Below are 576716 nucleotides of genomic sequence, written 5' to 3'. Positions count from 1 at the left end.
TATTATATTATATTATATTATATTATATTATAAACATTATATAGTTATAGTAATTTATGAATTTTTCCCTCCAGAGAATTGACTGAAAAATGGAAACATGAAAACTATTCACGGAGCCTACAAATCACATGTGAACAAATGTATCTTACGTTAAAAAGGAGCTGGGTGGCCTGCCTGCCTTACCTGAGGGAACCAAATGTTTTATGGCTTTACCTAGTGCCTTAAAGCAACCAAAGGAAGTCCTTCATCATATGATACACTTGTGGGTTCATGGGTACTCCCTGTACCCCATCTTGCTCCAGTACTATACTTGGAAGGGGAGCTATTTATATTACATTAAAACTGGCTTAAAAGGAAATGTTTAGAGAAAGCAACTGTTTCAGGGAATTCTGAGTCAGGATGAGAGACTGTTTTCATTTTCTATCTGATGTCTAAGCAGATAAATGACTCCCCTCAACTGACAAGGAGAATTGGAAAGCTCTTAAAGAATTCTCTATATTCAAGGCCCAGAGAACCAAAATCTGGCAAGTCAGTGAATTCAAGACAAATGTTTCCCTTTCTTCTCCCTGTGTAAGCCAAGGGACAAGACAAGAAATTCACGGGAGCATGATATCTGGGATGATTTCAAGGTTGGTTATCATCACCAATCATCACTTATAAGCACCGTCATACTTAAAAAAAATAGTTATTTGGGTTCTTTCCTATACCTTAGGTTCCTATCCCAGAAGTCATTCTTAAAAGTATAATTGAATAAGAAACTTTGGAACTGTAAGAAATGATGAGTAGATTAATTTAAAAAAAAACAACTTTGAATTAATTAAATACAAATTTCCAAAACTTAAAAAAAACAACAACTTTGAAAGAATTACTTGAGTTAATGAAGAGTGGCTTGTAGGCTAGTCTATCTTAGTGTCATCTTTGGTCTTGGCCATTCTCTACTGTTTTGATCATATATTTTTCCTTTCATCCATTGCCCTTTGCCTTGGAGACGAGGATTCATATAGTACCCGTGAGTTTCCAGGTGCTTTACCCATATCTCTGTTCAGCCTTACTTTTATCCCCGTCCTAAATCAGGATTAGAGACCTAGTTTCATTGCAGACTATATTTCTGTTCCTTCCAGACTGTCTCTTTAATCTGATCATCCTAATTTTCCCCTAAGCCTTCTTTCAGAAAATATATTATGCCTGGAATGCATCAACCCTCCCAGTTGACCAAATTCTCATAGCATTCAGCCATCAGGGAGGCAGCTCTGTTTTAATGGGAAGGACCAGGGCATAAATCCTGGCTCTGTCCCTTACTTGGACAAATCATTTAATCTCTCTCATCCTCAGTTTCCTCATCTGCCAAATGGGGATAATACTTCCAAGACCCACTTCACAGGCTAGTTGTGAGAATCAAAGGGTAGAATGTATGTAAACTGCTTTGTAAACACTGCCTAAACTGGGCTTCTGCTCAGTCAGCTCTTGAACTCTCACTCTTCTAATGAGGTCTTTCCTAACTTGACTGGAAATGAAACAGGGGTTTCCTGCGAATCTCATCCTGTGTCTTAATAAATCACTCTCGTGATTCATTCTTTGTTTCCCACCACAAAAATACACTTGATCTATTGTATATAAATGCAAATACTGCCTCCTTCATACTCCATTCCCATATATGGAAATTTGTTCAATTACAGCAAGGACCCTGTCAAGTACAGGAACATATTTATAACCGTTCAAAACCTCTGGGGCCATTAACTCTTAGTTGAACTAAACAGAATAGAAAATAATCAAGCTAGTTCTCAGGTAGAGAAATTAAGAAACTTGTTCAAGCTTCCCACTAGCTAGTAATGGGTAGGCTTGATGAGCTCAAGTGAGAGGCAGCTCCATATTTTCATGTCTTTGTCTTTCTTTCAAAGTGTTGTTAATGCTTTGGTTAATTTTGAGTAGCCTGTGACCAAATGTTACATTAAGGTATTATAAATACCCTATAAAAGAAAAAAGGAAAAATTCAGATTCCTTCTCTAGTACTAGGGGAGGGTCAAAAAATGTTACCTGGATTTTCCAGCCTGGGGAGGCGGCCATGCCCCTAACTCCTGAGAAGTGTAAGGGATTCCTGTGCTTTCCAAAAATACCTGGGCTCTCTTCTGAAATTGGGCAGAGATAGAATAATATAAACCCACATGGATGAATGAATATAGTTAGTACTTATTGGGCAGCTAAATGGTACAGTGGATAGAATGCTGCGCCTATAGTTAGGAAGACTCATCTTTCCAAGTTTGAGTCTGGTCTCATAGTGTGACCCTGGGCAGATGACAGGTGAAGGCCAGCAGATGACAAAGAAAAAAGCTCAGAAATGCATAAATGCATAAAATGTATGTTATGTTTTAATACCATAAATATATTCAATTTCTTCTTTAAAGGTAAAATAAGTAAAAAGTTAAAGTTTATAAAAAGAATGCAAAAGCAGCAGATGACATACAAAGGCTAGAAATGTATTTTTACTTAATATCTACCCATGTTTCTAGCCTGTCATCTGCAGCTTCTGCAAAACTTGCCCCAAATTTCCATTTAATTTCTTATGCAGACCTGTGATATATGGAGGCAATGATGGAGAAAGTCACAACGAGGAAGGGATATTTCATATAATCTCTCTCCCTCCCTCTCTCTCTCTCCCTCTCTCTCTCTCTCTCTCTCTCTCTCTCTCTCTCTCTCTCTCTCTCTCTCAGTATTCTCTCTCTTTCCCTCCTTCCTTCCCTCTTTCTCCCTCTCTCCCTTCCATCTCTCTGCCTTTCCTCTCTTCTCTCCTCTCTCTCTCTCCTCTCTCTCTCCCTCCTTCCTCCCCTCTCTCTCCCTCTTCTTCTCCCTCTCTTCTTTGTCTCCTCTCTCTCCCTCTTTCCCTCTCTCTCCCTCTCTTCTTTCCTCTCTCTCCTCTCTCTCTCCCTCCTTCATTCCCTCTCTCTCACTCTCTTCTTCTCTCACCTCTCTCCCTCTTTCCCTCTCTCTCCCTCTCTTCTTTCCTCTCTCTCCTCTCTCTCCCTCCTTCCTTCCCTCTCTCTCACTCTCTTCTTCTCTCCTCTCTCCCCCTTTCCCTCTCTTCTTCTCTCTCTCATATACACACATATACATATTCACATATATTTTGTATATGTATACATAGAAGATATTTATAAGCATATACTATATTTATGTGTATACATACATGAATACATATACATATGTACACACACATCAAAGTATATAAATAAATAAACAAATAAAAAAATATATACACAGAGAGATGAGGGTGTGTGTGTATCCATCTAGTATATTTTAGATTGTTTAGGATTTCTGGGTAGTCCATGTCTTGTCCTAAAGCCAGTAAATGCCAGGCACAGGGGCATTTAGTGCCTATTTTTTGATTGTGATATCGATGATGACTATGAAACGACAGGTGCTCTTACGATGGTCTATTTAGATATGAGGGAGGTGGGCAGGAGTCTGACAGGTTTTCCAGTGTGGGGCCGGAGACCACAAACCCTTCCAGTTTTTCCTTTTTCTGGGTCTTTGCTGAAACCAGCAGCACAGCCAGTCCATCTGTGACTGATTGGGGCCCATTCTTCTCCTAAGGGGAAGCACATTTCTTGCTGATCCCCATGTGACATCTCTCATTCCAGAGAAGAATAAGCCTGAGTTAGGAAAAGAAAACTCTTACACCTCCTCAGGGCCTGAATTGCCCTTTGTATTTCAGCATCTCCATGGACTTGGATGGAGGTAGCTCACTTCTCTGGAAGGGCCCCGGCTCCCTCTGGTGGTTAAGGATTCTAGGCAGTGAGAACAATCCTGAATTGCCAAAAAAATTTCCCATGCAGTAGGCATCCTGAAGTGCCCTTGTGAAATACTTGAGGCTGTTTTTGAAGGAGGATCCTCCCACTCCCCAGACACGGGGAGTGCCTTTACATGCCATCTGCATAGCCGGCTGTCATCACCCAAGTCATCAGAAGAATCAGTTGGTTTTTCCCCTCCCTTTATTCTGAGAAACAACAGAGGAAAAAAAAATCTCTTCTTCCTTTTCCTTAGTTCCTAAAGCCTACTGGATTGCCATTATTTTCATTTGCACCAGCACCTGTATTCTTGGATCCTGGGTTCTCACCTCAACTTTTCTATTGACTCTCTGCCTGTCTCAGCCTCTTAGATTGTTTAAGTCTGCAAAACTATGTGTTTTTCCCCAAGTGAGGAATTTCCATTTTGGTGAGATAGGGATGGCCGAATTGAATGGCCAGAATATTTTAGTTTCTTTTTGTGTGACAACCATTGTTCTAGTTTTGATAAAATGCCCTTCTCTGTTTACGGAGAAATACCCTCTTTGTGCGACCTGTTGGCCACGTGAACCTTTCTCTTGAGGTTTAACAGGAAAATTATCAAATTGTAATGGAAATCTGAATTAAATACCTGTCTTTTACAATAATAAAATAAGAAGTAAATATAAATCTCCATTAAATAGAAATATAGCTTTTTGTCATTGTCCACTCATTTTCAGTCATGTCCAACTCTTCATGACTCAATGGCAAAGATACTGGAGAGGTTTTCATGCCCTTCTCCTGCTTATTTTACAGATAAGGAAACTGAGGCAATCAAGTTTAAGTGACTTGCCCAGGCTCACATGCTAGTAAGTATCTGAGGCTGGATTTGAATTCAAGTCTTCATGACTCCAGGTCCAGAGCTTTTTTTACAGTGCCACCTTGATGGCCACACATATATGTCTATTTACAGACACCCACACCCACATATACAAATTTTAGCACATTGATGATATTTATAGCTATATAAAATCCTATATCTAGAAGTATTTCAACCCTTTCATTTTGCTCAGTAGGAAACTGAGACCCACAAAGAGAATAATTTGCCCAAAGTCACAAAAGTAGTATGTGGCAAAGATGGGATTCAAACTCAGGTCCTTTGACTCAATGTCCAAGTCAACAAACATTTATTAAGTGGTTACTATGTGCCAGGCACTGCACTTGGGTCTGAGAATGCAATAAAGCAAATGACAGTCTCTGGGGAAGATAATATACAAACAACCAAATAAACAAGATGCAAAATGATGATTTTATATAATTTATAAAAATTATTTGTTTAGTTAAATTTAAAGAATTTATGTAAACCAGGATAAAATTAAGGGGAATTTCCCAGGGAAGACACTAGCATTAAGGAGGATTGGATAAAACTTCTTGTAGAAGGTAGGATTTTAGTTGGGACTTCAGGAAAACCAGGGACAGAGATAAAGGAGAAAATTCCTGGCATGGGCGATAGTCAGTGGAAATATTTGAAGTGGCATATCAAGGAATAACAATATCCACATCCTTTAAATGTGGAAGTAACCTTAGAGACAATGTCATTTAAATCCATCTTATGGGTGAGCAAAGTGAGGTCCAGGGAGAGAGTGACTTGTTTAAAATGATACTTTGAATTCATGGCCAAGTCGAATTGAGAACAGAAATTTCTTAATTCTTAGTGGCTCCTTTAGACTGAAAAGCTGAGGGAATAAAAAGACCATCTCTCCTTCTTAGTTCCCTTCTAGGACCTTCTGTGGGCCCTGGTGACTTCATTTATGGCATTACCAAGAGTAGAGTTCAGGGGTCCAGAGTTTTCTCTTCCTTTAACCAGTTGCCATTCTTCAGATTGTCATTTGAAGTTTGGAGAAAGTCATTGGACCCTCTCTCTGTGCACAGTCCTGTAAATTCCAGGAAGAATAAGTGGGAATTTCAAGTGTGGCCATGATCAGATGGCATCTGTGAGATGCCCATTCCTCCATGGTGCTCCGCCAAGAAGGTTGCAAAAGGAACAGAATTGTCACTATAGGCAGACCCATGTTTCTTCCTTCCAAGGGTCTAAAACTAAGAAAGCAATATCAAGAGACATTTGGGGGAATCCATAACTATCCACCATTGTCCTAAAGTTACTGGTATGTTTTTAACAATAGCAACCAACCAACATAACAACATCCTTTCCTAACAACTTCTTATAGATATAAGGGTTGGTCTAAGCTCTTCTTCATGGACCTCTTGTTCAATCAACCAATTTATGTATGCATTTATTTAGTCTATAAAGAAGTATGGTTACCCTGTGGCATTTAGAAAGAGGCACTAGACTAGGGGTCATAAAAGCTGCATTCTGATTCAGGAACTATCAGTAACATGGAATATGGTTTTAGGAAACCTCAGTTTTTTAATCTGTAAAATGAATTAAGGAGAAGGTTGGCACAAGGGAAAATGTTGGCTTTGGAATCTGAGGAACTGAATTCTCCTATGTTATTTTGAATATCTTATAACCTGCCTTGCCCTCTCTCTCTCTCTCTCTCTCTCTCTCTCTCTCTCTCTCTCTCTCTTCTCTCTCTCTCTCTCTCTCTCTCTCTCTCTCTCTCTCTCCTCTCTCTCTCTCTCTTTCTCTCTCTCTCTCTCTTTCCATTCATCCATCTATCTATGTATCTATCTATGTATCTATCTGTCTGTCTGTCTATCTATCTATCTATCTATCTATCTATCTATCTATCTATCTATCTATCTATCTATCTATCCATTCATCTATCTATCTATCTATCTATCTATCTATCTATCTATCTATCTATCTATCTATCTATCTATCTATCTATCTATATATCTATCTATCTATCTGTTAAATAAGAGGAAAAGAGGGAATCAGGTGTTGGTTAAGCCCCCACTATGTACTAGACACTGTGTTAAGCAAGTTACAAATATGTCATTGGATCCTCACAACCACCCTGGAAGGTATGTGCTATTATGACTGCCATTTTCTTCTTGAGGAAACTGAGGCAAATGAGTTAAGGGATTTACCCAAGGTCACACAGTTAGTGTCCCAGGCTGAATTTGATCTCTGACTTTTCTGATTCTAGACTCAATCTACTATGTCACTTTGTTCCAATCACTTAGGAGATTGGATGAGATCAGGGAATATTAACCCCAACGAGTCCATGAATAGACTTTAGGGGAATATGAACTTGAATGGAGAAAATTTTTTCTTCTTTATATTTCCTAATTTCTGTTTTTCTTTGTAATCCTAGGCATTTTATTTTATGTATTTACAAACAAAATTCTGAGAAGAGATCCACAGACCTCATCAGACTGTATGTGGTACAAAAATCTTAGACAAAATGATCATTTAGGCCCCTCCTGGCTCTAAATCCCATCAAATGATCTCTGACTTCCTTTAAAGCTTTAATGTCATTAATTTGTCATCAATAGATCACACCATTATACTATATAATATTCTAAAAATATATAACATATTATAGTCACATGATATATTTTATAATGTATTAATGTATCAGATCCATGATTTGAAATAGACACAATGTATTCCGTGCTGAAGCTTGCCCTATGAAATACATAAATTCACAGAATCATAGACTATTAGAGCTGGAGGGATCCTTTGGAATCCCCTTCCCCAGACCCCTCATTTTGCAGCTAGGGAAGGTGAGACCTAGAAAAGACAAATGACTCATCCAGACCTTTGAGAAAAATCTGAGTTCCAAGTGGAAGATCTCTCAGAGCTTTTCTCTATTATCATCTTACAAACTCCTAGTTAGGCATTTTCACTGCCATATGAGGCTTGTTCAAATAACAAGGCAGGACCAAAACTCCTTTCTGGCATCTAGACCAAGCCTTCCCTAAATATGCCTGATAAAATTGGGCCATTTTAGCATTACAATCTCTATTTATCAAGAACCTGGCTTACTAGTACTTAAAGTTCAATTGCAATATCTCCAGGAGAATGTTCCACTTCATTGGAATCTCAGGAATGAGATTGCTTTACTTGAACACTTTGGCCTCTTATTTAAGCTGAGAACAGACTGAACCCTAAAGCTTAGGCAAATACAATAAGCATTTTGGGCCTGAAACAGTTTTGTTTCTTTTTTATTACTTTGGGCTTTTCAGCATTGTGTTTGAAGAAGAGCTATTTATGGGCTCACAAACAATGTGCTGGAGGAAAGGAATTTAAAGGATGTCCTTGAGTGCATGCAGGGAGTTTTACAGTGTGTTAACCCTTCACCTTCTACCACCCATCCCATGTGGGCTGTTAAAGAAGAGGCCTGGGCCCGGACACCTGAGCCTTGTTGCTCTCTGGGAATGCCGATTTGTGTTTTAGCTTTATAAGAGCCTTTTCTAGGTCCCTCCAACCACCCTCCTCTTGCTTCTGGGGCCTTTCCTATGAGTTGGTTTTCCATTTACCTTGTCTTTATCTTGTAGGTACATAGTGACTGGCATGGTTTTTTTTTCCTACCATTAGAATGGGAGATTTTTGTCCTTATTTTGTATCAGGATCTGGCATCTAGTAGGTGCTTAATGAGTGTTTGTTGACTTATTGGCACTAAGTAAACATTTATTATAATAATAATATTATAATAATATATATTATTATATATAATAATATATATTATTATAATAATATAATATATTATTGTGTATAATAATATATATTATTACATATAATAAATATTATTATATATCATAATACATATTATTACATATAATAATATATATTTTATAATATAAAATAGATTATAAGAAATAAAATAATATAAAATAATAATAAATATAAATAAATGTTTATTGATTTGATGAGGGCATAGAAATGAGACATATGGAGTTTTAAGTGTGTTGAAAGGGCAAGAAGGCCAGTTTGGGTGATTCATACAGGGAGTGGAGAAGAATACCATCATAATAAGGTTGGAAAAGTAGGAGGGGGTCAGGTGGCAACAATCAGAAAAGTTTGTATTTGATCCAAAAGCTAATCGACTTTATTGAGGCATATTATTGAGATCATATTGGTATGATCAGAAATGTGCATTAGGAAAATAGCATTGTCAGCTGTGGGGAGGAGAGACTGGGGTCAGGAGAGACTGGAAGCTATGATATGAGTCAGGTGTGAGGGGATGAGTAGGATGGCAACTAGGGTGATGCTCATGGGAGGAAGAGATGGGGGGGAGGTAGAGATGTGGGGGAGGTAGAGATGTGGGGGAGGTAGAGATGTGGGGGAGGTAGAAGGGACTTGGTACAGCAAACACAGAGAAGAGGAAGCATTGTGGATGATGAGTCTCACATCACTTGCTCCTTTTTTTATAGCACACATTTAACTATGTGGCTTCTCTTTAGAGGTCTAGGCAGAGAGAAAAAAGAATAAAATCAACTCATTTGGTTACTTATAGAATTAGTGAAAGAGAAGCCTAACCTCCTCTAAAATGAATTTGTATCATCATTTGTACCATTTTATAGAATTTTAGGGCCAGAAGGAATTTAAGAGATCATTCAGCTTAGAAATGACTTATTTTGCATTTGGCAAAATTGAGCCCCAGAGAGGTTATGTGACTAGTTCCAAATTACCTAGCTCTAGCGGGTCCCAACTCCCTATCCAGTGTTCTCAAGTTCTACCTAATTTGTTAAGATTTGACAATATGTGGTTGAAACAAAACAAAGCAAACTTTAAAAGTCATGCCCAATCTATCTGTGATTACATTTAAGGACTACCCTGATGAGCTCTTGGCTCACATTGGCCCAGAGTTCCTGTCAGACAGTGATTAGTTTTGTTCTCTTCTAGTATGGCTTATGCAAAGTCATAGCTAGGTGTAATCTTAATAAATAATTAATTAATAAGTAATAAATAATTAAAGTAATCTGTGGTTGTTGTTGCTGCTTCTGAGTCATTTCAGACTCTGAATCCATTTGGAATTTTGTTGGCAAAGACATTGGAGTGATTTGCATTTTATTTTCCAGTTCATTTTACAGATGGGGAAATGGAGGCAAATAGGGCTAAGTGACTTGTCCAAGGTCATACAGCTATCGAATGTCTGAGGCTACATTTGAACTTAGCATGAGTCTTCCTGATTCTAAGCCCAGGACTCTTTGCACTATGCCACCTGGCAGTCTGTAACTTCTTAGTTATAATTTCCCTCATGATCATTCTTACAACTTCTTATGCCTTTGCCTGGCCACCTCATAGAATTTCTAGCTTCCTTCCAAGCTCATTTTGAGTGACAGAGCCCTTCTGTTACTAGAGCCCTCCTCCTTGGTACAAAAATGACTGTATTTTATTTTGCTTATATATTTCTTCTTGTTTGTGATCACAGTTACCAAGCCCTCCCCTTCTTCAAAGAGAATGTCAGATTTTTGATGATGGTTTGATGATAGGGATGGTTTTCATCTTTGTACTGCATGAATGATGCTGTTGGTGTGTAGGAGTTAGTTTAGCCATTGGGGGGGACCACGTGTATGGTGTATTTTATAGCCATCAGACTCTTTGATTCATTAAAACTTAGGAGTCACAAGTACAAAGAATGAAACAATTGCTCTTCATGAGGACTATATTCTAATAGGGAAGCAACAAGTACACATAAAACATAATTATGAATGTAATAATAAATAAATATAAAGTAGTTAGGTGCAACGGATTTTGGGAGGGAGGGCTCTGGCATCTGGGGATCTCAGAAAAAAAAAATTTATGCTAACGATGATGCCTGAACTGCCCTTTAAAGGAAGAGAGGAGACTCTGTGGGAGATGGACATAGAAGGATGGTTTATTGCAGGAAAACTTGCTCGGGTTTGCTGAATCATAAACAACAACAATAATGGTGGCCAAGGTTTGGCCTCTTCCCTGAGATTCTGTAATTTCTCCTTGTCTCCTGCTTTCTGATTCTTGGCTTGGCTGCTCAGGATGTAGGCTTTTCCCAAGTTTCCATGCCTTGGAGGGAAACACCTCATTAACACTGTGTGACTAAGCAGTGATAAGAGGAAACCAGAACTGTGAGATCCCAGTAGGGAGTGTTGCCCGGATCTGGCCCCCTGATTTGACCTGAGCTGCTGTGGCTGCTGCTGACTGTCCCTGTCAGCACCTTTCAAGGGTTCTGCAGTAATTTGATCAGTCATCCAGATCTGAATAGAGTACCAGTCACAAGCTTTCTCAGAAAAACTTTGATTAGCTTTCTGGGAATCAGCTGAATAGGCTTATTGGAGGTCCATAAGGACTTGCTTGTAGCAAGAATGAGATTTCCAGGAACTCTAAATTAAGCTTTTTCCTTCTCTAGACCCTTGCCTTGATATTATTCTTCTAATATTGGACTAGAGCAAGTTGAGATATTCAAAACAAGCAGCAGAGCTCTAAAGGATGAGATTCTCCTTACAGGAGAGAATGGAATGGAAAAACAACGCCTGAGCCATGTCAGTCTTCCCCAACCCAAGCAAAGGATGACTTGGCAGTTCTGATTGGTGATATTAATTGATGGGACAGGAACCTAGAAAAGGACCTCACAGGCCATCTGATCCCAACCTCTCATTTTATAGGTGGGGAAATTGGGCTCCAGAGAGGTCAGTTGCCTGAGGTTACACAAGCAGTAAGTGATAGATTCAGGATTTGAACCCCGGTCTTCTGACTCCAATCAGGTATTTTCTCCATTACCCACACTGAGTAGGTAAGTAAGCTTTCATGGCTCATACTCTGCCATTAAGGAGTCGGCATAGCCCAGAGCCCTTTAGCTAGTGTTCTTTACTGGGTTTTTACTATCACTTGATTTTGCACTTTTCCTGGGCTCCCCCCAACTCAAGGAGGCCCCTTCCTACTTCCTTCTTTGGTGTTATAAAAGGGAATTTACTTCAAAACCCTGAGGGGATAAGTGCAGGGTGGGGGAAGATTAGAATAATATCTAAAAAGGGTCAGTATTTTATGTCTTACAAAAATTTTTTTTTTTGTTTATTTCTGGTGCAAAGCACTAAAGAGAGAGGACTTGGTCTACTCTCCTTAGTTTCCTCTTCTTTTTCCTATTACTAAGTCTTTTCATCGAGGTTAATTCTGTGATAGGTCTGGCTTGGCAGGGTTTTGGTGTCTCAGTTCTTCTCTTCAGTTATGAGTTGTTAATCTTTGGTCTGGGGTCTACTTACCTCCTGGAGTTTTCTATCTTGGTGATTTCTTATGGTACTCTATCCCATGAACCATTGACCACATTCTTCTAGGGAAAGCACCTAGTGCTGACCCTAACCCTGTCATTTACCCTATCTCTCTTCTCACCCCCACCCCACCCCAAATGTTCTCTGGCTACCTTTTGGGTTTTTCTTTTCTTGAAAGTGTTTCACTGTCTCATTGTTCATTCTTTCATTCCTGTATTTGTTTTGTGGTGATATTTTAATCTTGGTCAGAGAGGATTTTCATGGTGTCACAGAGCTGTTCTGGTTCATTCTACCATGTTGGCTCCATCCTCAGAACTCCTTTGGTAAATAGGGTTAAATGACCAAGGCTCCCATAGCTAGGGTTTGAGGCTGAATTTGAACTCTGGGGATTGAGTCCAATTCCAAGTCTGCTGATTTATTCCCTGTACCATTTAGCTGCTTGAGTTAGGGGAACAAAAATGTCTTTGCTTTTGATGTAATAATTTCTGTTGGATGACAGAGGCTTGTGATCTCTATAAGATTAGGATTACAGATATAATGCTAGCCATTGGGGGGAAGAAGCAGCTTCAAAAAAGCATGGCCTCTGAAAGAATAGAAAAGAGCCATCTGCACAGATGCCAGAGATAAGAAATGAAGTCTTAGTAGTTGAGAGTTGATCTATGGAGGGGAACAGGTCTAGGTATCCTAACAGAATGACCCAACCAAAAGAGGCTCTGTAGCTGGAGAGGGCTAGCCTGAGGACATCAAAGCAAAGAAATGATAACCATGTACCTGCAATAATAAATAAATCAATAAACATTTATGGAGTATCCACTATGAGCCAGGTACCATGTGAAGCGCTATAGAAACAAAAAGAGGCAAAAGACCATCCCTTCTCTTAAGAAGCCCACAGTCTAAGGGGAGGGGGAGGAGATAACAAAAACAAATATAAAGCAAGCTAAATAAAGGATAAATAGGAAATAATTAACAGAAGGAAGATACTGAGATTAGGAGTTGGAGAAGGTTTTCTGTAGAAGGTGGGATTTTAATAGGAAAATTAAAAGAAACAAGGGAAATTAGCAGTAGAAGCAGAAGAGGGACAGTAGCAAGGGTGTGGCCAAATATATTCCCTACATGTATGACTATCACTGTGTGTACTCTGTATTTTCTTTCCATTGGCGCTGGTTGTAGAAAGTGTGTGGTCATGCCCAAAGGGTGCTAAAAGACTGTTTGCTCTTTGATCCAACCATAGCTCTGCTGGGTTTATACCCCAAAGAGATAATAAGGGGAAAAAAAAAAAACTTGTACAAGAATATTCATAGCTGCGCTCTTTGTGGTGGCAAAAAATTGGAAAATGAGGGGATACCCTTCAATTGGGGAATGGCTGAACAAATTGTGGTATCTGTTGGTGATGGAATACTATTGTGCTCAAAAGAATAATGAACTGGAGGAATTCCATGTGAAATGGAACAACCTCCAGGAATTGATGCAGAGTGAGAGGAGAAGATCCAGGAGAACATTATACACAAAGACTGATACACTGTGGTACAATCAAATGTAATAGACTTCTCTATTAGCAGCAATGCAATGATCCAGGACAATTCTGAGGGACTTATGAGAAAGAACACTATCCACATTCAGAGGAAGAACTGTGGGAGCAGAAACCCAGAAGAAAAATGTCTTGGTCACATGGGTCAATGGGGACATGATTGGGGATATAGACTCTGGTGCAAACATCAATAATATGGAAATAGGTTTTGATCAATAACACATGTAAAACCCAGTGGAATTACACCTTGGCTACTGGATGGGGTGGGGGGAGAGGGAGATAAAGAACTACAACAAAAAAAGAAAGGTGTGTGGTCCAGGTTTATGTAGGGGATGTTTTGTAGCTATTGTCATTACTATGTTATCTGAATCAATGCTTTCACTTTGAGCTAATTGTTTCTAATGGATGACTGTTCAATGTAAGTTCACTGATAGGGGTTTGTGACCTCTATGATGTCAGAAATAAAAACCTGAGGAATACCTTTTTGAACCTTCTCTGACTACCTAATCTTTTGAATGCAAGTTCATGCAGGGGAATCTACCACGTTCTTTGGGTCCTGGGTCCAGACACGTGACCTCTCTATTCTAAAACTTAAAAGAAAAATCATTCCATACATCCAATGCTTTGAAGCATTACCATTACTCTCAACTGGTTGGGTAAATTGAGTAGAACAGACAAACCCTAGAGCCAATCAATTCCCTAGAAGCCATAGATCCTACACTCCTTTCTTTGTTCTTTGCTATTGACTCCAATGAACAATAATGATAATAATAGCTAACTGCTTTTAGGCTCATTTGATCCTCCTCACAACACCATGAAATAGGTATTAATATTACTCTCATTTTACAAATGAGGGAACCAAACATGAGAGATTGTCATTTGTTTAGGATCATACGATTAGTAAGTACATGAGGGAGCATCCAAGCTTAGCTCTCCTTGACTCTAAAACCAGCAATCAGTCCCATCATACCAGCTATTTTCTTTCATTGTCTCATGTTGAGTCATGGTTCATACTCACTGAAACTTAAATTCAACTTATAGAGATTCATTCTTTTTGCTGAATTTTTACTTCCTTTAAAAATGCTAGCACCACTTCATTAGATAATATGTTAATCATTTTAGACATTGTCACAGTGAGGTCTAGTCCTTTTCTGAGAGAAGATTTTGATGAGTTGGAGATAGGGTGAAGAATGAGGCTACTGGGAGTTTCATGGATCTTAAAGAAAAGATAATAGTATGCTGTTGAGGAGAGAAAAGGAGCACCATAGACAAAGTGGCTTCACTTTCCAGTTTTGCCTGAGGGCAGGCTTCATTAGACCATGTGATTTATAACTGCGTTTGTAGGGGGAGAGAGAGAGAGAGAGAGAGAGAGAGAGAGAGAGAGAGAGAGAGAGAGAGAGAGAGAGAGAGAGAGAGAGAGAGAAGAGAGAGAGAGTGAAGAGAGAGAGAGAGAGAGAGAGAGAGAGAGAGAGAGAGAGAGAGAGAGAGAGAGAGAGAGAGAGAAGAGAGAGAGAGAGAGAGAGAGAGAGAGAGAGAGAAGAGAGAGAGAGAGAGATGAGAGAGAGGAGAGAGAGAGAGAGAGAGAGAGAGAGAGAGATTGAGAGTCTGGGGCATCCATGAATTTGGATGAAAAAAATTATATCTTTATTTTCACCCATCTTTAACTAAAATATAAATATCTTCCAATTACTTAAAAATTGGTATACTGGAGAAGGACTCTATAGGTTTTACCTGACTTTGTCAAAGGGGTTCATGACTAAAAACCCTAGTCTTAGGGGAAGAGCAGGGGTGTAGAATCCTTTCTTTTCCTTGGTTTTGTAACAGGCTACTCTGGACTGGTTTAATTTTTTTAAAGTTTTTTATTTTCCCAAGCAATATTTGTTGACTAACTATTCAGGAGTTCTATAGTTCTATTTCCTGGGAAGGATTTTTTATTAGGTATGTATTGGGTACCTCCTGCTCAGGAATTTCTCCTATTAATTAACACAATACCTTCTCTTCATAGAAGTTGGCAGGAGGTCTGCAGAATCAGAGGCATCTGAATTCCTGCCAACTTGTCCTTCTAGAACCTGCTTTGCATAATGAGTAGCCTCTGAGGGTGGACTCTGGCACAGACACTCATTCTCAAAGGACTACTTTTCAAGCACTTGTGTATGACATAGAGGATTGATGCTGGCTGGCATGAAGCTAAAAGACTTCATGTTTGCTAGAGAGAGAACCTAGGCTAATGTGGCTTGATTTTTAACAATCTGGTGGGTTTATTTATTCAAAAAAAATTTTTTTTTGTGTGTGTGGTGGTTTTGGAGGTGGGGTGAAGTGCAGAGGGAGGTTTAATGGGAAAAATTTTGAAGCCCTGAAGCCAGGCCATCTCAAGAGGATCCTGAACTGAACAAGTTCTACTAATTAGCAACTGAAGGCAACAATAGGGCGTTTGCTAGTCTTGTGCCTGACCCTTCAAAATAGCTTTAAAACCATGAAGAAAGGATAATTAAAAGAGGGAAAATATCACAGATTCTTTTTTTTTCATCCTCATAATGCCTCTCTGATTCTCTTTAAGTATTTAATTGAAAATTTCATAAAGAAGAACAAATAAAGTGATGCAACATCACTTTTTATGGCCATATATTTTAATCATCCAAATGGATTTTTCTTATTGTTCAATAATGTTCTTTTACAGTAGTATTATAAAATGTTTAGCACTGCTAATGGGAATCTAGTTAACTTATAGGTTTTCTCCTAATATAACTAGTGATGATAATACAAATATGAATAGGATTTTTTCTTGATATTGCCTCTTTTGGGTAAAATTCCTCTCATGGAACCATTAGGTCAAAGGATACACATATTTTGGTAAACTTTTATTGTGTAATTCTCTATTATTTTCTGAAAACATTTGACCAATTTCTATTGCTTCCAGAAGTATATAATAATGTGCTTATCATAGCCCTTCCATCACTGAATTTTGCCATTCATGCCAATTTGAGGGGCATTGCTGGTCAGTTTTTCAGAGTAGCTTTAATTTTTAATTCTCAAAATGAGAACTTAAAAAAACATTTTCAAGTGTTTTTAAAAACAACTTGTATTTTTTTTTCTGAGATCTTCATGTCCTTTGACCACTTTATATTTCAAGAATGACATTTTCTCTTATACTTTTGAGTTAATGTCTTATAAGTTTTGGAGGTCAGACTTTTACCAGAAATGTTTGCAAGAAACTGTCTTATTTCCCTTACATTTTTTTTATTGATGCATTCTTCAAAAGCTTTTCCTTTTCACATAAATAAAACTATCTTGTCTCACAAGTTTCTCTAAGTTATGGCTTAAGAATTTATCACCTTTTCATCATTGTGAAAGGATAATGATGTTTTTCATAATTATTTTTATAATCGATCCATTTGGAATTTATTGTGAAGTACAGTGAGATGCTGGTCTGTTTTCATTTTTAAATAATTTTCTATTTAATTTTAAAACTTGTTTATTTATTTTAAAAGTATTTTTCCATGGTTCCATGATTCATGTTCTCTCCCTTCCCTTTTCCCTTCCCTTTCCCAGAGCTGACAAGCAATTCAACTGGGTTATACATGTATTATCACTCAACAACTCTTTCCATATTATTCATTATAGAATAATCTTTTAAAACCAATACCCCAAATCATATACTCATATGAACAGGTGATAAATCCTATGTTTTTCTTTGGGTTTATACTCCCACAGTTCTTTCTCTTCATGTGGATAGCATTCTTTCTCATAAATTTCTTAGGATTGTCCTGGATCATTGCACTGTTATTAATAGCAAAGGCTATTACATTTGATCATCCCATAATATTTCAGTTACTATGTACAAGGTTTTCCTGGTTCTGCTCATTTTGCTCTGCATGAGTTCATAGAAGTTTTCACAGTTTTTATAGAAATCAAGTAGTTCATCATTCTTTATAGCACAATAGTATTCCATCAACATCATATACCACAATTTGTTCAACCATTCCCCAATCAAGGAACCATCCACTCATTTTCCAATTTTTTGTACAAGCTTTTTTTTTTTTATCTCTTTGGGATACACACCTAGTAATGGTATTACTGGATCAAAGGGCATACATTCTTTTAAAGCCCTTTGGGCATAATTACAAATTGCCTTCCAGAATGGTTGGATTAATTTGCAACTCCACCAGCAATGAATTATCACTCCAATTTTGCGATATCCCCTCTAACATTTATTTAATTCCTATTTTTTTTTTTTTGGTTAGTAATCCTAGGTGTAGTGAATGCCACACTATATACCTTATTTTGGCTTATCATTTTCTAAACCATTCTACAGATCTATTTTTTTGGTCAATACAGTAGTTTGAATGATTTTTTTTCTAAGTTGGATATTCCATAAGGGCTTCCCTACCATGAATCCTAGTGGAAGAAACCCAGATACATATTTTTTTCCCATATAGCCTTGGAAAGATATAAAGACTTATACTGTGTGATTGGAGTCTGAAGACTGGGTTGATTTCTAGAACTATGGTGCTTACTCTGAACCCTAGAATGAGGAAACATTGACTTGGATCAAACTAAATGCCTGATATCCTTGACCATATCAGAGGGGAAGATGATATCTACATAATCCTCGATATCCTTGAAATAAACCTTACCTCGCTTAATAATCCAAAATTTCCCTTAATCACAGGACAAATCATTTGCTATATACCCTGTAATTCAAACCAACGCACTGGCCAGCAGAAATAATGAACAAAACAAGGGTATAATTGGAAGTCTGGGAGTTAGTTCTCTTTCTTCTTTTTTCATTTTCATTATTTCCTGTGATATCTTGGCGTTTTCTCCTCATTTTGTTCTATTTTTTGTCTAATACTATAAAATATGCCATTGATGTTTTGATAGACATCTATAAGTGAATTTGAAAAGTTTTGTTATATTTTTTACATCAACTTGGATTTATAATGAATACTAACTGCCTCTGTAATTATTTGGTTTTTCCATGATTTCTGCCAAAAAAAGTTATATAATTGACTTAATATATGTTTTATGTATGTCTTGGTGGGTTAATTTCCTTATGGTCTAAATATTTCATCATTATTTTAAATTATATTTTATGTTCAATCATTTTTATTTTTTGTCATTAGTGATAAAAATAATTCTTAAGGTTTTTGTGGATTTTTCTTATAGTCCATTATATTGTTATACTTAATATTTTTCATTAAGGATTTTGTTGATTCTCAGAGGTTTTCTTATCAGTCTATAAATAGAAATAAATCTAACTTCCTCCCTAACAAAGTTTATTCCTTTATCTTATTTTTCTTGTCTTTTAGCTGTCATTTATGGAACTATTTTGAATAATAATGATGAGAATGAGCAGACTTGCTTAACTTCCTTCCCCTTCACCCTTTTTTAGTGGGAAGAATTCTAAGGTTTCCCCTTTATATACATATACATGTGTGGTGCTTACTCTTAGATTCAAATAATTTCCATTGTGTTAAGGAAAATTACTTCCATTCATATATTTTTCAGTGATTTAAGAAAGGCTATTAAAGTTTGGTTAATTTAACTAATGGTAAATCAATTTTGTTGGTCTTTAAAAACATGCAGACTTTGGTTTGGGTATTTATTTTTTTAAAGTTGCTTTCAATTCTATTAATTTCTGCTTTGATTCTAATGATTTCTTCTACTTATTTTAGATACATTAATTTGTTGTTTTTCTAATTTCTAAATTGCAAAATCAACTAATTCATCTTTCCTTTCCTTTTTTTTTAATTATTGTAAGCATTCGGGGAAATAAATTTACCTTTAACACCTGCTTTAATATTGTCACAATATAAATTTCTTTATGTTATGTTACTTGTATTATCACTTTCTGGTTTAGCAGTTGGGTATGTACGGGTACTATTATGCTGGTGAGGAGGATATTAGTTACTCCCTCTTTCTGGCTACCCTTGTATGGGCACTGGCACTCTTCCTCTTCCCTTTCCCTTTCCCTTTGATTTTTCTCCTTAACCAACACCTTTGGTTCTGCCTCTTAGGGAGAATAGATGTTTCTTTTTCTTTCTTTCTTTCTTTCTTTCTTTCTTTCTTTCTTTCTTTCTTTCTTTCTTTCTTTCTTTTCTTTCTTTCTTTCTTTCTTTCTTTCTTTCTTTCTTTCTTTCTTTCTTTCTTTCTTTCTTTCTTTCTTTTCTTTCTTTCTTTCTTTCTTTCTTTCTTTCTTTCTTTCTTTCTTTCTTTCTTTCTTTCTTTCTTTCTTTCTTTCTTTCTTTCTCTCTCTCTCTCTCTCTTCTCTCTCTCTCTCTCTTTCTTTCTTTCTTTCTTTCTCTCTTTCTTTCTCTCTTTCTCTCTTTCTCTCTTTCTCTCTTTTTCTTTCTCTCTTTCTCTCTTTCTTTCTCTCTTTCTTTCTCTCTCTCTCTCTCTCTTTCTCTCTCTTTCTTTCTCTCTCTCTTTCTCTCTCTCTTTTTTCTCTCTCTTTCTCTCTCTCTTTTTTCTCTCTCTTTCTCTCTCTCTTTTTTCTCTCTCTTTCTCTCTCTCTTTCTGTCTCTGCCTCTCTTTCTGTCTCTCTCTTTCTTTCTCTATCTATCTATCTATCTATCTATCTATCTATCTATCTATCTATCTATCTTCCCAAGCATTTCTCTACCTCAGACTGAGAAAAAGGATGTGCCTGAGGTGGCCAATTTAGCAAACTGTCTCCCTGCTATCACACAAAATTCCAGCCCCACTTTCTCCCCCCAACATCTAAGGATGCAATTTTTATTTGCTTAGGAATTGGTCTAGATTTGTTTTCTTCTTTTTCTGCTTTAGAACATTATAAAGTATGAATCAGAAATTCTCTCTTTTGTTCAGCTCAAAGTCCCAATGCTGGGAAGGTCAAAAGAATTAGAAAAATTTCTACTTCTGTCAGTCTTACTCTCTCAATCTTGTTCTCAGCCTGTGTCTCTGTCTATTATAGTTGTTGTCTTTGTCTTGTCTCCCTTTTGTCTCTTCCCCCTTCTTCTCCTTTGGCATTTTACCACTGATTGCCTCTTCCTCTGATATGGTTAGATTAAGGATTATATATATTGGTTAATTGCTTTTACTTATAAAAATAGGTTTCTTTTAACACATTAATGAATGGAAGGCAAACAAACTTAACAAATCATAGACTGGGAATTTAGGTTTATCTCTTTCTTGAGGGAATGGCAGAAAAAGAAGGAGGTAAAGGAGGGGGAGGAGAAGAACCATTAGTTCTGCTCTCAGCAGCAGCAATAGCTCCAGTCACTCTTCGTCCTTTGCATTTGAATACTGTATTATCTCATCATTGTCCAGATCTTATTGCCACAGCTTTTAATCTTCTGCCAGTGTGCTGTTGTAGTGATGTCAGCTGCTGCCTTGGCATCTTTACTTTTAACCATGCCAATGGTAATGGCTACTCAGGCTTCTCCTGGGCCCTGAGAGAGCTGATTCCTCTCTCCCATGCCCCCAGCTATACCCTTTCAGTTCTTTCCCCTCTCTCTCAGGAATAGGAGTGGTGAAGTCCTAAAAGATCCAGCCATTATCTTTAACTGTGGGTAGAGCTCATTTAGAGCAGAAGGCTCCAGGGACTAAAAAATCTCCCTAGCTTGCTTGCTTTGTTTTTTTTTTTGGTTACTATTTATTTATTTGTTAGATATAGCACATATAACAATGATATAATACATATGATTTGTTATAAGCCTAATAAATTATAATGAATATGCTTAACTAGGAGGAAGAAAATTTCAGAGCAGTGATGTCCAGAAATCTGTCTCCCCCCCCAATTCTTTCCCCCTCCCCCAAAAGGTAGTATGATATAGGTTGTACATATATTATCATGTAATACATATTTCCCTGCTCATCATGTTATTAAATAAGACACAGATTACTTACACTAATAAAAATTCATGATGGAAATAAAGTAGTGAATGGTAGGTTTTAATCTGCATTCAGGACTCCATCTATTCCTTCTATGGTAGTGGATATTCTTTTTTTTGTCATGAGTCCCTTGGAGTTGTCCTGAATCCATGTCTTGTTGATAATAGTTAAGTCATTCACTGTTGAACATCATATATTATTGTTTTTGTGTACAATGTTCTCCTGGTTCTGCTTACTTCACTTTGCATCACTTCCTAGAAGTTTTTCCAGATTTTTTGGTGATCATCTTGTTTATCATTTTTTTAAACCCTTACCTTCCATCTTGGAATCAATACTGTGTATTGGTTCCAAGGCAGAAGAGTGGTAAGGGCTAGGCAATAGAGGTTAAGTGACTTGCCCAGGGTCACACAGCTGGGAAGTGTCTGAGGCCACATTTGAACCTAGGACCTCCTGTATCTAGGCCTGGCTCTCAATCCACTGAACTACCTAGCTACCCCTTGTTTGTCATTTCTTAGAGCAAAATAATATTTCATTACAACCATATACCACAACTTGTTCAGCCATTCATTCCCTAGTTGAAGGATATCCCTTCAGTTTCCAGTTCTTTTCCCCCACAAAAGAGCTGCTGTTTAGTTGCTCTATTTGTATAGTTTATATATATTCTCTCATCATATGTATAAGATCTCTCCCTCATCCATATCTATCTATCTATCTATCTATCTATCTATCTATCTATCTATCTATCTGTCTGTCTGTCTGTCTGTCTGTCTGTCTGTCTGTCTGTCTATCTATCTATCTATCTTGTTTCTTTTCCTTTTTCTATGCTCATTTTAGGAAATGAACCTAATAGTGGCATCAGTGGGTCAAAAGGTATATACAGTTTTAGAACGATTTGTGTATAAATCCAGATTGTTCTCTACAATGGTTGGATCAGTTCAGCTTTCCTGAAGGTAGAGGAGGGGGGAGGAAGAGGCACTGGAAACAAAAGTCCTGCCTTTGTCTATGGTCTATGAGGATTTTACTTTGCCCCTTTCTGGAGGAGAGAGGGAACTGAAGAGAGGAAAGACCTCCCTTGGGTTCCACAGTGACAATTGGCATTAGGTAAGTACTTAGAGTGACCACTAGGGGATGCAGTGCAAAGAGTGCTGGTGTCAGGAACACCAGAGCTCATACTGAGCCTCAGACACTTAGGCACAAGTCCCTAAATCCCTCTTAATCTCATTTTGCCCATTGATAAAATGGGAAAAATAATAGTGCCTACCCAACAGAGTTGATGGGAGGATTACACATGTAACAACATTTTGTAAACCTTAAAGCCCTACATAAATACTAGCTTTTATTGTTGTTCTTGTTATTATTGTAGATAGAACATATAAATTCATTTCTTGTGGAGGGAGGCATTAAAAGGTTGTGTTGAAGGTGGTATTGAAATTTGCAAAGGCTCTTTCCCTCCTCTCACCTTGGCTTTAAAGGAAAAGGAGGATAGACTTCATAGAATTGATAGCTGGAACAGACTTTAAAGATTATCTAAAGATAATCTAAAGATCATCATTTTACAGATGAGGAACCTACTCAGGCTCAGAGAAGTTAAGTGATTAATTAGCCAATTAAGGTAATGCCAGAGTGGTGTGTAGCAGAGCATGTATTCAAATCCAGAATCTTGAACTCTAGATATTCCAATTTAATGTAATATGGAAATAGTGACATTTTTGGCTCCTAGGATAACTTTATCTACTGTGGGACTTAAAAAAAATTATCCCAGAGGGTCAGTCTCAAAGTCTGGAAGATTTTGTTTCAAATTTTGCCTCTGATACATATTCACTGTGATTCTAGGAAAATCACTTAAATTTTGGATACTCCAGGCAACTCGGTTGCCTAGGAGGAGCTCACTCCATTGGCTGAAGGAATTTCTTTACCAGGAAAATCTTGATGCTAATGAAATCAGAGGTTTAAATCCTATTCATCTCTATCTCAAATCAATGAATATTTATCAAGCAAGTGATTATGTTGCTGTTATTCATCATGCCCTATTCTTTGTGACCCCATTTGGGATTTTCTGGGCAAAGATACCAGATCACAGTTTGCCATTTCCTTCTTAGAGATGAGGAAACTGAGGCAAACAGGGTTAAATGAGTTGCTCAAGATTATGTAGCTAGGGTCAGAGGTCAGATTTGATTTAGGGGGCTGGGTCTTTCTGACTGCAGGCCAAGTGTTTTATCTACTATACCACCACCTAGCTGCCCAAAGGATTATGCTGAAACCTTATTATTGTCTGGGTGAGAATATAGTGATATAGAAAGTAAGCCATGATTTTCCATTTACAATTATGGAGAACAAATACCTCACAATTATTTTACAGCTGTGAGGGGTCCATGAAGATCCAGTGACTCAGCATTGTGAATTAGGAAGACAGAAAAGGGGCTAGGTTTCTATTTTGCTTTAGGCATATCTGTCAGTTTAAAGTGGCCAACAATAGGGAGTTAAAAACAGATCCACTTGGGAGCAGGAATTGAGAACCAGTGAGCAAGCTAGTTAAGATGCATCACATTTTGAGAAGTGTGAATACCTGGGTCATGAAGCAAAGGTTTAGATTTTTAAAAAATGACATTCTCTTTTCATTTTTTATCACTTATTTCCTAGTCTCTCCTCCTCTACTTTGTAACAAATACTTTTGCAAAACAAATTGATATATTTTTTATGTCTCATAATGCCCAACATACTCTATTTATTGTACACAGTTGCCAATTGATAATTTATTAAGCACCCTTTGTGTGCCAAACACTGAGGATACAAATTAAAAAAAATGAAAAAAGGAATTTTTTGGAAACAGTTGGTGGTATAATGGATAAAGCACTTGACCGCTAGTCAGGAAGAACTGAGTTCAAATCCAGTGCCAGATACTTACTAAGTCTGTGATCATAGGCAAGTCACTTAACTGCTATCTGCCTTAGTTTCCTTAACTATAAAATGGGGATAATAATAGCACCTAATTCACAGAGTTATTACAAACACCAAAATAATATTCGTAGGACAAATGATTACTACATTGCCTAGAACAAAGTAGGTATTATATAAATATTGATTTCTTTCCCTTTTGTTTTCTCAGAAAGCTTTCATTCTAATTCAGGAGTGTGTGTGTGTGTGTGTGTGTGTGTGTGTGTGTGTGTGTGTGTGTGTGTGTGTGAAAGATTAACAAGAATTTGTTGGTGGTGGTCAGTCCTTTCAGTTGTATCTGACTCTTTGTGACACCATTTGGGATTTTCTTAACAAAGACACTGGAATAGTTTGCCATTTCCTTCTCCAGCTCATTTCAGAGATGAGGAAACTGAGGCAAATGGGGTTAAATGATTTATCCAGGGTCACACAGTTAGGAAGTGTCTGAGATTGGATTTGAACTTTCTGACTCCAGATCCAGTACTCTAGGTCTCAGGGAATGAACATGGAGGAGAATCAGGGATGATTGTTCTAGACTCTTCCTTAAAATAGACATTTTTGGAAGAAATTCCTCCACTTTTTAGTGCCTTTCCCTCTGAGTTTAGCTTTCATTGATGTGGTATCCATCTATATATCTATATCTGTCTGTCTGTCTATCTATCTATCTATCTATCTATCTATCTATCTATCTATCTATCTATCTACCCATGTTTCCTTCCTTCCTTCCTTCCATCTATCTATTTATCTATCTATCCATCCATCCATCCATCCATCCATCCATCCATCCATCTATCCATCTAGTTATTTACTGGTTGTCTCCTTCATTAGAATGTCAATTCCCTGTGGACAAAGACTATTTTTCTATCCTTTTTCACATAGCCCCTGTACCTAGCACTCAGCAAGTATTTCATCCAGAACTGATTGAGCAAAGCTAATGAGGCAGTACTTGTCAAAGCTATGATTTAAACCTACTTCTTCTGACATCACGCTTGAGATCATGGATTTGGAGTTTAGAGGTCATCTAGTCCAACCTTCTCATTTTACAGGTGAGCAAATTGAGACCCAGAAAAGTGAAATCATTTGCCAGAGGCCATTTAGGTACAAAATAAGGGGCTGAGATCTGAATTTCATCCCACTTCATTCACCCTTACCTAATGCCACCCTAGGTCAGGGGAGAAATAGATTACCACATCCATTCATTTCAATTGGAGGGGACAGTGAGTTTAATGCTCTGTCAGAGCATGGTGCTGGTAATGCTGAGGTCACAGCTTCCATTTCCGTAGGGTTCATTTACAAAGAAGAAGAAATCATTTGACAGCTGCAGACTGCCCTCGTAACCCCAGCCAGCTGCCCTTGCAGAGCAGAGTGTGTCCTTGGTCCCAAAGCAGACAGGGCCAGTGAATGCTATGCAGAGCACTTAGCAAGAGCTCAATTAAATACCTGTTGAGCTGAATGGAATTAAATTGAGAGTGTGCATAGATTAGTCCAAAGCCATCACTATTTTTATGGGCAAAAGCAGTCCTGTACAGTCCTACGGAGGGAGAACTAGCTAGAGAAAGGGCAATGGAATAATGCTTTTGCTGCTCCTCATCAAGCAAGATAAAAATCTGTCTGTTGGGAGAGGGGGTAGGGAGATGTTGCATTTGGTATATGGCTTTTACCTTATTCACACACATTTCCCATTAATTAACACAATTCTTCTTCGGCAGAGAAGTTGGCAGGAATCTGTAGGATCTGAGCAGCTTGAGTGGCTGCCAAACTGTCCATCTCCTGCCCACTTTGCATAATGTACCGTATGTGAATGCTGGCTGGGTGCAGGAAGGCTGCCTCAGAAATGACACTCGGCTTTTGCTTTGACAGAAACATCACTACCTTGCCCGTTCTTTTCCACATCACCGGTTTCATCGGCAATGATAACCCCAGCATTGCACTGCCTTGCCTTTATCTTTCAAAGAGCTTGTCACATGCAGGAAGAGCTTTAGTCATCTTTCCATGGTGGAAAAGGGGATCTGGACCCATTCAGAAGCCTTCTTCTCCCCCAGGTAGCTGTCAATCATTAACCTCTTCACCCTTGTCCATTCTAATATTCGACAATTTCAATTAACTGAAAAGTATGGCCTTTTTCCAAGCTTCCCCATCAGTGTGGCATCTGGGTTTGTCACTGGCCATAGTCTGGACTCCATCCTCAGCCTTGTCAGGTTATCTTTGGCATTTCACGTCCTCTAAGCCAACCTCTTCTTTTTCAGGTAGGGAACCATGTGATGAGAGGAAAAACGACTCACCTAAGGTCATATAGATAGCACTTGGTGAATATTAGATTTGAATCTAGGTCCTTTGATTTAAAATCTTTCCATTACTCTATGAATGCTGTTAAAGGTTAGATAACACTTATTTGGGGTAGGGGGAAAGAGTATAAAAAAAGGTAATCTGTTCCAAGAATAAATTTTCTGTTCACTTTTTTAGCACCTCCCTCCTTAAAATAATTTTTTAAAACTTCAAATATTATTTTGAAAAAGATCTGGGGTAGAAGGTAGGATTAGGTTAGTACACTACCATTTTAATATGAGTAAGCATTGTGATAATGAGATGCATTGAGATGTATACTGTTCAGGAAAAAGGGAGTGATCATCTCTGTGAATTTTCTGCCCTCATCAGGCTCTATATGGAAGATAGACCTGTGGGTCCTATGGTGTAGGAAGTCAGTCAACAGGCATCTATGTGGTGCTTACACATGCCAAGTACTAGGCTAAGAAAGGACAGTGATAAGCTAGAGAGCCTCCAAAGGAGAGTGATGGCACATGCTAAAAGGCCTTCAGATCATGCCAAATGAAAATTGGTAGAAAGGAAATGTGGGTGTGTAGCCTGGAGAAGAGAAAGATCAAGGGAAATGTGATAACTAGCTTCAAATATTTCAAGGATTGTCATTGCTTTATTTGGTCCACTTGTCAGACCTAAGAGCACTAGGTGGCTCTGGGTAAATTACCCAATATCATCAATCCCTGAGGCAACTCTCCTGGTTATAAATGGCAGAACAGTTGATCAGTATAAACAGTGAGACAAAAAGAAGTTGGACCAGATGGACCTTAGGGTTCTTCCCAACTTCAAAATTCTGTCCTGTGTTTTTTTCCCCTTGAGAATCTATTATATTTACCCAGTACAATGATGCTCCAGGCACTGTGCTAAGCTCTATGCAATTATTATCTCATTTTATATTCACAATAACCATGAGAGGTAGGTGCTATTATTATTCCCATTTTTCAGATGAGGAAACTGAGGCAAACAGAAATTAATGACTTGTCTAGGGTCACAGCCAGTAAGTGTCATTTTGAAATTATGACTTCTTTCTCCAGGACTGGCATTCTATCTGAAGTACCATTTAACTGCCCTGATGACATCTTGTGGGGTGCATAAGAAGAATGAAATCACTCTTAGGAATTGAAATTTATACTGGATTGCTAAGAGAATCATAATTTCTCCCTTAGTATGGCTACCATTTCTGGAATTCATTTTACAAATATTTAAAAGATTTAGCTTTCAATATCCAGGAGAGATTTCTCAACTGCAGAATGTGGAACAAATTCTATATTTTGAGTTACAGAATTAAGAAAAAGTCAATATTCTCATAATTGGTTTTTCTAAAAATCTGCCTGAATGTACAAATTTTCTGAAGCTGTATACATCATCTATTCCTGACATTTTACTGACTTGGTTCCTTCTATGAGTGTCTGGAAAATTGAATGGAAAGTTGAGTTGAAATATATACATATATATGCATACATATATGAACAGATAATAATACAAACTCAGTTTAATTAGCTGCTAAATTAATCTGCCCATTTTCTTAATGGCTGCCTTGCTTAATTGATACAGCAGATGCCAGGGACATGGTGACAACTCAAAAAAGGCACCTGGCTATATGATAGTGTTTGTCAAATATATGACAGTAGAAAGCAGGTTGGAATATTTCCTCTGCCAACAAACTTCACTTTGCCAAACCTGGAGGCAGTTGACTGACAGCCCATTCCAAGTGAGGCCCCTTCCACAAATAAGGTTCCACTTTGTAGGACTGATAATGCTAATATATGCAAATGAACATGATGATGAATCCCATTAGACTCCTCTGTATGAGGGAAATATACTGGACTCCTGAATATAATATAGGTAGCTGGTGAACGTTGGTTCTATAGCTTTCTGAGAAAGTTGGCAAATGATGCTCGATTTAAATTCTTTGTCATATCTGGCTTTCTAGTTGTAGCATCTATTCACTCTGTAGTCCTTTATGTATATATGCATGTTCAGATCTATGATCTCCTTGGAAAAAAAGAACTCCTGGTGAGGAAACTTAATTTATCCATACAGATCAGCAATTGTTCTGTAATTTATAACCATGGGAATTGCCTCAGGGACTTGAGAGGACTTGACTTGTCCAATGTCACACAGAAAGTCAGTAATGGAAGTTGAACCTAGCTCTTCTTGACTGAGATCATCTCTTTATTAGGTCCCAATGACTCTGCTCACATCTATATCTTTTCTAGCCTATTTTCTCTACAGTTATCCCCCTTCTCTCTGTAGTTTTCAATTTTCTCCTTTCTTTTGGTTCCCTGATCTCTGCTCTTACCTTTAAAAAACTTCACTAGAGACCCCATCGTCCCCTCTGTCCTATGCCTCTTTCTCAAATTCCTAGAAAAAGTAGTCTGTAATCATTGTCTCCACTTCCTCTCCTTTTAACCATTTGTAATCTGACATTTGATCTCATTATTTATTTGCAGCTTCTCTCTTCAGAGTTACACATTACTTCTAAATGGACAAATCCAGTGACTTTTCCTTAGTCTTTCCCCTTTTTTGAGCCCTGTGAAACATCTGACACTGTTGACCACCTGGATTCTATCTGTCTGTTTGTCTTTCTGGGTCATCATATGTATTCTGTTCCCTAACTGTGGTCATGCCCCAGCACTCTGTCCTAGTATCCTTTCTTTTTATGTTTTTTCATTATTGACCTCATCACTTACCATGTTCATCTCTGTGCAGAAGATTATCTGTCTGTCTGTCTGTCTATCCATCAATCAAGTATGTAGTATTAATATATAATTAAATAAATTATATAAAATGCCTTAATTTCTCTCCTGAGATTCAGTTCTGAAACTCTATCTGCCTACTAGCCATTTCAGACTGGGCAACCCCATTGCCCACATTCTTTAAAAACCCCACTAGAGTTATATTTTCCATCTGGCATGAGGAGCTCTTGGAAAGGCTGTCAGGCCTTTATTCTCCTTTATTCTCCCTGGAGAGTTACCCCTTGAGACCCATGAGAGAACCCTTACCAAAACCCATAGCCATCTTTGGAGGAGGAAGAAAGCTCCTCCCTGACTTGGGCAGACCGTCTGATGCTGCTGTGGCTCTGGGTAAATCATTTCATCTTTCTGAGTCTCATTTGCTTATTGGTAAAATGAAGGTGTACTAGAAGGCTTTTGTGGTTCCTTCCAACTCTAAATCTATGATCCTGAGCAGCTGTGCCTCATTATTGGCTTCTCTGCTTCAAGTTATCCCTCTTTTCTAAATTGTCTTCCACAGAGCTGGCAGAGAGATTTTCCTCAAATGTAGGTTCTGCTCCCTACACCTTCTCGTAAGCTTCAGTATTTCTGTATTACTTCTGTGCTTACATTCCTCTTTGGCAGTTAAAGCTCTTTTGTTGTTGTTCTTTGGTCATTTTTCAGTTGAGTGTGACTCTTTGTGACCCCATTTGGAGTTGTCCTGGCATAGATATTGGAATGGTTGGCTTTTCATTCTCTAGATCATTTTTACAGACGAGCAACTATGGCAAACAGTTAAGTGACTTACCCAGGGCTACCCAGTGTCTGAGCCTAGATTCGAACTCAGGAAGATGAGTCTTCCTGATTGCAGAGCTTGCATGTTATTCACTAGGCTATCTAGCTGCCCATTATAACCTAGTATAACTTCAGTTCAGTCCTTAACAATAACAACAGCAACAACACTTTGCATTTCTATAGTGTTTTAAGATTTGCAGAGCACCATAAAAATATCTCATTTTATCCTCACAATTCTAGTAGGCAAATTCTACAGCATTTTATAGATAAGGAAAACTGATTCTGTAAGAGAATAAATGACTCGACCAGGGTCACTCAGCAAGTTAGTTTCTGATGCTGGAAATGGGTTCAGGTCTTCTTGATTTGAGATCCTTCACTCTGTCCACTGAGCAGCCTAGTGGCCTTATTGAACATTGGTCCAGTCCAGCTGATTTCCTTACCATTCCTCAAACATGGCTCTCTGTTTCCTATATTTATGCTTTTGCATTTACTGTCCTAGATGCTTAGAATAAACTTCACCCTCGCTTAGAATCCCTAGTTTCCCTGAAGACTGAGTTCAATCCCTCATTTAGAATCCCTAGTTTCCCTGAAGACTGAGTTCAATCACAGTCTTCTTCTTACTCAAGTTCCTTCTTGATCCCTTCCAATTGCCTCTGGAATTTGTTGTCTTCCCAGTTAATATTACCTTATATCAATTTTGCAAATAGCTGTAACATTGATAGTTCTAGATGTTGCTGTGTTGGGCAGCTAGTACTCTCTGCCTTCTCTTCTCTAACCTTATTTATCCCTGGAGATTTAATCATCAATATGCTGTTATAATAACCTCTTTTTTAAACCTAGGGGTGATATAATCACCTTTAGGTCCAAGTAGTCCCTTCTTAGCCATTTTATAATGTTTTTATTAGAAAAGAAGTTTAGAATACAATTGAAATTTGTTATTACATGTAATTAGTAAAATTAAATATCTTTATCATAAGAAAAACAAAGAACTTTAGAATACAAACACTAAAGCACAGAGCCCCCAGTTAGGAATATCCTTTCCATTCAGGAAAGATGTTTGGTTCTTTGCTGTAACTTTGACTTATGCTTATCTCTAGCTAGCCTCTGGCCTCTTTATGTTTGAAGCAAAATTCAGGATACAGGAAAGATTTTAGCAAAATAAGTGAAAAGGGAGTCTGGTTTTGGACAAGCATAGGGAAGGGAAGCTGAGGAAAGAACAGACATGTAAACATTTTTGTTTTGAAAATTATTAAACTTCCCTCAGTTCTTGAAGAATGGGTACAAGATATAGCTGCAACTTGAGTCTTTTGCTCTAAGATGCTGGTTAGGAGGCTGATGGTCCTTCTTAGTCTCTCTCTATTCTGCTACATATCCACTTTTCCTTTCTCCTTTCAGTCTCTCCTTTCAGATTCTCTTTTCTTCTGTTGTCACAATGCCTGGCATATAGATTAATTAATGCTGTTGATTAGCTGACAGAAGTCAATAAAATCAACACCCATTTATTAAGCACTCATTAAGTGGAGGCATGTTCTAAAGTCTGGGGATACACATTTAACCAAAAGAGTAATGGTCCCTGCCCTCAAAGAGCTTATATACGAATGCAGCAAGGCAACACATAAAATATAGCTGAAAACCAATGAGGAGAGAAGCTATCCACTCTGGCATGGGGCTATGTCTAGAGAACAAGGTATGGCTGGTCTAGACCTTTCTCTAAAATGGAGATTCCCAGAAGAACTATTCAGGAATAGACTAATATCCCTTTCAAATAGACTTTATAGACACTGGTCTATTCCATCTCCTTTTACAGCTCTTTGATGCTGAGATCTAATATCAGTGGAACATACTTAGAGCAATCACTTGTTATCAAATAAGAGAATTTGAATTTGTTTTGCTGAAATCGTCAGGACCCATGTTTCATTAAGACCAACAGGCACAAAGTATTTATATTCTCTGAGAGTTTAACTAAATGATGTAGAGCAGATGCATCAGACATGCAGACTGGGGACTTCCCAGTGGGGCCTGAACTAGATTAAAATGTAATTGGGGAAATATTTAGCAAAAATTAGTAAAAATATGAGAAAATATGGATAGCATTTCATTTAAAAACTAAATCAATATGAGAACTACAGAGATCCTTACATATGGATTAGAAGCCCTTGTATCTACTTGACTTTGAAATCACTGATGCAGAGGATAGAGAATTGGCCTCAAAAGCAGAGAGCATCACCTCTGACTCACATGAGTTTTGTGGCATGGGAAAAAAATGGACAAGCTCCATGCTCTAGAGTCTAGATAACTCTCTAAGACTAGATTGCAGAGCAGATATTCACATACATGAGTAGAGAAAAGAATTTCCTCACCTGAAAGTTTCTTATGTAGCCAGAAGCTCCAAATTTCATCTAAAAAAGACTCTTCTACAGTGAAGGTTGATTGCTCCATCCGGACCAAAGCTTAGGAGAAGAGACATCCTTGGTCTTCTGACTTCCTGCTTTAGGAATTCTCTTCCAAGTTCCCATCAACTCTGACCTCATGGACAAGGATGGAGGAATCAGTCTTTGCCAATAAGATAAGTCTTATGCAAATGACCCATTGAGCCCCTGTCTACATCTATACCATTGAAATCATAGGTCTAGTTCCTATCCTTATTCCTTTATATAATTATATATATATGTGAGTAAATATTATATACATATGTATGTACATATATGTATGTATTTCCTTTCCCACAAATGACTAAATATACTTTTATAAGGTGTCCCAAATATACATAAAGATAAATTCATTTCTCTTTCAGTATCCTTTGGTGTAGGTTGAGGCTAGCTATCAGCATTTTCATTTCATATGTAGGAAAGTTAGAGGACATAGGCTAAATGACTCAGCCAAAGTCACCAAGGTTATAGAGATTAGAATCTTAGCATTTGGCTCCCATTTAATTGTTCAGTATAACTGAAAGATAAAAACTGAAAACTGGAAACAAAAAAAATGATAAATTAGTTGGTCTCTTGTAGTTTCATTTGTTTTATTTTATGGATTTTAAACATTATTCTGAGAAGGGGTCCATAGACACAGCCAAAGGAACCCATGACACAAAAAAATATGCTTTTTGAGCTTCTTTGGTTCACAAAGGGAAGCATCCATAGGATGTAGTGATGGAGCAATGTGTATGGAAGAGAATGGGTGAACACATGGGCCACCCTTCTCAAACTGATAGGGGTTTTGGGATTGGCTCCTTCCTGTTTTGGTTAGTATTTAATTGAGAAACTATTGTTTCTGGTAGATAGTTAAATGCCAGTGTTATTGGGATGTGGTGGTGACAATCGCTGACAATTATTAACCCATTAAAGTTTGAAAAACATGTCTTATAAACATTATTTCATTGGATCAGGAGAGAGTCTAGATAAATTCTCAAGGATTTATCAGATAAAACAAAGTTTGACAACCACTGCTCCAGATCCAAACTTGACTATGCTAAAGTTAATTATCATCATGGACTCACCAACACTGGCAATGGAGATGATTAACTATAATGGAAAAAGTAGCAAATCTGAATTCTGAGGTTTTGGTTTTGAATCTTGATCCTGCCTCTTCTTACCTGTGTGGCCTCAAACAAGTCACTTGATCTTTGGGTTTTGTTTGCTCATCTAATGAAATGAGTCTCCAAGTTACTTGCTGTTGATTTTTGCCATAGTTAATTCCATTTTTTTGATACCTAGTTTGGGTCCCTGTAGTGACCATCTATATACATATACTCTATAATTTTTGATACTGTGAATAGATTTAGAGCTAAAAGGGACCTTAGAGAAAAGCAAGTCCAACCTCCTTATTTTATACACGGACTTGAGGTTAAGAGAGATGAAATTGCTTGTTTACTGTACCAAATGTTGAAGGCTACCTAAAACTTTTTACTGTTAGAGAATGCAGTGGTGTGTATAATGAACTAGCTAAGAAAATCTGTTTCTCCCTTGTCTTCACTGAAATGCCTGGAATGACTTGGATTGCAATTCAATATGCTGATCTCAAACAGAAAATCCCTAGGGGTTTATTCCCAGAGTGCCTCAGTAATTTCCTTGTCTGCTTTAATCTTCTGGTCTCATGTGTGATAATCTTGTAACCGCCTCTTAGTCTCATTTCAGAGTAACCAGGGAAGAGAAGATTTTCTCTTTTATATCATTGTGTATCCTGAATGGGGTTATTCCTGACCTATTCTTTTCTGAGTTAGGATTATGACAGAGGAATTAATGAATGAAATGACATTTGTTAAACACACACTCTCGGTAGGGCATCCAGAGATAGCTATCTTCCCTAAAGAAACTACATTCTAACAAGAGATACCATATATATTATATATATATATATATATAATATATATGGAAGTCATGGGTAGAGAATGGTATTTTAATACCATTCAATACCAGTAACAGAAATGGAGAGTAGAATAGTAGCATTTGACTGACACATTCTTTCCAGAAGCTAGAGTAGTATTGAATCATTTTTTTAGTTCACAATGTAAAGAATTGAAAGGGGATGGGGCATATTTTCCAGGCAGCAGGTCAGAAGAAGACCCAGATGAAGAAGCATGACTAAATCTTCAGCCAGATAGATAAAGGGGGCTCTCATCAATCAGTTGTACACAGGTCCAGAGTGGGAGTTCCATTTTGGAGCATTAGCAGCAGAAGTATCCCAGCAGATGGCTGGAGTGAAGAAACATGTTTTCCCAACTTCAAATCTATGATTTAAAGGCAAAGAACCATAGCCCCTATAATTATCTTCTCCCAATTATACTATCTTGCATACTTGGAATAACAAGATAAACATTTTCTTTGGAGTTAAAGACCTGGATTTGAATGTTGGTTATTTTATGTACTATCTATGTGATCTTGTTGCTAATTTACTTTGGGCCCTAGTTTTCTCATCTGTAAAATTAGGAAATTAGACTAAATGACCTCTAAAGTCCTTTCTAGTCAATGATCTTATGATATTCTGATTGAATAGTTCAATTTTTTTGCATATTGGTATATAGACAAGATAGAGATCATTCAACCATTCTTTCTTAACTCTTACCAGGAACCATCTATCTTATAACTTTGATCAAAAGCTTAGAAATAAAGTGCTATTCCTTCTGGTTAGAATTCTAATTTTCTCCCTTATCTTTGAGCAAAGAAACCCAAATATAAGAATTTATTCTTCTTGCCTCAAATTGGTCTTTCCTCTCTTAAATATGGAGGTAATAATGGATCAAAAGGAAATAAAAACTAAATTCCTCCTTTGAGACCCTTATAAATTATTACTGGAGAGATGTGGGGGTGAGGAAAAGGGAATATCATGTTTCTCAGCCAAGAAGAGGATAGGAGAGGATGTAAGCAATAGACTATTTTCCATGAGCAAATGCTGCCACTTGGTCTTTTGAGCCAGACCCTGGGATGAAAGCTTAAATTCCCAAGTGCCACTTACTAAAGGGCAGCTCTGAAAGGAGAGAAAAAAATTCTCCAATTTCCAATTTCATCTTGTCACCAGCTTATCACCAAAGGAACAGGCAAGAAAACAAATGGAAAGTACTGGTGGCAATGGTTCCTATGGCTCTGCTACAGAAGTCTCCAAAGAGTCAGAGCTGACTGATGATAAAAGTTTTACTTTCACCTTTTGAAATCTGTCAACCTCAGCTAATAAACTTTCTCTTCTTCTTCCTTCCTATCTGGATATGGGAGTAATGAATGTGATTCTGAGCACTGTATCAGTTTGCATCCCAACCAGAAGAAGGTAGAGTTACTCACATGAGAAGATTTTTTTAGGGAAAGTTCTTGGGATGGAAAGGACTCTCTACTTTATTTGCCCATTTAACAAGTATCTAAGTATACTCTAGACTCACTCTCCCTTTGGATCTGTCCCTCTGGATCCTTTGTGTCCCCTGAGTGGTTAAGGTCTTTTCTCCACTGTCACTCACTTGAAATCCCAACAGTTGGGCTGCCTTCACTGTCTGCCACCAGTGACTTAGGCCCTGTTTCTATTTAATAACTTCATATTGATTAAGGAGTCAAACCAAGAGAATGTAATTGAAGACAATGGTTGAAGCCAACTAAAGATTTTTGAAGGTACCCCCAACATTAGTCCTACAACTATGGGCAATCAAAAAAGGATTTTCCCAACCACATGTTTAGCATTCTGGAACTGGTTCTAGAATGTCTATATAGGCTCCAGAGGCTTCCTGAAGCATTCCTACTACACATCATCACTGCTCTGCTGGATAGAGATCCTGCAGCCTCTTTAACATGGGGAGATAAAATCAGAAGTGCTCTGTGCATGTGCCAGTCCTTTTATACTAGTCCTTTTTATACAGCATTTATTATATATTTTATTCTGGTTAGTTTGCTAGGTTTTGGACATATAAAAATAAGATTATCTTTGCCCTCAAGGAGCATGTATTGTTTTTCTTTGGAAGGGAGGTGAATCATAGATTCGTAGATTTAGATATAGGATCTATATCTCATAGGATCATAGATTTAGATATAGAAGGGATTTCAGTGAATAGCTATTCTAACCTCCTTATTTTAGACAGAGAAACTAAGACTGAAGGAGGTTGTTACAGATTGAAGTCATATATATTGAAATTAGATGAAGCAGAATTTGGATAGTCCAAGTCACTGACTCTAGAGTCAATGACCTGCCCCCCCCCCATTATACCATTTCCCATTATGCACATAAGTAAATGGAAAATATTTTAAAATAGTAAATATAAGCTAATTTCTTTGGTAACTATGGAAAGCTTAAAAGAGGCTTCTTGTGGGAAGTGGCACTGGAATTGAACTGTGAAGAAAGTTGGGGATTTTAACAGGTGTAGATGAGGAAGGACTTCGATCCAAGCATGGCAGCAGGAAAAGGAAATATTTCTGTAAAGGGGAGAGCAACTATGTCAATATGACTAGAACAAAGAGTGTGTGAGGGAGAGTAATATACAATAATTAGGTAGTCTGGGGAAGATACCCTGGGGCAAGATCATGAAGAGTTTTAAATGACCAAAAAAGGGAATTTATTTTCCCCTAAGTTGGAGTTTTTGGAGTAGGGGAGTGATATAGTAAGAACTATTCTTTGGGGGTATCACTTTGGCAGTTACATGAAGAATGAATTGGATATAGAGAGATATATTATGAACCTATTGCCATATTCCAGGGGGGAGTTAACCAAGGTATAAGTAAGGATCATAGCCATAAAAGTAGAGATAATGGAATAGATATGAGAACCATAGTGGAGGTAGAACTTAAAAGACTTGACAACTGATTGGATATAAAAGTTTATGAAGGGGGAAGAGCTGAGGTTCAAGAACCTGAGTCATTAGAAAGATGGCAGTGCTCTCAACAAAAATAGGAGAAGTGGATTTTTTTTCGGGGAGAGTCTAGAAAACATAATGAGTTCTCTTTTGGACTTACTGATGTTGACATGCTTATTAGTGTCAAGTTGGGAATGTGATATTGGAATTCAGAAGAGAACTGAGACTAGATATGTAGATCTGGAAGCTATCTGCAAAGACATGATAATTGAAACCATCGGAATTGATGAAATCACCAAGATAAAGGGTTTAAAGAGAGAAGAAGGTCAAGAACACAGTCCTAGAGTATACTCCAAATATTTGGTTGGATGTACATGATGATCTGGACTCAGAGAATCTCGGTACAAATTCCAGAAAATCTGTGAGACCTTTGACAAGTCACTTAACCTTCATAGGCTTGAATTTCCTCCTTTCTAAAATGAAGAAATTATACTATGAATGATGACTTTTAAGATCTGCAATCTGATACTTGCTCTCAGTTGAGGAGTTTGGGCAGCTCCTGATCCATAATGCAATGAATTTCTCTTTACCTTCATGAGAAGATGCGATGTTCTTGTTTCTCATTACAAAATGAATCTTAACCACTAGGGGGAGTGTAGAGATTTCACATCATTTCCAGGGCAAGGCATTTTTCTGCTTCAGTGAAGCTGTGCTTTTCTCCTTCCAGGGTCAGCGAAGGTAGAGGTGATGCCTGCTGTGTACCTCTCCCCTACTTTTGATCATCATCTTTCTTTTTTCTCATAAGACAAAAGTGAATACAGTGGTTCGACCAAGTAGAAAATAGATTCATAGATTAGGGCAGATCCCAAGCAAAAATATAAAAATAAGCTCTTTGTCTTTAACTTATTGAGCCAGTTGATTGGCAGCTGTTGTAGAGAAAGTGAGGACATGGAGTAAGGAAAACTTGTAGTCAAATCCTGCTTCAAACACCTTCCAGCTACGTGACACTGGATAAATCATGTACTTAATTTCTCCCAGCCTCAGTTTCTTCATAAAATGGGAATAATAATAGAAGTTACTTATCTCACATAGTTGTTTTGAACATCAACAAAGATAATTCAGATAATGTGTAGATCCCTAATGGGCTACCAAAATCTTTCTTCTTCTTCTATTATTTTCTCCTCCTCTGCCACCTTCCTCACCTCTCAGTTGTCTATCTTCACTTCCTTTCCTGCTAAGATGTGTGGAAGAGAGAAAATGGGAAAGCATGCAACAAGTTTGGAGTGGCTAAGACTGATGACCTGTCATTCAAATGAGAGTGTTCTATTTGGAATGTTGCCAGGAAAGGCAGTTGGAAGCCAGACCAATTTGTTGGCTGAACCTTGTTGCCTTGAAAGAGGGAAGAAGGTGTTTTTCCCCTCTTGATTTTGGAGACTGAAGAAAGGACAAAAGTCCAGATATCTCTCTCTGACTTGCTCTGTTGATGATAGTGACTTAACTTCCAGACCCATCAGCCATTTTTCTCAATTGAACTATATTCCATCATCTTCCAATCTAAGACTCATCCTAGTGATAGGGAAACCCCCAAATCCTCTTTCCTTTCATTTCCTTATCCTTCCTTGTATTCCCCAATAAACCCTTTATTTAAGATAGAGAAGATAAAAGGCATTTCATTTGAAACCTCATAAACTCACCCCCAAGTTGATTTAGAAGACAAGAGAAGAAGAAGAAAGGGAGAGGAGGAAAAGGGAGACTGAAGGGAAGGAGGAAAGGGAGGAAGGGAGGAAGAACGTAGATAACAGCCTGATCTGTTAGATATCAATAAGCAATAAAATATAGTTCCTTATTACTACTTATTACAGATGCTTACCCATATGAGTTGTCCTCTATTGAAAGCTTCCTAGAAGATCACTTTCTCCCAGGGTTATTTGCATTTTAAAGGGCTTTTTGAGAAACTCTAGTCTTGGGAAGGTAGGCAATCAGTAGAATTAATGGTTTGGTGGAATAAGTTTTAGTTTGTAATCAAGTCCAAGTAATAATTGGCCTCCTCCTCCTAGGGCTGATAGTTAATTTTAAAGAAACAGGATTGATTTAGACTTCTCTGAGGAAGAGAATGTGGATTGAGAGTCAGATCTAGAGATGGAAGGTCCTAGGTTCAAACATTTCCTAAATGTGTAGGCAAGTCACTTGACTCTCATTGTCTAGCCTTTACTTTACCCATTTCCCTTGGAACCAATACACAGTATTGATTTTAAGATGGAAGGTAAGGGTTTAAAAAAAGAAGGGAATGAAAGTTCTTAACTTTGTTTCAATCATCAGGACCTTTAAATATTTATTTATATTCCCCCATTTTCATTTTTAACAAATACTCTGTGGTTTGGGACATCCTCTATACAAAGAAAGCAAAGTGGCAACAAATTTATAGATAATCTAGTCCCTCATGGGATTGTTTTTTGAATAGAAATTCAGTTTTTCCTTCTGTGCTCAATTTCATTGGATCATACATTTAGAACTGAAAGGAATCTTTTAGAAGCCATTGAGTCCAATCCCTTCTTTATAAAGATGAGGAAATCAAGACTCAGAGAGTTTAAATGACTTGTCTAGGGTTCTATCAGTTATTAAGTATCTTCTTACTTCAAACTCCAGACCCAATTTTTAAAAAATAATTTGACTTATATTTTATTTTGACAGAACAATCTCTCTACAATATCTCCCTCTTATTGAAAACAACAATAAATACAACAGGTAAGCAAAACTGTCTGATATAGTGATGGTGGTTAAAAGATCTTGTTATTCCTCACAACTTATAATTTTTTTAGCAGAAAACAAGGAAATGTATTTTAGTATCAGTCATCTGGAATCAATATTGACCATTGTATTTGTTGTGAATTCCGCTGTTTTTTAGTGTTAGTTTCATTGCATGTACTATTCTTCTGATTCTGCTTTTTTTGTTCTTCATTACAATACAAGTCTTTTCATGTTTCACTGAATTTTCATACCTGACATTTTAAAAAGCACAATAACAGGCCAGTACCCTCATATGCTACAGCTTGTTTATCAACTTCCCAGTTGATGATCCCTCACACTGTATCCAGTTTTTAAAATACCACAAAAGTAATTATTTTGGCATAAGGAAAACTTCATCTTTTGGGTTCTGCCCTTAGCAATGTTGGTTCATTCTTTATGTTCAAAGAGAACCAATGACTTCATGAGAATAATGTCTTGACTTGTGCTTGAGTCGGTTTTGAGTGAGGCAAAGATCATAGGCTTCACTTTCTCTTCCAGAGCCATTAAAGTCCAGTAGCAAAACTAATCAAGATGACCGGTGATAGTCTAGGATGCAGTGGATGACCCTGCCATTTTTTATATCAGGTCAAGCCTGCTTCAGTTGCCTTCATGGCCATTGGAATGAGTTGTTTTCAGCCACCCTTTCCATTGGAGAAAGTCTTCATATGCTTGGGATAGACATCACCCCTCCTAACTCATAGACAGGTTTGAGGCTTATCTTTTACCTTCACCCTGGTTTAGCCCATCTGCTGAGACAATTTTACCAGGGAGTGATTGCTGCACATGCTACAGCTTCTTGGAGCAATGTTAATTTCCTAAGAAAAGAGTATGGTTTGATGACAGAAATGATGAACTTGTCAGAGGATCTGGGCAGCATTATAAAATACCTACAATATGGCAGTACAAAGTACTGGATAAGGATAAAAATGAATTTCCCCCTGCCCTCAAGGAGGTTATATGCCAATCTCAAAATATATACAAATTACATTGAGGTAAATTGAGTGTAGGTGGTGATGGTGGGAGAAGGAACTCAGAACTGTGGGGATAAAGAATAGCTTCATATGGAAAATATTGGAAGTTTTTCCAGAACTCTCAATTTTTTCTAGTTGCTTTGCTGCCCGATTCACTCAGTTTTAAGGGGGGGGGGGCAGGAATGGTAGTTAGAATTGAGATTTGGAAGGAACTTAAAAGGTCCATTTTACAGATGAAGATCAGATTTAATCAGAGATTAAATGACTTGCCCAAGCATATACTAGCTAGAGGCAGCAGGTTGGATGCTAAGAAGATTGTAGGAATGGATGGCTGGATTGAATGTGAAGCATGCCTTGGGTGAGGACCAGGTTGGTATAGTTGGGTGATGTGTTCTATCCTTGTCAAACAACTTGCATTTATTTTCCCTTCTACATACTGGTCTTAAAATATTTAAGGCTACTTTTCATGTCCTCTCAAGTCTTCTCTTTTGCAGCTAAGGTATTTTTAGGTCCTTCATTGGTACTTGCCTACTATTCCCTCCAGTCAATTCACCATCTTCTCTTTCTTTGAGAGTCATTGTAATTTGTTATTTTCCTTCCTAAAATCTGAGGCCCAGAACTGGGTCCAATGCTCTCCATGTGACTTGATCAGAACAGAACAGAGCAGAAACATCACCTCCCACGTCTGGATACTTTGTTTTTGCTAAGCATTCATAAATACTCTCTCTTTTGATAAGAGTTTTTCTGATCTTGCCATGACAATGATTAACCTCTTTGGAAGTTCTTTTGTGTCTGCAAAAAGATGATTGAAATGGCTCTAGCCTGTTTTTTTCCTAGTTGCTATTAATATTGCTAATGTAGTTATTTTTATTCTCTGATGGAAATCACCTCACCTGGGAAGAATCACTTAAAAAAGAGAAAATGAATAAATAAACAACAAGCAAACCGCAATCAATTGGAAAAAGCATTTTAATTCATTCCTTTACTTTGTTCCTGGGAGACCTCGAGGAAGAATAAATAGGAAAGGGGCAGAAAAGACAACACTTACAAAAAATGTCTTTGATGAATTTGTGGGTTTCTATTTCTGGAACATCTACATCAACACTGCTTAACAAAGACAAATGAAGGAAAAGGAACTTGACCACAGGGTATGAAATTTACCTCATTAGCTCATATATCCAATTGGCTGATTGATAGTATTTTCATGTCCATGGGGTAATAAATGACAGAAAGCTATATCACAGGATGTGAGTTATCCTTCTTGATTGTGCTGGGATGAAGTTTATGAATCAATCTAGGGTTTTAAAAATAGCTTAAAAAAATTCGCAATATACTATCCATTCTGCCTCCTATATACTCCTTTCTCTTCTCTCTGACCTATTAATGTGACTTCACTTCTCCTTTACTGTGTTGCTTCCTAATGTTCCCTTATATGGTTGTACTTCACTGGTATAAACAAGGACTGTTAGGAATGGTCATATAAATGAATGCTACGCTTTTCCTCTTCACTGAAAAAAAAAGTGGGTCTGCCTAAAATGTCTTCTGACATTAATGTTTTCATGTCAAAGGCAACTAGTGATAATTCCTTTTTGGGGACATTAAAGGTAAATCCACGAACCCAGAGATCCGTAAAGATGCTTCACATTTGTATGGTACTTGGTTGGCAGAGCATGATTTCATTTGAGCATCATGACAACCTTGTGAGGTAATTCATACTTTCATTCCTACGTGATGAGGAAACTGAGTCTGAGAGATTAGTATATTAGTCTGGTGTCACTCAGCTAGTAAATACCTTTGAAGTGAGACTTGAATCTAGATCTTTCTGACTCCCAAGTCCAATACTCTACCCATTACAATATGTTGCTTCTCATGTATATATAAATCAACAAGTGTTTATTAACACTTATTATATTATTATTACTTATATATATATATATATTATAACACTTATTATAGACCTTCTAGGGGTATATGAAATGTTCAAAGAGGAACTAGCACCTCTGAGTGCTGAGCCCTTTTCAGAGCTGCCCATCCACCTTTCACCTAACTTTCACCTCTGTCTCTAAGAAGCTGTAGCATGAGCAGCAGCCACATCTAGTTAAGACCATCTTGGCAGATGGGCGAAACTAGGTTGAAGATAGCTGACAGGTCTCAAACTTATCAGTGAGTCAGGGCGTGTCTACCTCAAGCTTGTGAAGACTCCTCCCAAAGGAATGGGCAGATGGGAAAGATTTGTTCCAATTTCCATGATAGCAGCTGCAGGAGGCACTGTGGTACTCTTAGAGCTTGGTCAGACATTGAAGATGCCAAGGTCATGCAGTGCATTTCAGGTCATTGACAGTTGTCCTGACTTTTATTCTGCTACTGGACTTCAACGACTCTTGAGGGGAGAATGAGACTGATGATTTTGTTCAATTCTGCCTCTCTTAGGGGTGTATGGGGTGCTCAGGGAGGGGTAGTATCTCTGGTATGGAGGGCTTGTCGTGCCCTCCTAGGGAAGCTCTCCAGCCTCTGACCCCCACCTGACACCCAGCTCTCACTTGTGGCTCCCAGTAGCTGCTAGCATGCAGCAGCGGCCACATCCCGGGCAACCGCTTCGACAGGCCGGCTAAACCTTGTGAGGGTGGCCATTGGGTCATTGACCCCTGGTGAACCAGGGCTTTGCTTACCCAGCATGTGAAGACTGCTTTGGAGGAACAGGCGGAAGAAACCAATAAGAAGGTTCAATGGCTGAGATGGCAACACAGCAAAGCACTGTGGAGTGCTTAGGGCATGTTGGAGCACAAAAGACAACACGGCCATCCAATGCAGCTGAGGAAGTCTCCAGACATAATCACTCAGAGAACCCACCACTGGATACACCTTCTTCTGGAAAGGTAGAGACTCAAATGAAGACAGAGTTCACGGTGTTGGCCTGGCCATCAAGACCAGTTTGCTCAAACAGCTGCCAGACTTGCCTGTGGACATCAGCGAGAGGCTCATGAAGATCCGTTTGCCTCTCAGCAAAGACCGGCATGCCACAATCATCAGCGCATATGCCCCAACACTGACCAGCACAGAGGAGACCATCGAGCAGTTCTACTCTGACCTGAGTGCCGTCCTGCACTCAGTGCCCACAAATGACAAGCTGATACTACTGGGAGACTTCAATGCCCGCGTTGGCCAGGACCATGAAAGATGGAAAGGAGTGCTCGGCAAACATGGAGTGGGCAAAATGAACAACAAAGGCCTACTGCTACTCAGCAAATGCTCAGAGTTCGAACTTACCATCACGAACACTGTGTTCAGAATGGCGAACAAATATAAAACAACGTGGATGCACCCAAGATCAAAACAGTGGCATCTCATTGACTACATCATTGTACGCCGGCGAGACATCCAGGATGTAAAGATCACCAGAGCCATGAGAGGAGCTGAATGCTGGACAGACCACCGATTGGTTAGAGCGACTCTACAAATGCACATTGCACCTCACCATCCAAAACACGCCCAGACAGTTTGCACATTTTACAATGTGAGTCATCTTAGAGATCCATCTTATTTGCAAACATTCCAGTCCTGCCTGGAGGACAAGCTGTCTGCCAAGGGACCACTCACTGGAAGCTCAACTGAGAAATGGAACCAGTTCAGAGACTCAGTGAAGGAAACATCAAAGGCAGTCCTAGGCCCCAAACAACGCAACCACCAGGACTGGTTTGATGAGAACAACACTGCTATTGAAGACCTATTGAACAAAAAGAACAAAGCCTTTATGGAGTGGCAAAATAACCCAAACTCTGCTCCTAAAAAGGACAGATTCAAGTCTCTCCAAGCCATGGCGCAATGTTAAATCAGGAAGATGCAAGACCAATGGTGGGAAAAAAAGGCAGAAGAAATCCAGCGTTTTGCTGATATGAAAAACTACAAACAATTTTTCAGTGCCCTCAAGACTGTCTATGGGCCATTAAAACCCACCACCACTCCCTTGCTGTCCTCTGACGGTGACACTCTCATAAAAGATAAAAAAGGCATCAGCAACAGGTGGAAATAACACTTCAGTCAGGTTCTCAACCGACCCTCTTCAGTCTACCAAAGCGCCCTTGACCAGATCCCCCAAAACCGCACCATTGAACAACTTGATGTCCCTCCTTCAATAGAGGAAGTTCAAAAAGCCATTAAACAAATGAGTGCAGGCAAGGCACCTGGTAAAGACGGGATCCCAACCGAGGTATTCAAGGCCTTAAATGGAAAGGCGCTCCAGGCATTCCACATAGTACTGACCAGCATATGGGAAGAGGAAGACATGCCCCCAGAACTGAGATGCCTCCATTGTAGCCCTATACAAGAACAAAGGCGCACAAGCAGCCTGTGACAACTACAAAGGCATCTCACTACTCTCCACTGCTGGAAAGATCCTCGCCCGTGTTATACTCAACAGACTCCTGTCATCTGTTTCAGAGCAGAACCTGCCTGAATCACAATGTGGCTTCTGACCAGATCGCAGCACCATCAACATGGTCTTCACAGTGAGGCAAATGCAGGAAAAATGCCTTGAGCAGAACCTGAGTCTCTACATTGTCTTCATAGACCTGACAAAGGCGTTCAACACAGTGAACAGGGACGCATTGTGGGTGATCCTCAGCAAGCTCTGCTGCCCAGCAAAATTCGTCAAACTGATCCAGCTCTTTCATGTCGACATGACAGTGGAAGTCCTATCTGGTGGAGAGACTTCCGATCGCTTCAACATCTCCAATGGTGTGAAACAAGGCTGTGTCCTCACTCTGGTACTATTTAACCTATTTTTCACCTAAATATTAAGACATGCTGTGATGGATCTAGACCTGGGCGTCTACATCAAATACCGACTGGATGGCTCACTATTCGACCTTCGCCGCCTGACTGAAAAAACAAAGACAACAGAGAGACTCATCCTGGAAGCTCTCTTTGCAGATGACTGTGCTCTCATGGCCCACCAAGAAAATCATCTCCAAACCATTGTGGACAGGTTCTCCATCGCAACAAAACTGTTTGGCCTGACTATCAGCCTCAGCAAAACAGAGGTGCTGTTCCAACCTGCACCAGGGAGGCCAACGAACCAGCCGCTCATTACAATCGACAGCACGCAGCTTTCTAACGTCAACACTTTCAAGTACCTGGGCAGCACCATCGCCAACGACGGGTCCCTAGACCACGAGATCAATGCCAGGATCCAAAAGGCCAGCCAGGCACTCGGGCGGCTGTGCTGCAAAGTCCTCCAACACAGCGGTGTAAGCACTGCGACGAAGCTCAAAGTATACAATGCAGTGGTCCTCAGCTCGCTCCTGTACGGTTGTGAGACATGGACACTGTGAGATACCGGAGGCACATGAAACAGCTGGAGCAATTCCACCAACGCTCCCTCCGGTCAATCATGAGGATCCGATGGCAGGACCGAATCACCAACCAGGAAGTCCTTGACAGAGCCAGCTCCACCAGCATCGAAGTCCTGGTCCTCCAAACCCAGCTACGATGGTCTGGACACGTCATCCGCATGGACCCACAGCAAATACCAAGACAGGTATTCTACGGTGAACTGTTAGCTGGACTCAGGAAACAAGGCCGACCAAAGAAAAGATTCAAGGATCAGCTAAAGTCCAACTTGAAGTGGGCTGGCATGACACCAAAGCAACTAGCACTCGCTGCCTCTGACAGAAGCAGCTGGCGAACCTACATTCACCAGGCCGCCGCCACCTTTGAAGATGAGCGACGTCGACATCTTGTGAATGCCGACACCAGGCCACACCTGCACCTCCCATAACAACTGGCGTCCCAGGCCCCATGTGCCACAAACTGTGCGCCTCAGCCTTTGGACTCCAAAGCCACATAAGGGTACATCAATAGATGATAATGCACAAAGACAATCGTCATTCTTGGTCACCGAGAGACTACCATGGCCTCTCTTAACCCAATTCATGAGAAAGTCAACATATATCCCCATGATGTCATTGGTCCTTGAATATGAAGGATGAACAACAAAGACAAAAATGAAACTGTACCTGCTCTGAAGGTGCATATATTTGAATGGGGGAGACATATGAATGTATACAGATAAATACAAAGCAAATAGCAACTCTTTTGTGGTGAGAAAGATCTGGAATCTGAAGAGATGCCCATCAGTTTGGGAACAACTGAACAAGTTATGGTGTATGATTGCAATGGTACACTAGCGTGTCATTAGAAATGACACACAAGAGGATCATAAAAAACCTGGAAAGACATAAAAATAATACAAAATGAAGTGAGCAGAACCAGGAGAACACTGTACACAGTAACAACAATGTATGATGATCAACTGTGAATGACAACTATTATCAATAAGGCATGGATCCAGGATAGCTCAAAGGAACTCATGATGAAAAAGGTTATTCAGTGCCATAGAAGGAACAGAAGGAATCTGAATGCAGATTGAAACACACCATTCTTCATGTTATTTCCTCCATGAATTTTTCTCTAGTGTAAGCAACATGTGTTATGAATCCTGTTTCATAACAATGAAAAACAAGGAAATATGTACTATATGATTATATATGTACAAGCTATGTCTTATTACATACATTCTTGGGGAAAGGTGAAGGGTGAAATGGAGGAGAAAAAAGAATGAGACATTTGGGGGCATAGGTAATGTGAGAATTGTTTTTCTTGGATAAACATATTTATCATAATTTTATATATTTGTAACAAATCATTTGTATTATATCATTGCTGTGTTATATATTATATTATGTTACATATACACAAATATTTTTAAAATAAAAAAATTCAGAATGATCCTGGAGGGAAGCCATCGTTGTTTGGGGAGTGGTGGTTTGGTGGTGAGAAAAGAGCATTTTGAAAAAAAGCTTATCTTATGTAGAAGGTGTTATGGGAGCTGAATCTTAAAAGAAACCAGGGATTTAAATGGAGAATGATGAAGGCAAAGTGCATTTCAGGTCTGGGGGAGCAGTTGGTGCAAGGCCCAGAGACAGTGATGGAATATCTTGGGTCAGGAAAAGCAAGAAGGTCAGTTTGATTTTATTGTAGAGTGCAAGGAGGGGAATAATTTGCAATAAACCTGGAAAGGTGGAATGAAGGGCTGTGGTAAAAAGCTTTTAGTGTCAAACAATGAAGTTCACATTTGACCCTAGCTATGTAGTAGGGGCACATTAGAGTATTGAATCGGGGTGCATGCGACATTGTTATGCTTTAAGAAAATTGTATACAGTAATAATAATAATGTATGATGATCAGCTGTACATGTCAGTGGATTATAGATTGGAGTAGAGAGAGACTAGAAGTAGGAAGGCTGATTAGGAAACCACTTCTATAGTCCAGGTGAGAAGGGATAAAGGCCTGAACTAGAGGGGTATTTCTATGAGTAGAGAGAAGGGAGAAAGAGTGATATCACAGGAATTAGTATTTTTGAGGGTAGTTTTTTTCAAACACACAATATCAGTGGTAGTCAAGACTTTGGAGAAGATGTTTCATTAAATCGTCTTAAAATTCAGGCCCAAAGATGGGTCCTAGAGGTCATCTCAGGTAAGGATTGGTTGAAGGAATTAAAATGTTTACCCTAAAGAAGAGAGGACTGAATAATGCATGACAGTTGTCTTAAAGTGTTTGATGGCTCCTAAAAGACTTACTCTTCTTGTTCTGCCCAGGACAGAATAGGAGCAATGGGTAGAAATTCTAAATAGGCAAATTTAAGCTCAATATTGGGAAAAGCTTGCCAACTGTTATAACTAACAAATAGTCTGATGCTGAAGGGTTTGGTTTTCCTCTCAGAGAACTTCATCAAATCTCCCAAGAATGGTTTTTGTGTCTTGATTGCATCTTTAAAGGACAGTGCTTCCTTATCTTGTCTAGGCTGAAAGTGTGGGGGCAACTCACAGCTTGGAATCCACTACTGATTGGCAGAGGAGCTTTCAACTATTCCATTCCAGCCTGGTCCAGTTTGCCCCTTCTCAGGCAACCTGGGGGATTTTTGCTTCCAGGGACTCATTATGTTGATACTGAACTCAGTGTGGCCACTTGGTCAGCATAGGCCATTGTGATTCAGAGCTGCAAGCTCAAGAGACCTGCCTGTTTCAATCTTTTGGGTAGTTGGGATTATAGGCGTGTGTCAATATACTTTGCTTTGGGGGATATTATAGAAGGAATAGATTTTTTTTTGTAAGGTATAGGTTAGGATAGATGGTTTCTAAGATCTCTTCCAAAACTGAGATTCTATGATTTGTTCAAGGTGTCAAAGGTCTTAAATAGTAGAGGCAGTACCAGAAACTTCCTCCGACTGAAACCAGGGTATTTTTTACCATTCTCTCCCTGCCCTTTTCCACACCAATCCCCTTTTCCCATCCAATTTGCAAAGCTGAAAGAAAGTAGAAAACTGGGCACAGATCTGGGAAAGTCTATTTTAAGGTTGTGATCAGTTCTCATAATAATTATCTGTATTTCCTAATAAAAAAGTTATGGTATTATAGCTAAATTATTGGAGCCTTGGACATTGTTTTCAGTAGTTTAAGTCCACCTCTTTGTGACTTTATTTAGTTATTTTTTTGTGTGTGGCAAAGATACTGGAGTGGTTGGCCATTTCCTTCTCGAGCTCATTTTACAGGTGAGGAAACTGAGGCAAACAGGATTAAATGACTTGCCCAAAGTTACAAAGCTAGTAAGTATCTGAGGTTAAATTTGAACTCATGTCTTCTTGACTTCAGGTCCAGTGCTCTACCCACTGCATTACCTAGTGACCCTTCATTAATCATTATTCCCCACTCTCTATTCTGTGATTCAGACAAATTGGCCTCTCTGTTCCTCATACGACATGTTTCATCTTCCATCTTCCATCTCTGCCTTTGCTTTCTGGCCAATTCTTCCATGCCTTCTTCATCTTTGCTCATAGCATTTTTCTTTTCCTCCAAGATACAACTCAAACATTACATTCTATATGAAGTCTTTTCTGATCCTCTCAGCTGCTAGACCCTTCCCTTCCAATCTACCTTGTATTTAGCTATTTTGTCTTTATTTGAATTTATTTTCTTTATATTTATATGATATAAACATGCATATCTACAATAAGTGCATGTGTATCTATACATATATGTATATGTGTGTATATATATATATATATAATATATATATATAGTGCTTAGATGCTAAGCTCCTTGAGAACAGGGGCTGCTTCATTTATTATATTTTAATTCACAGCACCTGGTCTGTGGAAGTATAGGAAGTAGGTAAGGGATAGAGTAGATTTTATGAATTAGCTTTAAGAGGAAAAGAGGAGAATTTGGATACAAGCCCTGGGAGAGGATTCTGAGAAGGAGAGAAGGATTGTGGGGGTTGTACTGGCATTAACCATCATTGCACTCTCTATCCTGCTTTTGATTGAGCTAGAAGGAGGTTTTGCTCTGGCAGATATTTCCCTTGGTAGCCATAATCTTGTGGAGAGATTAGTGACTCCTTGGTTGAGAATCTATTTTGGAGTGAATTGTTTTCCCTGAGGTGCAGAGACCATCCGCCAGTGATCTATCTACCAGAAATCCTCTTGGCCAAGGTAATCCAAAGATTATAACCTGGGGCTTTGGGTTACCTAGTGAAGCCAACCCCAGGCTTTTAGGTAAGGGCTCAAAGTCACCTGTGAGTTCTTTCCTTTTCCTTGTTTGTTAATCCCTAGTAGGTTGATTAGTTTAGAGTCAGAGAGCTTTTGGTTTTGCTTTTTGTTTTAGATAAAAACAGGAAGATATAAGAAGGGCTTGAGAAGACAAGAAGAACAAAACCCCATGAGGGGTGGCATAGATTGGTGGGAGGAGATATAGCTGGATAGATTTAGGACTGTATTTATCATTTCTCTACCCTCAATAAACTTGTTTTTAATAATTTTAAGGGTTGTGCTTTACTGGCCCTGGGGAGATTCCTAGGTGGGTTGTATCATCTCACATCCACCTAGGAAGGCTCTTTATTTCAGTAGGTATTTAATAAATACTGATTGATTATAAACATCATGAGAGTCAATACCATGTCTTAAGCTTCTTTTGTTAGCTATTCTATACCCAACACCCTCTGGGTACTCAACATATCACTGACATTTTGTATTTTGATATTTTGAAGAATCCATGGTGTCACTGAAATGAGTATTTTAACCCATCAAATCTTCATTTTGAATTAGTAGATTATATTCACCATTTGATGTGGACCAAAAATATCCCCATTATTTGGTGGCTAACTTTATAGTGTTGAGCCTCTTCTTGTGAGGCTAGGCTGGTCTTCTCATTACAGATCCTCTCTCTAGGCCAGTTTAATCTATGTATTTGATGATGCTGGTAGACTGGGGTTTGAATGGAGGATGATATGAAAAAAAGAATAATTTTGAAAACTCCCTTTAAGTCATAATTTCCCAACTAATTTGACAGTTGCAAGGAGTCCAAGAATAAATAGACCCACGTATTTCAAATAGTTCCTTTCATATATACGTACATACATATGTATGTATTCCCCAGATAATTGTCTTCTCCATTCCCTCTACCCTACTCTGGTCACCATTTTCCTTTGTAAAGTTTTGGCTTGTTTTAAAATTACTGCACCAGCCAATGAGGAATTCAGAGGCTGCCAAACTGCTCCAAGGGCTCATCTTTGTGATGATATTGTGGTCCATAACAGTATAATGCTATTTTGGCAAAATTTATCCCCTTTTTCCTTTCATGTAGTGAACATTTTTTATTTTACTATCACTAGTAATTAATTAAACTATGTGGCTAAATTATAACTGAACATGAAGGTAAATAGGCAAAAGGGAAGGGGCATGGGTACATAGTTGGAGAATAAGTCAGAGAATTAATGACACATATTTATACCATTAAAATAAGAAGTTCGAAAGTAGCCATGGGAGGTTGAAGCTGGGTGATGGACAGCTAAAATGCCCTCATTGTTACTGTTTATGTGAGCTAGTGGGGAATATAGCCATACTCCTTCTGGAAACACCAACTCAATGCAGTGGGGAAAAGTCTTATATTTGGAGTCAAAGGGCCTGGGTTTAAATTTAAATTTTGACCTTGAGACCTTGAAAAAAATGATTTATCCTTACTGGGATTCAGTTTCTTCATCTGTAAAATGGCAGGGTTGGAATAGATGACTCTGTTAGCTTTATGTTGATGATCCTATGACCTCCTAGCTGGTTTTCCTAAAATATTGTCATAGCTAGCGATGTTACTCTGACCTGACAAAAAGGAAATGAAATTACAGAACATTTTATACTGTCTAGCCTATGTTCAATGCCTCCCTCACAATAGCTCCCCTAAGAACAAGCTTTCCCTTGTAGTTTCTTCCATGGAGATAGCCTCAGTTTTGAAAACAACAGTGCTCTCAAAAAAAAAAAAGGTTTATAGTTTTGTTAGTGAAAAAGCTATTTTCTGCCCAGACTTACAGTATGCAGGAAGCCTCCCCACAGGAATGTCCGATAAGGGGCTTTCCAAGGGGAATATATAGTAGATGTGAACAGGGAGAAATACAGGATGTGGAATTCCAGTGACTTCCCTGGGAGACTGTCCAGGGCACAAAACTGACCTAGGAATGGATCAGAAGTGTGCTATACATCTTTCCCAGCTTTTCCTGTATCTCCTGCTCTTCATCAGCCCTGTCCAGTGACCGCACCAGCCCTTGAGGATGAGACAGGAAGGACAGGTCTGATCTCTTGATTGCCCCCACAGGTGCTTGTCATGCTAGTCTTTTCACAGCAGGGAAAGGCGATGTTTTTCTTCTCGTACCCCTACATGGTATGGTGGGCAGGGAATTAAGTTACTATGGCAACCTCCTTGCTGCCATCCCAGGCAAGAGGGAACGTTCCCCAAAGGCTCCTCTCCATCGACATGTCCTTGGCGACCTCCCTATGGTGGCAAAGTGTGTGTGTGTGTGTGTGTGTGTGTGTGTGTGTGTGTGTGTGTGTTTGTGTGTGTGTGTATGCTCCTCTTGGATGCTTGTCTCTGTCTGTGTAGTCCTGCTGAGGCAGGAGAAACCTGACTCTAGGGAGCTCCCCTGGCTTACTGATGGAATAAATGGGCAGGGGAACTGTGTAGTCATGGCAGCAGCTCCTCCAGTTCTTCCATGCAAGGAAAGGTCTGGCTCGGGGGATCTGCTTGGTGCTCCCCAAAGTCAATTAAGCAGGGAACCACATTGCCAGAGCACCTTCCAAGGTGTCTCTGAGAAGGTGTCTCTGGTGGCTGGGGGAGAAAGGGGGAAGGGGGTGAAGTCCTTGGCCAAAGGTACCTGGCCTAGAACTGGCTTAAATCAGGCAGTTTTCCAAAGCTAATTAGCTATGTGACCTTGAGCAAATCACTTTATAGAAAGAATAATGGATTTGGAATTTGAGGACTTGGGTTCCAATCCTTGCTTTTGCCATTCACAAGCTGCAGGATCTTGGCCAAGTCACCTCTTATCCTCACCTCTGCCTCTTACAATCCCTTATTTTCTTCAAGATTTAGCTCAAGCATGTACCTTCTACATGAGACCATTGCCTGTTCTCTCCATCCTCAGCTACAAGTGCCTTTTTCTGCCACAATTCCTGGTATTTATGTGTGTGTGTGTGAAGGGAAAAATGTGCTTGTGTATATATATATATATATATATATATATATATATATATATATATATATATATATATATGTCTAGTCTAGTAGTAGTCTCTCGGTAACTGAGGATGACGATTGTCTTTGTGCGCTTTCATCTGTGATGTAGATGAGTGTGCACAAAGACACTAGTGCTTGAAGGAGATTTAAGTGGAAAAGTCGATGCACAGAGACAGTCCCACTCTCTCGGTGTAGGAAGCCTGGGTCCAGTGGCACGAAAAGTCATTACACCTGGAGACTTCCTCAGCTTCATTGGATGGCCGTGTTGTCCTTTGTGCTCCAACATGCCCTGAGCACTCCACAGTGCTTTGCTGCGTCGCCCTCTCAGCCGTTGAACCCTCTTGTTGGTTTCTTCCACCTGTTCGGCCAAAGCAGGCTTCACATGCTGGGTGAGCAAAGCCCTGGTTCACCAGGGGTCGACAACCCGATGGCTACTCTCACAAGGTTTAGCCGGCCTGTTGAAGCTGTTGCCCGGGGTGTGGCCGCTGCTGCATGCTAGCAGCTACTAGGAGCCACAAGTGAGAGCTTTTCAAATGGGAAGTAGTCAAAGCCTGAAGGGATGACCAATGCATTGGATGACAAAGTTTTAAAAAAAGATTTCCACAGTTTAGAACAATAGGTTGAATCCAGTAAGGTGAACTCCAATAGGTAGGAATATAAAGTTATACTCTTAGATACACAAAATTATAACATTTGAGAGCAGCTAGCCCCTCTACAGGAAGTGACTCTTCAGAAGGATAAACCTATCATCTTAAGGAAGTCAAGAGTGGAATGAGGTATCTCAGGGTATAGTGAGTTTCCTATTCTTGGGAGATCTTCCAGCGGAGCTTTGACAATAACTTGCTAGTGCTATAGAAGGGCTCCTGCTCAGATATAGGTTAGACTTGATGAAGCCTCTTCTATGATGCTACGATTTACCCCTCCACTATTATGCTCATTTCTAGGATCCACATTTTAAAATGTATGGATCAGAAAGAATGTATCAAAAGGAGGGTAATCAGATGATGAGGGAACTGTAAATTGGAGGATAAAAACATTGTTTAAGGAAGTATGGATAATGAAATTGGAAAAGAGAAAACAGGGAAATGTGATATGTTGGGAGAATGATTAGGCTTGTTTTATCTGGTCTTAAAAGTCAAACCTAGTAACAATAATAGTCAGTGTTTATTTCTTAAAAACCTTACTTTCTCTCTTAGTATCAATTCTAAGCCAGAAGAACGGCATGGCGTTTGGGGTTAAGTGACTTGCCCAGGGTCATATAACTAGAACTCAGATCTTTTAGACTCCAAGTCCCCTGCTCTTTCCACTGTGCCACCGAGTTGTCTGGGATGCCAAAGGAAAGTTGCAAATGAAAATTTAGGTTAAACTACTCCTGGGGTAGATGGTCTGGGAGGACCTCTTCAGAGCTTCAAATGAAGGCTTATCACAGAAACTTTAGATTCTCATACTTCACATTCTGTCTTGGTTCTAAGAGTTTGTGATTTTATGAGAAAAGAAGGTCTTTTCAGACTGGTGAAGCAATAGTTGAGTCATGGCCAGGAGTAATGGAGACTAGAACCTATCTCTGGATGTGGTCTCCAAAGCTAGGGCCTCAAAGGACTATCATGCTCTGGCATCCAGTAGCACAAGGCTAACTGTAGACCAGGTAAAAAAACAAAACAAAACTCAGGAATACTTCCAAGTACCTCTAACCTGGTAACTGAAGTGAGTCTAGCTATCCTTCTATTAATGCAGACTAAAATATACATTACCTTTGTGTGTGTGTGTGTGTGTGGGGGGGGTTGTAGGTCAGTTCATATTGTTAGAATTATACTGATTCTTAAAGACATTATCTGAACGTGAAACTCACTCCTTTGTTGCCTGATACCTCAAAAAGTAAATACAACATCCTCCATTTGTCATTTCTGACCCTTTATATCCTGTTTCAAGCCGATTACACATTATTATTGCTTAAATTCTATACTCTTGCTAAATTGACCTAATATATGCATTTATGAATATCCACATGCATGTATATATAACATGTGCTTCTATAAAAACAAGACAAATATGCATGTACACAAATAGGTGTATCCACACACATATATTGTATTTATGCATGTACATGCTGCCATTTCCCATTAGGATGTAAGATCCCTTGCTCATTGGCTGCGGGAGGTGGGTGGCAGGAAGGAAGGAATATGGATCATGTAACCATGGAAAAATATTATAAATCAATTAATTAAATAAAAATTTAAAAAAGGATGTAAGATCTTTGAGGGTTTTTTTTTCTGCCTTCAGAGCCTGATCCATAATAGTCATTGAAGAAATACTTATTGATTGTTAAGTGGTTGTTGAATGAGCTAATAAACAAATTAATGAAAGGGTTGGACCAGATGATCTCTTACTTGAATTCTAAATCCCATTAGACTGTAATCTCCTTGAGGCAGAGACTTATCTTTTGATTCTTTATATATCTCCAGGACTTATTGCAGTGTCTGCTACATAGTATGTACTTAATATATGTATATTGATTGGTTGAAATCCCAACCAACTTTTCTTTCCCTCTTTCTTTGTGAAGCATTCATACATTTATCTGTTTATTCAACCAGTATTTATTGATAGATAGCTTACTCTATGCAGCCTCTTGCATTTAACTTTTTATTGCCTATCTCTGCTTCAAACGTTGTAAGGTGTGACTTTTTAAAAATTAAGCTTTAAGCAAATAGACATAGTTTTTTTTTAAATTTTGATTAGGAAATAAAATATAAGTCCATTGGATGTCATTTTTAAAAACTTCTTTCTTTCCTTTCCATGCCTGCAGAACTAGGAATGCTTAACTTTGGAGCTGAGCCAGGAGCTGAGCAAAAGAATTGAGCATTGCAAGCCAAAATATTTGAAGATTGGCTAATGTTACTGTGGAGGTAAGTTTTCAAACTTCTTGGAGGGTACTTTTATGAGCTCTTTCATCTGAATTTGGTTTATATATTTCAGTGAGACAATTAAGCATGAACATACTGTTATCTGGAATCCATATACATCAGTTATCCTTTCCCCACCTTCTCTTTTTTTTTTTATCCTCCCCCTCTTATTTTAAGCTTCCTTTAATGTCTTACATGTTGCCTTTACCCCATTAGAATGTAAGCCCCTTGAGGGCAGGGGGACTGGTTTTCTTTTGCTTTTGCTTGTATTTTTATTCTCAGTGCTTAACATAGTGCCTGGCATTTAATAAATCCTTACTTGACTTGACTTGGATTAGTGTGGACCAAAACTGTCAGGGAAGGCTTCCTGATGAAAAAATCTCAGTGGATTGAAAGCCAGGCCTAGAGATGGAAACTCCTAGGTTCAAATGTGGCCTCAGACACTTCCCAGCTGTGTGACCCTGAGCAAGTCACTCAAGCCCCATTGCCTAGCCCTTACCACTCTTCTGCCTTGGAACCAATACATAGTAGTGATTCTAAGGTGGAAGGTGAGGGTTTAAAAAAAAAAGAAAGAAAATTAACCTTTTGGGAAGTGTAATACAGTCATTGTTCATTTAATCAATTAACTGACATTAAACACCTATCATGTGCAATGTTCTATAATTAAGTCCTGTTCCAATGGCTTATCATGGCTTGAAGGTAACTTTGAGCTATTAAAGGTCATGCCAATGAAGTATAAGCTCTAATAAGTGCTACCAGGATAGAAAATCTTTCAGTATGGGCCAAAATAGCACATGGAACAATTATCAGTCTAGACCATTCTAGCTAATTTCATAGGTTATCATTGGCCTCAAGATTTTTTTCCCCCATAATGACTCAGGTACCCTGTAGTTTTGAAGTATATTTTAATATACTGGGTTAGATATGAGAGAGATAAAAAGAAAAAATAAGAATTTTTGCTTTAGAATTCAGTGATCACAACCTAGCATGGAGAGATAAGACATGTCCTCAATTAAAAACAGTATAAAGGATATGAAATACTTTGTAATAGCTAGAGAATGACAGCTTCTTTATGTACCCCATTGTCTCCCCTTTTATTGTCAAGCTGTTGTCCATTTCTCATTCAGCTGGTTCTAAAATCCTAACTCCTTTCTAAATAGATTATAAAAATGGTGGCAAACTGTGCTTAGTTTCCCCACTTCTAACCTGGGTCTAATTATATTTACCCAATAGGGTTGTTAGATTAAATGAGATAATTAATATAAAATGTTTTACAATCATAAATGTGAAATATTTATTGCTATTATTCCTCCCACCTTTGAAGAAGGAATAAGAATGAATGAAATATAAGCCTGTGTGGTTAGGAAGAGATGGAAGGTAGGGTTATGTCCCTGGCAGCTTAATTTTGTTTATCTTTGTACTTGGTTATTTGTTACCTAGGATAATACCTGGACTATAGCATTGAATAAAAACTTATTAATTGACTGAATGATCCTGTAGCTTAGGGTGGAAGATCTGAGGCCTTTGACTACTGAACCCACCTTTGGGAGATAAGATAGCTGTGTATTTTCTCTTGGCCTTGCCACTCCCAATAGGCATCTTGCATAAAATTGTTTCAGGAGACAGTGGCACATCATGAGGGTACTGCTAGTACTTTTCTATCCACCTGTTTTTTTGGGAGTTTAAAACTCCCTCACCTTGAAAGAGAAGCAGACTGGTTTAGTGTTGGAGTAATGTCTTGCCCTTGTTGCCATCTATCTTTGGCTAGTGAGATCACTGTAGGCAGCTGGGATTCAGTATAGTTTTCCCAAATGGTGCTGTCACTTGAGGGCAAAAGGAAACAGATCATAGCGTTGTTGATTTCCATTAATCAAGATATCTATCTACAGATATAGATACATCTAGATATATCTAGATAGAGATACTATTTCTGTAGAAATGTCTATATTGCAGAGGCATAAATTTAGATATGCTATAGAGATATTTATAGAGACATATTTATATCTATCTATAGAGATAATATCTCCACATAGATACTTGTATATATATGTACACTGTTTATCTATATCAAGAAACATCAATGAGTTAATCAACAAGCAGCTATTAAATGTCTTAGACTTGTGGCTACAAATAAAAAAGTAAGTTAGTTCCTGCCCTGAAAGAGTTTATGTTCTACTAGGTGGATACAGAATGTTCTCAAATAAATAAATTAATAGAAGACATAGATACAAAATATTTCCAAACCAAAAAATTCACACAACTCAATTTGATGTGATACACTTTTGGTAGTGGTCTGGAACTGAACCTGAAATATTGCCACAGTATGCCTGTAAATGCTGATTGATTGATCGAATCAGCAAAGACCTTGGAAAGGAGAATCATTTGAATCAGGCAGACAACAATGTTGTATTAGGGGTGAAATTAGTGGTCACTAATTATAATTAGTGGTCACAGAGATTTACATTCAATCCCAATAAAATACTCAAGTCAGTTTGGGATTTTTATGGTGGTTTAATTATAACAGAAGGAAGAAATTAAGAAGAAGGAGAAGAGGGTAAGGGTATAAGATTTTTCTCTGGCCTGGCCTAAGCCAAGGGGAGTTCAGAAGCCTCAGCCAATGGAACTTCCCAGAAGATTAAATCTAGCTAAGCTTCCAGCCACGAGGCCTCTTCCAAGATGAGGGGCCTCCTAGGAGGATAGCGTTTTAGGAGGTCAAGGAAAAGAGGAATCAGCCTTACCACTCACCAAGGCCACTCAGGGAAGACACCTCACTTAAACCATGCTACAGAGCCAAATGCTGCAAGCACACCAAAATGCCGCCCAGAGCTCCCAACACTGCCAAGGGCTCCCAACATTGCTGAGAGGTCCCAACAATGCCAAGAGGGCGATCACAGGAAATGATGCAAAATATATAGGCCGTTCTTTCCATTACTTCCTGCATCTCACATGTACCAATGATAGCTTAAGCTTGGCTTAGGACAGCCCAGGGGGTAAGTCAATTATTTCTGATTTGTCACTTGCTAGCACATGCCGGTCATAGTCCTTCTTCCCCAAGACTCAATCCTTAAGTGGGGGTGTATACATTCCTGGTTGCTAGAATTCTAAAGACTAAGCAGGGTGGAGTAAATCTAAAATTCACAATTGTCTACAAAGCAAAGTTCAAACCCCTTAACTTGGCAGTTGAAGGGCCATCTTGAATAGGTCATTTTGTCTTTCTAACTCTCTTTAATTACCTGTTTACAACTCTTGCTTTCCTTTCTCTGTGACTTTGATCATGCTATCCTTCCTGATTGGAATACTATCCTCCTGTAAAATTTCTATCCATCTTTTAAAGCTACTACAAAAGAATGTAAGTTTCATAGTAAAGCAGATATATACTGGTATTCAAAGCTATCCATCCATTAGTGGAATTAGATGTCCTCAGAAGATAATGGAGTCCCCTTTGCTGTAGGTATTCACATAGAAGCTGTGAAAGAGAATTTAAACTCTTGGTCTATTTTAAGTTACTCAATCAAGAACCTGGAGTCCCATGCCTTTCATACTTAGTCATTAACACTTAGTAAGAAGCTTTTATTAGAAAAGGAAGTTCATACCCTAAAAAACCACAAGCACTGGCATCATCCTGGGCAGTGCTAGGAAAATTGGGAGAATGGGATTGATTCCTGAGATGTGGTAAGGAGAACTGATGGGTTTTGGTAGAGGCATGGAGAGAGAGAGAGGACTTGTAAGCCAAGCATGCAAGAAACAAGCTGGGGACCTGATCTGCAAAAGCAAGGAGAAGGTTCCAAACGGAATGTTCCCAGGAGGAGGAGGCAGTTGAAGCTGACCACGGGAGAAACTGGGACTTCTGATGCTGTTTCTCTCTCAGGGGGTTGACTGACCAGGAGACTTTGGCTCTTTGGATTTTTCTGACTAAACCTGGCTGAAGGGAGAAGAAGCTGAGAACTAATATTATTAACTTCTGTCCCAAGCTGAAGGACCCTTGAGGGGGGCTTCTGAAATTTGGCTGAGAGACCTTGGTGGCTTTGTGGATAAGCAAAGTAGATTCTAAACAGTTGTCCTCTATCCATCTCTCTAACTGTCCCTCTGTCACAGTTGTGACTGGACTGAATTCCCAAACCCTCAAATTCTCATTATAGATTAGGGAAACCCTCATCCCTTTTTCCTCAATTTCCCATCCTGTTTTTTCCCAATAAACCCCTTACCTGAGAAAGAAAACAAGAGTATTTTGTAGTCCACTGGGGGGGGGGGGAGGGAGGAAGCCAAAAGGCTTCAAGAAGTGGGTGGTTAAGGGAGGGAGTAAGGGAGGAAGAGGGTAGGAAATTGATTGATCCACTAGACATCAGTAGGGATCAGTAGGCAGACCCCAGAGCATTCCCTTGCAACAGTATCTCTCTCTATCTCTGTAGTACCTCTATCTCCATTGTAATTAGGTACCCTCAGGTGTGTCCCCATACTAGTAACAGCCCTCTAGTAAGCTAGAGTATCAGTCACTGCAACAAGAAATAGTCACACAGATTTCCTTTCTATTACAGGGTGGAGAAAACTGCATATAAGCAGGAGCCTCTGGGACCCTGAGTATTCTTTTGTGGTCTTTTTGCCTCCTGGGCTTGAGGTCTGGTGAGATTCTTTGCAGTCTTTTGGCTCCTCAGCAGATCGAGCTCTTGGATGGCTCAGCATCTTTTGGGACTTCAAATTTCCACTTCTTGATTTGGACTTTGGATTCTGGTGAAGATTTGGCTTTCTGCTTTGGAGACTCCGGCGAAAGAGGGACACTTACTCGGGTGAGACTCTTGCCTCTTTGGCGTGAGAGACTGCCCTTTGGTGTCTGTCTTTGGTTGTTGAAACGCCTGGCTGGAGACACTCTTGTGAGCTGATGAGATTCTCATTTGGATTCGCATTCATGGTCTGGAGGCACTTGGACCTGGACTGAGGGTATTTTTAGCTGGGCAATATTTTCTACCTCCTTCCCACATTTCCCTCTCTTACTATCACTATTTTGCTGTAATAAAGCTACTAAAACTACTAACAGTTTTATTACTTGAGTTAATTTTTATAATATTTATGAATATTATGAAATATAAATAAAGATATAAAAAATTATAATTTTTCTAAATGGTGACCACAGCTTTTAAAAATTCTTATATCTGTCAAGCCCATTATCATAAGCTAAATGATCTCATGTCAGAGGTGATATGTAGGGAATTAATGTTTACATATAGGCTGGAGTACAGCTTCTGAGGCCCCTTCCAATCCATACATTCTATAAAAGGCTAGCATGGAAACTGTCTTTCCTACTACCCTAAAAAAGAATTGGATTCCATCTGCCTAAAAATCTGTCTGATCAGATTATGCCTCACTGGCTAGATTACCATCCATGCAAAGGGTCTCTAAGAGGCTGGATCTTGCCCTGAGTAAGTCACCATGGAGCAGTAGTACAAGTAATAGGTTTGAGGGTACCTGGGTTCGAGTTCCAACTCTGTGTGATACACACTGTGTGACTTTGAACAAGTTCTTTAAGCTCTATACTTCTCAGATTTCTCATCTTAAAATAAAGATAACAGTATGTTTGTTATATCTACTCACAAGGGATTATCAAGAGGCTCAAATGATATAATGTAGATAAGGGACTTTGTAAATGCTTAAGCACTATATAAATGCCAGTTACTATTATAATTGTTTCAATCTCTCTGAGGGTTGGCTATCCCCTTTGTAAAGTACTGGTAATGATACTTTTACTCTTACGTCACAGGGCTGTCAAGGATTGAATGACATAATATCTACAAATCAGTCAATCAAATAATTTAAAGTATCTTCTATGTGCCAGGTACTATGCTAAGTATTTACTGGGGCTACAGAGCCAAAATTTTGTTTTATTTTTTAAAAATTATTTTATTTTTCTTCAATTATATGTACAATAATTTAAAATATTCATTTAAAGTTTGTTGAGACAAAGATGGCGGAACAGAGGCATGGAAAACTCAAACTGTTCTAAGAAGCTTCTCCAACCAACGTTAAAATAATACTTCAAAAAGAATACTGGAGTGACATAACCAATAAAGGAATGGAGTAAAACAACTTTCTTGCATAAAACAACTTGAAAGATAGGCAGAGACAGTCTGGTTCACTGGGGTGACAGGGGAGTGCAGCCCACAACAAGACCACATAGTACCAAGGAATACTGGTCCAAGGCAACAGCAATCCCTCCACCCCATCCCTATAGCTCCATGTTCTAAATTTTGACCCAAGACAAATTTGAGACTCAAAGACCCTGACTAAGCTAAAAGCAGACCACACTATACCCACATCTTGAACTTGCAAGCCCCAGTGCAAGCCTACAGTGTGACCCCAAGACCTAGCACAAGGCCATCAGTGGTGTGCCTGGCTGGTTCAAGCCCAAGGAGAGGCCCAGAACCCCTTCCCAAGCCCCAGCATAGGGTAGTCCACCAAGCCCAAGTCCAGTCTTAGCCCAGATTGAAGCTCAGAGCCCCTGCCCAGGCTAGCAGTGAGGTCCTGAATCACAGCACAAGGTAGCTCACAGTGTCCTGAGCCCTGAAAGCCATTAGTAGTCACTAGAGGAGAATGAATCAACAGTAGGAGGTGGATTTCAGAGCTCCCAACCCAGAGGCCATCATATCACCTTGGAAGTACTAAAACTTACAGAAATCCAGAACTAGAGCTTGAGGGTAGCAGTAAGTAAAAATGGAAATTTAAGACAGTACAACCTCTACTCTGAGAATGGAGCCCATCTTTAAAGTAAAAATAAATGTCAAAAGCAAGACTAAGAAAATGAGCAAACATCAAAAAGTACAACAAAACACCTAATCATTGAAAATTATTACAGAGATAAGAGCAAGGCACAGACTCATAAGGGGACACTGAGATCAAAGTAGCAACATGCAAAACTTCAAAGAAAAGAAAAGAATTAATTTCAGGCTCTAAAAGATCTCACAAAGGATATAAAATCAAATAATGGAGGCATAGGAAAAATGGGGAAGAGAAACAAAAGTGATATAAAAAGAAAAGAGTTTCTTAAAAAGCAGAATTGGCCAAACTGAAAAAGAAATACAAAAATCCAATGAAGAAGAGAATTTCTTAAAAGCAGAATTAGCCAAAGGGAAAAGGAAGTTCAAAAACTGATGGAAGAAAATGAGTTTGTAAAAATTACAACTGGGCAAGTAGAAGCTAATGACCTCACAAGGCATTAAGAAACAATGAAACAAAATCAAAAGAATGAAAAAATAGAAGAAAATATGAAATATCTCATTGAAAAAAATAACTGAGCTGGAAAATATATCAAGGATAGATAATTTAAGAAATATTGAACTAGCTGAAATTTATAAAAAAGCCTAGACATCATATCATAAGAAATTATCAAAGAAAACAAACTTCTCTGATATTCTTGTGCAAGAAGGCAAAATAAAAATTGAAAGAATCCACCAATCACCTCCTGAAATAAACCCCCAAATTACAACTCCCAGGAATATTATAGCCAAATTTGAGCTCCCAGGTCAAGGAGAAAATCCCATGAGCAGCCAGAAAGAAACAATTCAAAGGACTTAGTAGCTTCTATATTAAAGGACTGAAAGTCTTGGAATATAATATTCTGAAAGGAAAAGGAACTAATTTTACAACCCAGAAAAACTGAGTATATTCTTTCAGGGGGGAATTGGTCATCTAATAACATAGAATATTTCACAGCACACCTGATGAAAAGACCAGGCCTAAACAGAAAATTTTATTCCTAAATACAAGATTCAAGAGAAACATAGAAAGGTAAACAAGAAAAATTAAAGTGATTCAAAAAGGTTAAATATGGAAAGATATTTGCAACTCTTGAAATTTTTATTATCAGAGTAATTAGAAGGAGTACATATAGGATGAAGGTGCAAGAGTAAGTTGATTAGGATGACATAATATGCAAAGAAAAAAATCAAAGAATGAAAAAGAGGACTGCATTGAGAAAAGGGAAGGGAGAGGTATAATGGGACAAATTATCTTACCTAAAGAAGCATGGAGGGAAAACACACTATTACAGTGAAGGGGAGAAGAGGGTAGGGACAGGCAATATTTTAATCTTACTGTCATCAGAATTGGCTCAGAGAGGGAATAACCACCATACTCACCTATTTTACTCTATGAAGAAGTAGGAAGGAAATAAGACAGAGGTGGGGTAATATAAGTGAAGAAGAGGTGGGGGAGAGAGAGAAAACAAAACACTGTGAGGAGAGACAGAGTCAAAGGAGAGAAAGAGAGACCAGGATCAAAAGGAATAAAATAAGATAGAGGGGGATATACAGTTGGTAACCATAAATGTAAATGTGAATGGGATGAACTCATTCATAAAATGGAAGTGGACAACAGAGTGGATTAAAAACCAGAATCCTACAACACATTGTTTATAAGAAACACATCTAAGGCATGGAGCCAAACACAGAGTAAAGGTAAGGAGCTGGTGTTAGGGGTAAAACTTATGGTTGGACTGAATATATTTTTAGTTGGGTGCCAGGGATTTAAATTCTAAATCCCAATGAAATACTCAAGTCAGAATGGAATTTTATGGTGGTTTATTTGTAATAGAGTGAAGATATTAAGGAAGAAAGAAAGAGAGGAAAAAGAGAGAGATACCAGGCAGGAGTTCAGAGGACCCAGCCAAGGGGGGGGGCAGAGGATTAAATACAGCATGACTTCTAGCCATGAGACCTCCTCCAAGATGAGGGACTTCCTCAGAGGATATTTCCTTCAGAAAGCCAAGGGAAAGGGAATCCTAAGAGATGGGCAGTCTGAGGTCTCACACTCAAGCTCCTCCACAGTCAAGTTCTACCATCAAGTCCCTCTCACAGGAAGTGATATGAAATATAAAGGCAGTTCTTTACATCACTTCCTGTGTCTTACATATACCAATGGTGGCTTGAACTTGGCTTTGGATGGCCCAGCGTGTCAGTCAGTTGTTTTGTCACTTGCTAGCACATGTATCTTTAAGTTGGGGTGTATACATTCCTGGTTGCTAGAATTCTAAAGACTAAGCAGGGTGGAGTAAATCAAAATTCACAATTGGAAACAAAATAATCCAATTCTTAAAAAGGGATAAGTCAAGAATAAATTACAGAAAAAATCAATAATTTCATTAAAGGGAGTAATAATGAGAAGGCAATATATCAAAATTCATGGGATACAGCCAAAGCCATACTTGGGGGAAATATATATATATATATATATATATATATATATATATATATATATATATATATATATATATATATAAATGCTCACATCAACAAAAGAGAAAAAGTGGATCAATGAATTTGGCATCCAAATTAAAAAAAATAGGAAAAGAACAAAGTACAAATCCTCAACTAAAGACTGAATTGGAAATCCTAAAACTCAACAGAGATATTAATAAAATTGAAAGTAAAAGAATCATTGGAATAATAAATAAGAGAACAGTTTGTTTTATGCAGAAAAACCCCAACCTCCAAATAAAATAGAGAGAACATTAGTTAATTTGATTTAAAAAAGGAAAGAAGCAAATAAAATTACCAGTGTCAAAAATGAAAAGATTGACCTCACTACCAAAGAAGAACAAATTAAAGTAATTATTAGTAGCTATTTTTCCCAATTATATGCCAATAAATCTGACAATCTAAAACAAGTAGGTGAATATTTATAAAAAGACAAATTGTGTAGATTAACAAAAGAGGAAATAGAATACTTAAATAATCTTATTTCAGAAAAAGAAATTGAACAAGCCACCAATGAACTTCCTAAGTAAAAATTATTGGGGCCAGATAAATTCACAAGTGAATTCTATCTAACATTTAAAGAATAATTAATCCCAATACTATATAAACCATTTAGGTAAATGGGCAAAGAAGGAATCCTACCAAATTCTTTTTAATGACATAAACATGCTATTGTTACCTAAGCCAAGAATGTAAAAAAAAACAGAGAAAGAAAATTATAGGACAATTTCTTTAATGAAAGTAGATGTAAAATTTTTAAATTAAATACTAGCAAAGAGGCTAGTATAATTACAAGCACCATTCACTATGACCAGGTGAGATTTATACCAGGAATGCAAGACTCGTATAATATTGGGAAAACTATCAGCATATTTGACAATATCAGTAACTAAATTAACAGAAATTAGGATTGTTTCAATAGATGCAGAAATGTCTTCAACAAAGTACAATACTTATTCCTATTAAAATGCTAAAACACATAGGAATAAATACACCTTTCTTTAAAATGATAAATAATATCTACCTAAATAAGATCAGGGATGAAGCAAAGATGCCCATTATCACCACTATTATTTAATGTACTAGAAATGCTAGCTTTAACAATAAGAAAAGAAAAAAAGAAATTGAAGGAATTAAACTAGGCAATGAGCAAACAACTATATAATTCTTTGCAGATGATATAATGGTACACTTGGAGAATCCTAGAGAATCATCTAAAAAACTAGTTGCAATAACTTTAGTATAGTTGCAGGATACAAAATAAACCTACATAAATTATCAGCATTTCTATATATTACCAACAAAGTCCAGAAGAACAATATAGAAAGTCATTCCATTTAAAATAACTCTAGACAATATAAAATACCTGGGAATCAACTTGCCAAGACAAATGCTGGAATTATAAGAACATAATTACAAAACACATCTCACATGAAGTCATATCTAAACAATTGGAAACATACTAATTGCTCATGAATAGGCTGAGCTAATATGATGAAAATGACAATTCTGCCTGAACTAATTTACTTATTCAATGACATATCAATCAAACTACCAAATAATTATTTTATGGAATTAAAAAATAACAAAATTCAACTGGAAGAACAGAAGCGTAAGACTATTAAGGGAATTAATGAAAAAAATGTGAAGGAAAGTAGCCTAGCAGTAATGATCAAAACAATTTGGTATTGGTAAATAAATTGAATGGTAGATCAATGGAATAGATTAGATATACAATGTACATTGATAAATGACTTTACTAATCTAATATTTGATAAACCCAAAGAATCAAGCTTTTTGAATAGGAACTCAGCATTTGACAAAAACTCTGGGAAAACTGGGAAACAGTATGGCAGAAACTAGGTAAGGAATCTCACACCCAATATCAAGATAAAATCAAAATGGCAGACCTATGAAGGGAAGAATTTATGACCAAACAAGAGGCAGAGAACATTACAAAATGTAAAATGTAGTTTTATTAAATCAAATTAGAAAGTTTTTGTACAAATAAACATGATATAATCAAGATTAGAAGGGAAACAAAAAACTGGGAAAAATTTTTGGACAAATTTCTCTGATAAAAGTCTCTTTTCTCAAATATAGAGAACTAAGTCAAGTTTATAAGAATATGCCATTCCCCAATTGACAAATGGTCAAAGGATATGAACAGTTTTCATATTAAGCAATGAAAGCTATCAATAATCATTTGAAAAAATATTCCAAATTACTCCTGATTAGAGAATGCAAATTAAACCAACTTTGAGGTACCACCTCACATTTATCAGAATGATCACTATGACAGTAAAGGAAAATGATAAATGTTGGAGGGGATGTATCAAAAGTAGAAATTAGGATGTGTTGATGGAATTGTGAACTGATCTAACCAATCTGCAGGGCAATTTGGAGCTACACTCAAAGGGTTCTAAAGCTGTGCTTCTTCCCCTTTGATCCTGTAATACCACTATTTGTATAAACATTTTTAGTGCAACTCCTTTTGTGGTGGCAAAAAGCTGGAAATTGAGGGGATGCCATCAAGTGGGGAATGGCTGAACAAATCGTGGTACAGTTGTTGATGGAATACTACTGTGCTATAAGAAATGATGATCAGGATGATTTCAGAAAGAACTGGAAAGACCTATGTGAACTGATGTCGTGTGAAATAACCAGAACCATTGTACACAGTAACAGCAATCTTGTACAATAATTAACTGTGAAAGACTTAGCTATTTTCAGCAAAGAAAGATTTGAAATTGAAATTTGAAATTTTGAAATTTTGAAAAAAAAATTGAAATTGAAAGATCCAGGATAATTCTGAAGAAGTTGCAGCAAAAAATGCTATTCATCTCCAGAGAAAAAATTGTTGGAGTCAGAATGTAGATCAAAGTATCCTGCTTTTCATTTTAGTTTACTTGTGTTTTTATTCTGGGGTTTTGGTTTTATATAAATATTCTTTAATAAAATGACCAGTATGGACATAATCTTTGAATGATAATACATGTATAATGCACATATTATTTACCCTCTCTGAGAGAGGGGAGGGAAGAGAGGGAAGGAAACAATTTGCATCTTATGATTTTAGAAAACTTATGTGAAAAATTATTACTTGTAATTGGGAAAATAAAATATCTTAAAATTTTTTTTGAATCCTAAATTCTTTTACTTTCTTCCTTTCTTCCTCATGGAGATAGTAAGCAATCTGATATAGATTTTACATGTATAATCATATAAAACATTTTTTCCATATTAGTCCTTTTGGGGAAGAAACTCAAACAAGAAAATTAAGAAAGAAAGCAAGATATAGTATACTTAGTTCTGGATTCAGATTTGATTAGTTCTTTCTCTAGTGGCAGATGTCATTTTTCATTATGATTCCATTGTGATTGTCTTGGATCATTGTATTTCTGAGAATACTTGTCATTTTCAGCTGTTTGCTGAACAATATTGCCATTACTGTATAAATATTCTGGTTCTACTCACTTCACTTTGCATCAGTTTTTGTGAGTCTCTCCAGGTTTTTCTGAAATAAACCTACTTGTTATTTCTTATAGCACATTACTATCATATATCACAACATACTTAGCAATCCCTAATTAATGAACATCCCCCCACTTTCTAATTTTCCCCACTTCAAAAAGAATTTTAATGAATATATCTGATATAAAGGTCTTTTTACTTATTGTTTTTATCCTCTGGGATAAAGTCCTACTAATGGTAAAAAAATAGGTCAAATAAATTGGATCAAAGGGTATCTATAGTTTTACAGGTATTTGGGCATAGACCCACATCCTTTTCCAGAATGGTTGAATCAGTTCACAACACCCCTAAGAGTGCATTAGTGCCTCAATTTTTCCATATTCTCTACAACTTTTACCATTTTTCTTTTAAGTCATAGTACACAATCTGATAGGTGTGAAGTGGTACATCACAATTGTTTTAGTGATCAATTCTCTGATTAATAGTGATTTAAGGTGACTCAGTGCATCAAGAGCAAGACCAAGAGATTTGAATCCAAGAGATCTTGGATTCAAATCTAGCTTCAGAAACTTTCTTGCTGTGTGAACTCAGACATTGCCTATCCCTTAACACTCTTCTGCCTTGGAACCAATACTTAGTATTGATTCTAATATGGAAGGTAACAGTTTTTTTTAAACAACAACAGCAAATTAGAGCATTTTTTCTATAGAACTATATATATAACTCTCTATATATATCTATATATCTATATATCTTTAATTATTTCATTTTAAAACTGCCTGTCACATTCTTTGAGCATTTATCTATTGGATAATGACTTATATTCTTATACATTTGACTCATTTCTCTATGCATTTGCCTTTATTAGAGAAATGTGATTTTTTCACTATGATCACTGTATATTACCCTTCATCTCCTCTGTTTTTTCAACTCTTTCTTTCATTCATGACATCCTCAAAAGTGTTTTTTTTCTTACCACCACCTCTCCCAATTTGACCTTCATTCTATTTCTTCTTTTACTATCTTTCCTTTTCACTTTCTTATAGAGTGAGCTAGATTCCTATACCCAACTGAGTGTGTGTGTTGACTCCACCTTTGAGTCAATTCCAATGAGAATAGGGTTCAATCACTCACCCCCTTCACTGTAAAAAAAAACTCTTTTGTGCTTCTTCTGTGAGATAATTTATCCTTTTCTATCTCTATTTCCCCCTTTCCCCAGTGCATTCCTCTTTCTCAGTCCTTTATTTTTTATATTATCCCATCATATTCAACTTATACCCTTGCCTTCTGTCTAATTGCCCTAAAATGGTAACATTTTTAGAAGTTTTAAGTTTAGGTTTTTCAAAGTTTAGGCGTTTCTTCCCATGTGGGAATGTTAATAATTTAGTCATATTGAATTTCTTAAGCTTTTCTTTGAATCTTAAATTTTAAGAGCCCGATTTTCTATTCAGCTCTGCTCTTTTTGTTACGAGTGATTAAAAGCCCTCTATTTCATTGAATGCCCATTCTACTCCCATGTAATACTAGCTCCTTTGCCATCTGGAATATCATATTCCAGAACCTCTTATCCTTTAATGGAGAAGCTGCCAAATCTCATGCTATCCTTACTGTGGCTCCATAATATTTGACTTGTTTCTCTTGGGTTGCTTATAATATTTTCTCCTGAGAATTGCAGAATTTTGCAATAATATTCCTGGGAGTTTTCATTTTTTAGATCTCTTTCAGGAGGGAAGTTGGTGGGTTCTTTCAATTTATATTTCCTTTATGTTCTAGAATATCAGGGCAGTTTTCCACGATAATTTCTTGAATGATGATGTCTACATTCTTTCTTTTTGATCATGGCTTTCAGGTAGTCCAAGGATTCTTAGGTTGTCTCTCCTAGATCTATTTTATAGGTCAGTTCTTTTTCCAATGAGATATTTCATGTTTTCTGGCACCTTTTCATTCATTTGAGTTTTATTGTTCCTTGGCATCTCACAGAATTATTAGCTCTAGTTGACCGATTGTAATTTTTAGGAAATCATTTCCTTTAATTAGTTCCACCTCCTTTCCCATTTAGAAAATTCTACTTTTTAATGAGTTCTTTTCTTCAGTGATTTTTTTTGTATATTCCACCCCCCCCCCACTCCCAATAGCTTTTCTGCTTTTTAAGGAATTCTTTGTGTCTCTTTTACCAAGTGGCCTATTCTGATTTTTAAGGTATTATTTTTCTTCAATATTTTTAATGTCTCCTTTATTCTTTTAGCATGATTTTCCTGCATCATTCTCATTTCTTTTCCCAATTTTTCTCCTACTCCTATTATTTCATTTTAAGGTTCTTTAAGGCACCTCCAGGAATTCTTTTTGGACTTGAGGTTCACATACTTTTCTTTGAGGCTTTGGACACAGCAGTAATGACTTTTTGTTGTCTTCTTTTGAGTTTGTTTTGATCTTCCCTGTGACCAAAATAATTTTCCTATGTATATGGATAATGTAATAGAGTCCTGAACCCTGAGTCAGCAATGGGGCTCCTGTAATCTCTTTCTGACCAGTTGTCTGACCCTTTTCTGTCTTTGGGCCAAGATCTCCAGAAGTCATTGCCATTGATTCAAGGTCTGTGCTGACTTGCTAAGGTAGAACCTGCTGTCACACACGTCAAGCTCCATTTCAACCTTGGTATGATAGAATTTTTATGTTGACCATCTAGATTGCATTAGGCTGAAAAATTGTTTCACCTAACCTTTTTCTAAGTTCTTCCAATCCAGAATCCATTTTGAACTGTTGTATCATAGTTGTTTGGAGTATAAGTAGGAGATATCAGGAGGAGTCTTGTTCCTTCGGGGAGGGGTTACCCTCCCCATTATTATTCTCAAGAGCTTACATGAAACAAATAAGATTATCTGCAAAATTTTTATTATACTTCCTGGCACATAGTAGTTGTTTATTGAATGCTTGTTTCCTTTTCTTGTTTCTCATCTATTTTGGAAATGGATAAGACATATACAGATAAACATATGCAGAATAAATATAATAGAAAATAATTAGCAAGCAAGCATAAAATAGAGAAGGAGAAGACTAATATTTGGAAAGATTAGGAAAGGCTTCATGCAGAAGGTGAGTGTCTTGAAGGAAGGGATGGATTCTATGAAGAAGAGGTAGGGATGCAGGACATTTTAGGAATGGGGGTGGGGAGCAACTTCAAAGGCATGATGAGGAAGATGAAGTGCTGTGTCTGAGAAATACAGTACTTTGAAACTGTAGTACCTTCTTTAGGACTATTTCCCTAACTTGCACACAAATAAGTGCATCAATGAATGGCTCACTACTACTCCATTGAGGGATTTAAGATAACTCTGAATGATTATTGCCTCTAACAATGTACCTCCTGAGCCCTCACCAGTGTGCACCTCATTAACAATCAACCAGTTGAACTCCATTCATTTTAGAAAAGGGATTTATTTTATAAAAAATAACAATATTATATATAAACATCTATATCTATAAAAATAGTTGATGTGAAACAATCTTCTCTAGCTGGGGCAAACCTGATCTTTGGCTTAAATTTAAAATACCAAGGTGATGAGATGAATATTTAGAGCACACATATGGCAAAGAACCTTCTAAATCTTGGCCCCAGAAACCCTTTTCTCTTTTTGTGGAATCTACATGAAGTTTCTTTTAGGTATCACTCTCCACAGGATTGAGTGTTCGTGATTTTCTGGAGCACATAGTTTCTCTTTTCAAGTATCATCTTCCCTGAAATCACCACAATCTTTGGGTAACTCTTTTTGTATGTTTATCCACATGTATTTCCTTGTCATTGATCCCAACCACTCTTATAGCCTACCTATCTCTCTCTCTCTCTTGTTTCTCTGCCTCTCTTTCTTTCTGCTATTCTCTCTCTCTCACTCTCTGTGTTTCTCTCTGTCTGTCTGTCTGTCTCTTGTCTGTCCTCCCTGTTGCTCTCTGCCCCCAGGAAGAGGAAAGATACCAGTTGTCACCTAGCTATGGTGATGAGCTAGGTTGTTAAGGTGACACTTTCCAATCTCTCTACATCTGACAGTTTCTACAAAGCTTCCACTATCTAGGTATGTCCATTGTCCATCTCAAGGTCACTTTACGGGTACTTCAGAACTCCTGTATCAACTTATACAATCTTTTGTGGGCTCCCAGGTGATGACCATTTGGATATTTCCATCACTGACTACTCAGTACCTAAATCAAGAAAGAATAAAACCAAGAGAAACAGAGGTGTCATGCAGTCATACACACATGGTAGTCAGGTATAGGAATGTGCCCAGCTGTCTGTCCACCAAAATGAAGGCTTATAGCCAATTAAGTGATTTTTTTTTTTGCTACCACTAAATATCAATCCTGAGTCCACCTAGCTAAATATTTACTTCCCAGTTTCACGTAGGTAGGCAGAATAGCTATGTGTGTGCTTTAATGACTGACCTGTCATTGGCCACTCATACTTTATTATATAACCATAAAATGTTGTTTAAATCAATTTATGATTATAATCTAGTAGGGAAGTAAAAAAAAACCCAATGAATATTAGATTTAGAGCAAGAAGAGACCACTTGGAGACCATCAAATTAAACCCCTTCATTTTGTTGATGAGAAAGCAGAGTCCCCCCCCCCCCCAACCAGTGTCACATAGGGAGTAAATAGTTGTTTAGGGATTTGAACCCCATTTCCTTTGACTCCTCCAGCATTATTTCCATCATACCACATCACCTCTTAAGAGGAATAGACAAAAAACAATTTAAGAGAGGCCCCCAGAATTATAATTGCATTGATATGGGGAGCTCCTGGGTGAAAACTTCGAACTGAAGCATATTGGTAATCTTCTGTAATTTATGATTTTAGAGAGTTCCCTGGGGGCACCAAGAAATTAAGTGGTTTATCCACTTATGCTAGTATATGTCAGAAGTAATATTTGAACCTAGGCCTTCCTGACTCCAAGGCTAGTTCTATGTCTGCTCCTCCCAGTCTGCCCTCTCTACTACAATAGGAGGTTGTTCAAACAAACACCATATGAGGGCACAAAGTAAGTGCTAAAGGGATCCAAGGGGACTGTGGGAGGGGGAAAAGATCATAGGGAATGGTGCAAAGTCCACCCTGACTTGTACATTAGGTCCAAGACAATCTCTGTTGTTGCTTACGGAGGAAGGCAAATTTTTAAAAAATGTAAATGATGACCAGTAAATGCTTTTACCCAAATAAGAAACAGTTCCCAGCAGCCTGGTTATTCCACTACACTCAATAGAGTTCTAATCACAGAGATTGCTCTTCATGTTCATAAACATTTCCAATGGGTTTGCACAAAGTGAAGAAATCCCCATGTGTTTTTTTCCTTCTGAACACCAGCTGGTCATGGGAACAAACATTAGACTTAGAATATCCTTCCAGCTGGCCCACCATTGTTCACTCTTTTAAGGAGAGAATTCTGCTAAATTTCCCAAAGAAGCTTGAATATTTGTCCTCTACTGCTCCCTTGTTATTCAGTTTTTCCCTAGAGACTTTAGAGCATAGAACCAGTGTTTTTTTCCTCCCTCGCTTCAGTTTTTACACTTCTCCACCAGGATAAACCTGAACCAGAGAAGATAATGATTTCATTATAGAACAATTTTCTCAACTTAATATTAATTACAACTGAGTTATTTTAATGAACTTTTTAGGGAACCATCATCTTCTGTATTAGTAGCACATTAGAAAAAGAATGTCTATTTGTGCCTTTTTTCCTTCAGCATCACTGAAGTCCATATATACTATTCCTACAGAGCTGGCCTCAGGCAGAAAGACCTGAGTTGAAGTTCTGCCTCTAACATGTATTGGCTGTTTGACTCTGGGCAAGTAATTTATCCTTTTAGAACTCCAGGTAACTTTCTGAGATTGAACTGCAAATTGTTAAATGTAGAAATAGCCCTTATGGCATTCCATGGTGCTGAAGGAGAAAGGGTGGAAGTAGATATCATTTCCCCACTTAAATTGCATTAATTTCTTCCCTGAGTATTTCTATATACAAATGGAAATCACATATTTTGGCAAAAAGATGAAGACAAAAGCAAAAGTAAAAATCCCAGCCCAAACTCCAAATCTATTTATCAGAAAAAACCTTGCCTAAATTTCTCATCTACCCCTTCTCATCTTCTTCTTCCATTCCATCTCACCTTCATTCCAGAGGTATCTCAAATACTTTATAAACTTCCAGTGAGGATCACCTCAACTTCATCTAATAGGGACCCACCTTTTCTGGCAACAATAGACATATACATTGTTTATCCAGGATAAAAACAGTTAACATTTTTATTATACTTTTAAATTTACAAATACTTTATATAGATTATCTTCTTTGAGGTTCACAAAAACCTTGTGAGGTAGGTATTATTCTCCCCATTTTATAGGAGAGAAAACTTAGGCTAAGAGAGTAAAATGACTGGCCTAGTAACACTTAATAGTAGGTGCCAGTGAGAATTCAAACTCAGACCTTTTTGATTTTAGACCTCTTTGTAACTATGCCATACTGCCTTTCAATATGGAAAGGAAAGGAAGCCAGATTTGCAGATACAGCCTAGAGTTGGCATGGTTGTGTCTTATCTCCAGTGGGCATGGAGATAGGGTCAGTTACAATGAGTGACTGGGGACTGAGCCCAGAGGCTCCCTATTACCTCTAGGGAGCCCTTAAAATACAATGATGTAACCTTTTGGCTTCCAGAAATCAGCTCCTGGGAAAGTGAGTCCCTTTTGTCAAATTATAAGACATATTGCAAATGGCCATCATAACAAGGATATCAATAGTTTAATTTTGGATGTACTACTTCACTAGCTAGTGTCAGGCAAGAGTTTGCATTTCACCAAATACCCATAGGCAAAAAAGTGTGCTAGATGTCCAGAACAAGTGAGGTGAAGGATCTACTTTGCTCTCTTCTAGTCAGATTACATCTTGAGCTTTGTATTCTGTTCTGTGCTCCACATTTTAGGAAGGGCCCCAGAAATCTGAAGTATAGGCAGAACATAAGCCCTGTATCCAAGAAAAGTGATATGACTTAAAATCATATCATGTAATCTTAAGGAAGTAGGGGTGTATTGAATTTAGAGAAAGAGGATTTACAGGCAACATATTGATAACTATTCTTTAGTATTTGAAGTCACTTGAAGAAGGATTTGGATTAGACCCATTTGGCTTTAAAGGGCAGAAGTAGGAACACTAAGTTAAAAATAGCTAAGAATCTAGCTTGATATGAGGAATTAATGAAAAAGGCAGTTGGCAATCAGGATAGTAGGACCCCTGGGTGGAAGTTCTTTCAGGTCAGAGTCTCTAGTATGAGTGACAAGGCAGTGGGTGAGATAATGGAGAAAATCATGAGCGAGTAGGAACTGAAACATATGAAAAAAACCTTCCTGATTATTAAAACTATTAAAAATGCCATTGGCTTCTTTGAGAAGTACTCAGTTTCTTCTTGATTCAGATTTAAGGCAGAGATTGGATATCTTTTTATCTCAGATAAATGACTATTTTTTCCAGCATTGGTTGGCTTAGGGAATTTTGAGGTCCCTTCCAATGATCAAGTTTCTTTCTTTTCTTTTTAAACCTTCAGCTACTGTTTTAGTATCAGTACGAAGATAGAAGAGTGGCAAGAGCTAGGCATTCATGGTTAAGTGACTCGCCTAGAGTCAAATAGCTAAGAAGTGTCTGAGTTCAGATTTGACTCATGACCCCAGACCTGGCATTCAATCTACTGTAACACCAAGCTGCCCCAATTATAACGTTTCAAGATTTTCTGGGTAAAAGGATGCAGAACAGAGACTATCCCTAGGATACACATTTATTCGGCATTCTTACAGAAAGTTAAGATTTTCTCAGTCAGATAGGGACAGTGGTCTAGTCATCTGAGATTACCTCTAAACCCTAGGATTTATCAAGAGACTGAAGACTGCCCTTTCTGCCCAGATCCCAGAACAAATGCTGATCCTTCCTATAGGAATGAAGGCTTTCATTTTACATTCCATTTGACAAGACAGATGGGTGATGGTGATGGATTTTGTTTTAGATTCATTCAGGAACAGACTGCCCTAGAGGGCACTTGGGTAGTTGATTGGTGGCCTGCAGGGAAACTGGTACATCCTGTCCTCTTATGGGGGAAGAGAAGAGGCAACAGTGGCCTAGAAACTCTACTTGGAGTCCTGGGAGTCTCATGGGATTTTGCCTGACCTGCTTTGTAGAGTCAGGGTAATTTTGCTCTGGGTTCATCTCTGTGACTTTGTGGTGTGTTTCTTATTTTGAATGGGAAGGTTTACCTCTACATTTTTCTTACATCCCCTTAAGATGAATCCCTGGATTTTTTTGGACATGAGCAAAAGTTAAGAACTATTTATTACTTTGACCTTTCCAAAGTGTTGCATTTATTTCTTGGGCTAAAATATTGACAGGCTAAGAAAAGCTGACTAACCTATGGAACAAGGCACAAATATGAGGAACTTTGTATGTGACATTATAAAGCCATAGTCAAAATTTGATAATTGACAAATGTATTGAACACCAGCTTCATGTAAGGCAGTGTCTTAGGCACATTGGGGGATACAAAATAGCAAAATATATAGTTTTCTCCCCTCAATGAGCTCATGCTATTGTTGGAGGAAAAAGGTGTGTAAATAATAATTCATTAATAATAACCTTGTTGTCATGCAAAGTTTGGACAAATCTCTTCTGAGCCTTTGTGTGGTTATTAAATTAACTTCTTCCTGCTGGGGTTGTCATTTTTCTTTGTCAGACTTCAAATTGTCCTTCTAAATTGAGAGGGGTAGAGTGGAGAGGTTGGGGAAAGCCAGAAGAAAAGAGAGGTAGATTTACAATCTCTAGAGAAAATTACCAGCAGTGAGGTGCAATGGAAAGACCAATTATTCTAGCCTGAATTCAAAGCACACCCTCTTTACACCTACTACTTATATGACCTTGGGTAAATCACAGCTTCCCTGAACCTCACTTTTCTCATTTGTAAAATAGACAAGAATTGGACTCTATGACCTTTGATATCCCTTCCAACTTTAGGTAGTCAGTCAACCATGCCAACTATATACCAGGAACTGTGATAAACTCTGGGGATATAAAAAAAAGCAAAAAGAATCCTTGCCTTCAAGAAACATGCATTAAAATTTGTTTAATATTTTAAGACATATAAAAAACCAAATCTATATGTACATATATTAAATATATGATTTCATATATGAAAATATATTATTTTCATAATACCAAAATGATGTTAAATTTTCCACTACTACTAATATGACAAATTATTTCAAGGAAAATGATTAGATATTCTTTGTAAATGCTGGAAGCCCAACTTGCTAAAAATTAAGAGTGTATCACTTAAAATGCTGCATAAACATATTGATGCCTCAAGATGCCTGAGCTCAGGATAATATTACTTTTGTTACCCTGGCTGCAAGCCTTCCTGCCAAGACAGTTATTATAGGACCAGCTGAGCTATGGAAGCCTGAGGGCTTTATCTGTCTCCTCATTCATCCGTCTGGCATTTATTACCTGTTTCATAACAGTTCTCCCAAAACATGATGGTCAGCAAGGATGAAATCACCCTGCCCACAACACCATGCCCTTTCCAGCAAGAGGCAGGGCACCAAGTATTGGCTGGGCTCTTATATTTTCCAAATAATTCAATCTCCACGTGCCAAGGAACTGGACCTAAAGCACCTTCCAGCCTGACCCTTTTATTCTCTGTGGCATTATATTCTGACAAATTTTTCTTTGGCAATACCCCAAGCTTCTGACCTTTCCCCTCTTCCTTTCCTTTATTTAAGCTTGCCTGGATTATTCTATTCTTTTATTTCATTTCAATTCAACTCCACAAATATGTAAGCATTTGCTTTGGGTAAGACATTAGACTTTGGTGATACTAAGGTAAAAACAGAATAATACTGTCCCTCAAGGAGTTAGCATTGAAATGAGGTAGTCAACATGCACATTCTTCTAGCTTGAAATCCAAGGTAGTGGAAGAATTACAAATATTGCTTGGGTTCTTTCTTTTTCTCTAATATCCTTCCAGTTGGTCACCAAGGTGCCCGATTAAGATTGGAGGATAAATGTTTTCTTGGTTTTCAAAAAAGAGAAGAGAAAAAGGTCTGCAAACTATAAGTCAATGATCTTGACTTTTTTTCCTTAGGAAAATTCTAGAATAGATCATTACAGAGATGGAACATCTAGGAAGGGAAACAGTGACTACAAAGAGACTACATTGCTTAAATTAAAACCAGGTTATGCCAGAATAATCCAATTTCCTTTTCTTTTTTTTGGCAGAGTTTGAGAACTAACTAAAGGAGTACTAGATGAAAGTAATAGAATAGACAAAACTTATCTAGATTTTAGTAAAATGATTGATCAAGTGTCTAATGAAAAAGATGGAGATGGAGATTAGATGAAAATACAAAGAGATTAAAAGTAGCTTAGTGACATCAGTTTAAATAGTTTGTTGTTAATGTGGTTTGTCTCTGGTGGAGTGATCCAGAGATCTATGCTTGGCTATAATGTTTATTTCATTTTTTGTCAATGGCTTGGATAAAAACCAAAAAAATATAAACATGTAAAGATATGTCATTTTGGTCACATTTGGAGATGACATAGATGGAAGAGAGCTAGCTAATTCAGTGGATGACAGTCAGGAAAAATATACTTTGAAAGGCTAGAAGATAGGACTGAATCAAATGAGGTAAAATTTGGAAGGGATGTACCTAAATTCTGATACTTGAATTAAAATTATTAGGTGTACAAGTATAGGATGAAGGAGGCAGACCTAGATACTAGTTTGTCTGAATAAGATCTGAAAAGAAAGTCCAGAGCTTGATTCAGTTTTCCTTTCAACAGGCTTTAGCTCACTGAGAATTCAATGCCTGTCAACAGTGTGATATGGCAATAAAAAAATCTAATATAATCTTGAACTTCATTAAGAGAGGCAAAGTTTCCAAGAATAAAGAAATGATAGTCGTTCTTCCCCCTTTTCTTTTCTTTTCCTCCTCATTCCCTAATCAAAACAAATCTGGAATATTGTGTTATTAAAGAAGGATTTTGGTAAACATCCAAAAGGCATGTAATCAATACAGTGAAGAATCTTGAGTTCATGCCATAACAGCTTTGGTTGAAACTAGATATGTTTTAGCTTGGAGAAAAGAAGAATCAGGGAGAACATGATAGCTTTCTTCAACTATATGAATATTTGCATCTATTAGATTGTAAGTTCCTTGAGGAAAGGACTATCTTTTTCTTCCATCTATTTCCAATGCCTGGCATATAGTAGGTCCCTAATAAATGGTTTTTGTATTATATTTCTTGAAAGAGAGACAGATATGTTCTATTTGGTCCCATAAAAGCAGAACCAGGAACAATAGATGGAAGTCACAAAGAGATGAGTCTTGCCATCAACACTCCCAGGAAATTCCTTTTCTTTTCTTTCTGCTTATTCAACTCCTACTTATCTTTTTTTTCAAAAAATATTATTGTCAATTTAGAACATTATTCCTTGGTTATAAGAATCATATTTCTTTCACTCCCTCTCCACCCCCCCCCCCCACTCTTCCCATAGCTGATGCTCAATTCCATTGGGTTTTACATGTGTCCTTGATCAGAACTCATTTCCATGTTGTTGATATTTGCACTAGGATGATCTTTGAGAGTCTACATCCCCAGTCATATCCCTATCGACCCATGTGATCAAGTAGTTATTTTCTTCTGTGTTTTTACTCCCACAGTTTTTCCTCTGAATTTGGATAGTGTTTTTTCTTGTAGATTCCTCCAGGTTGTTCAGGGTCATTGCATTGCCACTAATGGAGAAGTCTATTACATTCGATTGTACCACAGTGTATCAGTTTCTGTGCACAACGTTCTCCTGGTTCTGCTCCTTTCACTCTGCATCAATTTCTGGAGGCCCTACTTATCTTTTAAATCCTGTCTTCTTAAAGGAATATCTCCTGACACCCAGAAGGATGTACTCTTATAATCCCTAACTCCCTTCAAGCTTAGTTCAGGTGCCACCTTCTATAGGAAGCCTTTCTTGAGACCTTCATCTCCATTTCTCCCTTTCCAAACTAATTTGTATTTATTTTTGTCTATATTTTATATTTCCTCATCTTTTTTATCTCATCTCTCTCCAAAAGAATATGAATACCTTGAGAGTAGGGCTGGCATAAACTTATCTTTGTATTCCTTGTCCTAAAATAGAATCTTATACAGGTGTTTAGTAGCTATTATGGAATGAATGAATGAATCAATGTGTGAATGGATGGATAAATGAATGACAATAACTCTCACTATTTGAATTTCTATCATATAATATTGTCTTGTATTATTAATTATTTTTGTACGTACACATGGCCTGTCTCAAATTATATCTGTCCTAAGAGAAGGAGAATGTTTGAATAGCAATCTCTTCTAGCTTATATGAGCTAGGATTTTATTTATAAATGCTTGATTTATCCACTTTTCAAAGACATCTACTACATAAAGTGAGACATGGTCATATACACAAATCATCTCAGTCATGGCAGCTACTGATTTATTCTAACTGATGGATGCTAATGGCAATGTGCAGGAGTTGGGTGACAAAGACATTTAGCTCTCTACTACAAGAAGAGGAATAATGGAAGTGCAGTCATGTGTTTGTATGAAAACCCTTCCAAATTCTGAGAAGGAAAGGTAAAAGAACAAGAGTCAAGAAGTGATTTAAGAATGGAGGATCAAGGGGGCAGCTGGGTAGCTCAGTGGATTGAGAGCCAAGCCTAGAGATGGGAGGTCCTAGGTTCAAATCTGGCCTCAGACACTTCCCAGCTGTGTGACCCTGGGCAAGTCACTTAAACTCCATTGCCAAGCACTTAACACTCTTCTGCCTTGGAATCAATACACAGTACTGATTCCAAGATGGAAGTTCAGGGTTTAAAAAAAAGAATGGAGATCAAAGCAAAGGGAAGTGAGTCAATAAAAGGCAAGGAGTAGAGAAATAGTCAAAGAATTGTTTGTTTATTACTATCCTCATATATTTTCTTTTTTTTTTTTAAACCCTTACCTTCTGTCTTGGAGTCAATACTGTGTATTGGCTCCAAGGCAGAAGAGTGGTAAGGGCTAGGCAATGGGGGTCAAGTGACTTGCCCAGGGTCACACAGCTAGGAAGTGGCTGAGGCCAGATTTGAACCTAGGACCTCCCATCTCTAGGACTGGCTCTCAATCCACTGAGCTACCCAGCTGCCCCCCCTCATATATTTTCTTATCTGGTTTGGCACTTAAAATTTTTTTGCTTTTTGTCTCAGAATCACTTCTAAGTATTGGTTCCAAGGCAGTAGAGTGGTTAGACAAAAGGAGTTAAGTAACTTGCCCAGGGTCACATAGCTAAGAAGAGTCTGAGACCAGATTTGAAACCAGGACCTCCCCTCTCTAGGTCTGGCTCTCTATCCACTGAGGCACCTAGTTGCCCCAACTTGGGTGTCTTGATGGAGATATCTGGTGTCTTCTAGGTAGCTAGAAAATAATTTTGTTTTTTCTGCTTTGTGGCATCATCCTCCCCCCTCCTCTTTTGCTCCAATGTTTATTTCACTCTTATTCCCTTTATTAGGTAAAACAAACAAAATTTCTAGTAATTTTTTCCTTCTATGGTCCAACTTCCTAGCCAAGGACTTCTTTCATTTTTTTCTTCTCTTCTTTAGGGATTAATTCAACCTGAAACCTCAGGGAGTTTTGTCTTGAAAAGTGTTAGAGACAAAGAGATCCGACATAAGATTGATAGGGTCAGGAACTGGAGTGGAGAAATAATTTCAAAGGGTAAAGAAAGGCTAAAGATAAAGAATCAGGAGGCCACAGAAGGTGGATGTGGAGTTGGATGGCAGAAAGAATAAGAAACCTGGGGATATGAATCTTCTTATTATTAGTGAATCTTGTTCAGTAATAGGCTCCAGCAATGTTTTGCTCTTGGGAATTGTGGAGTCATTATTTTTTTAAAAGTTTGCAATCCAAGATGTTTGGTTGTTAAAAAAATAATTTGGTATAGTGTAACAAAATGACAGAGATTTCTGTGTTTGTTGAATAAAAATAAACAGAAAAGAAAGAGTAGAAAGGAGACAAGAGACTAAAAAAGTGCCAGGGGAAAATTGGTAATAGGCAGCCCTCTCCTGGGGAGAGCCGTATGAAAGATGAGGCACAGAATTGGGGCAGGTGACAGATGACAGCTGTTTTGCAAAGAATAGCTCTTGCAGAGGATGCTGGTGATGTCTAGGCATTGGAAAGACACAGAGGGAATGATGAAGCATGGACATATGGGAAGTAAATAACACATTTGAAATGAAGGATGTTCAGTAAATAAGATATTTGAGAGCCCAAGAGCAGGTAAAGGTAAAAATAATTTGGAATTGGGACTGTTATATCATAAAACCAAAAACAAAACAAAAAACAAACCTCCCTGAACCCTAGTCCTGTGATGATTTAAACCTTTGGTGAACCAGTGAAATGGATGATATTTATGTTCAGGAATTAGGCTGATATAAGACTTCTATCAGACAGATAAGGAAATTCATTCTAGGTACTACCCTTGTATTTAGGTTAGTCATCACGAGATGACTCTATAACACTATGTAAAAGCTTAGGTCCAGTAGCTATCGTTACTACAGATGTGGAAAATGGAGAGTACATAAGATGCATGATTAATTGCTTTATGTAGTTCAATTAAATGAATTTAACAAACAAGAAACTAATATGTCTAAGACACTCAGTGCTGGGGAAATGATGATTGCTATGACACATTGCAGTGCCCCCCAGAACCTTGCAGTTCACTGGAGGGGGTGGTGGTAGAACCCCCACACAAATTTTATTCATAGATGATAACTGGTAAATTAACAAGTATTTATTAAGTTTCAACTATATTGTAGTCAGTATGCTATATATTAGGAAAACAAATACAGAGATGTCCAGGCAAAAATGCCACAAGAAATTTGAGAAGAAAAAGATTACATTTCCTTTGGGTGTAGGTGGAAGGCAGTAGCAGAAAAGAAGTTATAGAAAATTCAGTCTATCAACAGCCACGTGGGAAAAAATGCTCTAAATAGCTAATAATTAGAGAAATGAAAATTAAGGCAACTTTGAGGTTCCAGTAACCTGGCAAAGATTGTACAAAAGAAGGAAGTGACAGCTATGGGAGAGGCTGTGAGGACTAGTCCACTGTTGGTGGAGCTGTGAATTAATTGATCTAGCCATTCAAGAAGCAATTTGGAACTATGCCTAGAAAGCCATCAAACTAAATACCCTTTGACCCAAATATATTACTGCAAGGTCTATACTTGATTCCTAATCAAATGAACTATTCTCTTCCTATTTCTTACTGAATTTCAACGCCATGATTTTATTCCCCTTTATATAAAGGGAAGTCTGGTGTTGGTCAGTCCTTGTTATGTGATTAATGCTGGTATTCAAAGAAGTTTTTTTTTTTTGGAGGAAGAAGACTGGATCTGGGAAGAAGGAATTAGGACATATTATAGTCTTTTCTATCATTTCCCCATTTGGAAGTTCCAAATTCAGTGGAGGTAACACTGAGATATCACAAGTTTCTAAAAACAGGAGAATGTATAATAATATAAATGGAAATTCACTCCTTAAATCTACTAAAACTATGCTCTTTTATTAGGTGTCCATTTAAATGCTTTACCCTAGGTTATCTTCATATTTAGCCTGTTTCTCAGCCACCTACTCTCTTGGTAATACTCTTTAAAATTTTTTTAAAATCAAAGATATTTTATTTTCCCATTTACATGGAATAATACTTTTCAATATACATTTTTGAAAATTATTAGGACAAATCATCTCCTTCCCTCTTTTCCTTACCCCAACTCAGAGATGGTAAACAATTTTATCTGTCATACATTTATTATCATCCATATTCGTCATAGTTGTAAGAGCACACTCATTATAAAACCCAAACCCTAAAATCAAATTGTAAATAAACTGATGTGAATGATGGTATGCTTTGATTTGAATCTTTCTCCAACTGTTCTTTCACTGGAGGTAGATAGCATTCTTTGTCATAAGTTTTTCAGAATTGTTCCAGATCATTGTCTTGCTGAGAGTTGCCAGATCTTTCACAGTTGATCATCATACAATATTGCTGTGCCTGTGTATAATGTTCTTCTGGTTCTGCTTATTTATCTCTGCATCAGTTCCTATAGATCTTCCCAGCTTTTTCTGAAATCATCCTGCCTATTATTTCTTATAGCACAATAGTATTCCTTCACCACCATATAGCACAATATGTTCAAACCTTTTACCAATTGATGGACATCTCAATTTCTAATTCTTTGCCACCACAAAAAGAGCGGCTATAAATATTTTTGTACATGTAGGTCTTTCCTTCTTTTCATGATCTCTTTGGGATGCAGATCCAGTGGTGGTAATAGGACCAAAGGGTATGCTGAATTTTATGGCCTTTGAGAATAGTTCTAAAATGCCTTCCAGAATGGCTGGTCCAGTTTAAAACTCTACCACTGGTGTTCTGGTTATCTCATATCTCCTCCAGCATTTACTGCTTTCCTTTACTATCATACTGGCCTATCTAATAGGTGTGAGATGGTACCTCAGTGTTGTTTTAATTTGCATTTCTCTAATAAAGAATGTGATTATTGATAGGTTTGCTTTCTTCATCTGAAAATTACTTGTTCATATCCTTTGACCATTTGTCAATTGGGGAATGACTGTATTCTTATAAATTTGATTTAGTTCTCTATAGATTTGAGAAATGAGACCTTTATTAGAGAAATGTCACAATTTCCACCCTCACCCAGTTTGTTGTTTCCCTTATAATCTTGGTTATATTGGTTTTGTTTGTACAAAGAGTTTAAATTAAACACAATCAAAACTTCATTTCTGTAATAGGAGATTTTAGAAAGGCAACTGGGTTACAAGGAGAGTATCATAGAATGCTGTAAAGCAAGACTAACAGGGGTTAACCTCCTTAGAATCTTGGAAGGAGAGGTGGTGCTGGGATTGTAATGATCAGCCTGGGGAGTTCTTCCTTGACTCTGAAAGGACAACCAGTTCCCACACCCCTGCTCCAATCCTTTGGAAAGTGAAAATCATTCCTGTATGAGAATTTAACAAGAGCCTGAAACCCATTGAGACATAGCTCTCTTGTGACTCTGTGAAGACCAAGACCTGAGAGAGAGCTGATTGGACTCCTCAGTTTGCCTTTGGGGGTCATCCCCAGAGGAAGACTGGATCACTCCTGAAGTCTCTCCATTTCCATTCAATCTACAATCTAGAGACTTCTTCCTAAGTGGGGTTAGCCTAGGTTTAGTTAAGAATAGAAGGAATTTATCAGGCAGAGAGAATAGTCAGCATAGCCTCTACTTTGGTTCAGGATTGAAGAGACTTGCCATCAAAGTCAGTTGGTGGGAAAATAAGTAAGGTTTTATTAGCTATAGGGAATAATCCTCAATCCACTTCTCTCTTCCCATACCCAGTTATCAACTTTATTAAACTGTGTTATCTCAGAGAAGCAGCCAGATTGATTACTCACTGGCCTGGGGCAGAGAGGGCAGTCATTTTTACTCTCTAGCCTCAAAGAGACTACCCTATCTGACCAGGTTTTGTAAAATGCTGGTCACGTGTTTATACCATCTTAACAGGGGCTCTCTTCACCCTAATGTTTTAGATCTTAAAATACTCTATGACTTATTTGATCATAAATTCTTCCTTTCTCCATAGATCTGCCAGGAAAACTATTCTATATTCCCCTAATTTACTTATACTATTACTCTATATCTACATCCTATACCCATTTTGACCTCATCTTGGTATAAGATGTGAGATACTAGTTTATATCTAATTTCTGCCATACTGTTTTCCAGTTTCCCCAGCAGTTTTTATTAAATAATGAGTTCAGATCCTAAAAGCTGGGCTTTTTGGGCTTATCAAACATTAAATTATTAAGGTTATTCACCCCTGTATATTGTATATCTAATCTATTCTACTGATACATCATTCTATTTATTAGCCAGTACCAGATTATTTTGATTATTGCTGATTTATAGTACAGTTTGAGATCTGGTACTGCTGGGCCATCTTCCTCCACATTTTTCCCCATTAATTCTTTTGATATTCTTGATCTTTTGTTTTTCCAGATGAATTTTTTATTATTTTTTTCTAGATCTATAAAATAATTATTTGGTAGTTTGATTGGTATGTCATTGAATAAGTAAACTATTTTAGGTAGAATGATCATTTTTATTATATTAGCTTGGCCTTGCATGTGTGATTAATATTTTTACAGTTGTTTAGATCCAACTTTATTTGTATGAAAAGAGTTTTGTAATTGTGTTCATATAATTCCTATGCTTATCTTGGCAAGTATATTCTCAGATATTTTATGTTGTCTAGAGTTCTTTTAAATGTAATTTCTCTTTCTTGCTACTGAAGTTTGTTGGTAATACATAGAAATGTTGATGATTAATGTGGATTTATTTTGTATTCTCTAACTTTACCAAAGTTATTAATTATTTTCACTATTTTTCTAGTTGATTCTCTAAGAATAACATGTCAGCTGCAAAGAGTGATAGTTTAGTTTCCTCACTGCCTTCTTTAATTTTTATCGTTTCTTTTTTATTTCTTAATCTAAATCTAGCATTTCTAGTACAATATTAAATAATAGTGATGATAATGGGCATCCCTACCTTACCCATTATCTTATTGGAAAGGATTCTAACATCCCCATTCCAGATAAATGACGGTTTTAGGTAGATATTACTTATCACTTTAAGGAAAGGCTGATTTATTCCTATGCTTCCTAATGTTTTTAATAGGAATGGATGTATTTCATTGAAGGCTTTTTTCTGAATCTATTGAAATACTCATGTGATTTTTATTAGTTTGGTTATTGAAATAGTCAATTATGCTGATAGCTTTCCTAATATTAGACCAGCCCTGCAATTCTTGTATAAATCCTACCTGGTCCTAGTGAATGATCCTTGTGATATATTACAGTAGTCTCCTTGCTAGTATTTTATTTAAAAATTTTGCATCCATGTAAGTTAATGAAATTGGCCTATAATTTTCTTTCTTTTTTTCTTCCTTTGCTCTTCCTGGATTAGGTAATTTTCCTCAGTTTCCTGGTTTCCTTCTAAATTTGGTTGCATTGGCTTTGTGTGTGTGTGTGTGTGTGTGTGTGTGTGTGTGTGTGTGTGTGTAAAAGCCTTTTAATCCCATGTAGCCAAAATTATCCATTTTACTTTTTGTGATCCTCCCTAGCTTTTGCTCTTCACAAAGTCTTCTCTTATCCATAGTTCTGACAAATACATTTCCCATGATCCTCTCATTTACTTACATCATCCTTTATATCTAACTCATTTTTTCTATTTTGACTTCATTTTGGAATATGATCTAATATGTTGGTCTATGCCAAGTTTCTTCTAAATAGATTTCCAGTTTTCCCAGTAATTTTTGCCAAATGGTGGATTTTTGCACCAAAACCTTAGTTCTTTAAATAAACCAAATACTGTCCTACCATGGTCATTTACTGCTGGGCATTGTGTACTGAATCTATTTCACTTATCCACTGCTCTAGCTTATGTATACTTTGAATGATTTTCTCACTCACTTGACTCAGAGCATTTAACTCCTATTTGATTTTGACACCACTACAGTACACCAATTTCTCAAACAAGGCCAAGAAGTCACTATTGAGTTTTGATTTTCAGTGCTATCCTCTCAGTTCACAAGGAGGTAAAAAACCCAACAACTTAGCTTTGTTTTTTCATTTCTTTGAATTTCCTAGCAGTCTTATACTCAGGCCATTTTTATTTGGAAGGCCAATCTCTTTCAAAGACAGTGTGGATTATTAATAAGTGGAATTTTCCTGTACTTGCAATCTGAATGAAATAGTATTGGGGGGGGGGAGGTAAAGAAAGGCCTATACTACAAATTAGAAACAATGCTTTTAATTTTAGAGCAAAAAAAAATTCTTTTTTTTTGTATCAGATCTGACCAAGCCACCAAAAAACAAACCAATCCTTACCTCCAATATTTTATTGTCTCTGTAGTAAAATACAGACTCCATTTTCACATTTAAAGTCCTTTACTAATGTATAGCTAACATATATAACTAAAATCTACATTCCTTATTCTTATTATACCTCTTTATTCATTCTATGCTCTAGCCCAATTGGGCACAATAGTTATTACTTGAAACTGATATAATATTCCTATATTCACATAAGCTCCTTCCCATAATTAGGATATATTACTTTATTTCTATCTTTTACAATTCTTATTTTCTTAAGGATTCAACAAAGATACTACCTCCTCTGGAAAACCTTCTCTGATCCCATCAGTGAAATATACTTTCTTTTAAAAAATTTTCCATTGAATCTAACCTATATGTCTACTTTGTCCCTATTATACCCTATATGGTATTATATATTTGCTTATGTATGTTGTATCTTCTTTGTAGGTTCTAAGCTTAATGAAGACAGAAGCTGTCATTTAAAAATTTTAAATGAGTATCAACTCAATCTTAACAGAAAAAGCATTTATCTCCCCTCATCCAGAATCAAATAGCTTAATGATTCTAATAAGCTTCCAGTGAAGTTATAGGACTGGGAATCATGAAAACATCACATTCTCAAAAGACTAAAAATCACCCAAAGATTAATTTAAAAAAAGACACCTGAGAGGCACAAATAGTCTAGACATGCTCTCAGTGGTAACTTCCCCATGAGAAATTACGTAAAGGACATGATCAGTGATATGTATGCCTGGAAATGGAAGTTGGCCAGTCATGTATAGAAATGAAGGGACAATATATAGACAGTCTGAATATTGCCCTTGTTACTAATACTAAAAGACCTAGATGAAGAGGTTCAGTATTTTTGTTGATATGCCATGGTTTGTTTATTTAGCTATTCCCTATACTGATGCAGATATAAAACTTTCTACAGCTTAGTAGATAATATTTGAGAATTCCTGTCTGAAAATAGCACTTTGTAGCCAGACTGGTAATGAACTTCACCAGACATAACTAGTCTGGTTCTTGGATGATAAACTTAGTAGATGCCTAATCAAAACCTTTCTGAATCTGCACTCCACTGAAATAGATTTTGGGTCATTTCTCCACCACCAAGAAGTATTGAAATAGGGCATTAGAGAAGAATTGTATTGGCTAAATATCTTATTAGGGTTATGGACAAAAATTGCATAGGACAAGGCATGGATGGATTGTGATTGGCTCTGGTGGAGAGAGTACTGATGGGGATGAGCTCATAGGCCTATTAAAGCATCAGAGTAATTGTCCTATGGGTGGAACTTGACAATACATTGCATTGTTTTAAATTTTAAAAATCAATAACAGCACAAATATAATATGGTAGCTTAGGGCACTTATCGTTGGTAAGTTTCCAGCTCCTCAATCCTCGATCACATTCCTGAGCAGACTCCATCCGTTAGAGCCTAAATTAAAATCCCAAGTTTGGAAAGGGCTTCTACTCACAGATATGCCTACACAAGAATCTCCTCTGAGCAGAAATTGAATTAGGTACAAAGTGAGAGATCATAAAGGAAGGATGAATCTTTGCTGTTGGCAGGGGTTCTTGAGTGTTTCTAGAACTGCTAGTGAGGCGCCTGATTGAGTAAGATAATAGCCAAATGGAAGTACAGGCAAAGAAATAGGGTTAGTTGGGGACAATGTAGCAGAGAGCAGAGTACACTTAATGGCCATGGGAATGAGATGAGAATACATAGCACATGTCAACAAAAGCAGCACCAAATAGAGACCAAAGAGAATGACTTTTATAAAATGAATAAACATCATCTTTTCACTTAAATTTTGGAATTTGATGTACATATTCCAAGTGCCCAAGTTATGTCTCACATGAAGGACATATGTCAAATACTGGAGAGTGTTTGATGAATAGATGCAAATATCTGGCAACTTCTGTACATAAAATGAACTGACCCATGCTCCAGGGGTGAAGTTCTTCTATAGTCTCTAAGAGACATCCATTCTCCTGGATCTCCATATCCTTGTCTTGTTTCTTATGTTGCCCCTGGATGCCCAGAGCTACAATTTAATGAAGTATTCCTTGGATCATCACATTCCCTTCTTACCATGTGCCAGGTATCCAGAAGTCATTGGTGAGTGGCTGCAGAGGACATGATCCTAGCACTGCTGTATTGCCTTTTCACCACATGTTTGGTGGCAGTGAGCTGGAGTGGCTGTAGCTGGAATTGAAGATAGTGATAAACATTGTCTAAGCTATCCTTTTTGTTGCACAAAGCAAAATTATAAGCTATAAATGGAGGGCAGGATCCCAAGACAACCTATTGAACCTATAGTGCTTATTTTTTATTTTATTAATTTTATTAATATTTTGTGAAGAAAAATTCCCCCTTTTTTAAATTGGGGGATTTTTCATCAAAAAGTGTTATTTATTTCATTTATAGAATCAAAAAGAATTCAATAAATGTTAACCTATAATGCTGAAGTTAATTACAGATTTTACAAAGCTCACCTTTTTGCATTGCTCTTATACAAAAATTCAGAATCTTACCATCTGATCATTATCAGAAGGATGCTATTTATTAAAACTTTTTATCCAACTTCATATAATACCTTCATGACCCTGGGTAAGTCAATCTTGATCTGCCTCAGTTTCTTCATCTATAAAATGGAGGTAGTAAAAGTATCTCCCTCCTAGGATAATTGTAAGGCTAAAATAAGATAATATTTGTAAAAGCATTCTGAAAATCTTAAAGCTCTATGTAAATGGTAGTTATTATAATTATTTCCTCATCTATAAAGATTGTCTGTTTTAGACTAAAAGATTTCTAGGTTCCCTTCTAGATCTAAAAGCATTTTTTTTTTGCAATTTCATATTACAACTGGAGATGTATGAAGTGAGCAAATATGTCTTGCATTTATAATATGTATGGTCTTATAGGAGTCACTTTAGAGGGCCATTAAAAATCTAAGGATATAGTACCTGATCTGAAAGTGATTATGGACTAGAGAAGAATGGAAAGCTCCATTTTTGGGAGCACAGAAAACAAAATCATCGAGGGCAAATCAGTAACTCAATTCAATGAATATTTCTTATGTATCTACAATATGCAAGATACTGTTATGTACTAGAGGTATAAAGACATTGTTCTTTTCTCAATCCAAATTCAAAGAAACCCTGAAATCTATTTTGACTTCTGGGGGGGGGTATAGGAAGATTCCTAGATCTCACATTAATAAGTTTGGATATAGAGGGTGAGAAGGAGAAGAATATGAAATGTTTCCATAAGGAAGTTGGAGCTAGCTTGTGAAGGCTTTTAAATGTCAGACTTGGGGGTGTGTATGTTGTCTTTTGAGAATTAGGGAACTGTGAACATTTCTGAGTAAGACAGTAATGTGGACAAATTTATGTCTCATGACATATCTATTTGAGCAACTTTGTGGAAGTCCAATGAGAGAATGGAGAGACTGGAAACAGAGAGTCCAATTAGGAGACTGTTGGTAATAGTTTGGGCAAAATATGATAAGGACTTGAACAAGGTCGCATATGTGGAGATCAAGGTGAGGGTGTTTTAGAATTAGAAATAGTTAGACATTGACCAGAGGTGGAGGGGGAACAATAGTAAAATGCCAACTACAATGTCTACAAATACAGAGAGTTCTGGATTGAATAGAAATTAGACTGGCCCCACCTAGAAAAAATCCCTGAAAGTGGTAAATTCTGACCCAGATTTTGAAGGGAGGAAAATAGATAGTTGTTAATTGATAGATGTTTCAGGCAGACCGAATGAATATGCAAAGGCTTTTGGCCAGGTTTGAGGGAATTATTTGTGAAGGCTGGCAAATAAAGCAGTTTGCTTAAAGTGGGAAGTATGGAGAAGGAAGTTGTGGAAAGGAGAGAAATTATAAGGCATACAGCAAGACAAGAAGCTGGAAATTGATCAGCTGTCAATCAAAGGAAGATTCCATTGGGAATGTTACTGGAAAATAATTTAAGGCAAGAGCCAACTGGTGACTGATTTTCTGGGCTTCTTGGCTGATGGTGGTGACTTTGAAGGAAGAAGCTGGGTTTATCTCTGGGACTTGGGATAATCAAGTTGGAGGTGGCCTGGCTGATTTGAAGGCAGAAGGAGAAGGACAATAGTCCATATATCTCTCTGACTTGCTCAGTTTCATGATAGTGATTGAATTGCCATTTCTCTCAATATCCTCCAACCTAAGACTCACTGTAGATAATAGGGAAACCTCCAACCCTCTTACCTCCTTCTTCCATCTTTCCTGTTTTCCCCAACAAACCCTTATTTGAGATAAAGAAGAGAATCCTCTGAAACATCATAGCTCACCCTGAGTGACTTAGAAGGAAGGTGAAGAAGGGGGAAGGGGAAGAAGAGAGAGGCTGAAGAAGAGGCTGGAAGAGGGAGGAAGAGAGATATAGATGGAGGAGGGTAGGCAAAGGAAGATAACTACCTGATCTATTAGATATCTAGTATCCATCAAATATATCCCCTCCAAGATTATATATTACAAAGTGATGATGAAAAACTAATGGTGTCAATGTATATCTTGGTGGAAGGCTAGGATGAATGATTTAGAAAGGTGTGTAACACGGGACCAAAATCAAGTTGGAGGAATGAGTCAACATTTTGCCTTGCTCTGTCAACATATCTCTTCATCTAGAAAATTTACCAGATCTACTTCTGATCAGAAAACCAAGAAATAGTCATTTTTCCAGCCATCCCTGGGCAACTGGGCAGAAAACAAAAGAGAAAATTATGGGCACAAGGGCTCAGGTTAGAAAGGAGAAAAGTGGGGTGGTGACAGCAGCAGTATTGGGATTAGAAGCTTTCTGTTACCCAGGGAAAGGAAATTGAGATAGATCACTGGAGTAGAAACAGATCCCAGGAGACACCAGAATCAGAAATAGGGGCCATCTGGTAGCTCTGTTACATACTTAATTCTGGGTCACAGATCCACAGTGGCAAGGAATAGCCACAACTAACCAAAACTCTGATTTAGTAATTTAGTCCAACACTCTACTGAAACTCAGCTAAACACAAGCCAATAGACATATACCTGGGTCAGGAAGTTGAAGAGCATCAAATACTAGCTATATGAACCTAGGTAAGTTAACCTTGGTCTATCTCAGTTTCTTTATCTATAAAATGGAGATAGTAATAGCATCTACCTTGTAGGATAAAAGGGCTGTGAACAGACCTTTCACCAGATCACACTATATTATGATTATGGAAAACTTGCAGGTCCCCAAATGAAACTTTGAAAGCAGAAGTTCAGGCAAGGTATTTTCCCAGAAGAAAGCAGAGCCGTATATTGATGTGATATCCAAAGTCAAGAAGTAGGCTGGAAGAAGACATAGAAAAAAACGATGCCTTGAAAGTACCCATAAGCAAAGCCTCAGAGGAAAAAAATGCAGATTGAACACAAATGCAACAAGAATTCCTAAAATAGTTAAAGCAAGAGCTAAACAAAGCAAAAAAAAAGTGATTATAAAAACAAATAAGACTAGTAGAGGAAAAAAATGAGAAAAGACATGAGATATATTCAATAAAGTCATTAAAAGAAAGCTAATAGGTTTGTAAAAGATATGTAAAATATTATTAAAGGAAAAATCCCTTAAAAATTAAAGCTGGCTAAAATTTAGAATGAACCACAAACTTTAAGAGACATCAAGAAATAATGAAAAGAATTTAAAGGATTGAAAAATAGAAAATATGAAATATATGATGGGAAAAAACAACTGATCTGGAAAATAGATTAAAAAGAAATAAATTAGGGAGCAGCTGGATATCTCAGTGGATTGAGAGCCATACCTTGAGATGGAAGGTCCTAGGTTCAAATCTGGCCTCAGACACTTCTTAGGTGTGTGACCCTGGGCAAGTCACTTAACCCCCATTGCCTAACCCTTACTGCTCTTCTGCTTTAGAACCAATACATAATATTGATTGTAAGGCAGATGGTAAGGGTTTAAAAAAAGAAATAAATTAAGAATCATATCTGCCTGAAATCTATGAACAAAAAAGTTCTTAGACATCACATTTCAAGAAATTATAAAGTAAAACTTTCCAGATATCTTAGAATTAAAGGACAAAGTAGAAATGGAAAGCATCCATAGTGCTCTCTTGAAAGCATCTCCAAAATGAAAGCTCCTGGAAATACTGTAACCCAAATATGTAACTCCCAACCAAGTGAAAAAATAATAGAAATAGTCATAATAGTCAAAGATAAATATTTCTGGTACCATGGAGCCACAGTCAAGATCATAAAATAGTTAACAGTCATTTCTTTAAAAGAAGAGAGGGCTTTAAATATGATATGTGGTAAGATGAAGGATCTAAGAGTACAACCTGTCAGAGCCTAAGTGGGGAGAAGAGCACCAAAGGCTCAGACCAGGGGCTGAGGGTCCCTTAGGTAGGAGCGAGAAATAAGATCAGAGAAAAAAGAACCTTTTGGGGTCAGAAGAGCTGCATAGCTGATAGCTAATGCAAATGAAGTTTATTGAATAGGGGCAGGGTTTATAAAGGAATGAAGGAGCAGGGGGAACATGAGTACATGTGGGGTTCAGCAAGTTCATGCTTAAATGGGTACAAAAACATTTTTCTCAAGACTGTTTTTCTAGCCATCTGTGCACACTTCCTAAGATATTCTGACCACTAAAGTAGAGGAGATGATTAGTTCCAACCTTTGTCCTTAGACCTGGAATGTTATTTACATAGCTTGGACCTTTGCCCAGTTTTCCCAAGCCCCAAGCTCAGTTTGTCTCTGTCAATAACCAAGAATAACCTGCCTAGAAAAAAATGGAACATAAATTCTGCAGGAGGAAATGGATATTTAATGAAATAGAGGACTTTCAAGCATTCCTGAAGAAAATACTAGAGCTAAATAGAAAATTTGACATTCAAACACAGGTTTCAAGAGTAGCATAAAAAGGTAAATATAAGTGAGAAGTCACAAGAGACTAAAAAAAGTTATACTATTTACATTATTTTAAGGGGAGATGATACATATAACTCCTCAGAACATTATCATCACCAGAGATCTTAGAGGGAGTCTAACTAAATTATGTTTCAGTAGTTTCAAAAAAGGAGGAATACACTGAGAGGGGATGGGGAAGATAGAGGAAGAGAGGGGGGTAGGAATTATCTTACACAAATGGGATACTCAATGAAGAATTTATATAGTGGAGGGGAGAGGACAACACTTGAACAAAACTCTTACTTGAACTGGTTCAAGGAGGGAAGGATACAAACAAATACACATACATACACAGTTGGGTACAGAAATTTATCTGATCCATCAGAGAAATAGGTAGGAAGAGAGTTAAGAGAGATCAGGATAAGACTGAGGGTAGATTAAGGGAAGCTGTGGTCAGAAGTAAAATAGCCTGTTAAAGATAGCAGAGAGTAAGAAAAAGATGAATATAATAGAAACAAGATGGAGGAAAATACCAGTTAGCATTCATAACTGTGAATGTGAGTAGAATGAATTCACCCATAAAATGGAAGAGATAGCAGAAGGGATTACACACCAGAACCCAACAATACGTTGTTTACAAGAAATATTCTTGAAATGAAAGATACATCTGTAATTAAAATGAGGGACTAGAGCAAAACCTCAAGTTTCAGTTGAAATTTTAAAAAAAGCAGACAAAGCAAAAGCAAAAGTATATCTAATTAAAAGATATAAATAGGGAAACTACATTTAAAATAATTCTCTTTTATTACTATGAATTTGATAAGCATGAACAAACATAAAGATTTCCATATTCAAAGAACAGAAAAAAAGAGAACCATATATGGATTTGTGGAGAAATGAATCTCTATTACATACAGTTTTTAAAACATACATATTGAAAATTTAACATGGTAGTTCCATTTTCCTAAAAACTACCAAAGAAAATGAATGAATGTCAGTACTGAACATAAATGCATCAAGTGGAGTGACTGGAGACAATAGAGTAAAACTATAATAGTGGGGAACTTCATTTTACCCATCTCAGACCTAGAAAATCTCAGACCTAGAAAAATCTAACAATAAAATAAACAACAAGTTAAAGCAATGGTTAAAATTCTAGAAAAAATTTGGATATGATAGACCTATGGAGAATATTTAATGGGAATAGAAAGGAGTAAGACAGTTCTCACTTTACATAAGATAACCATTCTCTAGATCTCTATGTAAGGTAATTTTTCTATACTAAAAATTTGCCTGAGGACATTGTAAAGGGTGAATATTATGGTTGAGACTGAAAAAAAATCTAAATTTAAATGGTGGCCAAGGGAAATCCCAAATAATAAAATACCCGTCAGCTGCCAAATTTTTATGGTATTTTAATTACAACTGAAGGAAGAAAATATTGGGGGGGGGGAGAGAGAGACAGAGACAGAGAGAGACAGAGACAGAGAGAGACAGAGAGACAGAGAAACAGACAGAGAGAGAGAGACAGAGAGAGAGACAGAGAGAGAGACAGAGACAGAGACAGAGAGACAGAGACAGAGAGAGAGAGAGAGAGAGAGAGAGAGAGAGAGAGAGAGAGAGAGAGAGAGAGAGAAGGAAAGAGGGAGAGAAGGAAAGAAGTTTAACTCAGAACCACTCTGGCTCAGGCTGAGCCAAAGCAGGCCTTAAGGCCTTGGAAAACCAAGGCAGAGAAAGGGGTTAGTCCTTATCACTCAAGTAGTGAGTAGGGTGGAGAATATGGGTTTCCAAGACCTGATTCTGTTATTCCAAGTATCTCTATTGTTATTGATCAGGAAATAGCTAAATCTGATCTTCTAAAGAATGGTCTGATTAGGTGGAATAGTTTTGAAATTCACAACATGGAGAAGGGAGGGAGGGATAGAAGGAGGTAGGAAGGGAGGCAACACATGGTTCAAGGATATATGGGGGTCAGGAAAAGAGAAGTAAACAAGAGAAGGATCACTTTGTGGGAAATGCAGGTAGGTGGCCAGAGAGAATAAAGTCTTCTCTCTCACTGGAGAAGTCTCAATTCAACGCCCACATCCCTTAGGATTTGTGGTGGTAGTCTTTCTGCTGTCACTTGGAGGATTTTTAAAAGATTTTTTGGGGGGTATGTATAGGATTAGGAGGCTTTAGAGAATTGAGTTGAGGGGCAGTACCAGAAAAAGAGAGATGAACACAATACTGTACAATAAAGTTTACAGATTTTTTAAAAAATGCAGGTTTATTTCAAAATTTGCTATACAAAGTCAAATTTGTTTAATGAGAATTAATGTAAAGCAAGGATTGTTTGTATACTGATTCTCAGGTGTGTATAGTACCTTCAGAGAAATTGACCATGGATTAGGGCATAAAGTCCTCACAAATAAATGCAGAAAGGGAGATATGTTAAGTACATTTTTTCTGATCACAATGTAAAAATTACATTAAATAAAGGGTATTTGAAACAGATTAAAAATTAATTGGAAAGAATGTTTGAGTTAAAGAACAAAACATAGAGCAACAATTCTATTAAAGATAATGCTAACAATGGCACAAAATACCAAAATTTCTGAAATACAGCTCAAGCAGTACTTATGAAAAAATTTATATCTCAAAATGCTTATGTCATATAAAAGAAAAAGCTGATCAAGAAAAATCCTTTCTCTCTCTTGGCTTTATTAATACAACAAATGTTTATTGATCATGCGATGTGAGCAGGAAACTGTACCTATAGTATACTGGAGATGTGGCAAATACACAGATAATAATAATAATAAAACATGTGATTAGTACATCAGGGATTTGCAAAACAAAATATTATGTAAGGTCTACTAGAGATTACTAAGTGAAGGGATTGGGGGATATTTTATGAAGTCAGTAGCACTAGATATAGTGAAAAATAGGTGCAACCAGGGAAAGCTTTTTACTTTGTTGGTTAAAACATGAACTAAGTAAGGTACCAAGTAGAAGAACATTGGGCAATGAGGTTAAGCAGAGAGTAGTCCAAATAAGTTCTGTATTGTGTATGTATAGTGCAATCATATTAAATAAGGTTGGAAAAGGAGTGTATGTGTGGCAGATTGAGGAGAAAAAGAATTGTCTGAACTTCACTCAGCAGGTCATCAGGAACCATGTGAGATTTTTTGAGCAGTGGAATAACACTTTAGCAGTTCCATGCTAAAGGAAGATGATTCTTATAATAGTGTGAAGAGAAGGGTCAGGATGACCTGTTAGTTGGTTATTTCAGTAATTCTAGTGGGAATGATCCATTTGGAGCCCTTTGGATTTCCATAATACTATGCTGCCTTCTTACCATTAGTTAGTCTGTCTCTTGCCACAAATGAATCGATTTCATTTCAGCTAGCCAAGTGTCATTTTTATTAAAGAGATTTCCCAAGTTCCTTTATTCCCTTGCTCTAGGTGCACATAGTAGGTCCTTAATAAATAGCTATTGAATTGATTTAGAGAAAATTCTTGCTTGTTACAATCTCCCTCTCTGAAATTTTCTTTTCTTTTATTCTTTTTGGAGACAGGGGACAATAATGCCATTCTCTGTAAAAAAAAGAATATAACACTTTAGATACTTTACTAGCTTTCTTCTCTCATGGGTTCCATTTTTTGGTCCATGTACAGTCAGTCTCTCTCATCCAGTGTGTGAATATAAAAAGTATACATATCACTGCTCCCCAGGAGTTTTGAGAGGCAGTTGATGGTCAGAGACATTTTGCCTTTGCTACATGATTCAAAAAAAAAGCTCCCTGACAGTGATGAGGGAGGTGCTCTGAATGCTTCATGTCCCTAAGTCTCTCAGAAGTCCTTTTCTGTCAGGAGCTGGGCCTCTTATACAAGCCTCAGGCAGAGCTTTCTGGGAAACTCTTTTCCCCCAAGGGCAAATCACAATGACAAGCTGAAATGTTTTCTACATCCTACAGGACTTAGGCTTCTACTTGAAATCCACTCTAGTGTTTAAAAACTAAGTTATCCAAACAGAAAGCAATTTTTAGTAAACTTGATTACAAACTCCAAGGGAGTGAAGATATTCCTCTACTCCCTGCCTATCTGGGATGGGGGAGCAGGGTGAGAAGTCATTCCACTCTGAAGCTAGGTTGATAGTCTGTGATTACCTGACTTCTTGAAGTCCTTCCAAATAATGTTACTAGAGAGGGAGAAACAGTCAGAGAGAGACAGACAGAAAGTTAAGATGTTAACAAAGCACTTTACACACATTTGATCTTGCAACTGTCTAGTAACAATAACAACTACCATTTATATAGTGACTTAAGGTTTTCAAAGTTCTTTACCCTCTTAATTATTTGATGACTGTCAAATTGTGAAGATTGGATTTAGCTATCTCCTGATTGTAACAATGAAGATACTTAGCTCTATCCTTATTGTGAAGATAAAATTGTAATCTCCTGATTGTAACAATGAAGGCACTTGGCTCTTCCTTCATAGTGAAGCTAGAATTGTAAGCTACAATCTATTTTTAGATTTTTAACTAGAAAAAGGTGTTAAGTAACTACAAAAGGTGAATTAACCACAAAAAGGTGTTAAGTAACTACAAAAGGTGAACTTACCAAAAGAGGTGTTAAGTAACCCAAAAAGATATAATCTAACCAGAGAAGGTGAGAACTAAAAGAGTGGGCAGTCCTGGAGAAAAGTGTCTGTTGCTATTGATAGATGTAAAAATTTAGGGGAGGTGACACAAGAGAAAAAGGTCTTTAAATAGAGGAAACAAAAAGACTGGGGAAAAAAAGTCAGTCACCTGGACTTGGAGTGAAGGATCAGTCACTCTGAGCTGAAGGGAAGACAGACATTCAGACATTCAGGCATGCGGAGATTCAGGCACTGACTTTGAGGAGCACCTGGAAGACCAACACCCAGACTTCTTTTAGACTGTTACCATTGGTGAGTGAAAAGCTGACTTAGTGACCCTGGTAAGGTCCATTTTCTTGATACTCTTTTCCCCTAGTTGGGGCTTAGAAATTCTAACTGGTATCAGAAGAAGACAGAGTTTTCTCTCTCTTTCTCTCTCATTCCTTAATATCTTCCTTCTATTGTAAATAAACTACCATAAATTCCATTTTACTTTAGTAATTTATTTTTGGATTTAGAAATTAAATCCCTGGTGATCACCTAATTAATATTATCAGCCCAACCACAATTTAAATTTAACAAAATCAACCCTGTGAAGTAAGTGCTATATTATCTCCATTTTATAGTTCAAATAATTGAGGCTAAGTGACTTTCCCAGGGTCTTCCAGGTAGTAAATATTTGGCGTAGTTTAATTAATTAATTTAGAATATTTTCCCATAGTTACATGAATCATATTCTTTCCCTCCCCTCATCCCATACCCCTTCTGTAGCCAACAAGCAATTCTATATGTGTCATTGATCAAGACCTATTTCCATATTATTAGTATTTGCACTAGAGTGATCCTTTAGAATCTACATCCCCAATCACATCCCCATCAAACCATGTGATCAAGCAGCTGCTTTTCTTCTGTATTTCTGCTCCCACAATTCTTTCTCTGGACTGTAAACCTCAAAATTTCTTAGACTTATAAATGTTGGAAATTTCACCATTGGGAAATTTCATACTTGAAAAATTCCCTATTGATAGTGGGTCTTGGCTATTGGAATGTGAACCCCATTGGCATGAGAGTTTCCTCCTCTTCCCTTCTTAAGATTACTTTAGGACAGAAACCTTTTGCTGAACAATGGAAAGGACTTTGACCCATGCTTAAGCATAGAACAGGAATTTCTTTGAGTCATGATTGATTTTAGAATTGATACAATGGAGATACTTGGAATCAATCTCCACCCTATTCAGTCCTAACAGGATTGAGTAAGGGCTGCAGCCTAGATCAAAATTTAATTATTCCAATCTCTACCCTACTCAGGTTAACAGGATTTAGAAAGGGCTGTAGCAAAGGATCAAAGATTTAATTATTTGAAAATATGACCTTCAACAGACATGTGCAAAGCCAGAGACCTCTGGGCGGTCCTGGGTTAAGCTAGAGCCTCCACTGGCACAGGGAAATTGATGGACAGGTGATTGGTAGATGTGAGGACTGAGGGGAGGGAACTTGGATGGTTTCCTTAAGGATAGGGGGGTCTGAAGACTCGAGGTGGTGGTGGAGGAGTTGGTCTGAGTGGTTGGTGTGTGCTCTGAGAAGCTTGCTCTGAAGGAAGCTGAAGGTGGGGGCCTCTGAGACTGTTTCTCCATTTTGGTCACGTGAGTAATAGGGACTGATCTCTTTTCTTTGCCCCAGCTATCTAAGGGCTTGGGCCTTTTGGCCCAGCCTAAACAGAAGGGGGTATTTAAGCCCTATTCCCTTCTCTCCCTTTTCTCTCTCTCTATCTCTAATTCCTTTCTTCCTCCTATTGTAATTAAACTCCATAAAAGATTGACTGCTGACTTAAGTTTTCATTTAGGAATTACATAGCTGAATTCCTTGGCGACCTTAAATTAATATATATCAGTCTTTTAAAGTGATTTCCTTGTCACAGGACATGGATAGTGCTCTTTTTCATAAGTCCCTCAGAATTGTCCTGGATCATTGCATTGCTGCTAGAAGAGAAGTCCATTAAATTTGATTGTGCCACAGTGTATCAGTCTCTGTGTACAATGTCCTCCTGGTTTTGCTCCTCTCATTCTGCATCAATTCCTGGAGGTTGTTCCAGTTCACATGGAATTCCTCCAGTTCATTATTCCTTTGGGCACAATAGTATTCTATCACCAACAGATACCACAATTTGTTCAGCCATTCTCCAATTGAAGGGCATCCCCTCATTTTTCTATTTTTTTTTGCCTCCACAACGAGTGCTGCTATAAATAATTTTGTACAGGTCTTTTTCCTTATTATCTCTTGGGGTATAAACCCAGCAGTGCTATGGCTGGATCAAAGGGCAGGCAGTCTTTTAACATCCTTTGGGTATAGTTGAACCGACTTTTATAAGAAAACTTGAAGGTTTTGTCTTGGTAAAGTACCATATTTGTTGTAATACATCTTTACATCTAAGGCTCAAGATCTAGAGTTTCCTTGCTCAGCTTGATCAAAGAGGCTACTATTTATTTGGTATTTATGCTATTTCTTAACCATTTAACATGTAAAACCATGCCAGCTTCCCCCCCCCCCCCCAATTAGGTTCCTGTGTGTGTGTGTGTGTGTGTGTGTGTGTGTGTGTGTGTGTGTGTGTGAGAGAGAGAGACTGAGACTGATAGAGTTCTTGAATTGTGTCCCTAATTCCATTTCCCTCTTAATACCTATGATTTTATTGCATGATTTTATATATTGTGGTGTTTTTTGGGGGAACATTATATGCTGAATTATAGCAGAACTGTCTGCCTCTATTATTATTCCAGTCTTAAAGATGAGGGCAGTGATTGAGAGCTTGATGGGTTGAATGATTAGCTCTTCATTACACAGTTCATAAATGGTAGACATAATATTCATAGTCAGATCTCTATTGATTCCAGTTCCAGCATCCTTCCTACTGTGAAGAGACAGATAATGGTTCAGAAAGAGAAAGATTTATGATTTTAGGCACTTTCACCTTTATCTCTGTGAATCTTAATATAAAATATAGTAGGACCTTAGACTATGCAACTTCTTAAGGACTTAGGAAAGCTATTCCAGTTTCCCCCTTTCATTTTGTCTTTAGAGACAAGCTCCACAAGACATCACAGCCAAGGGTTGTAAAAAAAACAACCCAAACATTTCATTAACACTGAGTGGAGCATCTGTAATTAAAAAAAAAAAAAAATATATATATATATATATATATATATATATATATATATTTTATTCTCCTGGCTCATCCTTACAATATTAGTAGTTAAATAAAATGTCAGAACTGTAAGATTTACTTTAAAAAGTAATATTTTTCCTTTGCCTGACTATTTTTAGACTCACTCTCATATTTTGCAGAATAACCCAAGACATTTCCCTTCTGGTTTTCTTTGCTATGAGAATTTGATGGATAGAAGCAAATTTTGTGAGGTGTCTTGTTTTCTCATATGTTTACCAAGATAAATGATTTCTGGAAATCTAGAGAAAGTAAACAGTTTATTTAAATCATATTATTTTTCTACTGAAGTTTTACTTTTAACATTAAAAAGAAAATTTTTCATTAGAAATAAAATATTACAGGCATTTGGGTCTTGATCTTACATGGGGAAGACCACTTGGATCACTTCACCCTGCTCCCCCAAATTATTTGCCTTTGTGAATCATTACTCTTCATCAATAAAAGACCAATCAGAAATTAATGTATGTCAAGTGCCCTTTGTGTGTTGGCACATATCTGAAGCTGAGAATAAATCTGGAGACAAATGCAAAACAAAAAAAGGACTCAACTTTCAAGGACTTAATATCCTATGTGAGGGACTGCACTGTTGTAGCTTGGTATTGATCAGTGTAATGTTGTGGAGAAGAGATGGAAAAAAAGTCTGCAGCAAATGCTGGAGAAGCAAGGACTATAGAACTGTCAATCAAGATGGACATTCTATTTGGAATGAAGACTGGGGAAGGACAGTTGAAGAAGAACCAAACTGAAAAAACTTGTTCTCTTGCCCTTGGGACAGAAAGGAGGAAGGACAGGAAAGTCCTTCTCTCTGGTTTCTCCCTACAATATTCCAGTGACTGAATCTTCAAACCTGTTGGCCATTTTCTCAAATCTGAACTCTATTCCACCATCCTCCAATGTAGGAATTATTTTAGTATTAGGGAAACTCCAAACCCTCTCTCCCTTCAACTTCTTTACCTTTCCCCTTCTTCTAAATAACCCCCCTTACTTAAACTTAGAAAAGAGAGAGTGATTTGTCTGATATACCAAGATACTCACTCTGAGCTGATTTCAGTGATACTAACAGAAGAATCAACTAAAGGGGGGAAGGGAGGAAGGAGGAAAGACAAGGAAGGGGGAAGAGGAGGAAAGAGGGAGGAGGGAGGAGATTGGCAGATCTGATCTTGAAAGTATCATCTTCCTCTTAAAATAATCTCCATATACATCAGAAAAGCTATAGATGGAAACAGGATCTAGAAATATATAATAATATAAGGTAGCAGGTTTATGTCCCTTAATGAAGAAAAGAGACCAAAGACAAAAGAATAATTCACTTTTCCTTTTTCTTCCACAAATGTTTTCCACTCCCTAGATTTTTCTTCATTTAAAAATAGCTGAGAGAAAAGTAGGTGTTGAGATTGAATAATGGTATATTAAGGGTTTTCCATAATATGGTGATAAGATTTTGGGCAAACTACCTTCTTTAGCTTTACTTTGTGTCTCCACTCTATTCTAGGTCTGTAATTATGGCAGAATAGAGACCTAGCAAAAACTTCAAGGTTCTTCTGAACAGATGTATTGCCTTGAGCACATGATGGACTTTTCCAGGCAGATGAATTCTCTGTTGAGTTTTTAATGCAGTTATGGAATTCACCAGGTGGTCTTCAGGTGACAAGACCACAGGGGAAAATACTGGTAATCCATGAGCTCTTCCCTGATACTCAGAGAATCCAATTCTCTGCCCTGATACTCAAATCTACACCTGAGCATTATTATCCTCTTAAGCACCACCTTTTCCCAGGTAAATCCATGGCATATTTAGAAAGAAAGAAAGAAAGAAAGAAAGAAAGAAAGAAAGAAAGAAAGAAAGAAAGAAAGAAAGAAAGAAAGAAGAAAGAAAGAAAGAAAGAAAGAAAGAAAGAAAGAAAGAAAGAAAGAAAGAAAGAAAGAAAGAAAGAAAGAAAGAAAGAAAGAACTTCACTGAGATTAAAGAAACAGTTTTAGTCCAGACTGAGAAGAGGAAATGACTTGAAAGAGATGGAGTGTTGTTAGAAGTGATGCTGACAAGGATTAAGAGTGTTAAGGCTAAACTGGAGGCAGCTGAGAATAAACTGCTAAGTAAATCATAGGCATCTTTGGAATGCTATCTAAGTTACAAATGACAAAGAGAGAGTTTTTCCTTAGAAGGTTTCAGCAGTAATCTCCTCTACTACCTCAAATGACATAGGCCTTCTCTCCCACCCCTTCTCCCCCCATTCTCTCTCTTTCCTCTCCCCCCTCTCTTCATCTCCCTTCCTCCTCCTCTCCTTCCCTCTTTTTAACTTCTTTGGCTCATAGAGAAAACTTAGTCCAATTCCCTAATTTTACATATGAAGAAACTAAAACTGAAGCCAAAGAGTTAGAAGTAGAGCATAGGATTTGAACCTAGGTCTTCTGACTAAAAAATTAGTGCTTTTTGGATGTGAAAGATCAGAACTTCTTTGCCAGTGTTTTAATTTCATTTAGTTTTATTTTTTTTTTCTAATCATAGTAAGGATTTGTGTTTCCCAGGTCTTTTCCTTCTAGCACTTTGGAGTACTTTTCCATCACTCTAGAGTGACAAGGGTTATGATCTCCATTTTGCAGATGGAAAAACTGAGACAGACATAAATAGGTTGTGTGAATTGCTCAAGGCAATTCAGAGTCAGCAGCAAGGATGGGAATAGAAACTGGCTCTTTTAATTCCTTTTCCTGTATTGTAATGACAGACTGTGCTGTCTCTCTTGTGAGTTATATTCCCTTACTCAGTGCTTTAAATGAGGGCTGTGCCAGCTGTCATTTTGTTTCCCCACATCTAGAATTGCTCAAACCAATGTTAACATTCATTATTTGATTACAGAAGCATTAGGGAAGTTCAAGGTTGATAACAAACACATATAGTCAAACTTGGGATATATCAGATATATCATTTATAGGTGATTATACCCTTAGCATCATGGAAAGTTAGAGCTGAAAGGAACCATAGAGTTTATGTAGGATGACTCTTTAATTTTACAGATGAGGAAATGGATGTTGAAAGACCTAGGAGATTTTCACATATCTGGTAAATAGAATAACTCCATATTGAACCCAGTTCTCCTCACCCTCAATTTAGCACCATTTTCATTACCTACATAATTTTCTTATTTGTATAAAATCTCCCTACTCTTTAGTAGAGTCAAAATGTTTTAAAAGAGGATATTTATTTCTAGAACTCAATTATATAAAACACAGAAAAATGTGATGTTGACAGCAGCCCTTATTGTTTTATCTGACCCTCATTCTTGCTGAAGATTTTGGCTTACTCTTAACTCTTCCCACTTAAAGATACACAAGAACAACCTCTTCCATTGTACAATAATCATTATATTAAAATTGTATTATCATAATTGTCTCCCCTCCCCCTTATATATTGCTTTTCTATCAACAGAAAAATGTGTATTTCTAGAAAATTTATACTAACTTTCTAGGCTATGTAATAGGATTAGACTTTAAAGTTGGTGAAGTACTTTGCAAATCTCTGGTACCCCATAATAGTCCTATGGGTAGGTACTATATGTGCCAAAATCCCCATTTCACAGATTAGGAACATGAGGTTAAGAAATAATATAATTTATATATTGTCCAAGAGCTAGTAAATACCAGGCACAAGATTTGAACTTAGCTTTTCCTTGCCTCTTAGGTATTTAACAAATGATTATTGATTGATTCATAACTCTAAGCCCAGCTCTCTATCTACTGTACCACATTGCTTTCCATGAAGAAAATCAGAGGGAAGCCTCCATGATACAAAACCAGGAGTAGTGGCAATGAGCATAAATAGGAAAGGGCAAATTCCTCCCAAAACCTTGGGCAAATTGATTCACTTCTGGTTCTGTTTTCTCATTTAAATAAAAAGAGGGAATTAAATAAAGTGATCTTGAAGCAGGCCTAGTACACTGTGAATCTATTCTATTATTCCAATCTAACCCAATAAGCATTTATTAACCTTTATTCAGAGCCTACTATGTGCTTTGTTAAGCATTAGCATTAAAAAGATAAAACAAAAAAATAATTTATACCCTCAAGGATTTCTTGGGCTATGGTGGAGAAATCAGACAGCAAAGTCCTAAAGTAGGGCAGTTAGTCATTTTACTCTTCAGATTACTGTCATATAGTTTGAGATCTAGTACTGCTAGGTCCCCTTCCTTTTCACCCTTCCCCCCATTATTTCCCCTGAGATTATTGACCTTGTTATCTTCTTGGTGAATTTTATTTTTTTTTCAAGATTTATATATATCCTTTAGTATATATATATATATATATATATGTACATATATATATATATATATATATCCTTTAGTAGTTTGGTTGGTATAACCATGAATAAATAAATTAATGTAGGCAGTAAGTACACATGCATGTATAATTATACTGTCATATATGTACATATAAATATGAATAAATATTTAAAAATACAGTAGGTGAGGCAATAGCTACTTGAAGTACCAGGAAAGGCTTTTTCTAGAAGATGGTGAATGAACTGAACCTTGAAGGAGCCTTGGAATTCTATTTTCTTTTCAAAGTTTTCTATTTGAGTTCATATGCAGCTTTGATTTGGAGAGTTTTATCTATATTGTGATCCCTGATAAGATTGTGGCAAATGCTTCCTCCCAATGAGATTGAAGCATATAGCCTCACCTTTCTTAAACCTAGTAGATTTTTTTTTGGTTGACCTGAGGCAGAGAGAATCATAGGATCTCAGAGTTATAAGGGACCCTAGAGATAATTTGTGCCAGGATTTCTCTTCCTAAAGTATTTATTCCAGTTTGAAACTTAAAAATGAGGACAGAATGGTGTGCTGCCTAAGAGAAAAGAGAGAAAGAGAAACTGAATTATCAAAAATAATATCAATGAAAACCATAAGATTTATAAAAAATAAAATTTGTATGAAGAAGTACCTATTGTTTATTTTGGTAGCTTCATTCTTTGTCTTATGTGTCTAAGACCTTGTGCTCATAATAGCTCATAATAAAGGATGAAATACAAGGTGACTAGTTTACCCTTGATGAAACCATATAATATTTTTGACTGTATTGTTTCATTACTGTTGTAAAGGGAATTGCGAAAGGGAATTGCCCCCAAATTATTGTAATGTCTTCAGATTTGATCTTGGTGCCACAGTAGTCTTCTGATCCATAATGGTCATAGAGTCTTTAGTGAAATAGGATGGCATAAAATAAGGTGAGCATTTTTTCAGCTCTCATTAGAAGCTGATTACTATCTTTGTGACCAATTACAACTGTCAGCAAAATATAGATATATTATATAATGTTACCAACACTGCAATTTCACAGCTGAGACTTTGTGCTTAGATAAGAACAAAAACGTAAAGAATGTGATCTAGAACATTATTAAATAATTGCCCAGAGCTCATCTTAATGTTGGCTTTTCTAGCCCACCATTGTTCTTATGATCTTAGGGAATTGGCACTGATTTCTAAGACATTTGAGTTTATTGAATTAAATGAACCTTATAAATGTCTTTTCTTATATCCTGTGTTGATAAAAATACTTTAGCTCACAATTTGTGGTTAAGGACAGTGAGGTACAGAATTATTGGGTATGACCCAATAGTTATCTCTTTTTGATGAGGAAGTGAGATATAGAAATATTAAGTGGTTTATTTAAAGTCATAAAGCTTATTTGGGATGCAATTGGAAAGAGAACTCAGAACTTCTGATTTATGTCGGGTCAGTTTGAAAGGCTGAGAGCAGAACATGCTAGTGGAATTATAGCTTGCTTTAAAATTTTTGTGCTTAGTGAATTTTCAAAGATGTTGACAAATCTCTTAGGTTTTTTAAAAAGTTAGCTATAGTGTACCAAGGAATTTATCAAACAAAATTTCCTCTTTAAATGGTCCAATAAATGGCACATTTTGTGTAACAACAAAGTGAAAAGATAAGTAAAGAGTGCCTTTATTCATAACATACCTAAATATGTAGACTACTAGAACAAGGTGATATATACACATATGTGCATGCATATCTGTATTAAACTTTATTTCAATGGAAAGTAGATTGGGCACATGGTCCTTATTTTGAGGATAAATACAAATTTAATAAGTAAACTTTTTATAGATATGCAGACATAATTATACAACAATTTAGAAAAGTAGATACTCTATCTTTGTCTGACACTCCTTTCAAAATACAAAGAAGATGTTTCTACTTGCTTGAGGAAATGTATTTTAACAAATGAGTCTCATATGTATCATCTTCAAGTTAAATCTTTTCTTTTTTGAAAGAACACTGTACAAAGAATCTAAACACCAGTTTTTGAATGTTATGTCCAACATTTCCTCTACCTGACAAGTGAGTTTAACAGTTCTATCTTTGGTTTTACTGGGAAATATGAAGATAGAGGAGTCTTCTAAAGAATATCATCTTTAAGACATCTATAAACCCAATTTCATCTCTGACCTCAGGCTTCCAAGAAGGCAAAACCCACAAATAAATAAAAAATAGTTAAGAACCCACAGTTTCTGAACAACTTTTCAAAGCTTGGCATATTTATTTATCTCCCCTCTCTTCTTTTAGAGTAGTCATCCCTGTTCCTAACCAGAGCTCCTAATTTCTTACCCATTATATTTCAGTAGAGGGGTCAATCTCATCACCTGCAAGCTGTATACTGTTACAGACAAAAGAGTGGTTGCCATAAACTGTGACCATGAAAATATGGTTTCAAGACTTTGAATTTCCAAAACTGTAAAGATAATTTTTAGTGTCTTGATTTTATATTAAAAATAAAGTGGTCGCCGTGGGGAAAATTCCCAAATATGAAAATACCCAAGTCAGTTGGGTTTTATGGAGATTTTAATTATCACAAATAAGGAACCAAAGAAAAAGGAGAGAGAATAAGAGAAATATAGTATGAAGGGCCTAGGCCTGAGCCTTAAGAGAGACTAAGTCAATCTTTAATCACTCACCACAAGATCCTTCCAAGCAAAACTCTAGTGTTCAGAGAGACCCTCCAGTTTAGCTCAGGAAGCTGAACTAAGTTCAGCCACTGAGAGAGATCAGCCTCCAATTCAGCTCCAAATCTGAATTCCCCTTTTCAGAGGCCTTTCTGACCTCCTTTTAAAGAGAATTTTATTCTATGTCACCTACCCTAAGTTTTCACATCTACCAATCACAGTAGAAGTTTTCCAAAGGACTGACCATTCTTAATTCACACCGGAGTAGGCTAAAACTTTTGAGTAATTCACACCTGAGTAGACTAATCTTGTCCTTTGCAAGTTGCCTGATTAATTTGATCTTCATAGGTACTTAGCACCCCTTTGTATTAGATCTAAAATAGACCTAGCTTAAGGGTTCTTGCTTCACTTTAAGTATGGGTTGAGGACTTTTCATTGTTCAGTAAGAAGTTTACAACTTTATCTTCCCCTAAAGTATGCCTAAGTATGGGTGGGGTAATGCTAGAGTTCCCACCTTCCTGACCAAAGTCCCTTCATTGTTTTAAAATGGGGAATGGTCCTAACCAAATGTTCTAAGGTAGAGTCTGAGAAATTTTAAGATTCACAATATCATCCTGTATGGCTCCTTAGTTTGGTAGGAACCAGATTAAAATGAAATTAGGAAATGTTTAACAAAATAAATAAAAATAAGTTATGATATAGATAATATGAATTTGTGGTTTTCTAAGTCACTATGCTGCTGACAGGGATCATTTCCATTTGAGTTTGACACCACTGATTTAAAGAAACTCCCTTATAGAAAATATAATTTAGAAACATTCTTATTAATAATAGCTCCTATTTATATATTTCTTTAAGGTTCACACAGCACGTTCCTCCCTCACAATAACCTTGTTGGGCTGTATATACCCCTTTTATGGACAAGAAAAACTGAGGATCAGAGAGGCCAAGTGATTATCTTATAATCACATAGGCAGAAAGAATTGGATCTAAGACTTAATAGAATTTGGCAGTTTTAAGGGAACTAAGCTGCCATCTAGACCAATGCAAATACCAAAACAACAACCCTTAATATAATGTACAAGTTGTTATCCACCTTCTGCTTGAGGACCCCCTTTGAGGTCATCTCTATGCTGATGATTCTCAGATATATTATACAGCCCTAATATCTCTTCTGACTTTCAGGCTTCTGTCTCCAGTTCCTTATTGGACATCTAAAACTGGATATCCCATAGATATCTTAAACTCAGCATGCTTAAAACAGAACTCATTATATTTTCCCCACAATACCCCTCTTCCCTTCCTAGCTTCTCCATCATTTTCAAGGATACCACCATCATCTCAATAATCCAGGCTCATTCTCTTCTCCCCTCCCAATGCCAAGTCCTGTCAATTCTGCCTTCTCAACTTCTCTACAAAATAGCTCCTGTTCTCTTCTGACCTTGCCATTCTTCTGGTACCCTCTGTTTCACTGATCAGCTTTTATATTTCTTAACCAGCACCAAATTATTTCAATGGTTACTGCTTTACAGAATAGTAGTAGATTATAGTATAATATAGAGATCTGGTACTGCAAGGTCACCTTCCTTTCAACTTTTTTCATTATTCCCTTGAGATCCTTGACCTTTTGTTTCTCCAGATGATTTCATGATTTTTTAATGATATAGGCCACAATCATCTTACACCTGGACTATTGCAATAATTTTCTCTTTCATCTTTCTACTTCAAGTCTTTTCCTACTTAAATACATCCTACACTCAGCTATCAAAGTGGTCTTTCTATCTGATTAGGCTGTCCTTCCCTCCTTTCAAAAAACTCCAATGACTACCCATTATCTACCAAATAAAATATAAAATCCCATTTGGCTTTTAAAGCTTTTTGTAATACGTCCTTTTCTGCATTTCCAGTTTCTTATACCCTACTTCCTTCCATATACTCTATGATGCAATGATGATAGCCTCTTTGCAGTTTCTTCCATATGACATTTTATCTCCCAAATATATGTATTTCCATTCATTCTCCTCCATGCTTAGAATTCTATGCTTTTCTTTAAGACTCATCCCAGGTCCTCCCTTCTGCAATAAACCTTTCTGGACCTACCTTAATGCTAATACTTTTCCAACATGATGTGCATTTATCTTGTATATATCTTATTTGTACATAGTTGTTTGCTTGTGGTCTTCCCCATGAGATGGTGAACTCCTTGAGATCAAGGACTGCTTTTTGTCTTTATTTATATCCCTAGTCCTTAGAACAGTGCTCAGAACATAGTAGGTACTTAATAAATGCTCATTTGACTTATAAATTGAAGGGAACTCATTCCACTTTTGTAAAGATGTAATTGGTTAGAAGCTTTCCCAGACATCAAGTATAAAACCATATTCTTTGTAACTTCTACCCATTTTCCTGTTTTTTTTTTTTTAATTTCTGGGGCCAACCCCCTCCCAATCTACTTCTTCCTTTATATGATAGTCTTTCAAATGCTTGAACACATTTATCATTTCCTCTTTTAGTCTTTTTCTCTAGACTTAATTCCTTCAATCAATTCTCATATGTCAGGGACTCAAAAGACCTTCACCATTCTGGCTGCTGTCCTCTGGACACTAACCTGACCCTATAGTGCTAATAACAGAACTTAATATTTTAGATGAAGTCCAATGAACTAATACCTCCCTATTCCTGAAGCTTTCCACCTTTTTACATATTCCAGGACTAAATTAGCTTTTTTGGTTGCTCCATTGCTTTGCTGAAACATATTTACTTAGTTTGCAGTCCACTGAAACTTCCATATCTTTTTCAAAACAATCATTATCTATCTATACCTCTAGCATATGCATCTGAAGTTATCCCTCTTGCCCTGGTGTCAGCTACAAATTCAATGCACATATTAACTATAACTTTATACAAGTCATTGATGAAACTGCTAAATAGCAGAGGGACAAGCACAGATACATGGATACTCCACTGGAGTACTTGGATATTCCACTGGAGACCTATTGCCATGCTCATATTTAAGTAACAACTACTCTTTCAGTCAAACTTAGGTCATTGACTCCAAGTCTGGTGCTTGACTTCATTTCACAAGACCATAGATTTAGAGCTTGGTAGTGATATTATAGATCACCTAGATTCATCATCTCATTTTATATATGAGGAAACTAAGATTCAGAGATATGTAGTGATTTGCCAAGGTTACACAGTTCATAAGAATTCAGTTTCTTTGATTCCAGAGCTTATTCCATCATATCACATCTCTCTTATGTAGCAGCAGCAACTGACACTGCTGCTTGTGAGTACAGATCCAAAAATCTGAAATAGTTTTAGAAATAAATTTATTAGGTCATTTTGTAGAGGGAATGAGCCAGAAAAGAGGGGTGGCTCTTTCCAGATCCTGGAAGATTTACATTATGGAGGAGGATTTTGACAAAGGTTTTCCAAACAGGAACCCCATGTATTCAGTTTAACAATTTTGCTAAGAGGGCAGCCTAAAATCAAGGTAGATGGAGGTAGAAATGAGTAATTGTAGCCCTAAATAGAAGCTTGGGGTAGACCCATCAGGAATTCCTAGGTGTGCTCACCTAAAACAAGTATGCTTTGGGTGTATCTATGGCCTGGGGGAATTGAAAATACCTTATAGCTATTTCTGGCATTTCTAGAGAGTTACTTGGTGTCAAAGGACATTCTGGGATGGACAACTTTAATTACGGAAGGTTGGGTTTAAGCATTATAATATTGTTTCCTGAACAGTATAAGAAATTATTTACCCACAACACATAGGCCCTTTTTATATTGCTTCTATAACTACCCGGCCCTACAACTTCTTTGCTGCCTGCCCTATCCCCTTGTCTAAGAATATTCTAAGTTTCAGTTTTTAGGGTTTGCCAGCAGATGTCTCCATTACTTGCTCATACTTAGGGCTAGCCCCAGAAAGTAGTTGTTTTTATTTTTTAATCAAAACCAAGGAAGATGTTTTAATAATTTGCTTAAAATGAGCAGATGCATGGGAAACTGTTTCCCTTATTTTTTTTTTTGAGGTAGAAACCAAGTCTACTTATTCTTCCCCTCCATGTCTTTATACAGGAATCCCAGAGCAAAAGTCTGCTTTAATTGAGAATGTGGAAATGTCAACATTGTTCTCAAACTAGGTTTGCTTGGTAAGATTCCAAATCTCTGATCTTTCCCTCAGGATTTCATATCTTTTGGAATTTCTCTTCATCCTCTTCCCCCCCACCCCCTTTTTCATCTTCTTCCGCCTTCTCCTCCCCCTCCCCTCTCCTCCTTTTTCCCTACTTCCTTCTCTTTCTCTGCTTCCTTATCTCCTCGCCTTCTTTCCTTTCCCTTAATACCCCACCTCCCTCACCCAGTTGACCCTTTGCAGTCGCCTTGTAGCCTCTCAGGTTCAGCACTGGACAGCTCCCTATGCCTGCCCGGTGAAAGGAAGCTTGATGATTGACAGATGAATCGACCATTCACGGAGCGAGGTGACTGGATACCGACCTACAAGGCCCCTCTGAGCGTTAATAAGGGGTTGGTTGTGGCTAAAGTGCCTAGTTAACAGACATCGCTAACCTCCTCCCCCCCCCCCCAAAAAAAAAAAAACCCAGCCAGTACTGGAAGGAGGGAAGTATATTTTCTTGGCCAAACCAATGTACTTCAATCAACCAGCCATTTATGCATCCTTTTTTTCACAGAGACATGCACACCGTTTCCCCTCTTTCTCGAAAATATCTTTGCTTCTTCAGATTTTCTTGCAGTGTGTGTGTGTGTGTGTGTGTGTGTGTGTGTGTGTGTGTGTGTGCGCGCGCGCGCAATCCGAGTCTCCGTGGGAAGTGAATGAGGAGGAGCTTGAGTTGGGGAGGGGGGGTGAAGAGGGGGAGAACCTGCCACTGGTTAGATGATGGAGCGGCGCTTGCAGGCGGCAGCAGCAGAAGCATCTCGTTAACACACCTCAATGAAAGCGGCAGTGGAAACGGATGGGGATAAAGACGTAAGCAGGCTAACTATAGCTGCCGTGTAGCGAGATGGGATGTAACCTGCTCAGATCAAGGCTGCGAGGTGCGTAATCCCCAGGGCTAGCCTATTGTGGAGAGGAGATCGCAGTCAGCATTGCCACAGGTGACTTGGTTCCCTGCTTACAGTTGCTTTGAGATCCAGGCTATTTTTAAAATTTCTTATTTTTAAAATCTCCATCTCCTCTCCTTGATATCATCTGTAGAAAGGAAGACCAACAATAGTAATACTATTGTGATTATTAATAAAAAAATATTGAAAAGTGACTTCCCATCACCTCTGCTCCCCTCACTCCGAGACAGCCAAGAGACATGGTTTACCCCTTACTCCTTTGCCTCCTGCTTGCTCAACTGGGACTGGGAGCTGCCGGATCCAGCCGTGACCCACCGGGGCGCCTGGAACCCCATAGAGAGAGGACCCTTAGAGGGAAGCAGCATGGCCATCAGCCCACCAGAGATTCAGATTCTTCGACTCTCTGGAGCCGGTCCATCGACGGCACCATCTTGGCGCAGAAACTCTCCGAGGAGGTACCCACGGAGGTGGCCTCTTACCTCTACACAGGGGACTCCCATGAACTGAAGCGAACCAATTGCTCCGGCCGCTTCGAGCTGGCAGCGGGCCTGCCGGGGAAATCCCCCGCCATGGTCAGCCTGCACCCCTCCTTGCACGGGGCGATGGACACGCTTATCTACGCCACCAACTTCCTCAACATGATCAATAAGTCACTAGAGCAGAACTTGCAGGACGACCTGGAGTGGTACCAGGCGCTGATCCGTAGCCTCTTTGAAGATGAGCCCAGTATCTCACGGGCAGCCATTACCTTCAGCACCGAGTCACTGTCCTCTCCAGCCCCCCAGGTCTTCCTTCAGGCCACTCGAGGGGAAAGCCGCATCCTCCTACAGAACCTGTCCTCTTCTGCTCACCACTTGGCCAACGCCACCCTGGAGACCGAATGGTTTCACGGCCTGAGGCGCAAATGGAGGCCCCATTTACACCGCCGGGGCTCCAACCAGGGAATCCGGGGTCTGGGCCACAGCTGGAGGCTCCGGGATATCTCTGGAGGGGAAAAGAACCAGGTCAGGTGGTCTTTACCGTACCTGGAATGTGAGAACGGGAGTTACAAACCTGGCTGGTTGGTCACTCTTTCCACTCCTTTCTACCGGTTCCAGCCTAATGTGGTCCCTGAATTCAGGTAGGAAGAGAAGGCTGAGGAAAAAAAAAATGTTTCATGTGTGTGAGAGGAAATGTGTGTGTATATATATGTGTGTTTGTGTGCGTGCGTGCGCGCGCCTGCGCGTGTAAGGGGTGCCTACTATGATTCTGCTACCCTGCCCCATTTTAGAGACAGGGTGGGGGACACTTCAGGCAAGCTTGTGGTAGGGTAGGGAGAGGAAGAAGATGCCCCCGCACACTTGTAAGCCCTTACTACTTAGGGGAAAAATCCCTCTCAGTTCACCCACCCAGCACAGGAAAAGAAGGAAATACTGGGGTGTACTTCATCTCTCCTCAATTGGGTTAGATTTTCGGGGTGGGATAGGGTAGTTCCTGTTGAATTTATGAGGTGTGATCAGACCCTGATTTCCTCCGACAAGTGAACATAGGGAGTATGCTTAAAACCCAGGGGAGAGAGCCTCTGGTATCCATCCCAGGGGATAAAGTGGCGGGGGCTGGGGAAGGAGGGGAGTTGGGCTAGAGAAGTGAGTTTCTGGTCTTCGTCATTCCTAAGTCTATAACCGTTGTCTCCTTACAGTGTTGACGGTTTGACTCTCGCTGACCTGTTATTACCAGAGCGTATAATTTCCAAAACACAATTCTCTCCAAGATTTTAAGGTCAGAAAGCAGAGAAAATAGATTCTAAGCTGGAGAACGTCGCGCTCTGATCGGTGGACTCCCTCGGTGCTTTTAGCTCAGATCCATAGTTAATTCCCTTCTGTTTCCAATCTTTGAAAGACGTACCATTTGCACCTGTTTTTAACAGCAACCTGAGTTAGCTCAGGGGATGGAAAAGTATCACGTTGGGTTTAGGACGTTGAAACGTGGTGGGAAGGAAATTGGACTATTTAAAACTAATGTGTTGGATAATATGTAATTAGCAAAATAGCTGATTTTGGCCTTCGGCGCCTGACCTCGGACGACCTGATCTCGGAAGACCTCCTCCTAAGGGTGGCAGTGAAGATTGTTGAGACAGTGTTGGGCTGAAGCAGGAAGTTCCAGGAGACGTCTGGGGTGTGACAAATTTCAATCTGATTCTCAATTCCTTGAGCTTTATATATGGAGAGAGATTTCTGATATACTTACTCTTTTTTTTTTTTTTTTTGGTAATAGAGTTAAAAGTCACAAAATGGATTATCATTATTTTAAACCCTTACCTTCTGGCTTAGAATCAATACTGTGTATTGGTTCCAAGGCAGAACAGTGGTAAGAGCTAGGCAATAGGTGTTCAATGACTTGCCCAGGATCACACAGTTAGGAAGTGTCTGAAGCCAGATTTGAATTTAGGACCTCCCATCTCCAGGCCTGGCTTTCAATCCACTGTACTACCCAGCTACTCTATTATTATTATTTACTACTCTCTGCCTGAAAACATAAATGACCTAAGAGCAAGCAGCTAAGTTTACAGAAAGGATGTAATGATGGAAGCCTTGGAAGAGAACAGATCTGGATTCTAGTTTGGGACTCAGTCATGTATTTGCTGTGTAACCTTATGTATGAAATCAAGGGCTTGGTCTCTATGAACCCTTCTTTTTCTTTAATAGATGATGGCACTAGAGAGGGGAAAACCCTTCTCAAAATCGACATTTCTGATTATTTTTCTATGACTTGTACTCTCTCTTCTCTCTCTCTCTCTCTCTCTCTCTCTCTCTCTCTCTCTCTCTCTCTCTCTCTCTCTCTCTCTCTCTCAGACACCTTCCTCCCAATCCTTTATTATTAGAGAGGATCATCTCATTGCCTCTTGATTACTAAAGTGATCCTATTAGGAAAAGCTAAGCCTAGGTGCAAGCTTCTTGCCATATAATTTGCTTGGAAGAGTGAAGAAAGATCAATCAGATACTCTTGAGTTCCTAGTATCTATAGCTTGAAGGAGAGCACTTTCCCAAGGCATCCAAGACAAAGGAATCCCAGAGGTTCCTGAGATGGAATGGAACTTTTGTATTCAAAACAATTTTAGCAAAGAATTTCTAAGAGACAAGCCTCTCCAACATTCTCAGTTACAAAGGATTGCAGTTTGTTCCAGGTTTTTATTTTAAAGCATTTGACTTGGGCCAACTATTTCTGGGATTTTCCACCAGCCAAGACTCAAAGCTAAGAAAACAGAAGGCCCCAAAGAAGATAACAGAATGCACACTTTTCAATCTTCTCTTGCTTGAGTCTAGAAAATAATTTTTGAGAGCAGGGCACCCATTGATAGTCATCCTTCAGTTTTTAAAGACATGAAACAGGTCAAGTTTAGAGTAAAAGTTAGCCAGCAGGGGTCATCCAAGTAACAGATCAGGAGTCTTCTTTTCCCATAGACCCTTTAGCAGCATACCCTATGATTCCCAAAGGTTGATGGGGGTAGAGTGTTGATATATATATATTCAAAGTACCTTTCTATGGATCCATGGAACCTGGAAAATTTAAATACTTTGTTCAATTTGTTCAATTCAAATGTTCCATTCTCAAGCATCATTTGGAGCAAAATAAGAGAGGGGAAATAGTTGATACAACTAAAAATAGATGCTTGTTTTACATATTTAGTATTTATTATATATACATATATATATATATAATATGGGACTCATTTTCTTTTTTGGTCTCTAAACTCATACAAGGAAGAATTGTTTCAAACTCAGTCATCTAATGTGGGTTTTTAAAAATCTATTTATTTATTTATTTGTTTGTTTGTTTTTTGGTACTCCTTTAAAATAGCAGAGAGATATGGACTCAAAAGATAATACAGTGAGGGCCAAATGAATCATTTCTTGGAAACTGGAAGGCCAGTCTAAGCATTATGTTAAAAAGATTGTTTTGTAGCTCAGTGATTTGAAAAAAAAATCTATAATGAAAAGTCTATGGATAAATAACATATAATATTTAATGAAGGAAAAGCCAACAAAATCTCTGAAACTTTGATTTGATAGTCCAAGATATTTTCTTCTAACTTAGAAGATTCATCCACTGAAACCACATAATTTGTAGAGGAAGTAAATGTAAAAGATTAAATCTTAAAATAAAGTAGAAAAACCTACTCAATTACTATTGTCATTCATATTTATCACTCCATGGACTGTCCCTGACTTATTTTTAGTCCCTTCTGGATATAAACGACAGAAAGGTATTAAGGTTCAAAATCCAGTTTAGGACATGATTGAATACTAGGGATTCATTGCCCATCTCCCTTTTATTCCAAAAATTTGCATGCAATGCCAATCAACTGAATGTCTCTTTATTAATTAATTATGGGCATATGATATGAACACATTTAAATTCAATTCAGCAAAAAAATTAATTGAGCATTTACTATATGCAAAGCCCTGCATTAGAAGCACTAGATATGGGAAAGGAGATATAAAATGAGTAACATATAGTTCTCTCAGCATAATCTTGTAGAGGATATGGCAATAATAATAATAATTATTATTATTATGGATAACATTTATATATAGCACTTTTAAGTTTGAAAGTTCTTTATAAATACCCAGTTTGATTCTCACAGCAACCCTGTATGGTAGTTAGCCATTTTTCAGATGAGGAAACTGAGGCAGACTTGCTCAAGGTTATATAACTAGTAAGTGTCTGAATCTGGATTTGAACCTGTTTTTTCTGACTCTAAGTTCAGTGCTCTATCCATTAGCCCCCCTGGCTGGTAAATAAGCATAATAGAGTGTCTTTTGACTTTGATCCTTTTCCAATGCCTTAGATAAGATCACAGACTTAGAACTTGAAATACATTTAGATACCATCTAGTCCCAGTCCCTTCACTTTACAGTTGAGGAAATCAGGGCCTAGGAAGGGTCAATGACTTGCCCATTTTGGGCACAAAAGAAAATTAGAAGCTACTATTCCATACCAAGAAGAATAGTAATACAAAATTAGCAAATGAATCTATTTTCTTCCTAGATTATAATAAATTGGTAACAAAAAGTATTCTTTTTAACCCTGAGAAACTTGAACATACCTAGTTGAGTAAATAATCAATTTCTTGGTAGATAGGCCTATGTAGGTTGGTTTCTCTCTCTCTCTCTCTCCTTACCTTCTAACTTAGAATCAATTCTGCATATTGGTTGCAAGGCAAAAGAATAGTATGGGCTAGGCAATGGGGGTTAAATGACTTGCTCAGGATCATACAGTGGGGAAGTGTCTGAGGCCATATTTGAACCCAGGACCTCATGGCTCTGGGTCTGACTCTTGATATGCTGAGCCACTACCTGTTCCCTAGATCACATTTCTTTCTGAATGTATCATTTAAAAATCCTATATGACACTAAATGTAATCCTACTGAAGAAAAGAGCCAAAAAAGGTATTGTTTGAAGTCAGTTGCCAAATTTTGGAAGACAATTTGAAACTCATGAATTACAGAAATCATAGAATTGTGTTTAATCATGTTTAGCCTAAATCCTTCCTAGGACAATTTGCATTCATGTTCTCTTTTTTCCCCTTCAATGGAGCTGAAGACAAATGGTCAGCATTGTCCTTGTCATTATATGTTCATAGATTTCCAGACAGTTATATTATCCTCAATAGTTATCATCAGGACTAGAATGGGAAATGTATTGTGTGTGTGTGTGTCATAATGGTGATAAGGTATACCCATCAGACCTAGGTAGAGGGTATGTGGCAATAGAGTGTCAGACTAGCATGAATTGACTGCTATTTGGGTGACTTATGGAAGAAGTATTACATTTATGGAAACAGTTTTGGCTTCTATTCTCATCATCATGTAATGTGAAGCCACCTTGCTTGGTGCATTTGCTATTTGATGAAAGGGAGTGATTCCCACTAAAGAAAGGGGTCTCTAAACAGAGCCTATCTTGGGAGGCCAATATTGGCTCTGACCTGAGACTCCTTCATTTCCTCTGGGTCAGGCATCTGGTGATTCCCTAAATACCTAGTCTATGAACAATCCCAGTGGAGAAAAAAGAAGGCCTGTCCATCCTGGTTCTTTCAGATTATAGATTCAGGGGTCGTTAGAGGGACAATCACATATTTTTAATTAAAAAATTTAATTAATTAATTTAGAATTTTTTCCCATGGTTATATGATTCATGTTCTTTCCCTACCCTCTTCCCCCTCCTCCCTGGAAGCTGACACACAATTCCACTGTGTTTAACATGTGTAATTGATCAAGACCCATTTCCATATTGTTAATATTTGCACTAAAGTGATCATTTAGCATCTACATCCCCAATCATATCCCCATTGATCTATCTGATCAAGCAGTTGTTTTTCTTCTGTGTTTCTAATCCCACAGCTCTTTCTCTGGATGTGGATAGCACCTTTCTCATAAGTCCTTCAGAATTGTCCTGGATCATTACATTGCCACTATTGGAGAAGTTCATTACATTCAATTGTACCACAGTGTATCAGTCTCTGTGTACAATGTTCTCCTGGTTCTGCTCCTTTCGCTCTGCATCAATTCCTGGAGGTTGTTCCAGTCTCCATGGAATTCCTCCACTTTATTATTCCTTTGAGCACAATAGTATTCCATCATCAACATATACCACAATTTGTTCAGCCATTCCCCAGTTGAAGGGCATCCCCTCATTTTCCACATTTTTTTTTGCCACCACAAAGAGCACAGCTATAAATATTTTTGTAAATTTATTTTTCCTTATTATCTCTTTGGGGTACAAACCCAGCAGTGGTATGACTAAATCAAAGGGCAGACAGTCTTTTAGTGCCCTTTGGGCATAGTTCCAAATTGCCATCCAGAATGGTTGGATCAGTTCCCAACTCCACCAGCAGTGCATTAAGGGACAACCACATCTTATACTTTCTATATTTCTTATGCATCTCTCCTACTTTGTTTTCAGTTGACCCTGAAAATGCTTAGTTTGTTGCATAAAAATAATACCAAATAATTAATTCATGTGAACTGCTATTTTTGCCAATTGTCATGGAGCTTATAATTCATAATAATAGTTAAATGCATATCACATTAATCCTGTTATAAGTTATCTGGCTACCACAATAAATTTTACTTATGATTATAATTTTAGTTTGTTGCTTGAATTACCTTGTCATCTACTCATAACTTAGATATTAGCCTACATATTGATTGAGATGCATCAATAAAGAAGTCACATCATTTTCTTTTTGGATCCTCTCTGAGTATGGTTGACTTGTGCTTATGGTGAGAAGAATGGATGAAAGACTGTTTAGGACTATCTCACAATGTGTTTACTCTTTCCTTGAGGTATTCTCAGAGGTTTCACAAAGACATTTTTGAGTTGCCTTAAATTTCTTATCTTAAAAAAAAACCTGTACATTTTCATCCAATTTGCTTCGTTTTCTGATTTCCAAAGACTAAGACTATTTTTTGCCCAGCAGCTGGGGCAATGCATTATTGTGCCATTTGCCAGAACAAGCATTTGAAAATAGAAATGGGGTTTCCAAAATAGTGGAATATATATATACATATATATACATATATATATATATATAGTTACTGAGGAGCTCTCAGGTATAAATGTTTCAGTTCACATTTAAAAAAATAATAGTCATGGATTTTAATTCAACAACTTTGAAGTGAGAAGAAATTTAGAAAGATGAATGTATCTTTGGCCTATTTTCTAAAGCTTCCTTTTTTCTTCATGAAAATACTGACCTTAGCCAAAATACTTCTTTAAAAACAAACCAAAAACATCATACTGGATCAGTTGGCTGCTAATCGAAGCAAGTATTCCACTTAAGAAGAGTATTCATTCAACTATAGCAGATAAAAACCTCAGTTTCTATATCTGGAAAAGTCAGCTGAAATTGACTTAAGCCAACATAAAGTTGCTGCCTCATAGGTTTTTAATCTAAGGATTACAGAAGACTTCTAAACTTTCTCCCAAGATAATTGTATAAACATTTTTGAAATGCCTTAACTTTCTTATCTTAAAAATAAAAAGGTTATTACATTTTCAGCCAATTTGGTTGGTTTTCTGATTTCCAAAGGCCATTTATTTTTCACCTAGCAGCTGGGGCAATGTATTATTTTGCCATTTGCTGGAACAAGCATTTGGAAGTAGAAATGGAATTTCTAAAATGGTGAAATATATTTGAGGAATATAGGCTTCTCCTCTGGAGAAAGAATTGGGCCATCCTGCTCATCATTTATAGTTTCAACTGCCAGATAAACCCAGTGTTACTTTTAGCAATGGAAAGCCAGCTGAGTTTATTATACACTTTTCAGGGTTTTAAAGATTTCTCATCTCAGGCTCAACAGCACTATTACATTCAACCTATTCTGTATTCTAATATGACATTGTAATACAGAGATGCCAAGAAGTGGCTTTTGCAAGTATATTTTAGGCCAATGTTTCTTCAGTATGAAGGTGCTGTTGGCTTTTTATCTCACTGTAGAAATGGGTGGATCCAATGTGCTGCCTCTTTTTAGTACCAGAATAGTGTTTATATGATTATTTAAGCAGACGAGCTTCACAGTGCATTGGAATCATGATAACCTTGACAGTGTAATTGCAATAATCTGAAAAGAGGCAACTTAGGGGTAATGAAAATAGGCTCTGGAGCCTCTGCTGTAGATAAAGGCACTGCCTGTATATAATCCTGGTATTGTATTTTTGAGCAATGATTCCTTTGTTTTTCCCTCCTCTTCCTGACCTTTTCTACATGTACTCTTATTTGGTTAAATACAAATTCAACATTTCTTTCCTTGAATAATGCATTCCTTAATAAAACCTTAGCTATGATTAGAGAAATGGATATTCAGGTAAAATTGAGTTTTCAGAATAATTGGAGTTTAACCATAAACCCTCATTGGTTTTACATAAAAAACTTTCTTGATTTTATTTACATTTCATTCATTCATTTTCTTGTTAATACATTTATTTGTGAATTCATTTCTTTTCCTTCCCCTTCTCCCTTCCCTTCTCTTTTTCCCTTTCTCCCTCTCTTACCCAGGCTGGAAATACAGTGTTTACTTACTGCCCAATTCTAATTGGCAAGGAAGATTTAACTTGTTTAATTTATGACCTGACTAGTTTAAACGTTCTGTAGGCACTCTGGTGGTCTCCAATTCCTATGAGAGTCACCATATTAATGCTTAACTTTGTGTGGACACCTGATGGGCTTAGTCTACTGAAGCTCAAAACTCCCATCTTAAGAGATCTACCAAGCTCAGCTTCCTTAGTGGCAAGGACTACAGTTTTTATACTGCCATGTCCAGGAGCATGCTTATTTTTACCAATTTAGTTCATTTTTAAAGTTAAAAAAGTCAACAACCACCAATACGTGGAACATTCCTACATGATTTGTACCATGTACAGGTTGCTTCTCCTTCCAAATATAAAACAAATTCATCATGTTTTTTTCAAAGCTGTCTTGTGTGGAGAGAGAGCTGGCCTCATAGTCAGAAACCTGGGTTCAAGTCCCACTTCTCACACAAACTGGACAAATCAGCTAAATTCTCAAGTGACCCAGGCATCTCTGAAATCTTTAAGTTGCAGAGAAAAATGTCAAACTGCATTGTAGATAAAATTCCTCCTTGCACTAATGAAATCACACAGGACTATTAAAAAAAGAAAAACTAGAGGAAGCATAGTATAGATTTTTAAAGATCAAATATCTCTAATAATGGTTTACTATATGAGATACATAAAAAACTAAAAGATATATGTAAGACCAAAGGTCATTCCCTAGTAAAGAAGTGGTCAAAGGATAATTTTCAGAACTGCAAGCCATTGACATCCACATGAAATGATGCTACAATTCACTAATGGTAGAAGAAATAGAAATGAAAACAACTCTGAAGACTCATTTCATACTTAACAAATTGGTAGTGGTGACTAGAGGAGAGACTCATTGTTGGGGGGTTTGTAGAAAGGCAGGCACTAACACAGTGTTTTTGAAACCTTTACTTTCTGTCTCACTAACAGCTTGAAGACAGAAGGGCAGGGGATAGACAAACAGGGTTAAAGGAATTGTCTGGAGTCACACAGCTAGGAAGTGTCTGATGCCAGATTTGAAAGGAGGACCTGACTCTAGGTCTGGTGGAATGCATTGTTCATGAAATTGTGAATTGATACAATCATTCCGGAAAACAATATGCAAAATTTTGGAAATATGGAAAATATTTTTAAAAATTAGAAAGCAAAAAAAATTAGAAAGCAAGTAAAGAGACTAAAATGTCTTTATCCCTTGTCCCAGAGATTTCACTGCCAGCCATAAATATCTCTAGGAGGCCAAGAGAAAGGGCTTATAAAGATCAAAATATTTCTAGTAGAACTTGTTGCAGTAGCAGAAAATTGGAAACAAAGTACATGCTCATACAGTGGTGACTGACTAGACAAATTGTGTTATTTTTGAGGGTAATAGACTATTAAAAATTTCAAACATGATGAATATAGAGAAGCATGGAAAAACTTTACTGGACTGATCTAAAATGAAACAGGTGGAGGCCAGGAAAACGACATAAAAAATAACTACCACATTTTATATAGAAAAGAACCACAAAATAATTAAAACTGAATGTTATGAAATTATAAACAAGCTTGGCCCCAAAGAGGCTTTGAAAAGACACATGCCCCCAAACTTCTTTGCAAAGGTCTGAGTCTCTCTGTGTGCATCATTGCATATATTAGACTTTTTCAACACATTAGTAAGTCTTGCTGAAATTTTCTCTTTTTAGAAAAAAAATCCTCTTCTGAGAAGGAGAAAGAAGACAGATACAGAGGAAAGTGAAAACAATGTAAAAAATACAAGATAGAGATTAAATAAAAAAAAAAAACCCAAACTGTTCTGTCTTGTCTAGGGTAAGCTTCAGAAATTTGATAAGGTCATTGTACTGCTTGTTAGAAATAATTTTTACTTTTCCAGAGATAGAAATATAGAAGGCATTTTGATCCTGAGATATACCATAGAAATAATTTCTCTCCTCCTCAAACTACCTAAATCCCACCCCCAACCAAGAGAGTGAAGAAGGAATTGCCCTTCTCAAGACAGAAATTAAGTTGTAAGTTCCTAAAGCTAAGAAAATCATCTTGAAGGGTATACATTGCCACAAATAGAAGAAAACCTAAATGGCTCCCACTTTCTGGTGACAGAACCCAATTTAGCTTCTCAGGTACTCTATGTACCTTTGGAAAAGTGACCCTATGAGGAACAAGTCTGGTCATTAAGGTATGATCAAGTTCTTCTGTGGAGAGTCAAGGAAGCACCAGTTGGGACTAGGAAATGAGAATATCAAACGAAATCCTCAGATGTTCCTTAGTATTTCTAGAGTCTAATTATTTGTGGGCCTCAGAATTTATAAAGTATTTTCAAAGGCATCCTTTCTCAATTGATAAGTGAACTGAGAGGTAGGTGAGATAGGCATCATCTCCATTTTACCAATAAGCCTTATGTGATGCTGTGATTCACATCATGACTCAGGGGGTCCGTGATGTATGAATTCCTAATAGCAAAGGGAAGGCTAAATTATGGGCCAAACCCCTGCATGAGATTGGATGAGTTTGTTGCTTATTATGTACTAAAACCACTAGTCCAATAGCCCTTCTTGGAAATCTCTTTTCTCAGTGTAAGTCATACTCATATTAAATAGATAGTGTATCATAACATTTTTGTTTAAATGTCGAGTTAACAGTTTCTGTTGAAGTACATCATAACCTCTTGTAAACTCTTAGTTTGACTGTTAAAAATTCAACAGATTTTTCCCTTTTGTGACTTTTGGAGTAAGCTTTACTGTGCAGGCTTTGCAAATCTCTCTTACCCTAAAGCAACATATTGTAGTTTCTTTGAGGTCAGCATTATATAATTGGGAGAAATTGACAAAGATAGACAGTCCAGCCATCTAGCAACCTTTGTGTCTAAGGCTTCTGAGGATATCGAATATGTGTGAAGGTCAAATTGTCCAAAAGACGAGTAATGAGTTCAGAAAGGCTTGGGATGAGCTCAGCTACCTGTATTCTGGACATCAGCTCTCACCAAAATCTTACTGATAGGTCAAGAACAATAATGATAAATACCAGAAACCAGAAATTCTCTCAATATGTTCTCTGATTTTTTAAAAAATAATTTTTGTTTTTTCCTCAATTGCATGTTAGCAAATATTTTAAACATTCATTTGAAAAAATTCTGAGTTTCAAATTCTCTCCCTCCTTTCATTCTCACTCTTGTGTAGAAAGCAAGAAGTTTGATATAGATTATACATGTGTAGTGATGCAAAACATTTTCATATTATTCATGTTGCAAAAGAAAATGCAGTCTTAAAAACAAGAATAATAATGTAAAAAAAGTATGCTTCAATTATGTATTTCGATTCCATCAATTCTTTTTCAGGATAGCATTTTTTTCATAATCCCTTTGGAATTATGTTGGATCATTATGTTGCTGAAAGTTGCTAAGTCATTTACAGTTGATCATTGCCCAAAATTACTTTTACTATATAGAATATTCTCCTGGTTCTGCTCAGTTCACTTTTGGATCACTTCATATAAGTCTTTCCATGGTTTTCTTAAAGCAATCAGTTTTTATAGCACAATAGTATCCCACCACCACCATTTTACCACAATTTGCTTAGACATTTCCCAATATGGATCTATTCAATTTTCAGTTCTTTGCTACCACAAAACTGCTATAAATAGTTTTGTATATATAGGTTCCTTTCCTTTTTTTTTAAAGAAAACACTTTTCTTTGGGATATAGAACTAGTAGTGGTATGATATGCACAGTTTTAAGGTCCTTTGAGCATGGTTCCAAATTGCTCTCCAGAATGGTTGGATCAGTTAACAATTCTCCCAATGGTGCATCAGTGTTCCTATTTTTCCACTTCTCTGCCAACATTTGCCATTTTCCTTTTTTTTTTGTCACTAGTCAATTTGATTAATCCATCCTTTTAAAGAAACCTGACTGTATTGTGTGTAAAGTGTGAATGAGAGTTTGCTTTCATCTTTTAGTGGTTCAGTAGTAAAGTTCCCCAGGCAGTTTTTCATTTAGATGCTAAATATTGGAGAATAGGCAGGAGAGATGGAACAGTTCTTCAAGTGCTACTCTCAAAATCAACACATTTTGTCAGATCATGTTTGGAAGACTATGTACAATTCTAGTCACCATATTTTTAAAAGAACTATGATAACTTCATTGAACATGAGGGTGGCCAGATGAAGGAAGATCATAAAATAATATTTTCATGAAGATACTTTAAGCTTGGAGATCACTCTCATCACCATTTATAGCTAGGGAAATAATAGCTGTCTTCAGATATTTGAAGGGCTCTCATGTGGAAGAGAGAATTAATTTTTTGCTCTGTGGTACCAGAGGGCAGAACTCAAAGAATACAAGATATACAGAAGCCAGTTTAGGCTTTAGCAAGGGAAAAATTCCCCAATAATTATATAAATGCAAACATGACTGAATTGGGAGACTGTCTCCCCAGAGGTTTTAAAGCAAAGGCTAGATAACTCCTGGTAGATGAAGTTATAGAAAGAACTGATATTTTTTACATTTATGGCTTGAACTAGATGGATTTTGGGGTCTTTTCCAACTCTGAGATTCTTTGAATTTGTGATTGGTCAGTTCACTGAACACTAGGAAAAAAGTATTTTCATTTGTGATTCATTTGCAACTAAATTCTACAAAAGCCAAAAATCCAAGGAGGAAGAAAAAAAGGAAAAATGAAGAGACAAGAAAGGCAGAAGGAGAAAAAATGGACAGAAAAAGGTAGATATCAGTGGTTAGGGGAGACACAAAATAGTGAGAAGGGTAGAGAGAAGCAGACCTACTGACAATGATGGAAAGTGACAGCAGAGAACTGAGATGGCCTTGAGGGAAGAGACTAAAGAAAACTAAAGAGAATATCTCAGCAGTGGTGGGCTGTTCAGTCAGAGGGCAAGCTTAACACACCTCAATAGTCCCAGCAGGTATCAATGAGAAGTGTGACAAAAGAAAAACCAACTGGAACAGGGCTGTAGTCTAGGGGCATGCAGTCAAAGGGAAAGTGCTACCCACCTCAGAATCCTCAAGGGCATCAGAATCTCTGTCCCACCCTGCTCTGGACAATAATCCTCTTAACGAACCCACCCCTCCCCCTGCCCCCTCAGCCTCAGAAAACCCACCCACTCCTCCCACTGCTCATGCTCCGGACCCAACACAATCAACTCTAAGTTCACACCCCACCCATACTTCTGATCTTAATCCCTCTACTTCACACCTTACTGATTCCTCCAATCCAAACACCTCTGTATCCTTTCACACTTCTTCCTTGGCTCCTCCTTCTCATCCTACACAATCCACTTTAAGTTCACATTCCAACCTAAATTCACACCCTACCTCTGAATTTTCTGGCACCATGGGACAACAACAAACCTTTCCTTTTAATGTGCCCAACTCTTCTATTTCTCAGACTTACCCAATTGAAAATGGAGCAAGAAGCCTAGAAACAGGAGTACCAAATAATTTAGATAGCTTATTTCCTTTAAGGGAAGTACCCACTTTTAATAAGAATGGAAACTTGGTATCTGTAAGACATCATACATCTTTTAGCCCTGAGGATTTAAAAAATTGAAGGAAGATATGCCATCATTTGAGGACGAACCAATATTAATTATAAAAAATTAGAGAACATATTCATAACTTTTGACCCCATTTGGTTGGATGTTGAGAATATATTAGAAGCATTATTAACAAAGAGAGAAAAATAATATCATCTCTCTGGCTAATGAAAAGCGAGGTAGAAGAGGACATTATTGGCCAACTGAAGATCCACATTGGAACCCCAATGTTGAACTAGATTACACAAAACTAAACCAGGCCAGAGAAGCATTATTGACAGCCATTAGAGCTTTCTTTGATAGACCTGAAAAATGGCCAAAATTTGAAAAAACCCGACAAAATATTGATAAAACACCCGCCCAGTTTATGGACAGACTTACTGATGTAGGGAATACATATATGGACCTTGTTTTATCCAGAGAAAGAGACATTAGACAAATATGTAGGCAATTTGTTAAGAATTGTTGTTCAGTAGTAAAAGACTACTTTAGAACTAGCTGTCCTAATTGGGACTCTATGGACCTTGAAGAATTGAGGAGAGTAGTGTAAAGGGGAAATTTAGGAATATATATTCCTAGCAGAGAGAAACTAATTTCTACCTGCCTCAGTCTCCCCCTATTCCATAAATTTTAATCTTTACAGTAGCAACCTATGTTTATAAAGGTCATGTAAAAAGACCTGAGGAAGACGATACATCAGTGGAAGATTTAAAGAAAGAAATTGAAATGTTAAAGAGATAATTGAAAAATAAGGGAGAGACTATAGCCCCTTTGCGGGAATTCACAAATAAATCAGTAACTTGCCACTTCTGTGAGAAGAAGGGCCACAAAATGATGGAATGTAGAACCTTTCTTAAGATGATTGGAAGGAATACGCAGTTTAATAATAGCTTTAGAAATAATAACTATAGAAATGATGATAATGGTCATAGAAACCAGAACAACCATAATGATAATAATGGTCATAGAAACCAGAATTCTAGAAATTTTAGAAATTATAATAATGATTATGGAAATAACTATAATGATTATAGAAATAAGAACTTTAGAAACCAGAATTATAGAAATAGGAATTGGGAAAATAACGACAATGCTCAAAATGAAGAAAATTATAATGATAATGACCAACAACAAAATATAAGAAATGGAGCTCGTCCAAAACATGCTCGAGGTGCTAATGAACCCCAGAGAGGTGCACTTCAGGAGGGTGCCCAAGGAACTTCCCAATATAATGAAGGTGATTATTCTTCTTAGATTGTATTGATTTTGTTGATATTAATTAACCTTTTTAAGTTTTGTCTCCACTCCAAATAGTAGAAGAGGATGAACAAAGAACTTAAAACTATGATTGGAAAATTATGCACTGAGACCCATTTAAAATGGCCTGAAATTCTCCCTCTGGCCCTATTTTATCTTAGAAGCAGGCCTAGAGGAGACTTACATATTTCACCATTTGAAATGCTTTTTGGACATCCGCCTATACAGGCTAAACCTTTTTCCCTTGCATATACCTCACTATTAGGGGGAGATATTACTATTGCTTCCTATATACAGGAGTTACAGCACAAACTACATGAACTTCATGAATCCGGAGCTGCAGGACAAGCCGGACCACTAGATTTTTCTCTGCATGACCTGAATCCAGGAGATAAAGTTTATATTAAGAATTTCAAGTGAACTGGAGCAACTCAGCCTTTGTGGGAAGGACCATTCCAAATATTGTTAACTACTCCAACATCTATAAAGATTGGAGAAAAAGACTCTTGGATTCACTGCTCACATGTGAAGAAAACATCTTCTGCTGAGACTGATTGACTGTATCCTATCATATGCATTGGAGATAATAATCCATAGACAAATGGATGCTGTTTTTTGAGAACACATTGAATTACTGATTTTTTATTATTGCTTTTATTTTATTTTGATTAGAATATTTGATTTTTTCTCATTTCTTGTACTAAAGGTACACACAGATAATATTTTTTCCTGCAGTAATAGAAGTTAATATATATATATGTATATATATATATATATATATTCTTGCTATAATATCAATATATACGCAAAAGCTTTAAACTATGGGAACCTGCCATTTATTGATAAAATATTATAGCACTGTGATAAATGTTTGAATCTGATTTCAGAAAAAGGGATAAAAAACAAGGAGCACAGACTTAACATGAATAGTGCCGAAAAGAGCACACATGAAATACTAATGTGAGACTCAAGGTTGCGACGCTTGACATATGTTAAGTCGTAGGACTTCCTTGTATCTACACTCTTTGTGAAGTACTCATACAAGTACAAAATTTGACTATCATGCTGGCTCCCTATATCCTTGAGAATGAAAAAAAAAAGGTCAGATGAGGGAATGACATTTCCCCATAAAAATAGAATTCTAATTCTTCTCTTCTTATATTATGGCAGCTTCCTGTAGTCTTGGCTACAAATGGCTAAGTGAAATATTACTGCATTCTGTCCTACATACTTGTGGGATAGAAATTACTTTAAATTGGACCTATACAAGGACCTATTTTGAATTTTTCCTTATGTTTTTGATTGTTTTTTCTTTTCTTTTGATAATTGACTCATACAGCCCCATAACTGAACATTGCATTCTAAGCTAAACTTGATATTTTTTAACACCTACTTTAGGGGGGATTATATTTTAATTTAAAATCTAAGAATTTTTGAATTTTTTTGTTTGAGATTGTATTTTTATAAAAATCCAAGAATTCTGATTATTTGTTTAAGATTGTACTTTTATAAAAATTCAAGATTTTGATTTTATTTGAGAAAAGATCTTCAAGAAAGAAGCTTGAAACTTTTATATCTAGAGAATGAACTGTTGCAGAAAGATGCCGGAAAATCTACACTTCATCAAGAAGATCAAGAATGAACTTTGGATATGATTGATTGAACTGAACTTTGATTGAATATTTATTGTAAATGTACACATTTATGCCAAAAGGGACTGCCCCTAATTTGGCTTTCTGTCAATGTGCCTAGCAAAACATTGGTTTTGCTTTCTTTTCTTTTCTATTTTCTTCCTCACTATTCTAATTTCTCTTAGAAAATTGAATATTGTGTATATCTATAGTTAGAAGTGCATTTAGGATTACAAATTGATTATGTTAAATGATCAAGGGGGAGACTAGTCTTCCAATGATCATCAGGGGTGATTGTAAATCTTGAAATCTCTCAGACTTGTGAATGTTAAAAAATTTCCACATTGAGGAATTCTCCATTGGAACAAATTCCCTACTGGAAACATTCCCCATTTTGATGTGAGAACTCGCCAGGATCAGAAATGGGAGGACCTCTACTCCACCCGTACTTAAGACTGCTTTAGGGGAGAAAACTCCTTGCTAAACAATGAAAGTACTTGGACCCATGCTTATAATAAGGCAAGGAGTTCTTTGAGCCAGGCCTGTTTTTAGAATTGATACAATGAGATGCTAGGTACCTAAAAGGGTCGGGCAAGTTTTCTCTTAATGAGATTAGTTGACTCAGCTGTGTTTTCTCTGGTTTAGACTTACTGAGGAGATTAGTTGACTTAGCAGGAATTCAGATGGGCTGTCCTTTAGGAAACATCTATGGTGATTGGTAGATGGAAGAACTTAGGGGAGGTGACATAGGAAAAAAAACCCCTATATAAGAAAAGGAATCTCTTGAGCAAGGGATCCTTAGATCCTTGGGTATAGATCCTTGGATCCTTGGAGAATCCTTTTGGAGAAATCTCTTATGAGGATCGCTTGGGAAGAATCTCTTGAGAGAGGCTCTGGAGAAGGGAAGTTCTTCGAGGACAATCTCTAAGGAGGTCTCGCTGGAGCTCTCTCTGGTGAAGTCAGCTGAGATGGAGCTGGCCTGGTGTCACTAGAATCCTTGCTTAGACAGACCTTGTGGTGAGTGATAAAAGACTGACTGACTGATTTCTCTCTCTTAAGACTCAGGTCTAGGCCATGTTGGCTTAAGGCCCATCATACTTATTTCCTTTTTCTCTCTTTCCTTTAATTACTCATTGTATTATTAATTAAAATCTCTATAAAACCCAGTTGACTTGGGTATATTGAATAATTGGGAATATTTCCCTGGTGACCACCTTATATATTTGATTTAGAAACCAAGACACTGTAGTGAAACATATTTTCTGCGGTCAAATTTACTCACCCTCTCTTATATCTATCATAATTTATATCTTCCACCATTTTAACTCACTACAGTTTATATCATCAACCATTTAAATTATAACAGTTTATGGCTCCCACTCTTTTAACTGCCACAGTTTATGGCAGACAACTATTTTAAATCTTACAACTATACTAACAGAACACCAACCACTGCAGTCTATATAGTAGAGTGAAAAAGTCAACTAAATCCTTCCTGCTTTAAGAACTTCATAGGACAGGACCATATTCTGGTAATAGGGACCTGGAGGCATACAATTGGTACATTGTTTTTTTTTTAATTTTCATTTTTGGTCTGGAAATGGTACAATGACAAGCTAAGGCCTAATACTATATTCTTTACTGGGTGTATTTAATTAAACAGATTTGGGTGTATTGCAAGAATCATGGTTCAATGTAGACTGTAGGTCTCTTTCAGGGAAAAGGAAAGGTTAAAAATATAAAAAAAGCCATCCTGACTTTGGAAAAATTGAGATCTGGATGCAACAGGAAAAGGGCAAGAACAGGACAATTTTGGTAGACTGATGCAATATTAGTTAATGTGTATTCTTTTATATTTAGACTCAGAAAAGAATATCTGCATATATTATTGTAGATTCTGATTAAAATAAAGCTTAAACTTTTATAGTTTAACAGTTAAACTACATGTGTGGCTAAGTTAGGACACCTAGACCTTATCTTATATGAAGGATTTATTAGTAAGAATTTAATTAGCATCTAAGCAGCAGGTTTGCAAATACCTCCTCTAATGGATCTTATATTCTTTTGGGTAAAACATGAATACATAAATTAACCATAAAATATACACAAAATATGTACAAGATTGCTTCTGTTGGGTAGGGGGAAAGATATGAAGTTGTCTTGAATTTTGGCTCAATGCTGATTAAAAATATAAATGATTCATTTTTGTAAAATATGTAGAATACAGAGAAGCATGAAAAGACTCTTGTGAACTGATCAAAAGTGATGTAAGAAGAACCAGGAGAATGATGTTCACAATGTAAATGGAAAAGGATAACAACCAAACTGAATACTCCTTATAACCAACAAGCCTGGTTTCAAAGAAGAGATGGATAATCTGTACATTTCCATAAATAATGAAATGACTTGCTGCCCTTCCCATCTGAACTCTTTGATGATTGGAAATCTGAGATATCCTGAAGCTTTCAATGGTTCCATACCAGAACCTTCCACTTTGAGGATGCAACCTTATATATGGATGGCAGGGAAAACCTCTGGATTGCCTCTGCAGCTTTTATATCTTTAACAAAGGAACATTTCAGGACCATAGACTTACCTGAGGACAAACAACAAATCTATCTTATTACTGGAAGACAACTCACCTGGAGGAAGCCCAGGGCACAGGATAAAGAGTAGTTGAGCTGTAGGCTTTTTCTTTCACTGAACTCTTCTTGGGTTCACCTCGATTTTCTTACCCCTAAAATATGGGTGATAACAGCTGTGACTGACTACCTGAAAAATAGCCCAAAGGGCATAAGGAGAGTATTTCTTGTATTTCTTAGCATTGTGAGTATCTCATTTAGTGGCCAGCCCATAATTATGAGCTCAGAGACTGTTTGTCACTGCTGCTGGTTTTGGAGACATAAACCCCCCCCCCCCCAACTTAATCAGTGTTAGCAACAGTATTAATATGTACCATTTAGGTTGATTTTAAAATATTTTTCTGCCTCAGAGTTTTTTTTAAATCATTCTATTTCAGTTGCCACTTTTCCCTCTCTCCTTCCAGTGTCTGTCATTCTGTTTGTTTCCTCTCTCTGCTCTGGTACATGAGGTTGCCAGCTTTCTGTCCTTGAGGAGGAGGCTTGAAATAATGATTCCTGCACTTAATGAAGTTTGGTGCATTCCTGGTATATAGGGGTTGAATCTATAAAGTGAAAATACTCCTAAGCCATGGAAAACAGGTGAAAAAAAGACTAAAAAAAGGGGGGGGCTCCCAGCCCTCAGATTTGTCACCAGCTCATCTGAGAGGAAACCCTGCATGGCTCTGATTTCTTGTAGGCTGACTGGTGGTTGTTCTTATCATCTGTAGTTTTATACCGCATGGTCCCTATTGTCTTTTGCTTTGAGTCCAGTGACCTCAAGGGTAGGGGCTGTGTGGATGAACAGTCAACTGGAGGCTCAAAAATCCACAGGCAAGCACAGATGAGAGTTGAAAAATGAACACCAGAGACATAACAGCAGAAGAGAATTTGTTCTAAGGTCTAAGAGGGGAAAAAAAGTAGATTGGTAGGAGTAGGCTAGGGTAGGGGGTATGTAACTCTAGGTCAGGGACATTAACAACTGAGAATTGGAATTTTGGATTTCAAGAAATAATATGACATTTCATCTCATTATAAAAGCAGAATTCAATTATTAACTATTGACCTTTATTTCTTAGAAAAGTGTCCTTGCTTCTTGTTACATGTGCCATGGGGTATAAAACCTCGGCTAAATCATAAGACAGAGGGTAATATATGCTTGTTAAGTTCTGCCTGTTCTCTCTGTCTGTCTGTCTGTCTGTCTGTCTGTCTGTCTCTTTGTCTGTCTCTCTCCCTCCTCTTCTCCTCCTCCTCCTCCTCCTCCTCCTCCTCCTCTCCCCTTTTTCTTTTGAGTGTGGCCCAATAAAGTAGTACTTAGTGTGCTAGGTAGAATATGAATATTAAGAAATCAGATTTTAATAGCTGAAGGGAAATTGGTAAGAAAGACTCCTTGGAAAGCAGGTCCAAGGGACAAGAAAGTCAAGGTTATTTGAAGGAATAGGATTGGCAGTACCAGCTAAGTAGACTAGGTGACTGTCTGTAATTGTGTGTGATTATAAGATACCACAAAACCTCCTTACTGCCCATTTCTTACCTGAAAATTTCCACCTTGAAAAATTCTCATATTGGAAATAAAGACATTTCTTAGACAATGATAAAAATTAAATTGTAAGTATTCTTGGGAAAGGCAGTATATTAATTGATAAACATAAATACCAAGGTACAGATACTGAAAAAAATATTAGCTCCTTTCAGGGGAAGCTGTTTTTAAATGAGGAATAAGTCATAGAGGACTGAGATAGTAATCAGTATAATACAGTGGAGATACCACTGCTTTTAGGGACAGAGAACAAGGATTCAAATCCCACCTTTGACTATAAGACATTGGAAAAGTTGCTTAACCTCTGTAGGGCTCTGTTTTTTTATTTGTAAAATAAATTAGAGGGACTAGATGGTCTCTGAGGTACTTTCTGGCTCTAGATTTATACCTGAGAACATTCGGGTATGTGACCAAGAGTCAAAAGGTACAAAGGAATGAGGAAAAGGAGACAAGGGAAGGGAGGTAAGGTCCCTGAAGTTAAGCTTTGATGAATTTACAATTTTCTTGCTAAGAATATAATAAAAATGTGAGTCTGATAAAAAAAGAGCATAAGGAAAAGATTAATTCTTACTGTCCAAATGGAGCTGAATAGGTGGGAAATTCACAAAAAGGTAGGAAATTATAAAATGCTAAAACATATTTCCATAATTCTTTTAGATTGATGAATATTAGGTCTAACAAGGACCAGATTTTCTGATGTAAGTGGTTTAAATATTACGTTTCTTTTACAGATGAGTTGCCTGAAATTCAGAGAAGGTAGCACAGATAGTCATTATTAGATCTAGGATTTGAACCCAGCTTTTCTTCTTCCTAATTCTGTGCTCACTTGTCCATAGGCTATAGGTTAAATTGCTATTCAAGAAACTTAAGCCTTGTAGAATTAAATCAGAAAATTTCATGAAAATGGAAGGTAGGGATGAACTTTGTCCAGTTTTGTTTTTCAACTCTGTATTATTGAGTATAAGGATAATAGAATGCAGAAACCAACCATGCCTCTGTAGGGGTCAGCAGATTCTTGTTCCTAGGTCAAATCTATCCCTCAGTTTTTGCACATTGTGGTTATTTTTTTTTGAAAGTCATTTATTGACTTTTGCCTAGAGATTTTCCATCTTAGGTACTCAATCAAGTTAATGTTTCTTATCTCTACTTTTAATCAGAAAACCATTAATAGGATCATAGCTTTAAGACATAGAAGGGATTTCAGAGGTTATCATAATTTACCCAATCATCTCCTTTTACAGGTGAGGAAACTGAGCTTCAGAGAACAGATATGACTTGCCCAAACTCATGTAAAGAGTGAATAGCTCCAAAGATTCAAATCCACTGCTCTTTTCACTGTATCACATTGCCTTTCATTTCATATTGCCATGTTTGGACCCCAAATTCAACCAATGGATAACCTTTCCCTGAAAAATTTCCTCCTAACTTTCCATTCCCCAAGCATTCCTGTTAATTGAGGATTTGCTGTGCTTTGACATGAGCATATTTGTATTAGCTTTTAAAAATTTCATAGATCTTGAAAGTCTGGTTCAATCCTTTACTATTTGCCATTTATTATACCAAGACCCAGACCCATGAAGCTACTTGCCCAAGGTCACACAGGTAATAAAGAGCTGCTCAAGGATTTGAGTACAAATCCTCTGACTCCAGTCCCCATTATTAGATTGCATCTGGCTTCTCTTTCACATTGTAGTTTTTTCCCCAAAGATTATATAGGTCTTCGTAAAGAAGGCTTGACCCGATTGCCAAAATGCCTTCCAAGAACATGGAGCCAGACTAAAGATATTTGTCACTGGGTGACATGTTGGCAAGTATCTCTGGACCAGGCTGTTGAAAGGTGGCATGGAGGAGAAGAGTTTCTCTGTGTTTGAGAATGTGACATAATTGTCAAATTCTTTAAGATCTTTTTGATTAGAAATGGTGAGAGTTTACAAGTCATTTTGCTATAGTGATGTGTTGCCATGTTTAAAACTATCAAGCTAGCCTCTAGGTTGGAAAACAAGCTTAAATCAATTCTTGGCAATGTCCCTTGAAGATGACTCAGTGCCAACAAAGAAGAGAAGATGACTTTCAAAAAGACCTTCCTCTTAAAATGGACTTCTTAGGATGCGAAAGTCTCATCATGATGACATCCTGTAATAGGGATCTAGCATACTAAATTCAAAAGAATTTCTTGTTTGTAGAAATGTAGAATAATTGAATGTGACCCTATCAACTTAAAAAAAGCATTGCATGTCATCATCATGAAACAAAGAGAGAAAACAGAATATTTCCAGTCTTAATAAGGACTAGTTTTCAATGAGGAAAACATACTTGGTTGCCAGATGGTCTGTAATTACCATTAATATTATTATTAACTCATCACTCAGACTATGGCTTGGGTTCAGCTAAGCTCTGCTGACAGGTTGGATGAATATCAACTTGACACCATGCTGACAAGACAACTTTTTCTATTATACTGTTGACATTTGAATTTTGTAGCTGGTTTCCAGGTGCCAGAGCTCAACCTATTTTTAAGCTGTCCATTGAGGTCTTCAGAGGATTATCTTTAAAAATGAAAACTAATCATTTACCCATCTACCCTAGATACTTACCAAATATAACTAATTGAGTGATACTTGAATGGACACAAGAGGAAGAATCTTTCAGGGTTATATAAGTATCTTTGACCTTTGTGAATTTGGTTGAATATAAGGCAAACTGTGGTCCAATGGGAAATATAATTAAACTCTGAAAGAAACAAGCCAAATGAACTGAGTTATCTCCAGTCACAGAAGACTTTAAAATTAGAGCACTTTGTTTTCATTCATTGAGTAACTTATCTAGAAGTATGGGGCAAGATAAGATGGCTTTTGGTGTTGCTTTTTAGCTCTGGGATTCTCTGAATCCATAGGTGGGTCTTGAGCCATGTACTTCTGTTTCCTGGACTTGTGGTCAGATTGGAGGAGAGTGGGGAAGCGACTTTGGCCAATTTTCATTTAAAATGAAATTTCATTTCATTAACCAATTCTCCTATGGCAGTTATAAAAGTTGGAGTCAGAGAGTGGTTAAATTTTGGAAGGGGAGGGGTAGCCTTCAAAATATTTATTTTATGAGAATATTTGAGGAGTGGACATTGCTTTTAATGTTACTATTAGCAATATTACTTCACTTCAAAGAATAAATCATTTATTCATTAAATACCCATTGCTTGCCAAGAACTGTTATTTATGCCATTTATCTTTGATTTTCTAGCACAACTTTGGCACATTTGTAACTTAGTAGATATGTCTTAGAGAGTTAGTTGCCTGAGGCTTAGTAAGGTTTATAATTTGCTGATGGTCTTATGCTGGTAAATGTCAGAGATAGTATTTGAAGTTAGGTTCTTCCTCTTTCAAAGTCTTGCATTTTATATGTCATCCTGCTCCTCTAATACTAAAACAGATCATAAAATAACAGATACTCTAACTTTATGAGGATATGTATATTATACAGTGATAAGATAATGTGGAACCAGGTGTGTGTGTATATACATATGCATTCTTTTTTGGAAAGTTGTATTTGTCATCATTGTTATTATCATTATTAATAATAATATTTATCTAAATGCTAAGGTAGTAGTGGGAAATTCTACTTTTAATTCATGGCAAAATTTCATACCCCATTCTATTACCTCATCAAATGTTGTATCTTAAATGCAAGTTGTTTTTTTAAAGAATGTAAAACAACTTTCACTTCAAATTTCATGATGTATTTCAGGACTGGGTGTGCTATCATTGATGAGAAGAGGAATGGTCTAATGACTTCACAAGAAGGTGGTAGTATATGTGTCTCAAAATGTTTTAGGAGTAGGGAGGGAAAAGAATGAGTATTTTGTATATTGTCCTATAACTTTATTACATTGCCAGAAGAACTGATCTATTTACTATACTTACTGGTTATTACTTCCCATTTTAGAGAATGTAAAGGAATATAAAATTGGAAAACTATACAATAGAAGAGACTGGGGAGTATGGGTCTGCTTAGGGGGAGGATTCACAGTGATTATTTAGGCACCAAGAAAATTCTCAAAATTCCCTATGCAAGTCAAGATTACAAAAACATCCACCCAATAACCATATCAAGTAGGAATGATTCTAGCTTTCACTTAAATATTCTAGTTCCACCAAAGGTGAATAGTCAGAGAAGATCTGTTGGGTAAGAAGGTGGGAATTGAACTATGATGGTGAACCCATGGCACAAGTGCCATAAAGGGCATACAGAGACCTCTCTGAGGGCACAGACCTGTTGCCCTCCAGGGTTTATTACTAGAAAGGCAGAGGGACTCCATTGAGCTGCTCCCTTTCCCATTTCCACTGGCCTGAGGACATTTTTTCACTTGACCTGCCCCTATGCCCAGCATCCCAATGGGATAAAATGGGGGGGGGGTTGGTGTGATGGTGGGGACACTCAGTCTCTGGAGGTAGGGCATGGCATGGCACATGGTTTCTAAAAGATTCATCATCACTGGAATAGAGTCTCTCTAGTTATCTTTTAGAAACTTAATTTTGCTCTATAAATTGGGGATACAAATCCCTTGGTAATATGACTCTTACTTCATCTTCCCCTCTCTGTTTGCACTTCTCTTCTTTCTTCCTCCTGTCTCTATTTCAAGTCAGGTAAATCCTTAATCAGCATACACTACATGGAGCTCTTAACTTCAAGTGGACTCTTCCTCCTGCTTGTCCCCTTCCCAAAAGAGTCTGTGGAATGATTTCAATGGAAAAACTAGCTTATGCCAACAGAACTGTTTTCTTTTGCAATCCTGTATATGTTGTTTTGTGGATTTAAAAGCATTATTTTGAGAAGGGATCTATGATAAGAAAGTTTAAGAACCTCCTGTCTATACCTTTTCTCTCTTAGTTTGAGCAGAATCAAGGGGCCCAGACTCTGTCTATTTCTATTCATAATGAATATTTTTGAATTGAATTAAATGCCCACTATATTTATAGCATGATTCTAGGTCCCTGAGAAAATAGATTAGAGGAGGTCTTTGATTTCATGGAGTTTATAGTCAGTGAAGGAGGTGGGGAATATTGGAGTACCCTTGTTTCAGCAATGGCCTTCTCTGGCTAGTAATGATTAAACTGCATGGCTTTCAGTCTTTATTGCCATTTACTCTATACTGCCTTATAAAACCTGTCTCATGGAGCATGGGGCCAGGAACATTTGGGATCCAGGCCTGCTTCTGGCATAGACTATCTGTGTGACTAGGCAAGCCACAACCCCTCAGTTCATGCAAACATAGTAAGTTATTGCTTCCTTATTTAGGCAGAGGGTACACACATAGAGTATTGCCTGTACTGGTTTAGACAATACTCTTCTCCCTCTCCTTTGTCCTTGTTACCTTAGGCAGGGGGTGGTACACAAAAGGAATTAAAAATGACAAAATACAATTTTATGGATTTCTCTGACCTGTTGTCTATGGACATGATAAAGAATAAAATTCCTTCCTCTCATGTCAGTCATATAAAACATAGAGCCCATAAAGACATGGCTTAGTGAATTGTTGCCTTCTTACAGTTGGAACAAAGGTTTGATTTTTTTCTTCCCAGGATCCTTGCATTATGTACCTTCATCAGGATTGGAAAGGTCAAAAGGAGTCTTCTTTTTTGAGTAGATCTCATTCGAAAACTCCGTTGAAGGCAAAGTAAGATTGAGAAGAATTGGGGAAGTGAATTATCAAAATGGCCCCAATAATCAGGGCATATGTTGGATTTGCTGGGTCATCAACTGAATGCTGTGGAAGAAATGTTGATGACTATCACATTTATTAATGGCCCATTGATTGATTTAAAATGTATCATTGCTTAAAATACAAATCATAGCCTTAGGTGAAGTCATAATTATTACCCCAAAGAACCACCAGCATACTGCGATATATACTGCCATGGTAGCTGCTATGAATGGAATCACTGGAGCTCAGCTTTGGAGAGCACCCAAGAGGCCATCTACTCTAACCTCTAATGGGACAGGAATCCCCATGGCAATATTCAACAAATTGCCATCTATCTTCCACTTGAATTCTACTGATGGGAAACTTTCTTTCTCTTAGAGGATTCAGAAGGGTAGGAAGAGAAGAAAATGTGAAAAGGGGAAAGAGAAAAAAAAAGGCTGATTAAAAACTCCAGAAGAAAAAAACATACCAAATGCATATTCTCTCGTGCTTCTTCAGGTTTTCATTTCACTTTGCTATGAAGACTCAAAACTCTTCTAATTCAACTCACTTTGCTATGAAGACTCAAAACTCTTCTAATTAAATAATCTAGGTGGCATAGTGGATAGAGTTCTGGACTTGGAATAAGGAAAATGAGTTTAATTCCCATCTCATCTCATACACTTCCTGGTAGTGAGGTTTGGGGAAATCACTTAATCTCTATTTGCTCAGTTGTCTCATTTGTAAAATGGGACTATAATAGTACCTACCCTTCAGAGTTGTTGTATATTTTACATATTTATGTATATGTGTGTATAATTATATGGATACAAATAAGTGTACACATACATGTATTTGGGTATAAATGTATGTCACTTTTAGATATGTTTAAATATACATATATCAGTCTGTAAACTTTAAAGTGCTAGTTAAATGTTAGCTATTATAATTTGGGGTCATGTAATTCCTTTGGTAGTTATGAAGCTTTTAGTAACTGACATTGTCAATGTTAATGGAAATTCCCTGTGTATCCTTAGGCAGCTAGGTGATATGATGGATAGATTCTGGATTTGGATTTAAGAAGCAATGTCTTCAAATTCCACTTCAGATGCTTATTAGCTGTAGGACCCTGGGAAAGTCACTTAACCTCTGCTTCTATCTGTGGAATGAAGATAATAGTACTTAACACCCTAGGGTGGTGTGAAGATAAAATGAAATAATATTTGGGAAAGCATTTTATGAGCCTTAAAGCACAAAAATAGAGGAAGAAGAGTATCAAAGACATATCTTGCCTTGTTCAGTTCTTTGCCTAGACTATGTTGTATCTTGAAAATATTCAATTAGACAGGAATACCTCTTTAATGTAGCACATGAGTTCCTTGCTCCCAGGATATAATTTAAGATATTATTTTAATATACTTTAGGTATATTATAGGTTAATCATACTTTTTAGGATTAGGCTGATAACTGAATCACCCATTGTAATTCATTATGCGGGGAAAATATATTTCAAATACCAGCCACCACCAACATTGGGAGGATTGTGATCTATCCCTGAACTGGGGACTCCTTGCTTGACTCTTCTTCCTCCCACTATAAAGAACAGTCACCTGGAAACGATAAGAAAAGCTCCTATTGGATCCACTCTATAGCCAAATGCTTCGGGCTTGACTTTAATTCTAGATCTCCTCAGGAATCATTTTCCCTGGGATCAGCTAGCTTTCTTTTATCTCATTTCAAAAGCCTTCTGCCATTCTCCCAAGGCACCTTTCCTTCCACCATTACTCCATCTTCATCAAAGCAGCGGATACAGAGCTGGTAATTCTTTCCCCAGAGGGGCAGCCTTCCTTGGGGGAGCTGATCTTTTTAGGGGGCAAAACAGAAACCTCAACCACACTCCATGACTCTGGAGAGGACTCAAAAAGGTTTCTTGTATTTTGGGCATGGTGATGTATTTGGCAGAGCATTTACCTTTCTCAGAGTAAAAAAAAAAGAAGAAAAGAAAAGAAAAAAAGGAAAGAGAGATGCCTTTTCTACCAATTAGTAGCCAAATCCCATACTTCCTCCAACAGGAAGTCAGCCCTGTTCTCCCAGAGGTTTTGTAAACCCTCCCAGGTGTGATGAGTGCCCTGCTAATGAAGATGAGTCAGCACTTAATTTCTCAGCTGGGAAGCCATAGTGCCTCACCTTGCTTCATTTTCTACAAAAACAAAATAAGATCAGAAAAAAACACATTCATGAACCAAGTTGAAAATCTGAGTCTTTTACTTTGGTTATGTCAGTCAGGCTGGGCACAACATCTACCCTGTTTGACTGCTAATTAATTTGCCATCCTCTGAAGAGACTTTCTCCATGGAAAAACTCTAGTAAGCACAATGTTTGCTTACCTCTTGTTTTCAAGGGGTCTCCTGGGTGAAACAATTGATCAACCAATAAACATTTATTAAGTGCCTCCTGAATGCCATCACCATGCCAAGCCTTCTATGCTTTTTGACACCTGTGACCTAGAAGATAAAAGGATGCTAAAATGAGGGGCCACCAAACACCCAAGTTTCAATGAAAGGCAATCTAAAGCATGGGGCATTTCTTAGGGGGAACAGACCTTGGTAGGAATGCCTGAATTTAGGGTTATAGAGAGACAGGGAGAGAGAGAGAGAGAGAGAGAGAGAGAGAGAGAGAGAGAGAGAGAGAGAGAGAGAGAGAGAGAGAGAGAGAGAGAGAGAGAGACAGAGAGAGAGAGACAGAGAGACAGAGAGACAGAGAGAGAGAGAGACAGAGAGAGAGACAGAGAGAGAGAGAGACAGAGAGAGACAGAGACAGAGAGAGACAGAGACAGAGAGAGACAGAGAGAGACAGAGAGAGACAGAGAGAGAAAGCTCTAGCTTTCTCTGAACCAGTTAGAATTTCTAAGCCTCAGTCAGGGGAAAGGGGTCTCAAGACAACAGGCCTTTCTTGGAGATATACACCTCCAGAAAGGCAAGGAAACTAAGTCAGACTTTACACTCACCACAGTGATAGTCTAAAAGGAAAGCAGTCTGAGGTATCCTGCACAAGCTCTTCCAGGGGTCCAGTTCCACATCCAAGTGTCTTCACTCCAAGTCTGAGTGTCTGTCTTCCAGTTTCTCCTTAACTATCTTTCTTCACTCCAACTCCAAGTGGCTCTTTTCACTCCAACACCAATTGATCTGTCTTCTAGTCCAACTCCAAGTGACTGAATTCTCTATATTCTCTCCGTGTACCTCTGTTTCCTCTATTTAAAGACCTTTTTCTCTTGTCACCTCCTCCTAAATTTTTACATCTACCAATCACAGCAGAAGCTCCTCTCCAGGACTGCCTGCTCTTTCACATGTGGGTCACAGACCTCCAACTCAATGCATAAAATGGGTGTTCATACCTTTTTGTGGTTAGTTTGCACCTTTTTGTAGTTAGTTCACAACCTTCTTGTGGTTAAGACAAGATCTTGTGGTAGATCTACTTTATTTTTTTTTTTTACCAAATATGAACAAAATAGACTTTATCATCATTTCAACAAGTTCAAATTAATAGAAAAACATGTTCATTGTCATTTCATTTATTTCTCATTCAGTTTCTAATAGTAAGTAGCATGTGCCTTCTGACTGTTGCTGGGGTAGGTAATGGGTGATTAAGAGGTACTTCCTTTATTAACAAGAGAAGCGGAGAAGAAAGGGCGAACGGGCCCTTGAAAAGTTGAATTTAGGAAACTAATGAGAACAATTTTTTCATTAACATCATAAAAAGTAATGCTGCCCTCATCATAGTTAAGGAAAATGCCCACTTTATATTGAAGTATCGAATAAAAGCAATCTTTTGAACTCCAGAAAAGTGTTTGATTTTTAACTTTTGAGCCTATTATGGCTCTTACATCTTCAGATAGCATGGAGAGATTCTCATTTTTGCTGACTGAATCCTCACAGATTCCAAGTACCCACTCTGTCTGACCTTCCACATCTACTTCCCAGTAATGTTTGCCACCGGTAAAGGTCTCAGTCCCCAACATAATAACAAAATAGTCAAGTCTTTCTTCTTTGTCAGGCTGGTTGGGTGGGTCAAGCTTGTACTTTAAACTCTTAAAATGTTCTGGCACGATAAGATGAAAACTGTCTGTTTCAGGATCCAGTGTGATACCTGTTTGATAGTTCCTGAGAATTTCTATTAAACCACTCATCTGGTAAGTTGTATAAGTGAGGTTAATAGTCTCTGTTTGTTGACGTAGCACCTCTTCATTCCTTTCTAAGTTGTCTTTCATATCCTGGAGCATTTTCAAAGGTGCCTCGTACAAACTCTCCTCTATTTGTAATATCTTTTGTTGCACGTAGTGAATTTGTTGGGACAGTTTGGCCCTATTTGTTTCAACTTTTGCCAGTTTGTATTCTATTTCCTGGTCCAGTTTTTGCAGGTGTCTATTTTCTTCATCCCATAAGAACTCATGCATTTTTTGGTATTCACATTTAATTAACTCTTTATAAAAGTCTGTATCCTTCTTAAGATATGTCTCTGTTTTTCCCATTTTGTTGATTTCCTCTTTCAATTCTTCCTCCTTTTCCTGTAACACATTCAGTGTCTCCTGAAGTTTCTTCTTGCACTTGTCAACAGCCATTTGCAAAGGAAGGTCTTGGTGATGCTTGTGCTCTTGGGCTAATAAACAGGAACCACAAATTAGTTTTTGGTCTTGTTCACAAAAGATCTTTTCTTTTTCTCCATGTTGATCACAGGTGGTCAGAAGTACCGTGCTCAGCAATAACTTCTGTCTCAGAGTTTTGCCAGTGATGGACAAATTCTGTAGGTTTTTGTCGTTGAGCAAAATATCACTGTATCTAATGACATCTCTGCACTCAGGACAAGTTAGTGTAGCATCAGCTTGCTCATTGCACTGGAAGAGACAGTCTTTGCAAAAATTATGCCCACATTTGGTAGTCACTGGGTCTGTGAAGTAGTCCAGACAGATGGGGCAAGTGAGTTCTGCCTTGAGGTTTTCAATCAATTCTTTGACCTCCATGTTCCCAAGCCTCTGATTCTGTTCTCTAGAATGCCTCTCAGGATAAATTATACTTGTTCTTTCCCTTGAGCTCCAACACCAAGAGATTTTAGAACTAAGCTGTTGTAAGAACTGAGTCTTTTTATAGGAGTTCTTTTGATGAGCCCCTCCCTGGACTCCACCCACAAAAGGTGACAACTCCTGTGTTTCTGTAAGTGCTTCACCTCTCTACCCTAGGGATGAGTTCTCACCTTTGTATTTGACATAAAACTGTGATGTTCACACCTAGACCCTAACAAACTCAAGTTCAAGCCTCTAAGTTCAAATGGAAACTTTTCTCTGATTCCTTCCTTCTCAGATATTCTTCTTGGGAGAGACAATCTTAGCTTTTCCACTGGAACTCTATCAGACAAACTTTTTTTGACTGAGTTGTTGGGAATCTTTGGGAAATCTGCCGGGAAATGGTTTGCCTTTACTCTTCTCAGAAAAGGTGAGAAGTACTCTGTGTTCACAGTGCTTCCAGGTTCTGCCATGGGCCTGAGTTCTCCCCTTTATCCTGTTTTTTAGAGTAATGAGCTATTATTCACAATAGTGTTCACACTTAGACACTGGAGGCCAAAGCTGTCTTGGCTCCAAGTTCACCAGGTCATTGGGAACTTGGTAGAAATGGTTCAATTTTGTTTTGAATATTTTGAGAAAATTAATCTTGTTTTTAGATGCCTTCTTTGTGTTCATGGCTCCCTAGAAGGGAGAGAAAAGATCTACACAAGGAGAACAGGAGGATAAAAACGGAAGTTGTCAATAAAATTCATCTTTGGAGCTGTCTTGCCTCAGTCTTCTACCTCTCCTTCCTCTGCATTTTCCTGGTTCCTTGCTTGCACATCCCATATTTAATATAGCCTATATATTAATACAGTGACTTTGGGTCAATGTTTTCTCTGGTTTAGTGGAACATCCTTGTGGCCAGTGTGGTCCTCTTATAGCTGAATATCTCACTTCAGGATCAGCAGCACTTTGATCTAAAAGGGAACTTAAGACATACTTTGGAGTGGAATCCATTACAGTGTTAATTGAATTCTGTGGTCTAAGTGCTTGATGATGTCAGATCAACTTTTCTAATGGTGATGTTTTCTAAACTGAAGGAACTAGTATAGTGATGGGCAGCTCCTGGCTCTTGGTCCTGGGATCAGTAAACTCTCCTTCAGCTCTGACTAGTGAGTTCCTTTGGGGAAAGGAGAGAGAAGTCTTGATGCAGGCTCAGAAAAATGAGGAGAGATGGGTGGCCTGCAATGGGTATCCATGGTGACAATAGTCAAGAGGAGCGAGACTGGGGTCTAAATGAACTCAAACATGGAAAAGCTCCTATCCTGATTGTCACAGATGTTGCCTCTAGAGGGCTAGATGTGGAAGATGTGAAATTTGTCATCATTTATGACTACCCTAACTCTTCAGAGGATTATATCCACCAAACTGGATGAACTGCCCGTAGTACCAAATCAGGCACAGCATATACATTCTTTACACCAAATAACATAAAAGAAGTAAGGGACCTCATCTCTGTGCTTCAGGAGGCTAATCAAGCAATCAATCCCAAATTGCTTCAGTTGATTGAAGACAGAGGTTCAGGTCTTTCCAGGGGTAGAGGGGGCATGAAGGATGATCAACGTGACAGATACTTATGTGTCAGTCCAGTCATCAGATCCTTCTGCCCCTCTTCACCAGCCTCAACTTGAAAGCATGAAGAATTCCTCTGTCTCCACTTCCAAAAATGAAGAACTGTCCTCTCACAGGAGGTTCCACTTCAAGTGTCTCCAAGTTGAACTCCCAGAAGAACTCCATTCAGTGTCCCTTTCTTTTAAAGATCTTTTTTCTTGCCTTACTTCTCCTAATTCCACATCTACCAATTGGGTAGATCTACTTTAAATACTGAGTTAACACCTTTGGGGATTAAAATCTAAAAATAGACTGGGGATTACAATTTTATCTTCAGTATCAAGGAAGAGCTAAGTACCTTCATTGTTACAATCAGGAGAGAGCCAAATCCAATCTTCATAATGGCCAAATCCTGGGAGATTCCAAGTTCTACCAAAAGATTCCAGGAGTAATCAAAAGATGCTTATTAGAATGAAGGAATCTAGAGTGTCTTATAAGTATCCACATCCAAGTACACTGCTTTGAGTTTTTTTGCCATTGCCATGTCAGGGCTATGGGTCAGAAAAATGCAGAGTGAACCATGGTTGAATAGTTAGAATTGAGTGAAATGGAGATATGCCAACACATTATATTGTAACTTATTATAAAGAGAAAAATTGGAAAAAATTGGCTGTTGATTTATTTCAACATTATAAGGCCAATATTAGAAATGAAAACTGCTAGAAATGAAATTAATGCATGAGTCTCCATCCTCACCTACTTCAATTTCCTACTTCTAAAATCTCTCATTTTATGATAATACATGTATAACCCAGGGGAATTGCTTATCAGCTCTGGGAGGGAAGGGGGAAGGGAGACAACATGAATCATGGAACTATAGAAAAATATAAAAAATTATATTAAGAAATAAACTTTCCCACTTTAAAGTCCCTCCTTAAAGGTTCTGTAGAGTTAGTTAGGGTCACTTGGTTAAGGCATTATTACTATTTAGGAGATTAGTTACCTAATAGTTACCTAGCAGGTATCTGTTTATTGGATTACTCCTCTTAAACCTAGAACACAAATGTCAAACTTATACAGAAACAGGGCCATAAAGCCCTAAAAAAAAGTATCCCTCCAGGACATGTTTACTTAGAAAACCACATATTAAATTACCTATCCTAATTCATTTATCTATTTCTATTTATCTTGTTAAATTATTCATTCATCTACTTATGTAGGCATCTACATATGTGTATTTATTTTGTTAAATGTTTTCCAATTAAATTTAAAACAATCCTTACCTTCTGTCTTAGAATCAATCCTAAATATTGGTTAAAAAGCAGAAGATAGTAAGAGCTAGGCAATTTGGGGCTAAGTAACTTGCCCTGGGTCCTGTAGATAGAAAATATATGAGGATGGATTTAAACCCAGGACCTCCTGTATGCAGGATTTGCTCTCTACCCACTGAACAACCTTGCCTCCCCTTCCCAATTAAAATTTTAATTTGATTTGAGGCACATGGCTGCTTTTGACCCCTGACCTAGAAGGTAGCAGGATACTAAAATGAGGAGTCACAAAATGTCTGAATTTTAATGAGAGGAGATTTATTAGGAAAGGCAGGCCCAGGTGGGAGTGCCCAAATTCAGGGCTGAGGGACAGTATGAATGTAAAAAGATTATAAAAAATGGTGGCTGAATGGAGACAAAATGGTTCCAGACAAAGAGATGTTGCTGAAATTAGTAGAGCTGAAGAAAAATGACACAAATTAACTATTCTGACCCTCTTCGTCCCCAAATTTCTTTTTCTAGCTACTTTTCTAACCCCATGGTGATTGTGTAGTTCTCTCTCTCTTTTCCAAATGAATAACAAAAAGGAGCTTAGTTATTTGTAGATTTAAAAAATACAAGCTGTGAATTTGGGGAATGACCACCTCTTACACTTGGATTTCTTGTGTACAGATGAGGAATTTAGATTACTGACCTACAGAATCATCTTTAGGACATTTGGATGGTAGTGTGAATAGAGCACTAGATCTAGAGTCAGAAGACCTGAATTAAAATCTCGCTTTAGATGTGTACTAGCTGTATGACTCTGGGCAAGTCACTTAACATCTCCTTGCCTCAGTTTCCTCAATTAGAGAATGGAGACAATAAACAGTACCTACCCTTCCTGGTTGTTATTATGGTACATAATAGGTGCAATATAAATACTATTATTATTGAATGAGGAAAGAAATACTTGTATAGAAGCTCTTATGTGTCAGACACTGTACTAAACACTTTACAAATATTAGCTCATTTTATCCTCATAACAACCATGTCTGAACTTGCCCTGAGTCACAGCTAGTAAGTCTGAGGCTTCATTTGAATGACAATCATCTAACTCCAGACCCAATCAATTCTTTATTCATGGTGCCATCTAACTGCCTCTAATTTATTATCATTATTCATTCATTTATCTGCATTATTTATTTATTTACATTATACATCTGTGTGTTCTTTCTAATTCTCCTCAAAAAAATTCTTTCTTATTAAATCAGGGAAACAAAGGTGAAAGGTGGAAACATTCAGATGACATGAAGGACTCTGTGCTTGAAGTCTTACACCCTGCTCTGGCTTTGCTACTTATCAGCTATATGGTCTTGGGAAAACCATATTATTTCTCTAAGCATATGTTTTTTAATTTGTAAAATTATTATGGTGGGAATAAGTGACCTCCAAAGTCCCTTCTAGGATTGGAATTCTATGGTTCTAAGTGATCTAGCATTGATCTTCTTATATTTTAGTAATTCTGAGTAGAGGTAAGGTAGGAAATGGTGTGACCAATGGTCTTTTTATCCTGTTGGTTCCCCTGGTTGCCACTGTGGCTTCACCATGTTCTAAACAACAGAAATATTACAACTGGGAATTTATTCCGTTAATAATAATAGTATCAATGATAATTATAAGTTAGCATTTATATAGTGGTTGAAAGTTTGCAAAGTCCTTGTGCTAACTCTAATTTAATTTAGCTTTCTCTGTGATCATCCTGTCTTCTTTTTGACCCACCATTGGGAAAATGGGATAATTTCTCCTTTGTTTATGTATTTCCTTATGTTACTCTCTCTGGTTCAAAGGGAAAAATGGAGAGTTTGAAGGCTTCAATGTCCATGCTAATTCTTGCATTCTTTCTGTCTTTCTCTCACTCTGTCTCTTTCTGTCTTTCAGGGGGATCTTGAAAGTTGATATAAATCTTCAGAAGGTGGATATTGACCAGTGTTCAAGTGATGGCTGGTTTTCAGGAACCCATAAATGCCATCTGAACAATTCAGAGGTAAGATCTTACATGAAAGAATGTTAAAGAAAAGAAATAACTTTAAACAACGAAATATTTTCATTTAAATGTACTGTTTTAGTTAAATACCTTACCCAAAAGATCTCTAGTTGCCATTTTCTATCTTGCACAGGACTGATTAAAATAACATTCAATGAAGCTGGTGCTAATTTAGGATGGGCGAAGGAGAATAGTCCCTCAAGGGACTAAGAGAAGACTGCAATGAAAATTGTTTATGAAGTTTAGGTTGAGTCAAAGGTTAGCTATATTCCTTAACAAAGCCTAGAGGTTTAAAATAAACCTGAAGTGAGAAACCAGCCCATAAGATGGGTCAGGGAAGATGTGTACAGCTTTGCATGACACTCTACTTGTTGAGACAGTACTGGTATTCGTTTCAACACATTGCCATCTGTCACAAAGCAGCAGAAAAAGCATGATGGGAAGTTTTGGTGAGCTAAGAGAAAAGATTTTATGGGAACCTGGAGAGGAGAATGGCTATCATTTTGTTGTTGTTGCTAATATTTAGGTTCCTGATGGTCTAGAAAAGGGTAAGACTTGGATTAACAGTCAAAGGGAAGCAAATGGTTATAATGTGCTCTAGAAGAAGAAAATGTTCTTTGAATTTTTTGCAGATTAAAAATGATAACATTGCAATGATTTCACTTTTGGTAATCAGACCTATCCTTAGAGACTGAGAGTGTCATAGGTAATATGCTAAATAATGATCTACCACGAAGGAAATGCTGGGGGTGAGGTGGAGGTGGAGGTGGGGGGTAGGGTAGCAGAGTTCAACCTGATTTCCAAAGTTTTAATAGAAACTAAATCTAATTCTTTACAGAATAAAAAAGGTAGTCCAAGTGTTTGAGAGCAGAACATATTTTTAACTGTGAAGGTGTTTGGTTTATTTCAGTCTTTTTGGGTAAGAGCACAATGTACTCTAATATGAAGAAATTTGTCTTCAGAGCTTTTTCAATATATTTTACCTTACATTATAAATATGCATAAGACTTATGGGAGTTTTCTGAGACCACATACTACTGAGAAGAGAAAGCTAGATTTGGACTCTGAAGACCTGGATTTAAATACTGATTCTCTCTATCTGTATCACCTTGGGCAAGTCACTTATCACAGATTCTGTTGCTACAAGATGAGTTGTGTTACACCTGATGATATCCAAGGTCTCTTCTGTCTCTAAGTTTAAGAAGTAGTAGGAAAGAACATTTGATTTAATAATAATAATTAATAATAATTTATATAGCTCTTACTATGTGCCAGGTACTATGCCAAACACTTTACAGTTATTATCTCATTTAATACAACCCTGGGAGGTAGATGTTATTTTTTTAACCCTTAACTTACATCTTAGAATCAATACTATGCATGGGTTCCAAGGCAGAATAATGGTAAGGTCTATGCAATGGGGTTTAAGTGACTTGCCCAGAGTTACACAGAGAGGAAATGTCTGAGTCTATATTTGAACCCAGAACCAAACATCTCTAGGCCTGGCTCTCAGTTCAATGAGCCAGGTGGCTTGTCTACCCTGGCAGGTGTTATCTTTCATGCCCATTTTACAGATGAAGATCAGGAGTCTCCAGTTTGAATCATGATTCTGCCACTTTCTGTTTCATCTTAGGCAAGCCATTTAACCTAGAGCCTGGGCTTTAAACAGTCCTCCTTCTCACCTACAAAATAGATAAAGGCTTTGGATTTAGTGGCTGATGAAGTCCTCTCAATTTGGGATTTATGATCCTTTGCTGAGGCGGTGGTAAAGTTGGAAGAGTGCTAGATTTGAAATCAGAACACATAGGATCAAAACCTTGGCTTTGATCCTTATGAGTGATGCCTGACGTTGGGCAAGTCTTGTAACCTCTTTGAACCTAATCTCCTCATCTGTAAAATGGGAATAATGATTCTTGTACTACCATCCACATCAGACTATGAAGAGGAACAAATGAGGCATGGGTGAAAAGTTTTGTAAGCCTTAATGCAGTATACAAGTTGCAGCTATTTTAATTTTGTCCCTTTGTTATATTTTATATACTGTTTCTTTTTAAGTATAGTACAAAAAATTCCATAAAATAACTTCATTAATGATCATATTCCTAGATAAGTGAAATCTGTATTTTTGACCCAACTCATTGACACAAGTTGTTAGTTTTGAGTGGGTAGGCATTGGTTGTGTGTGTGTGTGTGTGTGTGTGTGTGTGTGTGTGTGTGTGTGTGTGTGTTTTAAAGCACTGTCTTCTATTTATGTATCTCTTTTATTGAACTATTTGCTCTTAGGCTTTTAAATAATCACCCTTTTCTCTGAAGTAAAATAAGGCTCTGTTATTTCCAGTGGGCAATGTTGGCTCTTTTCCCTTGACTGGTAAACTTAGGGTGGGCTTAATTCTTGGATCAGTGTTTTGCATGGGAATACTTGGTGAAGGGGATGCTGTCAGTGAGGAAACACTCCCCAGGAGGGAGGAGCGATTTGTGCTGATGCAGCAGTACAGTAGAGGGAATGCAAAAGCGTTTAAGTGCTTACTCTGAATCCAACACTGCACAAAGTGCTGGGGATACAGAGTAGAGTGGAGACAGTGAAACTGAAGTCAGCAACATTTCTGTGCACATCCTGCCTTTGACCCTTAGGATAGGATTGGGACTGGACCTGTGATCTCAAAAGCATCCAAAAGTCCTGAGGAGCAAATGTCTTCTATTGCTCCCCAAGCAAAGAGCCCCACTTCCAGTCCAGGCTCCCTCAGCTAATAATGAGGGAAGCCGTCACTCTGGGGAATGGGTCTATCTTTCTCTGAACTACCAGCACTAAATAACTAATCGACAGCTACTCAAGAGCCTCAGCAATGGCTGTCCATTACAAATCAGCAGTCTTTTGCCAATCCAGCCCTGGGAGTCATTTTTTTCTGGGTAGCAACTTCTTTGGAGATGGGAATTAGCAATTGCTTCTATCCCTACAATCCTTGTTTCCTCTTAAACTATAGTTACTAAAAACCCAGAAAAGTAAGTTCTCACCTGAAAATCTTTGGCATCATCAACTGATTTGATATAAAAATGGGGGTGATTTTAATAATGAAAGAGATATTTAAAAAGATAAATGACCATGTCTTCAGAACCATGGAATCTTTCATATCTGACATAGTTAAAACCTCTGATAAGCTCCTATTAGAATGGGCTCTCTTTGAGATCAAGGGCTCTCTCCATTTTTCTACTTGTATTCCACAAGTTTCTATACTTAGTAACACAACAAATGCTGTTTTATGACTGTTCTCTGTAGCATATACTCTTAGAAAAATTGCTTGGGGCGTGGAGAAATTAAGTGACTTGTCCATTGTTATATTATGTTAGAAGTGAGACTAAAATGTGGGTCTTCCTGATCCCAAAGCCAGTTTTGTATCCATTATGTTATGGACTGTTGCTTTTCACTGACCCAGATCATTGTTAAAACTATGGCAATGCAACAATGAAAAAGTATCCCTCATAGAAAGACTACTGGATTTGGATTTGGAGAGTGTAAGTTTGATTCCCGGCTCTGCTACTTATTACCTGTGTAATTGAGGGTTTCTTTTTCTTCATCTTTAAAATGAGAAGACTGGGCCAGAAAACATTTGATATTCCTTCCAGCTCTAAATATATGATTCTGGGATCTGATGGCCAAGGCTTCATTAGTACCCATTCTGTCATCTTTTCAGCCAACTGGATACTACCTCAGTGGTAACCAGTTAAGAAAGTGACCCTCCCAAATCAAGCCTATTCTGAAGAGATGGAAATGGTCATTCAGGAACTCAAAAGATTTATATCAGTCCATGCCAACTTATGATGTAGTATTTGAAGATTTAAAATAGATAGATAGATATGAACTTAATCTTACCTCACATTTAGGTGTATACAAACATGACACATATATAGCATGTATACTGTGTATAAATATGTATGTAGTATATTACATGTATATACACATAAAATCTAAATGTGGGGAAAGATTAAATTCTGAACTGATGATATATAATTATGTATACTTGTATGTATTAAATATATACTTTATTGATAGTATAAGTATATACATATATGGATGGATATACACACATACACCTATATAGTTATGCAGAATTCTTCTGGTAACTCCTTGTTTAGAAGTATTCCAATCTCTAAACTTTACTCTTTTTCCAAGTGTGTTTTAAAAATATTTTATTTTTATTCTGAACCTCATAAATTTCAAATAGAATGATTGTTTGCTTATACATAATAGAACAGAAAAAGAGTATTATTCATAAAACTGTAGATCTCATATATAATTTGCTTTTCTTTTAAAGTGTATGATTAATTCCGTCTGTGGCATTCAGAAGTGTCTGAGTTTTCTGGTCTTCTTCCTAGCTCTGCCTTCCCAAGTAGTGTACAAGCAGACTTCCTCTTACTTCCTTTTTCCTCGTTCTATTTGGGAAAAATCTGAGGTTTTACTTTCCTTGTCATGACTGGCATTTTTTACTAGCCTTCACTTCCTGTTCTCATGAGTACCTTTGCTTTGTTAACTGTCCCATGGTAACTGAGCATTGTCCATGGGCCTGAGGAGAGTTTTCTGTATGGGTGTCATATTGTGGGTATTGATTGGTGAATGTTCTAGTTTTCTTTATAGCTTTGTTCCTAGGTTCTGTGGGATAGTGCTATAGGAGGCTGTCTAGAAACAAGGTGATATGATGTTTACTCTTCTGACTGCTAAGTCATCTTCTACCTGGCTCCAGGCAGCTTAGATGATCCTCTCTTCTCCCCTTTCTGCTTACTTAGCCAAGTGGTCATAGTCTGGAATATTTGAATTGGGCTTGAGGATCTATTTGATTGTACCTCTGTCTAAGGGATGCTAATTTTTAAGGCTTTGTGTCTAAGCTTTTCAATGAATCACATTATTTATGGGAAAAAGAATAAGACTCTCCACTTTGATTAACAGAGATTAGGTTGCTATGGCAATGTATGGTTTATTTTCCCAGTATTTAAGACTGTATGAGGTTAAAAGCTGCTCTATTTTAAATATTAGAAGAGGTTATGAATTTAAAAGTCACACAGAGGTAAACTGTCCCAGGTTTTTAGGGGGATTTATTCTTCTCCAGGGAGAGGGTGTGTTCAACTGGGACAGAAAAGGAGATCACAGAAATAGAAAAAAATGAGTATTAGGTGATTGTGGTAGGAGCCCTGGGAGTATTTAGAATTATAATGGTTCCTAGCACTTCACAATTTACAAAGTGCTTTCCTCATTGCAATTACTTGGTGGCTTTGCTAAGAGGCATCACCACAGGAACTGGGAGGTCACCTACTTTCAATCCATTTATCTACCTCTCTCTCATTCACTTGTTCTCTGAATCTCTCACTCTCTTGATTTGTCTCCTTTCTCTACCTCCATTGATATCTCTCATCCTTCTTTCCATGTACAATTATGTGCTACAACATTGAGAGAGGAAGGAACACTAAAGATCATATAGTCCAGGAATTCTTAATCTGTTTTTAGTCATGGACCCCATCTCAGAATAATGTTTTTAAATGCCTAAATAAAATATGACTATACAGGAAACAAATTATATCAATATGGTTAGTTATCATAATATTAAAAAAAGTTCATGAACCTCAGGTTAATAAGTTCTGATTTAGTTCAATGCCCTTATTTTATAAAAAGAAGAAATAGCTCAGACTATTAGCATACCTCTCCCTTTCCCTCCAATAGAGTTTCTAACCTTATACTTAGCTGAAATACAAAACACCAAAGCTTTCTGTTGAGAGATCCTTCTTCTGTCCAGTTTAATACTTTCAATCATCCCAGAATTATACCAAACATTCTACTCCTTGATTCTAGTCTTGGAGGAAGGTCTGTGTCTTCCTAGAAATGCAAATCCCTCAACTCTGTCTAGTAATCTCCTTGACTCCAAGAGATTTCCCCCCAATGATAAGAATCTCTTCTCTTTTTTCATCAAGTATTAATCTTTCTTTTATCTACTGGATTCTTTCTTACTGCTTACAAAAATTCCCAGCTCAGTTACTCTATTCTTAAAGTAATTTAGTAGACAGTCTCTAGGTTTCTGTCATCCCCTCAAGTTACCATTCAATCGTCTTTCTATCTTTTATAACCCAACAAATAAGATAAAAAACTCAAACCATTTTACTCATACTTTCTTACTTTCCATTCCACTACCATTGAAATTTCGCTTTTGATGTGGCCACTCAATGGAAACTTCTTTCTCTAAGTTCATAAATGATTTCTAGAATTTCAAATCCAATGGTCTTTTCTCAGCTTTCATCCTTGACCTTTCACCTTCCTCTGACATTGCTGAGCATCTTATCTTCCTAGAGTCTTTCTTTTCTCTGGATTTTTGAAGACAGTGCCCTCTCCTGGATTTCTTATTACCTCTCATCTCATTTTTTCCTTAGAGTAGGCTCTGATCAAACATCAGAGAAACTTGTAAACATGGGACTACCTAAGCTACCATAGGACTGAGAAAGTCTTGAGAAGTATAGGTCATATAAAGCTCATACATCTAGAACTATATAGCTCAAGGATCATCTTTTCTAGTTCTGCTTCTCATAAAGAAAATGAAGCCCAGAAGAATTAAGAAAATTGCCCACTGTCACTCAGGAGAAAAGCACTGTGAAAGAAAATTCTTTACTCTTTCATCTATCCTGAGTGAACACTAACTTAAAGTACTTCATTAGATTGTAAAGACAGGATTGACTCTCCTTTGTCTGCCTTTTGATTGAATCAACACAAGCTTGAACTAGGTGGAGGAGCTCATAAACCACTTAGTGAATTCACACCCTACTTAGTGCTAGGTGAGAAGCCAGCAAGATACTTGGAAGAGCTCCACCCTTTTTTCTAACTCAGTCAGGAACCTGTGAATTCTTTTAAGAGTTCACACCCTTAGAAACTCTGAACCCTTTTAATGAATATCCATCCCTCTAGAAGGTGTGAACTGGTTCCCACAAGCTGGCCCTGGGGCAGAGCTAGACAATTTGGAAGCTGTGATTGGCCCTTGTGAAAAAGGGGGGAGATAAGAAGCCACTATAAAAGGCCCTGAATTTCTCAGGTGAAAAGGTAGTCAGCTTTAAGAAGAGGTCAGCTTAAAGAAGAGTCGGCCTCAGAACTCACCTTCAGTTCAAGTCATCTCTTGGAGGAAACTTGGAGTTCTCAGTCTCCTGACTTCATGTGAAAGAGGGCCAATGCTGAAGTCATGTCCCTGTGGGGGATGTAGTTATGGTACCCACCAAAGGGAACCAGGGGGAGAACCCTGAAGACCCCCAAACCCAGGTGATCTTGCAGTTATAGCCTGTGAAGCAAGTGATTTATGAAGTGAGATCGGAGAACAATGCAGCTGTTGTAGCTGGAGAAACCCACACAATCCACGAAATTGAAGAAGGGATTGATGCTAGCGCCATAGGAGCAAACAAAGGAATGGAAATTGCTTGTCCTATCACGTGTGGGGAGAACAAAGCCATCCTGCTGTGGGAGAAGTTTGTATGTCCAGGAGTTCACGTGAAGTGTATCAAGTTCAATGATCAGTTGGTCAGTCCCAAGCATTTTGTTCATCTGGCTGGCAAGTCCACCCTGAAGGACTGGAAGAGAGCCATTCGCCTGGGTGGGATCCCGCTGAGGAAAATGATGGACTCTGGCCAGATAGACTTCTACCAGCATGACAAGGTTTGCTCCCGTAACTGCAGATCCCCCAAGTATGACCTCTTGATCAAAAGAGCCCTTGTGCCAGGGCAGCAGACAGGTGTGGTGCCAAAGCTTACTTTGGCTGATGGTGGGGGGATGTTCCCAGTGGCCGAGGAAGTGAGGGGGGGCCTCCCGACCCCTCCCTCTGATGGACATCTGGCAGGGGGAGTCACACAGATGGACACTTCAGAGGAGAATATGGAGGAGGCTGTCACCATGGCCACTGAGGAGATTTCAGAGGACACCCTGCTGTTCTGGAAGGGCATAGCCAATGTGGGGCTCATGAACAAGGTGATCTGCAGCATTCAGAATGAAATAATGGAGGTGCTCAGGGGTATTCAGCAACGGCTCCTTCAGGCCCCCTTTCAGGTGAGAGACGCTGCTGTCCTTAACAATGTAGCCCATACCTTTGGCCTGATGGACACGGTCAAGAGAGTTTTGGACAACAGGAGGAGTCAGACAAAGCAAGGAGAAGAGCATTTTCTCTACACTCTTACAGACCTACAACGCCAGCTGGAGGAGCAGAAGAAGCAGGGCCACAACCGTAGGCTGAAGTCTCAGACAGATCAGAATGTGGTTCTGATGCCTATGAACATCCCCAAGCCACCCAAGAGGCCTCGTCCCCAGAGCCCAGATTCCACCACCGTCCTGAGCTCCTTGCCCATTGCCATGGCCCCAGGGGGCCTCAGCCAGGGCTCCAGCCCTGTGACTGTCCACACCCTGCCTTCTGGCTCCCAGCTCTTCCGCTATGCCACCGTTGTCTCTTCCACCCAGACCAGCTCTCCTGCCTCAGTGACCATCCAGCCCTCCTCCAGCCTGATGCTGCTGAGCTCAGCTGCCACGGAGGATGGTGGGGCTTTGGGCAACATGGCCACAGGGCTGAGCCCTGTGGAGCTGGCAGCGATGGAGTGCGGCCTCATCCCGGCCCTGGAGAGCACTTCTGAGGCTGGACAGACCATCCATTGGGGTTCATCCTACCCAGACCCTGAGGCTGAGGAGCCGAGGGGAAAGCTCTCATCCTGAGGAGAAGCTTGTGGCAGAGACGGAGGAGCATCGGCTTCAAGTTCACAACGTGGAGATTGTGGTGCTCAAGGTTTAAGCGGGAGACTGGGCCCAGCAGTCTCATTCTTTGTTTGGATTTGTAATAGTTTGTTCCTTTTCACCACGGTCCTGCTCATTTCCACAGAGGATTCTGTTTTCTTTTTCCAATAAAAAACAAAAGAACAAAAATCTCAGTAAAATGACTGAACGTGCTGCTCCCCCCATCTTCCTCCTCGCCCCCACAGGTAAGTAGTGGACAAGATGAGTTGCTCTTAGAGAGGGGAGAAAGATGCTACTCTCTCCCCTAACCTAACCTTGCCACCTAGAAAGGCACCTCTTTTAGAGGAGGAGGCCAGATAACTAGGACTACTGTCCAAAGGGTTCTTCCCAGGCTGGGCTCTGTGTGAATGCTTTGTAAAGATGCAGTGATATGGATTGGGCCCCTGGGGAGCATGTACCTGGGATATTTGATTTTGCCTGTGCCCCTGGGAGGCCTGGGCCCTCAGGGCCAAGGGGAAGTCTGGCTGGCAGCCAGAGGAAGATGAGGGATGTGACATTGCTAATGGGAAAGAGGAGTGGACCAGCGTCCTCTTAAAGAAGGGAAGTGCTTTGACAGGGATCACAGCAGGGAGAAAGGCCAAGGTTTGGGGGATGAGCCAGGGCATTTTCCTTCTAGGAATAGCATCTCTGAGGCCTCACCACAAATAAGTGCCCTGAGAGAGGTGCCAGTGACCACCCAGCACAAGCCCCGAGTGTGAGCGAGGACTTGGAAGCCTTTGGGGGAGAATCCCCAAGGATGAACCCTGAAGGGTAGAAGTGATCCTCTGAGGAGCAAGTGGCCCCTCTCTCTGCCTCTCCCTTTAGTTTTTTTTTTTTAAGTATTTTTTTAGGTATTTTTAAAGTGGCATCTGTGAATTTTAGATTTACTCCACCCTGCTTAGTCTTTAGAATTCTAGCAACCAGGAATGTATACACCCCCACTTAAGGATTAACTGTGGGGGAGGATGGTCTATGACCCACAATGTGCTAGCGAGTGACAAATATCAGAAACAACTGACTGATCCTTTGGGCTGTCCTAAGTCAAGTTTAAGCCACCACTGGTACATGTGAGAAACAGGAAGTGAGGTAAAGAACTGCCTTTATATTTCATGTCACTTCCTGTGAGAGGGACTTTTGGTGGACTTTTGGTGGTCTTTGGCAGTGGAATGGGACTTGGAGCTCTAGTGTGGAACCTCAACCTGCTTCTTGTGACCAGACGGTGAATGATAAGGCTGACTCCTCTTTCCCTTAACCTTTCTGAAGGCACCAGCCTCCATGGAGACCCCTCATCTTGGAGGAAGCCTTGTGGCTGGAAGCTGAGCTAGATTTAATCTTCTGGGAAGACCCCTTGGTTGAGGCCTCTGAATTCCTCCTAGTTTAGGCAAGGCCAGAGCAGAATTTCCCCTTCCTCTCTCCTTCATTCTTAATTTCTTCCTTCTATTGTAAACAAATCGCCATAAAATCCCATTCTGACTTGAGTATTTCATTGGGATTTAGAATTTAAATCCCTGGCGACCATTAAATAATATATTCAGGCTCAACCCAAAAATTTACCCTTAACACATCAGCCCATTGTCCTGCCCAGTCTACGTGTTTGTTTTCTGTCTGGTGCTCATTCATTTTTTTCTTAATTTTTATCCTTTCCCTTGTGAGCCTGTGCTCTGAAGCCATCATTTTTCTCATTGGGTAACTCCTGAAGCAAGAGAACTCTCCAGATGGGCTGCTTTGACTTGGAACTGTTTTCTGGAAAGAGTTTGATTCTGGTTGAAGGTTAACAAGTCCTGGATGAGCCAAGCACTGGAACAGTATTTAGTTAGATAGGTTAATGTCTTCTCTACCCTTTTGTGTTCCTCTGCTTTCACTTTTGCCACCTCTTTTGTAAATAAGAGATTTATAATTTTCATATATTTAGTCAAATGATTAATTTTATCACTTAAAGAACCAGAGGTGAGATTTGAACTTATGTCTGACCTCAGAGCCAGTGCTCATTCTACTGTACCACTGTAATTCTTCTTACAAGCTACTGGACCATAAATAAATCATCTGACTTCTCTGAGACTCTCCTTATTCAATTGGAGTAGAAAAATGTCAAGCTCAAATAGAAATAGGGTCATTAAAATACATGTAAGGATCTTCAAGGGTACATATTGACTGAGAAAGCTACTTATTTATATTGTTTATATTTTGAGTATATTTTCATTTTGTTGAATATTTCCCATTTACATTTTAATCTGATTTGGGCTGCTCTTTACAATGTTGAGGGCTTCATATGGCCAGTGGGGCACATATTTGACACCTCTTCTGTACTAAAAGAAACCTCTTTAGGTAGATCATTAAATATATGGGTATATTCTGGGCCCTAAATTCTGATTTCTGGTGGGGAAAATATAGGATATGAAAATAAAATTGCTTTTTAGAAACCAAGAACTATCAAAATACAAAAATCTCCTTTGTAAGTTATTTGATTAAATAAATTTTTGTTGTCTAGTGGTTTCAGTTGTGTCTGATGCTTTGTGTGACCCCATTTAGGTTTTTCTTGGTAAAGATCCTGGAGTTAAGTAACTTGTCCAGGCTCCCAGTTAATAAATGTCTGAGGCTAGATTTGAAATCACATCTTTCTGACTCCAGGCCCAGCATTCTATCCACCTAGCTGACCCAATTAAATAAATACATAATAGTTTAAAATTACTAACAATGAATAAAATGAAATTAAATAAAAATTTAAAAACCAATGTGTGAATCTTATAAGTTCTCAGACCCTACTTCAGAACACTTGGTTTAGACCATTCCCCATTTTAAACAATGAAGGGACTTAGTCAGGAATGTGAGAACTCGACTCCACCCATACTTAAGCATACTTTAGGGGGAGATAAAGTTGTAAACTCTTTACTGAACAATGAAAAAGTACTTAACCCATACTTATAGTGAAGCAAAAGCCTTAAGCTAAGTCTATTTTTAGGAAGGTGCTAAGTACCTATGAAGGTCAGGCAACTTGCAAACTTGTAAGGGGCAAAGAGGTGTGAACTTACTCAAAAGTTTAGTCTACTCAGGTGTGAATTAAGAATGGTCAGTCTTTGAAAAACATCTACTGTGATTGGTAGATGTGAGAACTTAGGGGAGGTGACATAGGAGAAAATTCTCTTTAAAAGGAGGTCAGAAGGCCTCTGAAAAATTTCAGCTTGCCAAAGCTGAATGGGATCTCAGACTAGTTGGAGTAGCTGGGTCTCTCTGAACACTAGAATCTTGCTTGGGACAAATCTTGTGGTGAGTGGATTAAAGACTGACTGATCTCTCTCTTCAGGCTTAAAGCCTTGGCTGGCCTAGCCCCTTTCTCATTATTTCCTCTCTCTCTCTCTCTCTCTCTCTCTCTCTCTCTCTCTCTCTCTCTCTCTCTCTAATTCCTTAATTTGTATTAATTAAAATCTCCATAAAAACCCAGCTGACTTGGGTATTTTTCATATTTGGGAATTTTTCCCTGGCAACCACTTTATATTTGATTTAACTCAAGACAATGTCTTGAAACCATATTTCCGTGGTCACAATTTAAGGCAACGACTCCTTTAACTGTTACAAATGTGAAGTTATAATTAGAGTTAGCCAAACCTTGACACCAGGTCTCATTATACTTCAGTATAATGGATTAAAACTAGCCTGGAGTACTTTCCCTTCTTTGTCTCTGCTTCCTGTCTTTCTGGGTTTCTTTCAAGGCCTAGCTTAAACCTTACCTTCGACAAGAAGCCTTTTCCAATCTCTTTTAAAGCTAGTGCTCTCTCTCTTTCCAATGATGACCTCCAATTTGTCTTATCTATAGATTTTTTCTTTTTGTATATAATTGTTTACATATTGTCTCCTCCATTAGACTGTGAGCTCTTTGAGGGCAGGGACTGTCTTTTGCTTTTCTTTGTAATTTCAATCTTTAACTTGGTCCCTTGCAGGTAGTAGTAGGTGTTTAATAAATGTTTATTGATTACTCACTATCTAGAGTTATTAGGTGATCAATTATCCTAACTATAAAACCCCATTTCCCTTTGCCTTGGGAACTTAACACATTGTATTTGCCAAATACTACCTGTGGAGAAGGTGAAGTAGTGGACAGCATTCTAACTAAGCAATCAGAGGACCTGAATTCAGTTCCTGTCTCTACAATTCTTATCTCTGTTACCTTTGGTGAGTCACTTAAGTTCCCTTAGGCCTCAGTTTCCTAGTCTTTGAAACAAGGGGCTGTGTTGGAAGGCCTTTGAAGTTCCTTCCCATTCTATTCAATGGTCAATTATTTATACCTTTAGTATGATTCTATTAATCCCTCATATCTTTGAGGGGTATTCTCATGTCTATTTCCAGAATTTAAGAATTTATCCTTTACTCAGGAAATTCCAGCTTTTTGTAGAGGTGGGTGTGGGTGATAGGTTACTTAACTCACAGTGCATAGTTACAACCGTTACTTCATTAACCTGGCCTACCTGAGTCTCATTTGCTATCCTTCTTTTCTCTTAAAATAAAAAAATAACTAACCAAATAAGCTTTCTAAAATTACTGTGACTTACATCTAAAGGAGAGGAAAACAGACCTTCTGACCCAAATTCTATAAGCATTCACTCACTGAGGACTGATGGCTCATTTATCAGGTGGACAAAAGGGCTGTTGCTGATGAAAAGTACATGTATGGGCTCATTTTAATTGAGGCTTTTAATTTAATTAATTAATTAATAATTAATTTAATCTAGTGTCACTAGATCTACTAGGATATATTGGGGGAGTAAGGAAGAAGAGAGCTAGGTAATGAAGGGCTTTGAAAGCTAAATGGAGCATTTTGTATTTGCTCCTGGAAGAGATCAGAATCACTGGAGTTCTATTGTAGAGGTGAGGATGGCAGGCCTGGACCTCAACTTTGGGAAAATCATTTTATTGGTTGGACAGGGATGCATTAGAATGGGGAAAGACTTGAGGCAGGCAGATCTCCCAGTAGGTTGTTGAAGTAATCAAGCCACAAGGTGATGGAGGCAGTGTCAGAGGACAGAAGGGGGTGTATTCAAGAGATGTTACAGAGGTAAACTTGACAGTTTTTGGCAGCAGATTGGATGTGGGCAGTGAGAGAGAGTGATGGTTCCAGGATGACTCCTGGCTTGTGAGTCTGAGAGACGGGGAGGACTTGCTGCCTTCTACAGTAACAGGAAAAGTAGAAATGGGGAAGTGTTTAGGCAGAAAGACAACGAGATCCATTTTGGACACATGGACCTTGAAATGTCTATTGGACATTGAGTTTGATATGTCTGAAAGGCATTTGGAGACATGAGATTGGAGGTCAGCAGAGATTCTGGGGTAGGAAAGGTATATTTGAGAATCATCAGCATGGATATGATAATGAAATCCATGGGAGCTGGTGACATCAATAAATGAAATAGTATAGAAGGAGGCAGGACAGAACCCTGAGAGATACCTACAGTTAGAGAGCGTGATCTGGAAGAAGATCCAGAAAGGAGACAGAGAAGGAGCAATCATCCTCATCTAAGATCTCTTCTAGTTCTAGAAATATAAAATCCTTTGATCTGTGAACCTCAGTAGCAAATGCTTTTGGAAATCTAGAATTCTGTTAATTTTATACAAATAGAAGGGGCATTTGAGGTCTCTTACTACAACTATTGTATTTCTTAGAGGAGAAAAACAAGTTCCTGAGAATCCATCTTAGAGCCAAGGTTTGAAGTCCAGGCCTTCTGATATCAATGGTTTTTGTTGTTGTTGTTGTTGTTGTTGTTTGTTTTTTCCTGTTGTGGCAGATTGCTGACCCATTTTCTTGGATTTTGTGATTTTCCTACTCTTCCTACTCTGTCTCAACTGAATTGAACTGTTTCATTTTTTAGATGTTGAGAATTTTAAGACACTTCTGAGGAGTACCTAGGTACATAGTCATTTTGGGATTGTTAAATTTGGCTCAAAATTCTCTGTCTTGCTTTGAAAAGGAGTTGTACTTATCTAGTCTCTCAGAAGAATGGATACTTAACCCTTCAGCCACCCCACTAATTCATGCCTTTCCTTACCTCTCATTCAGAAATAGGTATGTGGAGCAAAGGCACATGGGAAATGTCACCAGAGGAGCATGTGATCTTGTGATTTGGGAGATAAGGATTGCCTCATGAGCCTTTTAACAGACCATAATCATCATTGACAGGAAGCTCACTTTTGACTGTGAGGGTACACAAGGAAGCAAAAAGTTCTTGAGAAGGGAATTTCTGATGGGCCAATATCCAAATGAAAAGAAGATGACATCTACAAGCATTTTGGCTTTTTTTATCTTTCACTTTGGGGAGCTCAAAACTATTTTTAAAAGTAGTAAACATTAAAACTGTATTCTCTGTACTTCCAAAAATAGGATTATTGATGCTTGGTGTTTTTGCATAATAGTCATTTCTGGAAATAGTCTACCGTCTCTCATCCTTTGACCTCCCTCCCTTCCTCTTCCATTTCTGCCCCAGAATTAAACTCCACTCTCTTGTTAACAATAACAAAAGAGTTAAACAAAGCAAAAAACAACTTATATCATGGGTCTGTCTGATAATGTATGCAACATTCCACCTGTCTTTGGAGAGGAGAGGAATGTGTGGTATAATCTGTTATTCTCTGGCGCCATTGCTTTGTTCTTTTTCTTTTTTACTTAGTCAGTCTGACTTGGTTTTTCTCTGACTTCCCCATATCTGCCATTTCCTACTGTATAAAAATATTCCATTATGTTCATGTACCACATTTTCAGCCATTCTTCAATTGATAGCCCCCCCCCCCATTTTTTGTGTCTTAAAGTGTTAATATAAACAGTTTGGTATATTTCCAACTGAACTCACTGGATTCAATGCACAGTAGTGGGATTGGGAGGTCCAAAGGTATGATCAGTTTAATCTCTCCATTATTCATTTTTGCTAGCTTTGTTGAGAAGATTTTTTATAGCTCTTTTCTGATCTAAGACCCCAGGTACCTAATAGATCAATACAAACATTTGGTGCTTGGAGAGAATGCCTTTCACCCACTTTCTATCTCCTTTATAGGCCTTGTGGAGTGAGCCACTTTACCATATTCCAGGCCAGTTTAATGGGATGGATGACTATCATTGAGCCTTTCAATTTATACAGAAATGCAGAGTTTCAATTTCCTTCTTCATTTCCACAAATGTAGCATTTACTTTTTATAAGATTCCATGCTACAGGGGGGGGGGAAGGGGGGGGGACACAAAGATAAAGAAGACAGAACTCTTGCTCTTCAGAAACCTTACCATCTATTTGTCATGTCCCATAGAGAGAAAGAGTTAAGTTTTCATTCTGTGTCCTCTTTCCAGAGTTGGGGTTCGAGGCTGGCTTGCACATCCAACTCTTCAAATTTGACCATCCTTTTGTTTGGGTGGGCATCAAAAGTATATTTCCATGACTATGAAAAGTTCAAGTTCCTCACATTGCTTGTCATTGTCTTGAGTAAGAAACCCAGAATTTTCAAATGTATCAATTGACTTTCTGTGACATGCTTAAATGTAATACAAGAATAAAATACTTCCCCTTACCCCCCAAGGCAGCTAGATGGTTCATTGGATTGAGATTTAGGCCAGAGACTGGAGGTCCTGGATTCAAATCTGATCTCAGACACTTCCTAGCTGCATGACTATGTGCAAGTCACTTAACTCCCATTGCCTAGCCCTTACCACTTTTCTGTCTTAGAACCAATACTTAGTATTGATTCCAAGACAGGAGGTAAGGATTAAAAAAAAAAAGAGTAAAATCACCACATTAATTTTATTTTAGAGATAAGGTACAAAGCAATTCTCATTCTTTTCAACCCATGTGGTATTAGGAAAAAGATTTGGGAGACAGGAGATTGAGGTTGGAATTCTGGTTCTGACATTAGATTAATGGGAAATGAATTTAGCTTTAATTTTATTCCTCCATAAAATCAGGATAATAATATTGTGCTGTATTGCCTATCTCAGGGAATGTTCCTTAGGAATACTTTTTCATCTTTAAAATACCATATAAATATGATTTAAACATCTAATCCTCCTTCCTGCTCTCTTTCTAAGAGAAATATGATAATAGATAAGAAACTATTTCTCTCCTCTAGCTTCTTATACCAGAAATGACAATAAGGAGCTCTGTCCAGATGTTTCCTTGGTTTGTTGTTTAAAGTGAATCTTAACTTGTACAAAAAAATTTATAGCTGTGCTCTTTGTGGTGGCAAAAAACTGGAAAATGAAGGAATGTCCTTCAACTGGGAAATGGCTGAACAAAATCTGTTGGTGATGGAACACTATTGTGCTCAAAGGAATGATGAACTGGAGGAACTCCATGTGAACTGGAATGACCTCCAGGAATTGATGTAGAGTGAAAGGAGCAGAACCAGGAGAACATTGTACACAGAGACCGATACACTGTGGTACAATCAAATGTAATAGACTTCTCTAATAGGAGCCATGCAGTGATCCAGGACATTTCTGAGGGACTTAAGAGAAAAATGCTATCCACATCCAGTGAAAGAACTGTGGGAGCAGAAATGCAAAAGAAAAACAACTGCTCGATCACATGAATCGATAGGGATATGATTTGGGGATGTAGACTCTAAACAGTCACCCTAGTGCAAATATCAATAATGTGGAAATAGGTATTGATCAATGACACATGTAAAACCCAGTGGAATTGTGTGTCAACTACAGAAGGGGGTAGGGGAAGGGGAGGAAAAGAACATGAATCTTGTAACCATGGAAAAATATTCTAAATTAATTAATTAAAAATTTCCAAATTAAAAAAAATAAGTGAGTCTTGGGATCCAGAAATGTTAGCTTACTCACAGGACATTTATGTGCTTGAGTTGAAGTCCTGGGGCATGGGGGGAGTGGGAGATTCATCACAAAAAAGCAATTACTGGGAAGTGGTGATAGCTTTTATCCTGTGAGGTGGCAAAATGATAGGTCTAGCAGGAACCCATCTCTAAGTTAAAGTCTTAGGAAAGTAAGTGACTTGCTTATGTTAACACAGTTAATAATTGTCAGAGGTGGGATTTGAACCTCATACTTCCTGACTCCAACTACAGCAGTCTGCCCATTATGCCATATTGTCTCTCCCCAAATGATAATGCAAGAAATATTTGAAACTGTTATGGGTGTTGGAGGAGAGGGAGGTAGATAAAGAGAAAGGAACAACTTGTTCCTCTCTTTTGGATTAAAAATAAATGGTGCTTTTACCTATAAGCTGGAGTTTTTAATCTTAAGGTATAGGTGGCTTATAGAGAGAAAGAAGGGGAGGAAATGTTGGAATAGACAGTCAAAAAGCAGGATGGAAGGAGGGTAGACTGGACTCTCTAGGAGCTCATGATGAGGGCAGGGCAAAAAATTAATGGAGAGGTTTAGTCTATATTCACTACCACCCACACTAACTGCTCAGTGAATCCTGCCAGTGATAACATATAGTAGGCATTTAGGAAATGTTTGCTAAATTAAACCACATTGATGTCAAGGAAGGAAACGAGCATTTAACCTAATACCTAATTACCTAAATAACCAAAATACCTAATGTGTACTGGGCACTATGTGAAGTGCTTTAATAAATATGATATCATGTGGCCCTTATTACATTCATTTTACAGAAAAGGAAACTGAGGAAAATAGCAATTACATGACTTGCCCCAGGCCACACAGCTAGTAAATGTCTGAGACTGGATTTGAACTCAGGTCTTCTTGGCTCCAGGTCCATTGCATTCTCTACTCTTCCTGCTAGCTGCATCTAGAAGCTGATAGGTAAAAGTTTAAATAGATGGCACTCCTTTTGCTTTCTTTTCAACACATTTTATTGATGTATATATATGTTGAAATGTAACCTTTGGATTGAACCTGAAAATGAGTTTTTCACTTTCATGCTTTTTGATGAAATACTATTAGTTGAAAAATAAAATGACAAAGAAAGATCACTAAGGGGAAAAAAAGGAAAGGAAATAAACGAAGTGGTTAATACAATTGGAGCTGTGGTCAAGAACCAAGCGTCCTTGGTTCTAGGTTCTGGTGATGGAGTGAATGGGGTAATTTGCAAAGGCAGTGTAGTGTCACAGAGAAAGGGCAGAACAGAGATTTGTTCAAATTCACAATTTCCTATGTATTGGCTTTATAACACTGTATGAGGCATTTAACGTTACCAAGTCTCGTTTATGCCAGGCACTATTGAAGAAGGTGCTATGACGCGAAGTGGCTCCATTTGAGTGATTGTTTTGACTGTCCAGAGCTTGTCCCAGGAAAGAGAAAAGTGCAGGACTTCCTGAAGGCTTGCACTTAGGTCTAAGATTTCAGTTTATGAAATTCTGCCCATCACTGGACCTTGCAGGCTGTCTGCACACAGTAGCTGCTGCTTATGCTTAGGGGAGGGCTTCCGTCAAGAGGAGCTTCCCTTCACTGAGCTGCTTCTCTTCTCTGGGCTTGGACCCCCTTGCAGGTCTAGAAAGTAGAGCTAATAACAGCCCATGGGATGTAATTTGAGAGGGCAGATGTAGACATCAGTTTGTGTGAAAAGCATCTGGAGGAGCCATGATATGAAAGTCTAATTCTGGCTCAGACTTAGTGGCTCTACTTGAATGAATATTTAGTGACTGCTCTGCTGGGTATCTCTTGGTTACTATCCTCTCCTACTATGGATTTGAGACTGTCAGAAAACCTTCTGAACATGGTGCTCTGAAACAGCATCTCTGCTAACTCAGATTTCTATAGTCTGAGCTCTATGAAGTGATTTATTTGACAATTCGTGTTGCATTAGAGCATCGATTGAGATTTTGGAAACAACCAAATCTGTTTCTCCTTGAAGATCATACACAGAATTTGAGAGTTTATTAAATCTTCTGAGTTTACCTATCTGAGTCATTTTGGGGGCCATGCCATGTACTCATCATCATCTGTAGGAAAGCTCTAGTTGCTTTTGACAGCAGAAGCATCTGGCAGCTGCTCTAGGAGTCCACCAACAGGTTCTGAACTAAAACCATTGGCTGCCCCCTTCTCACCTGAGACTTGGGTATTTCATCTGATTGGAGTCTTAAATTGGAAGAGATCTTTTATCCTTTAGCCTAATTCCCTCAATTTAGAGACTAGAAAACTGAGGACAAGAGCAGCAAAGTCAAGGCATGAACCTTGCCCAAGGTCATACTGATGGCAGTCAGCAGACTTGGGTTTTAAACTCCTAATTCAGTATTTTCCCCATATGCAATATTTCTTTATAGATATTTCCTTGGAATGTTCTCTCTGTTTCTGCTACTGTAACCATAGCTTTTGTGAGGAGGGAGAAAGAATACCTGCTTGGAATGCCCTATATCACTGATTCCTCCATGGTGTCTTGTAGACTAGATGTTCAACATTATATTATTGGAAGAATGAATGAAATAAAGATGATCAGTAGGCCATTTTTTTCCTAGAGAAAAGTTAAACCACAGATTTCAAATTAGGCCTGGGAGATTTTAAGCTCTACTATAGAAGGTGGATCTAATGTAACTTACACACAGTAGTGGCTTACATTAATTGATCCATAGCTGGAGGTAGACCCTTTAGACACTAGGACTTTGGCAGGGGCAGCTAGGGGGCACAGTGGATAGAGTGCCAGTCCTGAAATAAAGACTCATATTCTTGAGTTCAAATTTGGCCTCAGACACTAGCTGTGACCCTGGACAAGTTACTTAACTCTGTCTCAGTTCCTCTTCTGTAAAATGAGCCAGGGAAGGAAATGGCAAACCACTCTAGTATCTTTGCCAACAAAGCCCCGAATGAGGGCACAAGGAGTTGGATATGATTTAAATGCCTAAACAACAATAAAAGACTGACAAAAGCAAAGGAAAGCAATGTTTTACAGTAGAAAGAATGCTGGAGTTGCTTTCAAAGATCTGTTTTCAAATCTCCACTTACCATTGATCCTCTATGTGGCTTAACCTATCCAGAGCTTGGTTTCTTCATCTATAAAGAAGAGAATCCCAAAAATTGTCTTTGATTAGGGAAGTGACTCAATCAGACCTGCATAATGTTTCTTTAGCAGTAATATAAAGATTGTAGAGGGGAGAGAGGGAGGGGAACTAAAAGTAGGGAGGCTCAGGAGGACTGGACTTGATCTTCTTTAAGGATCTTTAAAGTTCCAAGTTCCTTAAAGAATGATATCTTCTCAAGAGGTTTCCTTGGAAAGAGGCACAAGAAGAAGTTCTGTGTGAGGTCTGAATAAATAAAAGACAATATTAACTTGGGGAAGTGGCAAAGGGAGGTTTCCTTGGAGGAAGTGCCTTTTGAATTGAATGAACATGTGGAGAGAGTTCCATTCCAGGCATGAGGAATTCAATAAATGAATAGAAATAGGAGAAAAAAACTGAGGCCTGGGGAATATTGTGAGCCAAGACATATGGTTTGGTAAGTGAAGAATGGGGGCAGCTATCATGGCTCTGTGGATTGAGAGCCAGGCCTAAAGAGTGGAGGTTTTGGGTTCAAATTTGACCTGAGACATTTCCTAGTTGTGTGACTCTGAGCAAGTCACTTAATCCCCATTGCTTAGCCCTTACCACTCTTCTGTCTTAGAACCAATATATAGCATTGATTCTATGATGGAAGATAAGGGTTAAAAAAAAAAGACATCAGGATGTGTTTAGGGAACAAAGAATTCCATTTCAGCCTGAGTAGAGTATATGATAGAGTGGTATATGGAATAAGGCTGAAAAGGCATGATAGTATCTGATTGTGGCATACATAGATTATTTTAAGGTGTTTATGTGTGCTTGGCAATTGAGAAATTTTTGAGTTGAGAAATGACATGACCAAATCTATCTATATAGTCTACATTAATCTATAGAGGGCATATTAAGTAGATTGGAGCAAGAAGAAAGCTTCTAGGAGTATGTCGCAACAGTCCAAATAGAAGTAACGATTTTGCTATTTTGGTGGTCCAAGAGCTCCCTAATTTATCACTTGGTTTTCTTTTGTTTTTTATTTTAAAAAATAGTCATCTCTGAAATGATTTCTATTCTATTTTTCTTTTCATATGTTTTTAAGGATTGAGTAGGGTGTGTGGCAATTTTGAGGACAAAAGGTATTGGTTGCCATGTAACTGGTACTTAGAAAAAGGTTATTTAGCAATAAACACAAGACTTTGAGATTCATGATGTCAGTGCTCACATTGGGATGAGTCATAAGAAAATGATGGCAAGAAAAATGGGGTCCTTTGAAATCCCGACAGTTTAAATGAGGTCTCAAGAACATTGCAGCCATCTTTAAATGTCAGCTCTACCTTTGGAACTGATTGTATTATAAACTTGTCATAAGTGAAGTTTGGGTGTTATCATCATTATCATAATCATTCCTCTTATTGTTGTCATGAAGATTCACTTAGAAGACTGGTGTCATAGGAAGATGCTTTTTGCCAAGATAATCAGTATGAATCAGTCTGTGAATTGCACAGAATTTTTATATTTTAGGGGCTTGCTTTTTGGTAATGGGGATGCAGAGTAAAAAAAAAGAGGAACAATGATATCTTAAATTTAGGCTGTAATTTTCTTGTTAAATTGGGATACCCATTACTAGATGAATGAGAAAAGCTAGTCTTGGCTCCTAGGATTCTACAGATGCTTTACAGATAGATTTCCTAATTAATTTCTTTGTTAGCTGGCATTGGTATGATTTGATTAATTGGAGGAGGTCAGGTGTTGGTGTCACAGGGGAGGATGTGAGGGTGCCAGGAAAATGCTCTAAAAACTGGAATGTATGGCTATTCTTTTATGAGGGAAAGGGTGTCATTCTCAATATGTAAACAATTCATTTTGTAGGAGAAATCTTGATACAATTCATAGAGGGCTGGCATTGAGCCAGGAAGACCTTGAGTTTAGATACTTCCTCCTGATATATCCTGGCTGTTGGACCCTTGGTATGTTCCTTAGTCTCTCAATTCCCAAGGCATGTCTCTTAGATTATAAATTGCAGAGGAGGTGTCACACTATATTGGTAAAGGGAGCTACCATTGCTTATGAATTCAAAGATTGGGTCCCTATTCCTTCCCCAGATGGGGCATTTTTTAAAGGACTCTATTACCTTTCCCCACTAACTTACATTGTTCCTTCTGGCAAGAGTTGTCCTTTGGAATCTTTCTGGATCATCCTAGTCAATAGTGATTTCATATTTTCCTGAATGCCCAGATTGTATCTCTATCTGGCTATTTTATAGGTATTTCAAACACACATTCAGCACTTAGCACAGTGCCTGGCAAAGAGTGGGTATTTCAATGTTTATAGATTATCTGGCAAATCAGAACTCATTATCTTTCCCATCATCATCTGTCATCTTGGTGATGTTGGGAGTAGAATTCAGAAGAAAGATTATTGTTGGAAATATAGATTTAGGAGTCACCTTCATAGATTTGGTAAGTAAATCTATGGGAACTTTTGAGATCACTAGATACAGGATGTTGAGGAAGATGAAGTCATGGTTCAGAGCTTTAGGGAACACTCACGCTTAGGGCATGGTTTATCCCCTGCCACTTGATTTCTTATTCTCATCCTCTTCAGCTCTCCTACCCCAAAGTCCCAACCAAATACTTCTCACCCTTTCCATTGTGTTCTTTGGAATACCTTTTTCATAGAGATAACACTTCTTTTCATCTTAAATCTTTTCCTCTCCTACTTTCTTATTTACTAGCTATTATTGAAATATGGTTCTTCCAGGATGACACAGTCTTCCTAGCTACCCTTTCCAGTTCTGGCTGCACATTTACTCATTAACTCTTGGTTCATTGTTCTAGACAGAGGAGTTAGAATAATCCTGTATCTCAGCCACTCAGTTTTCACTCCTAGTTCATGATCCTTGCATTCATCACTCTCCTCTTTTTCCATCTTGACTCCTTAGTGAGCCAGATCAGCCCTACACATTGTCACCTTCTAATGAATCCCTACCCCCCATATCCTATTGACCATTGTACTCTGCCAAGCCTTAGCTTTAGGTGAATCTGACTGTCTGCCACTATATGCTCCTACATATGTGCTGTTGAATTTTGACTGGTTTCACTACAAGTTAGACAACTTCAGTTGAGCTCCCAAGTGCTTCTAGGCAATCCTTCTCTTCCTTATTTATCAGCTCGCTATCCCATGTTCAGCAGTGGCTCTTTCAAACCTAGTTCTCCCTCCTAAAATCTCTTATAGCTACTGCTCCATTAAGGCCAATTCTCTCTTCTCTTATATTACTCAGATACCTTCTGTCACTATGTACTCCTTTACTTTTGTCTCATTTGAAAAGGTCTTATTCCTTACCACGATAAACTCTTTTACCAGTACAACTGAGCCCATTCCATCCTATCCAATTTTTACCCTTGAACAGACTGCCTCCTTTGTCATCATTGCTTTATCACTTAACTTCAGTCTCTCTGTGTGCTCCATCCTTCCTTACTGCCTCAAATATACCCATGTCTTCCTTTTCCCCCAAACCCTCATTTGATCCTACTGTCCTTAATAACTGTTGTTCTATATAGCTTTTGCCTTTTGTGCCTAAATTCCTTGAAAAGGCCATCTTAAATAGGTTGCCTTCATTTTCTTTCCACTCAGCTCTCTCCTTAACCCTCCAGAATTTGGCTTACAGTTTCATCATTCCACTAAAACTTCTCTCTTCGAAGTTACTAATGGTCTCTTTCCCAAATCTAATGACCTCTTCTAAGTCCTCATTTTTCTTTACTATCGTATACCTTACTGCCTATCATGTTCATTTTGAACTGGTGACTCTGGCCTCCATGTTGTTTCAGGAACAAGTTATTCCATCCTTTAGCTCCAGGTCTTTTCTCTGCCTGGATTTTTCTCTCTATCTCTCTCCTAGCTTTCTTCAAGTTTCAACTAAGACTATATCTTCTATAGATTGCCTATCCCTATTCTTCTTAATTCTAGTGGACATGGAAAATAATCAGATAGAGTGGAGGAAAAGTACATGGAAGTAGTATTATGAAAACATATCATAAACACATACATAATAGTTGAGTACTTTATATTAGCTTATATTGCTTCCTATTTTCTAACATTCTAGACCAGATTGTAAGCATCCTAAGGGCAAAACTCTAATTATTGGGTTTTTTAAAAATTTCTTCCCTCTTTATCTCCCAACAGGGTGCTAGAGGACTAACTGGTCTTCCATAGACACTTTCAGGAGTGAAAATAGGCAACCTGCCCCCAACCAGTTGGAGTCAGAGAATTCAAGAAGAAACTTAGAAAAAAATTGATTGTAAAAGGGAGTTTAAGGTATAAATAGAACTGGATGTAGTTAGTCTTCAGGGATTTTTTAAATACTGCTGACTTTATCTCCAAACTAGGTCCAGAGAGATATTTTCCTTTAAATATATTGGCAGAGATTGAATGTTTTTCTTTTTGTCAATCCTCGGAGCATGGATTAAATTTTTTTGGTTAGTGTATGGCACAAGATGCTTACATTTACTTTAGGGGATGCTGCCTTTTCATTCTTCTATTTGTGTGAAAGTTGGCATCAATAAGAAGTCTTAAAATGTAAGGCCTATAAATCTGAGGATTGAGATACTTCCAGAGACGTAGAATTGTCCCATAGACTGTCATGGATAGAAAGAATATAATTGTCTTGTGGCCCTTCCCTCCTGGACATGCTATGAAAATGTTGAGCTAAAAAGAGCAGGAGAGTTTTGGAGAAGAAATGCATCCAAAGAAATATGAAGTCTGTAAACAGATTTGGAAAATGGACCTAAATCCCTAATGCAACCAGTCAGGAAAAAAGCATCTAGCAAACCTTAGCTTTTGTTGTAGCCAGTTGCTGAAAAATAGCTACTTTTCCAATTCTGAGTATGAGAAGCAATCAAAAAATACTCTGAATGCTTGAGGGTAATTTTTTTTTTGTTGCTGCTGCTAAATATAACTTTGCATCATTAGTTTATGTGGGAAAAGTCCCATTATGACAGCGAATCAGATCTAATCTGGCACTCCCTCAACCACAATTATATCAAATATGGTGGAGGCTTGTCAAAGCTTTCTGTGGGAGGTAAGGCTTCTGAGGCTTTGCAGCCCACTTTGGAGGACAATAGTGAGCCATGTTGCTTAGCTACAACTTTTGGCTGGCTTCAGAGCTCTCTAAACTGACAGCATTATACAAAAATTAAACTCCATTCTTTGGTGCTTTTCCTTGAAGATTGAAAGCATTAGCTCTCCACTTCTTATTTCTTGGTAGTTTTACCAAGTCTCCTTTGCTCTCATTCATCCAGGGAAGGTTTTGATTCATGATTGTTTTCCCTTCTTGGGTTTGAGAGAGAAGGAGGGGGTAGTTTGTAATTTAAGTAGAACTGTAAGTGTTAGAACATTTTGAACATGGTTTTGCCTTTGAAGTAGTGGGCAAGTATTACATTTCATCAAATTATTTTCCATCTGAGGTCCTTGAATTCTTCCACCCTTTAGTTAACTCATAACTCTGTTTTACATATAATTATTCAATTCAACAAACACCTACTATGTGCCAGGCACTGTGTTAGGTACTGAAAATACAAACAAAATATAAAACAAGCGACCCAAAGCAAAACCAAAATCCAGTCACTGTCTTCAAAGAGCTTACTACTATCTACTGGGGGATGGCACAGCATGCCAATAGTATTTGCAGAGTAATGCCAAGGATTATTCTTTCTGTAGAGGGAGAGAGTATTAAGAATAGGATGAGGGTTCAAGAGGGACTTTAAGGAAGATCGTGAACTAAGCTAAGGATTCTAAAAACTGGAGATGAAAAGGGAGACTTTATCAGAGAGGGAGGGCAGGCAAAGGCATGAAGGCAAGAGATGGAATGTCAAATGGGGAAACAGCAAACAGGCAACTTTGGCTGGCAGTTAGACTTTGTGAAAAGATCTCAACAGATGCACTCAACTGGATTTTGAAGGCCCATAAAGGGAAAATAATGGCATAATATTCTTGTATAAAGGGTATTTGAAAGTTTGGAAGGTATTAGAACTTACAACTTCAAAGGGAATGCATATTAATAAGTTCATTTAGAGCAGGGTTTCTAGGATGCAACTTCAGGTTGTATATGAAATTATTGTATAGTTATTTTGATAGTAGTAGTAGTATAAAAAAAAAACCAAATCTTCTGTCTTAGAACTGATATCAGGTATTGGTTCCAAGACAAAAGGGAGGTTGTTAATCTTAAAATTGTTCAGACTATACCTTAGAAGATTTGATTAAGCTATTCCCCATTCTCTACAATGGAGGTACTTGGTCAGGAATGTATTGAGAACTTTAAAATTACTCCACCCTGCTCAGACAGAGCCTTAGGGTAAGATAAAGCTGTAAACTCCTGATGGAACAATGAATGTCCCTAACTCATACTTATAGTAAAGCTAGAATCTTAAGCTAGGTCTATTTTTAGATCGAATACAAAAGGGTGTTAAGTACCTATAAAGGTTAAATTAATCACCAAAGGGTCAAGCAAGTTACAAAAGGCAAGCTTAACAAAAGAGGTGTGAAGTTTTAGTCTACCCAGAGAAGGTGAGAACTAAAGAATGGTGTGAACTAAGAATGGGCAGTCCTAGGGAAAAGCGTCTACTGTAATTGGTAGACGTGAAAATTTAGGGGAGGTGACATAAGAGAAAAATCTCTTTAAAAGGAAGGGAAGGAACAAGTTCAGGGCAATTGAATTCAGTTACAATTGGAATTCAGTTTGGAGGCTAATTTCAGTTTGGAGTGGAAGAACCCAGCTTGGAGACAGTCTTGTGGTGAGTGATAAAGACTTACTTGCTCTTCCTTTCTCTCTCTCTTCCTCTCTCTTTCTCTCTCTCTCCTCTTCCCTTAATTCCTTCATTTGTATTAATTAAAATCTCCATAAAACACAGTTGACTTGAGTATTTTTCATATTTGGGAATTTTCCCATGGTGACCACTTATTTTTGATTTAAATCAAGACACTAAAAATTATCTTTACAGTTTGGCTGACCACAAAGATTGTGACTAAAACCCTCAAAATTTCTGTGAAATCTCTTTCCTTTCTCTCTTTATTACTTGCTTCTGTTAGTCAGTCCTTTTAAACATGCTAACTTGGCTTCAAAACACAGCTGCAAGAGTGGGTGAGTAAAAAACATTTGGATTCTCCTTAAATTAAATAGAATACAACTGTTTTAAATCTTAGCAACAGGGTCCTAAGGTCCTGGATAGGAGAGCTGTTTCTAAATATCTTTTCCTTTAGGGAACAACTGCCTAAATTAGGATTAAGGGACATCTGGAGAAAGCTTTGGCCTTGTCCTACTCCCAAAGTGGTTACTTTATAAATATGTGGCTACAGACAGTTCACAACATACTTAACAACTGGCTCATCAGCTCCATGACCAAACTTGCAAAATTCATATTTGTTGCCTCTCTGAATTTGCTCATGCCATGGAGCTTATGGCAAAGTATAATCGACATGCTACTCCCCCTTGGGATTTTGATTGTTATAGCTGTAATATTGTGTTTCCTTACAAAACCCACTTCTCAGTCAACCCAACCAATTGCTCCTTCTATTATTCAACAAAATGCAGAACTAAATACTCAGCTTGAGCTTATAGAGGAAAATCAGGGGGAGATTGTAGCTTTTATGAGAAGCATTAAAAGAGAGTTAAGAACATTATCAGAATCTCTGTCCCACCCTGCTCTGGACACTAACCCTCCTAACCAACCCACTGCTCCCCCTGCCAACTCAGCCTCCCCCAAACTACCAAATATCATGGAAGTCTCTGACTACGCAGAAGACATCTATCTTTACCTGAGGGAAATGGAGGTTAAATATAAACTGAATGTGGATTACATGAAGAATCAGCCAGGCATCATTGACAACTTTGACATTGACAACATTGACAACAACAAGAGGGTTCTCTTATTGAATTGGCTCGTGGTAGCAGGGCAATTTCTCAGGCTCTAAAATGAGACTCTGTACTTGGCTGTGAACTATTTAGATAGTACCTCTCTTTAGAGCCAGTGTCGCATGAGATGCTTCAGCTGCTTAGCATTGCTGCCTTGCACCTTGCCACAAAGTTTGAAGAAGCCTACCCACTCAGAATAGTAGAGCTTATTTACCTCATAGCTGGCCCATATACTAAAAATCAGATCTCAGAAATGAAGCGCAGGATGCTGCAAGTGCTGGCTTTTGACCAGTTGGTACCTTTTCGGTACCAACAATCAATCAGTTTCTCACTCAGTATTTACTTCATCAACAGCAGCCCAATTCTGAAGTGGAAAGTTTATCAATGTTTCTGGGAGAGTTGTGTTTAGTTGATACAGACCCCTATCTGAAATATCTCCCATCAGTTACGGCAGGAGCTGCATTTCATCTAGCATTCTACACAGTCACTGGGAAGAGCTGGCCCGAGTCATTGGTCCAGAAAACAGGATATACTTTGGAAAGTCTTAAGCCATGTGTCATGGACCTTCATCAGACCTACCTGAGAGCATCTCGGCATGCTCTACAGCCTATACCAGAAAAATACAGAAAGGCAATGTACCATGGTGTATCACTCATAAACCTCCAGAGACACTAAACTTAGAGTGATCAAGAGACTCAGAGCTGAAACTCCAATAGAAGTCTTGCTGTGCAATTTTTATTATGGTCCCCAGTTTCTTCACAAAGAATCACTTTAGCTGAAGCATAGTAGATTTTTTTTCAGCCCTTTACCTTTCTGTATATGTATCACCCTGTTTTAAATGTATTTTTTTTTTGTAGACAACATACAGTGGGATTCTGGTTTTTAGTCCATTCTGCTATTTTCTTCCATTTTATGGGGGTTTTATCCTGTTCACATTTACAGTTATGATAACTAATTATGTTGGGACCTCAGTTTCCTCATGTTAGGCTTCATAGAATTTCAGAATTAGGAAGGGATCTTAGAGAATTGGTACAGCACCATTACTTCCAGATGAAGAAACTAAAGACTAGAGAATTTCAAAGACTTATCCAGAGTCATAAGGCTAATTCAGAGATAATACTGCAACTCAGATGTCATGAATTCCCTGTCCAAGGTACCTATAAAATGAGGGTGGCAGCCAACATGACCTCCAAGGTCCTTTCCAGTTCTCTGATTCTATACTAAATTTTACCTTTTAACATTTTAAAGTATGCTAATGACAATTTTTTATTTGTGTTTATAATTACTTGCTCTTAATGATGCAGTTTGCTATTCTAATATTAATAGATCAATGCTAATCTAGCAGTAGCTGAGTAGGGTAGTAGATAGAGTGTTGGGCTTGGCCTGAAGTCAGGAAAACCTGAATTTAAATTTCATCTCAGATACTCTGTAGCTGTGTGACATTGGGCAAGGCATTTCACCCTGCTTGCCTCAGTTTCCTCATATGCCAAATGAGTTCGAAAAGAAAATGTCAAACCACTCCAGTATCTTTATCAAGAAGATCAGGAAGAGTTTGAAATGACTGAGTAATAACAATTTTGTTTTGGGGCTAGTTTTAAATAAAAGAACTTGGAATTGTTATTTTCATAAACTACAGAACCTCAGAATTGGAGAAGACTCAGAGACCAAATAGACCTACTTGGGTCTGAATAAGAATCCTGTCTACAACACACATGCCAACTGGTCATTTGGCCTTTGCTTGAAGACCTCTAATGAGGGGGACTACACTGTTTTCTAAAGAGGTTCCGTCCACTCTTGGAGAGCTTTATTTGTTAGCCAAGTTTCTCCTTATCTTGACCTTAATAATCCTGCTTTTCACAAGTGACACACATTGTTCCTAATTCTGCTTTCTTTGCAGCCCAAAAAACTGGTCTTATTCCTCTTCAACTTCATAATTGGAGACATTGCTTATGCCTCTCTTCAGTAATTTCTTCTCTGCACTAAACATTTCCAGGTTCTTTGTCTGAATCTTCTCGCATATAATCTTGATGCCTTCACCATTTTGATCTCTCTTCTCTAGGGGTTGAAGAGCTTATCAATATCTTTTAAAAATGTAGCAACCAGAACTAATATAAAAGGTGTTGCATCATACCCAAATAACCTAATATGGAGGCACCCTACTCCTGGGAGAGAACATCCTTGTTTTCCTCTACCATGAGGGTGGGAATAACCTCTTTCATTGGCTGCATTGTCAGAACAAGCTGCATCTTTGAGAATTGCCAGACTGGTCTCACTCTTTATCTTTTTCTGCATTCTCTTTCCTATGTGTCCATGGCAACCTGGAGGCAGAAGTCTAGGCTGGATGTTGCAGCAGTCAGCCCAGCAGAGAAGCCCCAAGAAGTTAGACTATTTGGGACTCAAGGCCACAGAGGTTTTGGGACATAGAATTTAGGACTTTGCCATACACACACACACACACACACACACACACACACACACACACACACATACACACACTGAGCTAAGCTGTGAACCCAATTCCCTCTCCTTCCCCAGATTATGAGGTCATGTAGGGAAAATAATATCTTATTTGTTGGAAAGCATATTGATATGTTTGTTATTATAACTTTGAAGTAAATATTCCTTTACAGGAGTGAATTTGATTATTATTAGTTTAATGGAACTTGGGGTATAGGGACCTTCTACTAAAATAAGGGAATATCATCAGTTGGGTTTGGAGACATTGGCTGAGAGTCTAGACAGCTCTAAATTCTTTTTTTTAAACCCTTACCTTCCATCTTAGAATCATTATTGGTATTAGTTCCCAGGCAGAAGAGCAGTAAGGACTAGGCAATGGGGGTTAAGTGACTTGCCCAGGGTCACACAGCTGGGAAGTGTCTCAGGCCAGATTTAAACCCAGGACCTCCCATCTCTAGACTTGGCTCTCAATCCACTATAAGCCATCTACCTTCTTCTCTAAATTCTTTAAGAATACTTGAGAACCCTGGGGAAGGGTTAAATGTAATACATCTGACTTTTAGAAAGTAGGGACCAGGGTAGCCATTGTTACATGAAACATAATACAAACGCCTTCTGACCATAAGACTCCGCATAAATACTGCTTTGTACATGGAACCTTTTTAAAAATTTTCCTTAGAGGTTTGTGCTCCCCATTTCCTTACAAATATTTTTAATATATTTCTATAAATATATATAACCTACACAGAGGAAAAAAACAGTAAGATTCTTGAGGGCAAGGAGTGTTTAAATTTAATTTTTTAATAGAGAGCCTATTGTGATGTCTGACATAACTGATGCTTAGTTGAATGATTAATTTATTGCAGCAGCATTCTCTCTGTATGTAATCCTGGATACTACATGAATCTCCTTACAACCTGAGATCCTTATTAGTTGTCTTGGTTTCCAGGTCATACTTTTGACTTATTTTAAGTTTGAATTCCATTAAAATGCCTGCATCATTTCAGATTAACTGCTATCCAGTTTTACTTGTGAAGCTGATTTTTTGAACCCAATTGTAAGAGTCCATATTTAGTCTTATTAAATAATGTCTTACTAGATTTAGTCCAGTGTTCCAGCCTGTTGAGATATTTTTTAGATCATATTTTAGATATTTTAGATCCTAATTCTCTCATCCAATATATGAACTACCCATCTAGCTTGGGGCATTTATAAATGTATTAAACAGCACTTATTTTTCTTTATTCAAGATATTATAAAAATATTTAACAATTTGAGGCTAAGAACAGGCCCATAAGCACTCATTCCAAATTGAAAATGAATTATTCTTTGGTCCTTCTTCCAGTTCTAAACCCATCTCATTTTAATATCATCTGGCCATTTTCCATCTCATCCGCAAAAGTCACTTAAGAGACAATGAAATGTTTTGTTCAAGTCTAGGTCAAATGTATACATAGTATTCCCCTATTTAGTCTAGTACCTTTATCAAAAAATAAAATTGAATTTTGACCTGTTTTTAATGGTGCTCTTTCTGGAGCTTTATTTTATTTGAGTTAAATCAAAACTCATTGGTCTATAATTTTCATCTCTTGTCTGTCTCTGTCTCTCTCTGTGTCACATGCACACACACTCTTCTCTCTTCTAACTCTTTCTTTCCTCCAATCTCTTTTTCTTTCATCTCTCTTCTATCTCTCTCTTCTACTCCCACCCCAAATCCTGTCTCTTTTTTTCTCTCTCAATAATGCAACACTTGACATTCTCTGATCCTATGACACTCCTTGCATTTACCATGATATTTCAAAAGTAACTGACAGTGGCTCATCAATCACCTTTCCTCCATTCATTTTGTCTTACCTTTCAGGAGACAGAATCAAAATAGCATCATTAGGCTAGAGATTTTCATTTTGAATTTGTATTGGGAATGGAGAAGAAGAACCATTTTCCCTTGTCCTGGAATTGAGAGACATCTAAATGCAATGGCTCTAGAAAACGTCCAAGAGAAGCGTGTCTGTTTTGACTGGGCTATATCTGCAGCAATTTGTGTGTTTAGTTTCCAACAACTAGGATTTATTCAAGCAATGTCTTCCAATTTTTTTTGTGCTAATTGGGCTGAAATTGTGCTCTGATCAGTTGCAAGGCTGGACAGCAAAGCCTTCTCTCTTTTTTAATTGGTAGAATGTGAACTCCCTAAGCTTTATTGTTTTCACTTGACATTTGGGGACCAAATTAGGCCCGTGTGAAAGAGGCAAAGACACATGGGATGTTTTTCTCTGCCTCTCTTATAGTAGTCTTGTGTATCTTTTATTTGCTTTTGAAAGAGAATGACTACACAGGAAATGTTTCACTAAGATTGGGAAAACAGGGAAGACAACTGGCTAGCAGCTAAGGAAGCCATACTTCCCCATGACCTTGTTTACCATTCTCTTTTCCCTCCTTCACAGATACCAGGTTTGTGCTGGTATTGCTGGTTTACAGGATCTTCCCTGCTGTCAAAACTTTCCTTTAGGAAAAGGTCAGATACCAATCATTTATATTTTAAACGAATTTCAGGCATCAACTAGTGTGTGACTGACATTTGGTAGGGAGTTTGGAACCTACTTGGTGCTCTCTAATCCTGTTACAATGTTGTGAAAACTGTCTGTGATATTTTACATTCATGTTTGAATCTTATTCATGCTTATTATTATCCTCATGTCTTAGAGTGCCTTTTATGATTGGTGATTTCATAGACATGCCAAAAACAATTAGAAAGGACAGGCTAAGTTGCTTCTGAAATCTGAATAGGTTTTCCATTAACCTGTCACTCCTTGTCCTTGGAGAAAATCATGTTGAGGAAGATGCAGTATGACCTAGGTACCTGAAGAATGTTGCCTTTTGTTTTATCTGCAAACGATCTCACACATTCAGATTTTCCACTCTAATTTAATGTGCCTTAGATTTTACTTCATATAACTGGGTGCAAGCAGCTCTAATTAAAAAATGAATAGCAAGCCAATTAAAAATAATCATCTTGATTCTTCCGAGGGAAAACGTATTATCATAAATACCATAGTCAGCGACCTTTATTTCCCAATCCAATGAGAAAAACTCCACATGAGCTGTAACAATTTAGCTCTGTGTTTGAGTTTCTATTGTTTTCCATTTGTGGTAGATGCATCAGGTACAAAAGGTGTAAAGAGTTTTGAGTGGGTGACTAGAGTCTGACTAGTGATTATTCCACTTTCCCCATTATTGAATACTTTGTCATTTTTTTGGTCTGAATGAATATGTGGTATATTCAAGAGCAGTTTTACTCTCCCCCACCCCCTAAATCTCCTTAAATAGAGAGCTTTATAAATCCTATTTGATGAAATTTATGTCTAATTTCTACCATCTTCAGACTAGAATAAGGTGAGGTTCATTCAATGCCTACAAGGTAAAGTGGACTTCATGTTCCTCTTCACATCAGGAATTCTCAGCTTTTTCTTGATGGGAAACTCTTTTTGGCTTCTCTGAAACCTTGTAATGGCCAACGACTTGGAGGATAGGAAGAGAGGCATCAATGAAGTACAGTGGGTAAGAGAACTGGACTTGGAGTCAGGAAGACCTGAATTCAAATACTGCTTTAGACCCTTAACAGAGACATGACCCAGGGCAAGCCCCTTGAACTTTCTTAGTTTTATTTTCCCAACTATGAAATGGGGGTAAAAATATCACTTACCTCATAGGGTTATTTTGGGGATCAGAGTAGATAACATATATATATATATATATATATAGTGTGCTTCACAAACATTAATGTGCTATGTAAATGCCAGCTATTATCATTATTGTTATTAATTATAAAAGAGAATATACAGGAAAATATCATGTAACCTCTGCTTGGGGGTCTCATGTGAAGGGGAGCCTGTTTCTTCTTAACAGTCCATTCTACTTTTGAATAGCTCTCATCATTAGGAAGTTGTTTTCCTCTGACACTAATTATTAATTTATGTCTTTGTGACTTCTACCCCCTGCTCCCAGTTCTGTACTCCAGGATGAAGCAGTTCATTTCTGATGTCTCTTGTGTGACAGGGTGGTACAGTGGACTTGGAGTCAGAAGGTCTAGGTTCCCAGCCCTGTTCTCCTACTTGCCATCTTTGAGAACCATAGCAAGTACAAACTTCCTGCTCCTTTAGTTTTCTTGTCTGGATTTGCCCAGTTTGACTAGGGATGATTTCAAAATTGGCTGGTACATTTCATTGTATCTCACTGGTGTCCACTGTCATAACTGAGCAAGAAGAGCAAGAGAGAAACTAGTAGACTGATGTCAGGGAAGATAGTGGAGAGGGGACTAAATCTGGTGAAGTATTTCAGCAAAGGAAAACATTTTCTATACATTGCTTTCCCAGTTGTAAAGGAACCATTAAGAACTTTGGGGTTTCTATTTAAATTTGTTTCTGGCTTCGAGATGATGCCTATATAATTTGTCTTCTTCTTCCAACTCTTTGTATGTCATGCCTACAGGAAGCATTTGGCTATCATTGTCATTTGTTAGTTAATCAAATGGGAAGGAAAGGGCTTTGCATAGTTTACTGCATAATCATGGAAGAAAAACAAACATAATATTTTTTCCTAAGACTGTTTTTTTTTTAATTGGAACTTTCTAAATTGGGGATCCAGGAAATTGACCTAGAGCTGGGAAGTAATTAATAAATGATCAATGTGAGTCATTAGGCACTTGAATTTATATTTTGCTATTGCCCATAATATTTGCATTTCCCATGATAGCATATTTGTGTAGTAGTTATGGAAAGCATTGGAAACACTAGGCATTTGGTAGGCTGAAAACTTTTTGGTGAAGTTCGACTTCAAGAATATTTGGGTCATGTATTCTAATAGTGGTTTCTTGGTAAAGAAATGGCTAGACTTTAAAACTTAGGTTTGGAAAAGTGCATTTTGGATTAGAAGTAGAGCATTTTGAAGACAAAAACAACCAGTTTGGGTTTCTATTCATTGCTCCAGATTTCCACTAACTTCTACAAGGCTACCAGATGCCTGTTTGCAAGCGAGAATTCTTGAGTTTGATGCTCTATTCCTTATGGTAGTTAGAAGCTCATTTCATTTTAGGGACTATGCTGTGTATTCAGACTTGTGTAACACTGCCCTTCTCCCATGCTGGCCTCATCTTCAGTGTTGAAGAAAAAATTAATGTGAAAATGATATTATGCATTTTAGGCTAAAGCTTGCCAGAAATAATTTAACTAATTGTTTCTGTAATTAACTAGTGATTTAACTAATCTTTAATCTAATATCTAAGCATTTCTAGCTTGGAGAGATAGAGATAGCTATCTAAATAGAGAGAGAAACAGAGAAAAAGAGAGAGAGAGAGACAGAGACAGTGAGACAGAGAGACAGAGACAGACAGAGAGAGACAGACAGACAGACAAAGACAGAGAGAGAGCTGGAATAGTTCCCTTTGTCCTCTGACATGATTCTTTGTTCCATGACAATCTTAGGTAACATTTGTAAGAATACTGAGGGAGAATATTACAATGTGTAACAACACAGTTCTACAATAACATTCAGAATTAATATAGTACCTGGAATTTTAACCAATAAACAATATGAGACCATTTCCCAAAGAATAACATTATTTATTAATAAGGGCATGTGATGTATGAATAAAAGTTGAGTCCATCATATCTGCTTCTTAATAGGAAAGACCAGGAACAGGAACTTGCAGAGCCTTTTAACAGAGTTGTATCTTCCTTCTGATTGGCTTGACAGTACAGACAGACAGGTCAGGACCTCCCCTGGTTGTCCTGATTGGTAGACAATTTTTAAATTTTTAAAAGGAGATGGGCACATCTCTTCTATTACTTCATCATAGAGGGGAAGGCAGGCTATTCAGTTGGGTGGATCCCCATAGCTTCACTAATTTGGAGAAAATAGCCAACAAGTCATGCTTTCAAATACCTTGGGGAGGGTGTTTTTTTAAGACCTTTATCTTTTCAAAGCCTTTTACCCCCCCCCCCCCCAAAAGGGCTCAGCCCAGTTAGATGCCTAGAGGCCTGGGAGTAAATTACCTTAACTTTAGTAACTGTGCTGCTACCACCTGACTTTCAAAACTCAGGGTTTAAGAAAATGAATGGGTTCACAGAGAAATATTTCTAATAAACATAATTCAACATTAATTTTTCTCAATAGTTGATCAACCACATCATTCTCTCAGTTCTCTGAGATCACTTCTCTTCCCCCCAACCGGGACTCTTTCTAGAGATCTATATTGAGAATCTGTGTGGAATAGGAGTTGGAGAGTGTCCCTCCCTTTCAGTGGAAATGGGCAGTTCCACTGGGTATGTCAGTCACTTTAGGTATAAGGAAGGCACTTTATCTAGAAGAGTTTAGTTGCTTTAAACCATTTCTCTAAGAGAGGACTTAGCTTTTATTCTAATTGCTTTCCAAAAGGGAAAAGGTGGTAAAGAGTTTTAGCATGGAGAACTATTTTTTTCTAAAGAAATCAAATAGGTTTTTAATATGGTTCCATAAAAATAAATGGCCCCATTTCTTTCCTTTGATACCCAGATTAGGTAAGCATCCCAGTCAAAAATTTCCTTCTTTTAAAATCATCAGATAGATCTCTGATGGAGAGGGTCTATCTTCCTTTCCTGTGATTCTTAACAAGTCAGGGGGACTATGGGGACATATTATCACTTCATCTTCCTCTAAACTTTGTGGGTTACTGGAATTTTGAACCTTGAATAGAAAGGAAACCTTAATTTGAAGAAGTCTTTTAAGTAACTACAATTACCAACTTAAAAATAATTTGCTGAGCACTGAATACTAAGTTTAAATATTGTTGCAATGACTACTTCATGACTTCAAGTTCAATAAATTATAGAAATCTATTTTATGTTTGGGGCAGCTAGGAGGCACAGTGGTTTGAGTGCTTGGTCTAGGGTAGGAAGACATGTTCCTGAGTTCAAATTTGGCCTCAGAAAGTTACTTGCTGTGTAACCCTGGGCAAGTCTGTTGGTTTCAGTTTCTTTATCTGTAAAAGGAGCTGGAGAAGGAAATGACACACCCTTCTAGTATTTTTGCCAAGAAAACTCCAAATGGGATCACAAAGAGTCAGACATGACTGAAAAATGTCTAAAGGGAATTGTGTGTTGATGATATTTTTTGTACTGGATCTGTAATTTTATTGGCATAGGAATCTCCTAGTGTAGCAATTCTATTTACTAACACAGAGCAGCACCAGATCTGATAGATAAGGCAATCTATTCTTAGAGAATTGCCTGGGGCACTAAAAGTTAAGACTTCCTGTAGTTATTTGGCCAGTATGTGTCAGTATGTAGGACTTGAACTTAGATCTCACCTCTGATCATTTACATTCTATATTACACTGATTCTTAATTATTTGTCATATCAATAGCATTAAATGTAAACAATTTTAAGATAAGAGGTCCTCCCAAAGTAGTGGAAAATTCTTCAACTTTCTCGTTATCTGTGATTTTTATGAGTGTCCTGATCCTTTGAAAAAAATCAAGTCAAAAAGTGTCAAAGAAAGTGCTTTCAAGGGCCCAATTTTCACTGACCTTATTAAAAAACAGTTATATTGTGGCCAAATCCCTTTTATTTTTTCATGCTCTAGAGATACCTCAGGCAGGTTGAATGTGGGGCTTGGCCCATAAAACATCTTCATTGCTCCCCCCACCCCTGCCCAAGGCAATATTCACAGCAGAGTAGAAATATATTTACAGATAGAAAAGGAAATCAAAAGAAAACAACCCAGAGGAGTACCTACCTTCTATTGCAAAGCTCCTACAATTCTCCATTTTCTTCACTCTCAGTCCTAGCACCGAATAGTTCTATGCAGGTAACATTATAAGAACTAGTTTCTAAACCCTAATGTGGCCTATGCTGGTCTAGCTTTCCTACTCCTTGGAGCTATTAATTATAGGTTCAAGCCGAGACAACTGTCTTCTCTGCTAATATTCTTTTATGTTAACTCTGTTTTCTTTTGTATATATTTATTATTTCTTTCCCTAAACATTCTTAGTGGAATACTGTATTTATGGTGCAGTGACAGCTATTAGTATTACGGATTTTACATGTTATTCAGTTAACCTCATATTTAATTTAGATACACAAGCCTTGAACACTGGGCTTTAGCTCTAAAGGAAATCAATCTGTAACAATGGCTAAAATTGGAAAATCTAGCCATGGTTATAGACTTAATTTCCCTGGTGTTAACTGTGTAAACCACACAATAAATCCACAATTCTGTTAAGTGGAGGAGAATAATGCTTCTTGAAAATTGGATGGTGAAACAATGAAAGTGGTAATGATCATGAGAATTTGATGGTTTTTTAGTGATTGGGATGCTCAAATGATTTTTTTTATGTATGACCTTTATGCTACTGTATTCTTTATATACACAATTTTTCATTTTTTGACTATAGGTGTATTTACTAGTTCTTAGGCTACCCCCCCCATTACTTTGTTTAATATTTAAAAATTTAGATTAATTTTAATTCCAACTACAATTAAATTTGAATAACATGTTTGCTCATTTGTATGCAACTTGTTTTATATAATACAATATTATCACAGAGATATGGATTATTTAAATTTCTGTCTTTGTATTCCCAGCACTTGCAGGGGTTCAAATGACCTGGACATACAATAATTAAGTGTGCTCCCCTCCTCCCACTTTTCCCTCCCTTGTATGGTTCAGTTGTCTATCAGATTCTTTAATCGGAAATATAATTTAACTAGTTACCTGAATGGTGGTGATTATCACTATTTGGGTCTAAAGAAGTCCCTTTTAACTCTGAAATTCTGTGGCTGTGTGAGTTTGTACTTGGTTTACAAGTAACGGTTGCCTTCTTTTTCTTTACCTTGACTTTTGAACATTCATTCTTGCAGAATGCCAGAAGCAACTAAATCTATAGCCAATTTAGAACGGACAACTGATCTTTGTCTTGGCTCTGATTGAATTCATGCAACCCTGGAATATTTGCTAGGAAATTCAGACACATATCCTTGAACCGAGCAGAAGCTCTAGAGTGTGACAAAGAATGAGGAATCACCAAGATAAATTTACTTTGATGGTCAGATTTCTCAGAAGAATGTCCATTTGTGATGCAGTGAATTTATGTCAGGATACCAAGTTCTAATTCTAATAGAATGACCAATTCTAGATTCAGACCTATTTTGCTACCATCAACTAATTCCAAAGAATTTTTCACCCCCATGCCTCTGAGGAAGATAGCATAAAAATGATTCTTTAATTTAATTCAATAAGAATTTACTAAATACTTAGGAGTCCAGATCCTGTGTTAGATGTTGTAGAGCAATAGTGCCAAACTGAAAAACAACTGGGGCACTAAGCCATACATGGTATATTGACTCAGGAAAGCACACATCAATATCTATATTGTATTTTTACTTTTAGATATTTTGTTAAATGTTTCCCACTTACATTTTAATATAGTTTGGGCTGCACAAAAGAGATGTAGGCTGCCTGTTTGGATTTCTGCTTATAAAAGATTTTGGAAAGACTTAATACTTGAGCTAACATTTCTATTCTGTGATTTGTGGTTTGATTTCATTTGATCTACCCTGTGAGGTCAGTGGTTCAAATAATATTATTCCCATTTTGTGGAAGAGGAAATTGAATCATTGAGAGGTTACGGTAGTGTCAATGACTTTGCCACCATAATCTTTTCTTTCTAAGAACTTACCATCCATTTGGGGAGACAACATAGAACACATATGGGCAAGATACTGTGGGGCTGACCAATAAAATATTGACTGAGATGAGGATTTTGGTTCATTGAAGGTTAAGATGAATTGTCCAAGCGATGGAACCTTTATTTCAGTTGCTGTTTACATGACTGATTTTTGCCATTGGGGGGAAAAAAACATATAGATCAAGATTTATGTTTTCATTCTAATATTTAAATGCATCAAGAAGTGAATGATGGATTTTATTGTGGATCTAAAATTATTACTTATCCCTTCCCACTGCCAAGAAGAAAAAATATTTAAAAATTGAAAATAATACAATAATATAATATGATCTGTAATGGGCTATTATTATATGCAATTTTGGATTTCTTCTTTTTTCATCTCTACACCTTTGCCGAAGTTGTCCCCTCTGACTGGAATTTATATCTTTCTATCCTCTAATGGCCAATCCTCTAATAACCTAGGATCTTTGCCAAGAAAACTCCAGTTGGGGTCACAAAGAGACAGATGGATATGGAAATGATTGTACAACAATATCCTCTGCCTGGACAGGATCCCTGGCTTCCTTCAAAACACAACTTAAGTGCCAGCACCTACAAGGAGACTTATCCACAATACCTCTCCATCCTTTGTTGGCATTTATTTACTTGTGCATATATTGTGTCTCTTCCTTTCCCCTATCATTTCCATAGAATATGTTTCTTGAGGGCAGGGATTATTTTGTTTCTATCTTGTATCCCCAGTCCCTAGCATAGGGCCTTGTACATAGTTGATGTGTAATAAATATTGGATGAATTATACCCATATATAATGGCTTTATAGGCTTTATAACTTGGTTACTCAACTGAGAGGGCACAGATTTGTCTAATTGTAAGAAAAATCAAGGTCAGGGGTGTTGGGCAAGGTAAATCCAACCAGATATAGAAAGAAAGTCTTTGTTATGAAATCTTTTAGGGTCCTCCAGCACTTTCATGTTAAAACCTTGCTTTAAGGCAGTTTTCTTACCATCTTAGGTGGGGGGAAGGAAATTCTAGACCCTATAGGCTATCTGTTGAAGCATATGGATCTTTTCTGAGAACAATGTTTCTATGCATAAAATAAAATATGTAGGATCACAAAGGAAACCAATTTTATTGAAATATTTGTCTGTCTACCTATCTATCATCTACTTAGCTACTTACTTAAACCAAAACCACAGACGTCAGTATTAAGAAAACTTGCTTTAAAGATGAACAAATATTTGTCAGCTCAAGAAAACTGGGAATTTGAAGAGAGAGAAAAATCAGTTTTCTGAGACTAGTGACTTTCTGAGATCTTTCCATCTCCAATGAGGCTCACTAGTTTGCACAACTGTCAGGAAACTTGTTGAAAGTCTGGTCCATTTGGCAGCAGCAGCTGTTGGTAGCAGATAACAACCTAGATCCCCTTAGTGGAATCAGTTCAATGATGCTGACAACAGAAAGAGACCTGATGAACACTCCATTTCATTAGCCAGTGTCAGGAGTTAAGTGGAAAGCACCAGATGCTGTATGAAATATACAGTTTTTTCTCCCTTTTGCAACCCCCACTCTGTCCCATCTATGTGCATAAGTAGCTATTGATTGCAGTAGGAAAAATAAGTTGTGGTGTGAATGAGAATCCTGGAATCCTGGAGATGGGTTATTATTTGACATATAGGGTAGAGTATTTAGGGAGAGGGGCAGCTTGGTGGTTCAGTGGATTGAACTCCAGTCTTGAAGATAGGAAGACTTGAGTTCAAATTTGACCTCAGACACTTTCTAGTTATGTGACCCTGGGCAAGTTTCTTAACACTTAACCTCAATTTTCTTATCTGTAAAATGAACTGGAAAAGGACATGGGAGACCCCTCAATCCTTACCAACAAAACCCCAAATGGGGTCATGAAGACACCACTGAAATGACTGAACAACGAAAATGCAAGAAAGGAGAGAAAATATTTTTCCCTCTTTTCCTTGAGAAATAGCAGATACCAACTTTCTCACCTTCAAATAAGAGGTACAACGGATCAATTTGCCTTTACACACATCCATCTCTGTTTATGGTGTCCCAGAGCATCTTAGGTTTCTCAAAGGCTATTGCAAAATTTTCTAAAATTTATGAAAAAAGAAACAAAGGACCCACTTCCCTCAAAAGGGTCATACCATTTTGAATTTGGAGCAGGAGAGGAGGAATTGGGATCAGACAGACAATCATTAAATCCCAGAATATCCAGAAGTCTGGGAACCATTTGTGAAAGAGACCAAGAAGCCATAAATTATTATAATGTCAGAAACTCTGGAGAGGGTTGTAAATGATACATGTTATAGAATTACAATGGAAGTATAAAAGTCTCCAAATCTGATGTTAGATATGGAAGAGAGGGATTAGTGTTATTTTTTTCTTCTTTTGAAATTGAATAGTACTCCTTCCCCCTCCCTCCCATCCCCTTTCATTCCTACCACCCCTAATCCTGCTCAGTTGCTTTCTTGAGGTGACAATTCTAAGGCACTATAGTTCAGTGGAAAGTTCTCTGCAGCTAGATTACATTTTTAGTGCATTTTGTTTGTAGAAATGATTTATGAACAAATTTCCATTTAATTCTGGTGAGGTGCAGGTGATGCTATTTCCTTATTAAACACAAGAAAATTGAGGCTCAGAAAGCTGAAATGACTTGCTGATGCTTTCATAGCAAGTAAGTGTTAGAAGTGATCTTTGAAGTCATGTCTTCCTAACTCCAAGTCCAACACATTCTCCATTATGCCATGATGCCTTTTTTATAAAGTTGTTGTGAGTAATACATTTTGTCAGCCTGAAAGCCCTGAAATGTGTTAGTTTAGTTGATTTGGTATCTAGATATTACTCAAATTCTATTTCATCTAGGCATCTTTTGATTTTGAATTGAACTCATAAAATTAAGAATATTCAGGACCAAAAGTTTTCAACTGGTCTGTAGGAGGCAATATTTTCTTCTATATCTTTCAAATAAACTATAAAGTGATAAAACATATTATTATTTTAATTTTGAAAAATATCTTAACTTTTCCCATGCAAGAGTTTGGATAAGCCAGTGTTCATCTAGTGACTTTTTTGGATAAAGTACCTATATTGAAATTGAAAAATAAACTGCTGCCCACTGGGTAGAGAAAATATGCAAACATTCTGTCATGTGAATGCCATGAAATGTTATTATATTATATAAAGTATATGGAATTCAGAGAAACATTCAAAAATTTGTATAGATTCAGACAAAGTAAAGATATAGAACCAAGAACCATCTTACTCCAATTATGCAAGTAAAATAATACTAAGATACTACTACACTCAGGTGATTTCAAAGGACAATATTGGCCTTTCAAAAAAGAGGAGGACAGATAGAAGACTATTGAGTAAGGAATGTTACTATATCACCATATTTTGGTATATTTTTTTGTCCTTTGGATCTTTGGGTCTTGTTCAAGTTTATATTCCTTTCAAGGAATGATATATTGGGGATATATGTTAGGAAATGATTTATAGATACTAAAAAGACATACATCAAAATCATTAATGGGGGAAAGTTAATAAGCCAACATCATGGTACCATACATAGCTCAGTTTTGTGAATAGATGAATTATCCTAAAGTTGATAGGAATCCCCTACCTAACTGACCTAAACCTGGAATTCCATCCATGTCTGTAGGAAATATGGAAGATCATTGTCTTGGGGAGTGATATTCAATATCTTCCCTGACAGGAAGAATATAATTATAGAAATTATGGCAATTTTCCAAAGCCTACTATGGAAAAGACATTGTTAGTCTACGATAAATTTGTCAAGTGAATGATACACTGTAAGCTTATGAGACATGATAAAGCTATTAAAAAAAACACAAAACCCTGGTCCTTCCATGACTTCTTTGCTTACTGAAACAATGTTAATGGGAGTATAAACAAATACTGATTGTTTAGTGGTTTAACTATCTAAAAGGGAAAAAGTCTCCTTTCAGAAGAAAAGTATCGATTTTAGTGGAGGAAAAAAGGCATAATAACACTTACTGGCTTCTGTTTCCTTGAAAGTTAGTAACAACAAAAATATTGTGGATGATGGGTATCATAATAGCTGCCATATACTTGGATCTACCATGGAGAAATTTCAGGTAATTGTCATCAGTAAAGCATCACTTAATTTTTGCATTTGAAGAGATGTAGTGTATGAATTGAAGAACTTTCCATCCTGTTTTGCCATACATTGTTTAACTTGTGATTTTTTTTAAAGTGGGGGAACTTCTGGAGTCCTTAGAATTCTGAAACATGACCTAAGAGTTAGATAAAAACTGGATTTTGACTAATAGTTTAAAAAATCCAAGTCTACTTTTAAAGATGATGATATATTTAAAAACCAAAATTTCTCCATTCAACTCTTTCCTACCCTTTTTTAATTGGATGGGGAGATTTCTAATTAAAAGGCTTTTCTTTCTTATTAAGGAGGACACAGAATTTATTAAAAAATATGTGCCAGTAACAACCCTAAAAGTTGGTAGAAGAAAGTATTTTCTTCAAATTCTTCCAAACAAACAAACAAGGGTTAAGAATAGATTATTTTAGCTTAAAATATTATATTTGAAAAATTTTAATTTTCATTTTAAAAACAAAAAAACAATAGTGATGGAGAAAAATGGTCTCATTTGGTCTCATTATGAAGTTCTAAAAATATGAAAAAATGAAGCCATTTTTATAATATTCCTTGAAAAGTTGTTATGATATTTGATCTTCACAAAGCTCCTCAACATAGATACTATTATATCCTTATTTTACAGATGAGGAAACTGAGGCTTAAAGTTAACTTGTTGAAAGAGGTTGTTTCCATAATTGGCAAGTGTCTGAGATAGAATTTGAACTTTCTGATTCCAGTTCTAGTCACCACTTCCCTGTGCTATCAATCTGTCTCACAATATCACCTAACTCTGGATCTTCATGGAACCTTTAAACCTTAGAGGTTTTAGCAAGAGTCTTGAGGAAATTCCTTGTCTAATTAAGGCAATACAATAAAATTAATTCATTTGAAATTTGAGGGCCTGGAAAAAAGTTGGTCTGGGTTTGTGTGATTTCCATATCTTTCACTAAAGAACATCTAGGCATCTGATTGTCTGGGGAATATCAATTGCTTATATTATACACTACTTTGAATAATCCAATATTACATCAATATTGAATTATTCCCAACATGTTTTTATATTAGGACTTCTTTCTCTTCACAAATATTTATCAACATTCAGTTTTTAGCTAATAGAGAAAATCTAAATCTCCTGTACAGGAAAAGGAAAGAAAGAAAAGTGAACTTGAGCTTCATTGTTGTCTGTGTTACAAGGAAACAGAATTCAGTTGCTCTTAATACTCAGAACTTGCAATTTATATAGAGAGTCCTAGTTTTAATCACGCTGGGTTAGACCACATAATTTCCTGGAAACTCTTGCTCCCGGTTTTGTAAAGTCATCAAGTGCTCTATGCAATTGGATTCCCTGCTATTCTTGGATGCTTTTTTTCATCAGTCTTTCTACTCATGTAAAATTATTCTGCCCCTCTGTGTGAGAACAACAGCGCCATACTGTTCCAAGGACAGACAACTAACAATGAAGCCTGATTTTTTGTTTTTTCTCAGGTCCCCTTAAGGCTTTTGTTGTTTCTCAGCTCATCACATGGCTTCCTTTTTGTGTGACAGCAGAGTGAGAGCGAAAGCAGATCCTTATCTGTTCTCATGTATCACATATTATTAGAATAAATTTTTATTTTGTGTGTGTGGTCAAGACCTGCTGTCATCTACCTTAGGTTGAGGTTACTGCCTCAAATCAAGACCTGAAAGGAAGGTGGATGGATGGATGATTCTTGTGGTGGCCACCTACTCTTCCTACTTGGTGCCAGTGCCAGCTCCTACTGCCTGCTTTATCAACCATGACTGAGGCTAGGAGGGTGTGGAAGGTTGGGAGACCATGTGGGTAGAGTTGTATGCAGTGAAACAAGTCCAGATAAGAAAAAAAAAGTGTTCATAGGATTGTTGAACCAGAGATTTAAAAGTGGAAGCAACTTAAATGTCAACCAGTGAAGCACAATTGAAGAATGTGAGAATAAGGAAGGACCACTGTGTGATCCCAAGAAATGAAACTATCAGTCTTCTGTTGATATCAGTGGAATCAACTGTAGTTTGTTGGTCCAAATGATATTAGGTTAAAATCAGAAAACCAGAGTCTTGGCTCTTTCTTATGGGTCTAATCATAAATAGAAAAATAAAAATAGGTGAATGACTGTTTGCACCCTTCTGATAAAGTGCCATTACTAATCCTTAAATTTCAGGATTCTCTGTTTTTGATATAGGCAAGGCAAAGAGGCCAAGGAGGTACTCAGAAAGTGTTCTCAAGAGTACATTTGTTGCTGAGCTTGTGGCATAGATTCATTGCCACAAATGCTTTGGTGATTTTTTTAAATACCCCAAATCTTAGGTAGCTCAAAGCATGACCCATTTTCCATGTTCTTCTCTAGGGGTGCACCCACTACATGAAAGAATAAAAAAATACACAGGAAAAGATACATAGGAACATTAAAAAAGACTACATTGATTGGATAGGAATAATTTTCGCCTATGCTCTCCCTTCATCATTAAGAATCAGTTATATAACCAAAGTATAATGGATCATGCTTTCAAACACTAACAAAGAAATTCTAACTTTTTTCTAGCTTCTAGTAGTCCCACAAAAGAAGAGAGGCTGATTTACTACTCAAGGCTATTCATAACAGCTGGTGTCTTCCTGCCATTAAAGTTCAATTGTTTTACTTCTCTTATTCTAGTCACTCTTTCCCCTGTGGTTAAAGTAATCAACCCATGACCTTTAAGCTTCACTTACCTGATGCTGTAAATACATAACCAATCTTCTATTGTTCCCTCTACTTTAATGCAGTTGATCATTATTTATGCCTGCAGCGTATGGCATTGTCTAATTCATATGTGTGAAAATGCTGAATATGATGTTCATTAAATCCTGGATTCTTATATCAACAGGTCACAACTATTTTATCTGATATGAGGATTACATTTTTGAGAAATATTCCCAGTACTGGTCTATAAAGTTCATTCTCTCTCCAATGTTGTCTTCTCTGAGCTTAGTAAAGGAGGCTCAGGCAGTAGAAATGGGGTTAGAGCCTCATCCTTGAGCTGATCAGGTCTCTGATGAAGACTAATGAGGATAATGATGTGATACAAGAAGGATGATGTCATGTTCCCCCCCCCCCATTTCCAAACAAATTAGATAATATTTGTAAAGTGTTTAGCTTGGTGCCTGGCACATAATTGGCACTTAATAAATTATCTTTCCTTTCCCTTTTCCCATTTCTCTTCTCCTTCTATTCTCCAGTCATCCCAATGGAATCTTTGGAAACATGGACACCTCTTAGGAGCTCCAATTCAATATTATGTGACATAGAAATTAAAATTCATATATTTAAAAATTGATTCTAGAGCAGAAGAGTGGTAAGGGCTAGGCAATAGGGGTCAATTGACTTGCCCAAGGTTACATAGCTAGGAAGTGACTGAGGCCACATTTGAATCCAGGACCTTCCCTCTCTGGGTATGGCTCTCAATCTATTGAACCACTCAGCTGCCCTCTAAAATTCATAATATTTTAAATGTGAAAGGATGCTGAGTTCATTTAGTTATATATTCTAATTTTATAGATGAGAAAACCAAGGCCTAAAGAGATAACATGAATTTTCTCAGATACTGAATAATTGGTTGTTGGTATTTAAATTTAGTTCCTATTTCTTGAAAATGAGGAGTCTTTCCATTATTTCATACTCCTCTTAGAAAAATGGAGATGATCTCCTGGGGGACTAAATCCTGCCTATATGAGTGAGGAACCTTTAACATCCAGACAATTCCACCGACAAGTTGTAGCCAGTCCAACATGTTAGGGCCAAGGCTATACATACAGGAATCTACATGTTCTTAGAAAATCACTCCTAGAGATTTTAACCTTTGATCAAGTGACACTAGCTTTCTTGTTGTTTTTTACTCAGGATCTCCTTGTCTCCATGTCTTTTCATGCCATCCCCCATGAGTGAAATGCTCTTCCTCTTAAACTCCATCTCCTCACTTTCCTCAAGCTCAAACCCAATTGTTTTTTTCAGGAGGGCTTTCTTGTCTCCCCCCCCTTGCTATTTCTTTCCTTCTGATTATCTTACATTTATTCTACTTCTACTTTGCATGTACGTAGCATACTGAAAACTGCTACCAGTTTAATTTTCCAATACGCAGTTCTGATCATGCCACTTTCTCTATAGAAGCCTTTGATGACTATCTATTGAACCAGAGTCACAGAATTATAGAATATTTGATTTGAAAGTGAGTTTGGAATTCATCAGTTCAAGCTTCTCTTTTTAAAGAAGGGACAGAGAATTAGGAAATATTGGAATTAGGACTTGGACCCAGGGCTTCTAATTTTCATCCTCAGGCTTATTTCTAAATCATGCCTACTGCATAAAGAACAAGTTCCTTAGACTGATTTAAAGTATTGCATTACCTGTATCTAAGTGATAATTTTGAAAGTTTAATTTTTCAGTAACCAAAAAGTCTGTTTTTTTCTCAAATCTCCACCATTGAAACAAAAAGAAAAACAAAACCCTTGGAACAAATGTATATAGTCAAGCAAAGTAAATTCCTGCATTAGTCATGTCTAAAAAACTCCTCTGTTGGGAAGAGGCTAGCATGCCCTGACATTGATCTCTGAATGGCCATTATGTTGATCATGATTTTTCAATTTCTCCAAGTTGTTTTTCTTTATGATGTTAATATTATTTTATAAATTATTCCCATGGTTCTGCTTACCTCACTCTTTATCAGTTCATATGAGTCTTCCCAGGATTGCAAGCTAACTTTTCAGTTTTCTCTCCCACCATTTTATTTGATGCACTGTGATATATAACTAATGATAATGACTTGCTATTCCTTTCTTTACCTCAATAAATGAAATCATAAAATAAATGTGCCCTTCAGTGACTCCTTCTATTCCTTTGTCTACATCCTTCTCTAGGCCCAGTATGACTTTTATTTCTTTTCACAATCCCATATCTTCTAAATGGAATTTATTGTAATTTTATTGGAATTCACACAGCTGTTGTAGATGCCCTGTTTAGGTGTCATGTCCTCCATGAAGTCTTTCATCCCCTTAGTTGGGATTGTCCTTTCCTTCTCTGAACTCTTGCAGCACTACAGCACTTATTACAATCAACATTGATTTTTAACAGCTATTTGTGTGTGTGAAGAGAGACAGAGAAAGAGGCAGAAACAGCTAGGTAGTCCAGTGGATAGAGTGCCAGACCGGGAGTTAGGAAGAATCATCTTTGCCAAGAAAATATTCAAAGGACTCACAAAGAGTTAGATACAACTTAAAAATGAATGAACAACAATAACCTCCCTCCCTCCCTCCATTTCTCTCTCTGTCTCTCTCTGTCTCTCTGTCTCTGTCTCTCTCTCTCTCTATCTCTCTCTTCTCTCTCTCTCTCTCTCTCACTCTCTCTCTCTCTCACTCTCACTCTCTCTCTCTGTCTCTCTGTCTCTCACTCTCTCTCTTCTCTCTCTCTCTCTCTCTCACTCTTTCTCTCTCTCTCTCTCTCTCTCTCTCTTCCTCCATCTGTCTGTATCTCTCTCTTTCTCCCTCCTTCCACCACTTTACTTTAAGTACTTTGAGGTCAAGCTCTAAAGAACTTCAGAAGTCATTCAGTCTTGTTGTCTCCTCCAGTAAATAGAAACTCAGGGGAATTGTGACTTGTCCAAGATCACATGTTATATACATGTGAGACCAGATTTTCCTAAATCTTATTCCTCTATATCTCTTCATATATGGTGTTGGAGTTTGAATCAGGAAGACCTGGGTTCAAATCTCATCTCTCTCTGATATTTATTAGCTATATGATCAGAGGCAAATTATTTGATCTTTCTGGAACTTGAGTAACTTTTCAAGACTGTGAGTTAGAAGGTGGGTTCTGATCAGGCTGGTCATACACCAACAAGGTACCTGATACAATGTCCTGGTTAGAGTAGATGCTTTATAAATATTTATTGAATTGTTTGGGTGCTATAGTATTCTCCTAACAACTATTAAGTTAACTCATTAATAGAGTATTCTATAAACATTGGGTCCTGATTTCAGTTTCTATTGGTTTTGGCAACTTGCTTTGGCTGTACTCTAGACTACAGTTCCCAAGTATAGAATAATATAGTTCTGTTGTTTAATCATTTCAATCATGTCCCACTCTTCATGACTCCATTTAGGGTTTCCTTGGCAAATATACTAGAGTGCTTTTGACATTTCCTTCTCCAACTCCTTTTATAGATAGGGACCCGAGGCAAACAGGCTTAAGTGACTTGTTCAAGGTCACACATCTAGTAAGTACCTCAGACAGTGTTTGAACTCAGGTCTTCCTGACTCCAGGCCTGGTACTCTATCTACTGTGCCACTTAGCTGCCTGTATATATTTTGAATGTCTCCTAACTGACGATGGTTTTTAGAAAGCCTATATTACCTCTAGTCAGTTGATGCCTTTAAAAAAAGCCAGTCCATGTTTTTGTTTTAGCTCTTTAATTTCTCTACTTTTCATGCAACACAAATGGTTTTGTTTGTCCTTCTGGGAAATAGTTTTTAGTATAAATGTCACCTCTGCTAATTAATTCTGATGGGTTATTCTCATGGTTTCAGTAAATGCATGGGTGAGATGTTTGGATCATGCATAACTGAGTAGAGGAAAAAATGATGTAATTTCTGCATAATAGATTCATCACAATTAATAGTCTATTTCATTTGAATGCATGCTTGTTTAGAGGGGAGCTTTATTTCACTTTTAAAATAATCTAAAGTTTAAGCATGATAGCTGCAATAACTGTTCCTATAAGGACAGGAATGCAGGAATGAGGTGGGCACAGAGCAGGGAGGGAATGAGAAAAGGAATGACAAGAACAGCTAGGCTAGATTTAATAGAAGGCAGAAGTAAATTCCTGTCGCCATATACTACAATAGGTCAAAGCAAGTTAGTTGACCATGGCATGTTGTTAAAATGGTCTGTGATATGGCCATCTTTAATAAAAGACTCAGAATATTTCCAAGGAAAGGTGACACAATGTAAAATTATAAGACTTTTGTCTTTGTAAGTAATCATGGATTATGTCTTTATAAGACAGACTGTTTCCTCACTTTCTAGTGCTTGCTGATTCCCAAGGGGCGGGGAAAAAACCCCCAACAGCAACATAGTTTTCCTGTTTGCATTTTTTATACCACATGCATTTCCAAATTCAGCAATTCAACTCAACAAGCATTTATTAAGTGCCTACTGTATAGCTCCAGTGCTATGCCATTGAGGATACAAAGACAAAAATAATAAAATTGAGATACTTTTCTCCTTTCATGAATCCTTCATCATAATAAAGAAAAGTAATTATACAAAACAAATTCATACAATGAACAATATCTGATAATGTGTATAGCATTTTTGGCTTCCTTCTTCTTCCCTTCACCTAAGAAAGTAGGTGAATTTTATCATCTATTCTCTGGAACTATGATTATTCCTTATAGTTTCTCAGTCCATCTCTTTCAAGTCCTAGATGTTTACATCATTATAATTATTGTATATATCGGTCTCCTGGTTCTGCTTATTTTGCTCTATATCAGTATTTCCAAATCTTGTGTATTCTTAAATTCTTCTTAGTCATTCTCACAGTGATGTGATGTTTAGTTATATTAATTTACCTCAGTTCGTTTGATCATTCCCTAATCTCTATGACAGTTTATTTTGACTACAAAGAGGATTGTCATGACTTTTTGGATGTCCTGGGAACCTTCTGTCTTTGATTTCCTTTGGGCATATGTCTTTAAGGAGGATTGCTGGGCTTAAGTATAAGAAATTTTGAGTAACTTTTCTCATATAATCATAAATTATTTTCCAGTAGGGTTAGAAAATACATAGCTCCACTGATGGATTCCTTGTCTCTTGTAGAATATAGGATAGACATCAAGGGAGCACTGGGCTTTATATACTGAATCAGGGAAGATAATTTTAGCAAACTTCAAGAATGAAGTACTCTCCCCATGTGAGCAGTTTCCTTTCTTGCCACTAGAGAAGTGAGACTTCATGTGATCTAATGATCAGCATTCAGATTTGACAATAAAGTGTTCTAAAGATTAATTTTATCTCTTTTGACATGGCCTGGGGGAGGTCAGCTTTTAGAAGGCTGCTTACTGTTCCCTAAAATGAAGATAATTATTCTAACTCCCCCTAGGAAAGCATTGTATGACATAGCTAATTAGTGACCACAAACCAAACCAAAGTCAAACTTGGAAAGAACTTTCAAGTAATGTTTTAGGATTTTATATTTGTGGATGGGTACAGAGTGAGGTGGATACAGAGTAAAAGCCTGGCAATATTATTATGTATTTTGCAGAATTTATTGGTTGTCATTTTATTTGCTCTAGGCTTATTTCCATTTAAAACATACACAGTGCTCCAATATTCAGATGATTTTGACAGACATCATCCCTTATTTCACATTACGAGGTGCTTCTGTGGATGGTGTTTACTATGAGTATCTGGGAACAATGAAAGGGACCAACATGTGGCCTTATGAGTTATGTGTGAAGTCTGCTTTTTAATTAATGCCTGTGGTTGTCTGCAACCTTGACTTTTTTGCTTCACTGACTTCATTCTGGCTATTTTCCAAGCTAGCTAATTGTATATCAGGTAGTTCTGTTAGTAGCTATGGCCTTGCTGCTATTGCTTGCTAAACCAGGGCTTATGGAGCATTGGGCTATTTGTAAAAGCATAGCCTTATGGCATAGCCAAATTTATCAAACTAACAATAACACATTGTATGCCTTTCATAGATAGAAATGGTACCATTGACTCATCAGAAGAAGAGTCTACTTTTTGATGTACTCCTTTCCAATGGTGGGGATGGATTGGGTCTGATTTATTCACATATTCTTTTTATGTTCATTATGGCCCTAAACAGGTATATATGTGACAGCTGGGCTGAGGTTAAGGGAATAGTTTATGACTGTGGAGTGGAATAAAATGAATGATTTATAAGAACATAGAAAATACATACTGGATGAGATCTAACCTTGAGGTCATTTCAACTTAATGTTTTCTCTAATAGCAACCCTAAAGAATGGTTTGTGAAAGGATATGAATGGACTCTGTGATATTAAACTCTAGAGACTGGGGCTATATGCTCACTAAATCCCACCTTTTCTTTTTCTGTGAATTCATCTAAGCCCTTCTTGAAGTTATTTATATCTTCAGGTGGTGTTACCCAGGCTAAGCCACCATGGAAAAGTTGAATTTTTTTAATGCTTTCAAACTTTAAGGGATTCCATCTAGTTTTAGTGTCTTGGAATTTGGTGAGTCAGTCTGTTTGCCCCTCTATACCCTTCAGGATTCTTTGGACTTTGATCGCTTTTGCTGGAAGCATTCATCATTCATTGCTATACTAACTTGTTTACTATATTCAATGACAGGTAAACAAAGAAATACGTGCTTGAAACTCATGGGGCTTACTTTTTATTGGTGAGAAAATGCAAGTTCATAGATAATTAGTATAATGGGAAAAAACAGTAGATCTGAGATGAGAGAACCTGGTTTCCAATCCCTGCTCTGTTATTTAGTACCTTGGGACATCTTGAATACTTCTCTGGGACTCAGTTTTCTCATCTATAAAATGAGTAGGACCAGATGACCACTGATATCTCTTCTGGCTTTATGCCTATGAACCTGTGATCTGAAGTGAATACAAAATATATATACAAAATAAATGCAAAATAATTTTAGTGGAAAGGTACCAGTAACTTGGACAGGTCAGAATGAATCTTATGTTCAATGGGCTTGTTGAGCTGAGCCTTGAATAATGCTATTTTATAAAAGTCAAGGAGTAAGGATTGCTTTTAAGGAATGAGGGGTTAACCTTTGAAAAGCAGAGGTAGGAGATGGGATGTTGTGAGTGTGAAGTGGCAAGAAGACCAATTTGGTTTTAACATAGAGTGGAAGTTCGAACTTCAATAAGCCCAGAAAAAATGGCTGGCTCCAGATTTTAAAGGACTTTAACTGCCAAATAGAAGAGGATTAAAAAAAATTGGAATGAATTAAATCTATTGGAGCTTCCTAAGCAAGAGAATGGTATATCTAGACCTCTGCTATATCAATATTAAAATGGAAAGCAAATGATGGTTGGACAGAAAAATTCATCTGTAAAAAAAGGAAGGATGTGCCTCTTCTTCTGGGATAGCCCAGAATGTAAACACAAAGTGTGAATGAGGTATTGAAATAGCTATAAAGATGCAACTGTGTCCCAATTCTTTTATGAAGTATGAATACCTCTCTGAATCAAGAAATGGAAAATCTCATTGGATAAGAAAAACCATTATCTATGTCAGAAAGGCCTTTATATAGCTACAAACTGAGGAGTTTAAGACAGTTAACTTGCAGAGCAGTTTGAGTCTGAACAGAGACCAAAAATCTGAATCTGCCTATGGAGGAGATCCACTGTTCTAGGGGTAAAGTGTATGTTGGCAGTGTGTAGAAAAGGATGAATTTTTTTTCTTCTCTTAGATTAGACTGATAGCTTTTAGGGGGGGAACTACTGGGCCAGGAGTAAACATTTCATCTAGTAGGGAACAGAGACATATATGCCATATTGATGGCAATACAGAGAGACATCCAAAGAAGAAGCAACTGTGGTGAGGAACAGATGCTGGCAACCCAGTGTATGGATTCTATGAAAATGATTTCCATGCCTTGAAGGACAAGGAGCTATAAAATGTTGTTGGCACATATATACCCTACACATACATCTTACTACCATTATATTCTATGTTTGAACCCTCATCCCACAGACATTTATTATATGTATCAGTGAGAAAGTATGCCTCAGATTTATGGGAGAAACCTTTTGCAACAATTGTTCTTGTTATGACATTTAAGTAAATGCTCTTTGATAAGAACTAATCAAGTCTACTGCCTGATTGTTAATGCGGAGCTCACAGATAGGAGCTTGTGGGAATGCAGACTGATGAAGTCATCCTTAGAACTCAAAGTAGCAGTAGTTCAATGGGGTCCCAATGAGCATTTGTGAGTAGAAGTTCAGAGAATAGCTTAGAGGGAATGCTTCACATTCTTCTAAGCATAAAACTAAATTCAATTCTTTTTGACCTCTTTCATAGACCCAAATTTGATAGTTACTGAGTCCTAGATGTAAGAGAACCCAAGTACTTGGAAGTCTGTGTGAGGGGGCTGGCCAGCAGCCCTCACAAGAAAGGAAAGATAGAAGGTTGACCTTGGGGGAAAGGGGCTGAAGTCAAGGGGATGGATAAAAAAGAGGCAGACACCAACACATTATTTGTAATAATCGAGCTACACAGATCAAGCTCCAGCTACTTAACTTTCACAAGGACATGAAACAGTTAAGTAACCTTAAAACAACAACAGGTGGGTTAGAATGAGGATTGAGATTATCTGAGAGGACTCTAAACAGGGACTACTCTGGCTTGAGGATAGGAGATTAAGAAGGAAAGGTCTTTCACAGAGAGAGAGAGGAAGCTCCATGAGAAAAGCTGATCTTGGCCAGAGGCCAAGCTTCAGGAAAGAGAGAGACAGGTGAAGGGTGATAAGGTAAGGGCTGGATTTCTGTGCACCACTCATATTTATTGACATTGAGATGCAAATGTATGTAATACATATTAATAAAGACACAGTGGATTGCCATTGGTTCAGTTGCAAATTACGACAAGGCAGAGGCATAGTTTCTCTCAGCCAGGTGAGCACAAAGAAACCTGAGTTCACCTAAACCTTAGGAATGCTGGGATCAAAGGTTAATGCCTTTCTTGCCATGTTCAGGACCGAGCATGGGCTTTCCTAAGACAATCCTAATAGATTAATTATTTCCCTTGTGCATATACAGGTGTGGACTGTTACAGTCTGAAAGAGTCTAATACAGCCCATATGTGTGATTATTCTTTGACTCTGTCTAGCAATAACCTCAATGATAGGCAGGGAGTTTCTAGTGATATTTGTGTATCTACTTTGAGGAAAAGAGTCAAACAGAGCAGTAAAGAACCAGCCACACACATTAGGAATCCTAGAGCTTCAAAGAGAGAAATGATAGGGGATTGGGGAGTAATTGGGTCTTCCTTGTGAGATTTTAAGCATAAGCATATAAAGAATAATGTGGTGAGGGTTCTAGTTTGGACATGAATTATACTAGATGGTGTCCGAAGTCCTTTCCACATCTGTGATTAATAGCTAATAGTAATAGCTGGCATTTGTATAGCACTTTAAGGTTTACAAAGCAATTTACATTGATTAATGCATTTAATTCTCACAACAACACTGAAAGGTAGGCGCTATTATTATCCTCATAATAACCCGAGGTACAGAAAGGTTGAGTGATGTCCAGAGTGACACAGCGAGACAGTTTCTGAGACAGGATTGGAACTGAGGTTTCTCTGACTCCAAATCTTGTGCTCTATCCACTGTGCAGAATTATTATCACTATTAATAACAGTAGTGATTATTATTTCAATTGTTTATGAGCATTCAAATCAATAAACATTTATTAAGTATCTATTATATGTACTAGGCATTGTTGCTAAGTGATAGAATATGAAAAAAGGCAAAAAACAGTCCCTTCCCTCAAGGAGCTTACTATTTAATAAATGATAATAAGATATCCCATTTAAATAGTACTCTATAGTTTGCAAAGTGCATTCCACACTGTGATCTGATAAGCTTTGAATATTTGCACGTTGACAACCCTCACCTTGATTGTTCTCCCTAGCTGTGATTTCTTGGGGCTCCCAGAGCTAGGTCTAAATATCCCTTTACAATCCCCATCTTCCCATTCCATCTAGACTCTTTCCCTCCCCCAACAGGACTCCTTCAGTAATTAATGATGAACAGTGTTTGTGGTTCCTAATAGTATATGAGATATGGAGGGTGCAGTGATAGCTGAAGGAGTCCTGGTGTGGGGGTCCCTCTCTAGTGGTGTTTCCTATGGTGGAGGGTGAGATTCTTGTTGAGAGACTCCTGTATTAGGAGTATTAGCTAATTCTGTCTGATCACACAGAGCTCTGATTCCAAGTCAGATGGGCCAATAGTAATGAGAAAGGGAAGGATGCCTCCTTTAAAGGAGAGCTTGAAGCATCTTTGTGGTAGTAGACAGTTTGGGTCTCTAGTAGTACGGAATTCCTTTGAACAAGGAGAAATTGAAAAATAATTTTCTGATATTTGAATGTGATCAAAATATTGTTTCTTGTGTATGTTTATGTTGTCTCCTTTAGATTGTAAGATTACATGAGGCAGGGTCCTCCCCATTATGTTTAAGTAGCTATTGTATAGAGGCATCATTGTGTGTGGAAAAAACACCTGACTTTGAGTCACCCCCATCATCATCATCACTAACATTTATATAGCACTTTCTATGTGCCAGCCACTCTGCTGAACACTTTATAGTTATTATCTGATTCAATCCTCATAACAGTATGGGAGGAAGATTTGTTACTATCTCCAATTTACGGATGAGGAAACTGAAGCAAATAGGGCATAAGCGACCTGCCTTGGGTTCTACAGCAAGTAAAGTTCTGAGGCCAAATTTGAACTCGAGTTTTTCTGACTTAATGCCTGGCACTCAATCCCCTGTACTACTGAGCACTAGCTGTGTGACCCTGAGCAAATAAACTACCTTCCTTAGGCTTCAGTTTCCTTATTTCTAAATTAAGGTATGTCTGCAAATAGTGTGAAGATCAAATGAGAAGATATCCATTTCTGGGCTCCTTAAGGGTAAAATGCTCTATCAACTTATTTGAATCCCGCAGGGATCCATGATTTAATATTCCTTCCACCAACACAGAGAATAACCTCCTCTACCTCAGGAGATATTCTTTGGAAGCTAAGTGGATGGAAAATAAATTCATCCCCTTTACATTAGAAATATCTAGAGGGCAAGAACTCCTCCCCTGTTTGACTTGCTGGAGCAGAGAGACATTACACAGCATGAAAAGAGCCTGGTCTTGGGGGCAGGCATTCCGGGGGAGTATCACCCCCAACTTAGCTCAAAGAATCATAAGAGGAAACACAAAGTAGCTGTACTAGAAGCCCTTGCAGGTCAGCTGGACCTGCCGTTGCTTTTCTGTGATAACCTTCCAGTATCCAGGTGTTCTGGCTTGTTAGGGATGGTTTATACATACTTGATCTGTCTTTATGATCACTAGAGTGGATGTGTAAGTGCTTATCTAGAATGTACAAGAGCCATTCTTATGATTGCTAGTGTGGGTGCTCAAATGCTTATTATGAAGAGCCAGGAGCAGTGTGGCATGATGGGAAAGGGAGAGTGATCTGGGGAAGAATAGAATCTTTTATTCCTGGTGCCTTTTGAGAACATTTGAACCCTGGCACCTGCTTTGAATTGTTTTATTTGATTTCAATTGATGGCCCTCTGCTATTTTTCCCCCACTGAACTCAATTCTGTCCTGGGATTCAGGTATAATTGGCTTTGCCTTTCAGTTCACTTTCCCCTTCTGCCACTGGCCTTCTTGCCCTTTTTGCCTCTTTGCATTTCAATGAATGGTGTCTGGAGGTCCATTCCTCTACTCTAAGGCTGAGTTATTCACATTCTACTGTGGAAGGAGATATGAAGAAGTCAAACAAGGGCACCTCACTGACAAGGGGCATGGACCATACTGAAAATGCCTAATATTTCATGCACCTCTTCCCCTTGTTATTGCAGCCGAAAATATTGAGTCAATTTTTTAGGACAGTGCTTGGTACAGGGAAATTCATAATTTCATTAACATGTCATCAGACACCAAGGTGCCTTTCCCTTTTACAAGCCTCTTCCTGGAGATATGACCTCTGTTCACTTTGTGTCTGTGGTTGGAGCCCAGAGTTCTCTTTTACATCTGGAAGCAAAGGGTTTCATTTTTCTCGTATTAACTGGTAGAGTCGAAAATTCTTGTGCTTGGCTGATTGAAAGGCTGTGAGTAAGGATGCTATAAAAGGACTAAAAAGAAACAGGAGGTTGTGGGTTTTTTTTAAAGGAATTGAGATATTTTTAACTTGTCACTCAGTTTTCCTGATACGATGTGCCTGTTCACTCTCCCTCCCGCTCCACTTACTGCAATTAGAAATGTGAAGTGGAGAAGGTTGAACTCAGTGTCAGCTATGGTATCAACAGATGTGCAACTGGGGTACAGCTGTCTGCCTTCTGGAAGTGTTCCCAAGAGGAGTACCTGGCCTCCCCAAAGGGTGGATCTTAGAAATGCATTCCAAGTGGGCATCTCACTAAGGTCAACCCCAATGGCTTCTTATTCATGTCTGAGCAAAAGTTCCAATAACAGGAATGGGATTGTGTTGTCAGACTTAAGGAGATAGACACTGCACTTCAGGGAGCATCAGGGACACTCCAAGGTCATCAGGTAAAAGGCACTCAAAGGCTGCAGCCATTCAGAGATGTTGGCAGACTCTAGGAACAGGAAGACGAAGTAATCTGTGGACCCTTTCATCCTCTGAGCTTCAAAGCTTAATTTAGCTGCATTTCAGAGGTAGAAAACCTAGATTCTAGTGCTAGCTTGACATTCACCTGCCATGTGACTTTGAGCATATCTCAGCTTCCTTATCTGAAAGATGAGGTTGGATCAGATAATTCAGAAGTGCCCTTTTAGCTCTAAAATGGTATGATTTTTATAACCATCCCACTCTGTCTTAACGTTTGCCATTTCTAAAATTGGGAATCTGATACTATATGCGGTATTATACAACTATAGTCTCCTAAACCCCTTCAAAGAAGAATGGGAGGAGCATTTTATCATCTCTCTGATGGAACCCAACTCCTTGAGCCTCCTTATTCCACAGTATTCAGTTTCATTTTTCTTTCATTTGTTGTAGTCATCACACAGGGTATCCCAGAAGTATAGCAAGATACAATAAGCATTGAAGCCTTAATAGTTTAAGACTGTACTTAGACTTCTGGAACACCCTATATCAATTGTTTTCCTAATTCAAATTACTTTAATCTTTAGCACTTTTGTGCCTTTGCAATTGTCTCTGAAATCCTCATTTTCATCATTTCTCATGGCATAAAAAGCTTCACTTTGTTCTTATACCATAATTTGTTTAGCCATTCCCCAGTTGGTGAGCATCTATTTGTTTCTAGTTTTTTTTTAACTCTAAAAATATTAGTTACAACTATTTTGGTTAATATTGTAGCTTTATATTTTTACTTTTCATATAGATGAGATTATAAGATCACTGATTTAGAGATATGAGACCTTTGAGATTATTTTGTTGAACTCCCATATAAAATTATAGATGAGAAAACTGAGCTTCCTACAGTTTCCCCAAAGTCACAAGTAGTAAATGGCAGATTTGGGAAAAGAACTCATGGACCCTAACGTACTTTCTATTGCACCATGCCATTCTCTCCTAGTAGCAAGATCTCTGGGACAAAATTGAAATTTTTGTAATTATCTTTGAATAGTTCCAAATTACCTTCCTAAATAGTTGGAACAATTCCCAAATCTACCCTCCTCTCCAATATTGACTATTTCCATCTTTTTTTCTTCTTTAACAATACACATTTGTTGGCTATAAAGTAAAATATCAGCATTGTTTTTATTTGTAATTCTTTCATTATTAACTGTTAGAAGCTTATGATTGCCAATATGTTATAATTCTCTTAAGAATTATTTATATGTTGTATAGCAAGAGTCTTATCAGAGATAACTGGTGAGATTTTTTTTCCTGACAGGTTCCCTTCTTATTTTAGCTATATTGATTGTTAGTGAAAAATCTTTTTAATTTTGTGCAACCAAAATGATCTATTTTCATCTTTTGTGACCATCTCAATCTCTTGTTTGTTTATTGAGAACTCTACTCCTAGTCATAGCTGTGAGTGGCACCCAACAGAATCCAATTTTTTAAAAGTGTGACCTTTATTATTTAGGTGAATTTCTACTTCATTATGGCATACAGTGTAAGAGGTTGGTCTGAACCTAGTTTCTGCCAAACTACTTTGTAGTTTTCCCTTTATTTCTTTCCAAATAATCAACTATTCTCCAAGTAACTTATATGCTCAAGTTTTTCAGAGACATACAATTTCATCTGATTGTTTCTTAGCTAGCATTTTCCATTGACCTACTTTTCTATTTTTAACCACTACCAAATAGTTTTGGTGATTACTGCTTTTATGGCAAAATATGAGGTCTGGAACTGTTATTGGCAGATAGGGATGTTAAAGTGCGTTGTGAAAATTTAAAGGTATTCATTGAAAGAAGAAAATGGCTTATTTAATAAAGAATGTAAGTGAATGTTATGCCCTCTAAAAATAAATTAACTGTGTAACATGGTGGAATGAAGCAACATTGGATTTAGAGTTAGGAAGAAGACAGAAATATTGGTTTTGGCACATACTGGCTTTGTAACTCTATTTGGACAAGTCACTTGACCTCTTTTTTTCCTCACCAGGAAATTAAGAGTAATAATATGAAAAATAATGATTTAATTATTACTGTGTTACAAATAACATGTTATGATGATTAATGAAAGGTATTATTTTGGTATTTATATAGTTTGTTTTAATTTTCTGAGCTCATATTATCTCATTTGAGTCCCATAATGTACTTATTATAGGTGTAAACATGAGTAAGTCACTTAATTTCTATAGGTCTAAAGTTTTTTATGTGTTAAAGGAGGTTTCAGTAGTTAGCCTGGAATATTCTATCCAGCTTTGGAAAGAATAATTAAAACTCACATTTACAAAGCCTATTTTCCCCCAAAGTGCTTTAATAATAATATTGTGCATCATCTTATTTGGTCTTCATATATCCTGTTAGGTGGGGCTAAAGGCATTTTTCATTCTCATTTTACAAATGAAGTAATGGAAATTTTGCTGGGAGAGTGAAATGATCATAAAGCTAAGTTGGAATCAGAGGAGGTGATCTGAACCCTGGTCTTTTTGACTCTAAGGGTATCATTTATCTATTGCTCCCTGTTACTACTCACAAAACTTGCCACCATTTGCCCCCCCAGAGGCATTAGGATAATAGCACTTTGCAAATCATAAATCATTATAAAGATTTTCATTATTTCATACATTTGAAATATACATGTGATTTCCCATGACCTTATTTTTTTTTAAACCCTTACCTTCTGTCTTAGAGTCAATATTGTGTATTGGCTCCAAGGCAGAAGAGTGGCAAGGGCTAGGCAATGGGGGTCAAGTGACTTGCCCAGGGTCACACAGCTGTGAAGTGTCTGAGGCCAGATTTGAACCTAGGACCTCCTGTCTCTAGGCCTGACTCTCAATCCACTGAGCCACCTAGCTGCCCCCTCCCATGACCTTATTTTTTTTTACCATCTGGCTTTTTGATAGAAGTTGTAAAACAGGTGAATGGCAAATGGCAAAAAAAAATGGTGGTCGATGGATGCTCTGTGTAGAAGTTGTTTCTCAGGGTCTTACTGATGTAACACATAAGATCCTGGGGCAGAAAAGCTTTTACCCACCTGAAAAGGGCTGTCTTGTATGTCATTAATTTCATTTATTATTTGTGCTGTGATGGAAACAGTCTTATTTCCAGTGTCCTGCTTAACCCCAACCTAAGGTCTAGTATTCAGATCTGGGCACCACATTTTATTAGTGATTCCAGCAAAGCAGAGCAAAGTAGATGTGACAAGAATGGTGAAAAAAGACTGGATCCCAAATGATGTAAGGGTTTATTGGAGTAAATTGTAATGTTTTTCTCTGTAGAAAAGAAACTTACTGAGATGTGATAGTTATCTTGTGTATGGAATTAAAATTAAGGGTTTGACTAAACTATATGAAAATTATAAAGGATATGGTGGTCATTGATTTAAAATATTATAGCTCAAGTCAAAATGACTTTCAATAGTTTTTATTTACAAAATAGGGGGATAGAGTGAAAGTTGAGAAATACAAAAAGAGGGTAGAAAAGATATTTAGCCTATCACACTAAATATTGCTTTGGTGCTTTACTTAGCCTGGCAGGACTTATTAACCCTTAACTGGAATTAATCTCTCTCTAGAAGTCAGTAAAGGAAAACCAGCTATTCACTCACCCAAGTTTCCCTCCAAGAGACAGTTTGAGCTAAAGATGAGGACGACTCCTGAAGCAGACCTCTAGCCCTAGAAATTCAGGACATTTATAGTGACTTCTTGTCCCTTCCTCATTTCACAGGGGCCAATCACAGCTTTCAAATTGTCTAGCACTGCCCAGGGAGGCAGTGTCTTGTGGGATCCACTTCTCATCTTCTAGAGGCGTAAACTCTTATCAAAAGGATTCATAATTTCCTGACTGATTGAGTTGTTACCCATTTAAGAAAATGACTTGTGAACACTCTTACTTAGTGTCTTGGGAAGTACTAAGTAGGGGTACTTAAGTTAATGTTAACCAAGTGTTAACTCAGAATAGACAAAGAGATCAAAGAATTCCCTTTCACACTTGTTATGGTATGGTAGAGTGGAATGACTTCTTTTGAAGACTAAAGAAATCTGGATTTTATGTCCCAATTCTATAACATAGAGTCTGTGTGACTTTGGGAAAAGTTCCTTAACTCTCAGTGCTCTAGGCAACTCTCTGAGATGATAAGGTGTTGATATAGTATAGATCTGCATAGCTAATGGGGAGTTGCCTTATTTGAGAACTCAACAGAGCAATGAAAGCATAGGTCCCATTCCTTTACCTGTTCTCTGGGCAAACCAATTTTCTGTTGCTCAGTTTCCTTTTCTTTAAAAGGAGGATGTTAATCTTTCCAATGCCTGCCTTATAATAGGGTTATTGTGAAGGTCATACGTGATAGCCGATAGTGGTAGTATCCTGTGTGTTAAACTCAAAACAGAAATAGAGACCACCCACTGTGGGCAGCTTACCCACTTAGTTGTAAGATTTATCTGTGTTTGATTCTATTTTTATTTATTTCATCAAATATTTCTCAATTACATTTAAATTTAATTGAGGCCATACTGGAGAGTGACGTGGGCCCCATGTTTGACACCTAAAGGGTATATACTAAGTTTTAATCACTGCTACTAGCAGCAGCTGAGCTTTGAGCTGAGAAATTCTGAACTGCCTCAGGGCTGATGCTGATAAGGTGATCATAGTTGGCCCAGCATCACAGTGGGTGAGCCCCAGGAACAGGCTGCCTAAGGAAGGGTCAATGAGTTGGGTAAGAAACAGCAGGTTAGAGCTTCCATGCTTTGCTCAACTGTGGGATCCGGTGGTAAATGGCTGCCATTGTCTGAAAGAAATGGGAAAACTCAGTGTCAAAAACAACAAAAAAAGATCAAATGAAATAGTGCATTTAAAACATTCTATAAATGTCATCCATGTTTATGAAAACATTTTGTAAACATGAAAATACTGTTTAAATTGGATATTCTAAGCTATCTAGATTAACATCCTCCATTTTATTGATAAAGGAGCTGAGATCTGAAGAAATTAAATGCTTTTACCAAGGGTTTGGATTTAAACCTAGGTTCTCTGACTCTAAACTAATTGTACTACAACACATAGATACGAATCTGTAATGTGGAAATGAGATTTCACTTCTTGTACCTGGGATCCAAGGTCAAAATCAGGAACCATAAACAGAAGTTAAAAGAGTAGCAAATTTTGTCTTGAAAATAGAAAGGAAAAAAAAAAACCATTTATTAAATACCTGCTATATGCCAGTCACTGTGCTAAGCTCTTCACAAATATTATCTCATTTGAACCTCATGATAATTCTAGGAGGTGGGAGTTATTATTATCCTCATTTCATAGTGGAGTAAATTTAGGCAGATAGTGGTTGACTTTCTTGTTTAGTATCACATAATTATTAAGTATCTGAGATAACATTTGACCTCTGGTCTTTTTGCCTTCAGACCCAGGGCTCTAGCCACTGTTCTACCTAGCTTCTTCAAAGAGAGGCTTTCTAGCTGCAAGATGCAATGGATTACCTGAGAAAATAGTGAATTCTTCATCACTGAATATTTTAAGAGGAGGTTATGCAAACTGTTTATCAAGGATGTTAAAGAAGGGATTCCTGCCCAAGCATGGATTCGATTAACTACCTTTGGAATTCAAGATTCTATGCTTTTATGAGAGCTGGAAGTGGAGTGTCAGGAAATCCAAATTTCCCAACTTGCCACTCCAACATGCTGAATCGGGTTTATTTACCCTTTGTCATACATACTGTAGAAAAAGGAAAGTTTTATGGTTTCAAGGACCTTTTGGAGAAACCCTGGAATAGTGTCTGGATTGACCTTTTAGGAAAGGTCCTTAAATCTTTTCTGAGGCAGAACACCAAGATAATTTAGAGTTTATTACACTGTGTTGAGTCTGTGTTATTACCTAGTGACTTTTTCTCTCTTTTCCTGTCTGAGATTATGCAAAACAATTCAATCTATTGGCCCAATGAATCAGAAATCAGTTTCTCTGAGGTGCTATTTTGACTGTACCAATTTTCTTTAGAAAATGTCCTTGATTTCTAGTCTTATTGAAGAAATTCAAATTAATTTCTTTGGAATCCTATAGAAATCTGCTTGAGGGCCCAAGTAGGCACATAATAGATTCTTAGAACTAGTCTAATGCCTTCATTTTCCTGATGGGGAAATTGAGTTTGAGAAAAGCGAAGTGACTTTCCCAAGGTCACACAGGTAATAATTTATAGATCTAGGGTTTGATTCCAGATGAGGTACTTTTTCTACAACATATCAGTGCTTTCACATATTAACTAGATGACACAAATGATCTCTTGTTGAATGTATACAAGGATGACAACACTAAATCATCATTAGTTAAGGCTTAGGCTTGGAACTGCTTCCCAAAAAGCAGTGAGCTTGCACTGATCCATTCTTACTCTGGCAACTAGTATCTTTTCTGTCAGTAGTGACATCCAGATATGAGTTGGTTAGGATGATCATAGTTAATACAGTTAATATATACAATGACCACAATTAGAGATGAATCAGAGAAACACAGTGACACATTAGCCTTTTATCACCTCTACTGACCCTGTGTTCAAGATTGCCTAATGACCTGGATCAGGCCTGGGGCCATGTTGAATGTGCCATAGATCATTTCATGACATGTAATGTATATCAGCCAACAGAATACTTTGGTGAGGAACTACCTGAAATCCTGGTTATCTGTGAAGGATCTATGCAAGTGATTCCCAGAGTAACACATTATAGATTTTGATCCCAAAGAAAAACTCAGGCAGTAAATTTGGTGGCATTTCTCTGACATAATCATACTGTCAACTAGGCATGATTTTCCTAACTCAGAATTAAATGTTTTAAGATGAAATTTAAGCATTTCAAAGAGGCATCCATCTTTGTTTGCCATCTTGGAAATCTTATAACATTTCATGAATGGTGAGGAATCTCTATTTGCTGTTTGTTGCTGAGATGGTATGGACAGTGTTGAATTACTCAATTTGATCTATGTTACAAGGAAGGCATAGGTATATGTATACATATATACTTTTCTTCTTCACATATTTTAGTACCAATGCTGATTTCATCTTCTTATTATTCTCTTTTCCCTCTTTCTTTCCCTCACTCTCTCTTCTTTTCCCCATCTTCATGCCATTTCTGTCTTGTCTTCTCTGTCTCCATCTCTCTCTTTCCTGAACAATATACTTTTTATTTAAAAAGAGTGGAAACCTCAACTAAATTCATAAATACTGCTGGAAAGATATAGAAATGGCAGTTTTCTATTTTGAGAAGGAAATTACCTCCCCAGAATGTTTATTTCTCTCAGGAGATTCATTCATCAAGACAGAAGCTGGTCCTCCCGTACAAAATTGAATAGAAATAGAAACAGTCAAAATATACTAGGATAAACACAGCAATCAGAGATTGAGAGAGGAGGATGAGAAGATGAGGGATAAGGGGGAGGAAAGATATTGAGCTTATTGGAAGTCAAAGAGCAGAAAATGACAATATTCCTTCAAATGGTGGAGGGGTTGGGGAAGTTGCTTCTAGAGGCAAATTTGTTTATTTTTTCTTTCATCCTCCCCCTGACCCCAACTAGGATGGTTTTTTTCTTTCAAAACTGATTTTTCTGAGTTACATGCTTAGTGTAAAAAATTATGGAATTTCATGCATATATATATCTCATTAACACATTGGGATTAAGTAAAATAATTTGTAAACAGTTATTTTTTGGCAAGTAAGCAAAGGCTCATAAAGGGAGGCATTTATGTGTAGTGCATCTGAGTGTCCTGGCTATCAACCCTTATCTCTTCTTTTTGGGTTATTCTCTCACCTCCACCTGTACTTACACTGTCAGGTCAGAGTTTTCTCCAAACAGGTATTCACAGTTTTACAATGAACTTTCATAGGGTCCCAGAGGTAACTCTGGTATTGAGAGGGCTGCTATATGTCTGCTACTTATAATTATAGTTCCTGACCTTCCATTAGTGTGCTCCATATTCTTATTTAATGATAATCCATTAATTCTTAATCATGAAATATTTTATTTTCTTTAAAAAATTTCTTTAATTAATTTAGAATATTTTTCTATGGTTACATGATTAATATTCTTTTCCTCCCCTCTTCCTCCCCCCCCCCACCCCCATCCCCCGGAGCTGATGAGCAATTCCACTGGGTATTACATGTATCATTGCTCAAAACCTATTTCCATGTTATTCATATTTGCAATAGAGTGATCATTTAAAGTCAACATCCCCAGTCATATCCCCATTGATTCATGTGATCAAGCAGTTGTTTATCTTCTGCGTTTCTGCTCCCACAGTTCTTCCTCTGAATGCGGATACTGTTCTTTCTCATAAGTCCCTCAGAATTGTCCTGGATTATTGCATTGCTGCTAGTAGAGAAGTTCATTACATTCGATTGTGCCACAGTGTATCTGTCTCTGTGTACAATGTTTTCCTGGTTCTGCTTCTGTCACTCTGCATCAATTCCTGGAGGTCTTTCTAGTTCACATGGAATTCCTCCAATTCATCATTCTTTTCAGAACAATAATGTCCATCACCATCAGATACTATAATTTGTTCAGCCATTCCCTAATCAATGGACACCAACTCATTTTCCTGTCTTTTGCCACTACAAAGAGTGAGGCTATGAATATTTCTGCATAAGTATTTTCCCCTATTATATATTTGGTACAGACCCAGAAGTGGCATGGCTGGATCAAAGAGCAGGCAGTCTTTTAACTTGAATCATATTCTTAACAAGAAGGCAAAAGCTAGAATATTCATAATAGAACAGTTCGTGTATAATCTGGATCACGTTCTATGAATCTTAAAAATTCTCAGATTCTACTTCAGAAGATTTGATTAAGCTAAACCCATTCTAAACAATGAAGGTACTTGATCAGGAATGTGGGGACTTCTAACATTACTCCACCCATACTTAAGCATACTTTAGGGGAAGATAAAGTTGTAAATCTCCTTACTGAACAATGGAAAGGTACCCAGCCCATACTTAAAGTAAAGCTAAAACCCTTAAGCTGGGTCTATTTTTAGATCTAATACAAAGGGGTGCTAAGTACCTCCTATGAAGATCAAATTAATCAGGCAACTTGCAAAGGACAAGATTAGTCTACTCAGGTGTGAATTACTCAAAAGTTTTAGTCTACTCAGGTGTGAATTAAGAATGGTCAGTCCTTTGGAAAACATCTACTGTGATTGGTAGATGTAGAAATTTAGGGGAGGTGACATAGGAGAAAATTTTCTTTAAAAGGAAGGAGCTGGAGGGCTCTGAAATTAATTCAGCTTTGGAGCTGAATTGAAGGTCAGGAGTCAGAGGAGGCTGCTGGGGGGCTCTGAACTGAGTGCAGCTTCCTGAGCTAAACTGGAGGGTTTCTCTGAACACTAGAGTTTTGCTTGGAAGGATCTTGTGGTGAGTTAATAAAAGACTGACTAGTCTCTCTCTTAAGGCTCAGGTATTCTCTCTCCTTTTTCTTAATTCCTTCATTTGTATTACTTAAAATCTCCATAAAACCCAGCTGACTTGAGTATTTCATATTTGTGAATTTTTCCCATGGCAACCACTTTATTTTTAATATAAAATCAAGACACAAAAAATTATTTTACAGTTTAGAAATTCAAAGTCTTGAAACCATATTTTCGTGGTCACAATTCTCTTGCCAATGCACACAGTATCTGTGGGGGAGAGTGGGCAAAAAACTTAAAGAAAATTTAACAAGGAAGCACAAATTAGGGAATCTTATGTACCTGGAACAACTCGCATTTCTGGACTTTTGGTCTTAATGTCTTTATTCTTAGAAGTCAATCTGGTGGGGGGCAGCTGGGTAGCTCAGTGGATTGAGAACCAGGCCTAGAGACGGGAGGTCCTAGGTTCAAGTCCGGCCTCAGCCACTTCCTAGCTATGTGACTCTGGGCAAGTCACTTGACCCCATTGCCTAGACCTTACCACTCTTCTGCCTTGGAGCTAATACACAGTATTGACTCTAAGACGGAAGGTAAGGGTTTAAAAAAAAAAAGAAATCAATCTGGTGAATAGGCTTGCTATTTTTCTGTACTTCTCTAGTCTTATATGCTCAGGTCACTGGTATGGGGTCAAGTTCTTTTAGTGACCCCTAAATCTGGAATCTGTAGAGCTATTCAGTTCAATTTCTTGGCTGGATTCAGAGGTATTGTTAGCCTTCTCAGCAAAATAGTTCATTATAAGTTTGGAATCATGTCTGTCTACTTGGCTAGGGCATTAGGGTTTACTCCTTTCTAGTCATAGATGTCAGTTAAAGGCAAAGCAGAGGCACATCTTTCTCCAAAACTGCTCTGTATGCAGCTGGTCTTATTTTTTTCTCCAGTCAGCTCCCAGCAGCAATGCTTTTCCTGCAGTCAATTCTAATCAAGAAACATTTCCTTCAATCAACACAGAATGGGTAGTATTGGCTCTTACCACTCTTCTCAGCTATCTACTTTTCTATGAACCATTGCTTAGCTGTGGTCATGTGAGCTTGGCTTTCTTCAAGTTTCTAGGGGAAAATCTCTACTTTACAGTTTTTGTTTTTTTTGATTCTTCTGTCTTCTCCCTCTGTTTCTATCTCCAATCTCCTGAAGTTTCTTTCAAATTTTGTCTTGGTCCTTATAGTAACGCAAATCAGATGATCCTTGTATTGTTAAATTTAAATTGTGGTTGGACTCTAAATATTTATATAGATGGTTGCCAGGGATTTAATTTCTAAACCCCAAAGTGAATGACTAAAGTTAATGGAATTTATGGTAGTTTATTTACAATAAAGGGAAAATATTAAGGAAGAGAGAAAAGGGGGAGAGAGAGAGAGAGAGAGAGAGAGAGAGAGAGAGAGAGAGAGAGAGAGAGAGAGAGAGAGAGGAGGAAGAGAGAGAGAGAGAGAGGAGGAAGAGAGAGAGAGAGAGAGGAGGAAGAGAGAGAGAGAGAGGAGGAAGAGAGAGAGAGAGAGAGAGAGAGAGAGAGAGAGAGAGAGGAGGAAGAGAGAGAGAGAGAGAGAGAGAGAGAGAGAGAGAGAGAGAGAGAGAGAGAGAGAGAGAGAGAGAGGAGGGAGAGAGAGAGAGAGAGAGAGAGAGAGAGAGAGAGGAGAGAGAGAGAGAGAGAGAGAGAGAGAGAGATGAGGAGAGAGAGAGAGAGAGAGAGAGAGAGAGAGAGAGAAGAGAGAGAGAGAGAGAGAGAGAGAGAGAGAGAGAGAGCTCTGCCTTTCACTGATACCAGTTAGAATTTCTAAGCCCCAACCCATGGAAAGAGAGTCTCAAGATGATGGGCCTTTCCTGGAGGCTTCACGCCTTCAGAAAGGCGGTGTTACTAAGTCAGCCTTTCACTCACAAAGGTGACTGTCTAAAAGGAAAAGCAGTCTGAGGTCTCCTGCATGAGTTCCTCCAAGGGTCCAGTTCCTCCAGTCCAACTCCAAATCAGAATTCTTCCATCTAACTTGAATCTCAAATTGAATATCTCCTTCTGGCCTTTTGTCCTCTTTTTAAGATCTTTTCCTCTTGTGTCATCTCCCCTAAATTTCACATCTACCAATCACAGCAGATGCTTTTCTCTAGGACTACCCATTCTTTAGTTCATACCTTCTTTGGTTAGATTATACCTATTGGGTTATTTAACACCTTTTTTGGTTAGTTCACCTTTTGTAGTTACTTAACACCTTTTTTGTAGTTAAAAATCTAAAAATAGATGGTAGCTTAAAATTCTAGCTTCATTATAAAGGAAGAGCTAAGTACCTTCATTGTTATAATCAGGAGATAGCTAAATCCAGTCTTCACAGTATGAAATAATATACCTCCACTTTAGATGGGGAAACCACAATTTTCACATTTCTGCCACATAAATATGCAACATATGGGTTTGATATATGATTGACCCATGTTGCCAAAAAGTTATAGTTATAGAATTTTCCCAGATAGCTACCTCATATAATTTAGCTTGGTTAACAAGAGCATTTGGGCTATCTTTGCCTTTACTATTGTTCAGTCCTGTCTAACTATTCATGACCCCATTTGGGGTCTTCTTGCCAAAGAAACTGGAATAGTTTGCCATTTCCCTTTCCCACTCATTTTATAGATGAGGAAATTGAGGCGAGTAGTGTTAAGTGATTCATGCAAGTTACATAGCCAATGAGTGTCTGAGGCCAGATTTGAAGCCCAGATGAATATGTATGAGACCTGAGACTCTATCCATTGTACCACCAAGCTGATCTTTGCCTTTACTAATTAGTTTTTTCTTTGAGACTTGTTTCCTCTCAGAACTGACTGCAATTTTCCATAAGAATTTTTTCTTTGAGAAGCCACTTTCTCAGAGGTTCACACAGAACTGTCCATCTTTCCACAAATAAAATGATTCAAATCCAAAAGGGGTAACACTTTATATTGGAAAAAGATGGAAAATAAAAATATCTTTATCATCACTGGTGAATAATCAGACTAATCTTTAACCACATTGCCTATAGGTGATTTCATTATATATTGAGCAAGTAAATTCAGGGAAGTCTCTAGGACAAAAGTCATTCCCCTCACCGTCAGGCAAGCAGGAAGACAGCTGCATTGTGACTGCATTTCTGTTAACTATCTTGTATGCCGTTATCATGCTAAGTAATTTCCCTAGTAAGTGGAAACTAGTAAGTTCCCTGAGTAAGCTTCCCTTTGGTAAATTCCCCACAGATACCACCTACATGCATTTCCTATTTCACTACCTCATCATCACCTTGAGAACTCCACATATTTACATTCCCATAGAACAGTGGAAATCCCTCATCTTCCAATTACTCTGGATGGCTAAGTACAGATGGCTCACAGCTTAAAGAAACAAGTACAGACTGTTGTCACTGCATTCCTGTCTTAGCATGGTATGGGATAATTCCACCAGCACTGCTCTGTCCCTTCCAGCTCCAAGACTATGAAAATAGAATAAGAAGATACTAGCCAGAACATCAGCCTTTCAAATACAGGTGGAGATCCCAATCAACTCCTAGGATAGCTTTGGCAGTTTTGTCAATCAATAAAGAATTATACAATAAAAGTTATGCAATTGTTCCAGCCTTGAATCAATCATTGCAGCAATAGTTTTATTTCATAAGGGTGTTCTTGAGAAGAATAAAGACTTCCCTGTATGAATTTTCATAATGACATGCTGCAAAAATTAGAAATATACCATTTTCCCAATGTTTGGGAAATGACTGAATGCATTGTTTTGTGAATGCAATGAGATGTTATCATGCCATAAAGATTATTTAAAGAGATATGGAAAAAGTTATAAGAAATAATACAGAATAAAGAAAACAAATAAAAAACCCAGTGTCCCTGGCTCTGTATTTGTACTTTGACATGATAAATTAGAGGAACATGAAAAGGCAAAGAAACAGGCAAAAGGTCATGGATGATGTTGTGACATCATTAACATAAAGGCACTGATTCCCAGAATCTTGTTATTAATAGTGACCAAAAAAGCCATTTTGTTTCTAGCACACAGCAGAAAGGCATCTGGTTTGGTGGATGAAATTGTATTAGAATGCTGGGAAACCTGTGCTCAGCAGTGGCTAAAGATGTAAGACCACAATATGAGATATGACATGGCCATCATATTTTTTATCTTATCTGCAGGCCAAATGTTCATTTGTCCATAATAATTTTGTTCATTCAAAAATAAGGACTTTTCAGTGGCTCAGGAGAAGCTCTTTAGAAAAAAGGAAAGGAGGATCCAGGGGATTTAATTATTCTTTTTCTTTTGGCCAAACTATGCGGATTTCACATTGAATATTCTAAAAGGACTTAAAAATGAACTTGGTATCTCTACTTCTTTTCAAATTCAACGTGAAGAGAAAATGTTGAAAAGGTGAGAAATTGATCTATCAGAACTGAAACTTAGTTGGGTTTACTGGGTTTTTGTAGCATGCTGGGGAAATGGAAGTGGCCCAAGCAATAAAGGACATCTCAGTACCATCACTTCCTCAGGGATTTATCACAGAGTAGTGACATTGGATGGAAATCTTACTTTTTTTAGTTACCCCTCTGGAGGGCAACTGAAAGAATAAGGGGCTCCCTTCACCATTTTCTCTGTTACCCTTTGGGTTTAATTGCAATCATATCTCTCTTCTGGAAGATTCCTATCAACTTTTTGGGTAAGGTTCTGGATGTTCTGAGAGACAGATTGTCTTCCCTTTGGCTAAACCTATAGAGGGACTATTCTATTTCCTATCCAGCCTCATTGAACGTGCTCCAGAAGTAGATTAGGCTACTTATGACAACACTCAGAAGAATGTTGACTCAGATGAACATTCAGACAGCTGGGAGGTTCATTGGTTTGAGCATTGGATCTAGAGTCAAGAAGACCTGAGTGTAAGTCCAGTCCTGAGTATTTACTAGCTATGTGACTCTGGGAAAGTCATCTTACCTTTGTTTACATCAATTTTTTCAACTGTATAATGAGGATAATAAGAATATATACCTATCAGGGTTGTTGTGAGGATCAAACATTTGTACAAATAATATTTGTAAAGTGTTTAGCATATCCTGACACATAGTAGGTACTATATAGATGCTTATTTCATTCCCTTCCCTTTACTCTATTTTGGGAAATTCATCTCACCTTCCTGGGGCTTGACTTCTTCAGCTGTGAAAGGAGAGTCAGACTAGATAAAGTGTAAAGCCCTTCAGGTTCTAAATCTCAAATCCTATGATCTCTCTGTCTCTCTGTCTCTCTGTCTCTGTCTCTCTCTGTCTCTCTGTCTCTCTGTCTCTCTGTCTCTCTGTCTCTCTGTCTCTCTCTCTCTCTGTCTCTCTCTCTCTCTCTCTCTGTCTCTCTCTTTCTCTCTCACTCTCTCTCTCTCTGTATGTTTCTCTGTCTGTCTGTCTCTCTCTGTGGGAGAGGAAAAAGTTTATAGTTTAGTTGATGAGGCAAATGTGAACTACTTTGAGAACAATGTTGAGAATGTTCAACTAATAATTGGAAGATGAATTCTTTTGTTAACTCTACTGCTAGCTAGCTCTATAACCTTTGGGAAGTCACTTAAACATTTGGTATCTCAGTTTCCTCATATGGAAAATGAGGATAATAATGTCTGAACTGCTCATAGAACTGTTCTCAGGATCACAGACTAGAAAGAGTCTTCATAGGTCACCATTTGTTGCTGGCATGTACTTGGGAAAATGATTTAAACTCTATGGGCCTCAGTCTTCTAATCTGTTAAATGGGGGTGAGACTTAGTATGATATAGCAGATGGAGGACTGGCATTGAAGCCAGGAAGACCTGGGTTCAAGATCCATAATATCAGCTTGACCCCTGGCAAGTTGCTCAATATCTCAGTGCTCTAAAGGCCTTAGTCTCAGAGAAAGTGATGGCCTTTATTGACAGAGGGAGCACCTGAAAGTTCCCTATACCAACAAAATCACAGGTCCAATCCCTATTCTATGCTTAAACTGGTGATAACAGCAGGACCTACCTTTTCCCATGTGGTTGTAAGGATCAAATGAGGTAATGCATGCAATTAACTTCACAAACTTTAAAACTCCATATTAATGAAAGATATAATAATACTTCATGACATTATTTCTAGGTATCAGGACCACCCTTGCTTGCACAAAGAAAAGGCATTATAGGCTCATATAGGAACCTTTGGGGAGATATGGTTCCATGTCCTCATTTGATTGGTTGTAAAATTGAGATGCAGAAGAGTATGTTACTCAGGGACATAGAGCTCAAGTTTAAACTGGAACTCCATTATCCTTATTCTCAGCCCAAGGCTTGTTTATAAGTTCGCCCCTTATTCCTGTGGCTAAGGAACAAATGGTTCCAAAGCTGACTCTTGCTTATGCCTCCCAGTAGTGTCGCCACTTGCCCAGGTCTGCTTCTTTTCATTGTTTGTTGTGGGAAAATGGCACAACAACAATTCCTTATTGAGGGAGCCTCTATGCAAATTGTAGCTTTCAGAAGAATTGGATCACAGCAGCTTGGAGCTGAATTTGGTAACACTTTATTTGAGGTGTCAAGGCACAATCCGTTTAATTAGCATTCACTGTAATAACACTGATCAGTGTGAATTCAGTTGATTAAAATGTGGATGCTAGCACAACTGTACCCTGAACGAAGTCCACCCACATGCTGTTAAGAGGCCCTGGACCATTTCCCTTTCTCCCTTTTGGCATTGAAAAATTCAATACTTATTCTCTTTTGTGTAGAATATCTAATTTCTGGTTGCTAACCTTTTCCAAGGTTCAGAGTAATGGATATTTGGAATGGGGCATTTATTTTTATTATTAGTATGCAATAACCTGATCAAATAAAATGAATGAATGGAAATGAGAGGAGCAAGTCATTTTTAGTTTAAGAACCAGGTTCTGGGCTATATTGCAGGCATGAAATAGACCAAATTGGCAGTATCCTGCAACTCGAAAATGGTTGTGAACTAACTGGACAGGACAAATAAGTGTGGGATATTTAATAATACAAACTAGTAATTCTGTTTGGATGCTGAACAGTGGAAATAGATATAGGGTGAGGATTGTGATGTCAATAAGAAATTTGATTCCTTCTCTGTTTTCTTTGTTGAATTTTCATTCTCCCTCTTACCTTTTTAATGCAGAATTCCTTTAAAATTCTGTTGTTTCCTCTTCTCTATAATGTCTCCTTTGGTAGTCTCACTCTCAAGGCTACTACATTGGTCATTTTCATGTAGTGATTCTCAAATCTCTTCCCTCCAGCCAACCTCTTCCCAGAATTCTCATCTTATATTTCTAACTATTTCCTTGTTACTTACAACTGAGAGTCATGTTGAGGTAAGCCAATAAGCATTGTGTATAATCCACGCCAGGCACTGGGAAGGGCCGGTGATTCAAATAGAAACAAACACACAAAAAAGACAGTTTCTGTCTCTCTTTCCAAAGTGAACAGGTCCAAATCTTTCCTGCCCCACCAAAACACAAACAGGCACACACAGATGCACCCCATCTGCCCTTTACCCTAGTTGCTCTAATTCTTTCAATGGTACTACCATCTCCCCAACCATCTGTTTTGAAATTCTGGTGCCATTTTTGACTCATCCTTTAGTAGATAAACAATTTCTGATCAAGTCTTGTTGATTCTGTTTCCATATCATCTCTTTTCTTTCAAATCTACTTGTAAAGTACTTTGCAAAGCTTAAATTACTATATATACATTAGTTTTAGTTGTTCTTATTACCAGTCTACCTTATGAGTCTCATAGTCAAGTCACTGGTCTTCTTGGTCTTCCTAAACTGGTCTTCCTGTCTCTTTTCACAATATTGCCTACATAGTGTTCCTAAGGCACTGCTTTGATCACATCATTCCTTCAGTTGTTCCTCATGCTTCCTGAATTATTTATAAATCCTTTATTCCCTTCTCCCTTGATGTTCCAGCAAAACAGACTATTTGTCATCCACTTTTCTCATACTGCTCCCTTATATCTGTGCTTTTTCATCCTCTACTTGGAATGGATTTCTCAGTCTCCCTTCTAGCATTTATCATTTGAAGACCTTCTCTTAATTCAAGGCCCAGCTCAGATGCTACATCTTTTATGAAATCTCAACTGACTCCTCCAGCTGAAAGTATTTTCTCTCTCCTCAAGTTTCTCATAACACATTTGTCGGGCACCGTCCTGTTGTACTTATCACATCCAGCACTGGATTGATCCACCTTAATTTCTCCCTTGAGTTTCAGTCCAATATTATCAAATGTTTGCTAAAACAGAGTCATAGATAATCAGTCCTAGAAGGTACCCTGGAGCTTGCTAAATCCATTTCAACTTGGATATCCTCCTGCAACCTAAAATTTACCATGGACAAAACTGAATTCATCATTATCTCCTCCCTTCCAATCTGCTCCTTTTCCAGCTTACATGTTCCTGTCAGCAGTGACATCATCTTTCCATATTCTCAGGTAAAAACTTAAAGCTATCTTTAACTCTTTCTTGTCTCTCACACGTCAATATATAGTCCAATCAGCTTCTGAATTCTATTAATTCCATATCCACAATATTTCGTATCTGTTCTTTTCTCTCTACTCTCATGTTTACCATTCTGTTTGAGGTGCTCATCATTTTTCTTTGGCATGACTATAAGTTACATAAGTCATGAATGCAGTAATGATTTTTCAAATTTTCATGTTTTATTTAGTAATAAAGAAGGCAAAGACATTAAAGCAATGGGATCCAGAGTAAAAGACCCTGGATTTTGATGCAGAGGTTATATTTCAGTCCTGGTTCTGTCTTTTACTGACTGTGTAGCATTAGACAATTTACTTAACTTCCATAAGTCTCAGTTTTTTCCTATGTGAAATCAGGAGTTGAATTACATGAGCTCATGGGTCCCTTCTAGCTCTAACTCTGTGACACTTCAATGTTTATTTGGTACAATGACAAAGTAGTGTACAATTCAAAGTTAAATTAAGGCTCTGTTTTGTTCACATTTTAATAATACAATTGAGAGGGGCAAGACATGGTGACACATCTGATAATCCTTCGTACCAGGGATTGCTTGAGTTCAGTTCTGAGGTATAGTAGGGAAAAATGTTGATTGAATGTCTGCAATAAGTTCAGCCCCAAAATGGTCAGCTCTTATAAACTGAGGAGAGGGGTTACCGGGCTACATAAAAAGTTTAGAATTGGCCCAGGTTGGAAAAAATGGAAGAGGTTGAAGCTTGTGTGTGAATCAGTATTGGGTTAGGACCTTTAAGTGACTGGTACACTTCTACTCTGAACCAAACATGAAGACCCATTTTCTCTCTCAAAAAATTAAATGGAAGCTTAATTTTCAGGAAAACTGTCTTTAAGCAGGAAGTTTTTCCTACCTTTCATTCCAAATCCCAGATCACTTATGGGAAGTTCCATCTTTGTTATGTCACTTGAAATGATGCTGATGTGCCATAATTTTCCAGCACCAGAATCAATTTACTCTTCATGGACCTAGGAGGGATTACATGAATTGTTGGCTCTCCTACAATAGGAGTAGAATTATCTTTATAATTAGCAAAACTGGTGAGCCATCAAAACATGGGAGTGCATAAACACATTAGATTGAATTGCTAAGGGTTATTATAGAAAGTCGAAGAGGGATAATAACTGATAAAGGTATTAAGAGGAAATGAGAAGTGGACCAAAATGCTGAGTGGTCACTAGAGTAATGCTTAAGCAAGGACCTCTAGCTGTAATAATTATGGTTTTTACATTCTAAGCACAAACTGGGAAAAGACTCAACCATGAGGTTAAACTATGTACAATGAGATCATCTCTTCAGTAGAACTAGATAGGGAGAGGATATTGGTACAAATGAAATGTTTTCCATCATTATTTTCACTGGGAAATATGAAACCAGAAAAGACCCCATAGGGCCTTGAGGAATGGGCATATTGCTCAAAATGTCTTTATCTTTTGGTTTGTACTGTTCTCTCTGATAATGTCTTGCCAATAGCTCCTTGCTTTTCTGTCCTTGTACTTTTCCAGTTAACCAAAAGAATTCTTGTCAGTGTTTTTTAAAAAGTGGTATAGTTGAATAATCCTGAAATCATAGTATTTGATACTGGAAAAGGGTGATAAAGACTAATCTGTCAAACCCCATTTTTTACAGATGTAGAAATTAAGACTAAGAGGGGCCAAGGGGATTGTAAAGCCTTATTTTATGAACTTTTTAATTCCTACATTAAAATCTAACAAGCCATTCTTGGAGGCACAGAGGTGGCAAATAGTGTACTCTATCTGGAAATAGGAAGACCTCAGTTAAAAATCTGCCTTGGACACATACTAACTGTGTAACTTAGAACAAGATAATTTACCTCCCACACTTTTTCTCCCATAAAATAGGAGGGTTGGAATCAGTGGCCCCCAATATCCCTTCCAGGTGTAAGGTGGCAGTATTCTAGAAGGATGTAAGATGTTTTAACCCACTTAGGAATTCCACAGGGCCAATTAAGCACCAAACCCTTTGGTTATGAGACAAAGTTTATTTTGACAAAAAGGGATAAGGGGAACTGGTAGGTATGACTCTAACACTCTTTAAGCTACCTCTACCCGAATCCTATGTCTCCTGCTTAAGAAGAGCCTTCTGTTCTTCTTTAGGCCTTATCTACACCTCCCTATGCTATCTGACTTAACCCTAATCTTCCCACTAGTAATTAATAAAGAAAGAAAGGGAAAAACCTCTGGGTTTGGCTGCTGTACTAAGTAACTCAAAGTTATAGGTGAAAAGCTTTGAATTACCTTAGCCAATAGGAATACTGGCAGATGGACCACTGCCAGATGATGGCTGGACTCAGAGAAATTAATTTTCTCCAAGTAAACCCTCTACCCCTCTACCTGGATGCCAAAGATTTTCTCCACAAAAATCCTGACTGTCCAGGGAGAATCTCTTAGAGCAAACCTCCTCCTTCTAGCTTGGAATTGTGTGCAGAGACAAAACCTACTCTTAGCTTAAATAAAATCCAAGAAAGTGAAGTTCAGTTATTTCAATTTTAGACTCCCACAATTCCTTGCTACCCAGAATCCTTTTCTGGGGCTTATCTTAAAATTCCCTTCTTTCCACTAACCCTAGAAAACCAGACCGTCCCTAACTATGTTCCTACACAGGTCTGAATCTATGATCCTCTTATATCATTTAGTGGTTTATATATCACATCATTGATGTTCTAAAGTCATTTCAAATGTTCTCCTTCTTAAGGGATTCAAGTATTTTCTCCATGGATAGAATATAACTTGAGTTGTTCCACACAAATTAAAGTGTCCCTTTGGTTACAGATAGGAGAGATGCCAATAATCCCAGAGGTGGCAGTTTGGAATTCAATAACTCAAGAAACCCATTTTCTTAAAGTTGTTAACTTATTTTTACTTAGGACTATGGAAGCTTTCTGTTCAACTAATATTTTTTCCAGTTTCTATGCATGCTCCAATGTTTGATATGGCACATAGTCTTTGAATAGCTGGATTTGAAAAGATTACTGTCTCTCTCAACTTTGCAAGAGTTGGACTTGTCTCTGATGTAGCTTTTCTTTTAACAGAAGCAAAAACTACAGTTCTCTTTTCCTTTCTTCTTCTACTTGTGTTTTTAAAATTTGAAATCATATATCAAGAGATATGAGAAAACTGTTCAATTTGGGCAAGACATATTTCATTGTTATAAATGATAAATGGAAAGAAAGTAGATTAAATGCCAACTAGATTAAAAAGCTCTCAATAAAGCATGAAGATAGACTTGGAAAAAAAAGAAAGGCAAATAGGAACAATTGATTTTACTATAAATGAGTTTTTATTAAATTGGTGGAAAGCCTTCATTATCATGTACCTTATTAATGATTATTTTAAGTAGCTACTAAATAGAAGAAAATCAATGCTTAGTTGTAGGATCTGGAGCTGGAAGGGGCCAAAATTAAAATGAACATTGTCCCATTTTAATAATGAGGAACCAAGATCCAGTGAAATAGCTTATCCAAGGACATATAGGTCGCAAAGAGCTGAGCCCAGATTTGAACTGAGACCTTCTTACTCCAAATCTGCTGGTCTTTGAATGTTTTTCCAACCTCATTCTACTGAAGAGCAAACAAAGACCCAGTGATGTGACTTACTCAAAAGCAAAAGCTAAATCTCAAACATGCATCTCCATATTCCTAGCAATTTTAGATGACTACTATTCTTGTAATATCATAATCCCTGAATGAAATGCAATCACTAAGTAGTTCAGGGAGCAATGGTGAGCTGCATGCTGGGTTACCAAGAAGTATTGCCAACAATGATTTTACATATAAGAAATAGCATAAAGTAGAGTAATGTAGTAGAATATATGGGAATACATAAAATGATGCTGTAGATAGAACACTGAGACTCATCTTCCTGAGTTCAAATCTGACCTCAGATACATGTAAACTCTGTTACTCTAAACAAGTCACTTAGTCTTTTTCTGCTTTGTTTTTCTTCACTGCAAAATGAGGGTAATATGAGCACCTACTTCCTAGGATCAAATGGATATCATCTGTAAAGAACTTTGCACACTACCTGCCACACACTAGGTGCTTAATATTACTTATAAAATCTTTGAGGATTAGGACTATTTAGCTTGGTTTCATTTCGTCTCTAGAGTTTAATATGATACCTTACTGGTAATGTTGTAAATGCTTGATGCATGCTCCTGAGTATAAGATAGAGATACTGACACTTTGAGAGATCCAAGTTCTATTCTTACCCCTGCTGATTATCTCCAATATATTCTGTATATAGCTTCAATGTACTGTAGGGGTTAAAATAATGGTTTGACTAAAATATAAGAGAATGTGGTTGCTGATATTATAACTCAAATCAAAATGACTTTTTATTTAGCAGCTCTATTTACAAAATAGAGGGAAAGAGTAAAGTAGAAAAATGTGAAAGAGGGTAGAGTAAGCAGTCTAGCTTATCATCCTAAATGTTTCTCCAGTGCCTGGTTCAACTCAGGCTGGGCTAATTAACCCTCCACCAGAGGACCTTCTGTTGGAGGGCCATTTTGCCAGAGGACCTGGTGGTGAATAACCATGTGGCCTCCCCCAAGATGGGGAGGCCTCTCCAGAAACTAATCTCTCCAGAAACCAGGAAAGGAGTCAGCCTTTTCACTCACCCACATTGTAATCGAAAAGGAAGATCCAGAAGCAGACCAAGGGCCTAAGCCAGAGCTCCTCCAAAGCCAAGTTCAAAAGAGAAGGTGTGTTTGGACAGGAAGTTCAGGGTTTTTATAGTGCCTTTTCCACATCACTTCCTGTCCCTTCTTACACTTTATGGCAGGGGTCCCCAAACTTTTTACACAGGAGGCTAGTTCACTGTCCCTCAGACCATTGGAGGACTGGACTATTAAAAAAAAAAGTATGAACAAATCTCTATACTGCTGACTGGGATAGTGGAGGCTGTAGCACTGGCTGTGATGGGCCTGTCACACCTTGCACAGGCTCATCACCGCCACCACTATACCAGGAAGCAGTATACATAGTGTGGAATCCCCTCCCCCAGATCGCCGCTCACCATGCTGAAGTCTTCCATTGTGCAGCCACATAATCCTTTGGGTGGCACCTCCTTCTCCTTCAGTTACTCTCAGAACAAGGCAAAGGATTATGTCACCAGAAGTAGTACTGTACATGAGGGTCGCCTTGATTTGCAGCGCTGCCACATATAGTACTCCTCTTGCTGACCACCAATGAAAGAGATGCCCCTTCTGGAAGTGTAGTGGGGGCCATTTGGGGACCCCTGCTTTACAGGAACCAATTTAAATTTACCCAGCACTGCCCAGAGGGCATTTAGTTGCTTCTAAGTTGTCACCCACTTTTGCAAGTGACTTGTAGACCTCCCCTACTTAGGTGTTAAGTAAGGGTGTCTTCAATTTTGGAGGTGTAAACTTCTGTAGTAAGTAGTTTGTGGACTTCTCTTACTTTAGGTTTAAGTATCATGTATTCGCTTTTGTTGATTAATTCAAAAGTAGACAAAGGGAAAGTTAATCCTAACTTCACAATGCAAAGTTGTTTTTATGTTCTCCTCCATGAAGCTGTGAGTTCCTTAAAAATAGGGCCTGGTCTGCACATTACCTAGCATGGAGTAAGCAGTTAATAAGTAAATGCCCATTAAATGTATGACATTGAAAATCATGGACAAATTTATGTATGCAGGGATATTAGAATCATCTAGGACAATCTATTCCTTCTGAATCCATTCCTTACACAGTTACTAAATGGAAATACCTTGAAATTGTTATGTGAAGGAGATTGTCATTAAAACAGATCCCATTTCATTGTAGAAACAATGTAGTAATTAGTTTTGTTTTGTTTTTTGACTAAAGATTTGGCATTAATTGAATCAGATATCTGAAAAATGGCATCACATAAAGGACAGATATAGCAACTCAAAACCATTATAATCACTTAACATACTAAACTTATTTAGTATGTCCTATGAAATGGAAATTCACTATACATATTGATTTTATTAGTGATCTCAGTGTATACTATAAAGTATAAACATTAAAAAATAAGACTCCAGTTTGTCATAAAAATTGGCTTAAAACCAATAACTAGCATTAAATAATTACTTAGCACACTAATTTTGTTTCCTTTAAGATATAGAAGGGCAATTTGGGTATTATTGGGATGAAGCATACTTCATACTCATATATCAAGTATGTTTAATTTTATTAGTGTGAACACTTCCTCCACTGATGGAGAGTTCAACTCCTGTGGTCTTCAAGAGTTGCTGGGGTTGAAAGATTTATTGGCAGGTCTTGTGTTCATTGGAATAAACAATGATTGCATCAGATAGCTCCTGAGGTTCCTTTCCATTCTAGATTTATGGTCCTATAACTGTAAACTTGTTGAGGTAAGGAACTGCTATTTTTCATCTTTATAATAACCTAGTAAATGTTCAATTTATAGAATTAAGTAGGGAGACTTCTTCCAGGGGAGAGGAAACTACTTTACTTAACTCTACTTAATTCCATAAATTATAAGCCTTTCTGCCAGTAAAAAAGGAAGAATCTGATCAATAAAAATGGTAAGAAATGTAAACTCTTGCTAGTGACAAAGAAATCTTTGCTGCCTTGTCATTACTATCTGAAGCACATCATATCATTGACTTCCAAAGGGCCCCTTTTAGATTTAGTCATAAGAAATGAAAGGAAAGAGTTCTTGTCTTTATCTGATGCTACAGACCCATCTACCACCAGCTGTTGATTCAAGTTCTATGAGGCCTTTTTCTATTATTTCTATTGAACCATCCATATGGTCTCTCTTAGTCTTCCTTGTCATTAATTCAATTTTTGAAATTAATAACTGGAATGAAGGGCAGAGGGATAGTACTATTCCTTTACATGGTGGTAATTGGTCTCCAGGGACATGAAAGTCATAAGTGTCATAAGAGATCTATAGACCTCTACTTTACCAGGTAAGTCTGTCCATAGTATAAAGTAAGCACAACTAAGGTCTAGAGAAGATAAGCTGCAAGGCAATGTGATTCATAGTACAATATGAGGGTAATATGGTCTGGAGAATATAGAGGCAATGGGACAGGAGGTCATGGTGGTCAAGGAGCATGTCCCTCTCCTCTCAAGTGGAAAACATCCATTTAACTCTGCCTTAGTTGCAATTCTAAGTGTGATATAAGAAAAGGAATACTAGACTGGCTATTAGTAGATTTGGCCTCTAGATTTATGGTATGACTTTGGACATTGATGTCTTAACCCATTTGGGTCTCCATTTCTTTATGTGCAAGATACTAGGGCATGTAAGTGTGAAGGTTTGTTGATTAACCAAAGAATCCCTCTGGCCTCAGTTTCCTCCCCTACATAATAAGAGGGTTGGAAAACATGGCTTTCTCAGGTCCCTTTCAACTCAAAATTCATGACCCTATTAATATCTCTCAAGTTTCCTCAACTTAGACATGCCACATGATACAAAATTGACTTATTTATATAAGTTCATGGACCATTTTGTTTTGATTATATTTTACTTAAGTTACTCTAGTTGCCTCTTTATCTGAATTGGTTTTTGAATCATTTTTATTTGTACTTTAATCTGTCTTGTTGCATCAATTACATTACATTACATATATACTGTAATTGTACATTTAATCAATCAACTCAGAAAAAGTTATCTGAGCCTGAAAAGGACAGTTTGTTTGGAGTAAACAAATAGATGTCTTTAAAGGAAGGTCAATGGAAGAAATTTAGTGAGTCACCATTTAACAGGACTTCTTTTGGTTTATTATAAAATTCATGGCTTACCTTAATATGCTGGAGAGAGAGAGAGAGAGAGAGAGAGAGAGAGAGAGAGAGAGAGAGAGAGAGAGAGAGAGAGTGAGTGAAAGAGAGAGAGAGAGAGAGAGAGAGAGAGAGAGAGAGAGAGAGAGAGAGAGAGAGAAGATAAAAAGATAAAGTGGAGGAAGGAGAGGGAGAGAGGGGAAACCCCTTTTTAAATAATCCTTCTTGACTTAACAAGATGAATTTAGTTTAAAAAAAAGTCACATTCTTTCTGAGTTTTCTGAGTCATTCCTGTGACTCACTAGACTGTCATTGCTAGATGAGTCATGCCACATTTTTTGAGAATAAGGCTGCCTACCCATCTATCACTACTTTATCTGCAGTGTGCAATGCCTTGAGAGAAGGTAAGTGCAAAGTTGCAGGTGATGACAGAGATAAACCAGAGGAATTGGGAAGAGTCTCAGGATGATAAGTGAGCTATATATATATAATCCCTTCCATCATGAAAAGAGTGAAGAATCTAGACACTACCAATATAGGGATAGTCATTTGACCCAAAGTATAGACTTTTCTCATTTTACACAATTCCTGACCAAGTTTAAAATTTCCTTGTTGAGGAACATGTTCCATGTTGAGATTTCTTTTTCTCTCTCTTAATGGAGCTATACAAACTATAAAATGCTTTTAAAAAAATTGAAATGGGACAAATCAAAACCTAATGTTTTTCTACTGAGTAATAACAATGGGAGCAAGAGTGGCTTCATTGAACATTGTCCTTATAGTCTCTGCAGATGGATCCCTGAGAACATTTTAAAGTACCCAAGGCAAAGGAATATGGCTACCTTGCAATATTTTTAAAAGTTTTATTAATCAGGAAATAAAGCACTTTTAAGTGCCCACCACATGTGAGGCCAGTGTTTGGAATACTACTGTCTGTGGTCTGGGCTTATAATTCTTTTTTTATATCCTTAAGCTAAAAATAGTTTTTACATTTTTAAACACAATAAAACTTTATTTGAAAACATAAAGATCATAAATACAATAGGATTTTATTTAAAAATGTAAAAGCCATCCTTAACTCAATGGCCTTACAAAAATGGTGATGGGGAGAGTGTTTTGTTAACTCCTATGCTAGTCCTTGGGGATCAAATAAAAAAATTAAACAATCCTTGTCTTTAAGGAGCTTCTCTGGGGGGAAAACAGCACACTAGTATAAGGATATATTAAATATGTACAAAGTAAATGTTAAGTAACTTTGGTGGTTGTTGGGGGATGTTCTAGGGCCTGGGGGAATCAAGAAAAGCCTCAAGCAATATTTGAGCAGATCATTGAAAGAAACTAGAGATTCTTAGAGGTAGAGGTGATGGTGGAGGAGTGCCTCCCTCTGCCTAACTTTGCCATTGCTTGGTTCCTTTACTCTAAGGAATTGGGACCTTGGTCTACATTTTTTGTCATGCCTTTGGGTCCTTGAGTAAGTCACTTTTTATTTATTTCTTACTTGCCATTTCTAAGAAATAGCTTATAATACTTGTTGATTGCCCATGGTAAGATTGTTAGAAATGCTTGAATTAAGTTTCTAAAGTATAGTGCTTTTAGATCACCAGTATTTGATTTCTACTTTTTGGACCAGGATACCAAAATCAAGTCTTCTCAGGGTCAGTGCCTGATATTGTGAAAAGGGGTTGGTTTTTTATTAAATACAAGACTATTTACAATTTTATTAAATATAAGACAGTAGAAAGGGCATAATATTTTGAGTTAGAAGGCTTGTATCCAAGTCTAACCCTGCGGAAGAGAAAAATGCATGCAAAGGACAGAAGCTGGAGATGGGTCATCTGTCAGTCAAATGAAGATTCCATTTGGAATGTGACTGGGAAATAGTTGGAAGCAAGAGCCAACTGTTTGAGTGGATTCAAGGCTTTTGACTTGCTGGCTGAGGTGAAGAAAAGCTAGTTTTATCTCTGGGGCTTGAGATAATCAAGTTGGAGGTGACCTGGCTGATTTGAAGGCAGAAGAAGAAGGACAATAGTCCATGGATTATTCTGACTGGCTTTGTTTCATACCAGTGACTGAATTGCCATTTCTCTCAATATCCTCCAATCCAACACTCACTATAGAGAATAGGGATATCCTATCCCTCTTACCTTATCCTCCCCCCTTGTCCTGTCTTCCTCAAATAAACCCCTTGTTTGACAAAGATGATCAAGAACTATTTCATTGAAACCTCACAGTTCACACTGAGTGATTTGAGGGATACTGAAGAAGGAGGGAGGGGAAGCTGAAAGGCTTCTAAAGAGGGATGACAACAGGAGGAGGTTAGGCAAAAAGAAGACAACAACCTGATCTCTTAGTTATTTAGTATCCATCAATATACACCCTCAAATATCATTTATTACAACCCCTAACTCTTGATTTATATTTGTCTCTATTAGTCATTTAAAAACTCTTTCCCTTCTTTTGCCCTTGGCATAGGCTGGACTCCATATATGGATGATTTACTTCTTGGTCTGTTAAATAGGGCACCAGGCTCAGAGTTAGGAAGTGCTATGTTAAAAATCTCACTTCCAACATTTATTAATGTGAACCTCAGCAATGGAAAAAAATCTAGGGATTTTAGGAGAGAGAAATGAGAAGAGAATGAAAGCAATCTTGGCATTGGGGATGACTTTCCAAATGTACAGCTGAAGAAGATGAGATATCATGTATGGGATATTGTGTATGCAAAAGAGACCAAAAAGTGCATGATGGAGAGAAAAGTATAATGAGTTTGGAAGGTAAGTTCAAACCAGACTCAGGAGGGTTCAAAAGGCCAAGCAGAACTCTTATTTTATCCTAGAGCTTGCAGGGATCTACTGTAATTTTTTGAGTGGAGGAGTGATATGGTCAATTCCATCCTTTAGGAGTATCATTTTGGCAGATGTTTAGAGTATAGATTGGATAAAGGAGGAAGAACAGATAGGAGGCTGTTGCATAAGTCATGTTGGGTGACTAATAATGGCTCTTCGGTAAAGAGGAGAGAGATGCAAAGAAATAGTTCTATGAAGGTACAATTGTTAAGGCTTGGAAACTGCCTGATTATAGTGAGAAGAGGAGAAGATTTTGAGTTTATGAACATGGGTGACTGGAAGAATGGCAGTGCCTTTGGTGGACAATGGGGGAATTCAAAAGAAGATGGGTTTGGGAGGAAAGATGATAAGCTCTGTTTTAGACAGGTGGTTTGGTGGCATAGTAGAGTATTGGAGTGTGTCAGGAAGATCTGAGTGTAAATCCTGCTTTAGCACTTATTAGCTACATAACTCTGAGTACTCACTCTCTTTTAGCTTCAGTTTCCTCATCTATAAAAAGTGGATAATAATAGCACCTGTCTAATAAGGTATCAAGTGAAATAATGTATGTAACACTTTGGAAACCTCAAAGTAATACATAAATAATTGTATTGTTGTTACTGTTATTATTTTGAGGTTACTATTACCATTTCAATAAAATAATAGAATAAATACTAAGTCATAATAAACAATAACATAATAACAAGTAAATAGAATAAGCATATAAAATACACATTACTTAGAGTTTTGAGAATAGGTTGTACATAGTTTTAGAAATAATGGTGGTTACAATCATTAGAGAGATAGGCAATGTTGTATAGAAATAGAGAGCTAAACCTTGTGAGGGTAGCCATTGGGTCGACGTCAACCCCTGGTGAACCAGGGCTCTGCTCACCCAGCATGTGAAGACTGCTTCGGCGGAACAGATGGAAGAAACCAATAAGAAGGTTCAATGGCTGAGATGGCGACGCAGCAAAGCACTGTGGAGTGCTCAGGGCGTGTTGGAGCACAAAAGACAACATGGCCATCCAATGCAGCTGAGGAAGTCTCCAGGTGTAACAACTTTTCATGCCACTGGACCCAGGCTTCCAATGCCGAGAGAGTGGGACTATCTCTGTGCATTGACTTTTCCACTTAAATCTTCATGCACAAGTGTCTTTGTGCACAAAAATGCACAAAGACAATTGTCATCCTCCATTACCGAGAGACTACTACTACTAGCCCCCAAATGAGGAAGACTTGAGTTTTAATCCTGCCTCTGGACATGTTAGTATTCAGACTAGACCTTGAATAAACACTTGGGCAAACACTTAATGTCTCTGTGCTTTAAGTAATTTTCTAAAACAATAAATGGTTGAGAAGGTGCTGTTAGGGTAGAAGGGTTTTCTTTATGAAGAAGTTCCCTAAACCAGTGAATTTAGAAGTCTAGTATTTATTTTTTAAATGATTTTGATCATTATTTAATAGTTGCAGAAACTGAGGCACAGAAAGATCAGAAAATTGGTAAGTATAACTTTAAGATACTATTAAAACAATTCCTTTCTCAGTTTTCTGATGAGAAATTATCTCCATGCAAAGGATTTCTACACCTATTTTTAGGCAGAGGAAGAAATCCTGGGCTATGCAGCTAGCAAATATTAATAGTGGGATTTTTTAGAATGCAATTTACATGTTTTTTTTTTTTAGGTAATAGCATGTGTACTTGTATTTTGAGGCTGATAATAGTGAGGGGTGTACTTGAAACCAAAGTCTAACATTGTCTTCTATGTCTAGCTTCCTTCCTTCCATTATATATTAAATAATTCATTTCAAATGACTATAGTTTCTTGTTAGTTTGGTCTGGCTTTCTGTTTCCCGCAACTCAGTTTTATTTGGCTGGTCCCTTAATGCTAGATCACTGTAATTGCTTCTGTCACAAGAAACTAGTCTGATTAAAGATGATTAATTTTAACCTTGAGATAACTGGGATTACAGTACTTATAAAGCATTTCTTATATGTCCAGAATGGTGGGGAATATAATGGACTTGGTTTAGGAGACATTCTCTGCTCAGTGAACAAACTGGGTCTGGGGTGTAAAGATGACACATTTTTATTCTTTTTCCTTCTTACTATGGTCTCCTTAATGAGAAGTGAAGAAAAATGGGGGTTGTGGAGCCAGGGACATTTGTACTCTTGTCTCAGTGAATACACAGAACCAAGAATACATTACATATTTTTCCAATTTTTCTGAAGTTTTTTTTTTTTAATGTGGATTTCTTCTTTGCCCTGAGCAGCTAGATGGCTGAGTGAATAGAGTGCCAGGTCTGGAGTCAGGCAGGCTTATCTTCCTGAGTTCTAATCTGGTCTCAGTCACTTACCCTCCTCAGTATGACCCTCTTCAAGTCACTTAATCCTGTTAGCCTCAGTTCATCTATAAAATGAGCTGGAGAAGGAAATGTCAAACTACTCCAGTATTTTTGCCAAGAAAACCTAAATGGGGTTGTGAAGAATCAGACACAACTGAAATGACTGAAGTATTTTCCTTTTCTTGTATTATACTTATCACCATGCAGGTGAATATATAGTCTGTAAGCTAATAGACTAAAATAGAGTGGTTCTCTGGAGTGAGAGAATCTGTGTTCAAATCCAATTTCGGATACTGTGACCTTGGACAAGTCTCTTTCATCTTAAAAATGAAGGGGTTGGGCTAGATGGTTGCTGAAATTCCTTCCAGTTCTAGAAGTCTATGACTGCAAGCTTGTTGAGGGCAAGAACTATTCTTTTTCATCTTTGTAATCAGTCAGTCAGTTAACATTTACTAAGTGCCTATTATGTGGTAGGCTGAGTTAGGCACTTGATGTCCTAGGTTAAGCACTTTTTAAAATATTAGTTATATTGAATGGAACAGAGAGAGAACTCTCTTAGGGGAGAGGAAGTTGCCTTCCTTAACCCTTACCATTTTCCTTAAGATGTTGAATGGAGATTGGGATGGAGTGGCTATTAGGTAAGGAGAGACTGGACAACCACATCTAAAGCCCATGTAGTGTTCATGGACCAATACCGCACCATAGGGCCCCAGAAAGCAAACCTAGGTTTAGGATACTTTGCTGAGCAGAATTGTTCGCTTGATTGGCTTTACTGCTCTTTCCTGGGCATTTCATCCCTATTCTCAGTTCAGACATTGCCTTTGAGTATCTCTGATGCTTTCTATTTATGTTGTTGGCTGAGCCATTGTGTTACTGGTAGCTGGTCTCTTGCTATTCAAGCTAGACTCTTCAGGTCATCTCCTCCCTGTATCTACTGGAGCTATAATTGCAGATAAGGAGGGTTAATCTTTTTTAGATCACATAGCATGGGGGGTGGGGGCATATGAGAGCTGCACTCATTCAGGCAGTTAGCTTCATAATCTTTTAGACTGGAATTAACTGTCCTTTTGAATAACCTTTTACTGCTTGCTACACCAAATCCTTGGCTCCAGCCAACCATATAACTTTGAGTTAGAAAATTTCTTTTAAGGGTCTTGAAAAATTCATGATTCTTAATCATCCATGTCCTTCAAGTCATTTAAAGGACATTCCACTCAACAAAAATGCAAAAAGAATCATGTATTGCCAAAGCAGTGTGGCTTTCCTCAGCCTCTTATGAGGTTCCTGTTGGCCTTAAATCTCAAAGCACAAAGTTAGTTGAAGCTATTGTGGTTATTGGCCTCCACCTTAGAGGCCATCTTCTATTTCAATGTACTTACAAAGTATTCCTGCCCTGTAACAAAATTTCTGGCCTTTATTTAGCATTCTTGCTGAAACAGACAAGACCTTCGTCTCCCAACATGTAATGGACAGAGGATAGGGAAGAGGGTCTCTGATGGAAATTATAATGATGATGATCATACAATAATTAAATTTGATGATACAATAATGTCATTAATTCATATATTTGATGTTTACAAAGCTCTGTGTACATTATCTCACTTAATCCTTATAACAGCTCTGTTAACCTCATTTTATTATTTTACTGTTTTCAGTGTGACTTGCTTAAGGTCACACTGCTAATAAATTTCTTAGGTGGGACTTGAATCTAGGCTTTTGTTGGCAACAAATTAAGCACTTGATTTTAGACTATTATTGGGGTGTGTGTGTGTGTGTGTGTGTGTGTGTGTGTTGTGGTGGGGAGGGTCGGGGCAGGAATGGTGGCAAACAAATTAGGACCAATGCCTGAGAAGTTGATAGAAAGAAATTGTGCACTCATCCTGCCAAATGTTGTATTATCATTGTGTTTATGTCAAAAGCTCCATTATGGTAGACATTTCTTAATTGTGTTTGCATCTCCTCCTAAAATTTGGCACACTTCTCTGTGCAAAGTGGGGGATTTAGAAATATTCATTTAAAGCCTTGGGGAGAGAGACAGAGAATATATGTGCCAGCATTCAAATAAATGTGGGGAACAGTTCTGACTAAATATTATCGAATTTCTGTTTCAGTTTCTAGTGTTGTCATAGTACCATTTTCTACCATATTTCATTATGGATTAAATAGGTTATTGTGGGCTAGTTTCAGAACTCAAAACACTGATTATGACATTGTTTTAGTGGGGAAATATATTCTAAATGGGACAGTGAGGTAGAGCAGTATGTGGAGTTCTGGCCCAGAGTCAGGGAGACTTGAGTTCAAATCCATCCCTAGGTACTTACTAGCTGTGTTACTCTGAGTAAGTCACTTAACCTCTTGCTGCCTCAGTTTCCTCATATTTAAATGAGGATAATAATATCACCCATCTCCAAGAGTTATGAGGATCAAATTGGATAGTATTTGTAAAGCATTTGGCATAGCATCTGGCACATCATAGGCACTTAATTGTTGTTATTGTCAAAAACTTATAAATGAATTATTAGAATGTAATTTGGTTGTAAAGTAGACACTGCCTGAATTCTCCAGTTTGCAACTTTTGCTCCGTGCTTTATATACATATTATCCTTATTTCAGCCTCTGCTTTTTTTCTGGTATTGTTCCTGTTTTCTGAAATTCCCTTTTTTTACCTATCCTTCAAAGGTCTAGCTGAAAATTTACCTTCTCAATGAAGTCTTCCAAGGACTCCAACTCAGTTTAAGCTCACTCTTCCAATTTCTTTTTGTTGTGCATATATATATGTATATATAAATATACATATATATATGATATAGATATAGACATAGTGATCTTGACCAAATAACACTTCTCTATTCTTCAGCTTTCTGATTTATTGATGAAGTCAAAGTAGAATATAAGCTTCTTAAGGGCAAGGCTTGCTTTTTAAAAAAAAAATATCTTTTTATCTCTAGGGCCTCAAACAGTGCCTTCACATATCATGTAATTAATATATGATTGTTTAATTAAAAATAGATTCTTTCCCATAAAACCTCGGAATACTTCTTGAGGTATCTAGAGTCATTCTAGGATACTTTAAAATCAGAGTTGGAAAATCTGTTTTAGAAAGGAATTAGATTTACTTTTTCAAAGGACAGATGTTTAAAAAAATTTTAGATGGAACTACACATAGCAGTTTCTAATCACAACTGATACTACTAGGCAAGTTAAAAATATTTTGTGTCATGCCTTATTCATGAAAGAGGCTTTCAAACACACAGTATCAATTTTTCATCACTTTCTACATGGGAGAGGGTTTGCATATGACTTTTGGAATGGTTGCTGGGGGAAGATGAATAAAGAATTTAAATTACCTTTGATAATATTGCTTTGAAACCACAAAAGAACTCTGCCATTCATCGGTAGCTCCTTAGAAATGCTTAAAAAGGCCTAATATCTCCAACAGGGAATGATAGCGTCCCCAGGTAGAAGGTCTTTCTGGAAATTTTGAAACCATGTTTTCTTTATGGTAGATGAGAGGCAGATCCACTTGTCATTCAAAATGTCAGTTATCAGAATTGTGGTGTGTTTGAAAGAGGACCTGATTTGGTGTTAGAAGATCTTAGTCTTAGCTCTACCATTTGCTATGAGAATCTGGGCAAATCATGACAGCCTTCATTTTCTTATTTGTTATATGATCATTTCTTATATGATCATTAGGCATGATCATACCAGCCTTGGTTACCTTCACAGGATTTTTATGAGGCTCACATGCAGTGATGAATGTGAATGTTCATTACAATTTACAAAATTATTTATAATGTGAGTTCTTTCAAAGAACACCATCACTAACCTTAATGGGAACTTTAATTTCCTCTCCTCTATTGACTCACATTCAATTGCCAAATCTTGTTTCTACCTCCACAACATCTCACTTAGGGAGAGATCTACTCTTTCTAGAGATAGACCTTTCACTTCTGCTCTTAATAGTTACTATCTCAGTTCAGATCCTCCTCATATCTTACCCAAGCTATTGTAATGGCTTGCTAATGAAACTCCCTGCCTCATTTCTTCCCATTCCATTTGATCTTCCATTGAATTGCCAAATTGTGTTTCCTTAAGTACAAAGCTGATCATGCCATCCCTCTATTCTAGGATAAAATATAAATTACCCTGTGGTTTTTAAATTCCTTTTTAACTTTTATCTAGCCTATTTTTTCCAGCCACATCATACAATATTTCATTTCCAGAACTCTATGATCCAACAAAAGTACTCTTCTTTCCCCTACATATAACATTCCATTTCCTATATCCATCTATTTGTGCTGACTGCTTGCCATAATGACCGCTCCATCTTCACCTTGTCTTATGGACTCTCTTACTTCTTTCAAGGTACAACTCAGGCACCACTTTCTCCACTTTCTAGATAAAGACTTCCCTGCTCTCCCAGTGGCTAGTGCTTTCCCTTCTAAACCATATTGTATTTATCCTATATATCATATCATCAGTAGGATGACAACTTCATGAATTTTTTTTTGTTTGGTCCTGGCAGCCCATGAAAGAACTTTCAGTTTCTTTTTGTTTCTGTAGTGACAATGGAAGAGAGATGGAAAAAGGGAGGGGAGAATCAGAGTATTTAGACTACTAACAACCTATATAATATCTCTTCCAATAGAATGTATACTCCCCGAGAACATGACTGTTTGACTTTTGTCTTGGTATCCCCCAAATCTACCACACTGTCTGTGATATCATATGTGTGCTTAATAAATGTTTGTTAGTCCTAGGTATGCAAAAATTGTATAGAGTATGAATTTTATCTGGATTTGGGGACTATATATATATATATATATATATATATATATATATATATATATATATCAGACATCTAGAGTCCTCAGTAGGGTTAGTGATTAGATGGCAAGGCCAATGTTGTACCTCAGTATAGTTTTTTTTTTTCAAAACTTATTTTCAACAATTTAAACTAAAAATATTGGTGCATTTTGCTTTGAATAACTGTCCTTTTCCCGAATAACCTTCCTTGCTTCCTTCCTTCTTAAAACAAAAGTAATTAATACAAATTATCACAGAGATTTCACCTGGTAGCATATGCAACAGACTCAGAAAGAGGGAAATATGTTTCATCACCTGATCTCTGGAACCAAGATTGGTCCTCCCATTTAGTCTAGATTCAGAGTCTTTTGAACACTATTTTTATTTATATTATTGTGGTTCTTCTGGTTTTGATTACTTCACTCTACTAGCTTATACCAAGCCTTTCCAAATGTTTATATATTTCCAATATTCATTGTTGTTAATATTATAATTTATTCTACTGTAGTGATCTTTCTCAATTTGCCTGCCCATTTTCAGTCAATAGTACAGTAAAATACTTTTTTCAAAGAAATTTTTCTTGATTCCTACTTGGTCAATTTTATTCATAAAGAAGTATGAAGATACTTTTTAGTGAGAATAAATCCTTAGTATGTTGATAGAATACTCTATTGTTTGTTATCCATAAAAATGTAATGCCATTTATGTACATTTATACAAATGTGTATTTATGAAAATGAAGCTTTTAACTGATCATCACTGTGTCTTAGAGTTGATTATTTTTCCACAACAGTGTTAGACTTTTTAAAAAGACCTTTACATACTCATCTGGTTCCTTTTGTTGTTAACTCTTGACTGACTAGCTTTCTGAGTTAGGGTTGGATACTTTCTATAACCATGAAAATAAAGGTAAGCCAAGGCAATATGGATTTATTATGTGCTTCCTATATGCCAGGCACTGTGCCAAGCCCTGGATATATACATATAAGCAAAAAACAATTCCTGCCCTTAAGGAGCTTACAACATAATGGAAGAAAAGAATAACATTAATTCTACCAATGGAGTGCAAATAATGAATTCTTTTCTTTCCAGATCTACATATGAATATTCTCTTTTCCCTTGACTTATCCAAAAGTTTTAAATGTCATTTGTGTGTCATGCCTAGGAACAGATCAGCATTTTTTCTGGATTAAAATATCATTTCTAAAAATAATATTGTCAAGCAGGCAGGATTTCTGATCTTGTCAAATTACCTGATATGAGAAATGAAACTAAAACATGTGTTCTGGAATAGACTGAAAAATATTATCTTTAGAGGACTTCGTCATTTCTAATTAGGGAGCAAATCATGAATTTTCATTAGTTTACACAATATGAGATATTACTTGACTTATAAAATGGAGACAATTTTGGAAAATTTGGAAAATTTTATTTCATATATAATTGGCATTGAATAATGGAAAGAATATTGTATAGGGAAAAAGGAAGCTTGGGTTCTAGTTCTGATTTTGAATCTAATCAGCTTTAAAATGAAGATGTAAAGTAATTTGATGACTTTTAAGGTTCCTTCAAGCTCAGTGATTCTATAACACCAACTAAAATGAGATAAATTTTGATGAGGATTTGGCTAAAGTAGAAAAATAGAAGGATCGAGTTGAAAATATTTAATAAGGAAGATAGGATTCAACTACATGGCATATTGTTTATTATATTAAAACAGAGTTATGTGTGATGCAAGTTGGTATGTTTAATAATCATTCACTTTGTCAGCTTTTGGGTGAGAACTTTTGCCCTACCTTTTTAAACAAGGGATAAGGATAAAAATTAAACATGTGATTTCAGTCTGCTAATTTGCATGTCAAGAATGTACTCATAGAGAATACCCCTGCCTTTTTTTTTTGTTGTCTAAACTGTATGGTGACCTGAAAAATGAGAATTTCATAGTAAGTAGGGGAGATGGGAAGTACCATAATACAGTGGAGAAGGGGAAGTTCAAGGGAAGTTAGTACACTGTGATGCTTCTCAGATTATACTTCTTGCCTACTTAGATTTATCCATGGCCCATTTATACATGAATGGAAAATTAAAGAGCTGCCATTCAGTTTTGGGTCTTTTAACTCCCAATTCACTTGTTTACACTTTAAAGATCATATCATCTAGGTGTCTCATCTGTATTGATATTGAATCTATATGTATTGAGTTTAAGGGTTAGAATTTTATATATATATATACACACACACACATATATATATTTCTACATACATACATACACACAATCATTATACACATAATATATCTGCTGAGAAGCTATTACACCCCTCAGAAAGTCTTGTAATTAACAAGTGAAAGAGGTGTTAGCATCTGGTATTTTGTATGAACTTAATGCATCTGAGACCTGGAATAGGGCATTTGGTGTGGATATTAGTGAGACAATAAATAGTATGGGAGAGTGGATAGAATACTAGTCTTGAAATAAGGAAGATGAGGGTTCAAATTCTGCTTTGGGAACTCATTGTATGACCTTTAACTAGTCATTTAAACTTCTTTATAACTCAAGATATTCCCTAGCTTTTATTTACTACATTTTGGATGAGTTGCAACATATATTGGAAAGAATTTCACCTTGGGAATTACCTATATTTATGAAATCACAGGCCTTCACACATTTGCTATTATTTGGGAACATTTTCAAATGTTAAATTAAACTAAATATCTAAGGTGTAATTAACTATAATGGGATAATAACACTAATTATAATACTTTGGACACTAAAGAATTTAATAAAGATAAAACTTTTAAAAGGAGCGAGATTTAAGTAGATGATATGGATTATTTTTGATGATGAGACCATTTTCAAGTAAAGGAAATTTCCTTTTCTGGAATGGAAGAAGTTAAAGTATAGAAATATTGAGTGATTTGGGTCAGGTTAAGTATTAATATAGAGAAAGAGCCAGGAATGGATTATAGACAACTAAAATTCTTATCTGTGGCTTTTATGTTATTCCAGCTCTCAAAGCATTTTACAAATGAGCACAGATGTGGAAAGCCTGAACAAGTGACTACATATGGGATATGGTATGATGGACACTGAATAGGTTTTAGCCCTCCCAACCTACATGAGAATTGGAGTTCCTAGATAGGCATCATTTTCTTGAGGGTAAGACTAAAAGTTCTTTTTAGAATGTTTCAAAGGAGATTATACATGAATCCTTTAACATGGTTTAGTTTGTTGAATTACTAGAGAGTATAAACCTTGACTGAATAGGACTCAGAATTGGTAAGTTTTGATGGGAGTTGGGTGGACTCATGAAAAAGTCATTGGGATATTGCTAGACAGAGTAAGCATGACTGGATCACTAGGGTCTAGAGGTAGAGTGAATAAGAAGAAGGTGCTGGGATTTGTCAGAAATACCTGTGTCTGTGGGCAGTTAGAGGTGGTGCTGTCAGGGAAGAAGGGAAAGTGGGATGAATGGGCATCAAGGACAAATTTTACCAATTTATAGTTGTGCCTAGGGTCAGCCATCTATACATTATGTTTGCCTCAGGACTTTTAGGTTTGCTGATCTTTCCATATTAAACAATCCAATTCAGCTAACAGTAAATCCCCTTTCTTCATCCTTTCCTTATAAGTGCCATTTCCTAGGTCTAATCTGGGAAAGAAAGAAAAGGGGGAAAAATCAAAAGGATAAGAGAAAGAGAAGAGGCAAGGAAATGGAGATAGTTAAATTTACAGTTATAAAGCATTTGGGTCTAAACCTCACTAATAAACATATAAAAAGAAACAACACAAAATCCTTCCTAAATAATCTGGAATACCATTTCCCCATAGTCCCCTCAACCTCTGCTTCTTATTGTAATACATTTCAGATGCAATCTTGTTTTTATTTTATAAATATGCTATAGCCTTGATTTAAAGTCATCCACATGACAGAATTCTGCCGACTCATTAAATTCGTCCATGGCCCTTAACTATTTGCTAATATAATGGCCCACAAATGGCTAACACAGTGCTGTGCTAGGCAGCATTTCAGTTCTCAGCTACACTAGAGCAAAGAAGCACTTCACAGGGGAACAGTTGAGTTAAATGGTTCACACAAGATTGACTCTGCTTGCTTCACCCCCTGTAGAATAACTTCACTGCCTTACCTCTCAGATGAAATAAAAACTTTCCATATGCAGCTAGCATTGAATTTTGAAGGGCAGGGGTAGGGGGCAGCTGGGATTTATGTGGGAAAGAAAACATAGTTGTGATTTGTACAAAGGAAATATTTCTGCCAATGGAGCTGACTTGTATCATGGCAGGCGCTGAACCCTAGGACATATACTTTTGCCATGATGTCAAGTGCTGAAATTAAACCAAGAAGTAAATAAATTCTTAGCATGGATCAGTTCAGGTAATTTGACAAAACTAAGAGTTGATTCTTTACTGCATCCCAATCTAAAGTTAGATACATGTGGAAAGCTTTAAAGTGTTAGAATTTTCACACATGATTCTCTCCAAGGAAAAGGAAGCTTGATTCTTTCAAGTGTTTAGAAAACGGCTAAACTGCTGTCCCATGTTATTGTGTGGAATGATGAAATAGTCTGCTTGTCAACATGTCCATGTAACCTTGGGCGCCTTCCTTTTGAATCTCAGTTTCTTCATAGATAAAATAGGGATTCAATACAACAGATATTTCTTATTTATTAAGGGGCATGGTTTCCATCTTCAAATAGCTGAAAGGCTGTAATATAGAAATGAGGATTTATTAGTCTGGCTCTGGAGGGCAGAACTAGGAGTGGGAGTAGAATTAGCTTGGATACACATTTCAGCTTGTAATCAGGACAACTCCTTAATAGTTAGAAGTATCTAAAAGTGGAATGAAGGGGTTTCCTCTGGAGAGAGTGGTTGAAGTCTTTCACTGAAGAATGAATGACCACTTATGGCTGATGTTGTTGCAGGGAGTTCTTATTCTAGGGACAAGGTAGAATATAAGGTCTTTGAGATCCCTTTCAACTCTGAGGTTCTGTGAGTATGGGAGAGTATGGGATTCATTAGGCTTTTGAACATATTTGCATAGATCTATACTGCTGGACCTTTTCTTTTAAGAAAATTCAAGGAGTGTCTTTCTGGTCTTCCTGCCTTGTTTCCATCATCTTCAGTCCAACCAGCATATCACTGTCAGATTGATTATGCTAAAATACCTCTAGTTCAGAATCCTTTAGGGATTCCCTCTGAACTACAGAAAAAAACCTCTAAATTATATATCTAGGGATATAAAAAAACCCTAGATAATATGATCCCCATCTATGACTCTAGTGTGACATGATCTGTTCCCTTATAAAAACCATCTATGCTGGTAGAACCAAACAGCTTTACTAGCCCAAAGCATCTCATGAACATTTCTATCTTTTATACATTTCTCATATACATTTATGCAGCTTTGAATTCTCTTCCCTAAATTCTACCCATCTAATTTCTACCCTTTTATTGATTGCACATCTTCTAGGAAGTCTTCTATGATCAATCCCAGTCCTTAATGATTTCCCCCTTTCTCTGAGCACCCATAGCATTTGTCTGAGTACCATTTGGCATGTAACATGCCTTCCTTTCTATTGTACTTTATCTAGTCTCTGCCATTTGACTTATCAGCCCTGGGAGGCCAGGGACCATATCTTCTACCTTTTGGTATCCTTAGTATTTTGCTTATGATAGGCACTCAGAAATTGTTGATCATGATTTTGTACAATATGGACAGTGAAGCATGAAAAACAGGTGAGAGAACATTACCTGTCATTTAGGCATTAGGGATGGAATAGGAACTGCCCCTGGGCTTTCATTGGTATAGGGAATTCCCATGTGAAGAAACTCCTACCAATGAAGGTCAGCAACTGCTCAGCAGCTTATTACCATACAGTCAGTATACATTAGAGTCAAGGCTTGGGCCTGGGTATTCCTGGCTTGGATCCCAGCTCTTTACCCACTACTACTCCATGTTGCCTCTCCACATTAAAAAGAAAAAAGGCAATTCTGAGAGATGGTTTTGATTAGGCAGTGAAACAAAATTAATATAGACCCCTTGGGAGAAGGCATGTTGGGATTATGGATTGTTTTTTTCTTTTTATTAAATATTGTCTTATTTTCAAATGTCTATAGTAAGTAGAATGAAGTCCCAACAAAGCATATTGAAGTAAGTATACTGCCATGGCCTACTTTAGTGAATATGCTTATTTGAAATTAGCAACATTAACTCATGAGCATTGTCTTCAAGTGCTTAGGTTAAATATATTCCCAGAAAGAATGCTTTCCATTCTTAATATGCTCAGAAAGAACCCCAAAACTTTTTTTGAATAATGCATAGGCATACTCTAGACCCAGAAGAAATATAATATTATAAATTAGTAGAACCTTTCTTATTTTCTATTATTGATGGCTTGGAAATTCTCATCCTTAAATTATATGTTGTTCAGAGCTCATATATCTGTTGGGTTGAGACTACTTCAACAATTTTAACATAAATTGTTTTATGTTAGAAATGCTAATTGCTTTAGTTAGAGACACTAATGTTTTTTGTTAAATGCAGATGGCATGATGTCAGTTAGTCAACTAATATCTATTAATCACCTACAATATGCCAGTTTTAAGCACTGCAGATATAAAGAAATGGAAACCATAGTCCTTACCCTAAAGGAGCACATAGTCTAATGGGGGAGACAGCATGCAAATAACTATTCAATCAAGATATATAAATATAAAAATGAATTGAAAAAAACAGAGAGAAGGCACGAAATAAGAGAGACTGGGAAAGGATTCTTTTAGAAGGTGAGAATTTTATTTTATTTTATTTTTTAATTTGGAAAATTATATTTAATTAACTAATTTGAAGTTGAGAATTTTAATTGGGACTTGAAAGAAGTGAAGAAATCCAGGAGGGAGAGATGAAGAGGGAGAGTATTCTAGGCATGGAATTAGGGACAGCCAATGAAAATATCCAGAGTTGTGTGATGATGTGTCTTGTTTGAGGAATAGCAAGGAGGCCAGTGTCACCGGGTATAGGGGTATAGAGAGTATAGGGGAAGGATATGTAGTTTAAGGTGTAAGAAGACTGGAAAATTGGTAGGGTCAGGCCATAAAGGGTTTCTAAGTATTTAATAGGTCCAGGCATGGTAAACTAAGTCCTGGGATATAAAAAAGCCAAATGAAAGCTAATTCTTGCTCTTAAAGAGCTTACTTTCTAATGGGAGAAAACATATAAAAAGGGAATGAAAAGTAGGGGTGGGTAGAGATAACTGTATTGGGGCATAATAGTTAAGTCAGAGTCAGAATAGAGTCAGAGAATGGAGAATAGATAGCCTTGTCTCCTCTCCAACACTGGGGCCTTAGGAGCAACTTACCAGTGGGAGAAAGGAGGCTGTATGGGCAGAATGAAGTTCTCAAGTGAGAAGCTGTTTGAGACATGGTAGTGAAGCCTGGAAATAGGGTGATTACTTAAAATGTAGTCATAAGTGAACTTAAGACCTGGAAAAATCAGGTACAAAGAAATAGCCTTTTTTAAGGACCAGGGGAAATATGTTGGTTTAGTTTAGTAAATGGTTTAGTAAGCTTTTGCCAAATGTGATGATTTATTCTTGTATTACACATATAATATAAAAGCAGGCTTGAATGAAGGTTCATAAGAAACTAAGAATTAAAACAGAAGGCAGTAGAGTCAGGGAAATGGAACCAAATTTGGCTGTGTGATCCTGGGCAAGTCTCTTAAGCTCTGTATCAATTTTCTAAGCTGTAAAATGAGGTTATTGGCCCCTCTCTCTTTGGGTTAAGGATCAAATGAGATAATATTTGTAAAATGCATTGTAAAACTCAAAGTGGTATATGCGTTAACTATTATTATTATGTCAGATTATTGCTCACATTGTTATCAATTTAGATTAAGAAATGAAACTATGCTTTAAATCTACCTACCTGCATTGTATTTTTTTTTTACTTAACTGACCTTTATGCTTAGATCTATGCATAGAGGAGATTGACAGAAAGAAAGGGACCCTTGAACTTTATGACCCAGGTAGATCACTACTCCATTTCTTTGGGTCTCAATTTCCTCACCTTTAGAATAGTCAATGATAATGAATCACTCCACAATGATTATTGTAAGTTCTGTACTTTGTAAAGCTTAAAGAATTGTATCAGAGTGCATTATTATGCTGAAGTAAGATTCCTATCCCTCCACCTCTTTTGACTGGAAAAAGTTACTGAGCATTTTTTAGTCATTCTCACTGACTTTGGAGATATTTTAATGAAAAATATTATATAATTATGGCAATTGATTTAATCTGACTTCTTATTCTTCCAGTCTTTATCTTTTTTTTTCCAGTCTTTAACTTGACTTTCTTATATCCCGTTTTATTTCATGAATAGATCCATCAGAGGATCACCTTCCCAAACTTACTGAGCTCTGACCCTCCAATGTCATTTGACATTTCAAAAGACAAGTCATTTCTGTTTATAGATTCTTTAAGAAGTCAGAAGTACAACAGGGCCAAGTTGAAGCTCCTAGTCTTTTTATTCGCCAGCGGTTGCATTATCTCATTACTTTTTGCCTGGATGATGATAATAGCCCCTCAATGGAGTCCCCCCCATTTTTTAAGTCACTTGCCCCTTCCATCTACATTCTATCTAGCTTCCAAAATTATATTCTTGAAGCAAAGCCTTGACCATATCTCTCCCCATCTGGAGAACCTTCCATATTTCCTATTTCTTTAGGTTAAAATGCATTCTCATCAGCCTTCCACAGTCTGACTACAACTCACCCCATTTTCCATTTTTAATTATTGCTCTATGTTTTAGCCACATTGTACTACCAGCAGCTTTCCTTGAACATGACATTTCTTCTCCCACTCATTTGAGTTATTTCTCATGTCTGGAACCCATTCATTCTTCACCTCTACCTCTCAGAATTCTTATATTTCATCAGACTCAGCTCATATGCTGCCTTTTCCTCCTTCCTTTTCAATTTTTCCTCTTCCTTAAATTTGTATAACTTTAGCTATACTATAGTTTAGTATACTTTAGTGTAGCCAATTCAAGTCAACAAGCATTGACTTAGCACTTACTATGTGCTAGGAATTGGTAAAAATACCATTAAAAAGAAAGATAGTTCCTGCTCTTATGGAGCTACTGAAGGAATTTATCATATACACAAGTAAACAATTACAAAAATAATTTCAAGAAGGTGAGAGCAATAATATCTGGAGGAGATGGTAGCTGACATGGACTTTGAAGAAAATACAAGATTTTGCAAGGGAGAGGAATTCTATGATCCTATGATGTTCTGATCCTAAGGCATTGAGATAGGAGATGAAATGCCATATTTGAGGAATGAGTAAGAAAATGAAGAGCTATACTATGATATATGACTAGAAGGGTGAATGGGAGGCATATTAAGAAGACTTTAAAGAACTTACTAAGGTTATATTTTATCATAGAAGCCATAAGGACCCATTTTTGTGGAGTGAGAGTATAATGGTAAGATCTATGTTTTAAGAATATGAGTCTGAAACTTGTGTTGAGGATGAGGTAGAGAAGGAAGAGAGTGGAGTCTAGGGGACCAATTAGAATGCTATTGTAATACTCTAGGCAAGAGAGAAGAGAGAAGATAGAGACCTGTGAGGGGAGAGGAAGTGATGGATGTGAATAACACCACGGGGGAAACAGAATCAATGAGACCTGGAGACTGGATATTGATGGTGAGGAAGAGGGAGGAGTTAAGAGTAAGTTCAAGGTTGAGAACTTAGATTGCAGGAAGGATGGCACTATCATCAATAGAAATGGAAACATTTGGAGAGGAGTGTTTTGAGGACTATAAAGTGAGTTTTATTTTGGACATGTGTTTGAGATAATGATGGGATATCCTAGATGGAGCTATTCTAAAGGCATCGAACAAAACGGGACTGGAATTTTGGAGAGGCTGAAACTAGACACAGACTTGGGAGTTACCCACCAGGAGATAATTGAATTTATCAGAGAAAATGATATAACTAAGGAAAGAAAAAAGAAGATAGCTTAGGACAAAATCTTCAGAGACACCCACATTTAATGGATGAAAAGAGGTTGATCAGGAAAAGGAGACTAAGCATTTTTCCTCTCTGAATCTAAACACACATCTTTATCTATATTGCACACCTTTCTCTACAGACTTGAGAAAGATATAGCTGATTCCTATTTATTTTTAACCCTCCTAAAAGCTTATGCACCACACTCAAATATGCATTTCTTATAGAGGGAAATTACTTTCACTTATAAGAAACCTTTTAAAAAAGTTTTTGTTTTTTCCCCTAGGGGAAAAAAAAGGAGAGTATGGAAGATATTCATTCTTATCTATCAAAACAAGATATTAGAGTATATTGAGAGGCAAATGATGTGAAATGACAACCAGTAATGGAAAGGAATCTTAATACAACTCTTGGCACAGGTCATACTGAAAATAAGATGCTTGGCCAGTAAGAAACCGTCCCCTTGTGGCAAGCGATATATTTTTGTGTGCTATAAAGGGACTATATTGAATAGAACTTGAGGGAACATTAGGAGAAGAAACTTAGATTGCAGTTATCATTTCCACAAACTCTTTTGTCAACAAATGTGTCCTACTCTGAAAAATGGACCCTAGATTTTTATATATTCCCTTATCAGTGTGATGCTGTAGAGTCCTTGACAATAGTTACCACCAGAAGCCCAAAGGAATCCCCATGGAATAATGGAAAGAAATGAGGTAAGAGTGAGAAGGCTCATTTTAGCTCTAGCACAACTTTAGACAAGTCTCCCGCTTCTTATTTTTTTCATCTATGAGGTGGAGATGATAATATAATTGCCCTATGGATATACAGAGATTTAAAAATTGTTTATATACAAACCCTTTAAGAGTAGGGCTTATTTATTTATTTATTTTTTGTATTTGTATACCAAGTGCCTAGCAGACTGTAGGTGTCAGTAGGTGCCACATAAATGTTTAATTGATTAATTTCATTTATTACCACTAAAGTAGGTCAGCAACTGAGGAATAATTTACAATCATAGAGTCACCTGGGGCAATTGTTATGCTAATAAGAAATGCTATTGTGAGCCTAAACCCTTGCCTTAGCCATTGGGCCTAAACCTTTTTTTTTTTAAATTATTGAAGTTAAAAAAAAATAGACCTTTTAGGTTTATACTTTTCCACCAAAGTACAAAGCCAAAATCAATGCAAAAGAAAGGTCAGGACACTAAGATGTGTTGATAAACAGCTGGCTCACTAGATAAGGTCAACCCAGATCTATATTTCTCTGTTTGACTTTCTCTCTGAAAATTTATTTTGGAGGGAAGATTGTCCAAACCTCTGGGGTGTTAAAAAAAGAATTTGCAGTACCAAATCATTGCAAATATTAAACTTTTTCAGAGTTTAAAGAGGTCATAGAATACACACTTCAGATCCCAGCATTGCTTGTACCTGTGCCTGCATAATGCTTTTAGGCCAACTTATTGCAGACTTGTGAATTTGTAGGAAATAGGGCAGAAAGCAAATATGTATTGTACTAGAAGTTTCTTTTGAGGGGGCATAAATACATGGTGTCCTAATGGCACTCACTTGATCAGATGCCAACAATATAACTATATTCTCATAATTAATATTTTATTATACATTAAATATTCTTTCTTGAGAGTTCAGAAAAGCTAGTACAGCACAATGCTAAAGTTCTTGTGTCCTATTTCCTTAACAAAAGATCCCCCCAAAAGATAGTCTGACCAATATATTTAGTTCATGCTTTGACTATATCTGTAAATACTACCATTATTACACTTCTATTATTTGGTAGAATTTGTATAGCACACTATTGTTTACAGCTCTTACTCACGATGCCAAGAAATTACAGGATGTACAGCCCTGGGAAAACTGTCTCCAGTCAGACAAAAACCAGGTTGAAGGTAACTGGCAGGACTCAGATGCACTGTTGACTTTGGGGGATGCTTACCCCAAGAATGTGAAGACTTTCCCCAGCAGAATGGGCAGATGAGAACAATTTGTTCCAATGGTCACGAAGGTGGCAGAAGCAAGCCCTAATTAAAGCTTTGTCAGGCATGGAAAACACCAAGATCATCCACCACATCCCAGACCATCACCAGTTGTCCTGACTTTTGTCTTGCAACTGAACTTCTATGATTTTGGAAGAGAGAGAGGCTGATGACTTTATGCATCTGTGCCTTATTTAAATCCAATTCATGAACAAGTCAAGACATCATGCCATGATGTCCTTGGCCATCTTTGAAAACAGAGGACAAACAATAACAATAGCAACAAAGTTTACAAAGTACCTAATATTATTCATTTTATCCTCTCATCAGCTCTGGGAGTTAGATACTATTATTAACTCAATTTTTCAGCAACCTGAGGCAGACAATAGTGGAATGACTTCCTAGAGCCAAATGCAACTTAGTATTTGGGACTGGATGTGAATTTAGGTCTTTCTAATTTGAAGTCTAGCATTTTAGCAACTGCACCACCTTGCAGCCTCTCCTCTTTCCCTCTGCTCTTTATCTAAGGAACTGTAAAGCCTAAAAGAATAGAATGTATATTTTGATAATGGCATCTAGAATATTTCAACTGAAATTGGGAAGACCTGAGTTCAAATTTGACTTCAAATACTTACTAGCTGTATGATCCCAAGCAAGTTACATAATTTCTATTTGTCTCAGTTTCCTCAACTATAAAATGAGGATAATAATAGCACTGAATTTGCAAGGTTGTGTGGATTAAATGAGATAACATTTATAAAGTGCTTAGTAAAGTGCCTGACTTGTAATAGGGGCTACATAAATATTTATTTCTCTCTCCCTTGTCCCATCTACCTTGAGCTCATAACATACATACATATATATATATATATATATATACACATAATTTTTCTTTCCTTGGATTTGCCAATTTTGTAATTTGTTCATAAATCAGATCTCTTGTGAGTATCATTCTTAGTTCTTATTACTGTAATAAATGTAATAAAATAAAATAATAAAATAAAAAACCCAACCTTTGAGATTGAGTTATTTATCTAAAACTTAATGCCTTGCATTGGACTGTTCTCTCATAGGTTTATTTTCATTTGTTTTTTTAAAGAACCAGCCACAGATGGGACAAGGATATTGGTGAGATTACAACAGATTTTGTAATGGATGGCAGATCTAATTAGGCCAAGAAAACTGCTGCTTGATCTTCCATTGCTTGAGAATTGTATAGAGACACTTTATATCCATTATTTCATTTCAACCTCTAAACTACCCTAAGAGTTAGGTACTGATATCCCAAGATGAGAAAACTAGAAAACTAGAGAGTTTAAATAACTTTCCCATAGGGGTGTTGTGAATCTAAGTCTTCTGACTTCAAGCCTAACTCTGTCCATGAATTTTGAAATGCTTAAATATTGTCATCATGAACATCAATGATCTCTATAGTGCACCTAATGAGAAAATATTGGAAGATAGGAAATAGGACTAAATTTGCCTTAACCTGCTTATTTGCTTTAAAAAAATCAGCATTGTTTTAAGTATTTAGTTCTCCCCCCCCCCCTGCAATTGGGAGAGGCAGGAGGGAGAGAAAATAAATTTTTGTTAATTGCACAAACATTAAACTAGTTAGTGCTTTTTTGTTCACTATGCCAAAACTCTTAAACAAAGGAAAAGTAGAGAGGCTATACCTCCCCTACTTCCCTCTCCCAATTACACTCTCCCCTTAAGAAATATGATTACTTTGATCTTGGATAACTAGGAATTACATGGAAGGAAATTCTTTTGCAAGGGAAACAAAATACAGTTTTTAGATTCATATGGATTAGTTCATGTTTTGTAAGAAAAGGAAATAGTGTTAAATTTTATGCATTGTTTTTTAGATCCAAAAGAAAATGTTTATACTATATTCTCTTTTTTATCATTCAATTGACTGCTAATTACATTGTTGGTTTTCTATAATGGCATGCTGTTGTAAAGTGTGCAAATGACAAAATAACAGAACTGCTTTATAAAAACACAGGCTTTAATGGACACTTAAATACTTGTATAAATGATGCTTCAGAACACAGGAACATTGACAACTCTTCTTCAAATAGCAATATGATGATTTTTTACTTCATTATCTTAATGATCCCATTTCAGTTTAATTCTCAGGAAATACCTTCTAAGCAGAAAATGCATACTTCATGGAAAGGCTCTGGGAAAAAAAAAAGAATTGATCTATGATGAATCTTAAATGTATATGCTAAATAAAGAAATTGTAGGCCTGCTGTCAGGTTATCAATTACCAGGAGATCAAGTGTAGTTTTAAGGAATTGGATTGGGGAGCATACCAAGGCATACATTTTAATTACAAAAGCCTACATGATCTTGGAAAAGTAAAAAGTTTTTTTTCTAACTTTTCTGTTCAGTACCATCTTTGCAAAGGAGTTGTTATGTTTTCAGTGGTATAAATGACATGAGATTCTTAAAAGTTTATCACCAGTGAAGTCCTTGCTTATAGTGGTACTGCTCAGAGTCACTATCCAGCCTGAGAATGTGGAGGGTGAGATTGGCAGTGGGAACTTGAGGAAAGAAGGGAAGGTATAGGAGAAGGAATAGAACAAAAAGTCAACCAGATAAGAGTAAAAAATTACTATGCAGTAGTGAGGGCCCAGTTGAAATCACCCAGTGTTAATTTCTATCTGGTATCTGGTCAGCATGATTATGTTACTTTCAACAGCAGCATGGGGGCAAGGGCTATCTTTAAATTCCTTCCTTCCTTCCTTCCTTCCTTCCTTCCTTCCTTCCTTCCTTCCTTCCTTCCTTCCTTCCTTCCTTCCTTCCTTCCTTCCTTCCTTCCTTCCTTCCTTCCTTCCTTCCTTCCTTCCTTCCTTCCTTCCTTCCTTCCTTCCTTCCCTCCTTCCTTCCCTCCTTCCTTCCTTCCTTCCTTCCTTCCTTCCTTCCTTCCTTCCTTCCCTCCTTCCTTCCTTCCTTCCTTCCTTCCCTCCTTCCCTCCCTCCTTCCTTCCTTCCTTCCTTCCTTCCTTCCTTCCTTCCTTCCTTCCTTCCTTCCTTCCTTCCTTCCTTCCTTCCTTCCTTCCTTCCTTCCTTCCTTCCTTCCTTCCTTCCTTCCCTCCCTCCTTCCTTCTTTCCTTCCTTCCTTCCTTCCTTCCTTCCTTCCTTCCTTCCTTCCTTCCTTCCTTCCTTCCTTCCTTCCTTCCTTCCTTCCTTCCTTCCTTCCTTCCTTCCTTCCTTCCTTCCTTCCTTCCTTCCTTCCTTCCTTCCTTCCTTCCTTCCTTCTTTCCAGTGTTTGGTGGAACACTATATTTTGCAAAGATTGGATAATTAATTTTTTTCCTCTTTAGTGACATAAGTGGATCCCAGTTACGCTGACTGCACTGCAGCACTGCATTTTACAGCTAAGGTTTCAAGATATGAATGGCTGTAAATGATGTGTTTAAAAGTTCTCCAAGAGGACATGAAGAAGTAGGATGACATCCCCAACATCCTGCTTTTTCATTTTTTTAGTTGGATTCATTCATTCACTCACAAATTTGGTGGCTCTTCTGGGTTAAGAACTTTAGGGGGATAAAAGGAAAACAGAAAATGATCTCTGTCCTAATCTACCATATGATTGGGAAAAATAACAATATGGTATAATGGAATTTGCACAAAATTTGGCATCAGAGGATTTGGGGTCAAATCCCCACATTATTATACTTACTACTTGTGTAACTTTGGACAAGTCATTCAGCAATCTGATATTCATTTTCTTGATCTATAAAATGAGGAGACTGGACTAGATAATCTAAGGTTCTAGATCCATGTTCTAGGTCTATAATCTTATGAAATAACTGCAGAACAGTGATGGATTTACATATAAGCAATTACAAAATAGTGTAAACATTCATGCTGAAGGCATGTAGAATTAAAAAATGATCAAGGTGGGACAGATCAGAAAAGGCTTTCTGGAGAAATCAAATCTTTAAAAAGGCCTTGATTGTAAGTGAAGGATTATTGAAGAAGGAAAGGGGAACTGGGAAAAATATTCCAGAATAAATAGAGGACTTTACTGTTCATAATGGTAAGATTACCTCAAAGTGACTAAGACTCTGTTGGTATGTGGTGTTTCCCTTGGTATGTATCCCTTCTCTTAGACTTCAAAAGTTCAGAAACTTTAGTTCAGTTTCAAAGAGTTTGTCAGAGCCTAGACATTTTACCTCAAGCCAAGACTCCTAAAGAGACTTTTTGTAAAGATTTTTATTTTATCAATTACATGTGATAACTAAATTTTCCAGATAAGTTTTCTGAAGCAGTATGATCCAAATTGTCTTCTTCCCCCCCTTTCTTCCCTCCCTCTTCCCAGAGAAGGTAAGCAATTTGATCTGGTTTATACATGTATTATCATGCAAAACATGTTTCCATATTCATTGTTGTGGGAGAATACTCATGTAAAATAAAAAAACCCAAATAAAAACCCAAATAAACTAAAGTGAAAAATAGTATTAGATAGCTTTGATCTAGATTCCCTTTACAAAAGTTCTTTCTCTGGAGGTGTATAGCATTCTTTGTTACAAGTCCTTCAGAATTGCCCCTAGATCATTGTATTGCTGAGAGTAGCTAAGGCTTTCACAATTGATCATTCCATAATATTTTTCCAGTGTTCTCCTGGTTCTGCTTATTTCACTCTGTATCAGTCCAAGAAGGTCTTTTTAGCTCTTTCTAAAATCATCTTGTTCATTTCTTACAGCATAATAGTATTCGGTCACCATCATATATATACCACAATTTGTTCAGCCATTCCCAATTGATGTACATCCCTCAATTTCCAATTCTTTGCCACCACAAAAAGAAACTATAAATATTTTTGTACAGATCTACCCTCCCCTTTTCTATCTCTTTAGGATACAGAATTATTAGTGGTTGCTAGATCAAAGTTATGCTCTGTTTTATCGCTCTCTAGGCACAGTTCAAAATTACTGAGCAGAATGGTTGGATCTGTTCACAAATCCACCAAAAAAAAAGCATTAGAGTATTTATTTTGCCATATCCCCTTCCACATTTATCACTTTCCTTTAATGTCATATTGGCCAATCTTATAGGCATGGGGTGGTACCTCAGAGTTGTTTTAATTTGCATTTCACCAAAAAGATTATTTTAAGCTCCACATCCCAGTAGATTTTTTAAAAATCGAATTTTATAGATTTAAGGAATTTTTTGGGGGGGGAATGGAAAGGAAAATCTCATGCTACTATTCTCAGTAGACTTTTAAATTTCAGAGTGTAGTCTAAAGGCAAAGAATTATGGCTGTAACCTGATTAAAAAGAAGACAAAGTGCTCCATTAAGTCATACAAATCTCTTCATTTCCCAGAATCCAGGTGACAGGACTTTACAGGAAAACCAGCACAGTAAGCATAAAGTCTATTCCTGAGAAAGTTTGCTGCATACATTCCCTTTGAAGAGCTATTTGCTTCAGTGTGTCAAATTTTTTTTTATCATGATAAGATGTGTGATATTATGGAAAGAACACTGAACTCCTGAGAATAAGGTTTCATTCCATTTTCTGTCATTCATAAGCTCTATGATTTTGGTTAAGTCATTTCCTCTTTGTGAGCCTCTGTTTTCTCCTATGTGAAAAGACAGTATTGGGCTAAAAAACCCACATGGTCCCTTATTAGTCTAGAATTCTGTAACTTTAGGATTCAATAATTAATCCTGATATACTTATATCTGCTAGAAGATAGACATTGTGACTTGGGGGATAGAGTGTGGGTGCAGCAGCAGACCCTGAGCAAATCACTTAACCTTTTTAGGTCTTCATTTTCTTGTCTATGATATAGAGGTCATATAACATCTGCTTGTTGGCAAGGTCAAATGACATGATGTATGTGAAGTTATTGCAAGCCATAACATTCTCCAATGCCAGGTCTTATTATATTTGACATGTATGTCATCTAAAGATTTCTGGAGAGCCCACAGTTTAGGTGATTCTGCATGACTTGAAATGGAAAGAATATATGGATTAGATCATGTAGGCCTTTAAGTAACTTGTTTTTAAGATCAAAGTATTAACCAGGTATTCAGGGAACTGAAACTTCTCCTGATGTATCTTGATTATAACTGAAGGAAAGCAAATCGACTTCCCTAAAAATTCCTAAGAACTATCCTGCTTAGATAAAGAATGTATCATTATAGTATACAAAGAGCTGGTTTAGTCTTGAGTATACATTGCTATCAAAGTTTAGATTTGTTTGGGATAGATTTCCATAAGTGATTCAATAACTCGGTTTTTCTGCTTCCAGGACCAAGTTTTCCATTACAAAGTCCATTTCCCATTTAATAATTATGCAATCAATTAACAAGGATTTACTAAGTGCTGAATCTATACCAGAGACTGAAGATATAAATATAAAACTGTCAGAGTCCTTATCCTCCTGGAGCTTAATTCTAAATTGAAAAAGTCTTGAGAATAATAATCATAAACTTAGAATTAGACAAGAACTCTTAGCTCAGCTCCTCTAACCTCCAACTCAGTGTTAGAATCCCTTTTTTGCAACAGTCATGGAAAATGATCCTCTGGACTTTGGACATATACAAAGTGACCAAGCACCCCAGATCCTCTGGACTTTGGCTAAGTACAAAGCACCCCAAATAGATACATTCCCATACCTACCACGTTAAACTATTTGGTCTGTAAAAGCAATCAGAATACATTACATTTACTCTTTCATTCTGACTAAATAGTGTAGAAGATCAAGAACTTTATCCAAATGTTAGTCCTGCCTCAGTTTACTTAATAGCTGTATGACTATGGAGGACTAATCTCAGCTCTCTCAGTATCGGTTTCATCAACTATAAAATGATGGAGCTGTTTTCAATAACCCTGAAGTTCCTCTTCAGCCCTAAATCTGTAATCCCATGACTATCATCCCAGGACCTGCGTGTATTGTATTGAGATGACCTCTTTTGTAGTTTTCACAGTGATTGTGGAGGAAAATCTTATAAGTGCACACAGTGAGAGAAGTTAAGTAAAGTCATCAAACATCACATCAGCAAGCAGAGCTAGGATTCAAACCTAGAGATTTTTATCCCTATCCAAGAAGAGTAGAAAATGGTAGCAGAAATGAACCACCAGAGTGTGAATTTTGCTGCCAAGTAATTGCTCTGAAGATTTTCTTAGCTGGAAACTCTTTTTGGATCTTTCCTTGGAAAGTTAATTGACTTTGTGACCCTGGTGGCAACTCACTTAACATCTTAGCCTCAGTTTCCTCATTTGTAATTCGAGAGTAATGATGACATCTACCTTATAGGATTGCCTTGAGGGCTAAATGAAATATATATATATATATATATATATATATATATACAAAGATACATACATATATACAGATAGACACACTGTTAGAATTAATTGTGGTTGGACTTTCAATATTTATATAGGTGGTTGCCAGGGATTTAATTTCTAAATCCCAAAATGAATTACTAAAGTAAATGGAATTTATGGTAGTTTATTTACAATATTTACAATAGAAGGAAGATATTAAGGAATGAGAGAGAGAGAGAAAACTTTGACTTCTTCTGATACCAGTTAGAATCTTTAAGCCTCAGCCGGGGGAGAGAATCTCAAGAACACAGGCCTTATCTGGAGGCTTCATGCCTCTAGAAATGTGGGGTCACTAAGTCAGCTTTTCACTCACCAACAGAGATAGTCTTAAAGAAGTCTGGGTGTCTGCCTTCTGGTCGCTCCTCCTAGCCAGTGCCTGGATCTCCAAATGAATGTCTGTCTTCCCTCTAGCTCCATGTGACTGATCCTTCACTTGAAGCCGGGATGACTGTCTTTCTTCAGTCTTTGTTTTCTCTATTTAAAGAACTTTTTCTCTTGTGTCACCTCCCCTAAATTTTCAGGTCTACTGAACCCAGCAGACACTTTTCTCCAGGTCTTCCCATTCTTTAGTTCTCACCTTCTCTGGTTAGATTATATCTTTTTGGGTTACTTAACACCTCTTTTGTTGAGTTCACCTTTTGTAGTTACTTAACACCTTTTTGTGGTTAAAATGGGCAGATCTACTTAAATACTAAGTTATCACCCTTTTGTAGATTACATTTCTAGCTTCACTATAAAGGAAGAGCTAAGTACCTTCATTGTTACAATCAGGAGATAGCTAAATCCAATCTTCACAATATATATATATATATATATATATATATATATATATATGACTTTGTAAATATTAAAGTACTATATAATTGCAAGCTATTATTATGATCATTATTACTAATACTTTGCATAATCAAATGCAAAATAGATCTGAAAACATATGCTAGCCAACAATGAAAGATTAGAAGAAGCCATAGACAGTAGACGTGAGGACCAACCCGAAACCAACTTTTTTGATGCCAAATGCATTAAAGATATTCTAGGAACCAGGTTCTATCCTGCTTTTATGACTTGATTTATTCACAGCAACAGAAACAGCAATTACAGTGTTGCATATTTTTAAAAAGCTGAATGGCACAACAGCAAATAATTTGTACCATCATTAAGTAAAGAAATGCCAATTTCACTTAAAGGAAATCAGCCCCAAACTGAACCTCATTCAGTCTGCTAACAAGTGGCCTTGCCTTGGGGGAGATATATCTCTGCTTGGTTTTACTGAAAGAGAAAATGAACCTGTGGGTCTGTCTTGCCTCTGCATCACCACAGTAAAAGATCAAACCCTACCTCCTTGGTAACCCTGATAGACAGCCACTTTCCAAAGGATACATGAAAGGGATTCTCCTGCTGGAAGGACCAGTGGGAGCTTTGCTAAGCTCACCTCTGATGGGAACCTCTTTCTTGTACATCTTACTGTGAAACAAGGTTCTTGATGAGGCTGCTGGCTTTTGCCACAGAACAGAAGACTTGAAGGCTTTGTAGCCCCTTGGGAACCTTTGGAATGTTTTGTGTGCAAAGAAATCATGCAAATCCTAAGAACAAAATCAAGATTTTTGAGTAAAGATGTCAGACTGCTAACAAGTACCTAGATCTTCCCCTTTTTCAAAGAAAATATCAATGCATTATGGATTAAGTGCATGCTTTGGGGGGGGCATTGCTAGTAAGAAACTGAGTTTTCTGGTAAAATGATTCACTTGTAGAGCTGTCATCCACTCCCTTGAAATATTGGTAACTGCTGACCCTTCCAAGCACTAATCTGGAAATGTTGTTCACTTCTGACTGTTCTTCACTTTTTTAGTAGCCCTTTTTCTCCAGCTAAAATGAGCTAGCTAATTCTTCTGAATATGGATAAGAAATGAATACATATAGTACAGTATACCCTTTTTCCTTTTGCTTTATAATTACCCCAGGAGTGTGGCCATTAAAACTGTCCTCATTTTATAGTTGAGGGAACTTAAGCAGGCAAAATTCCTGAATGCCTTTAGAATGAAAGGATCATGAAGTCAGGGGCAATATTTTTTTTTGTCTTTGAATCCCAGGTGCCTAGTAAATCACAGAGTAGAAGCTTAATGCATGCTTGTTGTTGATTGATTGAGGTAGAACTGCAACTACAGCTTATTTAATTTAATTCTCAGTTGAACATTCTTTTAATGACATCACATTGACTTCATCCTTTAGAGGTAGTGTGGTTTTGGAGTCTGAGGAACTTAGTTCAAATTCATTTCCCGTTACTACCTTTGCAACCTTGGGCAAAAATCTTCATCTTTTCCTCATCTATAAAATAAGGGTTTTAGGCTAGATGACCATGACCATCATCAAAACTTCATCACTGACTAAGATCTGACTTGGTTGTTGTTATTAGTACTGCTATTTTAAAATAACTTATTTGTCTAATTTAAAAAATCCAAACTTAAATATTAACTATTTGGACATGAAATTGTAAATTTCTTCCATGTAACTACTGTTTGGTTAACTCTTTTTGGTAAATTTTACATCTTCAGGAGCAAATGAATGTTTTGGAGGGAGCACATTATCTTTTACACCCGATGTTCATTCAGTGCCCTATGTGGTACTGCCCAAGAGTCTGAAAGACTGAAAACATTTCCCTAAAGTGGAGTTCTTCACTTGAGGTCCAGAGGTTTCTAAATAGATTTCAGGAGTGCCTGTGAACTTGGATGGGAATTAAAATATTTTTATTTTCATTCACCTTGATAATCATATGAATTTTATCTGATGTATGTAGCAAACATTCTTTGGGAGCAGATCAATAGGATTCATGCAAAAGGTCTCCATGAAATAAAAGACGTACATACTTGAGAACAGTCTGCTTCTCTGGATAGGAGTAACTCCTAGTTCAGATGGGCTCAGAGACCAGAAAGAGTAGGAATAATATGGTAAGACGCTCCCGTGGATTGGAAGCTGAGAATTCCGCAGATAGATGTTATCATTAGTCATGAACACCTAGAATCCTATTATTTTTTCAGACCAACTAGCAAGTACTTAAACCCTAACCTTCCATCTTATAGTCAATACTGTGTATTTGCTCCAAGGCAGAAGAGTGGTAAGGGCTAGGCAATGGGGGTCCAAGTGACTTGCCCAGGGTCACATAGTTGGGAAGTGTCTGAGGCCAGATTTGAACTTAGGACCTCCCATCTGTGGCCTGACTCTCAATCCACTGAGCTACCCAGCTGCCCCAGTGCTTTAACATTTGCAGAACATGATAGAGTGTTAGATTTGGAGTCAGGGTGAATTGAGTTCAAGTCTTGCCTCAGTTACTTACTAGTTGTGTGACCTTGAACAAGCCTTCACTAGTTCTGTGTGACCTTGGACAAGGCACAGTCATCCAAAGAATTTATCTCTGGGCCTCAGTTTCCTAATCTATAAAAGGAAAGTACTGGATTGAATGAGCTCTAAGGTCCTTTGCAGCCCTGAATCTCTGATTCTATGAAATAATTTAATCCTCACACTAATCTTGAGAGTTACTATTAGGTAGTATTATTTCTGCTTTACAGATGAGAGATTTGGAGTTAAGTGAACAGCTACAAGACTTATTCAAGGTCACACAATTAGTAAATATAGGAGATAGAATTTTAGTCTGGGTCTTTCTGAGTTTTAACCCATTATAGAGTCTCTCATCAGCCATGGGAACAATAGGAGGGCACGAGGGTGTTTGGCACACAGAAGCGTGTGATGTTTTCTCATAGAAAAGAAAAACTAGGAAAAAAACAAGAGAAACTTTACCTTAGTTGACTCTTCATGGACATTATGAAATTTATTATAAATATATGATATTATGATAAATATATGATATGATATAAATATATGTATGCAGCTGACTTATATGCATGCAATTTAAACCCTCTTACTCTTTCAGATATTTCTCACTCTTAAACATTGTAAAGCTGGATGTTCCTTTTTCCACTAACTCCTGAGTTCTAGGTGACTCTGAAAATCACTTAGCTTGGATGGGAGCCCTTTGTGGGGAGACTAATCTTTTCTCCTACCTATTTTTTGGTATGTCTCAGAACTGATGACATTTAGCAGAAATTAAAAAAAAAATTAAAGCCTATTTATATAAATACTGTGAAAAATTATCCAACAATTGTTACATAAAGTCAATCATTCATATTCTTCATAGAGACAAATGCAAATTTAGAACCCAGTAAATCAGGATTATAGTTTAGAATTAATTTAGGGTTTAATATGAATGGAAGGGCACCTAGGTGATGCAATGGATAGATAGAGTGCAGAGCATGGAGTCAGGGAGACTCATTATCCTGAGTTCAAATCTGACTACAGATACTTACTAGCTTTGTGACTCTGAGCAAGTCACTTAACCATGTTTAACTCAGTTTCCTCATCTGTTCAATGAGCTAGAGAAGGAAGTGGCAAGCCAATGCAGGGCTTTATTATTCACAAAAAATTAAACGTGATTAGAAAAAAAAAGAAAAACAACAAAAATATGAGTGATGCTGCTCCAAGGGGCTGCTTGTTGGCTATCTATATTTAAAACTAACTAAATGAGTACTATTGAATTGCCTTTTGAATTTGAAATTGTCAGCAAAATAGAAACCCAGAGCTTTTCTTGGTGAGCTTCAACACCGATTTTTTTCTGCTCTATCCGATAGTTATCTGCTTTCTCTGCAGCGAGCCCGACATATGCATTGCTGGTCCAGGTAGACATTTTAGAGTAATTTTGGAACTGATAAGAAGCAGTGTGACAGAGAATAGAGAGATGGCTTCGCAGTTTGGAAGATATGGGTTGAAGTCCCTTCTCTGGCTATGTGAATGTTGACAAGTGACTTATCTCTCCATGCTTCTAACCACTCTCTAAGACTGTAAATTTAAGAAGAGCTACCAATTCGTACTGATAGAGGGATTTTGTTCACCAGGAGTTCCTTTTCCTAATGAGATTTAGGTCTAGTGCTTTGCTTGAAACAGTAGGTTTCAACAATAAGTCCCACTGGGCATCTCAATTGGTGAAAACTCAATTGGTGAAAGGCTGACTTCAGGGCTCAATGATCTCAATAAGAATTTTATCATTTTCTGAGGCAAAACCGAGAGGGAAATAAGAGTAGTCCTTTGTGTCTGAAACTCCATCCAGGGGTTTGGCATGTAAATATACCTGGCCCACTTTGTGGACAAAGGATATACCAAGGAAGATTTTAGTGTGAGCAAAGTTTGAACTCTAGCTGATTAGATACTACATTCCTCCTTTGTTACCAAAAGCCCCAGTGTAATAGGATGTTTATGCCATTAGACTGACTTATTAAAATGTGCAGTTACTTGGACAAAATCTTATAAAGCACACAGTTCCTTAGTAGGGAGAAGCTGGCCAGCCTTTCCTATTAGGGAATATAAAAACTATGAATTCCACAAAGGAATTTCTTATGACTCAATAATTTCTCATATTGTATATTTATGTGCATTTTCTAAGGCTGTAGCCAGACTTTTAGACTACTGGATGCCTGGAAAGCAACTGGATATAACCATTCTCCTTAGTCAGATGTTAACCTGAGAAACTGAGGACAGGTCTTTTCTCCTTGCCTTTTGTTTTCATTTTTTCCCCATTATGTGGGAGATAGAATCAAGCACAATCCTCATTCCTGCTGAGTATAAATGTTATATATTCACAAAGAAAAACATTAAGTTTGAGGGTAGGAAATCAGACATCAGATCAAATTTTGACCAAAAGCATCTTTCTAGGCATTCCCCAGAAACAGAAGGTACAAAAGGAAGGGAAAATGGGAATCAATTATCCTAGATCAGGGCAGGGGTCCCCTAACTTTTTGTCATGGACCTCTTTGATCAGGCAGGTGAGGATTTTGGATTCCTCAGAATATTTTTTTATATGATTGAAGGAAACAGTAAATTTCACTTAGGGGTTAGTGAAAATAAAGATGTATTTTTTAACCCATCCAATTTCATGAACCCCTTGAGAATCTGTAGACTTTAGATTAAGAACTTTTGCCTTACATCAAAGTAAGTAACAAATGATAAGACATAGTGGAAGTGAAGAATCTAAAAATATCTAGGAAGTGCTTTTAAATTTCTTCTTATTTTAAGACGATCTCATTTTAATTGCTAAAAAGCTGATTTTGATAAAAAAAAGTTTAATTTGCTTTTAAAAGGCCAAATTTTATGCATTGAGTTGATTGTTTTTCTTCTCAGAGATTAGACCTTGGAATAATAAAACAACCAGTGAATCATTTTTGAAATCAGTCAAATATGTTCTTTCTGGGCAACTGTTCCAAATTTCAGTCACTATCCTTGGTTATAAACTCCATTCACAAAGAGGTAAGGCTAGTAATTTCAATCTACAGAGGGCCAACACAACATATAATCATGCTAATTGCTGAAATTTTCCATACATTTCAAATTATTGGACTTCTTCCTCCCTCTCTCAGCATATCATCTTTTGCTTTTCTCTAAAATTCCTCAGGCCTGGATTTCAAGTGAAAGAGATGTAGGAAAGCAGAGATTTCAGTATTTGGAATAAAAAGATATGATCTGGAGTTCATGTTTTACTAGATATTAATTGTTTAGTCATAAAGAAGAGAGGCATTGGATAGTGGACAGAAATATTGGATATAGAGCTAGAGGATTTGGCTTAGAATCCTGAATGACTTCCAACTAGCTAAGTAACAATGGGGAAGTCACTCATCCTTCTTGCCTCAGTTTCCCTCATCTATAAAATGAGAATAATATTTATACTACCTACCTTAGAGGATCATTTTGAGTATTACATAAAATATTACCTATAAAGTATTTTGTAAACCCCAAGGCAATAGTTCTCAGAACTCCTTTACACTATTAATATTATTGAATACTCAAAAGGGTTTCAGCTTATCTAAATTACCTATCAATATTTACCATATTAGAAATGAAAAACTTAGTATTTTTATGAGTGCATGTAGATCCCCTGAAAGGATCTGATGGACTTCCAGGGATCCTTGGATCTCACTTTGACAACTACTGCCCTAAAATGATGTTCATTTAAGCTGTTACTTATTATAAGACCATAAAGTAGATTAACTATGTTAAAATTAATATGGCACATATAGATAACCAGATGGGTATCTACATATATAAGTTGAATATGTTACCTTGCATACCAAATATATGTATACATATATGAAAGGTATTATAAAATTAAAAAAGGAAAAGATAATATCCAGTTAGATTGCTTTTAACTTCAATATTGGACCCCCTTTTTTGCTTTATAGTTTTTGAACTCCTTGGTATTATTGTTGTCCATGGTGTGATAGAACTTGTTATTACTTCAGTTAATTGGGGTTGTTAAAATTCTGCAGCAGCAATAATGACCGAAGCTATCTATAATATAGGAGAAATAGATTTGTGCTTTTGAGTTTTTTCCCTTCCAGGAAAATGCTATCCTTTATTTATTAGCTCATTTTTGTAGTGCCTATGCCTTATTATTTAACATTTATGTAGCACTTGGTATTTAAAAGCACTTTACAATGATTAATTAGTTACTTAGCATAGCATAGTTCTGTAAGGTGGATCTGCATAATTAGAAGCATAATGCTGTTGCCCATACCAGGAAACAGAGGCAGAGTTGTCTCTAGAAGAATACTGATTTCCCCTACCAATTGTCTTTACTAAGGGTTCCTCACAATATCCCAAAGAACTCTATAAAAGTCTCAATGCAAAGCAGTTTGTTTCCTTTACAAAGGAATCAGTTGTCATTATGCTGTATAACCTGTGGAATATTAATTGTATTTCTAATTAGCTCTATTCTTGTTTTATTTACATTAAATGTCAGCATATTTTTTTCTGGTACATTTACGCTTGCTGTGTCAGCATTTATTTTGGCTGTGCACTTTCTCATCAGTCCCTTATGTGCTGCCTTATGAAACTTAATGGGTCTCACTCATAGGTTCAAAGGAATTGGAGCTGAAAGGAACCCAGAGAGCAATTAGTTTAACCCCCTTGTTTTAATGGAGGAAGGAACTAAGATGCAGAGATGTTGAGTGATGTGGCCAAGGTCACAAAGGAGAGATTAAACTGAATGGCCATTGTTCAAACCCAAGGGTTCTGCCCTGTACACTACTCTTAAAAAGTTATTAGTTACTCTGAACTTAGAGTGTAATTCCTTGAGAACAAGAGAAGTTTCATTCATATATTTGTATCCTCAACACAAAGCACAGTACCTGGTATGGGGCAGGTGTATAATAAATGATGATCAGAAGAGCTAGGTAGTATAATGGGTAAAGAATGAGATCTGGAGTCAGAAGGACATAGGTTCAAATCTGGCCTCAGACACTTCCCAGCTATGTGGCCCTGGGCAAGTTACTTAACCCTGATTATCCAGCCTTTGCCATTCTTCTGTCATAGAATTGATACTAAGAAAGAAGGGAAGGTTTAACACCCCCCCCCCTATTTTTCTTCAGTCAGACACACAATCAACCTTTTTCAGTTCTATAGTTATAGAGGCATTCATCACTCATGTCTTGACTACTCAGAAGCATAGGAGTAACACCATTTCCCTTCCTAATTCTAGGTGTCTACCAATTCCATTTCTGCTCATTAATATCCAGGTATATAAATAATAAGAGCTTTCACATTGTCTTTTGGCTTTACCACTAACTAGATGACCTTAGGGAAATCATTTAACCTCTCTGGACCTCAGGTTCCTCATCTATAAATGAAGGGAATGGGATTAGATGGCTTCTGAGGTCCCTTTATTTGTATATCTCACATCCTACAATCTTGATGAAATTTTTTCTCTCACTGATTTGAGTATGTAAATATGTGACTTGAGTATCTTAAAAGCTGTTTCTAGCATTAATTGAAAAGATCGCCTTTGTCTTCTTCCTATCACATAAGATTACATTTATTTAATAGATTTTTATGTGAGAAGTCAATTAATTATTACAATTTATTTTCTAATGTTTGGTGATCAATGATGTATATCAAATAAGCATGGAGGATTTCCTCTTTCCAAAGAAATTGCTAAGCTGCTGATGACAGAATGGAAAACACACATTGTGTTAATGCAGAATTTCTTAGAATTAGATCATATAGCTTTTCTTGAAGAAGGTCAGCATCAACTATAGCCATTAGCTCTCCACTAACAGTTCAAGAGTGATAAAGGCTCCCATTTTATTCAGGCTGAATAGCAGAAGAAGAGATTTAAAATTTTGGATCCCTGAGGTAGAAAAAAAGGAATTAAAAAAGAATGGAAAAAATTTGGAGAAATACACTGTGGGAAGATGATAGAGTAGGGTGTATGTGAAACTTCCCTTCCTTCCTAATACCCACCACAAACAACCAAAAATAACTCCACAGAATCAATGCTAAAAGAGGCAAAAACAGATAGGAGTCAGGAGTGAAGCTGAAGAGCCAGAGATAACTAAGGAGGAAGGTTTCTCATTTCACTGGCCTCAGTTCCATCATATAGGTCTTGAGGGCAGGAAGAAAACAAATGTATTAATATCAACAAGGTATCTCCTAGTTCCTAAGGGTTCTTACCATTAGAATCCTCAGGGCCTGGGAGCAAGCGTGTCTACTGTGGCCTCTGTTTCAGAGACTCCCACTGGCCTGGGGATTGAAGGAATGGAGACCAGAGTCTATGAGTGCTGTCCTAAAGCCAGGAACTCAAACCTCACTGCTAACAAATGAGGGACTTTGGAGTTCTGAAGAACACAGACTAGATACCTGCTCTAGCCCAGGCTGTTGTACCAGGAGAAGAGGAATGAGGAAGGAAGGCACACTGGCGAGTGTGGTTGCTGAGGGACTGGTGCACATCAGCTATAGTTATTCCCGGGAAAATGGAGTCCCTAGCTGCTGCCAGAGGGAGAAGTAGACTGTCTGTTTACAGGAGCAGTAGCAGAACTGTCCATGGACTCTGGTTGGAGCACTCAAGGTCAATCACAGATTGGAATTTGGGCAGGGGACTAGGAGTATATCTGACTCTGGATTTTAAAAACTGGAATAATTTAGTAGGACCCAGGAAAAAAAAAACACATACAAAAAGTCCTGAAACCTAAGGTAACATCCCAACACACTTGGAACTCTGAGACTCCAGCAAAAAATCAATAATCAAGTCTGTTGGCCTGGTTATTAAAATAAAAAATAAATAAATAAAATGAATGAGCAAAATAGAAAGAACCCAACAATTGATAGCTATTACAGGGATGGAATACCTTGGCTCAAACTCAGAGGACACTGAAGTAAAAACACCTACTTCAGAAACAGCAAACATATAATGACCAAAAACTCAAAAAGAATTGTTGGAAGAGCTGAGAAAAGACCTTAAAAGTCAAATTTGATTTATAAGAAATATACAAAGGTAATGAAAGACTAATCATAAACTAAGTGAAAGGCCAAATTATTTGATTCCTATATGGGAAAATGTCATCTATGATCGGTAGGAATAGCATCATTTCTTTGGTATTTTGAAAGTATGTGTATAAATGGAAGAGTGAGGTTGAGGTGAATATAATATAATGAGCTGTAATGGTAGTAGAATAGATCAGAAGGAGGTAGGGTGAAATGGCTATCTCATATGGAGTTGGAATGAGTGGAGGAACTGCCCCAGAGAAGGGGAGGAAAAGGTGGATATCTGGTAGTACTATAGAATACTACTCTCATGGGATAAAGAGAGAACAATACATATTATTAGAAAAGAAAAAAATCTTCTTAACAGAGAAGCAGAGGGAAAGAGGGGACTGAGGAAATAAAAGAAGAAAGGATAGGCTTAAGAGAAAGGAGGGCAAGGAGACAAATAAAAGTATGTATGGAAACTTACAAAGGAGTACATATCAAGAAGTAGGATGGTAAGGTGAGGGGATAAGTAGGGACTCTTAGGACAAGATAGGGGAGGGATTTTTAGAATCAATCTCATATCAAGAAGTAGGAGGGCATAGCTGTGGAGATAATGAAGAAATAATTGGAAAGGCAGATAGAATAAGAATAAAAACTAAGGGGTAAGGGACAAGGGAGAGATCTTTGGAAAGGTGGGTCAATTTGGAACTAGGAGGGCAAGGAGCAAGGACAAGGGAGGATTTTGGGAAGGAGTGTCAGTTGAAGAGGTTTTGGTTAAAAGAAATTGAACATCTGAGGAGGGATATAGGAAGAAGGGGACAAACAGAGGAGGAATAGAGTAGATGGAAATGAAAAGCTAGTTCATTTGAGTTAGTGACATTGAGTATAAATGGGATGAATTTACACAAGGATAAAAATCCAGAACATGACAATGTATTGTTTAGAAGAAACAGACTAAAAATGGGAAACACACAAAGAGTGAAGGGGTGGGGCTGGAGCAGAATAAGCTACACTTTATCTAGAAAAAAAGAAGGGTAGGATCTGACAGGTAGTAGCTATGATCTCTGACAGAGTTGGAGCTAAAATAGATATAAATGGAAGGGCTGAACAGGGTAACTATATTACGTTCGGGGGTACTATGGATAATGAAGCATTAGATTCATTGGATATTGGAATATTGATCCTCCATGCACCAAGAGTTAGTTATAGCAGGCAGATTTTTAAAGGAAAAAATGAGCTACAGATGGAAATAGATAACAAAATAGTAATAGTGGGATATTTTAATTTTCCCCTCTCAGAACTGTGTGGAGTGATAAATTAGTAAGTTATTGTCATTATTAATGGTTATTAGCATTGCCAAAAGTTAGTAAAAGCTGATGTTACTTGAACCCCTTCCATTTCTAAGTGTTCTGGGTTGTGTCTTTTGGAGTGAGTTTACCTGGGAATTTGCCTGAAGCATGAGTCCCAGGCTGGACTATTGTTAGACCCTGAAGTACCAATGCTTTGTATTGTATTTTTGAAGCTTCTTTCAGGAAGTCAAGCCCAATGACTTGACTGATTCTCACATCCTACAGTTAATTTATTCTCCAATTTCTTGAAGATGTCAATTTATTTGAAAGTGTCCATTGGAAATCACTGTTTAGCTATTCAAAATACTGTTTCCAACCTCTTGGAATGTTAATTATATTGTATCTTCCTATAAGTTGGGAGTCTCTTTGTAAACTAGGAGAACATTTTGTATTGTGATAATTTTGTCTGTAATGTAAGTCAGTCAGTGAAGCTGTTTATGCAGAGTCCATGGCAGACATGGTAATTTTCTCTTGCTATTGCAATATAAGGAAGGGAGAGGGTGGGGGTTAGTTTAAAAAGACTGTAAAGAAAATAAGAGGCGAATAAGAAGGGAGGGGGGCTAGAAAAGGAGTTAAAATGAGTGTGGAAATTAGGGGGAATGAATAAAAACCAAACACTGGTGTAGAAGGAAATAGTGAAAGAACAAAGGGCAGGACTAGGAGTGAAAATCAAAATGTTGGGAAATACACAGCTGGTAATCATAACTCTGAATGTGAATGGAATGAACTCACCCATAAAATGCAAGCAAATAGCAGAGTGGATTAGAAACCAAAACCCAAACATATGCTGTCTACAAGAAACACACATGAGGAAGGTAGATACACATAGGGTAAAAGTAAGAGGATAGAGCCAAATCTATTGGACATCAACTGATAAAAAGAAGGCAGGAGTCTTAATCATGATATCTGACAAAGCCAAAGTAAAAATAGATCTAGTCAAAAGATATAGGGAAGGTAATTACATCCTGATAAAAGGCAGTATAGACAATGACATATCAATACCCAACATGTACGACCAAAAGGCATAGCATCCAAATTTCTAAAGAAGAAACTAGTGGAGCTCAAGGATGAAATAGATAGAAAAACTATACTAGTGGGAGACCTGAACGTTCTTCTCTTAGAACTAGATAAATCAAACCAAAAAATAAATAATAAAGAGCCAAGAGAAAGGAATGGACTCTTAGAAAAATTAGAGTTAGTAGATATGGGAAGAAAAATTAATAAGGACAAAAAGGAATACACCTCTTCAGCACCACATGGTACATTTACAAAGATGGACCATGTACTAGAGCATAAAAACATTGCAAACAAGTGCAAAAGAGGAGAAATAATAAATGCAAGCTTTTCAGATGCAATGAAAATAATAATTAGTAATGGCACATGGAGAGGCAAATAAAAATTAATTCGAAATTAAACGATATGAATCTCCAAAATTGGTTTGTTAAAGAACAAATCATAGAAACAATTAATAATTTCATTGAAGAAAATGACAATGATGAGACATCCTTTTAAAATCTATGGGATTCAGTCAAAGCAGTACTCAGGGGGAAATTTATATCCTTGAGTTCATATATTAACAAATTAGAGAGGGCAGAGGTCAATGAATTGGGCATGCAAATTAAAAAAAAAACTAGAAAGTGAACAAATTAAAAATCTCAGATGAAGATTAAATTAGAGATCCTAAAAATCAAAGGAGAAGTTAGTAAAATTGAAAGTCAAAGAACTATTGATTTAACAAATAAGACTAAAAGCTGGTACTTTGAAAAAACAAATAAAATAGACAAAGTACTGGTCAATCTAATTAAAAAAGGAGAGAAGAAAACCAAATTGACAGTATCCAATATGAAAAGGGAGACCTCACCTCTAATGAGGAGGAAATTAAGGCTATCATTAAAAATTATTATGCCTAATTATATGGCAATAAACATGGAAATCTAGGTGATATGGATGAATATTTACAAAATATAACTAACAGAGGAAGAAATTGAATACCCAAACAGCCCCATATCAGAAAAAGAAATTGAACAAGCCATCAAAGAACTCCCTAAGAAAAAATCCCCAGAACCAGATGGATTAACAAATGAATTCTATCAAACATTCAAAGAACAACTAATCCCAGTATTATACAAACTATTTGACAGAATAAGTAAATAAGGAGTTCTACCAAATTCCTTTTACGACACAAATATTGTACTGATTCCAAAGCCAGGCAGGTCAAAAGCAGAGAAAGAAAACTACATACCAATCTCCTTAATGAACATAGATGCAAAAATCTCAAGTAGGATACTAACAAAAAGACTCCAGCAAGTGATTATGAGGGTTATTCATTATGACCAGGTAGGATTTATACCAGGAATGCAAGGATGGTTCAATATTAGGAAAACCATCCACATAATTTGACATATTTACAAGAAAACTGACAAAAATCACATGATTATCTCAATAAATGCAGAAAAAAGCCTTTGACAAAATACAACACTCATTCCTATTGAAAACACTAGAAAATATAGGAATAGAAGGACCTTTCCTAAAAATAATATACAGTATATATATATATGATGTTTGCTGATGGTTTTATATATATATATATATATACATATATATATATATATATATATATATATATAAAACCATCAGCAAACATCATCTGCAATAGGGATAAACTAGAAGCCTTCCCAAAAAGATCAGGAGTGAAACAAGGATGCCCATTATCACCTCTATTATTTCTCTATTATTTAATATTGTACTAGAAACACTATCTGTAGCAATTAGGGAAGAAAAAAAATTGAAAATATTAAAATGGGCAATGAGGAGACTAAGCTATCACTCTTTGCAGATGATACTTAAAGAATCCTAGAGAATCAACTGAAAAGCTAGTGGAAATAATCAACAACTATAGCAAAGTTGCAAGATACAAGATAAACCCATATAAGTCATCAGCATTTCTATATATATCCAATACATCTCAACAGCAAGAATTGGAAAGAGAAATTCCATTTAAAATCACCCTAGACAATATAAAATATTTAGGAGTCTTTGTCCCAAGACAAACACAGGCACTACATGAACACAACTACAAAGCACTCTCCATGCAATTAAAACTAGATCTAAGCAATTGGAAAAAAACATCGATTGTTCATGGGTAGGATGAGCTAACATAATAAAAATGACAATCCTACCCAAATTAATTTGCTCATTTAGTGATATACCCATTGAACTACCAAAAAACTTTTTTAATGAGTTAGAAAAAACTATAACAAAGTTCATTTGGAAGAACAAAAGATCAAGGATATCCAGGGAAATCATGAAAAAAAATGTGAAGGAAGGTGACCATGCAGGCCCAGATCTCAAACTATACTATAAAGCAGTGGTCATCAAAACAATATGGTACTGGCTAAGAGATGGAAAGGAGGATCTGTGAAATAGACTTGGGGTAAGTGACCTCAGCAAATCAATGAATGATAAGCCCCCAAATCCCATCTTTTGGGACCAAAATCCAGTATTTGATAAAAACTCCTGGGAAAATTGGAAGACAGTATGAGAGAGATTAGGTTTGGATCAACAACTCACACCCTACACCAAGATAAACTCAGAATGTGTGAATGACTTGAATATAAAGAAGGAATCTATAAGTAAATTAGGTGGACTTTGGAAAAGGAAAGATTTCAAAACCAAGCAAGAATTAGAAAAATGTCACAAAATGTAAAATAAATAATTTTGATTACATCAAATTAAAAAGTTTTTGTATAAACAAAACCAGTGGAACCAAAACCTCTGACAAAGGTCTAATTACTCAAATTAATAAAGTGCTAAACCAGTTGTACAAAAAATCAAGCCATTCTCCAATTGAAAAATGGGCAAGGGATATGAATAGGCAATTTTCAGTCAATGAAATCAAAACTATTAATAAGCACATGAAAATGTGTTCTAAATTTCTCATAATCAGTGAGATGCAAATCAAAACAACTCTGAGGTATCATGTCACACCTAGCAGATTGGCTAACATGACAGCAAAGGAAAGGAATGAATGCTGGAGGGGATGTGGCAAAATTGGAATATTAATGCATTGCTGTTGGAGTTGTGAACTGATCCAACCTTTCTGGAGGGCAATTTGGAACTATGACCAAAGGGCACTAAAATACTGTCTGCCCTTTCATCCAGCCATAGCACTGCTGGGTTTGTACCCCAAAGAGATAATAAGGGGGGGAAAGCATGTACAAGAATAGTCATAGCTCTGCTCTTTGTGGTGGCAAAAAATTGGAAAATGAGGGGATGCCCTTCAATTGGGGAATGACTGAACAATTTGTGGTATATGTTGGTGATGGAATACTATAGTGCTCAAAGGACTAATTAACTGGAGGAATTCCAAGTGAACTGGAATGATGTCTCTAGGAATTGATGCAGAGTGAGAGGGGCAAAACCAGGAGAACATTATACACAGAGACTGATACACTGTGGTACAATTGAATGTAATGGACTTCTCCATTAGTGGCAATGCAGTGATCCTGAATAACCTGGAGGAATCTATAAGAAAGAACACTATCCACATTCAGAGAAAAAACTGTGGGAGTAGAAACACTGAAGAAAAAGAACTGCTTGATTACATGGGTTGAAGGGGATATGTTTGGGGATGTAGACTCTAAATGAGCATCCTAGTGCAAACATCAACAACATGGAAATAGCTTCTGATCAAGGACACATATAATACTCAGTGGAATTGTGTATTGGCTATGGGAAGGGTGTGAGGGAGGGGAGGGAGGGGAAAGAATATGATTCTTGTAACCAAGAAATAATGGTCTAAATTGACTAAATAAAATTAAAAATAAATAAATAAATTTTGGGGGCAGATGTCTTGGGTCAGTGACTTGAGACAGTGCCCCCACATCTCTCTCTCTCTCTCTCTCTCTCTCTCTCTCTCTCTCTCTCTCTCTCTCTCTCTCTCTCTCTCTCTCTCATAAAGCATTCTATTTTAAGTGTTAAATTTCCCCAGTCATATTGTTTAATGGTGGCTAAAGTGGGTAAACTTTGGAATTTTCAAGGTCCCCTCAATTTCCACTAGAAACAGAACTAAAATTCAATAAGGAAGAAGATAAGGCAAGGAGGTGAATAGAACCTTGGATAAAAGAGATAGGTCAGACATCTGGAGAGTCCTCACATGCCTGCATGAGGCTAGTAGTAGAACTAAATCTAAATGTACATATATCCCACATATGGTTTCTGGTGAGACAAAAATGGTTTAGAGAGCATAAATATTCTACAAAAGTCTTACTTTAACACACATCATACTATGTAGGTTATCTTCCATTCCTGAGGCTTTGTAGCAATGGAACAAAAGTTTCACTGGTTATGACCAAGCTGCAAAGAGTTTGTTTTAAAAAAGAATATAATTGTGCAACAGATTGTTTCTGCTGCCAAAGGATCAAACTAGTTAAATATGTTCCTAGCATTGTATGTTAACAGAGAACCAGATATGGGTCAAGTTGATAAAATTAAATGCTGATGCAAAATGGAAAAACAAGGCTAATATTACATTGGTAGAGCAGAGTTGAATTGTTTTCTTAGAAAACAAGATGGAAATATACATTTAGTACTGCAAAGCTGTCTATGTTTATTGACCTACGGATTCCATTACTAGGATTAGACTCTAAGGACATTATTGAGAGGGTAAAATTTTGTATAACTATAAAAATATTCATGGAAGCTTTGCAATGATGAAATAATTGGAAATAACACAAATGCAATGATGGGAGATATGGTTGAATAGACTGCGATATGTGAATGTAATGGATTGCATTATAAGAATAATAAAGATTATCGCTACATTAAAATCAACAGCCACAAAATCAAGAGAAAAAAGTATCAATGTAAAACAAATCCAAAGGCAACTTAAAAGCAGAGGATGTTTATATTAGCACACATATATAATTTACATATTTTTAAACAAATTGTAAGCAATGTGGAGTTTGTGCTGTTGTACATAAATTTTATGCAATTGTTTAATGAAAGTTTTTGGTGGTATTACTAAATATGTAAAAAAAATTGAAAAAAAAAGTTTGAGAGATGAATAGTTATAATTCAGTCCAGTTCAGCAAACTGGTGCTTGGGGTGGAACATAGCCCCATGCTAGGTTCTAGGAAGATGCAAAATTTAAATAAGATATGATCAGTATCTGCTCTAAGGGACTTTACAAAGAGAGTGGAAAAGACAAGAATATACTCATATGAGCACCTGTGTATACATATATGGGTATATGTATATATTTATGCTTGTCACCATACAACATTGTACATTATAATCACATTATAATGTACAATTATATAATATATATGATTATAATGTACAGTATTGCCTGATGAGTTTATTACAGAGATAAAAAATAATGTTATGTAAGATTTAAGAGGGAAGTCCATTCTTTGTAGGAGCGATCATGGAAAGTTTTATGGGACTAGTGGCATTTTTTTGGTCTTTATAAATGGGAATTCAGTAGGTGTACAAAGGGATAGAGGTTTTCACAGGCAGAGGGAGATGTATCAATAAAGGCACCAAAACAATAAACAATTGGGCAGACTTGGGGAAGAAAATGGTTTAGGTTGCTTGGAGTATAGAATGTATAGAAAGAAATAGAATGGAATGAAGATGAGAAGGTGTGGTGGTATGAAACAATGGAGGGTTTTGAATGACTGGCAGATGAGTTTTAACTCTTGGTAATCAGGAAGGAGTCACTGAAGATTTTTGAAAGTTCTTTTGGCTGTGGTATGAAGATTGGATTGGAGGTAGGAGAGCCTGGAGGCAAAAAGAACTATTAAAAGGCTTTTGAAATACTTGATTGGTGGCAATGAAAGCTTGTACTAGGATGATGCTAATGGAAATAGACAGGAGGAGATAGATGCCAGAAGTATTATGGAGGAAAAATTTACTGCATTTAGGAATTAAGTATAAGAAAGTGAACAAGAAGAAAACATCAGTGAAAATACCACTCAGTGAATGTGTCTGTGTATTTTAACATAATAGAGTGAAATGGGAAAAAAAGAGAGGAGGTTTTTTTTTTTGGGAAAAGGCATAAGGGATAAAATACTTTAAGTAATAACCACACCATGTCATATTGTGATGATTAAAATAGTGGGAGTTATAAACTGTGGCAGACAAAAGAGTGTTTGGCTTAAATTGTGACCACAGAAAATATGGTTTCAAGACAGTGTCTTGTTTTAAATCAAAATATAAGGTGGTCACCAGGGAAAAATTTCCAAATATGAAATATACCCAAGTCAACTGGGTTTTATAGAGATTTTAATTAATACAAATTAGGAATTAAAGAAAGGGAGAGAGAGATCAGTCAGTCTTCAATCCACTCACCACAAGATTTGTCCCAAGCTAGATTCTAGTGTTCAGAGAGACACCAGGCAGCTTTGGCCAGCTCCATTTCCAGAGAGAATTCTTCTGAGACCATCCCTGAGAGAGTCCCGAGAGAGAGTCCTCAGAGGGAGTTCCAGCAAGACCCTCTTGCTCTCAGCTTCTGATCTCCTTTTAAAGGAAGTTTTCTCCTATGTCAACTCCCCCAAGTTCTCACATCTACCAATCACAGTAGACGTTTTCCAAAGGACAGACCATCCTTAATTCGTACCTAAGTAGGCTTAAACTTTTGATTAAGTTCACACCTGAAAAAACCTCTGAGTAAGTTCTCACCTCTTTGTTCCTTGTAAATTCACAAGATGCGTGACCTTTATAGGTACTTAGCACCCTTTTGTATTAGATCTAAAAATAGGCACAGCTTAAGAACTTTTGCCTTACTATAAGTATGAGTTTAAGTATTTTTCATTGTTCAACAAGGAGTTTCTTCCCCTAAAGTATGCTTAAGTAGGGGTGGAGTAGAGGTCTAACATTCCTGATCTAAGTCCCTTCATTGTTTAAATGGGGAATGGTCTTAACCAAACCTTATGAAGTAGGGTCTGAGAATTTTTAAGGTTCACAATATACAATATGATATTATCAATTCATTAGATGGGTAATAAGAAAAGGGCAATGTGAGGTCCAAGAGAATCTACATGTAAGAAGTGGCATTTGAGATTAAACTTTAAAGCCATGATGGCAAACTTATGGTATGTGTGCCAAAGATGGCACATGGAGCAGAGACCTCTCTGTGGGTATGTGTGCCATCACTAACCAAAATTAGTTACTAGAAAGGCAGAGGGACTTGGGTAGAGCTGCTCCTCTACCCCCTCTCCATACATGCCTCTCCCTCCCCTGAGCAGAGTACATGAGATACTCTCCTCCCTTTCTCTCTCCCCTCTGGGGTAAGACAGGCAGGGGGGATGGGCAGAATGGAACTCAGCCTCTGGGCATGCAGTCTTGGTGGGGAGTACAGGGTATAGCATATAGTCTGAGGTGCAGGGCATGGTACACAGTCTCTAAAAGGTTTACCATCACTGCTCTAAAGGAAGAGAAGAATTTCATTTGGGAAACAAGAGGAAGACATAACCAATTTTGAACTACATGTTCAGAGGTACAGATTAGGAATGCTGAATATATTTATGTGATAGAGAATACTTTAGTTTGCCTGAACTGGGGAGAAGGGTCATTTTGAATAAAATTGGAAAATTACTATTTGAAACATGGGCACATTTTCATCTTTAAAGAAAATTGAATGTGAGATGATAAAGAGAATACTAGAATTTAACTAATAGAAGCTTCCTGGAAGATGCGCCAGTCTTAAATAGTAATAATTCTGAATTATGGAAGTTTGAAAGAATTGTAGTTTTATTTCTGGACTATGAGTTATATGAAAGTTGGGGAAATCCTTAGAGGTACCTGCATTAATGATTATAGATATAGGGACTAAATCTGTGATTTAATTTGTGTAGGGAACACCTGGATGAAAAAGAGAAAGATCCAAACTTCCACCTACCAATGCAGGCTGGCACATTTTCTGTTAATTATAGTCTTAAAGAGTTTCCTGTAGTACTGAGACGTTAGATGACATGCCTGGGCTCCCACAATTAGTATATGTCAAAATGAGATTTCATCCAAGGTTGTCTGTATTCTAAGAATGAATCTTCATCCACTGCTGCCAGCTCTTTCTTACTAAATAAAAAAGGAATTATTTGTAATATGCATTTCATTTGTTTACATGTATATACTTATTCAGTTATTTATATTTACTAAGTGCTTGAAAACAGAAGTAATATTCTGCATTTGATTAAAATTGAGCCTACATGGTGGTTAATGATCTCTTACCTGTTAAATCCAATGACTTTCACTTCATCTTCATTCCATTAGCTGCTTTTGACACTGTTGAGTGTATCCTCCTCTAAATTCCTCCTTTGACTTATATGATGCCATTCTCTCATTTCTCCTTTTTACCTGTCTGAAAGTTTCATTGCTTTTGCTGAGTCTTCTTCTTCCTCCTGCTTACTAGTTATGAATGTCCTCCAAGTGTGATCCTGGGTCCATCCAGAACCTTTTCTCTGTCTATTTTCTCCCTTGGTGATGATATCAGTCCTTTTGGGTTTGATTTCCACCTCTAAGTGAACAACTCCTAAAATGGATATGCCCAATCCTACTGTCTCTCCTGGATTCCTCTATCACATTATCAGCTGCTTGTTGAATTTTACTATCTAGATGGTCCTGTGTTGTATGTTTCATTTCCTCTTTGCTGTCCACACAACTTCTATTCCTTCAAGACTGTAAGAAACAAGAGGGTATGGGTGTTCTGTTATTGTCTTTTATCCCTAATGGCTACCACAGACACTGATCCATTAATACCTTCCTTGTCTACCTCAAGTAGAGGAAGAAGGCTCTTTGGAGGCTCATATGAAGTTTTTACTGTATTTAAAAACATTTTGTAAATAATAATTTGTTTTGAAATTATAAGGTAGTGTTAGAATTGTGATGATTAAGTAGGAGAAAAATATCCTCCTTAAGACATTCTGTGATGTATTCACATATAAAAACAAATAAATGTTTGTTGTATTTTACACATCTTATTATAGCAGTGTTATACCAACAAGAAAATGATTCATTATCACTAACAACTTAGAATATGGCACAAATTTTATTACCCCTATTTTAACAGATAAGGAGATTGATGTTCAAAAGGTAACATACCTGGTCAGTGTCACCCTGCAAATTGGGGAGCCAAGATTTTGACACATGTTTTCTGTTTCTAGAGCTAGTGTTCTTTTCACTGTACCAATATAGTGGAAATAATTTAAATGTCTTGGAAGAATTTTCTGGAAATAAGAGACAAACTTCATTTAAATATAAAGTAATCATATCTCCTGGATGACTGGTAGTGACACTGTTTCTTTTCTTTAGCTGCAAATGATGACTATCAATTTCATGCAAGGAAAGATGTTATTTTACTTCATATAATAACAACGCATGGACATCAATTGGATAGACTAAATGAATGTGTTATGTGTGAGTTCTTTGGATGGAGACATTTCATAGCCATCTCATCTTTTCTTGTTTGGGGGATTCTTTCAAAGAAATTTTTTACTTTTCAAATGAGCTGATTGTTATACCATCTTCCTATTAAATTTAACAGTGGAAATAGAATTGCATGTTTAAATGCTAAATGCTTGAACCAAATACTAAGTACATCTAAACATATCTCTGTTTTTCACTAATTTGATAGGACTGTCTTTATTGACCAGAGACTATTTCTGTGGATATTAATCCATAAGCAATAGCAAAATGGAATGAAAGAGTTTCTGATTATTCCAATCGAATCAGAGCAAAGTCTACTGAAGAGGATAGAGAGAGCAACAAGGATTTTCTTTCTAATTGCTAAATGTTAAAATTTTTAACTTTAGTACATTTGTTAGTATCATGTATACCTGGAATTATTTGGGTTGTCTGAACTCTTTTTTTCTAGGAATATATGTAGCATCTTAGAAACTTCTGAAAAAAAGGGGTCATTGTTACCCATTACCTAATCTATGGAATTTTGAGTTCCTCCCATATATTCCATGGATGTTAACCATCTTATTTCAAAATGAAAAATGAGTCTATTTTAGAGAGGTGAATGCTCATGATTTTAATTTCTGACTTCCTTTCATTTCTGATTTTTCCTTCTTTGATTCTCGGCTTAAAAGAGAAAAAAAATTCAGCCTAAAACATCACTGTATTCCCATTAAAAGTGGAGCAATAGATAGACATTGGACCTCATCAATATCAGGAATATGTTAGTTCAAATATGACCCCAGTCCTTTGATAACTGTGTGACCTTTGGCAACTCATTTAATCTCTTGTGGCCTCAATTTCCTCATCTATAAAAAGGGAATAATAATAGTGCCTACCTCATGTGTTTGTGTGGCAAGAATAAAATTTGATAATACTTGTAAAGCACTCAGTACAGCACCTTGTACATAGTAAATGATATATAAATGTTATAATTATTATAATCATTTATCCATTTTCTCCATTTGCCTTTTTTCCTTCACTACCTATCTCTTCATTCTTTCCTCTTAGACTAAGCTATAACTTCATTAGGTCATATATAATGATTTCTCTTTAGGGGGTGCCAAAGCCCTGTGAAATATTGCTCGCTCCTTACATGGTTATTTATATTTGCATGTTTTCATGACTATATCTAGGACTTCATTAAAACAAAATCAGGGAAAATTTTAAGTACTCTATCAGAAGAGACCACTTGCCCAAATGAATCATGGGATTTTTGCATTGGAAGGAGCCATAGTGATCATCCAATCTAATTTATGACCTGAAGCATGAATCATCTTGACACAAATCTACTAGTCTTTTCTTAAGTCTCTTAGTGATAAACATTATCATAAGAGTTAGCCTGTTGTCTTTTTGTACAACTTTCATTGTTTGTATGTCCTCCCTTGTTTTGAACTGAAATCTCTTTCCCTTACATCCATTGTGTTTTGTCATGCCCTTTGAAGTGTTAAATTAATCCCCCTTCCATGTGACAACTATCAAGTCTCTCCTAAATCTTCTTACCTCCAGTTTAAATATCCCCAAATCCTTTAACCATTGCTCCAATTACATGATTATAAGCCCTCCATCTTCATTTGCAGATATTGCATTTTATCAATGTACTTAATAAAATATGGTATACAAAACAATATATTTTACATGTGGTCTTGCAAAGGCAGCATACTATAGGATTATCATATCCCTTCTTTTGGACACTGAATCCTTTAATGAAGCTTAAGGAAGAGTTAGATTGGAGGGGGGGGGTTTATATCACATTGAGTCAATAATTAAAGTCTATGAGTCTTCTTCACATGCATTGCTATGTTGTAGTTAGGTCTTCTCCTCCACTGTTTAAATCAATGCCTTTTTGAATCCAAGGATAGGGCTTTCTTTTTATTTCTTTTTAAATATCATAAATCCCATTGTCCCAACCTGTTAAAATCTCATTGGAGTTTGGTTCATTCATCTAACTACTTATCTCTTGTCATAAAGACAAAATATAGAACAATATGGGACAAAACACAGATCTGGATTAGGCAATTAGAAACCACCTGCTTAAAACCTTGTCTAATTCTCCATGTTCTAAATGACTTCTGACTTTTGGTCTTGTTGTATAGCATATTCTGTATCTCTCATAAACTCATATTCTCTGAATTCATATTTTATTGGTGGATGGAGTGCTAGAATCGGAATCTGGAAGACTTGAGATCAAATTTTACCAAAGATTAGGTAGTTGATCTTAGGCAAATCATTTAACAGTCTCAGTTTCCTCACTGCAACATGGAGATGATAATGGCCTCTGCCTCTGAGGATGGTTGTGAAGATCCAATGAGATAATATATGCAAAGAAGTTTGTAAACGTTTAAATCATAACTATTATTTATTTTTATCATGATTATTACAACAGTTTATCCATCTGTCTATCTTTTTAAATCAACTTTTGAGTTTAAACTCCACAAAATTAAGAACATATCATTATATATTTTTATTATCTTTTATAGTGCTCTGGTCCCATGTAAGCTTTTAACAAGCATTTGCTCTATTAAGTGAAGATCTAATAGAGATCACCATTCAGGATGACATCAATTAATTAATGAATTTTACCAAACTATAATCTAAACAATGGTATGGTTATCCTGCCTACATTTCTCCATCTTGTTAACAAAGATAATAGGAGACTTTTTGTTAAAAGCTTTGCTTAAACCCAGGTATACACTGTTTATGGCATTTCCTTACTCTATCCCTTCAGCAGTTATATTTAAAGGGAAATGATGTTAGTTTGATATGACCTTTTCCTGTTTAATCCATGATAGACTCTTAGAAATCACCAACTAAATTAAACACTCAGTACTTTCTGTGTGCCAAGGGTATTCTCTCTCTCTCTCTCTCTCTCTCTCTCTCTCTCTCTCTCTCTCTCAACATAACATATGTATAGCTTATACATATATCTTTCTATATATTTAAACCTCTATCATCTATATATCTATTATCTCTATAATATGGAAATGGAAGAGGGAAATCATACAGAGACACTTCAGCTCTGAGACACCTCTTCTTATCTTCAGTAATCTTTAAAGATCATTCTGGAAACTATTTACAAGTTCCAAAAGGAATATCCTACATCTGGGCTAGGTCACTCGAGCTCTTTTACAAATAGGTCCTTACATGGACCAACAATTTAGGTTCACTCTCCTTACTTTTGCCTCACTTATTTGAGATTTCAATACCTGATTAACCATTTTTCTTTCATTTTGTGTGTTGTCATTCATTATCATTGGCAGGAAAAAACAAACAAACAAACAAACTCTAGAAGCAAAGAGCTGAACAGTTCTCTTTCTCCTTTTTGTACATTAATATCCCATTTCCCTCAAGCAGTTGACCTAATTAGGATCAAAGTCTCAAAGATCATAGATTTAGAGCTGGTGGGAATTTTAGAGATCATCAAGCCCAATTTCCTCATTTTAAAGATAAGGTAACTGAGGTTAAGAATATTTAAATTACTTTCTTGGGGTCATAAAACTATAAAACTAACAAAATACCTGAAATGATATCTGATTTCAAGTCTTCCTGCCTTTAGGTCCAATCCACTATCCATTTTCCTCAATATAGCTTTAATGAGACCATTCTATTATTCTTTACCTTTTTTGTTCTTATTGCTAGCCTTAGCTCAGCTCACTCTGAGGATTAGCTTTGGCGTTAGATTTGTACCCTGAGGAAGCTTCAAGGCATGATCTGCAGCCTTACGGAGAAGATGACAGGAGTTGTCACAAGAAGATACTATTCCACAGTAACCTAGATTCCAGAAATAAAGGAACTCAGGAATGAAGGAAGAGGTGATTGATTTTGGAAAAGATACCCATGGGAAAGAGATAGCAGTCTAAATCTGTTCCATACACCAAAAAGAGTGTCATTATTTTGCTATGTGGAAGAAACATCAAAAGACCACAAAGTTTATGCAGGAATGAAGATAAAGTATATAGAACAAAGAAAAGGAAGCAATTTAGAAAAAGATAAGATAATAAAAGAAAGAGCACTTTAATGTTTATGAAGCATTTTGCATAAAAAACATCTCATTTGATTCACAACAGCCTTGTGAAGTTGGTGGTACTGTTCCCATTTTGCAGATGATAAACTGAAGTTTAGAGTGACATGTATAGGATGATCAAGCCAGTGGATATCTGGCACAAGATTCCAATGCATGCATTCCTGAGTCCCAGTAATAATTTTTCCTTCTGCACCGGTTTGAAGCAAAACTTCTAATGGTCTACATGAGGGAAGGATGATGAGTTTGATATGAGGAACAAATTACTTCTCATTTGTTAACAGTCCATATGATAAGGAAGGTAATTCAAAGAAAAACAATTCTTATAGAAACAAGAAAGGAAATAGAACAGGTCCAAATAGAAAATAACTTTGCCCCTCTAGGGGATAGCAAGCAGAAAGGGCAAAGGAGGAGAGAGCCTTATAGCAGAAGGGAAGTAAGTACAATGTTAGCAACAGAGGACCAAGTAGGATGGAGATATGCGTTATGCTGATCTCACAGCTCAAAGAGGGTAATTTGTCTAGCAATCTGAGTGAAATAAATTATCCTCTGGCCACTTACATTGGAAATGTTTGTGTTTTATTTGAAACCAATATTAGCATATATCCCAGATCTGGCCTAAATATCCTTTTGATATACTCTTGCTAGAATTCTTTTTGCAAGACAGATTTGATCTAGGGGACCCTAAATTAAATTAAAGAGTTCCCTAACCACCCTAATGAGATTATAGCAAATAGATAGACCTTTGTCTGATGGGTACCACTCATGAATATTAAGTGTGCCCTAGTACCATCCTGAAAGAAAAGAAAAAAACAAATTATTCTGATTGACTCCTAGTGATGGGAGCTGCTTCCAAGATAACTGGCACCTGAGATTAATGGTGGGGAGAGGGTGTTCTCTGGTTAGAAAAGTCACCCCATCCCTAGGGTATATAAAAATCAACTGTGTCACCAGTTCTCACACTTTCTCTCTTCCTTGGAGTTCTAGATCCTCATTCTGGGTTGAAGAGAGGATTTCCCTCTCTTCCTTAGCCATTGGAGCAGAAATAGGAATTGAAATCAGAAGCACCTTACAGGAATTGTGATTGTGATCTTGGTAGTACATGTTTATAGAATACATTCAATTTTGCAAAGAATTTTATACCAATGAGTTTGCCCATAGTTCACTGTGTATGATGTACCAGGCACTGGTGATCAAAGACAATGAAAAAAAGAACCTTGTTCAGCTGTTTCAGTCCCATCCAGTCCCACTCTTAATGATCTCATTTGAAATTTTCTTGGCAAAGATCCTGGAGTGGTTTGCCATTTTCTTCTCTAGCTAATTTTACAGCTGTGGAAACTGAGACAAACATGGTTAAGTGAATTGCCAAGTAACTTCCATTCTATTAATGATCTTCAGTGTCTTTAATGGACTTTTACATGTCACAAATTTCTGTTTGACACACTGCTCATCTTCATCTGGATGAAACCCTACTTATCAATGTCCTTTCTAAATGTAATGTCCACAACTCATCGCAATCCTCTAGACATGATCTAACAAGCATAGAGAATGGAAAACCTACTACTTCCCTCCATCTAGATGCTATGGTTCTGTTAATGCAGTCTGTGATCTCTTGAGTTTTTTTTTTGTTTTTGTTTTTTACTACCATGTCAGACTGTTGACAGACACTGGATTTATAGTTCAGGGACTGATTTGAAGGGATTTCAAATTTGCAATGGTAGAGGTACTACTCACACTGATGAGTTCTTGATGGCCTTCCAGTAAGTGTGACATAGTAGAATAAGAGCCAGGAAGATATGGATTTGAATCCTGTCTCTGATATGTAGTAGCTGTAGTGTTCAGATTTTAACCAGTAAAGAATATGAGGCCATTTCTCCAGAAATAACATTGTTTATTAACAGATGTATGTGTCTACCAACAAAAAAATGGTCCTTTCACCAGTCTCCTAAGTGAAAAGAGCATGAGAGAGTCCTGCTCTTACTAAAAAGGAGTCACATTTCTTTTTTCTGACTTACCTGATAACTAGACTTTAGGGCATCTCTCTGCCAGTCCCTGTTGGTGGATATTTTGAGAGAAGAGGTGGACTTAAGAGACCTCACCTCTTCCCTCATTCATTCATCACAGGAGAGGCAGTTCTCACAAGGAAAATGCCCACACAAGCTTTCTCCAGCCACGTGGCCCCAAAGTTCAGTAGCTAGAGCTTGCTGACTTCCCTTACCTCTTGTTTACAAGAACAAGGAACAGGTCTCCATCTAATAAAAGCCAGTCCAGGGAGATACCTTGAGGCTTGGGAGTCAATTACTTTTGGTTGTTAAGTGGTTGGCCTTGGAAGTTCAAGGTTTAAGAAATATTTCATATAGAAATTCTTAAAAAATAACATTAAATTTCATCACAGCTAAATGACTATAGGCAAGACCAGAAGTAGTTCTATTGGGTATGTAACCATGTGGATTCCTTTTGGCTACTGGTTGTACTAGATGGCCACTGAAGTCCCTCCCAACTATCAGACTCTGTGAAGTCACTTACTTTTTGTGTGCTTCACTGACTTCCCCTTCAAACGTGGGCAATGCTAACTAGAGTATCAACTGCACAATGGATTATGAAACTAAAAGGAAATGTTCGTGAGCCAAATGGGTACAAATTGGTTTTCTGGAAGATGGTTTGATGGAATATGTGGGTGACAGGCACATACCTCATCTTTGCTTAGAGGCCATTTAAGGACCTTGTAAACTTAAGTGTTTTATGACTCTGTTATCGTTATTATTGTTTTTGAAGTACTGAGAGTTGGCCTGTAAGAGCTCCATACAAGATGGCACCTTCTCAGTCCTCAGTAATTTCACAGCAAAACCCTTTAGCTTTGATAATGATATTGATGATGACATATAGTCTTATATAGCACTATATATATATATATACACTTATATAGATTATATTGTCTTATATAGCACTTTAAGCTTTATAAAATGTTTTATAAATATTATCTCATTTGATCTTCACAATGAATGAGTAAGGTAGATATTATTATTATCCCCATTCTATAGATAAGGGAATTGAGACAGTCAAAGGTTAAATGATTTGACTAATGTCATATCTATAGTAAGTGTCTGAGGCTAGATTCAAACTCAGGTCTTCAGGAATCCAAGCCCAGCTCTGTAAATGCCCCCTATGAATGGAACAAGTCTCTTGTTTTGCTGCAAGTACCCTTTTGCTGATATGTGCATTTGTGTTTATATCAAGTGTTTCTTGAAGGCTGTTATTTTTATCTGTTGTTATTATTGTTATCTGTTATTTTCTGCTTTGCATCCTCTCACTGGGCCATGTTGAATTGAAATGAGTATGGGAGTAAATCCACAATGCTTTAAGGCTATTTCTAAGTATGAAAGATTAGAAGGGTTGTGCATTGATATGCTACATTAGGTTTGTGGATTGGTTAAGATAGTGGTTTTAAAAAAACACACATTAAGTATTTACTTTTGTCAAGCCCTTTGGGGCAATTTCCTCAGAAGGGTCTAGTAAAATGGGCTCAGTCAGATGGGAAGCCATGCTGATGTTTTTTCTTGAGTCACTTTCATTCCCCCACAAAGCATCTTGCAATGTGTTAGTTTGAAGTTTGCAGACTGGTAATATGTCTGGGCCAGATGCTGCTTTGTGAGAACTGACTGCTGTGAATATAACGAGAACATTAAAAAATTAATAATAGAAAACAGTTGCTTTAAAAATTTTTAACTGTGTCAGGATAAAAAAAAAAACCAACCCAACTCCTCCTCTAGTCCATCATTCTTTGGAAACCAGTTTTTGGCAGCTGTTGAATAATAGAGACAAAATGCTGGCTCTCTTTTCCTGGTGAAAATATGGCATCATTTGCTATTTGTGAGTCCTTGCTTTCCTGGAAGATTGTTTGATGGCATATGTGGGTGATATGCACGTAGCCCATTGTTGCTTGGAGTCCAGTCCAATTTCCTCTTTTTTTTTATTTAAAAATGTATTTAAAAATCTTCGTTTTGATAAACTTGCAAGTAGTGTCAGGGAAAAAAGTCACTACTCTGTATGCTGTCATTTATTAAGTACTTGTGTTCTGCCAGACATTGCGCTAAATGCTGGGATACAAAAAGAAGTAAAAGATAATTTCTGCACTCACAAAGCTCACAATCTAATGGTAGGAGCTGGCCAAGACTGCGGAAGAATCAGGATTCCCAAGAAACCATTTTTTTTCCACTGTGCAGTTATAAATTTTAAGGCTGCCTTCAGAAGGCATTTAGAAAAAAGGAAGGAAAAAAATCAGAAAACTAGTTTTCCAGTTTATCCACTGCTCTATCTTTTTGTTAACTCTCTACCTTTCTTCATGCTTCTATGGTGTTTCTACCTGTCCTTAGAACGTGTAAGTAAGGTTCAATGAATTTAACACAACAGGAATCTCTGGAATCAGATAAACCTTCTGTCAGAGAGAACAAGAGTCCTGACTTGAGCTGCCACTGAACAAAGAGGGTCCAAAGTGCTGAAATGGATGATGTCAGAGCCTCTGGGATTTCTGTGCACTGTGACCCTGAGTGCTAGGGCTTCCATACTTTCTTTAAAGTATGGATGTGTTCTATCTGCTGGAGAAAAGGGCTACCCTAGTTGAATGACAGATAATATGTTGTTTTCTAATATTTGAATTCAGAAGCACTGCATAGAGATGGAGGGAATTAATTATTAGCTTCAACTTGATGTGTGGCATGCTCATCCATTCTGGAGAGCCTTGTATCTCTCACATAATGTGTGTGTGTGTGTGTGTGTGTGTGTGTGTGTGTGCACCTATTCACTCTCAGGATGTTGTGGTCATGTTTACTCTTAGCTGCCATCTCATTGGCTGCTATAGGTTCTCAGAGAAGGACTTCTCTCATTCAACTCTGGCAGAGTCCAGAGAACAGCTGCATTGTAGGGAAATGGATTGCCCTTATTCACAGCCATAGCTTTTTAGCCTCCACTAGTGCGCTTCTACTGAGACAATCAGGCATAGTGACACTTTTAAATCTTAGATATGACTGTTGGCTTAGAAATAAGGCAAAAGAAATAACAGCATCCCAAATACTCACATTTTCATGGAAATCCGGAGATAATAGAGTATACCATAATCTACACATAAACCTAGGTCACCTAGTATATTCAATATCTGTGGGAGGAGTGGATACACTCTTTGAGAAGCCTGCTAAGAAAATAGATGAGGAAGCAAAGTTCATGTGTTCTGGGAAATTCTTAATGCAGTCATGCATATATTCAGGGACTACTACAGGTACCACATGAAACTTCTCTTTTGCTAATTGCTTTCTGTTAGTTCTCACTATTCCCCATCTGGGGCATATCCTTTTCCCTTTTATTCTTGAAGCAATAAAGCATTTATAGCATTTACATTTTATAAATTTATAAAATTTATAAATTTATAAATTTATTTAATTTTTTAATTTAATATTTTTATTTTTTCCAAATTACATGTTGAAATAATTTTTAACATTTATTTTCTGACATTTTTCAATTTTGCTTCCCAAGAAAATACGTAATATGATCTAGGTTATACATATGTTATTATATAATGCATATTTCCCTGCTTGTCATGTTGTGAAACAAGACATATATTGCTTACTCTAGAGAAAATTCACGGAGGAAATAAAGTGAAGAATGGTATGTTTCAATCTCTTATGTATTAGACACTTTCAAAAATGATGCTAGGAAGTATCATACTCTTAATGTGTCAGTTTCCTTTAAGCCCATAAAATTCATTAGGATGGCTTCTGGGCATTATAAGCCCACCTAACTTCTTTGCTCACTATGACATTGCATCATACAATCATATTGTAACAAATAAAATTTATAGTATAACAACTCATGTGGACTCTCTAGACAAGGCAAGCCAGCCTAGCCGGCTCTTCACCAATTAGATTTCAGCATCTCTTCCTACATAGGAAAGTAACAGTCTTTCCCCTTTCTGTTTCTCTCTCTCTCCAACCAGAGAGAAGCAACAAGTATTTCTGAGAGGCTTCACTTTTAAAACTTGAAAAGGAAATAAATGCCAATAGCTGCAACTGAAGTATTGTACCATCTTTTTTCAACCAATCAACAAGTAGAAACCCAAAATTTCTCATAAGTATTCTTCAACTAGCTCAGACAGAAATGCTTTTAGGACCCCTTGTAGAGTCCTTTTCTCTCCTGCCAGGTTCTTCCATCTCTTCTCCACATGTACAGTTTTCAGGGGCTTAAATCAGAATTTTCTTGTACACTGTGACTCACCTTTCACTTAGAATTTTAAAATCTACCAGCTCTATCTTACAAAACCAGCAGTCCTTTTTTAATCACCTTCAGTCACATATATTATATTTTGTGAGTTTTAACCTCTTCCATTAAAAGTTATATATTAGATCAAAAAATGATATAGAGGAATAAACTGAAAAAAACACAATGACCTCTAGGCATTAACCCATTCTGAAAATGACTCTCCATTTAGTTTGAATCCATCATAACCATGTTTTCCCATACACATATTTTATCACATTTTTGGTAAATAAAAGTTTTTTATTTGCTCCTGTAATAAGTAGTAATAAAGGACTATATTGATTGGTTATTGATAACTAACAGATCAGGCTGTTACCTACTTTCTTCCTCCCTTCCTACCTTTCCCTCTCTCCATTCAGCCTCCCTTTCCTCCCCTTCCCCCTTCCTTCTTCTTCTCTCTTCTTCTAAATCAACTCAGGATGAGATTATGATGTTTCAAATGAAATACTTTTTTCTCTTCTCTACCTTAAATAAAAGGTTTATTGGGAATGACAGGAAAGGATAAGGAAATGGAAGGAAAGAGGATTTTGGGGTTTCCCTATCACTAGGATGAGTCTTAGATTGGAGGATGGTGGAATATAGTTTAATTGGGAGAAATGGCTGATAGGTCTGGAAGTTCAGTCACTATCATCAACAGAGCAAGTCAAAGAGAGAGAGAGATATCTGGACTTTTGTCCTTCTTTCTTCTATTTTCAAAAATCAAGGACCACCTTCCTTTCTTCAGTCTCCAAAATCAAGAGAAAAACAGCCTACTTCCCTCTCTCAAGGCAAAAAGGTTCAGCTAACAGTTGGTCTGGCTTCCAACTGCCTTTCCCGGTAACATTCCAAATAGAACATTCTCGTTTGACTGACAGGTCATCACTCAGCTGCTCCAAACTCCTGCCACAAAATGATTCTCAATTTCTCACTTCCACACCCCCTTCAATCATCAAACATCATATACAACATTCATAGAGAAAAGAAAAATCTATAGGCTTTAATCTCATCTGACAGCTATATTTAATTACAAATATTATTCCCCACCTGCCAAATTTAAATAAACCAAAATTCCTTCCCTCTTCCTTTAAGTCATCAAACTGTTCATTTATGAAAGAGGTAGAGAATTACTACCCTCTTGCTATTGATCTGCTTGATTTTATTTAGTTTGAAGTACTTTTTCTGCTTTTTTCAGCCCTAATTTATACCTAAAAAAGAGGTGTTGCTTTAAAGGAACAGTACCTTACATCAAATCTTTAGTATGCTGTTGGAATGAATTTTCTTGATGTTTTCTGTTGTAACTTAAAATTAGGGCAAGCCTACCTATGTAGAATTCAGTTGAGAAGAATGCTAAGTCCAAACCACAGAATCTTGGAATCGGATATTTCAGAGGCAATCTACTGAAAACTATATGTGATTAAGAATTTCTTCTGCAGCATCCCCAATAATTGGTCATTCAGTTCTTCCTTGAAAATCTCCAGCAAAGAGGAACCCACTCCCTCTTGAAATAGTCCATTCCACTTTTGGAAAGCTCTAATTGTAAGGATGTTTTTCTTTACATAGAGATGAAATCTCTCAGCCAATGAATATTAGAGAAATCCATCTCTACAAATGCTACCCATCATTTCTGGTTCTTCCCTCTGGAACTAACTGAACCAAATCTTTTGTTCCTTCAAAATTTCTTCATATAAATACTTGGTGAAAATTCTAATCTCCCGTAAACTTCTTCCCACACTCTCCCCAAGCTAAGCTAAACACTGACAGTCCTTTCAATCAGTTCTCATGTGGCATATTTAAGCACCCTTCACCATTCTGTTTATCTTCCTTTGGACACTCTACAACTTGTCAGTGTAATTCCTATAATGCAGTGCCTACAACTGATTACTTTTCTTTTGTCTTAGCTATTAGAACTTCAGCTAGAGTTTCTATACTTTCTTCCATTGATATCATTCCAAAGCTTGTGTAGACCACTTATACTTCAGCATTTCAACTACATGCTTATTGAATAAAAAAATGAGGATTCAAAAACTATGACAGTAAAGCCATTTAGTATGGGGCACACAGTCCTATATAATTCAGAAAGTTGTTTTCAGCAATCATATTCATAATCGTGATCCTGAGACAGCAAGGAAAGATTATATCTTGTTTAATATGCTCTGCTTAAGAAGACAGGAATTCTCACAATACATTTAAGAATGATTTTCATTAAAATAGTTTAAGAACATATTACTTATGGGGCAGCTAGGTGACACAATGGATAGAGCACCATGCCTGGAGTCAGGAGGACCTAGATTCATATTGACATCAGATACTTCCTAGTTGTGTAATTTCAGGTAGTTCACTTAACCCTGACTGCTGTGAACTTTAGATTACTCCACCCTACTTAGTCTAACAAAATCAGGAATGTCTACACCCATACTTAAGGATTAAGTATCTAGGAGGATGGCCTATGATAGACATGTGCTAGCAAATGACAAATCAGAAACACCTGCAGACGCCTGGGTTTTCCTAAGTCAAGCTTAAGATACCATTGGTATAGGTGAGACACAGGAAAGTGATGCAAAACTGTTTATATATTTCGTGTCACTTCCTCTCTTGGGCCTCTTTTGTGGTGGACAGGTGTCTGGGGGCAGCTTGCTGAGTGCCTTTGCATCTTGGCATGGCGGCAGCTATTGTTTGGTTTAGAGGTGAGTTTCCCTTGATATCATACTGGAGGAAGCCTAGTAACCTAGTTCAGGTGAGGCTCTTCTCTGAGTTCTCTCAGAGTTTAGGCTGATTTTCCTCCTTTACCTTCCAAACACTATCCACTTAGGAGCCTCTAATCCTCTTCAGAAACCTCATGGTGGAGGACTTTGAGCTCCCCCTGGCACAGGCCAGGCGGGAGAAATCCTATGCTTTTTCCCTCTCTCTTCTCGAGTTCTTCCCTCTATATTGATTAAACCACCATAGATTTCCAAACTGACTTGGATATTTTATTTGGGATAATCCCTGGCAACCAAAAATTAAATTTAGATTAGGTCATGACCCTAAATTATCCTTATACTGCTTAGCCTTTGCTCTTAATTTTTAGAATTGTAACTAATAAAGAGAGTAAAGTTTAAGAGAAAAAAAACACATGTTACTTAAATAAATAAATCCTCTGCTGTCCCAAAATTCAGCAATCCAGAATGGCTAGTTTCCCTGAGGCTTCTGGAAAAAAAATGGCAAAGTCATCTCCCCCCCACCTCTTCTAAATCTGTTTTTTTTTTCTTGCTGGTGGAGATGAGTCTTTTGATTGGCAATATTCTTCATCTTTATTGTCTTTATTTTTGAAATTATTGCATTGTGCTTGAATATACATACAAATACATATAACAGTGGGAGTGCTTCTTCTGGGATCCTTCACAATCATAGTCCTAACATTCAAGATAACCCTAAAACTAGTGACAAATTTCTGAATTAATCTGATTTTGATCATACCAATTGGGAATACTTTAAGATTTTTGACCTCTTTTGATCATTTTCATTATCTGTATTATTTACATTAGATAAAGGCTTACTTGACATGGGCAAACCTGGGGCTTCAGTGACCTAAATGGAGTCTTAATGGCAGATCTCATTAGTAGCTAATATCACTATGGGATGACTTGGTTGGTAAACACATCTTGCTCATTATTTAATTTACCTTTTGATTTATAAAATTAGCATAAGTCCTATGTAGAATTGGAACCTACAGATCTTGTTGACTTTGATGCTGACTTTTTACCCTTTATGCCATTCTATTTTTTATTTTAGTGAAGATAAAACTACTAACCAATTCTTTGTTTAATAAACTCAAACTGTTGTAAACTCAACACATAAAGTTTATGGTAAGTTATTATACCCCAAAGGGTTTATCAAATAGAACTAAAATCTCCATGGCATACTTTTAATTTGCCTTTTTACTGGAATTTAGAGGTTAATACTATTATTTAAAACAGCATGATATTCCCCAGCAATATGACTCATTACTGCAACCATGACTCAGATAAGAAACTTAACTCTTCAGGATCACAAAATGAGCTAGGAAATTGGAAATTAAGGTTTTATTCTGTTGTGGAGTTAACTTTTACCTTGAAGGGAGAAATAAGAGTGCCTAATATTAGCCAAAGTTGGGATAATAATTTCTTTCAGCAATTTGAGGTCTGAGATTTTTTTCAATGCCCTTCATTTCCTTCTCTATGATCCTACTGCATGATCTTGAAAAAGTGACAAACTCAATCTCATTTTTCTTATCTATAAAATGGGAATAGTATTAGCACCTACCTCACAAGGTCATTATGAGAGTCAAGCAAGATAATATATGTAAGGCTCTTTGAACACCTTAAAACACTACAAAAATATTAAGACAGAATTGTAGTTATTCCTCTTGGACTCCTTATCCTTCTATGGTTACTCTCCAGCTTCATTTGACAAAGAGGTAACTAGGTTTTCTAAGGCTATGACAATGAAACACAAATTCTTGCCCCTGACAAACTAGAAAGACTAGAAATATGATCTGGTAGCAGACTCTAAGTCTTTTGAATAAATTCCAGAGATGCATCACCAAAAAGTTGACTATTAGATGATGAATGTACTTTGCCTCATAAAATTCATTAAAATTATTTACTAAGACAGGGAAGAGTAGGTTAGAGTGAGAGTATGCGTACCTCTTTTTTTACTATCTCTTCCTACCTGACTTCAATTTATTTCATGACCAAGAATGAAAGAGGCAAATATTTATTAAGCATGGACTGCATGCCAGGCTAAGCAGTATGGAATTATTTCATTTGCCTCTCACAACAACCCTGGGAGATAGGTGCTATTATCATCCCTGTTTTATAGTCAAGAAAATTGAGCCAAATGTTAAATGACTTGCTCAGGGTCACACAAATAGTGTCTGAGGTCAGATTTTAACCCAAGTCTTCCTGACTCCAGACCCAAAGCTTTAGCCCAGTGATGGCAAACCTATGGCACAGGTGCCAAAGATGGAACACAGAGTGTTCTCTATAAGCATGTGACCACTCCTCCCACCCCAAACTCCAGAATTCATTACTAGAAAGGCAGAGGGACTTGGACGGAGCTGTTCCCTTCCTTCTTTCCACCACACCTGAAAACATTTTTTTCATTTCATCTGTCCCTTTGCCTAGCAGCCCAATGGGAACACTTACTCCCCTTCCCTGTGTGGGATAATGGGGGGAGGGGCTCAGAGTATGCCTGGCACTTGGGGAGGAGGGGCAAGGCACCTAGGCACAAGGTCCCTGTGAGGTGGGACATGCTATCAGATCTTTCAAAGGTTGGCCATCACTACTCTAGCCTAAGGGTCATGCCTGTTTAATACATAGCTGGCTCTAGAAAACTAAGGTTTGGTAAAACCTTCCTTCCTTTGAGATATCCCAGATTCTGCTTCTTTAGCTGAGTTTGGCTAGACAAATCAGGTCTGAGATAATCCTAAAATAGCCCTTTGTTCAAATCTTGCTATACTTCTCATATTAAAGCTCTCGGGGAGTGATCTGGATGAATGAGAATCATTGCTGCTACTTCTTTTTTATGAGTATGAGTCAAGAGAATTCTTCTTTTACTCATAAAATTTGTTGTAGGCATAGGACTCTCAGAGCAAATGAATCAAGACTTCAATTAACCTTGAAAAAGGTGTTTACAAATTTCCTAGATTTAAATTCTGGACCCTGAAGCAAAACATTTCCCCAAGAACTTTGTCACTCCCTATCACTACTAGAACTAGTTGAAGAGTAGTTTTACAAATAGGTTTCAGCCTTTGGAATACTGGCTCTTTCTTTTTAGCTTTATAAATGTATCCTTTTTTTCAGAAGGGGAACTGAAAAAGATATTATAAATATATGGCTATACAGATCTGTTCACAATTAGAACTTTTACTTGACTTTGGAAACTATGGCATTTTTTCTCTAGGACAGAATGAAATGAATTCAAAAGTAGTTCCTTGACAAGTCTTTTGAGAATAACTAGCCTAGTAGCAAGGTTATCTAGAAATTTGTCAGGACTTGTCAATCACAGCACTAGCCTCTACTTGAAATGCAGAGGGGCAGACATAGCTTTGTGTTCATTTTTCTGTGTGAAAGCTAGTAATGTGTAAAAAAATGCAAAGAGCCCTGGATATTACTGATTTTCAAGACAAGAGATGTGGGGTTGAGTCCTGAATCTTCCACTTACTTGTTGGGTGGTTGCTAGTCTTCTTTTTGGGACTAGACTCTGAGACTCTTGTCCGTCCTTCCTTCCTTCCTTCCTTCCTTCCTTCCTTCCTTCCTTCCTTCCTTCCTTCCTTCCTTCCTTCCTTCCTTCCTTCCTTCCTTCCTTTCCTCCTCCCTAACTTCTATCCTGACTTTACCCAAATCCATTTTTTATTTCTCAATTGTATTTCCCTTTCTGACAGCAAAAGAGCCACATGAACTAGTATTAAGTCATATGCCATACAATTTTCCCTGGAGGTTAAATAGACTGCTCCGTTTCAGCAAAGTGGAAGCATCTAGAACTTCCCAATCAATGCAAGTCCACCTACTCCTTTCTGCCCTTGAACTTCAGCTCCCTGCTGCGTTAATAATGACCCAGCTGTTTACTACTTGTATTTTTTATGACATATCTCTATATTATCACTCTCCATATGTGAGAGTATTGAGGCATAGTTAATTAGCCTAGGGTAGCAGCAGGGACCATGGCTCATTCCAGTACAGCAGGGCTTCGAGAATAATTTTATCCCTTTGCTTATTATTGGAGTCAGTTTCTTTGGGGACAGTAAAAGTGAATTGGGAGTTCATTGATAGCTAAATATTGATCACTTAAAAAGCAGGGAAAAACAGGTGGATTTGTACTGGCAAGTTCTAGGTGCTTCTGATTTTCCTGGATTACTCAATAGAGGATCCAGACTTTATTTTTCTTCTCCTTCCATCAACTCACTCCTACTCATTTTATTGTTCATTAGCATCTCCACAGGAATCTAGATGATTGATAGTTCTAAGAATATGTTGTTGTCACTTATATATGCCAGGGGTTGGCAACCTATGGCACAGGAAATGAAATTGAAAGAAATGGTAGCCTGGGTCTTCATTAAATTGGGAAATTAATAAACAACAATATAATTTGATTTTTAAAATCCCTAACAAAAGAATTGATAGCCTCACTTTACTGTCCACTGGATTCTGTTAAATGGACTCTATTTGAAGGATTATGGAGGTAAGGCCAAGTGAGGAACATAGACTCATCATGTTGTTTTAGTAGTCTTTGCTCTTTTTCACTGTTGTATTTTGTAGACATGAATTGATGTTCCATCTATTGGAATCTGTATGGTAGATTCAGGATTTCTGCCATTTCTGCTACTATCTTGTTACAGATGTGGTCTTTCTCCTTATAGATTTTAGAGATGTAAGGAATCTTAGAAGTCATCTTGTCCAACCACCTCAATTGAATAAGGGAAGCTGAGATGGACAGTATCTTGCCCTGGGTTAAAGAGTAGCAACTGATCCAGGTCCCCTATTCCAAAGCCAATTTTCTGTATAGGATACCCCCTTTCTCAAGTTTTGTAAGCATGTGTGTTCTCCTTTTCCTGAAAAATTTGTGTTGTGGGGCATTAGTCTTAAATCAAATTACTTAAGCTTGGGTGGTCAAGCTATTCTTTTTGCTTTTGTGTACTAATTAAAATGGCTTCCCTAATAAGACAGTTGTGAGGAATGCTCTTTGTAAAGCTTAAAGCTGTTATTAAGTTCTTAGCACCTTTCATTTGTCAGTTTTTTTTATTCTCCCCTTTTAATCACAGTCAGAATCATAGGGCCTTAGATTTAGAGCTAGTAAGGAAATCATAGGCAAAATTAATATAATTCTCTTATCTTGCAGATGAGGAAACTGAATCTCAGAGAAATAAACCAACTTGCCCAAGGTCATACAACTGGAGACAGGATTCACATTAAAGTTATTTGAATCCAAATCTATTGCTCTTTCCTTTGTGCCTCTGAATTTCTAGCCCCTTCCTTTTGAATTGAGTTATATCAAAGGAAATAAACATTTATTGAATACACACTGGAGGTAAAATATAAGCAAAAAGAAACACAGTCTCTGCCCACAAGGAACTTATATTCTAAGAAGGGAAGACAATGCACAGATAATGGTTAAATGTGGGATTAGGGGGGAGAAGATACCAGTGCCCTGGAATGGCACTGAACTTTGGAAAGTCAGAAACAGAGCTGGGAGGGGAATGGAGGTTGGCTGACATAGCCTCTTCTTGACAATGGAAGCCCAGGAATAACTCATGAGGAAGAGGAGACTTGCAGGGCAGAAATATGTTCTAGGCTGAGATGGCCCAGGTGATGATTTCTAACTTTGATTTCTAAGTCTCTATATCAGGGGTCCCCAAATTTTTTCACAGGGGGCCAGTTTACTGTTCCTCAGACTCTTGGAGGGCTGGACCTAACCCTAACCCTAACCCTAAATTAGTGCAATATATACACAGTGTGGAATCCCCTCCCTCAAATCACCACTCACCATGCTGATATCTTCCATTGTGCAGCCACATAATCGTGGCGCCTCGTTCTCCTTCAGTTACTCTCAGAACAAGGTGCCATGCACAGGAAGTAGTACTGTATGTAAGCGACACCTCACTTTGCAGTGCTGCCACATACAGCACTCTTCTCACTGACCACCAATGAAAGAGGTGCCCCTTCCAAAAGGTGGTGAGGGCTGGATACATGGCCTCAGGGGGCCGCATGTGGTCCATGGGCTGTAGTTTGGGGACCCCTACTCTATATTACCAATACCTTTGTATTCCTCCCCATGAATAATTCTTAAAAATAAATGTATTAATTTGAAAATGTATCTTAATAAGAAGGATAATGCATCCTCTGGTCTATTGACCCAACTTCCATTTCTACTGGTGGACTCCATTTCCAGAGAACAGTTTGCCTACTTCTCCCCTAAGAGATTGGATAACTCTGAGGGTCCTGGATTTCTAATATTAATTTCCACAAGCCCCCATTCCAAATATGAATAATTAGTTACTATTAGTGAACTTTTACAAGAGCATTTTTGCTGAGAAGGTATGATGAAAATCAAAGTATCCAAAATATTTTTCAAATCAGATGCATATTCTTCCCTGTCCACAATTTGATTCTTGGGAATGATGGCTTATACTTATGGACCAAAGGTAGTCAGACACACCTGGGAAGGAAGAACTTGTGGGGTAGCTCATAAATCCTATTCCTAGGAATCCTTTTTTTTCTCTTCCTTGTATCCCCAGCAAGTGTGCTTTTAGCATGGTGTCAGCAATCAATCTAAAAGTTGTTCCTTTGCTCAGTGGGGTCTAGCTTTTTAGAGGTCAGAGTATCTCAACAAACTGGCTGATGCACTGTTGACATAGAGCAAGGTTTCAGTCCTCAAGGTTGCCTCCTTAAAGGACTCAGCTCCTGCTATGATTCTAATGATCTCTGCTTTAACTAAGGTTGCTTAGGGGACCACTAATCACTTTTTCAACCTTTTAAACTAACAGGTGTGTAATCCAGTTCATGCTGTCTCTGGATATAAATAGAAACAGAGGTGCCATGCACTTAGGGACTTTCAATAGCTAGGTTTGAGATAGAGTAAATCTCCTGATTACTGAAGGAGTTAGTAAAATCTCAAACTAATAAAGAGGTTATTTTCTCATGGAAAGTGTATGAGAACACATTTTCCAAAATGGAAATAAAATACAGTGATTCCAAGTAAAGATCATTGGATAAATGTCAAAACAAAATAAAAAAGAAAAAATAAAAATAAAAAAGCCAAAACTAAACAAGAAATAAATGTTCCATCTCCCAACAACTCAGCATTGCTTATGTTTACTGGAGTGGAAATTGATGTATTCTTATGCCATAAAAACACTATGATCATCTGCATTGCTTTCTTTCTCTTTCCCACAGTGCATACCAATTAAAGGCCTTGGATTTGTGCTTGGAGCCTATAAGTGCAATTGTAAAGCAGGATTCTATCATCCCCGAGTCTTTTCAGTGAACAGCTTTCAGAGTAAGTGCCTTTTACTTGGGTATATTTTTTTAAAAAGGAAAACATTAATAATTCAATCCTCCTTTTATCCTTGTCAGGGTTATAGAGTAAATTCCCAGTGGCCTGCAACTCTGGAATTATATAATCACTTAAAGAGTTTTAGCTTGGGGTTTGTCATCCAGGAGACTCTGGAGAACTCAATAAAACATACCTACTTTAAGCATATTTGATTTATAAATAAATTAAAATGACATGAAAGAAACTTAGCTACTAAAGAAGAAAACAATTTAGACATCATCATTTGATGGGGAGTAAGGGAGGAGATTTTGCTACAAAAATAAACATAAAATTCATTTTGCCATTTTTGCTAGGGCAAATGGAGTCCTTTATCTTTTTTTTTCCTGCTTGTGTTAAAAAACTTTTTGTTTATTTATTTATATTTTTATATAATATATATATATATATTAATTATAATTTATTTATAATTTAAAATATATATAGTAAAGGTAGGAAAGGCTTCATGGGTCTTTTTTACAATTTCAAATAGATATTAATAGAGTAACCACTAAGGAAACAATTGGCAATGGGACCCGGGGTACCTTAAGAATTAGTGTAGACTGGAGGCTTAGGGCCTTGGTTTATAAAAGACCATGGAGAGAAAGAAAGAGAATTTGTTCAGATTTTTGGATCTGATCTCCCTTTGTCTTACTGCTAAAATGCTCGTTGCTTTGAATCAAGGAGAAATGGAATTTTTGGTTATCCCAATCATATTGCTTGCTCATTTGAGTTTTTAATCATCTCTAAGAAGATTCTAACCCTTTATTATTGTCATTTAAATACATTTTCATTGTAACATATGAAAGCAACATCACTTATACTTAGATCTAAAAGTAAGATTGTAACATATGAAAGCAACATCACTTATACTTAGATCTAAAAGTAAGATGGTGGGCAATTCTCAATTTGATCCATGGTACTAAGGTGGTTCTGCATGTCCAGATAGACTCTTTCCTAGTCATTGAGTTGCCAGGACTTTTGTTCTTAAATTCTGAGGTGAGGCAATCTGAAAACAGGACGGACTATTCTTTGGGAGAAGACGACACTGTCTTCGAAAGTTACAGAGGGAACTTCCAAAGATCCAGGAGTATGTTCCTTCTGACCTAGGGAAGGTCCTGGGCCAAATGAGGTCTGAGGAACTCTCATCAAAGGTTAGTTCAGGAAGCTGAGAAGCCCGAAACCAGATTATTTTCTTCTATACTTATTTTAATGAACTTATTATTATTATTATTATTATTATTTCTGAATTCATGTGTTCATTTTTATCAATAATGCCTGGAAAAGCTACGGTACTCCTTTGTAGACTAGAGTGTGTCACAGACACGTGTATAAAGGCAGTAGATGATAGCTAGCTTGTCACTGCTTAGAGATGACCATTTCTATGGAGTGTAATGAAACTGATGGCAACAACAGGAGATGTTGGTTGCACTGAATTCTGAGGGGACTTAAGACCAGACTTGGAAAGCTACGTGGTGTTATGGCTAGAGCACCAGGACTGAAGTCTGGAAGACCTGAGTTCAAGTCTTGCCTCAGACACTTAACTGACTTAACTATATCATTAATTAACTAATAATATACATATAATTAATCTATATAATAATATGTTATCTAGAATATAATAATATATAATCAATATGATAAATAATATAAATTATTAATTAATCAACTATATCATCCTGGGCAAGTCACTTAACCCTATTTATCTCAGTTTTCTCATCTATAAAATAAGCTAGAAAAGGAAATGCCAAGCCACTTTATTATCTTTGCCAAGAAAACTCCAAATGGGCTCATAAAATGTCCAAGATTGAACAATAAGAACAAAGAATGGAGTCAACCTCAAACAACTGAGCATAAAAGTGTGTGTGTGTGTGTGTGTGTGTGCCTGAAGATAGCTGAATACAGAAAATTAAGGAAACTTCTTTCTAGGACTCAAACTTTGATTGAATTTTATTAGCAAACCCTGTAGCTTAATATTTGATAACATGTCTTTCCTCCCATCCTCAGATGAATTCTTTTAAAAGTTTCATGATAATGATTACAAAATTAACAATAACCATAATAATAATCATAATAATCATAATAATTTTATATAGGCATCTAGAATGGAAATAGAGACCTGAAACTGGATTCAGAAAGTCCTAAATTAAAATGTGACTTCATGCACTTACTAGCTTTATGACCATGGACAAGTTATTTAATCCCTCTATGCCTCAGTTTTCTCATTTGCAAACTGGGTATAACAGTACCTACTTACCTGGATTGTTTTGAATATCAAACACTATATAAGGGCTAGTTATTAGCTTTAGTGACTTAAGGCTTATGATGTACGTTACATTTATCAATCAATCAATTGAGTTATTTGTGAATTGCTTACTGCGTGCCAGGAATTGTATTAAATATTGAGAAAGTGTAAAAAGAACACTGCCTTTAAGGAGCTTCTGTTATAATGGGGGAGACAATATGCACATAGATATTGGTGGTATTTACACACATGCATATATTCATTTATATAAATATATGCACAAATATTTATCTATAGATGACATTCAGGAGGAAGCACTAAGGGCTCAGGAATGGCCCCCTTCAGAAGGTGGCACTTTAGGGGAATCTCGAGAGAAGTCAGGTGAATGAAAGATGAGATGTGGAAGACAAGTGCAGAGGCACAAAAATGGGATGATGGAATATCATGTATGAAGAATTAATATGAAAACCAGTATGGTTGGATCCTAGAGTGAGCAGAGGAGAGAAATGGATAAGAATATGGGAAGGAGAGGGACAACAGGTTGTGAGGAGCTTTTAAATGTCAGAAGAAATGTATAGCTAGTTGGTATAGTGGATTAAGAAATCACCTTGGAACCAGAAGTTCTCGAGTTCAAAACCTGTTTCAGATACTTACTAGCTGCATGATACTAATAAGCCACTTAACTTTTCTCAGGCTTGGTTTCCTCATCAATAAAATGGGGATGATAGTACCACTCAGCTCACAGGATTGTTGTGAAAATCAATTCGGATAATATATGTAATTCACTTTGCAAACTCTGAAGTACAATATAAATTCTAGCTATTACTATTATTACTATTTCTTATTATATTTGATCCTACAAGTCTTAGAGAGTTGCTGGATTTTGTTGAGTATAGCGGTGACATGATCAGACTTGCATTTTAAAGAAATTCTCTGGCCACAATATGGTGCATGCATTGGAAAAGAGAACAACTTGAAGAAGGGAGTCCAGTTAATTTAAAGGCAATTGCAGTAGTCCAGTGGAGAAGTGAAGAGGTTCTAGGGTGGAGGTTGTAAGAGTGAAGAGAAGAAGAAATATGCAAAAGATGTGGAAAAATAGAAACAAGAAGATTTGGCAGCTTAATAGTGAGTGTGAGGGAGGAGTCTGGGATGATATCTAGGTTCTAAACCTGGGAAACTAGAAGAATGATGACATTCTCGACATTAATAGGGAAATTGGGAAGAGGGTTAGGTTTTGGGGAAAAGATAATGAGCTCTGTCTTAGATGTGATGGCTTAACAACCCTTCAGAACTTCGCCCCTTCTACTTTCTAATTTCCTACACTGGACTTTCCTACCTTGTCCCTTTCCTATACCCTACTCCAGATTTCTTATTGTTTCTCTCCCAACATTGCATCTCTGGACTCCTCAATTTTACAATAGCTGCCCCCTGTGCCTAGAATGCTATTCTTCCTCACTTCTACCTTCCTAGCTTCCCTGTCTTCTTTCAAGACGTATAAAAATCCTCAGGTTAAAGACAGGATTTGAGACATTTTCCTACTCAAATACCTTCACTCTATCACCAGTACATCCTTCTGGGAGTAAATGTAATTTCCACTCCTCATCCATGTTCACAGAATCCCTAAATTCTTTCCATAGACTTCTTAGGGTCTATGGACATCAGACCAAGAATCCCTGTGTAAAGGAGAATTTTAGTGTTGTGACCTAAACTATATTAATTATTGGTCACCATGGATATCCCAAATAACAAAAAAAATTTACCCAAGTCAGTCTGGAAATTTATGGTGATTTAATTAATATAGTGGAAATAAATTTAAGAAGAAGGGAGAAGGAAAGGGTGTAGGATTTCTCCCACTTGGCTTGTGTCAGGCGGGAAGATTAGAGGCTCTAGAAGGTAAGGTTTGGAGAGTAAAAGAGGAAGGAATCAGCCTGAACTCCAAGAGGGCTCAGCCAAGATGATTGAACCTGAATTAGCTCAAGGAAAGACTCACCCAGACATAACCCAGACAAATAGCTGCCACCACACCAAGATGTCGGAATGCTTAGCATACTTCTAGCCAGAGAGGCCTCTCTGGGAAAAGAGGGCAAAGAGAGGAAGTCACGTGCCTTATATAGATGGTTTTACATCACTTTCCTACGTCTCTTCTGTACCAATGGCAGCTTAGCTTGACTTAGGACAGCCCAGGGGTCTGTCCACTGTTCCTGCACGTGTCTGTTGAAGGCCATTTTCTCAGATACTTAATCTTTGAGTATGATACAGGCATTTCTGATCTTCTTAAACTAAGTAGGGTGGAAAATGTAGAGTTCCCAAGACTTGATTCTGTTAGACTAAGTATCTCCATTGTTACTAATCAGTAAATAGCTAAATCAGATCTTCTAAAGTAGGGTCTGAGTATGGTGGAGTAGTTTTAAAATTCATACCTGCTTTGGTCTTGGGGCTCTCCCTAAACCTGTTTTTTTGAATAACTAGGATGAATTCTTTATCTCATTTTCCTCCTCCTTCTCCCTCCCCATCTCGCCCCCTCCATCCTGGTGTCCCCTGTCTCTCCTTTTATATTCACTCAAAAAACCTTCTAACTCTACACAGCTATGCCCCCTCTGAAATCATTATGTCACCTGGTTCAACCAAATGTTTCCCCTAACTTCCACAATGGCAAGGATCCAGCTCTCCTAATGCAGATTCCTCTGAGATTCATGAATTGTGTTGATATATGTTCAAAGCCTACTTCACCGTGGGAAGCCTCATTGATCTCTACAACTTTTCAAAGACTTAAGAACTTGCAACTCTACTTGAATGCATTTTAACTTTGTCCCTTGCCTTTGGATTTGAGGCAGCTCACCACTAATCAGTCCTCAGGCACTTTTTAAGTGTCTACATTGTTTCAGACATTCATGGTAGGTAAGTTTGATAAGAAGGAATAGATTTCCCTGTACAAGCCCGACTTCTGATATTCTTTGTAAGAAGAAGCACTCTGCCACGTTTGGGAGGGAGGGAGACAGACAGACAGACAGACAGACAGAGACAGATTTCTGACACTATTAGAATTAACTGGTTATTCTTTAATCAGCCATCTTTGTTTAATGGGCAGAGTTCTATTTTCTTCCTTTTTCTTCAGGTGAGAACTTAAGAAAGATTATTACAAAAAATCTTATCTTGAAGTCTATGAATTTCTTTAAAAATTGGTAACTATATTTCAATATAATTAGTATATTTTGTGATCCTACACATTTTATTTTATGCATTTAAAATAAAAACAAAATAATTCTTCTGAGAAGGACTAGATATTCTTTAGCAGGCTTCCATGACATGAAGAAGGTTCAGAATCTCAGGTTTAAAGTTTGAGAAAAGTCTGCTTCCCTGGACTTGAGTAAGTCTCCATTGAGTCAGGCTTCCAAACCAGGAAGAACAGTAGCAGTATGATTAAGTAGGTCTAATGCTAAATTGGAAGCTGAGAATTCTAATCCTAGATAAAATAATAATTAATAAAAGCACCTGACATTTATGGAACACTAACATTTGCAGAGTGTCACAAAGTTCCTGGAGTAAAGGAGACCTGAATTCAAGTTTTGCCTCAGCTACTTACTAGTTGTATGACCTTGGAGAAGTCACTTTATCTCTGGGCATCAGCTTTCTCATCTGTAAACTGAGGGGATTGGACTAACTGACCTCTAAGGTCTATTTGCAGCTCTGAGACTCTGATTCTATGAAATAATTTAATCTTCACATCAATATTGTGAGTTGTCAGAGTCTAGCTACAGTGAGTTATTACAGATATTATTCTTCTTCTCATTTTATAAAGAAGTGATCTGATGTTAAATGAGAGGTTATATGACTTATCCAGAGTCACACAATTAGTAAAATGTCTGAAGTAGGATTTGGATCTAAGTCTTTCTGACTCCAAACCTATCATATTCCCTTTCCTCATGGAGTCCTTTAGCAGCCAGAGAGACAACAGGTATATGTCCTATTGTATTTGGCATGAAGTACAAAAGGGAGGAGGAAGACCACAAAAAAATAAACAGAGGGGAAATTTATAGCTAGCACTTATATAGGTCTTTAAGCTTTATAAAGCACTTTCATAAATATCTCATTTGATTCTCACAACAGCTCTGGAAAGTAGGTACTATTGTTGTCCCCATTTTATAGACGGGCAAACTGAGGCAAAGAGAGTTTAATTATTACCCAAGGATTACACAGCCTGCCAGAATCAAAGACTGGAGAGAGTAACCTCACCTACTTTACTGTTTTGCATAGAATCAGCCTGCTACTTGGTCTTTCTGGGTCTTAGTAGAAGAAGATATGATAAGGCTCAAATTCCTTAGACATTGGGGAAATATTACTCTAATCTTTGCTAAAAATGTGAAGATGAGCAACTTAAAACTTTTATCCAGTTCGGAACCACTGTGATCTAAAGATTTTGTGCTAACTATTAAAGAAATGTTCAAATGACATGTTAAAACATTGTACTGGCAGCTTGGGGACCTTGTTTCTAGCAGCTTTCCTGGAACTGTGGGTCATGGTTAAGCTAATGGAATTTGACATGTATATAACACCAGGATTCCAGAATGACCAAGTACTGATATACAGCTGTCTCTTCCAATTGAGACTGTGAACTCCCAGGTTAATGAGGGACTGCCTTGTGACAACCCTACCTTCCTCATGCATCCCCATCCATCTCAGGATAAATTCAGTTTTCAATGAAAATGGCCTTACTTTTTTAGGGGAGATACTGCAATTCAGATTTATTTGCCTTCTAGCTTGGCTTTGGCTGATACATCTTTCAAGGTGGTCTGAGTCTCACAAAGGTACATGACTTGCAAATTACTCAAAAATATAAATAACTGCCCTTATCTGAAAAACTCTGGGGCTGGAGACCCAATTGTCACATTAATAGGAGCTACTGGAAAAGAATTTGGAACTTTTTAGAGCAGAGGTTCTTCCACTCACCATCCATTTCTAGGCGTCTGTGAAATGAATGGGAAATAAAGTTATATTTCTATTTTCATTAACCTCAAGCTAAAATTTAACTTTTTCCTTCATTATGATTTTCTTTCCAAAACATTTTTAGGAGTCATCCATAGTCTCCACTAGACCATGGAAGGGGACCACCACACAAAAAGATTAAGATCACCTGCTCTGGAGGATGTGTTTGTTTGTTTGTTTGCTTTTTCAGAATTGAGGAAGGAATGAAGGAAACTATGAAAATATGGGTAGAGCTTAGAGGATTCCTAGGGACCTATATTACTAATGATTCCTTGCTACCTCTCGCCCCCAATAAAATAATGTCATCCTTTTCATTGTAGGGATTTTGAATTGATATATTGCCTGAAATAATTTGGATTGAGGAAGTGAGACTTTGGACTGGGGGTGGTAAGATAAGGGAGGCTGCCAACTCTGGAGCATGGAACACTTTCAGAGGTAGGACTGGTCTGGGTCAGGTGCTGTAATCAAGGGCTTAAACCGGTATTCAGGTATCAGGGCCACCTGGAGTTGATCTAGTGAGAGGATCACAGAAAATAAGCTGGGAAGGGGAAAAGGACAAACTTTGCTCATTTCCAAATGTTGACTAGGACTGTCGGCCAGGAAAGGGGGCAAAGCCTCTGTTTTCCTTTTCTGCCTCTTATCTTATGTGGCACTATTTTCAGGATCTAGAACTCAACTGAGTACTAAAGTTTGACTTACAATATGGATTATATGAAAACCTTTTGTGTGCTCCTCTGGCAACCTAAGCATTTGGTCTTAATGTATATGAATACTCACTCAGTGGATAATCACAACACTTTTTAGATTTCTAAGGGACCTCAGTGACCATTACTGCAATCTGAATCAGAATGAAAATCTTCACAGCATCTCTAATTTATGACATCAGTAGTCATCTAGGTCTGGACTGAAAATATCTAGCCTTGGGGGATCCTAGTCCTCTTTCAGATTTCCAAGGAAGCCCATTCTCTTTTGGATAGCTCTAAATGTTAGGAAATTTCTCCTGTCATCCAGATGAAAACACTCTTCCTGAAACTTCTTCTCTTGGTTTCTATTTTTATCTTCCTGGGGACAAGACTAATAAATCTAATGCCTCTTGTTACAATCCTTCAAAAGTTTGAACACAGTGACCATGTTCCTTTCAATCGCCTCTTCTCCAGGATAATTATCCCCAATGCCTTCCTTTCATCCTACAATAGATTTCTACTTGACATTAAGTCTCTTGTCTCTCTAATCCTTCAACACCACTGACAAACTGAATATTCTCACACCACAGCCTTGGCCATATTATTTCTCTGCTTCTGTTACCCATGGGTTTGATAGTGAGATTTTTGTCTTATCTATTTGGGAACAAGCCCATATCACCTCGTTGCTGTAGCAGTTGCTATCATCTCACTCTCCCACCACCACTTCCCTCGTATAAAACAAACCAATACTCCACTCTTGTCTCCCCATATGTCTAATGACTTAGCCTTTCCCCTTGAGTGGCTAGGAGCCAGACCTAGACATCAGCTTCCATCAATCTCTTCATCAGGCCTTCATTGATTTGAATTTAAACTCCTTGAGGACTGGGGTCACACATGGATTGGGAGTTGAGAAAGTTGATTGGTGAATGGTACCAATTTCATTCGTTTTTAATACTTGAAACCAAATAAAAAAAAATATATATATATCCTAGCATTGTACCTCTCAATGAAGCCCAAGATGACATAAACTTTTCAATATAATTCATCATTCCACTTCTAGTTTGATTACTCTTTGGGCCCCATCATTTAACCAGCTCTGCATCCAAGAAATAGTGACTTCTCTCTGTATGAGTAACTGCCAGATCAATTAATTCTATAGACAAAGAAAAAGGGTGGTACCACAGTGAAAAGACCATGGATTGGGAGTTGAGAAAGATGATTGGTGAATGGTACCAATTTCATTCGTTTTTAATACTTGAAACCAAATAAAAAATATATATATATATCCTAGCATTGTACCTCTCAATGAAGCCCAAGATGACATAAACTTTTCAATATAATTCATCATTCCACTTCTAGTTTTTTTTTTAAATATATTTTATTTGATCATTTCCAAGCATTATTCGTTAAAGACATGGATCATTTTCTTTTCCTCCCCCCCCACCCCCCATAGCCGACGCGTAAGTCCACTGGGCATTAGATGTTTTCTTGATTTGAACCCATTGCTTTGTTGATAGTATTTGCATTAGAGTGTTCATTTAGAGTCTATCCTCTGTCATGTCCCCTCAACCTCTGTATTCAGGCAGTTGCTTTTTCTCGGTGTTTCCACTCCCATAGTTTATCCTTTGCTTATGAATGGTGTTTTTTTCTCCTGGATCCCTGTAAGTTGTTCAGGGACATTACACCGCCACTAATGGAGAAGTCCATTACGTTCGATTATACCACAGTGTATTAGTCTCTGTGTACAATGCTCTCCTGGTTCTGCTCCTCTCGCTCTGCATCACTTCCTGGAGGTTGTTCCAGTCTCCATGGAACTTCTCCACTTTATTATTCCTTTTAGCACAATAGTACTCCATCACCAACATATACCACAGTTTGTTCAGCCATTCCCCAATTGATGGGCATCCCCTCATTTTCCAGTTTTGGGCCACCACAAAGAGCGCAGCTATGAATATTTTTGTACAAGTCTTTGTGTCCATTATCTCTTTGGGGTACAGACCCAGCAGTGCTATGGCTGGGTCAAAGGGTAGATATTCTTTTAGCACCCTTTGGGCATAGTTCCAAATTGCCCTCCAGAATGGTTGGATCAGTTCACAGCTCCACCAGCAATGAATTAATGTCCCTATTTTGCCACACCCCCTCCAGCATTCATTACTTTCCTTTGTTGTTATGTTAGCCAATCTGCTAGGTGTGAGGTGATACCTCAGAGTTGTTTTGATTTGCATCTCTCTGATTATAAGAGATGTAGAACACTTCTTCATGTGCTTGTTAATAGTTTTGATTTCTTTATCTGAGAACTGCCTATCCATGTCCCTTGCCCATTTATCAATTGGAGAATGGCTTGATTTTTTGTACAATTGATTTAGCTCATTATAAATATGAGTAATTAAACCTTTGTCAGAGGTTTCTATGAAGATTTTTTCCCAATTTGTTGTTTCCCTTCTGATTTTAGTTATATTGGTTTTGTTTGTACAAAAGCTTTTTAGTTTGATGTAGTCAAAATTATTTATTTTACATTTTGTGATTCTTTCTATATCTTGCTTGGTTTTAAAGCCTTTCCCCTCCCAAAGGTCTGACATGTATACTATTCTGTGTTTACCCAATTTACTTATGGTTTCCTTCTTTATGTTTAAGTCACTCACCCATTTTGAATTTATCTTGGTGTAGGGTGTGAGGTGTTGATCTATTCCTAGTCTCTCCCACACTGTCTTCCAATTTTCCCAGCAGTTTTTATCGAATAGTGGATTTTTGTCCCAAAAGCTGGGATCTTTGGGTTTATCGTATACTGTCTTGCTGAGGTCGCTTTCCCCCAGTCTATTCCACTGATCTTCCTTTCTGTTTCTTAGCCAGTACCAAATTGTTTTGATGACTGCTGCTTTGTAATATAGTTTTAGGTCAGGGACTGCAAGGCCCCCATCATATGTGTTTTTTTTTTTCATTATTTCCCTGGATATCCTTGATCTTTTGTTCTTCCAAATGAACTTTGTTATGGTTTTTTCTAAATCAGTGAAGAAGTATTTTGGTAGTTCAATGGGTATGGCACTAAATAGATAAATAAGTTTGGGTAGGATGGTCATTTTTATTATATTGGCTCGTCCTATCCATGAGCAGTTAATGTTTTTCCATTTGTTCAAGTCTAGTTTTAGTTGTGTGGCAAGTGTTTTGTAGTTGTGTTCATATAGTTCCTGTGTTTGTCTTGGGAGGTAGATTCCTAGGTATTTTATTTTGTCTAAGGTGATTTTGAATGGGATTTCTCTTTCTAGTTCTTGCTGCTGAGCTGTGTTGGAGATATATAGAAAAGCTGATGATTTATGTGGGTTTATTTTGTATCCTGCAACTTTGCTAAAGTTGTTGATTATTTCAATTAGCTTTTTGGTTGAATCTCTAGGATTCTTTAAGTAGACCATCATGTCATCCGCAAAGAGTGATAACTTGGTCTCCTCCTTGCCTATTTTGATGCCTTCAATTCCTTTATCTTCTCTAATTGCTACTGCTAGTGTTTCTAGTACAATGTCAAATAGTAGAGGTGATAATGGGCATCCTTGTTTCACTCCTGATCTTATTGGGAATGCATCTAGTTTATCCCCATTGCAGATGATATTAGCTGTTGGTTTTAGATATATACTGTTTATCATTTTTAGGAATGACCCTTCTATTCCTATGCTTTCTAGTGTTTTTAATAGGAATGGGTGTTGTATTTTATCAAAGGCTTTTTCTGCATCTATTGAAATAATCATGTGATTCTTGCTAGTTTGCTTGTTGATGTGGTCAATTATGTGGATGGTTTTCCTAATGTTGAACCAGCCCTGCATCCCTGGTATGAATCCTACTTGATCATGGTGAATGATCCTTCTGATCACTGTAGCATCCCAAGCATATTCACATCTATGAAATAGAGATGACTGTATTATTACTGTGTCTCCAAGCATGAGGCTTTACCGATAAGCTTTGTGAAGGTAACCTTGACCTGATCACGAGACCTATTGCCCAACACAAGTCCATTAACATGTTCGGAGACTTGCCCGGGAAAGTGCGGTTGCGTCCTACACGCCCAAAAGGTGTTCCCTCTACCTTGCCACCCAATCTTAATTGTCTATACTTTGTGATGTGGTTACTACGTCCTTGGGAGTACCGCCCAAGCAGGACATGAATAAATTCAGAGGCAATCCCATGAACTTCCTCTTGGCCTTTCTCCCTTCCATGGAGCTCCACTGGGCTCATCAATGACTATGTCTCTCTCTTCTTGACCTTCTCCTTCCCCGAGGCTGTAACCATCTCGGCCTGCATTCTCTATCTTAATCTCCTCAACCACCTTGTATTCCATTATCCTCATTTTCCGCCTTAAGGAAAATCATAGGGGTTGCCTGCCCTATCCAATCACTGATTTGTCCCTGTCTTTCATTCTCCACCCTGGTTCTCGGTTCCTACCTCTCCTCGGGTCCCATCACAAAGGTGAGCCCCTTCCCTTGTGGGACCCTGCTGGTCAGGGAAGTCCATTAAGGAAAACCCCACACTTGGCACTCAATTAAATATAAGTTCATGGCAAGAAATTTCTTTACTTAAACATTGCTTATTGCAAAAGTGAGGCAAGAAAAAAGCCAAAAATCATAACTCTGTGCCATAACACTCATCTACCAGAAGTTACCTGGCACAGGTGAATGGTGAAAGCTTAATGAGCAACTCTTAAACTTAGAGCAAACCTTTCATCACTTTGGGCTACTAGCATAAGGTTAAAGTGCTGTGAGGAGACGATCCCTCACATAAGGACTATAAGATCATATCAAAGCATGAAAACTATTCCTTAAGCACCTAAAGGAAGACCAGTTTAAAAAAAGCAGAGCACGCGTTTGCCCTAACTAGGAAGCAGACAGACATTTTGCTCTCATGAGGACAAACAAGCAAAAAGACTTTCTTATCAGCAAACCTCTCCACCAGTTTAGCATTTCTAAAAGGAACAGGCCTTTTGAAGCAGCACCAGAGAATACAGGAAGAATATTATTTAAATGTAAAGGTATAAACCTGTTATGCAGATCTTTGCTAAAAGATGGTATTATTATGAAGCAAAATTTAAAAAATTAAATTGTCTTAATTTGGATTGGACATGGCAAAATTACATAAGAAGGTCCAATTGTATTTCTTATAAGGCAAAGTTTTAAAGTTAAAAAGTCAGAGAAAGACTTTTGTCATATGCTACAGGAGATATTTTATCTGTAATATTTTAAAAAGAATCATTATATAACTGTAGGCTAAAAAACAAGGTATAAACACAAATTTATCAAGGTTTTCAGAGGTAAAATCCTCATGGACTCTTGCAACCATGTGACTCACTACCAAAACTATTTGGATCTGGAAAGAAAACTTAATTCAGCAGTTTCATAAATTGATCCTGCCATATAGAAGGCAATGCATCTACACCTCAGGTTATAAGTTTTTATGGCAAGTATTGAATATTATCAAAAGCAAAATGAAAAATCAGTGCAAATTTTTAATTGACCAACATCAATTGGCATATGCTTTAGAAAACTTTCAAATATATTCCAATTTTAAATATGTAGAAATCATTAAAAATTTTTAAACAGGACATAAGGTCAACAAGGATAAAAATTAGCAGCCATTATTTAAAAACCTGTAAAAGTTAAAAAATTGTATGTAAAGCACATTACTGCTACTTTATCCAAAAAGCAAATTAATTAGAATTACTCAATATCAAAATAATATAGCATCAATTCTAAATATGAGACACATTCTCAGCATTGCAAGGCATCAGAGTAAAAACAGTGCTGATAGGATTCAAATTGTTAATCAGTAATAAATTATTAAGGTTATTAGTTAATTGGTTAACCAGTAACAGTGACCTATGTGTGGTTTAGAATGGGCAACACTACCACTCATTCAAATTGCATATATCAATCCTGATCATTATTGCAGTATAAAACCAATTACTAGTGTACAAGCTCAAATGTTACTTGCACTAGGTGGTCCATTTTGGCAACAGAATTTTGTAAAACTCATAGTTAAAATTGATAATTCCATTCATATTATCAAAATCTCAGTCATAAATTTAAATTTGACAGTTTAAAAATAAAAACATCACAGCAATTGCTATGCTTACACTTACTGCATCTATTTAGGGTACAGCAGATATTGTTAAATGCACAGCATAAGTTGATACAAAAGCAAAAGCTACATGCAGATAGGCTACTGCTCAAGATCACAGCACAAGCTGGTAAAATCAAATGTGATTTATGGTATAATGCTTTTATGAGTATTGGTTTAAAACGTGAATATTAAACATCTACATAGACCTTATTGCAAAGCCAAGGTGAAATCATTATCAAAGGCAAATGGCCTTGAGGACACTGCTTTTGGCAGACACAGATCACTTGCACTCTCTGACACATCAGAGTGCCAAGTCCAATATTCCTCAATATTTTATGCACACAAGTGAAATTAGCTACCAGTGCAAAATCCTGTGAATGTTATCATGTCACTCATGCACTTCAGACAGGTGTCCAAACTAAACATTGTGGACTAAGGGAAGCATTACTACATGCCCCTGTGGTATAAAAATCTAAAAGCTAATGTGATGGGAGATAATCACTCTCCCATGATGTATAGGATTAATCTCAAAATGATAAAGTATGCAAAGTTTTTACAGATCTTTTAAATAATTGGGCATATCTAACTATTCCAAAACAATTGTGGAGTAATAGTGCTTGTAACAGCAAAACATGGGCTGAATGGGATAATCCATGGCCTAAATGCAAGCAATTTCAAAAGGGCTCAAAGGAATTGATAAGTCCCAAACTCCAAACACAAGGAGATATTTTCAGCCACTTTCTAATTTAACAAGACCCAATAAGGCTTTCTTTTGGGGTCGAGATTTCTGTTTATTTTCTCAGATACCAGAAGTCCATGGAAGAAAACTGAAATGATCCAGCTGAAAGACAGTCTGCCCAGAAAGTCAATGCAGATGTGCCTGGCACCATCCACAACATGGCACCAATACCAGACAACAGGAAAAGCAGCCAATGAGCGGGAAAAACCATCACTGCTCTATAGGCAGGTCTAATGCAATATCCACACAAATGTACTTCTATGAAAGACAATACCTAGAGAAAAATAACATTGTTACTCACTAGCATTCTATTATGCCAGTATATGGGTATTTGTTGTAAGATCTAAGTTCATCATGTACCTGAAAACTTACCCTTTGAAGTATTTGTACAATATGTAACATGCAATTATTTTAGTGGAATTGTTCCATGTTACCCAAATTTGATCAAATGAAAATCATACTATTGAAATATTGAAACAGTACAGTGAATACTGTCCAATTGTAACAAATTGTTGCTATCATCCAAAATGTATGTATAATATTTATCTTATAGGGTTCATTTTAAATTTGTAAGAACGAATTAGGTCTTCATTAGAATAGAATCAATCTTATTCAAGATGTTATTGGAAAAGCATTAAAGCTTTTAAAAAGAAAAACGGGGTGGAAATGGTATTACTAACCATCTATCTCTCCTACACCCCAGAAGGAATATAAGCTAATATTATTAAATCACAATTCTCATGTAATGACAAACGTTGCATTGTATGTTGTACATGGATTGGGCTGAATATTGCCAGGAGATTAAGACTGTCAGGGACCCAACAGGATGATAATTTTGGGTCGAGGTTTTGTTTGTATGTTTACAGAGAATGAAAACACCTGGTCACCCACCAAGCACGTCATGCCATGAGGCACGGGACCAGGAAGAGAAGCAGACGAGTACCATCTATGATGCCAGCTGATTGCATACTAAGCAAGCGGCAAGAAACCATTATTGGTGACTATAAAAACCAAACACTGACATTACACTACGTTTAATGACATTTACTATTCTACTGAAGGACAATTGTCATGCTGACATCCATTGGTCTTTTATAACTAAACCAATATCAAGCATGTCAACTTGTATGGACTAAACCCCACTCATATATTTATGACGTCAGAGGGATCCCACACTCCAAAGACTTTATCATGGGATCAACATCGAAACAGCTATAATTGTTAAAACACTAATGTATATCTTTCATTTTGGATATTCGTTATATATGTCAAAAGGAAATCTATTTTGTACGCATTGTAAAACTCCTTGTATTGTAAAAAATTGGTCTATCAACAAGGGTATAGACATTGGTATGACTCTCCAAAGGACAGGAGATAGAAATTTTTCATTCATGAATACAAGAATTATGTTCAATGCAAGAGATGTTGAACAGGAATGTTTAATGCACAGATGGTCCTGATGTCACTCTTAAAAAAGGGATGAGATATCAGGCAAAATGCACTTTAGAAATTTTTAATTAGGAACCAAGGTTATTGAAAATTGATCATCTACATCTATTTGTAGATTATATTCCTGACAAAATCTATGTAGACATTATGTGCCAACTGCCATTGCTGTAGTTAAATGTTAACATCATTGTTGATCACTACTCCTAAAACTCCATCTTTTGGATTAATATCTTTATGGAAATTCTTTCTTGCTCTCTAACACCAGTCCCAGAATTCAGACGGCCGCTGGATTCGGGGTATATTAACTTCCACTTCAGGTACTGGAAGACGTTCTGGTACATGGAAGTAAAGCCTAGGTTGGACAATCTCTGTGGACGCGCAGTTGTTGAACCTCCTAGATGGAATAGGTTATTACATACATACATGGAGCAAAGGCAAAGTATACACTAAGTTTCTCTTTTTTGGAGTATGTATTGAAAATAAGAAAAATTTTGGCACTAATAAGCTTGTAGAAAAAGCACGTTGAATATTATTCATTTACAACTAGGAAAAGTAAGTTACATCAAACTCTGTATGATCAAGTAACTGTAGAAATTGCTTCTACAGAGAAAGCAACTCAAGCTTCTATCACTCCAAACATTGGTTTGGTGGAATGAATTTTGCAAACATTGGTTATGTTATATTCTTGGTTATTATATTGATTAATTCATTTATAGCAGAGATTTAAATAAGGCTCATATAAGAAATATGCAGCCAGAATGTACAAAGTCATTTCATTAGCTTCATTTTTGTTATGTCTTCAACAAATCAAAATGTTATGTTTATGGCAAAATTGATATTTGTATTAAGGTTTGCACTACTGTTTGAAAAATGTAAAAGATGCTAATATCTTTGGTATGCTATTTTAAAAAAAAAAGGGGGGGGGATAAGACAGAAAGTATTTTTAAGATCATTTTAATCCTTTTGAGCAATTTTGATTTGATGCTCTCACTTTATTTTCTCTGAATATTTTGATTATACTATGTTGTTTTCATTTTTCTCTTATATTTTGAAAAATATTTCAAGTACTTTTAACACTCTAATCCTGAGCAATGAAGGTGCCAATATTTCTCTTGAAATGTACCCAACAGCATCAGATTACAAGAATGTGACAGCAATTGTTAAAGTTGCAGGTGACTATCCTGGGAAACCATCACTGATTGCATAAAAAGGGAATGCAAAGGACACCTCAATGGGCCGGATAGCCAAAGCCACACACACAGGCATATATTCCATAAAAGATGGATATATGTGGGCTGCTGAGGTTGGAGGTCCTGGGGCACGGTGCTTGACAACCTCATTCACAGGTGGCTCGGGTATCAAAATCCAACCATATTGCCATGTGGCAGGCATCTAGGCGGGTGTATCCCTAAAATGCATAATCAGTACAAGGGAGAAAAAGGAAATTCCCCTTCATATCCAGATGCAGTCATCTTTTATCTTGCTACAAAAGCACTGGCAACTTCTTGTAATCCTAACTGTGTGTGGGCAATAATCTAATGCACCCGTCCTATGTTCTATGGGACTACTACCTCAATAATTCAGGACAATCAGAGTGAAAACTATTTTCTCATTACTTTTGTCATTATTTTTAATCGTTTATGAAAATTTTCATCTTTGATTTTGATTGTTTAGTATTAAGAACACATTTTATCTTTGCAATAATCTTTATGAGCAAAGAGGAAGATTTTATTATTGATAATCACAATTACCTTTTTCAGCCAAAGTTTTGGCAATATTTATTGAATATCTATTTTTAATCACTTGATGCATCAATTGGTGATGCTACATGATTTTTATATTTTTGATTTTGTTCACATTTCTATATCAACCACCTTTCATTTAAAAAAAAAAAAAGGGGGATATGTAGCATCCCAAGCATATTCACATCTATGAAATAGAGATGACTGTATTATTACTGTGTCTCCAAGCATGAGGCTTTACCGATAAGCTTTGTGAAGGTAACCTTGACCTGATCACGAGACCTATTGCCCAACACAAGTCCATTAACATGTTCGGAGACTTGCCCGGGAAAGTGCGGTTGCGTCCTACACGCCCAAAAGGTGTTCCCTCTACCTTGCCACCCAATCTTAATTGTCTATACTTTGTGATGTGGTTACTACGTCCTTGGGAGTACCGCCCAAGCAGGACATGAATAAATTCAGAGGCAATCCCATGAACTTCCTCTTGGCCTTTCTCCCTTCCATGGAGCTCCACTGGGCTCATCAATGACTATGTCTCTCTCTTCTTGACCTTCTCCTTCCCCGAGGCTGTAACCATCTCGGCCTGCATTCTCTATCTTAATCTCCTCAACCACCTTGTATTCCATTATCCTCATTTTCCGCCTTAAGGAAAATCATAGGGGTTGCCTGCCCTATCCAATCACTGATTTGTCCCTGTCTTTCATTCTCCACCCTGGTTCTCGGTTCCTACCTCTCCTCGGGTCCCATCACAAAGGTGAGCCCCTTCCCTTGTGGGACCCTGCTGGTCAGGGAAGTCCATTAAGGAAAACCCCACAATCACTTGCTGGAGTCTTTTTACTAGTATCCTATTTAAGATTTTTGCATCTATATTCATTAGGGAGATTGGCCTATAGTTTTCTTTCTCTGTTTTTGACCTGCCTGGTTTTGGAATCAGTACCATGTTTGTGTCGTAAAAGGAGTTTGGTAGAACTCCCTCTTTGCTTATTATGTCAAATAGTTTGTATAGTATTGGGATTAACTGTTCTCTGAATGTTTGATAGAATTCACAGGTGAATCCATCAGGCCCTGGGGACTTTTTCTTAGGAAGTTCTTTGATGGCTTGTTGGATTTCAATTTCTGATATGGGATTATTTAGGAATTCTATTTCCTCTTCTGTTAGTCTAGGCAGTTTGTATTTTTGTATATATTCATCCATTTCTCCTAAATTGGTGTATTTATTGCCATATAATTGGGCAAAGTAATTTCTAATGATTGCCTTAATTTCCTCCTCATTGGAGGTGCTGTCCCCCTTTTCATCTTTAATGCTGTGAATTTGCTTTTCTTCCTTCCTTTTTTTAACTAGATTGACCAGTACCTTGTCTATTTTGTTTGTTTTTTCAAAGTACCAGCTTCTTGTCTCATTTATTAAATCAATAGTTCTATCACTTTCGATTTTATTAATTTCTCCCTTAATTTTTAGGATTTCTAATTTGGTTTTCTGCTGGGGGTTTTTAATTTGATCGCTTTCCAGTTTTTTCATTTGCATTTCCAATTGATTGATCTCTGCTCTCCCTTGTTTGTTAATATAAGCATTCAGGGATATGAATTTACCTCTGATTACCGCTTTGGCTGCATCCCAAAAGGTTTGAAAGGATGTTTCGCCATTGTCATTTTCCTCGATGAAATTATTAATTGTTTCTATGATTTCTTCTTTAACTAAACGGTTTTGGAGTATCATATTGTTTAATTTCCAATTGGTTTTAGATTTGGTTTTCCATGTACCATTACTAATCATTATTTTTATTGCCTTGTGATCTGAGAAGGCTGCATTCATTATTTCTGCTTTTCTGCATTTGTGTGCTATGTTTCTGTGACCTAATGTATGGTCAATTTTTGTGAATGTGCCATGTGGTGCTGAGAAGAAGGTGTATTCCTTTTTATCCCTATTTATTTTTCTCCATATGTCTATTAATTCTAATTTTTCTAAGATTTCATTCACTTCTTTTACCTCTTTCTTATTTATTTTTTGATTTGATTTATCTAAATTTGATAATGGTTGGTTTAAGTCTCCCACTAGTATGGTTTTATTGTCTATTTCTTCCTTCAATTCTCCTAGTTTCTCCATTAGAAATTTGGGTGCTATATTATTTGGTGCATACATATTGATTAATGATATTTCCTCATTGTCTATAGTCCCTTTTAACAAAATATAATTACCTTCCCTATCCCTTTTGATCAGGTCTATTTTTGCATTGGCTTTATCAGATATCATGATTACCACTCCTGCCTTCTTTCTATCAGTTGAAGCCCAGAAGGTCTTACTCCATCCTTTAATTCTGACCTTGTGGGTGTCAACCCGCCTCATGTGTGTTTCTTGAAGACAACATATGGTAGGGTTTTGGATTCTAATCCATTCTGCTATTCGTCTACGTTTTATGGGTGAGTTCATCCCATTCACGTTCAAAGTTATGATTGTCATTTGTGGACTTCCTGGCATTTTGATTGCCTTCCCTAATTCTAACCTTTTCTTCTTCGGCTCTACCTTTTAGTCCAGTGATTTACTTTGAAACAGTCCCCCTTGTCCCCTCCCTTGATGTTTCCCTTTTTAGTCCCTCCCTTTTTGTTTCCTCCCCCTCCCCCCTCTCTTTCCCTCCCTCTTTGTTCTCCCTCTCCCCCTCCCCCCCTTGGTTTTCCCTTCTCCTTACCCTTGTTGGGTAAGATAGAATTCAAGATCCCAATGGATCTGGATGTTTTTCCCTCTCAGAGCTGATTTCCCTGAGATTGAGGTTTAAGTACCCCCCCCCCCCCCTCTCTTCCTCTCCTTCTTATAGGAGTTTTCTTCCCCTCCCCTTCCCCTGTGAATCTTTGTGTGAGAACCATTATTCTATTTGGTCTTTCTTTACCCCCTATTTATACATTACATTTTCCCCACATATTAGTATACATAGGTTGATATAAATGTAGTCCTTATAGAAGAGAGTTTGAGTAAAAGAAGAAGATAACATTTTCCCCTTTCCTTAATATTTACCTTTTCAGGTATTCCTTGCTCTTTGATTTTCGGTATCAAACTTTCCACAGAGCTCTGGTCTTTTCTTTGCAAAAAGTTGGAAGTCTTCTATTTTGTTGAATGCCCATACTTTCCCTTGGAAGTATATAGTGAGTTTTGCTGGGTAGCTGATTCTTGGTTGGAGACCCAGCTCTCTTGCCTTTCTGAAGATCATGTTCCATGCCTTACGATCATTCAGAGTAGAACTTGCAAGGTCTTGGGTGACCCTGATTGGCATTCCTTTATATCTAAATTGTCTTTTTCTGGCTTCCTGTAGGATTTTTTCTTTTGTTTGATAGCTTTGGAATTTGGCAATTACATTCCTGGGAGTTGTCTTTTGGGGGTTTAGTGTAGAAGGTGTTCTGTGAGCTCTGTCAGTGGCTGTATTGCCCCCTTGTTCTAGAATCTCTGGGCAATTTTCTTTGATGATATCTTGTATCACCATGTCCAGTTTGGTGTTTATTTCTGGCTTTTCTGGGAGTCCAATTATTCTTAAATTATCCCTTCTCCCCCTATTTTCCAGATCTATCACCTTGTCGGTGAGATATTTTATGTTCTCTTCTAATTTCTTGGTATTTTGGCTTTGCTTTATTGATTCTTGCTCTTTTACACGATCGTTGTCTTCCAGCTGCCTGATTCTGGCCTTTAAAGCCTGGTTTTCTTTTACAGTTTGGTCAAACTGGTTTTGTAGATGCGTGAATTTCTTTTGCATTATTTCCAACTTTTCCTCCCAGAAGGCTTCCATCTTTTTGGTCATTTCTGATTCAAATTCTTCATAGGTTTGTGGAGAGTTTCCATTTCCTTTGGAAGGTTTTGGAGCATTTTCTTTTATATTATCTTCTGTCTGCTCTGTATTTTGTATTTTGGCTCCATAGAATGTGTCCAAAGTCGCCCCTTTCTTCTTATTTTTCTTGGTATTTTGGGGCTTCTGTGGTTCTGTGGAGTTTGCCATTTCTGAATGTGGAGGATTAGTTTTTCTTGTCTCTGTCTGGTGATCAGAGGCTTTAGTCCTGGGCTGATTGTCTATGAGCTTTCCCTGGGTTAAACTGAATATGCCTCACTGGAACTGGAATGGAAGGGTCGGACCACGAGACCACACTCTCCCCCCAGCTCGCTTTCCGGAAGTTGCCTTCAGAATCGCTGGCCGTGAGGCTGTTTCGTCGGCCTGCGGGGGGATGGGCTGCAGCTAGCCCAAGCTCCGAGGGCGAGGACTTTCACTGAGACTTGGATAGCAGGATCCAGCCCGTGAGGCTGTCTTGCCCGCCCTGAGGGTTGCTGTTGTTTCGACCAGCTCTCTGCAGCGGAAGCCCCAGGCAGTAACTTTCACCGGGACTGTAGAAGTCCCTGAGTGTTCTGCTCTCTGAGCCCGGCTGGGCTGCGGCTTCCGGGAGCCTTGGACTCTGCGCTCCTACCCCTGAGGTCCGAGTGATCTCGGGTTCTGGCTTTTAAGGGGAGCCGTACCTTTTGAACCGGGTCCAGGTCCAGGAGGAGGGTTCCCAGGGTCTGTGCTGTTGATCGTTTTGAATTTTGGCGCCTTAGGAGCTTATCGTTTGAGATCAGTCGGGAAGGGTTTTCCGGAGATCTGAGCTTTAGCTTTCTCTAAGCCGCCATCTTAACCGGAAGTCCCTGGAGAGATCCACTTCTAGTTTGATTACTCTTTGGGCCCCATCATTTAACCAGCTCTGCATCCAAGAAATAGTGACTTCTCTCTGTATGAGTATGTGCCAGATCAATTAATTCTATAGACAAAGAAAAAGGGTGGTACCACAGTGAAAAGACCATGGATTGGGAGTTGAGAAAGATGATTGGTGAATGGTACCAATTTCATTCGTTTTTAATACTTGAAACCAAATAAAAAAAAAAAAATATATATATATATATATATATATATCCTAGCATTGTACCTCTCAATGAAGCCCAAGATGACATAAACTTTTCAATATAATTCATCATTCCACTTCTAGTTTGATTACTCTTTGGGCCCCATCATTTAACCAGCTCTGCATCCAAGAAATAGTGACTTCTCTCTGTATGAGTAACTGCCAGATCAATTAATTCTATAGACAAAGAAAAAGGGTGGTACCACAGTGAAAAGACCATGGATTGGGAGTTGAGAAAGATGATTGGTGAATGGTACCAATTTCATTAGTTTTTAATACTTGAAACCAAATAATCACATCAGATTAACTAGTGCCTAATGGGAACCTTAAAAATTCTCAGACCCTACTTCATAACGTTAGGATTGTAAACCTTAAAAAAAATTACCAGACCCTACTTCATAAGGTTGGGTTAAGACCATTCCCCATTTAGGCAGTGAAGTTACTTAGATCAGGAATGTGAGAACTCTACTTAGATCAGGAATGTGAGAACTCTACTTCACCATACTGAAGCATGCCTTAGGGGAAGATAAAGTTGTAAACTCCTTGCTGAACAATGAAAAGTACTTAAACCCATACTTTGAGGCAAAAAGTTCTTAAGCTGTGCCTATTTTTAGAACTAATACAAAGGGGTGCTAAGTACCTATAATGGTCAAGCAACTTGTGAACTTACAAGGAGCAAAGAGGTGAGAACTTACTCAGAGATTCTAGTCTACTCAGGTGTGAATTACTCAAAGGATTAGTTTATTCAGGTGTGAACTAAGAATGGCCTGTCCTTTGAAAAACGTCTACTGTGATTGGTAGACATAAGGACTTAGGGGACGTGACATAGGAGAAAATTCCCTTTAAATAGGAGCTCAGATTCATTCAGATACATTCAGATTCAGAATTGAGCTGGTGGAGTCAGCTGAGATGAAGCTGGCCTGGTGTCACTAGAATCCTTGCTTGAACAGATCTTGTGGTGAGTGATTAAGGACTGACTGATCTTTCTTTTAGGGCTTAGGCCTGGGTTGGCCAGGGCTGCCCTGGGCCAGCCTATCCTTTTCTCATTATTTCCTTTTTCTCTCTTTCTCTCTTTCTTTAATTCCTCATTGTATTATTAATTAAATTCTCTATAAAGCCCAGTTACCTTGGATATATTCATAATTGGGAATATTTCCCTGGTGACCACCTTATATTTGATTTGAAACAAGACACTTGTGAAAATATATTTTCTGCGGTCACAATTTACTCATCCACTCTTTTATCTACAACAATTTAAATCTTCAACTATTTTAATCACTACAGTTTATGACAACCAACTATTTTAATTATTACAGTTTATGGCTCCAACTATTTTACTTATAACACTAGTAGAGAGCTAATGGGGAAAAATACAGGATATTCTGAAAATATCTCATTACTTAACTATACTTTAATGAATCAATGTGATTAGTTCTTCCTGTAGTACTATCTATTCACATCTTGACATCCTGTCCTAGTCATCCTTTTTCTCTCATTAATTCTCTAATAAGTGGTTGACCTAATGTACTGCAGGTTTCCTCTAGGTCAATTGATACTACATGAATACTAGTGGAATAGTTTTCAAAGAATATATTCTAGAGTTTAGAAAGAATTAAAGTTCAATTTCAATTAGGAAATATTTCAGTCATCAAATAAAAAAAAAACTCAACTAGTTTAGGATTCAAAATTTTAATACCACCTCTTCTTCAATTGATGATTCTCTAGAGCTTTGAGTATATGCAATTATATTTCGATACCATAACTATAGTTGGGTTTTTCGGGCAGTGGTTAATCATTGACTAACGTGAAATAAAGAGAGAAGTCTTTTTTATTCATACTTCATTGATTTTTGGGAGGGAAAATCAAAAGTATATTTTAAAATTTTATTTCACTTAAATTTATTAATAATTTATTCTGATATAACACATACTTCCTGAAGAAAAAGAAATATATCCTTTAACTTTTCTGGTAGTATTGTGAAGATTATCTCCTGATTGTAACAATGAAAGTATTTAACTCTTCTTTTGTAGTGAAGCTAGAATTGTAAGCTGGTATCTATTTTTAGATTTTAACTACAAAAAGGTGTTAAGTGACTACAAAAGGTGAATTAACTACAAAAGGTAAACTTAACAAAAGAAGATTTAAGTAACCCCAAAAGATAAAATCTAACCAAAGAAGATGCCCAAAGAATGGGCAGTCCTGGAGAAAAACTTCTGCTGTGATTGGTAGATGTGAAAATTTAGAGGAAGTGACACACGAGAAAAAAGTCTTTAAATAGAATAGAGGAAAAAAAGACTGAAAACAGTGAGTCACTAAGGCTTGGAGTGAAGGACAGAGGAGCAACTGGAAGACCAATACCCAGACTTCTTTTAGACTGTTGCCATTGGTGAGTGAAAAGCTGATTTAGTTGACTCGCTTTTCTCCTCCCCTGACTGGGGCTTAGAGATTCTAACTGGTATCAGAAGAAGCCAGAATTCTCTCTCTCTCTCTCTCTCTTTCTCTCTCTCTCTCTCTCTCTCTCTCTCTCTCTCTCTCTCTCTCTCTCTCTCTCTCTCTCTCTCTCTGTCTCTGTCTCTCTCTCTCTCTCTGTCTCTCTTTCTGTCTCTCTCTGTCTCTGTCTCTCTCTCTTTCCTTAATATCTTCCTTCTATTGTAAATATTGTAAATAAACTATCATAAATTCCATTTACTTAAATAATTCATTTTGGGATTTAGAAATTAAATCCCTGGAGACCACCTAATATATATATATATATATATATATATATATATATATATATATATATATATATATATATATATATACACATTCAAAGTCCAACCCCAATTTAAATTTAACAGTATACTGACAACATCCATTGTAATTTCACTGAACTTCCTTGCTTTTGTGCTTTTTTTTGCATTATTGTTTTAATGTACATTACTTTAGTTAATTTTCATTTTATTCTTGTGGTTTTATTTTCTTTACTCTATCAATTTGTGTATGTTAAGGGTAAAATGGGGGTGTTGACTGAATACATTATTTTAGTGGTTGCCAGGGATTTAAATTCAATCCCAATGAAATACTCAAGTCAGTTTGGAATTTTTATGGTGGTTTAATTACAATAGTAGGAAGAAATTAAGAAGAAGGAGAGCGAGAAAAGGGCATAAGATCTCTATGGCCTAGCCTAAGCCATAGGAAGTTCAGAGGCCTCAGCCTTGAGGCCTCCTCAGAAGATTAATTCTAGCTTGGCTTCCAGTCATGAGGTCTCCTCCGAGATGAGGGGCTTCCTCAGAGGATAGTGCTTTAGGAGGTCAAGGAAAGGAGGAATCAGCCAAAACACTCACTCAGTTCCCTCAGGGAAGGTGCCTCACCTAACCATGCTACAAAGTGTCTCCCAGCAACCTCTCTGCCAAGCTGCAAACGCCAAACTGCCAGTAGGCAATGTTTCTGAGCAAGAGCTGTGATAGAGGAAGTGACGCAAAATATATAGACAGTTCTTTACCTCACTTCCTGCTTTTCACATGTACCAATGGTAGCTTAAGCTTGGCTTAGGACAGCCCAAGGGGTCTGTCAGTTGTTTCTGATTTGTCACTTGCTAGCACATGCTTGTCATAGACCATCCTCCTCACAGTTAATCCTTAAGTGGGGGTGTATACATTCTTGGTTGCTAGAATTCTGAAGTCTAAGCAGGGTGGAATAAATCTAAAATTCACATGTATGATTTCCTATTATTTCTCAAAATTCGTCAACTCTGTCATTGCTTTTGCAACAGTAATATTCTATTATATACTATGTTTTTTTCAGCTATTCTCCAATTCTGGAGATATTTTATTATCAGCATTTCCTTAAGACAACTGATGTTGCTGAAAATGCTTTGCTTGTACAGATTTTTTATATCATCACATTTCTTGGATTATAGTCTCAAGTGAAATCTCTTGGTCAAGGTATCTGAACAACTCAGTATCTTTTCTTGCAAAATTGTAAATTGCTTGCTGGCTTTTAAGGTTCTGCCACCAGTGAATAATGATGCCTTTCTTTCCATACGCCTCTGGCAATGGATTTTCCCATCCTTTAGCATCTTGTTTCCTTGTTGGGTAAAATTGAATGCCTCATGGTTTTTTTCAATTCTCATTTCTCTGATTAATTCTTTAGATTGTAATTGAGAGTTTATATTTCCTTATTTGAAAACCATTTATATCTTTTGACCATTTGCCTTTTGGACAATAGTTCTTTATCTTATGTATGTGTCCATTCCTCATAAATTTTGATTATTTAATTATTTAATGTAACACTTTCCCTTCCTCTAACTCATACCTTTTCTTCTGATTTTGACTGTGTTGAATTTATTTGTCAAAAGTTTCTAATTTTAAAAAAAGGTTCTAACTTTTGTATAAGATATATTATTTATTTTGTATTTTGTTATCTTTTCTGTCCTTTGTCATTATTTTTTTTCCTTATCTATAACTGTGAATGATATAACATGTTTTCTTATTGTACTAATTTTTACAATTTATTGGAGTAGAAATTTAACATGCTAATATAAATCCATCTTTAGACAAAATAGCCTTTCAGTTTTTCTTTTTTCTTGTCCAATAGAGTGTGTTCTCCAGTTTTTTGTGTTTTAAATGTTGTTGAAAACTAGGCAAATATGAAATCTTGCTTATCTAATCTGTTCTCTTCATTCACTTCTTTATTTTTTATCCAGTAACAGATAATGTTGATAATTATTGTCAATTAGTCAATAAGCACTTATTATCTACCAAATATTTGTTAGAAACTTTTAGAAACTAAGTGTAGGAAGATAAAGAAATACCAAAATACAATTTCTGCCCTTAAGTAGCTTACTTTTAATGGGGGAGACAATATGAAGATAACTTCTTCTTGTTTAGTGTTTCATTCATGTCCAATTCATTGTGATCCCATTTGGGTTTTTTTTTTTTGAGAGATACTATAGTTTGTCATTTCCTTCTCCAGCATCTACATTGAGGATGGATGAATTTTCAAATCTAGACTGTGAGCTTTGGAATTTAGTCCTTGTTTCTATACCTAGTTATTCCAGCAAGACTTTGATTTTTAAATTACTGTTATTACTACTGTTATTTTTGTTGTTCACTCATTTCAGTCATATCCAACTCTTCATGATCCCATTTGGTGTTATCTTGGAACAGATACTAGAATGGCTTGGCATTTCCTTCTCCAGGTAATCTTTATAGATGAAGAAATGGAGATTAACAGGTTAAATGACTTAACTAGTGTCACACAACCTGTAAATGCCTGAGATCAGACTTGAACTCTGGAAGATGAGTCTTCCTGACTCCAGTCCCAGAACTCTATCTGTACTGCTACCCAGCTGCCCCATTGTTAATTGTTATTATTACTAGCATTTACATAGTGCTTTGAGATTTTCTATGACCTTTAAAAATACTATCTTTCTTGATCTTCCCAACAATTTAATCAGATATTATGACATTTGGTCCTCCAAACAATACTGAAAATTAGATGCTGCTATTATCTTCATTTTGCAGATGAGAAAACTGAGCCTTAAATATTTTAAGTGACATCCAGGATTACAAAGAGTGTTTGCACTAAGATTGGAGATCAGTTCCTCCTGGCTTTAAGTCAAGGCATTTATCCACTCTACCATCTAGTTGTTACAGGCAGGGGAAAACCCTTTTTCAGGCCTAATGAAATACATATATAGGTTCAAATTAACTAATGTTACCCACTTAAACCAGAGGCTGGCCCAAGATAGAAATCTACCTAGAATCTCAGCTCTTGAATCTCCTAGCTCTTCTGTTATTCTGTCAATGACTAGAGTTTTATTTAGGCTACATATTACATTGATAAATAAAGCCTAAATGTATTATATAGCTTAATACATGTCTACCCCTTATTGATCTCTATCTTATTTTGGTCATTTGATCATACCAAAAAGTCTAGACAACTAATATAAGGCTCGTTTCCCAAATGCTGCCCCATGGTTACCCCAGGCAAGCTGTTAGTGCTATCTTGGGGTATTAAACATTTTTGAAAGAAAGATTGCAATACTGTATATGTGTGGGACACTTCAAGAAGATAGTAGCTTGAGAGAGTTTATGGTTTTAGTATTAGATAATACTAGCTTCCTTTCAATCTCATTTTTTAACGTTTTGGATGCATTTTTGTCTCCTTGTAATTTCAGCAATGCCAATAACTTCTTGAAATTTTTTCATTTGTGACATCACATCTTTTTGAAACTGTTTTCAGACCAGTTCCTATAATAAAAAGCAAGTACCTCATTAAAATCATTATGGAAATGCGAAATGAGGGTGGGATTGTTCAATCTGGTTCTAAGGTTTGAGAAACTGTACAGCCCTCAAAAAGTACTCTTATACCATTAGTAAGTAAGTCTGGTTATTTAAGAGTGAAATAAAAATGCTATTTCTCTTTCAATTTATTTATATTAGTTTTTCAAATGGCTTCTAAGTAGTTAGGACATAAATATGTGTAAAATTGTTTGTACCTAATAAATGGAACTCTTAGGTATTTATTTTGACTTGGGGCACTGAGTGGAAAAAATTACTAAAATGTTAAGGTAACTGGGAACCAAGAAAATTTAGGAACTTCTAATCTATAAACTTGGAGCGTGTGGTTTGAGATAGTAAAAAATAATATCTGTTATCTTTCCCTAAGGCTAGTTCATGAGGGTATTATCTCAAAACAGTAACTTATGATTATTATCCTTTCAGTTCAAATTCAACATATGGGGGAAGAAATGATTGGGGTATTTATATTAATAGTCAATTTGAATTTTCTTTTAAAATCTATAACTTGAGATAGCAAAGGCTGAGGTTGAAATTATAGGGGCTAATAAATACATGTAATTAGGGAGAGATTATTGGAATTTGGACCAATGATACTGACACCTAGGAGGATAGGTCCCAATTCCTCTTCTGGCTTAGGTTTATTACTCATGAGGTATAGTCACTATCACTTACCCATGTCCTAGGGTTACCTTCACTTATTTTAGTATCTCCTGAACCCATGCTACTTTTCTCTAGGGGATGTAAACAGAGCTTTTTGTATGAGGGGCAATCCTGTCTTTAAGATTGACTATTCTTTGTTGTGCTCCTGTCAGGTCTGGGTACCTATGGCATGTCTTTTAAGGTTGTTTCTTAGATCAATAAAGATGTTGGTGTTTATCAACAGGCACTAGAATCCAAAGCCTTCCTTACCACAAGTAATCACCTTCCCTTCTCCTCCTCCTCCACCTACTTTCCTCCCCAGAACAAATTTCCTCTAAGGCACCAACATTCTTAGTTAAGAGACTTATTGCTCCACTAAATTTCATTGTTTTGAATTCCAGTTGGAGTTACAGCTTTTGTTTGCCCCCAATTCTCTCTTCCTCTGCCTGGAATTTAGTAATATGTAGGAGGACTGGAAAAGAAAGAACATGTGGTATGGCAGCTGAAGAAAATGTAGGAATGCAATGAGGCTTTATCACTACTATGGTATGAAAATTCACGGAGAGGAATCATCTTTTCTATTTACCTATGGAATTCATAATTTATAAAATTATTTCTGACTCCATTCCATCAAATGACTAGTTTAGGTATTTCCCTGAAAGTATAGTTAGTATACTTTATATATATATTATTATATATATATATAATATATATATATATATATATAGTTAGTATATAGAAAGTATAGCTAAGGTGAAAATGACTTGATATAAGCCATGTGTAATTTTTTTTGAAATGTGTGGAAAGTGAGTAGTGTAAAATAGCTACAAAAAATCCAGTCAATTCTTATTTTGGTATGCCATGTTTGCAAGGAGATTTGGGATCCTTGAACTCTATGCTAGTAGATCACAAGCTCGCAAGTGAGAAAAGCCTTTAATGCAGTGGCAATAATGGTTTTCTCCAGAAGTCTATCATATTTAACTTTTCTATGAACTCTATTCATTTTCTTAATATCTTTCTTCTTTATTTTATGGTTAGACTTACCTAACACAGAGAAGGGAAAGTTGAAATCCCCCACTAGTAAAATTTTTCTATTTCTTCCAATATTTTTTAACTTTTCTTTTAAGAATTTCAATGCTATAATATTTAGGGACAGCTAGCTAGAGAATACAATGAATAGAATGCCAGATCTAGTGACTTTGGACAAATTATTTAACCCTACTTACCTCAGTTCCTCATCTGTTAAATGAGCTAGAGAAAGAAATAGCAAACCACTTGAGAATTTTTGCTAAGAAATCCCTAATTGAGATCATTAAGAGTCAGATGCAACTGAAATGGCTAAACAATAAAGCCATTTGGTGCATAAGTTTGGTGTTATATTACCTTGTCTATGGTGCCTTTTTGCAAGTGTAGTTTTCCTACTTATCTCTTTTAATTAGTTAATCAAATAATTAATTAATTAAGTTTTCTTTTGTTTTGTCAACCCCTGGCCTTTTTTATTTAGTTGAAGCATAATATATCATGTTCCAGATCCTTATTTTTACTTTTTTTGTTTTTTGTCTGTTTCCAGAATGTTTATTGTAAACAACATATAATTTAAGTTTCTAATCCATTCAACCATCTGTTTTCATTTTATGGGTGAATTCATCCCATTTACATCCACAATTATGATAATTAACTGTGCATTTTCTTCCATTCTATTTACTTCTGTTAATCCTCTCTTTTTATCACATCCCTCCTCTGAAGATTGTTTTGTCTCCCATCACTGGCTTATTTTATTTGCCCCCTCATTCATTTAGTCCTTTCCTCTTCTATTTCTCAGTTAAATAAGATAAATTATGAGTATACATTCATGTCTACTTATCTATCTATTTATCTATCTATCTATCTATCTATCTATCTATCTATCTATCTATCATTTTTGAAACAATTTAGATGTTATTGAGGTTTTTGTCACCCATTCTCCACTATTTCCCCTTCTACTGTAAAAGCTTTACCTTGTCTGCTTCTTTTATGTAAGATAATTTCCTCCATTTCCCCTCTCTTTCCCCTTCTCCCAGGACATCCCTCCTTCCTTGACTATCCCTTTTTCTTATATTATCTCAATATAATCAAATCACTCTCACACCGTCTTTCTATGAAGAATTCTTCTAACCTTCCTACTAATAATAAATTTCTAGAAGTTACATTTATCATCTTTTTATATAGAGAGGTAAACAGTTTAATCTTTTGAGACCCTTATGGTTTCTCTTTCATGTTTATCTTTCTGTCCTTTTGAGTCTTGTATTTGAAAGTTAAATTTTCAATTCAGCTCTCATGTTTTCATTGGGAATGTTTATAATTCCTCTATTTCATTGAATATCCATTTCTTTCTTGAAGGGGGTATACTCAGTTTTTCTGGGTAGATTTTTCTTAGTTTTAATCCCCATTCTTTTGCCTTCTGGAACATTCTATCTGAAACCCTTCACTCCTTTAAATTTGTTTGATCTCAACTATGGCTCAATGGCATTTAAATAGTTTCTTTCTGGCTGCTTGAACTTGGCTATAATATTCCTGGGAATTTTAATTTTGAGATTTCATATGGTGATCATGAATTTTTCCAATTATTATTTTTATCTTTTGGTTCTAGGATATCAAGGCAGTTTTTCTTCATAATTCTTTTTGAAAAAATGACTTCGAGACTTTATAAAAATGATGATTTTCAGTTAATCCAATAATTCTTAAATCACCTCTCCTCTATATATTTTCCAGGATAGTTGTATTTCTGATGACATATTTCATATTTTTTCTTTTAAAAATTTTCTTTTGACTTTGTTTCTTGATGTCTCATGGAGTAATTAATTACCTTCAATTTGCCCAATTTTAATTAAAAAAATTATTTTCTTCAGTGAGCTTTTGTGCCTCTTTTCCCATTTGGAAAATTCTGTTTTTGTAAAGTTTTTTTCTTCCTTGAGTAATGTTTGTGCTTCTTTTACCAAGCCACCACTTTTCTTTCTTAAAAAACAAAACAAAACAAAACAAAAAACCCTTATTTTCCTTTTTTTTTTTAGATTTTTGGAAATTTTTATTTAATTAATTAATTAAAATATTTTCCCATGGTTACAAGATTCATGTTCTTTCCCTTCCTCTATCACCCCCTCCCATAGCTGATATGCAGTTCCACTGTTTTCCTTACTTTCCATCTTAGAATCAATACTAAGTATTGGTTCCAAGGTAACAGGATGGAAAGGGCTAGCCAACTGAGGCAAAGTGACTTGCCTAGAAAGTGCCTGTGGTCAGATATGTACTCAGAATCTTCCACCTCTAGGCTTGGTGCTCTAACCACTGAAGAACCTAGCATCCCCTAATTGTCTTTTCATAATTGCTTCCTTTTTTCTCATTTCTTTCCTAATTTTCCCTCTACCACTCTTGTTTGATTTTTAAATAATTTTTTAGCTTTTCCAAGAATTTTTGTTGGGCTTATATCCAATTCATATTTTTTTTCCTTTGAAGATTTGCTTAGAGATGTTTTGACTTCATTGTCATCTTCTGAGCTTGAATCTTGATATTTCTTGTCACCAAATTAGTTTGGTCAGGTTCTTTTGTTGTTGTTTGCTCATTTTCCCACCCTGTTTATTGATTTTGAACTTTATGTTAAAGTTGGTCTCTATTCCCAGTATATATGGGGTGGGGAGGGGAAGAGGCACTGTCTCAATCTTTTGGCTTGTTCAAACCACTGTTTTCAGAGATAGTTCTGATGGTGTGGAAGGTTCTATTGTTTCCAATATGGTAATATCTGAGGAGTCATGGTTATTGCTCTTCTGGTCTTCATTCTGATTTTTATGAAGGGCCTCCAAACCTTGATACTGAAATTAATACCACTCATAATGACCCCTGCTCCCTTGGGACTAGAAGTGATACTATTCTTTCGGGTACCTCATCCCTTGTGACCAAAGGTGATACTATTCCTCAGGGCTCTTGTCCCCCCTTTGACCAATTTTGGCCCTCTCCATCCTTAAACCGTATGACCCAAATATGGGTATAGGCAATGGATTTGCTAAATAGCATCTAGTCCTATGTCCAGTGCTAGCACAGGGGTCTCCTATAATTTCTTTCTGACCAGTTGCCAGATTCTTGATGCTCCATAGAATGAATAATCACAAAATTTCAGAGTGGGAATAGACCTGAGAGTGCATACAAATTGATCTACATCTGAACAACAGTACTCTTCAGGTATATCTTACAAGAGGTCATCCAATATTTGCTCAGAGACAAGAAGTCATGGGAAGAATACCACATTATGAGATCTTAGCTCCATTTTTCCAAAATACATTTCAACCATGGAGTTTGAATTAATATTATCTAAATTAGGAAACAGAAGCAGCAGAATAATTTATAATTGCACTTGATTTTGTACAGCTAAGCCAGTGGAAGAAACATTTTCAAAATTTCCTTTCTATCTACTGCTTTTAGATTATAAATAGAAACATTTAATATGAATAGGCACATTGGATTCTATACTACCTGAGAAAGTCCTTGTAACAGTAATATTTAAATTTTGATCAAATCACTTTGGCGATTTATTATGTATTATGTATTATGTATCTCATGATTTAGTCTCTCTCTATATTTCTCCCTGTACTTAAAATTATACTCTTTGGATTGAAATATGGGGCACTAAATGGGCCTATCAAGGGGGAAAAGAGAGAAGACATTTAAAAGACTTAGACTTGTTTTGAGCCCTTCGGGTATTTATAGTTTGCTTGGGTAGCATAAACCACCACTGGACCCTGAAAAAGAAAACAAACAAACAAACAAACAAAAAATAAACAAAAATTTTGGCAGAGCAACCCAGCAGCATATAAAAATTAATAGAATCAGATATTCCTAGAGAAATTCCAAGGAGATGGGTAAACTAAATTAAGTCTAGTCAATGGCTTCTCAGTGTGATGGTGGGACTCGTAGCAAAAGGCAAATGGAGAAAATGATATCACTTTCTGGTTCTATCCAAGCCTTGCTAAAGATTAGACAGAAGTGGACTGAGTCATATGTCCTCTTGGTTTCATGAAGTGTCCCACATCATTAAAAAAAACAAACAAACCCAAATGTCTTACCTTCCATCTTAGAATCAATACTGTTTATTGGGTCCAAGGTAGAAGAATACTAAGAGCCAGGCAATAGGAGTTAAGTGACTTGCTGAGGATCACACAGCTAGGAATTATTTGAATCCAGATTTGAACCCCAAAACTCCCATTTCTAGGCTTGATTCTTAATCCACTGAGCCATATAGCTATCCCAAGCATCCTCCTTCATTGATGGGATCTGAGGGAGCTCTATAAATATCCATACTGAACCAAGGGCCTTGTGATTTAGAAATGATTACACAGGGGACCAGAATTAGGAAGATTAAAGGTAATCAAGTTAAGATAGCAAGAGAAATGTAGATCTAGATGTCACCATCTTGAAATGAAGCTTAGAACTGATTTTGGCAACAAGATTTCCTAGTAAGAGAAACTAAGGAACAAAGCAATTAGCCAAACTAGCATTAGAGGCAGAAATTTGGGAGTAAGTGTCCTTTTTCTAATTTGAAGGTAAGGAAGACCTGTTTTCCTAGGGTAACATTTAGTTTGGAGGGGAAACAAAGAAAAAAAAGATAATTTTCTTTGGTATGCTTTTATAGGTATCCCTTTCACATTGCAACTTTCCCTGTCATGGTTTTGATATATCACAGGTCAGCATAAGAAATTAAATGGGAATTTTGGGGGATTTTTGTGGAAGCCACAGGTGACACATGAGGGCCAGCAGATGACACAGAAAAAATTAAGAAATCCAGAAAAGCATAAACTACATGTGTAGCATTATATAATATCGACATTTTAACTCAATACCATAAATGTACATAATTTCTTTTACTGTAAACACAACCTAAAAGAAATATATATAACTCAGACTTCTTCACTGCTCCAAAGGGAGGGCCCAAAAATTTCATTTGGATTTTTTCTTACCCCCTGCAATCTGGAAGATCTGCATATTTATAGCTTGTTCTCCATCGTGTGTGTGTTTTTCTATCACAGTTATAGAAAATGAATGACTGATTTGAATCAAGTAGAAATTGTCTACAAGATTAAGAAGGTTTGCATAAAATTATGCTGTTTTTTTAAGATACCTAAAAGCTATCAACACTGTTAAAAAATCACTGTTAAAATGATAAGAACCTGAGCATAGAGAGAGATCATTCCCCTTTGTCTCGATATGAGAACTTTCAGGTTGTATGAGTCCCTTTTGTCTACTGAACTTTCTTAAATAACACAGAGGTTATCCTTGTGAGTCAATGGGCTTTCTGGAGTAGCCCCTACATCTGGAATCACTAGTGGGGTCATGGCAGTACCAAAAAGAAATAACATAGAAAGAGATAGTTTAAACTTAGTATTTACTACTTTTGGTCTAAAAAATGATAATTTATTGTTATCACAAGGGGAAAAGGACATAGAATTGATGTCCTTTCACAGAAAGTAGTTGTGCAGATATGTTTTAAGGTTGAAAAGTTGTATTATGGGGGATCTTTGTAGTAAGAGAACCATATTTATGTAGATCCTTTTATAAATCTATTTTTTTCTATCATCTATGAATTGTCATTTAACATCTACCTATCTAGCATATCTCTATTTACCAAATGTTTGCCTCTTAAGAGTAAGGAAAATTTGATTTTAACCTCAGTTTAAATATAGCCTCAACAACAAACACATTTCTGCTCTACACTCATGTTTGTTGATTGCTCATTGGAGAAAAGAGAAACAGAGGGAAGGATAAACCTGACCATATTTGCATAAATCTTCACTTAGAGTTTGGGGAGTAATGATTTTTCCCCTCTTGGTATGGAATAATATAAAAGAGTGTTTCAAAGAGTCTTTGAAATGATGTCCAAGTGGTGCTAGAATTGGGAAAGAGTCTATAGACCTTACAAAGTTCATAGGTTTGTGATGAATTTGGAGATAGAAATTGTATTATTGTGTGTGTTTTAAATATTATTATACTTACTGCATGGAAAAGGAGAAATAACTCCCTGGATCTACTCTGAATAAGCTAGTTTGTAGACATTCTTGGCTGGTGGGGAGATAATTGATGTCACGTTGATGAAATTGATGTCAAATTGGTCTCTCTGCCCTCTCCCCACACTCCATTAAGGTTGAGAAGTGGACATCTGTAGTTGATCTTCCACACGAACTCTCCTGAAACCTCAGCTATTGAGGATGGGTAATTTTATTCCATCAAAAACCAAAGGGAATGGAGTTTGGAAATAATAATGGGCAGCATTAGAGTACTTTATAACTAACAAAATATATCTCCTTTGATTCTTAAAACAACCTTTTGAAGTAGGTGCTATTATTATCTTGATTTAATAGATTAGAAACTGTCAAGTGACTTGTCTAGGGTCATGTGGTTAGTAAGTGACTGAGACAGTATTCAAACTTAGTTGTTTTCAAAGTCCAACATTCAACTCACTTTGTCACTTAGCTGTGTATCAACTGTTTTCTTTAAAGAAAATAGGTATATAGATATATAGTGGGGACTAAAAGTTATGTTGGAGAGAACTACCTTTATTTAGATCTTTTATGAGGAAAAGGGGAATAGGAAAGGGATAAAGTTTTTCAGGAATGCATTATCAATTTACATAGAAAGAAAAAAGAAAATTATATCAGTGGATTCTTTATTCAAAAGTCTGATATGATACTTTGAAAGTATGAAAAAATTCCAAGGGAAAAGTTTAGACTTTTGCTGAAAGTTGGTGAGTATTATTAAAATTTTTAAAAATTCCTTTGTTTGGGTCAAATGCTATAGACACACTGGAGACTGACTCCAAGTTCAGGACTTTGTGATGAAAATGGCAGAGAAGGTTCAGCACCGTGTGGAAAGATCTGCCAACTTTGCATCTCCAATGACAGAGATCAAGTTTCATAGGCTATACTTTACACATACAAATGAGCAAAACAATTTTTTTCCTCTCAGATATCTTTCCACCTCTTAATTCCTGGTAATTCCTAGCCAAGTTTGCTTCTTTATTATCCAAGGTAATGGGCCAAGGTTAACATATGTCAAAGTGAACAGTGAATCTCTGTTTTGCTTCCAGATGATTCAGGGACAACCTGGTTCCCACCAGGAGACCTATGTTGAAATGGAAGTCTAGGAAATCGAAGCAAATGCTGAATAAACCCACTGTGATACATAGTCTACAACTGTAATATAATTGGGAATGATAAATATGAAAAATATAAGGAAATGTGCAGAAATGTGAAATAACACAAAGTAAAGCAAAATGGTTTCTTTAAGAGCCTATTAAAATGGATACAACCTAAGGGAAAGGGAAAACATGGCGCCGTGTCCTTCTTGTCATTCCTTTTTCATCTTATAAAAGTATGTCCAGTGCCTAGCTCAGGGATTAGCACATGGTAGGCATAAAATGCTATTGGATCCAATTGGTTGTGCCCATTTTTTTTAAACCCTTACCTTGCATCTTGGAATCAATACTGTGTATTGGCTCCAAGGCAGAAGAGTGGTAAGGGCTAGGCAATGGGGGTTAAGTGACTTGTCCAGGGTCACACAGCTGGGAAGTGTCTGAGGTCAGATTTGAACCTATGACCTCCCATCTCTAGGCCTGACTCTCAATCCACTGAGCCACCCAGCTGCTCCCAATTGTTCCCATTTTAATGGCACTACTCTCTAATGAATAGCACCACATTGGAATCTGAGACTTTACTGTTGGCTCCCCTAGCTCTGATAGATAGACTTTTTGCCTCATCCTGCAGGGACTCAGGTCTCTATAACACTTCCTAAATTATCTTCTTGCTCATTTCATAGCTCCTCTTTATGTGTGATCCTCCCTCATTAGAATGTAAGTTCTTAAGGGCAAGATCTGTCTTGCTTGTGTTCATATCATTAGAATTTAGCAATTTAAAATGCTTATATCTCTCTGCTTGTCTATCCATCTCTATATAGATGTTTGCCTATCTATCCAGTTTTCTATTCTTTTTTAAATTTTATTTACATATTTATTTATCTGCTAAAGTGTGCCCATGCTTTTTAGAAAGTCAATTGTTGGACAGTTTAGTTCATGTCTGCAAAAATGCAAGAGAGATAAATTTGGCCTTATGTTAAAACCTCAGGAAACCAGGATATTTTCTGCTGCAGCAATCTCTTAGGAGGAAAGACAAACACAGAAATATATGTGAATTTCAGAGCATTATCTCTTAAAACAATTTCCAGAATATGGTCTTTACTCAGTGCATATTTGTCCCAACCTCTGGTATCTTCCCATTAACACTAGTCCCTTGCAGTTCCAGACATTCAGGTTCTATGTAGCTTTTATTACATGTGGTTGCAGGAAAAGAAAAAAGTAGAAGAGAAGATACTGAAGATGAGTAGTAGAGGGAATTACTATTGAAGAAATTATATTATGCTTTTCTATTTTTAGGGCAGCTATGTGACACTAAGGACAGAATGCTGGCCTAGAGTCAGGAAGGCTCACATTCATGAGTTCAAAACTGACTTCAGACATTTACTAGCTGTATAACCCTGGGCAAGTTGATTAACCCTGCTTGACTCAGTTTCCTTATTTGTGTAATGAGTTAGAGGAGGAAATGGCAAAATATTCCAGCATCTTTGCCAAGAAAACCATAAATAGGGTTATCAAGTCAGTCATAACTGAAAAAAATAACTCAACAAGACTCATAAATAAAATTCTACTTTAAAATAAAGATTAAAACATACTATACCTGATTCTCGGAACTATCAGATTCTTCAAGATTTTGTTGTTTATTGTGTTTGCAATAGACTCACTTCTTTTGTGTGTGTTTCATGCAGAATATAAAAGGTATTTTTGATTATTTCATAGTAAAGATCTCTTTATTATATTAGTTAAAAATGAACCAAACCAAAGAACAAACACTTCTCTACCTATTTGACACAGACTAGAAGTTTTTAGATAATGACACAGAGGAATCTGTACTCTGAGGAAGAATCAATAGCAGTCACTTATAGTAGGGAAGCTTTCTTTGGTAAAGCAAAAAGCAGAATTATATGAATCGTCCATGAGTATGGATTGTGCTCTCGGCAAGGGATACACCATCATCATGCAATTGCATAGTGAACAAGTGTTGATTAAGTACCATTTTATCCAATTTAAAACTAATGAACTTAGTTGATGGCATTTTTGCTGAATTAAAGAGCAATCAAAGCCTCCTTTCAGATTCTGTGCCATGTAGGTCAAGGAGCTCTGACAGTGTGAGGTATTCTTGGCTGCAATGTGGGCGAAATCGGCTCCCTTATGCACTGCTCTTGCTCAGTTGGCTAATAAGCATTCATTCACTGATAAACAATAAATGTTAGATGACTGAATGAATAAGCATATAAACCCTAAAGTTCTATTATTTCTCAGGTCTTGGGTGGGAGAGACTCTGGAATGAGAGAGTGTCTACAACATCCTTTCCTTAGAAGTTTTCTTTCCTTCAACACTTTGATGACATAATCTTCATTCACTTTGGAAACCCATTTGAATGTAATTGGGAAACAATGGAAAAATAGGATGTTGTCTGCTTAAAATAATTAAGAAAATGGGATTTTCTTAAGTTTTAAAAAAATCCTATAAAAAATAATCATCTGAAACCCAAACCCCCAAAATAAAAACCCAAATACACTGAAAAAAAAACCCTAGAGAGTTCTTGGGGAGTAGTATCTCTGCCTTTGATATAAATGGATGAGAAGGCAAAAAGGGCGAATGGGTTCTCACTTTGGACTCCCTTGCTAACTTGGTCTGCCATATGACTAACACTAGGGTATCATTTGGAACTTTCAGATCACCATTTTGCTGGGGATGAGAAGCTGGAGGAAGCCCATATCTGTTTGCCATGCAGGGAAGGCTGCTCCTTTTGTGCTGATGACAGACCTTGCTCTACCCAAGAAGACAAGTATTTACGGCTGGCCATTATCTCCTTCCAAGTCCTGTGTATGCTGCTTGATTTCATTAGCATGTTGGTTGTCTACCACTTTCGCAAAGCCAAGGTATTTGGAAATATGCTTGGACCCATCCGTATGTGGGGCCTGGGAGCTGGGGAGGCAGAGAAGTAAAGGGGCATGATCTTGGTACTTACATCTTTTGCATCCAAGGGTTTTGCAACAAAGCACATTTATACACATTTATATAATTTATACATTTGGAATTTTATTCTTATACATTTATACAATTGGTACCGATTTAGGCACCTTTCATTTTGCTCGCCAACAGGAATATGATTAATGCAAAAAAAAAAAAAACTTCCCTAAGTCCTTAAAATCTTATTCTCTTTAGCATTTACGCTGATTTGACCTAGATTTGGATTACTTCAGAGTCAAATAGACTTCCTTCTCTTTTGGATTTGAGTTCAAATTTGGCCTTAGTTACTCACTAACTGTGTGACTTTGGGCAAATCATTTAACCTCTGCTTGCCTCCTTTACTACAACTATAAAATGGGACTAATGTCACCTGCCTTGCAAGGTTGTTGTGAAAATCAAATTCACAGTATTTGTAGAATGCTTAGCACTATGCCTGGCACATAGTAGGTTCAATTTAAATGTTTATTATCCTCTTTTTTTAGCTTCATTTCTAGAGGAATATTCCTAAATATATATGTATGTATAGATATGTATATTATATTTAGAGTAATAAAGGAATAAGCATTTATTTATTTTTTTTAAACCCTTACCTTCTGTCTTGGAATCAATACTGTGTATTGGTTCCAAGGCAGAAAGAGTGGTAAGGGGTAGGCAATGGGGGTTAAGTGACTTGCCCAGGGTCACACAGCTAGGAAGTGTCTGAGCTCTGATTTGAACCTAGGACCTCCTGTCTCCTCAATCCACTGATCTACCCAGCTGCCCCCTAGGAATAAGCATTTATTATCAATATGATCATTAAGTGCCTCTAATGTGCCAGGCTCTAGGCTAAACATTATTACAAATATTTTCATATGATCTTTAAAACTCTGTGAGGTATATAGATCTAGATGTACCTGTACATACGTAGATATATATTAGTGTGTGTACATATATATATATGTATATATATATATGTATTCAATGCATATTCTTAGGCTAGCATATTCAGTGAAACAGTAACATCATGGAGTGTTCCAACTAAGTTGCTAACATTTGTAATTGTGAAAGCACTGGTTGAATTTCTCCTCCTTACTTTAGGAGCTTCCTAAGCCATCACTGAAGGTGGCACCTGGAGAATTAGATACTTGGAACATGAATTGTGTCAATTTGAGGAGATCTTGTTTTAGTGTCTCAGATAAAGGCAATTTGCCCAGCAGAATCTCTTTGGGGACATGTAGAAAAAGATGACAAAATCAGCCTGTGGTCTGGATCTCTTGGTATTTCTAGTTGCCACCATAGGTGTTTAGGAAAGAGTATAGGAAATGTGTAGGAAAGAGCAGATTTCTGAAGAAATCACCCACTTTGTAAACTTGACTGGCCTTTGTTGGGTAGAATAGTCGGCGTCTATTCTCAGAAGCAACAAAAATTCTAAATCTTAAAAGAATCCAAGATTCTGGGAGAAAATAGCAATCAAAAGTTTTCTTCTTCCCCTCTCCCTCTGCTTTGTCACTGAATTTGTTAAAGCCATTTGTTCATTGCTTTTGAAAATGGCGCAGATTGATTCAAATTATAAAGCTCTTTGGATTTAGAAGCAGTTTCTATTATGGAGAAAAACTCTGGGAATTGTCATCTATGAAGGGCCCTAGTGTTAGCATAAGAGAACTCCCCTGAGAGTCAATGAGGTTTTTCCCATTATGTAAATGATATAGACTTTTAATAGCTGTCTTAAATAGACAGTATCATTAGCAGATACATGCAGGAGTGAATTAAAATCAGGTTCTCAGTTGCTTAAGAAGTGCAAATTGTTGTTTATTTAATGAAGACTTACTCTTATATTTATTTAATTTTTTGTCATAAAATATGTTGTGAAGTGACTAAAAAATGACAGGTGGGGAAAAAAAAAAGATTCATCCACTACTACCAGAGTCAACATTGCATAATACAAAGTCTGCCTTTGGAGTTAAAAGACCTGAGTTCAAATCCTAGTCCTACTACTACTACTTTATGATTTTGGAGAAGTCACAACTTCTTGGATTTCCAATGATTTTGGAGAAGTCACAACTTCTTGGATTTCCAGTTTCTTCATCCACAAAATGAAATGAGACCCCTTCGAAGACTAAATACCACAATTAGATATTTTAAAAGCATCCACTAAAATCTTAATTCAATAGTTATGTGACTAAAATTATCTGTATTCTTAAAAGTAAACTCTGACAGGCTCCACCAGGCTGGCAAAGCTTCGAATGCTTTGCCCAGATGGGTTAGTTGCTGGGCATGAAGAGATCAGCCTATGGATGGGGGAAGGGGAATGGGGAATGAAAGTGATTAATTAAATTCAGAGAGTTTCATCACATCAACATGGAATGTACCTAGGTGATAAATTTTTTTGAGACAGCAGAGACTCCTAAAGACCTCCTTCCTAAGGCATAGCTAGAGTTGCATTCAGTTCAATTCAACCAATGTCTAAGTCCCCAGGGGAAAGTAAAAACATGAATGAAACTGCAGATCTTTGAGGAATTGAAGGGTTATTTGGGGAGAAGAGAAATGTGACATGATTAGCTGTGTGACTGAGTAAACCACCTCGCTGCTCTGGGTCTTAGATTTCTCATCTTTGAAGCAAGGAAGCTGGATGAACTGTTCTCGAAATTTCTTTCCAAGGCTAAAAGACATTTGACTACTTTGATAAATATTTCCTTCTGACTTCATTTAATGTCCTTCATTCCTGAAGTAACTCCTAATTATTTTAAAGTAGAAATTGATTCATCACGACCTGGAATTTCAGCTCTGGTTTGAGACAATAGTGTATAAAGGAATCTCATTTACCTCAGCTACAAAATGGAGATTATAGTTAGGGAAGTGAAGGGAAAGGAATAAGCACTGGTTGTTAATAAATGTTTGTTGATTTTTTTATTATTAAGCACCTATTATATGCCAAACATTGTGCTTTATAAATATTATCTCATTTGATCTTCACAATAATTCTGTAAAGTAGGTGCTGTTATTATCTCCATTTTACAGTTAAGCAAACTGGGCAAATAGAGGTTAAATGACTTGTCCAGGCTCCAACAACTAAGTCTGTAAGGCTGGATTTGAATTCAGGCTTTCCTGACTCTGCAGGAGTCTATGCAATGTTCATTTTGACTATCTATATTACCTAACTCATAATATTGTTTTGAATAAAATGCTTTGTAAAAGTTAAAGCACGATAAATCCTCTAATATTTTGGCTAGATAATAGAGAGATTTAATGACATACATTCATCATAGTATCCTTGGATGAAAGAAGTGACAGTAAACTGTAGATGATGGAGAAGTATGTGTTTTGAGGGAATGAGGTGATCTGGCAAAGTAATTATTTGGTCAAAAAGGATATTTTTATTTTTATTTATTAGATGTTGGCATTAAATATTATGAAATTACTTTTACAGGTTTTTGTACCACATGTTATGACACTCAACATATTTTCTATTAGTTATTCAGAAGGGAGTGCATGATTTCTAACAACTTAATAATGTTAAGTGTTAACATAATTTATTTCTGTACTAGATGTTGAATAAAAGGGAAATATACTGTGAGTAATAGCAATTTATTATTTTTCTGAAAATAATCTTTCCCTGACTTATTCTGAGTGAATTTAACACTTTCTGTTTGAATTTCAAATTTCAAAAATGATTTGATTGTAAAAAAAATGTGAATATACACTGTCTTCTTTGTTCTATTTTTCCATTTTTTTCCAAGTAACTCGTTTTGGTTTTTGTTTTTAAATTAGATCTTAATAGACAAGGAATCTGCCAACAGAACTCATTTATGGCTTGGAAAATGAGATTTTTAATACAGTGTGTGATTTAATTTCACTTATTAATTTCTATAAAAGTAAATTATGACATTTTAATATATCCACTCTAATGAAACAATGGAGATGTCAACACTTTCCCTTAATAGGTTTATAATTTGTTTTGTATTACAATGAAATGACTTTGCTAACCTGATATCTCTTTGAAGTTAAATGCACCATAATTTATGGCTAGTATTTCACTGCCAAGAATACTTTCTTTTGTTTACTTTTACTTTTACCTTTATCTTTTTTTTTTTAGTTCACAGCAAGGAAATGGGACAATAGATGCCAGAAGGGGAAGGAATACATGAATAGTAGGAATATTCCAGAAGTAGGATAGATACAATTGGTCAAACCAGTATCTTTCATTCTGTTTCATCCAGTTATGTGTGTGTTAGTGCTGACCTTGACTTGGAGCTGAAATCTACTTTCTGTTCTCTTTTAGGATGAAAAGAATAGAGAGTTCTGATTATCCTATTCAAGAGCTAGACACAAATTGCTATTCCTTGAGTCATTCCTGTGGCCACAGCTGTCAGGACATATATTAAGTAGAACTCCAGGTGAAGAAGGCTGATGCTTCCTTTGTGAGCCTAGTTCTTAAAATTGTTGTCAGGGAGATAAGTGAGTTTTGGAGAGGTGATTCCCAGCAAGGAATTCTGGGACAAAGTTGTTTCTGATTTTATCAAAAATTTATGAAAGTAGAATTCTAATGTAGAAATAGTAAAATTTTGAATTTTACTTTAATTAACCAAATTAAATTTATTATTTTATTTATTAGTATATTATTATTAAATTAATTAATTTGAATTTTTAAATGAGGAAATCCATAGCTTTTTGAGGAGATACCAAAATTTCAAAGGAGGTTTATAAAAGAGTTGTTGAATCTAACTTTGTGGTTTGGTTAAAGAGTTTTAATATTAGCATTCTAATTCATCACCTTCATTATCACTAATAGCATCAATATTTCATATGTATGTCATGCCATCTGCAGTTTTAGCCTCCACCTTCATCCAGAAATGAGGTCTTACTCTGGGCTTTGATTGATGAACATTTCAATTCATTTTATTCTGGGTCAGGCTTAAAAATATGCTATATAAATGCTAGTAATTAGCAAGCATATTTAAATATTAGATTTTCCTATCTGACCATCTCTGTGCCATACATAGCCTGCCATTCCTCCCTGCTCCCACAACACTTTCCAATTCTATCTCTGAAAGAAGTAATCAAATCAACACAGTGATCAAATCAAATTCCCAGGAAAGGCATCGCAGGCAATTGTACTATCATTCCAATAACTATATTCTCTGACTTCTCTTTCCAAAATATTGTTCCCTGTTCATCTCTCCCCTACATGTGCTGCTTCCTCTTAATAGAATATAAACTCTTTCACCCATCATTTTGGTGGTCACTTGAGCTATTGTCAAACTGAGACAACCTTTCTACCATAAAATAGGCCAAGAGTGTCCTGTCTGAAATATTATTTATGAAAGTCTTTGCAAACAATTCAGTAATTGATCAAATAGATAAAATGCTATATAAATGCTAGTAATTAGCAAGCCTATTTAAACATTAGGTTTTTATTTATATTACATTATATTATTTTATATTATATTACACTTAGTAATTTATATGCTTATTTTATTATGTTTTTATTCATTCATTCATTCCTTTACTCATTTAATTATTTATTTATGTACTTATTGATTCTCAAAGTTAGAACTGCCAAAGCTATAAAAAGACAATTATAAATTTAGAAGGCAAAAAGTTGTGTTATTTGCTATTTTTAATAAAAATTCTTGATTCTAATTTCACTTCCTCTTAATTTTTGAAAGGTTTTCTCTGGAATATATATATTTTTAAATTTATTTAATTAATTAATTTAGAATATTTTTCCATGGTTACGTGATTTATATTCTTTCCCTCCCCTCCTCCCACCCTTTCATGGAGCCAATAAGTAATTCCCCTGGGTTTTACATGTATCATTGTTCAAAAATCTATTTCTGTATTATTAAAATTTGTAATAGAGTGATCATTTAAAGTCAACACCGCCCATCATATCCCCATCGAACCATGTGATCAATCAGTTGTTTTCCTCCTGCGTTTCTACTCCCACAGTTCTTTCTCTGGATATGGATAATATTCTTTCTCATAAGTCCCTCAGAATTCTCCTGGATCATTGCATTGCTGCTAGTAGAGAAGTCCATTACAATCAATTGTACCAGTTCATTATTCCTTTCAACTCAATAATACTTCATCACCATCAGATACCACAATTTGTTCAGTCATTCCCCAATTGATGGACACCGCTCCACTTTCCAATTTTTTGCCACCACAACTATGAATATTCTCGTACAAGTCTTTTTTCCTTATTATCTCTTTGGGGTACAAACCCAGCAGTTGTATGGCTGGATCAAAGGGCAGACATTCCTTTCACATCCTTTGCATATAGTTCCAAATTGCCCTCCAGTATATTTGGACCAATTCACAACTCCACCAGAAGGGGATTATTTTCCCAATTTTGTCACATCCCCTCCAATATTTATTATTTTCCTTTGCTGCCATACTGGCCATTCTGATAGGTACCTCAGAGTTGTTTTGATTTGCATTTCTCTAATTATGAGAGACTTAGAATGTTTTTTTTTCATTTTCTTATTGATAGTTTTGATTTCTTTATCTGAAAACTGCCTATTCATGTCTGGACTATATTTTAATCAGGGAAGGGCTTCAAACCCTGAAAGTTTATGAATTTTCTTCTTGGGAGTTTTTGCTAAAACTAAATGTGAGATTCTACTTGCATTTTCTCTACATGCCTCTTAGAAAGGAAATTGATAAAGAGGGTGCAACTAAGATAGTTGGTGTTTCCCCCCAATAACTAGCTCTTTAGGACAGACACATCAGATTTTCTGCATCAATATGAGGAGGAAGCATGGTAAAGTACAAAGAATGATGTCTGAAATCAGGATACCAGGATACTAGAATCAGAATCTCAGTTCTTCTTTCTATCAATATGACATTGGATGAATAACTATGTCTCTGAGTCACAGTTGTTTTTTTTTCCATCTTCCATTGTTCAAAACATTTTTTTAATCTCCTCAGAGCAGTGGGTAACAAATTCTCATTGATTAATTGATTGCCTTGACTGGTTAGAGTAAATTTCAACCTTAGAGGGTAGTTTGGTTGTTTTGGGAAATGATCAAGTCTGACAACAAAGGTGAGGAGTCAAGTTGGGCAGTACTGTTTGTGGAGAAGAGCAAGGATAGAGGATCCATTGGTCACCAAGGCTTCTAGGATTAGAGGTCATTTAATTTAATCCTCTCATTTTATAGATAAAAGGGCAGTAAAGATAAGATGACCTCATCAGGGTTGCAGAAGGTAATAAATGACAGAGTTTGGAGATGAACCCAAGTCTTCTAACTCTAAATATTTGTTCTTCTCTATAATAGAGTACTCTCCTACTCTAAAATTCAGTGGTCCTATGAATTGTTTGATTTTTTTCTCTTTTCCTTAACAGTTTTTCACGTAGGCTATAACTTTGAATGATGAGTTTGAACTATACCTGAGCGAATTAGGGTGGCTATGTTTTTTTCATATCAGTGTCAAATAGACTTCTCTATGACTTAATATTTCAATATTTTAAAGAGTCATAAGTTCAGTAGTGTGAGAATTATCTTCATTAATGCAAATCACAGCTGCTTTGTGGTCTGATCGATATTTCTTGAGTTTTGACATGGCTGAGAAGTTCATTACCTTGTGACCAATATGGTTTTTGAATTCAACAAATAGGCTAATTCTTGGAAAAAAGGTATACAGTATGTCAGTGGGTCATGTTTGAGACTTTTCAGTTTACTGTAGGACCTACATAAGGCATTGAAAGCATAACCTTCAATAACTGAGACTAACCTCCATGTTTATGATGAGGCTTCAGAGAAATACTTTTGTGACCTTCATAATGGCAGCCTTAAAATTTAAGGGATTAGTGTGGCATGATTTAAAGGAATACTTATCCCAAAGCATGAGTCTAATTACTTATTGTTCAACTATTATAATTTTATCCCTTTGTCTTTTAAGAACAGTTAATACAATTCAAATACCCAGGAGATGATGAGACACATTTGGCCTGTTTCATAAATTTGCTCTCTGACCACTCTATTTGCTGAAACATGACATCAGTATCCAGTCATTCCTCAGATGAGCAGGTGACATTTCTATCATGGGTGTGATCCTGGGGGCTGTCATCCCCTTTCAAGATCTGCTACCTTGGCCTCAAATATTTTGAGCTTGACATGATCTAAAATATGTTGTGACAAGTGCTTTTCCCTTAATGCTTAAACCTAAGTGTATTTCAAATGAAATTTAGTACTTACAATCCGTATTCATTTTCCCTTCCTTTCTCCCAAAGGTATTCAGTGTAAGTTACTCTAAAAGTGCTAGAAGAAATTTCATTTTTTTTGAAAGGTTCCACCCCAACTCTTCTCTCCCTTCAGCAAATGCATGTGTGTGTGTGTTCACAGACATGTGCATGCACACACATTTATTTTTATCAATAAATTATCATTTTACCAGTGTTAAATGGACTAAAGCCCACAAGAGGCCTGAATTCTTTCTGGCAAGAGAAAGCTTTGAGTTTTACATGCTTTTTTTCTCCTTTTTCAGAGCTCACTTGCCTCATCTCTGTCACATAATTTACTCTCTTTTAGCTATTTTTATTATTAGATGTTAGACATTTTAAAACATTCTGATGACTAAGCATTCCATTGTCAGGGTGAGAGAGAATGCAGCTTTGTTCTCAAAGGTAAAGCAGATAATTGAGAGTTTAAAGGTCTTTCAAATAGAGACAAATTTGGTGACAGACGATGGAGAAGTCAGTTTCAGTCATTTTGCTGAGGTCATGTAGCATAATAGAAAGCATTTTGGCTTTGGAATTGGCAGATTATATTTGGATTCTAGTTCTAATAATTCCCTGAGACTTGAATTTCAGCATCTATAAAATGGTGATAATAATACTCATACTACCTGGTTTACAGAGTTGTGGGGAAAATGTTGAATAAATCTTAAAGTGCTACAGGAGAGGCATTTTATCATAGTAGATAGAGAATTGGACTTTCAATTCAGGAGAATCTGGATTCAAAGTCTACTTTGTGGTATAGATCTGGGTAAAAAAATGGTAAGACAATTCCTCCATTTACAGAGATCACACTCTAAAAACATGTAAAAGAAACTGAAAAATGGGAAAGGAGAGAGGGTAGTTGGTGGTGGGGAATAGTGAAATCCTGCTGCCCAGGAGGTATATTTTTCAGCTGTTCCTTAAGTGGAGAAACTGGGAGGAAGGCTGCTATGTCCACCCTTGACCAGCTCTAATCAGAGGAGAGGAGAGGCCCCAGGGGCTGGATATACCAAAGATGCGTGATTTTCAGAGTTCATTAGATCTTATAGGAAGATGAATTTATGGAGACAATGATGAAAGCAAGTTTCCACCGGAATCTGATTAGTTTCCTTACCGAGTTCTCTATTCCAGTGTTATCACAGGTCCTTCCTCTTTATCCCTATAACAACAGAAATATAAATTGTCACCATGAGCACTGACAGTAATTATGTTTCTATAAAAGATATCTCAGTGAAGTTAATGACGAATATGACCAATACGAAGATTGCTTGGTTCTAATAACCTGAATGAAATTGACCTCATTTTCACATTGGACTGACTGCCATGGCATAAATCTAATTTATTGTTATGTATGCCATTAAGGGGGATGTGGCATAGTTCAATCCTTTTGGTAGATTTCTAAGAATTTGAGTTGCTACTTGAAGAGGAGCCAGGTGCCTTTTTTATAATTTTTCTTCAAGCCATTCCTTCTTTAGATGTCTGTCTCCAATGATGGCAACAATTCAAATGATAAATTATGAGGAGCATTCAGCATTTATAGACCACATAAGACTTAGACATACTGAATGCTGAAGTTTTATCCTTGACTGACTGAAAATCCTACAGTTCAGAGGTGCTTATCTTCATTTATAGTAAAACATAAAACCTTATTATAGTCAGCCACTCAACAAGCCTTTATTAAACATGAAGAAATTCAAGAAAAAACCTCATTCTCTGATTTTGAAGAATTTATTCTAATTGGGAAAACAAGTGAAATTCTAGGTGCTTTCATGTGAGTTATTTTTTTGTCAGTGTATTAAAGCTATATTTCTGCATCTTTAAATTTTTTATTCTAAGTTTTTCATTTGCATTTTTGAGATGCTTTCAATAAGCCCTCATCTTCCTTTAAATTGTATATTCACAAATAATGTGCAAAATTTACATATTCCTAAAAGAGTCTTACATAGTCCAATTTTAGTAAACAAACACTAGCATATCCTGGTAAGTGATAAAGTATTGGTGTGGGCAATGAATGATGTTTGTGTTTATATAGGAATATATTTCTCCAGAGGAAGTGCAAAGTTTTACAAGTACCTTTTTATTATGTACTGATCTAAAAAAACGATGTGCAGAAAATTCTTCCTTAAAGTCTCTAAATATATTTGCAACATTAATATTTGTGAGGATTCCTTCATTCTCTGGAAGAAGGAAAACAGCAATTTTCAGCAACAAATAGAAAAATGGATGCCCTGAGATGTGCCCAAGAGAATATCATGAGCTACTGGAGACTCTTGTAATTAAAACAGAGTGATGTTCTCCAAACTAAGCAAATAAGGCATATTATATAATGTTGTAGTGGTGGTGTTTATGCTGGATAATTATGAGGTGTCACTATAAAGTAATGAAATTCTGCAAGGGCCCTTTTTAACAAGCACTCCAGAAATTCTACTTCCTAATAATCAGAGGTCCTTCAGAGTAGCTACTTTCAAAGATTCTATATTATTTCCAATGATGCTGGCATTACTCGAAACATCTTTGGAACTTCTCTATTGGAATCACCAATTGGTGTCAGGCTATGGATAATAAAGATAAGCAACCCATGACTTTATAGTAACACCTCACTTTTTATCCAAACAGAAACATTTCACTTGATCATATATATTATCTTTTCCTATCACTTACACCCTTGACTCTAATTGACTTCAAGTTAAATTCATCCTCAAAGGAAAGGACTACTTGTCATAAAGGACCATCATATTAATGCAATATGGACTCTGAAGGCAGATCACAATAAGTTACAAAAATATTTGCATACATAGCAATATTATTGGAATAAATAAATATCTACCCAAGCATTTTCCTGTAAAGACTGAACTGGGGAAAAGCTATGTATATAAGCTACTTCTATTTTCCTCATCTTGTTTTAGATTCCAAGACTCTCCTTCCCACAAAACCCTAGCCCTTGTTGTCACAGGGGATGCTATTTTCACTACTGGTCTTCTAGGAAACTCTGAACTACTAGAAACCATTTCTTATGGAAGCTCCCCTTATCTTCTCTGACTTAATATACACCCAAGTAACAACTCTTCAATATCTGCTTCTTTGTATAATTCTCTACTACAACCTGCAGTTTACAAATCAAACTTTTCCAACCACTTCTAAAAAATTATCTGCTTATCCTGTGTTTACTAGAATTCCTTACAGTCATCCATAACCTTAGTAGTGATGCTATTGATTATTTAAAGAGATAACTGCATGAATGCTTTGTGTCCTAACACAAGTGTGTAATAAAGGCTTTGCTTTATAATAACTTTTTTCTCTTGGCCTTTGGGCTTATGACTGATGACTAATTTATACTCCTTTTTAGCTGTTTCAGTGGTTTAAGGACGAGACCTTGCTCAGCAAAAGTGTATATTGCAAGAATGATGTATCATATGCACTTTGGAATCTCTTAATAATTTCCTATCTAGGTCATTGTTGATTTTTTTTTTGTATGGACTAATGATTTCATTATTTTAGGGAATCATGGTGAGGGAAACTCATCTATCAATGCAAGTTAGCAACTATTCTATAACTTATCCTCTTAAAAAGTATTGTATATTTAAATCTGGAAGGGAGTATAGAGGGGCCATTTAGTACTGAATCACCAAAGATAAAATACCTAAAATTAAGAAATGGTAATACATAAATACTGCTCTCTCTCTCTCTCTCTCTCTCTCTCTCTCTCTCTCTCCTCTCTCTCTCTCTCTCTCTCTCTCTCTCTCTCTCTCTCTCTGTCTCTCTCTCTCATACCCACACACATATGCATGTATACATATATATACCACTTTCTCTCTCCTTCTCCACAATACATACATACATAAATGTTTATATCACATCATTAGCCTTCTTATCTTTGGAGAGGAATTTTGTTCTCCTTCTGTAAATTCAGAATGCTCCAACTAGAAGGGACCTTGAGAGCATAAAAGAGAGAACTTGGACTTTAGGCAAATGAGTAGCTGAACCCTGATAGACATTCTTATCCTGAAGATTTTCAATGGTAAAATTTTTATTATTTGACAATTGAACCTTTTCTTTTCTTGTCTCACACATAGTTCTCTCCTAGTGGCTCAATGCAAATGTAAAGAATATCATGAAATATTATTTTTTATAATATTTTTGATGATCTCTTGTTCTTGATAATTTTTCTTGTTTCCATCATTTTAGAGCTGATTTGTTCTTCTTGAATCCTATTCTATTCTTTCCCTCTTCCTTCACTCTATCTAATTTGTATTTCTTTTCTCCCCGATCTGATAATTGATTGGAATGGAGAGAGATTATCTGGAAATTTGACCTTGGAATGAAAGATACACTGAGTTTTGAGTCAAAATTGGGGAATGAATATTGTCATAATTCTCCAGGACTAGCCTAGTGGAAATGTGCTTCTTAGGTTCAGAGAAGAGAGCAAAGGAGGATCACCAAACAGTTGAGTGCTCAGTTATTGTCCCCATCCCACCCCATCTGTCAGAATGAGAGTGAATAGTCACTCCCTTGATCATTTGTCATTCTTTATTACAATGTAATTAGAAAATGCGTTTGAAAAAGAAGAAAACAAAGTACCTGTCATCATCCTTCTCCCTTTCAACTTCTTATAACACCTGTATATTGCTCACAGGTGACTTCATTTCTTTGGAATTCTGCCCAGAGCTTCAAAGTCCCACTTGTTGGTGATGGGAAGGTTTAAGTGCCAAAGCTAACTAGCTCTCTCCCACCATTTTCTACTTTTTTATCTCTTGATAGTTTTTTAAACATAAAGAAAATCCTTATCTTTCTGTTTTTGAGAGTGTAAGCTGTTCAGAAAGTTAATGTTAATTAATGGAGAAATATCTTCTGAGCGACCAAAGATCCCAGAGAAATGAAATCTTTTTCATAACCTGAAATCTCTTTCATGCTTGGTTATGCATCACCCTTACCTTTATGGTGAATAGATGAAAAAAATTCCCTAAAAACATTTGATTTATACTACTAATGGCTTCCAATTCTTTTTGAAGTCTTTGGGAGATATGTCAATTTTTCTACTTTTAGAAGATGATATTCCAATGGGATCACTTTTGACATTTCAGTAATCAAGAATATTTTTAGTATCAGGATTTGAATTCTTAATAAATAGGACCTAGAATTCTAATTTTAAAATATATGACCTCTTTTTTACCACTGAAAATAGAATGGAAGTATATCTGAAGGCTTTTCTAAAAGACAGTGTGGTAGATTATGTAGAGCACTGGACTTAGAGTCAAGAAGGCCTGCATTCTGATACTTCTGGTATAGATTCTTCCATTGGAAAGGTGGCATGATGTACTAATTAGCATGTTGGACTTGGAGTTAGTAAGACCTTGGTTCAAACTTGCTTCTGTCACTTATTGTGTGTCCATAAATAAATCTCTTAGTCTACCTGAGACTCAGTTTTCCTGATGTATAAAATGGGGATGATTCAGATTTAAACAGAAATTTAAAGTTAAATGGTGCGGTGGATAAAGTTCTGGGCATAGAGTTGGGAAGACTACTTTTCCTGAGTTAAAATCTGGCCTAAGATATTTAATACCTCTCTGACTCTAAGCAAGTCACTTAACCTTATTTGTCTCAATTTCCTTATCTGTAAAATAAGGTGGAGAAAGAAATGGCAAACCACTCCAGTATTTTTGTCAAGAAAACCCAAAAAGAGGTCATAAAGAGTCAGACACTAATGAAAAATGACTAACAACAATAAAAGCTTTAAAATTATTTTCTTCCAACAGTTCTATGAATTGGGTAGCATGAACATTATTTTCCTATTGGGGGGCAGATAGGTAGCACAGTGAATAGAGTGCTGGGCCTGGAGTCAGTAAATCCTGAGTTCAAATCCAGTCCCAGACACTTATCAGACACTGAGCCTTGGCAAGCCTTTTATCTGTTTCAGTGTCCTTAACTGTATAGAATACACACACAATATCCTAAAAATAGGTAGGCTTACAACCAAGAATTATTTTCCTTATAAAACTGAGTAAAATCAGATGGGGGACAGGAATTATTCTTTAATGAAATATAGGACTTCCAAGCATTCCTGTGGAAAAAACTGAAGCTGAGTAGAAACTTGGGAATATAAATAAATGAGTAAAAAGCAATTAGAAAGGGAAAACACACGTGAACAACCAGAAAGGATTTTATAAAGATGGAAAGTTTGCATTTTGTTAGGGAGAAGTTAGGAAATTCTATATTGTCACCAAAGATCATAGAGAAGGGTCAAATAAGATAGAGGGCATGAGAGTGACTTTTGTTATGCCATGTTGATCTTGGAAGAAGTAAAGAATGGGAAGGGAGAAAATATACATTAGGGAAGAAATGGGGAGGACTTATAATTGGAGGGTTCAAATAGAAATGTATAAAAAAAGAGAGAGGAAGTCAGGATCACTGAATCTCACACTGCATTGTAAAAGTGAATACAAGTGAAACAATTTATACTATAATAGCAACAGTTTAAATGAATATATTTTTTTAAAACCTCAAGAACTCTGATTAGCACAGTGATCAACTACAATTACAGAGGAATAATGCTTTCTAATGCTACCTGTGGGGTGTATGGGGTGCTCAGGGAGGGGTAGTATCTCTGGTATGGAGGACTTGTCGTGCCCTCCTAGGGCAGCTCTCCAGCCTCTGACCCCCACCTGACACCCAGCTCTCACCTGTGGCTCCTAGAAGCTGCTAGCATGCGGCAGTGGCCACACCCCGGGGAACGGCTGCGACAGGCCGGCCAAACCTTGTGAGGGTAGCCATCAGGTCGTCATTGACCGCTGGTGAACCAGGGCTTTGCTCACCCAGCACATGAAGACTGTTTCGGCGGAACAGACGGAAGAAACCAACAAGAAGTTTCAACGGCTGAGAGGGCAACGCAGCAAAGCACTGTGGAGTGCTTAGGGCATGTTGGAGCACAAAAGACAACACATCCATCCAATGCAGCTGAGGAAGTCTCCAGGAGTAACGACTTTTCGTGCCACTGGACCCAGGCTTCCCATGCTGAGAGAGTGGGACTGTCTCTGTGCATCGACTTTTCCACTTAAATCTCCTTCATGTGCAAGTCTTTGTGCACACTCATCTATACACCATAGATGAAAACGCACAAAGACAATCGTCATCCTCGGTTACTGAGAGACCACTACTAATGCTACCTATCTCTGAGAGGTAATGGACTAGATATGTGGAGTAAAAGACATGCATTTTTGGACATGTGCTGATTTGTTTTACTCAACTAGTTTTATTTGTTGTAGTTTTTAAGAGGGAGGGAGGGAGGGAGAGAGAGAGAGAGAGAGAGAGAGAGAGAGAGAGAGACAGAGAGAGAGAGAGAGAGAGAGACAGAGAGAGAGAGAGAGAGAGACAGAGAGAGAGAGAGAGAGAGAGACAGAGAGACAGAGAGAGAGAGAGAGACAGAGAGAGAGAGAGAGAGAGACAGAGAGAGAGAGAGAGAGAGACAGAGAGACAGAGAGAGAGAGAGAGACAGAGAGAGAGAGACAGAGAGACAGAGACAGAGAGACAGAGACAGAGAGACAGAGAGACAGAGAGACAGAGACAGAGAGAGAGAGACAGAGAGAGAGAGAGAGAGAGAGAGAGAGAGAGAGAGAGAGAGAGAGAGAGAGAATGTGTTTGTTAATTGAAAAAATAATTTTAAAATCAGAGAAGCAGCATGAATAGGGAAAAGAAAGAAGAAAGCTAGGAGAGTTCTATGAATTGGAGAAAAGGAACCACAGAGGGAATATGAAGAAGCCAATGGGATCAATGTTAGGGCTGGCTGAGAAGCCCCCAAATAGAGGAAAACAGTTTATCCATGCACCCTCCTATGTTTTAGCCAGGGAGTTTCTGTCATGTTATACCTGATGAAGAAGTTCAAGAAATTGTACCCATTTCTGTGGAGTGAAAATGATGTTTTCCCTAAACAACAAATGTTGAGGATATTGTACATTGTTTTTGACTATCGGTGGAACTAAGAATTGGTTCAGTCATTTTGGAAAACCACTTGAAACTCTGACCAAAAAGTCATACCTATGCATACCTATTTGATAAAACGTCACTATTCAACATATACCACAAAGTGCTCAAATAAAAAGAGAATGTTTCAATCTGCACAAATTTGTAACAGCAAAAAATTGGGAAAGTCAAGGGGTACCCATCTACTGGGGAATGTTTAAACAAATTATGGTGTATGAATGTAATTGAATACAATTATGCTGTAAGACATGATGAGAGAGATGGCTTCAAAGAAGCCTAGAAAGATTTATAAGATCTAATGGCAGAGTTTAATGAGCAGAACAATTTATTCAATAACAGCAACATTTTAAAGACAAACAATTTTCAAAGATTTCAGAATTCTAATTAACTCAATGATGAGCAGTATTTCCAGATGCAGCTTGCCATCTGACAGAAATTCTATGGAGTCAACATGCACAATGAAAGACATTTTTGGACAGGGCCACTGGGGGAATTTTCTTCACTTAATAATTGTTATAAGGGTTTTATTTTACTTTTGGCGATGTTCAGTGTGGAGCGGGAATGAGAAAAAAATCCTCATCAGTTGAAAAAAATAAAAAATCTTCTCTGTACTTCACTTCTTATAACTCAAATACATTCTGTCACTTTTTCCTCCTTCACCTGTTTCACTTGATGAAATGGTCTTACTGTTTCAAATGATTTTTATGCCACTTTATTTTCTGTAATAGATTGCCTTTCTATCATCCTCACTCTTTCCTTTTTTTTTTTAAACCTTACCTTCCATCTTGGAATCAATATTGTGTATTGGTTCCAAGGCAGAAGAGTGCTAAGGGCCAGGCAATGAAGGTTAAATGACTTGGCCAGGGTCACACAACTGGGAATTGCCTGAGGACAGATTTGAAGTTAGGACTTCCCATCTCTATGCCTGGCTGTCAATCCACTGAACTATCCCACTACCCATCCTCAGTCTTTCATTTATTTTCAATATCCTTTTTTCTACTGGCTCATTCTCTACCGCCTGCAAATATGCCTGTCTCTCTCATATTGAAAAAACACTACACTTGATCCTTCCATTCTTGCTAGCTATCATCTATTTTTCTTCTGCCCTTTGTAGCTAAAATCCTTGAAAAGACCATCTGCAACAGCTGCTTCCATTTTCTCTCACTCTGTTATTAGTCCTTTATAGTCTAGTTTCTAGCCTTATCATTCCACTGAGACTATTCTCTCCAAAATTACTAATGCTCTCTGAGATGGCAAATTCAGTGGCTATTTCTCACCCCTCATTCCCCTTGACCTCTCTGTAGTTTTAGGTACTGTTGATCATCCTACCCCTCTTTCATACTCTCTTCTTTCTAGGTGTTTGGAAACACGACTGTCTCTTGGTTTTCTTCCTAACTATTTAACCACTCTCTCTATGTCTTGTTTTGCTGGATCCTCCTCCAGATATAACTGTACTGCCATTAGGTTCTCTTCTTTTCTCCATCTAGGTTCACTTGGTGATCTCTTCACTCCTATGGATTTAATTATCATTCTATGATGACAATCTTCAAGTCTACCCTATCCTGTTCCAATCTCTCAACTGACCTCCAGTCTCTTGTTTCCAATTAATTGCCTTACAGAAATCTCAAACTGGATTATTGGAGTCTTTCTACTCCCTTAGGATCACAACCTAAGAGTTGTCCTGGACTTCTCCATGTCCCCCTGTTACTAAGCCTTCCAGTTTCAACTTTGTGGCCTCTCTTGAATATGACTTTCTGTCCTATGACATTGCCACCACTTTGTTACAGGTCCTTATCATCCACACTTGCTTATTGCAATATCCTACTGTGGGTCTATCTGTTTCAAATCTCTCCCCACTCTAATCCATTCTTCATTTTGTCACCAAAATGATTTTCCTAAAATGCATAACTTTCTACTCAATAAACTATAGTGGCTTCCTATTGCCCCCAGGATAAAATGCTTGATTTGGCATTCAAAGCCCTTCCTAACCTAGCTTCCTTCTATTTTTTCAGTCTTTTTATTGCCTATAACATACTCTTCTATCCAGTGACACTGGCCTTTTGGTTGTTCCTTGAACAAGATTCTCCATATCTTATCGCTAGGCATTTTTCTGGCTATCTCCCATGCCAGGAATACTCTCCCTCCTCTACTCTGACTATTGACCTCCCTAGATTCCTTCAAGTTCCAACTAAAATCTCACCTATAGGAAGCCTTCTATAACCCCTCTAAAATTTAGTTCTTTCCCTCTTTTAGTCATTCCCCACTTATCTTATGCCTAGTTTGTGTTGTGTAAATTTGTTTGTATTTTGTCTCCCCCCTCAGATTGTGAGCTCTTAAGAGGTTAGGAGCTGTCTTTTGCTTCCTCTTGTATCTCAAGTTCTTAGCACAGTGCCTAGAATACAGCAGTTGCCCAATAAATGCTTGTTGAATGCATATAAAATGAAAAAGTTGGGATTAATAGCTACTGAGGTCCTTTCAAACTTTAAATATATCATCCTGTGAAATATTATTTATACTCTTTATTATGCTAAATTTTTAAAGTTTAAAACCTACCTGAGACTTGTGAGAATACTAAATAAATCCCTACCCATACACATGGGAAATATCCCTGGAAGAAATAAAATTTGGAGGAAAAACTATTAAATTATTCTTCAGGCGCTAAGACCATAATGTTATTGAAATAGAAGCTTTGAAAGGAAAGTGTGATTTGAATAGTTTTGTCTCTTTGATACACATAAATAGACAAAAGGTACCTGACAAACTAATGAGCATCTTGGTAAAATGGAAAATGGACCACGCAGGCAGGATGTAATGCCAGTAGCTCTGCAGAGATTAATAAAGGAAATAAAACCTGAGGAAATATCACCGGATTCATCAAAACAATTGATAAAATGCATAAATAAATCATTTTTAAAAGGACATACATATATTTTGAGTTGTACATCATGATAAAAAATAATCTTTAAACTAAGCCTACTCCCCAAATGCCTTTGATTTCTTTCCAGTAGCCAAAAATCTGGGCATTTTTGCTCAGTATATTGTTTATAATGACTTTTATGAATAGTAAATCCTTCCCTTCTTCTCTATAATTCTACCCTGAAGGTATTCATTTAATTGTAGAGCAGTCAAGAGTTTAGAACTCATTATGGTGTGTGTGCAAGCTCACATGGTCATGTGTTGTGAGTCCATCATTGCTCCTCTCTGACTGAGTAGCTCAGTCTCACCAAGATTCAGACTTAGTATAGTTAAATAGGTATCATAATATGTAAATAATTTTTCTTATGAGTATTGTGTAGATAGATAATGACAAAATGACTCACATGAATTGTTTTGTTTATATGTGTATATAAAATTATATTTACACTATAGTATAGTCTATTAAGTGTTCAATAGTATTATGTCTAAACAATGTATACCATAATTAAAAGTACTTTATTTGTAAAAAATGCTATAATACCAATTTAGTCTATAAATTCAACAATGAAGTTTAGCCCAACATAACGTAGAAAGATGCAATAGAGGTAAAAGCTGTTAGAAAGAATCTTAGCAGACCCATTTAAATAGTCATCCCAAGTTTCTTTAAGGGTAAAAATGGAAAGAAAATAAATAAATGGAAAAGAGCTACCAATATCTTTTTTAAAAACCCTTTATTTATCATCAAGGATAGTAGGAAGCAGTATATTTTCTTTTTTATAACACAATTCCAAATATACTCAGAAAGAAGACAGAAATTAGATTAAAGAGAATAAAGATGAGAAAAGCATCTGGATTGTATAAAGTATACCTATAGGACATCTATCATGGAAGTGGTATGATTGTGAGGGTATTAAAAGATTGATTCAAATGTAGAACATAAAAATGAGGAAAAAATCTTTACCTATTTACTCACCCAGATAAAAATTTTTATAAAAATTGTCTGCATAAGTGGTATCAAGCTCAAATAGAAATTTATCCCCATTAATAGTATATTGTCTTAGAAACAAATTAATATTATCCATGCCATATTATATTTTATTTATTTTGTTAAACATTTCTCTGTTACATTAAAAAATGCCCTTACCTTTTGTCTTAGAATTGATATTATTGGTTCCAAGGCAGAAGAATGGTAATGACAAGGCAACTCGTGTTAAGTAACTTCCTCTGGGTCACACAACTAGGAAATGTTCGAGTCTAAATTTGAACCCAGAACCTCCCATCTTTGGGTCTAGTTCTCTGTGCACTGAAACACCTAGTTGCCCCTTGCCCCAATTTCATTTTAACCTGGTTCTTCAGGCTACTTGCTGTTTGGCACTTCTGATATATGTATAAGCTGAGATAATCTTCAATGAAGATATTTGTCTACATGGAAAAGGTAGGCTTTCATAAATGAGAGTCCACAGGGGGCCACATTATTATTATGACACATTTGACTCAAATATATAGAGAATAAAGAGACTCACCAGTGCTTGGTGTATGTTGATTATAAAAAGGGAATTTGATTTAGTAGATCAGAATGTTGCTTTAAAGGCTCCCTTCCAACAATCTGTCTTCCACACATTCATCAATATTAACCAAGACTCCTTGAAAAATTTAATGGGAGATAATCATGTATGATTTTCTGATCATCAATAACAAGCAAGGCAAAAATCAGGATGACATGCTCACCCAATCTGTTTTCCCCTGTGATCGGGGAGATCTGGCGCAGAGTCTGGACTGAAGAAGAATTCCCCATAGAGTTTGAGGTTTTACTGATGCAACTTTGGGTAGATGACATCATTTTGACTCAATCAAGCCCTTGAACATAGCACTGCATTCTTGACTAGGACTGGGATCATCTGAAAGAGTTTGAATTATCCATGCCCACACACACAACAAGGTCATGAAGCATGTCATTGCTGACATGGGACACGCTTAGTTGAACAATCTATAGTTTGTCTATGTATAAAGTATATTGTCGTGTGTGTTTACACATATAAATAGGTGCGTATGTGTGTATATATTTACATATATGTATATATGCACACATACACAAGTAGATAGTTAATAAATATTAAGTAAGTTTGGAAAAATATTTTATCATACAGCATTTGTCTAAGAATGGGCACTATGGAAGTATAGGCATAAAGAATGTCATAAGGGAAATATATCAGTGAGAACGAAGATGGCTATGTGGCTAGTGCAAAGGAGAGCAGGTCCTTGGCCAAGTATAACATCCCCCCCCAGCTTACTAAGAAAAGTTTTTTTTTTGGTGAATTTAGGGTATAAACAAGATATATACAGGCTAAGCCAGCATGGATGGCTACAAATCTGCACTATAGGAAAGGACATCCAGATTGAATAACATCACAGAATCATTTGAGTAATTTAGTATTTGAGAAGAAAAGAGATTGATACAGCCTATGATGGGTTCTCTCTTTCAGTCCAATACACTGAAGTTTTTGAGCGGAGGAGAAAGGTCTGAGTCTTACCCATTATTTCCAATTCAATTCAGTTCCACAGGCATAGGCTTTATGTACTTACTCTATGAAAGGCTCTGGACTAGACACTCAGAAAACAAATATAAATTTCATTCTTCCTTAAATGAACTCATGACTATTAGACCAAAAACTCATGTATACATATAAGCACATAAAATATATAGAAAGTAAATACAGAGCATTTTTGAAGCCCCTCTAATTACTGGGGGGCAGATATCAGATTAGGACTCCTGAAGAGGTGGGACTTGATCTTAGATCTGAAGAGAGCTCGTGATTTCAGGAGGTAAAAGGCAGTAGGGAAGCATTCCCAAGGATGGAGAACAGCTAGAAAAAAAGGCAAAAAAACTAGAAGATGTCCTATAGTGGGGATAGCTGGTTTGAATGTGACTCATTTAGTGCCAAGAAGCTTCCAAGTGTTTGGAATTACACTGGTCTTAAGAACAAACAGTGTAGGAGGTCAAGCTCTAGTATCTCATAATTAATTATCTGCTAATGAGGATTTCTTCCCCAAGTACCGAATGATGGGAGAGATGTGGTAAGAGTTGAGCGATATCAGGGTAGTCAGGAGGAAAGTGATGTTGGGAGAATGGAGTTGCCCATTTAAATGGGTGTAATTGGTGTCATGGTAGGTAGGTGTCTCAGCCTTTTTTCCAGAGTCCTTTTCACTCCTTCCTCTATACATCTTCACTTAATGCTTTCATCAGCCCTCTCATGGATTTGATTAAAATCTCTATGCTGTTCCAATATCTCCCATGATCTTCAATCTTTCAACAGTTTTGAACCTATATTGGACAGTTTTTCTATCTATTTTGTGTAGCTTGCCATTTCATTTTTTATTTTTACAATCTCATATCTTCAACTGCCTCATAGAAATTTCAAACTGGATGTTCAGTTGACATTTTAAACTCAAAATGTTCAAAACAGAACTAATTATCTCATCCACCAAATCCTCTCTATTCCTACCATCCCTATTGTTGTAGAGGGCCACATCACTCTTCTAGTTCCTCAGGATTGCCACCTAGGAATTATCCTGGACTCCTTATTTCTCACCCCACCCCAAATCCCCATATCCAACCTCTTATTAAGGCATGCCAATTTTACCTTTGCAACACCTCTTGAATTTGTCTTCTCTTCTGACATTGCCACTATTTTAGAGTCAACTCTTATCACTTCATGCTTAGACTATAAAAGTAGCTGCTGTTGGGTTCTGCCTAACTCATCTTTCCCCAATCCAATCCATTTCTCCATTCAGTCACTAAAATGATTTTCTTAAAACACAGATCTGATCATGTTACTGTCCTATGCAGTGGAGTGGACTCTGATGACTTCCTATTGCCTCCAGGAACAAATACAAATTCTCTGTACGGCTTGTAAACCTTAAAATTCCTTAGACTTATAAATGTTGGAAATTTCACCATTGGGATATTTCATACTTGGAAAATTTCTTACTGATAGTCTATTGGAATGGGAACCCCATTGGCATGGGAGGTTCCTTCTCTTCCCTTCTTCAGATTACTTTAGGACAGAAACCTTTTGCTGAACAATGGAAAGGACTTTGACCTATGCTTAAGCATAGAACAGGAATTTCTTTGAGTCATGATTGATTTTAGAATTGATACAATGGAGATACTTGGAATCAATCTCCACCCTATTCAGTCCTAACAGGATTGAGTAAGGGCTGCAGCCTAGATCAAAATTTAATTATTCCAATCTCTACCCTTGTCACACTTACTAATGATCTCCTGTGTGCTCTACTGCAGTTGGTTTATTTTTCCTTTGAGAATACAGGAGAAAAGAAAATTCTCAAGTTCATATACCTCTGAGAGGAAAAAAAAATGAGTTGGTGTATGACATTTCCTTATCTTTTCATGACTAACACCTTTCTATATAGTCTTTGAATTTAATTTTAGCAATACTTATTTCCATTCATAGAGTGCCTGATTCTTTATGAATGATTTCCCAGCTATTACCTCCTTTGATCCTTGGCGACCTTAAATTAATATATATCAGTCTTTTAAAGTGATTCCCTTGTATCATTGTGGTGACCACGAAGGGATTTTAAGGTTTACAGGCTTCAAAGTACTTTATAACCTAGACCTTTCTAGTCTTTTACAACTTACTCCTTGACACATCTTCTTTATTCAGTGATATTAGCCTCACTGTCTTCCTTTAAGTCCCAACTAAAATCTCACGTTTTACAGGAAATTTCCCCAAATCCCCTTAATTCCTGTGACTTCTCTCTTTTTTATTTTTTCCTATTTATCCTATATATAGTTTGCTTTACATATATTTGTTTGTATGTTTTATCCTCTTTTAAACTGTAAGCTCCTAAATGGTCTTTCTACCTCTTTTGTGTCTCTGGCTTAGCATACTGCCTAGCACATAGTAGGAACTTAGTAAATGTTAATGAATTAATTGATTTCACTAACCCGTATTTCTAGGGAAACAGTTAAAGTTTGTTAAACTCAAACTTTTGCATATTATTAGTAATGGAACAATCTTTGTTCGTGTCCATTCAGATTTTTAACATATTCATAGCTGAGAAATTACCATTTTTAGAGGAAAAAATATAGCATGGAACCATTAAAATATATATTTCAAAATAGCACATGATTGTATGGATAAAGTCAACCTTATACTAAGTCTTTATCCAAACCTTGAATTCAAATCAAATTGCATTTTCTAAAACAATTCAACAAGAAGAATCAATCATATCAGTTTTCTGTCCCTTTTTCTGCTTGATTCTGGCTGGAATAGGAACACAAATGCTGAAATGTCTTAAAATAAATATTCAATTTTTTTTACAGCTCAACCTGAACTAGAGAGACAAAATAATTGTAAATTTTGTTCTAGACATTTAAGAACAGCCTTCTCTCTTCTAGCTTTCAGATCATGGATATATTGGAGTGGTGACAAAGATTCCTCCAGTTAGGCTAGAGTTTGAATTCCCTTAGAACAAGCTTTAATGGATGCTTCCTTCCCTCTCTTCCTTCCTTCCTTCCTTCCTTCCTTCCTTCCTTCCTTCCTTCCTTCCTTCCTTCCTTCCTTCCTTCCTTCCTTCCTTCCTTCCTTCCTTCCTTCCTTCCTTCCTTCCTTCCTTCCTTCCTTCCTTCCTTCTTTCCTTCCTTCCTTCTTTCCTTCCTTCCTTCCTTCTTTCCTTCCTTCCTTCTTTCCTTCCTTCCTTCCTTCCTTCTTTCCTTCTTTCCTTCTCCTTCAATCTCTTTCTCCTTCTCTTTTTTCTCTCTCCCCTTAATCTCTCCCTTCCTTCTTTCTGGACCCTTTCCCTTCCCTAAACTTCTTTCTTTCATGATTTTTGGAAAGCAAAAATATTTCAGCATTTTATGCTTAGTTTGGATTTCAGACCTTTTTAGATTTCATCAAGCTTGTGATCAGCTCACCTTATATTAAACATATTTAATGACTAGATGTGTGATTACAGTCATTTTAATTAAATAAGCTAGAAACATTCTATTTTAATGACTTCATAATTGGCATGTTCAAATTGAGTTCCAGCCTATTTGCTTGTTATATTAGGTTACAGTAAAAGATGTGTCTGCTGAAAGAATTCTTGAATAGGTTGGAAATATATATTGATTTTTATAGTGCATCATTGTACAGCAGCAAAAGGAAAGACAGTATTTTACTGCACTGACAATAAAGCAGACCATGAATTTGTGTCCACCTACATTAGAAAATATAACTAAGACAAATATACTATTCACAACTGACTCCTTAATTTGGGTAATTATTTTTAATAGAAAATGTTTAGATTTTTAGATTTAAGACCCAAGTTGAAGTTTCTTTCAAGGTGAAAGTTCACCAATACAAGTCATTTCAAATATAACTCAAACAATAAAATTCAATTAGAGAATAATTACCATCCTATATTAATTATATACATATATATCCTAAATTGTGGTTACTGTATTCTATATGCTTTGAAATATAGGAAAATATTCTAGTGTAGACACAGTTACGAGTATACCTTGCTAGAAGTATCAGATGTTTTCTTGGAATGGGTAGATATTGTTTCCGAGGAAAAGAATCTGTTTAGATAAGCATATGAAAACTAGCTTTAGGAATTCTTTTGTGAATCCTTCCTTTAACAGATTTTTGTGTAAAGTCATATTTTTAATATACTGGTTAAAATGAGGTACAACTGTGCCACTATGTTTATTGCATACATATATATGTATATATTCATGCCAATATATTCATTTTCTTTTGTCTGTCAGTATAGTTGACATTGAATAGCACTCTGAGGTTTTTGAGATGCAGTTTCTTACATACAGGGAGAATTGGAGACTAACTAGCTCCCTGGTGTTTTATGAATGACAGATAAGCCTTGCTGGTCTCCTGTATGATTTTTTAGCAAATGTCTGAAATTTCAGCTGGAACTTAACTTAAATTAACTTAAATTACTATTTCTGTTAAAATGAAAATGCCCCTGAGAGGGGTAACCCCTTGAATCATTTATGTCTAAATAGGAATGTGTTCATCAGGGCCTTCTCTGAGATCGGATTATTGACAGAGCAAAATGGGGGACATGAAGGCATTGGGCATGTGAAGAAAGAGCAAAAGCAGAGTTGCCAATGAAAAAAGAAAAGGGACCAAAATGGGAAAAGAGATACTAAAAAACATTTTCTTCTACTTCACAACTTAGCCTAGGGCTGCTCATATCCTCCTTCTTCTGTTAATTATTCCTAAAACCTGCTATTCTGATTTTCCAAACACTTTCAACTTTAAAAATATAGCCAAGAAACAAAGAAGGACTAACAATGGGGGGAAGGCAAACCAAGGGGAGGGTAGAACTGTTGTTCTCATACCCTGGATCCCAACGTTCCACCTACACTACATGCTGTGAAATCTGGCAGCTTCCTTACTGTTCAAACTGCTGCCCAAAAGAGAATTTTTAAAAAGTGAAAAAAGAGAAAATTTTACTTATTTAGACTCGTCCCAAAAGGTTCAAGGAGCCAGCTGAGACAGAAAGATGCTGTAGCTATGATTAGACAGTTATTCACATTTGATTAAAAGATTCTGTCTTGAAAAACACAGGTGAGAACTTGGTTTTTTTAGAGGAGTAGGGCATAGAGGGAGGCTGATTTTGAATCCTGTCGGTAGGTATATTTTTCCTGAAGGATGAAAGATTGACCTTAAAACCCATCATTATTTCTGTTGCAAAGTAGTCAAGTGAAAGGAAGATGGGAAATGTTTGTGTCCTGTATGTTGCTATCTCATTATGTAAATACTTGTGTCCAAATGGATATTTGATCTTATTGGTTTAGACATTTTCTATAGCAGTGCAGAATACAACCAATCCATGCCTATCTATCCTATAAGACTCTTGTCTATTGTTCCATTAATTTACCATAGTCTGGAAGCCTTTTTCACTTTAAATAGGCACTATTAATTATACTCACCACAGAAATTAAAGTAATTTTAAAAGGCATTCACATAATTTGATTTGGTTGCATAAGGAGTCCATCTCCTAATTGAATTACTCTTCTAATATTTACTAAACCATATGTGCTTGGGCAAGTCATATAACCTCAGATTCTGAATCTGTAAAAATTTAATAATAACAGTTTCATTATCATTCTTATAGGGTAGTAGAAAGGATTCAAGAAGTTAATGTATGTAAAATTCTTTGAAATTCTTAAGTATTTTATGTATTTCATTTATGATTATTATTATTGCTATTTTTGTTAATTCTAGTCTTTATATTTAATGGAGCTCCAATAGAAATAATCACCCAACAAACATTTATTAAGCATCTACTCTATCTCAGGCACTATGCTAGGTATTGGGGAGACAAATACAAAAATATAATAGTTTGTACCCTCATGGAACTATATTCTAGTATGGATAATAACATCTGCATATATAGAGATATAGTAAATACAAGGTTAGTTAGACTTGATCAAAGGCAGGAATTAATAATTAAAGTTATCACTATTATCCATTTCCCAGTCTATGATTAGCCAAACTGTTCTTCCCCATCACCCTCAAACATAATATTCTATTTCCTATCTTTATGCCTTTGTATTGGCCATACCTTATGCATGTTATAATTCCCTTCTTATCTCTTCTTCAGAGCCCTTTGCTGCCTTTAAAATATACCATCTTTTTTCATGAAGCTTTCCTTCATCCCTAAATTACTAGAGCCTATGTTTCCAAATAACCTCATTTTTGACTACTTTATATATATCCCTCATATTTTACTACTTTACATATATCTTATATTTAATTTTAATTTATATATTTATAAATAAGTGCTTGTGGTCTTCCATATTAGAATGTGAGCTTCATAAAATTAGGGATTTATCTGACACTTTGTATTGATATTCTCAGTCCCCTGTACTCATTCCATGTACATGGCACATAGTCAATACCAGTATTGCTTTATCAGGCAACTTGAACAATCGGGCAATTGGGCAATTTCTACTAATGCCTTCCAAAATCTTCATCACCTCATAAATTCAGACTCCTTAGATAAGAGCTTTCTATAATTTCTAATGACAATGATCTGGTTTTGAATTGTACATCTCCATTTCCAAATGTAAACATGTATATCTCAATCATTTTTTCAACGTTTCATGTCAACATGTAATTGGTTGAAATTATTTTGATGTTGCTCTTGACATCGTTTTAGATAGACTCTTAGATCTTAGCTCCTCCTAAGGGTTTCTCTGGAGGGAAAATAGTACTAGTTATATTGAATATGTCAAATGGTCTATGTAGCAACTATGCTGATTCCCACATTTGCTATTGATATATTAAGTGGTATCTTTTTTTCCAGAAATATTTATATGTTATCAAAATTATGTAATCAGAAGACTTCCATTTTTGACAGGAAAGAATTAATCTTTCTACAGATATGTTTGGGTAATGGGCCATTTTTTGTTAATATTGTGTGGGTTTTCATTTGGTTACTCTCTAAATAAGTTATCATCTTTACTATGCCAAAAGTGTGTGATAAGACTAATATTGTAATTGTGATGGCTACTCCAAACCTGCTATTCCCCTTGAGCTTTGACTTCAGGATGCCAATAAGTCTTTTGGCAAATCCTGTCAGGGCTTTTACCCTGATAACTTTATATTTTATAACTTTGTATTTTGTACAAAGAAGACCAAGAATTTAGTCAGTTTCAACTCCATCCATTGTTTCTGTTTGATCTCTGGATTTAAGCTCAAAGTCTTTATTCTGTTTTCCTTGGTTAAATTAAGATTCTTATTCTAATTGAGTTCAACTGACATTTTGATATCATTGAAGAAAGTTTTTGTAACATTATGACACTATTTGATATATTTTCAATGGATTTGCACAATGTCATCCATGTATATCAATGATAAATCCAAGTTTCTAGTACAATTCACTTAATTTGGAAACCATACATAATTTATTTCAGATATGATAAATTTTAGGTTAGTCAGAATAAAAATAAGCCAAGTCAATTGTTTTAAAATATATACTAGTTTCCTATGTAGTCATTAAATGATCTAAAATTCTAACTATAATTGCATTTATACTATATATTTTCAATAGATAATGATGTATCAGTTATAATAAAATTATGTTAATAAAGATGTCATTAATGTTATGGTACTTTGGGAAAGATTTTTCATAAATTAACAATTACCACATTGAATAACAATTTGCTTTTTATACCCCTGAGATTTTTTTTAGCCTACCATGGTTTTCTGATCAGTCAATATAGATCTATTTCTTGTAGCTATTATTTTTAAAAGTTATACAGTTGTAAGTGCTTTTGTAAAGAATAACTATTATGCAAAAAATTGTCCTATAAACATAAAGGATCATTAATACCTTAATTTTCTGGTAATATGAGAGAAATGACTTTTGCTAAGAAAGGTAGTATCAGGTTTGTGTTTGAGAGAAAATAGTAAAGTGCTTTGCTACTGTATCATCAAGCCCATAAATAAGCAAACAATAATAAAATAATAATTATGAGGATAGTTGACATTTACACAAACCTTTAAGCATTATGAAGCACTTCATATGGCAATCCTGAGAAATAGATTTTTCTTTTATTTTCCCCATTTTACAGATGAAGAAACTTAGGTAGATGGAGGTAAAGTGACTTGGTCAAGGTAACACTGCTACTAAGTGTCTAAAACTTATTTGAACTTGAGTCTTCTTGACTCCAGGTCTAGCACTAATTAATCACAGTTTCACTCCACTCCCTCAAGTGCTTATGATGTATCAAACTTTATTTTAAGAAATAGAGATGTAAAGAAAGGTTAAAAGTATGCTTCTATATTCTAGTAAGAGGCAACCTACAAATGAGTATGCAAATACAAGTTATAAAGCATGTAAATGAAAGGCAATGTTATGAGAGAAGAGTCTGTGTGGTAAAGAGTAGGAAGAACTCCTGAAAAATGTAGGATTTAAACTGTATTGAAAGAGGGCAGAGAAATTAGGAGTCTGAGGTGAGGAAAAAGACCATTTCAGAATGGTAGTTAGCCAGTGGAAAAACATACAGTTGGGAAATGGTGTGAGGAACAATAAGCAGAACAGTGCAGCTAGATTATACAGTACATGAAGTATGTGTGGGGGTATTATAAAGTGTAGAAAGAATTGGAATAGTTGGTAGGCACCATGTTGTGAATAGCTTTAAGTGACAAACAGGATTTGAGGTTTTATCTAGGAATAAAAGGGAGCCATCTGGGATTTTTGGGTAGGAGGTGGTGACATGGTCATACCTATGCTTTGGGATAGTAAGAAACCCTGGTTTTATATCAAATGGACTACATACTCTAAATGTGAGATCCTTGCTAAGTCCAGTAGAGTAATATTGACAGACATAAATCAATTCATATCAATTCTGATTTTTTTAACAAATGAAACCAGAATACCAATGGGCATTACAGCTAAGGGGAAGGAAAACTCACAGGATTTTAGCTATTTAAAAAAGATGGTCAAGTTCAATTTCATCACCAACCCAAAGGCAATAAGGAATGTTGCTTCATGGGCTGCTTGGCCACCTTGTACTACAGGACTCATAATGATCACTTGCAAAAAAATTTATAAAGATTACTTTTTCATTTTCTTTGCTATCCATTGCAGTAGACAAACAAGGACAAAGAATTTGATAAAACTGTTTAACTTAAATGAATATGATTGTAATATTCAGTAACTTCAACACAAAAGTAGATGTAGGAAAAAAACAACAATTTTTCTAAAAAAATGTTGCAAAATGTAGATTCAGATTAAGAAATAAATGAAAAACTTGTTGACTGCAGAAATCTCACACCTAAATATAAAAACTATTTTCTTCACTTAGGGAATCAGGAGGTTCTGAACATGATGATGCCTAAATAATGTCACACAATTGAATTGATTATATTTTAACAGGGAGGAAATGACTGTTATAAGAATAATTTCTGAATTATTTCTTTGTGAATAGTGCACCAACTTCTTAAAGATTAAAATCAACACACACTACAAACAAATAATAAAACAAGTAGATATAGTTAAATTTAAGCAATTCCAAAACAACCTATTTAAAGAAGCTATTGTTCAAAATGATCAATGAATAGATATGGACACAAATTTTCTATGCAACTTTTTAACACATGTAAATAGAATTCCCTAGAAAGAGCTTCATTTAGGAAACATTTAATCTCCTTTCCAGGAAAGGAGAAATGACAGTAAAGGAAAATAATAGTTCAAAGCATAAACTTGTTTGCAAGATTTTACAGAGGATGACAATAGAACATTATGAGTGGTATCATCTCATAAAATATTAAGGAGTGAAAGAATGAAAATTATAGTGAAAGAAAACTTCTTAAGATACTAAAGTAATCCAGATCCTTCTTGGGAAATTTAAGGAAAAAAACTAAAAGGAGGATAATAAATCCATGGAAAATGGAAAATATCTGTCAATATTTTTTATAACATTATTTTCTTCCTCGGTAATAATGGAGCTACCCAAATGGGTTCTAAGATTAAAGTCCATGGTGTGCTCTATGAAGAAATAAACATAATCCTAAAAAAACACAAAAAAAGAATAGATAGGTCACATTAAATATACAGAGAAGTAATGCTGACGGAGACATAATTTTTGAGATCACAATCAAGATACTTGAAAAAAGGCTGATACCAAATGTATTGAAAACAATTGCATGTTATTACTACAAAAAAGACAATTGAGAAAATCTCCAGTAGCAATTCTCGAACTTTCCCATATCTACAAATATTACATTTTTTTTTGTTCAATGGGTACATCTTTTGTAGAGGTATAAGAAAAAGCAAAGTAAGCTTTACCAAATTATATTCTCTAACAGCAACATATTTACAGTTACACAATAATTGTAGAGATGTAGGTCCTAAAAAATCTCACTGTCATTTGTTGACTAATAAAACACACATATGTATGATTTCAAAGAGAAAAATATTGTCTTAAAGGTACCATCAAGGTTCATCCCATTTCTATTCTAAAATCATATAAAATATCTTAAGATGTCAAACAGGGAAGACTTTATTCAGTAAGTTCTTGATTAATAGCATCAGAGAAAGCATAAAAAGGGGGGTAATACAATGTTGGCAAAGGTATTTATCACCATCATGGAGGATATTCACCACAGAGTCTTTATTGAAGAATAGTTCTCTACATAGATAGTGAGGTCTTCGAGGTGCTTCAAGGTGCTTCTTTCTATGAGTGTTGTTTTGCTACCTAAATAAAACTCCATATTATTATAGTGACTTTTAAACGAAGTTCGTAATTATTCAAGAATTTGGCCTATTTAGAGGTAGAAGGAGGAGGAATAAAAGGAGGAGGAAAAGAATAAAAGAAACAAGTGTTAAAAGAATGCCTTTTGTTCTGATTATGCTACATAGTTGGATAGATAGACCTTCAAGCTACTAAATCTCTCTCTCTCTCTGTGTATGTATATATATTTATATATGTATATTAGACAGATAATACTGATGGGCAATGACATTGGCCCAGATTTGAAAAGTAGGAAGAGAGTAGTTAAAATTGTCTTTGGAAAGTACAAAATTATAGTACTTTCAATGACTCTAAAAGTTTTTCTTTGAAACATAGGTTGACCTTTTTTTTAACATACATACTCTCAGTGATATAGAATTATTACAAAATATGTACTATTCGGTATCAAGAATAATGATTATGTGTAATCCAAATGGCATGAAAAGACTTATGGTAGAGTAAGAAGGCTTTAGCTTAGTATGAAAAACTGTCCACCAAGTATAGCTTAAAATATAATATCCAAGAATAACAGAATGGGAAGAAGAGATAGACCAGTCACAAGGAGAGAATAAGGGATCATGAATGGACATTCCATTTCCATGTATTTCATTGCTACTCTCACAATATTTCAAAACTAGAATATATGCAGTATGTTGGAGAAATAACATCCTTGTTATTTACCTCATTGACTACATCATTATACGCTGGCAAGAGCCATAAGAGGAGCTGAATGCTGGACAGACCACCGATTGGTTAGAGTGACTCTTCAAATGCACATTGCGCCTTGCCATCCAAAAAGCACCCAGACAATTTGCGCATTTTACAATGTGAGTCCTCTTAGAGATCCATCTTATTTGCAAACATTCCAGTCCTGCCTGGACAACAAGCTGTCTGCCAAGGGACCACTCACTGGAAGCTCAACTGAGAAATGAAACCAGTTCAGAGACGCAATGAAGGAAACATCAAAGGCAGTCCTAGGCCCCAAACAACACAACCACCAGGACTGGTTCGATGAGAACAAACAACACTGCTATTGAAGACCTATTGGGCAAAAAGAACAAACCCTTTATGGAGTGGCAAAATAACCCAAACTCTGCTCCTAAAAAGGACAGATTCAAGTCTCTCCAAGCCACGGCACAGTGCGAGATCAGGAAGATGCAAGACCAATGGTGGGAAAAAAAGGCAGAAGAAATCCAGCGCTTTGCTGATACAAAAAACTACAAACAATTTTTCAGTGCCCTCAAGACTGTGTATGTGCCATTAAAACCCACCACCACTCCCTTGCTATCCTCTGATGGTGACACTCTCATAAAAGATAAAAAAGGCATCAGCAACAGGTGGAAAGAACACTTCAGTCAGCTTCTCAACCAACCCTCTTCAGTCGACCAAAGCGCCCTTGACCAGATCCCCCAAAACCACACCATTGAACAACTTGATGTCCCTCCTTCAATAGAAGACGTCCAAAAAGCCATTAAACAAATGAGTGCAGGCAAGGCACCCAGTAAAGAAGGGATCCCAATCGAGGTGTACAAGGCCTTAAATGAAAAGGTGCTCCAGGCATTCCACATAGTGCTGACCAGCATATGGGAAGAGGAAGACATGCCCCCAGAACTCAGAGATGCCTCCATTGTAGCCCTATACAAGAACAAAGGTTCACGAGCAGCCTGTGACAACTACAGAGGCATCTCGCTACTCTCCACTGCTGGAAAGATCCTCACCCGTGTTATACTCAACAGACTCCTGTCATCTGTTTCAGAGCAGAACCTCCCTGAATCACAATGTGGCTTCCGACCAGATCATAGCACCATCGACATGGTCTTCACGGTAAGGCAAATGCAGGAAAAATGCCTTGAGCAGAACCTGAGTCTCTACATTGTCTGCATAGACCTAACGAAGGCGTTGGACACAGTGAACAGGGACGCATTGTGGGTGATCCTCAGCAAGCTCGGTTGCCCAGCAAAATTCGTCAAACTGATCCAGCTCTTTCATGTCGACATGACAGGGGAAGTCCTATCTGGTGGAGAGACTTCCGATCACTTCAACATCTCCAATGGCATGAAACAAGGCTGTGTCCTTGCTCCGGTGCTCTTCAACCTATACTTCACCCAAGTATTATGACATGCTGTGATGGATCTAGACCTGGGCATCTACATCAAATACCGACTGGATGGCTCACTATTCGACCTTCGCTGCCTGACTGCAAAAACAAAGACAACAGAGAGACTCATCCTGGAAGCTCTCTTCGCAGATGACTGTGCTCTCATGGCCCACCAAGAAAATCATCTCCAAACCATTGTGGACAGGTTCTCCACTTCAACAAAACTGTTTGGGCTGACCATCAGCCTCAGCAAAACAGAGGTGCTGTTCCAACCTGCACCAGGGAGGTCAACGAACCAGCCGTGCATTACAATCGACGGCAGGCAGCTTTCTAAAGTCAACACTTTCAAGTACCTGGGCAGCACCATCGCCAACGACGGGTCCCTAGACCACGAGATCAATGCCAGGATCCAAAAGGCCAGCCAGGCACTCGGGCGGCTGTGCTGCAAAGTCCTCCAACACAGCGGTGTAAGCACTGCGACGAAGCTCAAAGTGTACAACGCAGTGGTCCTCAGCTCGCTCCTGTACGGTGTGAGACATGGACACTGTACCGGAAGCACATGAAACAGCTGGAGCAATTCCACCAACACTCCCTCTGGTCAATCATGAGGATCCGATGGCAGGACCGAATCACCAACCAGGAAGTCCTCGACAGAGCCAACTCCACCAGCATCGAAGTCCTGGTCCTCCAAACCCAGCTACGATGGTCTGGACGCGTCATCCGCATGGACCCACAGCGAGTACCAAGACAGGTATTCTATGGTGAACTGTCAGCTGGACTCAGGAAACAAGGCCGACCAAAGAAAAGATTCAAGGATCAGCTAAAGTCCAACTTGAAATGGGCTGGCATGACACCAAAGCAACTAGAACTCGCTGCCTCTGACAGAAACAGCTGGCAAACCCACATTCACCAAGCCGCCACCACCTTTGAAGATGAGCGACGTCGACGTCTTGCCGCTGCACATGAACACGGACACCAGGCCACAGCCGCACCTCCCGTAACAACTGGCGTCCCAGGCCCATGTGCCACACACTCTGCGTCTCAGTCTTGGGACTCCAAAGCCACATGAGGGTACATCGTAGATGAAACTGCACAAAGACAATCGTCATTCTCGGTCACCGAGAGACTACCACTAACTAACATCTTTGTAGAAAATTTAAAGGACTGCATGGGCTGGACCATTGCTACCTCCTGACCTTTAAACATTACCTACTGTTTTAGAATCAATGCTGTGTATTGGTTCCAAGGCAGAAGATTGGTAAGGGCTAGGCAATGGGGGGAGGGGAGGACTTGCCCATGGTCACACAGCTAGGACATCTCTGAGGCTAGATCTTAACTGAGGACCTTTGCATCTCTAGACTTGGCTCTCAAACCACTGAGCGACCCAGCTGCCCTTTCACTTTTGCTTTTAAAAGATTACCTGGAACTTATTTTGTATGTATTTTATGCAGACTTATATTGGTACATGTTGTATTGACCCTGAGGGCAGGGTCATTTTTGCTTCATTTTTGTCTTTAAATCCTTAGCACCTTACCTAGTTACTTGGATGCAGTGTTTAATAAAAGCTTCTTAACTAACTGACTGATGAATGGCATAAAATGAGAAACTATAGTAAGCACCTATGCAACCTTAGGCAAGTCCTTTCTTTTCTCTTGGTCCCTAATTTAGTCCCCTTGGACCTTAGTTTTCTAATTTGAAAAATGTAGAAATTAAACAAAATGATTCCCAAGTTTTCTTAAAACCTTTATATTCCATAATTCCATGAACCTCAATTTGGAATGAAGACTAATTTTATTTTAGTTTTGATTCTGTGCCCTAACCATATACCACAATATGATGACCCTCTTCATGCTAAAATACCTTCTGGAAAAAATAGAAATGATTGCACATCAACCAGAATGTCTGGCCAGTTTTAATTGACCACATGCTGAATTTGGACAGTTATCCCATGACCTCCTTATCTACTTCTGATTGGTTCTTCAGCTTTTTCCCATAAAGCTTCTGAACACTAACTAGCTTAACAAAGTCTGCCAATTCTCTGTTCTCACCCATCTGTCAGATGGTTCATAAAAATGCTGAACAGCAGTCTCCAGAGACCACCCAACTCCTAACTTCTTTTCATGACAATTTTTTCTTCTTGTTGCATCCAGCTTTTTGATGTATTAGGTTTTTCATCATATGGGTAACAAGTTTCCTTTATGGTTTCTTTTTTTGTTATTTCACCCATCCAGTTAGGGGAAAAAACCCCAGCACATCTGCTTATTCACCTTCTAACAGTTGGTTCTTACCAAAACTGATACAGATTTAGAGAATGCTGCATGATCATGATAGGCTGCCCCTTTCTGGATATGATTTGAGTGCTTTCTCAGCCAAATGCATTCTAAAGTTATAGGATATAAAATAGCTAAAATATCACCGGGATTTTGCTTTTTAGACCCAAAGAATTTGTGGCATTTGCCAGGCAGTGTGAATCAAAAATGATCAGAAACAGCTCCATGATTTCACTAGAGATCTTTGATGATTTCCCAGAGACAAAATTAAGAAAGAAGTAAATGTCTTCCTTTCACCAAGAAATGTGAAATATTTCCAGTAGAAATCAAGGACATTTTAGAAGGTTGTTTTATTCTTTTATTCTTTGGGGAAACCCAGTCTCCATGCTACCTTCCTTCTAACCTCTTCCTCTCATGTGACTTACTCTGTTCATTCCTATTCCAGGTAAATATGATGAAGGCTTTTAACTATCTTTCATGTTATCAAGTGAGAATCAAAAAGTAATCCAGTGGGGAGCAGATGGTGGCTCAGTGCTTTGAGAGAAAGGCCTAGAGATGGGAAGTCTTGGGTTCAAATCTCACCTCAAATACTTCCTAATTGTATGATACTGAGCAAATCACTTAACTCTCTATTTCCTAGCCCCTACTGCTCTTCTGCTGTGGAATCAATACACAGTATTGATTGTAAGATAGAAGGTAAAGTTTAAAAAAACAAGTAATCTAGCTGGAAGGGGTCTTGGAGATAACTGGAGTCCAATCTCTCAATTTTTTACAGATAAGGGAACTGAGTCTTGAAAGGGAAAGTAGAGTTCCACAGCAGAGCTAGAACTCAAATTTGAATCTTTTGACACTTTTCTACTCAACATGGTCTATATAATCATCAGAAATCTTTCACTTTAGTTCTTGAATTCACACATTGAAATTAATTTCCACGAGGCCCTTTGCCTCTTATTGGATGGCTCATCCAGAATCTTCATTTAAATAGAGCTCTCAGGCAGGGCATAACAGTATTTTCCAGAATGCTCTGCGTTTATCTACTGTGTCCTACCAAGGTACTTTCACCTTCCTCTGCCTCTCTTTTTCATTTTCCTTTCATTTAACCTTGTTTACCTCAGTTTTTCTCAACTACAAAATAAGCTGGAGTAGGAAATGGAAAACCATGTTAGTATCCTTACCAAAAGTGATTGCAAAGAGTTGGACACAATTGAAACAACTGAACTATAACAAATAATTGTGTGAGCTGTTACTGTAGACACATGGTAGCTTAAAGTCCACTGGCTCTGCATGAGTCAGTAAAAATGGAAAAGTGGGGAGAGAGGTTACACTTGAGGTTATAGAGTCACAAATGAAAATTTTAGCCCACAGAGTAACTGAATTGAGTTCAAAGGTTTCTGAGGTGGGGGAGACAGAGAAAGCAGGGCTCAATTGGGGAGCTATCACCAAGAGATGCGGGGAGCAAGTGGCACTATGAGTAAGAAAGTAAAGGAGCTCACCTGAAATATGCACATGAAGGAGAGGAAGTTTTTCTTTTAGTAGCTTAAAAAATCCTAATCTCACTGATCTGGTGCTTAAGCAACTAAAGCAAAGTTCATGTGGTCCCAGCCTCGTATCACCAATGGATGCTTATTTCCTGTTGTCTTTGGTGACTTCTAGGTTGTTTTGACTCTCAAGCATTTCAGAGTCTACTCAGCTAATAGTTCGGAAAGGAAAGGTATAAACATTTATTGTGTCTACTCTATACCAGGTATTATACCCTTTAAACATATTACCTCATCTGATTTTCACAACTAAGTTAGTTACTTTTATAATCCTCATTTTATTGTTGAGGAAACTGAGGTAGATAGAAATTAAATGATTGAACCAGAGTCACACAGTTAGAAAGTATCTGAGGCTGGATTTGAACTTAAGTCTTCCTGATTCCAGTCCCAGCAATCCATCCATTGCCCCATCTAGCTACCTAAATGGAACCTTTGTAAGCAATGGGCCTATCGTCAACTAGTTTCCTACCAGATGCCAATGCTTTAGGGATTTCTCTATATTGGCTTTATTTACTGTAGTATTACTCTTATTTATAAATGGTACCTGGTAAATGCCTTCACTTTTTAACTTCTTTTTTTAGAAAGCATCACACTAAATTTAGAAGATAATACATTTAATTTCACATGAAATCCTTCTAATATTTTCCTGGATTTAGAAGGAAAAAAATCCTATAATATTTACATCCAGAACAACTCAAGCATTCTATTGTTTTCCTGATAACATGGTTGTGGATGACAGTCATATTCAATAAATATTGTTGAATACCACATCAAAATTTCCAAGGTGACTACCATGTTTAGTGGTTCTTTGGTCTGAAGAACAAATGTAAAGCAAATATAAATGTTCAAATAAAACAATAATCAAAAGTATGAAGCCTCTCATCTCTGGGGTCAAACATTGTTTAGGACTAACAAGTCAATATGAAAATCTGGAAATGTTCAAATTTGTGCTTCCAGAAGAAGAAATGAGATTCTGTTTTCCTTCTTACTCAATTATCTGAGTATTTTTTGAATGGATCTTCCTTCTTACAGACAATAGCTATATGTTTTATCATCTGCAGAATTGTGAAATTTCAGCTTCATTTGAATGGTTTTCTTTATAAATAAGATATTACATGAGTAGTTGATTGGCTTGCCACTATATGTGTACTCTAAGTTTAAGACACATATTCCCCAGGCTTCAGTTTTCTTAACTGTAAAAGAAGATGATCCTATTAGAAAACCTTTCAGGCCCCTTTCATCTATAAATCATATGATTTATCATCTTATGAGCAAAGACCTCTCACCTTTGATGAACCCCTTGGGAAAATACAGGGTAGATCAAATGTAGTGCTTATATTTTGTTTTTGTTCTTTGTTGACACATTTTAGCGGATGATGATGGCTCAACTTATTGGAACCATATTTATAGTAGGAACACGAAATCCATGTTTTTTTCATGCCTCACAACTTTAAGCACACTTCTTTGGGAATATTTTTCTGTTTGAATCTAGAAAAAAAGGTTAAAAGTATTAAGCCCTCTTATGCTTAGCCAGACTCCAAATATTTGGGACCTTTAATTTTTCGATCAGCTTATTCCTTTGGATTTTGTAGGGAGAGTAAAGTTTATGCATATTTGCAAGAGTAACTTTGCTATTTAATGAAACTTGAAATTCACATGTGGGAGCTCTGTTGGATGAAATTTTAAAATGCCATGAAATGGAAGCATTAAGATGGTACCATGTCATTCCCTCATGTTAATTCATCAGATATTTGAGAAATGATTTGGGGATAAAGTTCATTATTAGAGAGAAGTGCTTGTAGCTATCCCAGAAACCCAAGGTCAAATACCATATTTTCATAAAATTTCCATGTTTAAAGAGACTTACTGAGTTCTTCTTTCCCTTTCCTGCCCTATTGCCTGGCTTGTGTTTCAAGGTGAAATTGTGAAATTTCACAACTCTCTTTGGCATGGAATTCAAGTCCCTCTCCCCAAAAGTCTTCCTTGACCATTCATCTAGATATAAGGCATTTCAACAAGTTAAGCCAGTATAGTAGAAAGAGTATTGAACACAGAATCAGGAGACTAGGTTCATTTTCCTTTCTCTGACATTTTGTAGCTCAGTGACCCTGGGTGAATCACTTAACCATGCTGTACCTAATGCTTTAAAATAGGGATAATAATCTATCTTACTTGGCAGAACTCACAATATTCTTGTGAAGATGGGGCTTTTGAAGCCTTAAGGCTCTATAGAAAAGTGTGCTATTGGAGAGCAGATCTGTATCAGGTCTGATGGTGGAGCAGAACTTTTGAAGAATCCAAAGGAAAACAATGTCAAGATGCAGTAGCTGTTTGTAAGCTGAACAGCAGCCTCAGACTAATCAAACAGATTCTCCCCAGGAAACTCAATTTCTTCAAGCCAAAAAAAAAAAAAAAGGAAAATGACTCAGGATGTAAAGAAAAGAAAAGAGGAGACTAGAGCCAAGAGACAGCAATATGAAATTAGGAATTGTTGGCCACCTGTGTTATCTTTCCTTGCATTATTATTGAAACCCTATACAAAGAAACTGTCACCAGTGACTTCTCCAGGTTTACTAACTAAAGGTTTAAAAACCTTTTCATAAATCCTTCACCTCTGTCTGACCTAAGTTGGGGATGTTCTAAAGATGTCTGGTTTAATATGTTAAAAAAGAAGACCAAATATGTTCATAATAAACATTTTGAAATGCTACATTCTGGCTTAGAACCACAGATAAGATCAATACTTCTAGACTGGCTCTTGGAGGTATGTAAAGTAGATACACTTCCCAGGGAAGCATTTTATCTTGCTCATGAATTTTTGTGATAGATTTATGTTGACACAACAGGATATGAACAAAAATATGCTTCGGCTTATTGGTATTGCCTTATTATTCATTGCTGCAAAACTTGAGGAAATCTATGCTCCTAAAGTACAAGAATTTGCTTATGTTACTGATGGTGCTTTCAGTGAAGATGATATCCTAGGGGTGGAACTCATTATTTTAAAGGCTTTAGGTGGGATCTTTGTCCAGTAACAGTTGTTGCCTGGCTAAATATCTTTCTCCAAGTCCATGCTCTAAAAGATGTTCCTAAAGTACTCTTAATTCAGAATTCTCAGGAAAAAAGTTTGTTCAAAAAGCCCACCTCCTGGATCTGTGTATTCTCTCCATTGACTCATTAGAATTCCAGTATAGAATATTGGCAGTAGCTGCCTTATGCCATTTTACCTCCATTGAAGTTGACAAGAAAGCATTTCAGAATGTGTAGAATGGATGGTACCTTTTGCCAGAGTACTGATGGGTGGATCTCTAGTGAAACTGAAGATCTTAAAGATTTCTGTAGAAGACAGATGTAATATCCACACACACAAGTTATTTGACTATGCTGGAGGAAGTCAATTAGGTGTCAGCTTTCACAAAGGTGGGACAGTTGTCACCAGTGTGCAATGGAGGCATCATGACACTGCTGAAGAGCACAGAAAACCCCCCAGGAAAACACTCAAGGCAAAGTTGAACTGAGAGCTTGCTGAGTGGATTTGTTCTAACTCGGCAGTAGAATGTTATATTCCTTTTGGAGTACTAAAAAAGCTAAAACGACTTTAGTAATAGTCCTAGCCAATTCAGAAATTACACCACCATGAATGAGTTAAGAGCCTCTACCCATTCAGAATTGGATAACCGTAGTTCAGATCTTAGCTGTCAAAAAAAAATAAGAAAAGAAAAAAAAACAGCTGAACTAGTTTACAAACATTAGTATTTCATTCCTAGAGTGAGTACAGATCCAGGAACTATGTAGTCAGTCTGATTTTTACCTTAGCTACATTTTGGAGACTCATGCAACAAAGTTCATTTTGATAAATTGGGAACATTACTGTTTGAGATGTTTTGGACTAGATGAGAGCCACTTTAAATCGTACTCAGGAAGTTCAATAACTCATTTGATTGGTGCTATTCAGTTAATATTTGAAAAAATTTCCGACTGTTTACAGAGGTTTAAGTTATAAAATAAGATGATGAAATATTCATTACAGCTGCCATAGCATTCTGCTCCAAAATACAGGGACTTTTGTGAATTTCAGAAAGATCAATATAAGCTTTGGGTAAGAACAAAGAAAATAAAACAAGAAAAAGGTTGGCTTTTCTCAACTCCAGATTCAGTAAATAGCTGTTCACATCTTAATCAGAGTTTTGTTTAATATACAGGTTGTTTTGTATATTATCACAATGATTTTAGTAGGGAAAATTATTACATGAAAAATAGCTTTATGAAATATCAAAGAAAATATCCCCTTTAAGGTACTTTTCAAAAAACTATAGACTAAAGTAATTTTATGTTCAGAAAATTTAGGGTTCCCCTCAAAAAGTACATTATGAAAAAAGGACAGTATGAGATGATTTTTTTAAAATCTTACCTTCCATATTGAAATCAATACTGTGTATTGATTCCAAGGCAGAAGAGTGGTAAGGGCTAGGAAATGGGTATGAGATGATTTAAAGTAGAAAAGACTAAAGCAGAATAAAGATGTATATACAGTGGCTTCTAGAAAACTTACTGGAAAAATAATGTAAGAACTCAAAGCAGGAGCACTCAAGAACTTGGTGTAAAAAGAAAAGCTTCTATGTAAATATCTTAGCTCAGCAGCTAAGCAATTAGACTTCATCAGAAAAAAATACACTATATTATTTCTGCTACTTGACCTGTGAAATCTCTTCTTCTTTTGAAGAAACTACACTACATTAACTTTCCCTAAAATGTTTCAGTGCATTGCTTGCTGAAAACATCACCACTTATTTGTACATATATTGTATAAATGTAATATTTTAATGCTGTTTATTTAAAACTTTGTTTAAAAAATAAAGTTAATCATACTTTTTGAAAAATAAGTGAGCTATTATTACTTTGTGGAAAAGTGACATGGTAGAAATTAACTTTGAGTCCTACCCAAATATACTTCTGTATCTTAAATCACAATAAGTCCTTTCATTTCCTTTGTGTTTTTTAGAGCATCAGAGCATCGGGACTGATCCTGTTGGAAACAATTCTTTTTGGGTCTTTGCTGCTATATTTTCCGGTGAGTCGAATGATTCTTTTAAAGTAACCTTCGGTCATTTCACTTAGCATCAGGAACATGAAGTACTATACTGTTGATGATGAAAGATGGTAGTTTTTAATATGAAAATGGTTGCACACATGCATAGCATTTTGGGTGTTCTTCTCATATCATATGCCATAAGAAAATCTAACCCCAAATCAAAGAATCATTTGGGTCTACATATTCTCCAAACTGTTGCTCACAAGCTCTTACAGCAATGACTTAACTTTTTCTCTGATTATCCTGAGAATATAATTAATTAAAAGCAGAAATGGTATAGTAAGAAAAGTTTTAATAGAATGTTTCTCAAATGAATCTTGGGCATTCGGTTCCCCAAAAATAAACCCATCATCAAAAGATCATATGAGTCATATGTGGAACGTGCAGAGCGGCAGCACATATTTTGGATACTGTAGGACCAGTTGATGTCTTCCTGTGTGATCATTGTACTACTTCTCTCCATTGGTCTATTTCCTTCTCAGGATAACATTTCCACTAGGAACTTTGCTTCATGGTCCCAGATGGTCTTGTGGTAGCTGCTAGTCTTAAGTGATTTTTGCCCTAGTTATTTCATGGCATCTCCATTGGGCATGTTATTCTTAGGCCTTTCTTCATTGGTCTAATGATGATAGTTGGTGATATAATCCCAGTGGAGCATTGTTTACATATCTCATAGTGGATGGGGTCTTGTAGTCTTTGTTGTTTGTTGGGAACTACTTCCTGCTAGTAATTTTGAGCTCATCTCTCCAATACCTGTTATGATTACATTCACTCTTTTTGGACAGTAACTGGACCTTTATTTTGATAAGGGTAGGTTGGTGTCTTTAGTTGTAACCAATTGGACCCCTTTTCTAGGTGGAGATCAACTTCTTCTATTATAGATAGCCACCTATCAGTCAGGATTAGACATTCCGATACCCATTTAAATGAATTTGAGCCAGAAAAAAAGATAAATTAACAAATTCCATTGCTTCTACCTACCTAACCGGCATTCCTGCCCTGATTGTACATGTCTATAAAGCAGTAAAGTTCCCATGCTTTTGGTACTATATTTCGACCAGTCTCAAAGAGCATTATCTTTCTGTACATGGGAAAACAGATATCTAACTGCATATAGTCTAGATCAGAGGTTTCAAAACTATGACACATAGGCTGAATCCAGCTCACATCACTTTTAAGTGAAACCTGAACTGGGTTAATATATAGTTCATTTCTGGTTTTAATATGTTCTTTTAATTAAAAATATATATAAATGTGTATATTACAAAGTCAACTTATAGACCATGAGGATTATTTAGCTGCTTTAGTCATGTATCACTATGACTCCATGTGAGATTTTTTTGTGGTAAAGAAACTGAAGAGACTTTCCATTTCCTTCCCCAGTTCATTTTACAGATGAGAAAACTAAGGTATATGAACCCCCCCAAAAAGGGACTTGTCTAGGGTCATCTAGCTCATCTGTTGTGCCTTGCATCTGTTAAATAGTAAAGGATTCTGCTTTTATTTTACCTGATTTGTTTCCATTTAGAAAGTGATGCTTTAGTGAAATAGTGTGCTCCCACAAGACAGATTTAAAGAGAACTGTGATCTGATTTGCTGCAGAACAAAATCAATAATCAGTTATGCATCCTTTGGTCCTGGAAAATCAAATTGACTTAAGTTCCAAATTTCCCTGGGCAAAGTCTGGAGCCCGTGAAAACAGAAAAAAAAAAAAACTTCTTTTATAGGACAAAAATAAAGACACTTGAAAGAATTTGAAATTGCAGAATTATTGATATTTATATTAATGATCACAGATCCTTAAAAATGGGATTCATTTTCAGAATGTGGTAGGGATTGGGAACTTGGTGGCTAAATCAATGACTACAAAAGAGAAAGAACATCATAGTGAAGGAAGAAAAAGAAAGCTTGCAGAAATTATGAGACCAGCACTTTGACTTAGTAATTTTTAATGTGACCAAGAGAAATAAAAAATAAAGAGTAATTTAATATTTATCAAACAAATTTTGCCAACAAGAACATTAGGATATTTCAAAGTATTGATATTTTATTGAATCTCCTACCTACTGTCTCTTCTTGAATACATTAGATCATTTTCTCTGCTTCTTTAAGTTGCTACCAAGTGATATAGTCCAAACCTTTAGGTACCATATAAGAGTATAGCTTACATTTCTGCTTCTCTTTAAAAGTCCTTCCAAAGTACTACACCTAATAAGAACTTTCAGTGAATAGTTGAAAGAATAGTCTGAATCCAAACTATTTGCTTTAATATGATAAAATTTAAAGTTTACTATTTGGTGAAGTCCTAGATAAGACCTAGATCAAGGGTTGACAAACTAAATTCCACCTGTTTTAGTACAGTAGCTAAATATGGTATTTAATTTTTAAATGAAATTTTATTAGATTTTAAAATGTAAATTTTTATCTCTAGAGTTTGCTGACCTGTAATTTAGATTATTGCATTGTGCCACAAGACAGGATCAGCACAATAATCAATCACAAGGGGGTGGAGTAGCTGGGTGGTTCAGTTGATTGAGTGCCAGGCTTAGCAATGGGAAGTCCTGGTTCAAATCTGGCCTCAGACACTTCCCAGCTGTGTGGCCCTCAGCAAGTCATTCGATTCCCATTTCCTAGACCTTACCATTCCTCTGCCTTAGAACCAATACACAGTATTGATTCTATGATGGAAGAGAAGGGTTTGTTTGTTTTTTTAAAGAATCAATCAAAAGGTCAGACTTTGCCAGTGCCATTTCTTCTAAATACAAAATTCCACAGGGCTGAAATGGAAATGAGAAACTGGTTCTATGAATATAGATTTAGGATAGAAGCTCAACAGTGGAACAAAGAACAAGAAATAAGGCCCCAAGCGGGTGCTGGCCATTCTTATTGCAGTAGGCATTTTTAGTATTGCTGCAATTCTTTTAAGACCAGTGTTCACCCTGTAGGACAGAACTTGCAAAATTGAGTGGAGACATCAAACTTTAGTGGAAGTTAGTGATAGGAGAATTTTGCCTCTGCTTTATCACCCCTATTTAATTAAGTTGAGACATCAATTATAGCCTCAGCACTTTCTAGTCAGTTTCTGCTCTGTTTGCAAAATTTCAAGGTTGAGATATCAGCTTTAGTTTAATTATTTCCTGATCAGTTTATTAAGTTACCTGATATAGATCTTCCTTTCCAATATCAGTTATTTGATGTGTAAATCTGTACCTTCCTCTTTGCCTTCTGTAAAAATTCTAACTGAATCTATTTTGCCTCTTTCCCATATAAGATTTTTGAAAATGTTATTCATGGCCGTTTGGTTCTTTGTGCCACCAGACTGTCCTCTGAGCATATAATAAACCACTTATTAAATTGTTTCCGAATGTTGATAAGCATGATTGGCAGTAGTACCTATCAACCAATTCCTGAATATTTTTATATTATTATGAAACAACCTCAACCCAAATATATACTGTCTTTGTAATCTCAAGTGTAATGGAGGTCATCAGAGAAATGTAGGACAGGGATAGGTCCTGCATCTGGGATTTAATTGGTACAGGGAACTCCTGAATGAGAAAAGTTCAGTGTGCAAGTTGGAACCTTTCCTACAACATATAGTCTTAGAGGCTCACTTAGAGGAAAGAGAAGTTTAGTAAATTCCCCAAGGTAAAAATAGGCTATGTATCAGAGGTGAGACTTAAAATCTAAACACTATAAAAGATCATGTGCCAGTTAATTAGAAAAGTGAAAATTAATTTTTGGATTAGCCTATGTGATTTATTTGATTTGATATTACCATAAGATTACAAGAATAAGAGAAATGTCTCCAGCACATTGGAGAGCGCTCCTGTTACAGATTTAAGGCACTTTATGGCAGTGGTAAGGGATGGACAGATATAGATGTATTGTGTTTCATCAGAATTCAGGAGTCATCTTGTGTAATCATTTCATCTCTTGGATCCTCTGCTTATTTTATTTTTATTTTTAGTTTTAGTTTTAGAGATTGAGTCTGTGCCTCTCAGGCTGAAAGTACAGCAGCCATTCTCAGGTCAATCTTAACTGCTGATTAGCAGAGGAGCTGTGATGTGTTCCATCTTTTACCTGAGCCAGCTAGTCTGATCTAAAGCAATCTGGTGGGGCTTCTCTTTCAAGGACTCACTGTCCTGGTGTCACATTTAATGAGAAGGTCTGATCCGTTTTAGCCTTCCTGCAGCTCAGAATTCTTGAGTTCAAACTATCCAACAGCCTTGGTTACCCTGTTATCAGAGTAAACCTGCTTGTCTCTGCCCATCCAGATATTATGGAAGGGGAACAAACACATACTATGTGCCAGGTGCTGTGCTAAGTGCTTTACAAACATTCTCTGCTAGTCTTAATTTCATCATTTTAAAAGGAAAGAGCTGGGCTCACTAATCTAGATGCTATCATCCTCCTCATCCCTCAGGCTCACAATCTGGAATAATCCTGGATGCCTCGCTATTTTTCATTTCCCATATCCAAGCAGTTATAAGGACTATTGATGTCAACTTTGTAGCATTTCTTTAATATAGTCCCTTCTCTCCTCTGACACTGCCACTTCCCTGGCTTAGGCTCTCTTTATATTACATCTAGACTACTACTAGTTCATGGTTTCATCTGTCTACCTCATTTCTCCCCATTCCAATTTATTCTCCAGTTAGCCACTAAAGTGATTGTCCAACCAAGTCGCACCCCCTAGTCAATAAACTCTTCTGGCTTCCTCTTGCCTCCAGTACCAAATACAAATTGTTTTATTTGTCATTTAAAGCCCTTTATAACTAAGCCCTAACTACCTTTTCAGTCTTCTTACACCTTATTCCCTAATACATAACCTTTGTTCCAGTGACACTGGCATCATGGTTATTTCATGAACAATACTCTCCATTATTGATTCCAAATATTCTTTTTGGTTGTTCCTCATGTCTGGAATGGTTTTTCTCCCCTGTTCTGACTACAGACTTCCTTGGCTTCTATTAAGTTCCAAATAAAATCTCACCTTCTGCACGAAGCTCTCCGTAACCCCTCTTAATTCCAATGCCTTTATTACTTCATATTTATTTGCTATATAGCTTGCTGTGTGTATTTATTTGCATATTGCCCTTCACCATTAGACTTTAAGCTCCTTGAAGGTAGGCACTGTCTTTTGAGTCTTTATTTCTCCAGTGCATAGGGCCTGGCACATATTAGGTGCTAAATAAATGTTTAGTGAATTAAATGACAAATAATTAAATCATCTAAATGATCTTATGCCACTCAAATGATTTTTTTAGTAATGTCTGTTTACTTTCCCTATTCCAATTCTGCACTGATACCCTAGCTATAATATATTAGTAGTTCCATTAAGGTTATTAAATCAAGAATGGATATATAGCATCTGTTAAAATAGTACTATAATGTTTCTTCATGGCAAAAATGTGGGTGGACAGTACTAGTGCAACATAAACATTGTCAGATACTACCAAGCTAAAAAAGTATGGTAGCATTTTGACCTGTCTGTGGACAAGTCCTTGATAGATCCTTTGCAATAAGACATTGTAGCATATAAGAATAAGGTTGATGAACACTTTCAGGTGCCTGAAAGAGGTAGTTTCTATCATGCCACCAGCAAAATTGTATTAAATACCTACCACGTACAAGACACAATACTTGCTCCTTCTTCTGAAAAGATGCCTAAGTAAATACAGAATCATTACCAGATTATTGATCTTTCTCTTTTTGCCAAGCAATTTCAAATGTTTGCTAATGTGGAAAGGCTGGGACCTACCTCTGAAGAGGCAGCAACTTTACCAGGGATGAGATTTTATTTTTTTTTTATTTTGTGTGTGTCTGTATATCTATATCCATCCTTCCATACATACATCCATCAATCTGTTTGTCTACCTACCTACCTAACTATACATGCACAGAGGGTCTCTTTCAATAGAGTATAAATTCTTTGAGGACAGTGATTGTTTCATTTTTGTCTTTCTATCTCCAATTCCTAGCACAGTACCTTCTGTTCTGATCAAATGATTATTGACTTTGAATTAGAATAATAGTAATCTACATTTATATAGCACTTTAAGTATTAAAAAAGCACATTATATCTGTATTTCATTTGTTCCTTGCAACCACTCTATGAAGCATGTGCTATCATTAGCCTTATTTTACAGATAAGGAAACTGAGACTGAGAAACATTAATTGATTTGCCTAAGGTCACAAACCTTGTCTGATTTTAACTCAGACCCTCTATCATCAGAGCCAATGCTTTCCGCTGTATTATGCAGAAACAATTCTAAAATCTTTCTTAGACGCTTGGAAGGGGGATAATTCAAAATGTTTCATAAATTCTGGCACAAGAGTTAGGAAACTATGGTCTGAGGACAAATTTTGACCTGCTGCTGAAGGTGTTGGACCTGAGGGTGAGAATTGGCCAACATATAGTTTACTGATTCCGGTTCTAGAAAATCACAAAATTTCGGAGCAAGAAGGGATCTCAGAGATTATCAAGCCCACCCTCTATCCCTAGTTCAGTGATGACCAAACTGAGAATCAGTAACAAATGATTTGCCCAAAGTCTCACAGCTTTGGTTGCCGCAGAACCATTTCTAAGGCTCTAAACCTGTGTGCTCTTTTCATAACTACCTTTTTCTGAGCTGAGTGTGAGAGGCAAAAGAAAGTGGAAGTCAAAACATTGTTCTTCAGAGTTCACCTGAATGATTATCCCAGTGCCAAGTTCAAGTTTAATTTTGTGTGTTTAACACTTGCCAGGACACCTCTGTGTTGCTCTATACATATTGCTTGAACTTTTCATGAATGTTCTGAAAAAGAAGGAATGAAGTCATTATCAGAATGGAGATCTGCTACTTAGGGACTCATAACAACAACAACAATAATGGCTGTCATTTATATAGCACTTTAAGTCTTGTAAAGTACTTTGCATCCATTATCTCATTTTAGTCTCCATGAACTTTGGTGTAGGGAAGCATTGAGTGGAGAGGAGATTAAGAAAGACTTTATTTTGTTAAGTCTATTCTAGTATGACGTATACCAATGTTGTCTGGGCAAATTATATTGGGAATTACAATTTATATTTAAAAAATCACCAAGTAAATTGGAACTGTTCTCATGGCAAGTGTTTCCTAGTGATAGTGTTCTCTGGAAAGTTTAGAGGCTATATACTGTTCTGTGGTATTCAGTATTCAGTGAGCCATTCATTCTTTTATTTAGCACATTGTTACTTACTGATGCAAGAAGTTAGTTTTAAAAATAATTTAACACTGCTTATGATTTTATAACAATGCTTGCATTGGAAGGTCTGAATGAGAGATTATCACCATTTGTGCCGATGAGGACAAGTCTAGCTAAATTTAGCATTCTTATAATTATGTCTTATAGAGTCAAAGCACTTAACATATTTCCTTGGGAAGTTTCAAAGAAAGCCTGGTTTGAAGTTCATACGTAATTCTGAAAAAGTAATTAATATCTTTATCTCATGAGAATTTATTGCTATATCTTAAAAAGAAGAGAAAAGCACATTTTTCAACATTCTTTTTTAATGGTCTCTATGATAGTAAAGAAACATTTTGGGGGTGAAAATTGTACAATCAATGATTTTCTGGTTGTTGAGATGCCCAGAAACTAATTACCTCTATTGCTGTATTGATCAGATTCACCATTTTCCACCCAGATAATCAAATCAATCACAGTCCCTACCCTTCATTACTTAGTTGACTTTTGGCTAGAGAGTATTGGGTATGGCTGTATAAATGTTAACTAGATGCAGACTTCATCAGGGGGAGGGAGAGAAGGGGAGAGAGAGAGAGACAGAGAGAGAGAGAGAGAGAGAGAAATAAAAATAGCAGCTATACTCAAGGCTTAATGTTTGAGTTAAGTGCTTTGGTTTATTTGTGCTAAGTGCTTGAGTTTAAAAGTAACTCCCACCTCCTCCCCAATATGGCATGCTTTAAGTCTATGTCCTGTCAATATTCAAAGTGATTTTAGAAGTCTCCTAGCCCAATCATCCCATTTTACAAAAGATAAAGCTGAAATCCAGAAGACAATGTGAGTAAATGGGCAAAACACTTGACAAGGTTCATCACTGAGCTAATTTGCATTTTGGGACTAGACCCCAGATAGCATGAATTCCAGTCTAGTTTTCTTTCCACTCTCTAGTGGTTCTCAAACTTTTTGGGCCTCAAGACCCCTTTATGTTATTGAGGACTCAAAGAGATTTTGCTTATATTGGCTATATTCATCAATCTTTTTACTGTGTTAGAAATGAAAAAATCTAATATTATTATGAAAAATGGTTTCGACCTCATGAATGGATCTTGGGGACCTCCAAAGGCCCTTGGACATCACTTTGAGAACTATGATTATACCATGTTGTCTTCATGAATAAATGTGCTATGCAGAATTTTGAGCCAACCCAAGGCACCTGGTACTTCAGTTAGGAAGGGAGGACTGGAGAGTCCCAGCAGCCTGTGCTATCAGACAAAGGCTGGCTCAGAATTTCTTTCATTAGCTGTGTTAAAAAGTCAGGGCAGTGGATTTCAATATGCTTAACACATAGAAGGAGATTTCCTTGAAAAATAATTTCTTTCCTGAAAACATACTTGATTATTAGCACTTTAAGGCTTTGAACAAAACAAAACAAATAATGAAAAACAGTAAGAAGTCTTTGACTAAGAGGCTTGTGTCAATGACATATTTTAAATACAACCACAGCTTCTTAATGAACAGTGCAAAATCTCATGCCCCTATAGCCAATGATTCATATTTTAAAAGTATTGTTTGATGATCAAAAAGACTTTGTATTTAGGCAAATTATTATTTTCAATTGACACTAACAAATTAGTACCTAAAACTTTAAATAAGGACACATAAAATAAATTATGAATGTTACAGGGATGGATTGTGACTTCTTGATTATTTATTCATTTATCCACTACTTTTTGTCTATTTATTTAGTGATGGAAGATTTATGAACCACTAACTCCCTGAAAGATTTCAGATGGCTTAAAATTTTTAAAATAATGCAAACTAAGACTATTTTTAAAAATACAAAACAGAGAAACATTATTTAAATTGATAGCTCTTGTGCTGACCTATTTTATAAAGGCAAAAGATGTAACATAAAATTGCATGTTGACCATGTGGAGAGGCAGTATTTGAAGGGCAAAGTTTGCAGTCAGAGGGCTTAGATGCCTATTTGGGCTTTACTCTTATTAACTTTATTACTTTCCTCAACACCACAAGCAGCAACTACTGACCAGTCACCACTAGCAATCTGAAAAAAAGACAAGATTCTTGGGAGTGACGATAGCCTTATAGACCAAAGATCCTGCTTCTACTTGAGCTTTCACAATCATTATCCAGGAAGTCGATTCCTACAGAGATGGGGCCATCTATTTCCACCAGATGCTAAACAATTAGAAGGCAGGCAAGCCAGTCAAGCCCAAGCAACAAGGCATCCGAGGATGAGAGACAGGAGGCACCATATGCGGAACAAATCAAACCACTACTGCCCCCTTCACCAACATCTTCCCCAATACTCTTGACGGGGACAGATGAGGATCCAGACCCCAAGAGCTTGGGAATAGCAGTAACTTTATCTCTCACCATGGGGAACAATTCCTATGGACATACAGCCTGGCAACTGTTCCTGCAGGTGCTACAGACAGATATTTTGAATACCTAGAAAACAAAGTTCTTATTTTCAAAATCCTTGGCTCTGATCAAATGGTCCAGCTTCAAAGTCAAGTTTTACTTAGTTGAAATGACATTAAAGGAGAAGCATTAGCATCAACTTTGCCGCTGCATCCTCTGCATGGGACTTTTTCATCTGATCTACAGATAAAATCTTCCATAGATGTTCTCTCTCCTATCAGAATGGGGGATCTTTTTGAGCTTTGTACACACTTTTGAGCACAGTGCTTTGTACATAGTAAGAACTCAAGTAATACTTTATTGATTAAAATTATTTAATCTCAAGATTTTTTCCTTTTTCTTTATATGTGAAATGAGGACTTAAAAAAAACACTTAGTAATTTCTAAGACAGAAGAACAAGGAAGAACTAAGAAATGGATGTTAAGTGATTTGCCCAGAGTCATGTAGCTAGTGTCTGAGTTTAGATTTGAACCTAGGACCAGCTGTATCTAGACCTAGCTTTTTATCCCCTGAGCCACCTAGCTGACCCCCCAGATTTATAAAATTTAATTCCTTAATTCACTGTATTGATTTTGAAAAAGAATCAGAGATAACTGTTGCCCAAGTTTTCTACCCAAAATATATAATTATAATCAGAGGAAGACAAAAATACACTCCCAATATGCCCTGATACCACTTTTTCTTTCTTTTTCTTTTAAGACAGAGAAAAAAGAAATATTATATAAAGTCTACTAAAGTAGGCATGATGCTAAGTGGTTTTTTTTTTACATATAATATCTTATTTGATCCTCACAACAACCCTACAAGGTAGGTTACTATTATTATTTTCATTTTACATTTGAGGAAACTGAAGTGAACAGAGATTAAGTGCTTTGGCTAGGTCACACAGTAGTAAATGTCTGGGGTTGTATTTGAACTCAAGTATTACTGACTCCAGATGAAGAACTCTTCCTCCTGCTCACCAGCTGTCACATATTCAAAGGACAAATTTGGAAGGATAGAGTGATAATTGGGACACCACCTTGTGAGAGGAAAATCCAGGGAACCCATCATCCATCGCTAGAGATACCACAACACTAGGTGGCCATTGCTTCAGAAGCTGCTTGGTGAAGGGAACACAGGAAGAAGGGAAGGTGAGGTAGGGCAGGAGCCTCTCTAGAATGTCACTCAAGGAAGAGTTGGGAAGGGAGACATCTGGTAGCTTCTTATTTTAACTAATCATTCCCACTAACTAAATGCTAAACAGTTGTTCTAAACTCAATTGTGTTTCTAAGCAACTGATGAATACCAAATGCCTAGTTTAGGTCCAATGGGACAAAACTTAGGGCAACTTCTTAGCTACAAAGATAGCCCTAGTCTCTGCATGAGGATGAGACTGATCTGAAAAGAGAAAGTCATTGGGTCTCTCTCCATATTGAAAGGGGACATCAAGTTCTTGGCCCCAATGTACTTCAAGCACAGTTGACAAAAGCCCTGTTGTTGAGGTCAAGAGATCTGGGCTCACATCTTGCTCTTGGTCCTTTCTACATAAACCCAGAGCTAATCACTAATTTCTTTGAGCCTCTGTTTACTTTTTAGTAAAATGAAGGAGTTGGACTGTAGGACCTCTGAGCTTCCTTCTAATTTGTTTATGAACCTATTGTTATTTTCACACATCAGAAAGATCTATTATGTTATAGATTATATTATTATTAATTATAGATTGTGAGGCTAGTATCCTTTATTTTAAGCTTTGGAATTCAAGGTCACCTTTGTTGACCATTATGCTTTTATATCAAATCTAGGACATAAGTCTTTCTCTCATTGAAGAACATTGTTCTCAAAAGACTTCTTTTGAAATGAAGTGTTTTTCTTATGTAATGAGTAGTTACCCCTCTAAACAGGGAGAACTAGGTTGCAGAAATGTTCATAAAGATCTTGAATGGTGAGAACAGATAGGTAGCTCAGTGAATTAAGAGCCAGGGCAAGAGATGAGAGGTGCTGGGTTCAAATCTGACCTCTGACACTTCATAGCTATGTGACCCTTTACAAGTTACTTAACCCCCATTGCCTAGCCCTTATGACTCTTCTGCCTTAGAACTAATACCCAGTATTGATTCTAATATGGAAGGTAAGGGTTTAAGAAGAAAATCTTGAATGGCAATAGTGTAGTCCTGGGATAAAAACATGAGAAAAGTAGAAGAAAGTGAGGCAAAGAAGAAAAAATATGTTGAAAAGAAATTGTTCTACTTTTTATCAATCTTAGGTTCCCTAGCTAAAGAATACTAGCTTCAAAGAGTTGCTGTAAAGATCAAATTAGGTAATATATGCAAAGAACTTTCAATATGTTAAGGCTTTATGTAAATGATAATTGTCATTAATTTTAGCAAATTATTAGATTTTTTTAAGAGGAGGGGAGACAGCCCCATGCATATTGTCCTATTATTTGTTTAAGAATAACTAGGCAAGGGGAGCAGTTAGGTGGCTTAATGAATTGAGAACCAGGTCTAGAGATGGGAGGTCCTGGGTTCAAATCTGGCCTCAGACACTTCCTAGCTGTGACCCTGGGCAAGTTACTTAACCTCCACTGCCTAGCTCTTACCACTCTTCTGTCTTGGAACCAATACATAATATTGATTCTAAGATGGAAGGTGTAAGGGGGAAAAGAGATTAATTTTAAAAGGGTTGAACTGGATTATTTAAGTGTTGTCACCAGGAATTTAATTTATTCCAAAGAGATTTATTTACAATTTTTTTATGAAATGTAGAAAGAGTGAAGTGAGAAAATCAGAGAAAGGATAGGTTAAAATACCTAGCTTAAGCACTAAGTAATTTCCTCATGCCCCTGGCTCAATCTGGGCAGGGAGAGTTAATCATTAGCTGGAGAGGCCTCAGCAAAGCCAAGGACCTGAGGAAGTCTCTCTCAAGAGGTAAATCTCTTGTAAGGTTAGTTTTTTCAGAAAATCCCGCAGTTAAGAGTCAGCTATTCATTCACCATGTGTCAGTTCAAAGGAAGAGATTTTAGAAGAGTCTCATGAGGAACATAGTCTAAAGTCCAGCCTCCACTCCAAAGAATGAAGAATTGTCCCTCACAGGAAGTGACAGCTCCTTTGAAAGACGCTTCTTTTGCATAGCTTCCTGTGTCTTCCCCTAATATCTACCAATCACAGTTGAAGCTTTGCTTTAGGACTACCCAGAGGCAGTTAGTTTAATTCTTATTCATCACCCACTATAGCACAGGTGAGTCACAGACCTCCCACTTAATGATTAAGTGGGATATTAACACTTTTGGTGATTAGATCTAAAAATGGGCAGGGGTTACAGTTTTAATCTTCACAAAGGTAAGAGTTTTTAGGAAAACAAAAGGTATAACTAGACAAGGTTCTTTGTCTAATATCCTTCACTGTAACTAGAAATTTTGTATTTGGGGCAAGCTAAGTAGTATAAAATAGTCATGGGACAAACAATAGAAATGTCTGTGAATTTTTTTATTTTTATTTTTTACAAATTAGATTTAGTTTTGGAGAGAAACCAGAACAATGCCATATTATTCCCTTTGATTCTCACAACTTTATAAGTATCTGTGCTAATTATCAATACTCTTTAGTTTGTTTTTGAAGTCCCCTATCCTTTTAAAAGTTTTTTCTCCCAATTTATTCTACCTCTTGGTAATTGCACTAACATTTACAATTTCACTTTTGGATTAAATATGATTATTCAAATTCTCTAGTGGGTGGAAACATATCCAATACTGTAAATGCTGGAATAAAAGTGTGAGCCCCCTGAATTGACACAGGCTTTTCCTTCTTTTTCCTCTTCCCTCCAAGACCTCTAAAGAAGCCACTTCATTTCCCAAGAATAATAATAGATTTTAAGTGTCATATAGCTAAGGATCTCAGACCAAGTACAAACCCAAAGGAAATAGTAAAACTACTGATATTTTTAAAAATTAATTTCCAAGTAGAAATTCAGATTAAATGACCACAAGACCCAAAATGTTGTCACCTAATAATTTATTTGATTTTGTTATTAAGTTGAGAGATTTAGTATAATCTAAAGGAATAAATAATTGAAATCATGCTATATTACTTTTAAGTGCAATATAGAAAGATTTTTAACTTTATGGAGTTCCATTTTGAATCTGTCATGAAAAAATAAAGGGACTGACTAGAAAATTAGGGAAAATGAGGGGAAGATATGAGATGTTATATTGCAGCTATATCTCCCACTCTTCCTAGGAATTCCTTGGAAAAGCAAAACACAGATAAATGTTCTTTCAGAGTAAGATTCAGATATGGATTTCAAAGCTGGTAAGTACCTTTGAAAGACAAGATATCAAAACTATTTCCTTCCTCTTCTAAGTGAACTCATTTGATATTAGCAAGATTGTAATATTGGCCAACTTTCTGTTTTTCTGTCAATAGTGTCAAATACATAATAAACAAATGACTAAATTGACTATCTAAGGAGATGGGGAGGAATTTTACATTTGAGACTAAAATAAATAAGTTCTTAATTCATACCTATTTTTCCCAAAAGATAAAAAGTACCCCAAATACAAAATTAATATTTATATTTGTATATAGCTTAACTTTAAACAAAAGCTTCTTTATACTTTGTTCTTAATTTGATTCCCAGGACAGGCTTATGCAGCCAGCAATAAAGCCATTATTACTCACATTTTACAGATAAAGTTTGGGGAATTTAATGACTTCCTCACAGTTACATAGCAAGCAAGTCATTGCGTCAAACTATATGGAACTAGAAGGGAACTAAGAAATAATTTGGTCCAGGTATTCTTATCTGAGATCTCAAAATATTTTTTTTTAATTTGCCTATCTACAGTTCAGCATACTTGCTTTTCTTTTTAATCCTTTGCATTTTGTTTTGTCTTTAAATTTTTTTATTCAGAAAAAGAGGTACCTAAGAATGGAGGTAAATTTTCTACCAGTTTGGGAAAAAGGTCCACAATTTCTATTATATTCAGGGTACTAAGGATGATAACAAAGAAAGATAATTGTCATGAGAAAAATGAGGAAAAAACATTGTATAAGACTACTTGGTAACACTGATGAACCACTGTTATCTTTGCTTAATCATTCAGGGGTTCTTAAGCTTTATGATACCCTTTTCTAATTTTTAATTTGGGGTAAGCTTTATACTATATAGAATAACTAGCATGACACTACATGCATATGACATGACTAAATATATATATGTATCAGGGGTACATGTTCAAAAACCTTTTATTGATAAGGGTGCATCATGATAAAAATGTTAGACAACACTGCTTTGTACCAAATGCTGTCCTGGCATTGTAGTCCAGAAAAACAAAACAAAAGAGAACAGAACATGAGTGTTGGGTTGGGATTGATTGGTTTTTGGGTTAGGAACAGAACTGAGTGGACAGTCATCCTTAGGGGATGGAGAGGTATAACAACCCTACAAAAGGTAGCATTTAGGATAAGTCAGACAGATTATAAAATAAGCAGAAGGAAGGAGTGCCAAAGAAGCCACAGTAAGAGAGAGTAGTCTAGAGGAGACTTCCAAGACTTTGGGGAGTGAATATGTCCATACTTCTTAGGGCGGGAATTAAAATATCAAGGCAACCAGAAAGAAATGTTTGAGAGTCGTGTAAGAATATGCAAATAGTCATAAGTGTTAGTGTAAAAAGGCAAGTTCAGGGTCCTGTCACATTTCAGGGAAATAGTTCCCAGCACAAAGCTACTGTGAAGATCCCACTGAGGATTTGGAGTATATAGAAGTGATTGCAAGTATTCTGAAGGGGAAATAAGATGACACTGTTTTGACAAGACAAATCATATGTTAAGTCCTGAGGGCTACATAATGTACTGTCTCTAATGGACTACATTTTGAAAAAAATGGATACATTCTTTGTCAACAAAATGAGCAAAAAAGGAGAAAGATAAAGAAACAATATTTGTATAGAGCTAAAAACAGATCTAGAGCCAGCTGCAAAAATGATCAGAAGAAAAGCATTTGAACCCGAAGCCAAGATTAGAAGGGTCAAAATGAATTTTTGGGAAAAGGAACAAAGGCTTTCCCAGAATGCATCAAATAATCACATCAATGAAGAGTGTGCCAGCACAAAGCTATTCATTTTAGTTCACCTTCTACTGTGTATGAATTGTTGTTGGGAATGAACACCTTCCCACAATATGAATCATTGTGAAGAAAAGTGGCAATTATATATCCTGTGATTTGTCCAATGCTGAGGATATCAGGAATATTGTACCCACATTTTTACCCATTATTTGAATAGAGGTACATTCCTTATATAATTGCTTATTGTCAAGTCTCCTAAGCCAACAATAAATATGCAGACTCTTCTCCTGTTTGTGTGAAGTTATGTAAACCCAAGTTATTCCTATGCATCGTTTTCCCTCTCCCTCCCTCCTTATCTCCCTCTGTCTCTGTCTGTCCATCTGTTTCTCTCTCCCTCTCTGTTTTTCTTCCAGTCTCTCTCCTTTAGCCCTGTGTTAAAGTGCACCATTTCAAATGGGGGAAGACAGTTAACATTTTAACTCAGTCCCTAAAACTGATATTTGCAAAGTTTGTTCATTCTTTATATATGGTTGGAGTATAAAGCTCTGCTCATCAACTGTAGTGATCAAAATGTGGAAGAAAGAATGCATCATATTGCTTACTAGCACTGATGGTCCACTGCCATTTTTGCATATTCATCCAGGGGCTCTTAACCTGGGTTGTGAACTTTGTCTTGAATGTTTTGATTACTGCACTTCAATAGAATTGATTTCCTTTATAATCCTGTGTGTTTTATTTTGTGCTTTTGAGACTATTCTGAGAAGGGGTCTACAGCTTTCACCAGAAAGCCAAAGGGATCCATAACATACACAAAAAAGGTAAAACTATCCTAACAGCTAAAAAGGCCTAAATGCTAAAATATTATTAAGGAACCATTGTGGTAATATTTTTATTTTTCATATAGGAAGACACACTAATGGGAGTGATGCCCTTGTTTGGGAGCCTTGTACTAGATCAGTCAAGCAACAAATATTTATTAAGCTCCTCCTCTGTGCCACAAGAGACATTTTATCCTCATAAAAATCCTGGGAGGTAGGTGTTATTATTAAACTGAGCAGAGACATAGTGCCAAAATGAGGAAGTCTAGGGTTCAAGACCTGTTTATGATATATAATAATTGTGTGGGACTTCTGGGTAAGCATGGTGGCCAGCTAAATGTGGTTTACTCACTCTTCCCAACATACACCAACAAGGACTACCCCAAAAGACCTTAAGAATCATTTTCAGAGGAGCGGAGGAGCTGTAAAGTGGGGTGCAGCATTGAAGGTGCATGGGATCGGGGCTTTACCAGTCTATAAGAGGGTGAAAGGGCTTCCACCCAAACGTGAGACAACCCAGCTCCCCAACCCACACCTACAGGGACAGAGCCAGGGCCAGTGCATGCCAAGACAAAAGAGCAAGGGGTGCCTCTGAAATGAGGAGAGGACACATCTGTGCCCTTGGGAGCTGACTAGGACAGCAGGGCCCACTCCCCTTCCCCAAAGGCAGCTAGGCAGAAAATGCCAACACGTGAGAGTGCAGATCTCAGGTTCTCAGAGCCAGCGCACCTGCCGCAGCCAGGGAGTGAGCCAGGAGTGCCTCTGGAATGAACAGGGGGTGTTTAGGGGTCCTTGGGAACTGACTAGGACCACAGGGGACCCACCCCCAAAAGCAGCTAACCCGGAAAACCAGGAGGGCAAGAGAGCACAGACACTGCGCGACCCCTGGAGGGAGGCACCGAGAAAAGCTGCAAAGGACTGTGGAGAATAGAGAGCCTGCATCTGCTCCTTAATTCCATACACAAAGAATTTGCCCAGCTGACTCAGGTTTCTGACTAAAAAGGGAACTGAGAACATCCAGAAAAAATGGCTAACTGTGCACAGGAGCCTCAAAAGCCCTCTAAGAAATCAAAAAAGAAAGCTGTCACCCTCAAAAATTTTTACGGAGGAAAAACCCAGGCTTCAGAGGAAATACTGGACAAAACTCAAACAAAGGCATAACCCAAAAAATAACCCCCCCCCAAAACCGAAAATTGTCCACAAGTCCAGGAAGAGTCTCAAATGGAACTCATCATCAGAAAGATATAAGCCCTCTGGAAAGAGAAGTGGGAAATGGTTCAAAAAGAAAATCAACAAATTATTTTAGAGAACCAAAAAAGTACTGCTGAATGCCAAAAGATTAAAGCAGAAAACCAGGTCTTAAGGAACAGAATTGAGCAACTGGAAACCAATGATCTTTCAAAACAGCAAAAATTATTAAAGCAAAGTCAAAAGACTGATACAATAGAAGAAAGCATAAAATATCTCACTGACAAGGTGACAGAGCAGGAAAACAGAAGAAGGAGAGACAATTTGAGAATCATTGTCTATCTGAAAAGCCAGAAATAAACAGGAACCTTGACACCATACTACAAGGAATCATCCAAGAAAACTGCCCTGAAATTCTTGAACAAGGGGGCAAAATCAACATTGAAAAAGTTCATAGAACACCCTCTGCACTAAACCCCCAAAAAACAACTCCCAGAAATGTAATTGTCAAATTCCAGAGCTTTCAAGCTAATGAGAGAATCCTGCAAGAAGCCAAAAAGAAACAATTCAGATACATAGGTGCACCAATCAGGACCACACAAGGCCTGGCTGCTTCCATACTGAAGGACCTCAAGGCCTGGAACATGATATTCAGAAAGGCAAGAGAACTGGGTCTTCAACCAAGAATCACCTATCCATCAAAACTGACTATATACTTCCAGGGGAAAGTATGGGCATTCAACAAAATAGAAGATTTCCAAGTATTTTTAAGTAAAAGACCAGAACGAAGTGGAAAGTTTGACATCTAAACACAAAGATCAAGAGAAACATGAAAAGGTAATTATTAAAGAAAGGGAAAAGGAGAAAAATGCTTCTCTTTTTTTCTCTTTAAAAAAATTTTTTATTCAAACTCTCTTTCTTAAGGGCTACAATTAGACCAAATTATATATATTAATATATGGGGGAAATGTTATGTGTAACTCTCAAAAATGTTTTCATTATTATACTAAATAGAAGAATCATTCATAAGAAAAGATTGGGGCATTAAAGGCTATAAAATGATAAGGGGGGAAAGGGTGAGGGGGGATCGATGGTACTAAGAGATACTTTAAGAAATAAAATAAATAGAATAATTTTTATCACACAAAGACACATATGGGAAGGGGAGAGGAAGAATACTCTTATAAGAGGGAGAAGAAGAGAGTGCTAATAGGTGATACCTGAATATTACTCTCAGTGAAATCAATTCTGAGAGGGAAGAACATCTAGACCCATTGGGATCTTAAAGTCTATCTTATCCTACAGGGTTATACATGTATTATCACAAAAGGCATATTTCCAGATGATTTGTTTTTGTAAGTGAATAATCTTATAAAAGCAAAACTCCATAAAATATGCCCAAATAAACTAATATTTGCCTCTTTGAAAATTAGAGACCCTCATTTTTTTCCCTTCACTCATTCAATAAACATTTATTAAACTGAAAAAAAAATAGTTGTGTGCTCCTGGGTAAGTCACTTAACTTTTCAAAGCTCCATGCAAATCTCTAAGACTATTAAAGTGAAGAACAGATGTCTGTCTATACTGATAAGGGGCATTTCCATGAATGAATGAATGAGTGAGTGAATGGATGGATGAAAAGCAGCATTCATTAAGCTTTTATGGTATGAGAACTCTATGCTAAGCCCCAGGAGTCTGGCACTTCTTTGGATCTTTCAGGTATATCTGGCCTGCCAGTGCCTGATTGCTACTTCTACCAGTCTAGCCCCCTGTAGCTATGTTCATTGTGTACTTTGACATTCCTATTGATAAGCACCCCCTGGCTCTATTACCTGCCAGCTACATGCAGACAAGCTTCTAAAGAATGTAGAAATCTTCTGTGCTTTGAGTATTGAAGAGAGAAGACTTAATTACAAGGGATTTTGCCTTCATAAAATTATTTCCAAAGCCATGGGCCAGGCTAAAGACTTCATAGACCATAATAGACCTGGTGGCAATTCCAACTATGGGGAGAAATGTGTGCTTAATCCTGAAGCATACTGGTCCTGGCATCTTGTCCATGGCAAATGCTGCACCCAACACAAATGGCTCTGTTCTTTTTTCAAGCATACTGCTAAGACTGATTAGTTGGATTGCAAGTATGTGACTTTTGGCCAAGTGAAAGAAGGCATGAACATTGTGGAAATTGTAGAGTGCTCTGGCTCCAGCCATGACAAAGTGTCAAAAACAGGAAAAGATCCCCATTGCTGACTGTGGAACTACAAAGTATTCCTATGTATCTGGGGAGAGTCCCCCTCCTCACCTCTGCTTCCATCTGTTTTCATACCCTACAATCCTTCTTCTCTCAGTCTCTGCAATTCTCTTTATTTATTATTTCTCCTTTCTTTCCACAAGCCTGAATGCATTGCATTTAAAGTTATATTCATGAAATAAAAACTCAATTCCAAAAAACTCCACCAAATTAAAGAAAAACGAAACATGCCATGTTTTAAGGAGCTCTCACCCTAGGGAAGACAATGGTCATAAAAATAATTTAGCCACAGAAGGGATAAACAGTATCAAGGTAAAATGGTTTTTGGTTTTAATGTTAAAAAAAGAAAAGTACCAGATACTCTGCTTTGTATGGCTTACAAAATCTCTGCTCTCTCATTGAGCTTTAGCAGAAACCATATACGTGTGCAAAATCATCATAAAAATGACAAAAATGGCAATAACTAGGAATTCATATAGTGCTTTAAGGTTTGTTAAATACTTTGCAAACTGCTTTCTTATATATGATATGTGTATAGTCACATGTGGTATATGGGTGTAATGAAATACTATTGTGCCGTAAGATGTGTCAGGCAAGATGATGGGAGAAAACCTGGAAAGACTTATATGAAATGATGCAAAGTGAAGTGAGCAGAACCATGAGATTGTTGGATACAGTAAGAATCATTATGTATGATGACCAACAGAGGATGACTTTATTATTATCAACAAACAAGGATCTAGGATGACTCCAAGGGACTCAGTGAAGAAAGGCTCTCCACCACCTCAGAAGGAACAGATTGATTCCAAATGCAGGTTGAACCATACTGTTCTTTACTTTATTTTCTCCATGATCTTTTCTCTAGAATACACAATATATCTTCTTTCACAAAATGATGAACGGGGAAATGTATATTATCTGATAATATATGCACAAGTTATATTACCTGCCTTCTTGGGGAAAATGGAGAGATGGGAGGGAAGATGGGGGAAAGAATGAGACACACAATTTTGGACATAGTTAATATGATAATGTTTTCTCTTGGACAAGCTTATTTATTATATTACACTTTTGTAACAAATCATATATGTATTCTATTACTGTTATATATTATAGAATATATATGTTATATATATAACATGTAACATATGTTATATATACTGTTATATGTTATACTGTTATATGTTATATAATATATAATATTCTATTACTGTTATATACACATATGCATATGTGTATATAAAATAAAAATAAATGTTAACTCAAAAAATTCTTCATTATCTCATTTTAGCCTCATAACAATCCTGAAAGATAGGTGCTATTTCTATCTCCTTTTTACAGATGGGAAACTGAGACAGACAGCAATTAAGAGACTTTCCCAAGGTCACAGAGATAGCATGTGTTTTGAATTTAGGATTTCTTGAATCCACATTTGGCATTCTGTCTCCTGAATCACTTACCTGCCTGAAATACATGTAAACTATAAATAAAGCAAAATGTGAGGTTCAGGATCAATAAACCCCAACAGTTGTAAGATTAGATACTTTCTGGTTCTGTGAGTCTTACCAAATGACCAAAACTGTATCTGCCTCAGTTTCCTCATTGTTAGCATGATAACAATAGTACCCATCTTCCAGGGTCATATAAGGATCAAATGAGATAAGAGGTTCAATGCATTTTACAAATCTATGTCATATAAATGCTAAGTTATAATAATTATTATTAACATGCTCATTGTTTTTATTAATTGCTAGAAAACAAGTTTACTTAGTTTTATTGAATTTGCTATTATTTTGAAAAAACATTTAATTAAAAATAAATTTGCCTTCACATGTGGGAAGTCACACATATGTGTATGTGAAAGCAAATGCTATGCTAGTACATCACTCAGTTCTGACTCCACAGTGCTAGAGAAGATGCTTCAGTCTATTTTGATTTTCAATGGTCAAGGAGAGGTAAAAACATACAGACCACACCTACTCATGCTTAGATACCATTTTAAAGATTCGAGTTTAGTATTCTGAAAGTTTGAATATAAAATAAATTTTCATGATTTTGCTTTCAACTTTCCAAATTGTTCCTAGAGTCAGATTCCCTGATGCAAACTGAAATGCAGCTTCAATCACTCTTATGCTTAGTATCTATTAGTCTTTATCCCCAAGGGGAGTGTGCAAGGATCCAGGATTTTTTGCATGTATAAATGCAATTGCTGCTGCTGGGCCAATTTATTTCTTGGTGAAAGATAAAGTCATGAACTTGGATAAATATGAGAGAGGGGTTGAAGGGAGAGAGAGAGACAGACAGTCAGAGAGACAGAGAGAGAGAGAGAGAGACAGAGAGAGAGAGAGAGAGAGAGAGAGAGAGAGAGAGAAAGAGAGAGACAGAGACAGCTCAGAAACAGGGAAATCTGAATTCTAATACAGACTTATAAGAAATTATGTGACTTTTGACAAGTTATTTAAACCTTAAGTGTCCAAATTAACACACTCTCTTTTAACCCATACCTTCTATCTTAGAACCAATACTGCGTATTGGTTCCAAAGCAGAAGAGCATAAGGGCTAGGAGGATAAGTAATTAGGGTCACATAGGCAGGGAGTGTCCAAGTTCAGATTCGAATCTAGGACCTCCCATCTCTAGACTTGGCTCTCAATCCAATGAACCACCTAGTTGCTCCCCTTCCCCCATGGTTCCTCCCAGTGCCCAAGTTAACACCTAAAGGATACAATGTAGAAAATACAGATTTGTGGAGGACAGTTTCTCATTGATTCTCTACATTGATCAGACAGACATAATCATATGCTAGATATGATGCTAGTCAGTGGAAATATAAAGATAAAAAAGGAAATATCCTCCCCTATTCTTTCTCTTTCTGTCATATAAATTTTATATTTAGTACGTGTATCTGTACAATAGACTCTTCTTGAGTTCCTCTTAATATTGGGTATAGTATATTTCTTTCTCTAAACTCAGTGCACAACACAAATTCATGTGTTGCCAATGGATTATGCGGTTATTTGAGTATAAAAAAGGGATTTAGCAAATGGGCATTTTCACAAGTAAAGGGAAGATGCAATACAAACTTTTTATCTCTGATGGTAAACATTATTTCTGAATCCTGGTGTGATATAACTTTATCCAGCATACCAGGATCATAGAATTTAGAGTAGGAATTAATATTAAAGACTATCTAATCCCACCTTCTCATTTTGAAGATGAAGAAATCAAGTTACAGTGGAGTTATTACATTGCTTATCCAGTCTGATAGAATATAAGGTGATATAATTGACATTTGAACCAAGGTCTCAGATACTAAATGTAATATTCTTTCTAGTAATCTTTATAGATTACTCTCTGCTTATACATAGGTGACTATTTTTGATAGACATTTCTAGTAGTTTGATTTCAATGTCTGTTAATCTAGTTTTAAAAACTTTATTTATTAATTTAGAATATTTTTCCATGATTCATGATTTTTCCCACCCCTCTTGCTTCTTCCCTCCTGGAGCTGACAAGCAATTCCACTGGGTTATATATACGTATCATTGTTCAAAACCTATTTCCATATTATTCCAAAGATCAAAAGATCAATAGAATCATCTTTTAATGCCAAAACCCCAATCACATCCCCATTAAACCATGTGATCAAGCATTTGTTTTTCTTCTCTATTTCTACTCCCACAGCTCTTTCTCTGGATGTGGATAGTGGTTTTTCTCATAGGTCCCTTCAAATTGTTCTGGATCATGGCATTGCTGCTAGTAGAGAAGTCCATTACATTCAATTGTGCCACAGTATATCAGTCTCTGTGTACAATGTTCTCCTGGTTCTGCTCCTCTCATTCTGCATGAATTCCTGGAGGTTGTTCCAGTCGCCATGGAATTCCTCCACTTTATTATCCCTTTCAGCACAATAGTATTCCATCACCAACATATACCACAATTTGTTCAGTTATTTCCCAATTGATGGACACCCCCTCATTTTCCAATTTTTTGCTACTGCTAGTCCCTCTGACTCTTTCTGTCATTGCATATCACTCTGGCCAGAAATTTTGTACCTGTTTTAACTTTGTTGGGGAAACTTTCTTTTCCACTTCAGTCTTTCCAGGTATTATTATGGCTCAATAACATCTGGCCTTTATCCTTGATGTTGACCTCTGCATAAATGGTATTCATAGCATAGTCTTCCATTGCAACTTTACATTTCTCTGTTTCAAACTCTTTAACCTGATGGACCTACTCTTTGATCCCCCCTTTTGGGGTGACATCAGCTGAAAGACACACTCTTGATCTAATGAAAAATTAACATAAATTTTCTTATATTTGACTCATGCATTCTCATTGACTGCACAGTGGAATACTATTCTGATGTTAATAAATGTTTTATTTGACATATAGACAATTACTCTAACATATCCCCTTCCCCTAATAATTTGGTATAGTCAGTCTATTCCAAATAGGAGGTGAAAGATGACATTGAACTAAAGTCAATCAGTTAGACCTAACTAAACAGGGAGGAAATTAACAGATGGAAGACTGATGGCATTTGTTTGTCCTACATTTAATTTCACACATTTTTGGTAACCAGTTGAGTGTATGCATATAAATATACATAGATATGAAAAAATAGTAGAGAAAAGCTAAATTAGACAGTGAACATGGTTCAACAATGGGAAACTTTTTCTAGTATGATGCTTAAAATTTGGAGGGGAAGGGCTGAAAGGAAAGCTAAATCTTCTGAGGATCATATAACAAGAGCAGCAGCCACAATGCCAATCAACAACACCCTACCAGACTCAATTTATTTGAAGAATTCACATTTGAATCTCAACAAGAGAGATGTAGAGCTTTGTAAAAAGAAAAAAACAACAATCTTTGAAATTTATGATATCTTGTGGGCTTCACTTGAGGCAGAGAAGTACTTCGTCAATACAGCTTTTAATACAGTGGGCTATTTTATTTGCTGTACTGTTCCCTTGGTGCAGTAGGTTCATGGAAAAATGGGGACACTAATACACTGTTGGCAGAACTGTGAATTAATCCAATAATTCTGGAGAGCAATCTGGCAATATGCTCAAAGAATTATAAAACTGTCTACACTATTTGACCCAGCAACACTACTATTGGGTTTATTTCCTAAGGTGATGAGGGAAAAAAGAAAAGAACTTAGGTGTTCTAAAATATTTATAGCAGTTTACTTTATGGTGGCAAAGAACTGGAAATTGAAGGAATGCCCATCAATTGAGGAATGCCTGTGCTATAAGAAATGGTTAAAAGGTTAATTTTGGGAAAACATGAAAATACTTACATGAAATTATGAAGAGTGAAATGAGCAGAACCAAGAGAACATTAATATATAACAAGAGAAAGGGGCAGCTAGGTAGTTCAGTGGATTGAGAGTCAGTAATAGAGATGGGAGGTCCTAGGTTCAAATCTGGCCTCAGACACTTACTAGCTATGTGACCTTAGGCAAGTCATTTAACCCCCAATTCCTAGCCCTTACCAACCTTGGAGCCAATACATGGTATTGATTCTAAGACAGAAGGTAAGGATATCTATCTATCTATCTACATTATATATATATATATATATATATATATATATATATATATATATAAAGAATATTGTTTAAAGAATGACTTATATATATTTGCCTCCAAGGAAAGAACTGATAGGTAGAAATAAGTTAGACAGGATTTTATATATACATGTGTCTTTTTTTCTCAAATGATGCCTTCTCTAATGGGAGAGTGAAGGGAAGGAGTTAACTGGGTATTGTAATGTAGCAAACAAATAAACAAATCAATTTAAATAAAAATAGATACACTTGATCTAATGAAATATTAAAATAATGTTTTCTCATCTCTAGAATTTTAATTAGAATAATTTGACCCATAATTGGACTTTTTCTTTAAAAGATCTCAAAGAATATACAGTGAAATATTATCAGGTTCTCATATTTCTCCAATTATGATTTTTTAAAAATGTTTTATTTGATATAAATATATGCAAATTCATGGTTTGGGAGTTAGAGGACCCTGATTGAAATTCTGGCACATTCTCTTAGCTATTTAATGTCAGGCACGCATATGAATTAACCTCTGTAAGTCTCACTTTCCTCATTTGTGTAATGAGGGGATTGGATTAGGACACTAATTTTGCTGGCCCAGCTCTACATCTCTGATCCTATGGTCATTCATTGTCCAAAGATATTTACTACTGTAATATAATACTCCAATATTAACTTCACAGTTAGATATTATATAGATAACCACAGGCTGAGTATTATTTGAAGGATACTAGAAAAGCTCCCTAATCCCCAAGAATTTCCACGAGTACTGCCTGGATGATTCCTAAAGTTGGATTATGAACTCTTTAAGGGGAAGGACTATTTTTTTTTTTCTTTCCTATGTAGCCCCAGCCTTAGCAGATGCTTAATAAATGGTGGTTGACTTGAAATTACATCCTTAGATATTCTTTCTTTTGGATTGTGGTTTATGAATGTGGAAATCCTCCAAATGAAGTATAAATACTCTTAGAATATTAAAGCACTAAGTCAGCATTTTATAAAAGAAGAACACTGCCCTGGGAGAGAGAAGGCCTGAGTACTAATCCCAACTTCTTACTGTACTCAGGTTGGGTCTTGAATCAGAAAGACTCATCTTCTTGATTAGATCCAGATTCATTCACTATCTGTATGACCCTGGGCAAGTAATTTAATCCTATTTGCCTCAGTTTCCACATGTGCCAAATGGAGTGGAGAAGGAAGTGACAAACTACTCAGGTGTCTTTGCCAAGAAAACCCAAAAATGGGCTCCAAAAAATTGGACAGAACCGAAAACAACTGAATAACAATATTTGCTCGTTATCTTCTCTAGTGAGGCTGTAAGCTCCTCAGGAACAGGTTCTAGCTTTTCCCTTTATTTCTCTAGCACTTAGGCAGTACCTGAAACATAGCTGGCATTTAATAAATGTTTACTAATGGATTGATTTATTTTCCTAAGTTCAAGGCAATATGAGAGATGCAAAAAAAAATAAGATGCAGTTTTTGTCTTCAAGAAACATATTTAAATAGAGCATCTGTACAAATCATTGTAATTCAAAGCAGAATAAGATATGCTCATAAGAGGTTAAAAAACCCTGCTAAAGTTCATATAAGAGAGATGATAATTGTACTATCCTATTTGAGTTCTAATATTCATGTTTTCCCTGTTAGTAATTAATACATTTGGGCAGATTATTTAGTCAGACCATTTGCTAATTTAGAAGTTAGTTGAGAACATCATGGAAAGAGAATGAGATAGGCATTGGAAGGTACATTTTAATCAAAGTAATGGATAGACATAAGTCTAGAACTTGAATTTTGTTGATACCACTCATTTATTATTTAGGGAAGGAGCTAGGAATTCTGGAACCTGGGAAAAACTCTTCAGGAGTTTGGGAAACAGACCCTCTGATCACTATAGGGAAGGCCAATATTGCTCCCTGTCTCTAGGACTGGTGATCCTATGTGTCCTGAGCCCTCGGGGCTACTAACATGTGATGGGGGCATTGGGTCCTGGTTGGGTGCAATTGGGTAGGTTAATTCTTAAACTGGGAAATGGTTAGCCCCAGAAAAGAAGTTGTACTGCCCTGGCCTCCCCCCAGCCTCCAATCCCCATATGTCATTACCTTGGTACAAAGACCTAGTTACTCTGCTTTGGCTACAATTCAGCTTATGGAAGCCTTTTAAAGGCAGAGACTATACCATGATGCCTACTATACCTAAAGAGGGCAAGTCCTGCAGACAAGTGATGTGAAGGAAAAGCATCCTATAGGCCAAGCCCTATTGTTCACCCCAATTCTTATGTTAGGTTTTGGAGAAAATTTTACATCCTAGATAATTTGGTGGAAAAGGCACTCATTTGTCAGGTTAGCCATGGTGGAATTTCTTTTTATATATGGGTTGAACTAGAAAGTCACTAAGGTACTTTCCAACTTTTACTTTCTATGATTTTTTGTTTCTCATGCCTTTGTTTTTCTCTTCTTCGGTGACTTTCCAGAGATAGCCAGTATGTAAAAGAAAATTCCTGGGTCAACATTGTTGGGTGCTCTTGCAAAGAAAGTTTAATAATGGCTTGTAGCTCCTCAGCATCTACAATAATGATCTTATGGCATTTGTTCTGTCTGACTTTATGTTTCTACCCTTTATTTCTGCATTCTGTGCAGGGTTCCAGTTGTCCTCAGCTAATCAGCAACCATTGGTAATTGGTGCTGCCCATAAAATTCTACTGAATGAAATTCTAGAAGTGTTTCTGGCTTCAGGCTATGTATATTTAATTAGAAGTAATTGCTTAAATAGACACTTAGGACATTTCTGAGAAACACAGAATTAAGTGTCAGTCTATGGATTAATTTTATCATTTCAACATAGATTGTCAAAATAGTTTTTCAGATTTAGATTGAATTGATACTTATGAGTGAAGCTCATGATATTTTTGATCTGGAATTCAGAAGGTGCTAGAGGTTTTTGCCCATGTTCCTTTTTATGGAAACTTTCTTAGAGTATTGAGGTAGCTATTTAGGTGTTTTTTCCTTTGACTTTTATACTTCCTTTTCCCCTTCTTTTTGACTCACATTATTTAAATAAGACTCAGAAAGTAAATTTACTTATCTGAGTTGGCAAATTGTATTATTTGTTGGGAAATGTTTAAACAGAATAGTGTTTTATTTCTGGAAAACACAATGTCTGAGCTCCAGAAACTCTGGGCTTTCTTTGTAGTTTATACAGGCTACCTAAATTAGCAAAGGACTCCAAAGTCTTCTAACAGGAAGAATAAGTGTCATTCCAATGTAGTTTTGTTGTTCTTTTGTTGTTTTGATCATGCCAGCCTCTTCCGGACCCCATTTGGATTTTCTTGGCAAAGATACTAGAGTGGTTTGCCATTTCCTTCTCCAGTTTATTTTACAGATGAGAAAACTGAGGCAAGCAAAGTTGGGTGATTTGTCCAGGGTCCTGCTGATAGAAAGTGTCTGATATCAGATCTGAACTCATGAAGAGGAGTCTTCCTGACTTTTGCCCTGAATCTCTATCTATTTATACCACCTAGCTGCCCCAGTAGCTTTGTGACTATAGGTAAATCACACCCTCTCTGGGTCTCAGTTTCCTTGTCCATAAAATAAGGTGGGTAGCCCTGATGGCATTTGAGGTGTTCCTCCTTGAAGTGTTATGTCCTTCTGACCTAAATGGCTGGAGTTCATTGATTCTTTTTTAACCTGTGGATTGAATATTGGGTTAGTTGGTGTACCACCCAATATTACAGAATAATCACTGACATTTAGATCTAATTACAATCTATGGAGGAAGAAGGAAGTGCAGTTACTTAGGTCAGTTCCAATCTCTTTCAGTCCAACAGACATCCCATTCTTTAAAGTCCTACTCTATCCTGCATGTTTTTTAATCAAAGAAATTGCATATCAGAAGGAGGTTTGAACAGGTGAAGTTATGACAACAGAGAAGCCTGGGATGGTATAGAAGCAGGTCCACCTACTCTTCTTTGATAAAGGTAGAAAGGATACTTGTGCATTAATCACTACTCAGCCAATAAGCATTTATCAAGTATCTACTATGTGCCAAGTTCTTTATTTGAATGTTTCAATTACATGTAGAAGTAACTTTTGACAATTTTTTCCTGACATTTTGCAATTCAGGTTCTCTCCTACATTTCCTTCCTCCCCCTGCCCTGGAGGTAGCACATTGTCTAATGTGGGTTATAATGGTGCTTTCATTTCCATATTCCCCATGTAGGGACTGAGGACACAAATCACATATACAATTAAAAAAAATCTTGAAGGAAAGATGGCATGCTTTCATCTGCAATCAGATTCCAACAGCTCCTTCTTTGGCTGTGGATAGCAATTTTTAGAAAAATTATGAGTCCTTTGGAGTTATCTTGGAACCTTGTTTTGTTGTTAATAGTTTGGTCCTTCACAGTTGTTCATCATATAATATTTCTGTTACTGTATCCACTGTTCTCTTGCTTCTGCTTATTTCACTTTGCATCACTTAATTTGTCTTTCTAATTTTTCTAAACTCATCCTGTTCTTCATTTCTTATGACACAATTGTTTCTCATTACAATCATATAGCATAACTTGTTCAGCTATTTTCCAATTGATGGGCACCCCATCAGTTTCCAATTTTTTGCCACTACAAAAAGAGCTGCCAAAAATATCTTTGCATAAGTAGTTCCTTTTCCTTTGTGTCTAATTTCTGAGATATAGACCCAGGAGTAGTATTACTAGGTCAGAGTATTCATAGCTTTGTGGCCCTTTGGGCATGGTGCCATATTGCTCTTCATAATGGTTGTGCCCATTCTTTGTGCCAGTTTCTGTTCAAAGCCCTGTGCGTAGTCCCTGCTCTCTAGGACTTCAGAGACTAATGAGGGAGATGACACACAAATAATTAGATCCAAACAAGCTACATATAGGATACATTGGAAATAATCAATAATGAAGAGGGAAGATACTAGAATCAAGAGATACTGGGAAAAGCTTCCTGCACAAGGTAGTAATTTAACTGAAATGTGAAAGAAAGCCAGGGAGTAGAGATGAGGAATGAGAATATTCCAATAAGGGAGGACAGCCAGTGAAAAATGCCTAGAGTCAGAAGATTGAATGTCTTGTTAAACAGCAAGGAGGCCAGTGTTACAAAGAACTGGGAAGCTGTTTTCCCCCCTAGCACAAGCTGGGGAAGACACTGCTTTTCCCTTTACTGTTTGCTTCTGTGATTCACTGCTTAGCTTCCAACAAGCAGCACTGATCACCCTGATTCATTACCTCCCAGAGATAACTCTTTACTTGACCTCTTTCTTCCCGGTTTCCTCTTTAGCATTTAGCATTTAATTTAAAATAATCAGGAAGAATGTATATAGAAAAAAAGAAAGAGCTGAATAAAGAAGTTATGCTAATCTCTGCTATGCAGTTAAGTAGCTTTTACCAAGTAGTTCCATCCCTCTCTGGATCCCTTTCCTTATTTGCCTAATAAAGGTAATAAAAGCAGTATTATTTTAGAAATGGAAGCTGTAGTAAGGCTCATAAGAATACCCATTCTGCCTACTTCACTGGATTCTAGTATGGATCTAGTGAAATAATATGTAAAAGCATACCAAAAATCAGAAAGTGCTGGATAAAGGCAAAGCCTTATTATTTAATTTCATCCTCCAGGCTTACTTTCCACCCCCAAATAAAGGGAGGGGATGACAACTTCCCCACCTCCTCACCTTCTTAATAGCTGTAAAAATGAATTCCCCACTGTTTTTTTAAAGGCTTCAACCTCCTGGGAAGAGAGGCATTGGTTTAATTTCTAATATATTTTCCATCATATGTAGGAGTAGATATTTGGTAGGCCAGGTAGAGATTTCCCATAGCCTGGAAATTCTTGACAAAAACTGCAGTAGACAATTTTTTTCTTTCCTTCAAATAGCAGTAAGCAAGTGACTCTGAGGTATTTGTGACCAGTGTGTTATTTATCCTGCAGATTTACTTACTATTTCCCCTTTTCCATGGAGAAGCTCCAGCTTTCCAATCCAAGGCATCTTGCTCTTAGGATCTCAGTGATTCAGGTCCCAGAGGAAACTATGTTGGGGCTATGTGAAACAGAGAAAATACAATGAAGAGCAGAAAATTGTTCAGACTCAGTCAGTGCAGGGACTGTTTGCTTGACTTGCTGAATCATGAATTCTTGCACCAGTGGTCCATTTCACCTGGAATCCAATTGATAGGAAAAGAACCTGGATCTCCCTTTGGAGATCCCTTGGTTTCTTTCACAGAGCGCCTTGTTTCCTCTTGATTTCCTCTCTTCATTTGCAGAATTCCAAGAAACCAAAATAGTAGACATCATCATCGGCTGGTCAGTGTCGCATTTGGCATATGAGTCTTATTCACGTTCTGACAACTTACGCTATCCAGTTAGTTTGAAAATTCCCCTGTTTCTCCTCAATAGTGGAGGAAGCATTTATTTAATACCTACAGAGTGATGGGCACTGTCCTAGTTCCTGAGGACTAAAAACCACCCTCTCTCCTCCAGACCTTCAGGAAACATTCTATAAAGAGGTTGATTCCATGTAACCAAATGCAAAGCAGGCAAAGTCAAGTGGGATAAGGCTCCAACAACTTCAGAGAATCTGTCAAGGTTTTCTGTAGGAGGTGGCACCTGAGCTGAGATTTGAAGGAAATTAGACATCTTAAGAGGTAAAATGAGGAGGAAGTCAATAACAGGCATGGGGATGTTGGTATACAAAGTCAGGGAGATGGAAGATTGCATATGGTAACAGCTAGGAGGCCAGGTTGGCTAGAAATTTGGAATGTGAAAGGAGAATAATATAAAATAAATGTTAAAAGGAAGGCTGGCACTAAGTCCTTCAAATCTTTAAATGTCAAGCTTAGGATTTTGAATTCTATCCTGTTTTTAAAAAAGATGGGGAGCCATTGTACATGTTTTAGTTGGGGAATGATTTGGTCACTTGCCTATAGAAGATTATTTTGACAGTGTTGTTAAGTATGATGGATTACAGATGTGAAAGTCTAGAAGCAGGAAGACAAATTAGAAGGCTATTGCATAAAAGTAGATTAATGGAACAGACTAGATGAGGAAGAATCAGAAATATTTGAACTCAATAACACAGTATTTAATAAACCCCAAAACATAAATTACCAAGGAAAAAACTCTGCATTTTATACCATATTCCATAATAAATTCAAAATGGAAATGCGATGTGAATGTTAAAAATCATACCATAAAAAATAGAACATCAGATTATATAACTTTCGAAGCTATGGTTAAGGGATGAATTCTTTTTTTTTTAATTTAAATCCTTACCTTCTGGCTTAGAATCACTACCCTTTATTGGTTCCAAGGCAGAAGAATAGTAAGGGCTAGGCAAAGGGGGTTAAATGACTTGTCCAGGGTCACACAGCTAGGAAATATTTGAATCTAGATTTGAATCTAGGACCTCCCATCTCTAGTCCTGACTTTCAATTTCTGAGCTACCCAGCTGCCCCCTCAGAGATGAATTCTTAACCAAATCAGAGATATAAGCAATTTCAAAAGATAATATTTATAAGATAAAATTGATCATTTTGATTATGTGAAAATTGAAATACTTTTTGCTAAATCAGAAGGGCTATTCCTCAGGATTAGCTAGTCATTGTTACTATTAACTCTGGTACTCTCTACTACTAGCTTTGGTTGACAAAGGGATGGGCCTAATTGCTCTCCATAGCTTTCAAAGTGCAAAATTTCAACAATCTCTTCTACTGCAACCACAGATACTTATTCACTGAATGTCAGTAAAGAATCAACCAAATAGACAAAAGAAACATAGGTGCCATGCATTTATGAACATGGGGCGGCCACGTAGGGAGCTAAGGAAACTACTGCCCTTTCCCCCAATTGACAATTCACACCGGTCCAAAACTTATTGAATTATTAATCTTTTTGTTATGGCGTGCAGATGTGTACCCCTGGGGTTCAGGAAGGATACCTTTTGCAAGAATGCAAGACTCCAAAACTTAGCTTAAAAACCAAAAGAGAAATTTATTAATTTAGGAGGAAATGTTGAGAATGGCCAGGAGGATAGCAAGGTGGAACAGTAAGATGGGGAGCAGTTTCTTGGGAGGACAGCATGAATGGAAAGGCTGTTCCCCATGAGGACAGCATGGATGGAGAGGCTGTCCCCCAGACGACATCAGTTTTGGGGATTTTATACTCTTTACAACAGATGCTATGTCATGGTGTGGACATGACTCTAGAGTGGTAAACCCTCAGGCATTTGGTGGGGTGGGGTGGTACTGGGGTTTGCCTAGAGGCATAAAGATTCCTTAGTTTTAGGAAACAGATATCTGAGATGTAGCCTGATAGGATCGATCAAAGGAGGACAATCATCTCAGGACCCTAGAGGGGTTATTGGGTGTTTTAAGCTCAGAGTCCTGAGGATGTAAGGGAACAGAAGAATTTCCCTGATAATAGTTTGCCTGGGTTTCTAGGGGTACAGTGCCCATATCACTTTCAGTTCCTCAGCCAAACAGAAGATCATCATCATAGTCATTCATGGTTACCCATCATTAATTGCAGGTAATACACATATTCATATGGTGATATATGTAGATGTAGTGAATAGAAAAATTGCCTTGGTGTCAGGAAGGTCTGAATTCAAGTGTCAAATTATAAATATATCCTTTAGGTGGCCCTGGGCAAGTCACTTAATCTCTTATTGCTCTAGAAACATGTAAGACTATAAGTTATATTGAATTTGCACATCTGCACTGGTAGAGGAAGTTTATTTTTGGGAACTCCATATACTTGTGAAATTATAGATCCATTGTAGACACACACACACACACACACACACACACACACACACACACAAATATACTCAAGCAGAAAGAAATAAACATTAGTTCAAGTTCAATTGAGACAAAGTTTCATACCTTAAAACCAATTTCATCTTAAACAATTGAATAAATATATTGATATATAGATTTTATATGTCCTTGGATGATCAATTTTCAAGGATTTGTAATAGAATATACATAATACTAAAGCCACACATTTGCATCCGTATGTTGTAATGTAGATGATACTTGGGGATTTTATAGGTTCTCAAGGTCATTATCATGAGCAGTATGGGAAATCTGGTTCTGACTTTATCAGATCTTATGGCAGTACTGGATCACCAGAAGATCTGGGAACCTTGGCATTTCTATCCTTCTTTCTTGGGAAATGTTTATTCATTTCTTTTTCTTTTCTCTTTCCATATTATTAATGTTTATAAGTGAATAATCTTTTAAAACAAAAACCCCCAAAATAAACCCAATTAAACAGTTGAAAAATCATATTGGCATTTCTTTCCTAACCACTGTACACACAATTGTAGTGTCTATTAAATATTCTCTGCATGTAGACTGCCAATTGATGTCTTTTAAGTTCCATTCTTCCTGGGACAAATTTTGACTTATGTCAGGGTTATTATGACTCTGATGAATGTCTAGGATAATAATTACCAATGTGATGGTGCAATGTAGTGGTTGGAACCTGGTGGGTTTAAGAATATTTTTGTGTGGGGAAACTAGGGGGCTCAGTGGTTTGAGAGCAAGACCTAAAAAGGGAAGGTACTGGATTTATATCTGGTCTTGAATACTTTCTAGCTGTGTGACCCTGTGCAAGTCGCTTAAACCCCATTGCCTAGCCCTTACCACTTCTACTTTGGAACCAATACCCAGTATTGATTCTAAGATGGAAGGTCAAGGTTTTTAAAAATATTCATCTGATCAGAGGCACAGGGAATTGAGCCAAGTTAAAGTATCTTTGAAGTCCTAACTGGAGCCACATTCATCTACTAAAGCTGGGCAGAGAGCAGCATCTTTATTGTTCATCTCAAAATGCAGATGGTATTTGTGAAAAATGCCTGCTATTGTTATTTAATTGTAAGCTTTCTTTCAGCATTTCCTTTTAGTTATTGTCTTTCAGCCTGCTTGGTCTCATGGCAATTAGATAATCACAAGAATGGTCAGGACCTAGGATGATTTTTCCCATATGGGTTCTGAGAATGACAGTTCAAGTAGTTTGGGTTATTTCAGTTTTCTAGCAACATCAAAACTAGTTTTTATTAAGAGCTGTTGTGTAGGCTGAGACCCTGTGGTATAGCTGAAATGTGGGATATTTTTTTTTACTTCTCTCAGCTCCACTCATTTTCTCATGAATTCTATTTTTTAAAATTATACTAAAACTAAATTTTAGCAAATTGGTAAAGTGACAAGTTAAGGTTTTCTTCTTTTTTTAAAAATAAGGGTCTGACGGGAATGCCATATATTAGTATAAGAATTATACTAGCAGTTAAGAGACCTAGGATCACCAAATTTGCTCACTACCTGTGAAAGTTTGGGAAAATAATTTAATAATTCAATTCCTCAGTTTCCTCATTTGTAAAATTATTTTGAACCTGATGATGTTTAAGCTTTCCTTCTACCTTTATAATTTTTGGAGTTGCAAGATGGTATGGTTCAAGGGAAATAACATTGACTGGTCAAAGGACCTGTATTCAATGCTGCTTCTGAAGCTGAGTGAGTTTGAGTAAGTCATTGACCTTCTCTGTTTACTCATCTGTAAAATGAGAGGAATGTATTAGAACCATGTTGCAAACCTATGGCACATATGATGCAGTGGGATTGGTCCCTCCCCTCTCTTTGTGTGCACCTGAGGACATTTCTCCTATCACTCACCCCTTTGCCCAGCAGTCCAATGGGAGTGCTGCTTCTTTCCCCTGTCTGAGGGTTCACATGCGGCATGACAGTTACAGTTTGGGCAATTGGTCTTGAAAAGGTTTGCCATCACTGGAGATGAATTCTGAGGTTCCTTCTTATTTTGTGATTCTGAATCTATAGTGGAAAAAGGAGAGTTTGAAATATTAGAAATGAGTAAAGATGAATGAAATCACAGAATTCCAACAAATTATGGTGTTCTAAAAAAGATAATCCTGCTACTTAAATAATCTGAGTCCATTTAGAGGCAACAGTAAATTTACCTATGGGAGAAGGAGGTTTTTACAGTATTTCATCAGCTGTAGAGTTTAGCAACCAAGTGTAGCACTTACTTATTGTAGTTGGTCTAATTATAATGACCATGGAAGAGTTTGTTCTGTTGCTTTCCCCCCTATTTCTGAGCACTTCTGAAGAATCTCCAAATATTCCAAAATTTCTCCTCCTCAATAAAAAGGGCCACCTCTCTTTGTCATGGTTTGTTGAATGATGGAGATGAAAGAATTTCAGATGTTTCTAAAAAGCATATTGATATCAGGAACCATATGTTAAAAGCATTTCTGTTGACTATAATAGGAGAACTAATATGCTACTTTTGGAATAATAACGATCTCATTGAGGAGGCCCAGAAATTTTCTGGAACCTGACAAAATCTGTTTAGTAACATCTGCAAACAGGAACAGCTGGAGAACTTCTCTATAGGAAGTTTATGGGGTTCTGCTCACTGGGACTTTGTATTCATTCCCTTTACCTTTCAGTCAATTATTTGTAAAAATGTGGTCTTCTACAGTGAATCATTTGCAAAACTCTATATTTTCCCTTTTCATATTTTTACTGAGAATATCTTTGATATAAACATAGTTCATTTCTATAGAGATTTTCTAGGGATTAGAAAGTAGGCATGCAGGTCTCTTGTTCTCTTGTCTTTTCTGAATGTTAGTATCATTTGTTATTTTCTCTTTTATTTCAGTTTCTTCTCCTTCCTGAGATCAACTATCAATTAACTGAAATATTATATTATCTTCACAACATATTTATTCAGTTTTTCCTTGGTATGGTCAGCTTCCAGATTCTTTCCAATTTGATTTAAGAACCATTCTACTTTTTGTATAGCATATTGAGTGCTCAAGTGTAAGGATTCATATATGGTGTTCTACCTGGTGGTAATGAGGAAAATAGATCATCAAAGAAGCATCAACACATTTATTCCATTCCGTATCCATTTGTGGTTCTCCTTCCAGCTCTATCGATGAATGCTTTTGGAATGATACAGATTTTATGCCTAACTTCTTGAATACTTGTTTTTGCTTTTGTTGCAAATTATTGGCATTACTTTTATCTTCTACCATGATCATCTAAAGAGCTTCACGAATGAAATCATATTCTAAACCAGACTCAACTAAACTATCAATGACTGCCACATTTCTTTGTTAAAAAGGGTAATTGTTTACCGGGCAAGCATGTTTCTGGGTTATTTTGTTGTCTTTATTATAGTGGTTATCATAAACCACCAAAACATAGAGGAAAAGGTGATAATCAAGATTAACATCTTTACCTTTTTTTTTTTCTATTTCATAGCCTGGAGCTCTTTTGAATGTCATTTTGAAACTGATGCAATAGTTCATAGTTTAAGTTTCTCTTTTCTACTCTTATAACGTGGTATTGATTTGAATCTTTAACTCTAACTGGTCTGACTATATCCAGAGATGATTTTGATTTGACTTCTGCATCAATAACTTCTAATTCCCTGCCTGTTAAAATACAATTTAGTTTCTTTTATGATGTTCTTCAGAAAGTACCATGTCCAATACTGTGAGAAAGTATTCATGATGTGTGAGACTTCTGAGTAGTCTGCAAGCTTTTGACATTTTCCCAAACCTAGCTATATTTTCCAATGTTTTCCCCCATATTCCCCATTTATGTACAATTCTTCTCCACATAATCTATACTTCAGTCACACTGGCCTCCATGTTATTTCTTATGTCACTGCATCTCCTGAGTCTGGCCATTTTAACTGGTTATCCCCATGCTTAGAATTCTCTATTCTCATTTCTAGTACCTAAATTCCTTCACATCTCACCTTCTTCAAGAAGCCTTTCCCATTCCTTCTAAAGGCTTTCACTCTGGGATTATCTCTCTTTTATTCTATCTGTATCTTGTTTTTATATAGTCACATGTTGGCTCTCTGATTAGATTATAAAGTTCTAGAGGGTAATTTTTTATGTTTTTTTTCTCTAGTTCCTTTAAAATTTGTATTTTCAGTTTCAAATCTTCTCCCTGCTTCTACTTCCTCATCCATTTAGAAGACAAGAAATTCAATACTCATTACACAAAACAAAGTCATGCAAAACATACTTTCTTATTAGTCATTTTGTGAAAAAAGCAAGAAAAATAAACTAAGGGAAAAAGTACTAAGAAAAAAATATTTATTCAGAGTCCAACAATTTCTCTTTCTAGACATGGTTACCATTTTTCAATATGAGCCCTCTGTAATTGTCATGGGTCACTGTATTGATCAGAGTAACTGAATTTTTACTAGTTGACTGTCATTTCAAAATTGCTGTTTCTGTGTATAATGTTCATCTAGATCTTCGCACTTCATTTTGCATAACTTCATATAAGCCTTCCCTGTTTTTTCTTAAACAATAGCTTCACCATTTCTTACTGTATTCCATCACAATAATATTCTATAACTTGTTCATTGATTCCTCAATTGTCAGCCATTCCCCAACCTGTAAGTTTCCAATTTTTTTTTGCCTTCACAAAAAGAGTTGCTACAAAAATTTTTCTATATATAGTCTCTTTTTCTTTTCTTTTGATCTCTTTGGAGTATAGTCACAGTACTTAGCAAAATTCCTGGCCCATAGTGGGTGCTTAATAAATGCTTATTGACTTGATTTTGAATTTAAGTCACCTAATATTAAAATATACATTAACTTTGGAGAATGTTGTCAAGGGCTTCAGAGAATTCCACTTCATCTTCATCTTCTGTAGCACATATTGGCATAAAAGTTGAAGTTCCCTTCATGCTGAACATTTTACTTGTACTCCTCACTAATGGTATAAAATGAGATGATGAAATACGTCTTAAATAATTATTTTTCTTGCATTCTTTTTGTAGACAATGGATTAAATTCTTCACACTGTTTTACTTTGGTACTGTACTTTGTAGTCCTTTTCAATCAGGAACAATTGCTGTTGGCACATGTTATTCAAAGGTGGTGGTATAAGACAGCAATTATGCAGTTCTGGGCAATGTCCTATGCAATGCTTTAAATCTAAGTAATAAGTGACTGAGAGAGTGCCCATCCATTTTGCTCCTAGTAAGAGACCACCTATAGTGATATCATAGGTCTGCAAAAAAAAAGGCTAAATTAAAATGTGAATATGGAACAAAATGACATCTCAGGCTTGAATATCCATCTTTATCAAGCATAGAAGCTTTAGCACAATATGATTTAGTACAGTAGAAACTCTGGGCTCAGAGTCAGGAAATTTGAGTTTTAAGTCTCTAAGTATAGATAAAGTCACTAACTTCTTTGACTATCAAATTTCTCCTCTGAAAAATGGAGTTATATCTTAATAATTGATATTTTTTTAACCCTTACCTTCCATCTTGGAGTCAATACTGTGTATTGGCTCCAAGGCAGAAGAGTGGTAAGGGCTAGGCCATGGGGGTCAAGTGACTTGCCCAGGGTCACACAGCTGGGAAGTGTCTGAGGCCAGATTTGAACCTAGGACCTCCTGTCACTAGGCCTGACTCTCAATCCACTGAAACACCCAGCTGCTCCCTTAATAATCTATTTCACAGGATATTGATGACTAATTACAAGGAAAGAACTTTTTAGATTATAAAGTCTATGGTTTGTTTACTTGTTTTTAAAAGCAAACAAATGGAATTTAAAAGACAATATACAGCAACTTGATAACAATTTTATGCCTTTTTTTAGCTGGAGAGGGTGTCTTTTTTGGAGTTGATTTGTGACCTTGTTTTGGAGTTGTATCTGGGAACTACTCTGGGAATATAAAGTTTAAAACAAAACAGTTCCTGCCCTCAGGTAGTTTTCCTTTTCCTTGAAATTGAATTGAATTTCCAGTCACTTGCAAAAAGGCAAGTCATTTTAGCATGGGAAGTGGGGAAACATAACCTACCATTGCAATTTATAGCCTTGGACATATGCCTGGGACCCTAAGATGCTGAGTTTCTCCAAGATCATATAGCCAGTGTGTGTCAAACACAGAAGTCACCAATGGTTTTCTATTACACCTTGTTTTCTCTAAATGATGTTTATAGAAAATCAGAAGATTTGCTTATCACAGCTATGGGACTTTTTCTTTTGATATAAGGATGGAATGTTTAACAAACATGACACAATTATCCTGCTAAGGCTTGCTTCCCCCAACCCCCAACTTTTAAAATTCCTATCAGTAAAAGTTGTGATTAATATTTGTGTTAACCTGATTTTCTTGTAAACTTTTCCATGACTCAGATTCATACAACTGCTCAGTAGTTTTGGAAAACTATATCTCTGATGGATTGAAATTAATGATCACCCAAAAAGAATTGAAGAGTTTGCCTCGTAGGTGTGAGCTGGCTGCACAGCATTATAAATAACTTTGAAGTGACATGACTGATAGCAGAGGCATGTTTACATGAAAGATAGGAACTGATCATGTGGAAAGAGTGATGAATAGCCAAAGGCTTGCCTATGTGATCCATTTCAATACATAAGATATTAAGAGAATATGATTCTAGTAAGTTGGATGGACTCTTCATGGGAGGACATGTACAAATATCACGCAGGATGGACAAGTATGGATGAACTGCTGTCTACATACTGAAGAGATTATTCCTTTATTTGAGTACTGAATAAGCCGTTGCTTCTTATTAAGCCCATTTTCCAGAATAGTTATTCTGAAAGAGGGTATAACACCACATCCCAGCTGGTTTTCCCATTTCAGCTCTGATAGTTCTCAAATAGTTTTTCTAAAATTCACTCTTTTAATGCCACTCCCTTCTCATAGGAAAAAAAAGGGGGCAATTACTCTCATCAATAAACTCATATCTGGATTATAGTCAATCTTTCTTCTCTAGTAGGGTTTTCCCATGAATTCATTGGAGCTTATCACACATTTTAAGTGCATGATTAAAAATTTCCTCCAGGATGAAGAAAGTCCCGGGTACAAATTATCTAGTTATAATGAGTCACAGTCATGTAGTTTTCTTAGCTTTGCATAAAATCAGTGATTAGACCCATGTTGGTGAACCCATGGAATGTATGCTCCTGTGTGTCAGAGGAGGCTGCTCCCTTCCTCCTCTCCATAGCACTCAAGGACATTTTTCACATGCTCTACCCTTCCACCCAGCAGCCCAATGTGAGCACTTCCTCCCTCCCCTGTCTGGGGTAATGCAGAGGACTCAGGTGGCTCAAGGGAGCAGTTTGGGCATGGGATCTCTAAAAGGTTTGCCACCACTAGATTAAACTATCTCTTTCTGTGGTCTCTCCCTACATGAATAGTGTCTGAATTCTGTCTCAGTCCTGAATCTGTTGGCCACCTGTGTGAAGTTGAACTCCACTCCTGTCTTCTATTTGATATACTATAAAATGAGGAGGTCAGACTAGATCAGTGATGGTAAGCTTGTGGAATGTGTGCCAAAGATGCCACCCTGCTCTAAGTTTGTTACTAGAAAGGCAGAGGGATTTGGGCAGAGCTGCTTCCCTCCCCCTCTCCACCATGCCTGACAATGTTTTTTTTCACATCACCTGTCCCTCTGCCCAGAAGCCCACAGAGGGTAAGGTGAGCGGATGACTCACAGACAGCAGAGCTATAGGGGAGCAGAGTGTTCTGGCTACTCCCTTCCCTTCTATACCCTCGCTGAAGACATTCCTCACTTCACCTGCCCCTCTGCCAAGCAGCCCAATGGGAGTGCTTCCTCTCTCCTCTGTGTGGGATAAGGAGGGACAGGTCATGGCATATGGTTTTTAAAAGGTTTACCATCACTGGATTAGATGGACCTCTAAGCTCCCTTCTATTCTAAATCTATGATCCTATGATTTCTTGGGGGATGGATGTCTTTATAATTATCTTGCAATCAATTTATTGATTTTTATTAAGCAAGTCACTTGATTGCTCATTGCTGTCTAAGACTATAAATTGCAGAGAAAATGCCAACTGATACCAGTAGAAGGAATATCTTTACCCAAGTAATTCTTATACTAGTGAAATTACAAGTCTATTCCTATCCCTATCTCTATCCCTTTCCCTATTCTTAATCCTATCATTATCCTAGTGAATCTGGGACTATGCAAGGGTCCTGGGAATATAAAGTTAAGAACAAAACAGTTCTTGCCCTCAAGTAGTTTGTCATTTTTCTTGAAAATGAATTGAATTTTCTGCCACTTGTAAAAAGGCAGGTCATTTTATTATGACCCTAAAAACCCTGTGTCAGTAAGGCTCTCATTTCTAATGGGTTAGCTCTTTGCTACAGTCTATCTTCTTGCACATGTGCTGACTCCCTAGTGTATGTCTCAAAGTGACCAAAAAGTAACACTGGTTTGTGACATTAATAATGAGGGAGTAACTGAGGGAAACTAGTTTCATTCCATTGTAGGTCACCTACATTACTGGAACAAACAATACAACTATGAGATGAATCCTGAACCCTGAACATCTCTTTAAAAAATCCAGAGAGGGACAGTTGGGTAGCTCAGTGGATTGAGAGCCAGGTCTAGAGATAGGAAGTCCTAGGTTCAAATCTGCCCTCAGACACTTCCTAGCTCTGTGACTCTGGGCAAGTCACTTGACCCCCATTGCCTAGCCCTTACCACTCTTCTGCCTTAGAGCAATACAGTATTGATGCTAAGATGGAAGGTAGGTGTTTAATAAAAAAAATTCAGAGATTGGTCTAAAAGGGTCTTGTCTAAGATAGCACTTTAGTCAAAATTTGGAATGTAAGCAACAAAATTCTAATCATGACTTTATCACTGACTTGTTATGTGAATCTGGAAAAATTATTTTTGGATCTTAGTTATCTCATCTATAAAATAAAGGGCTTGTATTAAAAAATCTCTAAGGTCTTTCCCAAGGCAAACATTCTTTGATGCTATGTAACCTTTCAAAGTCCTTTCTATTTTTGTGAATCTATAAACTCATATTCATCTAGCATCCTTATGAATATGGAATGGTTATCCTCATTCCCCAATAAGCCTTTTTTGAATACAGAGAGCTAAAGATTACATAAAACCAGAAAGACCAATGCAAAAATTCAGTTCAACACAGTGACTGCCACTATATAGATATAGCCTTGGTTACACACCTAATTTCACAAAGTAAGCCAGTTACATAAATGGGATCAGAATTGTGAGCTCCTCATTATTAATAGACTATACTTGTACCATTTAGTCTGACACTTTAGAACTAAAACGTGTTTTGTCCATATAAGGGGGATAGCCATAGCATGGTTTGCTTTACAATGTTGTAGAGATTGTGTGCCTAGAGGCCAAACAAGTTAGGACCTCATTCTTCTAGAGAGGAATTGGCAAATACTTCTTATGTGCCTAAAATATACAAGGTATAAGGAGACACAAATAGAACTGACCAAGACAAAGCACAAACCCAAGGTTGAGAGTCTTGTGGACTCAGAGTTCAGAGTTCTAGAACTTAATAAATATTTATAGATTGATTGCAAGATAATTACAAAGACATCCATCTCTCCACCCCCAAGTAATAGAATCATTGATTTAGAGAAAAAGGGAGATTAGAGGTCATCCAGTCTAACCTTCTCATTTTATAGTTGAGCAAATGGAAGCCAAGAGAGGAGTCAAGTTTATGCAAGTGGCCAGCAGATTTGGGACCAAGAGAGAATTCAAACACAAGATGCATTTTTTCTCATTATGCCTCCTTTGCAGTCCTCAAGAAGGTTCCATTCTTCTAGAGGAATACCACATGTCCAAAAATAAATAAGTAAAAAGTATCTAAAAAGTAAAATGAAAGGATTTCAAGGAGAGAATTTTCATTCCTTGGGAAAATCAGGAAAAGCATCCTATAAGTGGGGGGTACCTGACCTGGAGATTCTGTTAGTGGAAGCTGAGGAGGGAGTGGGTTTCAGATCAGAGGGACCACTTATGCAAAAAGCACATGTTGGAGGAAAGGAGAACAATGTCTTAGCCTGGAAGGAAGAGCAAGCAGTTTTAAGTAGGACAATGCATGATGGAGATAGGGATGAAACTACCCGCAAGGTAGGTGTGAGCCCAGATTCTACTCTATTTGTGATTTCAGCAGTTTATGTGGGTAGGAAAGCTAAATCTGTAGATCAAAGGCACATTTTTTATTTCCTTTCTATTTTTCAATTGGGGGTTGATTAATTACTGAATTTTAGTATGTACTAACAGTAACAAATCATGTCAATGAATTTCCACTCACCCCCCAAAAAAGCCCCAACCAACCAACCATACCAAGTTTACTGTTTTGTGGAATTAAAACAGGAATGTGAACCGTGTGTGTGTGTGTGTGTGTGTGTGTGTGTGTGTGTGTGTGTGTGTGTGTGTGTGTGAGAGAGAGAGAGAGAGAGAGAGAGAGAGAGAGAGAGAGAGAGAGAGGGAGAGGGAGAGGGTGAGTTTGCCTACCTTTTCCCAAACACAAATAACCATTTAATGAAATGGAGATGGGAAAGCGAGTGTTTTCTATGGAACCACAGGTTTATTTATTCTAGCATTGCTGAAGAACTCAGCTTTGGGTTTCAGCTTGCCAGGGAACAGATTTCAAAGACAATGGTAATGAAGGCCCTGGGCTTCTTTCCCTTTGTCCTTTCCAGCCTGCATCCAGCATCCCTCACTCCATTTCCATCCTTTTATGCCTCCCGGCTTCATTCTTTGCTAGCCAAGTTTATCTCTGTGTTACTGAGATAGGCTCCATGCTGCTTTTTGTAAATGTCACTCATGGAGGGGTATAGACTGAGGGTGTCCACTGAAAGAGATATTTCCCAAAAGGATTCTCTGTCTAAATTCATATTGGAAGGACAGCTTGGGTAGGGGGGCTTTGTTCATTTTCTTTTCTTTTCTTTCTTCTTACCTTTCAGGAGAACCATCTGGAGACAGAGCAGATAGCCTGTTGTGGAAGATTAAACACAGTGTGATTGGATAGGTCAGAGAAAATGCCTCTTCGATACTAGCTGCATACAGCCTTGCTTTATTGTGGCTTCATTTAGATTGTCGGATTTTCGATATGTGGGTCAGGGGGTTATTTAGAAAGTGCTTACATGTTCAACGTCCCTTTCAGGCTAGGGAGCTGGACTTATGGATTAGTGCCTACCACATGAGTCTGGAGGCTCTGAAATTGTGGATAGGATGACAGCCAGAATAACCAGTAGTCAGGCAAATCATAAGAATCAAGAGACAGGAAGAAAAACCAGAAAAAGAACTTTTAAGATTAGTTTCACCATTATAGGATTTTTGCTCTTTAGCTGGCAAGGACTCAGCAATCATCACATCCATCCCTTTCATTTTACACAAGAAGAAACTGGGCTCCAAGGAGGTACAGTGATCTGTTATGGTTTTCCAGTTAGTAAGCATTAGAGAGAGGATTTGAACCCAAATCCTTTGACTCCAAAGAGAGCACCATTTCCACTGTTCTATCTCAGAATCCAAGAGAGAGAGCAATGTCAAACAATTTTTAAAGATGCACAGAATTAAGGATGATCAGGTCTCCTGGGAATACTGCAGTTCAAGCATTTAAAAGAATTTGTTTAGTTCAAGCATTATTATTAACACCTTTTGAAACAACAGTCAAAATTCTCATTGAAAAGAGAATTGGGGATGAGAAAGTAGAGATACTGAGAATAGAAAAAAGAATCAAGACTTTACTGGTAGAGAAGAGATGAGAAATGGGACAATAGCTGAATCATGAAGAAGGATCAGAGGAATGAAGACATTCATAATTCCCTTCATAAGGAAGGGATCGATGAGGAAGATTGTAAATGCACTAGAAAGAGGAGATAATTGCTGAAGGCGGGGGGTGGGGGGGTGATATAGCAGAAAGAACTCTAATTTGAAGCCAAAGAACCTGAGTTTGAATGCTGCCTCTGCTACTTACTACCTATGCATCCTTGGACAAGTTATCTAAACTTTTTGGCCCTCAGTCTCTCTATGTATAAAATGACAGAGACATACTAAATGATCTCAGCCACCCCCTTCAGCACTAGATACCATTATTTTAATTTTTCTTTTTTCAATTTCTTTTAAGTTATTTTTCCCCTAATTACACATAGATAAAATATTAATCATTGTTTTCAGACATTTTGCAGTCTATGTTCTCTCCTACCCTACCTCCCATCCCCACTCCTTGAGACAGTAGGTAATAAGATAGAGGTTAAATATAGGATTTAAATTAATATCCAACACTCTCAAAATTATATTTTATAGTTTATTAACAATCACTTGAAGTAGAAGGAATAAAAAGGAAATTATCTAATAAAATAAGACCATGTGAGCAATACTCTCATGGCTTTCACCTCACTCTACCTCCACCAAACTGATCAGACCAAGAGTGGAAGAGGTGGAACGACACAAAGTTTATAACCTCCCTAAGTCAGTAGTAAAGTGAGAAGGAGAGAGGGGTCCTGGGAATTGTAATTTTTAGGGTAACAGAATCTAATTCAAGTTCGAGATTCAGAAAGTGGTTCTGCTATTTCAGAGAGTGGTTACCTAGACTGTCGACTCACCCAGCCTCTTACTGGTGTTGCTCCTTTTGGACCTTTTTCTGTCATCAGTCATACCTGCCGAGAGTTGCAAAGAAAATAAGGAGAAATACCAATTAGTATTCTTTTCCCACCTTCTTAGTAAGACTTAGCAATGGCTGGGGTTTGATTGTGTGTTGTGAGAGCTGAAGAGGTGGGATAAAAATTGGAAGCTGAATGGAGAACTCTGAGCTATTAGTGGATTTAATGTTTTCATTTTCCCTCTGTGACCCGCCATCATGAATAAATTCATGGATGGTTATATGAAAAGATATATTGAATTTCACTGAGATGATAGCCCCTTCCTCAGTGAGGTGACTGTGATTAGTATATTGAGCAGAACAGATCCCTCATTCCAAGTCTAGGAATCCATGTGCTTACTTCTGCCGGGGGGTGGGGGGGGCAGTAATGAAGACAAACTGAGGGGTACCAGCATGAAATGAGACAGAAGGAGGGCTACGGGCTAAGCTGAGGAGGCAGAGAAAAATGAAGGGGAAGGGACTGAGTCCAATAGGAAGTTATTTGTTTATATGTATGTGTATGTATACATGTGTGTGCATGGTTTTAAGTCACTTGGAAAGTGATTGCTATAAGCCAATGTGGATTGATCAAATACAAATCATCCATCATTTATTCCTTTGAGAAAAAAATTTCTAGATTGGTGGTTTTCAAAGTGTAATCCAGGAACTCCTGGGGGGATCTATGAGACTCTTTAAGGGGGTTTGTGAGGTCAAAATATTTTAATATAAATGTTTGAATTTTTAACATAGTTAAGTATCACTAGGTATAATCAATATGAACAAAAACTCTTGTGGGGCATTCTTTAATTGTTTTAAAGAGTGTTAAAGGGATCCTAAGACCAAAACGATTTTGACTAATACATCCCAGGAATATTGACAACATTCTATGCCAAGATTTCAACAAAGTATTTGACAATATTTTTTTATGACTCATGATTTTTTTTGGATGAGAGAGAAGAGACATGGATTTTACAATAAGTGGATTCAAATCTGTGTCTGATCTTAAAGGATATTTTTAATGGTATGTGAGCCACAGTCTTCTCTTCTGTTCAGTATTCTTGTGAGTAATTTGGATGAGCCCCTATTTGGCTTACTTATCAAATCAGCTGTTCTTCAGAAAGTTGGGAGCAATAGTGATTAAATTTTCTGACATAATTGTTATGTAAAAAAATCATCACAATGGACTGAATCTAACATGATGACATTTAGAAGGGATAAATATAAAGTCTTGTGCTATGGTTAAGAAATAACTTCACTAACAAAGAATGAGAGGAGTTGACTAGAAATCTGGCCATGAGAAGATGTCAGTTTTAAAAGAGAAAATAATAATACTAATTCTAATATTAGCTAGCATTTATATGTAATATTAGCAAGGTTCTTTCTATATATTTCTTCATTTGATCCTCAAAACAAAACAGTTAAATGGATATTATTATTATTCTCATTTTACAAATGAGGAAACATGTTGAGAAGTTAAGTGACTTGTCTAGGGTCACAAAGTGAGTAAATGTCTAAGGCTGGATTTGACTTCAGGCTTTCCTGACTACAAGGTCAATACTCAAACCATTATGCCACCTAGCTGCCTCAAGGTAAATATGAGTCTATGGTGTAACATGACAATCCCAAAAGATAATGTGATATCAAATGGCATTATTAGAAATATGATATGTAGAATGAAAGAGAAAGCAGCTCTGCCAGCCTATAATCTACTTAGAATAAATCTGGTCTGTTGTATTCAGTTTTGGATACCAAATTTTAGGAGAAATATGTTCAAACTGGATTGCTTCACCCCACCAATATGTTGAAGGAAAAGAGAGAACTTGCAGCAGAGAATGGGGGAGACATAGTTACTGTCTTTGACATTTTAAAGATCTTTCACTTGCTTAGCTCTAGAGGACAGAACTGGAATCCATTAGAAGTTATAGGAATATAACTTTCATTTCAACATGAGGAACAACTTTCCAGTGATTGGAAAAATATAATAACAGGATAGACTGTTTTGTTAAGTAGTGACTCCCCCATAAACAGAGATGATCACTTAGGGTGCAGATGATCATTATGGTAGAGAGAATTCATACTTAAGGTATAGCTAGAATTAAATGACCTCTTAAGTTTCCTTCTTAATTTTAAGAACCTAGTCTGATTCATGTAAGCCATTTCTGTTCTGGTATATTACTGCCTTTGTGCTTTATAATTTCATAGTATTTATATTAGGAAGGGTCTCTAGAGATCATCTAACCCAATCTCCTTCTTTTACCTGTAACTCATGGCTCAGAACAAAATACCAGTCTTAGGGATTTCAGACATAAATCACTATTCGGTGCATATCTTCATGAAATGTTTTTTTCTGAGAAAATGGATACCAAGGGAAACTCCCTATGTACAGATGAGGAAACAGAGGTATAGAGAGATTAAGTGACTTATTGAAGGTAATCTAGCTAGGAAATAACAAAAATGATATAAACCAGCCCTTTGATGACAACTTATGACCTTTTTTGTTCTGATTAAGAGGGTGCCTCAGAACTTTGGAAACTAAAAAAATCACCTAGGAATCAGGTTGCTAGATAAGTTTTTCATTGTTTTGAATAAAGTTAAGAAAAAACAACTGCATATAGCTACAGATGTTTTGGTAACATAGTAAAGGTAAATCTACAGATGTTTGTACAACATTGGATTTGGTTCACATACTGCTATCTAATATTCATAATTCAGTGCTTTCTTCCTTTGAGATCTGAGTTATGGCATTCAATAGTGGGAGTAGGCAATAAATTTGACTAATAATCTTCCCACAGTATGTTATCTGGACATTTTTGAATCCTGAATTCCAAGTGGGTGGCAGGTAGAGTCACCATGTCTTAGAATTTTAAGTCGTCTTCACCCACAAATATAGGGATGCCACACTGTAAAGAGGTACAGAATAGCAATGCCATGTGTAGGCATTATATCCAAAGGCATCAGATTTCAATAAATTGAGACCATTTGCAGTGAGTCACTCATTTTAAGTCTTTAGGAATCCATTGGAAATGTGAGTGTGTGGGTACTGCATGTGCCCACATAGGGGAATGGGATGGTGCTGACTATTGCCTTGAGGACCAGAGATAGTTCTCACAATTGGAGAAAAAAACTGCTGGTTACTTTAGGGTCACTGGAGTATTTCAGACTTGTCTTACACAAAACAGTTAATAAGAAGACAGGGAAATGGGAAGTGTAGAACCATCTGAGTTAACTGAGACAATTTTCATTTCAGCATGAAGATTATTGACTCAGAAAAGAAGCTGGGGAAAGTGGATATGGTACATGTGGCTCATTTTCTGTTTCCATCTTTCCCTATAATCTCATGTCGGTAGAACTCAGCTGGAGCAATCTATTTCTACAAACAGATTGGCATTTCAGAGGTTGTAAAACATTCATCATGAGTTTGAGGAGGCAATTTACTTTCTCAAATGCAGTCCTAACACCCTCCACCCCTGGCAGGGCTATAGGGCAAAGCCAGATACTGTCAGGTTTCCTTGGATTCTGAGCATCAGGCACCCCCACTGATCAAACCATCTGATGAAATGATAGCCTACCCAAGGAGATTTTTTTGATCCACAAGTGAACTGATGTATAGGAAATGATGTATATCTCCAACCTTTCACTTTAGAGATGATTTTGTATTGTGTTTTTTCCTTTCCTTTATTGTTTCTTCCCAGTCTTTTAAATTTTTTTTGACACATTCATCCAGAACCCATTGTATTTTCCCTTAAACACATCTATACACACTTTCCGATTTCTGCTGCTGATACCTAGCTTCATTACCTTGTGTCATTCCTGACCCCACATATTACTCACACTTTATATCTAATCATCAGTCAATTCTTTTTTTTTCTTTTTTATTTGTTTAGAATATTTTTCCATGGTTACATGATTCATGATCTTTCCCACTCCTCTTCCCTTCCCCATCCTGGAGCTGACAAGCAATGCCACTGGGTTATACATGTATCATTTCTCAAAACCTATTTCCATGTTATTCATATTTGCAATAGAATGATCTGTTAAAGTCAAAACCCCAATTATATCCCCATCAAACCACATGATCAATAATATGTTTTTCTTTTGCATTTCTTTTCCTGCAGTTCTTTCTGTGGATGTGAATAGCATTCTTTCTCATAAGTCCTTTGGGAGTGTCCTGGATCAGTGCATTGTTGCTAGTAGAAAAGTCTGTTACATTTGATTGTACCACAGCGTTTCTGTTTCTGTGTACAATGTTCAATATACCTGGTTCTGCTCATTTTGCTCTACATCAATTCCTAGAGTTTCCAGTTCATATAGAAATCCTCCAGTTCATCATTCCTTTCAGCAAAATAGTATTCCATCATCATCAGCACAATTTGTTCAGTCTTTTCCCAATCAATGGACACCCCCTCACTTTCCAATTTCTTACCACTATAAAAAGTGTGGCTATAAATATTTTGTACAAACATTTTTCCTTATTATCTCTTTGCAGTATAAACTCAGCAGTGGCATGGCTGGATCAAAGGGCATGCAGTCTTTTAAACTCCTTTGGGCATAATTCCAAATTGCCTACCAGAATGGTTGGATCAATTGACAGCTCCACCAGCAATCACCAGTCAACCCTTGTCAATCCTATTTTTACAGTATCTTTCATACCCAAACATTAGCCTTTATTCACCCAGCACGTATTCCAGTTCAGGCCCTTAATACCTCTATCCTACCTTTATCTACCTACCTATATTCATAAGAATACATTGATTTTTCATCTTTCCCTCTGCCTTCCCTTTAACAACCCTATTCTTCATCCAATATCATGACCTCTGGTGCTTGGCTCCTCAATTATTTCCCAGGCCATTCCCTATTCACTAGCCACTCTCTTCTCTCTATCTTGAATCCTTGATAAACCACTTCAATTCTATGTTGTCCTCCTCTCTTGAATCCCTACTTCCTTTATCCCATTGGTAATTATGCCTAGTCAAGCCTCAGCCTTAGATCAATCCTACCAGTTGTTTGTTCCTTCACACATGCTACTGAATGAAGATGGAGAAAATCATGCAATTATTCTGACTTAGTCTACTAAAAGTTTATGTTATATAACCTCAACTGGGCCCTTACTGCTATTAGGTAATCCTCACTCTCCTTGACCTTTCTAAATCTTTGTTGATCACTCTTCTTTTCTCTAGATTTTTGGGTTACCACTCTATACTTGTTCTCCTCCTATCTATCTGACCCCTCCTTTGTCTTCTAACCTGCATCCTCCTATAGACCATGCACTCTAATTGTAGGTGTTACTCAAATTTCTATCCAGTCCTCTCTTCTCATCTCTCTCTATACTTTCTCATTTGATGATCTCATCAGCTTTCCATTGATCTCATTTCTATTTCATCTCTATACTAATAATTCTTAAAGCTATGATCCTGCCCTTAATTGCTCTGCTGACCTCCAAGCTAACATTTCTAACTACCTTTCAGATAACTTGAAATGCAATTCCAGTAGAAATCTTGAACTTAATGTCAAAAAATGAGCCCATTTTGTTCCCTATTTCACTAAAAACTCCCCCTTCCCTTCATTCCCTATTACTATAGGATAGTGTTGATGAAGTATTGGCATGCATGCCCAGCTGGCACTCAGGGAGCTGCTCTGTTCTCCCTCTTCCCAGCACCCAAGAACATTTTTGGATGCCTGCCCCTCTGTAGAACCATCCAAAAAGCATTTCCTCCCTCCACTCTCTGGGATAATGGGGGTGGGGGTGGTATGGAGGGCTCATAGGCAGTTTGAAGTTGCAGTTAGGACACCCAAACTTGAAAACTTTTGCCACTGCTGCTACATCCGCACAGTCCTTCAGACCTTCAACTTAGAAGTCATCTTCACTCTCTAATGCATGTAGTGAGAATGGACACTAGTAAAAACAAAACCATGGTCTGGCCAGAATCACTCATGTAGCACTCCTCACATGAGGCCCCCAATACCCCACCTTTCCAACCCCACCTTCTGCTGTACTTGGTAATAACTGGCTGTGATTTTTTTTCTTTTTAATTTTATTTAGTCAATTTAGAACATTATTCCTTGGTTACAAGAATCATATTCTTTCCCTCCCTCCCCTCCCATCCCCCTTCCCAAAGATGATGCACAATTTCACTGGGTATTACATGTGTACTTGATTAGAATCTATTTCCATGTTGTTGATATTTGCACTAGGATGTTCATTTAGAGTCTACATCCCCAATCATATCCCCCTTGACCCATGTAATCAAGCAGTTGCTTTTCTTTAGTGGTTTTTCTTGTAGATCCCTATGAGTTGTTCAGGATCACTGCATTGCCATTAATAGAGAAGTTCATTACATTCGATTGTACCACAGTGTATCAGTCTCTGTGTACAATGTTCTCCTGGTTCTGCCCCTCTCACTGCTTCACTTCCTGGAAGTTGTTCCAGTCCCCATGGAATTCCTCCAGTTCATTATTCCTTTGAGCACAATAGTATTCCATCCCAACATACACCACAATTTATTCAGCCATTCCCCAATTGAAGGGCATCCCCTCGTTTTCCAATTTTTTGCTACCACAAAGAATACAACTATGAATATTCTTGTACAAGTATTTTTCCTTATTATCTCTTTGGGGTACAAACCCAGCAGTGCTATGGCTGGACCAAAGGACAAACAGTCTTTTAGAGCCCTTTGGGCATAGTTGCAAATTGCCCTCCAGAATGGTTGGATCAATTCACAACTCCACCAGCAATGAATTAATGTCCTGATTTTGCCACATCCCCTCCAGCATTCATTACTTTCCTTTGCTGTCCTTAGTCAATCTGCTGTGAGGTGATATCTCAGAGTTGTTTTGATTTGCATCACTCTGATTATAAGAGATTTAGAACACTTTTTCATGTGCTTATTAATAGTTTTGATTTCTTTAACTGAGAACTGCCTATTTATGTCCCTTGCCCATTTATCAATTGAAGAATGGCTTGATTTTTTTGTACAATTGATTTATCTCCTTATAAATTTGAGTAATTAGACCTTTCTCAGAGGTTTTTGTTATGAAGATTATTTCCCAATTTGTTGCTTCCCTTCTAATTTTGGTTGCATTGGTTTTGAATAACTGGCTGTTCTTGACAAACTCACTGAAGCAAATATTTCCCTGAGAATCTGGACTGGATGGTTACATATTTACCTGTGATTCATTATCCTATAGAAAACTCTGTCTAAGCTTCAGTAAGATAAACTAAGTCTGTAAATCATTACTAACCATTGTCCATGTAAAAAGATTATCTAATCCTTTACCTTATGTAACCATCTCTAACACTATAACACTAGCTATGATCAATAAACTTGCCACTTGCTTTCCATCAGCCTTCCTGAGTCCATCTGCATTCTTATCCTTCAGGACCCCCAACTAGGTGGTCCCTCATGGTCTCTGACAAATGCAGGCCCTTATCAGCACATCCTTTGATCATTTCAAGTTTCTCCCCACTTCCATCCATTCCCTATTCAGACAGTAAAGTAATTTTCCTAGCGTCATACCAATCATATCACCCCCACCCCCACCAACTCAATAAACTTTAATGGCTCCCTATAGTCTCCAGGATCAAATACAAAATACTATATTTGGTATTCAAAGCCCTCCCCAAATTACCTACCTCCTACCCTTTCTCATACTTTACACTTTGATTTAGGGACACTAGCCTCCTGGCTATTCCACAAACAAGCCACTGCATCTCTTGGTTCTAGCATTTTCTTCTGTCTATTATCCATGCCTGAAATACTCTCTTCTTCTCTCCGATGACTGAAATTCCTGGGTTTCCTTTTTTCCCAACTAAAATCTCACCTCCTATAGAAAGTTTTCCTCAATTTCTCCTAATTCCAGTGCCTTCACTCTGTTAATTTCTTATTGCTCCTCTATATAGCTTGTTTTGTAGGTATTTGTTTGCAATTTCTCTTCCATGAGATTGCAAGCTCTTTGAGGGCAGAGACTGTCTTTGGCCTCTTTATATATCCTCACAGCTTAGCACAATGCCTGACACTTAGTAATCATTTAATAAATGATTGGTTGATTAATCCTGGACCATTATGATAGCCCCATATTTGGTTTCCCTAACTATTGTACATTTTTTCTCCAGTTCATTCTCTATACAGGTGCCCAACTACATTCCTAAAATACAGCTGTGACTACTTTGTGAACCAGATATACCAGGTTGAAATCTCAGCTCTAGCACTAACTAGTTTCAACAAGTTGTTGTTATTGTTTCTGTTAAGTCATTTCAGTCATATCCAACTTTGAGAACCCATTTGAGATTTTCTTGGCAAAGATATTGTAGTGGTTTGCCATTTCCTTCAGCTCATTTTACAGATTAGCAAAAAGGATTAAGTAACTTGCCCAGGGTCACACATGTAAGGACAAATTTAAATCCAGGAAGATGAGTCTTCCTGTCTCTAAGTCTGGCACTCTATTCATTGAGCCACATTCTCATGGTCCTGGACTCAACAACATATTTAACCCTTTTGATGTCACTGAACTAGATCTCTACTTTCATTGTCACCTTGAAAAATCTGCTTCTAAGGACAAAATACACCTTCAGGTGAGTACTTAAAGTCCTCCATTTTTATCTGGTTCCTATAGAGTACTTCAGTCTTTTTTCATATCATTTCCCTTCATACCCTTTCTATTTCAGGCTTAGTAGCTGCTGTTCTCATTATATGATATTCCATTTCTGAATATCAGACCTTTGGATCAGAAGTTCTTCATCTGTGCAATGCACAACATTCTGTCACACCCTCCTTAGAATCCTTAGTTTTCTCTAAAGCCCAGATCAGGTGTTGCCTCCTACAAGGGACCTTCTCTTCAGTTTCTCTGTTCTTCTCTGTCTTTCCCTCACTCTGATTCTCTCTTCCTCTTGAGATTGCTTTGCTTTACTTTAAGACATGGATTGTACCTACTCATTTGTGTACATTACACCCCCTTAACAGAATACAAACTTTGTGAAGGCAGGAATCATTTTGTTTTCCTTTTTGTTTTTCAAGTCTCTGTGACATAGTAGCATAGTTGTTTTGCAAATACTAAAAGCTGAATAAATCTGTTGAATTGAATTGAAAGGACAGATGGAGGCTAAAGAATATGTGTAAAAGTCTGAATTTGTAGTTATAAAATTCAAGTCCACATCAAATGTTCTTAAGTTTGACCACCAACAGGTCTATAGGTTGATTTAATGGTCTCCATGAGCTTAGATTAGAAAAATAATACTAAACTTCTTTTTCTCTAACCTCTAAGTAGAATTTAGCATTTTCTTCATAACCATTTCTAAAAAGTTATCCTGAGAAGGGGTCTTCTGTTAGCTTTAATAGGATGCCAAAGGAGACCATGACTGGGAAAAAAAAAAGCAAGGACTCCTGGTCCATATACTCTGCAAGTGATTGAAGAAGGAAATTCTGACATGGTTCTTTTATTCAGTCTTGTGTTAGAAATATCTTTTGATTCAGGATCTTTCTTTGACTTTTTCCAAATATCTGAGGATTGCTAGATGGGTGTGGGGATAGGAGGAAGGATTGGAATCTTGGATTGTTTTCCTGTTCCTTTGAAATCTTGAAGCTGTACCATTGTTAAACTGCTTCAGGAATCAACAACATAACCTCTTGGCAGTGGTCTCCATCCACGGGTCGATCTTAATGCAATGGGAGTTTTATTTTAAGCAACATAAAATTGGTTAAAACAATACATCAGCAGTGGACCATTCTCTGCTTATTGCTTCTGTCGACACGCAGCCTTGATTGGGTTTACACTGAGACAAATATATGCTTTTACATCTTGGAGAGGTACACACAGCATGAAGTGACTGATAAATGAGTGGGGTCTGCAGCTGCAGAGTTATCATATATGACAGCTTATTGGCATATAAATGAAACTGCTTCAAGGTAGAGAAAGTGGAAGAAAAAAATTAGGTTGTTGTGTGGGTTCAAATTAATTCAGGAATCATTTGGACATTTTATTTCCCTGAAAACAGTTTGCTTAGAGGTCCCCAGCTGTGTTTGGCATAGGGCTGTATTCATAGGCAGAATAAAAAATGATGAAAGGCTTTACAAACAACAGATGATATTCAGTCCATCATTCCAAGAAGCAGACTCAGACTTCTCAAACATCTTTTAGGAAGATATAGAAGTGGAAAGGATGAGATCCCAAGAAAGGTGGACAAAAGAATCCATGCAGTCCTATCTACTGCTCCCTTGCCATGTTGCAAGACAGTCCTAATGTAAGGAACTTCTGGTAAACTTCCCTCAAATATTAGATCACTAGAGTGTCCATGATGCCAAATCCTCTAAGTGAAGCTTCCAGGGAAGTGGCTTCTTGCTTATCCTTACCCTCTCAGAAAAAATGTACATATTGTTACATGTTACCAGGCAAGCTGATTAATTATCTCATTTTTACTACATTTGTTCAGATATCATTGGCCTTTCTGACTAAACCCTAAGTCAGTAATCATGGATGACTTTCTGAACACTTGTTAAACAATGAAGGGTTCTTTAGGAAGGACTATGAGGACTTTAGGGAAGAATATAGGATGAAATTATAGGATGGACAAACATGCCTCCTTGGAGGAATCATATTAATAATATCACAGCTCAAAGGAAGTGTTTGGTTATTAAAATACTTATTAGTGAAGAATATGATGAGAGAGTAAAGGAAAGAAAATTAAAAGATTTCAGGAAAAAATTAAATCAGAATATGTAAAAGATTCCACTGTCATAATATGCATATATTTGTATGTGTGTGTAGGTATAAATGTGTGTGTATTGCTCTAGATAGTTTTGACACTGATACTTGATATTTAAGAACCAAATGGAAGCTGTCTACAAAGTATAATGCATCCTTTTACAAAAACTATAATTTTCTTTTTAAATCTCCTTTCCCATGTGACATGGAAATCACTTTAAAAGACTGATATATTAATTTAAGGTCGCCAAGGAATTCAGCTATGTAATTCCTAAATGAAAACTCAAGTCAGCAGTCAACCTTTTATGGAGTTTAATTACAAACAGGAGGAAGAAAAGTATTAGAGAGAGAGAGAGAGAGAGACAGAGACAGAGACAGAGAGACAGAGAGACAGACAGAGAGACAGAGAGAGAGAGAGAGAGAGAGAGAGAGAGAGAGAGAGAGAGAGAGAGAGAGAGAGAGAGAGAGAGAGAGAGAGAGAAGGGAATAGGGCTTAAATACCCCCTCTGTTTAGGCTGGGCCAAAAGGCCCAAGCCTTAGATAGCTGAGGCAAAGAAAAGAGATCAGTCCCTATCACTCACGTGACCAAAATGGAGAAACAGTCTCAGAGGCCTCCACCTCCAGCTTCCTTCAGAGCAAGCTTCTCAGAGCACAACCTCTCAGAGCAAAACCTCTCCAACCACCCTCATCCTCAGACCCCACTATCTTTAAGGAAACCATCCAAGTTCCCTCCCCTCAGTTCTCACATCTACCAATCACTGTCCATGTCTTCCTTGTGCCAATGGTGGCTCTAGCTTAACCCAGGACCACCCAGATGTCTGTGGCTTTGCACATGTCTGTTGAAGGTCATATTCTCAAATAATTAAATCTTGATCCTTTGCTGCAGCCCTTCCTAAATCCTGTTACCCTGAGTAGGGTGGAGATTGGAAGTTCCAAGACCTGGTTCTGTCATTCCAAGTGTCTCTATTGTATCAATTCTAAAATCAATCATGATTCAAAGAGCTTCCTGTTCTATGCTTAAGCATAGGTCAAAGCCCTTTCCATTGTTCAGCAAAAGGTTTCTGTACTAAAGTAATCTTAAGTAGGGAGGAGAAAGACCCTCCCATGCCAAGGGGGTTAAGATTCCAATAGACTATCAGGAGGAAATTTTTCAAGTATGAAATTTCCCAATGGTGAAATTTCCAACATTTATAAGTCTAAGAAATTTTAAGGTTTACACCCAGTAATAGTTTGTTGTATTTTCCCTAATATTATGTAGAAATGATTTTTAACCTTTGTTTTATGACATTTGCAAATCAAATCATCTCCTTCTCTCCTTCCCAAGATGGCAAGTGTTCTGATATAGGTTATACATGTATTATGATGCAATTCATATTTCCATATTTGACATATTGTGAAAGGAGCCACTTATTGCATATAGAAGAAAAACTTCATGAATGAAATAAAGCAATAAATAGTATGCTTTCATCAGCCTTCAGACTCCAGCAGTTCCTTCTACAATGGTGGATAGCATTTTTCATCATGAGTCTCTTGGAATTGTCTTAGATCCTTGCATTATCGATAATAGTTGATCATTGTACTAAGATTGCTGTTACTGTGTTCAATATTCTCTTGGTTCTTCTCACTTCACTTTGCATCAGGTCATTTGGGGAATGGACCTTATTTTTATAAATTTGGCTCAGTTCCCTATTTGAAGTGAGGCCTTTAACAGGGAAACTTATTGTAAACTGCCTACCCTTCTGTTTTTGTTTTTTGTTTTTTTGTTTTTGTTTTTGTTTTCCTTCTCATTTTGGTTGCATTGTTTGTTTGTTTGTTTTTTTGGTGCAAAATCTTTTAACTTTCAGGTAATAAAAATTATCCATTTTATTTCCCATGATCCTCTCTATCTTTTGTCAAAATTATTCCCTTACTAATAGAACCAACAGGTAAATTTTTACATCCTCCACATATTTACTAATGATATCATTCTTTGTATCTAAATCATTTCTCTATTTTGACTTTATCTTGATATACAGGATGAGATTCTAGTCTATACCTAATTTCAACCCATCTGCTTTCCAGTTTTCCCAGCAATTTTTTTTAAAAATGGTGAGTTCTTGCCCCCAAAGATTGAATATTTGGTTTTGTCAAACACTAAATTACTATAACCATTTGCTACTATATGTTGTATATGCCTCAGGTCTTCCACCAATCTACCACCTTATTTCTTAATCACTGCCAGAATGTTTTGATGAATAACATTTTGTAATATTATTTAGAATCTAGTACTTGTAGGTCACCTTATTTAACATTTTCCCCCTTTGATTCCTTTTATATTCTTGAACTTTTGTTCTTCCAGAAGAATTTTGTTATGATTTTTTCTAGATCTATAAAAATAATTCTTTGGTAGTTAAAGTGTGTGATAAAAATAATAATAATAAAGAAAAAATATAGTAACATAAACTAATTTAGGAATTGTCTTTTTTATTATGATGACTCAGTAGAATATTTTCCCACTTTTTTAGAGTTGTATTTCTTTGAGTGAACTGTTTTATATTTGTATTTATATTTTTATATTTGTACTTATATAGTCCCTGTATTTGTCTTAGGAGGTAAACTTATAAGTGATTTTAACGAATATTTCTTTTTTATTTTTTATCTCTTCCTCCTGAGATTTGATGGCAGATGACAGAAATGCTCATGATTTATCTGAGCTTATTTGATATCCTGTAACTTTGCTAAAACTGATAATTGTTTCATTTAGTATTTTAATTGATTCTCTAGAGTTCTTTAAGTATACCATTAAGTCATCAGCAAAGAGTGACACTTTCATTTCCTCATTAATATGTTTATTCTTTCAATTGCTTTTCATTGCTATTGTTATAGCTAGTATTTATAATACAATATGGAATAATAGTGATTATTGATATCCTTACTTCACTACTGATCTTATTTGGGAAACCTTCAAGTTTATTCCCATTACAGACAATGCTTGTTCTTGGTTTTAGATAGATACTAATTATCATTTTAAGAAAGGCTCCATTGATTCCAATGCTTTCTAGTGTTTTTAATAAAAATGGGTATTGTATTTTGTCAAAATATTTTTCTACATCTTTTGATATAATCATATGATTTTTGTTGATTTTCTTATTGAAACAGTCAATTATGCTCAGTTTTCCTAATATTGAACCAGAATGCCATTCCTCACATAAATTCAACCTAGTCAATGTGTATGATATCTGTGATCCATAAATATAATCTCCTTGCTAGTATTATATTTGAAACTTTTGCATCAATATTAATTAAGAAAATTAGTCTATAGCTTTCTATTTCTATTTTGGCTCTCTCTAGTTTAAGTGTTATAACCATATTTGAGTCATAGGAGGAATTGGGTAGACCTTTGCCTACTTTTTCAAATAGTTTACACAATATTAGGATTAATTGTTCTGTAAATGTCTGGTAGAATTTACTTGTAAATCCATCTGATCCTGTCCTGGAGATTTTTTCATAGATTTCTTATTTATGGCATGCTCCTTTTCTTTTTTCTAAGATAAGTCTATTTCAGTATTCTATTTCCTCTACTTTTAGTCTTGGCAATTTATATTTTTATAAATAGTAATCCATTTCACATATTATGAGCTTTGTTAGCATATAATTGAGCAAAATAGCACCTATTATTTAAATTTCATTTTTATTGGTAGAACATTCACACTTTTCATTTTTGATACCTTAGTTCCATTTTCTCCTTTCTTGTTTTTTTTAATCAAATTAACCAATGATTTATCTATTGCATTTTTAAAAACAACTCCTAACTTTATTTACTAGTTTGATAGTTGTTTTTGCTATCAATTTTATTAGTCTCTTCTTTCATTTTCAATATTTCCAATAATTTGGTGTTAATTTTGGAGATTTTTAATTTATCTTTTTTTCTAGTTTGTTTTTAAGTTTTAAGTCCAATTTATTGAGTTATTCTTTCTCCATTTTATTGATGTATTGATTTCCCAATATAAATTATCTCCTAAATACTGCTTTAGCTTCATTTCACAAATTTTGTATGTGGTCTTATTATCACTCTCATGAATGAAATGATTGATTGTTTCTATAATTTGTTCTTTGAATTCTTTGGGCTATTCTTTAGTCTTTTTACATTCTTTTAAATCATATTTTCCTTTTACACAAAGATACAATTTTCTGACATTTTGTGATTCATGTTTCTTTACCTACCTCCTTCCTCTCTCCTCTCTCCAATACAGCAGGTAAAATTAATTCATTATACTCATATTCCCATGCAATACATATTTTCAAATTCATCATGTTGTGATAGAAGAAACCCTGTTTCCACAAGAAAAAGAAATAAAGTTAAAAATGGTATGCTTCAATTTGTATTCAAACTCCATCAGTTCCTTTGATAGTGATGGATAACCTTTTTGGGGGATTGTTTGTTATCAGTCCCTTGGAGTTATTTTGGATCCTGGTATTGGGGATAATAGCAAAGTCATTCATAGATGATCATCATACAATATTTATGTTATCACATACAACTCTCCCCTCCCGGTTCTGATCCCTTCACTTTATATCACTTCATGTAAGTCTTTCTAAGTTTTATTTTGTGACCATTCTGTTCATAATTTCTTCAGACACAGTAGTATTCCATCACAAACTAATATCATGACTTGTTCAGTCATTCTTCACTTGACAGATATCCCCTTAGTTTCCATTTCATTGCCAATGCAAAAAAGCTGGTATAAATATTTTTGTGCAAATCAGTTTTTCCCACCTTTCTTTGATCTCTTTTGGATATAGACATATTAACAGTATTGCTGAGTCAAATGGTATGCACAGCTTTATGGCCCTCTGGGCATAGTTACAAATTGCTTTCAAGATTTATTGTATAAGTTGACAGGTCCACTATGTGAATTTCAAAACTACTCCACCCTATTCAGACCATTCTTTGGAAGATCAGATTTAGCTATTTCCTGATCAATAACAATAGAGATACTTGGAATAACTGAATCAGGTCTTGGAAACTACATTCTCCACCCTACTCAGTGTAACAAGATTAGGAAGGGATGCATCAAACTCAAGATTTAATTATTTGAGAATATGGCCTTCAACAGACATGTGAAAAAAAAGAACAGACCTCTGGGTGGTCCTAGGTCAAGCTAGAGTCACCATTGGCACATGGGAGACACAGGAAGTGAGGTAGAGAACAGCCTCTGGAGTTCTCGGGACTTCCTGTGAGGAGGGTAGAGTTCAGTTCAAGGTTGGTGCTTGAGATTGGCGAAGCCCTGCAGACTGCTTTCCTTCAGATTGGTCACGTGAGTGATAAGGCCTGATCCCTTTCCCTGCCTTGGCTATCCAAGATCTTAACACCTGCTTTGGCTTGGCCTGAACCAGAGTGGTTCTGAGTTAAACTTCTTTCCTTCTCTCCCTTTTACCTTCTCTCTCTCTCTCTCTCTCTCTCTCTCTCTCTCTCTCTCTCTCTCTCTCTCTCTCTCTCTCTCTCTCTCTCTCTTCTCTCTCTCTCTCTCTCTCTCTCTCTCTATCTCTCTCTCTCTCTCTCTCTCTGTCTCTCTCTCTCTCTGTCTCTCTCTCTCTGTCTCTCTCTTTCTCTCTGTCTCTCTCTGTCTGTCTGTCTGTCTCTCTCCCTCTAATACTTTCTTCCTCCTGTTGTAATTAAAACACCATACAAATTTGGCAGCTGACTTGAGTGTTTCATTTAGGAATTTCATAAGTGAATTCCTTGGCGACCTTAAATTAATATATATCAGTCTTTTAAAGTGATTTCAATATCACAACTAACAATTTTTCTGTAATTCTGATTTTCTCACATCCTCTCTAACATTCATCATTTTTCTTATTAGTCATATTATCCAGTCCAAAAGGAGGGAGGCGGTGCCTCTCTGTTGTTTTGTGTTACTTTAATTAATGGTGATTTGGAGCATTTTTTAAATATGACTAAATATAGTTTTAATTTCTTCAACTGAGAACTTCCTGTTCATATCCTTTGACTGTTTATCAATTGGAGAGTGACTTGTCTTCATATAAATTTGACTCCATTTTTTAGATATTTGAAAAATGAGACCTTTGTCAGAGACAATGTTATAAATTTTTTCCCTAGTTTTTTTTTGTTTGTTTGTTTCCTTTCTACTCTTGGTTACATTGGTTTTGTTTGGGCAAACCCTTTTTAATTTAACAAAGGCAAAGTTATCTATTTTAAATATTTAATGCTCTCTATTTCTTTGATCAAAAATTCTTTCCTGATCCATAGATGTGACAGGTAAATTATTTTATCTTCCCATAATTTTTTTTATAGTATTACCATTTAATTCTAAATCATTTATCCATTTTGATTTTATCTTGGTATATGGAATGAAATGTGGGCCTATGTCTAGTAATTGCCATTCTGGTTTCTATTTTTTTAGCAGTTTTTGTCAAATAGTAAATTATTCTTATTTTTTAGTTTTTAATTAATTTTAATATGTTTTCACCATTCTTTACTGAATGTAATTTTTATTGGACTATGATCTAAAAAGAGTACATTTTGCATTTCCACTTTTCTGTGTTCATTTTTGAGTTTTATATTCCCTTAATACTCCTATTTTTTTTGTGTTAATATACCATGTATAGCTGAGAAAAGATATACTCCTTTTTAATACCCATTTGATTTTCTCCAGAGATCTGTCATAACTCCTTTTCTAAAATTCTGTTTATTTAAACTTTTTTTCCCTTATTTATTTTATAATTAGATTATTTAACTCTGAAAGGGGAAAGTTTAGGTCCCCTATTTAATATACTTATACTGTCTTTTCCTTTTATAACACATGTAACATTTTCTTTAAGAATTTAGATGCTCTGCCATTTGATAAATACATTTTTAATATTGATAATACTTCATTATCTATGCTTTCTTTTAGAAATATATACTTTCTCTGTTTATCTCTTAATTAGGTTTGTTTGCTCTTGATTCATCTGAGATCTTGATTGCTACTCCTGCCTTTCTATTGATCTCTGGTCCTTTACCTTCTAGAATATCATACTCTAAATCCTTTGCTCCTTTAATATTGAAGTGGCTATATCTTATGTGATCCTGACTATAGTTCAAAAATTATTTGAACAATTTCTTTCTGACTACCTTAAATATTTTATCTTTGATCTGAGAGCATTGGGATTTGGCTAAATATACCTGTGGAGTTTTAATCCTGGAATTTCTTTCAAGAGATGATCAGTGGATTCTTCTATTTCTATTTTACTTTTTGGTTCATATTATCACAGAAGTTTTTCTTTATAAGTTTTTTAATATACTCTTTTTCTTTGTCATGGCTTTTAGATAGTTCACAAATTCTTAAATGATCTCTCCTCAATATATTTTCATGGTCATTTGCTTTTCCAATGAGATATTTCACATTTTTTTATTCTTATGACATTATTTTCATTTATTTTTTATGTCTTATGAAGTCATCATCCATTTGCAATAATTCGAGTTTTTAAGGAATTATTTTCTACAATTATCTTTTTTGTCTCTTTTCCCATTTGACCAACTCTGCTTTGTAGGGAATTATTTTCATTAGTATTTTTTGTGCCTATTCTATCAAACTATTAATTGTCTTTTCATAATTTTCTTCTTTCACTTGCATTTCTTTCCCCATTTTCCCCTCTAGTATTCTTAATTGGTTTTTAGAATTGTTTTTAGAGTATTAGGAATTCTTATTTGGCTTGTGCTCTAGAGCATATATAGTGAAATTATATCTTAAACTTGGATTAAATCAGTCACAACAGGTTAAATTGGCCATCATTTCTTTTTAAACAAGTAAAAGAAAGCATATGTACTTTTTTATAACACGGATAGATGTAAGGACTGATAATATTATATCACATATTCAATCCATTATAGTTTCAAGCCTATATAAGAATGAGTTGAATTATACTAAGGTACTGCCAGATATGCTTTCTACTTTAATGTTACATCCCCCTCTCCATAACTAGAAAATATATTCTAATCTTTCTATACAACTTTACCTATAAATTTTCATACCACTTATTTTGGAATTTAAATGGAACATTACCTACCACCAAAGCATGGTAAAAGCTAGTCCCTTTAGCTTCAGAAATCTTGAGACAGGCACCATTGTTTGAAGAGTGAGCTCTACAGCCCCCTTACCTTGTAACTCTTATTTAAATATTAATTATAAGGTATCTGAAAGCTGTGAAAAATAAAATGCAAACAGATGTCTATTAACCAATATGCCACAGTCTATACTAAGTTATAGGAATACAAAGTATAACAAATAAAACAAAAACAAGAGGAAACCTATTTAGGCACCCTAACTGTCCTTTGTATTAAGGGAATAAATTTTTCCCAGTAATGTAAAAATAAGAAACTGGGAGCCCTTCTGGGTAAAGATCTGGCTTTATTATGACAGAGAAATCACATGGTCAGGGTTTGCAGGTTTCTTCTCAGTTCAAAACCTGAGACCTCAATTCGTAGAACACCCCTACTTTTGTAGTTTCCTGTTTATCCTCTTCTTCATCCTCCCCCTTTTTCATAAATTCCCCTATTTCTGTTAGCTCTGGATGGAGGGTTTCCTGAGTGACACCCAGAGCTAAAGTTTTTGTAATGGCTCTGGAAATTGGGGGGGGGGGTCCCAATACAAGATTTCTGGAATAATATCTAGAACTCTCTGGCATCTGGGTGAACCCCTGCTTCCTGTGTGAGCTTATCTTGTCCAGAATATATTTTGAAAGAAATTACACTTCATAATCAACATTGTAATTTACTTATGATCAACATAACACACATGATTAATATAACACACATGATTATTCTATCACGTTATAACTCAGGTATTTTCTTGGACCTACATTATTAACCTGTTTATATACAAAGACCTTTGGCTGGGACTAAATTCTTACTATGACATCACAGTGTTGTATTTCTAGAAATCACACTCTAAACATTGGTTTGGCTATTAATGATTGATTTTCTGGTTACAGTAGAGATAAATTCAAGAATGGAAATAACATAAAAAATCCAAAGGAGGGGTATATCAAGGAGAGTTTTATGGATGAGGTGATATTATGATACCTTAACTGAACCTTGAAGAAAAATGAGAATTCAGAGAAGCATAGATGTCTAGGAAGAACAGTTTCAGCATAGGTGAGAGTTTCTATAAATATACACAGTTATAATATGGAAAACATATTATTAGAAATTATTAGTAGTCTCATTTGACTGGAACATCCAACATATAAATGGTATTAATGTGAAATAATGCTTGAAAGATAGGTTAGAGGCAGATTATGGAGAGCATTACATAGCAGACTTAGAAGTTTGCATTTTATTCTAGAGGCAACAGACAGGCTTTGAATGTTTCTGAGAAACAGAATTCTAAGAACAAATATAAATCTATAGAAAGATACTTTTTTATGTAGGATTATAGGCTGGAGAAGGATGAGATTAATACAAGATGAGAAATCATCATTATCATGTAAATGGAAATAAGTGGATCAGATATGAGATACTTTAGAGATAGAACTTAATGAATATAAGTTATGAGGAAAAGGGAAAAATCAAATATAACTCCACAGTTGTAAATCTCGTTGACCAAGGGGATGATAGCACCTTCTCAAAAAAAGATATATTGTACAAGGGACAAGTTTAAGGAAGAAGGTGATAATTTTCATTTCAAACTTGTCAGGCTAGAGATGATAGATGGGAGAAGTACTTAGAGATATCCAAATGGGATTTGGAAATGTGGGATTATGGAGTAAAAGAAAAATTGTGATTGTCCCTCTGATTGATTAGTTATCTTGACACAATTTAGGAAATTCCTAGATTATCCATTCTCATTTCTATCTTGATTCTTCCTCATGACTTTCTAGAATTTGCCACTTTACCCCAGGGAGGTTATTTTCTCTGCACTCTCTTCAGCACCCTCTTATGTGTTATTTCCTCTATTAGAATGTAAAGATAGATACTGTCTTCTTAAAGGTAGGTACTCTCTCTTTTGTTTGTATTTGTATTCATAGTAGTTAAAACTTCTCTAACCATATTTCTCCCTCCCTGTGTGTATGTGTGTGTATGTGTGTGTGTGCATATATATATATATATATATATATATTACAAATAAATGAAACTTTCATGTATAAAGATGGTAATGAAATCATAAGATTTACCATTAGAGATGTGGACAGAATACCAGATCTAGCCTTGAGGGATGCTCACACTCAAGGGCATGTGATGGATAATGAACAAACAAAGAAGAGTAAAACAAATGAAGAGAGAGATAACCCAGAAAGAACAGTATCACAGAAGGAAGGAGAGTATTCAGGAATTACGATGATTAATGATGTTAAAAACAGCAGAGAAGTCAAGGAGAATGAAGATTGAGAAATGTCCAAGGGGATTAACATTAAAGATATCTCTGGCAAAACTAGAGAAAGCATTTTCCACTGTATCAGAGTCAAAAACTTGATTATAAGGTTTTGATAAATGAATGGGTGGTGAGAAGATAGAAACAAGAGAAGATGGCCCTTTCAAGAAATTATTTTAGATGCCCTACTACCTAAAACATATGCTTCAATGAGCACATGTACTTTTATACATGCATAGATAAATATATAAACACTTATATAAATCTGATCTATTATTCTTTATTCTTGTTCAATCATTTTCAGTCATTCCTCTCTGATTCCATTTGAGGTTTTCTTGGCAAAGGTACTGGAGTGGTTCGTTATTTTCTTCTCCAACTCATTTTAAAGATGAGGAACTGAGACAAATAGGGTTAAGTGATTTGCCCAGGATCTCACAATTAGTGTCTAACTCATTAAGATGTCTTCCTAATTCCAAACCCAGTGCTCTATCCACTGTACCACCTACATGCCATAATATTTCATTTTTAATGTCCATCAAGAATCTAGTTACCCTGTTGACAGATACCAGAAAGAGTAAAGTAAAAATGTAATTAGTTATACCAAATGCATTGATGTTAGAATGACTAAAGTATATTAAGTATATTAAAAAGTATATAAAGTATATAAAGTATATTAAAAGGTATATCTATAGTGTAATATGATTAAAAATCAACAAGAACAAAGATACAAATGCATGTTTGAATAACTTGGTCTTGCAATGAGTACCAGTGCTCAATGCATTTTAAACTGTTCTTTTGGATTCTCTCCAGTGAGTGCCAGGTATCACATGGTTTTACAGTGTTATCTTGTGAGAGAATATAGACCCTAGTGCACACTATCCATACCTGGATGGAGCTCAATTTTATTGTACCTAACTCATTTAATAGAAATATGTGTGGGAATGTTATATCCTTAAAGAGTGTATGTAATAAACATACAGAAATAACCATCTGCTACAGTGGCAAAATGCCTACTCACAAGTCAATTGAGCACTTTTTATATTATTCCAGATAATGATGAATCTATGTAGGGAGCCTACGTGAGAGTTCAAATATCATCACTTTGTTCTAATATGTCCTTGCAAATAAGGGGAACACTGATATCTACACTATATATATATTCTGCATCCATCATGTAAAGCACACTATGACACTGAGCTCATACTAGTTTTTACAAGATTTGCTGTCACTCTTGATATTGCGAGATTTTCCAATGCATTATTTTGGTCATTCTTCCCTACAATACCTGGATGTGGCCATCACCAGTTAGTAACGTATACACTGATTTAATTGGAGATATTATTAGTTTTTTGTAGAATTTCTTTACCTTCATCATACTCTGCACTAAAGATTGTCATGTAATCAACAGTTGAACTTCAGTGTTTTGCATGATTTCACCTACATAATCTACATCAAATTGCTTGCCTTTTCAAGGAGGAATGAGGTGAAGAAAATACAGAGCGAATTTGGAATTCAAAATTGAAAAAATAAACAATTGCATTCATAGTGGTCTAGTTTTACCCTCATAATGAATACATAATTGAGATGCCCAGGTATACCATAAAATAATGTTTCTCATTTTCTATGGACATACAATAAAACAATCTCACATCAAGTCATTCTGTTTGCCTCTCCAAGGAAAACCAGAAAACCAACCTTCCATTCATCTGAAATTCCCTTTTTCTCTGGTCTCATTTTTACTGAAAAAATCAAGACTGATGTGATTCATTTTCTCTGGCAGTATATCTCTTCACCGATCCCTGAATAAAGATCTTGGGAATGACAAATAAAAAGGCCAAATCTATATAGAATATATTCAAATCAGATACCTTTGTAGTATAAATATTTTCTTTAGGAGAAGAACCAGAAAAGATAATGAGGACCAAATGATTTTGTAGAAAATGAAATTAATTATGTTTGAACAGATAGGAAATCAATAATTACTTTTGAGGAATCATTTATTAGTTAATTGTCTATGTCTAGTCAAATCATCAGCCTCTTAGAACAAAGATCAAAATCAACACCAAAAAAGAGGGGAAAAAATGAGAAGATACAGCATGTAAATAAAAGCAATTCCAACTTGACATTTAAGAAATATGATGGCATCAACAACTGAGAAATGGTTAAAGAACAAATATAGACATAGACTTGAAGTATTTCCTAAGGAAGTTTAACTATGCAAATCAGTCACCACAGTAAATTGACAAAGCAAAAAAGCTTCAAAAGCTTCTAGTCAAGTTGAGAGATATAACAGCCAAGAAATGTATTGTTTAGAACATAAATTCATGTATAAAAACTGATGGAAGAAGATGGAGAAAAATAGGCAGTTTTGCTTCACAAGATAGTGAGATACCATTCAGTTACAAATAAATTTACAGAAAATTTAGCAAGAAATATAATTATCTCATCATCTAGAAAGTATCTATACCTATATGAATCTGGGATGAGGATAATACTTGAATATGAAATAGATATATTATTTTTAATGAACTCTTCTTAGTCAGAGATATTGGGACTATCACATTTTGTACTTGAACATTTCAGTTCTCCACATATTTCATGAGCAAATAAAAAAGATTGTAAATGAAACAGTGATGAAAAGAGCTAGTCTAGACCTAGCAAATACAGAGACTGCCCATGTTGGAAATCATTTATGAGTTTCTGGAATAATGAATTCTTAAGATATCAAAAGGGAGAATATGTAATAATTAGAAAAAAATCTTCCATTCTTACCCCATCGTGCATTAATTTGATAAATATGTTCTCTACACCTTTAATGAAGATATTGATTTAAAAAATCATCAAATAGAAGATGGCTAAGGACAAAGTCCTATAGTCTTTCACAATAGATATTCCCCTTAAGTTGATGTTAGTACATGCTTTGGGGAAGGAACGGAGTTCAGTTCTGAAAGTACTTGATTAGAATATTTATCATTTATTCCTTATCTCTATCTTTTCTATAAAAATATAAAATATTTTGACAAATGCTTAGCTGAATTGCATGTATTCTATTTCTACTCATCTAGTTTGTTTAAAAAGTCAATACGGGGAGCAGCTGGGTAGCTCAGTAGATTAAGAGTCAGACCTAGAGACAGGAGGTCCAAGGTTCAAACCTGGTCTCAGACACTTCCCAGTTATGTGACCCTGGGCAAGTCGCTTAATATCCATTGCCTAGCCCTTACCACTTTTCTGCCTTGAAACCAATATACACTATTGATTTCAAGATGGAAGGTAAGGGTTGTTTTTTTTTTTTTAAAGTCAATACATTAGTCTGGAATGACTTGATCTTATTGAAATTATGCTAGTTGGTAGTGATCATTACTTCTGTTCTAATTGTTCATAAGGTATATTAATTTTTTTATGTTTTTGAAAAAAAATCCCTTACATTCTGCCTTAGAATTGTTACAAGTATTGGTTCCAAGGCAGAAGAGCAGTAAGGGCTAGGGAATTGGGATTAAGTGATTTTCTCAGGATCACAGGGCTAGGAAATGTCTAAGGCCAGTTTTGAACCCAAGTTCTTCCTACTCTTGGCCTGGCATTTTTATTTCCTCAACCACAATTGAACCTCAAAAACTACATTTTGAGAAGACATTCTAGAAATCTCCATGGATTCAAGGCAAGCTTCCTGGCCAATTTATAGAATGTACCTTCTTGCTTTTGAAAATTATCATAGATTTTTGCCCAATTTCATTGCCATAAGCTTTTTCTTTCTCCATAATTTGCTGAACTAACAATATTTATAAAATCCTAATTTGTAAGGATAAATTAGGGGTCTGTGAATTTGTTTATCCATATATGTTTATATATATATATTTATAGCTTTATTTAAACTTAATTGGTTTCCTTTAAAATGTTATACATATATATATACATGTTATAATATATTTTATGCATTAAGAAATATTGTTTTGGAAAGGAGTTCATAAGCTTTACTAGATTTCCCAATGAATTCATGATACAAAAAAAGGTAGAAAACCCTTTCTTTAAACTATTAAATTTAATTGTAGTTGGATTGGATATATTAATTGGTGGTCACCAGGGATTCTAAATCCCAAATTGAATTATTAAAGCAAAATGAAAATTTATGCTAGTTTATTTACAATAGAGAGAAGATATTAAGGAGTGAGAGAGAGGAAAAAAAAAACTCCGACTTCCTCTTAGCCAGGTAGAAATTCTATGGCCCTAATCTGGGAAAAGAATCTCAAGATGATGGGCCTTTCTTGGAGGTTTAAACCTCTAGAAAGGCAGGGTCACTAAGTTAGCCTTTCACTCACCAAGGTGACTTGTCTAAAAAGAAAACAGTCTGAGGTCTCCTGCACAAGCTCCTCCAGGGGTCCAGTTGCATAGCCAAGTCTGAGTGTCCATCTTCCAGTCTCTCCTCAAGTGTCTGTCTTCCCCCCAGCTCAGAGTCCTTTACCCCAAGCCCAGGTGACTGACTGTCTTCAGTCTTTGTTTCCTCTATTTAAAGAACTTTTTCTCTTGTGTCATCTCCCTCTCCAGGACTGCCCACTCTTTCACACATGGGTCACAGACCTCCCACTCAATGCATGCAATGGGTGTTCACACCTTTTTGTGGTTAGTTAACACCTTTTTTGGTTAGTTCACCTTTTCTAGTTAATTAATTGATTTTTCCCCCTTTATCTAAATAAACCTATTATTTTATGTACTTTTAGTTAGTTAGATCCCTTCTTTGACCTCTCACATGCATGCTGAAGGCTGAATTTCAAGGTGATATTCCTCCCATAAAAGTGAGATTTTTAAGAGACTAGAATAAATTTACAATAAATTCCTTTATCTTGATCTTTTGTCCCTCACTTCTGCATATCACCAAAGCAGTTACATCAAATGTCTCATTGGTCCCTGAATGAGGATAACACTTCAAAATGCCAGGGTCAGGGATAGGAAAGGCAGAGACTAGAATGCTGTCTATTCACATAAAGTGAGATTGCTCTTCCTCCTCCTCAATACTTGTGCTTTGAAAAAGGGAATCTGGAGTAGAAGGGCAAATAGTGGGAGTGTGAGAAAATAGTATGCTGAGAAAAGCTACTTGCTATTGATCACCAACAAAGAAGTTCTGTAGAGCCTATATGGCAACCTACAGTTAAACTTAGATATTTATTTTCATATCCTTTATTTGAAGTTGAGTACAGAAATGTACCCTTTCAAAGTAGGATGACTCAGAATGAGTCAGGCTACCAAGGCAGCTTCCCTAATGATATGAATTCCATGTTGGTTACGGTAATTTGCACTAAGAGAGAATTTTTAAAACATCTGGGAGAATCGCCTAAAGCTTATTCTCAAACCAAATAATGAAAAGTAAAGTTGTGGCAAGGGAAATGGAGAAGGAGCAGTAAATCTTTATGGTCTTTCCATACATTTTGTTGTTCAGTCATTTTTCAGTTGTGTCTGACAATTCATGACCTAATTTGAGGTTTTCTTCACAAAGACACTGGATTGGTTCATCATTTCCTTTTCTAGCTCTTTTTACAGATGAGGAACTAGAGGCAAATAGAATTAAGTGACTTGCCCAGGGTCACACAACTAGCATCTGAGATCATATTTAAACTCAGGGTATCAATCTTACTGACTCCAATCTTGGCATCGGTATCTACTATGGCATCTAGTTGCCCACTTACTATAGATTGGAAAAAAAAATGCTCCTCTTTTTACTTCTTGCCCTGGTGGAGGGATGAATTAGAATGGATACATAAACTAGGTTTCATTAATGGACATTTTTGGGCTTCTGTGTAGAGGGAGATTCTTAACCTTTTTTTGTGTCTTGGTCTCCTTTGGTAGTCTAGTGAAGCCAACAAACTTCTCCTTAGGATAATATTTTAAATTCATAAAATAAAATACATAACATTACAAAAGAAACTAATTATATTGAAACATTTTTCTTAAAAATTTATAGATTCATATGACAAAATTGGGTCACATACACTATTGGTGGAGTTGTGAATTGGTCCAACCATTGAGGTCCAACCATTCAATTTGGAATTATTCCCAAAAGGCTTTAAAAGATTGCATTCCCTTTGATCCAACCATCGCACTACTGGATTTGTACCTCAAAGAGATAATAAGGAAAAAGGCTTGTACAGGAATATTTATAGCCATGCTCTTTGTGGTGGCAAAAAATGAATTGGAAAATGAGGGTGTTTCCATTGATTGGGGAATGGATGAACAAATTGTGGTATCTGATGGTGATGGAATACTATTGTGCTAAAAAGGAATGATGAACTGGAGGAATTCCATGGGGACTGGAACAATCTCCAGGAACTGATACAGAATGAAAGGAGCAGAACCAGGAGAACATTGTACAGAGATGGATACACTGTGGTACAATTGAATGTAATGAACTTCTCTACTAGAAGCAATGCAATGACTCGGGACAATCCAAAGGAACTTGAGAGAAAGAATGTTGTCCACATTCAGAGAAAGAGCTGTGGAAATAGAAATGCAGAACAAAAACACAGGATTCACCACATGGTTCTATGGGAATGTGATTAGAGTTTTGATGTTAAAAGATCACTCTATGCAAATATGAATAGCATGGAAGTAGGTTTTGAACAATGATACATGTATAACCCAGTGGAACTGCTTGTCAGCTCTTGGAGGAGGTAGGAAAGGGGGGGGGGATCATGAATAATGTAACCATGGAAATATATTCTAAATAAAAATTAATAAATAAGTAAATGGAATTTCTAGATCTCAAGGCAAGAACTCTGATATCGAAGGATGTTATTTTCCAAAGAAAACATGAGAATATGCTCTGAGAAAATAAGCTATTTAGTCATAGCTGTACAGAATTGACCCAACTTGAGTATGGATAGAATCATCTGGTGATATGGAGAGAAAGTTTAAATTTTATGAAATCTTTGTTTTGTAATACTTTATTCCTCCTTCATTGGTCATCTGTACCTTTCTCACTTTTTCTTCATATTTTTAAATGATACAGCTTTCCCCAATACTACAATAGTGACTGGCTGCTTTACTGGGTCTTCCTCTGGTTGGCTATGATGAACCTGTCACAGGTAGCTGTCACCAAGAAATGCTATTTCCAGGTCTGATTTTTTATTTCTAAATTGTGCAGGAACACAATTTTTGTTTCTTCCCTCTTATATTTGTTCCCCAAAATGAATATATAGTGTTACTTCTGTATTTTTCCTTAGAAGTTTTGAGCTATTACAATCTACTAGAACCTTTGCTAGTCCTTTTCCTATGTCCTGCAAATGCTTATGTATATGCATTATATTCCCCACCCCTCCCTTAGGATTTCTTTCAGAATTTTCCTTGGCTTGAGCATTCAAGCCTTCTTTCTTTGGAAATAATAATGCTAATAATAGCTAACATTTACATAGCCTCTTAAGATTTGTAAAGCAATTTACATGTATTATCTCATCTCATCCTCCCTTTGAGGTAGATGCTATTATTATCCCCATTTTACAGATGGGGAAATTGAGCCTAAAAGGATTAAGTGACTTCCCATGATTACAGCATCTGAGGTAGGATTCAAACTAAACTACTCTTAATCCCAAGTCTCTCAATCTACCCACACTATGTCACTGAATCACACCATTTTGCATTGATTACTTTCTTCATTAACCCTTTTACATCATAGCTTATTTTTTTTAGAGTTGGTGAAGGATCTTCCAACAGGCTGAATTGGACTACTGGTTCTGAGCAAGCTAGACATATTTTTAGGATGTAAGGCATTTTATAGTTTCTAGAAGGCTATTTATGTGCATTCATAGCCTTCAAAAAATTGGAGTAGCCCACAGGCCATTGAACACATAAGTCCAACTGGTATAGTCCAACTTTGCCCATTCTTTTGAAAAGAGATCAATTTACCTAAAAATCTTGCATTAGCTTTCTTCTTTCTGTTCTTTTTCAAAATTTAAACTTAACTATATTATCTTAAAAGAAAAAAAAAAGAATTCTTCATTAGTCATTTTTACCCCCTTCTTATATCATATTACACTTATTGCTTCATTTGAAGTAATTAAAAAATACAACTCATGAATCATTTATCTCTTTGGAAATAAATTATTCAACCATATAGACACCTTATATTTGAAAGTCTTAATTTATCAGCCATTTTGTAAGGCAAACTCTGTTAAAGGGGCAGAGCCTCTTTGGATTAATTTTCCTTTCACTTATTGTATTTCTTATTCTGTCTCACATTATCCTTCTCTTCAAATCATAACCCTAGAACTAAATGGATCCTAACATGGCAGATTAGAGGTACCCAGCTGAACTCTCTCAACATTCCCCTCCAACTAATTTAAATAATGCCTGAAATCAAATTCTAGAGCAGCATAGCCATTTCTGGCCAAAGAAAGCTTAGGTGGGCAGGAAAGAACTTGTGACATTGAGAGAGAAGCCTATCTAGAATTCACAAATGCAGCAGCAGTGAAGGCAACAACCACAGCAGCAGTCTTCAGAGCTTTTAGTCCAGAGAAATTAAGGAGCTCAGACAAATGGTTAGAAAAAAATTACAAGGGCCCTTTTCTGGTCCTGGGTATAGCTCACACTATTTAGCAACTCTATGAAACATTCAGAGTTTTGTCTTACACTTTCATGACAGAGAAGAATGCTGCATTTAGTGACAATGGAGCAAGGGCCCTGGCCATAGTTCCAAGGCAGAGAGCACAAATATTTGTTGCTGCAGGGGGTAAGGGACCCTTTCTGGATAAAAACAGAGGACTGACCAGGAGAGATCCTTTCCCAGGATCACATCTCCTTGAAGCACCAAAAAAGCAAACAAACAAACAAAAAAAATCAAATCCTTGCAGACCCCAAATTGGATCTGAAAACAGCAATATGAAAACATCTATATCTTCAGATGGTGTTTCCTTACCTATATATGAACAAAGCCCAGCTTCAATATAAAATTCAAAGTCAAGAAACTGGTTGGAAAAATGAGAAAACAGCCAAAATAGAATGCAGCCAAATTAAACTATTATGCCAGCACAGAAATTCAAGATGTAGACTCAGAAGAAGAGAGCAATGTGAAAACAATTACAAACAAAGCCTCAAAGAAAAAAAAGCTAATTGAACCCAAGCTTAAGAAGAATTCCTAGAAGAACTAAAGAAAGAGATAGGAATGGTAAAGGCAAAAAAAATAATAGCTTAAAACCTGAAGTAAATAACACCTTAAAAAATTCAACTGAGGATTCATGGGGTGGAGCCGAGATAGAGGAGTAACTAGAGCAGCAACTCCATTCCACCACAAAAATCTCTGACCAAGATTAAAATATCGCCCCAAAACAAATATGGGAGTGAAAAAACCAACTAGGAGACAGAGTGAAACAACTTTCAAAAAAGAAAAAACCCAAAGGTAGGCAGAGACCATTTGGGGAACTGGTAAGAGTAGAGAAGTGGTAGCAAGGAGTGAAGAGCAAGCCAAGAACAAACCATAACCCTACCCTCCACCCCACATCTGCTGTCATAGGTTATGAACTTAAATTCAAGATAACATTCAGACAGTGAGAGTCTGTCTGGGCAAATAGTGGTCCAAACCACCTCATACCCCTTGAAATTTCAAAGCTGTGGAGAAGTCTGGAGTCCCAGCCCAGGACAATCTGGGCTGAAAGTTGCTGATCCATGTGGGCCCAGAGTGAAGCCAGGAATCTCAGTTTTGGCTTGGGATGAGGACATAATCCACAATTTGGAGTGAGGACACAGTTCATAGGGGGAGTTGCCCACCCACCCATCTGTTTGCCCAAAACTAAGGGCAGAGCTTCCGGATAGGGCAATCAAGGGTGTGCCTGATTGAATCAAAAACAGTGAGACTAAATAAAAAACAAAACATGAGCCTAAGCCTAGGGCTAGAATTTGATCAGCACATGACCTATCAAGTACTATGTGAGATCAAAAGCTTACACCCAAGCCTGAGGAAAGTCTTTAAGCTATCAGGATCTCAAGAATCAATTGATTCAGCAGGGGGAAGGGGCTTGCAGAGCTCTCAGCTTTTAGACTATCTGCTAAACTACTAACAATCCAGAAAATAAGCTGAAAATAGCATCAAGGAAGACCTGAAGTTTAAGAGGGCATCCCAACTTCCCAGAAAACAGTCTATGATAGGAAAAATGAGTAAACAACAAAAAGAAACATCTAACTCTAAAGAATTGTTATGGAGACAAAGAGCAAGGTATAGACACAGAAGGGGACAATGAAAGAAAAGGAAACACCCAATGTCCAAAAGAAAAATATGGATTGGATACAGAGTCTGGGAGAGTTCAAAAAAGACTTCAAAAACCAATTAAGAGAGGCAGAAGAAAAGTGGGGAAGAGAAATGAAAGTGATGCTGAACTGGAAAGACCTCTAAGAATTGATGCAGAGCAAAAGGAGCAGAACCAGAACATTGTACACAGAGACTGACGCATTATGGTACAATTAAATGTAATGGACTTCTCTACTAGCAGCAAGGACAATCCAGAGGAACTTAAGAGAAAGAATGCTATCCATATCCAGAGAAAGAATTGTGGGAATAGAAACACAGAAGAAAAACATATGATTGATCACGTAGTTTGATAGGGATATGATTAGGGTTTTGATGTTGAAAGATCACTCTATTGCAAACATGAGTAATATATTAATAGGTTTTGAATAATGACACATGTATAACCCAGTGGAATTGCTTGTCAGTTCTGGTAGTGAGGATAGAAGGGTAAGAAAAATCCTGAATCATGTAACCATTGAAAAATATTCTAAATGAATTAAAAAAAAACACAACAGAATTGTTCCAATGGTAAAATGAGAACCAAAAACTAACTGAAGAAAAAACTTTTTAAACAGTAAACTCTGTTTTTAACTTTCTTTTACTTTTTTCAATTACATGTGGAAATAATTTTTGACTTTTGTGATTCGGACTCTTTCCCTCTATCCCCAAGGAACTTTAATTTATTAAACATAATGTATACAACATGCCTTGCTCCTGAGTAGTATGGGAAATTAAAAGTTTATATAAGATTGATTTCATCCATTTATAGAATAATTTATCAGGAAGGTTATGGCAATGCCATAAATGGGTCAAAATATGTAAAATTTCACTTGAGTATTATAGATCTGTAAGGCAACATGCTAGGTAAAACCCAAGAAAAAGTCATCATCATAAAAGAAGATGGGGGAATGTTTCAGTAATGGGGTGGCATTGGGGTTGGGCTTTAATGAGGAGTAGGAATCCATCCAACCAAGCCAGGGAGGGAAAGCAAAGATGATCAAAGACATGGAAGCCTGCAGGTGTAAGTACCACTTGAGAGAGCTGAGAATTTAGTTGGATCTACACTATAATCCACACTACTTGGAGCAACATAATATGGGATAATATTAGAAAATTTAAGATGGGACCAGATTATAAAATGTTGGGCAAGGGAATGAGAATTTTTTCCAAGGGCACTTTGGGGCTACAGAAGGTTTTTTAAGAGAATAATGACATAATCATATTTAATCAATAGTAACATAAAAGAGGACTTGATAAAGGCATAATAGTTAATATTTTAGTTTGAATGGTCATGAAAATACACATTTATATATCCCTGATGATAAGGAATAAGGAATGTGAGGTGGAGAATTTGGTTATGATGTAGGTTCAGAAATGTATTGAGAGAGTCTGGAGGATGACCTAAAATTATGCAGGTGATAGTAACAAGGCTATGGAAAGGATGGAATTCCTTCTATTACCTATTTCCACTATCTTTGGGGAGTGAGAGGTTATCGAGGATTTCTCATGGGTTTAAAAGGACTGTTCTTGCCTCCTTCTCTACCCCAAGCAGAATAGCTCTGTTTCTGTTACCAAGAGGCTAAATGTGCTCTTATGTTCTCCATATGTGCTTCTAAAGTTCTTTTATTTCAATGCATGCTATACTAGCCTCAGACATGGAAGAGATTCATAGAAGGTTAGAACTAGAAATAACCTTACAGATCAAATGTTACAACCTTTTCATTGTAGAAAATTGAGTCTCAGAGAGGTTAAATGACTTGTCTGAGGTTATATACTGGCCTTTTCTTTTAACCTGTTCTTTTAACTCCTGGGTTTACATTTTTCCCTCCATGCCACTGAAAATTCATACAACAAAGATCTGGAAGGATTCCTTCTATACTTCTCATCTTAATCTTAAAAGTACATTTGATCACATTTGAATATAACATCCCTGGGTAGTCCACAAATTGGGAATGAAGGTAACATATGTTGACATTTTTTTAATTGAAGTTAAAAGCTGGTCCTTTTGATTACTTTTAAATTTCTTATCATATTCTATGCCTTTTTTTAGACCCTTGAGAATCTTGTCCTCTAGCTTTTTTTAAAGAGAGGGGGCACAATGGATAAAGCACTAACTTGAGTTCATATTTGGCCTCAGACACTTACTTAGCCATATGACCCTGGGAAAGTCACTTAAGATCTATTTTCCTCAATTTCCTTTTTTTTTTGTAATATGGAGATAAAAATAGCACCTACTTCTCAGCTTCATTGTAAAGATCAAATGAAAAATAATTATAAAGCTTTTAGCATAGTGTCTCACACATAGTAAGTGCTATAGAAATGTTAGCTATTCTTGTTATTCCTCTGATACTCTAATGGTGGCATGGTAGAAAGAGTACTAGTGCTGGAGCTGAAGAACATCAGTACAACTCTTACCTCTGATGCTTCTATAGCAGGAGGGAACCATGGTTAAATCAACAGGAACTGGTTCATAGCATATTCTCCTCTGTAGATGTCCCATCTGCTCTGGACCCAAGTATGCAGTCCAGACTGAGTTCAGATCTTGGGCTCTACAGTGAGAGAAGGCTAGGCTCCCTTTTCTCACATACCTCAGTTCATTAAGTTCCCCACACTAGAGGCCCAGAGAAAAATTACTTAAGATTCAGGTTTTGGCTCACATTTATTGTTTCTCCAAAGTGTAGAGATAAAAGATATTCAGTGTAAAATATGAATCAGGTATTGTGTAGGCATATTATTCCTACACACAAAAATAATGTAAAACAGAAAAGATTTGACATAAATTTGGAAGAACAATTTAAAACAGGATTCAGAAATTTATCTTGTAAATATTATAAGTGCTTCTAACAATACATATCTAATTATATATAAGTATAACTTACAAGTGCACTTATAACTAATTATAAGTACTATAAATAACTAATTTTACTGTAAACTGAGAAGTCAATGCTTAAACCTTTTTAGAACATACACTATTTTGCAGGACTGCTAATTAAATGTTTTACATTTCCCCTTGACTCTACGTAATTCAAACATAATTGCTAGTAAAAAATGGTCATCACTGGGGCCAATTCTCTTATTGCTTGTCTTCTCTGATGAAGAAAGTCCCCTCAATGCCAGTCAGCTTTATTCAAAGGCCTTCACATCTCTAAACCTCTTGAACTAACAAGTTCAATGCAAAATCTCAAGACATCCACATTGATGTTAATTGCTGGGCCATTAACCCAATAAAAGAAATACAAGGTGAAGATTCAGTCATAGAGGAAAGTTTGTTTAATTGAATCCATGTTCCATCTAGGACCTACAGTGAAATAGGAAGAAAAAGAATAATCTGTCTTCATATCTAGACAATGAGGTGGAGGGGGGGGGGTCCAGAAACAGAACATACGACTTCCCACATGAGATAGTCAAAGCAAGGAAAGAGAACTAGAAGATATCTCTTCTTTGAAAAGTACTATAATTCAATAGTTCTATTGAATTCCTTATAACTGTGTCACTTCAGATCACTTTGTCCTTCAGCTCTAAGCAATACATGGATAGAGCATCTGGGGATCATCATTCCATTGGTTAAAAATATTTAGTAACTATGTCCCCCAAATCCTCAGAAATTTCTAGGAGAGACTAGGCACATCTCTCTGAGATGGCCCCAGTAAGCCAATGAAATCTCCAGTCAGTCAGTACACTAGTAACTATTTATTAAGTGCTTACTATATGCCAGTTATTGTTCATCCTTTGTTTTTGGAGAAGACCAATAACATCATGATGAGTGATATCTTGACTTGCATATTCATTTGATTTAAGTGAGGCAAAGTTATACAAAATCATCAGCCTCATTCTCTCTTCCAGAGTCATTGAAGTCCAGTGGCAAAGACAAATGTCATGATGATTGACTATGTCCTAGGATGCAGTGGATGACCTTGGCATCTTAGCCTATTGTCCCAAGGAGTAGAGATACAAAGAAAAGAAAAATACAATCTCTGCCCATGTGAAGTTTACAACCTACCTATGGGATCTTGGGCAAGTGACTTAAGCTCTCTGTTTCATGATTTGTAAATTGAAGAGTTTGGATTATGTGGTCTCTGAGATTGCTTCCATCTCTAGATCTATGACTCTAAAAACCAAAGATCCTACAAAACTAGGTGGCTTTCAAAGCCTTGTTTTGTAAGAATCCATCCAACAAATGCCATACCACAAGAGGAAGCTCTTAACTGCACCTTCTTTACTATAGACCTACTCTCTTTGCCTAGGATCCTTTAACATAAAGAGTTAAAGGTTATTTTCCTTGGACCTTTTGACAGAAAACCAGGGACATGTAACTCCTTAATTTCACTTCATATTGAAGTGGCTCATGTCACAACCAGTTTTATTAGACAGGGTCATATTTTTTCAAGAATTATTGGAAATTAGAGATATTTGACAGACTCCATTCCATAAACTCAATGGCCAGATCCTTAATATCAGAACTATGTGAAAAACTTCACAGTTGTCTGAGAAACAATGCAAACAAACAAAAAACTTAGCATGTGTTGAACTCCTGGACTCTTTTCTTGTTAGGCATGTTCCATCTAGGAGCACCTAAATAATTTTCTTTCCTTCTAATTAAAAGTGATAATACCCTTTAATTTCAAGTCTCTCAATCTTCTCTATACTGGAAAAAACATATTGCTCTATTTAGAAAGTTTCCTTATTTCACTGTTATTTAAAAAGCCTAATGGTCCTTTGCTTTGGGATTCTCTTTCTTCACCCCAGGGCTGCACTCAGTTTCAATGTTAGTTCAGATTTATCTTGGGAAGACATATAGAATTTAGAGCTAGGGCATGAGGGGGATACACCTAGCCACTGATTTCATTTTATTCATGTTAAAAAATTGCTGAAATTTAGTCTGCTAGCTCTACTTCTACTATTAAAGTTGAGATTGATTTGCACGTATTGATGTATATATATACACACACATATAGATAAGCACATATTGTGTGTGTGTGTGTGTGTGTGTGTGTGTGTATGTTTTAATCTACCCTTTAAATTCTATCCAAGTACTTAGGCACATTCGCCCTTAACTCTGAAATCTCACTCTCAGAGCTAGTGGCATAAAACTTACATATATTCCAAATTTCTAGTAGGTGATTCTTCAGCTCTTTTAAGGGAAAAAAAAAACATGGTTGTAATGTAATCAACACCTGGGAAAATCATTCCTTTTCTAGGCCATGAGCATCTCTGTCTCTCTGTCTCTATCTGTCTCTCTTTCCCTCTCTACTTTCCTCCCACCTTTCCTCCCTCACACACCTTCCAGTATTTTTATTTAACAACAGAAACCATTTATGTCTTTGTTTTTCTTCCATGTTTGGGAATCTTGAATAATATGGTATTAGATACAAATTCCCAAACTCCCAGATTGTAAAAATATCTCTGTGGTTGTCATTACCATTTAATGTTGAAAGCAAATGAAGGTATATCTCTTTTGAATCCCGTCCTCTATGAATATCCATATCCATATCAAGATGTGTGTACATACACAGGTATCTATATGAGACAGACTATAGCTCATAAAATCAATAAAATCCAAGACTTCTTTCTTCTTTCTAGGTATTTCTCTTCTGTCTCCTTGAAGTCACCTGTCTCACTCATTTCTACTCTTGTTCCTTCCTTTCTTTCTTGTACTTTTCTCCTCCATTCTTCCTTTATTCTCATTTAATTTTCTGCATAGCTTCACAAACTTATCACTACTCGGTCATCCAGAGCAATGGGTCTGAAAGACAATTCATCCCCCCCCCCCCCCCCGAAAGCTACCTCTGTGGTCTCAAAGTGGCACTACACAAGGTGATGTAAGATTTAAAATTTAGGAACTGAGGCAGGTAGAAATTAGAAATTAGTTTCTCTCTGCGAGGAGTATTATATTTTTAGAGGATGATTAAAGGTTGAGAATTTAAGAAAATACAAGTAAGAAAGGCACGTTCTAGGTGGGCCCAGAGGCCCAATTCAATTTCACTCACATCATGAGCAACCTGCTCCGAAGTGGAAGTAGGAAAGAGAGAACCAGAAGCCTTTGCAACCAGGTTAAATACCCCATCTTGCTCTTGACCCAGGTGAGGTTGCAAGGCATTTTGGGAAGTGAGCAAGGACTTCTGGGGAATGGAGTCCTGGATTCAAGTCTCCATTTTTACATTTCTTCGTGTGATCATTTGAAAAAAAATAATTTTTTTCCCAAAGGATCATGAAAACATAATCAACTTAAAGATTATAATAATTTGAGGATAAGCGAGAAAAAGAAAAAAAGCAATAATTGCTGCACATATTGACAGAAAGCCAATTAGGGGGCAGTCCCCTTTGGCATGAAAGTATACATACAAATAAATGTTCAATCAACCACACCCAAAGTTCACTTTTGTGCAGCTTGTGGTCTGGTGGCTTCTTCATGGTATCTTCTCTAACAGTTCAGTTTCTGGATTCAGAGAGGTAGCATCTTTCTTTACCTAAAATTCTTCTTTAAATGGAATTTAAACTTTGCAATTTAAATAATAATATTTTTTACATTTCCCCATGGTGTGGGTGATTGAAAAATACAGGATCACTTAGGGGTGCATGGCTGTGGTATAAGGTATATGAACCAATTGGTAAGAGAAATTAAAAAGACATCAGAAAAATCCAAATTAAAAAAAAATTCTGGATGAAAATATAGACAATCAAAGTCTTATGTGTAAAAACTCCAAGTAAAAGAAAAATAAATCTATAACAGGTCCTTGAATCATGGCCCAATTAAAATGATCTAAGCAATGATGCATTTATCTAGTCAATAGCCAGGATTACAGAAAGGTACCACACTATGAAAGACAGGAAAAAGGGACCAGATTATAGGAGCCAAGGTTTTGGAGATACTCACCTGTGAATATTTTCAGAGTCAGTGTGGACATAAGGAAAGCCTATGTCTAATAATGCTAAACCCTGTAACCTGGAGTCTTCACACTAGGTTCAAAACCTTTGCATTGGCCTAGAAGTGCATCAATCCATCCTGGATTGGGTTTTTTTCTGGCCCTGTGCAATGGCTCTTTTGTGTATATCTTGTCCTGGAATCAGACAGAATCATTAAGTAAAGTCTCATAATTTTTTAAATAATTAGTCGCATTATTTTTATAGTCACAAGCTTTTGGGGCATGCATTATTAGCAAATGTATTTTAAACTTAGATTACTGCAAAATCAAAAAGTTAAAGAAAATCTTAATGCTGGTGACATGTACTTCAAATAAAAAAGGAAAGAAAAAATAAAATAAAAAATAAAAACTGAAATAGTATATTGCACATGCAAGAAAATATAATAAAAGAGTTTTTAAAAATTCAAAAATATAGCTTATAATCATTGACACACTGTATCAGCTAAGAAAATATAGAATACAAGACTTTCTCACCAAAAATGAGATCCATGTCCTTTTCATATCTGACCATGATCCACTGTAAGTATGAGCAAATTAATTGAACAAGGTAACATTTTTCTTTTTTTAAAGAACAGTATTACAAATATGTAGATATCAATATCCCCCAAATCCTCAATAGCAAACAAACACACTATCATATTTCACATAAGTTGCTGTATGGCATTTTAAAAAGCCTATGAATTGATGGATATTTGTCACAAGTTTTTACAAATGTAGCAATCTTTCAACCTTGGTGAATAAACATTTTTAAACAAAGTAAAAGTCATTTTGGGTTTAGAACATCATCAAGAAATATCATTCTGGTGGAAGTAAAGTAGTGAGCTGAAGAGTATAAATGAGGGATGCTCCTTTTTTGGAGGCTTTTTAGGGATACAAATACCCTGAGATTAACTGCCCAACTTCCAAATATCACTTAAAGGGGGACATTCTCTAAAGACTATAGTGTAGCATTTTGGGGATAACAACATAATGATGATTTCCATCTCTTCTTACTTTGAAATTGTGCATCTTCTCTCTAAAAGCTGCAATCCAGGAGAACTTAAAGAGATCTCCTTTCCCTCTTGCTCCACCTCACCATTCCCATGACATGAGGCATCAATCTCCACCAATGTGGAGAGAATCTCATCCCAATGGACATTGCATCTTTGGTTACATATTATTGCAAGAGATCTCTATCAGAATAAGGGTAATCTGTAGATGTTTGTGAAGTAAATTTTTTAGGAAAGGACTTAGGTCACAGGAAGGGATGAGAGAGGCATGCCAAGAAGATGTAAATAAAGGAATTTCTCCATGTCATTTAACCCCCATTACCACTCTTCTGCCTTGGAACCAATACACAGTATTGATTCTAAGATGGAAGGTAAGGGTTTAAAATTTTTTTTAATTAAGTATTCCTTCTGATAATGAACTGGAGGAATTCCATGTGAACTGTAACTACCTCCAGGAATTGATGCAGAGTGAAGGGAGCAGAACCAGGAGAACATTATACACAGAGATGGATACACTGTGGTACAATCTAATGAAATGGACTTCTCTACTAGCAGCAATGCAATGAACCAGAACAATTCTGAGGAACTTATGAGAAAGAATGCTATTCACATCCAGAGGGAAAACTGTGAGAGTGGAAACACAGAAGAAAAACAATGGCTTGATCACGATAGGGATATAATTTGGGATGTATACTCTAAATGATCACCCTAGTGCAAATATGAATAATATAGAAATAAATTTTGATCAATGACACACATAAAACTCAGTAGAATTGCCATTTGGCTACAGGAAGGGGCTGGGGGAAGGGGAAGGAAAGAACATGATTCTTGTAATGAAGGAAAAATATTCTAAATTGACTAAATAAATTTTCAAAAAATAAAATAAAAATAAAAAAAATAAAATAAAATACTCCTATTAAAGCACTACCAAAATGATTTATTTTAACTAAACTTGCTTTTTGGGTATTAAAAACAGGGAAATAGTTGAGAAGTGTAGAATCTATATCCATTGTTGTAGATTGGAAACTCTTCTTCATAGGATTGCTTGAGACTCCAAAAGAACTAAAAGACTTTCCATGTTTACATAGTACATTTCAGAGGCAAGGTTAATTTCCTTTTGTCATTACAGTAAATGCTCTACCTTCTATCCCATCATTGGCACATAACATTTAGGTACTTATATAGGTAAACAGATAAATATGGACCTACATATACTTATATATATTTGTATATATATGTAAACTTTTCCTTGAGATAGTTCTTTTGATATGCCAAATGCTGTGATCATTCAACTATTATGGAGGCATTTTGTATGTATTGTATGTGGTATCTTCTAGTCAGTCAACACCTTTTATGTTGCTTGTAACTTTTTCTTAAATTATATATATATATATATATATATATATATATATATATATATATACTGTTCTTCCCTGTTAAGCTGAAAACACTTTGAACATAAGAGTTATACCTTAGATTTAATTTGTATCTATTACAGCACATAGGGTGGGTCTTTTAATAAACTTTTAAGTTTGTTGTCTAAGTAAGTCCTAGCTAACTGAAAAGGGGCTCATTTCCATGTAGTGATAAAAAAATCTCAAATATTCTTTACCAAATTATAGAGATATTATATTTTGTTGGTATGTACCCAAACTGGTAATATTATAAATTGAATTCAAATTTAGTACCTAGTGGAGTGGGAGGGACATAATGATTTCTCTTTCTCTGCCTCTCTCTCATACACACAACTGATAACAGCTGAAGTTAACATCTTATCATGTTTTGAGGTTGGAAAACACTTTATACTTTCCCTCATTCCTCATTATGACTAACCTGTGAACTAATCGAACAAGCAAGAAAAAAAAACACTTACTAAATAACAACTTCATTTTAGGCACTGTATAATTATTATTATTATTATTCCCATTTTTCAGATAAGAAAACTGAGACTTACAGAGGCTAAGTAAGTTGTCCATTGCCACCTAAATAGTAAAAATAGAAGATAGGATTGGAATATGAACCCCTTTTGACTCAAGGTCTAGTTTAGGTCCAATGTTCCATCTACTCTACTGATCCATTTTGTTGCTTTGCTAAACTTAGGAGCTTATCTGTCAGCTGATAGGCAATAAGGAGCCACCATGACTTCCTAAAGATGGGAGTGAATGATTAAAATAGTGTTTGTAAGATATTTTCTTGATAGCTGCATGTAAGATTTAAGCTCAAAGTAATATTGATTTCAGTTGCTGAATCTCATCTAAAACATTACATCGTGGCTAATTGATTACTGTGTCCTGACCATCAGCCTTTTTCTTCCATTACAAATTGATCTTGAAAGTTTGTTTATTTCTCTTTTTATCCCATAGGTTATCATTTTATATTTTGAGCCAAGCACATTTCGCTGCATCCTCCTAAGATGGGTTCGTCTTCTGGGCTTTGCTACTGTTTATGGAACTGTTACTCTCAAACTTCACAGGTATTTCAAATTTTATCAATTCCCAATACTGTGGGAGGATTCCAGAGCATTCTATATGAATAAGAAAGTTGATTTTATCTCCTAAATATTATAGTTTCATAAATTTAAACAATTAAACTTTATTTTTGCTTTTATTTCAGTCAACATCTTTAGGCTTTTCTGATGAAAATGATAACAGAATATAACAAAAATCATCTACCTAGATAAGATTTTGATGTGGGTAGTTTCTAAAATGATGTGTATATAGTTGTTATGAAATTCTAAAGTCATCGCATCCCATACATTTTCAGATGGGGGAGCTGTGGTACAGAAATATTAATTGACTTGGCCAAAGTTACATAGATCATAAATAGCAGAGGTAAAATGCAAACACAGGTCTTCTAATTTTGAACCCTGCATTTTTTCACTGGTACTATGCTATATTATGGAACCAGGGCAGGAAACAACTTAAGAACTCATATAAAAGCAGATCTATAAGTGGGAATTTTTTTGCTAAAGGTAAAAATCATTTCCAGAGGAGAGATAGTAGTAGTTCAAGGGGAAGTCCAATCATGTAAAGAAAGGAGTCAGTTTAGTCTTTGTCCTCCTGGGGGATTAGGGAAAAAGGTAGAGTAGTGATTTTTAACTAGTAGAAGACTGGGCAATGAGATTCAATGACTCTGGTTACTGCAGAAAGACTGTCACCTTAAGACAATATTCTACTGACTTTTTGCTTGTTTCATTTCTATACAAGCAAATTCATCTAAGAAGGAAATTCATTCTTCCAATTTGAAGAAGCATTTTTTTTACATTTGAAGTGTGTGTGTATGTGTGTGTGTGTGTGTGTGTGTGTGTGTGTGTGTGTGTGTGTGTGTGTGTACACAATATGATTCAGTGATTTGTGAGTTCCTTGAGGACTGAGTCTATCTTTTGGTCTCTTTTTGTATCACTAGCATTTAGCATAGTGCCTGGTATATAGTAAATGCTTTAAAAATGTTTATTGACTGATTTGTTCAAGATATAGCTATGTTAAAAGCATTGTTATTAAAAACATGAGTCATTAAAGACTCATGTGACACATCATTCTACTTTGGAACTTATTATTGTTAGAAGCATTTTTCTTTATATTGATCCAAAATCTGTCCTTTAAAAATTTCTCCTTGTTCTCACTTTGATGACTAAACAGTGAAGTTTAAGTTTAAACAGTTAAGTTTAAGTCCTCTTAAAAAAGGCATCTCTTCAAATACTGGAAGTTATTTTATCCTCCCATTTTTGTTTTTTATACTTTTGCTTCTTGGATAACATAACTAATTCCTTTGACCAATCATAATAGGTCATAATTTCTAGCCCTCTAATGGTCCTAGACACCTTCCTTCTCAGGTTATCAGTAATTCAGCAATCCAATGAATTTATACTCTTATCAGTGTCTTTTCATTCCAAACTATAGCAATCTAATCATTACCCATTCACCCATTCATGCCTGCCCATACCATGAGGTGGCTCTAGTTCATGTTCTCCCTCAAAATGGCCATGGAAGTTCTACTTATTGTGCTGGGAGGCCAACATAGCTATATATCTCTTTAGTGACTTTTAGCTTTCATCACCCGACTCCTTTTGTTTTTTATTTCAATCCTAATCTTAAAGAACTGCCTTAGCTTTTATATTTGCTTTTGGATATTAGTCTTATTTCCATCTTCTGTTATTGTCTTTACAATGAGCTGCTTGAATAATACTTTGTGTAATTTTTCCAGTGTAAATAATACCATATTACTATAGAGAAAGCATGAACCAGTCAATATTTAAAATTTTCAGTGATATTTTTTCCATTTTCCATCACATTTCTGTGATAACTCAAAAACATATTTGTATATGGTCCATGTAACAGTTAACCTTTACTCAAGAGTATATATGATGTTTAAATCTTTATTTCTCCTTGGGATTATAGTTTTCTTTAAGAATAACCAAAACATGTTTTTGGGAAGAGATAACAACACTGGTCAAATCAGTTAATCAATAAACATTTATCAAATTATAAGCACTCAGAATATTGAACTGCTTATCATTTTCATATGGGAATTTAGCTACTATGATTTGCCCTCCAATAATTATTCATAGTTTGCATTTTTCCCTGCTCTGGAAATTATTTATCCTGCCTACTCCAGATCACCTTGTGGCCTTGGATTCTATTTTGCCTCCCATTCTTCTTCATTCAGCTCTTATTCCTCTCCCCCAGTTTTTTAATTTTTTTTTTTAGCTCTTACCACAGTAAATTAAATGGAAATGATTCTGTATTATGGGTAGTGAGTACACTAAAAACATAAAATGGGCACTTTGGGCTTGGGAAAATGGTTTGACCAATAGGGAACTTATAATGAGCATTAAAAAGAAAATGCCATCGATAGATTTAGAAACTCCTTTCCAAAGGCAGCCTTCCGAGCACTTGAACAAGACCTTGTAGATAATCTAATAAAAAGTAATGCCATTTGCCTTTCCCTCTCTCCCTCTGAGCTACATGATTTTAGATTTTTACACTAAGGATTAGAATTCTAAGTCTTTTTCAAATAGAAAATCTGAATGAGCAAGTGAAGCCTGAAATGTTTCCCCTGCTACATAATGTCCTTCAGAAAACACCAGAGTAAAGAATTATCCTTCTGAAAACTTAAACAGAGCAGAAAGCTAGTTTGATTTAATGAACTGAATTATTCCCAGTATTTCTTCTGAACAATATGGCTAGGGTACAGTATATTGACTTCTCCAATGCTGCTTAAATTTGCTTAATTGAAAAATAATTCATTTGAGTTTGCAAATTTCACAATCAACAGGTGGCTCAGGTCAGACATGGCATCCAAAATATGTAGACTGAATAAAATAGACTTCAGTCCATGTGCCTGTTTTCATTTTCATTTTTTTCCAAAGACTACTAACCCAATACATGAATGAGTAAATAGAAGGCAAAGTTAATATTTCTATTATAAATCTTGACTCTTATTTATCTTTGAGAATAGTGTTCATTGAAATGCTCTGTGATAATCTTCACATTGAAACTTATATTCATCAGATCTTTGTTCAGGGCCCTCTAACATGAAAAAAAACTTGGAAGGACATAAAAAGAAGAAGGAAAATTATTCTTCTCTGGCAACATGACCATGGATAAGGCTTGAGAAATTGAGCTAAGATTTATAAAGCATTTTGTAAACAAAATTCAAGTCTAGGGAAAGCTTAGACTGAAAAAATTACAGAATTTCAGAATTGGAAGAGACCATATTTGTGGTTATCTGGTTCAACTCACAATAAAAGGAATCTACATTGTTTCATTTGAGTCTATGATACAAATATCTTCTTTGTGAGGTGAGTTATTGAGGCTCAGAAAGTTCAGATGAGTTGTCCAAGGCCAAAAAGGTAGTCAAGGAAGTCATTTGAATCAAGTCCTTTTTCATATATTTAGTGAGCCAGAATGTTATGGGTTTTTCTAGTGGGACACTAGCTATTTCTCCCTATTAATTCTTGAAGAATAGCAGATGATAACCTAAGAATAGGTTTGTTTGTTTTTTTTTGAAGCTCTGAAGTAATTTTCCAGGAAACTTGGTAAGGAAAATTCTTTCATTTCACCTTAAAGATTAAAAGGAAAATCAGACGTTGTCACTTAGGGAAGAAAAATCCAAGTCAAATACAAATATTGTTATTATATATAATAATAGCAACTTGCATTTCTTGCATAGCATTTTTGGGTTTATGAAACACTTTCTCTACAATATCCTGTAAGTTGGTTAGTGTGGTATTATTCCTAATTTATGGATGAGGAAATTGAGGTTGAGATGAACCAACTTGTCTTTAATCATGTAGCTAGTGTCAAAACTTAGGCCTCCTAAATATGCTTAACCATTGGGAACTCCATTTAATGTGGCACATTTAAAGCAACCCCAAGTTCTTAGGAATCAAGACCTTGGAAGTGTAACATGAGTAGTTTTATATTGGTGCTTCCAGGTAGAAAGGGAAAATTCCCTAAAAATGGATGGGGTTGAGATATCAGCTTTCCCCTAGGAAAGGTTACTTTTCCCCATATGGTTCCTGAAATTGTTGATTACCCTCATTTCATGAGCATAGGTTCATGGAAAAAAGCAAAGAGAGAGTCCACTATTTGTGTTTTATGAAAAATAAGGTTATATCAGTCAGATGCAACTTTAATAGAATAAAAGAACATGATTAGAAATGACTGTTATTGTACCCATCTGATATGATTTGGGGAGGAAGTTAAAGACCACTACGTTCTTAAATATGTTTTCTTTTGATTTAAAAACAAAAAATCCCCAGTCATATAAAAATTTCCCTTTGTTCTTTTAGAGTTCATTTTGCCTGGTTGCAATTGGAGGCTTTGATTTGAGGAAGCGAACTGTGAGTGTCACTGACAACAAACACTAGATTAGTGTTATTATTTCATGTGTCTGGAGAAGACCCCCACCACCTCCCTTCTCATATTCTCTCTCCTCTCCTCCTTAGAGAGATCTTCCAAAACTTCTCTGAAAGGAGAAAAACATCACCTCCATTCTTGGTCTCACCTTGTCCTCTCTTCCCACACTGGGCACAAGTTCAACTCTCAAGTCTCCAAAGACTTAGTCTTGTGTAGGGAGCAAACCAGAGCCTTATAGAGGTCTTGTAACTTGTCTAGATTAACATTTCCATTCTGCTGCAATGCTTTTCTATTCATAATCCAAGGTATAGAGTAAGTCTGGAAGCAAGTCCTCACATTGATTTCTTGCCTTGCCAAATGTCTTCATGGCTTTGTAAAATTTATTAAATAAACGTTTCTACCTCTGTTTCCTATTCTGTCAAGTAGACTAATTGAGGTACTGAAGAGATAAACCAAAGCAAGCAGAAAAAGAAGCAGAGTACCATCAGCATCACTGAAAATATCTTTCTTAATCAAGGATGTGACCTTATTGACTAAGTTCAGAAGCCGCATCTGTTTACACAAATTATTCTACACTGTTCACTTTGGTGATCTATATTTTTGTCGCATCTCCTCTTCTCCAAGCCAAGTTGCTTTTTAGATCGATAAATCCAAAGACTTCTATACAATACCAAATGGAAAAGTCACAAAAACAAGAAATGGCTGTGAGAGTCTCTAAGGCTGGCCCTATTCCCAAAGTAAACAGCAAGCACTATTAATAATTCAGTATGATTCTATTGAACCTGAAATTGTTGTTTTCTCCCTGGTAAAGGAAGAGTATAGTATACATGGGTCCAATCACTATACATTAGGGAAAGGCTGGAATTCAGGATTTGCATAAAATAATGAACTCTTTTATATAAATGTAGATATATTTAAATCAGAATCAATAAGACTGGAAGGATCTAAAACAATGATCAACAATGAGACAACTGATATTGAAGTGGAAAGAGATTTGAATCCGAAGTCAGGAAGAGCTGAGTTCAAATCTGATTTGGGGACTTACAGTTTATATGATCCTGGGAAATTAATTTAACCTATGCTCACCTCAGTTTTCTTAACAATATAATAAGAATTATGATAGTATCTACCTCATAAGGTTGTTTTGAAGATGAAATGATATAAAATTTCTAAAAATAGAAGAGAAATGATAAAACTTAGCATTGTGAATCACTGGCACAGAGTATATGCTATATAAATACTTATTCTCTCCCCTTCTTTCTTGTGCTTTTTCCTTGTAAAAATGAGTAAATGTGAGACTCTGTGAGCTGAGCATGATAAGGCAAAAGGTTACAGAATCAGAGGTACAAGGGATCTTAGTCAATGCCTTGTCTAATCCTCTTTATTTTGATGAGGAAACTGAGGTCAAGAAGCTTTCTTTAGGAGAATTTCAAGTATAGAAACTCTGAAGGATACTTTTTTTGAAGTTTGTAGTTTGAGAGAGTTGCCGTGCAAGTAGGATAAGTCATTTACCAATGTCACCAATATCAAAAAGTAATAGTAATGTTGTTGTAAAGATAATAGCTAACATTTACAAAACACAATTTGCCAGACACCATGCTAAGCCCTTTACAAATATTATTTCAAATGATCCTCACAATCCTAAGAGATAGGTGCTATTATTATCCCCATTTTGCTGATGAGAAAATTGAGGTTAAATGACTCACCTAAGGTTACAAAGATGGCAAGTACCTGAGACTTGATTTGAACTCAGATCTTTTTGACTCCAGGTCCAGCACTTTTGTCCACTGTACCACTGGAAGGGTTATTGTCAATTTGAAGAAGGACATAAGTTATCTTATTTTTCTAACTACGAGCCAGTCATCTTGAAGCCAATTCCTGGTCAAATTCTTGAGGGTATTGTTAAGAGCATGGTTCATAAGTATGAGAAAAGCAAAGCAGTAGTTGCAAAAAGCTAGGTTCCTTAAGAAAAGATCATATGGAACTAACATTAATTCTCTTTTTTCAAAGGGTAATTAGAAAGCTACTATGGCATAGTACTGAGTTAGTCTCACAGTCAGGAAGTCCTGAGTCTAATTCTGCTCTGGCATGTGCTGGTAATGATTCTGGGCAATTCTCTTTAGCTTAAAAATGCACAGGCAATATTCTAAGACTAGGTTGCAGAACAGTGCCGTTCTGGTACTATTAACAGTACTAGCATATGTTATGGAGATGAAATACTATTGTGCTATAAGGAATGATGAACTGCTTGATTTCTATAAGAACTGGAAAGACCTCCATGAACTGATGCAGAGTGAAATGAGCAGAACCAGAACATTATATACCATAACTGAAATATTATGGGACGATCAAATGTAATGGACTCTGTTACTAATAGCAAAGCAATGATCAAGAACAGTCCTGAGGGAGTTATGAGAAAGAATGTTCTCCACATCTAGAGAAAGAACTGTGGGAGTAGAAATGTAGAAGGAAAATGTATGATATATCACTTGGTAATATGGGTATATGGTTTGGAGTTGTGGTTTTTAAAGATTACTCTATTACAAATATGATTACTTCAGAAATGGGTTTTAAGTGATGACATGTATAAACCAGTGGAATTGCTTGTCATCTCCAGGTGTGGGGAGGGAAGAGAGGAGGGAAATAACATGAATCATGGAAGCATGGAAAAATATTCTAAAATAAATAAATAAAATAAAGTGTGTGTATATGTGTAGAACAATACTAGTAAGGCAATTGTTTTATCAGGATTTTTTTATACTAATGAAAACTTAGATCTGACCAATGTTATCTTTCTCCTCCCCCTGCCCAAATAAATCAAAGCAAAACAAAACTGTCAATAGGTATGCTATAGTCATATTATACTTCTATTCTGACAAAGCTTATGATAAAGTCCCTTATGCTATATTTGTAGATCACATGGGAATAGATTAAAGACTCAATGATAGTACAGCTAAGTGGATTTAAATCTGGACAAAAGACTAGCCTCAGAGTCATCATTCATCAGTTAGAACTGATTTGGAGAGTCTGTAGTGGAATGCACTAAAGATCTGTGCCTTTGTCTGTGCTTTTCAATATTTTGTAAATAAATAAGTATATATATATATTTTTCAATATTTTGTAAACAAATAAGTATATATTTAGAATGCTTGTTAGACAGGTACCTATAACAGGAAAAGAAGAAAAATAATTAACACATTGGAGAGCAATCTAGAAAAATATCAGCATACCAGAACAGAGGACTGAGTTTTTTAAATTAAATTTAATATGAATATACAATAATACAGTATTCTGTATTTTGGTTCCAAAAATTGCCTTTACTTATGGAGGTAGCACCACACCATGGAAATACAAGACCTAGATTGAGAGAAAGAAGATTTCATTTCAAATCTCAATACTTTTTCTTCACCTCTATATGACTTTGAGCAGATCAAAATCTTCTCTGTAACTTAGTTTCTTCTTGTATAAAATGAAGAGATTGAAACAGCCTCTAAATGGTCTTCTAAGTCCATTCTATGAAATACAAAATTGGAGAGACATGGAAAGACAACAATCTAGCTAAGAAGGAAATAGGGTCTTTAGTGGACCACAAATTTGATACTTTCACAGTGTAAGCTGGCAGGCAGAAAAAAATGATGCTCTTCTCATTTGCATTTGGAGAGGTATCAGAAATAAGGAGATTGTTATTTCTGTTATGCTTTGCTCTCGTCTGTCCCTTTTTATGTTATATTTATTTCTGGGCCCTACATTTTAGGAAAAAATATAGACATACATGTTGCAAGGAGGTGAACCAGAATGAAGAGAGGACCTGACATGTTGGTTTAAGGAACATGCAGTAGTTAGTCTAGAGAAGAGAAAATCTGAAATCTTCAATTACCATGTTCTGTTTCTGGTGTCTTGTTATGGAGAAGAATTGCCATACTTCTTCTGCTTGATCCTCAGGAGCAATGGATACATGTTACATAGAGGAAGTGGCTCAATCATATGGTGAAAGTTAGAGATAACATGATAGATAGGCATTGATTCTCCAATCCCATGTAATGTTAAAAGACCTAAAGGAAGAATTCCAGAATATGAGGTAACCCTTCTATAAAAGATTTAAGAAAGGGCAGGGGTAAGAATTACACATAAATTGTGGGGTAGGATCTATATCCCTAGAGTTAACACTCATAGTTTTTAGATCAAAGGTCCATTAAAACCTTAAATTTTATGAATATATACATATATCTATGATTAACATAATACCTAAACTTTTAATAATGTGTATTAAGCAGGGACATTCCAAGAAGTTAGGAGAATTGACTGACATTGGTGATATTTCTGCATTTTTTCGAAGTAAAAATCATAACAACCACCAAGTACATATATTTTGAAAATATGAATCTTCCTCTCTGGGAACTAATGAATGTAAATTAAATTATAGATTAATATATACCCAGATCATCAGTTCATGATAAATTCTCAAAGAAAACAAAATTCATTAATTGTATTTTTGTACTCATTACTTTTCTTGAGGCTAATTATTTGGTTTTTGAAAACTAGAGTTCTCTGACTTGATCAGTGGTATTACCTTATGAAAATATTTCTTTTGAGTCTAACTTGTGAAAAACAGAGTTGGAGAAATATAAGAAAATATATAAAATGCAACCAGCTTTTATTTAACATGAGCAAGGTCATAGAATCATAAGATTTAGAGCTGAAAGTAACATGACACCTCTCACTTAAACAATTTTCCTTGGAAAAAGTGTAAACAAAAATGATTAATTTCCTATTCCTGATTTACTGCTTTGTTTTATTATTATTTCCTCAGGTATGTCCCACATGTAATTTGCTTTTAATGACTTCCTTATACTTAAAAATTCATATTTTGTTACTGTTTATATTCTCATTTACCTTTCTCCCAAGATCTCTCATTGTTAAGTATGGAGTCCAGGAAATTTTGCCTAAGTAGAAGAAAATCAGGATAAAAATTGATAACCTTCTCCAAGGGGAGGTTATCATTTTCCCTGAGTCCCATAAGTAGTAAATAATAGAACTGGAATTTGAATCAAGTCAGGGACAGTTATATCCTTTGTACTGATTTTCTGATACTAAGGAAAAGCTTCTTGAACATTGGACATTTTCACCTTTAAAATGACCTGGAACCAAAATGAATCAAGCAATTTCTTGGAATGCATATTGGTGCCTTCTGGATTTATGGCTCAGGGGAGCAGAGCCAATCCATAAAAAGTATTAAGCACTTAGCATGAGACTTCACTAGACATGGAGATACAAATACAAAGACAAACAATTCCTTCCCTCAAAGAACTTACATCCTAAGTAACTAGGTCATATTGTTGAATGGTCTTTCTACTAATGAGTCATGAGATTACTTTTACCCTGTTTACTAGAATTTATTATAACACACTCAAGATTTCATAGACATTAAGTACATAGGATAGCACCATCAACTATTTTTCAAAATCTCTTTACTGCTATGAATAAATATAATTATTCTGAAGAGCGATTTGGAACAATGCTCAAGAAATACTACTATCAGGTCTGTATCCCAAGGAGATCAAAAATAGGATAAAAATGTTTATACAAATATATTTATACAAAAATATGTATAGCAACTTTTTGTGGTGGCAGAGTTAGAAACTGAGGCAATATCCATCAATTGGTGAATGAATGAACAAGTGTGCTACATGATTGTAATGGAAAACTATTGTGCCATAAAAAAGGGAAAAATAAGACAATCACAAAAAACCTGGGAAGACTTATATGAAGTGATGCTAAGTGAAGTGAACAGAACCAGGAGAATGTTGTACACAGTAACAGCAGTACAAGGTGATGATCAGAAGTGAATGACAACTATTAACAATGTGAGGATCCAGGAAACTCCAAGGGACTCATGATAAAAATCTACCTGCTGCCATAGAAGGAACTAATGGAATCTGAATACAGATTGAAGCATACCACTCTTCACTTTTATTTCCTCCATGATTTTTTCTCACTGTATGCAGTGTTTGTCTTCTTTTACTTCATGATGAACATGGAAATATGTATTATATACTAAAACATGTCCAGCCTTTATCATTTTACTTGATGTCTTGGGGAGAGGGGAAGACTAGGAAGAAGCAGAAGAACATGGATCTTAACATGGTGCGAAATGATTTCTAAAAATTGTATTTACATATAATCTGGAAAAGAATTTTTTAAAAATCTCTTTGCCTTACTTTTAACTCAGTTTATGCAGTATCCTAAGGGATATTCTCGATTATTTTATGTTGTGTTTTTTCTAGGTTTTGTTGTTGTTGAGGTTTTTAGATTACTTTCATATTTGGTAGGAATAGAAGCCAACATTTTAGATATCCAGAGACCTCATATGTAAATTCCAAAAACTCAGCAAAAAAAAAGCAAAATTGGAATTCTTAATAATAAAAAAATTATAGAATTATTCAACTTCAAGGGACATTAAAAACTATATAATCCATTTCCCTTATTTTTTATGTTATAAAACTGATAACTACAGAAATGACCATTTGTCTATAGTTATTCAGATCCTTAGTGATAGAACATATTAAAAAAAAAACCCTCTTTATTTTTTTTTAGATCCTAAGGCCTTAAACTGTAAAATTGTCTTGTGGGTCAAGTAGTGGCCAAGCACTGTAAACCATGAATCAATTTTCTAAGAGGACATTAAATGTACCAACCATATACTACTGCATTTGTGTATATCATGCTCCTCTACACAGCTAAGAGGTGCCTGCCACAGAAACAAGGCAATCTGGAGACTGAGTATGTGAACATTGTGATTAATTTCCCCCCTCAAAGTGGCTGATATTAGTGCCAATAGGTCATAAATGGTCTCGGAAATCTATTACCTAATAGAAAAGTGGAGGAATTGGAAACTTGCACAGATACAGGACACTAGGAGTTAGAAAGAGGTGAGGCAGAAAAGGAAATCTTGAGAGATATAATTTATGGAGTGAAAAAATTTCTTCCTGAAAGTGCCCAGCCATATAATTGGAGATCCAGTTTGGTTTGATCCTACCAGCTTTACTCTGTGCTGACACAGGTACTTATGCCATGGTAATAATTCATCAGGGTAAGACTGTAGTGGAAGTGGCAGTAGTATTTCTAGGGACTCTAATTATTGTGTTTCTCAAAAAGTATTCCTTGGAAGAAATGCTAGTTATTACTATTAAGATGGGTACAAACAAAATCAGAAAATTTTATTTTGAGATAGCTAGGTGGTGCAAAGGATAAGAGTGCTGAACTTGGAGTCAGGAAGATGGAAGAGGCATGAAGAAAGAGAGGATTTACAAGACAAGACAAGCATGCAGACCAAAGTGAAGGACCTGAATGGTTTTCAAAAAGATATTGCTTCATCTTTTCCAGGGATTCTAGTTGAATCTGTGCCTAAACTGTGTTTTTGCTGAGACATTGCTTTATTTTGGAGTGATTCTCTTCTGTATTTATGTTTTGAGCATCCCTGACACCATTGTAGCTCATTTTCATGTAGTTCCTTTTGGGCTTTTTCATTATTTGAACCTATATCCTGAGCCTATATATATATATATATATATATATATATACATATATATATGTATATATATATAGTAGTCTCTTGGTAACTGAGGATGATGATTGTCTTTGTGCGCTTTCATCTGTGATGTTGATGAGTGTGCACAAAGACACTTGTGCATGGAGATTTAAGTGGAAAAGCCAATGCACAGAGACAGTCCCACTCTCTCGGCTTTGGAAGCCTGGGTCCAGTGGCACGAAAAGTCGTTACACCTGGAGACTTCCTCAGCTGCATTGGATGGCTGTGTTGTCTTTTGTGCTCCATCATGCCCTAAGCACTCCACAGTGCTTTGCTGTGTAGCCCTCTCAGCCGTTGAACCTTCTTATTGGTTTCTTCCGCCTGTTCCGCCAAAGCAGTCTTCACATGCTGGGTGAGCAAAGCCCTGGTTCACCAGGGGTCGACGACCCAATGGCTACCCTCACAAGGTTTAGCCAGCCTGTCAAAGCCATTGTCTGGGGTGTGTCTGCTGCTGCATGCTAGCAGCTACTAGGAGCCACAAGTGAGAGCTGGGTGTCAGGTGAGGGTCAGAGGCTGGAGAGCTGCCCTAAGAGGGCACGACAAGCCCTCCATACCAGAGATGCTGCCCCTCCCTGAGCACCCCATACACCCCAGACACAATTGCTTGATATTAACACAGGACTTTGTAGCACTTCTGGAGGTAAGTTCTGAACTGGTCCCATTGATACCTTCGTGGGGTAGTGTCAGGTTGTTTGAGGATCTCAGGGACAGACTGTGGACTTGCAAAGACTTTCAGTCCTCTCCAAAGCATGTAATATAGGGGAAAAATTTGATTACTGCTCCTCTAGTTTGACCTCTGTGAGTTGTTGACCTAGGTTTGAGTCTTTCTGCTAGACTTTGTTCCTATCAGCCAGATGGAAAGCTCTGTTGATTCAAAGTGGCCAAACTGAAGGTTCCCATTTACCTTCAATTTGTGGCTTTCTACCATGGCTGTTCCTTTACAGGGGTAGATGCTGGAAATGGACCCTATTTTAAACTTGGAGGTCTGAGCCATAGAATTACTGCTGTTGACTTCTAAACTTCATTCACCCTCCATTCTCAATATGCAACACCAGCCTAGGCATTGAGCAATAAAGCTGTGAGTTAGCAAGTGTCCCAACTACAGTGCCCAGGAATGGTTCCAAGGATACCACTATGAGTCTAAGACCTCCATTTGAATTGATGTGAAGCCTCTTCTTGAGCAGTGGAATTGTCTGCTCATCATATGTTCCTGCCTTGAACCTGGCCCCAGTATCTGTAGATCTCTCTCTCTACCTCCTCATGCTGATCTGGCTTAGAAAAAAAAGGTCTTACTCTGACTTGTTTTTTGTGGTTGAATTTCTCTTGTGCATTTTATATATCTACTTTGAAAACATATAGATAGGAACTCAGCTGCACTGCTTCTTTCTATTCTGCCATCTTGCCTCTGCTGCAAATACCAGTTCTTAAAGAAAAGTTTGGTGCCTTCTTTGATTTTCATTAAGACTATTCAGAGGAACAATTGGGTAGCTCAATAGATTGAGAGACAGACGTAGAGATGGGAGATCCTGGGTTTAAATATGGTGTCAGACACTTTCTAGCTGTGTGACCCTGGATAAGTCACTTAACCCCCATTGCCTAGCTCTTACTGCTCTTCTGCCTTGGAACCAATACACAGTAGTGACTTTAAGACAGAAGGTTTTGAAAAAAGATTACTCAGGAAAATCACAAGCTTCCACAAATTAACCTTTAATATTCTTGGCAGTAACAGAATTTTGTCTCCATTGGTTTTACCCAATGTATCATTTATTTATATAGAGTGGAAATTGCACACGTACTTCTCTTAATACATATCATGAATAGCAGATATGCCATGCAAACACAGACATACCAGGATGAAAAATATTTAGATTGCCAACCACTGTAGCTTTACTTTCTTATCATTAGAATATTAATGACTTCCTCCCTTCTCATACTTACAGAATCAATGAAAAATGGAACATTAGAACCAAAAAGGAATTGAATTAGGAGTTAGACTAGAAGACTGCCGATTTCTATTTCATAAAGTATAACCATAGATAGCATATATGTCATTTTTCTTTCTTTATATATACATATGCTCTTTGCTATATGCACACAACCACAGATCCCCTCCATACATAAGATTTCTGAAAGAATTAGGAATAGAACCTGTTTGAAATGCCTCTGTTAAGGTAATGTTTGTCAGCTAGCTAATACATTAAAGAGTGGAGACTAGAACTTGACTTAAAATTTTCCACTTATGCTCTTTCCTAGAGACCATGTTGCTCCTCACATTTGTTTGATGTTTCCAATAAAATGAAGGCTAGTCTCAAATACAATAAAGTTTAATTGTCTTTTCCTACTTAAATACTCTCCCTGGCATATAATCAAAGGCTAGGGAACTATACAATAGAATGCTGGGACAGTACCTACTTAAGGATACTGATGTCATGACTTCTTTGAGCAGTCCAGATAAAACACATGGCTATTGAAAAGCAAAAGTATCATAGAAAAGATACTCCAGGAATCAGAGGAGTGAGATTCCAATTCTAATCTCATATTTGCTTCCAGCCTGGTGTTAGCTAACTCCCTTAACCAATATGGGATCCAACTTCCAACACATTAAAACAAAGGAGCTGACCTAGGTGTTCACTTTGGTCCCTTATAATTCTTGATTTTGATTACCTTTATGGACCCCAGTTTCTTTGTCTTCCCAACTCTCCTCTGCTATATTCTCACTATTTCCCTGCTCTCCAACCATCTCCCTGTCCACTCTCCCCCCACATATTTGGACTCTACCCCTGGGTTTACAGTTCCAGGAGAGGAACTTTTGTATTGCCTTGCCAGCTCTCAGGACTCCATGACCAAAAAAAAAAAAAAAGGTCTCATGCGGGGTATCCTTTACTACCTTTGGGCTCTCCTTTATTAACATGAAAGAGATAAGTAGTTTGGACTTTATCTTGAAAGTCTGGAAAAGGAAGACAGTCCCTCCTCCCAAGGGTAGGGAAAGGATAGTTTTAGATTCAGACAAAATGTGAGATGTGGGATGGAAGTTGAGGAAACTCCTACCTAATTCTAATCTCAGTAGAGTGGGTGGTGAATACATTTTTTGGAGTGAAAAGGGGAAGAGTAATAATGAGGTAAATGGAAAAGGACCAGACAATACATGTAAAGAATATAATAGAGAGTCAATAAGAGGACTGCTGAGTATCAGTGATAACCTTACCAAGTTTAAATCAATGTGAGATTTCTACAAAATGTTTAGCAGTTCAGGAGAAATATTAGAATGAAGGGAGTTATTAAGGTGAGGGATTAGCAGAATTGTGAGCTCAAGAGATGACTATCTACAGTATTACAAAGCAATCAGAGGTAAGTGAAACCTAGAAGTTGGGTAATTGATTGAATGAATTGAGCAGGATCAAGTGATAGAATACAATATTGAGGCTGAAGAGTATGTTCATTGGGAGAGATAGAAAGGTAATTGATGATGAACATAGAGCTAATTTAAGATTTCTATGAGGTAGAAGAGTTTTAAAACAGTGTGTAAAGTAAAAGTAAAAAGATTCTAATGATGATATATGAATCATGTAGAAAGAGGTAGAAAACATTAAAGGACATTAGAAGGTGTCTAGTATTTTTATTTTTTACAAATAAGAAATTAAGAAAAAGGCCACAAGGCTTTCACAAGCTCATAAAGGTTATAAATTGTGGAGCCAGTTCTTAAACCCTGGTTCCTTGGGGGCGGGGGGGGGGGAACGGAAACAAAAACAAAACTTCTCTGGTCCTCTGAATCAAAATATGGAATTTTTTCTTGTTTATTATATTATATGACAACTGCACAAACTTTATGGACTTTTGGAAACTTATTTTAGTAATCTAAGAGCAGATGTAAATACATAATTTAGCAAGGTCATCAGCATCCCTAATAATAGATCGTTTCATTCTTTGCTGGAATTATTTGTCTCATGTGGACAAAGCATCTTATCTCTAGAAATGGAAATGAATTTCATTTCATCTATAATATCAAGACTTATGTAAGGTTAGAAACAAGAAAATGGCATTAGAATAGAGGTCATGGATGACAGAATCCATTACCTGGTAAGAAATAGTTCACTTGACTATATGTATTTCCAATTTTATAGCCCCATATGAAATAAGTTTTGTTTTTGTTCTCAGAAATAACATATACAGTCCTTCCTTAGAAGTATGTAAAAAGCTGATCTAAAATATTGAGTATCCATATTTCTGAGAACTCCAACTGGGTTCTCTGGTTTACTTCTCATTGAGAGTATTTTATATGATCACTTCTTTCCTGTAAAACAGAGGTAACCAAAGAACTGCAAAATGAATGAAAAAAGGGAGCCCTCATGAACTGCTAGACTGGGTTACCTGCCATGGAGCTAGGAATATCCCTTCTGATTCCTTATATATATATATATATATATGTATATATATATATATATATATATACTGATTCAGTGGTGAAAAACATGCTTCAGGATGATGTAGAAATCATTTATTGTTCCCTGTGACCATGAGACTGTATCAAAGATAACTGATAACTAATTGATGATTATAAGAAAGAATGTCCCACTCAATAGACTATAATGGGAACTGAAGAGAAGCAACTTATTCTCTATCTCTTGTCAGAGTCTGGTTGCAGAATTCATCCCAAAGTGAGTAGTAAAATTTATCTAAGGCAGGGGTTCATAAATGGAAATCCTTATACTTAAAGATGGACTCAACATTTCAATATAATCAGTTTCCTTCTTAAACCTTTGTATTTTGATTTATGCACTTAAAAATATTATTCTGAGAAAGGGCCCTTTGACTTAACAAGACTGTCAAAGAGGTCCATTACTCAGAAGGTTAAGAATCTTTGATTAAAGGCTAAATTCCAGCACAGAACTAATGGAGTATTCAATTAAGTAGTATTTTAAGGCAAAGTTAAGAAGAACTTTGAAAGGGATGTTTTAGCCTCCTGTAAGAGAGAAAATCTTTGACAGGAACCAGCTGCCAAGAGAAAGCACAGGGGAGAAGGGCAAAGGAAAAAAAAAAACAAAAAACTCTAGATTCCAGGTAGAGAACTCAAAACTGCCAGCTCACCTCACTCTTCCAGCTGAGAACCTGAGAAGAGGAGCTCTGAGGCTGGGGGTCCCTGTGGATATCAACTAATTCCCAGTGAACCCCTGAAATCTCTTACTTGAGACATCGTAGACTGGGACTTTGAAGAAAACTGTCTACTGAAAGTTATTCCCTCCAAAGATTATTCTCCACCTCACTCTCCCCAACTTGTCTTGAACTCCATCAAGGCTGAAAGCCTGGACCCCTGAGATTTGGGGGGAGGGTCAGTCTGCCAGTCAATAGGGCTTCCTGCTACCCACTTTCCTCACCTAATACCTTCATCTCTCCTTTCCCTGAGTGATCCCAAATAAAGTGTTACTACTTAGATCAGGTCTGCCTAGTTCCTGACTCTAAGAAAGGGCACTAAAGATTAGGGGGCACTAAAGATACTTCTCCCCAAAAGGAAGGGTTAACTCAGGATCCTAGGGATCCAAATAACTAGATCTAAATGAGTAATCCTCTCCTCTGGGCAGAAGAGTAATTCCAGGTTTTAAGGGGAGGAGAAGTGGCAGTTGGGATATTTGAAGGACACAGAGACAGGAAGGTATAAGGATAATTTTAGTGTTTTGACTTAAAATCTAAATAAGTGGTTGCCATGGGAAATTCCCAAATATGAAATACCCAAGTCAGCTGGGGATTTATGGAGATTTTACTTAATAAAGAGAGAAGGAATTAAGGGAAGGAGAGAGAGAGAGAGAGAGAGAGAGAGAGAGAGAGAGAGAGAGAGAGAGAGAGAGAGAGAGAGAGAGAGAATTAATTAATCAGGAGTTTACAACTTTATCTTCCTCTAAGGTATGTCTAAGTATAGGTGGAGTAATTTTAAAAGTTCCCAATACATTCCTGATTCTTGTTAGACCAAGTATCTCCATTGTTATGATAAGGGAATAGCTAAACCAAATCTTCTAAGGTACAGTCTGAGTAGTTTTTAAGATTCACAAAGGTCCATTTGGTCTCCCAACCATAGCTGTGACCATGAAGGGAAGCTGTGTGTGATTTCATTAAAGCTCTTGCCTCTAATTTTAGTCTCTACCTCCCAAACCACTCTCTGAGGAGACATACTCTGTCATTCAAAGAGACAAAGCTGAGTTACCTTCCCCAAGGGGAAGAGAGGGGAATATCAATCTCTTCCCTCTCTCCATTTCTCTCAACTCTTTCTTTCCCTCTCTCCAGATCCCTAGTGTTTATGAATATGACCCTCTAATAGACCATATATTACACTCCTAATCAAACTATAGTTTGTGGATGATGTGCCATGCTGGCAAGATAGGATCTTCTTGAAGTCAAACACTGATTATGAATGAGAAGGTATATTCTCAGCAGCCTAGAAGGATACCTAATACAGTAGATCTGTTGGTTTTCCCTTATTCAATCCTGTTATATATAATGTGGTAAAGGTTCTGTCTGTATGTATATGTGTATACATATGTGTATATGAATTGGTTCTAATTTTAATTAGAAGACATCTAATGGATTTCAAACAAAAAAACTTATAGTTCAAAAAACCTAAGAACAACTGTATATTGTTTGAGTAGTCTTGGGGAATTAAATAAGTCTTTCTAATTTTCTTTTCCATGTACTCAAGCTGAATAGTGATTTCATTTTTCCAAAGAATAAGATTTGAGGTGAGATTCTGTGTGCTCTGGCCAGTGGCCAAGTAATTAAATGTACTGTTTTGATAGAGCCAGTATTAAGTCATGAGGAGTAGGTAACATTAAATCCTTCCTTAGATATAGGAATATCTTTTCCCTTAATCACACCAGAAACATTCTAATTCAGCCACACTAGTTAGGCAAAAAAAACTGGTTAAAGCTACTTTCTCCAATATTCTTCATGGGGAATGGATGATTAACAACATTATTAGGCCATCCATTTTATAAAAAGACAGATAAAGATATACCAGTATCTAATGTATCCATATTTATATTCTTATCTCTCCATCAATCCATCCATCCATCCATCCATCCATCCATCCATCCATCCATCTATCTATCTATCTATCTATCTATCTATCTATCTATCTATCTATGTATCTATCTCCCTACAACTATATTTTCAATCTCCTTCTCTTTCTCCCTCCTTTCTCTTTTCTTAAGCAAAAACTAAAACCTCCAATAATACTGAGAAGACCAATTTCATTTTAAGTTCAAAATTAAAAATTTGTTCCAAGCTATAGGAAAATGTGCAATTAATGAATTCTATAACCTTTGGGATTTATAATTTAGTTGCTTCATTTTAATGATGGTATATTATCCAATACTTTATGATTTATGTCAAATTTCATTCCTACTGTATTATTTGAATCATGTCCCAGAAAACTGAAATATTACATTTAAAAATAAGAAGCTATGCTTAATGAAGTTACTTCCATTATTGGAAAAGAAATTTATGCAAAGATAGAGTTTGCTCCTTGACCTGTGCTAGATAGATTAATTATTATTATTATTATTTAGTTTTTAAAACATTATTTTATTTGGTCATTTTCATACACTGTTCATTGGAAACAGATAATTTCCTTTTCTTCCTCCCCAACCCCCTGCGACCCCTTCCTACCCTTCGTCTGGGTATCACATGTGTCCTTGCTCTAAACCCATTTCCTTGTTGTTGGTATTTGCATTAGGGCGCTCATTTAGCATCTCTCCTCTATCATGTCCCCTCAACCTCTGCAGTCAAGCAGTTGCTTTTCCTTGGTGTTTTTACTCCCTCAGTTCGTCCTCTGCTTGAGAATAGTTTTTTTTTTCTTTCTCGTAGATTGCTGCAGGTTGTTCAGGGACATTGTAAAGTCATTACTGGAGAAGTCCATTGCGTTCTCTTGTACCACAATGTGTCAGTCTCTGTGTACAATGTTCTCCTGGTTCTGCTCCTCTCACTCTGCATCACTTCCTGAAGGTTGTTCCAGTCTCCATGGAATTCCTCCACTTTATTATTCCTTTGAGCATAATAGTATTCCATTACCAACATATACCACAATTTGTTCAGCCATTCTCCAATTGAAGGGCATCCCCTCATTTTACAATTTTTGGCCACTACAAAGAGTGCAGCTATGAATATTCTTATACAGGTCTTTTTCCTTATTATCTCTTTGGGGTACAAACCAGGCAGTGCTATGGCTGGATCAAAGGGCAGACAGTCTTTTATCACCCTTTGGGCATAGTTCAAAATTGCCCTCCAGAATGTTTGGATCAATTCACAACCCCACCAGCAATGAATTAATGTCCCTACTTTGCCACATCCCCTCCAGCATTCATTACTTTCCTTTGCTGTCATGTTGAACAATCTGCTAAGTGAGAGTTATTTTGATTTGCATCTCTCTGATTATAAGAGATCTAGAACACTTTTTCATGTGCTTATTAATAGTCTTGATTTCTTTGTCTGAGAACTGCCTGTTCATATCCCTTGCCCATTTTTCAATTGGAGAATGGCTTGATTTTTTGTACAACAGGTTTAGCTCTTTATAGATTTGAGTAATTAGACCCTTGTCAGAGGTTTTTGTTATGAAGATTGTTTCCCAATTTGTTGCTTTCCTTCTAATTTTAGTTACATTGGTTTTGTTTGTACAAAACCTTTTTAATTTGATGTAGTCAAAATTATTTATTTTGCATTTTGTGACTCTTTCTAAGTCTTGCTTGGTTTTAAAATCTTTCCCTTCCCAAATGTCTGACATGTATACTATTCTGTGTTCACCTAATTTACTTATAGTTTCCTTCCTTATATTCAAGTCATTCGCCCATTCTGAGTTTATCTTGGTGTAGGGTGTGAGGTGTTGATCCAAACCTAATCTCTCCCACACTGTCTTCCAATTTTCCCAGCAGTTTTTATCAAATACTGGGTTTTTGTCCCAAAAGCTGGGGTCTTTGGGTTTGTCAAAGACTGTCTTGCTGAGGTCATTTACCCCAAATCTATTCCACTGATCCTCCTTTCTGTCTCTTAGTCAGTACCAAATTGTTTTGATGACCTCTGCTTTGTAATATAGTTTGAGATCTGGGACTGCAAGGCCACCTTCCTTTGTATTTTTTTTTCATTATTTCCCTGCATATCCTTGATCCTTTATTCTTCCAAATGAACTTTGTTATCGTTTTCTCTAATTCAGTAAAATAGTTTTTTGGTAGTTCAATGGGTATGGCACTAAATAGATATATAAGTTTGGGTAGGATGGTCATTTTTATTATGTTAACTCATCCCGCCCATGAGCAATCAATGTTTTTCCAATTGTTTAGATCTAGTTTTAATTGTGTGGAGAGTGTTTTGTAGTTGTGTTCATAGAGTTCCTGTGTTTGTCTCAGCAGATAGATTCCTAAATATTTTATATTGTCTCTGGTGACTTTAAATGGAATTTCTCTTTCTAATTCTTGCTGCTGAACTTGGTTGGAGATATATAGAAATGCTGATGACTTATGTGGGTTTATTTTGTATCCTGCAACTTTGCTAAAGTTGTTGATTATTTCAATTAGCTTTTTGGTTGATTCTCTAGGATTCCTTAAGTAAACCATCATATCATCTGCAAAGAGTGACAGCTTGGTCTCCTCATTGCCAATTTTAATACCTTCAATTTCTTTTTCTTCTCTAATTGCAACTGCTAGTGTTTCTAGTACAATATTAAAAAATAAAGGTGATAATGGGCATCCTTGTTTGACCCCTGATCTTATTGGGAAGTCTTTGAGTTTTTCCCCATTGCAGGTGATGTTTGCTGATGGTTTTAGGTATATACTGTTTATTATTTAGGAAAGGCCCTTCTATTCCTATACTTTCTAGTGTTTTGAATAGGAATGGGTGTTGTATTTTATCAAAGGCTTTTTCTGTAACTATTGAAATAATCATGTGATTTTTGTTGGTTTGCTTGTTCATGTGGTCAATTATGTGGATGGTTTTCCTAATATTGAACCAGCCCTGCATCCCTGATATAAATCCTAATTGATCATGGTGAATGACTCTTCTGATCACTTGCTTGAGTCTTTTTGCTAGTATTCTATTTAAGATTTTTGCATCTATATTCATTAGGGAGATTGGCCTATAGTTTTGTTTCTCTGTTTTTAACCTGCCTGGCTTTGGGATCAGTACCATGTTTGTGTTGTAAAAAGAATTTGGAAAACTCCTTCTTGGCTTATTCTGTCAAATAGTTTGTATAGTATTGGGGTTAGCTGTTCTTTGAATATTTGATAGAATTCATTTGTGAATCTGTCTGCATCTGGGGATTTTTTCTTAGAGAGTTCTTTGATGGCTTGTTCAATTTCTTTTTCTGATATGGGGTTGTTTAGGTAATTTATTTCTTCTTCTTTTATTCGAGGCAATTTATATTTTTGTAAGTATTCATCCATATCAATTAGATTGCCATATTTTTTTGCCATATAATTGGGCATAGTAGTTTTTAATGATTGCCTTTATTTCCTCTTCATTAGAGGTGAGGCCTCCCTTTTCATCTTGGATACTGTCAATTTGGTTTTTTTCTTTCCTTTATTTAATTAGACTGACTAGTACTTTGTCAATTTTATCTGTTTTTTCAAAGTACCAGTTTCTAGTCTTATTCACTAAATCAATAGTTCTTTGACTTTCAATTTTATTAATTTCTCCTTTGATTTTTAGGATCTCTAATTTAGTCTTCATCTGAGGGTTTTTATTTGTTCACTTTCTAGTTTTTTAATTTCCATGCCCAATTCATTGACCTCTGCCCTTCTTAATTTGTTTATATATGAACTCAAGGATATAAATTTCCCCCTGAGTACCGCTTTGGCTGCATCCCATAGGTTTTGAAAGGATGTCTCACCATTGTAATTTTCTTCAATGAAGTTATTAATTGTTTCTACGATTCATTCTTTAACTAGCTAGTTTTGGAGAATCATAGTGTTTAATATCCAATTAATTTTTGATTCATCTATCCATGTACCCTTACTAATTATTATTTTTATTGCACTGTGGTCTGAGAAGGTTGCATTTATTATTTCTGCCCTTTTGCATTTGTTTGCAATGATTTTGTGCCCTAGTACATGGTCAATTTTTGAGAATGTACCATGTACTGCTGAAAAGAAGGTGTATTCCTTTTTGTCCCTATTTATTTTTCTCCATATGTCTACTAACTCTAATTTTCTAAGATTTCATTTGCTTCTCTCACCTCTTTCTTATTTATTTTTTGATTTGATTTATCTAGTTCGGATAGGGAAAGGTTTAGATCTCCCACTTGTATAGTTTTTCTATCTATTTCATCCTTGAGCTACTCTAGTTTCTCCTTTAAAAATTTAGATGCTCTGCCATTTGGTGCATTCATATTGAGTACTGATATTTCCTCGTTGTCTATACTGCCTTTTATCAGGATGTAATTATCTTCCCTATCTCTTTTAATTAGATTTATTTTTACTTTGACTTTATCCGATATCATGATTGCTACTCCTGCCTTCTTTTTATCATTTGATGCCCAATAGATTTGGCTCCATCCTCTTACTTTCACCCTATGCGTATCTAACTTCCTCATGTGTGTTTCTTGCAGACAGCATAAGGTAGGGTTTTGGATTCTGATCCACTCTGCTATTCGCTTGCATTTTATGGGTGAGTTCATTCCATTCACATTCAGAGTTATGATTACTAGCTGTGTATTTCCCAGCATTTTGATTTCTACTCCTGGTCCTGCCTTTTCTTCTTTCACTATTTCCTTCTACACCAATGTTTGTTTATAATCAGTCCCCCTAGTTCCCACCCTTATTTTACTTCCCTTTCTACCCCCCTCCCTTCTTATTCCCTCCCTTATTTTCCCCTGTAGTCTTTTTAAAATTCCCCCCTTCCCTCTCCCTCCCTTGTACTGCTTCCCTCCCCACCAGTCCATTTGTTACCCTTCTACTCCCCTATAGGGCACAAATCTATTCTCTTCCCCAATGGATTGGATTATTCTTCCCTCTTTGGGTCAGTTTCAAAGTACATAAGAGTTGAGTATTTCTTATCTCCAACCTCTTTACCCTTCCAGTGTATCGATGTTCTCCCCGCTCCCGCCATGAGCTACTTTGTGACATATAAATTTACCCCTATTTGTTTCTTTTCCCATTTCTTTTAGTCATAACCTCTTTTCTTTTTTAGCTCTAGTCATGTGTGTGTGTATGTATATATATATATATATATATATATATATATATATATATACATACACATACACATGTATAGGGGTGTATGGGGTACTCAGGGAGGAGTAGTATCTCTGGTATGGAGGGAGGGCTTTTCGTGCCCTTATAGGGCAGCTCTCCAGCCTCTGACCCTCACCTGACACCCAGCTCTCACTTGTGGCTCCAAGTAGCTGCTAGCATGCAGCAGCGGCCACACCCCGGGCAATGGCTTCAACAGGCCGGCTAAACCTCGTGAGGGTAGCCATCGGGTTGTAGACCCCTGTTGAACCAGGGCTTTGCTCACCCAGCATGTGAAGACTGCTTTGGCGGAACAGGCAGAAGAAACCAATAAGAAGGTTCAAAGGCTGAGAGGGCAACGCAGCAAAGCACTGTGGAGTGCTTAGGGCGTGTTGGAGCACAAAGGACAACACAGCCATCCACTGCAGCTGAGGAAGTCTCCAGGTGTAACAACTTTTCATGCCACTGGACCCAGGCTTCCAACGTGCATCGACTTTTCCACTTAAATCTCCTTCACGCACAAGTGTTTTTGTGCACACTCATCTACATCACAGATGAAAGCACACAAAGACAATCATCATCCTCCGTTACAGAGAGACTACTACTATACACATGTATATGTATTTATGCATACATATATCTATATACCTATTTATGTCTTGTCCTTTCATCCTATACAGTTTGTCCCTGTTCCCTCTGAGTGTAATTCTTCTAGCTGCTCAGGTGATAGCAACAGTTTTTAAGAGTTACCAATGACCTCTTTTCTTATAGGGATACATATCATTTTAACTTATTGAGTCTATTAAAAATTTTTGTTGTTGTTTTGTTTGTTTTTCCCCCCTCTTTTTTAATTACCTTTTGATGATTCTCTTGAGTTCTGTGGTTGGACATCAAATTTTCTGTTCAGGTCTGGTCTTTTATTTATGAATGCTTGGAACTCTTCTGTTGTGTTAAATGACAATACTTTCCACTGTAAGAATATGGTCATTTTTGATGGGTATTTTATTCTTGGTTGTAGACCTAGTTCCCTTGCTTTCCGGAATATCGTATTCTATGCCTTTTGGTCCCTCAGTGTGGATGCAGCCAGATCCTGTGTTAACCTCACTGTGTTTCCATGGTATCTGAATGGCTTCTTCTTAGAAGCTTGTAATATCTTTTCTTTCATCTGATTGTTTTTGAATTTGGCTATAACATTTCTTGGTGTTGTCAGTTAGGGATTAAATACAGGGGGTGATCTGTGGATTCTTTCAATCTCCACTTTCCCCTCTTGTTCTAGGATCTCGGGACAGTTTTCCTGGATAATTTCCTCTAGTATTATGTCCAGACTTTTTCTTTTGTCGTGGTCTTCTGGTAGTCCAATTATTCTTAAATTTTCTCTTCTTGAATGATTTTCTAAATCATCTGTTTTGTGAATGAGATGCTTCACATTTTCCTCAATTTTTTCATTCTTTTTGTTTTGTTTTATAGTGTCCTTCTGTCTTGTGAGGTCATTTGATTCTAGTTGTATTCTGGTTCTTAAAGATTGGATTTCATCTCTGGCTTTTTGGTCATCTTTTTCCTTCCTGTCTGATTTTCTTTGAAGATCGTCTTTCATCCTCTTTACCTCGTCTTTCATCTCCTTTGCCTCATCTTTCATCTCCTTTGCCTCATTTTCCAGCTGGTTGATTTTGGCTTTCAAGGCATTATTTTCTTGTTTTTAGTTCAAGTGCCTCTGTTTCCAGATGACTTATCTTAATTTTTAAGTTCTTTTCCCAATTGTCTTAAGCCTCTCTTAGTTGCGTTTTGAGTTCTTCCACAGCCTGTATCCAATTCGCTGGGATTTCTGGTTTATTGTTTTCTGATCTCTCCCCCTCTATTCCATTTGCTGAGTAGTGGCTGTCTATTGTAGTTCCTTTCTTCTTTTTCTGTTGTTTGCTCAAATTCGCCCCTTCTTTACTCCCCGTATTTGTCTGTGCTCTTGTTCCTCTCATTTTTTTTTGTTTTGGGGGGACTTCATTCAGTATCCCCTCTTGGAGCTTTAACAGAAGATCTCTTGGTGTAGTCTCTGCTAGATAGATTAATTATTGACAGAGGCCTATGAAGATATATGCATTTTGCTTCTGAAAGAGTAGATAATTTGAGAAGTTATATTTAACCTGGTTATAAAGAAAGAGGGTGAAATTTCCTTACAAATGGTAATGGTTTTCATCTAACACTAAGTGCCTACTATGTATAATCCATCTGGCTATACTAGAGAATGAAAAGTGACAGTTCCAGCTATCAACATCACACAGTTTATGGAGTGGAGGAGGGGGGAGGATGTGGAGGAATACAAAGTATAATATAATAAGTATAATGAAAGATATAATATATAATATGATATATAATATAATATAATAGGGGCAGGCAGAGATATCAGAACATTTTCTAGAAACACTTGAAGAGAGAAAGATCTCCTTTAGCTTCAGAAAAGCTTTTATGCACCTGACAGTGCTCAAAGGGAAATGTTTTGAACAGATGTAAAAGATGAGGAGAGAGTGCCTTCCCTGGGAAATGGTTAGAGTTTGGATTAGGGTAAGGGTCAGAGGCACACATTTAAGGGTAGGGTTAGAGTTGGAGGTATGAATTTAGGGTTAGGGTTAAGATTAGGGTTAGAGGCAGAGGCAGAGATAATTTGGAGGTGAATTTACAAATGCATGGAGTGAGGGAAAGGGCCAAACAAAATGGCATAGGAATCCAGACTAGATTGCCTTAGATATCATCCTAAAAATCTATCATATCTTCGAGTCAATGTAATACATAGTATAGATTTGATTTTATTTTAGAGTCAGTATTAGAGATTTTTTAGCAGGGAGGTTTTGGGCCACCTATCGATTTTTTTCTGTTGGACTTCTCTCAATCCATAGTATTTTTTCATTGCCTTCTACTGTTTCTTCTGTTGCTCTTATTTTTAGCCACAATCTCTGGTTTGACACTTTTTCCTTGTGTCAGATTCTGTCTCTGACTCTGTCTCTGTCTGTCTCTGTCTCTCCATCTCTGTCTCTCTCTCTGTCTTTCTGTCTCTGTGTCTCTGTCTCTGTCTCTGTGTCTCTGTTTCTGTCTGTCTGTCTGTCTGTCTGTCTGTCTCTCTCTCTCTCTCATGATCTGAGCAGATCCTGATTGATTCTGGATACTGTGGCCAAGACTAGGTACTGAACTCTGCAAAATTTCTGGGTTTTGGCTCAGACTTCTGGTGACTCAACTTAGGTTTGGGTCTTATCTTTTTCTCAGTTTTTATCTCCTTAGAAATTTCCAGACCCAGAGTTATCTCTAGTCATTGTTCTTAGCCAGGTGCCATCAATTTCTCTAATAACAGGTGTTTTTAAAGATGTAAGTCCTTGACTCTCAAGGGCTCCTTCATCCTTTTTCCTACTGTGGATCAGACATTGGCCAAATATTGCACTAACTAGCTTCTGCCATTGGCTATATCTTGACCCTGCACGTTACTGTGATTCTGGTGGGGTATCCCAAAAGACAGATAAGAATTAAATGCATAACTTCAGGTTTCGTCTGCATATGATAACTCAACTGATAGAAGCAGAGACTGATTGTTGAAGAAGAAAAGATTACTCAGGATAGAGACCTAGAGTATACCTAATCATTGGGAGCAAGAAAAGCAGACAATGCTCCAGAATGGAAGATTGAGAAAGAATGATCAGAGAAGTAGAAAAACCATAAGATTATAATAGTATGAAAATCTAGGGAATGGGTTAAGAAGTGATGAAGAACTCAGAGAAGTTGAGGAAGACATATGAACCAATAACAAATGAAGTGGGAAAAATACACATTACAATTGTATTATAAACTTACAGAAAAAAAACCTTAATTCTGTGTAATTATATTGAGTATTCATGGCCCTTTAGAAGATATGAGAAAATATACCTTCCTACTTTCTTTGCAGAACTGGGTAAAAATAAGTGAGGAACATTGTATATTCCTTCAGATAGAATTGAGGTATTGGTGAGTTTGATTTTTCCTTCTTTTTTTTTTGTTTTGTTAAAAGGGATTTTTCACTGGAAATGGGAAGAGTAAAGGACCCATTCTGAAATAAAAATAATAAAAAAGAGGCACCAATTTTTAATTTAAAAATAAAAAATACTTGGAAAATCCATGGAGACACAAACATCTAGGCGATGGTAAACAGTATCAAATATTGTAGGAAATCAGGAAGGATGAGAAATTTCAAAAGTTCATTGGATTTAGTAATTCAGAGTATATAGTTTTGAGTTTCATCTAAATAGATATGGTAAATGAATCTATGGAAGATTATTCATATTATCAAGACAGTGATTGTTAAGAGAAAAGAGAAGACAGATCAAAACATAGAACTATCTTCTTTCTTGAAAAGAAAATTTCAATTTAATGGTAAAGTCAAAAGTTAGATTATGAAGAATTAGGGAATGAATGGGAACTGAGGAAATGGAGGAAGCAAGTATAGATTTTTTTTTAGATTGGCTATGAAGGTAAAAAAGAGATAAAGCATGATAGTTCCAAAAGTGCTTTGAGATTTACAAAGAAAGAAGTATATAGTCAGTGATGTTAGCAAGCTTATTTTTAAATGTGGAAGTTATATTTACACATAAAAATAAAATGGATAATGTAAGGAAATGAAGGTTGAATAGCATTGATCTGGGTCTCAAAAGATGGGTAGAATCTTGATACATATATGTAGAGGAAAAGTATTGTAATTGGAATACATTTGTGGTGTAATGAATATTTAGGGGTTGAGGACAGGAAGGAAAGGAATATTAGGATATGAAAGCAGAAATTGTTAAAGCAAAAGAGTTAATCAATAGCTTTGGAATGAATTTCTCTGAAACAGATACTATCAAGTTGAATTTTGGTACAATGTAGACACTGAGAATTAGCATTTTCTACCAATCAATTCTATGGCCCTGGGCAAGTCAGTAACCACCCCATTCCCCCAATATTAATTGTTTAGCTTAAAAATATTAGAGAAGGAAATAAGCCAAAGTGATTTTTAAGGCCCCTTACCCCTTACGTATTCTAGAATTCTACTGTTCATTCCACTCTACATTTTAAAGTTTACAATCTTTTCTTCTTTTCCATCCTTTTTTGCTTCCTGGTTTCACCTTTTACCTTTAGTCAAGTAATGAAGGAGACCTTCTTTAGATTTGGATTTTCCCACTATTGCCCTAAAATAGCAAAAAAATATTTTTAGGGAAAGCCATCATTGCCTGATTCTTCTTCCTGCCCCCTTTGTCCATAGTAATAAAATCAATGTACACAAAAGACAAAATATGTAGCTTTCACATGGAACAAATAAAAATTACTTTTGTCCAAGGAATAAACAATTTTGTTTATGAACATAAATATGGCAAGATCTGTATAGTAACTCATCTAATCATCAAATTTTCTCTTTAATTTTTTTTCTGAGAGTAAAATTCCAAGGAAGTTATGATGAAAACATCAATGAATAAGGTAGATTGGCAGCCTATGTATCTTTGAGGTAGATAAACTCCCTGAGATAGGTAATGACCTTTATTCCCCTTTGTGTTGCTCTTTGGATATATGTGAGGAATTGAGTGGCTTAAATTTACAAAAAAATAATCATAACCTGATAACCTTTAACACATTTTATCTTCTTGAATGTTTTGGAAGTCTAAGAGATTAGCAGACATTAGATTAGATGAAAGGCCTGCTGGCTTTTGTATATCTTTGATTATTAATGTCCAAATGGACAGAAAGGAAGGAGATTGTAATAGATTATTCAATGGTGGATAGATATTCTTCTGCATCTTTTTAGCAAGCAAAAAATTAGAAAAGAGGAAAATTGCAAGCCCTTGACATGTTTATTTGTATGTGTATGCATGTGTGTATATGTGTTTGCTCTTGTCAGCAAATTGAGTTTTGCAAAAGTGTATGAGGGTTTCAGCCTCTGTCACGGTATTGCATCATAAATATATACCATAGCTTGTTCATCTGTTCCTCAATTAGTGGTTATCTATTCAATTTCCAATTCCTGGACTTCCCCAAAAGAGATGCTATGATTATTTTTGTACATAAAGGTTCTTTTCTTTTTTGTTTGATTTTGTTTTGGAGGTACACACCCAATAGTGGTGTTGCTGGGTTAAGAAGTATGCACAATTTTATAGCCCTTTAGAAATAGTTCCAAATTGATCTCCAGAATCCTTGGATCAGTTTACAACTCCTCTAAAAGGACATTATTGTCCCAATTTTTCCTCCAACCTGCATTATTTTCCTCTTCTGTCATATTAGCCAATCTGATAAGTATGAAGTGGTACTTCAGAATAATTTTAATTTGCATTTCTTTAATCAGTAGTGACTTAGAACATTTTATATGACTATACAATGTTTTTCTCATTCCCATTTTGCATGGTACATTTCCTTAATATCTCTAATTTTCTTGAGGAGATGTCATCTTTCTTATTCTATTGTTTTATTCTATTTCTCTATATTTCCCATTTAAGGAAATTTTATCTCTCCTCAATATTCTCTGGAATTCTGCATTCAGTTGAGTAGATCTTTCCCTTTCTCCTTTCCTTTACCATTTCCATCTTTCTTCAGCTATTTATAAAGCCCCATCAGATAACCATTGTGCTTTCATACAACTGAGCTACTTCATATTCTAAAAGGTGATGCTGTTAAAGTGATGCACTCAAAATGCCAGTTAATTTGGAAAACTTAACAGTAGCCACTGGATTGGAAAAGATCAGCTTATGTTCCAAATGATGTCTATTTAATGAATATTTATCTCACATTTCAGCAAATTTATGCTTAAGATTCTATAAATTAGATTTCAACAATATGTGAACTGAGAATTGCCAGAGGAGCAGGTTTGGTATTTGAAGAGGCAGAGGGACTGGAAATCAAATTGCCATCATTTGTTAAGTTAAGGAGAAAGCAAAGGAGTTCCAAGAAAAAAATACTATTTATTCATTGATTACACAAAATGTAATATAACTGTAATGTGAGGGCAGAGAGAATGGCGTCTTCTCTTCCTGCTGGGTCAGGATCAGAGTGAAGCAAAGATGGAGTTGAGTCAAGCAGGTGGGGGGGAGGGGCGTGGATTGTTTTCCCTCTCAGCTCTCCCTGAGAAACCTCACTCTAGTTGCCTTCAAAACCTCAACTTCTGTTCCCTCAGGGACTTTGACTAGCTTCTTTCTCCCTGGGGAGAAGAATGTCACTTCCCTTCTCCCAATCTCAAGTCTCTCTCTAGATGTGATGGAGTCAGTCACTTGTTCTTATTAAAACTGTTTATTCTAAGGAAAAAAGTCAAGGGAGAGGGCAGATGAGTTTAGGAATAAGGCCGAAGGGAAGAGGGGGCAGGGGGTCCCTAGAATAACTGAAACCCCTTCTCCCAAAAGTCTGAAAGATCAAGCTTTGTTGATATTACCCCCTGGGATCAGTTAATGAAGAAGTCCTTGCTCTCTAGCTGCCTTGACAACTGTAACCAGTACTGGACTTGAGGAGATCTGGAGGAAATCTTTCTTCTAGTGAAAAACTTCCAGTTGAAGTCCTTTTCATGTAATTGTCTTCTTGGGGTATTGGGTCAAGCTTTCACAGGAGGAGATGAGTGCTGGTTCATAGATCAGCCCAACCCACCTTCCTGGTAGCTTCTCAAAGAGGAGAAGAATCTTTCCAATTGGCCAGATCAATTCACTTCCTCTCCTTTCCTAAGAATTCTCTCTCCATCCTTCCCTTCCTCCATTTCTGCAGAATTCTTCAGCTTGCCAGATCTGCTTCTCTCTTCAATCTTATAAATCTTCTCTTACAAAAGTCTTTGACTATGTGTATCACAATAAAATGTGGCTAGTCCTCAAAGAGATGGAAGTACCAGATCATCCTATTTGTCTCTTGACATGTATGCAGGCTAGGAAGCAACATTTAGAACTAAACATGAAACTAAGATTGGAAAAGGGGTATAACCAGGCTGTATATTATCTATCTATTTGACTTAAATGTGGAGTACATCATATGAAATGCCAGGCTTGATGAATCAAAAACTGGAATTAAGGTTGTTTGGAGAAATATTAATAATCTTCAACATGCAGACAATATCACTCTGATGGCAGAAAGTGAAGATGAATTAAGACACCTTGTGATGAGTCTAAAAAGAAGAGAATGAAAAAGCTGGCTTGAAGCTTACTATTAAAAAAATGATCTTGACAACTGGTTCCATCACTTCCTGGCAAACAGAGGGACAATAAATGGAAGAAGTGTCTGATTTTACATACTTGAGTCCAAAGATCATTGCAGAAAGCGACCAAAGCCGTGAAATTAAAAAAAAAAAATACTTGCTTTTTTACAAGGAAAGTTATAACAAATCTGGACAGCAGACATCACTTTGTCAACAAAGCTCCCTATAATTAAAGCTTTAGTTTTTCCAGTAGCAATATATGGCTAGGCAAGTAAGGAAAACTGAGGACCAATGAATCTATACTTTCAAATTGTGATGCTAGAGAAAACTTCTGAGAATCTCTTGGGTAGACAGAAAGATCAAATTATTCAATATTTAAAGACATTATTTGGGACTTCCTGGAAGGTCAAATACAGAAGCTAAAATTTAAATACTTTGGCTACATAATACGAAGACAAGACTTATTGGAAAAGCCCTTGATGTTGGAAAAGATTTAATTCAATAGGAGAAGAGTGTAGCAGGGGATGATATGGAATGTTAGTGACATGAAAGACATGAGCATAATATTTGACAGACTTCAGAAGCTAGTGGAGGATAGAAGGGTTTGATGTGCTCTGGTCCATGGGATTATGAAGAATCAGATATGCCTGAACTACTGAACAACAATGACAAAATAGCTTTAATTTCTTCTGAGAACAGCTTGCTCATATCCTTTGAACATTTATTAATTGGAGAATGATTTGTATTCTTACAAATTTGACTCAATTTTCTATATATTTGAAAAATGAAGCCTTTATCATAGAAAGTTGTTATAAAAATTTCTGTTTTCTAATTTCCTTCTAATCAGTATGCATTGGTTTTGTTTCTGTAAAAACTTTAATTTGATGTAATAAAATTAGCCATTTTATATCCTTTAGTGATTTTTTATCTCTTGTTTATTCATAAGTCTAATTAGTAAAATATTCCATGCTCCCTTATTTGTTTTTATCACACTTTATGTCTAAATTATGTATCCATTTTTGCATTATCTCAATATATGTTATTTAACCCTTTCCTTTTATAGTTGAGCAAAATGGGATATAGCAAGTTTATGTGATTTGCCGAAAGTCACAGAGAGAAGAGCATCAGACACAAGTGTTATGATTCCAATGAGCAAGTTGGCATGGTTCAGCAAAAACAGATGAACATGGAACCACAGGACCTAAAGCTGGGTTATGCCATCAATCACCTCTGTGACCTTATACAAATCACTTTAAATTCTTTATGTCCTCCTTTTTTAATAGGGAGACTGGACTTCACTTAAAGACATTTCAAATCTCACCTTTGGTAGAAGGACTTTCTTGGTCCTCTCATCTGCTCTTTCCCCTTTGAGAATATTTATTCCTAATATATTGAATTATTTCTACCTCTGAGTTTTGAATTGAAGCTCATATTTATCCCTTGAACTCTCCTACTTGTTCCTTTATTCCTAGGAAATGTAAAAATTAAGTCTAAAAATCAATAATGAAAATATTATATCTTAAGAAATTTATTAATGATCATTTAACTTAAAGGAATATAGAGAATAAAATAAAGACCACATGCCCATGGCTGATCAGTCAGTTCAACCACCCACCTTACCACCAACAAGCTCTCTGTCTTCAAGCCAAAGTAGACAAGATCCTCCATGTCCCCACCTAATATCCCCTCTCTATTGGAAGAACATAACAGGAAGTCAGTGGACTCCCAGGAAATGTAGTTCTTTTTTAGTGTAATAGATTTTCAATTATGCATTCCCCTCTGAGATCCATGGAAGACTCGTCTCTCCAATGGATCTTGGAAACATAACCAACTTTGAAATTACAATAATTTGGGGATAAAAGAAAAAGAGAACAAAATCAATGATTGCTAGGCTCATTGACAAAAAGCCAGTTAGGGGGCAATCCCCTTCAGCATAAGAGTATACATAAAAAAAATGCATTCAACCCCACAAAGTTCAAATCACCACATCCCAAAGTTCACTCTTGATCTTCTGGTTCAGCGTGTTGTCTGTGCAAGCATCTTCATGGTGCCTTCTCCAAACAGTTCACTTTCTGGATTTGCATGTTTCTTATCTTAAAATTACTCTCATAAAGAATTTAAACTTTGCATTTTAGAATAATAATAATAATACATCCCACCCCCGACCCCCAAGAGGGTGTTGAAAAACACGGGAATCACTTAGGGATGCATAGCTAAGTTAAGAGGTATATGAATCCATTAGCAAGAGAAATCAAAAACATCAACAACAACAAAAAAAAAAAACAAATAAAAGGGAAAAGATAACTTCTGGATAAAATATAAACTATCAAAATCTTATGTGAAAAAATTCTAAGTAAAGGAAAATAAACTTATAACAGGTCCTTGAATCAGGGCCCAATTAAAGTGATTTATGTAATTATGCATTTACCCAATCAGTAGCAAGGACTACAGAAAGTTTGCCAGAATATGAAAGACAGAATAGGGACTAGATTATTGGAGCAAATGGGAGCCAGGATGGAGGCAGAATAATCAATGTTATATATTTGATATAGAGTGTGTGGTTCAATGAAGTCCTGCATTTAAATATTAAACAGCAACAACCTCAAGTCTCACACATGATCAAGTCCTTGCATTCTTTGCACAAAATGTTATCAATCCACATAGAATTGGTTTGGTCTCTTTGACCTTGTGCTTGATTGGCACTATTGTGGAAAAGAGAGAAATACTGAAGGAAATACAAGGACTGGATTTGCAGTGTTATCTCATGTGAGAAGGAGATAGAACTCTGACTGCCAATGGGTGATGGGAATGGAATCCTCAGCTAAGAAAAGGAGGTGAGAAGTTGGGGATTCAACCTTTTTTCCTTCTGAACTGAGGAGGAAAGGAGCAATTCTCATGAGCTTATCTGGCTACAAATCCCTTTTTGAACAGAAAAGATCCAGACTAACCATCTGTCTTTATAGTTGTTGGATAGAGACTTATTCCCTTTGGGGAAGACCATAGTCTATCCATCAGAAGATTTCCTTCAAAAGCTATATCTCTGCTCAAGAAAATACAACATCTTGAATATAACATGATCATATGGTCTAATGGGATTTAGTTCCTAGATCTGAGCTTCAAGCCCCTGAAGAAACACAAGGTGGAAGCTAGATCAGGGACTTCCTGTTCCCTCTTTCTAATGATCCTCTAATAAACCCCGTCCTCTAATAAGTAGATCTTTTAACTAACTGAGAAACCATATATCTTCTTCAATGTACTAAGGGGATCATAGATAAAATCAGCTAAAGAAGAAAATAATAACAGAGATTGAAGGGTATTTTATCTTACCCGTCAGCTCTGGTCAGAGATTCAACTCCATTTTTCTCTGGGACAGCTATGCTTGGGAGGGAGGTAGTGTTCCTCTTTATCTGTCTCCTCCCTCTCAGTTACCTGTCAAACATTAGTTCCCGATCCCCTTCTATACACTATGCAAGGAGCTTTGTGCTTCTTTGGCACTGTGCAATGGCTCTTTTTGTATTTCCTTCTCCTGGAATCAGACAGAATCATTAAGCAAAGTCCCATGATTTTTTTAAAGCAATGAATGACATCATTTTTAGTCTAAAGCTTTTTTGATATGCATTAACATTAGGGCAAATGTATTTTAAACTTATATTACTGCAAAATCAAAAAAAGTTTAAGAAAATCTTCTCAATTCTGGTGACATGTGCTTCATATACAAAAAGGAGAGAAAAAAGAAAACTCAAATACTATATTGCATAAGCAAGGAGAAAGAGTTTTAAAAAATCAAAAATATATAGCTTACAATCAGTGACACACTGTGTCAGCCAAGGAGAGGTAGAATACAAAGGTTTCTCACCAAAAAAAAATGAGATCCATTTTCTTTTTAACTTAACCTCTGTGTGAGTACAAATGATTTTCAGAATAAAGCAGTAATACAGTAAATAATGCACATTAAATGAAGTACCAAGATCCCAAAAATTCACCACAGCCAGTTAATTACAATAGCAAACAAGCCCACTATCATATTTTACATGAATCTGCTGTATGGCATTTTTTTTTAAAATATATTTTATTTGATCATTTCCAAGCATTATTCGTTAAACACATAGATCATTTTCTTTTCCTCCCCCCCCCACCCCCCATAGCCGACGCGTAAGTCCACTGGGCATTAGATGTTTTCTTGATTTGAACCCATTGCTTTGTTGATAGTATTTGCATTAGAGTGTTCATTTAGAGTCTCTCCTCTGTCATGTCCCCTTAACCTCTGTATTCAGGCAGTTGCTTTTTCTCGGTGTTTCCACTCCCATAGTTTATCCTTTGCTTATGAATGGTGTTTTTTTCTCCTGGGTCCCTGCAAGTTGTTCAGGGACATTACACCACCACCAATGGAGAAGTCCATTACATTCGATGATACCACAGTGTGTTTGTCTCTGTGTACAATGTTCTCCTGGTTCTGCTCCTCTCGCTCTGCATCACTTCCTGGAGGTTGTTCCAGTCTCCATGGAACTTCTCCACTTTATTATTCCTTTTAGCACAATAGTACTCCATCACCAACATATACCACAGTTTGTTCAGCCATTCCCCAATTGATGGGCATCCCCTCATTTTCCAGTTTTGGGCCACCACAAAGAGCGCAGCTATGAATATTTTTGTACAAGTCTTTGTGTCCATTATCTCTTTGGGGTACAGACCCAGCAGTGCTATGGCTGGGTCAAAGGGTAGATATTCTTTTAGCACCCTCTGGGCATAGTTCCAAATTGCCCTCCAGAATGGTTGGATCAGTTCACAGCTCCACCAGCAATGAATTAATGTCCCTATTTTGCCACATCCCCTCCAGCATTCATTACTTTCCTTTGCTGTTATGTTAGCCAATCTGCTAGGTGTGAGGTGATACCTCAGAGTTGTTTTGATTTGCATCTCTCTGATTATAAGAGATGTAGAACACTTCTTCATGTGCTTGTTAATAGTTTTGATTTCTTTATCTGAGAACTGCCTATCCATTTCCCTTGCCCATTTATCAATTGGAGAATGGCTTGATTTTTTGTACAATTGATTTAGTTCTTTATAAATATGAGTAATTAAACCTTTGTCAGAGGTTTCTATGAAGATTTTTTCCCAATTTGTTGTTTCCCTTCTGATTTTAGTTATATTGGTTTTGTTTGTACAAAAGCTTTTTAGTTTGATGTAGTCAAAATTATTTATTTTACATTTTGTGATTCTTTCTATATCTTGCTTGGTTTTAAAGCCTTTCCCCTCCCAAAGGTCTGACATGTATACTATTCTGTGTTTACCCAATTTACTTATGGTTTCCTTCTTTATGTTTAAGTCACTCACCCATTTTGAATTTATCTTGGTGTAGGGTGTGAGGTGTTGATCTATTCCTAGTCTCTCCCACACTGTCTTCCAATTTTCCCAGCAGTTTTTATCGAATAGTGGATTTTTGTCCCAAAAGCTGGGATCTTTGGGTTTATCGTATACTGTCTTGCTGAGGTCGCTTTCCCCCAGTCTATTCCACTGATCTTCCTTTCTGTTTCTTAGCCAGTACCAAATTGTTTTGATGACTGCTGCTTTGTAATATAGTTTTAGGTCAGGGACTGCAAGGCCCCCATCATATGTGTTTTTTTTCATTATTTCCCTGGATATCCTTGATCTTTTGTTCTTCCAAATGAACTTTGTTATGGTTTTTTCTAAATCAGTGAAGAAGTATTTTGGTAGTTCAATGGGTATGGCACTAAATAGATAAATAAGTTTGGGTAGGATGGTCATTTTTATTATATTGGCTCGTCCTATCCATGAGCAGTTAATGTTTTTCCATTTGTTCAAGTCTAGTTTTAGTTGTGTGGCGAGTGTTTTGTAGTTGTGTTCATATAGTTCCTGTGTTTGTCTTGGGAGGTAGATTCCTAGGTATTTTATTTTGTCTAAGGTGATTTTGAATGGGATTTCTCTTTCTAGTTCTTGCTGCTGAGCTGTGTTGGAGATATATAGAAAAGCTGATGATTTATGTGGGTTTATTTTGTATCCTGCAACTTTGCTAAAGTTGTTGATTATTTCAATTAGCTTTTTGGTTGAATCTCTAGGATTCTTTAAGTAGACCATCATGTCATCCGCAAAGAGTGATAACTTGGTCTCCTCCTTGCCTATTTTGATGCCTTCAATTCCTTTATCTTCTCTAATTGCTACTGCTAGTGTTTCTAGTACAATGTCAAATAGTAGAGGTGATAATGGGCATCCTTGTTTCACTCCTGATCTTATTGGGAATGCATCTAGTTTATCCCCATTGCAGATGATATTAGCTGTTGGTTTTAGATATATACTGTTTATTATTTTTAGGAATGACCCTTCTATTCCTATGCTTTCTAGTGTTTTTAATAGGAATGGGTGTTGTATTTTATCAAAGGCTTTTTCTGCATCTATTGAAATAATCATGTGATTCTTGCTAGTTTGCTTGTTGATGTGGTCAATTATGTGGATGGTTTTCCTAATGTTGAACCAGCCCTGCATCCCTGGTATGAATCCTACTTGACCATGGTGAATGATCCTTCTGATCACTTGCTGGAGTCTTTTTGCTAGTATCCTATTTAAGATTTTTGCATCTATATTCATTAGGGAGATTGGCCTATAGTTTTCTTTCTCTGTTTTTGACCTGCCTGGTTTTGGAATCAGTACCATGTTTGTGTCATAAAAGGAGTTTGGTAGAACTCCCTCTTTGCTTATTATGTCAAATAGTTTGTATAGTATTGGGATTAACTGTTCTCTGAATGTTTGATAGAATTCACAGGTGAATCCATCAGGCCCTGGGGACTTTTTCTTAGGAAGTTCTTTGATGGCTTGTTGGATTTCAATTTCTGATATGGGATTATTTAGGAATTCTATTTCCTCTTCTGTTAGTCTAGGCAGTTTGTATTTTTGTATATATTCATCCATTTCTCCTAAATTGGTGTATTTATTGCCATATAATTGGGCAAAGTAATTTCTAATGATTGCCTTAATTTCCTCCTCATTGGAGGTGCTGTCCCCCTTTTCATCTTTAATGCTGTGAATTTGCTTTTCTTCCTTCCTTTTTTTAACTAGATTGACCAGTACCTTGTCTATTTTGTTTGTTTTTTCAAAGTACCAGCTTCTTGTCTCATTTATTAAATCAATAGTTCTATCACTTTCGATTTTATTAATTTCTCCCTTAATTTTTAGGATTTCTAATTTGGTTTTCTGCTGGGGGTTTTTAATTTGATCGCTTTCCAGTTTTTTCATTTGCATTTCCAATTGATTGATCTCTGCCCTCCCTTGTTTGTTAATATAAGCATTCAGGGATATGAATTTACCTCTGATTACCGCTTTGGCTGCATCCCAAAACGTTTGAAAGGATGTTTCGCCATTGTCATTTTCCTCGATGAAATTATTAATTGTTTCTATGATTTCTTCTTTAACTAAACGGTTTTGGAGTATCATATTGTTTAATTTCCAATTGGTTTTAGATTTGGTTTTCCATGTACCATTACTAATCATTATTTTTATTGCCTTGTGAACTGAGAAGGCTGCATTCATTATTTCTGCTTTTCTGCATTTGTGTGCTATGTTTCTGTGACCTAATGTATGGTCAATTTTTGTGAATGTGCCATGTGGTGCTGAGAAGAAGGTGTATTCCTTTTTATCCCTATTTATTTTTCTCCATATGTCTATTAATTCTAATTTTTCTAAGATTTCATTCACTTCTTTTACCTCTTTCTTATTTATTTTTTGATTTGATTTATCTAAATTTGATAATGGTTGGTTTAAGTCTCCCACTAGTATGGTTTTATTGTCTATTTCTTCCTTCAATTCTCCTAGTTTCTCCATTAGAAATTTGGGTGCTATATTATTTGGTGCATACATATTGATTAATGATATTTCCTCATTGTCTATAGTCCCTTTTAACAAAATATAATTACCTTCCCTATCCCTTTTGATCAGGTCTATTTTTGCATTGGCTTTATCAGATATCATGATTACCACTCCTGCCTTCTTTCTATCAGTTGAAGCCCAGAAGGTCTTACTCCATCCTTTAATTCTGACCTTGTGGGTGTCAACCCGCCTCATGTGTGTTTCTTGAAGACAACATATGGTAGGGTTTTGGATTCTAATCCATTCAGCTATTCGTCTACGTTTTATGGGTGAGTTCATCCCATTCACGTTCAAAGTTATGATTGTCATTTGTGGACTCCCTGGCATTTTGATTGCCTTCCCTAATTCTAACCTTTTCTTCTTCGGCTCTACCTTTTAGTCCAGTGATTTACTTTGAAACAGTCCCCCTTGTCCCCTCCCTTGATGTTTGCCTTTTTAGTCCCTCCCTTTTTGTTCCCTCCCCCTCCCCCCTCTCTTTCCCTCCCTTTTTGTTCTCCCTCTCCCCCTCCCCCCCTTGGTTTTCCCTTCTCCTTACCCTTGTTGGGTAAGATAGAATTCAAGATCCCAATGGATCTGGATGTTTTTCCCTCTCAGAGCTGATTTCCCTGAGATTGAGGTTTAAGTAACCCCCCCCCTCTTCCTCTCCTTCTTATAGGAGTTTTCTTCCCCTCCCCTTCCCATGTGAATCTTTGTGTGAGAATGATTATTCTATTTGGTCTTTCTTTACCCCCTATTTATACATTACATTTTCCCCACATGTTAGTATACATAGGTTGATATAAATGTAGTCCTTATAGAAGAGAGTTTGAGTAAAAGAAGAAGATAACATTTTCCCCTTTCCTTAATATTTACCTTTTCAGGTATTCCTTGCTCTTTGATTTTCGGTATCAAACTTTCCACAGAGCTCTGGTCTTTTCTTTGCAAAAAGTTGGAAGTCTTCTATTTTGTTGAATGCCCATACTTTCCCTTGGAAGTATATAGTCAGTTTTGCTGGGTAGCTGATTCTTGGTTGGAGACCCAGCTCTCTTGCCTTTCTGAAGATCATGTTCCATGCCTTACGATCATTCAGAGTAGAACTTGCAAGGTCTTGGGTGACCCTGATTGGCATTCCTTTATATCTAAATTGTCTTTTTCTGGCTTCCTGTAGGATTTTTTCTTTTGTTTGATAGCTTTGGAATTTGGCAATTACATTCCTGGGAGTTGTCTTTTGGGGGTTTAGTGTAGAAGGTGTTCTGTGAGCTCTGTCAGTGGCTGTATTGCCCCCTTGTTCTAGAATCTCTGGGCAATTTTCTTTGATTATATCTTGTATCACCATGTCCAGTTTGGTGTTTATTTCTGGCTTTTCTGGGAGTCCAATTATTCTTAAATTATCCCTTCTCCCCCTATTTTCCAGATCTATCACCTTGTCGGTGAGATATTTTATGTTCTCTTCTAATTTCTTGGTATTTTGGCTTTGCTTTATTGATTCTTGCTCTTTTACACGATCGTTGTCTTCCAGCTGCCTGATTCTGGCCTTTAAAGCCTGGTTTTCTTTTACAGTTTGGTCAAACTGGTTTTGTAGATGCGTGAATTTCTTTTGCATTATTTCCAACTTTTCCTCCCAGAAGGCTTCCATCTTTTTGGTCATTTCTGATTCAAATTCTTCATAGGTTTGTGGAGAGTTTCCATTTCCTTTGGAAGGTTTTGGAGCATTTTCTTTTATATTATCTTCTGTCTGCTCTGTATTTTGTATTTTGGCTCCATAGAATGTGTCCAAAGTCGCCCCTTTCTTCTTATTTTTCTTGGTATTTTGGGGCTTCTGTGGTTCTGTGGAGTTTGCCATTTCTGAATGTGGAGGATTAGTTTTTCTTGTCTCTGTCTGATGTTCAGAGGCAGTGCTGGGCAGATGGTTCTCTGAGCTTTCCCTGGGTTAAACTGAATATGCCTCACTGGAACTGGAATGGAAGGGTCGGACCACGAGGCCACACTCTCCCCCCCGGCTCGCCGAAGTTGCCTTCAGAATCGCTGGCCGTGAGGCTGTTTCGTCAGCCTGCGGGGGGATGGGCTGCAGCTTTCCCAAGCTCTAGGGCAAGGACTTTCACTGAGACTTGGATAGCAGGATCCAGCCCGTGAGGCTGTCTTGCCCGCCCTGAGGGTTGCTGTTGTTTTGACCAGCTCTCTGCAGCGGAAGCCCCAGGCAGTAACTTTCACCGGGACTGTAGAAGGCCCTGAGGGTTCTGCTCTCTGAGCCCAGCCGGGCTGCGGCTTCCGGGAGCCTTGGACTCTGCGCTCCTACCCCTGAGGTCCGAGTGATCTCGGGTTCTGGCTTTTAAGGGGAGCCGTACCTTTTGAACCGGGTCCAGGTCCAGGAGGAGGGTTCCCAGGGTCTGTGCTGTTGATCGTTTTGAATTTTGGCGCCTTAGGAGCTTATCGTTTGAGATCGGTCGGGAAGGGTTTTCAGGAGATCTGAGCTTTAGCTTTCTCTAAGCCGCCATCTTAACCGGAAGTCGTTGCTGTATGGCATTTAAAAAGCCTATGAATTGATGGATATTTGTCACAATTTTTTACAGATGTAGCAAATCTTTCAACCTTGGCAAACATATTTTTTAAACAAAGTAAAACTTATTTGGGTCTAGAACTTCATTAAGAAATCTAGATTTTTAAAATTAAACTGAATTAAACTGAAGAGTTTTTGCAGGAGCTCATTTTCAGTTTCCTGATTCATAGAAACACCTTGGTAGGAACATCTCTTTGATTCTCTACCTTTAATACAACATTATTTATAATATAAATATAAATAGAAAATATCATCCATTCAGAAACCACTAGTTATCTAAAATTATTTTTGAAGACCCTTTAAAATTAATGTGAGATATTTAGCTCATTAAATTTTTCAAAGGTTGTTAGCCAGGTTGAGTCCATCCATCATCTTTGTGACAATTAATAAATACTTTTTAAAAAACTGATTATGAGATTTTACAATATTTTATATTTTGTTCAGTAGTCATAGGAGAAAGGTAACAGAATATATCTAATTGTTAAAACACAGTAGATTAAACTGATTAAGTGTAACAGAATAGTAGTAAAAACATTAATATATGAACTTAAAACAAAATTAAATCTTAAAGAAGACAATTAGCAAAATACAATAAAATGCAGACTTTCATAGTACATTGGAGTCTGAAAAGGCTTTAAATTTTCATCTCCAATCTCTTTAAAGTTACTTTCTCAAGCTGTTCAGATTCCTTTTGTCACATTTCTGGGATTTCCCATAGTGAGGGAGATCATGGTTTTGAGGAATCTCAAACTGGATGAACCTTAGAGAAGGGGCAGGCCCAACTGGCAAAGAGTTGTAGGGAGATGAATTTCTCCCCTAAATCTCAGGCAAGATAATTGAAAGGATTAGTGGACCCAAGAATGGTACAAAAAATCCTAAAACTAGAAGCTGTTTGAAATAGGCAAGGTACTGCTCTGTCATAGAGTGTTCCATGCTTGCAATTTTACTTCCTATTTGGAAGACTAATTTCCTCCCACTTCCTCCCTGAGGTAAAAATGCTAGGGAGTAGTTTGTTTCCCCTGCCACATGGAGAGGGAGTTAGGAGCCTAATTGCTGCCTAAGGAAAATACAACCCAGTTTTTACCAGTTGCTGTCAGGAGAGTAGCTCCATGTTTGTGAGTTCTGAAGATACAGCTACCAGAAGCCCAGCAGGACCAACATCAGTGGTCATGTTTGGGGGCCAGAGATCAGGAGGAGGATTCCAGAGTATGAGCAGGAGCAGGCAGTATCAGGAGAAGCAATAACAGAGGTAGCAGCAAGGAACTGAGGAGCATGGGCTCAAGCAGATGGGTGAGAAAAGCAGCTTATCTCTTTTTAGCCAAGAGTCCTCAGGCTAGAAATAGCCTGGCCAGTAGGGAAGGCAACCAGGCAAAAGGTGGGGATGACAGAAATAAAGTAGCAGCTCTGAAGAGAGTTTGGAGTTCTCTTGGAGTTTGGCAGGGTCTAGGGTGTGGGGGTATGAAAAGCCTTGGAAGGAGAAACATGGCTTAAAAAATTTATCTAGCCTATCTTAAAACATTGAGAGGTTCTTCCCCAACTAGTGGTTGACAGAAATGTAAGAATTAAATTTAAATCTCAATAATAGACATATTATATTTAAGAGATTTATTAATGATCATTTAACATAAAGAAATAAAGAGGATACAAAATAAAGACCACATGCCCATGGCTAATCAGCCAGTTCAGACACCCACCTTACCAGCACCAAACTCACTCTCATCAAGCCAAATTGGGTGAGATCCTCCATGTCCTCACCTAATATCCCCAGTCTATAGGAAGTACATAATGACAGGAAGTCAGTGGGTTCCTGGGAAATGTAGTTCTTTTTTTTAGGGTAACAGATTTTCAATTATACATTGAACATTGGTTTTGCTTTCTCTCTCTTTTATATTTCCCTCTTATTTCTAACTATTATAATTTTCCTCTTAGAAGATGAAATATTGTACACATCTATAGTTAAAAGTTTTTAGGGGTACAAGATGATTATGTTAAATGACCAGTGGGGAGACTAATCTCACAATGATCATCAGAGGGATTGTGAAGATTGAATTTAATTCTCCCCTGATTGTGAAAATGAAATTAATTATACAGAAATTAGAGGAACACCCTACCTTAAAGTTTTATAAATGTGTGATTATGGGTTCTATCCTGCCTGGTAAAAAAGGAACCAGTTTAGACCAGGAGCATCTGCAAGCAGGAATAGAATCTTTGAATCTCACATTGGAAAGCATTGAACAAAGTCATACTTAGCTGAGCAAAACATGATTTCTCCTTCTAGAAATAAGATCATTGCACCTTCCATATGATTGTCCACTATGCATTAAAAAATTAGGTAGGAATTGAGAGAATGATGGACCACATCCTAATTGTCTATTCACCAATTAGAGATATCTTTGTATGCCTAGGGGAAAGCTAAATATTGAGTTTCCAAAATTGTATTTAATGATCCACATGGCAGAACTTCTTTGTCTTTTCATCAAGAGAGACCAAACATCATCTAATTGATTGATTATTGCTAACCTAATCAATAAATTGATGTTCTCACTTGGAAGCCAGGTTTTCTGAATTTTTAATCATCACACCTTTAAAACTACTTTTGAATTCTATGTGCCTAGTTATTTACACAGTGTCCCCTTTTGGAATATATGTTCCTTGAGGGCAGGAACTATTTCACTTTTTTTGTATCCCTGGCACTTAACAGTATCTGGTACATAGTAAGCATTCACAGAATGCCTCTTGGCTCACTGCCTAACTAGATGACTCCTAAAATTTTTTTCTAGTCCTATGATCCATCATATGATCCAATTTTAGCATTATTTTTATACTATACAGTCCTCCAATTATTATATTATTATTTAATGACTTGAATAGACTTTTAGAAAAGTTAAATCTAATAGAGACAGCATGGTAGAGCAACAGGTAGAATGCTCAGCCTGGAGTCAGAAAGACCCGTGTTCAACTCCAGACTCATTTACTTATTTGTGTGATCCTGGGTATGTCAAATAACTTCTCTACCTCAATTTCCTCAACTATAAAATGGAGATAAGAATATCATATACCTTAGAGGGTTATAGTGCCTGGCACACAGTAGGCACTTAAATGCTTATTCCTTTCTTTTCCCCCTATTAGACCTAAGGAGAATATTACTTAATGCCAAGGATTTGTTTGATTTGTTGGGTGATAACAGTACTCCCAGACCGACTTCTTTTCAAGAACTAATCTGATACCTCTTATTCAGAGGGAATTGATTCAGTATTGCTCTGATGAGATTAAAGACTAAAAAGAGCAAATCCTTATTGTTTATCCTCTCCTTAATTTTTCTTTGAAAATAAATGAAAAAACCCATAATATTTTTTAATATGCTCCCCATCTGCTAAGGTGGCTTTTTTAGTATATGCTAATTTACCTAACTGTAGCTCAGCCCAACCAAGAAAGCAGCTAGGCACCTTAAACTGCTGGATGGCAGAAGGTATCTAATAATGGGGTTGGGGCCAGGAGCTCTTAATATCAAATACATCCAAATTGAATGTATCCAATGAGTATAAGTACTTCCTTATACTTCAAAAAGGACTTAAGAAAGTAAAATACTTTGGAACAACACAAAGTAAGGGACTTTGCTAATACAAGGCAATCCCAAGGAACTTAGGAGAAAGAATTCTGTCCACATCGAGAGAAAGAATTTTGGAAGTAGAAACACAGAAGAAAAACAGATGATTTATCGTTTGTTCATATAGATATATGATTTGGGGTTTTGGTTTTAAAAGATTGCTCTATTGCAAAAATGAAAAATATGGAAATATGTATAAGTGAAAACATTTGTATAACCCAGTTGAATTGCACGTTAGCTACTGGAGGTGGGAGGGGAGAGGGAAGGTAAAGAAAAGGAACATGTAAATACAGAAAAATATTTTTAAAATAAAATTAAAGTTACTAAAGGAACAAAATTCAAGCTAAAAAAAGTCTTACTAAATAAAAAAGGTAATGATAATTTTTTTTTGGTATTAGATGGTTAAAGACTATTAGAAAGAAGGGGAAACTTGGAATCCTTCAAACTGTAGGAATTTCCTAAACTGAGATGCCACTACTGAATGAATGAATAAATCATTTATTAACTATGTGTAAAACTCCATGTTGAGGACACAAAAATAAATGTAAGACAGCCAGAAGGGACCTTTTTCTCCTTTTTGTTTTGATAGCAGTGCCTATATTACTCAAGTCATCTATACTCCTTTGTCTTATAATTGCTCGAGCCTCTGTTATTACTCCAATTAGATTGTAAATTCTTGAAGAGCAGGAATTATGGTTTATGCTTCTTTGTATTATTTCTCTCTTCTCCACCTTCACCTTCTACACTCTATACTATGTGGGATAGTACCATATAATACATATTCAATAAGAGCTTTTGGTAATTATATTTTCACTGAATATATCAGGGATTCTTGGTCTTTTTGGTGTCATGGACCCCTTTGATCATCTGGTGAAGCCTATAGATCTCTTCTCAGAATATTTTTAAGTGCATAAAATATATTATTACAAAAGAAATCAATTATGTTGAAATTTAAAACATACAAAACCCAACAAAACAAAGTTAATGGACTTTGATTAAGAATCCCTGGTAAAATGTAAAGTTTCCCCCTCTTTTAACTAATTCAGTAAGATTATAAAGCCAAACACTTTCCCTATTGAAATGTTGGCTCAATTCAATTCAACTAATCATCCAAGACAATCTTAACCAGGTATGAAGAAAAATCTCAATGTATAAGCCAAACATGTTCAGGTAATGACTTAGAATTGCTGTTATAAAATATGTAATACAGTAACTTGATTATGCCATCTTTGGCTTTGTTGAATGGAGCCCAGTTGTATAAAAGATGTCAGATGCTGGGGATTTATTTTCTTTCTCTGAATTACTTTGATCAAGACTATTTGAATGGGTTGATCTTTGAGAATGGAACCATCAAGTACCCAATCAGTCCCACCTTCAGACCAAGAATTGTTTTGGCAAAAAAAAGTAGGTCATTTAGTAGGATTTCATTACTGGGGACTTTATTTTGTGAGCAGCATGGTGAGGATAGGATGAAGAATAACAGGGAGAGAAAGAAGTTGCTAGGCAGTTTCCTATCTGCAGGGTTCTATTAATTAAGTAAAATAGTGATACTAAAAGGAAGAATAAACAACAGGACACAGCAGGAAGTAGCTTTGAAGAAAGCATTGTGTATAGATTCAGAGAATGTGAACTCAAGTGTTGTTCAACCATGTGGCCTTAAGCAGATTAGTTAATCTTTGTGTCTTCAGGTTTCATGATTTGAAAATGTTGCTGTGTGGGTTAGATAACTTTAATGTCTCGTGTACTTTCAAATGATGAAATAAGGCATCTTAGGTATATATGGTACATCTCTTCTAATCATTTGGATATTATAATCCCAGCCCATTCGGACTCTGGCACTTTTGTCCCTGGTATATTATTTGAGAAAGCAGGAAGGGCTGCACTCTGTAAAGTGCAGTTGGTAAAGTGACTTGACCTAAAAAAGCACAAATGGTTATACTGGCAATGACACATTTTAAAGAATTATTACAAAATTGATTTTCCACATATGTGCTTCAGAAAGGAAGATTTCAAAAGCCAGTATATTTATTTGATTTTTTGAAATGATAAACTTTGCTTTGACACTAGAGACAAATCCAATCAACTTATAAATTACCTGTTTATAAAAAAGATAACATTGCCAGCAAAACCTCATCATTATAGGTCTTCCTTATCATTAATATATCTTTATCAATTGAATTCCCCACTTACTATCTGAGTTTCTATGACTTTGGGCAAGTCAGTTGATCATGCTAAGTTTCTGGTTCCTTAACTGTAAAATGATGGAATTTGAATGGCTGACTTCTAAGGTACCTTCTATACCTAATCCTAGCATACTAGGTAACATAATAGATGGAGTTCCAAGCCTGGAGTCAAGAAGTCCTGAGTTCAAATCTAGATGTACACACTTATTAACTGCGTAATCCTGGGAAAATCACTTAACTCTGACTCAGTTTCCTCACATTTAAAATGAACCAGAGAAGGAAATGATAAACCACTTCAATATCTTTGCTGAAAATGACAACAACAAAAAGAACTCAACCATCCAAATGGGGTCATGAAGAGTCAAACATGATTGAAAAATGATTTAACATCATCTCTGGTCTATGAACTCATTGATAGAATTGTCATTAATAAAAACATGAAATGGGCAATAGCCTATCATAATTTTCTACAATCTAAATATATAGCATTATATCCATTTGGATAACAGACTGGTGTGGAGGGTGCAAAAAGCAAAATCTATTGTATGTCTGTTTCAAAAAAAGTTCTTACTTGAGAGTGCAAAATTAAGAATTAGGATATTTTTCTAAAGTAATCTCTTTTGCATATGTTAAAATCATGAAAGAGTCTATGAACCATGAAATAATGTATTTGACAAATGTTAACATTCATTTAACATTTAACAAAAATTTTGCAAGGAAATTAAGGGGGCACAGTGAATAAATCATTAGACCTGAAATCTGGAAGGCATGAATTCAAATCCAGAATCAGATACTTATTAGTTGTGTGATCCTAGACAAGTCACTTAACTTCAGTTTCCCCTTTAGCAAGATGAGGATAATAATAGCCCCTGTTCTCCAAGACTGTTATGAAAATAAGATGAAACACCATTTTCAAGCCCTTTATAAACCTTAAAGCACTATAGAAATGTTATTTATTATTATTAAACACTTGCTTCTTGCCAAGCTCTGTCCTAGGGATTTTGGTACTTAATGGAAACATTGAAAAAAAGGAATCAGTTCCTGACTTTAAGGTTTTTACTTTCTATCAAGGTGAAAGTAGCATACATGTAAGCACCGAAAATTCAATGCAAAAATATATATGAAAATGATTTCTTGGGGAAGGGGGGGTAAATGACTGGTGCAATCATGATAGGTTTCCTGTTGGAGGTGGCACTTTAACTGAGTTGTGAAACATACTAGGGATTCTCGAAGGGCAGGTGACAGAGGAGTGCATTCTGGGTGTGAATCTGTGCAAAATTCAATGTATCCCTGGGCAAACCATATAATCCCAATTTTCTAGCTCTTGCTGCTCTTCTGTCTTAGAATTTCTATGAAGATAGAAGGTAAGAGTTTAAAAAAGAAAATCGACAGACAATTTTATAGAGGAAAGACCTTGGACCAATTAATTCACCCTTTTGTGGTTCCAGTTTCTTCATCTATAGAATGAAGACATGGGGCAAGGTGACATTTAGCACCCTTCAGGAATTATTTAATGATGCTAAGTGGAGTTCCAGCCTCCTAACATAGGGATGAGTCTGGAGAAACAACTGAGAAAGGAATGAAGAAAAGGAAGTTGAAAGGACATTATAAATGCCCACTACATAGGAGTGTGGAAGGGGGGGATGGGGAGAGGGGAGGAGTAGAATTGACTAGGAGGTTAAGAGAAGGAGGGAAGGTGCTGATGGCAATGGAGGACTCCAGCAGTGACTCAGAAAGGGCCAACAGTGCCCCCTGGGGATGAATCTGGAAAAGGAGAGGTTATTTTTTTTTCTTAAGAATTAAGCAAACAAAGATTTTCCAAACTTTCCAAAACTCTATAATTCAACAAATGCTCATTAATCATTGATTATGTTCAAAGCACTATAGTAGCTTCTAGGAATGCAAATGTGAAGTCAAATGTTAACCTCCCTCCCCAAAAAAAAATAGTCTGGGTAGAACAGTAAGAGAAAATATTTATTGAGATTTATGCATAACCATTCACTAAAAATGAATTATTGCTATAACCCCCAAAACCATTTTGGAGATAGCATCTTACAACTCCATATCCTGTATGTTTCAAATTAATTTCATGAAGAAGCATGTGATAAGAATATTTAAGATAGAGTTAAAAGAGTCAGAAGTCCTAGATTCAACACTCTGCCCCTTAAAAGTCATGTGCTTTTAAGCAAGTTTGCTTCCCCTCCCTAATTCTATTTCTTCAACTACAAAGTGAGAAAATTGGACTGTAATGTATCTAGAGTCATTTTATTGATATATTCTAACATTGTGATACTAGTTAATTTTAATTTTGATTAATATTAATTTTAATTTATAAGACGGTTTAAATAATTTTAATTAATATTAATTAATTTTATTCTCAGAATATTCCTATGGGGTAGGTGGGGAAGGTATTAGTGCCCTACTTTTACAAGCAAGGGAACTGAGTCTCTGAGCTCTTAAGTAGCATAAGTGAAGGAAATATCTCTGGCTGCAAATCCCCAAACCTCAATTCTTTTTGTACATTTGCTACTGACGCGCCCATCATTTGGGGGACAGCACAGTTTCACTGGACCTTTTTGTCTGTTTATTGAAGAGATCATACTAGACATTTTTCAAGTTTCCTTCTCTGATTCTCTGCCCTGCTGAAGTTCGCATACTAGTTAGCAACAATACCAGTGCTAGCTAGAAGCTAGCAGCTAGCTAGTCTTTTATGTGTTAATTCTTGGTAGGAAACACTTTTGTTTCAGCATAAGTGAAGATGGTAGGTGGTTCCAAAACACTGTCTTGCATCCCAGACACTTTTGCTTTGAACATGTGCTATATTTGGAATATGCAGAGAAGATGTGCATTACTCCTATCTCTATGCAATGTGAAAAACCAGGACTGGCAAGGTTTCTTTCAGCATGCATATCCCCTCCTTTACCTGCTAATTATTTCACATATATTATTCTTGGCACCCCCAGCTAGACTATATGTTCTTTGAGAACAAGGAACATGTCTAATATTTATTATTCTGCACATTCTCTACACTATTTAGAACAGTGCTAAGAACATAGAAGGTACTTAGCAAAGGCTTGAATTTAATATTCTGCCCTGGTCAGAGTATCTCTGGATGTCCGTGTTCAGTTTGGAAGACCACATTTTGGAAAGACATTGTTACACCTGAAAATGGCCAGTGGAGAGTAATTAGGGTGGTGGAGAGCCTGTAGTTCCTGTGAGATAAGAATCCATTAAAGGAATTGGAAAGAGTTAACTTGAAGAAGAGAAGACTTGGGGAATATGATAGCTCCCCAAGGATTTCTTCCATGAAATTCAGATTGCTGGGGCTTTCATGGTCTGGTAAGAGTAATATGAAAAACACACAAAGAAACCACTACAAAGTAGAGTGAGGGTAACTGAAGCAGAGGTACCAAATGTTAAGACAGTTTTGAGAAGGGTTAATACCTTTTTTAGTCATCCAGTTGCTTTTCACTTTGACATCTAAAGAATAAATAATATGATGTTGTCTATGAGCTGCTAGTCATGGGTATTTGTTATTTCATTATTCCACAAAATGAAAGCTCAGTAAAACTAAGGACACCGAAGTGATAAAATACTGTTTTCTTATACTTGATGAATAATACCATTTTGGTGAACTAATTTCAATCTCTTCTTGGCCCACAGCCATTATTTAAATAAGCCATTGAGTTGAGGACAGTAGAGTTAACATAGGCACAGTCTATTAATTTGCCAATAGTGTATAAATAATGTTGATAAGATACTTCAAGTGTTATAATTGCAAAGTGCCCCCCACTGATTCTCCTCCTCTCTTTTAACCTGATTTCTCTGTGGTTTCACTTCACAATCTGATCATTGCAAGATATCAGGCTGAATCTCCAGGGAATGAGATGCAGGTCAGCTTGTTTGACTCATAGCTCTGATGTGTTCAGAAGAGAGGACAACTAGACAGAAGAGTTATGTTCCTCTCCAGCACTCACTGGGGCCAGAAAAGCAATGGCATTTGGGAAATGAGACTTGATTCTTTTTGAATGAAGGATTTCAATAATTTTTGGCAACACAATGGAATCCTTCCTTAAACTGAGTAAAGCACTTTTCCCAGAAAAGAAAAGAGAAACAATTATCTATGTGCTGATTCAGTGTTGCTCCTTAATGCTGTGGTCTATTACATAAAGCTACTGTATAACTAGACCATTGACTATTTTCATAATTGTTGTTGGCAATAATATAAAATGCTCTTGAAGAAGCATCTTGGGAAGGAGTTTCAGAAATCAGTCTCAATATAATACCACTGCAGAAAAGTTGGGGCCAAAAAACTAAGGATAATATACAATTGTGTGCATGAGAAAAACCCAAGAAAGTGACATTCCTTTGTTTAAAAATCCCAATAAAAAGGCTAGACTTGTCTAAGCATCAATAATCACATACAGCTTTGTCTAAGTTCCTGATATTTTCCCCCGAAGGAACAAAATATACTAAAAACAGGTCTGTGACTTACCTGAAAATTTGCTCCATAAGACACCCTATTTCATTATTAAAAAAGAAATTAGGATGAAATGAAAGAAGAGATAACTAAGTCATTGCATTGTATCTTTCTTGCATTAAAAGAGGTGGTCCTTTGTTTCTGAAGTAGCCAAGCATGTAGTAGGAACAGTACTAGATTTGGAGATTGGAAACCCTAGATTGAATTCTGACTTTGCTATTTATTAGCTGTATGACACTGAACAAGTCAATTGGCCTCTCTTGGCCCCAGTTTTCTCCTCTGTAAGATAAGGGAGTTCTCTAAGGTGTCTCTAACCTTACATGCCATAGTCCTAATTTCCTCTAGAAAGACTGCGCCACTGAGTTTCTGCATTTTGTTTTGCACAGATTACCATGTAACATTTCTGTCATTTGTTTTTCCAGGGTTTTGAAGGTTTTCCTTTCACGAACAGCTCAACGTATCCCCTATATGACTGGTGGCCGGGTCATGAGGATGCTGGCAGTAATTCTCCTGATAGTATTTTGGTTTCTCATTGGTTGGACTTCAGCTGTCTCCCAAAATTTGGAGAGGCACATCTCACTCATTGGACAGGGGCGAACATCAGACCACCTCATCTTTAACATGTGCCTCATAGACCGCTGGGATTACATGACAGCAATTGGTATGTGATTGTTTTCTACAGTTATTTTTTCATTTTGCTATCCTTTTTTTTCCTTTTCAAAAGGTGAAAGATGACTTGTTTGAGAGTCTTAAGAAATGTGATCTTATAGCTAATGCTAACTATTCATGATGAGAATTTAAGGAGATGCTATTATGAAAAGAGTAGGGGTTTGAATAATGCACAAGAATAAAAACTTTCCATTTCAGTTATATGGAATGATATATGGAGAGTAGGCCTCAGAAACAGAAAGATTAGAGTTCAAGTCCTGCCATGTCCTCTCTAATATATTATTATGGTTATACTTTGCTGATAACATTGCTCCTCTGCATTGGTCAAATGGGAAGTAGATGTTCTAAATGTCATTGAAATCAATTCTTTGCACAAAAAATTCTAATTGCATTCATAAGGTAGAATCAAAACAGTTGGAAGGGAGGACTTTGAAGAATGAAAGCCCTTTTAAAATTCCAATTTATACCAATGGAGGATTTTCCTTTCTACACTGCTTACTAATTTTGAAGAGCTATCTTCAGTGTTACAGAGGAAAACCTACTTTCTTAAGCAAGTGCATAGCCTTCAGCCTGCAGCAGAGGAGGACCATACTAGCATTTTTGTAATCATCCAAATCAGCATGAAAGGGACTTCTTGCCAAATTTATGGTTGACCTATATATGGTTGAGTATTGAGACTCTTCATTAGTGATGCTCTGAGGATCTGATACCAAACAACAAGGTCATACTACTTCCCACAAGCAGCTGTGCGTGCCTGGGGAAAACTGAACTTGAAAAAAATGTATTCACATTTAATGTGTTGGCTTGAAGTGGAAAGGTGAATACATATTGTTGAGGCAGTGCAAGATTTATGAAGATACAAAAAAGAAAATTTTAGGGACCCAGAAAAACCAAAGATTACATATTACAGCCGTCAAATATTAGATTTATTTAATATCATGTGTCCAGAAACACCACAAGGAATAAAAGAAAATTATGAATTTTATTGTTTCTTTCCACGATAGAGGGGAGTAGAAAGAAAGCCTTCCTTTGGGAAGGTCATACTTGTATAAATCTTGAAACTCTGACTTTCTTTGCAGCTTTCCCTCCCACATTTGTTGGCATATGTATATTGAATGGAGAATACTTCCTTACATGTTAGGCAATATTTTAATCTGAAATTCCACTGAGAAGGAACTCTTTTAACTTTCTAGAAGCAATCTTGTGATCATGACAGGCAGGTGCCAGCCAGATTCTAAATCCTTTAAGGGGTCCCCAAATTATGGGCCACAGGCCACATTCAGCCCCCCCGAGGCCATGTATCTGGCCCCCATCGCCCTTCTGGAAAGGGCACCTCTTTCATTGGTGGTCAAGTGAGAGGAGCGCTGTATGTGGCAGCACTGCAAAGCAAGGCATCATTCACATACAGTACTACTTCCAGTGACATAATCCTTTGGGTGATGCCTTAGAACAAGGTACTGTGCAAAGGATTATGTGGCTGCACAATGGAGGACATCAGTATGGTGAGTGGTGATCTGGGGGAGGGGATTCTGCACTGTCTATCCTGATGCCCAGTTAGGGTTAGGATTAGGGTTAGGTTTTTATAGTCCAGCCCTCCAACGGTCTGGGGACCAGTGAACTGTCCCCCTGTGTAAAAAGTTTGGGGACCCCTGCCATATATTGTCCATAATTTACTTTCTATTTTCACAGAATTTGGAAAATCAGGAGAATTGGATACAAAATTAGAGAGGACATAGCCTGTCCATATTGTGCTTTTGAAATTCATTAGAGTTTTAAAGTGTCTTGAGGGGTATTTTTTTTAAAACCTTACCTTCCATCTTGGAGTCAGTACTGTGTATTGGTTCTAAGGCAGAAGAGTGGTAAGGGCTAGGCAATGGGAGTTAAGTGACTTGCCCAGGGTCACACAGCTGGAAAGTGTCTGAGGTCAGATTTGAACCTAGGACCTCCCATCTCTAGTTCTGGCTCTCAATCCACTGGGCTACCCAGATGCCCCCTTGAGGGATATTCTTGGATAATTTTGGGTAACTCTTCCTATGTTGGAACATGTTACTGAAATTTAAATTCCATTAAGTAGCTAATATGAAAAAGATAGGTTTTTGGGGAGAAGGATTCTAAGACAAAAATGAGAAAGGTAGTAATCCTTTATTTCTACCAGGAGGAAAGAATGTGTATATAGTCAGGGAAATATAAATTATGTAATGTAACTTGGGAAGGTCAGATTATTAACACTAGGAGAATCAGGAAAGAGCTCTAACTCAGAGTAGTCCCTGATCTAAAGCTTGAAGCAACTAAGTTAGGAATTTGATTGTTTCTTAAGAGATTCTAAACTCCCCTCCCCACCACAGGGAAGGGTGGAGCAGAACCAATATGAAATTAAATTCTGATTTACATAAATGCTGAAGAGCCAGTTTTTCAGAAGACATAAAGTGAGATACATTTATATTTGTATATTATTCAGCAGTGTGAAGGACAATAGATTTCTGACCCACTGGAAAGAATGCAGTTGAGGCAACAATTTTAAAAGGAACTTTTAGTATATTTTTAGAGGCAATAAATAGATAACATCCTACTCATCAATTAAATTAGGATTAAGAATGTAAATTTTTCAATCAACAATTACTGGTAAGCTAATCATCAGGATTTATTAAGAACTAACTAATCTAAAACTATGCTGAGTGCTATGAGGGATATGCACACATATGTGACATATATGTATTCACTTTCTACAGGGTACTTGTAATCTAATTGTGGACAAAAGAAAAATGTTTAAAACAAATAGAGCATAATTAAAAACTGGGGGCTTCTGGTTACGGGAAGTTAAAGTGAAATGATCTGGGGGATTCTAGTTCTACCTAAAAACATCATAGTGCATATTTAAAAGAGTACCAGATGAAGCAGTGATCAAGAAAACCCTAAAGAAATACCAAGATGCAGTTACATCCAGTCCAGGACTGAACAAAATGGCAGCTAGGTAACCCAAAGAAAAGAAAACTGCACTTGAAATCAGGAAGTTAACATTCTTCTTCAGACATTTAGTAGTTGTTTCATCTTAGACAAGGCACTTGACCTCTCTCAACTTCAGTTTAGTTTACTCATCTATAAACTGAGTAGAATTGTAGCACCTAATTCATAGTGTGGTTGTGAGGATCAAATGTGATAATGTGAGTAAAACATTTTGTAAAGCTTTAAGTGCCATGTAAAGGATGTTATTGTTAGTATCACTATAAGAAGGGGGCCAGAAGGCTGTAAGAGTTTAGGAGGAGATCCCCTTCAGAAGAGAATGAGAAGAAACCAATTTCATATAAACAAAGTATAAAGCCAGTGCAATCTTGACTTTGATCTTTGGGGGCCATAGTGAGGGATGGAACTACCACCTAGTCACTTGTTCATAAGATAGTTTGGGCATTGTACCTATCTGTAGGGGCCCTCCAAAATGCCTGAATGTAGTTCTACTCCTGGGATCTGTAAGGGTGAAAGGGGTTAATTTTTAAAGGGTTGGACTTGATTATTTAAGAGTTTGGTCACCAGGAATTTAATTAATTCCAAAGAGATTTTATTTATAATTTATTTACAAAATGTAGAAAGGGTTAAATAAGAAATCAAAGAGAGGATAAGGTAAGCCTAAGAACTAAGTAATTTACTCCCAACCCCTGGCTCAAAATTGGGACCAGGAGAGTTAGTCCTTAGCCAGCAAAGCCAAGGACCTGGTGAAATCTCTCCCAAGGCAAGTCTCTTCAGAAAATATCCAAGAAAGATCCAGCTTTTTTACTCACCACGTGTCAGTCCATACAACAGATTCTTCTGCCCCTCTTCACCAGCCTCAACTCGAAAGCATGAAGAATTGAATTCTCACAGGAAGTTCCACTCCAAAACTCCCATCTCCACTTCCAAAAATGAAGAGCTCCTCTCACAGGAAGTGACAGCCCCTTTTAAAGACATTTTCTATTAGGCCACTTCCTGTGCCTTCCCCAACTTCCATGTCTACAAAGTATAATTGAAGCTCTGTTCTAGGACTGCCCAGAAAGCAGTTAGTCAATTCTGATGTTACCTATTATCACACATGTGAGTCACAGACCTCACACTTCATGATTAAGTGGGATATTGGCACTATTGGTAATTAGATCTAAAAATGGGTGTTTATACACTAATGGGGATTAAAATCTAAAAATAGACATGATTTACAATTTAAATCTTTACAATCAGGGAAGAGGTAAAAACCTTCATTGTTACAATCATGGAAGAGTCAAATCCAATCTTCACAATCCCCCCATTATGATCTTTGGGAGACTAGTCTCCCCATTGATTTTTAATAATCTTGTACCCCTAAAAATTTCCAACTACAGGTATATACAATATTTCACCTTCTAAGAAGAAACTACAAAAGTTAAAGATAAGATGGAAATATAAAAGAGAGAAAACAAAACCAATGTTTTGCTAGGTGCATTGACAAAAAGCCAACTGGGGGAAATCTCCTTTGGCATAAAAGTATAAATATACAATAAATGTTCAACCCCCTTTAGTTCAATCAATTGCACCCAAAAGTTCATTCTGTATCTTCTTGATAGAGTGTAGGTTTCTGCAGGCATCTTTCTTCAAAGAGTTCATTCTCTGGATTCAAGGAATTAGAAAGTTTATTTTCTGAAATTTTTCTCGAACAAAATTTTAAATCTTGCATTTTTTGAAAATTCAATATAATCCTCCCTGAAAAGAGTTTTCACAAACACCTGGATCAACTCAATATATGGTTGAGTTATGGGTCAATTATCAAAAGAAAACTAAAAGCATAAAAAGAAAAAATAAATGGAAGAAAAAATTAAACTTTGAGAGAAATAAAAAATTCAAATTCAGAATCAAAATATCAAAAACTATGTATATAAAATTTCTGAATAAAATAATAAATTCATAACAGACCCTTGTATTAGGATCCAATTAACTGTCCTACAATTCTGTTGGGGAAAAATTCATTAATATTGCATTCACCAATTATAAATCAGAACTACAGGAAGTTACTATACTATAACAGAGAAAAAAGGTCCAGATTTTTGTGTAAAAAGGGAAGTGTTATTCCCTGGTCTGATCTTTTGTCATTTCTCAGGGATAGGGGAGCCAGAACAGCCAATTGTTAGGCACTTTCATAGAAATTATTTCACAAGGAGAGTGTTTCAAAGAATCCTGCATCTTAACATATGTGAAGTGCTACAACCTTTAGTCTCACACTAGGTTCAAGTCCTTTAATATTGGCATAGAAGTTCATCAGTACCACCTGGATTGGTTTCCTTTTTGACCTGTGTGCTCCTTTTTGCCTCTATTCAGGTTAAATCTGTGCTTCTATAGCACTAAGTAGATAAAGTCTGTGCTCCTTTTTTATCCCATTTTCTAGAATCAGACACAAACATTAATCACAGTCCCATAACATTTATTAATAAATGGCAGGTTTCCATAGTCTAAATCTTTTGGATATGCATTTTTTATGCTTGGCATTGAACATCTAGCTTATTGTATTGCAAAAATTAAAATAGTTAAAAGAAAATCTTCTCAATACTGCTTACATGTGCTTCAAATTAAAAAAAATGATAAAAAAATCAAATACTGTATGGCAAAAATAAAGTGCAACAAAATAGTACAGATCCATCAATAGAGAAGCCTTATTATAATCAATAGTTAAATACAATCAATATAGTTAATTATTCATTATCAACAGAGGATACTCATTTTACATGGCTACAATGAATGCATGAATCTCTCTCCCCAATTTTAATAGCTATTGATATAGTTTATAGGACTTTGAATAGTCTATCATAAGCATGTTCAGTTGATCCAGTACATTTGAAATTCTTTATATACATATCACTGGGGTTTAAATCATGAAGTGAGAAGTCTATGGGGCCTACTTGAAGAGCAGCTCCCAAGTTGTGAAGTTCTCACAATTTAGTTTGTAATTGTCTAATATATGTAACAATGGTTGTATTCCCTCCTAACAGTGAGGAATAGTCAGGGGTAAATGGTTTTGCCTGAATAGGTGGGTGTCCAAATAGTATCTCAAATGGTGAGATGTGTAAATCACTTCTGGGTCTGCTTCTAAGATAAATTAAGGCCAGAGGTAGAATTTCAGGACATTTCAAATGAGTGTCCATGCACAATTTGCCAATCATAGTTTTAAGTTCCTCATTCATTTGTTCAACTTAGCTGGAATTCTGGGGATGATATGGTATATGCAATTTAGGAGTTATCCCCAAACATGAATAAATTTGTGCTAAGATTGGATCAGTAAAATGAGTTCCTCTATCCAAGTCGATATGTGCTGGCAGTCCAAAAAAGGGAATAATTTCTTTTAAAAGGACTCTGGCAACAAAAGCAGATATGTCCTGAGCAGTAGGGAATGCATCAGTCCACCTGGTCAGTTGATCTACCATGACCAGATAATACTGTCCAAATCCAATCTTCACAGATTAAAAAAAAAAAAAAAAGGACTGGAGCATTTTCCAGGAAGCTCATGCTCTGGACAGTCTTCCAAGAAATCTAAGATCAACCTGACTTCCAACATACAATTGGGACCTTTCAAGACACACTCTCTAATGGAGATAACATATGGATAAGTAGATAGAAATTGTCCAAGGCCAGTATTCACACCAGGACACAAAAAGTCAAGGATTGAAAAATGGGCAAAGCCTGGTAGCAAACACCTCATCCAAAAAGGCAACATGGGCAACATCTGTATTACAGAGATGATAGGAGCCAAGTTTTGATCTAGAAATTAAACCTAGTGGTATAGATATAGAGAAGACAATTATAAATTCAACAAAAATTACTATGGGTTAAGAGCTCAAGAGATATTCTGCGAACATGACAATGACTACAACAAATATAGTAAAACTTTGGAGGAAATAGTGGCTGGGCCACAAGGACTCTAGAATTAACTAAAAGAAATGAAGGTAAACATTTAAAAAATTCAATTAGAGCTCTCAGGAGAAAAAAGGTAATGATTACATGTAGCTCAGATCCTAAGGTGGGGGGGGGGAGAGAATTTAACTGCATAGTAGGTTCCTGTACTCCATGAACTAAGATGAAACCACTTTAAGGAAGAGATATTTTGGAACATGATGTTCTGAAAGACAAAGGCTCCCAACTATCCAACTAAGAATAACTTATCCAAAAAAATAAAATATAAGCCTACAGAGGAAAAAGTGGATCTATGATAGAAGAGAGGTCTTTCAAGCATTCCGAGTTAAAAAAAATAGAGTTGTATAGAATCTTTGAAATATAACCACAAAAAAAGAAAAGTTATACTCAATCTGGGCCTTGATTGATGGGTAAGATTTAGATTGCTGGAAGAAAGGAAGCATTGTAAGTGATGTAAATAATATAAATAAAAGGCACAGAGATTGGAATAAGAATGGTTGTTCAGAGAGGAGAATGCTTGGCTCAGGGTATGGAAATAAATTAGTTAGTGGTATATCATGGAGGCCCATGGAAGCCAGACTGAGAATGAACTTGGCTTAGTAGACAAAAGGGAAATATTATTGGTTTGGGGGAACAGAAATGTTATATGCTAAAAGCAATGTTTTATGAATGTTAATTTAGCAGTATGAGTAAATTAAATAAAAGCAGAAAATAATAAAAATATACTTTTGAGTTTGTTCCATTATATTTTAGCATGACTGGTTAAAAGAGATGAAAGCAAAAGTTAGGGAACCAGAAAAAGAAGAGAATAGCAATTGGGAGATTAAAGAGGAAAGTAGGATGAAAAATACCCTTCACCTAGTTGATGAGACAGAAGGATGTACAGATAAATATCCATAGGTTCTGAGACAAACCCAGACCCACAGAAAAATAGAGAGAGATGTGATAACAACACACAGATATAGCAAGAATCACCAAAATAGGCTTTTATAGACCACTATTCCCATATTTAGGACTTTTAGGATGTTGCTGATAAATGTAAGTCTTTTGAACCAATCTTTGTCAATGAGTTTCATGATGAGAGTTTAGTGTATCTTAACATAGACATCTTGGAGAGTGGAAGGAACAATTGGTAGAGGACTATTTGGGGACTCAGTGTGCCTTAGCATCTCTTATATCACACCTAATAGGTGTCCTCCTACTCTAACTCTTCTGAAGACCGGTTCTGAGTACTAATAATATATTCTTGTACAAAGCAGTATGTGTTCCATTTTTTCCCACATTTAGCAAGATAGCATCCAAATTATGCTACATTTAATTTCCTGGAATTTAACATTTTCTAGTATGTAGCATATGCCCCCTTTCATTTCCCTGTATACATATTTTCCTAAGTAGCATGTTTACCACAACATTTTTCCTGTGCAGTCTGTGCTACAATAATACTGCCAAATGTCTTCAGTCAGGTAGTGAGCTAGGACTAATCACTTAGGAGGCTCACACTCTTCTTTGAGAGGGTTGGTTGCTCCTGATTTCTTCGAGAAAAAAAATCCCCTGTCTTCTTATACCCCACACCCATTCTGCTTCACCCTCCTTTGCTTTCCAGCTTTCAATACTTATCCCAAAATGTGATATTTTACATTACTCCAAATGTGACCAGAGTAAAGGAAACAGTAGAGATTCTGGACAAAGGACATCATATATTCATTTTCACTCCAAGACTAAGAGAACATTGAGGTTCAATTTGCTATTATAATTCCAAGTAGAAATAAATAAGTGACATGAAACTTTAAGTGCTCAACTTTAAAATAATACTATTTGTAAATTTTATTTTCTTGGTATACAGCAAATTGTACTAGCTGGGAAATACACTGACTAGAGGAGATGATTCTGGTTCTTCAAATACTCAGGAGACTCAATCAAAAAATTGTGTAGCAGCAAGCACATGACAATTAGCACAGCAAGATGTAACAATTAATATATAATGTACAACTCTGCCTCTTCTTTGATACCCTGAAACTATCTCCCATTTCTCTATCTACTCTTAATTTTTTTCAACTTCAATGAAATGATGGCTTTAGTGTTAGGATAATAGTTACTTAATGAGTAAGAGAATCTGGCTGATTCCCACAATAAAAAAAGCCTAGAAAGATTTATATGAAGTGATGCAAAGTGAAGTGTGCAGAACCAGGAGAATTTTGTGCACAAGTTATAGCAACAATGTACAATGATCAACTGTGAATGAGTTAATTATTAGCAATGCAAGGATCCTGGACAACACTGAAGGACTCATGATGAAAAAGACTATCTACCACCATATCCATAGCAGGAACTGATGGAGTCTGAATGCAGACTGAAGAATACCATTCTTCACTTTTTTCCCTCCATCTTTTCCTCCTCATCTTTTACATGATGAACATGGAAATATGTATTGTATGATAATATGTATACAACCTATATTATATTACCTCCATTTTGGGGAGTATTGAGGGATGCGTAGGAGAGGAAGGACATGGGTTGCAAAATGTAAGAAAATATTATATTGATATGTAAAAAAAGAGGACCTGGTCTTCAAATTTGCATCTGTTATGTATTACATATGTAACCCATAGCAAGTCATTTTACTTCCTTTGGCTTTCGTTTCTTCATCTGGCAAAGAAAAGGTTTGATCAAGGTGACCTCTAAGATCCCTTCCAACTCCCAAATATATGATCCTATAATAGCAAGAGCTATTATATGTCTATCAGTGTTTGGGCACTATCCTTCCATAAAATGCACCATTCTTGAGGAATCAGCAATTGCTATTTATGTTCTTTATAGTATTGGACTTCCACAATGCATTTCTACACCTGCAATTCCAAAAAAAAAAATAGTTCTTCCTATGAAGTACCAAAAAAAAATTAGGAACAGGAAAAATTCTGAAGGGAAGGAGACCTAAATTGGAATATACTTTGAAGAGTAAAAATCATTTTGCCATCTGCTAGCATCATAAATAATGAGCTGTTGTTAAGTTTATACTTATCATCATTTTGTAAAAAAAAATTCCTCCTGGCAACATCTAATAGATAAAGCTTAAGTACCTCATTAATGGTGCACTTTTAGTCTCTGTATAATTTGAAATTGCCATTAAGGTTTTTCCTTGTATAATTAGTGTAGCCCACCAACTGTAGGTATAATTGACTAGACAATACTGATTAGATACTCAAGGTTTTTTTTTTAATTTCCCGTAAGATAAAATGTACCTAATGATTTCAAATAAATAAATCAATAAATTTTTATTAATCACCTACTATGTGCCAGTACAGCATTACAATACTAGGTACTGGAGATACAAGTGAATATTTCAATGGCTATACCTATACTCCTCTTTTAAAATCTCAATTCTTTGGGAATCACTGGGAAAGTTTCTCCAAAGCATATTATATCCATGGTATTACTATTATATATGATATCATTTTATATTCTATATTATTAAACATATTTTATTGAACAGTATGAGTCCCTTAGACATTCCTAGTAGTTTCTTCCTGAGTTCTATTTTTTAAAATGTAGTAATTTTTACATTGATAATATTTTCAGGATTTTTTTTTTGGAATTTCATGATATACTTTCTCTTTAAGCCCTTGCCTTCCATCTTGGCATTAATTCTAAGACAGAAGAGTTGCAAAGTCTAGGCAATTAGGGTTAAGTGATTTTCCAGGGGTCACACATCTAGAAACATCTGAAATCTCATTTTAATCCAGGTCTCCCAACTCTAGCCCTCTTACTCTCTCCACTGTGCTACATGACTGTCCCCATGATATACTTTGTAATTATTAAAGACCACAACAGAAGTTGAAGTCACTCTTCGATTAGCATTAATAGTGTAGTTGCTAATTCCCATTTCTATAGCCTTCATATTTCACAAAGTACTTTCTTCACAACAACTCTGTCGAGTTAAGTAGTTCAAGCATTATTATACCAATTTTTATATATGAAACAGAAGCTCAGTAATGTTAAATTATTCATCTTACTAGACTATCTTGAAATCCATTTTAATGAATTGCAGTTGTAAAATAGTGAAGCCATTTCCATCCTATTCTGCTCCAAAAGAAGAAATCTTGACATATCTTTGTTGTATAATCAAAAGGGCACTGAATTTGAAGTCTGGGGACCAGGTCTGAAACAAGTCACAACTTCTTTGGACTTGCTTAGCATTATATACAAGTTACCCAATTCGATCTGTCCATGGTCTTGACTCTTTCTCCATCTACTAGCAACTCTTTGGGGTTTTAAATTAGGACCAGTTCTGACAGGTTCTCTCCATCATTATATTAGTGGTCACCACTCAGATGGCATCTCTCTCTGGAGTTTATCAGCTGTCCAACTCTGCCAAAAGGACACGGTCCTCAAATGGGTTCTAGACTTTGGTCCTCAGATTTTGCCGTACCTGCTTCAAATGATACTTCTCTCTGTGGCCCAATTAATTTTACCTTCTTGTTTAACCTAACAAGATAAGACCTTCTTGAAATTATTTTCCCTTCACAGGCTAGACATATACCTGTCTAAGCATACCTATTAGCCAAAGCCTACATATGTGTATAATATACTACTATGACTTATAAGCTACCTAACACTATCTTCTAGACAAATAAGCTCATTATCTCAATAAGCATTTATTAAGTGTCTACATGGTTCACTTTATCATGATAGTTACTGGGGTGAAAAAATGAAGGCATACTTCCAGCTTTCAAACAGCTTACAGCCTTATCAAGGAGATAAGACACTAACATAGATTTCATATAATCTGTCAGATATAAGAATATAAGAAGAGTGAAATCTGATAAAAAATCTGAGATTCTTTTGATATCTTGATATTATGTTTCCTGAGAAAAATTACTCAAATTTTCACTTTTAATTATTTCTCTTCAACTATGTGGATATTTATGGTTTGATACAAGTGTAAATCTAGAGCTGCCTCTATATCTTTCATTGTTTAAATGTATTTTTTTTAAAGAAATCAAACATTATGATCACTAATGTAGCTTAGCAGAAGGGCCCTAATCTCCAGGTTTGCCCTATTTGTGTAGCCAGTATTTTTGTAGTGTCTCTCTATTGCAGTGAGATCTCCACTCCCATGTGAAGATTTCTTATGATCTTAGGATGATAAATTACAATTTAGACTTAGGTCACCTTTGCCATTTACCTATATTTATTGAATTAGAAAGATATATAAGGAATAGAGATAAGACTAAGATAATTAAATGAAGCAAATATGAACATCTTGGTAGCCCTTCCATTTAATAATATCAGCACATTTTCATGTTTTAAGCAAATTCAAACAGAAATTACCGGCAGATTCAAGAGTGCTAATTAGCTTCTTTGGACAACTCCTTTTCATGCTGCAAAACCAAGAGAGAATACATAATCTTTGCTTTTTCTTCCCATATTGACACTCTCATCTCTCTTCCTCCACAAACAGCACATTTCTGAAATACAAAAAGCAGTTTGCTCAGTTATTTAATTAGGTAGTATGCCAATGTTTAAAAGTGGCTGAAAAATAAGGTAACAGACTTGGTTATGCAAGGAAAATCTAAAATAGCATCAGTTCCTGAAGATTAAAATATAATTACCTTAAAAGATCAGGCTGTGTTATGACAGGATGAAACTTAATGTAAGTAAGCACTATGCAATCAGCATTGGGAGGGAATAGATTTGTTTTGGACTACAAAGGACTTGGATTTTTCTTTATGAAATTTTATCTGCATTTACATCCACATAACTTCATTACAATTACCTGCTTTCTTTTTAATTTCATGCAACTTCATTCAATTAAAATATGAAATTGGTGTCTATAGTATAGGGGAGGGTATTGAACTAGGCATTAGGAATACAAAGATAAAAGCAAGTCATTGACTACAAGGAGTTTGTGATCTAATAAATGTTTCCAAGAATTGGAATCGGTTGTCTTAGTTGGTAGTTCACTCCTCATTACTTGAGATTTTCAAGCAAAGTATAAATGGATGCTTGTTAGGAAGATAATAGAGGAAATTTTTGTTCGGATAGACATCAAATTATTTAATTTTCACATTTCTTGCCAATTGTGACAATGTTTTTCAATATGTATGTGTACATATCTCAATGTATGTGAATGTATACCTGAGAGGGAAATGAGAGGGAAAAAGAGAGAACTCAAGAGATAAAACGTGAGAGTAAGAGACAGAGAGGGACAGAAGCAAGATAAACTAAAATGGGCCCCAGTTGAAAAAAAATGAACAGGGGATGTTAAAAATGTTTGAATAAAGTGCTAGATTTTGAAAATGTTTGTCAAATAAAGCCTTCACACTATAAAAGTAGTCAGAGTGGCTTCTTTATTTAAAAAATTGAAAGAATCAAACCAGATATTAATAAAGGCTGACATTTATATAGCACTTTAAAGCTCCCAAAGGCATTTTTATCTCCATTTACAACCAAAATAAATTGAAGACAAAGGAGGCTAGATGATGTGCCCAGTTCAAACAGCTAGTAAATATCCAGGGCTAGATCCAAACTATGTCTTCCTGACTCTGAATCTAGCTCTCTAACTATAATGTGATAGTGCTTCTGGTGTTCAATAGCAGGAAAGGTTAATAGCTTCTCATATGAAATATAAGATCTTTTAAAAAATAAATTCTCAGCTACCCAATTCATAGCCTCCAAGGGGAAAATGTATGGGGAGGAAAGAGGAAAAGAAAACTTTAAAATGCTCATGGAATAGAGCATAGATTTGTACATATAGAATTTGAAAGAACTTTAGCATCCATCTACATAAGTCCTCTCATTTTACAGTTGAGGAAATTAGGACTCAAAAAAGGTAAGTGACTTGCCTAAAGTCACATCTAGTGTCAGAGGTGGGATTTGAACTTATGTTTTCATCCTGCCACATGCCACATACTATCAGCTTCACCAAACCAAGGCTAAAGGTTCATGCCAAAAGCTCCTTTTGGTATTATCACCTGAAAATGATAGAATGGATGAAGGAATCAAGCATTTGTTAAGGGCTTACAATATACAAAACGCTATGCTGAGAAGTCAGCATACAAACAGAAATGAAAGGAGGACCCCTACTCTTAAGGATCTCATATTCTAATAGGAGGAAGTTACACAGGGAAGATTTCAGTTGCATTTGATTGGTCCTTATGTTGCAGTAGTGAATCAGGTGGTAATGTGTCTCGTTTAATGTTATTTCCACTGATGGAAATCATATCAGTTTCTGATATTGAGCCATTTGACAATAGAAAGAATCTTCAAGGCAAGAATTTTTTTTCCTATGTCCTCAAAGAATGTGACCATTGCACCTGAAGGAGCAGCTAGAAGGCTGCATTTTATAGGATGTATTTCCCAGGATGATTTCTAAAGGGAACAAGCTAGAAGCATTGCCATTCTGAAGACTCTTGGGTTCCAAGCCCTAGACTGTCTTCTTTAGGGTCAGAGGGGATGTGGCAGTCAAGGTGGGAGTGGTTTTCTGACTTCAGAGAAACAAAGGAAGGAGCTAAATGTCAAAGCTTCCATTTCTGAAGAATTACCATGCAACAATGCACCACAGTGTGCCATGCATAGAAAAACATGCAATAAAATAGGAAGATTCTGATGCTTTCCTTTTGATTCAGATCCATGGTGCTTTCTGTCCCTGTTAAGATTGCTGTAATCATGAACTTAAAGGAATATGGAGCAAGTTGAAGTTCAACATTAATTGGATGATCTTGTTTGTCTCATGATGACTTGAATTTTAGCTCATGATATTGAAAAACAAATTAAAACATGGTGGTGGTTAATATTTTTTAAATGGCATATAATTCCTTATAGTTTAAAAATACCCCCAGGGGTAACTGTGTAGCTCAGTGGATTGAGAGACAGGCCTGGAGACACGAGGTCCTAGGTTCAAATCTGGCTTCAGACCCTTCCCAGCTGTGTGACCCCGGGCAAGTCACTTAACCCCCATTGCCTAGCCCTTACCACTCTTCTGTCTTGGAACCAATAAACTATTGGTTCCACCAATAAACTATTGGTTCCAAGACAGAAAGTAAGGGTTTAAAAAAATTTTTTTAAAAACCCTCACAAAGATATTCCCATAATTGATTTGCATATTTAAAAATAAACTTATTTCTCTTTTCTTAATGTATCCAAACCACCCATCAGGATCATTTAACACCCAAAATGTTAAGATTATTTTTTTAAACAGAAGCACAACACATATTTCAACTCCCACATAATAATATAGCAAAATTCAGTAACATCTGCATATTTTCTTTACAAATTGCAGTGTTAGTCTGGAGTTAATTATATGAAACTGATTTTTTACTCAAGTACAACTTTCACATATTACATTTAGTTTATCTAATTGCTACCTTGAATAATAAAATGTTTCTCAGCTAGAATGCATTGTTTGCTATTACTAATGAAATGATTTTAATGTTGAGTTTAGCTATTATAAGAATTCTTTTTTTGATGTATATTTTAAAAGTAGTTCTCCATTGTCAAATAGAAAATAAACCACTGGTTGTTTTCCTTAGTGGATCTTCAGTTTAGGGAGTTTATAAAAAACACAGCAGTAATTGACCAAAAAAATTCTGCAAATGTAACTCTGCCACATATTATGCCATTTTCTACCTCAAAAGCAGAATTTCCAAGTTTACCAAGTTTTGGAGGATTTGGAAGAGTGCCTGGCACATTTTGGGGCCATGACCTGTGATTTTTCTTTGGCATGGGAAACTTTTTGATGGGCAAATTCATTCTACCAATGCAGATTGGCATTTGCTCTGAAAAGTCTTAGGGAGTTGTCTGGGTCACTCAGAGAATAAATGACTTGCTCAAGAGAGAACTTGAACATAGCTCTTCCTGACTCTGAGACCTATCAGTTTTCCACTGTAATAAGGACACCAAGTCTATGGTAAGTTTTAAATAAATATTTGAGGACAGTGGAGACATGATCTTTGGATTTGACATTAGTATTATAAGGAACTGTGGGAAAATGATTTTACTTACCAAATAATCAGAAATAAGAATTGCTGATATATAGAATCAATGGTTCAGAATCGATCTGATCATCATTGTTAAGGTAAGTAGTCAAGATCCAGGAAATATTTAGATTTTGCAAGTAAAGACGGGGATCTGCAAGTAGCCAAGTCATCCAGGTAATCAATATAAGACAATCAGAAACAGAGATCTTGAACCTAAGGAAACTCTACATCAGCCACATAGTCTCATGTATGCTTCTGGTTAGGATAGTCTCAAGGTAGGGTCAGCTAAATATTTGTAGGTGAGAGAATGTGAACCATCAGAAATTAACATATTTAAAATGAAAACTATAGGGAAATATATAAAGATAATCAATGAGATGTTTCAAGGCATATTAAACTTGTATAAAGGCTAGATTGTAGTGGATAGAGTAGGCAGAGCAACTAGGATACTATAGAGGATACTCTTTAGAGGATCAAATTCAGTATTTGATTAGGAACAGTAGCATTAGAGAAGAATAAATAAATATGTACACTCCAAAGGAAAATGATTTGATTTCAATATTAATAAAAGATATAACTGAGATTTCAGGCCTGGGTAACTGGAGAAATTGGGATAAAATTGAGAGAAATGGGAAAGTTGGGAGTGGTAGTATATATGCCATGATGAAAACCCTTTCTGATTTCTCCATCCCCCGTGGACTATAGTCTAGAGTGAAGGATAATCTTGATATAAACAAAATCTCACTGAATAATCTTAGGGAGGCTTTTTTTTCCTTCAATTTCTGGTCACAATTAATGCTCCAATTTATCACTCAGCCCCTTTGATTATTTAGTGAATTTTCAGAAAATAGAAGAACTTTCCCTGACTATCTCTCATGTGATAGCACTCTAGAGTCCTGGCAGGTGATATGCCTTGGTTCACAGATACGAGGATCAACATTTCAATTTCGAAGCCTTAAAAATTATGATGAAAAAAAATGTTCCCCATGCCAGAGTATTCTGTTGCATTGAGTGGGAGTTTCCTATGATGACATTTCTTTGTTGTCATATAGAAAGATTCAATGAGTTGTCATCAGTAAGCTAACAAAATATGGCACAGCAGAGTTAAGTGCTGGATTTGAAATCAGGAGAGGTCCAAGTTTCAATCTTAGCTTTAACACTAGCTATATGTCCATAGTTAAGTCACTTTACTGTTCTGTGACTCAGTTTCCTCATCTGTAAAATGAAAGAAGAGATGAGTTGTAATTCGTATTCTTTGGAGGAAGTACTCACATTGGTGAGACTATAGAGTCTCTGAAGTGTTTATAGTATATATAGTATGTATTTTTACATGCTTATGTGTATATCACATTCCCAGATTTATGCTCTATTTAAATAGAACCTTTATTATAACTAAAGTTATTTCTAAAAATAAAATGGGATGCCTTTGGAGAGACTGGGTTTTGATTCTCTGAGAAACTTCAAAGATTGAATCATCACCTGTTAGAAAAGTTGCAAAAGGAATTCTTATGCAGTCAATGAACTCTGCCCCTGTCCAACATTCAGATTGAGTGATCTTTTTCAAGTCTTAGCATTTTAATCTACACATTTATTACATTAAAGATGCTTTATAATCCTAAAGATGTGAGTTATTGCACATAAGTCATAAGCTTAAAAAATAAAATTTCAACCTTGCAAATTGACAGACTATTATTTTTTCATTTAACCTGACCAGTCAGAATCTTCAAAGCCATTTTGTGTATTGTAGACACCAACAGTCTTCAACAAGCATGCATAAGAAATTTGGTCCGACTTCCCAGAATATCCACAACCAATTCTCTAATTTCCATCATCTTTCTATGTGGTAAGAAGTGATGAGCTGTCTATGGAGTTTACTATCCTGTGCAAATTAGGAAGCCAAGAGTACCCCAATTGGAAAAACTTGGAGTATATTGATCAACCATAGCTTTGCAAATGGAGTAACATATGACTTTTTCTAATGAGGAGCATATATCTTATATCCATACTTTAAAATATATGCTAAGTAATTTTAACTCTACTTTCTGCTTCATCTAACAAAACTAATGACGAATTATTTCTTTCTGTTCTTCTCACAGCTGAATTTTTATTCCTCTTGTGGGGTGTTTATCTCTGCTATGCAGTGCGGACAGTCCCATCAGCATTTCATGAGCCACGTTATATGGCTGTTGCAGTTCACAATGAGCTCATTATCTCTGCTATATTCCATACAATTAGGCAAGTGATCTGTAGATTGAGTACTTAATTGTTTTATTTTTTTCTGGTTTACCTTGCTTTAATTTAAATGTCAAAAAATGGACAATGTTCCCAATGGAAAGATTTTAAAAAGATATGTGTTGTTTTTAAAGTTAAGAATTGGCTTTAATTTTTCTTTTTATAGAAATGGAAAATGTACATAAAGAGCTGCTCTTTTTTTCTAAATAATCTTTATTCTACATAATTGGCTTCTACAGTTTTTATTTTATCTTTACTTTTTGGAATTTGTCTTGATCCTCTAAAAATGTATGTGCCAATGATTTTATATATATGTATATATTCATATATATGAACATTGTCAGGTTAATGTAGAAGAACTATTGCCACCTATTTTATTGCACATTTGGGTTCCTGGTTTGTATCTTTAATAATTTGCCAACTATTTACATATATTCATATTGGTTATTGTGCATTTGATTGCTAAGGAAAAGAGCATTTAATTCAGTGTTTGAATGGACTAGTATTGCACAATTAGGGCTTATGAGCTGCACATAAGGTTCAGTTTTATTCAGGGAAACATGTATTTATTTTATAAGAAAATATAGCCTGATTCTTCTTCCCTTTGTAATGCTTGTCACTTCCACAATGGCAGAAATAAAATGGAGGGAGGTGGGAACTGTTTGTTGAAAAGTGAGCCAAGTGAGATATCTTTTTTCCTGATTTTTATTATATAATTAGTAACCACAACCACTGACAAAAAAAATTTTAATATAAAATTATGTGCTAAACCACAAACTTGGCTATTTACAGCTTGTTTAAAATGGGTAAAGTATATATGTGTGCTAATATAAATAGACTCTACTTTTGTGTTCCCTTTGGATTTGTTTTCTTTTGAGATCTTTTTTTTCTTGATTTTTGTGGCTGTTATTCTTTTTAATGAAATCACAGTATATATTATTCTTTCTCTCTTTTTATGTCTTCATATCTTTTCCTTATTTTCTTTATATTTCCAATATGTGTCTTTTCTAATAACATAATACAGTCCATTAGATTACAATATCACAATCTATTCAGTCATTTCTTGTAATCATTTCATTTGTGCTGTTTCTAATTATTTTGTCATTACAAAGTTTCCATGATATTTTATATATAATTGGTTTTTTAACCTCTTCAAGTGAGATTTAGTATCAGTTATTTCATCAGGATTTATCCCTTTTACAAAATTTTATAGTGGCATAGCTTTTGAAAAAAATGAGTGCAAGATTCAATGTGGGATTCAACATCAATCTGTAGCAAAGCTGCCCCAAAGTTCACAATCCTTTACTTTTGGGGGAAGAACCTGGTAAAGAAAAAAAGATTTTTTTTTCTCAATGAAATATCCTAAAAATAGAGAAATAGCTGGAAAGAAGCATACTTTAAAAAGGACTGTTCTTGGGCAGGGTGTCATATTCTTAGGTACTGAAGTGACTTTAAAGGCCATCTAGCCCAACTTTCTCATTTTACAAATAAGGAAACTGAGTCTTAGAGTTGTTAGATGACTTGCCATGATCTCACAGATGCTGTGTCAGATTTCAGACCTGAACCCAGATATGCAAATTAATGGATGCTAGTTTAAGAGTCACATGACCTAGATAATTTTAAAAAAGTTTTTTTAGCTCTTACCTTCCATCTTAGGATCAATGCTAAATATTGGTTCCAAGGCAGAAGAGTGGTAAAGGCTAGGCAATGGGGGTTAAGCAACTTATCAAGGGTCAAGTAGCTAGGAAGTGTCTGAGGTGAGATTCAAACCTACAACTTCCCATCTCTAGACCTGGCTCTCAATCCACTGAGCCACCTAGTTTCCTCCACCTAGATAATTTCTAAGGTTTTCTTTAGCTTTAAGATTCTGTGAATTATGCTTTATTCAATGCTAACTGAAGATTGTACTCTATTGACTTACTTCTGAGGATTTTACTGCATAACACCAAAAATTACCTATCAATTCAATTTAAAAATTAAATTAAATTTTTATTTTTAATTATTGTTAATTAATTTATTAAAATTTTTGATAAATATAATTGCAATTGCTTGAAATATATAAACAAAACTACTAGTTAATAGAATTTATCTTTTTCTAACTAGTTAATTTGCTATTCAGTGCGACATTTATCATATACCTACCATATGCAAAGCAACTAAATGGTCCAATGGATAGAATGCTGCATCAGAAACCAGAGAGATCTGAGTTGAAATTCAACTCAGTCACTTACTAAATTTCTGACTTTGGACTAGTCACTTAACCTCTGTTTGATTCATCTGTAAAACAGAATAATAATAGCACCTCTCTCGTATTGTTGTGAGGATCAAATGAGGTAATAATTGTAAAATGTTTAGTACAGTTATAATCACATCGTAAGCTAACATGTAAGTGTTAGTTATTATTATTATTATTATTAAGACACTATGCTAGGAATTCTGGAGGTTCAAGATTAAAAATTACTTAGTCCCTGTCTTTGCAGAGCTTCAGTAGATCTCTTATCTTCGCCAGTCTTTGCTCAGTTGCTCAGTCCTTTCCACAAATTCATCATTATTTTAAATGTGTTGTAGAGTCTCCTAGACCCCTCAAATGTACTTACTAAGTAGATTCCACATTCTCCCTGGCCCTGTCAGGGAGAGCTACATCAATGGGTGAATCATGTCCCCACAGTAGTGAGTAGAAGAGATGCTCAATAGTCCTAAGTCAGCTAGATATTGGCTTTGGCAAACCCACATCAAATGAAGGACATAATGCCTCAATTTAACTGAATTAATGTTAAGAACTTAACTTGGCTCAGATTTCAGACTAGGAGAATCAGAAATTCAAGAACTTGAATTAGTCATTGGAAGTATATGTATTCACATATAATATTCATTTTCTATATAGTGACTGCCATATAGGAGATCCTATGGAAATGCTCACTGATTTTTTTTTTATATAGTCATAGCTTTGTATTTAGAAGAAATCTTACAGATCATTGAGTCCACTCTGACCTCATTTTACACATAAGGAATACTATCAGAAAAGTTAAGTGACTTGCCTAATGTCATTAATGAGTAAGCAAGTCAATCTAAACAGGGAAAGGTATTTTACATAACAATAACAAATATATGTTGATTGCATGCATATTATGTGTCATAGGTGAAAGATAGTCATAATTTAGGGAAGGGAATGTACATATAGGTGAGTTTAAAAAGCCATTTTTATCTTCTGAATTGGTATACTACTCATACACCATGTCCATATTTTCTGAAAAGTCCTAGAATACTAAGCAGATTCAAAAAATCCCTTAAATTTGTTGTTTCATCTTTTCTAAGGATGAAGTGTGACCAAATAATATTTCCAATAAAACAGACTATAACAACATGTGTGTTCCTTTGTTATAAAAACTCATTACTGTGTAATTAGAATTTGCTCCCCAGGACTCTCTTTCCCAGAATCCCATTTTTCTTCTCATGTGGGGTACTAATGTAGGGAAGATATAAGTTTTATGTAACTCCTCCCTCTTTATTTTTTCATGGGAAAGTGGTTGTGGATATTGGGTGAGAGTCAGGCAGGAGAATTTTACCCACATGTTTTTTACTCAGGTTCTTATTTTTGTTCTTTTATTTCTTCTATTTCAAATGTTTATTAACAAATTTTATAATATATAATACTTGGAGTTATTAGATATTAATTTAAATTTTACAGTACCCAAACTAGCTATTTTGACCTCAAATTTTATATGAATTTTTCCTCTTCTAAATTTGTGGTACCTTAGAAAAAAGTCAATCCTGGATCACATTTCTTATTTCTGAAAGTCTAGGGAAGATCATAACACACCTTTTCCTCCTTTCTCTATTAAGTCTATTATCCTCTGAAGCATTGATCCTACTTAACTTTGGGAAGGCCAGGGAATCTATTTTTTCTTCCCTATCTCTTTGCTACCCTAGCTAAGCATTCTATAGTTTGGGCTCTCAGCCAAACCTGGAGTAGGATGAACTGATGGTCTTTAGAAAATATTTGTAGTTTAGTTGGGAAATGAAGCTCAGAAATTTATGGCAGGAGCCAAACTTGGCTTGAAAATTTTCTAGCTAGACTCCTATAGTCTTCCAAGTCTCATCATCATCAAAAGGAGACTTGTCTTATAATGCTATTTGTATACAATAAGGATGTGTATGAGATAGTCTCCTTATTAAAAAATCTCTGTAATAAAGAATTACATAAAGAGGGGCAGCTAGGTGGCTCAGTGGATTGAAAGCCAGGACAAGAATTGGGAGATCCCTGATTAAAATCTGGGCTCAGACACTCCATAGCTATGTGACTTTAGGCAAGTCACTTAATTTTCATTACCTAGCCGTTACTGCTCTTCTTCCTTGGAATCTTTTTCCTTTATTCTAAGATGGAAGATAAGGGTTTTATAAAAATGAATTATACATGACATATGCAAAACCCAGTGGAATTGCTCATTGGCTATTAGAGGGGAGGGAGAGGGGAGGGAAAGAACATGAATAATGGAACCATGGAAAAATATTCTAAATTAATTAATTAAATAAACTTAATTTTAAAAATTATACATATATAATGCATATTTATCTACCTACCTAACTATCTATCTTTTTATCTATCTGTGTTTCCATAAAGAAACTCATCACATTTTTTAAAATTTCTATTGGCTTGCAAAACTAGAAAATGTCTTGAACCATGATGGTCTAAGAATTTAACTGTAATTTCATTGTCAAATCATATCAGTTAGACCTCCAACATGAATATATAGACTAGGCTTTTAAGTGATGCAATGAATAGAATACTGGAACCAGAGTTAGGAAGATTCAGAGTTAAAATCCTGCCTCAGACACCTACTGTGTGACTCTGGACAAATCACTTCACTTTGATCTGCCTCAGTTTCCTCATCTGTACAAATGGAGTAAATAATAGTCATTAACTGCCCAAGTAGTTATAAGGATAACATGAGATAATATTTATAATGCAGCTGAAAATCTTAAGGAATAATATAGATGTCAGTTATTATTATGAATATGGAAATTAAATTTCAACAATTCTAGAACTATAAATTATTGAAAGTTTTTTTATTCCCTCAAATAAATTCCATATCATGGCAGCCTGGTATAGTAGATAGAACATTGGCTTTAATATTAGCTATGCAAATACCAGTAAGTCATGCAACTTCTCATTGGCACTGGCAATTCTCTAAGATGATAAATTATAAACCAATTGCAATTCTGTCTGCATTGGTGGACAGAATTTCCATGCAAGTTGTCCCCCATGCTAATGAAATCACAAATCCTCCCTTCTTCCCCAGTGATGTCAATAGAGGTTATGACTTTCCAAGAATGACTTGAGTTACATTTGTTTTTGTAAGGTTAACTTACTCAGTTGACTCACACAGTAATAGCACAAAGTAAAATGTAACACATCCGTACATAGAACAAAGTAAATATTTAGTCTGGATTGGCTCATATGCTCTGTTTCATGAAAGGATGGAGAAAAATGGCAATTCTGATGGCTTTTTAATTAACATGTTGCTGTGCTGTATATTCTGAGTCTACTTTAATGAAGACCCAATGTATTATCTAGAATTCAGCCAATATATAGGAAAGAATATTGTTTATTTCATCTATGGCATTACTTGCATTCCAAATATAGCACATGCTTATCTAGAATAAGGTATCATCTGATGATAACTTATTACTAATGGTTATGATTATAATGCATTTAAATTTTTCTTGCCATTATTCTTTTTTAGCAAAAATCTATGCTTTTCATCATTTAGGGACAAAGAAGTTAGTATGATAATTCTTCATTCCTTTTGATTCAGTGACACATTTGTTCTTAGATTTGGAAATTATCACTACTAACTGGATGAGTTGTATTTCCACAAATACTTAGCCTTAGTGGACTGGAGCAATGAAGCCTTTACCATTGACAAAATGTAAAGAATACAAAAATTTAGTATCTGTATTCGAGTATTATGGATGATGTTACAATAAGGAATGCCTCCTTTCACTTAGCTGAATTTCTTTGCATTACTATTGTGTTCATGAATTTCAGTCAGCTTGGCTTAATAGAAAGTGAGATAAACTAGCTTGGCTGAACTTGGAATCACTAGAGCTGAACTTGAATCCCAGATCTGCCACTGTGTCATATTGAGTATATTTCCCCCTCTTTTGACTTCAAGATCTTCATCTATAAAACATGCAAGTTGGATTAGAGGTCTTGTAGGGTTCCTTCCAGGTCTAGATCTAAGATCCTGTAATCCTGGGAGGGCAAGATAAGGCTACTTGCCCTATAAATATTTTTTGTCACTTTCCCCAAGTACTAAAATTGATAGTTAAGGCTCTGTGTTCCTGAAAAGAGTATTTAGGAGTCAAAAAGGTAGTCAGAATTTTATTAGATGCAGTCTTCTTGAATAAATTATGTTATATAAAGTAATATTAAAAATGGAGCTATAATGACAATATTAATACTATTAAAGACCTCCTGATTTTACTTAAGTATGGCAGCAACTCTTTAGTAATCAACTTTACTTTGTTCTTGGCAGCTGTTGATTTAACTTAAGAATTTTCCCAAATTGCTATAGCAAGTGCTACATACAAGCCAGTGTCTTCAGCAGGTCTTTCCTGGATCATAATTATATATGTTTCTGCAAAAATCTGTTTAAAATATTTAAATTGAAATTTAAAAACCTGGTTAACTGAAGTACTCAGAATCCCATTAAATTTGGACTTTTAAAGAAAACATGCAAATTGCAAACCATTACATTGGTTGCCATTTAAATCCTGTGAAATATGCAAATGCAGATAACCACTAGCTCTCTTCTTGTGTTATTCTGATAAGCATTTTTCAATGACTTTAATTTGGTGAGGAATATTTCAATCAAGGAGTTATTTGGATTTGCTTTATTCTAAAATTGACCATCCACAAAAGTCTCTCATTTCAGAGCTCCTGAAACCAACAGTTAATAATATGTAATTCATTTGGATTCTCTTTTGTTCCCCACCTTTACTTTGCAGATGCAACTGGAGCATAATATAACAACATTCTTTGGAAAGTTAATGAGAATTTATAATGTGAATTCATTATCTTTTATCTAAACTAAGAGATAATTAATGAGCAAAATATTCTGATTTCCTGTGTTTAAAAAACTCTGCAAATATGCTTGTTTAATGAACTGTGTCATTCTAAGATGAGAAATTTCATATCAGAATCTTTACTAAGTAGACTCTATCATGAATTTTATTTTACAGACCAGATAAGAGGGGAAATGTCATAAAGTCTGGTGTCACAGTATTGGGGTTTGCTGACTCTATGCATTCTCTTTTCAGATTTGTTCTTGCTTCAAAACTTCAGTCTGACTGGATGCTGATGCTATATTTTGCACATACCCATTTGACTGTGACAGTCACCATTGGGTTACTTTTGATTCCAAAGGTATTTTTCTGACTTCTTTTTCACTGGCAAAATAGGACACTTCTTTGAAGGAACATAAAATGGTGACTTTCAACTAAAATGTAGAACTAGAAAAGAAAGAGGGCTTATGACACTTTGTAGATCACTTTTAAAATCCTCTCCACTTTAAACAAGGGACCTGACCACATTTGGATTTACCAAACATCAACATGGTTTTTGAAAGATTTTTACCTTGGTAAAATCCACAATTATTTTACCAAGGACTTCTCCAGTTTTCTGATCCTTTATTATATTTAAATTTGAGTGGATTCCAGAGAATTCTCTTTGAAACATTTAGTCATTGAGATAATTTTAAGGGCTATTTCTAGGAATCCTATTGAGCTTCTGGGTATCTCTTGTGGTTTAGAATGATGCCATTTTTTCTATGAGTAGATGTAAAGAAATGTTTATAATAATATTTATGCAAGATTATTATTAGAAGAGACCACAATATGATTACAGGAGATCTGAAATACAGCATATTAATATCATATTAAATAGGGGAATGGAGGGAGAAGATTATCCAAGATCCCACAGTATAGTTCTAACACAGATGCTAACCACAACACTAGTTTCTTATCACTTATCACTACTGATACAATGATTTGAAACTCTCTTGAGACACTCCGTATCCAGGACTGGTTTTGAAAAGCCCCAAAGTATATTGTCATGTCTCTTACAAAATGCTTTACTGTTCTAGACTTGAGAAACTTCCAGTAGCAAAACTTTCTGTGTCTTGGTGTTTTTGCATAAAAATTATTTTTAATGTTTATATTTAAAAGTTTTTGAAACTAATGAAACAAAATTATATGGATTTGTGCGCACTATAATTGAAAATTAGATTGATTTTTGCTAATGATTTATAAAAACCAGTGTCATAACTTTTTGAACAAAGCTCACATATATTCCTAATCAAATTATGCTCCTCTGAGGATTATGAAAAGAGCCTAATATGACACTGATAACTCATTATTATAACTATTTGTGCATTTAACATTCTAAAATTTTAACATAATTTGCATAATTAAATGCTCATTTTAGGGAGGGAATTAATGATATTTAACAATTCTAGTATTACTAAAGGTTTTGCTCTCTTTAAAACCCTACTCTAACCTAGTTTCAGAGAATTGCTATGAATCAGAAGTAAGACAAGATTTTGCATGATGCTGTGGAACATGTTTGCTCAGCAGTAGATTAATGTGGCCATTCTTTTAGTTATTAGCTAAACAGAAATCTAACATTTTTAAAACAACCCAGGTGCCTGGGGAACAGAATGATTTATAGAGAAAAATGGAAGAGTACTTCTCATCCTTGACATTAGCAACTTCCCACTCTGTGTAAAACAGAATCCTTCTGTAACAATTTATGAAATTAGCCCTTTTAGAAAAAAAATAGGGATATGGTAGAAAGAGAGGGAATTAGAAAGGCTCAAACTTCAGTACTACTATTTACTATCTGTGTCAATTTGGAAAAGTCACATAAACTAAATGGACTCCAATTTTCTCTATAATATGAAGAAACTGGATGAGAAGATCTCAAAAAACCTTCCCAGCTCTAAATATATGGGCCTATGAAAATAACCTATTATATGACTATTCACAAAAGTATTTTTTTTTAATTTTTTCAATCAACAACCATTTTTTTGAGTGAAAATTGCAATGGCGTAGAGTGGAAAGAATGCTGTATTTGGAGTTTAAGAAACAACTGAGTTAAAATTCCAGCCTTTTATTTTGCTCATCTGTAAAATGAAAGGGTTGGGCTAGATGACTTCAACAATCTTTCCTAGCTCTAAATCTCTACATGAAGGCAGTACGCTAAAGTGAAAAGGGCATTGCCTCTGCAATCAGAGAACACGGGTTCACATTCTGCTTCTGGAATTTATTGTGTAACCTTGGATAGGCCATTTAACATCTCTGGGTCTCAATTACCCCATATGTAAAAAGAGGGTTTGGATTAAGTGGTCTCCAAACTCTGAATACCATCACTATCATGATCCAAAGATATTACAGTATTCAGTGCATTATAGTAGACATTGAGAGAAGCACAGTGCCATATAAAGCATAATCTTGTCCTTAGGGAGTTAGTTAGGAAGATAAATTATGGAAAAAATAAAAATAACAAATAATACATGACAGTATTGTGTACAGTTTGTGGGTCAGATGACTCATGTCTGAGTGATAGGTGATAAAGGAATTTAGAGGAAGGCTGGATTATTGCAGACTATTCAGAAAGTGTTTTTGTCGCCTTGGGGTCAAAAGGATGAGTGAGGTTGAGAAGTGCAGGGAAAGCATGGGACCAGCATGAAGAAAGATGCAGAGACACCTTAACTTATATTCCAGAGATTCCACTCCATCTGTACTTAAAGGGTCATATAGAACAGTCAAAGATGACATTGGGACAGTGTAGATTACTCAAATCCATTTCACACTAAGGGATTTGAGCTTTATTCTATGAGCAATGGGGAGCTGGTGATGATGGGTTTTGAGCAGCTGGGTGACTTGATGAAAGTGTTATTTCATGTTTCCTTTCAACAGTTGTTTCCCATATGTAATGTCAGGAATATTAATGGGAAAGAATAAAATGTATACCTAATATGAATTCTCTAAAAATGTCAAGAATATTTTTAAAGATAAAAAGGTAGTCTGTTCCTTAGCTCTCAGATCCTCTTCTTAATTGGCATTTTTTTCTTTTAAAATAATATGAATGTAATACTAGGTGGTAAGATACTTAGTCATGTTTTTCTTACCAACAAATATGATGGTATTTTGAAAATTTAGATTTGATCCTGACTTCAAGACTTGGAAAATACTATCAGTTTTGTAAATAATGCTTTATATACTAAGCCCAAGATGAGAAATGATTTATCTTGGGCAGATGCAACCCATTTTCTATCCTCTATATTTCCTTCCAGAATAGGCAAGAAGTAGAAAGCATATGTTTCTTATTTCTAAGATTTATTTCATGGTGAAGGGATTTTCATTTCTTTGAGGCCACTAAATTATTAACAAGACTTCATTTGGAGTTGTATGATATTACCATGGGTAAATATTGGACCCTGATTAACTCCCATTAACATCTGAGCAAATCACAAGTTTCACTCCCCTTCTGACAAAAAGCCATGGGGTAAATTAAGGGCACTGAGAACCAGGAAAAGAGAATGCACAGAAATCTTAGAGGAAGTTCTTTCATAATGATGATGAATTTCAAGGACCAAATTTTCATCATTGGGGGAATACCAAGGAGCTTGCCCAAGTTCACATCATTATAATTGATAGGGTTGGGAGTTGAATTCAGGTTCTGTGACTCCACATTGCTCTTTCCATCATAGGATATTTATAATCCTGAGGCACCTAATGCATGCATTTTAGAGGAATCACAGGAACATATAATTAGAACTGAAATGGTTGCTGAGGGTCATTTTCCAGGTGAAAACTGAAGCAACTTTTCCAGAGACACTTGATTCATTTCCAGGGTCTCTAACTCCATATCTGTTTCTTTCCCTTTAAACCCCACTGCAGCTTCTCAAATAACTTTTTGTATTGTTCTTTAGTTTGCCTTGACATCAATAGTTCGTGTTTATTCTTGTTGCAGTTTTCACATTCAAGCAATAACCCAAGAGATGATATAGCAACAGAAGCATATGAAGATGAGCTTGACATGGGCCGGTCAGGATCGTACCTGAACAGCAGTATTAATTCAGCTTGGAGTGAGCATAGCTTGGACCCTGAGGATATTCGGGTAACACTGACATTTTCCTTTTCCATATTTTATATCAAATGCATGTGGAAAACACCCATCTTTGTGGGAGAAGAAAAGGATGCATTAGAGATTTCCAAAGAAATGATTCTTTAGTATTACTATATCCCAAATGTGCCATATGCTAAAATCATCATAACAACCAAGTCAGTCTCTAAATAGACTAATTTTTTATTAACTTGACATCTTATCTGACAACCATCAGAATATATACATATACATGTTACCATTGTAAATTAAATTTTCATTCTGTTTAAATATTAACATTACTAAAATATAGATATGTTTTGTATATACTTTTTCTATTTTCAGAGGTAGAAATTAAAACTATCTAGTCACATGAAAAAATGCTCCAAATCACTATTGATTAGCAAATGCAAATTAAAAATAACTATGAGATGCCAACTCATAACTATCTGATTGGCAAACATGACCAAAAAGGAAAATGATAAATATACTTTTGGTGGAACTGTAAACTCATATAATTATTCTGGGGGGCAATGTGGAAATATATCCAAAGAACCATAAAACTATACATATCCTTTGACCCAGCAACATCACAACTGGATCTATACTCTAAAGAGATCAGAGATGGAGGAAAGAGACTACTGGTACAAAATATTTTAGTAGCTCTTTGTTGTGGTAAAGAATTGGAAACAGAGGAGATGTCTATCCATTGAGGAATGGTTGAACAAGTTGTGGTACATTGTTGTAATGGAATACTATTATGCCATAAGAAATGACAAAGAGGATAAGTTAAAAAAAAACTGGAAAGATTTAAATGAACTGATGCAAAGTGAAGCAAGCAGAACCAGAATAACACTATAGAATTACAAAATATTGTTTGATGATTAACTATGAAGGACTAAACCATTTTCAGCAAAGCAAAGTTCCAAGATAGCTCCAGGGTCTCATAATGAAAAATGCTTTCCACAACCAAAGAAGGAACTTTTGAAGACTGATTACAGAACAAAGCATGCCACTTTTCATTTTATTTCTTTCATGTATTTTGTTTTGTATTGTAATATGTGTCATCTTTCACAAAATAAGGAATTTGGAAATATGTATTGCATGACAACACTGGTATAGCTATATTTGTAATGGAACCACATAGAAGAAAAAAAGGAATAAGTTATGATCAGACACCTTTTTCTTACAACATTCAGATCTATGTTGACTCACATTAGACTATTACTCTTTTGCTTAGCTGACTGCCTGCATTTTATAACCTTGGCTTTTCTAACCTTTCTCTCTTTTCAGGATGAGCTAAAGAAACTCTATGCACAGCTAGAAATCTACAAAAGGAAGAAGATGATTACAAATAATCCACACCTCCAGAAAAAGCGGTGCTCAAAAAAGGGCCTCGGTCGTTCCATCATGAGACGCATCACTGAGATCCCTGAAACAGTCAGCAGACAGTGTTCTAAGGAGGACAAGGAGGTCATGGACCACAATGCAACCAAAAATGCTGTCATTATGAGGAAAAACCCACAAGAATCTTCCAGTATCGCTGGGAAAGCAAAGGAAGAATCTCTAAAAAACCGTGTCTTCTCCTTAAAGAAGTCCCACAGCACTTACGATCATGTTAGAGAGCAGTCAGAAGAGTCTAATAGTATCCCAACAGAGAATGAAGAAGCAGAGACTACAGAGAACTCTCTACTGGACTCCCTTCCAGGTAAAAAAGTCAACAAGCGTATTACAGAAAACATGGAGGCTGCATCCACTGAGTCAGTCCCTTTGGTGTGTAAGTCAGCAAGTGCTCACAACCTCAGTTCAGAGAAGAAGCCTGGGCACCCAAGAACATCTGTGTTACAAAAGTCTCTCAGTGTTATAGCAAGTGCCAAGGAGAAGACTCTTAGTTTGACTGGGAAAGCATCTATTCAAGGCCTGGAAGAAAGTGACAAATCCCCTAAACCACCATTCAAAGGTAGAGAGTTCAATCGAAAACATTCCAACCCTGAAAAAATAGAGACTAAAGATTCTGCCCGGAAAAATTCCACTCCTGAAGAACCAAGGAAACCCCCCAAATCTGGAATTATGAAACAGCAGCGGGTTAGTGTACCCACCACCAATTCTGAAATGGGCACAGGTTCATTAAAGGATAATTTTGACATTGGGGAAGTGTGTCCTTGGGAAGTTTATGACTTGACACCAGGTCCTGTGCCTTCAGAATCAAAAGTTCAGAAACATGTGTCAATTGCAGCTTCTGAAACAGAGAAAAACACTCTTCTTCACCCAAAGGAGAAACCTCAACCCAAGCCTAAACCCAATGAAGGATATCAGCAATCCAATCACAGAAGCATTGACAAAACCGAGGTGTGCCCTTGGGAGAGTCCAGAACAATGTATTTTTGAAGAGGAAAAACAACATTTGAATGCTAAAACTCAGATTCTCCCTGGGGGTGGGAAAAGCCAGATTGCCAGTCCACATCCTTCAGCCAAGGTATGTGTAGGTCAATATGATGAACTGCCCTCAAAAGTTGTAGCAGCAAAAGTAGAGCAAGAAAATACCAACCAAATAGGAGACCAGAAAAAAACGTCGTCCTCCTCTGAGGGAAATGTGCTTTCATCTGCCTCCTTTAACTCAAGTAATAACTTTCAGCAGCCTTTGACATCACGAGCTGAGGTGTGTCCCTGGGAGTATGAGGCACCGAGTTTACCAAATCCTGAGAGAAGTGTAGCTTTATTGGCCTCTTCTGCTTCAAGTGCAAATAAAACACCAACTTCCCGCAAATAAGAGGTTTTGGACACTTGAAAAGTGTAGCATGCCCATAATAGAATGCTGTGAAAAAGAGAAATAGAAAGGAGAAAGCCCTCATGTCAATGTATCAGGTCTGAAAATTCCCAAGGACCTCTTATTATCCAAGGAGGAATACTGGAAGACAAAAGTTTCAACAAGGACAGAGGAATTTGAAGTTGGAGATCAGGAAGATACCTTGGGAACAAATAGCAGAGTGACAATTTTCCTCCTCCCCCTCCTTCCCAAAGCTTTCCTTCATAATATAAGGAAAAGGTGCAAATATAGAGTGTCCCCAAAGTCTTAGTATAGTTTAGAGCTTATACTCAGACTTTGGGGATAGTCTGAATTTAAAGGAAATGTTTGTTTGCCCTTCCCCTCTCCCCCACTGAAATTTACCTTTGAAGATACAAACTGAGGGAATTCTAAATTATATAGAAAGAGTTTGGGAAAAAAATGAAGAAATGAAGAAAACTTGTAACCTTGAGCAGCTGACTGAAATGAACTTTTCACTTTACTCATTTAACCTTGATAGCATTGCTAACTTTATGCATCCCCAAAATATATTTTATATTACTGATTGCTCTCATTTTCTTATAAATGTATGTTTCAGTACATTGTTGTGTGTCAGATCCAAGCATTCCAGATTGTATAATTTTTGCAAATAACTTTGATATTATGTGACACAACAACACATTTATGCAATCTTCAGATACTCAATTGTTATTGCAACTTACAACATACCTGCTATTTATGACTTTGGTTCATTTCTAGAACTTCAGCAAGCTTTCCCTAGCTTGGGAGGCCATAATTTGGTATGGAAAATTCTTTGGTTTTGGCTGTAATTTATATTGTGAATTTGGGTTTGGCTTTATTATTTCACATCATAGTTTGATATGGTATTATTTAGGGTTTTTATGCAAGGTAAGTTACTTGTTTTGCACTTCTTTGTAAGCACTCAAGTTCTATTGATATTGGCGATCAAGTGGTCCTACTTAGCTGTATATTTCAATGAGTTAAGGACAACTTATCCACTGTTTGTTATAAGCCAGATGTTAAACCACTCATTCTGGTTAATGATCATTTGCTATTATATTTCTCAGTATTTCATACTTGGCATCTCTTTCTAAAGGAAGAGCTAAGCATGAGGAAAATAAGCTTTGAATTATTATTTTTCTTTGGAAAGAGAAGACTAGAAATGACATTATTCTAGTTGTATCTATACTGTATAACCAGGGAATCAGCCTTTCAAAGGAAAGACATGGAAACATTCCCTGACAGCACTTTCAAGTGATTATTTTTTTAAAGAATGGCTAAGAAAAATTGGGCTAGTATCTAGATCATTTCATGGATATTTTCTAATTATACGTATTGAATGTAAAATCAATTCATCTACCTTATAGACTTTATTACTTACACCTCCTCTTTGGTTCAGATAAGAATATCATATCTTCAGTTCAATCAGGTTTAGAACCCTCTCTATTTTTGTTGCAACAAGGTGATGTTGGTCCCTTATTCTCTTAAATACTGGGAAATCTTCATATCCAATGGCTTCCCATTCTCCATTAGCTTAGAGCTAAAAATATAGAGGTCTGCCTCAAGACAAAACATTCCACTGGCTTGTTTTCTAAAAGTCATTCTTTCCTTATAGCCATATGACCGAGGAGTGCTAAAAACACTTATTTGCTAAGATCCCGGAGGATGGCTAGGCAAGCAAAGTAGCTGCCTGGGGTGTAACATGTAGGGAGGCGCGAAAAGGGACATTTTAATATTATTTTTATAAATGCACATATTTTAATGAATGCCAGAAAAATGACTCTCCAGGCTATGTAAGGATTTAGTTTGTGATAATTAAAGTCCCATGTATTATACTGAAAGCTCAAAGTTACATTGAGATGGCAATAGTGTCTAGAACATAATGAATTCTCATCGATTGACTGAATGATAACACCAAGGGAGAGAGGCAGTTACAATCCTCAAGCCTTGTCTTGGTGCACACTTGCTTTGTCTTGGCTCTGTTCTGACTTCTGGCTGCCAATATGATCTTTATAGCTTCCCTATCCAATATTTAGTGTTATTTTATTAGAAAAATTAAACTTAAAATGTATTTAATTAAAAGTTTAATCAACATCACCTTGCCTGTTCCAAACACAGCAGTATGTCAAGTGCCTACTCTGCCCTTTTCATTTCTAACTCAAATGATTGGGTTTCATTTAGCCAGGGAATATAGAAAGAATTCAAGAGGAGGAAAAGAACAAAGAAATAATAAGCAGGAAACAGGACACCCTTAGAGAATCTTATCCCTAAGGGGATGGCACATGAGCCAAGAATGCTCTTCTTTTTCCATAAAAGTCTCCCCAGCTTTTTTGTTCAAAAACAAGTCTACAGTGGGGGCTTCTCTGTTTTCCTACATGCTATCTATGTGCCCTGTGTGATCATTTGTCTGCTTGTTTGCTTTACTCAGGTTGGTAGACGAAGATCAAGTAGAAATTAAGAGACTCTATTTTTCCCCCATAGCACAGTCCCTTTTCCCAAACCTGATCACTCAAAATATGATTTTTTTTAAAGTTATATTTGCTCCCTGGGCTAGTGACTTTGAGGCTCACTGAGTCGTTTCACTTATGCCTCAGTTTTATTACAACATATCTCATCTTCGGAAAAGTAAGAAGTAGAGCATTACTGAATGATCTTGCTAGAGATATGACTTCAAAGAGATATGCTAAATTAGACCTGTAACATTTTTTAACCCACAGTTGTTGTTCTTCACCAGTGTAAAAACAGGTAGATTGCCTAAAGGTCTTTCCTTCAGTGGTTATAATATTCAACCAAGGGAAATTAGAATCTAGAATTGTTAAAACATTTACTAGCAGAATCAGTCAATCAAAAGGAGAAGTCAACAAACACCCACCAAGGTTACAAACATTTGCTAGGTTGTCCTTCTGTGCATGTATTGGCTGCATCTTTACTCCGTTTCTAATCCAGGTTTATGAGTAAATAGATTTATGCCAACCTTAATAGACTTGTATGTTTTATGCAAGAATTAAATGCTTTAAGACATGAATGAATTACTTAACTCATCGTGTGCTTTGGTGGCCACATGGATTGGAAAATCGACAGCACTTTTGTATTTGCTCCTTAAGTTTCTGCATGCAAGCAATGACAGGTAGGACTGAGAAAACACTGCCGTTTGACTTCTAGCATCATAGCTACTGAGAGTTGTAGAGTCAATATCACTGTAAGTCTATTCACTTTATTCTGTGATTCTAAAACTATTATCTGGCAACCTACAGCATCCAACAGGAAATATTTGGTAGATTTATGTTGTGGTGTGTTGCAGCATGTAAATAATATAACTTCTCTACAATAAAGCACATTTATACGAAAATGGTTTGTGTCCATTTCATGTGTCCTTCCCCCTGTTGCCAATAGGTAAGAGTACTTACCAATTGGCAATAGGTAATACCCTGTGGTTAATTAATGGGTATTACTCTGTTGCCAATAGGTAAGACAAGCCCTTCCCTCTCCCTCACTGAAACGGATCTTGAAGTTTGGATCTTCCATTGGCATTGATAGAAGTGTCACTGGGACACCAGTGACTGAAGACAACATGGGCATCAAGAATTTAAAGACATGACAAAGAAAAACTAGACATACTAAGGAAAGGTAGCTGCAATTTTCTCCAAGGTTGCTGTCCCTTTGAGAGCAACAGATACATATACCAAGTGTGAACAACAAAGGAAGAAAATAACTTCTCAAAACCTGAAAATAAGTTATACCCTTGCCACTAATATTTTCTAAATTTGAACATTCTCTCCCTGGGAACCTTTTTTATATAGGGACAGAATGTGTTTCTGACTTGTTGGCATGTTTTCCCTAAAAACTATTCTTACAATGCCCCATAAATGACATAGTAGTTAAGGTTATAGCCTTGGAATCAGGAAAATGCAACTTCTAATTCTACATCAGATGGTTAATAGTTATATGATCCTGGACAAGTCACTTAACTGGTATTCCCTCAGTTTCTTCATCTATTAGATGAGAATAATGATCACACCAACCTTACATTGAGGAGCAAATGAAAAAAGATTTGTAAAGTTATTTGTGTCTTAGATCACTATGTAAGTACCAGATGTAGTGGTGATAATTAATAATTTAGTGACAGAGAAAGATGACGAGCATTAAGGAGATTTGTAAAGTATGCTGCTTTGCTTACTAAAATGTATGGTCTTTGAGGATAGGTTACTGTTTCATGGTTGTCTTTATATCCCTCCAAATCTAACACAGTGCCTAGTGCATAGTAGACACCTAATCAATTCATGTCGATTGCATTCTTCTTGGAGCAGGCTAGATATTTATATTTCAGATAGATTTTCATCATGCCAAGCAAAGGAAGGCACACGTCCACAAGGTTGCAATTAAGCAGATTATGCTCAGCTAAAAAAAAAAAAGAAACATCCAAAATATTTATTCCCCAAACTAAAACAAAATGATATGCTTAAGTATAAATGGTTTGGGATAAGAACTTGGAGGAGGGTGGACGATGTAAAGTTACATATTAAATTTTTCAAAAGAAATAATATCAGTTTTAATAAATTGAGCATCCAGGGAATCTTGCCTTGTTTAGAGCACATTCTGCTTTCCAAGACTCCCTCATTAGTTATACTTAGTCATATCAATGACTCCAAAGACCCTTTGTTAAATAAAATAATGCCACATCATGTATTGATTGGAGCATCATTTAGAAGTTATGTAAGCAAAATAGGCTGACTATAAGGTCCTTTCTCTATAATTAAAAAATTCCTACTTCATTTAAACATGAAAAATAAATAACATCAGCTCAAAGCTGCCCAAGGATTCCTGAGATTTGCCACGTTATGCCTCTACAGCATGATCATTAAGGTCATTATTCCTCCGTACATGAAAAGAGCACACCCAAATCCTTCCAACTTGCCCAAATACCACACTAGTCCTCTTGCTTATTTACTTCAGTGGTGGCTGTTAGCTGCTGTTTCATAAGGCTATGTTTAATTTGAGAAATCTTCATTTCTGTTTGATCCTGAGGAGGTGGTAAAAAGCAAACAGTACACAGCAGAGCCTGTTCATTTGCAAATCCCTGAATGAAACTCTGGGCCATGTAAACAATGAGCACATCTCCCTTGGAAGAGCTAAGAAAAAATATCTGGAATGAGGTAAAGGTATTAAAATTAGAACACAGAAACTTAATTTTTGCATAAGGCTCCTTTCTGATTCCAAACAACAAATTTTGGGACAAGCCTCTTGTCTAGAAGACCATCAGAGAAAAAAAGCATACTCTTTGCTAAGCTTATATCTCATAACTTCTTCTTTCAACAGAAGCTTGATCTAGTAGTGCTCTCTGTCTGTCTGTCTGTCTGTCTCTGTCTGTCTGTCTCTGTCTGTCTGTCTGTCTGTCTGTCTGTCTGTCTGTCTCTCTCTCTCTCTCTCCCTCCCTCCCTCTCCTCTCCTCTCTTTCTTCCCTTCCTTCCTCCAAGATTCCTGCAGAGCTCTAAAGAAAAGTTATTCTGACTCAAAGTTCTGAGAAGTTTGTTGATTTTTGAATTTGACCCACTGGAGTACACTAGAAAGAAATGGTTACAAGAACCACCTTATGATTAAAAGGAAAAAAGAATTTATCTGATTTTAGACAGAAGATAGAAACTTGGTCATTACTATAAGCTAAGGTGTTGGTGTTCACTGAAAGAACCTGAAATCTAAATGAGAAATGACAGGTATCAGAACTGTATCATCAAAATGATGTATACTATAGTTGCTGCTGAGGAGTAAATACAGTAGAGTAGAGGAATATCCTGGAATCAGAGGAATCACCTAACTGATCTAATAGTTAGAGTGAGAACTTATATCTAGTATGGTGTTAGTCAAGTACATTGTAGATCAACACAGTTTAGCAATGTAAACATCTGTTTAACTACATTCATCAATTAAGTTTTATGGAAACTTCCTGTGACAAAGAAAGGACTCACAATTTTATAGTTTTAGAGTTGAGTTTTCCTTACTTATGTGCCTCATTGGCCATTTCCTACATTTGCCCACTCTCCCTAACAAAAACAGAATATGTAATTGGGAGAACATGAGTGAAGTTTATAAATTTTCATATAACTATTTTTCCTACATTTGATATTTAATACAAGAGTGAGCACCTCTGATATTATTTTGCCTTATTGCCAAGTAAAATAATTTTGTTAACATCTAAAAGATTCTTTATTGTAATTGATTAGATTTATGTAAAGGTACAACACATTGGTGGAGGCATAAGAGCTAGAATGATGACTGGAGAGATATATTCTACCCCTAGAGAGAACTTGACTCTTTACTATTTAGTGGTCCTTCTCAAGGAACCTAGATCTCCCATTGAGATCAGGTTGTAGTGAGCAATCCAACACAGAGAATTAGTAGATGTTCGCATGCCCTAAATGACAAGTGTGATACTCTATCATATTCACTTATTACACAATGAAAGCCTTTCCTTATCCTCTCCTCCATTCAGTTCCCATTCTAATTTCTTCTTATTGTTCATTTCCTTACTTCTGAAGCAATATAATTATATACAAAATTTTCACCTCCTATAATCTGACTTCTACCCTCATTACACTCAACCTGCTATCTCCACAATCACCACTACCATTCTGTTCATTAAATTCAATGTCTTTTTTCAGTCTCATTTCTCCTTGATGCCTGCAGCATGTCTTGACTATTCCTTTATTTTTGAATCTTCTTTCTTCTATTGGAAAAAGAGAACCATAAGTTTTCTTATTTTTCTTTCCCTTCTG

General features: G+C 36.6%; 2 protein-coding genes, 2 long non-coding RNA genes and 2 pseudogenes across 4 annotated transcripts; 5 read left to right on the top strand and 1 right to left on the bottom strand.

Moving 5' to 3' along the window:
* The first annotated feature begins 11021 nt into the window (after positions 1 to 11021).
* Positions 11022 to 61612, top strand: LOC103095539 (uncharacterized). Its single transcript, XR_473417.3, has 4 exons — positions 11022 to 11440; positions 40006 to 40059; positions 56487 to 56586; positions 61119 to 61612. It is a non-coding gene; the product is annotated as an uncharacterized LOC103095539 (long non-coding RNA).
* Positions 61613 to 114341: 52729 nt separating this feature from the next.
* Positions 114342 to 136524, bottom strand: LOC103094389 (uncharacterized). Its single transcript, XR_008912420.1, has 2 exons — positions 136261 to 136524; positions 114342 to 117092 (listed from the first exon to the last, which is right to left on the bottom strand). It is a non-coding gene; the product is annotated as an uncharacterized LOC103094389 (long non-coding RNA).
* Positions 115551 to 573295, top strand: GPR158 (G protein-coupled receptor 158). Its single transcript, XM_007504849.2, has 11 exons — positions 115551 to 117228; positions 153288 to 153393; positions 311114 to 311216; positions 351849 to 352054; positions 395414 to 395482; positions 484087 to 484196; positions 537618 to 537856; positions 555836 to 555974; positions 563295 to 563400; positions 567010 to 567156; positions 568435 to 573295. Exons 1-11 carry the CDS (start codon positions 116348 to 116350, stop codon positions 569908 to 569910), a joined length of 3582 nt encoding a protein of 1193 aa, XP_007504911.1. The 5' UTR covers positions 115551 to 116347; the 3' UTR covers positions 569911 to 573295.
* LOC130454637 (glucocorticoid modulatory element-binding protein 1-like) lies at positions 159537 to 164025 on the top strand. The gene is given in 2 exon segments (XM_056800081.1): positions 159537 to 162096; positions 162098 to 164025. Coding segments are annotated over 2 exon segments (1362 nt in total). The 5' UTR covers positions 159537 to 160819; the 3' UTR covers positions 162183 to 164025.
* LOC130454636 (cyclin-A2-like) lies at positions 179325 to 182874 on the top strand (annotated as a pseudogene).
* LOC103094628 (G1/S-specific cyclin-E2-like) lies at positions 392722 to 394169 on the top strand (annotated as a pseudogene).
* Positions 573296 to 576716: the final 3421 nt, after the last annotated feature.

The sequence above is a fragment of the Monodelphis domestica genome, chromosome 5, assembly GCF_027887165.1.
Source record: "Monodelphis domestica isolate mMonDom1 chromosome 5, mMonDom1.pri, whole genome shotgun sequence".
In the NCBI taxonomy this organism is placed as follows: domain Eukaryota; kingdom Metazoa; phylum Chordata; class Mammalia; order Didelphimorphia; family Didelphidae; genus Monodelphis; species Monodelphis domestica.
The sequence above is the reverse complement of the archived record's forward strand: the minus strand, read 5'-3'. Positions and strand labels throughout refer to the sequence as shown.

Excerpts from the sequence above, each read along its gene's own strand:
- GPR158 (XM_007504849.2), top strand. The coding sequence starts at position 116,348 with ATGGTTTACCCCTTACTCCTTTGCCTCCTGCTTGCTCAACTGGGACTG. Across the intron at positions 352,055-395,413 it reads ACCACTTTCGCAAAGCCAAG|AGCATCAGAGCATCGGGACT; the intron begins GTATTTGGAAAT and ends TGTGTTTTTTAG. Across the intron at positions 555,975-563,294 it reads GCTATATTCCATACAATTAG|ATTTGTTCTTGCTTCAAAAC; the intron begins GCAAGTGATCTG and ends TTCTCTTTTCAG.